This window comes from Mirounga angustirostris, unplaced genomic scaffold, assembly GCF_029215605.1.
Source record: "Mirounga angustirostris isolate CCGP_5_RB_7025 unplaced genomic scaffold, mMirAng1.0.hap1 SCAF_12, whole genome shotgun sequence".
NCBI classification, from domain to species: domain Eukaryota; kingdom Metazoa; phylum Chordata; class Mammalia; order Carnivora; family Phocidae; genus Mirounga; species Mirounga angustirostris.
Genome location: NW_026991720.1, coordinates 102,969,753 through 103,432,364, shown reverse-complemented (window position 1 = coordinate 103,432,364; position 462,612 = coordinate 102,969,753). Strand labels below are relative to the sequence as shown.

Below are 462,612 nucleotides of genomic sequence, written 5' to 3'. Positions count from 1 at the left end.
TCTCAAGTATTTTTTTTTTAATCAATTAATTTCTTTGAGAAAGAGAGACAGAGTGAATGAGCAGGGGGAGGGACAGAGGGAGAGAGAGAATCTCAAGCAGACTCCCTGCTGAGTGCAGAGCCCGACATGGGGCTCAATCTCACAACCCTGAGATCATGACCTGAGCAGAAACCAAGAGTCAACACTTAACAGACTGAGCCACCCAGGCACCCCAAATTCTCGGGTATCTTAACATCTCTCCCAGAATAAACTTACTATGCACTTACTCATCAAAATTTGAAGTTTTCAAGAACTGTGGTTCTTTAAACGAGATACTTAGCTGAGCATCTGTACCGTGAGCCACAGGCAAATGGGTGAGCGCGAGACAGGACGGAGGTCTGGTTGTGTTGAGTGAAAAGACTGTATAGTCGACCCTTGAACAATCTGGACTTGAACTGTGCGGGTCCCCGATAGGTGGATAGTTCACAGAACAACGCTCTAAATGTGTTCTCTCTTCCTTATGATTTTCTTAGTATAATTTTCTCTTCTCGAGCTCACTTTATTGTAAGAACACAGTATATGATCCATAGAACATACAAAATATGTGTTCATTGATTGTTTATATTATTGGTAAGGATTCCAGTCAACAGTAGGCTGTTAGTGGTAAAGCCTAGAACAGAAGACAAAATCCAGAAATAGACCCACACAAATATGCTCAACTAACTTATCTCAAGGGAGCAAAGGAAATTCCGTGGAGAAAGGACGGTCTTCCTGGAACCATTAGACATCGTATAGGCAAAAAGCACAAAAATCCAGAAACCCACTTCACCAAACCGTCACACCTAAAAAAGGATCATGAACTTAGATGGAGAACGTAACACAATAAAACTTTAAAGAAAAGCAGAGGGAAAATCCTCGGGATCTAGGAAAGGGCAAATAATTTTTAGGTTTGACAAAAAAGGCATGATGTATAAAAGAGAAAATTGATCAATTGATCACATCAAAATCAGAATTTTTCCCAGTGAAAGCTCATACGAAGAAGAAGACAAAAACAAAAACAAAAAAAAGCTACAGACTGGCAGAAAATATTTGCAATGTTGGCAAACGATCTACCCAACAAAGAACTCGCATCTAGGATAGGCAAAGTACTCTCAAATCCCAACAAGAATCACCAAACAACAACAAACCCCCAAAGGATCCGATTAAAAAATGAGGAAAAGACACGGACAAACTCCACCCCAAAGAGGGTCTACAGATGTCCTAAGCACATCCAAAGGTGCTCAACACCATTAGCCACCAGGGAAGTGCGAATTAAAACCGCCACGAGAGATCAGCGCACAACGATCAGACGGCTAAGGTTAAAAAATAGAACACCAAGTACTGGTGAGGATGTGGAGAAACTGGATTTCACATCCGTCGCTGGCCAGAATGCAAAGTACTACAGCCCCCGCAGGAGACAATTTGGCGGTTTCTTGTAAGACTAAAGGGAGCAAGTGCACTCTTGGTGTTTATCCCAGAGAAATGAAAACGTATGTTCACACAAAAACCTGTACATGAAATTTCATGGCAGCTTCATTGTAACAGCCCGTAAGGGGACACAGCCCGGCCGTCTTTCGGGGGTGAATGGTTAAACAAACCCGAGCGCCCACCTCCTGGCACAACGCTTGGCAACCAAAGGACCTGCTGCCTTTAAAAACAAAGCTGCCGGTTATTAGCAAAATGGGCCTATTCAGGAATAGTAGAGAAATGCAGTCGGAGACAAGCCAGGTTCAGGCAAAACGAGAGGTGAATCCCTAAAACAAAGGAGAGGTCCGCTCTTAGAGAGGAAGGCGGAATTTGGGAGGATTGGTGTAACAAGAAGGCTCTTGGAATAACCTGGGGGCGCAAAATATACCGGCTTCTCATTGGCTGAGCGGGGACTACCTCTCATTGGCCGAGCGGGGACAGTTTCTCATTGGCTGAGCTGGGACCGCCTCTCATTGGCTCAGCTGGGAGAGATTCTCATTGGCTGGGTTCTGCCTGCCTCGCATTGGCTGGGCTAGGACTGTCTCTCATTGGCTGAGCGGGGACAGTTTCTCATTGGCTGGGTTATGCCTGCCTCTCATTGGCTGGTCTGTTGCAGAGGGTGAAGGGGGGACCCTCCTTCCTCCTACAAGGGCAGCGAAGTAGTAAGTAACTAAAGTAGTACCCAGGTGCAAGGTGCCTCTCTTGCCATGGGGTGGGTCACAAGTGGCAAGGTGTGAGCGCCCCCCGCTGGCCCCCCGACTCCATTCTGAATGAAATTTCCTTTCACTCCTTTTCACAGAACCAACTACTACTGATCCATGTATACATACAATGTGGACGAATCTCCAGGGAATTCTGCGGAGTAGAGAAAGCCAGTTCGGAAAGGGCAGGGACCATTTGTTTCTATGTATAGAGGGTTTTTTTTTTAAATAGCTTTAAAAAAAAAAATGACACATTTTAGAATTTGAGGACCAGTGAGCGGCTGCTAGGGTTTAGGGGATGAGGGGTAGGGGTGGGGATGGGGCTCCACGGGGCTTCTTTTGGTAACGGAGGGCTCAGTATCTTGACTGTGGCGATATCACACATGTGAGAAAGTTGTATTGAACTAAACACAACACGAAACGAGTATATAAGGAAAACAAGTAATCTGAAGAGAACTGGTGGGTTGTGTTAACGTCATACCTTGGGTGTAAATCCCAACTCTAGTTCTTTTTTTTTTTTTTTTAAGATTTTATGTATTTGAGAGAGAGGAGAGAGCGTGCGAGCACGAGTGGGGGAAGCAGCAGAGGGAGAGGGACAAGCTGACTCCCAGCTGAGCGGGGAGCCTGACGCGGGGCTCCATCCCAGGACCCTGGGATCATGACCTGAGCGGGAGGCAGAGGTTAACCGACTGAGCCACCCAGGCGCCCCCCCACCCCACCCCCGTTACTCTAGTTCTGCAAAATGTTCCCATGGGGGAAACTGGGTAAAGCGCACAAGACACCCTTCTGGATTACTCCTGACAACTTTATCTTAGTCATTTGAGCTGCTTGTTTCACCGCCTGCTGGCTCTCTGGGCACCACCGTTGTCCGCTCTTTGAAGTTTCCACCCTCTGTCTGAGTGCTCTAGACGCGGGAGGGTGGCTGAGATGGAAAGGGAGGGGTGCTGGCGCTCGGACTTGGGGTGTGGGCCCAAGCAGTGGGGAAGCCTCAGTTCACAGCTCTACAGTACCCTCAGCTCCTCTGGGACAGTTTGAATAGTGTGAAATTAGTGTTGGTCCTGGTGAGCTGGGTAGGAATGGGTGTCATTATTCTTCAGTGGCCCCTGTGGCGTGACTTGCTTGTGTGTGAGGCCACTCAGAGCCCTTGTCTGCAGAAGTCCCAGGCCCTTGCGGCTGGCCTGGCCGCGGTGAGGCCTCATCTGTGTGTCCTTGGCATTTCCGCTGGGAGCAGGGGCGCCTGGAGGTGGCTGGCTGGTGGGCGGGGCTTTCAGATGTGGTGTAGAAATGGCCAGTTTCCCTTCCAGTCTGTGCCATTCATGAGGTGTTACCTTGACAAATATGTCTTCGGTATTGGATTTGCCAGTTCATGGGCAGCCTCTTGGAAATGGAAGTAAAAGTCCTTAATCTGCCCGAGATCATCGGGCCCCGGGTGGGCACTGCTCCAGAGATGCTCAAGCATCGAGCCTGCGGGTGCTGGGGGCCTGTCCAGGGCACCTGCCGGGCAGCGCGCGTCTGCCTGCAGTGTTGGCCGGGCCAGGCCCTGCAGTCTCAGCTAGTGACTGACTGAATGAGTCATTTCCCTCCCTGAGCCAGAATCTCCTGGCTTTCCCCAGTTACTAACGAGCTCCCGGTACCCAGAGAGTCCCAGAAAAAAACGCCCCAGATAAGGGGCTGGAGAGATCAAGGAACTGCCGCAGACATGGCCCAGCCCCCTTTTCCTGACACCCCCACCCCACCCCAACCCCTCCCGGACCTTGTTCCTCCCGTTATTTCCCTCCAGTGGCTCTGGAGCTGGGGGTAGGGCTACTCTGGGCAGACCTGGGCTCCTCCACCGCAGTGACTCAAAACCACCCGCAGCATCCCGCCCAGACCAGCCGGAAAAAAAGATTTCCTCTCTACCTGGCAACAGCCTGCAGCCCGCGCCTGCAGCCAATGGAAGGCCACCTCCACCATCACCTGCGGCCAGTGAGAGACCACCTCCAGCTCATTATTCCTCCAATGAACGTTCGCTCAAAGCTCTTCCCAACTCCCCCCTTCCTCTGGAGGTGGGTACTCTCCTCGGTTCGCGGGGTTTGCCCACGATGCGCAGAATTGGCTTGCCACTATGGTAGTTTGTCTGCTCTTTCCAGAATAAGCCCATCTGCTGCATAACCTCTGCTGTTTACTTTTTGAGGTTGACAAGAGGTTTCCTGCGTGGCGGAGCGGTTTAATGAGTAACAGGGATGTCCCCGGTGACGCACCACCCCACCCGCCGTAGGAGGAAAGAACTTTGGGCGGAGTTGGGGGCAGCCTTCCCGGAACGGGGCGGGGAGGGGGCAGCGGCGGCGCGGTGACCCGGGCTCCGCGCGCAGACCTAGATCCGAGATTGACCCTGCCGGTCCCTTTGCGCAGGTGAGTGATCCAGGCCGGGCTTCGGGATTCCGCTTTCGGGAACCATGCTTTCGCGTCACCTGCTGGGGAGGTGACTCAGCCGTTGGCTGGGAAGGATGTGCGTGGAGCAGGAGCGCGGGGAGGGGAATACACGGAGAGGAGAGGGCTCACGGGGAGGGGGCACTGCGAACAGGGTGTTCGAGGAGGTTGAGCAGGATGCGCGAGGAGGATGAACGCGGCGCCCAAGGAGGACGAGCCGGGTGCGGGGAGGGTGGGGGGAAGGTGCAGGGAGGGGAGTATACGGCGAGGGCTACGGGGAAGGTGCTCCGGGAGCAGCGCGCGCGGGGACGATGAGCAGGGCGCGCGTGGAGCCATGTGCGGGGTTGGAGGAGAGCAGGTTCAGGGAGGCGAGTATGCGGCGAGGGCTGCGGGAAGGGTGCGCCGGGAGCAGGGCGCGCGGGAAGGATGAGCAGAGTGCGGGGAGGATGTGCCATCCCGGAGGATGCTGAGAGAGCGCTCAGAGGGTGCGTGGGGAGAATGCTCTGGGAGAGGGGATGGGGCTGCATTTGGGAGCAGGGTGCACAGGGAGAGCGCTCAGAGGGTGCGGGCGGGGGAAGAAGGATGCGCTTCCTGACCCGGTCACAGCCGCCTCGCTCCGGGACCCGCGGCCGCGGCCGAGCGCAGCCTCTGTGATCTCTGGTGGTGGTGGTGGGCAGAGTGGGGACTGTCTTCTCCGCAGCCCAAACCAGAGAACACCTAGAACTCCCCCCCTTTTCTTTGGGGGAGAGGTAAGTAAAGTTACCTTTTGGAGGATGATTTTTACTCTTAAAAAACAAAATTCCACTGAGTAGGCTTGAGGACCCTATTGGCTTTATTTGGTCACTCACCAATGCCGCAGCATCCCATCCAGCAAGCAGAAAGGAGCTGCGGGGAGCTGTACAAAGGGAAGAGTTTTACAGGCAGAAGGACGGGCGAGGGGGTGAGGGGAGCCTGATGGTGAGGGGATAGGGACCTGCAGGGACTAGATAAAAGTTACTGCAAAAGGAAAGGATTGTTCCGGCAAGGTCATCTTCCTTTGGGGGAAGGGCAGGAGTCTCTCACTATTGTGAGCAGGTGATTGCAGGTGGACTGGTTAAAGGTCAAATTTCTGAGAGGCTAATGGGTTAGAACTGTCAGAAATTCAGAAAGAACAGAAATAAAGCCACTGATTCACCAGAGTAGCAATTAGTAAAAGTTTATTATGCGCGCCTGGAAGAGACAGTTTGCAAACAGGGGGCGCTCAAACCAGAACATGGAATGGGGCTTACAGGGATATATGGTTATAAAGCAGCAGGAAGGCAGGCATTGTTCTTCACAGGGCTTGGCTACAAAGTTAGAATCTTCTTAAATGGTAGGGAATTGGTCCCCGGTTACCTCATACCCATCTTGGGGAAACTGTAAGTTTCACTCTCAATTTCCAGAGGCATAAGGAAGAAGTGGCTGGGGTCAAGTTAGTCTTGTAAAAAAAAAAACTTCACATGACTAAATTTATCTTCTGCTTGGATTTTTTTAAGGCTGGTCTCCCATTTGGTTTTTATTTAACGGATATTAAGTCTTGGTTTGCTGTCCTGGGGCAAGTGAGTCCGTTTTGGGTCTCTTTTCTTTTCTTTCTTTCTTTCTTTTTTTTTTTAAGATTTTATTTATTTATTTGACAGAGAGAGAGACACAGCGAGAGAGGGAACACAAGCAGGGGGAGTGGGAAAAGCAGGCTTCCCGCAGAGCGGGGAGCCCGATGCGGGGCTCAATCCCAGGACGCCCAGATCATGACCTGAGCCGAAGGCAGACACTTAAACGACTGAGCCACCCAGGCGCCCCTTTTCTTTCCTTTCCTTTCCCTTCTCCCTTTCTTTCTCTCTCTTTCCTTCCTTCCCTCCCTCCCTCTTCTTTCTTTCTTTCTTTCTTTCTTTCTTTCTTTCTTTCTCTCTCTCTTTCTTTCTCTCTCTCCCTTTCTTTCCTTCTTTCTTTCTCTCTCTCTCTCTCTCTCTCTCTCTCTCTCTCTCTTTCTTTCTTTCTTTCTTTCTTTCTTTCTTTCTTTCTTTCTCTCTTTCTTCTCTCCTTCTTTCTCTCTTTCTTCTTTTCTTTCTCAAACCTCGAGAGCCCCCGTGGATGAAAGCATGCATTGAACCAACATTGAACAAGTGTTACGGTATGAATATTGACATCCATTTGTCCAGCAGGTGTAAAGAGAAACCACAGTCAAAAGTTATAGGGCAGAGATAGAATTGGCAGGGGGAGTGGGTCCTTTTACAATTTGTGTCTCTGGTAAACTGTCCAGCGACCTGGAAGCGCCCACAGGGGGGACGTCGTGCAGCCTCAGAGGCTGTCCACAGGTCTGTCTCCCTTCCAGGTCAAGGCTTGGCCTGGTGACCTGCCAGATGACTCAAGGTCGCTGGTGGCAGTCTTCCTGGCCAACTTGGAACTGGTCACCCATGCCAGAGCTCAGCCGCGCACCAGGCTGCTCCCTTCAATGGGGTGTGACCTAGAAACGCAAAAATCTGGGGTGCCTGGGTGGCTCAGTTGGTTAAGCAACTGCCTTCGGCTCAGGTCATGATCCTGGAGTCCCGGGATCGAGTCCCACATCGGGCTCCCTGCTCAGCAGGGAGTCTGCTTCTCCCTCTGACCCTCCTCCCTCTCATGCTCTCTGTCTCTCATTCTCTCTCTCGCAAATAAAAAAATTTAAAAAAATCTTAAAAAAAAAAAAAAAGAAAAAGAAACGCAAAAATCCGGAGATCAGGGCTACTTTGAAGGCCATTGAGGCAGTCCTCAGGCTGCACTGTCCTCCCCTCCCCAGGCGCCCCCACACCGTCCTCCCTCCTGTGCTCCCTTATGCCATTGTCCTCCACCCTGCCCAGCCCTGCCGTGCCCCACCTCTCTGGCTCCTTGACCCTCCTAAATCTAGAGATTTTGGGTTCCTTTCATTGGCTCTGAGCTTGGCTTTTGAAGGATTAGTGATTTCGGAGAACTGAGTGGAAGTCTAAATCTTAAACCCTTAAAAAGGTTTTCACACCCTGCCGTACCCTTCCTGGCTGCAGTCCTGTGTCCCACCTTTCTCTGAGTCAGGCCTCCAGCCTGCCCCAAACTCCCCTAGGCTCAGCCAATCTGTCCTTTTCCTCCCCTTCTTGGAGGCCAGACTTCGGGCTCTTTCTACATAAGCTTCATGATCCTACAAATCACATTCTTAGCTCCAGGGCTTTCCACCCTGGTGGGCACCAAGTAACATTTTAGTTATAAATAATAATAAATAAGCTTTTTACATGGGCTTTTGTCCAAGAGGACTTTGTTATCTTTGCTGATCATTAAATTAATACAAATGCATTGTTAAGAAAACAAAACTCGGGGCGCCTGGCTGGCTCTGTCTGTGGAAAGTGTGACTCTCGATCTCGGGGCCAGGGGTTCGAGCCCCACGTTGGGTGTAGAGATTGCTTAAATAAATAAAACTTAATAAAAAGAAAGCGACCAATATAAAAACAGGAAGTGAAACTTGCAGCTTTTCCTACTCCCTAAAGATAAACGATCATTTTCCTCCCTCTCTTTCACACACACACACACACACACACACACACACACACACACACACTCTGTCTCTCTCACACATTTTCTTTTGAACTATGTTCATTCCAAAAAGTTTCATAGGGGCACTTGGGTGCCTCGGTTGGTTAAGCGTCTGCCTCGGGCTCAGGTCATGATCCCAGCGTCCTGGGATTGAGCCCATGTCTGGCTCCCCTGCTCAACGGGGAGTCTGCTTCTCTCTCTGCCCCTCCCCCTGCACGCTCTCTCTCAGATAAACAAAATCTTAAAAAAAAAAGGTTTTATAAACATTTATACACCAAACTATTTACACTGAATAGCCCACCTATCTGATTTTTAGTTTAATGGGTTAAAACTAAAAACAACCCCCAGGAAACCGAAATCAACTGTGGGGTTTTTTACAAGTTGGATCAGGCAACAGGTGAATGGGGAGCCCCAGGTGCTCACAGCAAAGGTTCCTCCCTGAGAGCCTGAGAGCCAGAACCAAGCCCCCATTTCTCTGGGAGGCTGAACCTCTGGGGCAGGAATCTAGGGACACCCTCCCATTGTTTAGAGAAGCACATGGGGTCCTGGGGAGTTAAGAGGAGACTTATCTTCGGGAAGCGGACTTATACTCCCCTCTGTGTGAAGTTTGAGGATTGCTGCCTGCTCTCCATGGAAGCTCCATCCCTCAGGACAAAGGGACACCAAGTGTCACAACCCTCATCCAGTGCTGACCATGCTCAAAGATTAGACTTTTGAAAGACAGCTTTGAATCAGTGTTTCCTTCTGTAGTGACAGGACGTGGCCCTGATCACCCCCTTGCTCCCTTGATGTCCCTCTCGTGTCCTGGGCTCCCCTCAATTGTTGGTTGGGGGCATTTGCCTTAGACCCCGAATTCCCACCCGCCCTGTTTTCCCCCAGCGAGCCTTATCTCTCACTTTTCAAACCCGCTTTGTGAAGACACCTCAAGCTTTATTTCCCCCATGAGGCGATGCCCACAACCACCTTGTGCTGAATCATGGCGTCTCCAATGAAACAGCCCTCTTTAGCCCCATGCCTAGTGGATGACACTCTTCCCTAACATTTAGCTAGACACAGGCATTCCTGCCAGCCTCATCCTAATACCACCTTCCAGTCAGTCCTTAGGATTTCATCTCTGGGATCCAGAACCTACCCCGCTTTTCTGTTCCTAGCACATCTCTGCCCAGGCTCTGGGTCCCTCCAACTGTGCTGGAATCATGTGTTGGGGAGAAAAACGTCCATCCTCTTAGGTGCAGTTCTTGGGGGACTGCAAATTAAAATGACAAAAGAGACTAGCAAGAGAAAAGATGGATTTTTATTTATGTCTACAAAGGGAGTTAACAAAAATGTGGCTCTGGGAGGTGGTTAGAATTTGGGGGCTTATTTACCATCTTAATAGGGCGTGGGGGGGCACAGAGGGACACTTCTGGGAGAACAAATGGCTTCTGGGGGAATGCAGAAAGGGCATCTGGGAAAACAAAGGACTTTGGAAAGATAAATGATTTCTTAGGAAAACAGGATGGTAACAGTGTCTATTTGGATTTTTCTCAGAGAAGAGATTACAGTTGCTCCCTAGGAGATAATACTTAACAATCGAGTTCTTTTAGGAGGCTCTGCCTGTAGGCAGACAAGGGATTTCAGGAGCTCAAATCTCTGTCATTCCCTACCTCAACCTTTCAGAGGCCCCCAGTCACCTTCAGGTGCTGCTCAAATTTAATGGACACCCTGCCTGAGCACTTGGCCTTTGATCTTTCCCCAAGGTCAGTGACTGATGCAGGTCATGCTTAGCACTTTCTGGCATCTTACAGAGAGATAATGCCTTCTCTAGGGATGTCAGTAAATAGATGAAGCTTTTCCCCAGTGAGCTAAAAGCACCACGTAAGCATCTGCATGCACCTAGCAGCCTTGTTCGTTGGGGGGGGGGAACAGGAGGGAGAAGGTCAGCCCAAGCCTTTCATGGATGGGCAGTGCAGCTGAGGGCTAAATCGGGGACCGCGTTTTGCAAGTTGGCATCTACGCGGGAGACAGGAAGTGGAAAGGGCACCAGGGTTCGTTCTGAGATGCCCAGATTGCAAGACCCGTTTTATACCCTCAAGCACGGATTATCAGGAAACGCATTATTTGCCTCATCTGTGGAAGGGGAAATGTCTGGGGTGTGCGATAATTTTAAATCAGCCAAACAATTGCAACAGCGCTTGTCAGAAATCTGCCCTAAATTCCACCGATGACCTCTCTTGGTTAAATTGCACCAGAGGGGTGTTTGGAAATCCCCATCACCCCTTCCTCACTGAGCACCCGGCCCTCCCACAGGGGCTCCCTCCTCTGGTTGAGGAAGGGTCTCCAGGCCTTTGGTCTAGATTTATGTTGTGAGCCGGAGTTAAGTGGACCGGGATGGATGTTGGGGGGCAGTGGACCCTGCAAGCAGGGGCTTGTCCTCCTTTTCTAAGCTAAACCCCAGCGGGCCAAAATCTGGCCTCGTCTCGAAGCGGACTGCACCGCTGACCAGCTTGAGTTCCTGATTCCTTTGAAGGTTGAAGAAATACAATGTAGCTTTGTTCCTTTTTTGCCAACTGGGAAACCCCTTTTGAAATACAAGCATAGCACCATGTCCCTAAATAGTTATTACCTCTTTCCTTCTTATCACAGGGGCTTCTTTTCCAAGAGCAAACACCCGCTCCCCAGCGCTGCCCCTTCACCTGTGGCCGCTGGAAGAGTCTAGGTGAGTAGGCGGCTGCCCACGAGGATGGACGGGCTCCTGGTTTCAGCCCCTGCTCCTCCTGCTTTACCCCCTCCTGGCTTCGACCTTTCTGCGGGCAGGTGGGGCGATGGTAGAACGTATCCTTGGGAGAGTGAACTGTGTCTCTGAACCTTAAGCCAGGACTGGCCATGCAAACCCGCGCACAGAGCCACTCTGCCTGCAAGCATCCTCCGTGCTTAGCAGGGACCTTTCCAATCAGAGCATTGCCAAAGTCTGTGGTTTTCTCCACACCAAGTTGGTTCAATCTTTTACTGAGCGGGGGCAGTCTTGGGGAGGCTCACAGTCGGGATGGGGTGCCTGCGAGCGCTAAGGGTGCCAAGGAAAGGGGGCCGGGCGGACTCAGTGGGGCAGTGCAGGGCAGGGACTGGGCAGGGAGATGGTTTCTCTGGTTCAGAGGCAAGAAAAGCAAGCAGGTGTGGACAATAGCACTTGCTCGGGGCGAGGCCAGACAGGATGCTCTCTGCGGCTTGGTTTCCTTTTTTGGATTCTGTCTGCTGCTCCCCCCTACCCCCGCCCCCTGCCCGCGCCGGGAAGACACGTCTAACTCTTCCTCTTTTGAGCTCTCTGCCAGCCCACCGGCTCCCCACCCACAGAGGAGAAATGAGCATCCTGGAGGGTCCTGATGGTTTGGGGGAAGGGGGTTGCTGCGAGCAATGCTGCTCTCACTGGGGAACGCTGTGGCCCTGGGGACGCAGCTGTGAGACCCCTAGCCTCCTCATGGGATCTCCTTGGAGAAGTGAGAGCCTGAGGGGGAGGGCAGGAGGGGTGGACCCCAGCGGGCAGCCCGGGGCCAGTCCCCGCAGGGTGCTGCTGATGGTTGCATTTCCTGGAAGCCAGACTTGGGCCGAAGCCCGGCTGTCTGTGTGGATTTGTCCCATGGTAGCTGTGCTTGCCTGCCTGGAATTAGGACCCAAGGTTCTGATCACAAAATCTGATGACAGTTCTGACGCGTGTGTGGGTTCCTACCGCTGCCCGAATGCAACTCACTCGGGACACCATCTACCCGGAGACACAGACCCACAGGCCGAGGGTCGAGGGTCGGTCCCCCAGCACCGCCCTCCCCCACGCCAGCCCCACGTGCAGGCTGTCACCTGGGTTCTGACCCACCAGCCACAGACCAGAGGTCCCCACGACCCCTCCCTGGGTTTGATGAAACCACTGGGGCAGAACTCAGGGAGACGGTTTACTCCCTAGATCACCGGTTTGTTATAAAGGGTTAACTCAGGAACAGACACAAGAGCTGCCCAGGGCGGGGTCTGGGGAGGGGGCGTGGGGCTCCCATGCCCCCCCACACACATGGCCCGCGGTCCCCACATCTCCACCTGCTCACCAACCCGGGAGCTCTCCAGACCCCATCCTTTTGGGATTTTATGGGGGTTTTGTTACACGGGCAGGATTAATGAAATCATTGGTCATTAGTGATTGATTCAACCGGCAGCCCTACCCCAGAGGTGGGGGTGGAGCTGAAAGTGCCAGCCTCTAGCCACGAGATTGGTTTCCCTGGCAACCAGCCCCCATCCTTAGGCGTTTTCCAAACATCACGTCATTAACATAACAAGAGACATCCCCTTGCTCACACCTTTTAGAAAATGCCAAAGGTTTTAGGAGCTCCACGCCCGAAATGGGACGAAGACCAAGCACTGTTGACCCTCAAACAGCAAAGATCTGAACTGGGCAGATCCACTTACATGTGGATTTCTTTTGATAAATACACAAAGTGCTGTAAATGTATTTTCTCTTGTTTATGATGCTTTAAATAACATTTTCTTTTCTCTAGCTTCATCGTAAGAGTACGGTACATAATACATATAACATACAAAATAATGTGCTCACTGACCATTTGTTTCCCGGAAGGCTTTTAGTCAACAACAGGCTAGTAGCAGTAGTTAGGTTTTTGAGGAATCAAACGTCAGAGGCACCAGGTGGGTTTTCCACTACGAGGGGCGTCAGCTGTCTTAACATCCCATACCCGGCGCCCCACCCCCCCAGTTCAGGGTCAACTGTATGTATCTGTTAACCTTAAAAGCTAAACTGCCAGGGAGGGGGGCGCCTGGGTGGCTTAGTGGGTTGAGCATCTGACTCTTGGTTTCAGCTCAGGTCATGATCTCAGGGTGGTGGGACTGAGCCCCGTGTGGGACTCCATGCTCAGCGGGGAGTCAGCTTGTCTCCTCCTTCTGCTCCTCCCCCCTCAAATAAATGAATGAATAAATAAATCTTATTCTTTCAGATTTTATTTATTTGACAGAGAGAGAGATAGTGAGAGCAGGAACACAAGCAGGGGGAGTGGGAGAGGGAGAAGCAGGCTCTCTGCTGAGCAGGGAGCCCGATGTGGGGCTTGATCCCAGGACCCTGGGATCACAACCCGAGCCGAAGGCAGGCACTCAACGACTGAGCCACCCAGGCGCCCCAATAAATAAATCTTAAAAAATAAATAAATAAAACTGCCAGTCACTTTACCAGCAACACTTGGGTTTATTCAGGAATGAAAGAGAATTACAACCCTGGGCAAGGGAGCTGTTGCGAAATCCTGGGCCAGCCAGCCCGGGAGGCAGAGGAGAGGCACACATTTTCAGGAGAACAGGGGTCAGGGGGGTGAGGAAAACTTCTTGCCCTCAGGCTGGGTTAGTAGAGCAGTATCCACAGGCAAGGTCATGTCCTCGTAAGCTCCAGTCTGCCTTGTCCCGCTGGGTCTTCAGTTGACCACGAGCATCGGGCATCCCGGACCATCTCAAAGAGAGAGTCCAGGAGTTCCCAGTTCAGAGCGAGTACTGACAATGCCTTTGACCAACGCGTTTGGAGGGTCTCTACAAATGTTGCCAGTCGAGTCTTCGTAGCACCCTTAGTATGTCCGACCAACCCTGAGGACTGAGGATGGTGTGTCACTGAGGATAAAGTGTCACAAAACCAGCCAAACAGCACAGACTTGTTGAAGCTCCTGACTGCAAAATGGGCTCTCCGGTCACAGTGTAGTTCAGGAGGGGATCCCCAGGCAGGGATCATCTTTCCTCATAGGATCGTAGTCAGAGAAGAGGTGTTGGCCTGTCTACAAGGCGGGGCTTTAACCCAATAAGAAAACTTACAAACTACCATAGGACTAAAACCTATTTGTATCCGTGACACGGAGGGATCTGCGTGAAGCCCATCGGCCAAACCTCAAATGGTCCATTGGGCAGGACGGGTACATTTCCCGGGATTGTATTTTGGACAAGTGGGACAAGCAGCGTCCCCACCAATATTGGTTCGTGAACGCTGTTGTTTTCCCAGTAGACCAATGGTTCAATGTGCGTACAGTTGTAAGTACTGGGAATTTAAAATTTTCTGGTGGGGCCAGCTTGTTATTTGGTGTAAACCCAAATTCTCTCTTTTATTAAACCAACAGTTATCAGATTTCCAATATTGAGTTAACTTTTCTGGGGCCGACTGTTGGGCATCTCTGGTCCATTTTTTCTAATCGTCATTTGGAAGAGCATCTCTTTGGAATATGACAGAGGTTTGGCTCTTGGGCTCCTTCAGAGCAGCGTTTGGGTGGAAATAGCAGCGACGTGGTTTCCTCTGGCCTCCAGGGAGTTGATTCTGGAATGCCCACAACGCTTAGTAATAGCTCAAGCCACCAGCAAAAGCATGGCACCTAGTTAATGTTGGACCTAGGAGCCATTTTTTTTTATTCTTATGTTAATCCCCATACATTACATCATTAGTTTTAGATAAAGTGTTCCATGATTCATTGTTTGTGCGTAACCTAGGAGCCATTTTTAATCTTATCCCCAGGGAAGGTAAGAAAACCTGTTACCTCCATTCCCAAATCTGGAGCTTCCTTCCCCAAAGGCATACTGACTGTCAGCATAAATGTTTGTGGTTTTGCCCCCTTGGCTGAAACACGAGCTCAGGTGAGGGCGTTAAAATCAGCCCGACAGCCTGTCGGGCGCAAGGAGCCAGGGGTAAAGGTAGGGCCTCAGTGACTCCCAGCGATTTGCAATAGCACACCCAGCATGATATTTTATCCTTTAAATAAGAAACCATCAGGAAACCGTGAAAAATCTGCACTGGTTAGAGCAGGGCCCTGTAAATTGTCACTGGGAGTCAACAGGTGATCTGTCAACGTGAAGCCGTCCTGGGGAGTTTTATGCTGGAAGGACAGAAAGATGGTAGGGTTAAGGCTACTGGAACCAGAAAGAGTTATTATTGTAAGAGGGGCAGTTACCATGAGGGTGTCACAGGAGGTGAGGTGACTGGCTGAAAAGTCTTTTTTTTTTTTTTTTAATTTTATTTATTTGAGAGAGAGAGAGATGGAGATAGTGACAGAGAGCACAAGTAGGGAGGGGAGGGAGAAGGAGAAACAGACTCTCCACTGAGCAGGGAGCCCGATGCGGGACTCGATCCCAGGACCCTGGGATCATGACCTGAGCCGAAGGCAGACGCCTAACGACTGAGCCACCCAGGAGGCCCCTGGATGCAAAGTCTTGAGCGTCGGGAGAATTTCGGAGGCCTTCTGCATGGGCCTTAACTAAGAGGGTAGTAGCAAGAATGGCTCTGAGGCCCCCAGCCATAGGGCCTAATTGTTGGCTTTGATGCCCCATGGGGCAATGGTGGGCCCCGTGTTTCTGGGGTGAGCGCTCAAAGGGTATCCCCTTCCTTCTCATGTACAAGGAGGGAAAAGGGACGTTGATAATTAGGATGTCCGAGGGCAGAGACTTTTGTTAGACTTTTCTTTAAAGTCTCAAAGGCCATGTCATCCACCTCTTTCTAAAGAATAGGGTCAGGTTTGTCCTGACTTTGCTAAAAGTAAAGCTCAGACAGACTGAGCCGTGAGGGACAAGCTTGGAATCCAATGTGAACAATAGCCAGCCAGCCCCAGGAAGCCTCCTAACTGGTGCTTGGTTTTCAGTTTTGGGAAATTCGGGATGCCTTCGAGTCTACCTGGATCCACCTCAAGTCCTCGTTCGGAGATCAGGTGCCATAAATATTGAAACTGACTTGGTGCAAACTGCAACATTTCTTTGGAGACTGTAGGTCCCTTTCAGGCCAAAAGTTTTGACAGGGGGAGGCTGCCTTCCTGTGAAGAGGTCCAAGCAGGGAGCAGAAGGGCAAGTCATCTACACATTGTAACCAAGTCGAGGCTGCGGGAAACTGTGTGTCATCCGAATCAGCCTTTGAAGGACCCTCCGTGTCACCCTGGGGCATGACTGCCCAGCTATCCTGCTGTTCTTCCCAAGTGGAGGCAGAAAGACACTGGCTGTCCTTACCGAGTGGAGTACTATCCATGCACCCCATAGGTCAATTACGCGGAAACTTTGCTTTCAGTGGGAACGCGTGGGAGTTAGGAACAACAGGGTCCTGAGGGGTAACGACGTTACTTACCGCTCAGAGGTCCTGGCCATTGGGTTCCCTCCCAGGTAAAGTAGGGCTATGACTAGTACAGGGGATCGTGAGGCCCTGAGCCTCAAAATTCTGTATCCTGGGCTGGATGCCCCGAAGGGCTTCTTTATTTATAGGGCATTGGTTAATTCTAGGGAGAGGTTTGGAGGGATCTATCTGAATCTTGTTGGGAGGTGCACTGTGCATTTTATCAATAGCAGTTGAGGATTTTGCCCAGAAAGAGGCTGGTAGCTGATCCAACAGGAATAAATGATCGGTGTCCCCAGACTCAGCTGTGGTCCCGCCAGAGACCGCAAACAAAAGACATCAGAGGTCATTTAATTCCGCTGGTTGGCTATTCTGATCGCTGCTGTCAGATTCTGGAATTATCTTCCCCTTCGGGGAGAAAGAAATTCTGGCACGATACTTCTCTAGGGAATCTCAACCCCGTAAACGAGTAGGGGCAGAGGGATTGAGGAGAAAAGAGTGAGTACCTCTCAAAGGGAATAGGTTCAGAGGCGGGAACCTGTTGAGATTGGTTGGAGACCCCCACTACTTGGACCGCTTTGGTGCTCTGAGGGGCTGCTTTGCAGCCGAGGGCTGGGCCCTGAGAACATAGGTCCTGTGTCACCAAGGACAGAGATCCATTGAGAATCTGGGGAGTGGTTTCCCTGAGTTGATTAAGAGGATTGGAAGAGCCCCAACACTGGGAATGAGGAGGAGGGAGAAGAGCTTAGCTAGCGGGCTGAAGGCACCGGGAGAGCTTAAACCCCTAAGAGTCCTTTATCCAATGTCCTGGTTCTGGCAATATCAGCAGAAACTAGGCTTTTTGCTCGGGGACCTTTGTTTGATGGAGTTGAACACTGGAAATTTTAGTGGTCTTTCCTGTAGGTGACTCAGCTAGGGTGCGAGCAAACTGGTTTCCAGGGCAATTGAATCCGGGGGCAGACCATGTTTCCCATTCCATCCTGGGCCTTTTAACGAAAAGGAAAAGATCCCAGATCAGCCCAATAATAAACACAGAGTTAAAAGGAAGACCAGAACTTTCTTTAAAGTCAGTTTGGAGTCAATCATAATAATGACAACCAGATTCATCAGGCTTTTGTGCGCAAGCCTGAATTTTGTTCCAGTCATCCGGCTTCGGAAAAGCCATTCTAAGTGCTCGGTGGAGATTTCCAGCGAGTGGTCTAGCATCTTGCCAAAATTCGGGGGTCTGTTTCTCTAAATCCTGCTCAGGATGTTCCCACTGGGCGGGTTTTATCCAATGCTTGGGCTGGCCCTCAGCCACAAGCCTGTGGCCCAACTGCTACAAATCCCAGAAACCAGGTTGGTAAGTTTGAGTAACTCTGTTAAATTCTCCAGCAAACCTGTGGGGGTCCTCAGCTACCTGGGGGACCCTCTTTACCTCTGGCTCAAATTCAGCCTTAGTCCAGGGAACTTAGGAAACCTGGGGTCTATTTAGATCCCCAGAAGACTTAACTTTGAAGGAGCAGGGGTTTTAATAGGCTCAGGAGAGGAGGGAGCAGAGGGAGCCTCAGAAGAAAAGAGGGTTTGACAGAAGGATGACAAGGCCAGGGTGAAGATAGGGCAGATGGCGGCCTCGCCTCTGTGGATGGAGAAATAGGGGAGGGGAAGAGGCCTCAGAAGCTCCCCCTTTTTCCCATTTATTTATTTATTTATTTAAAGATTTTATTTATTTATTTGAGTGAGAGAGAGTAGGGGAGGAGCAGAGGGAGAGAGAGAAGCAGACTCCAGGCTGAGCGCAAAACCCAACCCCGGGGCTCCATCTCATGACCCTGAGATCATGACCTGAGCTGAAATCAGGAGTCGGTTGCTTAATCGACTGAGCCACCTAGGTGCCCCCCTTTTTTCCTTTTTAATTGCTTGTTTGCCTCATTTAGTTTACTAACTGTATTTTGGAGAGAGGCAATTTCAGATTCCAGATCGCGCTTGGAAGCTTCAAAATACCAGTTGTAGAAGGAAGTGCGTTTAGTTCTGTCAATTTTAGGACCGTGGTTGTCCAATTCAGCTTTGAGAAAATTAAGTCTGGGGAGATGGAAAGTTCCCCATAACGGCCATTGGAAGTCTAGATCTAAATTGCTTCTGGTTAAGTCAGCCCATTTATTTATAAACGCACGTGCCGCGGGACCATTATTTTTAAACATAAAACAGGCCGCAGTCCTAGTAGTGGGGGGAGGGGGGCACCCTCAAAGCATTTTGACGACTGGGATCCCATTTCTCTGATTCCTTTTGGAATCAAAGGCCACCCAGTTTCTGGAAGAATGGTCCAGTCCCAAACAGAACTCGGACCGAAGGCCAACGCGGTTTCATCACAGTCCGAATCAGACTGAAGGCCAAACGAATATTCTCAGAGATGCTTAAAAAATGCTTAAAAGGGTGCCTGGGTGGCTCAGATGGTTAAGCGTCTGCCTTCGGCTCAGGTCATGATCTCGGGGTCCTGGGATCGAGTCCCACATCGGGCTCCTTGCTTAGCAAGGAGCCTGCTTCTCCCTCTGCCTGCCACTCGCCCTGCTTGTACTCTCCCTCTCTCTCTCTCTGGCAAATAAATAAATAAAATCTAAAAAAAAAAAATGCTTAAAAGATGCTTAAAAAAAAACAACAAAAGGAAAAAAAAGGTCAAGGCCTTGGTAAATCCCAGGTAGAGCGTAAAGGGCTTGAGCACAAAGCATGGGGCTCAAAATCCAGGAGAACACTTGTCCTCAAGCCCAGCTTTGGTGAGAAAACAGTGAGCCCAGCAACCCCGTGGCTCGTGGCTCGTGCACCTGTCTGCTCACCGACCCCGAGTCTTCTCTGGCTCCCACCTCCGATCAGCAAGTCATGTTAACCTTAGAAATAGCCACAGACAGCTACTTTACCAGCAACAGATGGCTTTATTCGGGAATGAAAGCGAATCCTAATTCAGGACACAGCAGGTCCAGGAAACCAAGGAGAGGCACGATTTGTAAGGAGGAAAGGGGTCCGTTGGGAGGCTGTTAGGAACTAAATCCCATCGGAATAAGCTGGGGGTTGGAAGTGTTGCAGTTTCTCATTTTCTCTGGGTTTCAGATTTTGCTAAAAGAGGTCAGTGATAACAGTTATCGACACCTTTCTCCAAAAAGGGCCTTTGGGGAGCTATGTTAGTGGGCTCTAGTTTCTTTTTTTTTTTTTTTAAGATTTTATTTATTTATTTGACAGAGAAAGACACAGCGAGAGAGGGAACACAAACAGGGAGTGGGAGAGGGAGAAGCAGAGTCCCTGCCGAGCAGGGAGCCCGATGTGGGACTCGATCCCGGGACTCCAGGATCATGACCTGAGCCGAAGGCAGTCGCTTAACCAACTGAGCCACCCAGGCACCCCTGGGCTCTAGTTTCTTGATCGCTGGCTGGTGAGCTGGCAGGTTGAGAACCCGTCCTGGCTACATGGAGCAGATTCCACTCCCGGGCTTGGTGACCCCTGGGTCACTGGGTTAACCTGGTTCCTTTTTCCTGTCCCCATGGCAGGACATGGGCTTTATCAACCGAGTTCACCTGCGGGACGCCTGGGTGGCTCAGTTAAGCATTTGCCTTCAGCTCAGGTCATGATCTCAGGGTCCTGGGATTGAGCCCCGTATCGGGGTCCCTGCTCACCGGAGAGCCTGCTTCTCCTTCTGCCTCTGCCCCTGCTCATGCTCTCTCTATTATATATATAAATAAAGTCTTTAACAAACGAAATAAAAAGTCTGTCCCAGGTCCTGACGATGCACTCCTGCTTTCAGTTCGACACTGCCCCATTCCCGTAGAGTTCTACCAAACAAACTCGTGAGGTCTCGGGTATGCCTGAGTTTATTCTTAAATAATATTCTGTGTTGTTTTCTCCTAGGGTCCTGCCCCCGTTGAGAGAATGGCTTCCTCGGGGCCCCAAACAAAGAAACATGACAATCACAGGTGAGGCTCCAGCTGACTGCGGGCCAGGTTGGATTTTGGGGTTTATTGTGATTATGTCATGACATGCATTTTCCCAAGAGCCGCCATACAGGAACATGTTTGACTCTTGTGATGGAGCCTGGGGCCTCGGGGGATAGGTCCAGAGGCTCGGGGACTGACAGGCTAACAGCTCTGCCCTCCGCCCTTGGCCCCTCGGGGTCTCAGCCGGGCAGGCCGCTCTTCTGCAACACAGCCCTGCTGCCTCCCAGCTCTGTCAGGGTTCTGAATCTTAAATACTTCCTTTATGGTTTTCCAGAACTCCACTTTGTGATCCTGCCGGCCCCTCTTATATGTGTATTTGTGCATTGAGGGCAAAGCGAGAATTCCTGCCTTCATCCTGATTCCTACATGGGCTTTAAATCCAACAGGATTTTGGTTTCCTCGCCTCCCCACCCCCGCCCGCGTCCCCCCACCTCTGCGGGGGCTAGCAGGGACGCCCCGTCCTGCTGCAGGGCATCTCCGGGCCCTGCTGGCCTTCCTCCTTGACAGCCCCTGGGTTGTGTGTGTCGCCCTCTGGGAGCCCTGGAGCTGGGCTCCTGGGTCGTCTCTCGGGGGAGGAGTCTCAGGCATTCCCGGTGCCCTCCTTGGGCCTCCCTGGACTCCCACATGGACACCTGTCCTCCCTCCCTCCTTCCCTGGAGGCTGGGAGGGCTGTTTTCACACTTCGGGATGTCTTGTGGACATGACTGCAGAGATAAAGTTCTAAGTGTTCTAGGTCACTGGCAACCCAAACTGCTCTGTCCTATATCCAGGCCCCTTGGGTGCTGGTGGGGGAGAGGGGGTTGAAATGGGGCTGAGAAGGGGGCACAGGGCATCAAGGGCCATGGACGGGACTCAGCTGGAGTCCCCCGCTGCCCTGCCCTGCCCCGGTGACCACACTGCCCTCCCTCACTGCTGTCCTTGCCAACCACTGGCTTCTCACTGTCCCCCCGAGCTGAGAGGCGGGTGTGGTGTCTGGAGCTCAAAGGCCAGCTCATGGGTGCAGCCTCTTGTGAAAGATCTTAATTTTTTAAAGATTTTATTGATTTATTTTAGAGAGAGAGAGAGCGGGGGGAGGGGCAGAGGGAGAGAAAGAGAGAATCCCCAGCAGACTCCCCGCTGAGCACGGAGCCGGACGACATGGGGCTCGATCCCACGACCCTAAGATCGTGACCCGAGCGGAAACCAAGAGTCGGCGCTCAACCAACTGAGCCACCAGGCTTCCCTCCTTTTTTTTTTTTTTTTTTTGAGAGATCCTAATCTTTAAAGTGAGCCTCTAAGGTGGGGATACGGCTAGGACCCCACTTCTGTGGTGCTCATGAGCTTTAAATGCAGTATTATGCACCAGCTCTGGATAACATCATTTCCACCGCAAAGTCGAGTGCCTCCCAGGTATTACTCTGTGTTCCTTGTGCCCGGCATAGGGCCCCGTGTGGGGCCGGTGTGGGATCCAACTCTCCCTCCCTCCCTCCCCCAGACTCCCTGCCCTAGTCCCTCCTAGTCCCCGAGCACCTGTCCCGAGCCACCTGGGCATCTTCTAGAACCAGCCAACTCTCATTCATTTCGCATATTGTTCCAGCGATATTTGTTAAATGAATAAAGTGACAAAATAGAGCGAGATAAAGTAACTGGAAACTGTATCTAGAGTAGAGAACCAGCGTTCCAAGTAAGGCCTTTGACATGTTATTTTAAAACCTTCCAAAAAGTCCATTTGAACCTGTTCTGCTTCATGAAGCTACATGCCCAATTAATATACTCGAAAACCATTGCTGTTCTTCACAGTCAGATCCCATTTCCTTCTCTTTCTCTACCTGGAATCGGAGAGAGAAAAAAACAAAGTTGAGATATGTTGAAATATGGGGCAAAGTTGTCTCAATCACATCCTGTTTTGACAGCTCCGACTCTTGCCGGTCAGCCCTTACTCAGTCCCCGCTGTGCTCTGAACATCCCGAAAGAGTGTAGCCACCACCTTGCATCAGCGATGGTTTCACGAGAGGGTGTGATGTCAGTTTTCCCCGCAGCCGAAGGGAGTATGTGGGTGCATGAGGTGCCAGCCAAACCCCAAACCCACGAACCGACTCCAGGCTGGATCTGATGCCCGAGAGCAAGACAGAGCCTGTCCCTCGCCGGCCCTCCAGCTCACGGAAGTCACTGGTGCTTGCTCCGGCTGCACCCCGCCCTGGCATCGGGGTGCTCCCGGGCTGCCCTGGCTTACAGCTCTTCTGGTGACAGCTTAGAGCCCTTTCCCTGCCAGACTTCCAGCACCTCGGAGCAGACAGGGTCTCCCGGGACTGGGGCCGGGCCGGCGCTCCGCACGGGCGGGCGGGGACTCATGCCTGACTCCCTGGCAGTTTGCGGATCGCTTGCTTTCTGGGGAGATCACCCGGGTCGCCGCCCCTAGAGCAGCAATACGAAAAGGGAAAAAAAAAAAAAAAGGAAATTGGCATTATGGCTATCCAGAGCATCTGGTTGGTTGGGACATAAGTGTTTCCAGTTAGATTTTGAAATATTAGACACATCTCCTAAACGCTCCGCACCCCCACCGCCCTCCCCACCGCAAAGGAAGCGACTGCTCCCCTGAGGGCCTGAGTCACATGACGCATCTCCCCAGGAGGTTCTGTGCCCTCCTTTCTCCCAAGTCACCTGCGTTGCAAAGCTGCGTCTCCTGCAGCTTGTCTCTTTCCTTCTTTCTTTCTTTCTTTCTTTCTTTCTTTCTTTCTTTCTTTCTTTCTTTCTTTCTTTCTTTCTTTCTTTCTTTCTTTTTCTTTCTTTCTTCTTCCTTCCTTCCCTTTCTTTCTTTTTCTTTCTTCCTTCCCTCTTTCTTTCTTTCGCTTTCTTTCCTTCCTTTCTTCCTTCCCTCTTTTTTCTTTCTTCCTTCCTTCCTTCTTTCCCTTTCTTTTTCTTCCTTCCCCCTTTCTTTCTCTTTCTTTCTTTTCTTTTCTTTCTTTCTTTCTTTCTTTCTTTCTTTCTTTCTTTCTCTTCCTTCCTTCCCTGTTTCTTTCTTCCTTCCCTCTTTCTTTCTTCCTTCCTTCCTTCCCTTTCTTTCTTTCTTTCTTTCTTTCTTTCTTTCTTTCTTTCTTTTTCTTCCTTCCCTCTTTCTTCCTTCCTTCCTTTCTTTCCTTCCTTCCCTTTTTTCTCTTTCTTTCCTTCCTTCCTTCGCTCTCTTTCTTTCCTTCCTTCCCTCTTTCTTTCTTTCTTCCTTCCTTCCCTCTTTCTTTCTTTTTTTCTTTCTTCCCTCTTTCTTTCTTTCTTTCTTTCTTTCTTTCTTTCCTTCCTTCCCTCGCTCTCTTTCTTTTTCTCTTTCTTTCCTTCCTTCTTTCTTTCTGCCTTCCTTCCTTCCCTCTCTCTTTCTTTCTTCCTTCCCTCTTTCTTTCTTCCTTCCTTCCCTCCTTCTTTCTTTCTTTCTTTTTTTCTTCTTTCTTTCTTTCTTCCTTCCTTCCCTCTTTCTTTTTTTTCTTTCTTCTTTCTTTCTTTCTTTCTTTCTTTCCTTCCTTCGCTCTTTCTTTCTTTTTCTCTTTCTTTCTTTCCTTCCTTCCCTCTTTCTTTCTGCCTTCCTTCCTTCCCTCCCTCTTTCTTTCTTTTTTCTTTCTTTCTTCCTTCCCTCTTTCTTTTTTTCTTTCTTCTTTCTTTTTTTCTTCTTTCTTTCTTTCTTCCTTCCTTCCTCCCCTTTCTTTCTTTCTTTCTTTCTTTCTTTCTTTCTTTCTTTTTTTCTTCCTTCCTTCCTTCCTTCCTTCCTTCCTTCCTTCCTTCCTTCCTTCCTTCTTTCTTTCTTGAGTTAGATTGAAGAGGAAACAGATCAGTGGGTTCTGGACAGAAAGTCACACTCAGAAGGAAGAACAAGAAAGTCCTGAGTGCCCTGACTCAGGGATCCATATGTGTCTCTGCACCCCAGGGGCCCGGCAGGCCAGGGTTTGGGGGAGCCCCGCTGCCCGTGGGAGTCAGTCAGGCATGGATGTCGAAGGAGGTGCGTGTAAGGGTGGCAAGCTGGAGATGCAGTGTAAGTAAAGTTTTATTGGAGCACAACCCCACTCGCCTGCATGTTGCCTGTGGTCCCTTCCATGTGACAACAGCTGGGTTGAGTTGTGATGGGGCCCCTGTGACCTGCAAAGCCAAAAATATTCACTCTCAGGCCTTTAATGGAAAGAAGTTTGCTGACCCTAGGCCAGTGCTGTGCTGTCCAGTAGAAATAATAATGGGAGCCACACACACTTTCAAGCTGAAAGTGAAGACCGCTGAAAAGAAAACCAAAGTGGAAAGATGTCTTCTCTCCCTCCCACTGGGCATCGCACGGAAGCCCTGGCAAATGCAGCCAGGCGAGAATAATTACATACAAGGTGCACTGCAAAGGTCGTCTCTGGAAGGGAGAACTAGAGGCAATTCTTTTTCTTGAATTTCCATCCGCATTTTCTACGTGAATGTAGAAATAAGCAAAATTTCGAAATAGAGCCAAGGTCATGTGTCGAATGAAATGGAGTTGGGTAGCCTACTGGCTATCCTCTTTCTAATCAGCATCTTGATCTTTGTACTTTCCTGTGCTCTTCTGAGCTCTTTCTGATCAACCTCCAAACAGGGGCCCGGGGTGTGAGGAGGGGAGACGGGCAAGGAGGAGGGGGCAGAATGGAGACAGGGAAGTGGGAGCGTTTGTGGGCCGGGTGGCCTATCTCACCCCATGACGGGCCACACGCATCTCGCTGACACTGGGCACCTCTGTTGCAGTGGCCCCAGGCGCTGGTGCTCCATAAACCTTTCACCTCCTCTTTTGTAATAGTGACCACCTTGTACAACCCACCAACCCAAACGTAGCAGCAATGCAAGAAGACGTCCTCTACCATTTCAGTCTCAGCACCAGCACGCATGATTTCCCTGCGATGTTCGGAGATGTGAAGGTAAAAAACAGGGCTTTCGATCCTGGGGGTTCGTCTTAAGATCAGCCTCCTTGTAGATGATATGGGTAGACTTGGCGACAGAGGACCAGGTCATCAAGTTATCTTGTCACCAAGGGGGCACCTGGCTGGCATGTGACTCTCGATCTTGGGGTCGTGAGTTCGAGCCCCAGGTTGGGTGTGGACATTACTTAAAAATAAAATCTTAAAAAAAAAAAAGTTATATCTTCATCAGATTTTTACAAATCGTTACTTTTAAACTATGTAAACTAATGAGTGAAAGAAAACTAAGTTCTGCCATACTGGTCCCTAAATAATCTCTTATAAATTCAGCATGTAATGGGAACCACATACAATAAATTTCCGAATGCCCCACTGAGAGAAAAGGAAAAAGGGGACACAGAACTTTCTGTAGAGGAGCAAGGGATAATAAGTGAGTAATTACATGTGTCTGTTTGTGATTTAAGGTGTGTGTATTTATCTTTTTTGTAATGGCTTATTTTGCTTCTAATCCTCCCCCCCACCCCCCAGAGTCCTGAGTTCCTCAGGGCTGGTTTATCCTGGCACAGGACTTTTGAAATGTCTGATCCCTGTGGGTACAGATGTGCTAATGTTTAGAGTCAAAATCAAAACAACCAGTGAGTGTCCCAGCAGCCGCCATGTTCATTTCAAACCATGAGACAAATCCCCATGTGTTCTTCTTTTTTTTAAATTTTTTTAAAGATTTTATTTATTTATTTGACAGAGACACAGTGAGAGAGGGAACACAGGCAGGGGGAGTGGGAGAGGGAGAAGCAGGCTTCCCGCCGAGCAGGGAGCCCGATGCAGGGCTCGATCCCAGGACCCAGGGACCATGACCTGAGCCGAAGGCAGACGCTTAACGACTGAGCCCCCCAGGCGCCCCTGGCAACCACCAGTTTGTTCTCTGTATTTAAGAGTCTGCTTTTCTGTTTGTCTCTTTTTTCTTAGTTAGTTAGTTTCCTAAATTCCACATGTGAGCGAAATCCTCTGGTGTTTGTCTTTCTCTGACTGACTTATTTCAGTTAGCATTATACCCTCTCGCTCCATCCACGTTGTTGCAAATGGCAAATGTCGTTCTTTTTTTACGGCTGAGTAATATTCCTCTGTGTGTGTGTGTATACGTGTGTATATATACATATACACACACACACACACATATATATACACACACGCATCTGTATCCATTCATCTATTAATGGGCACTTGGGCTGCTTCCATATCTTGACTATTGTAAATACTGCTGCAATAGACATAAGACTGCATATAACTTCCTGATTAGTATTTTCATTTTCCTTGGGTAAATGCCCAGTAGTAGAAATACTAGGTCATAAGGTAGTTCTATTTTTAATTTTTTCAGGACCCTCCATACTGTTTTCCAGAGTGGCTGCACCAGCTTGCATTCCCACCAACAGCTTAGGAGGGTTCCCCTTTCTCCGCATCCCCGCCAACATCTGTCATTTCCTGACTTGTTAATTTTAGCCATTCTGACAGGTGTGAGGTGGTATCTCATTGTGGTTTTGATTTGAATTTCCCTGATGCCGAGCGATATTGAGCACTTTTTCATGTGTCTGTTGGCCATCTGGGTGTCTTCTTTGGAGAAATGTCTATTCAGGTCATTTTTAAATATCAGATTATTTGTGTTTTGTTTTTTGGGTTTTTTTTGCTGTTGAGTTGTATAAGTTCTTTTTATGTTCTGGATAGTAACTCCTATCAGACATGTCATATGCAAACATCGTTTCCCACTCAGTAGCTTTGTCACTGAGTGACGGTTTCCTTTGCTGTGCATTGTGGTCTTAATTTATTTGCTTTCCACGCATTAGAATTTAACCTAAAATTTTTTCTAGGCTATGGAAACGTTGTCATGTTTAGAGACAATCATTCTTTCATCATCAAACTCCTTAAAACTGGCTTATGTACATTTCCCTCTTGGGTAAAACAAAATGAAAAATAAGTTATTGTATGTGGCACTTTGCAGATGAAAGGTTTTCCGTCTCTGAGAGCCACCTACCCACGTGATAGCTCCCAATTCCCCAGCCCCCACTGGGCCCTTGGCTCTTTCTACACGGTGGCCATCTGACTGTTGGATGGCAGGGGAGCTCTTGGTTAGAAGCCCATCTTACAGAGGGGCTGTGGGGTCCTGATCGTACAGCGAGGAGTCCACATCATTGTATTCCAAACCTAGGCTCCCTCCAGGCGCTGACCGAGCTGTGCACACGATGGATAGAACCTGGAATTTCCTCCCCAGAGAGAGAGCAAGGGTCTGGTTTTCCTGGGTTGTGTGGGATGGATTACACAGGGGCCTCGTGCATGGAGCAGTGATCCCATGACCCAGTCAGTGCCTTTCAAACTGGGTGAGCATCCAGATCACCACTGTCTGAATCACTCATGGAAGCACCCATAACGGGGCTCCCCAGGCGCAGTAGCTCTGGGCTGGGGCCAGGGACCTTCGTTACCTGCAACATCTAGGTGACGCTGATGTTGGTCGGGGGTCCCCCCTGGAGGGAACCCTGCTACAAAGATGGTGCGCCGGGCCCGGACTGACGGGGCTCTGTTCTCTGGCCGCAGTTCGTGTGTGTCGGGGGAAGCCCTACCCGGATGGAGGCCTTTGCCAAATACATGGCCAAGGAGCTGGGCCTTGACCACCCAGGTGTGGAGTATCCCAACATCTGCAGGGGGACCGACCGCTACGCCATGTTCAAAGTGGGCCCCGTGCTGTCTGTCAGTGTGAGTACCTGCCCTGGCGCTGGGCTTGGGCCTCGGGCTCTGCCAGCACCCTCCCCGGCCTGCCCTCTGCACCCACGGCCCGGGGCCCCTCAACACCCGTGTCCTCTGTCAGAGTGGGCACGGCGAGCAACCGTCCAGAGCACTCCGGGGTGCAGAGACGGTATTCAGCTCCAGATAACGGGAGCAGGTCGTTGCTTCCCCACCGAGCCTCCCGGGGTGGCGACCTGCGTCACAGCTATGTGCGTGCTCTGGCACCTCCCAAAGTGATGTTTGGACATCCCCCTTGTCCGACTGCCGGCTTGACATGCCCAGGGGCACCCACCCTGACACACGTGGGTGCTTCTCCCTGGTTCCAGCACGGCATAGGCATCCCCTCCACCTCCATCATGCTGCACGAGCTCATCAAGCTTCTCTACCACGCCCACTGCTCCGACGTCACCGTCATCCGCATCGGCACGTCCGGCGGGATCGGTAAGTGTGCAGGAGGCCTCCGCGCGGGGCCAGCATTCCGCACACGAGGACCTGGAGCTCCCTGTGGGCAGGCCCCCCGGGCAGGGCGGGCTTGGGTACTTGGAGCGTCTACCGGCTTTGTCCGCAGAAGCTCATCAGCAGAAGAAGCTCGTTTTGTTACTTTTCATCCAGCCGATTCTCCCAACCCAGCCCCTGGAAGTAGGTTGCGGAAAGGTGCGGGGCCCGGCGTTGCAGAGCCTCGTCCTCTTGGGGTGATGTGCTCGGAACCTCCTTGTCTGCCTGCCTGCCTCTCTCCCTTCCTTCTAACCGCTTCTCTGCCTTTCTCCTGTCATCTGCGCCTCCCTATTCCTGCAAGGATTCGAACCACCGTAGGAAAAAACCAACAGGAAAATCAAAGAGAGAGATGGAACACAAAGCTAAGTGTCCTTAAGTTGCCTAAAGGGTCCCCAGGCTGATCCTGAGCGTGTTGTTTTGTTTTGTCTCTGAATGCCAGAGAGAGAGCAAAGAGAGGACAGGATGCATTGAGAAAGCCCAGGGCACATTTGCTTTACGTAAGCTGCTGGCTCTCTTGACTCTGACAATCCCACCCGGGGGCTCAGGGCTGCCCTGTTCCTGGCCCCCTCTGGGAGGGGCTCACACGCCCCAGATTGAGGGTGACGAGGACAGCAGAAGGGGTGTGACATCCCCGGGCTTGTGAAGGAATGAGAGCCAGCAGCTGAGTGCCCTGAAGGTTAAGCCCCAGGGTGGGAGCAACTCCACTGACCAGAATAGGGACCAAAACAGCATGGGAGAGAAAGTCCAGATAAATACACAGGGGACCAGGACATGCTTTGTCACGTTTCCGGAAACGGCTGATGGGGGGCTCTAGAACCATCCCCTAGCTTCCTCGTCCCTGCTTCCTAAATGTTTAAGAAACCCAACTTCCCTTTCAGGTAAGTATTCGGAAAGGCTCATGATCACATCCCACACAAAGTTATTAGAAGATCAAAGAATAGGAGCAGAGTGATGTCCCTACAAATGTGAAAATGCCCCAGGAGGGGATGCCCAGGAAACTTGGGAAGTGGAACCCTAGTATCGCAGGGATCAAAGGAAGATGGGATTGGCTGGGAGTCGGGAGGTGCTGGAGCTGGGTTTGGGGTGCATAGGGGTTCCTTAGACTCTTCTACTTCTGTAGTTATTTGAAATCATAAATAATGAAAAAGCACAAAGCAGGGACCAGGTAAGCACACTGTGGTCACCTGAGCGGTGGCGTGTCAGTTAAAATCAGCAAGGGCTGGAGGACTCAGAACACGTAACAGGGACAGGGGGTCCCCAGCAGTTTCGTTCTCTTTGCTCTTTTCTCTTCCGTATTCTCTGCAAGGCTTATGCATTACTTCTATCATCAGAAGAAAGAATTTGAGGCAGAAAATGGATCCTTAGCGATTGCCTTTTAGAACGTTACCAGGTGTCCCGGTATTTTGGTCTGTAGATGGGTCATTTTCCTTTCTGCGTGCGCTCTGCGGTGCCCTCCCCACCTGCCCTGCGTGGCCGCAACACCTGCTTCTCTCTTCAGGTCTGAAGCCTGGCTCTGTGGTCATCACCCGGCAGGCGGTGGATGCCTCCTTCAAGCCAGTGTTCGAGCAGGTGGTCCTGGGGAAGCGGGTGGTTCAGAGGACGCACCTGGACGAGGAGCTCGCGGAGGAGCTGATGCAGTGTGCTTTGGATCTGCTGGAGTTCCCCACGGTCCTAGGGAACACCATGTGCACCTCAGACTTCTATGAAGGTGACAGGGAGGGGTCTCCATCCTGCCCGGGGCTCCTGTCTCTTCCGGGTTTCCATGGTGCCTAGAGTGCTCTGCTTATGGGCGGGCAGGGCCTGGAGGGATCCGAAGTGTCCCTGTGTCCTGGCGGGTAGCACAGTCCTGGCATGCAGTAGGTGCTTACTATGTGCAAGTGGTGAGCACACCCAGGTCAACGTTGGCACATGTGCATGTGTCTTCAGGGCAAGGCCGTCTGGACGGCGCGCTCTGCTCCTACACAGAGAAGGACAAGCAGACGTACTTGCAGGCAGCCCACTCGGCTGGCATCTGCAACATCGAGATGGAGTCTTCGGTCTTGGCGGCCATATGCGGTGCATGTAGCATCCCAGGTAGGCAGGCGAGCGTCTGGTCACCGGGGTCCCGTCCAGATCCTCCTCCCGCCCCCATCACCCACCACTCACCGCCTGCCAGCCGCGGCTGCCTTCCACCCACCCTCCCCCGAGGCAACTTTCTGGATGGGGTGGCATTGTCCAGCCCTATGCTCGGACACCTTTGACTGTCAACACCATCCAGGGCGGGGTCCTCAGTGGCTGTGCAGTGGCTAGCATGCATGGAGTGGGACGAGAAAGACCCGCCTCCACTCAGGTCAGGAGGCTCCCGACGCTGCCGTGAGCCTGCTTTCAAAGCTCCTTAGACTTCTGATTAGCGGTTAATCCATCCCCAAGTTCCTAGGCTCGCCTTCGGGGTCCGCTCCCCCTTCCAGAATTCCCAGAAGCCTGGCTTTCAAGGGACTTGCTTGAAAGCTTCTTTCGAGGTGAAGGCGGGGAGGAATCAGGCGAGGACAGGGCAGGCCTGCGGGACAGCCGAGGGGACGCCTTGCCTGTCTTGGGGAATTCACTTGGAAAGCTGGTGCTTGGCTGTGACGCGGCGTTTGCTCTCTGCAGTGGCCGTGGTGTGTGTCACTCTGCTCAACCGCCTGGAGGGGGACCAGGTCAGCAGCCCCCACGAGGTGCTGGTCGAGTACCAGCAACGGCCACAACGGCTGGTGAGCCACTTCATCAAGAAGCGCCTCGCGGCCGCCCGAAACCCCCTGAATCTCTAAAGATGCGCGGTTACAATTGCTGCAGATTAAGTCACCATCGGGCGCCCGACCTGCTCAGTCATGAGAGCATGCGGCTCTTGAGATCTCGGAGTCCTGAGCTCAAGCCCCACGCTGGGTGCAGCGATTACTTAAATAAATAAATAAGCTTAAAAAAAATCACCATCGAAATCTCCTTTTGTGGGGCGCCTGGGTGCCTCACATGGTTAAGCATCTGCCTTCGGCTCAGGTCATGATCCCAGGGTCCTGGGATCGAGCCCCGCATCGGGCTCCCTGCTCGGCAGGAAGCCTGCTTCTCCCTCTCCCTCTCCCCCTGCTTGTGTTCCCCCTCTCTCTCTGTCAAATAAATAAATAAATAAATAAATAAATAAATAAATAAATAAAATCTTTTAAAAAAATCTCCTTTTGTATATCTTCATGTACACTTTACATAAGAATTTAGGGAATTGGGTTGCATTTCAGAGGCTAAGAATCCTGCCTTAACAACACAGAAGATTTTTCTAAAAGCTTCCTTGGAGTGTTTTTGACCACATGAGCGCAGGGTGGGTTCTGTGTAAGGATGTTCCTCTGAATATTTGAAATATTTCCAGAGAAATTTTTCGGACTTTTCAATTCTAGTGGTTGTCAGATTTCACATCACTAAGCAGGAGATCCAAGTATAGTTCCACAAAACTCATTTCCTGATATATTTTTGGAATTCCTTCACCACTTGTAGTGAGAGATGACCAAAGAAGCAGGAGTTTGAGACATAAATGCACTTAGGCTTATACTCTTCTGGAACATTCCATGCCTGAGTATCACACAGTGATGACTGCTGGCTAGATGGGTCTGGGTCCAAGCACCTGCGGGTGGGAATTACACATCCTGGCCCCAAGACCCCTTGTGCAGCTCATCCTCCCTGGCGCGTTGGGCTCAGGCTCTCCTGCAAGGTGCGCTGGTGTGCATGCCCCCTAGCGTCCTGGAGTTGGTCACAGAGTGGCCCTGGCTGCGATGCTGAGGGTGCCAGCAGGGAGAACCCAGGGTGTCCTCGTCTCCGGGGGGTGGCAGCCGCCCCTTCTGGGGTGTCCGGCCCCCCATCCCAGGGGTGCTCGGGTCTTGGGACATCCCCGGCTTCTGTTTGTCCCAGGTGACTTCTCCACACTTTTGCATCAATGTGGCTAATTTCTGGTATTCAATTCTGTTTTAAATACTTGAGGTGGGGGGCGCCTGGGTGGCTCAGTCAGTTAAGCGTCTGCCTTCGGCTCAGGTCATGATCCCAGGGTCCTGGGATCGAGTCCCACATCGGGCTCCCTGCTCAGTGGGGAGCCTGCTTCTCCTTCTCCCACTCCCCCTGCTTGTGTTCCCTCTCTCACTGTGTCTCTCTCTGTCAAATAAATAAATAAAATCTTAAAAAAAAAAAAAAAAGAAAAACCACTTGGGCACAATTTTATCTCCACGAAGGAAGCTGAGGGACACTTGTCAGTAGGTTGACCCTCCTCTGTAGTTCGCCTTCTCACACCTCGTCCCTTCTCACACCTTGTAGCATGGCTACTCCAATTTTTTAAAAAAATATTTTACTTTAGGTAGGCTCTACGCTTGAATTCACGACCCCGAGAGCAAGTCACGTACTCTACCGACAGCCCGCCAGGCACCCTCCGTGTTAATAAAGCCCTGGCACGGTCCCTAACAGAGGGAGTTCGGAAGATCTGACCCTGGCCCATGCCAGTCTGTGGCTGGGCTCCCTGTGCTTGCAGGGCGGTCTGTAAATGCCCCTCTTCCTGGAAATGGATTGTACTCAGTCTCCCAGAGGTCATGGGCTTGAGCAAGGGATGGCATTTACCGGCCGCAGCGTGGACATTCAGCCATGGACCAGCCTTTCTCGGAGGCGGTGAGCTGCCCCCCACCGTGGAGGGTTTAGCAGGTGCGGCAAGGGGGTCCCTACATGAGGTGCCCACTGGACCTGATGTGACGTCGGAGACATGCCATCTGTCTCCATTCCTAGAGAGACCTGAATGGGCGTCAGCTTGTCTGCGGAGGTGGCATGGGGGGGCCACCCCAAAACGTGCCCCTCTGGCCTAACGATGGAGAAACAAACGGCAGAGGCAGGGGAAGCTCTGAAAACAGAGTAGAACTTGGCCTTTTGTGAGGGAAATTTCCATCCATCAGGGGAATCTCCATTTGTATGGGTGTCTCCCTCCCCGTACCGGGAAGAAAATCTGGAACCCGAGAGCATTTGTGGGAACGGAGAGGGGTCGGCCTGCCAGTCTGGTTTTGCTTCAGGCAGATCCCAGGTCCCCTGGAGGAGGATGGAACTGGGGAGCCCTGGGACCCTCTGTCCACTGCTCTGGACCCTCCCCAGGCTGTAGTGGGGGGCCAGGGGCCAGCGAAGCCCCCAGCTTTGACGGGGAGGGGCCGTGTGGATGTCCCACGTGGGTACCGGCGCTCACAGAAGTTGGGTGACCTGCGTGGGACCCGGTGAGGTAGTATGCTGTCCCTGCAGAGGGCGCTGACCTGGGTTCAAGAGAGACACAGTCACATCCCCTGTAAAATGTGGGTCAAGTGTGTGTAAGCATCCTGCTCACTCCCAAAGCCCTCTCTTTGTAATGGAATGTCTCCTTTCCTCCAAAGTCGCTTTATCTCACTTTGGACAATTACTAAATTCTCTGTATTTCAATTTTTTCTCCAAAAATCTTGTGTGTATATAAGTCTGTGTTTAGGGACGCCTGGGTGGCTCAGTCGGTTAAGCGACTGCCTTCGGCTAAGGTCATGATCCCAGGGTCCTGGGATCGAGCCCCGCATCGGCTCCCTGCTCTGCGGGGAGCCTGCTTCTCCCTCTCCCTCTGCCGCTCCCCCTGCTTGTGCTCTCTCTTTCTCTCTGACAAATAAATAAAATCTTTAATAAAAAATAAGTTTGTGTTTATCATGCATTATACCTGATTAGTGGGACACAAAGGCAGAGGAGAAATTATATTTCCTTACTACCTACAGCCCACTGACAAGTCCTTGAAACAAGCAGAGTGACGTTCCTCTAGGGACTCAACTGCCCCGATGTTAATACTTTGCTAAGGGCAAAAGGCAATCCTAGCCCGAACCACCCCTCCCTCCGCCTGCCCACAACCGGCCTCACCAGGATCCTGTAAGTCTTTAACATATAAAAATTCCTTTAAAAATTTCCTTTATCTCTAAAGCCCCGAAGATACGTGTTGGCAATCATCCCCCAAGCATATGGCCCACCGATCTACATCTGAAGGGTCTCATGACTAGGGTTTTATTAGATGGTAATAAATGACCTTTTCCCAACAATAATTAGCCCCGTCAAGGTCCTGGAAACCTTGCTTCCAAAATTCTTCAGAGACTCATGCTATACCCCCTCCCAACTTGAGAGTATATAATGGGCCACCCCTCATAGCCCCCCGTGCGGCTCTTTCTGCCCACGGGTCCTGTCCCCTTGCTTTAACAAAACCACCTTTCTGCACCAAAGGCGTCTCAAGCATTCTTTCTTGGCCATCGGCTTCGAACCCTAACATCTTCCCTACCTCAAGAACGTGTCATATACAACTTAGAAATAGTGACAAATACACAACGACCCCTAGTGTAAGTTCCTGGTTCTCACAGATGCTGTCACTGAAATCTTAGCCGCTGTGGGGTTCCATGCAGCCCCGACTTCACAGATGGAGTCGAGTCCCATCTGCGAACTTCTTAACGCATTTATTATTGTTGAATGTAATGTGCAACCTGCTAGCGAACGATTTCTAATCCCCACTTACACTGATTAAACCGAAACCTCTGTCATCTTTAACACTCATATATGGAGCCCCCTGGCCCATCACTACATGAGCCATTTCACTGCTACTTACTCGTCCTCAAACCCTTGAAGAGCATTTTCTCAGGTTTTTCTGTTATTCACCAGCTGACAGCTGCAGACGTGAGAGGCTTTGACGTTTAATCTGTATTGTTAGCACTGCCCCATCATCTTCTTTTTCTTTTTTTAAGATTTATTTATTTATTTGAGAGAGAGAGCGAGCGAGCGAGTGTGGGGGAGGGGGCAGGGGGAGAGAGAGAATCTCAAGCAGACTCTGCACTGAGCAGGGAGCCCCATGCAGGGCTTGATCCCAGGACCCTGAGATCATGACCTGAGCCAAAATCAAGAGTCAGACGCTCAACCGACTGAGCCACCCAGGCATCCCTCGCTATCGTTTTCTTAAGTCTAGATAATCAATAGTACAATAAATCAAGTCCCAACTATAGTGTTTCCACGGTGTAAATACTCCCACCACGTTGGATTACAAGCCTCCAGCATCAGTCTCTGAACACAGTGGATTGGGGATGAGACACACACAGCAGCATATTTGCATCCTACAGGGGACGCCTGGGTGGCTCAGTCCGTTGGGCGTCTGCCTTCGGCTCAAGTCATGATCTCAGGGTCCTGGGATCAGGCTCCCTGCTCCGCGGGGAGCCTGCTTCTCCCTCTGTCTCTGCCTCTCTCTGACTTTCACGAATAAAGAAATGAAATCTTCAAAAAAATATTTGCATCCTACCAATTCACTGGGTATAAATATCCATTTATATTTTACGTAGATTAAAAGCAGTAACATGTAGTAAGATGATTGAGAAGTGATGAGTTTTGAGTATTTCTCACTTTTGCTTTTTCATGTAATTATATGTCATAGTGAGTTAATTCAATTTTTCAGAACGGGGTCAACAACCGGTTGGTAAAATTCTTGACAATGGTCACAATCAGCTCTTTAGACCCAGTAGGAGCCTGCTGGGGCCCATCCCTACCCGAGGGCCGGGGGAGCTGGAACTGGAGAGGGGCCCAGAGAAGGGAATGAGAGGATGGGAGGGGAGGGTGGGGGGCAGTGGGGAAGCAGAGGAGGACAGAGACCCGACTCACCTGGTGTGATCTGTTGAGATTTATAGGGTGAGGATCAAAAGGGGCAAAGTGTGCACAAACATGGAGAACGCTGTGGGGTACCGGACAGGTGAGGAGTCGGGAGGACCACTCAGCTCTCTAGAAGCACCATGAAAGCAGCCCGGGAGACAGGGAGGTAGCTGCATGGGGCTCTAGTCTTGTATCTAAACCCCCCAAGTTAGGTGTTGCTGTGAAACATTATGCAGATCATGGAAATGAGGCCCAAAGTTGGGTGTCGTCACCTGTCAATGTCCCTGGGGGGTACAGATGACACAAGGACTCTCAAGGGAAGGGGCTGGGTTGACTCAGGGTTATTCTTGGGTCCGCGTCCCAGATGCCGTGAAGCCCCAGGCTCACTGGGGGACTGTTTCTGGTAGAGCTGCAAATGGTTTCTGTCCGGGGGCGGGGGAGGGGGGGGTGCTGACATGGAAGGTGGACCCTCTAGGACACTAACCAGTGTCCCTGGGGCGGGGGCGGGGGTTCTGGTCTCCTCACCTTACAAGGGCACTAATCCCATCATGGGCCCCACCCTCATGACCTCATCTACCCCTGATCATCTCCCAGGGGCCCAGCTTCCTAAACCATCATGTGGTGGGCAGGTTTCAACATATGGATTTGGGAAGGACACAAACGTTGAGTCCCTAACGGGGGTGAATAACAGAAACCAGTTCTATCGCTCAGGGTTTTGGAAGCTCTGTGAAGAGGGGGGCTGGGATGCAGACCAGATATGTCATTTTATTATAGCACAGTACACATAGGTTTATAATGTCCCTACCGCGGAATCTCCTTAAGGCAGAGGCCTTTGAATTTTTGGTCATGTATTCCTGAGAGTAATTTTGAAAATCTGTGTACCCCTGGTGAAATTTTAAGCTTACATCAACTTTTATCATAAGTTTAACAGGGGCGTCTGGGTAGCTCAGATGGTTGAGCGTTTGCCTTCAGCTCGGGTCATGATCTCCAGATCTTGGGATCGAGCCCCGAGTCGAGCCCCCTGTCAGGCTCCCTGTTCAGTGGGGAGCCTGCTTCTCCCTCTTCCTCGGCCCCTCCCCGTGCTCCTGCTCATGCGTGCGCTCTCTCTCTGTATCTCTGTCTCAAATGAATAAATAAAAAATTCTTTAAGAAAATGAAATAGCTACTAGAACCTTAAAAATAAAATAAGTTTAACAGAGGCAAAGGATACAATTTCTGGGATTTTTTTTTTTAAGTAATCTCCACACCCAGCATGGGGCTCAAACTCCCACCCTCCACCAACTGAGTCAGCCAGGAGCCCCTATTGTAACTTTGCTTTATTTTTTAAAAAAGATTTATTTATTTATTTTAGAGAAAGAGAGAGTGTGCAAGCAGGGGGAGGGACAGAGGGAGAGAGAGAAAATCTCAAGCAGACTCCTAGCCGAGCACGGAGCCTGACTTGGGGCTCGATCTCACCACCCCGAGATCACGACCTAAGCCCAAACCAAGAGTCACACGCCCAACCAACCGAGCCACCCAGGCGCCCCCATATTGTACTTTTGCTTGAAAGCCTCAGAGCTGAAAAGGTAGTCCAGTCAATTTTCAGGTATGGGTCATATACTCCAAATGACAAAACTCATCCTTATTGCCCGATCAGTCACAGTGGACTTCCTGTCGGAAAAAAAGAAGATTCGTTTCAAATCTATTCACATTTCTACTTGGGTAGAAATCTATTGGAAATTCTGTTCACATAAACGTGTTAACTTTCACTGGCATGGAATTCCTCCGGTTCTGAACACTTGCTTGGGGACGCGTGGGGACGCGGCCAGACAGGCAGGTGCACAAGGCAGTAAGGCTGGCCAGGCTTTGTCACCCGGAGAAATGGACATAATCAGTGCTTCCTGTTTCTCAGTTAAACCCTCCTGACTTGGAAGTCTCCGGATTCTCCCTTGGGAGCTGTCATACCTTCTCACTGTGCCACTGGGAAGTTCTTACACCAAAGGGCCGTGCATCCTTGTAACCCCGGCTTGGCTGGGGGGCGTGCTTTTTCTGCGTCTTCATGAACCCAGAGGCACCTGCTGCCGGGGGTGGGTGAGCACAGCTCTGGGGGGCACGGGCCACACCGTATGTCTTCAGACCTGCTGCCCTCTCATTTTTAGTGGATCGCTGTGGCTTCCGTGGCCCCACGGGGGGCGGGGCCGCTGTGTGGCCTTGCTACAGACTTGCAGCTCCTAGGTCTTCCCTGCAGAGAGGCTGTCCTTACCATCAGGGAGAGGAGCAAAGGCTCAAACTCCAGGCCCACCCCCCTGACACAGGTCAGGCGCCAGGTGTGAACAACCACCCCAGATGCACGCAGGGCAGCTCCCTGGCGCAGGCGGGACAGGTCATGGATGGCTTTGAGAGCAAGACGACGTGCGCCTTCCCCATTCTGCGGCTTTGCTACCTGATGACCGTGGTGTCCCTCTTTCTTTCCTTCCTTCCTTCCCCCCTTCCCTCCCTCCTCCCTCCCCCTTTCCTTCTCGCCCTCTTCTTCCCCTCCCTCCCCCCTCCCTTCCTTCCTCCCTTCTTTTTTGTATTGGACCATGAAGCACCTTTGTGCCATACCTTTAAAACAGTTAAGGATGAGTAAGTTATGAGTAAGTTTTGGCTGCAAAATGCTCCTGAAATGAATTGCCTGTCTGAAAAGTGCTAAAAATTCTTTTTTTTTTTTTTTAAAGATTTTTATTTATTTATTCATGAGAGACAGAGAGAGAGAGAGGCAGAGGGAGAAGCAGGCTCCCAAGGAGCAGAGAGCCCGATGCGGGACTCGATCCCAGGACCCTGGGATCATGACCTGAGCCGAAGGCAGACGCTTAACCATCTGAGCCACCCAGGCGCCCTAAAAATTCTTTAGCATGCAGTCCAGCACACATTCTGCAAAACTGGAAAGGCTTCTCTCGTGTTGTAATATAATGCAAAGCCAAACGAATTCACGTTGCATCTGATGAAGAGACTTGAGTTAAAATGTACTACAGAGCCAGAATATGGACTAGAACATTTAAACAGTCTGGTTGCTGAGCAGTGGAGGCAATTTGTCCCTGACCAAGCCACCTGTGGGGATAAAGCCTGAGGGCGGGAAAGTGCCCCAAATGAGGTCTTAGCTTCTCCTCTGAAAACCGAGGAAATCAAAGAAAAGCTTGCTTTAAGAGACAGTGAACCTAATTCTGTTCCTTCAGAGGTGGGCTCCAGCTTTTCACGTCATATGATCAGAAAGCCAGGGGTGCCCGGGGGGCTCAGTCGGTTGAGTGTCCGACTCTTGGTTTCGGCTCAGGTCATGATCTCAGGGTCCTGGGATCGAGCCCCATGTCGGGCTCTGCGCTCAGCGCACAGTCTGCTTGAAGATGCTCTCTCTGCTCCTCCCTGCTTTCTCTCTAAAAAAATAAATAAAACCTTGGGGCGCCTGGGTGGCTCAGTTGTCATTAAGCGTCTGCCTTCAGCTCAGGTCATGATCCCAGGGTCCTGGGATGGAGCCCCACATCGGGCTCCCTGCTCAGCGGGAAGCCTGTTTCTCCCTCTCCCACTCCCCCTGCTTGTGTTCCCTCTCTCGCTGTGTCTCCTTCTGTCAAATAAATAAAAACCTTAAAAAAAAAAAAAATAAAGACAGAAGATAGCTTCACTGTCTTTAAAAAAATAATAAAATCTTAAAAAAAAATAAAACCTCAAAAAAAAAAAAAGATCAGAAAGCCACCAAGGAGACTCAGGTTAGGGAGTTAATCCCCTGCTCCCAGGGACAGCTTGTGGGGTTGACTCCTTCACGGACCCTCTGTGACTGCTGAGCCAGTCCCTACCTGTCCCTCGCTGTCCACTAAAACCATCCGTGCTTTTGGGGCGCCTGGGTGGCTTGGTTGGTTGAGTTTCTGCCTTCGGCTCAGGTCATGATCCAGGGTCCCGGGATGGAGCCCCGCGTCCAGCTTCCTGCTCGGCGGAGAGCCTGCTTTTCCCTCTGACCCTCCCCTGTGCTCTGCTTGTGCTCTCTCTGTCAAGTAAATAAATAAAATCTAAACAAAACAAAACAAAAACCATCCATGCTTTCATCCTTGGCCACATGCGTAGCCCGGGGGGTCTGAGCCCCAAGGGCTTGTGGTGAGCTGGGCAGTGTCAGGCAGTGTCCAGTTCACGCTGCTGTCTGCCCCTCTCTGGAGAGCGGGCTCAGGACCCAGAGCTTGGGTTCCCCTGACATCTCGTGTACTGAGCCATGGGACACGCTGGAATGACAGGGGCTTGTGGGCTATCCGGAGCATGCTAAACGGGAGGCTTCCATCGGCTTCCGTGGAGGGGGCGCCTCCCTTCTGCGGGCTGGTAGCTCACTGCCTGCTCCTCGGTGAAAGACTGTCATTATTCAGGGCCCCCCTCGAGGGGGCCTGGCTCCCCTCTATAATCAGTGTTCCGCAGAGCGCGCAGGGAGTGGAAACCTCTCGTTGACTTTGCCAAATGGGTAGGAGCAGGTAATCCCCGGGGTTCAGCTGCAGGGCTTCATCTCCCACAAAGTGAATTCAATGATTACTACTCCCTAAATCACCCCAACCCAGACGACGTGCTCAGGGACCACTCCGTCCATCTAAGAATTGCTTATTGTCCCGCACCGAGGGAGGGCGTTGTCCTGGGGGAAGGGCTGAGTCACCCTGAGACACGGAGGACTCAGGTATGTTCCCTTCCAGCAGCACGGGATGCCCTGCAGGTGAGTTCAGAGCGGCTTAGGCAACAGGAACCAGTGACTCTCCACGGGTGGTCCTCAACTCCCAACCTGAGCCATTTTAGAAACGTGTTAAAAATGCAAATCCTCAGGCCCCGGACTTCCTGAATTAACAAATCCGTGCGCAAGACCCACAGTCTACAGTTTGACAGCCCTGTGGATTGCCACAGAACATCCCTCTCCTTAGGTCTTCTCCGTGAGCCTGGGGTCACAGGAGACCCCTTCCCGGTCCTGTCCCAGTCCCGGGGCTGCACAGACAGATGACTTTTGCTTCTGAAGCCAGAGGGTAGGTTCCTCTCTTTGAGTCCCAGGGGGCAGAACTGGGGCCACCCAAACAATAAGACAGAGCCCTGCTAGCTGGTGGCTGTTCTGTTTTGTTTTGCATACAGTGCCATGAATTTTTAAAGATAGATGCTTCCATGACTTTTTTTTTTTTTTTACCATTTTCTTCCTTCCTTCCTTCCTTTTTTCATTTTTATTTATTCATTTGAGACAGAGAGATATAGAGAGATCACAAACAGGGGGAGCAGCAGGCAGAGGGAGAGGGAGAAGGAGGCTCCCTGCTGAGCAGGGAGCCAGATGTGGGGCTCGATCCCAGGACCCTGAGATCATCACCTGAGCCAATGGCAGATACTGAACCAACTGAGCCACCCAGGCCCCCCTGTCCTGTTTTAGTAGGCAGTTAACCCAGTTAGGCTCACTCTGCAAGTCCTGTCGCATGTTCTGTGGGTTGTGCATCCAATGCTAATTCAATTTTCAAAGGCTTTGCAGGACTATTCTGGTCACCTTCACACCTGTGCTCCCGAGGGACTAGTCGGGGTCCTGGGTAGTGTCTACTTTCTAGGTTAGTTCTTAAAACCTCTGCTATGTGAATTCTGTCCATCCCCTGCATGCACAGCTTAGGGGGTCTCCAGGATTTCTCACACACATCCAAAGGATCTCCTTCTCTGGCCCCATCTGCTCTGCGATGTTGCCCACAGAGCGGTTTCCAGCTCACTGTTTCCTGGTGCCCCCGGCTAGGAAGCTGGGCTGCAGTTTCCCTGAGCAGTTGCACACTTTCTGCACCAGACAACTGAGCCCGCGGGGCTGCCGCCACCACTCACCCGCAGGGACCCCGAAGTGGGGTGGGGAGAGGCAGCAGAACTGCATGCCACAGAATCTCTTCGCGTGTCCTCTGGCTAGAGGTCCCCCCTTTTGGAGTTTTCCCCGTCTGTGTTTGTCCACACTTCCAGGATTTGGGCTGCCCTGAACTCCAAGTCAGGCCACATGGAAGGAACCATCCCGCCCCCAGCAAAAAGGAAGCTCACCACCATATGGGTCATTGTTCGAGTCTGATGTCTCTACGCATCTGTCTGCTCTTATTTACGTTTCAGAGTTCTCCAAGAGCTGGTTTTTATATTCTGTCCAGAGGTTTTATTTGCACTCAGTGGAAGAGGTAGGGTGGAATGTGCTTCATCCATCCTAACTAGAACCAGAACCCTAAGTCCTGCCTGGGAGGCAGAAGGCTTCCAGAGAACCTGCGCCCTCAGGGCGCGAGACTGGCAGAGACGACAGTGGGGCACTGGGGCGGCGAGCCCAGCGAGTCACCCAGCGGGGCGGACCGCGCAGAGAGCCGAGGCGCGCTCCCTCCGCTCCTGGGAGGAGCCTGGAAGTGAGGGAGGGAGGGGCCAGGGCCGGAACGCGAGGACACAGCCACTGGGGGCGGGGGGAGGGGAGGGGGTATGGGGTGGGGACCAGAGGCCACATGGGAATGCAGGCACCACAGCAGAGTGTGACAGGGGCTCTGTGGTGCCAAGGCCTGCGGGCATGCGGTGGGGGGCGCGGGGGTGCTCCTCATCCGGAACGCCAGGAAGGGTCCTTGTCGGGAGTGCCAGGCGATCCTCATCCGGAATGAGGTGGGGGGGACCTGGGGGGGCGTTCTCGTCGGAAATGCGGGGCGGGGGCGGTCCTCGTCGGGAAAGCGGCGAGGGGAGAGGGCGCAGCGGGGCCGGGGTCTGGGAGCCGGCGGTGCGCACGGGTACCGAGGCCCCGAGTGCGGGCCGGGATCGCCCAGGGAGCAGGTGCACCCGCTCTGGCGGAGCGCAGGGAGACGGCGCCGGGCGCCCCGACGTCCAGGACACTCCAGACCAGCACGATGTCCCGGGGCTGAGGCTGCGAAGGACGGCCAGGGAGGCGGGAGGAGAGGACCGCAGCGCGCCGGCCTCAGTTTTGGAAGAGCGCGAGGCTTGCAGAGCAAACGTGGCGGGAGTGCGAGCACCAGGCCTGGCTGCGGAGGGTCTGGGATCGAGGCCGGCAGAGCCGAGAGGGTGCGGGAAACCTGTGCCAGAGTTTGGAGGCCCGCAAGCAAGGTCCTGCGCCGTAGCTGAGGGCTTCGTGGTGGCGGCAGCGATGCTCGCTCGTGGGAGTGCGCGCGTGTGCGCGCTCCTGTGCGGGTGCGCGCTCGTGGGCACGACCCCCAGGGAGTCGGAACAAAGCCGGGAGGCGCTGCGCGCAAGCTTCCCTCGGGCTGAGCCTGCCCTCCCCGGGAAGCGCGGAGCCTCCGTGTGTGCACGCGGAAAATGAGCCCAGAACACGGGTCTCCTGCCTCCTTTGTCGGTTTGTGAGCACCCCAGGGGATGCGGGCAACGGATTTTGGGAAGCCCGCGAGTGTCGGTACAGACGCGGCCGAGTTGTTCCGTCCCAGAGGGGAGGCTTCCTTCCCCTTCATCCAGCCCCTTACCGCCCTCGCCCGGACACGGCGCGCATGGTGATCCTGAGTCCGTGGCTCCCTTGGATTTTGGATGTTGCGTTTGGTCAGGCTGTCTTTTGCTCCCGAATTAACAACGAGACTCCCTGGCCTCGGTGTAAACAGAAATTGGCTTTCACGGTTTCACCTGCAGAAATGCAACTCCAGCCAAGGCGCAGGTACGAGAAGCTGATGGATGTAGGTCTCCCTCCCGAGGGCACCAAGGAGAATTCTACTCACTGCGCTGAGATTCAGGCCGCAGGTTTGTGCAACTTTCTTCTCAGTATTGTTAGTCGATTTTCGAGGATTTCTCGTTAAATTTTCTTGGCTCAGTGGGCACCAGATAACACTGGAAGGTGAAAACCACATTTTCCTATCGTGTCTTTTGAATAAGTACCCTTCAGAGACAAGTTGGAATGATGCTTTTCTATTAGAGCAAGAAGAGAAACGAATTCAGATCCATGAGAAAGAATTGAAATTAGCAAGATAGAATTTTAGGACCAAAGAAAAGTAAATTACCCGCAAGGTTTTTGTTTTTTTTTCCCCCCAAGACTTAGAAATTACAATTAAATAAAGAACAATTGGGTGATGAAAGTTCTTTAAACGATGAAACTTTTAATCTCCGATTGTCTGTAATTTTAATAAAGCTTTTTAATGGAGACAAAGAGGCGATTTTACCTGAAAATCCGGAATAATTTACATTGTGACTTTCAACCTGCATTACCATAACCTTTCAAAGGGACCAGCCCAGTGTGTGTCTGGTAATCTCCTCCGTTCAAGTCCGGGGCACGCTCATCTGAGGCTGTGGTTGGCTCTTGGGGCACAGTCCCCTGGCCCTGGGGAGAGGAATCCAAGCTGGAAAGGGTGCATTCAAGCAGTGCTGGCCTGGGCAAGAGGTGGGGGTGGTTTTCAGCCCTCTGTGTGCCTTGCTCTTCTTGCCCTTCTGTTCCGGATTCAGCCCCCCTTCCCTGCTGTATACGTGCCTGGCTCCCTATCCACCCCGCCAGGAAAGCAAACCTCAGTGCGAAGGATCGCCGGGGTGGGATGAAGGGCTGGGGTGAGGGTGGCAAAGAGCAGGGAGTGGGGGCAAGTCTAACCAATCCAGAAGGCCAAGCATTATTTTTATAATCCAGCAGGAGATGTCTTAAACAAAGGGCCGATAGCTACGGCGTTGGGATCTGCAGCGACCGTCTGCTCTGCACAGATCATTCATGACACTGAGTCGACCCAGAGCGCCCGTCGACCTCAATCTGAGAGCGGACCAGGCAGTTTCCTTGTCAGGATCTATCATAAAGAGACTTTTCTGGCAAGTCTGTGGCTTTCTGCGTGTCTTCCAGAATCAGAGAATCTCCCCGATCCGGGTAAGGTGCAAGCATCTACCCTGAAGTGCTTGGCCAGTCTCACCTGCAGGTACACAGGCGAATTCAGCTCCCACCCCGCCCCCCTTTGTAAACCTCCGACTTTCCTGGGGTGGCCGGAACAAAGCACCCCGGGCCGGGTGGCTTAACAACACGCTTTATGTCACAGTGAGGGAGGCTGGGAGTGCAAGATCAAGGTGTGGGCAGGTCGGTTTCTTCCAGGCTTGTGGATAGGCTGCCTTCTCCCCGTGTCCGCATTCACTCTCCTCTGGGCACGCGTGGAAAGAGACCCACCTCTGGTGTCCCTGCCTCTCCTGAGGACACCAATCCTACCGATCAGCCCCCCCCCCCCAGGACTGCATTTAACCTTAATTACCTCCCACGAGGCCCCATCCCCAAATACAGTCACAGCGGCCTGGCGCCCCGCCCCCATCCTTGTAAAGGAATCAAAATGAGTTCGCTCCTTGCCGAGTCTGAAATTGCACCAGGTTAATTTGTCGCACAAAGAAAACTTTTTTTTTTTAAAAGATTTATGTATTTATTTGAGAGAGCGAGAATGAGAGAGAGAGCACATGAGAGGGGGGAGGGTCGGGAGGGTCAGAGGGAGAAGCAGACTCCCTGCCGAGCAGGGAGCCGGGAGCCGGATGCGGGACTCCATCCTGGGACTCCAGGATCATGACCTGAGCCGAAGGCAGTTGCCTAACCAACTGAGCCACCCAGGCGCCCCACGAAGGAAACTTTTATTTGCAGCAAATAAGGAGAACCCCGGGGAATGGCTTCCAAAGTCCTGACTCCCTAAGTGAGGGTGGACGGGTTCCTTTGGTTTAGGGTTAGGATGAATATTTTGATAGGGAAGCCTTGTCATCCTAGGTAGAGGGGGGCTACAGTCATGCACGCACCTGAAGAAAACATGCCTGTCGGTACATTGTATGTTAGTAAATGGGGCTTGGGCTTCTCCCTGGGCGGAGATTTTAGTATTATAATGAGGTGAAGGTGATTGTAGGTCATTCCAGAGGTGACTCCAGGGTCCATCTGCGCAGGCGTGCATCTGCTTGAGCTCAAAGGGCCTGGGCGGTCCGGCTGGTCCAGGGCAGGGGGGGGGCGGTGGGGGAGGGGGGTCTCATCAGGAGAGCCACCATCACCTGGGGGGAGGTGGTTTGGGGTTTCCTTTGCCTGAGTTGAGAGGAAAGCCGGAAAGAAGAGCTTAGGGGAAAATGTGAGACAAAGGTTAGTGAGTCCAAGCAGGTGGGCAGTCAAGGCCAGGTCTTGGGGTCCAGCAGGTGACATCCTCACACCTCCTCCCTTACCAGGCGTGGCTTCTCCCCCTTCTCTGTTTCTGTAGGGATGTCCCCATTCCTTCCTTTCTGGCCTGGTGGGGCAGCAGGAGGCCCTTGTGTTCCAGGCTGCATGAGTGCTGTGGGCAGGGGTCATCGAAGGGACCTATAGCCCCAGCAGGGGAGGGGGAGACAGGCAGGGGAAGGGAGGGCGAGCGTCCAGAGAGAACTCTGCACTCTGGCCACTTTAACTAGTAAATGCCACACCTCCATGGCTTGGCACAGGGACATTTGAGTCCCGATCACGGTGCATCCACTGAACGCTCCTTGCTCAGGGGGCTTTGCCACATGTTGGGGGGGGTCCCAGGCTCCTTCCATCTTTTCCTCCTACTGTATAGGGCCTCTGCTGGAGAGCGGGGAGGTCCTGTCCCTGTGCTTGAATAAAACCACCTGCATTGAGGAACCTGGACTGGAAAAGAGAAGTGCCAAGCTCCCCACTGTGGAAGTCCTGTGGGGCACCCACCTCTTAGCAGGTGCTGTGCTCTGTGGGAGGGACAGTGGCTGTCCCTGCCTCATGGGCCTGGACACCTGATGGTCTTGCTCACCCTGCTGCGGCCTAGTCTGCATCCCTCTCATCCCCCAACCAACCCTCTTTTATTGTTATTATGTTATTATGTACACCTTGCCACTTCTTCAGGGCTCTTTGGGGTCCTAGGGAAGGGGAAGGGAGGGGAAAGGACAGAGGTGGGTGAGAGGAGCGCTGTGTTGGTTCACAGCCTCGGGGCTTCGGGGGTGAGACCTGAGACCTGCCTGCTTGGAGCCCAGGGCCAGGCCCAGACAGGCAGCCCTGCAGATGGGCAGGCGCGGGTGTCTGCGCCGGGGAGAACAAAGGCAAATGAAAAAAAAATTAAACTTCCTTACAACCTAGAGCCCATTGACAAGTTCTCGGGACAGGCAGAGTGACCTTCCTCCAGGAACTCAGCTGCCTCAATGTGAATACTCTGCTAGAGGCAAAAGGCAGCCTTAGCTTGACATTAGCCTGAACACTGGGATCCAGGATTTGGAAACTTCCTTTAGCTCTACCCACCTCCCCCCACAAGGTATATGTTAGCAATCATCCCCCAATCGTATGGGCCCCGATATACATCTGAAGGGTCTCATGACTAAGGGTTTACTAGACTGTAGTAAATGACCTTGTCCTAACCACAGCTAGCCCCTCAAGGTCCTGGAAACCTTACTTCCAAATCCCTTAGAGACTCACACTGTCCCTAACCCCCTCCCAACTTGAAAGTATATACTCAATCACCCTTCACGACTCCCCGTGCAGCTCTTTCTATCCAAGGGTCCTGTCCCTGTGCTTGAATAAAACCACCTTTTCTGTACCGAAGATGCCTCAAGAATTCTTCTTGACCCTTTCTTTGCTCCTGAACCCCAACACTTTACATCATAAGGAGCAAGGGAACTTATACTTGAGACTTGTTTTGGGTGCCCCAAGATGAGATCTCCTCTCCACCCCCAAACCTTAAAGTTTCTTTTTTTCTTTTTTTTTTCTTTTTAAAGATTTTATTTATTTATTTGACAGAGAGAGATATAGCGAGAGAGGGAACGCAAGCAGGGGGAGTGGGAGAGGGAGAAGCAGGCTTCCCGCGGAGCAGGGAGCCCGATGTGGGGCTCGATCCCAGGACCCCGGGATCATGACCTGAGCCAAAGGCAGACGCTTAACGACTGAGCCACCCAGGCACCCTGAACCTTAAAGTTTCTAAAGAGGCCTTAATGGGGTTCAGTCGCCTGCACCCTATGGATGGTCTCAGCACCCATCCCTCTCTCAGGACCGTGTCCTTGGGGCAGCCTCTGGGAGCGGAGGAGGCAAATGGGATGCACGTTCCCGGAACAGGGAGGGAGTGAGGAGTTTCCAAAGGCCGGGGTCCAGCTGGCTGGTCAGCCGGCGGTCCCGTCCTCTGGATGACTCCTCCAGCCAGCTGGTGCTCAGGTCGTGACCTCTGTGTGCACGTGTGCGTGCCCGTCCCTGTGTGTGGGGGTGCCTTCGACACTGTGGTGAGAGCAGGAAGGTGCTCGGGGCCGGACCCCATGGAGTGCACCGTGTCCGCCTACCCCAGCAGGTAAGCTAAGCAGCAGCCGCTGGGGAGGAGGCCTTGGCTTTGGCTCCCCTGAGTTGAGGGCTTGAGCAGCCACTGCCTGATGTCACAGGAGTCAGGGTGTGACAGTTTACAAAGCAGGTGACACCTCATGAAGAAGGAAGGTGGTCAGGAGTCGGGTTCCAAGTGCAGACCCGTCCAGGCACCGTATGTTTAGGTGAGCCTGGCTGTGAGCTGGGAGGAGATGGGTGGTGAAATGCACTAAAAAAAAAATCATGTATTGACCTGAAATTCACATAACCTAGAATCGGCCATTTGAAAGTGACCTATCAGTACATTCCCATTGTTGTACAACCCTCGCTTCTCCCTCGTTCCCAAAACATTTCCTTCTCTCCACAGGCAAACCTGCAGGGCACCCGGCTGGCGTGCGACTCTTGATCTCGGGGTCCTGAGTTCCAGCCCCATGTTGGGCGTAGAGATTACATAAAAATAAAATTTTCAGGGCGCCTGGGTGGCTCAGTCGTTGAGCATATGCCTTCGGCTCAGGTCATGACCCCAGGGTCCTGGGATCAAGCGCCGCGTCGGGCTCCCTGCTCGGCAGGAAGCCTGCTTCTCCCTCTCCCTGCTTGTGTTTCTGCTCTCGCTAACTCTCTCTCTGTCAAATAAATATATAAAATCTTCAAAAAAAAAAAAAAAGAAAAGAAAAGAAAAGAAAAAGAAAAAAAAATCTTCAAAGGGAAACCCACACCTACTTAAAGTTTCTCTGATTGGTCCCTCCCTCCCCAGGCCCTGGCACCCGCCAGCCTGCTTTCTGTGCATGGATTTATCTATTCCGGATGTTTCCATCCATGTGGAGCATCCAGCATGGGTCATTTCCACACCATTTGGCTATTGTGAATAGTGCTGGGATGAGTATGAGTGCACATGCTCTTGTTTGAGTCCCTGCTTTGAATGATTTGGGGTATATACCTAAGACCAGAGACACTAAAGTGTACTTTAGAGGGGCGCCTGGGTGTCTCAGTTGGTTAGGCATCGGGTTCTTGGTTTCCGCTCAGGGCGTGATCTCAGGGTCGTGGGATCGAGCCCCGTGTCAGGCTCCACGCTCAGTGCAGAGTCTGCTTGAGATTCTCTCTCTTTCCCCCTCTGCACACCCCTCCTGCATGCACGCACGTGCTCTCTTCCGCTGAAATGAAATAAAATGAAATGTACTTCTTGAATTTTGGAAAACTGTTATGTGTAGTGACCCATCCTCTTGGGAACACTTGTGCTAGGAATACTACACTCGTGCGTCCTCCCACGAAAGCAGGGCATGCAATTGTGCACGTCTACGCAAAAAACAAAACAAAACAAAACAAAAAAAACTGTTACAAACGTAAAATGGAAAAACACACACACACACATACAAACCCATAGCTGGGGGCTTTTCCTTGTACTGGAGTTTTAAAAAGATGGGGACAGTCCCTGTGATGTAAAGCGTTGTGTTGTCTGTGGAGGGAGTCAAGAGTAGCGAGGCTTAGGGAACAGGATGGGGCTGGAGGGCTGAAGGCCAAGGGCGATGGGGCACGCTGGCCTGTGCGCTGCGCCCCACCCCTGCCCGGGCCAGCCTTCCCTCTAGTGCTGCGAAATATGTAACCGATAACAGATGACAGTTTTTAAACCAGGTTCTTTTAAAAAATAGGTCGATGGGATAATTGAGTCAATCCCTTTGCTGAAGCCTGTGACCCTGTTTCCTGTTGCAAAAGCCACTGATGGAGCATTCTTGGCTTGTGCAAGTCGCTTTAGGGCATGGAAGACCACAAGGTGCTGGTTGCCTGACATTCCCCTGACCACAACTGGGGGCAACAGGAACCCGGGAGCCTCGGCCTCTGGGACGATGGAGCAACCTATGCCCTGCTGAATCCAGCAGGCTGCTTGACAAGGTAACGTGTGCAAGACTCACCCGGCCCGAGGGACCCACAGGCTTGCAGAGTCCTGCCAGCTCAGAGAAGGTGCCAGAGAGCCCCCGCCGTGGCTGCTCATGGCGCTTGGCCATCAGCCTTTCTCCCAGGGCTGCGGTGATCAAGGGCAGACGGGAGAGAGGCTGGCCCGTCCTGTCTCAGCAAGTCATCTAGGGTTTGCTCACCGGCTGGAGGGAAGGCTGATGGGACCCCTGCTGAGCCTCCTTCAGGAAGCACGGACCCCTTGGGGGACAGCCCGGCTGACCTTGAACTTAACCACCCCTGCTCTGTCTGCGGGGAGACCCACGCGGCTTCCATCTCTTTTCCCTCTGATTCCCTGCCAGGGGGCCTCCAAAATGGAAAAGGTTCTGGTTGATGACTCGTGTGATAGCTGAAGTGTCGGGGGCTGGGGGTGGGGGAGGAAGAATTCCAGGCAGTTCACATCAGGGCCGAGGGGGTCCGCGTGACTGTGAGCGCCGCCCTGCTTCCCGCCGCTCGCCGGAGCCCTGTGCGCTCTTGGAACCGTGTGCGCACGCGGGAAAGGGCCCGAGGCTGCCCCCAGTAACCCAACCCTCCCAACAGTGGGCAGCCCGTGAAAAGGAAAGGTTTCTCAACAGAACAGAACAAGAGGGACATTCGATGCCCGCCGTGCTCGGCCACCAGTAATCTGTCTTGCATCACTCACTTTTGTTGGGATTGACTAATGCGCGCCCGGCCTTCGCCCGGATCTGCAGATATAAGCCCGGGCTTCTCTGGCTTCCTGACCGAGAGGAGGAGGGCGGGCATGGGTACGGCTGGGCGCCAGTTTGCAGCCCTGCTCTGGAAGAACTGGCTCTGCAGACTCAGGCATCCGGTGAGTGCGGCAGGCCTGCCCCGGGGTTCCCGGGGGAGGGTGAGGCGCAGGGATCCAGGAGATGGAGGAGATGCAGGGCTGATGTGGCCTGCCTGCCCCACCCTGCAGGGAATAGGGGGGAGGCTGCCTTAAAGGCCAGAAGAGCCGAACTGTCACAACCAGTCTGCACCGTCTTGTCAGAAAAGGGCTAATTGGGAAAAACTCAAAAAAAAATTAAAGGTGGAATTTGAACCATAATTAGTGTTTCCGGGCCTCTGCAGATGCCTCTGGTGGAAGGCACAAGGGCCTAAATACTATGTTACAGGTAAGGACCCCATGACCCCAGAGCTGGTATGGGGCATCCACTCGCTGTTCATTCTTGGCTTATTGGAGCTCTATCCAAATGATACTGCGAGGCGCTCCTCAGGGGTTTGGAATGGCTCAAACCAGCCTTGTGCTAATGTTACATAAACACCCTCTAAGTATACGTTTTAACGATGCAGAAGTAGCCTGCTTATCACTCTGGCGACCTCTGCTTTATTTCTAACTGCGCCAGATTAAAATGAACACATACCAATGTCATTTCCAGCAGAAATAGATCTGCAGTCGTTTCTACAGACTTTGCAGATTTTAAGGCCCACACAGCCTGTGGGGTTTTCCTGCTGACCCACTCTTCTCTTTGAAGACATTCAGTAACTGACACTGAATTTCATTTTGCCGATTTCTCATTATCCAGAACATTCTTGAGACCTTGAAAGGTGTTTTCTTTCTCGTGCAGGGGCCTTCAGGATTCGCACGACTTTGGTGGGAAATTTGATTGCACCAAAGTTTTAAGATCAGGAACCAACAAGCGAGGCTTCTGGTCTTTATTGTTAGTACTTGGGGTCTGCGTAGGTGTTTTTCAATTTATGAATCTATTTTACTGACGTATAGGTTTTGAGGAACTGAGCCTATGTTTCTAAGAAAGAATGTCTCTGGGTGAAAGTTAATTGGCCAGGTACCACAATTCCTGCTTTTTGTATATCAGCTCAGAGGGGCAGGGACCAGGACCGTCTACCCTGCAGCCTCAGGTGCTTTGATGGTTTAAACATAGTCATGGTGATTAATGCTGCTGAGATGAGCATGCTTATCAGATAGAAATACACAACTCACTGATTTATCTGGCGACGGCTCATTTAAGTGCTGTCCTGCATCCCATCCTTCTTTGCCTTGTTTTTCTCTGTAGTATTTTTCACCTTACAACATACCACCAATTTACTTGCTTGTTACCTTGCTCTGGAGCCCGCCTGGCTATCTCAGATCCCCGGGAGCGGGGAGTTTTAGTCTGATTTGTTTGCCGATATATTCCCTAGCGCCTAGAGGGTACCTGGCACGCAACAGGTGTTCAATAAATATTGGCTGAAAGAGCAAAGTAAGAAAGGAATACAGGATTTATGGCATCTCTGCTGGGTGCTAGATGCTAGGTGGCCAGATAAACGTGTACCCTGCCCTCAAGGAGCTGGAGCTCAGGACCCGGAATAGCAGTGGGACGAATTACCTATTTAATGAGCTCCTTCTGGAGAAAAATCCTACAGGTGTCCCTGCACAAAAGGGAAATGATACTTGCACAAAGGTATTTAGCACTGCACTGCTTAGATGAGTAACATCACAGGGCGTAGACACCACAGGGTCTAGAACCGATGTTTCCGTAGTAAATAAGGAGCGGGCACTGTTTGTAGGACGAACGCACTGGAAGGAACCATGATCAGGGAAATGCAGATCGAAATCTCGTGCCATTTTTATATTTTCTGATCTTATATATGTGCAATTTTACATTTCATCTTCATTTCATTGTATTTTATTATTGTAGTTCTTTTATTTTTTTATTTTTTCAGAGATTTTATTTCTTTATTTGAGAGAGAGAGAGAGAGATAGCGAGAGAGAACAAGAGCGGGGAGGAGGGGTGAAGCTGGTTTGATGCTGAGCAGGGAGCCCAATGTGGGACTCGATCTCAGGACCCCGGGATCAGGACTTGAGCCAAAGGCAGACACTCAACCAACCAAGCCACCCAGCTGCCCCTGTTGTAGTTCTTTTAGAAAATGTTTTATTATGGACACTTGAGACAGAGAAAAATAGAATAGTGTAGAATGGATGAGTAATACCTCTCATCTTTATCTTCATACTTAGCTTCATAGATTGCTGACTTTCTATTCTTTTTTTTTTTTTAAAGATTTTTATTTATTTATTTGTCAGAGAGAGGGGGGAGCAGCAGAGGGAGAGGGAGAAGCAGGCTCCCCACTGAGCAGGGAGCCCGATGCGGGACTCGATCCCAGGGCCCTGGGATCATGACCTGAGCTGAAGGCAGATGCTTCACGACTAAGCCACCCAGGCGTCCCTGACTTTCTATTCTTCTTGGGGGAAAAATGACTTGAGATTTTTTTTTTTTTTTTTTTGACAGAGAGAGACACAGCAAGAGAGGGAACACAAGCAGGGGGAGTGGGAGAGGGAGAAGCAGGCTTCCCGAAGAGCAGGGAGCCCGATGCTGGGCTCGATCCCGGGACCCTGGGACCATGACCTGAGCTGAAGGTAGACTCTTAATGACTGAGCCACCCAGGCGCCCCGGAAAAATGACTTGAAATAGAAGAATGTTTTTATAACTATTTTAATACCACTTATTTTTTTTCTCCCAATTTTTATCTGTTGCACAAAGGGCACTGTAACAATGAGGAACGCTTTAAAAACCCTCTCAAAATGTCATTATCCTAATACGTCTGCTACTTCTTTGGTCTTTTCTTGTCATTAGGCATACGTAATGTGATATTTTTACATAATGAAAATCGTAGCCTTTTGCTTTTTGCTTTCACTTAGCATGGAAGCTTAATGTTTCGAAAGTTTCTGTTTGGTCTTCATCTTTATAGGTTTTACCGCAAAATAGTTCATCAGTTGGATGTACATAATTTTTTTTAAGATTTTATTTATTTGACAGAGAGAGAGAGAGAACAAGTAGGCAGAGTGGCAGGCAGAGGGAGAGGGAGAAGCAGGCTCCCTGCTGAGCAGGGAGCCCGATGCAGGACTCAATCCCGGGACCCTGGGATCATGACCTGAGCCAAAGTCAGATGCTTACCCTACTGAGCCACCCAGGCGCCCTGGATGCACATAATTTATTTAAATGTTTCCTTATGCTGGATAGTCAGGTTCCTCCTGGTTCTTACTGTTGGGCATGACATACTTATTCTGTATGAGGGACACATCTTCTGCTAGGTCATTTCTCTTGAATGAATTTCCTGGAGCTGGTTTCTGGGTCAGAGGCGAGGGCACTGGCTGGGCACGTCCAGAGCAAGAGCCCCCAGGAGCGCCCACCTGGGCCGTTTCCAAGCAACCTGGCCAACATTAGCAAATGGCCACTGGCCACATGAATTTATATATGTGCTTTTGCATTTCATATTAACTGTAAATGAATCTGATGCATCGCTTCTCCCTTTAATAATTTAATAACAACAGCAAAAAGAAAGAATGGGATATCTCCTTGTTCTGCAACTTTGGGGGGTTTCCGTGTTTTGTTAAGAGGGGGGCCAACCTGTCACCCATGCAGGTGGATGGCACTGCTCCCCCAGTCTGCCCCTCAATCGCGGAGTGGAGACTGTTCTCGGGGTCTCCTGTGTGTCTTAAAATCAAACTCTCTGCTCTGCGTTTCTAGTTTCCCTCTCCTTTAATGAAAACTGTTGCAAACCTTTGGGGTTTGGTGAACTTTTACTGAAGCCTTGGGCTAGCGGGGGGGGGGGGGGTGGCCTGGAGCATTTGAATGTAAGGACAGCATTGTCCTAGAACACCCGTGGTCCACTCCCAACTGGGGGCCAGAGGGGGCTGACGGAAATCACAAAACTCCACCAGCCACCTAGTCAAAGAGGAACCCACTTTCGCCTGTTGACAGACCCACTCCTAACCCAGAGCCCTCCCTGCCCATGAGGCACTGTGTTCTTGCTTTCAAGGACCACGTATGTGGCAGAATGCACACTTGCTTCTAGACACAGACAAGGGTGATGGGGTCTTCACCGGAGCTGGCTCCTTCTGGCCTAGCTCCCAGGAAGCCCCGAGGCTGAGTTAGCTCCCCACCCGTGGGCTCTCCACTCAGTGCAGAGCCAGACTCGAACTTGTCCCCACTCCCACGGGAGAGCCCCTAGGAAGCCCACCCCACCCCCGGGCTGAGTCCCTTAGGGCTGGTCCTTGAAACCATGGTCTGGGAAACCCCTCTTCTTCTTTTTTTTTTTAAATTTTATTCTTATGTTAATCCCCATACATTACATCATTAGTTTTAGATGAAGTGTTCCATGATTCATTGTTTGTGCACAACACCCAGTGCTCCATGCAGTGCATGCCCTCCTCAATACCCACCACCAGGCTAACCCATCCTCCCACCCCCCTCCCCTCTAGAACCCTCAGTTTGTTTTTCAGAGTCCATCGTCTCTCATGGTTCATCTACCCCTCCGATTTCCCCCGCTTCATTCTTCCCCTCCCACTTCCTTCTTCTTTTTTTTTTTCTTAACATATATCGCATTATTTGCTTCAGAGGTACAGATCTGAGATTCAACAGTCTTGCACAATTCACAGCGCTTACCAGAGCACACACCCTCCCCAGTGTCCATCACCCAGTCACCCCATCCCTCCCAACCCCCACCACTCAAGCAACCTTCAGTTTGTTTCCTGAGATTAAGAATTCCTCATATCAGTGAGGTCATATGATACATGTCTTTCTCTGTTTGACTTATTTCACTCAACATAATACCCTCCAGTTCCATCCACGTCACTGCAAATGGCAAGATCTCATTCCTTTTGATGGCTGCATAATATTCCACTGTGTATATATACCACATCTTCTTTATCCATTCATCTGTCGATGGACATCTTGGCTCTTTCCACAGTTTAGCTATTGTGGACATTGCTGCTATAAACATCGGGGTGCACGTACCCTTTCAGATCCCTACTTTTGTATCTTTGGGGTAAATACCCAGTAGTGCAATTGCTGGATCATATGGTAGCTCTATTTTCAACTTTGTGAGGAACCTCCATACTGTTTTCCAGAGTGGCTGCACCAGCTTGCATTCCCACCAACAGTGTAGGAGGGTTCCCCTTTCTCCGCATCCCCGCCAACATCTGTCGTTTCCTGACTTGTTAATTTTAGCCATTCTGACTGGTGTGAGGTGGTATCTCATTGAGGTTTTGATTTGGATTTCCCTGATGCTGAGCGATATTGAGCACTTTTTCATGTGTCTGTTGGCCATTTGGATGTCTTCTTTGGAAAAATGTCTATTCATGTCTTCTGCCCATTTCTTGATTGGATTCTTTGTTCTTTGGGTGTTGAGTTTGATGAGTTCTTTATAGATTTTGGATACTAGCCCTTTATCTGATATGTCATTTGCAAATATCTTCTCCCATTCTGTTGGGGAAACCCCTCTTCTGGTTTCACATATGAAGAACCAATTCTCAAGCCGAGCTTCAATGACTGCAGACCTCAGAGCTGTTGTATGTATGTGCGTGTGTGTTTTCCTTTCATGAGATCTTCGAGTTTTTGTCCACCCCTGCACGTAGGTGCTACCAACCTAACCTAGTGTCCCAGCATAATTTCCCTTTGGAAACAGCATGCTGGCCCTGATTCTGTATTTTTCTGACCTTGCAAGAAATTTTAGCTATCAAGTCCCAGGAGTAAAGTAGGTCTTATTTCTTTTGGAAATTGTTTCGGTCTTAGAGACTGATGCTGGCTGGTTTTGTATAATTACAACTTACCCATTATTTGTTGCCCGATTCGCTATAAAGGTCTACAAGAGTGTTCATTGGAACCGGAGTGTCAAAGGTTCAGAGCTGACCGCTTTGCTAGGCAGGTTGGAAAAAAGATCAAAGGTTGGCTCCTGGCAGCATGCTATAGTTGTATATATATATTTTTAAATAGCGGAATAGGGGTGCCTCACTGGCTTAGTCGGTGGGGCACGTGACCCTAGATCTCGGGTTGTGAGTTCGAGCCTGCTGGGTGTAGAGATTATGTAAAGATAAAATCTTCATTTTTTTAATTCTAATTTTTGAAAGATTTTATTTATTTGAGAGAGTGTGAGCGCATACAAGATTTGGGGAGGGCAGAGGGAGAAGTGGACTCCCCACTGAGCAGAGAGCCCCACTTGGGGCTCGATCCCAGGACCCTTGGGACTATGACCCAAGTCAAATGCTGACGCTTAACCGACTGAGCCACCCAGGTGCCCCTAAAGATAAAAATCTTTATAAAAATATAGCAGAATAGCTTTATATTAGAGGAGATGAGACAGTTCAGAAGTTCAAACATGAACTCTATGAACAGACGGATGTTGGAAGTGCTACTGAAGGGGTCATAGATATAATGACCTACATGTGGTTTCGTGGATGAAAAATTAAAGAAAAGTCACTGCCGTGGAATCTTGGTGCTGAAAAGAGGTGGCTGAGATTCATTTACCACTGTTGTCTCGTTGGGAGGCCGGATTTGTCAAAGCGAGGCCTCCCCTGTCGCCTGGAAGGCAGTTGGGGTGCCTCGGTGCCAGCCCGGGGAAGTGTCTCGGTCTGCGCGGGCTGCCTTTGCAAACCCCACAGCCAGGCCGGGCCCGCGGACACCCACCGTCTCAGATCCCAGTCTACAAGCTGGAGAACAAGAGTGTCTGTGGTCCACCTCAGTGCAGGGGCTGGCGGAATGATGGTGAGCTCCTGGGTGGAGGGAAGTCCCCCACGGTGGGACCGTAAGGAAGAGCAGGCTCTGGCATTTTCCACGGTCTGTCCATGTCCGAGCCCAGGACCTCTGGCCTCGGTGGGCTCTGGCTCCTCAGGAGGCCCTGGGGTGCTCTCACGGTAGGACCTGGGCCTCTCGAGCCAGGTCCAGGACACAGCCCGCTGGCCCTTCCTCGCCCCAGATGGCAGTCAGGGTGGCAACAGCCCTCCCTCCTTGCTAAGCTTGCGCTCAGCCGAATGGACAGCGTGTGGGGCTCTGACTGTTTGGATGTCCCTGGGGTCAGGGCATCTTTGCTGCCTGCCTCTGAGCAGTGACCCCCAGGAGACCTCCACCCATGCACCCTAGAGCTACAGACCAGGCATTGCTCCCAAGATGGGGAGAGGGAGTCAGAGTGTCCTTGGACCTTGCCACCGTCCCCAGCAGTGACAGGCAAATCCACGTGTCCCTGCAAACAGCCCTAGACAGCCTACACGGCGTGCTCTCCCTCTGGCTGGCACGCTGTCTCCGGCAGGTGAACAGGTGAGCTGGTGAGCCGGCGGCCCTGAGCCCCGGCAGGGGGTGGGGGGGAAGCTGGCCATCACTGAAGTTCACTGAGGGTCACCGAGGGTCACTCAGGTGTGTCTCAGCTTACTCAGAGCAGTGGTCCAGGAAAAGCAGTTCTGAAATCGAATTACTGAAAAGCAAACATCATTTTGTATCTTTAGAGGGGGGCAGGCTGTGTGGGTTTGTTTGCTTTGTTCCTGGTCATAATCGTGATGTCAGCAGGGCCTTTTCTTTCATTTTGATGGATCTTCAAGTGCTTCGGATTCCTCCGAGCTGGTCTCAGGGTGCTCGGGATGGAATAGAGCGCCACACAGACCAGCTCTGAAGGGCAGGGGGCACTCTTTCTGTAAACAAAGTGTTTTATCTTATTCACAGTTTTGCTCGCTGTGGGCGTTCTGCTCCGCATCAAGGCCCAAGTTTAAGAACGCAAGAATATCCAGTCTTTTTTTTTTTAGATTTTATTTATTTATTTGAGAGAGAGTGAGCACAAGCAGGGGGAGCAGCAGAGGGGGAGGGAGAAGCAGGCTCCCTGTTGAGCATGGAGCCCATTGAAGACTCGATCCCAGGACCCTGGGATCATGACCTGAGCAGAAGGCAGACGCTAAATGGACTGAGCCACCCAGCTGCCCCTAGTCCTGGGAGATTTTATTTAGAGTGGTGAATTTGTGTGGCTTCCATGAAAAACAAAAACAAAAACAAAAGCAACAACAACCAAACAACCAAAAACCAAAAAGCAGAGCCCTCTTCCTTTCCGGACAGGTGTTTCCTCCTTACTCAGGAATGTGGGTCTTACTGGGAAACCTGGAGTTTCCCTGGTTTATTTACTTTGACCTCAGGTAAGACTGGGTTTCCAATGACAAGGAAGGTTGACCAAACCAAACCCAACCAACTTCCTGGTAACGATAACTCCAGAGACCAGGGACAAGGGGCACCTCAGGCTTGTTTTACGAGGTTGTATTGGAGGCCCCGGCTGTGTCCTGGGAACCACATAAACTGGGGAGCACATTCATTTTGTCACCCTGGGGCTCTGAGGTCAGCTCTGCGTTTGCCACCCAGCTGCGTCTGCCCCCCTTGCCTGCCGCCTATTTCCCGTGGCTGAATCACCGCTCACCCGAGGGAGGGACACCACTGCGTCCAGTCCCACCTGGTTACTGGTGTCCTGGAGCAGGTAGCCGGGGCTTGTCCCCACATGGGGCTCACAGGCACGTGCCCCTTGTGGGTTCGAAGCTGGAGGTCCTGGCAGAGCCTAACCTGTGCACCTGAGAGCTCCGTTTGGAAAACAACCACTCAGGGCCGAGGGGGAAGAAGCAAGGAGGTGTGTGTCCTCCACCCATCCTGTCCTCTGTCCCAGACTTAGGGATCCCGTCTGTGTGTGGGACTCGTGAGGCTGCTAGGAGGGACCCACATGGAAGGTCAGACAGTGTTGTGTGTGCCCTCGGGGCGGGGGCGCCTGGGAGCACGGAGTCTTTCCTCAGCCCCAAACACAGAAATGTTAGAATACATTCCACACAGTGATATGTCTCAGCCGAAAGGCACTCAAACTACCTTCCATTGCTACGGGTCATGCTACCCGCCGACCGACTTCCTTTCAGAAGGGATGTGCAGGTCACATGGGGCCAACTGGTGTGTCTGGTGCTGTGTCCTCCCGGCCCATGGTGGTGGGTGCGTGTGGTCTCTGCTAGCCGACTTCATCCACGTCCAGTGGCATATAAATTGCCCACAGGGGCACCCATCCAGCTCAGTCGGTGGAGCGTGCGACTCTTAAATCTTGGGGTGGTGAGTTCGAGCCCCACGTTGGGGGTAGAGAGAACTTAAAAATAAAATCTTAAAAAAAATAATAAACTGCCCATCAAATTCTTTTCCAGTTTTGTAATTAGGAGGCTGGTGATTTTCTCCGGTGGGTGTGTGTGTGTGTGTTTTTAAGATTTTATTTATTTATTTGACAGAGAGAGACACAGTGAGAGCAGGAACACAAACAGGGGGAGTGGGAGAGGGAGAAGCAGATTCCCCACTGAGCAGGGAGCCTGATGTGGGGCTCGATCCCAGGACCCTGGGATCATGACCTGAGCCGGAGGCAGATGCTTAACAACTGAGCCACCCAGGCGCCCCTGCAAGAAGTATGTTTTATTCACCCACGGTTTGATCAACAGTCTACTTACGTCTAGTTTCACTAGATTTGAATTTACTCTGGTTTGGACTTCCATCTACTTGTGGTTACTCTGTGAAGCTTTAGTTTATCTTTATAAAAATTATATCCGAATTCAAGGGGTCTGATCCGCGCCCCCCACCCCAGGCCAATGGCTCTTCTCTGCCTTGTGGTACCAAAAAGGTTATTTTGCATATATTATGAAACGTGGTCGAGTCTGTTTTTGGACATCCGCGGTAGGCGCCATATGAATGTTTAATGCATGAGCACTGAAAGAAAAGCAACTGTTATTCAATATAAAGCTTAAAAAGCCATAATAGTAAAGAACAAACAAGGGAAGCGAGAGAGCTGGTCCATCTCTTTCCATCCCAGCTAACTCTGCGGCCAGCATAAAGATTTGCATGGGCTCTCTTAGGGAGGGAATTTTGCACGCTGATGGAGAGGTCCTGGGTGTCCCAGCTCCGAAAGGCAATGGATTGAGGCCAACTGGGCTGGTGGTTGCTATTTGGTTTTGACTCGGGCTTTGTTTGGACCTGCTCTTGTTGCACTGTTTTATGGCTAGGACCTCATAATACTTCTGGGAAAGTCTCCTCTTCCGAGAGGCTGGCATCCGGAGGCCCATCCACCCCAAAGAGACACAATAGAATTTCACGCTCTCTACAAAGCCCTTTGTTTCCAAAGATCAGGCAGGAGACTAATTACATGCTTTGCTTCAGCTTCCTTGATATTCTAAACTTGTGATGTTTTCCTCCTCGCCCAGCCAGTGGGTCTCATGACCACCTTCTCCCTCTGAAAAGCTCTTTCCTCTTGATTCATTGGTAATTTTAGTTTTTGTACTGGGGGTGTTTTATTCTTTGTGGTTTTCGGTTGTAACCGAAACCATATGTTGCCCGAGCAACCTGGAGGATTTAAGGATGTGTTTAGTTAAACTCAGCCTGTAGGATGTTCCGTTCAAGTCAGATGGAAAAGGATTTATTTCATGCACAGGCCTGAGGTTCAGTCCACGTTCCATCGCAAATTAGTTCGAGGATACGGAGCAAAATAATGATGATTTCTGTCTCTGATGTGGAAAATTGGCACAAAGTTACCTACCTCTCTGGTTGTTGGAAGGCTAAAATAATGGATGAGCTTGTAGACGGTCCAGGGCTCTGGGTAGGATATGAGGACAGGGCTTGGTCATCCTCATGTGGGCGTCCCCAGAAGAGTCCCACGCACGGGATGCGCACACATACATGTTCTCCATCCTCCCAGAAAGAGACCCGGCCATGTGTGTTTCCCCAGTGCCTGAAACATGCTACACACTTCCGGATGAATGAATGCATGAGTGAATGAACGAATGAAAAAGTATATTGACTTTAGAGGTGCTGGGTGGCTCAGTCAGTTAAGCATCTGCCTTTGGCTCAGGTCATGATCCTGGGGTCCTGGGATCGAGTCCTGCGTCAGGCTCCCCGCTGAACAGGGAGCCTGCTTCTCCCTCTGCCCCTCCCTCCCCACTTTCTGTCATGCTGTCTCCCAAATAAATAAATAAAATTAAAAAAAAGTACCCTGACTTTTATTGCTCCAGTGCACAGTAATTTAATGATCCGTTCTCCTATTTTTTTTTTTTTTGCATGACTTCCATTTTTTTTTCATTCACAAATAATGGAAGCATTGTTGAGGACACCTCTTTTTTTTTTTCTTTTAAAGATTTTATTTATCTGAGAACGTGCGAAAGCGAGAGAGATCACAGAGGGAGAGGGAGAAGCAGACTCTCTACTGAGCAGGAAGCCTGATGCAGGACTCGATCCCAGAACCCTGGGATCATAACCTGAGCCGAAGACAGATGCTTAATGACGACTGAGCCACCCAGACACCCCCCCTTTTTTATTAAATTGATATTTAGAGACCACAATATGAGTGCTCAGATTCTCACTGTTATTGGATTAGTCTTGAGGCCTTTGTGGTAAACTGAGTTGGAAATGTGCATTTTTATGTATAAAATATACCGTAAGTTTATACATTCTACTTGAGCACACCTCTTGATTCACGTATGTAATTACCTTCTCAAAAACGATTAGCTTGAGGGCGCCAGGGTGGCTCAGTTGGTTGGGCAACTGCCTTCGGCTCAGGTCATGATCCTGGAGTCCCGGGATCGAGTCCCGCATCGGGCTCCCTGCTCGGCAGGGAGTCTGCTTCTCCCTCTGCCCCTCACCCCTCATGCTCTCTCTCTCTCATTCTCTCTCTCAAATAAATAAATAAAATCTTTAAAAAAAAAAAAACGATTAGCTTGAACCTTTTTTGTTTTTGTTTTTATTTAAAGATTTTATTTATTTATTTATTTTAGAGAGAGCGAGCGAGCACATGGACGGGGGGAGGGGCAGAGGGAGAGAAAATCTCAAGCAGACTCCCTGCTCAGCATGGAGCCTGACACGGGGCTCAATCCCAGGATCCTGAGATCATGACCTGAGCTGAAATCAAGAGTCACATACTCCACCAACTGAGCCAGCCAGGCGCGCCTGTAATTCTCTTTTTGTATTTCTATCACTTGTTGTTTTATATTTCTTGAGGATATTTAATAGGTTTATAAATGCATACAATTATTGCATCTTCCTATCATAGCACGTCTTTTATTGTGTAGTGATAATTTTTCTATATCTGAGAATGTTGTCTTAAAGCCTCTTGTCTGATTTCACCAGCTAATTTTAATATTTACCTTGTATGTCTTTTTCATCTGTCTCTTTTTTAAAGAAATTGTTTTATTTTATTTATTTATTTTTTAAGTAGGCTCCACACTCATTGTGGGGCTTGAACTCACGACCCAGCCATCAAGAGTCAGTGAAGAGTCCCATGCTCTACTGAATGAGCCAAGCAGACACCCCTCTTTTTCATCTCTTTAGTTCAACCAGTCTGTATCCTTATATTCTAATTTTATCTGTTCCAAATAACATAGAGTTTTAACATTTTTTTTAATTTATTTTTTTTTAAGATTTTTTATTTATTTATTTGTCAGAGAGAGACAGTGAGAGAGGGAACACAAGCAGGGGGAGTGGGAGAGGGAGAAGCAGGCTTCCCACTGAACAGGGAGCCCAATGCGGGGCTCGATCCCAGGACCCCAGGATCATGACCTGAGCTGAAGGCAGACGCTTAACGACTGAGCCACTCAGGCGCCCCAACATATAGTTTTTTTAAATCAAGCCTGAAAATCCTTGTCTTTCAAACAGTGAGCTTAATCCAAACATTTATTGAAATCTAAGCCTATTATTTGCAAGTTCCTTTAGCGTTGGTCTCTAGTTGAATAACTTGATTTCTAATTCACTGAACATTTTCTTTCACCATCATTCTTGAGAGGTCATTTCTCTGAGTATGTAATTCTAGATTGACCGAATTTCTCCAAGCAATCTACAGATACTTAATTATCTTCTGGTTTCTTGCTATTGATGAGTCCTTGGCAAGTCTAACCATTCCTCTGAGGTAGTGTGGCTTTATTTCTTGAATTGCTATTGAAATCTCTTCTTGGACTTAGTTGTGGTGAAGGTTTTAAAGTGGATTTGTGTTTCCTGGTAAATTTGTATTTCCTTTATCAATGGATTTGTGTCTTTTGTATGTTCTGGAAAATTCTCAGCCATTTGTTATTTGAATATTGCCTTACCTGCCTTCCCTCTATTCCCCTCGAGGGGACTCTCCTTTATAACTGAATCTTACACTTAAAGATTCAACTTATGACTTTGGTCTTCTCTTTGATTTATTTTTTGTCCCTCTCCTTGTCCCAGTTCTTTGGAGATCACTTTCTGGGAGACCAGCAATGCAACAAAAACCCATGTTCTTGTGGCAAGAGTCCTGTTGTTTCTAGTCTGTGTGTTACCTGAAACGGAAATGATGTTACTGGAATTTAAAATTTGTCCCATTTTTATTTTGGCTGGATTTCATCACCAAGATTTTCCCCCTCGACATTCATGGTCAGTAAATGATCTGTGTTTTTTCTTTTTATGATAGAGAATATATGTGTGTTGGTTTTCACTTAACGGCCATTTTGGTTGGTTATCATGTTTTTATCATACTTCCTTTTTGAATTTCTCCAATCTTGATGCATTGGCATCAGGCACTGAATGTTATTGGGGTATACTTGAGGCTGGACTGATTTTTTCCCTGCTTGTTAGTGAGTTGGTTTTTTCTTCCCCTCTGGATACCTGTGGTATTATTCCTTTCCCTTTGGAGTTCAATAGCCATGGTTCAACTATAGCTTTTTTTCCCCCCTGAAATACAGCATACTCTATCAGTCTTCAGATAAAGTCTTCTCTATTTCTAAGAAGTTCTCCTGTGTTCTATATCTGGGCATAATTTTTGTCATATTTGTTGGATTCTCTACTTCAGGGACGCTCTTCTGTGTTTATGGTCCTACCTTTAAAAGTGTTTTAAAGAAAATCACTGTTCTTTTCTCAAACTGTTTCTCTAATGCAGAAATCAAAATTTAGCTGGCATTTTTTCTCTTTGTGTGGTTTCTAAATCATTCAGAATTCCACGATGATGATTTGGTCATTGCTACGTGTTCCTTAGATCTGCAACCTCTCTTTTCATTTACCATCTTTTTTTTGGAGCTCTTGTTTTCTGAATGTTTGTTCTTATTAAATTGTTTTCCTTTATGAAACAGTTGTGAAGAGATTCTTCATTTTCTTTGTGTTGTTTACTTCCCAGTCATGCTTTATGACTTTGGTTTGCTTATTTGTTTCTTTCCCTCCAGAATATTTAGACAACTGTTTTGCTTTTCCTTTTAATCTGATTCATCCTTGGAGAGCTCAGCCAGGTGTTATATTTGTTCTTGACTCTCTTTCTGATAAATCTGAGACCAGTTTGATTTCTCCTTCAAACTCTATCGCAATCTCTGAGCACACCCTCTGTGTGCCGATTTTCTGCGCAGGAGGGATGGTTGGAACAAGAGTGGAGATGAGTGGGGGGCTCACCCCTCAATGAGATGAGATGCAGACATTATTACACCAGATGGGCTCTGTGCTCTGCTTTGGGGTTCTCATGTTTTAAGCCATGTTCACTGCATCCAGTTGGGGAAATTGTTCTCTAACTCTGGATTCTTTCCACCTGATTATGTGAAGCCCTGGAAAATTCTCCAACAGTCAGGCTCATTGCTCACTTCTCTGTTGCATTTATTGTCCCCAGCCACATTTCCCTGCCTCCTGCTAGAAGAAGGAGAGAGGTGACACCTTTGGAGTGCTCACCCCACAGATGCAGGTGTTGGGGAGGGTTCCGGGATTGCAGGCTGCAGCATTACAGCTTTGGAGTTGCTGGGCTGAGTCAGGACTGAACCGTGGTGGGTTTGCTTGATCTCCAGAGACTTGTCTCTTGGCATTTTTGTAGTTTTTGTATTATAGAAAGACGAGTTGTCTTTCTCCTCCACCTTCTTTTCTTTTTTCTCCCCTTGTTTTGTCTGGGAGGAGAAAACGTCTGTAAGGAAGTTTCAATATTTTACGTGTGTGTGTCTGCGTCTGGAGAGTTAAGGTCTCGGCGGATGCCACTGCCTTTCAGCTGTGTGTTTGGGAACCCAGGAGGGCCATCCATGGAAGTCATGGTGAGGGCCACTGTGGGATGTGGACATTGGTGTGCAGATCTGGGCACTTCTGCCATCTCCTGGTGGGAACTTTCCCTCCTGGGACTCGACTGTGTGGTTGTTGGACTGGGTGATGGCTGTTTCTCGAGCAAGGATGGGTTCCCCAGCTGATTATTTTTCTTGAGAGCCTTGGACAGCACAAGTGCAGTTTGTTTTTGTCTTTCCTAGTGCAGGGAAGCCACTCCTGGTGGGCCTGAGGTGTGGGCCATGGTGGGAAACATTCCCATATAGCAAGGATGGGACTAGAAATGTCAGGCAAGACTCCAGGATAACAAGGACACATGAGAAGAAAAACATGATACAAAAAATGTGATGAGAAAGAGCAGGCTGCCTCTGCAAGCTTCCAGAGAAGTAGTCTCATGAAAGGAGGTGATTCACGCACCCACAATGGGCAGTGACACAGCAGAACCGGGTGTTTTGATACTTCACTTCTGAGCAGACTTATTTCAAATTCGGAACAATGGAAGATTTTTCCCACCTGCGTTTTTCAGAGTGGCCAGTGAGTGGCTTGTGAATAAAGACCTGAGATACAATTTTTTAAAGTTGAACTGGGGTTCTGTTTTATTTCAAGATCTCCAAGAAAATTCTCGATTATACGATGTAGAGTTGTATTTTTTTGACGATGTTATTTCCATTTGAAACGAGATTTCCCATTGATTTAAGGACTGGACAGGTAAATACTTGTAGCTTCACAGCTGCTTAGTGCCTGGTTTAATTTGGCCACGACAAGGTCCCTGAAGTGATGGTGGTCTTTTTGTGTAGGAAGAAAAACACCAAGATGCTAGAAATAAAAAGAGTGATATATTGATTGCATCAGGGATTTTGACAATAAAAAGGCAAATAAGACACTGGAGGAAATATTTGCAATACTTTAAGCCAACAAAGGACCAATTAAGGAATTCCTTAATTCAAAAAGAAAACGGGGGGAAAAAAAAGAAGAAACAGTGATGTACAGATCAGTAGAAAAAAAAAGACAAAAAAAATGCATCGAGAGGGCTCTGAAATAGTAAGACCCCCTCTTTAATGTTAAACCAACTATCGTCAAGCTCTCAACCTGCGGAATATAGAGTTCTGTTTGTGTGTTACTGAGTGTCTAGCCTGTCTCGTGTCTGACTGTAAACTTTTGTAATATATGTATATATACATAAAATAGAAACATGGACGGAAACAGGGAAGAATAAGGAGTTAATGGACAAGGAATTATTATATACTAACCTATGAAAAAATGCTTGACCTAAATAATTAAAGAAAAATGATCAGTCTGATAAAACATGGACTGACATTGAAAAGTTTGTTAATGTCAGGTGCTGCTGAGTGTGTGATTGGAGGGAAGAATGGCTGGTCTAGCTTTTACTGAGGGCATGTTGGTTAGCTATCCAAATTAAAAATCATACACACTTTGACTCAATTATCTCATCTGGCAATGGTACGTCATAAATATACTTAAAAAGTCAGCCAAACATGTGCAGAAAACTCATGATAGTGATGTCCCCAAGCAGAAAACCTTCTAAGTTTCCATAATTAGGTGATAGGTTGAATAAATTAAATTCTACAGTAGATTATTGGGCACTCTTTAAAAACAGTAAGGTAGATCTATAAGTGCTGATATGAAAAATTGTTTCCAAAAACATTAGTTATGCTTATATATTTCTTAAAGATTTATTTATTTGAAAGAGAGAGAGAGAGAGAATGAGCATGCAAGGGGGAGGGGCAGACGGAGAGGGAGAGAGAATCCTAAGCAGATTCTACACTGAGCCAAAATCAAGAGTTGGATGCTTAACTGACTGAGCCACCCAGGTGCCCTGCTTATATATGTTTTTAAAAATGATTCAGAAAACTGTTCAGAGATATTATCCTTTGGGAGAGTGGTTGTATTCTTTCTGTACTTCTTGAATTTCCTAACCATGCATATATGTAATTATTTATAACATCAAAAGTTGTTATAGAAGTCTTGGGTCCAAACCATTTTCTGATTTCTTTATACCTCTCTGTCTTAAAAAAATGGCTATCATGTTATTTAAAAATTTTTAAACCAAAAAAATTAATTATGTATTTATTCTTCTTAATGCTATCAAGTCATTATTGACTTTGGGGCATGCTTTCTGTCTTGCACATTTATATTCAGCCAGAATTAAATAGGGAATCCTCCTCCACCACACCTCTACTCCCATACTTCAGGAAATGATCATTTGTTAACAGAGAATGAACAAGATGACTTGAAAGAAGTGTGGTCTTCTGAGTGTTCTTGACCTCTCTTTCTGGCTTAATTACCATCATTTGAGCAGAGGGTGGCCTCCTGCAGACGCTTTCCCTCTTACCAGACCATATGATATTGGATTCAGTGATCGGTCAGGAACTTTTCATAATGATGCACTTTCTGACACAAGCAGTGTTACCTTATGAACTGCTTCAAAGATGGTGATTTCTTTAATTACAGTGGGGATTGAAACCTTTTCCACCTGTGTTTTGTCTTTATGGCTTTTGGCCACATAAACCCAACCTGGATGCATTTAGATGCTGTTTCCTTACAGGGAAGAATTGGGACAGGCAGCTCAAAGAGCAAAGGAACTGAAGAGATGAGAAGTTCATTTTGGTTCAAAGCGTTGTAACTTGGAGCCTGAAATAACCATCTTTAGTTACTGAGCATCTCTAACTTCCTAACCTGCAGATTTTAGGTTTTTGTTCATGCATTATTGAATGCCTAGCCTGTTTTGTGTCTGGTTATATACTTTTGTATTTGTGGAATGACAGGAGAGGGAGTCTACAGGAGAACATTATCCAATGTAGAATCAAAGGAAGAACGACGACAGTAAGAATAATCTGGTGATAATTGAGGATTTTCTCTTAGTTTTTCACTGGGCTATACCTTGGGTGTTTCTTTCTTTCTTTCTTTCTTTCTTTCTTTCTTTCTTTCTTTCTTTCTTTCTTTCTTTCTTTCTTTCTTTCTTTCTTTTCTTTCTTTCTTTCTTTCTTTCTTTCTTTCTTTCTTTCTTTCTTTCTTTCTTTCTTTCTTTCTTTCTTTCTTTCTTAAGATTTTATTTATTTATTTGACAGAGAGAGCAAGAGAGCACAAGCTGGGGGAACAGTAGGAGGGTGAGGGAGAAGCAGGCTCCCCGCCAAGCAGGGAGCCCGATGTGGGGCTCCATCCCAGGACCCTGGGATCATGACCTGAGCCGAAGGCAGACGCTTAACCATCTGAGCCTTGGGTGTTTCTTTCTTAAATAAATTCCATGTATCAATGGCAGTTCCTTTTTTTTTTTACTTTGAAAATTCAAGGCTATGCAAATTATTACAATCCTTATCTGTAGCTCTTTCGTTGTCTGTGTGAGGAGATTTTACTCCAATAATCTGAATTTTAGGAATTTGTTTCAATCTCGAGAAAGTAATTCAAAAGAAAAATTATTTATACATAAAAAATATTCGTTGATGGAAGAATGGGAATTATGGTATACCCATTTGGTAAGAATGTTATGCAATCCATAAGATGCTAGTTATGAACCTCGTGTGGAAACACTAGAAAATACTCATAAGGGGCACCTGGGTGGCTCAGTTGGTTGGTGTCCGACTCTTAATTTCAGCTCAGGTCATAATCCCAGGGTCATGAGATCGAGCCCCACGTCGGGCTCCCTGCTCAGTGTGGAGTCTGCTTCTCCCTCTCCTGCTCCTCCCTCTGCTCATGCTTTCTTTCTGTGTCTCAAATAAATAAGTGAATAAGAATCTTAAAAAAAAAGGAAGGAAAATACTCATAAAAGAAGGTCTGTGTTGTGTGCCACCACCGTCTCTGGGAAGATGTCTATTTGGATGGAAAAGTCAGGAATGTTAAAGAAATTAGAAAAATATTGGGCACCTCATTGGCTCAGTTGGTTGGGTGTCTGACTCTTGATCTCAGTTCAGGTCTTGATCTCAGGGTTCTGAGTTCGAGCCCCGTGTTGGGCCCAGCGTGGAGCCCACTTAAAAAAAAAAAAAAGGAAAAGAAAATAAAAAGAAAAATAGTTAACTTATTGGAATGTGAGAAATATGAATGAAGTTATTTATTTAATTTCTTTAATGTCATGAAGTCTACCATAAGTAAGAATGTGGAGAAAAAAGAAAGAAGAAGACACGCCTTTTGGGAGAAGCATAAGAGCTGACAGTCATGGGTCTGGATGTGGTGACGAATGAACTGGGCGTCTTCTGTGGGCCCCTGTCTCAAATAGTGTTCTCAGAGATGCACCGTTGGGATGATGATGACCTCCTTCAAAGGAGGCCTGACTGGCCAGCGTACCATCCTTCAGGAGAGGGGGCGACCGTCACACTTTGCAATTTATTCAAGCTCTGTTTTTTTTTTTTTTAAACATCTTCTGCAGGTCCTTTCTCTTGCTGAATTCTTTTGGCCATGTATCCTGTTCATGATTCTGACAGTGCTACGCTTTCAAGAACCTCCCAGACACAGAGATGATTGTAAGTTTCACTTTTGCTGTACTTTTTTTTTTTAAAGATTTTATTTATTTATTTGAGAGAGAGAGAATGAGAGAGAGCACACGAGAGGGGGGAGGGCCAGAGGGAGAAGCAGACTCCCCGCTGAGCAGGGAGCCCGATGCGGGGCTCAATCCCGGGACTCCAGGATCATGACCTGAGCCGAAGGCAGTCACTTAACCAACTGAGCCACCCAGGCGCCCTGTACTTTTTATATTACAGAGCTCTGGAGAAAAGAAGTGCAGCTCTCTTTCCTCTGTTCTTTATAGACTCTGAATTCTAAGTGGAATGAATGAATATTTATTGTAATATCATAATAGCTATATTTCTGGGGTATGTGCCAGTAAGCATCAATTTATATTTTTTTCTCTTAAGAATGATATGCACACATGTCTGCTCCATCTAGCAGATAGATTTATTCCTCTAACTAAACTGCCTTTTGGGCGTATGTTTATATGCTATTATAAATATATAAAGAGTAGAAGAAGAAGTAAAAGTGGGAGATACAGGGGTGCAAGTGGGAGATACATTTCACAGTTTGCCAATATGATACTGATGGCAATGGTAGTTATATGGTGGTGGGGATGGTGGTGGTGATGACAGTGATGATAGTGATGATGAAGATGATGGAGATGATGATAATGGTGGTGATGAGGGTGATAATGGTGATGGTGATGATAGTGATGATGATGTCATGATGGTGGTGATGGTGATGATGGTGTTGATGGATGGTGATGATGATGATGATGATGATGATGGTGATGATGATGTCATGGTGATGGTGATGATGATGATGGTGATGATGGATGGTGATGATGATGATGATGATGGTGATGATGGTGATGATGATGGTGATGATGATGATGATATGATGATGGTGATGGTGATGATGGTGTTGATGGTGATGATGATGATGGTGATGATGATGTCATGGTGATGGTGATGGTGTTGATGGTGGTGATGATGATGATGATGGTGATGATGATGTCATGGTGATATCAGGTGATGGTGATGATGGTGATGATGATGATGATGATGGTGATGATGATGATATCATGATGATGGTGATGGTGATGATGGAGTTGATGGTGATGATGTTGATGATGTCATGATGATGGTGATGATGGAGTTGATGGTAATGATGGTGGTGATGATGGTGATGATGGTGTTGATGGTGATGATGATGATGATGATGGTGATGATGATGTCATGGTGATGGTGATGGTGATGATGGTGGTGATGATGGTGATGATGGATGGTGATGATGATGATGATGATGATGGTGATGATGATGATGATGGTGATGATGATGATGATGGTGATGGTGATGATGGTGTTGATGGTGATGATGATGGTGATGATGATGTCATGGTGATGGTGATGGTGATGATGATGATGGTGATGATGATGATGATGATGGTGATGATGATGGTGATGATGGTGATAATGATAATGATAATGTCATGATGATGGTGATGGTGATGATGGTGGTGACACACTGATAACTCATTACTGATTAACTTCCTCTGTTCCAGGAACTTTATCAGAAAGACTCTTTCGTTTATCTGGTTTGAAATCTCAACAGCATTGCTGCTTGAGAAATGGTGGTCTGTTTTCTTTCTACCAGATTTATGCCACCTGAAATATGGATAAGGTGGTTAATTCTGAAAATGTTACATGAAAAAAGGATTATTAAGGGATGGGCTTTATTTAGGGGTGCCTCGGTGACTCAGTCGGTGAAGCGTCTGCCTTCAGCTCAGGTCATGATCTCAGGGTCCTGGGATCGAGCCCTGTGTCAGACTCCCTGCTCAGGGGGGGAGCCTGCTTCTGCCTGCCACTCTGCCTGCTTATGTTCTCTCTGTGTGTATGTGTGTCAAATAAATAAAATCTTTTTAAAAATAGCATGCCGCTATCCAAAATAATTCATTTATTGACTCACTTGACAAATGTATATTGATGGCCGGCTGTGTCCAAGACCTTGCTGAGGATGGAGTAGTGGACAAGGTGTTTTCCCTGTCCTTATAGAGCTTGCTGTTGGCCCAGACGATTACAATACAGTGGCAAAAGTGTCACAATGGATTCTGCAGAGGGGCCATGTGAGCACAGAGGACAGGTGGCCAACCCACGTTCTGGAAAGGCTACTGGGGAATTGGCCTGTGAAACTTTGTTGGACTAAGGCGTGCAGGAGAGGAATGATCTGGGCAGAGCAAGCAGCATGGGGAGAAGTAGAACTAAAAGGAGTTCCTTACAATTGAGAAGCAGGGATGTGGCTGGAGGAGGACACAGGTCAAATCCATCAAAGGCTTTGTTTGATGCTGAGAATGGTCAACTCGTAAGGGCTCGGAGGAGCCGTGGACCCTAGAGCATTAAGGCCTGAGGGGAAGGCCTAAGTCAATAGTGGCAAAAATGTCTTTGAGTGATTTAGTTGTCAATAACAGAGCATTAAAAGAACAGCACAACGTCTTGCTAGTTCAGTCCTGGTGGCCACACGGGAAGAGCAGCCTGTGATGTTCCTAATCTAACCACTTACACCTGGTCCTTAAGAGTTCATCCGACTGTGTTCATCAGGAGCACCGTCCAACAAGGAAGTGGTGAGGGGAGTCCTGCCAATGCTTCTCAGACGTTGGTGCAGATGGCCAGGTCTTCAGTCTTGGAGACAAAGAGCGTCCAAGACTAGAGTCCTCACTCTCTGACCCGCTGAGCACCCACTGTGGTGACCACCATTCCTGACACATGTCCCTGCAGGAGGGAGGACACAGAAATCATACTAGGAAACATGCCTTTTATTACTAGCTGTGCTATGACCCCATATCTCTGTCTGGTCTCCCACCTAGCGCACTGGGCCTTGTGTTAGCTAAGAACTCCATTCACCCCTTTAGCTTAAAAGCCTGCTCATTCATTTTTCATTCATTCATTCATTCATTAGCTTGTTCATTCATTCATTAGCTTGTTCATTCATTCATTGATTCACACATCCAAAGTTTAGTGACTGTCTTCTGCATACAGAGCATCATGTTGAGTGAACTCTGGGCATCATGGGTCTCCAAGTCTTGGAGAGTATGATCGTTTCCCAGACCAAACTAGATTCATGAGGAAAGCCTTCCACCAAGGTTCTGTGAGCTGCCTCCTGTTAGATCAGTCACTTCCAAGTTGCCCGTGCTCCCCAGCATCTCACCCATTGCTGTCCATCCACTGGGGGCGTGGAAGGCGGGTAGGGCGGCGGTATGGATGAACCGCACTCAATCGAGCCAGGTGCCTTGTTGTGGCAACCTTTGTTCTGAAAACCCTTGGCTCCTATCCAGTTTTCTTAAACTTCTTTGTATTATATGATCTTTAACAACTAGGCTTAAATATTTAAGAATCTGAGGTGTACTAGACTGAACATGTGCAAACTAAAAACTCCTAAATCTTCATATGAGATGGGGAGAGGTGTCTACCCTTATTCTTCCCACCTGCGCCTTGTTTATGGATCACTGTGCCTGGAGGCCTGGCTGGGAAAGGGAGACAGGAATCCAGCGACCTGGTGAATCTTGCAGCTCAATGCCTTGAAGTGTGAGTGCGGACCCGGGGGAAAGGTGCTCCATATGAAGGCCTTCTTCCTTTCTTGTCTCCCTCTCTCTTTTCTTTGGGTGCTCAGACCTTTATTTTTTATTTTTTATTTTCTTAAAGATTTAATTTATTTATTTGACAGAGAGAGAGGGAGAACGCCCAAGCAGGGGGAGCAGCAGAGAGAGAGGGAGAAGCAGACTCCCTGCTGAGCAGGGAGCCTGACATGGGGCTCCATCCCAGGACCCCGAGATCATAACCTGAACCAAAGGCAGATGCTTCACCGACTGAGCCACCCAGGTGCCCCCAGACCTTCAAATTAACTACAGGATTAATAATATAATAACACCATCTTAGGTACTACCCTTCTGACAAATAGGCATTAATGTCTGGTCCCAGTTGTATGGACTCATTTCTTCCTTGCATTGACACTCAGGTTTTTTGCAAGCCCGGGATCTGCCCAGCCGAGGTGTCTTCCCCTTTGTCCAGGCCCTTCTTTGCAACACCGGGTCGACCTGCAGGAACACGAGCTACGCGGGGCCGACGGAGTACCATTTACGGTAAGAGAAACACAAGCATCCTCTTCCAAATTCATGCGAACAGGCATGATGCTTTTAGGAAAGCCTCAATAATTTGGGAGAGGGTGGAGAGCATAGACATTACAGAATTTACAGTTACAAGAAAATCAGTTGTGTTAAACGCAGAGTCATGGGAGAATGTCTCCAGCTAACGACTGGTCTCGGTAGGAGGTCTTTCCACTGCTGTTCTTTGAACCACAAAGTGACTGCTGATTTGCAAATGCCACTCACATGTAAGTTTGTTTTTTGTGGATTAAAAGTTTGGCTTCAAAATTACTTGCTTGGCCCACTATGAATTTTGGTGCCAAATGCGGCCAAACCAGTGTTTGTGTGAGAGCTATCCACGGGGGTTTTCCTGCTGGGCGATTTCTGACCGGGATCCTGTTCGTGGCTGAGGTCAGGTGAAAATGGTAGTCATTTACCACCTTCTTATTGACTTACATGGGGCAAGTGACACTCCTATTTGGCAGCCTGGGCGGGGGGGGGTCCGTCGGCATTGAAGACCACACGGAGAAAGAGCCTATGTGTTTCCAATGAGAAGAGTCAGAATAAAGGGGGTTTGACTTCGCGGATCCTGAATGTTCTAGAAGCTTCTCTCAGCAGAGGTAGAGATGAAGGGAAGGGGCTAATGGTTCCGTAGTGCCAGGCATGAAGGATCGGGGTTTGGTTTCATCTGCATTTCCCGGCGTTGGATAATCTAAGACATTGGACTGTAAAGGGTGGTAACATATCCGATCTTCGTCTTTCAACTTCCAGTTACAAGAAGAAAACTGGAAGTTTCCAGATCATTTTGGACACATCTGGTACGATGTTTATCCATGGTGCTTTAGAGATATTTTTGAGACAGGTAATCTAAAAGTACGATGTCAAGAAAATCGTTTAGAAACCGTCTGAAGTCATAACCCCGAAATAGTCAATGGTCTTCTTGTGTGTGAGGCAAGTATAAAAGTATAAAAGTGTAAAAGCCTCTTTCTGGGAAGTTTAGGAGGGCTAGAGCTTGCCAGCATCTCTGCCCCAGGGCTCCCCCCATCTGTCTCTCCCTCAAAACGGACTTTGAGGTGCTCAAAGTACGAAAAGTTGGGCTTTCCCCCCAAACCGTGGCCTTGTTCCTGTTTACTTTTGGGCATCTATGCACATTTCTTGACCTTTCTGAACCTTGGGATCTTGCTTACCTGCCTCTAGCGTCGTGAGTTTGGAGGACAAAATCTCTGAGACACCTAGCACCATGCATGGCCTGGGAGTGATACCGAATTCTTATTCCTCTGCTGTAACCATGAGAGACTGTGGTTCCTCATCCGGAAATAGCTATCCTCTTCCCCCTGTGTCCCTGTGCCCCCCACTTCCTTACCCCCATCTCACTTTGCTGAAACTCAGGGATTCTCCCAAACCCGCTGACAGTTTCACACCCCATCCTGGGGGCCTGCTGTGCCTGGCAGGGGCAACAGGAAGCCTCGGATGTCAAGGCCAAGAATGAAATGCCTCTCGGCATCTACAGGTGCCCGAGGCAGAGGTCTGACAGGTGCAAAGTGAGGCAGGAGAAGACACTTGCAAACGGTGATGGGGACACACGCGGGGGAGCAAGAACACCACCTCGCTCAGCTCCAGGCTCCGAACTGCCACTTGACCCGGCTGCTGGCTTTTTCCCATAGCGATTCAGATGTGAACTCCCTTGACCCTCAAAGCCAGGCAAAGACTCCCTTCCGATCGCTCTTGGGGAGCTGGCTCGTCTTACACATATCAGAGAGCCCAGGTGTCCATTTCAGTCTCTTTAAACATTATCACGGTGAATTTAGTGTGTGAATTTCCGCGCCCTTTGTTATGCCCTGGGGAAAGTTCACTTTGGGCAGAAGTCCCACATTTCATCTGCTGTAGGACATGAGTATGAAAATCGACTTCCTTATTCGTGGCTTTGTGGGGAGCTTGCCCTTGGCTCTGCCAGGAGGATCTCAGGGCTCCTGCGTGAGTCATTCCTGCAACCAGATTAAGGCACGTTCTCACACGGCGTCAGGAATCATTCCTGTGTTTTTAAGGCAAAGCCTTGGCACAAAAGCAAATCTCATGCATGTGTGTCTGTCGCCCCCTTTTCTCCGCGGGCAACCTGCTGAGGCTGGTGGACACCGAGCACCCTGGGACTGTCTTCAATCTGGCGTAGGGTGCCCTGCCCTCCCGTGGTCCTCACTGCCTTCCCGTCGGCTTTGTCCTGTTTTTTCCTTCTCAGGTCCGCCCCGAGCCCTTGAGGATCCCCTCCTGTCCCTCCTGCTCCGTGGTCTGACTTCCTGTCGCTCCTCCCGGCTTCTGGGTTTGCTGCATGGGCTTTGCACACTGTCCTGAGTGTCGTCCCCGTTTCCATCTTACCACTTTTGTCCATCCCAGGGTCCTTTACAAGTAGCCGAAGCCTCGATCTCCTTCCAAGACATCTAAGAGTTCCATCCTTGTCCCTTAAACAGATGGAGGACGCGGGAGACGTCCAGGAGGACACAGGGGACATCCAGGAGTATGGGTGCTCGAGAGGGAGTTCAGGAGGATCCTGTCCATACTCACGGCCCCATCTGTCCTTCTGCGATCACACACTTCTATCTCCTCCCCCTTCATGCTGTCCCCCCTCCAGCCTTTGCAGGGTCAGGCTGCCCCTTCTGTGGCCCTCCTCCCTAGGAAACCCTGGCCCCCAGGCAGCTTTCCTCGTGGCCTTTCCATGGCATGTGGTGTTAGGAGTGGTTCCTTCTGGACGCTTCCCCCCCCAGCCCCACCCACCCTGGACCTGTTCCACCAGACCAGGGCTTCTGGGGTTGATCCTGTTCCAGACTCTTCAGGTTCCCCCTCCATTCGTGGACTTGGACATGAAGGGGCACCGTTAGCATGTTCGGAGATGGGAGCATCAGGACGCTCTTCTCGGTGACACTGATGTCTTCCCTCGCATGCCCAGCTGGAGGGTTCTGGCCTCTGCACTGACGGACCCTGCATTTTCTCGTTTTTTTCTATCGGGCTGCAACCGTGGTCCTGATTTTCGCTTCTTCGTCGCCTTCAGGCCCCTCCTTTCTCCTTTACAGATTTCTCTCTCAGGAGCCACAGAGGAAAGACAAGTCCACAGGGTCCTGGGGGTTATTTCTAGGCCCCTTTCTGGAGCTTAGCCAAGAGCGGGCTCAGCACCAGTGGGAGGATATTAGCCTGAGTGCTCAGGCCACCTGGCCCACCAGGAAGTGCTCCCTATGACAGGGTCGCCCCGATGTCCCTGTGTACCCCACACAGCTTTCTGGTGCTGCTCCCTCCCCTGAGCACTCTCTGTGCCCAGCAGAGCTGCCTGTCAGTGGAAAACACGAGAATGTGGGGCATCAGGTGTGTTCTGCTAGCTTTCATTTATAAATTTCTCCCCCAGTAAAACTTGTCTTATTTGTACACCATGTTAATATCCCAGTTTTTTTTTTTTTTTAAGATTTTTTATTTATTTATTTGAGAGTGTGAGCACACAAGCGGGGTTGGGGGGGGTGGCATGCAGAGGGAGAAGCAGGCTCCCCACTGAGCAGGGAGCCCAATGAGGGACTTGATCCCAGGACCCTGGGATCATGACCTGAGCCCAAGGCAGATGCTTAACCGACTGAGCCACCAGGCGTCCCCCGTGTAAACTTTAAAATCAGCTTGTTAATTCTTACAAAAAAGCCTGCTGGGATTTTGATTGGAATTACACTGAAAATAAAGCCTTATAGAAATTTAATGCACATACCATAACATTGACCCTTAATTAAGGTATGCAATTCAATAGTTTGTGGTGTATTCACAGAGTTGTGCAACCATCCCCACAATTTTAGAACATTTTTCATCATTCCAAAACAAAAAACAAAAAACAAAGCCATCTGCATCCATTAGCATTTACTCCCCATTTTCTCCCCGTCTCCCCATTTTCTCCCCGTCTCCCCCAACTCCTAGCCTATGCATCCACTAACCTGCTTTCTGGCTCTAGAGATTTGATTGCTCTGGAGATCTCGGAGACGGAATTAGGCAATTTATGGGTGTTTTCGTAACTGGCTTCTTTCACTTGGTGTGATGTCTCGAAGGTTTGTCGCAGGGGGCAAGTGTCAGTCCCTTCATTCACATTCAGTGCTGACCATATTCCGTTGTGTAGCTGACCTACATTCCGTGCATCTGTTCGTCAGCTTATGGTCCTCTGAGTTGTTTGTACATTTTGGCTATTGTGAATTACACCGCTACGAATATGGGTACGCAAGTTCGTATAAGTATGAACTTCTGTTTTCGTTCGTCTTGGGTATATGGGAGGTCAGATGGTGACTCTGTGTTTAATGTTTTGAGAAACTCACTGTTTCCAGGATGGCTTCACCTTTTTCCCCCTCAGCTGCGGTCTATGAGGGTTCAGTTGATCCACATCCTCCCCAGTACTTAGAGTGTAGTCATCCGGGTGGGTGTGATGTCTCTTTGTGGTTTTGATTTTCATTTCTCTGATGGTTACCGATCTTGATGAACCTGGCCATCTTTTTTTTTTTTTTTTTTAAGTAGGCTTCATGCCCAACCTGGGGCTTGAACTCATGACTCTGAGATCAAGAGTGGAGCTCTTAACCGACTGAGCCAGCCAGGTGACCCTGTTTAAAAATTTTTTAACATGGACAATCACTGCTAGTGGCTTTGTAATATATCCCTTAGGATTTTTTGCATACATGATCATGCCATCCAGAAATACAGTTTTATTTCTTGCTTTTCTTGCCTGGATGCTTTTTCTTTCTTTGACTTAGAAAATGTAATGTGTTCTTATTTACCTACTTTCTCTATGTTCAAATTTAGGTCATTGATTTTACACCTTTTCTAATGTAAAGATTAAAAGCTTCGTATTTCTTTCTGGATACTGCTTTACGCCGTCATAAATTTTGATATGATGTATTTTCATTTGTAGTAAGTTCAAAATATTAACTGAATGCCACTCGTGTGTTATTTGTAGGTCAGATGCTTTATTTCTAAACATTTGAAGATTTTCCTTAAATTTTTTTTAAATTGATTTTGAGGGGGGTTCTTAGGGAGAGAGAGTCTTTTTTTTTTTTTAAGATTTTATTTATTTATCATGAGAGACAGAGAGAGAGAGAGAGAGAGAGGCAGAGGGAGAAGCAGGCTCCCAAGGAGCAGGGAGCCCGATGTGGGACTCGATCCCAGGACCCCGGGATCATGACCTGAGCCGAAGGCAGACGCTTAACCATCTGAGCCACCCAGGTGCCCTCCTTAAATTTTTTTATTACTAATTTTATGTAATTCCACTATGGTCAGAGAATGTTAGGTGACTTAGGTCTTTTTAACTTTGTTAAGATTCTTTTTATGGCCCTAGCCTATGCTCTCCTTTGATGAATATTTAACGTGAACCCGAAGAAATGATTTGCCTTCCGCTAGTGGGTGGGATGTTGTGCGAGTCTTCAACATCTTTACTGATTTTCTGTCCACTTGTTCTATAAATTAACAAGAAAGGAACCGAAGTCTCCAGTCATAATCGTAGATTTTCCTGTTTTTCTTTTCAGTTCTATTGGTTTTTGCTCCATTTACTTCGAAGCTCTGCTGTTAGCACACATGTTCGGATTGTTACATTTCCCTCATCGACTCATTTCGCGTGACCTAGTGATGCTGTACAATGACGTATATGATGCATAGAATGTGTTATATTATATATGCAACAAATAATATGCATAATACACAAAATATTATAGAAGGATATGGAATCTCTTTCCCCCTGGTTATAGTCCATGTTTTGAAGCCTGCCATGTTTGTTATTTATGTAGATGTTGTCGTTTTCTGTGGCTTACTGTCTCATGATAGATCTTTTCCCATCTTTTAATTTTTTGGCTGTCTGTGTCTTTACAAATTTACAGTTTAGACAGTGTGTAGTTGGTTCTTGCTTTATTATCCAGTCTGACAATCTTTGCCGTTTCATGTGTGGACTGTTCATACTTAATATATTGGATTTACGTATCGGCACTTGCTTTCTGCTTTTATTGTCTCGTCTGTACTCTGGTTTTCCTCTTTGTTGCCTTTTTTATGTAAATGGAGTATTTTTTTATTTCACTTTCTACACTATTGACTTATTAACTCCAGCGTTTGGCTGTAGTTTTCTAGTGACTTTGGCCATTTCATACTTGCGTATGTGTATCTGTAGGAGTGATTTCTAGAAGCAGAATTGCAAGTCAAGAGATGAATACATTTTTAATTTTGATGGTGTTTTCCAAATGCTCCTTTATGAGGATTGTAATATTCTGCCTTCTGTCTTCCAAGATTTGAGGATAGCTTTTTCCCCGTGGTGAGACCAGGAGAGGTCTGGTTGAACTTCTATATTTCTGTCAGGAAACTGATGAGAAATGATGTATCAGTGAAGTTTTATTTGCCTTTTTCTTATTATGAGGATGTTGAGCCTGTTTCTATATCTCCATGTATAATTTATACTTATTTTTCTATGAAATATTTGTTCATGTCCTTGGTCCATTTTTTCTCTTGATTAATTATTTTTCTTCTTGATTTCCAGAGGCTCTTTACATATTAAGGAGTTAAACCCTTTGTCATATAAGTTGTAAATATTCTTGCCTGAGTTTGTCATTTATTTTTTGACTTTTTTTTTTGACTTTTATCTCGAAGTGATTATAGACCTAAAAGAGTTATAAAATAGTTTATTGAGTCAGTTTCCTCAAATAGTGACATCCTCTGTAACTCTAGTATGATATCAAAACCAAGAAATTGACATTGGTACCATATTGTTAAGTAGACTATAGGTCTCATTCTGTTTTCATCAGTTTTACACCCACTCATTTGTGGGTGTGTGTGTGTGTGTGTGTGTGTGTGTATTACTATACAATTTGATCTCTTGTATAGATTCATGTAACCACCATCACAATCAATATATATCTTGATGTGTTCAATCAATATTGTATCGGTTTGATTAATCCCCATGCTCTCCCTTTATAGCTGTGCTCACCCCTCCGTCCTCATCATGTCCCCAGCAAGTTCTAGTGTGTTCTGTACCTCCATACTCTTCTCCTTTGGAGATATAATTATATATAAATTATGTTATGTATAATTATACAGAATTTAGAAAAATTTATGTAAGGTTACATAAGTTGAACTACATAGAATGTAACTTTGGAGACTGGTTTGTTATTTTCCACTGAGTATGATGCTCTTAAGGTCCATCTGTCTTGTTGGGTGTGCCAATTATTCATTCTTTTTTTTTTTAAGATTTTATTTATTTATTTGCCAGAGAGAGAGAGAGAGAGAGCACAGCAGGAGGGAGCAGAGGGAGAGGGAGAAGCAGGCTCCATGCTGAGCAGGGAGCCCGATGCGGGACTCGATCCCAGGACCCTGAGATCATGACCTGAGCTGAAGGCAGACGCTTAACCGACTGAGCTACCCAGGCGCCCCCTAACTGTTCATTCTTACTGCTGAAGAGCATTTAAATTTATGTTTTAATAGAAGTTCTTTTTTTAAAGTTATTTTATTGGTAGTTTTTAAATAGCTGAAATTTTTTCTGTGTCCTTGAAGAAGTAAGGCCAGTAAACAGAAATTTCTTACACCCAGCGCCAAAGTGTCAGGTCTTGCTGGAACAGTCTCTTTCCATTAATATTTTGGAAGAGCTTTATGAAGCGATTAGAATTTGAACGAACTGCTGGCTTTCTTTCTTTTTCTTTCTTTCTTTCTTTCTTTCTTTCTTTCTTTCTTTCTTTCTTTCTTTCTTTCTTTCTTTCTTTCTTTCATTTAAGATTTTATTTATTTGAGAGAGCGAGAGAGATCACAAGCAGGGGGAGCAGCAGAGGGAGAGGGAGAAGCAGACTCCCCGCTGAGCAGGGAGTCCCATGCGGGACTCGATCCCAGGATCCTGAGATCATGACCTGAGCCGAGGGCAGACGCTTCACCAACTGAGCCATCCAGGCGCCCCTGGATCTGGTTGTCCTAAGAAATAATTCTAATTCTGTAAGAACCGGTCTTATTTGTGAGCTGAGGAAGATTGGCACAGATGTTGATAGAAACACGTATATTACTATATCTTGCTTGCTTGTCCCTGCAGCTCTTACGCTGAAAACAGGTCCTATCCCCGCGTCGGGTGTGTTTGCTCTGCCCGTCATTCTTATTTACAGACAGCTGGGTGCTGGACTCTGGCCTGAGGTCTTCCACACCTTCCCTCTGCTGACCCTCCACCAGCCCTCTTAGGGGGATAATATCAGGGTCCTGTTTTAAAGAGGATTTTCCGGGATGCCTGGGTGGCTCAGTTGGTCGAGGGTCCCATTCTTGATCTCAGCTTACGTCATGATCTCAGGGTCATGAGTTTGAGCCCTGCGTTCCACACTGGGCATGGAGCCTACTTGAAAAGAAAAATGTACTAAAGAGGATTTTTCAAGGGAGACACCACTTGAGAAACACTCTTGACCCCAGGGGAACCCTCGCTGGGGAAACTGAGGGGTGGGCGTGAGCACTTCTTCCGCTTCTGAGATCCTCAGGCCCTTCACTGGGAAGGAAGGTGTGAGCATTGATTGCTAGGGTAACCCTTGGTTCCTGGTCTTCCGAGAGGGCAGTTTCATTAGGGCTCTGAGGGCTGAGAAAGAAGTTCAGTCACCTGGCAAATGGCCTTTTCTTTCTTTCTTTCTTTTTTTTTTCTGATTATTTTGCAAGTGGCCTTCTCATGTGTGTCCTGGTCCCCCCACCCCCTACAGCATTCTATACCTTGCAAGGTCAAACATCCCTTGAGAACAGACCAAAGACACACCTGGACTCAGGAAGGTGGAAATTGCTGTCTGCCCCAATCCTGTTACAGTTCTGGGATTTCCCTGGGGCACGCTCGCTTGCTTGCTCTCTCTCACACCTGCACACACTCATGAGCACACACACACACACATCAATATGTAATCTGGGATTTTCTATGTATTTGTTCTGCTGTAAACATTTCTCACGTTAGTAATAGTTCATAATCCGGTCTTATGGACAAGCGAGGTAGTTTTGAAATAATAATTAGAAGAAGAATGTAGGCGCCTGGCTGGCTCAGCTGGTGGAGCATTCGACTCTTGACCTTGGGTTGTAAGTTTGAGCCCCATGGTGGGTGCAGAGATTATTTAAAAATAAAATCTTAGGGGCGCTGAGTGGCTCAGTTGGTTAAGCATCGGCTCAGGTCATGATCTCAGGGTCCTGGGATCGAGTCTCAAGTCGTGCTCCCTGCTCAGCGGGGAGTCTGCTTCTCCCTCTCCCTCTGCCCCTCCCCCTGCTCATGCTTTCTCTCTCTCAAATAAATATATAAAATCTTTTAAAAAAATCTTAAAACAAAGAAAGAAATGAAAAAGAACACACAACCAGTTCGTCATTACAGGTAAACTTGCCTTGAATTACAGCAATTTCTATAATGTGCTAATTTGACGGGTTCCCAGGAGAGCTTCCAGGGTCCTTTTAATCCTTCATACAGAAATAATAAGTGCTTTCTTGTGCTTTTGGAATTCCGACCCCTTGGAGGTGAAGGCCACCCTTTAACAGGTGAGGTTTCTGTGGGGTGTTGGTGACAGGTGACAGATGACAGCCAGTGCGTGGCTGGGTGGGTCTGGTCCTGGCTCAGCTGTGTCTGTGCTCGCTTCCAGCAAACCCACTTTGACTCTCCGGGCCTCATTTCTAAGTGGGCTCTGACCTGAAAGGCCTTGAATTGGTTTTATCCATTGGTCAGTGTTGGATCTGTTCTTTTTTTTAAAGATTTCATTTATTTATTTGACAGAGAGAGAGAGAGAGAGAGAGAGAGAGAGAGACAGCTAAAGAGGGAACACAGCAGGGGGAGTGAGAGAGGGAGAAGCAGGCTCCAGGACCCCAGGATCACGACCTGAGCTGAAGGCAGACGCTTCGCAACTGAGCCACATGGATGCCCCAGTGTTGGATCTGTTCTGACCTCATTAAGGTTAAATGACCGTGACCGAGGGAAGGGTCGCACAAGCCTGGTCATTATCTCAGGGCAGATTTACCTGTGACAAATGTTGCTTCGTGGTCACCATGTTCTCTAATTTGTAAAGTACAGGAATTGGGATTGAACAAAATCTAATGAGCTCTGCTGCCTCCTAGTCAGGAAAAATGTCCCCCAGTTTTAATTGTTTTTTTCTCTTGGACGTGCCGCCTGCGATTGGACACCTGGTCACGTCAACACACTCCTAGCAGTTTGTGAAATGATTTCCTATTTTATTTTAAATCTGCTGTGTCTTATTGATTAAAAATAAGTTCCCGCTGAATTGGAGACTCTCTGTGGACCGAATGGCCAGTGTGGATTCCAAAGGTGGCGCGAAGGTTCTCTCTTATTTACTAGTTAAAAAAAAAAAATCTCCCTCCCTCCATAGGTGAGATATATAAGGGTAAGAAGAGGTTAGGGTAGCAATTTGCCCTCATTTTCCAAGTAGAATTGCATGGTGTCGTGCATTTTCCTATGCACAAGGTTAGTCCACACCCACTGGTGTCTGACCTCTGGGAGGGGTGGGTTTCCAGTGGGGATTTGCAGCCCGAGCTGGGAGGTGGCACCCACCGGTTTCCCTAGTGGTCCCTCTGTTCGCTCCACTCCGACCACCCCCACGGGACCCACCTTCCAGGGGACACTCCTTCAGAAGCACGTGTGGTTGTGCATGTGACTGTTCTCCTGGGATGCGTCCTGGTATTTTTCTCTGAGGTCACTGCTCTGATGGACGGTATTGCTTATGTATTTTATGTCTTTTGTCCACTAGCAGTGAGATTACTCAGAACTAAAATAAAATCAAAGGCAACTAAAAAACCCAAGGGCTTATTTCTCCCAAATGTGCCAAAGGGAAGGGATACTATGTTTAAAACCTCAGTAAAGAAGACAGTGAACATCCTAATCGAAAATGGAACAGAAGCTTGAATATCCAGACCCCCGCAGACCCTCTCCTCACTGTAGACTGCCCGCCCCCCCCCCGGGAAAGGGCTCTCTGGCCTCTGTCCTGGTGTCCACGGGGCATCGGGAACACCCCAATGGGACACCTCACATCTGCCCCGCACAGCTGTCCTGCTATTCTGGGGCAGAGACCCCCCTCCCACCGCTACCCTGCATGTCCTACATCCTTCCTTCTCCCGAGATCCCCCATCTTCATGCCTGAGATTTGTCCTATCAGGCGTGCAAGACGTGCAGACATGGAAATCAGCCCCTGGTGAGCCCTCTGCTGTCTCTAGGAATTGGGTCACCCTGGGAGGGGGTTGGCAGTGGTCAGCAAGGCCCAGGGGTCAAAGCCTCAGAGATACAGAGAATAAAAGGGGTGTGGTGTCACACCCCTCTGGTGAGTTCATTCAAGGTCCTCTCCGTCCACTTCCAGAGGGATGTGAGTCTGTCCACCTCTCTCTTTCTCCAAAGCCTGGTTTCACCTTCTGCCCCGCACGCACAGCCAGAGGGCTCTTCTAGAATTGAAAGGAGACCCTGTTGTCCCTGGCGGAGCCTGACCCAGGATGTGCTGTGTGACAAGTGCGGAGTAAACCAGACACATGGAGACACTAATGCACAGATACGGTGGTTGAGCGTCACGGATGATAGAGTGAGGACAACTTTCTAATTTCCAGTTGGCGGAGATTTTTGTAAAATGATCATTTCCCTTCTGGGTGAAGGTCACGGAGAGAGGGTTCTGCGGTTGGTGGAGGTGTAAACATGTGCCAGGTTAGTCAAGAGCATGTAGGCACGGGGTCTCGAGAACCTTAGAAACACCCAAGAAACGGGATCCTGTGCAGAGCGTCCTTGTGATATTCATTCCATTTATTTAAAGTTCGTCTAGGTTCCAGGCTGCAGCTGGCCGTCACGAGAAGGTCAATGACCTGGCCTTCCTGGAAGAGATACAGGACCTTGCTGAGGAAATTTGTGAAATCTTGGACAAGGCAAAAATCCTACAGGGACTGTGGGCAGGAAGATCCAAGGCTCCAGGCAAGTCAGTCTCTACCTGTCAACCCCTTGCCTGGACACGGGCTGAGCACCCAGAAGGTCCTTGAAATCCTGTTTACGCATTAGTTTGCCTTATGGCATCAGGCTTTGGGATGGTGGGGCTTGGAAAGAGGTCCACCCTCCGTGCAGGGGGCCCAGCACCTGGGGCTGGTTGCGAGGCCAGATGTCTACCCTCTCCTGCCCGGGAAGGCGCCGTGAGTGGGTGCAACCTTCAGAGGGGCTTACAACCCATCCTTGCTGTCTCTCTGCATCACACGCACATGCACATTCTCCTGATTCTGTCCCCCTCCCTCTGGCTGAGTTGGATTGGTCTTTCAGTGTTAGTGATGCTTTAAGGTCCTTGAGGATTATCTTGCTTTGCAGACAAACCTTTTAGCCTATGGGACCAGATATGTCTGTTCCTTACGAAGCATGCCTATGTCCTAAGAGGCTCCGACTCTTATTTATCAGTCCATGATAGAGAAGAAGAATCGGATATGGAGCTCATAGAGCCTGGCTCATCAGTGGGGAGGCTTGGGCCGTGAGAGAGGCCGCATCTCGCCTGCCCCCAAGCCTGCCCTGGCTGTCAGCTTGAGTAACGAGCTGGAGCCCCAGCCCCCCGTCCCCACTCCCTATCCCACTGTCCACTGCCACGTGCTATTAAATTTTAGCTGAGCTAAATTTGAGTTTCAGGGAAACAGTAAACAAGTTTTTAGTATAAGCATGTCTCCAAGATTATGTACTCATAGTGAAAAAGTATCTGTTGCTTACCTGAAATTCAGGTTTCACCGGCCACCCTGTGTTTTTATTTGGGAAATCTGGCGACTCTAAGTACCCACCTCAAGTGTTTCTTTTTATTTAACTTGTATCTTTTCATGGATTATGTACAAGGGAATGGAATGAAGAGCCTGATCAGAGAATGGACAATGAGGTGACACCTTGTGTTATTTCTGAGAGAGAAAGCAGCCCTCGTCCAGGGCAGGGCAAGGCGGGGTGGGTTTCACAACCGACCCAAATGCATCCGCAAAAGACCAGAATCCCTTCAGACTCCGAGTGATGGCGTTCTTATATTAGGCACTATCATGAGCTCATTCTACTTTTATAAAATGTGGTGTTCACATGAGGTTTTCAATATTCGGTGAAACTGATTTTTTTTTTTTCCTGAATTAGGCTCCGCGCCCAGCGTGGAACCCAACGCAGGGCTTGAACTTACCACCTGAGATCAAGACCTGGGCTGAGATCAAGAGTCGGCCGCCTAGGCGCCCCAAGAACTAATATTTTTTTTTTGAGAAGAACTTTTATCTCCACTTTGTTTTCAGTTGTTGCTGTTTGAGCCACTTTTCATGTGCATGCACCAGAGAAAACCCTTCACACTTGACACTTCCTGACACGGTTGTGTGGGTTTGCCACTCCAAGTGGACTCCGGTGGGTGCTCTATCATTTAATTCAGTTCTGATGCAACCACCCGGTGTGACTCACACCCCATGGGTTAGGGGCTCCGTCCCCCGACTGCCCTACTTCAGACCCCCAATTCCAAGTAGTGGGTCCTAGGCACCCACAGTTTTATTTGATTTGACTACAAATTGGAGATTCCCATGACCCCCTCCTGGAGTTTGATTAATTTGCTAGAATGATCCATAGAACTCTAGCTGGGTTACTGTTTTTGCTTTGTTTTGTTTTTTAAGATTTTATTTATTTGTCAGAGAGAGAGAGAGCACAAGCAGGAGGAGCGGCAGAGGGAGAGGGAGAAGCAGACTCCCCACTGAGCAGGGAGCCTGATGCAGGACACGATCCCAGGACCCCGGGATCATGACCTGAGCTGAAGGCAGACGCTTAACTGACTGAGCCACCCAGACGCTCCTTTATTGTTTTTTTTAAATAAGATATTGTAAAGGGTACAAAGGGACCGCCAGATGAAGCATATAGGTCCGGAAGGGTTCTTCTGTGCCTGTTAAATTGGGGTGCACCACCCTCTCAGCATGTGGATGTGTTTACCAACCAGAAGCATTCTGAACCCCATCTTTTGGGGTTTTTCTGGTGGTTCCATTAGATTGGTATAACTGATGAACTCAGTGGTCATTGGTGATTAGCTCAATCTCCAGCCCCTCTCCTCAACCTGGAGGTCAAGGGGGTGAGGCTGAATCATGGTCTTTTTGGGGGACCAGCCCCCATCCTAACCCTATCTGGGGGCCCCCAGCCCCCAGGCATCTCATTAGCACACAAAAGACACTCTTATCATTCCAGAAATTCCCAAAGTCTTACCGGCTCTCCTGTCAGGGACTAGGGACCAAGACCAGATATAACAAAGGAAGCTCCTGTCACCCCATCACCCCAGAAATTCGAGGGCAGAGACCAGTCTGTATTTCTTACCGTGTCCCACTGTGACTCCACAGAGAACCTGAAAAATCATAACTTTGCTCTTCTTAGCCTCTTTGAGTTTTTTCTTTCTTTCTTGCCCTGCCAGCTCTCTGTCCTGTCCTGAGGACTCACAATGCCTGCGACATCAGAGATCGATAGGGTCATCAATACTTTGTTGGCCCATGACTGAGATTGGCTTGACCAGTTAAGTCATTTTTCCGGGTATCCAGTCAATACGCACTTGCTTTGCAAATCCAGAGTGACCGTGTCCTTCAGACTTGTTCCCCGGTTTGGGGTGTCCTCGAGTTTTGGACTGGGATTCGTGATAGCTCGCTTGATTTTAGAACTAAAACAGGGGTCTGGCAAATGCTTTCTGACTGCTTATTGAACTAACATCTGAAATCTCTTTTGTTGTAGATTCTTCTCCCAGCTCCAGTTTTTTAGCCGTAAGTATTTTAACAAAAATCTGAAACTTAGTCTCCAGAGACTTAGTGGTTAAGTTCAAAGCACTGGTTTTTATTTTCTTTTTCAAATACTTTTTTTTTAAGTCATCTCGACGCCCAACGTGGGGCTCGAACTCATGACCCCGAGATCAAGAGTCATACGCTCTTCCAACTGAGCCAGCCGGGCGCCCCCAAACACTTCTTTCCAGTGATTTGATTTTAGCAACAGTGTATTTGAGACAGCCAGAGTCCCTCAAGAGATGGGTTGAAAGGCGAATTTTAATTTTCTCAAGCGAGACTCTGGCCTGGGCCTGCTGAGGGCTGGAACCGTGGACGTGAGGGCCTGGAGCCCAGACCTGGGTCTGTCCTCCCAGAGATGCCAGTGGGGGTCGGGGTGTGACTCCCCTGGGGGAGGTCGGTGGCTCAGGGCTGCTCTGGAGGCCCCCGCTCGGTTTTCTCTTTGCCATAGCTGGTGTGTGGTGTGGAAAACTCAGGCGTCTAGAATGTTCCGAAGTCTCTGTACCAATGCCAGGCGCAGATGGGTACCTTCTGGCCAAGCCAGCCATGCTGTTGGAATATGCGTTTTCTTCCTGTTTTTCCCACACACCCCTTTGCAGTCCTGCCCTGGCACCCAGCCTTCCCTGCCCTGCTTACAAGGCTCATTTTTAAGCAGCTGGTTTATGGCTTCAGTGAGATGGATTCTATCACCCCTTCCTCACACCTTTGCCTGGGAAGGAAGCCCTTCCCACTTCTACCCACTGGAATACACATTTTTAATTCTTTTTTTTTTTTTTTTAAAGATTTTATTTATTTATTTGACAGAGAGAGACAGCGAGAGAGGGAACACAAGCAGGGGGAGTGGGAGAGGGAGAAGCAGGCTTCCCGCCGAGCAGGGAGCCTGACGCGGGGCTTGATCCCAGGACCCTGGGATCATGACCTGAGCCGAAGGCAGACGCTTAATGACTGAGCCACCCAGGTGTCCCCGGAATTTTTTGATTTTCCTTCCTCCAGACCAAGGCTCTATGATTGTACCATGAAAAGCAGAGGTGGGGATAGGGATCTTTGCGGGGAGGGAGTCCAGTATTTAATTATTCACACTGCGCTTCCATTACAGTTGAGTTCCATTGCGCTAACAGAAAACCCTCAAATAAGAGCAGGTTGTCCATTTTTGTTCCTGTCTGAACAACTACTCATTTATTGCCAAGTCCCAAAATCTTAGATGGTGGCATAGCTTGTTACAAAATCAGACCTTTTCCTTTCTGTCCCCGCCCATAACTTCACAATATTTAAAATCCCAACCCAGGGGTGCCTGGGTGGCTCAGTCGTTAAGCGTCTGCCTTCGGCTCAGGTCATGGTCCCAGGGTCCTGGGATTGAGCCCCACATCAGGCTCCATGCTCCGCAGGAAGCCTGCTTCTCCCTCTCTCAATCCCACTGCTTGTGTTCCCTCTCTCACTGTGTCTCTCTCTGTCAAATAAATAATAAATAAAATAAAATCTTTAAAAAAAATAAAAAATAAAAAAATAAAATACCAACCCAACGGGATGATCTTCAAATCTTGTCTGTTCAAAAGAGTGACATGCCAGGCATGCATCTCTACCACCTGGGGTTCCGAAAGCCAACCCAGCCTCACTGTTTCTTCAATCATGAATGACATGAAAGGGGGGAAACTCTTGGTATTTTTTCCTAACAGATGGATCTCAGTAAGACCGAAGAGGTGATCTCGAAATTGGAAAAACTCCACCAGCAGCCTCACATCTGGAATTTTCTACTTCTTCTGCCGAGACTGTATGCAAACAACATTCGAGTGGAAGACCGCATCCGTGGTGGGGCACACCTCCTCCAGGCAGCTTTGAAGTAAGTGTAGAAGAGAAATCTAACCAATGATAGGTGTGTGTGGGTTTTCTTCTCACTTTTTCATGGGGAAATCTGTATCTCTGCTTGATCTCTTGTTCGATTCAAGAAAGAAATGGGGAATCATGGCACCCTGAGATGGCTGGGACTCTTGCATCTCTGTGTCTGTTCCTTCCCTACTTGTGTGAATATTTTATAAAAGGACAGTCATGTTGTCCAGAGCCCATTCTCCCTGATTTAGGCAACTTAACATTACATCATTAACATTTCGTACATTCCCGTTGTCTTTTTTTTTTTAATTAAAAAAATTTTATTATGTTATGTTAGTCACCATATAATACATCATTAGTTTTTGATGTGGTGATCCCAGATCCATTGTTTTCGTATAACACCCACTGCTCCATTCATTACGTGCGCTCTTTAATACCCATCACCAGGCTAACCCATCCCCCCCACCCCCCTCCCCTCTAAAACCATCAGTTTGTTTCCTGGAGTCCATAGTCTCTCATGGTTCGTCTTCCCCTCCCATTCCCCCCCTTCATTTTTCCCTTCCTTCTCCTAATATCCTCCACGCTATTCCTTATGTTCCACAAATAAGTGGAACCATATGATAATTGACTTTCTCTGCTTGGCTTATTTCACTTAGCATAATCTTCTCCAGTCCCATCCATGCTGATGTAAAAGTTGGATATTCATCCTTTCTGATGGCTGAGTAATATTCCATTGTATATATGGACCACATCTTCTTTATCCATTCATCTGTTGAAGGGCATCTCGGCTCTTTTCCAGTTTCATTCCTGTTGTCTTCAAGTGATCACTTGAAGACTTGAAGATTATTTTTTTAAGATTTTAATTTTAAGTGACCTCTATGCCCAACGTGGGGCTCGAACTTATAATGCCGAGGTCAAGAGTCACATGCTTCCTCAACTGGGCCAGCAGGTGCCCCTTCAAATGATCATTTTTAATGGCTACTGTTCTATTTTATTTTATTTTATTTTATGAATTCATTGTTTTATTAGAGAGAGAGAGTTCACGAGTATGGGGATGGTCATAGGCAGAGGGAGAAGCAGACCCCCTGCTGAGCAGGGAGCCCCATGCGGGACTCGATCCCAGGACCCTGGGATCATGACCTGAGCTGAAGGCAGACACTTAACAGACTGAGCCACCCAGGTGCCCCAAGGATCAGAAAATTCTAAATTTGAACATGACTTTCCAAGTTCTTATGAAGGCATATCTGTCAAGGGAGCATATTTTGACAGTCTGTTGGTTTGATTTATAGCCTATATATTTGAATATAGTGGGTGTGCTTTCTCCGGTACCCTTGCTCTAAACCCTGAATATGTTAGCACAGGCAGTGAGTGGGCTCTTTGGAGAGGGACAGAATATGAAATTAGAGGATATTGCTGGCGGCTGTTGAACCATATCAGCTCCAGCATTAATTTTACTTCTGTATTTTGCTTTGGTGACACAAGGTCAAGAAAAACTGCATGCCGTGAACTATACTTCAATTAAAAAAAACCCCACAAAAGACAATTACCATTCTTCAAAAAAGAAAATCGGTATTAGATTTAGAAATAAGTATTTGCAGGGCACCTGGTGGCTCAGTTGGTTAAGCATCTGCCTTTGGCTCAGGTCATGATCCTGGGGTCCTGGGATCGAGCCCCGCATTGGGCTCCCTGCTCAGCGGGGAGTCTGCTTCTCCCTCTCCTTCTCTCTCTGCTGCTCCCCCTGCTTGTGCACTCGCTCTCGGTCAAATAAATAAATAAAATCTTTAAAAAAAAAAGAATGTGGTATTGGGCAAACTGATAATTTATTAATGGTCTATCTTGTCATCTTGGGATACCCTTCATCACACAGGGATACCTTGAGAGATTTTCCTTAAGGAGAAGCTACAGGGAAATAACCTGTCTGATGCATAGCTTATATATTGTGGGTCTCTTATTGCTAAAATTTAGGCATATTCCTCTTCAGTTGAATGGATTTTCTAGTTTACAGGCTTAATTATTTATAATTATACTTAGTACAATTACTTATAAAATAAAACATTTAAGTATTTATTTATTTTTAATTTTTTATTGTTATGTTAATCACCATACATTACATCATTAGTTTGTGATGTAGTGTTCCATGATTCATTGTTTGTGCATAACACCCAGTGCTCCATGCAGAACGTGCCCTCCTCAATACCCACCACCAGGCTAACCCATCCTCCCACCCCCCTCCCCTCTAGGACCCTCAGTTGGTTTTTCAGAGTCCATCATCTCTCATGGTTTGTCTACCCCTCCGATTTCCCCCCCTTCATTCTTCCCCTCCTGCTATCTTCTTTTTTTTTTTTTTCTTAACATATAATGTATTATTTGTTTCAGAGGTACAGGTCTGTGATTCAACAGTCTTGCACGATTCACAGTGCTCACCAGAGCACATACCCTCCCCAATGTCTATCACCCAGTCACCCCATCCCTCCCACCCCACCCCCCAGTCCAGCAACTCTCAGTTTGTTTCCTGAGATTAAGAATTCCTCATATCAGTGAGGTCATATGATACATGTCTTTCTCTGACTGACTTATTTCGCTCAGCATAACACCCTCCAGTTCCATCCACATCATTGCAAATGGCAAGACTTCATTCCTTTTGATGGCTGCATAATATTCCATTGTATAGATATACCACATCTTCTTTATGCATTCATCGGTTGATGGACATCTTGGCTCTTTCCACAGTTTGGCTATTGTGGACATTGCTGCTATAAACATTGGGGTGCACGTACCCCTTCGGATCCCTACTTTTGTATCTTTGGGGTAAATACCCAGTAGTGCAATTGCTGGATCGTATGGTAGCTCTATTTTCAACTTTTTGAGGAACCTCCATACAGTTTTCCAGAGTGGCTGCACCAGCTTGCATTCCCACCAACAGTGTAGGAGGGTTCCCCTTTCTCCGCATCCCCGCCAACATCTGTTGTTTCCTGACTTGTTAATTTTAGCCATTCTGACTGGTGTGAGGTGGTATCTCATGGAGGTTTTGATTTGGATTTCCCTGATGCCGAGCGATGTTGAGCACTTTTTCATGTGTCTGTTGGCCATTTGGAAAACATTTAAGTATTTAAAGAATAACATGAACACAATATGTACATGCACTCCCTGGAGCCCCTTGTTTTGTGAAACAGGTTGGCGACCATTGATCATGCCCCTGACATCCTCAGATGCGTGGGTTCAGACAGTGGGGGATTGGGGTGCTCGCTATTCCAGGAGGGCACCTCTAGAGTTTAAACCGATGACCTGAGCTTGAGGCAGCCAGGCTGTCTGCCCATGTGCTCTTTGGAGGTGATAGCACCTTGGACCCCGGCCGGCCTTGCCACTGCCCGAGTGAGCATTGATCCCTAGTCCAGAGAGTCAGGGTCACATTTGAAGACACGGTGAAAACTGGTAGGTCTGTGGTCTGTCCACATCCCGCAAAGGGCTGGGACCTGGCTGGTAGGTCACAAGTAAGTCCGAGTCCGTTGCGCTCCGTTTTGCTAAGCCAGCTCACGTTGCTTTGGTTTTCTTTTGGTTCCAGTTCCTTGGCAACTTTGGAAGATTTAGATTGGCTGCCACTCAACCACACTTTCTCCACGGTTTCTGAAATTGTGCTGAATGTGACCATTTCGACGCTGACATTTCTGCAGGAGCGTGGAGCGGCCACCACTGGTATGTGTACCCAAGGGCTTGTGCGAAATTTCAAGTGTTCCCCTGGTTACGTTTATCGACAGCCACCATAGAGCTAAAATGCTGTTCAAAAAATGATGTAATGAACATGTCAAATGCCAAGAGGAATCCCTTGTTTCTGTTACTAAAAGGTGGTAGTAGACTGAAAATCTGGAATTCAAACTTGAATTTGACTCTCTACCATTATTGAAATTCTGTGGCCACTGCTCATAAATGGGTTATTTTTAATTAAAAATAATTGATTTTAAAATTCTTTTATCTGATGTCCTTGAAGGTTAGACCTGTCATTGGTTCTGTGATTTGAATCTTTCTTCTCTCCTCTGCTCCTATCTGGAAAAAAATATTTGAAAATTAGGAAGGCTGGTGAGAAGAAGCAGATTGATGTGGATTTAGAAAGCCCACGAGCTAAATAGACAAACCCCTTCCACAGGGAAGGGGATGGAGTTCCTTAGCTCTATTCTTGACTCACGATATTCTTTCTTTCTTCATTGAAGATTTATTTTATTTTATTTGATGTTGACAAATAAAATTGCATATATTTATATTTTTAAGTTTTAGTTATTTAAGTCATCTCTACACCCAACATGGGGCTTGAACTCACCACCCCAAGATCAGGAGTCACACGCTCCTCAGACTGAGCCAGACGGGCGCCCCTAAAATTGTATGTTTAAAGTGTACAATGTGATGGTTTGAGACAGGTTTACATTGTGCAGTTGTTACCACACTGGAGTTAATGAGCCCATATATCACCTCCCATAGTTAGTTTACCTTTCCTTTGGTGAGAATACTTAAGATCTCTTAGCAAATTTCAAGTATATGATACACTATTATTATTATGGTAGTCACCATGCTGTACATTAGATCTCCAGAACTTATTCATCTAATAACTAAAAGTTTGTACCTTTTGACCAGTATCTCCCCACTTCCCCACCTCCTAGCCCCCTGTAACCACTCTTCTACTCTGTTCAGGGTATTATTTCTTGAATTGTCAACTGGACCTGAACATTTTACTTTTAATTCTTTCTTTCTTTTTCTCTATTTCTGTCTCTTTCTGTAAGGGAAATTCAGGGAGCAGACTGTGGACTTAGAATTCATACACTCATCTATCCATCATTCATCCACATATTCATCCATTCATCCACCACCCACCCATCTGTCCACACATCCATCCATCCATCCATCCATCCATCCATCCATCCATCCATCCCAATATCCATTCATTCATCCATCCATCCACCTACCCACCTATCACACATCCATCCATTCATCTATCTACCCATCCACCCACCTGCCCATCTATGTACACATCCATCCATCTACCCATCTATCCACACACCCACCCATCCATCCACCCATCTATCCACACATCCATCCATCCACCCATCCTTCTATCTACCCACCCACCTGTCCAAACATCTACCCATCTATCAACCCACCCACCTGCCCATACATCCATTCATCTGTCCCCTTACCCACCCATTCACCCACTCACCCATCTATCCACACATCCATCCATCCATCCATCCACCCCAGCATCCATTCATTCATCCATCTATCCACCTACCCACTCATCCACACATCCATCCATTCATCTATCTACCCACCCACTGACCCACCCATCCATAATCTACCCATTCATCTATCCCTCCTCCCACTCATCCATCCACACATCCATTCATCCATCTATCCATCCATTCATTTATCCACCCACCCATCCACTCACCCACTCATCTATCCATCCATCTATCCATCCATCCATTAACTCATTACTTATTGAGTACTTTCTATGAACCAAACATTGTCCTATGAGTGGGAATAAAAAATGAAGTGATACACAGTTCTCGCTCTCAGGGAGGTCCTGTTTAGTACAGGAAAGAGATGTGTCAATAAAGAAAAAACAAAGCCCACAGAGTAGGGATCTGGCATCTTTCTCTGGAAGAGCGTCAAGGAGAAGTTCTGAAGGATGATTCTAGTACGTCAAGGACATGAGGGAGCACTGCCAGGAAGAACTGTGTGTGAAGCTCCCGGCTTTGGCAAGGGCCCCATGTGTTTTATGCCTAGTGTGCCTGGGGCAGTGGGCGATGGCAGGAGGTAATCCAGAAAGAGATCCGGGGCCAGATCACTGAAGAATGCTGGAGCAGCAGTTAGACCTGCATCGTGGGAAGACATTCCTGGTGGAGATGTGAGGGCTCGACTGGGGGGCAGACAGGCCTGGGGCCAGGGGCCCAGGATCACATTCTCTCTGCCTGCCGCTAACTCTCGAAGTCTGTCTCCTGACCTATTTCATGAGGTGGTTACACACAGGTTTCTATCCCTTCCAGATTTTTCTGCCTCCTTGGAACCACCTGACGTGACACCCTCCATCCCCCCACTCACACCCAGGTTCTTCCTGATGCTGGTGACTCAGCGTAGGGAGGACCCCCCTCAGCCCCACCCCGGGTAGGAGAGTTCCTGTCCTCTGAGGCTCTGCAAGAGGGAAGACTAGTCATTAATGTTGAATTCGCTTCTCCTGTGGGTGATTCCAGTGGGAACCACCAGTCCTTACCCTCAGAACAGAACCTCCCCAGTGACCTCCGTTGTAACAAACTCATCAGGAAGCTCAAGTGTTCGTATATGATCCAAATTACAACAATCCATTTACCTTACAACTGGGAATATAAGTACAGCTAAGAATGTAATTAAAATAAGCTATTTTCTATCAATTGCCAGAGAGTCAGGGCTGAGGAATACAATGACAAAGCACCTCGAGGCGACTAAAAATTGTCCTCGTTTCTCTTGTCTCCAAGAAGAATCCCTTTGCCTAACGAGCAGATCATGGCATGTGAAGGGGATTGGGACGTGCCCTGTCAGTGACTTGGGGCCAAGGGCCCGGGCATGTTCTTCCTTGAAGTTGTTAATTCCCATGGTCTGAGCTCTGTCATTCAGCAGTGAGTTTCCAGGCCCCGTTGTCTCTCGTCATTCTAGTTTTATAGCCATCAGTGACTGGTATCACTGTTTCTCTCCTCCCTTTTAGAATTCTGTGAGTAATCCCGATACATTCTGAGAGCAGTAGGGTTTAAAGGTTACAACGCAGGGTCGGGGATCAGATCTGGGTTTGAGTCATGACTAAAGCCCGCGTGACGTTGGGTGACTCTCAATGTCTGCTTCTTCTCCCTGCAAAGAGGGTAATTATTACACCGATCTGGTGTATTGTGGGGAACTCAGCAAGACCTGGCGAGGGAAATGCCTGGCCTGGGCCTGCCTCTTTGACACAACACAAATGCCAGTTTAAAATCTCAGAACCAGGGGCGCCTGGGTGGCTCAGGCGGTCGAGGTTCCGACTCTTGGTTTCGGCTCAGGTCCTGATCTCGGGGTCGTGCAATCGAGCCCCACATTGGGCCCTGTGCTCAGTGTGAGGTCTGCTTGGGATTCTCTCTCCCTCTGCGCCCCCTCAAATAAATAAATAAATCTTAAAAAGATAAAATAAAATCTCAAAAGCAGACCTTGTCCCCTTTATGCAAAGACAACTCGACTGAGAGCAAGGAGTCTCGGATTTCTGGGATCTGCCCCATCTTCAACACCTTCCTAAAGTTCCCTGTGGCTGGGCCTTCATTTGTAAGTGGCAGGACTGTACCTTTCCTGTAGACTCACAGCATTAATTGAAGGGTACCGAGAGGGGCTCCCAGGTGGCTCAGTCGGTTAGGCGTCTGCCTTCGGCTCAGGTCGTGATGCCAGGGTCCTGGGATTGAGGCCCACGTCGAGCTCCCTGCTCGGCGGGAGCCTGCTTCTCCTTCTCCCTCTGCTCTCCCCCTGCTTGTGTTCTCTCTCTCTCTGTCTCTTTCTGTCAAATAAATAAAATCTTTAAAAAAAATAAGGGTACTGAGAGGTCACGCAAATGAGGATGGTTTTGTGGTCCTTCGCACGTGTGGACACTCAGCAGAGGTTTGTGGATCACGATCTGAAACAGTCTAGCTGCTGGGATTTCAGAGGAAGGGTCACCTTGGAATTTGTAAGCTTTTAGGTTTGCAATCGTCAGGCCATGTTCACAGAAATTATGTCAAATCTCGGGGGAGGGGGGTCTCGGAATTATATTCTGCACGTGCCATTTCCAGGTGGCGTTACTGGGTTTTTTGGGCACCTAATGAGTTTTATACCTTGATTAACTCTGTTAAGGGAACTTTTATCTATGACCTTAAATAATTTTTGGAAATGCGGTTTTATTTTTATTATTTTTTTAAGATTTTATTTTTTTATTTATTTGAGAGAGAGGCAGAGATAGAGCAGGGGGAAGAGCAGAGGGAGTGGGACGAGCAAACTCCACGTGGAGCACGGAGCCTGACTCGGGGCTCTATCCCACAGCCCTGAGATCATGACTCGAGCTGAAATCAAGAGCCGGACACTCAACTGACTGAGCCACCCAGGTGCCCCAGAAATGTCGTTTTAAAGACTGCTGTATTTTCTGCTGTGAATTTACTGCAATTTATCCTTTCCCCCCATGCTAGACGCCTCATGGGTTTTAGTATTTAATCAGTATAAAACGAATGCAATAGCGTTGTTGTACATTACCTCTTCATGCATCTGGTTAGGTTTCTCAAGAAAGATTTTTTAGAAGTGAAATTGTGGGGCTCAGTGATTTGAATTTCATAAAGCTCTTGAAATACGTTGTCCTAGTCCTTCTGGAAACTCTGCAGTCATGAATACTAGGTGCCTGGGGTCATCCTTCCAAGCTCTGTGGCATCTGGCAGTAGCTTCTGTTTGCTTCTCCGACCTGATTGTGTGAATAGCATTTGGTCTCTGTTTGCTTCTCCTGTTGGAGAGAACAAGGCACCGTTCTCTGAATCATGTGTCGCATGTTGTCACATCAGCTGACGGGTGTAACTCATCGGTTGCTTTGCAGAGTCCAGATACAACCTGTCCCTGCAAGAGCTGGTGTGGGATCCACAGACGGTCCAGGCTGACCTCAGATCCCGATTTGGTTTCGATGACCTTCATGCAGAACAAATCCTGAATTACTCAGCTCAACTGCAGAAGGTATGCGCTCCTGATGCTTCTCACGCTTTTCCCTTGAGAGTGCTCCTCTGGGGGTGCTCCCCGGACGGGCGGGCGGTGGGATGGGAGAGGCAGCAAGACAGAGGGTCCTCTGCGAGCATCGGAATGCTTGGACTGGTTTGGCCCTTCTAGAAGTGAATTCGAATCTTGAAATACCCTTCCTCTTACCTGGTCACTGTATCCCAGCCCCAAAGGCGGTTTGGAAGTTATAGGAATAATCAGTAATTCTCACTCCCGGCACCTGCAGTGGGTCCGGATGGGAGCGAGGGGGCAAGAGTGGCAAGGCTCACCAGATAGGAGCCTCTCTTTCCAAACTGTATAAAATAAATGGGTTGGACGAGCTGATCCCTGGAGACCCAGCTCGCCGCTGCTACTCCTGAGGTTCTGCAAGGGTCTCTATCTGCACGTTCCCCTCTTGTCACTTCTGTGAGTTTGCCTCACATTACATAGAACCTTTACCTTAGAAGGGTAAGTATTTCAAGATTAGAATTCCAGGGACCCCTGGGGGGGCTCTGTTGGTGAAGCGTCTGCCTTCGGCTCAGGTCATGATCTCGGGGTCCTGGGATCAAGCCCTGCATTGGGGTCCCTGCTCCGCGGGGGGGCGGGAGGGGTCTGCGTCTCCCTCTCCCTCTGCTCCTCCCCCTGCTTCTGCACGCTCTCTCTCTCTGGCTCCCTCTGTCAAATAAATAAATGAAATCTTAAAAAAAAAAAAAGATTAGAATTGCAAGGGCAATGGGTGGGGAAGTGCACAGAGCATATGTTACAGGTGTGAGGTCCTCTGGCTGCTGGAACACGTTACCACCAGCCTGGTGGCCCTGCACGACACACGTTTATTACCACACAGCTCTGGAAGTCGGAAGCCCCAAACGGGTGTCCTGGGGCTGAAACCAGGGTGTCTGCGTTCCTTCTGTAGGCTCCAGGGAGGTGCTGTTTCCTTGCCTTCCTAGCTTCTAGAAGCCACGTGTGCCATGGCTCAGGTCCTCTCTTCCCTCAGGCCAGTGACGATGGGCTGTTTTTCTCATGAGGCTCTGTTGCCTTCCCCTCCCTGGTGTAAGGAGCGCTGTGCTTTCACTGGGATGTGGATGGTCTCCCCCTCTTGGAGTCTGCTGGGTAGCAACCATAACTCACCTGCCAACGCAGAACCTACTCATAGGCTCTGGGGATTCGGAGGTGAGCCCCTCAGGGGGACCATGACCGTGCCCCCCACCCGCATGAGGCCCCTCACCAGCCAGCAACAGCAGAGCCTCCCAGGGCCTCCCCCAGTCCCGCCTGACTGTGGGCACTGCCATTCCGGGCCTTTGCATATGCTGCCCCCCTGGAAGAGAGAAATCTCTCTCGCTTCCTTTCTCCACTGCCCACCGAGAAGACAGATAAATCACGGCTCACATCCCCCTGGGACCCCCATGTCCTCCCTCCCCTGTGACCTGTCACAGGGCCATCGCAGGGAACCTGACCAAGTCGTGTCCACGTCTTAGAGACCGTGCGAGTCCTGTGGGGAGGGACGGGGCCATGTTTCCCTCACGGGATACTGTGGCTTTGTGACAGTCACCAGTGTTAGTTCTCTGCGTCCTAAAGGAAGCTTCCAAGGAAGCTGTGGGCGTTAATGCTTTTGGGCTGTCGCCATCCATAGAGGGTCTAGAACACGGTGCCCAGTTACTGTAAATCCGGGTAACGGGAACGCGGTTCGCTCCCACACACATGGAAGTGCTTTTACAGAGTAGCCACAGAGGAACTGTGTGTAGAAGTTCATTTGGGTCCAAATGTCAAACCATTTCTGACCCACAAGTCCAGTTTGACTTGTCCCGGCTTCCTCCATCTTTGGTAACTGGAAGAGGAGATGTTTCTGGCGAAGCAGCTTTGGGGGTGCAAGGTGCCAGGTGAACTGGGCTGGCCCTCTGTCTGCTTTTGCCCGGAGAGTGAAAAAGAGCAGAATTTGATTGATCCTGTGTCCTCGACCCAGAGAAACTGCTGTTTCCACTGCTTGTGGACAATCCTGAAACACGTCATTCCAGAAGGCTTCCCTCCACACCGGCCACATAAGCGACCCTTTATCAGCCTGTCCCTTCTCCTGTTGTGCAAAGCCTGGAGCTCCTCCTTTTTATTTTTTTAAAGATATTTATTTATTTATTTTAAAAGATTTTATTTATTTATTTGTCAGAGAAAGAGCACAAGCAGAGAGAGGGGCAGGGAGAGGGAGAAGCAGGCTCTCTGCTGAGCAGGGAGCCCGATGCAGGACTCGATCCCAGGACCCTGAGGTCATGACCTGAGCGGAAGGCAGACACTTAACCGACTGAGCCACCCAGGAGTCCCTTTATTTATTTATTTAACAGAGAGAGTGAGAGAGCGGGAGAGGGAACACAAGCAGGGGGAGTGGGAGAGGGAGAAGCAGGCTTCCCGCAGAGTAGGAGCCCGATGTGGGGCTCGATCCCAGGACCCTGGGGTCATGACCTGAGCCGAAGGCAAACGCTTAATGACTGAGCCCCCCAGGTGTCCTCTGGAGTTCTTCCTTTGCCAAGGTTGTGGTATTATTCTCAGAAGGGAACATTATAGAAAAAAGCGGACTTGTAACTATGCTCCCTCTCGTTGGCAGATTCCCACAGAGGAGGCCTTGGAGCGGATGGTGTGTTCCGTCTTGTCCGGAACCTCCGAGGATGAAGCTGACCAAGAGGGTCACACCGGAGACTGTCACCCCCGCTGGTCCAAGGCCAAAGACTACCTGGTGCACGCGGTCAACTGGCTGCAAGTCTACAAGCAGGTGCCGTCCCACAGCGAACCGCTCAGCCTGTCCGCACCCATCTCTTTCCTCCCCATCTCTCATACTTTGATTTTATTGATTTTTAGTGTTTGATTTCTTTTTGGGAAAGCAGGTAACACGAGATGTAAGTATGCACTGTAGTATTGCGAGGAGGGGCCTGGGCAGTTGAAAACCCGAGAACCTGTTCCCTTTCCCCATGCTCCTGTTCCCTGTTTCATTGTGTGTCCTTTCCAGGGACAAGCCCTGGGAGCCCCACGTCCTGCCCATTAAGTGCCCTTCTCCCGTGCGTGACTGCCGGCCTCCCCTCACTGGGGCCTCACCGCAAATGTCCCTGGAAAGCTTGTCTTACACTGAGATGCACACGTGGCCATGGCAAGAATCATGGTCTGTTTTTGGCATGCGGGGTTTCCACGGGCCTCCTTGGGCAACCTCCTCAGGTGTTCAGATGCAGGGGTTTGGCCCCCTGGAGCTCTTGGGGGGCCATTCAGCCTGTCCCTTCACTCTGGTTTTAACAAGAAGCATTGTACTCAAACAGTAACTGATCTAAGGGAAACAGTGAGAAAGATGCTGTGGCCCGTTTTCGTGGATGTGCTGGTGTGGCAGGGAGTACCAGAGTGATTACTTAGCCACAGGCTGGAGGCCACCAGGGGGTCTGGCTTGCTAACAGCAGGGTGCTTTCCGGGGAGCTGTGGGTACGGTGTGAGGCAGAGCCCGCCTGACAATAACGCTCCACTCATTTTAGTGGACGTGATGTCACCTTTTCCTCAAAGGACATGTACTGACCAAGGTCAAAATCTCCAATCGTAGACAAAAGATTATCAAACTCAATACCCAAAGAACAAATGATCCAATCAAGAAATGGGCAGAAGACATGAACAGACATTTTCCCAAACAAGACATCCAAATGGCCAACAGACACATGAAAAAGTGCTCAATATCGCTCGGCATCAGGGAAATCCAAATCAAAACCTCAGTAAGATACCACCTCACACCAGTCAGAATGGCTAAAATTAACAAGTCAGGAAACGACAGATGTTGGTGGGGATGCGGAGAAAGGGGAACCCTCCTACACTGTTGGTGGGAATGCAAGCTGGTGCAGCCACTCTGGAAAACAGTATGGAGGTTCCTCAAAAAGTTGAAATTAGAGCTACCATAGGATCCAGCAATTGCACTACTGGGTATTAACCCCAAAGATACAAATGTAGGGATCCAAAGGGGTACGTGCACCCCGATGTTTATAGCAGCAATGTCCACAATAACCAAACTGTGGAAAGAGCCAAGATGTCCATCGACCGATGAATGGATAAAGAAGAAGTGGTATATATATACAATGGAATATTATGCAGACATCAAAAGGAATGAGATCTTGCCATTTGCAATGACGTGGTTGGAACTGGAGGGTATTATGTTGAGTGAAATAAGTCAATCAGAGAAAGACATGTATCATATGACCTCACTGATACGAGGAATTCTTAATCTCAGGAAACAAACTGAGTGTTGCTGGAGTGGGAGGTGGGGTGGGAGGGATGGGGTGACTGGGTGATAGACACTGGGAAGGGTATGTGCTCTGGTGAGCACTGTGAATTGTGCAAGACTGTTGAATCACAGACCTGTACCTCTGAAACAAATAATACATTATATGTTAAAAAAAAAAAGAAGATAGCAGGAGGGGAAGAATAAAGGGGGGGAATCGGAGGGGTAGACGAACCATGAGAGACGATGGACTCTGAAAAACCAACTGAGGGTTCTAGAGGGGAGGGGGGTGGGAGGATGGGTTAGCATGGTGATGGGAATTAAAGAGGGCATGTACTGAATGGAGCACTGGGTGTTATACGCAAACAATGAATCATGGAACAGTGCATCAAAAACCAATGATGTATGGCGATTAACATAACATAGTAAAAAAGAAGTTTCCTATAAAAAAAAAGATTATTACAGAAATGCAGGTGTGATTCATCACTTGGTGGGACTAAAATGATCACGGGGCAGTGTTGAGCTGGCTGGCGCCAGCGTGGTCAGAGGGACACCTCCGCTTTGTGCATCATCCGGGTAGCCTGCACCCATGGTTAATGCACGGTGATTCAGCGCACCCAGGTGCTCATCATGCTTTTGCTCGCACCTTGTGATTTGGGCAAAAAGCATCTATGTTGGTGTCATGTTGATGATAAACCATGATGTTGCTTGCCTTTAGTATCATCATCCTCAAGTCCATGATGAAGAACCGTAACTAGCAACCATGTGTTCGTTATGATAAAATTGTGAAGTATATCAACATATTTATGCTGTCCCAAACACGTCAGTTTAGTCTTTAAGGCATATGTCACTGGTTTAGTGATGTATGTTGTGGCCTTCTCTCTCTGTCTTTTTTAAGATTTTATTTATTCTAGAGAGAAGGAGGTAGAGAGTGTCAGCCGGGGGGAGGAGCAGAGGGAGAGGGAGAGAGAATCTCAAGCAGGCTCCCTGCTGAGCGTGGAGCCCGACACAGGGCTTGATCTCACAACCCTGAGATCACGTCCTGAACTGAAACCAAGAGTTGGACTCCCAACTGACTGAGCCACCAGGCACCCTGCCTTCTCTTTTGCAAGTGGCAGTGGGCGAAGGAAAGGGAAACAGTAGCCCAATGAAAACGCACCGTGCATCCATCGACGTCATTTTTAATCTTTCGTTTTTGAATAGGAATCAAATCGTACAGCAGTTAACAGACATTTCAGTCTGGCAACATCGTAAAAATTAGGGCTGTCTGTCCTCTAGAATGCTCCGTTACTGTGTCTCATGCAAATGTTCTCATGTTTACTGCGTTACTGTTAACAGTGATGTTTCCGTTTCTGCACGCGTAGGTGTTCGAGCGGTGGTGGAAGGGCAGCATGCTCCAGCAGGTGCTCGCCGGGGCTGCCCGCGGACTGGAGGCTCTCGGCAATGCGTTTGTGGAAGAGCGTGAGCCACGGCAGGTGGTGGAGGCTCTGTATGCCGTGCTTCGCATCCTGAATGAGAGCTTGGCGGCAGATGGCCCCACCGACAGCCATCCGTCTCCCAAGACGTAAGGCGCATCCTCCTGTTTGATTACTGGTTAGGCTCGCGGGCGTGAATGTTAATGGGTGCATAATGAGATGGTGAGAGAAAAATTCATAAAACCGCGGCTAGACTGTGGGTTTCCAGTCAGTAGCTGGGAGACTGCAGGCTGGCGTAGTGGGGACCATCCCGAACCGTTTGCCCCAACCCGATGTCTGTTTTTTTTTTTTTTTTTTTTTTTTTAAGATTTTATCCATTTATTTGTCAGAGAGAGCGAGAGAGAGCACAAGCAGGGGAAGCTGCAGGCAGAAGGAGACGCAGGCTCCCCGCTGAGCAGGGAGCCTGATGCGGGGCTCGATCCCGAGACCCTGGGATCATGACCTGAGCCGAAGGCAGACGCTTAACCCACTGAACCACCCAGGCGCTACCCCTATGTCTGTTCAGATGTGGACAACAATCCGGTGGGGGAACGTATCCGAGAAGGGGGTCAGCCTTCTGGATTTCAGACATAGGTTTAAAAGGAACAAAACCACTTTAGAGGCGCTTTCATGGAAGAAACGGTTTGGTTGTTTTGAAATTTTGTATCGTTGAAATGTTTGCGGAAGGTCCACAAATACTTTAGAAGTGGGAAAAGGTACAGCTGGTGGCCTCTCCTTTGTTGAGATAAGCCGAGTGGATTCCCAAGTGGTTGTTTCTATTGCAATACTGGATCTTGTTCTTCAGCGGGCACTGCCCTTTGCAGGAACTGGACCTTATTACACCCCTGAGGTGTAGGCTCTCCTTGGAAGCCAACAAAAGGTTTCTCAGTATTGTCTCAAAAGGGTCCGTCTCAAGCCACGGGTCTTGGGAGCTCTTGCTGCTTACCCAGCACGAAGGGAGAATTGTGTCGTTAGAATTGCATGGGGTCAGGTCGTGTTCTTAGGGCACACGTGACATCGTGACATACATACATACATAATTGGAAACATTTCCAACTCCCTCGAGTCTTCTGGAACCCGGTTAGGAAGGAGGATCTTGCTTCTGAAGATCTAGTTTCCTGTGTTATCTTAGAGATTGCCCGGGTGCTAGTGATGGAGGAGGTCACCTTCAGGACCCTACAAATCTGCCACACCCCTGCCACTTCTGCCCGGGGGACAGAGAGCCCCGGGGGACTCTGGCTCTCAGCTCCTCCAGGGTTGGGGATGTGAGAGATGGCACCCCCTCAGAGACCTGGTGTGGGTGACCCAAGCTTCCCCTGCCCCCTGCATACTTTCTGCCCACACTCAGGGTGGGAAGATGGGGGGTCTTCCCCCGGCTGCTGTGTGTGCTGGGCCAGCAGTGGGCCCCTGGAGCCTCCCTTTCTCCTTGCACCCACTTCTGTTCAGGGATACAGACAGACAAGCAAATCTGTGGCCGGTGCACAGGGATCTGGCCTCTGGGTTTCTACCTCCCCATGCTGATGGCATCTCTCGGTGGCCCCCGAGGCCTTTGCTGGTTATCAAGCCCTTCGTCTGCTGCTGGCTCCGAGCAGGAGCCCCCAGTGGCCCCGTGTCTTCACCTCTAAGGAAGGAAGGACCCGCCCCCCCCTTGTATGGCCGGCAGGGAGACCCCAGGTTGAGAACTCCCCACACTTAGCAGCTGCTCACAAGCACTGCCCGGTCCCTCACGCCTCCCACGTCTCACACCTCCCACGGCATCTGCATCTCCCTCCTCAACTCACCCCCCCATCCCTCCATCCCGCTCACTGAGTTTCCTCCTCGGCCGTCCCCTCACACGGACCTTCCAGATTCAGTTGTGCCTTGTCAATCCTGTGTTTTCACAGCGGCTTGTTTCCCGTCTTCGGTGTGGACATGAGCCCCACCGCACAGCTGTCATCCGTGGGTGGCCAAGGCTCGGGTCCCGGCGCTGTCCCTGTTGCTGACACCTGCTCTGGCTGCCAGACTCACGTCCCCTCCTGGCATCAGCCAGTGCATCTTTCTTAGTGCTCGCTGTCATTGTTATTTTAGACCGCGTCTGCCCCTCCTGAAATCAGCCACTCGCTTGCCCGCGGTTCCTCCGGATCCTTATGCTGGGATCCTTGGCAGGGAACTGCTGGCCCAGGACACCCCACTCATTACTTCTACCCTGTGCTGGCCGATTGCTCACACCTTCTCTCTTCCAAGTCACGACTTCCAACCGGAAGCCCAACCAAGGCTTCCTTTGGTCCCGAGGATGCGCGTCCTTAGAGGCAGGCGTGCTCGTGGTGGCTCTGTTCTTGCTGGACCTCCTGCACCAGGACGATGAGAGGCGGGAGAGGCAGGCCGGTGTGGGCACGGGGCCAGGCGGGGCCAGGCGGGGGCCAGGTGCCACCTGCCACTGGACACCAGCCTCGGGCACCTTGCGTGGGTGTCCCCTAGCAGCATCTTCTGGGTCTCTCCTTGCAGCTCACTTTCTCTCCCTGGGTACAGGATTCCATGCACTTGCATAGACCATCCTGAGGGTCTGCATTGTCGTGCTGGGGCACTTGCTCCCACAGCGTGACCCCCATCTGCTTCTTCACTCGCACATTCGGTTCCAATTTCAGCTCCTCTCGTTGCAGAGTCCTTGTCTTTCCTGCTGCTCTTCTGGGTTGCTCCCTCCCTCTTCCTGAGTCAGGTATCCTCCCGGGGCAACAGGGAGCCTCTGGGGTGGGGGGGGAGCTGCGGCACCCTGGGGCAGTTGGACAAGCCCCCCCCCCCCCCCCGGTGACTGCCTGCCCTCCCAGGGGACGTGGTCCCTGTAGCTGCTCAGCTGGGGAGCACCTGTGCCTGAATGAGTGGACCCCGTTTCCCTCGCCTCCCCGCCCAGGGGCTGCAGGTTTCCAACTGCCTGGCCGGGCATCCTTCTTGGTCCTTGGAGAATCTTATAGCTGCTGCTACGTCACCTTTGATGGGTCCCACACCCACCACTCACAACGTGGCATTTGGAAACTCTTCTTAAAATCTCTTCCTGTGCCCTCAGGTTACTGCATCTGCAGAAGTTGGAGAATGTTCTTTGGGACCTGCCCCCGCGGTGGCCGGCTCTGAAGAGATTGCTTCCGCTCCTCGGGGCTCTCAGGAACGCGATAGCCCAGAATTTGCGTTTTGTGCAAGGTAAACTAGCTTGGTCTTCGCTAGGAGCCAACGTGAGATTGATTGAAAGGCGGACTTCAAACTGCGTGACACCTTTGTTGAGCTTGGAGGTAGTTGGCACCGTGCGTTTTATGCTCTGCAGGGTGACTCGGTGTGGCGGGGGGCGGGGGCTTAACTGCCGTCACCGTGAGCGTAGCCTCCTTCTGGGACCAGTGACATGACGGGCAGTTTCCCGCCCAATGGGTGTGACTCCCATTCACATGCTCAGCCCTTGTGTTCAGATCGGGCCAGAGCGTATCCCTGGATGATCATTCTTCTGCTTCTTCCGTGGGGCGGGGACAATGCATTCCTCCTCCTTTCTAGAAAGCCCTTCTTTGAACCTCCACTGACTAGTGGTGTTACTTCTTGGCCCAAGGTGGCACCACATGGGCTGGAGGCTTCCCACCTTTTCATGGTGGAGAGAGAAGAAATGAGTACGGATGTCCCTTTGGAGTGAAGCTCTCCTGTCTCCACGGTGCCATCCTCATATGTCTCAGGGAAGCCTGAAATGATAGTGCAATCAATTTTCTCCATTTTGTTCTCTCAGGAAGATCATAAAATGTCTGATAACAGGTGCAGGTTTTCAGAACTCACTGTCCTATGCACGGCCTCGTGGACAGGTCAGGCTGGGAGTAGCTTTAGGGGAATAGTAATGCATCAGTTTGTTGACCTTACAGAAGTGCTCACGTGCCTGGAGAGATCAGCTAACAGCTCCAGACTGGGCGGACCTGACCTGTTGCAACCGGAAAAGGATGTGCTCTTTCGGTGGAAGCAGGTAAAGCATAGCATGGGGTTATAAATCAACAGGTTTGATAAAACATTCAAGAAGCTCCTGCAATCTTCAGTTTTGCCCCTGCTGTGAGCTGTGCAGGCAAAATGTGCCAGCAAAAGGGGCAAGTTTTCGAAGAGCCTTGTCTTATTTTGAAATTCGGACTGCTGCTGAGGTCGGCTGTGGCTCCCCGGCCCATGGGGGGTGAGCGCAAGCCTCTCTAAGTCACCCCTCCTGCTCTCCTTCACCTTTCAGCTCTTGGTGAAGAATGCTATGGATTGGCCTCTAAATGTGAGCTTGCCCGGGAGGGAGGCTCTCCTGTGTTGTGGGAACCCTGGCGCCTGGGAGGGCTTCCGAGGGCTGACGTGTCCCCACGACTCCTCCAACAAGACCAGCATTTTAAACAAGCTACTGAGGTCAGCAGAGGACGCGGTAAGTGGTCACCTTCTGATCTCATCCGCCAAGACCAATGGGCTTATTTTGAAGGTCAGACCCCATTCGGAATCCCTGCTGCCCCTGCTCCGTCCCTCCTGTCTGGCCACACTAGGAGGCCGTGTGGCACCCATCCAGCCCAAATCTCCTCGACAGCAAGCGGGTTTCCCCTTTAAGAGCACCCCAAACTTTCAGACCGTGCCCCTCTGCTGCCCTGGTTTCTGGGCTCCCTGTCCTCTCCATCCCTGGCTGCAAACGTCGCGAAGGGTGGAAGAGTATCTTTGGGCATCAGTCAGCTTGGAGCCAAGAGGTGCCGGTGGGCCTGCTCTTCCGTGTCCCTGCCCCTTGCTGAGCACTCGAGAGTGGGGAGCAGTTTGTTAGTAAAGATGACGATGTCACCTTCGACCCGTATTTTTCTCACCGAGCGCTACAAATTACAGTACCGTTCACCTTTCTGCTCCGTATTACGGAGTTTCACGTATTACGTGTTTCATTTCTTAGCTTCTCGCACTCCCAGCTAGGGTCAGGCTGGAAGGGGCCGGTGTGTTTCTGCTGTGTTTTTTTGTTGGAGGATGTGGGTTGCAGCCCAGCCTGTGGTAATTATGGGAACGGAATCACGGGACTGTGACTCCGAGGAGGCCGGGTCCAGTGGGGGCCGCTGGGGGACTAGCCAACACAGATGGCCTTCACACCTGCGTCCCTGCTGCTCGATTGCTGGACGAGCCTTGATTTGGAGATAGAGAGTCAAGTCTAGGACGGTCCCTTAGGTTCTCAGAGGCCCACGGGGCACAGTCAGGAGAGTCCTTGGGACGGGAGACTAGGCATGGGTGTTTCAGGGTGCCGTACTGTCCTTGCTAAATGTATCACAAACAACGTGTTCTTCTCCTGTCCAGGATCGCCTTTTGCAAGAGGTCGTCACCGGGCGCACAAATGTGCCAGTTTCGGGACCCGAAGGGTTTCTGGGCTGGCAGGAAGTGGCGGTGCAGCTGGTGGACGTGGGCCTTTCCTGCAGGCGGCTCTGCCGATGGCTGGGAGCGGCCACCTCACCTGGAGACTGTGACCTTGCTGGTGACTGTAAGGACCAGCTTGCCACAGCACTGTAAGTTTGTGTGTGGCGGGAAACTGGTGAATAGTTGGGAGCCAGGTGATCCCGGCCATCTACTAAAGCAATGGATCCACATAGTATATTCCTATTTCTAGTATATTCTATTCCTAGGGGGAGGCATGATTTTTTTTTTTTTAATCTAAGAACAAGGACTGACCTATTTGGTACTATTGGAAAGCATTTAAAAATGCAAAATATCAGGGGCTCCTGGGTGGCTCAGTCGGTTGAACATCCTGCTCTTGGTTTCGGCTCAGGTTGTGATCTCAGAGTCGTGAGATCAAGCCCCGAGTCGGGCTCCACACTCAGCGCAGAGTCTGCTTGAGATTCTCTCTCCCTCTGCCCCTCCCCCTACTCGTGTGCATGCGCACTCTCTCTCTCAAATGGATAAATAAAATCTTAAAAATAAATAAATAAAAATACAAAATAGTAAACAAGCCCTTTAAAGGTTTACCATTGACTTAATCTTTCACAAGCTTCTTGGCCTCAAAGTTGATTTCATATTACGTCCTTTTATTTTCCTCTTTTTTTTTTTATTTTATTTTTTTAAAAGATTTTATTTATTTATGTGAGATAGAGAGAATGAGAGACAGCACAAGAGGGAAGGTCAGAGGGAGAAGCAGACCCCCTGCCGAGCAGGGAGCCCGATGCGGGACTTGATCCCGGGACTCCAGGATCATGACCTGAGCCGAAGGCAGTCGCTTAACCAACTGAGCCACCCAGGCGCCCCTTATTTTCCTCTTTCTGTTCTCTTGATTTGTTGCGTCTTATGTTTCATGTGTTCCCGTGAATGATTCTCCCTCATTTTTCAAATCATGGGAATTCGTAAGCAATCAAATACCTAGTAAGACAGCTATTGCCAAGGTTCTAATTTCTGACACAAATGACCGTCAGGTCCCTATGTATGTTTGCATGTAGACGAATTCGTAACGATCCGTCCCCTGAAAACCATGATTAAATGCGAGCTTTCTCTGGATTCTCTTTGATTGCAGGATACTTCATACACTAGGAAAAGTACAGTTGTCCCTGGAAGAAACATCCTGCTGGAAAGGCTTCACAGGATTTATCAGGAAGACCTGTGAACTGGTCCGCTATGTGAACATGCAAGGAAGCGTCCAGAACGGTCCGTCTGGTAAGTCGGTGGTCTTCGCCGCGGGAATGTGGGGGCTGCTTCCCCTTCCGTGCGTTGTTCATGAGAGACGCCCCTATTTAATGATGAGGAGCTGGAAGCAGAGACTCACCAAGTATATTTGCCATTGTGATGCCCACAGTAAGTTACTGCTGTCTGTTACGGCAAGACCGCCCAGGGGTCCTGGTTTCACTGGTTGTCCCAGCTGGTTTTTACCAGCGACCACTTTTCTCTCAACCTGTCCTGGTTTGGCTGATAAACACGTGCCTGTACGGACCAGGCATGACGGACCCTGAGAAGTCCCGAGGTGCTGCATGTGGGGCCTTGTCAGTCCTGTGCTGTTAGCACGTGGGGGGCAGCACCCCCAAGTCGAGCCAGCACCCCGCTTCCCGTGCCGTCCTCAAAACCAAAAATCCCCTCAAGTACGAGCTGTACAAGTTTGCAACGGCCTGACCCACAGGCAGTCATTCTCTCGTCCCAAAGGCCCTCTTCTCTGAGAAGTTGCTGCCAGGGTTCGACCCATGTTTGTGACTCGTCCTGGTTGAGAGCTGGTCGTCTGGGTCTGGGTCTCCTTGGGGACCGTGCTCGCTCTGGGTGTGCTGTGTGCCCTTCTGCTCCGTGGGGTACCAGCTTCCCCTTGGAGCACCTGCTGCTTCGACTTGGGGTGGGGAGGGAAGTCGTCTGTTCTTGCTCCGTGGCCACGTCCACTTAATCTCGCTTCCTTCTTTCCTCCTCAGACTGCTGGGGTTTTTATTTCTATTTTTTTAGTTTTTATTTAAATTCCAGTCAGTTAACATGCAGTGTAATCTTAGTCTCAGCTGTACAATATTGTGAGTCAACACTTCCCTACATCACCCCGTGCTCATCACGACAGGTGCGCTCCTTCCTCCCCATCACCCGTTTCCCCATCCCCCACCCACCTCCCCTCTGGTGACCAGCAGCGTGTTCTCTAGAGGTCAGAGTCTGTTTCTTCATTTCTCTCTCTCTCTTTTTCCCCCTTTGCTTTTTGTTTCTTAAGTTCCACATGTGAGTGAAATCATATGGTAATTGTCTTTCTCTGACTGACTCATTTCGCTTAGCATAATACTCTCTACTTCCATCCACATCGTTGCAAATGGCAAGATTTCATTCTTTTTTGGTGGTGGAATAATACTCCATTGTATATACATATAGCACGTCTTTGTTATCCGTTCTTCAGTCAGTGGACACTGGGCTGTTTCCATAGTTTGGCTGTTGTTGATAATGCTGCTATAAACATTGGGGACCATTTCCAGAAACCATTTCCAGAAACATAGGCGACAAAGAGTGACATTCAGCATCAGTGAGAAGCCTGGGTTCAGAAGTCTCAATAATATTGACAATCACAACATTTGTTGTGTTTTGTATGAATTATTTCATCCCATCCTCACGTCAACCCTTGAGTTGGGGTCTGTTTTGACTTCATTTTCAGATGGGAATATCGAGGCTCACAAAGATTAAATTCTGGCATAGACCACAGAACTCCAAGTGTCAAAGCCAAGACACATGTTGGAGGTCTTACTCCGGAGCCTGTGAGCTTCACTTCCGTCTGGACGGTCCCCACTGGGTGCATCATGCTGCCTAAAGGCTTGTCGGTTACGGAAATACAGCTTGCCAGAGAATGGAGTTTTGCTGATTCTCTGTTCTGTACATTTGTTCCCTCTTTCATGGATTTTCCTAATTTGTTTCCTGTTCCATGAATTTCTTCTTTTATTTTTATTATTTCCTTCCTTCCTTCTACTAAATACAGTTTGATGTTCCTTCTCTAGCTTCTTGATTTTCAGATTTTCTTCTTTTCTAATAGATGCTTTTGAAGCTGTAACATTTCTTCTATGCACAGCTCTAGTATATTCCACAGTTTGATATGTCATAGTTTTGTTACCATTCTGTTCAAAATTTCCTGGTGTTTATTATGGTTTCCGTATATTGCTTAATTTCCACTAACATCTGGGGACATTTCAAGTGATTTATAAAGAAAACTCCGAATTTCTAGCCTATTTTAGTGAGAGAACATTCTCAGTGTTCAGTCTATGGAAGTTATTGAGATGTGTTTATGGCTCACGTGGTCAATTTTGGTAAATGTATGTGCTCTTCAAGACCATATCAGGGGCGCCTGGGTGGCTCAGTTGGTTAAGCGACTGCCTTCGGCTCAGGTCATGATCCTGGAGTCCCGGGATCGAGTCCCGCATCGGGCTCCCTGCTCGGCAGGGAGTTTGCTTCTCCCTCTGACCCTCCCCCCTCTCATGGGCTCTCTCTCTCTCATTCTCTCTCTCAAATAAATAAAATCTTAAAAAAAAAAAAAAGACCATATCAATTCCGTCTTTTTGGGTGTAGTAGTTATATATATTAATTAGGTCAAGTTTGTTAATCATCCACATCTTACCTATTTCTTACTTGCCTCTTTTACAGACATAGATGAGTTAAAATTTTCCAGTGAGATGGTAGATTTGTCTGTTTTCCTTTTAGCTTTATCAGTTTTGCTATATGTCATTTAAGTTACTTTATTAGATACAAAGAGTTTAGAACTGACATATATTATTTTTTTTTTACACATTAGTTTATTTTTTTTAATGTTTTATTTATTTATTCATGAGAGTCAGAGAGAGAGAGAGAGAGAGGCAGAGGCAGAGGGAGAAGCAGGCTCCCCGCCTAGCAGGGAGCCCGATGCGGGACTCGATCCCAGGACCCCAGGATCATGACCTGAGCTGAAGGCAGACGCTTAACCATCTGAGCCACCCAGGCGCCCGAACTGACATATATTATTATTTTTTAAAATTTTATTTATTTATTTGACACAGAGAGAGAGAGAGAGAGAGAGAGAGAGAGAGCACAAGCAGGGGGAATGGCAAGCAGAGGGAGAGGGAGAAGCAGACTCCCCGCTAAGCAGGGAAACCAAAGCAGGACCCGGTCCCGGGACCCTGAGATCATGAACTTAGGTGAAGGCAGATGCTTACCTGACTGAGCCACCCAGGTGCCCCTGATGTCAGTATTAATGTTAGTATTAGCTGGAGTCTGGATGTTCAACTAGGATGCCACCATGGTTAAGTTTACTCCCAAGTATTTTATTATCTTTTTATTATTTTTTTTCTCTTTTGTAAATGGAACTGTTTCTTTAAGTTTCTTTCCTTTTCTTTCTTTTCTAAAAAAGATTTTATTTTTAAGTAATCTCTACACCTAATGTGGAGCTCAAACTCAGGACCTTGAGATCAAGAGCCTTGTGCTCTACTGACTGAGCCAGGCACCTCTTAATTTCCTTTTCATATTATTCATTGTTAATATAGAAAAATGCAACTGATTTGTGTGTGTTGATTATGAATCCTGCAGCTTTGCTGAATTTGTCTGTCAGTTCTAAAAGTTTTTTGGTGGAATATTTAGAGTTTTCTACGTATAAGATAGTGTCATCTGCAAACAAGGATAATTTTACTTTTTCCTTTCTTATTTGGATAGTTTCAGTTTCTTTTTTTCTTTGGTTGCTGCGGCTAGAACTTCTAGTACTGTGATGAAAGAAGTGGGAAAAGTGGCATCTCTTTCTTTCTCTTTTTTCTGTGTTTTTTTCCCCCCCTCCTTTTTTCCTTTATCGTATAGTCTGGATAGTTATCTCTGACTTAATTTGTAGTTCACTCTTTCTTAAGAATGCATTTAACGTACTATTAAGCTTATTCATTGACTTCTTAATTTCAGTTATTGTAATAAGTTCTAGAGTTTCAATTTCTAGTGTTTATAGTTTTTTTTTTAAGATTTTATTTATTTATTTTTGAGAGAGAGAGAATGAGAGACAGAGAGCATGAGAGGGAGAAGGGCCAGAGGGAGAAGCAGGCTTCCCGCGGAGCAGGGATCCCGATGCGGGACTCGATCCCAGGACCCTGAGATCATGACCTGAGCCGAAGGCAGACACTTAACCCACGGAGCCACCCAGATGCCCCTATCCTTTTTTTTTTTTTTTGATTTTATTATTTATTTGAGAGAGAGAGAATGAGAGAGAGAGCACATGAGAGGGAGGAGGGTCAGAGGGAGAAGCAGACCCCCCGCTGAGCAGGGAGCCCGATGCGGGACTCGATCCCGGGACTCCAGGATCACGACCTGAGCCGAAGGCAGTCGCTTAACCAACTGAGCCACCCAGGTGCCCTCTTTCTCTTCTTTATAATTAAGTCATCTCTATGCCCAACGTGGGGCTTGAACTTATGACCCTGAGATCAAGAGTTGCATGCTCTACTGACTAAGCCAACCAGGCACCCCCAGAAGACTCCGTTCTTTTTTTTTATAATTTATTTTTTTTAAGATTTTTAAGATTTTTTTTAATTTTTTTTTTAAGATTTTTAATTTATTTATTTGAGACAGAGAATGAGATAGAGCATGAGAGGGTCAGAGGGAGAAGCAGACTCCCTGCCGAGCAGGGAGCCCGATGCGGGACTCGATCCCGGGACTCCAGGATCATGACCTGAGCCGAAGGCAGTCGCTTAACCAACTGAGCCACCCAGGCGCCCAAGATTTTTAAGATTTTATTTATTTATTTGAGAGAGAGAATGAGATAGAGAGAGCACGAGAGGGGGGAGGGTCAGAGGGAGAAGCAGACTCCCTGCCGAGCAGGGAGCCCGATGCGGGACTCGATCCTGGGACTCCAGGATCATGACCTGAGCCGAAGGCAGTCGCTGAACCAACTGAGCCACCCAGGCGCCCCATAGTGTTTATAGTTTTTAATTAAAGTCTGTGCTGGTATAGCTCCAATAATTTGATCTCCCGAGTGTCTGTTTCTATTGTATGATTTTCTTCTTTGTATCACTTCTTATGTTTTATATGTAGTTGTTTTTGACTCTATTCCAGATGTTATATATTAAAAATTGTGGAGATAATTTGATACTCTGGATGTTTTCCATCCTTCAGATAGGCTTTTTGCTTGTTTGCTTGCTTATTTGCTTATTCGTTTCTGACAGGCGGTTGGGGGGGGGGCATGTCACCTTAATTCAGCCAGAAGTTGACTCCTTTTGTTTTAAAAGCATGGTGTCAGTGTTTGTGAGATCTTACGTGTTTGTCGTCTGCCCTCACTGCTAGAATGCAGCCCTTTGGGGTCCCAACCTGAGGCTGTGGTGTTGACCAAAGACATTTTTTCCTTGGTTGGCCCTGAATTCCAATTTTTTTCCTACTCTGGTGAGACCGTTGAAAGCTCTGTTCATTTTCTCAGCCCTTGTTTCTGCTTTTTGAAGTAGAAATTGCCTTCAGTGGAAAAGTGGCTTCAGATGCTGGGTTTCGTCTCCCCTGCCTTCCGTCTTCTGGATCCTGGCCCCCCAAATACTCTTGGCCTTGAAAGCTGTCTGATGCCTTCAGGGACTTTAAAAATATTTAAGATATATTAAATATCTCCTCTAGGTGTTTGTAGTAGGAAGGCTGGGTAAAAACATTCTGGCCAGCCATATGCAGAACTGCCTGCTCCCAGTTCATGGTCAAGGCTGGTGTGTGTGCCCCTAACCTGTGGGTGACAGCAGGCAGGGCTTCCAGCCGTGGCTTGGCAGTTAGGCCCTGACAAGCTCTTGGGGGACGAATAGTGAGGTGGTAAGGGGCTTGGACTTTGGAATTGGCCTGATTAGGCTATGCCCCTGACTGGCCATGTGATTGGGAACTTCAGCTTCATCATCCGTAAAGAGGCACAGTCCTATGAGAATTAAGCAAGTTACTACTTAGTAGGGTGTGTGTAGCGTGTCGGGTGTTACGTAAGTACAAAGCGAAGAATAAACGTTCACGTGTATGTTCCCCGGGGTGCCATGGCCCTGCTCCCTTGTACCAGGTACTTTCAGGTAACGTTTATTTTTTACTTTTTTTTAAGAGTTTATTTATTCACTTGACAGAGAGAGACAGCGAGAGAGGAAACACAAGCAGGGGGAGTGGGAGAGGGAGAAGTAGGCTTCCCGCCGAGCAGGGAGCCCGATGCGGGGCTCGATCCCAGGACCCTGGGATCATGACCTGAGCCGAAGGCAGATGCTTAACGACTGAGCCACCCAGGCGCCCCTAGGGTAAGGTTTAATGCGTGTTTCCACAAGCCAGAAGTACATCAACTAATGCATGTGAGTTAGGAGATCATTATTTTAAAAAAATTTTTTTTAGAGAGAGATAAAGAGAGTGTGTATGCATAAGCACAAAGAGAGGGTGGGGCAGAGGTAGAGGGAGAGAATTTTAAGCAGGCTCCCTGCCCAAGCTGGAGCCCCACCGGGGCTTGATCTCACGACCCTGAGATCATGACCTGAGCTGAAACCAACAGTCCGACCCTTTTAACTGACTGAGCCCCCCAGGCATCCAGAGAATGGCTGGCATGTTCAAGCAGACGTGCCAAGTGTTGGCAAGAATGTGGAGGGAATTGGGACGGTCATATGGTGCTGGAGGGAATGTAAAATAGTATGCTGACTTTGGAAAACAGCATCAGCCTCTTAAAAACTTACACACCCAAATACCATATAATCCAGCCATTTTGCTTCTAAAGAAAAGAAAGCGTATTTCCATCCAAGACTTGAGCATGAATGGTCATACCCTCTGTATTTGCAATATCTGCAACGAGGGAGCCAGCCAACTGTGACTCGCAGGACTAGAAAGACTAGCCATGGTACACCCAGAGCGGATATTACTCCGTGGTAAAAAGGAATGAGCGCACTCCCTCATGAACGAAGCTCAGACTAACTGATTCTAATTAATCATGCTCAGTAAAAGATGTCGGGCAAAAAAACCCACACACTATAATTCCATTTATATGAATTTCTAGAAAATAAAAACTAATCGATGGTGGTGGAACACAGATTGGGGGTTGCCTGGGGACAGGAGCAAGGGGCTGGACCTGGCAGGTGGAGGGGTGGCCGGGGGGGAGAGGACACTGTGGGAGTGACGGATATGTTCACTGTCTTAATTGTAACGGTATTTCACTGGTATGTATGTATGTCAAACCCTAACAAATTGTACATGCAAATATGTGTGATTTGTTGTATGTCAGCTATATTTCAATAAAGCTGGTTTTTTTTTTTAAAGAAAGAAACCCTAATTTAAGGCAAGTAATTTATGCTCTTGGCATCTAGGAGAAAGAAAGGGGCAACAAGCTTGATAATTAGCACAGGTGTATGTGATTCATATCAGACTTTTTTTAAATTATGTTATGTTAGTCACCATACATTACATCATTACTTTTTGATGTAGTGATCCATGATTCATTGTTTGTGCATAACACCCAGTTATGCACGTCCATGCAGAACGTGCCCTCCTCAATACCCACCACCAGGCCAACCCATCCTCCCACCCCCCTCCCCCCAGAACCCTCAGTTTGTTTTTCAGAGTCCATCGTCTCTCATGGTTCGTCTCCCCCTCTGATTCCCCCCCTTCATTCTTCCCCTCCTGCTATCTTCTTCTTTTTTTTTTTAACATATAATGTATTATTTGTTTCAGAGGTACAGATCTGTGATTCAACAGTCTTGCACGATTCACAGTGCTCACCATAGCACATACCCTCCCCAATGTCTATCACCCAGCCGCCCCATCCCTCCCATCCCCCTGCAATCCAGCAACCCTCAGTTTGTTTCCTGGGATTGAGAATTCCTCATATCAGTGAGGTCATATGATATCAGTCAGACTTTTTTAAAAGGTTAATGATACCAGAAAACCAAGCCACACTGAGTCACTTTTTTAAATAAAAGAAGGAAACATAGGGGCACCTGGGTGAGCATCTGACTCTGGGTTTCAGCTCAGATCGTGATCTCAGGGTTGTGGGATCAAGCCCCATGTTGGGTGCCATGCTCAGTGGGGAGTCTGCTTGAGATTGTCTCTGTCTCTCTTCCTCTGCCCCTCTCGCTCGTGCTCTCTCTCTGTCTCTGAAATAAATAAATCTTAAAAAAAAAAAAAAAGGAAACATAATCCACCAGAAAGGGAACAGCTGCGGATGGGAGTGATCAACCCTGAGACGCAGGAAAGCAAGCGGACGGATGGTTTTGGGCGCAGCAGAGAAGCAACCCTCCAGCGTGCGGAAGGAGAAAACAAATAGAGGGGGCTGACTTTCTTGCAGAAAGCCCATGGTCTCTTGCACTGGAGGGACAAGCATCCGAAAGTGACTTTGAGGGTTGGGACAGACAATAGACTGGATGAGACCGTGGACAAGGAGAATTGCTGAGCCACGCTCCCTTCGTCATCTGAGCCAGGCCCCTGCTGCCCCACTGTGTCAGCAGAAGACTAGAGGCTCACGTAGCCTACCCTGACCCTGGAGCTCTAGACACAACTGAGGGCGCAGATGTCACCAGCACTGCTGGGGACTGATGTAGCCTTCCTGTTCTGAATAGCAAAGTGCCCAGCATCCCTCTTGTGTGCACAGAATACTGGCAGTCAGGCTTCCTCCTTGCCACCACGTGCTAGCAGGAATCTGGAGAATTCTGCTGTGCGGGTCTGGGAGAGATTGACCCACCCAAGAGGAAAGATGTGCAATCTGGACCAACAGTTGATGGTCCCCCCTCCTGGAAAGGTTGGCTTTGGCCTGATGACTTGGGAGCGAGTGAAGCCCTCCAACGGAGAGGCCACCACCCTGCACGAGGTGCTTCTCAGAGCCTCCTTCTGTCACGTGAATGGGCAGCCTTGTTTCATCAGACGCCGAGGAAAGCCTCCAAAGACAGAGCTCAAAACAAGCAGAAAAACAAAACCTCAGAAGAAATGGGAAATACTGATACAAACTTTAAAACGAAGGAAATAAAGATACAACAAGAGCAGAAAGCGACTTTCAACGGATCTCCTCAAACAAGAAAGAATTGTTAGAAATTAAAAACGTGTAAGTACACAGAAGTGTTTTCAAGTGAAAGAGACCAGAAATTAGAAGAGAGAATATTCTAAGAGATTATAAAGCTGGAGAGTCGTGTAGGAGGTCCCAATGACCGTGACTGGGAGTTCTCAAAAGTAGAGATGACGCAGGGTTTGGAATGATCGAAGAAATGACCCAAGAACATTTCCCAGAACGCTTGTGTTTTGTATTTGTTGGCCATCTGTATGTGTTCTTTGGAAAAATACCTACCCAGGTCATCTGCCCATTTTTTAATTAATTAATTATTTTTTTTATTCTTATGTTAATCCCCATACATTACATCATTAGTTTTAGACGAAGTGTTCCATGATTCATTGTTTGTGCATAACACCCAGTGCTCCATGCAGAATGTGCCCTCCTCAATACCCACCACCAGGCTGACCCATCTCCCACCCCCCTCCCCTCTAGAACCCTCAGTTTGTTTTTCAGAGTCTATCGTCTCTCATGGTTCGTCTACCCCTCCGATTTCCCCCCTTCATTCTTCCCCTCCCGCTACCTTCTTCTTCTTCTTCTTTTTTTTCTTAACATATATTGCATTATTTGTTTCAGAGGTACAGATCTGAGATTCAACAGTCTTGCACAATTCACAGCGCTTACCAGAGCACATACCCTCCCCAGTGTCTATCACCCAGTCACCCCTCCCTCTCACCCCACCCCCCACTCCAGCAACCCTGTTTGTTTCCTGCAATTAAGAATTCCTCATATCGGGCGCCTGGGTGGTTCAGTTGGTTAAGCGACTGCCTTTGGCTCAGGTCATGATCCTGGAGTCCTGGGATCGAGTCCCGCATCGGGCTCCCTGCTCAGCAGGGAGTCTGCTTCTCCCTCTGACCCTCCCCCCTCTCATGTGCTTGCTCTCTCTCATTCTCTCTCTCTCAAATAAATAAATAAAATCTTTAAAAAAAAAAAGAAAAAAAAAAGAATTCCTCATATCAATGAGGTCATATGATACATGTCTTTCTCTGATTGACTTATTTTGCTCAACATAATACCCTCCAGTTCCATCCACGTCGTTGCAAATCATCTGCCCATTTTTTAATCAGATTGTTTGTTGTTGTTGTTGTTGAGTTGAATGAGTTCTTTATATATTTTGGATATTTGCTCCTTATTGGAAATATCATTTGCAAATATCTTCTCCCGTGTAGTCGGTTGCCTTTTTGTTTTGTTAATGGCGTTTCCTTTGCCGCACAAAAGCGTTTCAGTCTGATGGAGTCCTGACAGGTTATTTTTGATTTTGTTGCCCCGAGGAGACAGATCCAAAAAAATATTGCTAAGACTGAGTTTACTGCCTATGGTTTCTGTTAGGAGTTTTATGGGTCCAGGTCTCACATTTAGATCTTTGGTGTATTTTGAGTTTATTTTTGTGGATGGTGTAAGAAAATGGTCCAGTTTCATTCTTCTGCATGTGGCTGTCCAGTTCTCCCAAAATCATTTGTTGAAGAGACTGTCTTTTACCCATTGTGTGTTCTTGCCTCCCTTGTTGTAGATTAATTGACCATATAAGTGTGGGTTTATTTTCTGAGGTCTCTATTCTGTTTCATTGATCTATGTGTCTATTTTTGTGCCAGTACCATACTGTTCTGAGTTAGTTTTGATTATGTTTTTGTCCTAACTATGGGTCACATTTTCCTGCTTCTTTCCATGCCTGGTAATTTTTGATTGGATGCTAAACATTATGATTTTAGCCTTGTTTTGTGCTTGCTGTTTTGTTTTCCTATGTTCTTTTTTTTTTTTTAAGATTTTATTTATCTATTAGAGAGAGAGAAAGAGCACGCACAAATGGAGGGAGCAGTAGAGGGAGAGGGAGAAGCAGACTCCCCGCTCAGCAGGGAGCCCGACTCGGGACTTGATCCCAGGACCCTGAGATCATGACCTGAGCTGACGGCTGATGTTTAACCACCTGAGCCACCCAGGCCCCCCTGTTTTCCTATGTCCTTGAAGGCAGTTTCATCCTTTAGGATCTTGCTTTTAAGGTTTGTTAGGCAGGACTGGAATGGTACTGGTGTGGTTGCAGATATTACCCAGGAGTTAGGCTAGACCTATTTTGCATCTTGTACTCATTATCTAATGAAAATTGTGGATTGTTCCAGTCCAGCTGATGGAAACAGAATTTGTTCCTGGCCCATGTGGCCACTGGACACTTTTCTTGAGTCTTTTTGGGTGGATCTTTCCCTGGTCTCATGGGGCTTTTTCACCTGCAGTCACTGATTTACCCTCAGCTGAATACTTGAAGGAGCCATACAGCAGGTGCTCCATCCGTGGAGCTCTCTCCTGGGAGTCTGTTCTGTGTATCTGTGCCATCTTTCGGACTCCAGCCTTCATCCTGTCTACTCAAGGTGCCCACCAGCTCCACTTGGTTCTACCTCCTGTGTCATTGCTGGGACGCTCTCTCTAAGGCAACAGTGGGATAATCATGGGTCTCACCTTATTTACTTTCTGTTTTCTGTGGATCACTGTCTACACTGCTTGATGGCCAGTGGTAGTTGATCTTGGCCAGACATGGAAGCCAAATCACAAGGATTTCTAATCCTTCTTTTGTTTTTATTTTCAACCAGATTAACTGAAACACTAAAGCGTTTTTCACTTTGGCAGATTTGACTGTTGTGTCCAACTTGAAATCAATATATGAAATGCCTTTCTATTTAGCATTCTCTGAGGAATCTCCTTGTTATGAAGAAAACATGGATTGGGAAGTCATCACCGATAATTATTTCACATTTTTGAGGAACTTACTCAAGTCTCCAGCTGCTTCCATCTCCAGGTAAGTTTTCAGAATTCAGTTTCCAGGTTTTGATTTAACTATTATTTGAAGACAAACAAAACCTATTTATAGGAAAAGCTTGCTTTATTTATTTATATAATAATTATTATTTTTTTAGAAAGGGTGTGAGAGAGTGTGAGTGGGGTATGCAGAGGGAGAGGGAGGGAGAGAAAGAATCTCCAGCAGACTCTGTGTCCAGCATGGAGCCTGATGTGTGGCTCGATCTCACGACCCCGAGATCATGACCTGAGCCAAAATCAAGAGTGGGACGCTTAACCGACTGAGCCACCCAGGTGCCTCAGGAAACACTTGCTTTAAAATGTGAGCTCCTGATGTGACTGTTGATGAATACAGTATTTCATATTAGGCATTCAATGATATTTGCTCCAGAGCATCTATGACTCATGTTTCCCTGGATTTTGAAAAGAAATACAGATGATAGTCATAAGATTTTCCTTCAAAAGCATGATTTATAATAGATGCTCCCAAAATGGAATGTTCGAATAATAGTCTCATCCAGTTCCTTACTTTAGACATGGGATCAGTGACTGAAGATTCTGGTAGCTCTGGAGACTTTTGGGAGAGAAGTAATCTTTGGAACTAAATCTGCCAGCTTATATGTAGCTCATGCATTGAGATGGAAATTTTTATGTATAATTATGGAGATTGTATATAGCTTCTTTATTTATTTAACTTTTTAATAGATGAGCTTTTCATTTTATTTATTTATTATTATTTTTTTAAGTAAGCTCTACACCCAATGTGGGGGTTGAACTCACAGCTCTGAGATCAAGAGTTGCATGCTCTGCCTACTGAGCCAGCCAGGCACCCTGGATATCGTGTATAGTTTAAGATTTATTTATTTATTTTAGAGAGTTGGGGGGCAGAGGGAAAGGGAGAGAGAGTCTTAAGCAGATTTTGTGGTGAGCGTGGAGCCTGACACAGGGCTCGATCTCATGACCCTGAGATCACGACCTGAGCGGAAAACAAGAGGTGGACGCATAACCAACTGAGCCACCCAGGCGCCCCCGTGTATAGTTTAAAGCACACTTTATTTATTGCTTGTGGGGTGTGTTGGGATGACATGGGACAGAAGCTTTGCATTAGGGCATAGCTTTCAAATTCGGGAATGGATCAAACTTATCTGTGAAGTTTGCTAAGAGTACAAATCCCCGGAGCCTGTCCCAGACTTGCTAAACCTTGGCTGTCTGTAGGACCCGGGTTTTGTAGATTTAAGAAGTTCTGCAGGTGGTTCTGGTGCACACCAAAGTTCAAAAGCTATTCTGTAACATCTCTCTGGACCTAGGATTTGTCACTCCAGGAAATGTGTGTGTGTGTGTGTGTGTGTATTTATTCTCATTATTCACATTTTAGTGAGTTTTTACTCACTACTCATTTTACTTCCTACCATCCCCTCATACATGTGGTGTGTTTTTGTTGTTGTTGTTGTTTTTAAATTATGTTATGTTAGTCATCATATAATACTTCATTACCCTATGACCCAGCAATTGCACTATTGGGTATTTACCCCAAGACACAGATGTAGTGAAAAGAAGGGCCATATGCACCCCAATGTTCACAGCAGCAATGTCCGCAATAGCCAAACTGTGGAAGGAGCCGAGATGCTCTTCGACAGATGAATGGGTAAAGAATATGTGGTCTATATATACAATGGAATATTACTCAGCCATCAGAAAGGATGAATACCCAACTTTTACATCAATGTGGATGGGACTGGAGGAGATTATGCTAAGTGAAATAAGTCACGCAGAGAAAGTCAATTACCATATGGTTTCACTTATATGTGGAACATAAGGAATAGCATGGAGGACATTAGGAGAAGGAAGGGAAAAATGAAGGGGGAGAAATCAGAGGGGAAGACGAACTATGAGAGACTATGGACTCCGGGAAACAGACTGAGGGTTCTAGAGGGGAGGGGGGTGGGAGGTTGGGTTAGCCCTGTGATGGGTATTAAAGAGGGTACGCACTGCATGGAGCACTGGGTGTTATACGCAAACAATGAATCATGGAACACTGCATCCCAGGAAATTTTCAAGCTCAGGAACACTGCATCCCAGGAAACTTTTCAAGCTTAGTGGGCCAAGGAGGAAGAGGATGAGCTAGACCTCCTGGAGAATCAGTCCCGTGCTCAGGTCGGATTTACAATACTATCCTTTCCTGAAAATCTCAAATATTTAATAGCCCCAGAAAGACAGCAGTAAAACCCATCAATATGTGCTCTGAGGGCATGTTTCATTTTATCGCTGTAGACCCATAGCAACTGGCATAGCATCTGTTATGCTAGATGCTAGATAATGGGATGAGTAAATAAAAACAAAGATGGGCATTAATTGCAATTCATATGATGGAAGCTAAGCCTGAAAAGAAAACCTCTGGGCCATGTCCTGTTCCAGCCATATAACAGCAGTGTGAATCTGCTAATTAAAAAAAAAAAATTAAAAAAAAATATATATTTGACATATTTTTTTTCCATGACCTGGAGATACCGATTTATACCCCAACAGGCTTCTGTAGGAGTGAACTAAAACCATAGTTAGGAAAGTGCCTTATAAATTGTAAACTGATGTAAAAACATGGAGCAATAGTTCCACCAGTGGTACTAGTTAGTTCTACTGCAGCCCTTGCTCACACAGCTCCTTTTTCTTTTTTAAAGATTTTATTTATTTGAGAGAGAGAGAGAGATTGAGAGAACGAGTGGGAGGAGGGGCAGAGGGAGAAGCAGGCTCTCCGCCGAGGAGGGAGGCTGATGCGGGACTCCATCCCAGGACCCTGGGATCATGACCTGAGCCGAAGGCAGATGCTAAACTGACTGAGCCCCCCAGGTGACCCAGTTGTGCATGTATTTCTATGCAGGCTGGATTTGAGCAAGATCCATATGGAATTCCTAATAGCGGAGCTTTCTCCTTCTTGCTGGAGAAGTTCCCTGGGGAATGTTCTCCAGTGTTCCCTGGTTCAAAGTATCCACTCTCTTGCAAATAAGAGTAAACTAAAAGATGGGGCACCTGGGTGGCACAGTCGGTTAAGCGTCTGCCTTTGGCTCAGGTTGCGAGCTTGCTCTCTCTCTCTGTCTCTCTGTCTCCTCTCTCCCTCACTGAAATATATAAATAAATAAATAACATCTTAGAAAAAAATAAAGAGTAAACTAAATGAAGGCTGTGTTTTCTGCTCCCAGATCCCAGCCATTAGAGGGGGGAAAACAACATTCATTATTTGATCTCTCCTGTGTCTGTCCTGTGTCAGACTGTGCCTTAGCCGATAGGATGATAGACTGAAAGAAGTTTAGAGAGGAATTCAGCCTTTAAGCCATTAGTAGTGAATACAGGTCAAAAATCCCCTATCCACAATTTTTCAATGTGTCTTACCATGTCAGAACATGTAGGCTTTTTGTATGGTGGCATCCCAGCTCCTCCTACAGAGACCCCAACACAGAGACCCCAACACAGTGAGCCCATTTCCGGTCTCACTGCAGGGAGTGTTCACGAGTTGAGGGTCTACCCCAGTCCCCACTGGTACAGGGGGCAGGAATACATACCTGATACGTGCACCATGTTGTCTTTTTTCATTTTTTTCATTTTATTTTTATTTAGAGAGGGAGAGAGAGCATGAGTGGGGGAGGGGCAGAGGGAGAAAGAGAGAGAGAGAGAGAGAATCTCCAGCAGACTCCATGATCAGTGCAGAGCCCCACGTGGGGCTCGATCTCACAACCCTGAGATCATGACCTGAGCCGAAATCAAGAGTTGGACACTCAACCGACTGAGCCACCCCGGTGCCCCCCATGATGTCTTTCTAAACTCTGAAACACATAGGGCCCCAAGGATTTGAAAAGTGGACTGGTAGCTCCTGAGTTAGTGGAAGTTAGTAACCTCTCCAAGTGTGGACTTCTATCACAGGTGTGGACTTGTAACCCCAGAGATGCTCCTTTGAGAACTGTTTGTATTTTACAAGTAGACACGTGGAGAGAAAGTGCACTATCTAAAATCATGAGTTTCTAACAGTGGGAAGTACAGCATTGTTTAAGGAGCACTGGAATTGCTTCTAGAACAGTCCATTCCAAGAGTTGTCATAGGGGGCAGGTTCTGATACACCCTGCCATTTGGACTACCTTTGTAGCCAAGACGTTCTGAGACATGACAAGGAATTGAATCCTCAGATTCTTCTGGCATACATAGCAAACTTACCTTTAATGATCCTACATATGAAATCACGGAGTATAATTTAAAATGCATTGCTTTTGTTGCAGGAAGCTAATTTTAAGCTACATATATGCATCTGCATTGTGGATTTCTAAAATACTTCCAAATGCTCACATTAATTTAATTCCAGTTGTGAAATATATTGTGAAGTAAATAGCCCACTTATGTTTTGCTCTAAATACATGTATTACTTGGAAAATTTGATAAATTGAATTTGTCTTGAATTAATTAATTAATTGGATACTAAGACAATTCCATTAATATTGTAGGGTCTTGAATTCCACAAAGGAACTTCTCATGATGGAAAAGAAGTTGCATTCCCTCGCGGATGAGGATATAAACTTTTTTTTATCTTTTGTGGGATTTTTGGAGAAATTATTGCCTGATCCTTTCTACTCACCCAGCATGCCCAAATTCCATGCCCTCCCATCTCTCACTGAGACTCTTCTGAACACAAGTCACTTGTGGGTAAATCATTTAAGAAGTTTAGAGAGCGACCCATCTCCTATTGATACTCAGAAACTTTTGGAATTTGGCAAAGCGGTGATCGACAAAATAGAAACTCTTGAACGTCTCTGGATAAAGAATGAATCGAACAATATTTTGAGGTTCATGGAATTAGTACTTTTTGAAATTGATCCCAAGCTCCTGGAATTGTGGATGTATGGCATTTCAAAAGGAGAAAGAGTCAAATTGGAAACCTTGTCTACACTTCTTAATTTGTCTGTACCAGAAGATGAGAGGGTCCTTAGCAAGAGCCTTAACTTTTCCCAGTTGTTCCATTCACACTGGCCTCAATCGCCAGCTGTGGAAATGGACTTTGTACATTTGAGTGAAACTGTGATATGCAGTCTCTATGAATTCGGATTTCTGAAGCAGGGACAAGTCTCTGAAGCTCTGGACACAGTCTATGCTATAAGGAATGCATCTGAACTTTTCTCAGCCCTTTCTGAGCCTGAAAGACGAGATGTTGATACGATCTTGACTCAGATATATCTACATGTCTTCCAGGACAATGATTCAGCGTTGCTTCTGAAGATTTATTCTTCATGTTTCCAATATATTTATAAATTCTTGAGCATTCCGAGCACAGAGCCTTTGCTGTCTTTCCTCGCACAAACCTCAGAGCACATTTTGGATATCATAAAGCAATTCAATTTTCAAAACATCAGTAAAGCATTTGCATTTTTGTATGAGACAACAGGGGTTCTTGAGGGACTTTCCGAGGGATCTTCTTGTCAGCAGTTGCTTTCAATTTTTAACTACTTGGAGCTTCAAGCCCAATCCCTGATGTCTACAGAGGGCCCAGAACTGGGAGTGATCCATGCCACATTGACAGGTCTCAAACAGCTGCTCATGGTAGATGAAGATTTCCGTATTTCTTTCTTTCAATACATGAGCCAGCTCTTCAATGGATCAGTCGAAGCCCTGTCGGGTAATGAATGCTTTTCCTTAGATAATAAGAACATCTCTTCTGTAGATTATTCAATAGATAGAGGGTCTTCATTTATTCTTCCGTGGGCACAAATTCTTTCCAACCTCTCAGCGAACAGCAGTATGTTCAATGAGTTAATGGCTGTTCACTGTACTGTCTCATGGCTTCAAATGTGGACTGAAATCTGGGGAAGCATATCTCAAATATTCCAGTTTGACATGAACGTTTTCACTCCTCTCCACGTGGGTCTCACTCAGCTTCTGGATGAATTGGAAAGTGATGTGAAAATTTCTAAAAGCTGCCAGCGAATATTTCCCACCCATCGCCCTGCCAGACTCATACTGAATTTGTTTAAAAATGTAACTCAAGCTGATGGCTTTCATGACTGGGATGATTTTTTGACTCTCAGAGATCTCTGGGTAGTATTAGGTGATGCGTTAGTTAGGGTAAAGTCACTTAGCCCCGACCAAGTAGCGAAGTCCCTTTTCACCATGGAAACTGCCCTGCGTCAGCTAAAGACATTTCCCTTAAACACAAGCGCAAGCAGAGAGTTTTTCTATTCTCTGCTTGACGTTTTCGTGGAGTTAAGCAATACCTCAGCATACACCGACAGAAACATCCAACTAATAAATCACTTGCTTTCAAATAACGTCACAAATTATGGAGTGAAGTTTGAAAATGTGGTCACCAAGCTAAGAGAAACAATGTTATTGCTTCGAAATGTGTCACATGACCAAGATTTATTGTCCTGTGCCGATATTTTCCAAAATGTTACTGAGTTTATTTTGGAAGATGGCTTATTACACGTAAATACTTCACAGAGGACATTACATATTCTGGCCATGTTAAATTCCACATTTTCCTCCGAGGACACGATTAGCAGACTGAAGGGGTGCATTGCATGGGTAGACATCACGAACCATCTGTACATGATGTATAACTCCAGTGTTGCACAAGCCTATCCTCAGGGTAACTGGAGGAGTTTCAGAGATGTGGAAGACAAAATTAACTCTACATTGAAGCTTGTTACTTGGATTCTCAATATAAAGGGACCTCACTGCAATAATTCAGATGTAAATTGTGTGAATATTGTATTGAAAAATGTAACTGACTTTCTGAATGCCATGCTCACCGAAGTCTTTGAAAAGGAAAAGGTACCCAAATTTGAGATCTTATTAACCCTTTTAAATGATTCCACAAACCAAGTAAGGATGATTATCAACAACTTGACAAGAGACTTTGATTTTGTATCTCAATCCAATGGGCCACGTTTTACTGAATTAATTCTAAGACCCATAGAATTGTCAGATGACATGCCTAGTCAGTTTACAAATCTTTGGCTGCATTTAGTAGCTCTGGGGAAGGAAATTCAGAAACTTAGGAAGGATATTTCCGCTCACATCCTAGAAAATGACACCTCTTCTACATCTGAAAAGTTTTTAAATCTATTTGTTACCAGTCCAAAAGAAAAGGATGTCAACAGGTTAGGCAGTTCATTTTATCATTTAGCCAGCTACCTTGACTTCAACTTCTCTCATGATCTCCAAAATCCACCACAAATAATTCCACACAAAATCATGAACGCTGTAGGTCTTTGTATCCAACTGATTAGGGATGTGTTCAACTCCCTGGCACCCTCGGTTCTTCACAATATTCCACAAGATCCAGGTGATATTGAAGTTTTCAAGAAGGTAGCGTCTCTCCTGCGCACTCTCAAGAAGACAGACATAGACCTGCTGGTCGACCAACTTGAGCAAATGAGTGAAAGCCTAATGGATTTCTTTAAGAATATCAGTAGCTTCGGTACCGGCAGTTTGGGGGCCAACCTGCTTGTGGGCTTGGTGGAAAAATTTGTAGACAGCTCACATTCTTGGAATGTTAATCATCTGCTGAAATTCTCACGCTTGTTCCCTAAGGATGATGTTAACGCTGTGGTAGACGTGTACTACATGCTTCCTCATGCCGTGAGGCTCCTGCAGAGGGGAGTTGACAAAAACATCACAGAAGTCCTCAAGGATGTCTATAACTTTACTCTCCTTCATGGCATAAGCATTTCCAATGTCACCAAGGAAGACTTTGCTATCGTGATAAAAACTCTTTTGGACGCAGTTGAATTAATATCAGAGAAATCAGGAATTCTTTCCGAGGCTTTCACTTGCCTTCCTGTGGTTTGGTGCTGGAATCACACAACTTCTGGGTTTTGGCAGAATCCGAAGTTAGATGCCTGTAAATCCTATGAGCTCACATCGTCTTTCTTTTATGGCAAAGTGGCCAGTCTCCTCAACCACCTCCACCTCTCTCCCCCAGGTAAAGGTTTACAGTGTTTGGATGAAGGCTCACAGAAGGAGATTATGAGGAAGATGGTCTGTGTAATTCATGAACTAGCGCACTGGAATTCCATTCTTCTAGAGCTTTCTGAAGTCTTCCACGTTAAAATTTCGCTTGTGAAGACCGTGCAGGAATTTTGGCATAAAGTGTTACCATTTGTCCCATTGTCCGAAAATCAAAGCAATGGCAGCATCTCTGAACTTTGTCCTAGTGGCCCCATAAAGCAAATTGCTTCGCAAATCTTAGCAAAATTAAAAAATGTTAACTGTACAAAAATTCCATTAGATGGAAACATTCTTGATAGATTAGCTAGTTTAAACAAGATCCTTAACATTAGTGAAGGCACAGAGGCATCTCTCCGAAATACGATTTCTTTCACTTTGGAAAAGATCATGAAATTGCCTTCTGGGGATCAGCACCTAGAAAATAGTACCCGTTCTCTGGACCCTCCATTTGTGACATTTCTAGATGCCAATCTGACAGGCAGTAATTTAGAAGCATCATCAAGTTTTACTAAAAAAAGAGAAGCAACTTACAACTTTTCTTACTTTGAGAAGCTAGGGCTTGAGCTTGAACAAATCATGATAGATCTAAGCCACGACTTTCCTATCAGACCCCTACTTTCTGAAATTATCAAAGAAATTCAGATGATTAATTCAGAGACTCTTCAAAACCTAACTTTGCAACTTGCCCATTTTTTTGAAAGCCTGGGCTCATCGTCATTGAACACATCCGAAGTCATTGAAGATTTTCTATTGGTCGTAAAAAATTGGCTTTGTAAACGGGCAAAGGAAGATGACTCTGGAATGATTCAAACATTATTTCTTCTTATGGCCAATGAGAGTTCAACTGATGATCTCGCTTTGTTGACCAAAGATATTGCTACCTTTTTGAGTCTTCTCAAAACCATTTCTAGGGAAGATAATTTTGACATTGCCCATCTTACTCAGCTGCTAAGCCAAGAGCAGCTAACTAATTTCTCACTCATTCAATTCCTTTTTGAAAGTTTCCTAATTAATTCGATCAGTAAGTTAGCTGGGAGTTCTCCAGAGGCAGCTTTAAATTCAAGTGATACTGACCTTCACATAATGAATTTCATGAAGCTCACCTTGAACCAGACACAGTCAGAAAATGGTGAGAGAATAATCCTCCCTCCAAGAAGCATAGCAGATTTCATAGAACAGGTTTTAAAAACATTCTTCTCATTTTTACTAGAGGAAAATTCTGAGAATAGAATATCTCTTCTGCTAAAAGGCTTCCATAAAGACATCATTGCAAAGTTGGGGTGAGTCTACTTTTTTTTTTTTTAACATTTATTTAATTATTTGTGTGAGAGAGGGATTGGGAATGCTTGGGGGCAGGGAGGGGCAGAAGGAGAGGGAGAGAAAATCTCCATAGACTCCACGCTGAGGGCGGAGCCTGATGCAGGGCTTGATCTCAGAACCCTGAGATCATGACCTGAGTGGAAATCAAGAGTCGGACACTTAACCGACTGCGCCATCCAGGTACCCCTCTGCTTTTGTTTTGTATGGTAAATGAGATTGTTATATATTACAATTGATTTTTATTTCCTGGAGTGTATAAACATCAGTAACAGCACTTTCGTACCTATCACCTTTGGATGACCTTTGAAGTGAATTTTGTCTTAATGGACATTTTATTAAAATATCATGGTGAAATAATTTTGATGATTGTCATCTAAGTAGTAAACACATATAGAAACCTAGCCCTTGGTGATTAATCACTTATGCTTTCTTACGTTCTTGGGTTATGAAAATAGTTATGAAGTTCTATTTTATGTGGAACTTAAGCATTAGTTTTTATATATGTATATGCACATACTTGGTCATAATTTGAATTGATGTAGTAACTGTCTCATCACCAGTGAGGCATTTAAATATTTTCATTCCAATTCATCTAAAATTTTAAAACTGATGGTCACATTATGTTTTCTTCCTATGCCTTTTTTTCATTTTATTTGAAGCTTACCAGTGAAAAGGCAGGACGGATATTCCAGTTCATTCTGTGATGTCTGTATCAGTCAGGGCTCAGCCACAGAAGTAGAACCAGATCGAGGAGTTAATTCAAGGAACTGGCTGCTCTGCTTTTGGCCACTGGCTAAGCAGGTGTAAAGTCAGTAAGGCAGGCTGTCTGGAAGCCGTGCTCCCACAGGAGACAGTTGTGGGGTGGGGGATGACTGGGGAGAAGAGCAGTTGCTATTTGGCGTTGCTAGGTCAGGGAAGTTCTAAGCCCGCTCTGAAGGCCCTCCAGCTGATGAAGTCAGGCCCACCCAGGACAAAATCCCATTTTCCTCAGTCTGAGTTTACTCACCAGGGGCTTTAATCACACCGCAAAATCTCTTCCCAGCAGCACCTGGGTTAGTGTTGATGCTGCAAACTGGCTACTGACTTCCTTTCAGCCTCTACTCTCCTGAGGGAATCCACCTTGTCGCTCACCGCTGACCGAGACAGCTTGTGGGAATGGGCCGTCCCTCAGCCTAGCCTTGCTCTTGCTGACACATCACAGAGCCATCACCTGTCTGAGCGATTTGCTAGGACTTTGAACATTCAGCAAGATGTTACCTCTTGCAGTGAGAAGCAATTTATATTGATTTCACCTTCCCATCTTTTTTAAAACCAAAAGTATGTGGCTTTTGAAGTGGCTAGGTTTGAGTCATTGTAATGGGATTATCTGTGAAATTCCTCCATCCTTTTCATTATTTGGCACCAAAATATTAATTTTCATCTGGAATGTGTGTTAGCATGTCATCTTGTAGTCAGTGTGACCACCCCCCATGATGCCTACCATGAAACAAAAGTATGACTCTAGGTTTTGATCTTTCCACTGCTAAAAATGAAATTTAAAAATTTTTATTTACAGTTTTGTCCCAAAGGATAAAATTCTAGAGATTCTGACACCAGATCAATTTCTTACCACCTCAAAAGAAGACAGACTGATGAGCATTTTCTCAAGTTTAAAGGAGATCCTAAATCATCTAATCACAAGTTCATTTATTTTAGACAATGGAAAATTTTATTTTGATCATCATCAAGGATTGAAGTTCATGAGAGGTTTATTTAATGCTCTTCTAAGGGAAACCCCAGGGAAAAATAAGACCGAAAATAATTTGGAGTTTCTTGTGGTCATGAGTCAGTTGCTCTTTCACATGAACAGCTCTGAGGATCTCCTCCAACTCAGTCACAATCTTAGGTCAGCTCTTCAACTTGTGAGAGGAAGTTCTACGGAGCTAGCACGTCTCATGGATATACTGGTAAACTCTCCTCACGAGGGTTTCCGTGACTTGTATCCTACACTCCGAGAAGTTATACTTTCCAATCTAACTGGTTTGCTTTCCTTTATAAATAATTCATTCCCTCTAAGAAACAGGGCAACATTAGACATTATTAAGAGATTGCTTGGTGTTATCTCAAGGGCTGGTGGAGAAAGTGGTGCCCCAGAGCCCCTCTTGGAAATGTCTGATACCCTGACCATGCTGGTGAGGGACGTCGCTGAGATGAGAGATCTTGCCACCTCGGTGACCTCCACTGTGGAACTTGTGGGGCTAGCCACGAAAGTTGCCAGGAAGATGGCCACCATATTTGAAATTCATTCCATCTCCAATACCACTGACACTATGAAATTCTTTGGCAGTCTCTATCCCGTTTTGCGACAAAGTGTTCAAAACGTTGTGAGTGAATTAACTACTTTGAAGAATGTAGACCATTTATTATCTGAAAATATAAACGACTTGTTGACACCATTTCTTGACTTGGCTTTTGGGATGATTGGGGTCAAACTTAATATTTCACAAGACTCTGATATTGTCAACATGTCTTCAAGCACATTCTCATATGTGAACCAGTCCAAGGACTTTTCTGATATTTTGAAAGAAATTGCTGAATTTTTAACTTCTGTGAAAAGCAATTTGGGAGCCATGGAGCATCTTGTGGTAGCTTTTAATAATGGGACTAGAATATTTGCTATGGATTCTGTCAATGCATGGGAAGAAATTTTGGATTCCTTAGTTCCTATAAATAATATCATCAACCAGATAGACTTCTTACATCCTAATCCCCTTCCCACTCATAGTTACCCTCAAGATACAATGTGGGAAAGAACCCAGGAAGTGATCCTGTTTTTGGATGAAATGCTATCACAAGACAGCATGGAAATTGGGACTTACTTGAGAAAGGCGATTGATCTCACCTTGGAAGCTCTTTGGAGTAACTTAGAGAAGGATGACTGGAGTGTCTATAACCTGTTGTTGACATTAGCTCAACATCCAGATAACTTTTTGAAAGCCATAGAAACAGCTGGGGAGGTCTCTGGTGCAAGAGATGATCTGAGTGGAGCTTTGTTTTCCAACACCTCTCTGATTGAGAACATAACTCATCAACGGCTTGAAGAAGCAGTCCAGGTCATGTTAAGGAGAATGGCTCTCTTGAGGAAGGAACTTCCCCTAAACAACTCTCAGTGGAGAAATTCCAGGAGAACTTTGTTCCAGCCCATTTTTGAGAGTTTTATTAATGCAACCACTAGAGAGAAGATCACATTGGGAAAAGAAGAGAGGACCAAAAAGGAGATGGCTGATTTTCCTTACATCCTCAAGCCGTTATCAAGTTTCGAGCAATTCCTGAAGGGATTAATTGCATTGACGGAGTATTGGCAAGAGGTCCCGCTGATGGATCAAAGGTAATGAAACACCTGTTTCACTTCCTTTTTGCCCCCTTGCAGTGACTACAAAACAGGACTCTGCAGGAATGGCCTGGAACCAGGTTAAGTATGATCCTCTACTTCACCTTGATTGCATGCTGGAGTTCGTTTCAACATCCAGTGACTTGAGTCCAGTGTCTTCATGACTTGCCTCGTGATTTGGCATTCAGATAGGTTTTGGATTTATCCAACATTGTTTGACAGTACATTATTTTATTTTCAAAAGGAAAAACTTCTTGTTCTATTCACTTGTCCCCAGCAAGGTACATACACAGCTTTTGTATTTGTATACTCTGGCTGCCAAAGATCCTACTGTAGGCAAATAAGAATATAAGGCTATGTATTCCATGCAGAAAAGTGTCCTTTCAGTTGTAACCACCCCTGGAAAGGGACAGGCAGCTCTTGGTTTCTTTTCTATTTATTTATTTATTTATTTAGATTTTATTTATTTGACAGAGAGAGACACAGCGAGAGAGGGAACACAAGCAGGGGGAGTGGGAGAGGGAGAAGCAGGCTTCCCGTGGAGCAGGGAGCCTGATGCAGGGCTTGATCCCAGGACCCTGGGATCATGACCTGAGCTGAAGGCAGACACTCAACGACTAAGCCACCCAGGCGCCCCGGTTTCTTTTCTCTTTAAAGATTTTAAGTAATCTTTGCACCCAATGTGGGGCTCAAACTTACAACCCTGTGATCAAGAGTCACGTGCTCCACTGACTGAGCCAGCCGGGTGCCCTGGCTTTTTCCCTCTTTAGGTTCAATCCAACACTGTGGTTGATCCACCTCCAAGCTCTGCCCCCATCTCTGAGAGGCAGGTCAGGGGAGCCCTGCTCAGGTCCTGTTACTCATCATGTTCTAGAAGCTTCTGCTGCCTCAGGTTGGAGGATTTGTGTCCTGGGTATGCAGCCTCCAAGAGCCTGCTCTGTCCCAGTCCATCCTTCCTGTGTGTGACAGTACCCTTTGGATGGTCTATGGCCCCTGCCTGCTCCTACATTTCTCTTCATCCCATAGGGAGATTGGAGATGCCACCAAACACTCGCTCATCTGACAGAGAACTTGGCCTGTTTTCTGCTGGTTCTGCTGCTATCGGGCTGCACCTTGAATCCAGCCATCTTTTTTAACTCGGCGGAATTTCCTTGATCAGTGAGACAAGGGTCTCCTGGCATGAGGAACTATCACTGCCTCGAAATCTGCACGCTGACTTCCAGAGCTTCTGGCTTTATCTCTGCAATACCTCTGACCCCAGACCATACAATATGCTCTGTTCTGAGTTTCCATGTGAGCCGGAGGCAGTCTTGGCAATCCCTCCGCTCCATGGACTCCATCTTTCATCTCATGTTTCTGGGTCTCCGGGGAGGGCATTTATACCGTGCCCCAAGACTGGAAATGAATGGGCCGTGGACTTGCTGTGTGGCTACCACCCAGTCACTAAGCTCACAAAGCTGGGTTCCCAGGGTTCTCCTGCTTAGCGATCACTTGCTTTCCTTCTCTCTCTGTTTTCACTCTTCTTATCATCGGCTTCTTCAATGGGGAAGACACCAAATGCCCAAAGTAGGTCATCCCATTGGTCATGGGTCTGAGGTCTGATGGAGCCCGTCGTTCTGCACTGGGAGCTCGTGGGGCCAGCAGCTTACCTGAAAGCGGGTTCCCAACCCCCGCACGCCTGCCCACCGAGGGCCCACGCTCTACCAAGATGCCCAGGTGACCCGTGAGCATGCTGTAGTTTACAGAATGCTGGGCCACACCACATTCCTCACGTTGGAGGCTGGGAAACCAAGATTTGGAGGAGTTTAGTGTTTTACCCAGTGTGGCACACCTACTGAGTGAGACAGAAGGCAGCCTTTGGTGGGTGTACAGAAAATGAAATCAGGATTCTTTTGCTTCCAGGTCCACGATCTTTTAGGCACAACTAAAATGTAATAATTAAAATCCCCCAGTTTACCAAGATATGTAATACCAGATGGTGATTAATACATCGCTCTACACACCATCATGTTTGATTTGGCCAGAAATGACGCTGATAAATGTTTGTCTTTCTATGGCACTAAAACACAGTTCAGGAATAACTATTTCCTGCCCCCAAATATTCTCCAGTTCCACCATATTTTTATTGTACCTAAAAACAAAACCTCTTTATTTTGTTTGTTCTCTAGTTTAGAGCAACCCACTGCCCTTGAATCTGGCTTCCCTAGAAGATTTTTGTGTCATTTTGCCTTACCTTCAAAAGCATCAAACAATGTCAGACTCTCTCAAATCTGCAATTTGCTAGTATAACTATGAAGAAACCCTGTTTTTTTTTTTTTTTTTAAAGATTTATTCATTTATTTGAGAGAGAGAGAGTGCACAGGAGGGGAGGGTAGAGGGAGGGAGAGAGAGAATCTCAAGCAGACTCTGCGCTGAGTGCAGAGCCTGATGCGGGGCTTGATCTCATGACCCTGAGATCATGACCTGAGCTGAAACCAAGAGTTGGATACTTAACCGACTGAGCCACCCAGGTACCCCAAAACCCCAGTTTTTAATTACCTCAAGGAGGCCCGCACCCCAGGCAGAAGTGCATTGAATCAGTAAGCTCGCTCTTGTCCTGATAAATATACACAGCACCACTACGCTGAGCCTTCCGTATTAACATGTGATAACTGCATTCTCTGAGGACTGGTTGGATTCTCAACGATGGAGAAACAATCCTCCATTTGGAGAAAATCCACGTTTGCCAGGGCAGGTGGCTGTTCCCATCCCATTAGGTGTGTTGGAGCAGGGTGGTTCTGTGGCTGTTCAGAGTCAGCCCCAAAAAGCAGGAGGGATTTTAAACTTTTTATTTTTATTTTTTCCAGAAAGTTTCATTCTTTGTGGAAAGTAAATTTTAAAACAGCATGCTGTAAAAACATCGGATTGTATTTATTTATTTATTTATTTTAAAGATTTTATTTATTTATCTGAGACAGAGAGAATGAGAGAGACAGAGAGCACATGAGAGGGGGGAGGGTCAGAGGGAGAAGCAGGCTCCCCGCGGAGCAGGGAGCCCGATGCGGGACTTGATCCAGGGACTCCAGGACCATGACCTGAGCCGAAGGCAGTCGCTTAACCAACTGAGCCACCCAGGCACCCTATTTTATTTTTTTTTAAAGATTTTATTTATTTATTTGAGACAGAGAGAATGAGAGAGAGAGAGCACATGAGAGGGGGGAGGGTCAGAGGGAGAAGCAGGCTCCCTGCTGAGCAGGGAGCCCGCTGCGGGACTCCATCCAGGGACTCCAGGATCATGACCTGAGCCGAAGGCAGTCGCTTAACCAACTGAGCCACCCAGGTGCCCTGGATTGTATTTAAACAAACAAACAAATAAACCCTGCTCTGTTTGTCACAGTGTTCTGGAGAATTCTGAGTGTGGCATTGACTCAGAACCTCATCAAGGATATTCCTTTTCAAGGAATTTTGGGGCATTTCCTTGGGCAGTTGTATCCTTCATCAGTTGATGTGACCCACAGTGTCAAAAAAAAAAAAAAAAAAGAAAAGAAAAAAAAAAGAATAGACACACACGCTTTGTTAAATTCTTTGCAGGTGCTTCACAGATCCTGTTACTTATATGCTCAGTTGTGTCTGAGGTGGAGGATGGTTTTGAGTTTTGGAAACAGTATTGGCTCATCTCAGAGGGAGACAAAAGCCATTTGGGGTTCAAAAAAAAAAAAGTAAATCTGAATTCCTGAGCCCTTTCGGTCAGCGTGATGGTAGAACTGAGGAAGGGCCCCTGCTCTGTGTGGTACCAGCTCATCCATAACCACCGCTGTGGCTGGACCAGCCCTCAGCGGCCACCACCGGGGAACGGCTTATGACGGACGAGTTCTGGAAACTACATGCCATACCTGGGGCCGCAAAGTGAGGTCACAGATAGAAAGAATGCTGGCTGGGGCTTCTGCTTATTTGGGGCCGAAGGTGGGAACCTAGGGTTTCATTGGCTCACTCTCTATCAGTGAACTTAAAGCCCAAGAGAAGGCATTTAAAGCACGGGAAGAGAAAAAGTGAGCAGTTATCAAAATCAACCAAGATTTTTCAAACAAAGGTGCCTCCATGGGGTGTGGCTGGTAATGTGTGGTTTTGAGATATCTTTGAAATGCAAGCATTTGCAATTAAAGTTTAAGCTGGGCACTTGCATTACAAAAGGAAAAACCAGCCTTCAGGGCTTACAGCACAGCTGCTTAATAAAACATTGGTCTGGGGCGCCTGGGTGGCTCAGTCGTTAAGCATCTGCCTTCGGCTCAGGTCATGATCCCGGGGTCCTGGGATCGAGCCCCGCATCGGGCTCCCTGCTCTGCGGGAAGCCTGCTTCTCCCTCTCCCACTCCCCCTGCTTGTGTTCCTTCTCTCGCTATGTCTCTCTCTGTCAAATAAATAAATAAAATCTTTAAAAAAACCCCAAAAAACAAAAAAACAAAAAAACCCCACATTGGTCTGGACGATGTTATTCCAACACCACCAGTGGACTCCATAAAGACCAACACACGTGCAAACACCCCCCCCCCCCCACGCACGCATGCACGCTACACCAACTTTTGCTGAAAGATAAGAATCTTACATACTAAATGCATCCGTTGCAGTGAATTCTCTGCACATAACTAGTAAACCGTAGGATTTCTTTCCACTGACTTTCTCCGCTCCTGTTTTTTTTCCCACCCTTTGATCACTGACCTTTGCATTTGAGAACGGATGAAGGCAAGGAAAGGGCAGATGTCCGGCTTCCTGGCCCCGGAGTCGGTGCTTCCAGAGCGGGACGCCTAGTATTTCCTAGAGGTCTAGACGGCCGTCTGTGTGTCTGGAGTCCATCGTGGACGGGGCTTCTGATGACTTACTGTAACCAGCAGTGACTCACACTGCTTGCCCATTTTCACCTTTTCATGCCATTGTCTGTTTTATTCCTTAGTGTGGAAATGTGTCAGATGTTCCAGCAGCTTCAGAAACCCCCAGAAGCCATCACGACTCTGCAGAAAGTGACGGTGCTGTTTCTCCGTGGGTTCGTCATTTTTGCAGGTGGGCCGCCTATGTGACCTAGAGTTGGTGCTATTAGGCCTGAGTGTGCAGGGACAGTGGGTGCAGGGACAGGAGTGGAGGATCTGAGCCTCCCTGTCTGCAGGGCTGCCCTCCCCGCCGCCCCCCGCCCCGCCCCCTAGGTGGCAGCCCTCCGTAATCACTCCCAGGTGAGGCAAAACCCAGCTCCACGCCCACAGGAAGGGGAATCAGGCTGAGTGGGGCGGGGGCTTCGGGATCAAACGGGCTGAGTCCCAGTCCTGCCCGGCAGCTGCCAGCTGAGCCCTCCAGAGTGGGAGCCAGGCCTGATTCAAAGCACGGGTAGGAGGAGGTAAATAAAACCAGATGGGGACCCAGGTCACCTCTCTGGGCCTCATGTGTTGTGGGTGCCAGCCCGCGCTCGGCTGCCCAGCACAGTGCAAGTTGAAGATGAGAAACAGTAATTTAGGGACCAACGCAGGAATCATTTAGGCTGAGAAACAGGAAAAGGGAATATGCATGCATGTGTATGCATGCGTGTTTGCGTGTGCATGTGTTTGCGTGTGCACGTGCATGTGCGTATATGTGCGCACACGTGTGCGTGTGTGCTTGCATGTGTGTATGTGCATGTGCATGTGCGTGTGCATATGTGTGTATGCGCGTGTGCATGTGTGTGCTTCTCTGAGTGTGCATGCGTGCGTGCGTGTGTGCGTGTGCATGTGTGTGCGTGTGCACGTGCATGTGTGTATATGCGCGCACACATGTGCATGTGTGCTTGCATGTGTGTATGTGCATGTGCATGTGCGTGTGCATGCACACGTGTGTGTATGTGTGTGTATGTGTGTGCGTGCTTGCATGTATGCGTGTGCATGCACACGTGCATGTGTGTGCTTCTGTGTGTGAGTGTGCATGCGCGTGTGCGTGTGTGTACGTGCATGTGTGTGTGTCTGCGTGTGTGGCGGAGTTAGGGACACATTCGTCGATGTAAGTGAAACCCCAGTTGGCATGTAGATTTTCCCCCCCTTTTTTAAAAGAAAATCTCTACTTCTGATTCGAGATGTGTACGCTGGCAATTCTTTTGACTATCAAGCACTGAATATCTAAGTACACCTTAGGACAGGCCACACATGTTTTCAGCCCCAGGAAGCATGCTCAAGTCAATTGCAAATGGCATTTTTTTTCTGCATCCCGAATGCTTACCTGACATTGAACCCAGCCACCTTCAGACACATAAGGAGTCTGATGTTTCTCAGTCAAAATGTAATGGCTAAAGTCTACTGTAATGACTTTTAAATGAATTAAACGTTCGTTAATACCTGGATTTGTATTTATTTTGCCATTCTGCAGTGCAGCTACTAAATGAAGGTTGCAGACTGAACATTACATGGGCAACAGAATTAATTTTGAATTTGTCTATTTCATTTCAAGAAAACTCAGGCATGACGGGGTCACATTCAGACTGTCATCCACTTTCCTCATTAAACCGTCACTGCATTTATGGAATAGGAGGGGGCCGTGACAGGCCGGGGAAGGGTATAAGCACCAGCCAGTGAGGATTTGGGGGTGGGGTGGGCCAAAAGGGGCACGTGACTCCTCTTCCGTCACACAAAAGGAATAGCGCTCAGATCAGTGACTGTTACTATTGAAAATATGGTAGTTATTTGCGTGTCACAGAATGAAATTCGGCATCACCACGAGGAGAGCTGTCCTTTTTGTCCTCTGGATCTAATACTTGAAATCTGTTAGAAATGTCTGCACGAGGACAGGGGGTGTGGCCTGATGGGCTCATTGGACCAGAGGGACTTGTCTTCTTTGACCTTCTGGGGTCCCCAGTTGGCACACTGAGGCCCGGAGAATGGGAGTGGGTTGCCCGGGACCTGGAAGTGAAGAAGTCAGGGAGTCCAGTGGAGGAGCCTGTGGGACTGGGGCGGGTGGAGTAGAGGGGAGGGGTCCGGAAAGGGACCTCGAAGGTGGTCCCTTGGAGGGTGTGCTAGATGCAGGGGCAGTTCTGACAGCCCAGCACATCCTCCCTGACCCGACCTTCCAGAAACATCAGGCCTGAGTCCCCACCTCTCCCGCTTTCTCAGTTTACAGCAGGAAAGTGAAGGGTGGACCTAGTCCTTGCCTAAATCCACACGGTCAGTGAGTTCTTTCCTGGAGCATCTGATGCCCCATTAGGTTTGGATAACATAACTCCTGAACATATTGTCATGTCTTCTCCAAAGCAGAGGCTCCTTTTGTCTCCAAAGACAATGCGGGCGCATTTCATAGCGCTTTACCCCTTTTGTGTCATATTTTCATAGCAGATTGCTTAAGAGGCATATTTTGCATTTTTTACAATAAGGAGATCTGTTTTCAAACTCAGAGAAATCGCGCTATTAATGAGAAACTAAACCAATGAAGCTTTCAGGTGGTTGCTTCTGAAAAGCATGACTTTGGGTATATTCTACGCAGTCTGCATCGTGTGTATGGTTGACCCTTGAGCGATGTGGGGTTTGGGGCCTCCACCCCCTCGTGCAGTTGAAAATCCACGTATAACTTCCGACTCTCCAAAATTTAACTAAAGCCTACTGTTGACCAAAAGCCTTACCCATAATTTAAACAGTCAATTAACACGTGTTTTGTATGTTATATGTATTATACGCTGTATTCTTTTTAAAGTTTATTTGTGTAATCTCTACATCCAACATGGGACTTGAACTCAGGACCCTGAGATCAAGAGTCCCAGATCCACTGACTGAGCCTGTAGCGTGCACTTACCGGCTAGGGGCGCAGCAGGGCGGGCTTAGCGCTGGTGGGAGGCAGGTGTCCTGAGGCAGAGCTCTGAAAGGCAGGCTCAGGAGAGGAGGCCCGGGCAGGGCAGGAGGTACAGGTGGCTTTGGGAAGTGGGGAGGAGCCCCAGGTGTGAGCAGGGATGGGGGCGGCCAGAGGCTGCACAAGGCTGTGGATGCCACACCAGCCTTTGGGCAGATTCCTATTATCAATGCAAAATGAACAAATCTTTTAGAAATCATGCATAAAGGAAGAGAGTTTTATTCGAGCCCAAGTGAGGGCAGCTGCCCGGGATACACAGTCTTCCTAAGGAAGAGAGGGCTCCCAAGAAGGTACATGTGGTGTAGGTGTTAGAGGGTTTGCATCTCCTTAGTGCCTATGGTTCTTGGTCATGCCGCTTTGAAGAAGGAAGAGGTAGACCAGACCAAGTGTGGTGGACAGCAAAGCACAGTTTATTGAGCAAGAGTATAAAGCTCCCAGAGAGGGAGGTGGGGGGTCCGAGAGGGTTGCCCCCAGAGTTTCTAAGTTTAGGGGTTTTTATGAGCTCTTTTGCTGAACCTCCTTAAGCAATTGGGATGTGCTGAGTCGTGCCAATCAGGGCTTTGGTCACGTATCTGTCTACCTGTTAGGTTCATGTCCACGTGCTGATGGTCTTTTTTTGCTGATATCTGGGGGCTTAGGTCTTAACTGCCCCTTGCCCGTGATACTGACAAATGCTTTTGTGGTTAATTGTCTTATTTTAGGATGTTTTGCAGAAGTCATTTCCGTAAAGGTTGTAAAGCAGAATGTCAGTGTGGTCCTATCTAAGCTGCAAAATGGGATGTTAGAGCAGTTCTGTCTTAGCTGTCCTGACTCCCTATTTTCTTGCTGGGGACCTTGGCCCTGATTACCTAACTGTCCAGCTGACTCCTAACACAGTTGTATGTTTTTTGTTACATCAGGAGTTTCAAAGCAACATGAGGGAGGATAGTCCAGAAAATTACAAACTCGATCTTAAGCTTTTAGTATGTGCAAGGTTGTGGGCTTTGGAGATATGAAGTCATTCTGACCTTGGTAAAGGTTAAAGTGTAGCTTCCCTGGGAGCCTAGGAACAGGGCTCACCAAAGGGAAAAGTTGAGAATTTCCTTAGTCACTATAACAATGTCCCTTTAGGAGGAGCCCCATGACTCAGAGATGAAGATGAATTGGGGGCTGGGCCAGGGAATCGAGAGCCATTAGAGGCCTTATGAGCAGGTGGAGAGGTGGGCTGTGAGGTGTGAGGTAGGGGACAGTGGGGGAGGGGGCCTCAAATTGACCATGTGAATCACTCACCCATCAAACTGGGGCACTTTGGGGAATCCAAGAGTGCACTGTTCACAGCTACTCCAGGGCAGTCGGGGAACCAGGGCTGTTCTGGGCAAACCCAGTGAATGGGGACCCTGCCCAAAGGGCTATGGAAAGACGAGCCAGTGTGGGGAGGGGGAGGAGCGTTAATTTCTGTACATTCAGTTACATCCAGGAAAAACCCGATGTCTGGAACCCAACAGCTTCCCCTTCATATTCTGAATATGCATTTTGATGATTTAAGAAATGTTTATGAATTTGTCATCCTTTTGGGTCTTTCAGAAATGACTTGGGGAGAGCGGCTCACTGGGGAGAGGATCGTTTGCTGATGACGTGTCCATATGTTTACTCCTGCAGAAAACCCTTCCTTGACCAAGGACATGCTGTGTGCTGTTCTGAGCTGCAAACAAGGTGGGACGCGGCGTCTGATCTTACCTGCTCTCCAGGGGGCCTCCGTGGTACACGACCACTACCAGGTTTGTCTTCCGCCTCATGTCCCTGAATTTCACTTTCATCCCCACTGGCCACACGAGGTAGTCTGCTCATGCTGAGTGTGCTGGCTCTGTTCCTACAGCCACCCTCAGCCACGTCAGAGGCTAGCCCGCGGCCCTCCTCCCCTCTGCCTCGTGACAGCGGATGTGCCATTCTTGGGAACCCCGCAAGTTGGTTCTTAAACCTCGACATCATCGATAAGCAAATGATATGAACATATGTGACAATAAGTTAGGTGAAAAACAAATGTTCATCAATTCCTAATTATTTTGGTGTGGTTTTTTTTTTAAAAATTATTTATTTATTTGAGAAAGAGAAAGAGAGGGAGAGCACAAGCAGGGGGGAGCAGCAGAGGGAGAGGGAGAAGCAGGCTTCCTGCCGAGAAGGGAGCCCAATGTGGGACTCGATCCCAGGACCCTGGGATCATGACCTGAGCCAAAGGCAGATGCTTAACCAACTGAGCCACCCAGGTGCCTGCCTTTTTTTCTTTTTTTAATTAAGTCATCTCTATGCCCTACGTGGGGTTTGAACTCATGACCCTGAGATCAAGCATTGAATGCTTTACTGACTGAGTCAGCCAGGCACCCCAAGAAGACTCAGTTCTTTTTTTTTTTTTAAGATTTTATTTATTTATTTGAGAGAGAGACAGAGACAGGGCGAGAGAGCACAAGCAGGAGGAGGGAGAGGGAGAAGCAGACTCCCCGCTGAGCAGGGAGCCTGATGCGGGGCTCCATCCCAGGACCCTGGGACCATGACTGGAGTTGAAGGCAGACACTTAACCACTTGAGCCCTCCGGGCGCCCCGTGTGTGTTTTACTATTGTCTGTGCTCTTGAGAAGGCTCACATCTCCTGCTCCTATATGGCGGGAGTACCTTACGGGAGTGCACCGCTGTGCATCTCTAACCGATTCTGTGTTCAGGGACGTCGTGGTGGTGGCTTGGGCGAGGCCATGGTGACACCATTTATACCATGGAAATTGGCGAATTCTACAAATAACATCTTCTTTCCCAGAGAGCCAGTTATTAAACATTCACCAGCCCATCGTGGGTTTTGACTAACGGCCCACGTGGTAGGCATCGAGAGCCAATAGCTGTAAGGGGACCAGCCTCGTGGCTTCCTTTTATGAACTTGGACACAAGCCCAGGGAACAGCTACACGGGGCCTCGAGCTAGAGCTGGGCCCAAGGTTGTGCCTTTCGCCCTTGGCCGGCTCCCTTCCCCTGCGAGCCAAGGCCACGGGGCCCACCGGCAGGCCTGACCTGATGGGGAGGCATGGATGACGTGACGTGAGCGACGTGAGTCCAGCAATGGACCGAATGCCTTCCTTTCTACAAGCGCCCGTCTGGATGTCATCTCCACAGTGCCACCTTCACACATGTCCGGGGCAGGTTGGATTACCACAGCAAGCAGAGAGAAGGGTGCCGTGGAGGGAGGCTGGAGGTGCTAGGCCAAGTCCCCCAATACGGTGTGGGGCGGGAGCAGGAGGCGGCCTGCATCAGGCTCGGGAGGACTGGTGATGCGCTCGGGAAGCAGGGTTGGGGGGTCCCTACAGGGATGACACCATGTGGACCCAGCTCTCTTTCATACTGACACTGATTTATGGAGACCATCCCAATCTTATTTCCAGGTTGCACAGATCTCTGTCCCGTATTAAATGTGGGTCCATAAAAAACCCCCGACAGACGCCTTTTGAGTACCGAGTGAGGTTTGCAATCATAAAGCAAGGCAAGCACCCCCAGCTTTCAAAGCTGCCTCGAAGACTGCCTTTATGGTTCCAATTTCTATGTGACTCAACAGCTCCGGCTGCCAACAGTTGGATCTGTTTGGATAGAGAGCAGGCGTTCCGGTCTTTGATGACAAAAATAGGAGTTGGCTTATCTCAGGATGCAAAGCCTCCAGGACGGGTCAAGGTTTGCAAGAGTGCAAGGCTTTTAGAAATATCAGTGTTCTCAGGCTCCGGGGTGTGAAGTGCCCGGTGCCCCTCAGAGGCGAGCCAAAGGCACCGTGCTATTTTTAGTTTTCCGGGATCTGACAAAACATTCTGACAGAGGGTTGCCTCAGTGCCAGCGAGGAGTCCCACCGGAAGGGAGCACCCCAGCTGAGTCCGCTCGGTACCCTCAATGGTGGAAAACAGCAGTAAGGAGCTAAACGGAGATCAGGAAATAAAAATGCATTAAATTATGATGCAAGTGCCCAGTGAGTCCAGACGTGGAGAATGTGGCTGGAACCCAAGTTGGACTGGGGGCTTCAGACCCTCTCCCCACATACAGCCCTTTGGACCCACCTGTGGACAGCATTGCCTCTGCAAAGCATGCTGGGTACACGTCCCTGATCGGTTCCTACGTGATTACAGACCTCTTGTAGCCAGACCCGGACACGTGCGCTTGGTGGCCTGACCCCGTCCCCAAAGTACAGCCTTGGCCTCTGCACCCAACACATCTCGCACGGAGTGCAGTGTGTCTGTGATGAAGGAAGCCAGATCTTTCCTTCCAGTGTCCCTGCTGCTGGGGAGGGACATGCACTGTCCTTCTCTACTACCCCATATGTTTCAAAATTATTGTGTCGCTAAATTTAAGAATAAAATCCATAGCAGGAATATTATAAATGAGTAGAATTACTTTTAATTAGCATATAATTACTGAATTCTGAACGAAAGCTTCTTTTCTACGGGGGCAGAGCCCCAGGGCAGTGGGTTTTAGTCAACCCACGTTCTCAGAAGTGAGTTGTACCCCTAGTTCTGACCCAGATGCATCCGTGCACCTGTGTGCTGGGAGGAGGGGCCTCCACAGAGGAGGGAGGCTGTTGAGACAGGCCCCGGACGTCCACCCACCTTGTCCAATGGCTGTCACCTGACATCCTCCCTGGCATGCAAGCCTGTAGGGGGCGAGGGGATGAATGAATGAACGAATGAATGAATGAACGAACAGCTCTGTAGGATTTCTGTTCACCCCCATATTGATTGGGAAACGTGAACTTGGAAAGGGACCCATAATCCTGGGCGAGTTAGTGAGTGGGTGCCAGGTATGTGGTGGTCTGCTGGCTGGTTGGGCTCCCCCGTGATGTGGTTCCGAGGTGCTGGTGGTGGCGTGAGTCCGGGTGCCCTGGTCCTGTGTGAGTGCTCCCGGTGAGTGCTCCCCGGTTACCCTGGCAACTCCGGGCCCCCAGGCAGATCCTGCTCGGCTGTGTCAGATGACTCCAGGGCTCGGGTACATTTCAGTATTCTTCCACGGTTAACTTTCCTTGGGAAATATAGCTCTTAGCTCTCTCTGGTCAGCGGGATGATACACGGTTTTCCTTTGCAAGAGAAACTAACGGTGGTTTTGGGGGAAATATGTCCGTGTTGTGTTGAGCAGAAATACTACGAAAGTGTCGACTTACATTTGATCCTTTCTTCCCTTCACTGGCAGAAGCTGGGGCCACGACTCCAACATCAGGAAGAGTCAGGGGATGTAAATAAAATATGATGACATAGATAAAATTCCTGTGACGTGACTCAGTTCTGTGTGGCAGGATTTCTGTGTCCAGGGGAGGTATGGATTGGCACGTGTATCTGTAAACGTGCCTATGTGTGCTGCTTTTCCAGTTCTTTTAAATTTTACATTACCTGTGTGCGTCATTTAATTTTGGGTACGATAAATGTTTTGCATTTTTATAGGTATTTTATATAGGTATTATTCTAAAAATTTTTCTTGTGAGATGATTGGTCTTTCATGAGGCTGGTTAATGCTCGAAAGAAGATGCTAAGACAGGGATGCCTGGGTGGCTCAGTCGGTTAAACGTGTCTTCGGCTCACGTCATGATCTCAGGGTTCTGGGATCGAGTCCCGCATCGGGCTCCCTGCTTGGCGGGGAGTCTGCTTCTCCCTCTCCCTCTGCCCCTTCCCCTGCTCATGCTCTCTCTCAACTAAATAAGTAAAATCTTTAAAAAAGAGAGAGAGAGGATGCTAAGATAGGCAAGGACTCTTAGAATCTGGCCTAGACCGGGGATTTCACTGTGCCCCTCGCCAAGGGGGAGACAGGGACCTTCAGGGCAGGGAAGACCCAGCTTTTACCCACTTTATGTATGGGCAGCCACATACGATTTCTTCTCAGGGGTGGGTTCTGTGGCTGGGAATTCTTCAAAGGCTCAGTTTTCAAACCAGGAATGAATGAACTCCCGGTTGCCAGCTGGATGGTGCTCATTCTCTGGCAGACCTTGGAGAGCAGGCCACCCCGCCTGGACGGTCTGTGGCAGAGCCAGGGCCAAGAGGCGGGATCCCGAGGCACCCAGCCAAGGGCTCCTTCCGCTACTCTGCAAGGGGCAGGTGCAATCAGACCTGCTTGTACGTTCCTCAGTCTCCAGCACTGTGTTTGCCCAGGGGGAGGAGGTGAGCAGAACGCTTGCATTGCACGGAGTCCTTGCCGTGGGGAGGGGCAAGCGTTTATCTGGAAGCCAGGCATGAGCTCCGACGAACAAGTGTGTGTGTTTCTAACTGGATCTCTGCTGTTTTCTAGGACATACAAAAGATGTGGTCCTCACCCCTTCCGCTGAATTGTGAAGGTCTCAGCAGGAATCTTTCTAGCTCCTTGGAAAGCTTCAAGAGCAGCCTGGAACACGCCACCGACCTGGACTGTGAATGCCCGCCGCTGTTGGACTTGGCTCGGCAACACGTGCGCACGTACGTACGCTCTTGGGCCCCCTGCCCGCCCCCGTGTTCTCCTTCATAAAGAAGATGTCTTGAGTTTCTAAATCTCAGTTTGGGAATCTCGGACCATATAGCAATAGCAAAGTTTTCCATGACTGTAAGTTTTTCAGTGGTGAAATATACCAGCGGCGTTCGCGCGCAGGCTGGCTTTACAGATGATCAAGACGTGAGATCAAAGATCCGAGATTGTAATACAGTGTTCAGTATGTTTTGTAAGAGCAGGCAAAGAGTCTTCAAACTGCCTTCTTATTGGATTAATTTTGTTCTGTGTCCTCCACGTGCAAACCAGCGGAAGGGGAGGTCACACACTTTGTATTCTGCAAATGACTTATGCGCAGAAAGAAGGGTCATCGACTTCTTGATATCCCAATTTCTCACGCGCTCCGTGATCTGGTCTATCCGTTCTTTCCACACTTATGAGGACCCACTTATCACGCATCCTCATCCCCCTGACTCATCTTGCCTGGCAGGGGTTCCAAGGAAACAGTGCCGGAGTTGTGACAGGCGTGGGCATTCATGCTTGACACGCAGTGTGTCTGATTATATGAGGAACTTTCTGGAAATGTGATGTCATCCAGCTCATCTCCTGGGAACGGAGGCAGGATTATTCACTCCAACCTTGTCTCTGGTGTTTTATCTTGCCTAAATTCGCTTTAATTTTCTGCCATTTTAGGTTGGCCCATAGCCTCGAGAAGACCTGGTTGTCTGGGAATCCCGTGCTGACCTTTCTTAGCAATCTCACAGTGACGGGGGGTAAGATGTGCTTCCTCCAGCTTTGCTCAATTACGAATGAAGTGTGCTTTCTCACACAAACACGTTAGTAAAGTAGAGTATACAAAGGGAAAATTACACTGTACATGACAAAGTATTCAGAACTTGGCTGTTCTGATGTATTTGGGGTTAAGAAGGAAAGTTCTGGAATCCTGCGGGCCAAAACCAGGAGTGGGGAGGAAGAGAAACTTTTGTGTCGTCCTGGCCCTGCCTCCCCAGACAAGCCATGCGGTGTCTGTAAGTCTCTGCTTTCCGTCCACTCTATCTGTACAGTTCATAGCACCAACAGGCCATGTGCGGAGAGTTCTGGAAACTCCTTACGTGATCCTCCTCTTGGTTAAGATAAAGCGGGATAAGGAAATATGTGGAAAGAATGAGTTCTGTAGGAGCTGATCACTTCTCTAAGAAGAACATCTTTCTAGAGTAAATCCTAAAATACACGAGTCTCAGAGAGAGTGGTCAAGTGAGCAGGAAAGACCACACACCCTAGGTCTGTTTTATTTCAGTATGACTGATCTCGGCTCCTCCAGAGGGGAGGACGTGGCTTCATCCATTGTTTATTACCGGCTGCATGATCCTTGCCAGGGTCTAGTATGGATTCATGTTTTCACAGTCAATAATAGCCCGGACGTTTCTTATTACAAGATTTCCTTCCTTTTGATGGTTTTTCAGATGTTAAAGTCAAAGATTTGATGCAGAACGTCTCCAAGCTAACCCACGAGCTTCGCTCTTCCATCCACATCTCAGACGAGACTATCCACAGTATTCTAGAAGCCAACATCTCCCGTTCACAGGTGCGGAGCCTCGGCATCTCTGCCCCCCCAGCCCCCCAACTGTCCCGGGCTAGCCTGGCGCTGTGGTCCCCTGTCCCCTGCCCCTTCCGTCCTGTGCTGAGGGGCTAGCCACAGGCAGGAAGGAAATGGGAGGGCAAGCCAGGAGCCAGAACCTTGGGATCTTTACTTTCCTAACATTGTCTTGTTGGGGTTAGAAAGGATAAAATTGGCAATGATATTTATTACAGTTATTCCCAGCCTTGATGCACAACACCCCCCAGGGGCCCCAGCTTCATTAGGTAGAGGTTGCAGAATTCTCAAAAATACGCAAAAACTCAAACACATAGAAAGCTCTAAACGTCAGCTGTGCTTGCCTTTAAGTCGAGGATACCCGTGTGCTGAGTGATATCATGTGCAGAGGGACTGGCTTATTGCGCAAGTTGTCGGGCAGTGAGCTGTGTCCCCTCCTTGGCGGCCAGGGCACAGGGTCAGTGCCCACCGAGAGGAGGGAGGGGAGAGGTGCGTGTGCTGCTGGTGCTGGGTGTGGTTTGTGCACAGAGGCGGGGATGGTGAAGCCATGCCTCCCACAGCTGGTATCACTGGGTCCTTAGCTCATGGTGAGATAGCCTTTCACGCATGTCCAGCTATCGTTTTACTTCCTGTACTGAGAACATTCCAGAAGCGGTAGCTGTGAAGATCGCGCTCTAGGGGACTTTTTTTCATTGACAATCAGCGGGGCCCCAATAGACATTTAATTTCATGCTGATTTTGGTTAGCTGGGGCCCCATCCAAGCTCTGACAGGTAGATCAGTTACGGGGACACCTCATTTTATTGTGCGTGGCAGACAGACTTTACAGATTTTAGGTTTGTGGTACCCTGCATCGAGCGAGTCTATCCGTGCCAGATTTTCAGCAGCATCTGCTCACGTCGTGTCTCTGTCGCATTTTGGTGGTTCTTGCGATGTTTCAAACTTTTTCACTATTATTGTATTTGTTATGAAGACCTCTGAGCCAAGGTTAGGACTTGCTGGAAGCTTAGATGGTGATTAGTGGTTTTGAGCAATAAAGTCCAGAAATGTACTTGCACTCTTAATAGACTACAGTACAGAGCAAATATAAGTCGTACGTGCACTGGGAAACCAAAGAATTCATTTGACTTCCATTATTGCAACACTCGCTGTATTGTAGCAGTCTGGGACCAAACCGCAGGATCCCGGAGGTGCGCGTATCATTCAGAATTCATCTGCGTTGAGAGAGACATCGGTTAGAAGCCAGGAACCCAGGATTCAAATTATAGTACCACCAAGTTATTTATGGCGAGTCCCGCGGTATCTGTCTTCAAGGAAAAATCCCAGAGGTGGACACGCATGGGGTGTCGGGCATGAAGGTGGGGTGCAGAGAACACCTCCCATGCTGCCCTGTATATAAGCAGTGATTAGATTTGGTTTGAAATCCTCAGTTCCTGGAACTTGCAATGGGGGGCGGGGAGTCCCTTGCAAAGTTTTATAATACTTGGGTTTAGGCTCAACAATTAAATTTGTTTTAATTGAAGTGTAGCTGACATATAATATTAAATTGGTTCTAGATGTACAATACAGCAATTCACCAATTATATGTATTATGAGACGCTGCCCATGACAAGTGTATCAGGGTATTATTGATTGTATTCCTATGCGGTACTTTTCATTCCCCTGAGTTATTTTTCTTGTAACTGGAAGTTACATTTCGCCCATCTCTCCACCCACCTCCCTTTTGGCAAACGAACAAACAAGAGTAGGCCACAAAAAAGAGAGAAACAGACTTGATTGTCCGCTTTTGTGACGGCGGCCGCCCGAGGCAGCCAGCGGTCAGTAGGTGTCACTGGTGCTCTATCCAGGGAGGGCTGCGACCGCCAAGCACCTGGCCCCGGCTTCTTTGCATTCCGGTGTCTTGCTCCCTCATTGACGATGTAAGCCACTGTGGTCGCCTAAATAGCTGGACCGGTAGGTAATGGGGAGGTGTATTGCAAGCTTGCATTTCTGCTCTTCAACTAGATAATGAAGCTATTTGCTTTGCTCGCTAAGCGTATCCACGGACCCACCCGTGTCCACAGATCCTAGGGAAGGAATTCGCGTCCGGGGAGGGGACCGCACTGTGGTGCCTGGTTTTTTTTCTGGACCGCCAGGCTGACAGCAGCGCTGTGTTTTTGGTGGTAACCTCGATGTCTTCCTCCCTGGGCTTGTCTATCCTACTTTCAGTCAGTTTGCGAATTTGTCACACGACATTCTTAGGTGGCCCACAGGGAATATGCAGTGACACTAGAGCCCTGGACAGACTGCAAGAACCCACACGCGTGCATGCATGCATTCATTCACCGAAAACCTCCCTTTCCACTAGATGTCCTTCCTCAAGTGCTAAGGGATCGAATGTTCCAGAACCTTCTAGGCAGTGGCACACAAATAAATAAACACGTGCTGTGTAGGGAAGATCACATGTGCAGGGGACACGTCAGCGGTGGGGACAGCGGTGGGGACAGGTAGTCACTCTGGGGCTCAGGTGGCAATGCTGAGAACCCACGGGCTGTGAAGAGCCATGTGGGAGAGGCTCAGGCTTGGAGACTCGGGGCACAGGGTCAGAGGCAGGGAGGCCGGGAGGCCGGAGAGGAGGCACAGCGGCTGATCCTGGGCCTCGGTTCTGGCTCTGGAGAGCCTGCTGCAGGTGCCCACGGGAAGTTCCCCTCCTCTGCGGTGCTGTGTTCTTTACCACCAGCAACTCCGATTAAACTGAAATCACAGACTTGGGTGCGTGGGACCCTGGGGTCCGCCTCACCTGCCTGAGTCCTGGGCTTCAGTCCCCCCCAACCTGCCCTGTGAGGAACGCAGGTATTTTATGGTGCGATGCCCTGTTGTTGGCTTCAGTTCAGCTGTCACTTCCTTCTTTGTATTCGGCCACGTTTTGATTCTTTAAAATTAGCAACGAGGTCAGAGTCAGGACCCAGATAGACTGGGAGTCTGTCTCCTAACGCTTTATTTTCTTCTCCAAACAACTGAGCACATTAGGACAGTCTGGGAATTCGGACACCATCCGTGGTCCTCAGTGGGTTTGTTCCTCCTGGGGGGTTCTTGTGGAGGAAGGTGGGGACGGGTCCCCAAGAGAGCTCTCATCTCTTCGGGGTGGCTCCTGGGAGGGAAGATATTCTGAGACTTTTTCTTACTTCGCTTGGGCAGAGATGCTTGCACCTCTTGCTTGAGGCTTGTTCTGTGGGCATCATGAGCAGCTGACCGGTGCGGTTTGGGAGCAGAGAGATGCGCGATGGGGTTTTACCCAACCCCTCACGTCCCATTTGTCGCAACACATGGAGTTTGTCTGCTGAAAAGCTGCAACATGTAGTTCTTTTTTTTTTTTTTTTTAAATATTTTATTTATTTACTTGACAGAGAGAGAGAGTAGCAGAGGGAGCAGGAGCGGCAGACTCCCTGCCGAGCAGGGAGCCCGATGCCGGGCTCGATCCCAGGACCCTGAGATCATGACCTGAGCCGAAGGCAGACGCTTAACGGCTGAGCCACCCAGGCACCCCTGCAACATGTAGTTCTTGGTGGAGCTCACTCCGGAGTAGACACTGGTCAAAATCTGCTTGTTCTTGTAACCGCCGCCCCCCACGCCGCCCTCCCCTCCCCCCCCAGAGAGAAAACGATAATGTGTGAGTGGAGTTGAGGGTCTCTGGCCCACGAGGAGGATTCTGGCCAGGCATCCCCTGGAAGACCCAGCCATCTGTGTGTGGGGGGGCATCTTATCCTGGAGCCTGAGTTTCCCCCATTTCCCACAAGGGACCCCATCTCTGCTGCTTTGGGCTGGATTTCTGGTCCTTTTAATCCGGGCACCTCGGCCTCTCCGCCACCTCTCAGCGCAGACACGTCCCTCGCTGCCCCCGACGGGGTGCATCTCTCCCTGCTTGCACTGATGTAAATGGTATTGAAACTGTTTTATAGGATTTGCGCTGATCTCTGCCAAAGTACCTCCTGCTAGTTGCAGTCAATTATTCTGAACTTCCGCGAATCTTTAATCCTGGCTCTACTTTGCAAAGAGTCATTCGTCTGTCTCAGCCTTGCTCGTCCCAAAGGAGAGGAGCATGCCGAGTGTGTGTTCATTTAAGTCATGAGTGCAGAGGGTTAGCCGTGGCCCCGGCAGGGGCGACCACACCTGTTTAGCAGTTTGTCTCTTAAATCAGCCGCCGCACGTAACCTGGGGGCCTGGCAGTGTCCTAGCCTAATAACTGTGCCGTCCAAAGAGGATAATTCTGTATTGATGGTGGCTCTCCCAATGTGCTTTGTGGCAATTGCCGCTTTCTCCAAGAGCTCCTTGATGACCCACGGTCAGGATTCATCCAGGCACCGGCTCTGTTGTGTGCTGCCATTTCCTGGGGTCCGCTTTAAGAAATAAAGCTGAGGGTGGGGTGCCTGGGGGGCTCAGTCGGTTAAGCATCCGACTCTTGACTTTGGCTCAGGTCATGGTCTCAGGGTCGTGAGTTCGAGCCCCGCATCAGGCTCTGTGCTGGGTATGAAGCCTGCTTAAGATTCCCTCCTCTTGGGGCGCCTGGGTGGCTCAGTTGGTTAAGCGACTGCCTTCGGCTCAGGTCATGATCCTGGAGTCCCTGGATCGAGTCCCGCATCGGGCTCCCTGCTCAGCAGGGAGTCTGCTTCTCCCTCTGACCCTCTCATGCTCTATCTCATTCTCTGTCTCAAATAAATAAATAAAAAATCTTAAAAAAAAAATTAAAAAAAAATCTTAAAAATCTTTAAAAAAATAAATTATAAAAAAAAAAGAACTGAGTCTTCTGGGGGTGCCTGGTTGGCTTAGTCAGTAGAGCATGCAGCTCTTGATCTCAGGGTCATAAGTTCAAGCCCCACGTTGGGCATAGAGATGACTTAATTATAAAGAAGAGAAAGAGGGCACCTGGGTGGCTCAGTCGGTTAAGCGACTGCCTTCGGCTCAGGTCGTGATCCTGGAGTCCCGGGATCGAGTCCCGCATCGGGCTCCCTGCTCAGCAGGGAGTCTGCTTCTCCCTCTGACCCTCTCATGCTCTATCTCATTCTCTGTCTCAAATAAATAAATAAAAAATCTTAAAAAAAAAATTAAAAAAAAATCTTAAAAATCTTTAAAAAAATAAATTATAAAAAAAAAAGAACTGAGTCTTCTGGGGGTGCCTGGTTGGCTTAGTCAGTAGAGCATGCAGCTCTTGATCTCAGGGTCATAAGTTCAAGCCCCACGTTGGGCATAGAGATGACTTAATTATAAAGAAGAGAAAGAGGGCACCTGGGTGGCTCAGTCGGTTAAGCGACTGCCTTCGGCTCAGGTCGTGATCCTGGAGTCCCGGGATCGAGTCCCGCATCGGGCTCCCTGCTCGGCAGGCAGTCTGCTTCTCCCTCTGACTCTCCTCCCTCTCATGCTCCCTGTCTTTCATTCTCTTTCTCTCAAATAAATAAAATAAAATCTTTTAAAAAAAGATTCCCTCCTCTTCTGCCCCCCCATCCCCCCACTCTCTCTCTCTAAAAAATAAAAGAAGAAAAAGAAATTAAGGTTGATTTCATTTTCTCCATGACTTCCTAAAAACTGTAGATAGTAGTCCCAATATCCTGTCTGGAGCCTGGAGAGGGGAAAATGTTCTGGAAGTGGAGACAGAGAGCCAGGTGGGAGCCGTGTTCTCCCCCCAGAACTGCAGCGAAGCCGGGGTCTGCCTCAGTGGGTGAGGGGGGCCGTGACCTCTGCCCCAGGGGCCAGCCTGCAGCTCGGTGCCGGGCAGAGGGTGGCTCTTGGACCTCAGACACAGGGAGAGCCGGGGTCAGGACCCAGCCACCCTCAGCCTTCCTCTGGAGCCCTTCTGTCTGGTCCGCCGTCCCTCCTGACAGGTCATCATAGCTTGCTCCTGCCCTCGATGCTGGCGCTTATCCTTGCTCGTAGCTCATCATCGTGTGAGCAGATCTGCGCCCAGCCGGATACTGGGGGCGGAGAGCCCCGCCGCCCCTCTCTGTTCATGGAGGATGGAGTGTTTCCCCTCTGCTCCTCTCACTGATTTGCTGGCACCACTGTGACATGGCCGACTCGCTTTCCCCGTTCCCAGTCCGTCTGCCTCACCAGTGGTGTTTCCTGCCTGGCCGTAATCAAGCGGAGAGCGGCCGTCCCTTTCCATGCTTCCCTGCACCCCCTCATCGAAACTGTCAGCTGGGCAGAGCCGAGGCCGTCCCCGAGGCACGCCGGGCTCCCAATGCGGGGAGCTGCCCGTCCCGGATCCCAAACACAGATGTGTCGGAAAAGCAGCAACACCTTGGCCTCCCCGTTCCTGATAAGTGGCCGTATCAGCCTAAGCAGAGCCATGGTTCACTTTGACGCGGACTCATACGTGGCCCCTCCAACCCAACAAAACGGAGTGTTATTTCTCTTTCTTTACTCCTGCTTCAGGTGCCTTCCATGTAGGAAAAAGGGACATAGTGAGATTTAGGAAGATAAAGAGTAAGGTTTAGGAGACAGGAGTGGATGCAGATATGCTCAGGGCGTTGCTCACTGCAGCGTGGCCGGAGTTTCTGGATGATGGGCACGGGACCCCCGCATTTGGTTTAAATAGGCATACACAAGTTTTTAAGACATATTTTTGATCTGGGACAAATTCTAGGAGTTGTATGGACTGTGACCCTCCCTGGGGGCCACTGGTGATGCTCTAGATGGTAGTTAAGACCAGGCTCCAGGGCAAACACGGATGGGCTGTCATTGGCTGTTTCTGGTTGATGCTCACTCGAAGGCCGGGGGAAGTCTCTGGAGTTGTGGGCTTGGATGGATCCCATTTTCAAGGAAAATTTCATACAGAAGCCCACGTTATGGAACTGATCAAAGACAGGCTGCCCCAATCAAAGCAAATGTTGGATGTCCATACTCCACCCATCACGCCCCCTCTCTGCATGTACCCTACTCCACCCCCAAGGCAACTACCCTTCACCCCCAGGAGAGCACATTTGAAAACAGTGGCATTGAGGAAATCTTTCTCAAGTTGTGTCTGCACCATGGACATCCCATATGGAAAAGGACTCTTTGGTTAATTAGGTGTGAAAACACTTAATGTATCTCTCTCAAAGATTCAAAATGTACATCAGCGTAAGAGAGCATCCTAGCCATTTGTGAGGGTTAGTTTTATATGTCAAGTTGGTTAGGCCATGGCACTCAGGTATTTGGTCAAACACCAGTCTCACTCTTGCCGTGAAGGTATTTTTTAGATGAGATTAACATTCACATCAGTAGACGGTTGAGTAAAGACCATGATGTGGGTGGGCCTCATCCAATCAGTTGAAGGCTGTGATCGAAAAGACTTTAGGTCCCCAGGGGAGGAGGGAATTCTGCCTCCAGACTCCAACTGCAACTCTTCCCTGGGTCTCCAGCTTCTTGGCCCACCCTGCGGATTTTGGACTCGCACCTCCACAATCACTCGAGCCAGTTCCGAACGTAAAATATCCGTGAACACATAAACGCGCATCTTATGGGCTCTGACTGATAAACACAATTGATGCCATCTTCTATTTCTTAATGATTTTCCTGGGCTCTTTCTGGTATTACAGGAAGGCATCTGATGAGTTCTGCCTGCTCATTACTAATAAATGAACAGTAGCTTCGGTTCACAAAGGGTCTTGCTTGGTCTGAATGGTTCACACTAATCATACGCATCACAGGATACATAGAAATGGGAAGCCCATTTTTGAAATTTTGCTTTATGCCTTGTCCTATCGTGAAGGTCATTAGCTGAAAGCCATACGCAAACGGAGACGCGCTCCGCACGTGGTAGCACCAATGTCCTCATCCCTCCTCTGAGTGGATATGCTTTTTCTTTTCTTTCTTTTTTTTTTTTTTTTAAATTCTGGGAAGTTTCTTTTTTTTAAATTTTTTTAAAGATTTTATTTATTTATTTGAGAGAGAGAGTGAGAGAGAAAGAACACAAGAGGGGGGAGCGGGAGAGGGAGAAGCAGACTCCCTGCTGAGCAGGGAGCCCGATGCGGGACTCGATCCAGGGACTCCAGGATCATGACCTGAGCCGAAGGCAGTCGCTTAACCAACTGAGCCACCCAGGCGCCCTGCTTTTTCTTTTCAAAAACCGTTTTTGGAGAGCTGGTTTTCATTTTGGAAATGGAAGAGGAAGAGAATAGTTTCACACCGACAGCTGAAAAGCGAAGGTTGACACCTTGTGTCGGGGGAAGAGTCAAAGGCTGTGGGGGTCCCGCGGGGTCGACGAGGGTGGAGGGTCCTGTGGTCCTGCTCCCGCATCATCAGAAAGGGCAGATCGCCTCAAAATTGGAGAATTATGTGCACATTTTAGAGACGTTTCCACTCAGAATGTTTGGAACTGCACAGAGGTTTGGAGTCCGTGTATTTGTATGGGTAAATCCTCAGCCCTTTGGGAAAATGGGCTTTCGGGGGGGGGTCCTCGCTGAGGAAGGGCTGTGTTGGGGGCTGCCAGGGCCAGCTGGTCTCACCTCTGACCCTCCCGCTCCGATGCAGGTGCTCTTGAGTACCCTCCTGGTGGCCGGGTCTGGAAGGTGTGATGCAGACGTTCTCCGCCTGCTGGTGGCTCTTCCTGAGGACCGGAAGTCTTGGTTTGCAGCCAAGGAACTGTGCAGCCTGCCCGGGCCCCACGTGTATTCTCTGATCGTGTCCATGACTGAGAACCTGAATCTACGCAATGTCATTTACAAAGTAAGGGGGTGACCGTGGGGGGTGGCCTGACTCGGGCCTCGTGACGTCCGCAGAGGGGCGGCAAGGGGGGCCCGCAGGTGCAGACCCTGGCGGCCTCGGCCAATCTCCGTGTCTCGTGTGCGCTGACTCTGGGGTGGGGCTCGGAATCAGGGGTTGCTCGGGAGACCTTCCAGGGGGTCCCTGGGGTCAGGCCTGTGGGGACACTTGGCACAGCGTTGGCGACCATCAGTGTGGTCAGCACAGGAGAACCCACTAGGAAAAGCCCTCCTAACCTCAGTGCCAGGTTCCCCTCCTCCTTAAGGACCCTTCCTGGGGTACATCTGGGGAAGCTGGGTTCCTCGGGCCAGGCCCGCGCCCCGCTCTGAGTCGGGAGCTGCTCCCACCCCTCCTTGGTCCTGGCCTTCTCTGCCCCATCATGTCCTGAGACCCACAGCCTCTATCCTGTGAAGGTTATGTGCCTGCCTCTGCCAGAGCCTGGACGGGAGGAGAAGGTGTGCTCACGGGAGGGAACACAGGGCGGGCCCTGGTCACCTTGGGAACCAGCTCATAACCTGCCTCACACACTCCTGCACATAGTGGGGTGAGGGCGAGAAGGATCTGAGAAACCCAAAGATGACAACGTGTGTGGGAGAGAGTTGACAGTGGACGGTGGGCACGGCTGACCCGGGGACACCCGTGATTACCCCTCCACTGACTGCCCTCTGGGCTCTACCTCTTCTAGAAGTTCGTTGTCTTCTGTCCTCCACTGTTCGAGTCTTACTTATGCTTCCAGAAACTTAGCCCTACCCTTAGGGACCGGTCTTGTTCCCCGTTTCTCCCCAGGGATGGATTTGCCAACATCTGGGCTATTCAGAGATGCCACAGGTGTTGTCAATCCAGCAAGGGCGCTTTGGGCGCTTCCAACCTGGGAGAAGAGCTTTGGGGTCAGGAGAAGGGGAGGTTTGCCATCCCAACCCTCTTTCCTTTGTGGTCTCCCTCCAGTGGGTAAGTATTGGGTTACACACACGCACACACATTCTGAGGACAAGTACTAACTTTCAGATCAAGTACGCCCTCCAAATTCACCGTGCGCCCCCTGGGACACAGATGCAGCCCAATGGCGAGCCAGGGTTTTAGTGCTGTTCTGTTATGCACACAGAAGCGCCATGTGAAATTAGTGCTTCCAAGTAAGTCCCCTGCGGAGGGGCATGAGGATGAGGTGTGGGCTGGAGTCGGTCTCCGGGATGGAAGGAGAACGACAGCACCTCTGATCACACCCGCTCCGATGCGTCAGGAGCCTTCTAGGTGCGTGGCTGTAGGGAAGCTGATGGGCACCATCCTCCTGGAGATGGTGGAGCAGCCCCAAACCTGCAGGCCGAGCAGCATGAACACCAGGGTCCCGGCGCACCTGGCTCGCTCCCAATTCTGCCCACTTTCCGTTGCCCTGACGGCGAGTCCGTGGAGCCTCTTGCAGAACACGCTTGCCGTTTGGATCTGTGGGTTCCTCTGTCAGCACTGTGGTCCCGTCCCAGTCATCCCCACCACGTGTGGGGCTGTGCTGGGCGCCCCTTCTGGGGCGCAGGCTTGATGAGAAAGGCGGGCAGAGAAAGCGACAGAGCCCGCACCCGTGTCTGGTGCCCAAGTGTTGGGCCGCTGACCCCAGAAGGACATCATTATTAGCAGAGCCCGGCCGGAAAAGAGAGAGCTGTGATCTCGGGCCTGCAGGTCAGCTGCAGAAGCAGCAGCTAAGGGGCAGGTGCAGAATGCTAATGAACAAGAATAAGAAGTTGTGACAGTCAGGGCCTCAGCCTGAAAATTCAGTGCGCAAATAAACGCAGAAGGGGGAGGCTCGCCGTGATTCCTCCCTTCTTGTGGAAAGAGGCAGCGTCTGCTCATTTATCCATTTATCCAGCAAACTCTGAGCCGTAATACGACCCACGCTGTCCTGCTCCCTGTAACTACGTAAGTGATGGGCCAGGCACACATCCCCACCCGTGTGGAATGTACATCCTGGAACAGAGAAGACGAAAATGATAAGTAAAAATACTTAGCGGGTCAGGGTAATAGCACACAGGTTTCAAAGGGCTCTGCTAGCTTCTAAACTCCCGGGTTAAATGCCTGGCCCTGTCCTTCTAACTCTGAGACTCCTGGACGTCCTTGGATCTCCGAGCCCCTGTCCCCTTGTCCCCAAAATGAGCATTAGCACAGCCCAGAGGGATGAGGAGGGTAAATAGAAATGGTTCACAGCGGTTAAGTGGAAATTGTTTCCCATGTCAGAGTTGTTCTGTTTTGGCCTCTTAAATGCCCACTTTAGGCACCTCCAACATAAAGAGAAATTGTGAAAATGATTTGAATTTTAACGATAGATTGTATCCATCCCTGGTTTACGTTTGAACAGTGTGGGTGCAATTGTGTGCCAGAACGCCGAGCGAGGCGAGCGCTAATAAAGAGGACTTTTATATGGCACAGTGAAGTCGTCTCCCTAGTTCAAGAAAGAAGAAAGTCAAATAACCAGGTTTTCACTGCTCAAGCAATCCTCACGAGAGTCAAAGTCCGACGTTGGTTATTTCTCGTGTTGTGTTTTTTTCCTTCGAGATTCTGATGCCTTCGGAAGCCCACAGTGCACTTGGCTCCTTGTTGGATGTGGTCTCCAGACTCAGCCACCTGCTTGCCAAAGCTGGCCACGTTCTGGAATACCTCCCCAAATTTCTTCAGGCCTATAAGATCACTGCCTTGCTAGACACGCCCGACTTCCGACAGGTATGTGTTTGCTCTTGGCCCCCGGGGAAAAATTCAGATTTGCTGTCTTTGTATTTGCAGCTTTTGCTTGTGTATCTCTTTCTTCCAACATCTAAATTCTACATGTGGGAACAAAATATAGGAACAGGAGTACCTTCTATGGCTCTGGAGACATAAGAACCAGGGGACGGGGACTTCTTTGAGCCACATGGCCCCACATGGTGGTTGGGGATAGCTCACGCATCGTCTGTGAAGTCAGAAATCACTAAACTGAATATTAGCACAAATGAGATTCCAAGGGCCTGTTTAACTTAATTCTGAGAGTAAATTGCTTTCAAAAACCTTCAAACGTTTATTTACATATAAATAATTGGCTTACAAATTACAGATTATTTGCTGCACATAGAAACACAAACTTGAATGCAGTCAGCAGCGTGATGCTACCTTTTGCTTGGATGCCGTCTGCCAGGAGGGGCTGCGTGGGGAGAGCAGATGTGCGGGGGACACGCAGAGGCCGAGGTGCAGGGTTGGGGGGTGGACGGCGAGGTGCTCAGCGGCCTCGGTCAGGACAGCACTCTGCCCATGAGCTGATGCATGATGCAGACGCCTGTCAAGTATCTGGGTAACTTGGCAGTAGAAACGCACATGAAGACCATTAGTTAGTCGGAGTGAGTGATATTTTATGGATCGATCACTTACCACCGGACGGACGAGGATTTGCTGGTGTGCATGCGTGCGTGTGTGCATATGACATTTGTCTCCATGATGGGTTTATAGGCCAGGGAAAACCACCGCATGATCTGCAGAGTGTTTCGAGGTCAGAGACGTCCCAAGCAGAGATCGCGTGCTTGGACTTGTTGGACATCTTGTACGTTGAGTTGGAGAATGGGCTTCCTTTCAGGAGTCTCCGTCACTGGTTGAAATGCTGCTTGTTTTCCTCATGTTCTCAGGCTCCGCAACATGGGGAGGCCAGAAGTTCAGCGTTTGGTTCTTTCCAGTTCATGATGAAGAAGGTTTGCAAGGAGCAAGCGTCGTTCTTCAGCGGCTCTAACTCATTCATTAGCTTGCCCAGAGTTAACGAGCTCCTGGGAGAGGACAAAGAAAAATTCAACATTCCTGAAGATTCAAGTAAGATGACATTAATTAGCGTTCGTTGAGATTGGTTTGCGTCTCAGCCATTAGCCCTGCTCTGTATGGAATATTCTGTGTGAAGGTGGGCACACACCAGCAGAGAATTGTCTCGGGCTTCTTAGCTTTACCCCTCGCTTTCACTAAGGCTGCCAGACACTGCCCTGGCAGGTGGCTTTGGAAGCCCCTGGCGCCCGTGGGCATGGGCTCATCCTCTCTCTGCATTGCTGGGGAAGTGATACCAGTATTCTTTCCGTGTCACGGATGAGACCACTGTGATCAGAGATGAAATCATGTGGCCAAAGAGGCATAACTGGTTCGGGGGGTGGGGGACGCTGAACTGATCAAACCCTAAACCCTTACCTGGCTTTCTAATTAGAACGGGTCCATCTAAAGTGGGGCCAGGAAGTCTCTTATCAATCCACGGTCCTTTGCCCCTGAGCTTCATAGAAGGCAGATTTGGAGGAGGCCACATACATTTCTTCTTGTTGTAGGACATAGCTGATCTGCAGGGGCCAACATGGTGGTGCTGGTCTCTGTGCCCGGACCCCTCACCAGTACAGGTCACCGAGGGGTCCCAAATGGACCAGGCTTCAGGGGCGTCTGACTCTGAGGCTTCCAGTCTTTTTAAAAGGTTTACCTGTTTGGGGGCACCTGGGTGGCTCAGTTGGTTAAGCGACTGCCTTCAGCTCAGGTCATGATCCCGGGGTCCTGGGTTCGAGTCCTGCATCGGGCTCCCTGCTCTGCGGGGAGCCTGCTTCTCCCTCTCCCACTCCCCCTGCTTGTGTTTCCTCTCTCGCTGTGTCTCTCTCTGTCAAGTAAATAAATAAAATCTTAAAAAAAAAAAAAAAAAAAGTTTACCTCTTTGCTCAGCCAGCTAATCTTCTTTTTGATGAATTCATCAACTCAGCTGATTGGGGACCTCATTTACATCTTCAGAATTCCTTCACCGAGCCTGTGTAAGCTACCCAGGGGCACGGCGTCTGTCATAGTCACGGGTTCTGTCTGCAAGTCAAGGTTTGAAGTTCGTCCAGGGGCCGTGTTAGGATTCTGCCTACCACCTGCCCCCCAAGTATACATATGAAATATATATTATTAGTTATAAATTATGTATTATATATTTAAAAATTTATTTAATATAAAAATTAGATTATTTATTTATTTTAAAGATTTTATTTATTTGACAGAGAGAGCACAAGCAGAGGGAGAGAGAGGGAGAAGCAGGCTCCCTGCTGAGCAAGGAGCCCGATGTGGGACTCGATCCCAGGACCCTGGGATCATGACCTGGGTCGTAGGCAGCCGCTTAACCGACTGAGCCACCCAGGCGTCCCAAAAAATAGATATTTAAATCTGTGTTTACATATGGCATGCCCAGGATGGACAGAGTGTTGGTGGGACTGGGGAAGAGGAGGAGAGTGGCGGTTTGCAAAGACCTCCCGGCCAGAGACCGTGTGTCGGTGTGCTCATCAGCTAATGGGTAATTCGGACAGCTGCCAAGCATAACATAATTTGGCAGTATAAAAACATGTTAATGTTACTAATATTTGATAATTTTTGTTGTCTACTTCTCTAATTCTCATTTTTTCTTTTTTTCTTGCATTTGGGTTTCTTGAGGATTTTTTTTATTACGTTATGTTAATCATCATATATTACATCATTAGTTTTATTTATTATTTATTTATTTATTTATTTATTTATTTGAGAGGGAGAATGAGATAGAGAGAAAGAGCATGAGAGTGGGGAGTGTCAGAGGGAGAAGCAGACTCCCTGCTGAGCAGGGAGCCCAATGCGGGACTTGATCCCGGGACTCCAGGATCATGACCTGAGCCGAAGGCAGTCGCTTAACCAACTGAGCCACCCAGGCACCCCACATCATTAGTTTTTGATGTAGTGTTCCATGATTCATTGTTTGCGTATAACACCCAGTGCTCCATGCAGAATGTGCCCTCTTTAATACCCATCACCAGGCTAACCCATCCCCCGCCCCCAGAACCCTCAATTTGTTTCTCATAGTCCATAGTCTCTCATGGTTCATCTCCCCCTCCGATTTCCGCCCCCTTCATTCTTCCTTTTGAGGATTTTTTATGTGCTCATCAAATCTAATCATCCAATCATCCATCCATTCCTCCATCCATCCACTGATCCATCTATCTAGCCTTCCATCCATCCTTCTATCCATCATCCACTTCTATCCATCCATCTCCATTCATCCATCCATCCATCTGTCCATCCCTCCCTCCCCATCCATTGATTCATCCATTTATCTGTCCATCCATCCATCCACCCATCCATTGATCCATCCATCCTTTTATCCATCCATCCATCCATCCATCCATCCATCCATCCATCCATCCATCTATCCATCCATCCACCCATCTATTCATCCATCCCCACCCACCCATCCATTGATCCATCCATCCATCCATCCATCCATCCCTCCATCCCTCCCCCAGCCATTGATTCATCCATTCATCTGTCCATCCATCCACCCATCCATTGATCCATCCATCCTTTTATCCATCCATCCATCTATCCATTCACCCATCTATCCATCCATCCCCACCCAACCATCCATTGATCCATCCATCCCTCCATCCCTCCCCCATCCATTGATTTATCCATTCATCTGTCCATCCATCCATCCACCCATCCATTGATCCATCCATCCCTCCATCCCTCCCCCATCCATTGATTTATCCATTCATCTGTCCATCCATCCATCCACCCATCCATTGATCCATCCATCCTTCTATCCACCCATCCATCCATCCACCCATCTATCCATCTATCCCCACCTAGCCATCCATTGATCCATCCATCCATCCTTCCATCCATCCTTCCTTTCCATCCATCCATCTATCCATCCATCCATCCATCCATCCATCCATCCATCCATCCACCCACTCAACCATTCATCCATCCAGTCATTCAGCTACCATGGAGGACCAGTCTTTCTTGGTCCTTTCATACATTGTATTTCAAATGATTGTCACACTAACCATAGACAATATTAGTACCCTCCTTTTCCACATGACATACTGGAAGCTCAGAGAAGGTTAAGCGACTTACCCAAGTTCATGCAGCTCTCAAGTGGCAGATGTCAGGATTCCTCGTTTCAGATTTTTGCTCTGTACATATATATGGTTGTGTCTTTTCTGAAATGAAAATTGTCACTGTTTAAATTATGCTTATAAAGTGTAACTTTAAAAAATATCAGTAAGAGCAATCTTTATAAATGATGGTTTAAAAACTTATTATGTAGTCATGCTCTTAATTTATATCTCAGGGGATTCCTTCTATCAATTTTATTGTACTTGTTGAATAAAAAGAACTGGTTTTTCCTTTTCAAACAGAGAATTTGGGAAGATGTAATGAATAGTGGAAATAATCACAACAGCACTATTCATGCCTTGGGTGTCAGGAATCATGATATCAAAACTAAGATATTTCCATTTTAAATGTCCACTTCAGGGGTAAAAGAACGAGTTGAAGTATTCATCACTAGCTTAAAACCTTATAGTATTTTGGACCCCCTGGGTGGCTCAGTCAGTTGAGTGTCCGACTCTTGATCTCAGCCCAGCTCTTGATCTCAAGGTTGTGAGTTCAAGCCCCATGTTGGGCTCTATGCTGGGCGTGGGGCTACTTAAAAAACAAAAAACAGGGGCGCCTGGGTGGCTCAGTCGTTAAGCATCTGCCTTCAGCTCAGGTCATGATCCCAGGGTCCTGGGATCGAGCCCCGCATCGGGCTCCCTGCTCCGTGGGAGGCCTGCTTCTCCCTCTCCCGCTCCCCCTGCTTGTGTTCCCTCTCTCGCTGTGTCTCTCTCTGTCAAATAAATAAATAAAATCTTTAAAAACAAACAAACAAACAAAAAACAAAAACAAACAACAAAGACAAACCTTATAGTATTTGGTTACTACCTATTCGGTTAGACAGGTCAGTTGAGTAAACCTTTGATTGAAACCAATTAGCACACAGCAATGTTGGTCCCCCACCTTTAGGGATCAAGTGTTTGAGTGAAAACAAGGCGCTTTAATATATCAAAAGCAGTAAGGTCAACACTGCTGTGTAGGCGCAGGGAAAAAAAATTCAGTAGCAATATATAAAGCTCATTTCATAGGAAAAGACCTAATTCTGTTCCCAATCCTATAAGGTGTTCATGATTTTCTACACTGAAGATCAGATGCATTTCTTTCTATTACTATTTGCAGGTGCCTTTTCATCAATTAGTGCTCTTATTGATGACTTAGTTTGAATATGTGAAGGTCATGCTTTCCTTTCTTTCCAATTACCGAAACGAACACGGTATCTTGAAATTTCTTACAAGGCGAGGACTGCTAAGGACAGCGACGAGAAAAATTATTCTCGAATTTACTGTCCAAATTCAGTTGTGGCATGAAAAATGTATCTACATCACCCATTGGAAAGTGAGGCATCATGAATATATAGATGCATGTCACCATTAGCCTGGGCATCCTGTATCGTAAGTAATATTTTTTTCTTCTAATTGTGACAGCACCATTTTGCTTGAACCTCTATCAAGAAATTCTGCAGTCTCCAAACGGCGCTTTGGTGTGGTCTTTCCTAAAACCTATATTACACGGAAAAATACTGTACACACCAAATACCCCAGAGATTAATGAGGTCATTCAAAAGGTAAGTCTGGGGGCGCCTGGGTGGCTCACTTGGTGAAGTGTTTGAGTCTTCGTTTGATTCAGGTTATGATCTCAGGGTTGTGATATCGAGCCCCATGTCCGGCTCCACGCTCAGTGGGCAGTCTGCTTGAGATTCTTTCTCCCTCTCCCTCTCTAAAATAAATAAATAATTTTTTTTTTTAAAAAAAGATAAGTCTGAATGAATGAGGATCTTATCGACCATACAAGCAGAGCATCAGGAAGGGGTCTTTAAAGATGCGCAGTGTTCTATAGATTGGAATGCATAAAGTTTTCGTGTGTTGATGATGGTTCGTCTTGGCCTCTTCTGGCTCCTTGTTCCCCGGGTCGCTGTCCTAGAGGACACGTTGGGGCAGCAGGTATTATCTGGAGCAGCCCATGCCGTGAGGATAATTAGACAGAAAGGCAGGCTGTTCCCTGTGGTCCCAGGAGAGGGTGGAGGACAAAGGCTAGTTGGTTTTGCTTGGTGCATCTGGCGGTTAAGGACGAGTCAGACCAGACATGTTTGTAGGCGCCGCCGGGGCCTGGTGAGTGACGTTTCCAGGTCGATTGTGAGGCTTTGTCAGCCTCACTCTGTGGAGGAGGAGCTCAAGGTGGTGGCGAAATCAGCTTCCCTGGGAGCAATCCAGACATCACGGGGTTCTGCTTGGTTTCCCTTCTGGACCTTGGGTAACGTCCCACCCATGCCCTGTTGGACTTGCGATTCTTCCTATTTGTGCTTTCTTTTGAAAGGATGGTGCTGTATTTTGTGTTTTGTTTTCGTGTCTGGCGGTGGCTTGTAAGGGGGCTTGCAGGCTCCTTTTGGGGGCTTCACAGAGGACAGACATGCGGATGATCTGATCCGACTGTCCCACCCAGAAGAGGAGACACCAAGTTCTCCCGATGATCCGCTTTCAAGCTTCAAATGGTACTAACTTGAAAGTGGAAAAGTTCACGCTAGCATGTGGTCGTGTGAGTGGTGGTGTTAGTTTTGGTCCATTTGGCTTTTGCACACCCCTGGGGTCGTCCTGACAAGCAAAAGAATAATTTAGATGTAAGATGAGGGATTCGTTCAGTGTGAGAGGTGAGCTGTTCCTCCTGCACAGAGAGGCATCTGGGGGGCAGGGCTTGCGGGCCTCCATCAGCTGGGGGAGGCTGTAGGCTGGCCAGGACAGAGCTGTGGGGAGGGCTCGAGCCCCATGCTGCCTGAGAATGAGGAAGATTCTAGAAAAACCAGAGATTTCTCTGATTCTAGCTCATCCCATTTCAGATTTCGGTAGATCCTAACAGGAGCTAGTATCTTTTTCACTCATTCGATGCGCCTCACAACCTGGCTTGTGGATATCCTGGTTTTGTACTGATAACACTAACTTTATTTTGACGGTTGGCCCTGGCTACTTAGTTTTATGAAACTTGGATCCAGTCATTAGACCCTTGGTCTAAAGTCCCAAGTGGCTGGGAGACCCTGGAAGCATTGCCACTTGTGTTAAATGAAGCAACAGACTCTGTGGGGTGCAGGGCCCGATGTTGCAAATTACTTAGTACTCAGTTTCATTCTCTGCATTACTCGCTATTAGGTGGAACCACCTAAAATGGCCATGTGTGTAGGAAAAAATGTAATTTCAGGGGGTTCAACCTCTGACACTGAGGGTGTCACTAACAAGCACGGTGGTGGTAAGAACAGGCGTGCACGCCAGCAAGGCTGGGTGTCGCCCTCCCTGTCCCGACTGTCCGTGTGACCCTGGGCTTATTGCTCTCCCTCTGGAGCTCTTCTTCGATCAGCAAAAGGGAGGCATGAGGGAGATCCAGGATTTCCTGTGGGAGATCGATCTTTATGGGGATACCCCGCCCTGGGGGTCCTTCCCATGCCCTTGCCTGCCTGGGCTCCCCGGGGGATGCTCCCTTCCACTGAGCACGTCCCGGACCCCGATGAAATGATGGCTACAAATTCTCGGGAGTACCCAGCTCGTACTAAAGGACATTTAGGCAGGAATCCATGGTCTTTCCACGTTATTATTCGAGAGGCCCCAATCCATCAGTATCCTCTTTTAATTTTGTGGGTCAGAATTGTGTTTGGTCTTGGCCCCAGCCTGATGCCAAAATAAAGAGCAGTGTGGAGACAGCATGTGAGCTTTAAGAGAGGTTACAAAAGTAAACAGAACAGATAAAGGAATTAGAGGGGGTTTCCAAGAATCAGTGGCACGTCAGGAATGGCATCAGAAGTGGGGTGTCACACCCCAAATGTTGTCTGTCCCCCAGAAATGTTCTCTGACTGCTTGTACTTGGTTTCCTTCCGTCACATGAGCTAAGATCGCTGTCTCGCAGTGCGTGTGGCCTGGAGGATTGGAAAAAGAATAAATATCAGAGATGATATTTAGAAAAGAGACAACTAATGTAGGCCTGGATCTTCTCTACGAATGTGATTTCTGAAGGACGCCCCGCCCTCATTTGTGGGGGGCCTGGGGAGGGCGAATGTCACCTGAGGAAGGAGGCAGAGGTGGTGGGGGGCCAGGGATTCTCAGCCGGGGTGGGGCCTGGCAATGTTGTCCCCAGAGGAGCTGGGGCAATGTCTGGAGGCATCTTTGGTGTCACAACTAGGGCGGTGGTGGGGGTGGGGGGCTATTGGCATCCTGTGGGTGGAGGCCGGGGATGCAGCCAAGCTCCCCGAAATGCACAGGACAGCCCCCACTGTCCGGGGGCAGGATGATCTGGCACAGAATGTCACGGGTACTGAGGCGGAGAAGTGTGTCTAGAGGGGGTGGGAGCCCAAGGGGAGAGAGGGACAGAGGAGGGGCGCCCTGTCCAGCACCTGATGATGGTGCTGAGTGCGGAGGGGCTGTGGGCCGCGGGGAAGCCGAGAGCAGAGTGCACTTGGCCTTCACCACCCCCCTCCCCCGCGTGTCTCAGGACTGTGGTGGCCCGAGCAGAGGGGTCAGCAGGGGGGCAGGCCTGAATTAGCCTCTCCCAGCATGGGGGCAAGGAAGCCAGACTTTCCTAATGTCTGTGTCCTGAGCCGAGGTTGGTGACCTGCCATGCACCTGCTCCTGCAAGGGGGAAGGGGGCCTTGGTGCCAGGGTGGTTCCAGCCCGGCCATAGCAGGACGGCCTGGGCCGAGCGTCCAAGAGCAGGAGCTGAGAGGAGAAGTGTGTGTCTGTTGTCTCGACTGCCATCCCCACGGGGCCTAGCACAGTGCCAGGAACACAGAGGGCAAATGGGTGTTGGATGAATCAAAGCATGGTGATTATATGGCTCTTGTGCCCGGTTCAGTCAAAGGCATCTGTGTATTAAATACGCCAGGGACGGAATCAACTCTGCGCCAAGCTCTCTGCCCTCCCCGCGTCCCGTGGGTGCCCCGTCTATCACGGTGGCACTTGTACTCGGGTCCCGATCCGCCGTCGTCTTGCCTGACTTAGCAGGGGTGAGCGTGGTCAGGGAGCGCACCCTGCCACGGTCATTACTGTCCCCTAGCCACACTTGGCCAGGCCCCTGCCAGGACCATCTCATTGACCTCTCAAACAACTGTGGAAGGGAAGTACTATTATCCCCATTATACAGACAGGAAAATAAAGGCTTGGAGCGGATTCGAGACGTAGCTGGTAAGAGGTCCTGGGGGTTATGGATTTGGGAGGACATGATCCCGCACGGGACATTGCCACTTTCTTTTACCACTTGGACGTGGAAATGTGTGGGGCCATCGAGGACACTTGCAAACTCTGTCCTTCAGATTCTGCAACCAGTTCTAGAATCGCATGGAAGGTAGGAGCCCAGGGAGGGCTGGTTTGCTAATGACTGCATGAAACATGGCGCTTGATTCTGCAAAACAGGCAGGAGACCCCCAGAGACCAGCCACAGGGCTGCTCCTCTGCGTCAGCTGGCCCTGGGCTCCTACAGGAGCTCTCCCTTGACCCTCGTGGCCCATGAACTTGCTCCCCAGGCAGGGTCGCACCTGACTCGTCTGTGTCATCTGCAGGGCCTGGCACAGAGTGCTGATGGGCATTGCCCGTGAGGAGGTCTGCATGGAAGTTTGCAGATCTCCGTTTTCAGGGCCCGTCAGAGGAGGAGAAGATACGGTTCATGGTGCTTTCATCATTAAAACGCTTTCCCTCAACATCGGAGCTAGTGTTTTTCCATGTCCCTGGGGTCCCCAGAGACCTCCTCTGTCAGAGGACCAAGAGCGCCTTTTTGACTGTGACAGCAGTTTGCCCTGAAGTCGCTGAAGCAGACACGAGGCCTGACTGCCGGTGGGTCCCGCTCATCTGCGCCTGAGCAAGTTTCTGGAGCCCAAGGGCAGCCTGTAGCTGCTGGCATGGCTGGCGTGGCTGGCATGGCTGGCGTGGCTGGCGTGGCTGGCGTGGCTGGTGTGGCTGGCGTGCGTGCCGGCCACTCTGGGACGGAGAGCCAGGCCCAGGGTTGCAGGTGTCCCAGGGGCGTGGGCACCCTACACGGCAGGGCTCCGGGAGCCCGAGGGGGGGCTCCACCCCACCTGCTGACCGTGGCCACTCCATGGTCCTCGTGGGGATCCCCGCCTCAGATGCAGTGTGGGAGTCTTGGCCCCCTGCCTCGACCTCCCCAAAGCCCCGGGGTCAGTTCCTGTGGCTTCTCGCCACTTTCAGCTCTGCAAGCCTCTAGTTTTTCTTCTGTTAAATATCAGGCTGGTGTTAAAGCTAGTTTCCGGTGTTTGACATGATCTTGACATCAGAAATTGCATTATCTTTTCTCCTTAGTGTTTTTTTCACGGCGTGCGCATTTTTGCTGTTTTCTGAGCACGGTGTCCATCTGGTTAGTTTGCAGGGTGTCAGTCAGGGTCCAATCAGAAGGAACAGCAAGGAAGGTTTCATAGGAAAATTATGACCCTAGAGTAGCAGGGGGTTGGTTGGGGATGTGAGGGGAGCTATGAACAATGCAGCCTGTGGCTGGTGGGGGCACCGAGGGAAAGCAGGGACTGCCCTAGAAATGGCCTCCCCGCTGGGATCGGGGTCCGGACCCCACCGGGAGGAGCACAGCTGTGGCCAGCTGGATGTAGAGGTCCCCAGGGACCCACTGGTGGTGCTGGGATCTGCCCTGTGGGTGCAGGGGAAGCCTTCTGCGGGGCCGCTCTGCAGAGCTGGACCAAGGCCTGCCCGCCCGGGGAAGTCATCGTGGGGATGCAGCCCCCCCTGGGAGGGGCGGGCTCTCATACATCTACTCTGCAGCAGAAGGAGGGATCTCGGGGACATTACCTGTTCTCATCTGGGCACTGCGGAGCATTCTGCTAGCTGGGAGCTCCCCTGTGCCTCATGCCTGCCAGGGGAACGGGCCGAGGTCCGACTCATTTCCTTGTTGAGATTTTCTGCTCTGCAGTGTGTTTTGAGACAGTTCGTAATCCTTGTTGAAGCATTGGATGGCTGCTTTAAAATACTTGCCAAATCATTCCAACCTCTGATGTATCTCAATAGGGACATCAGTTAATTGCCCTTCTTAATCAAGGTGTGGTTTTTGTGGTTGTTTGTGGGGTGGGTCCTCTTCTTTTTCTGTCTTTCTTCTATTTTTTTTAAAGTTTATTTATTTTATTTTATTTTATTTTATTTTATTTTTTAATTTTATTTATTTATTTGAGACAGAGAGAATGAGAGAGAGAGAGCATGAGAGGGAGGAGGGTCAGAGGGAGAAGCAGACTCCCTGCCGAGCAGGGAGCCCGATGCGGGACTCGATCCAGGGACTCCAGGATCATGACCTGAGCCGAAGGCAGTCGCCCAACCAACTGAGCCACCCAGGCGCCCTTTTTTAAAGTTTATTTACATAATCTCTACACCTAGCATTGGGCTTGAACTCGCGACCCCAAGATCAAGAGTCACATGCTCGTCAGACTGAGCCAGCCGGGTGCCCCTGAAGTAATTTCTTTTCACAATTTATTTTTATCAATCTCTTTCTGCTTTCCTCAGATTTGTTGTATTATTGTGCTGTGTTGACTAATTTTCACTTTTTAATTAATAACGAACGTATTTGAGTCTGAATTTTGGTTCTATCCAGTATGTTGTTATAGCTAATGTCTGCATTATTTCCTAGATGAACATTTCCTAAATAATGTCCTATAACTCAGGAGTTATTTGTGATATTTAAAATTTTTTAACTTGCTGGGGCACCTGGGTGGCTCAGTTGGTTAAGTGTCTGCCTTCTGCTCAGGTCATGATCTCAGGGTCCTGGGATCGAGTCCCGCGTCGGGCTCCCTGCTCAGCGGGGAGTCTGCTTCTCCCTCTCCTTCTGCCCCTCCCCCTGCTCGTGTGTGTTCTCTCTCTCTCAAATAAATAAATAAAATCTTTAAAAAAGTAAAATAAAAAATTTAAACAGTGTTCACACCAACCTTGGGTAACAAATTCTAATTTCATAATACACACCTAAATGATTTCTATAGTTTGGGATTTTACTGCGTATTCGTTTCAGTAAAATTTTCTTGAAAAATGAGGGTCTGTATGCATATATAAGATAAATTAGGATATTTGAATTAATTTAAATTGCAATAACTGGCTATACAAAAAAAGATATATGTTTATAAATATATAAAACACATTACATATGTAAATATACATATGTATTTGGGGTGTGTGTGTGTTCTCTATTTGTCAATTTAAGATTTTTAGATCTTCTCCTTTGGCTGCATCAGTAACACCACCCATGGTCTGCAAACGTGCGTGCAGTCGGACTGCGTGGGTGGTGTTTACTGAGCATCTACTAGGGGCCAGGCCTGGCCTCGAGACATCAGAATATTCATTTATCTTAACATCACCACAGCCACTACCCCCACTTTTCTCGAAGCTTGAAGCTGACAGTTTAAATAATTTGGGTAAGACCATGCAGCAGATAAGAGGCAAAGCCAAGGTTTTAACCCAAAACACAGCTGTTTCACGACCTGATTTTTCAAGTACTCTCTGCCTGGTCTTATGAAGGCTTAACGTCTCCTACTGTTCAATCCTATCAAATTCCTTCATTATTTCTAGTCCTTTTGACTTCATATATTTTGATGATATGTTGCCAAGTCCGTAAATTTTAATCATGGTAAATCATAAATTTTTTTTCCAGAATAAATCATGTTCTTTTTGTCACGAATTTTATTTTGGTGGCTGTTACCATTTCTAGCTTTTTTGGTTTTGCTTGATATTTAAATCTTTTGTTTTTAGTCCAATGTAAAAATACAGCTGGCCTTTCATAGAGTTGTCTGTGCAATAGATCATAATCTTAAATTGGAAAAGAGCTTTTGGGGTGCCTGGGTGGCTCAGTCGGTTGAGCATCTGACTCTTGGTTTCTGCTCAAGTCTTGATCTCAGGTCATGGGATTGAGCCCTGTGTCAGGCTCTGTGCTCTGTTTGAGATTCTCTATTCTTCTGCACCTTCCCCTCTGTACACGTGCTCTCTCTCTCTTTCTCAAATAAATAAATGAATCTTTAAAATAAAAAAAAAGAAAAGCATTTATTTTGTTCATAGCTACATTTTTAGCACCTACACCTGGACATGGCTTACAGACACTCAATAAATATAGATACTGGGGCACCTGGGTGGCTCATTTGTTAAGCGTCTGCCTTTGGCTCAGGTCATGATCCCAGGGTCCTGGGATCGAGCCCCACATCGGGCTCCCTGCTCGGCGGGAAGCCTGCTTCTCCCTCTCCCACTCCCCCTGATTGTGTTCTCTCTCTAGCTGTCTCTCTCTCTGTGTCAAATAAATAAATAAAAATAAATAAAATCTTAAAAAAAAAATATAGATACTTACTGAATAACTTAACGAACTGTGTCCGAAATCCTTTGAATTGGATGTTTGGACCTATTCAAAGTTATTGTTGCGAGTGGCAAGTTTAGAGTTCTTATTGTCATTCTCTGTTACAGTTTTAAAATTTACGTTTGTCCTTGTGGTTATCTCTTTTCCTTTTTTGCTGTTTTTCTCTCTCTCTTTTTTTTTTTTTTTTGAAGATTTTATTTTTAGGGATGCCTGGGCGGGCTCAGTTGGTTAAGCGTCTGCCTTCGGCTCAGGTTGTGATTCCAGGGTCCTGGGATTGAGTCCCTGCATCAGGCTCCTTGCTCAGCGGGGAGCCTGCTTCTCCCTCTCCTGCTCCCCCTGCTTGTGCTCTCTCTTTCTCTCTCTCAAATAAATAAATCTTTAAAAAATAAGAAGATTTTATTTTTAAGTCATCTCTATACCCAACGTGGGGCTCGGACCTACGACGCCGAGGTCAAGAGTCGCATGCTTCACGCCAGGCGCCCTCCCTTCTGTGTTTCAATGTTGAGCTTACCCTCTTACAGTTAATGATGAGATTCCTTCTTTCTCACTGAGGTGTGAGCTCCCATTTGCCTGCCTGCCTGCCTCCCTGCCCGCCCCTCGCCCCCTCTATCGCCGATGGGAGTCTACAGTTCTATAGATTACTATCTCATTAACTGGTGTTACAATCATCAGCCACTGGGGCTTCTAATTTCAATTATAACCTTCCTACTATAACTTTATAATTTTCACAGTTATTTTCAAGAATTACCATGGGCATCTGGATTACACTTAAGACTTTGTTAGCTACTATTTAAAAATCAATTCTTGGGCCACCTGGCTGGCCCCGTCAGTGGAGCGTGTGACTCTTGATCTCGGGGTCATAAGTTCGAGCCCCACACTGGGTGTGGAGATGACTTAAAATAAATAAACTTTAAAATCAATTCTCTATTTGAATGGTTTCGTGACTCAGCACCATCTGGATCGTATCAGAGATGTATCGTATTCTTATACTGAGTTAACTCTTACTCAGGTTGGGTTCCAGGACATTTTTTAGGAGCGCTCTCAGGTAGCCTGCGTTCTTTCTGCTTGGGTATCTGAATATGACCTGCACGTAGGAATTCGTGGTTTATACTATTTGCCTCTCAGAGCTATAGATTGCGTTTCACCGTCCACTGACCTTTAATTTTGCAGAGAAGTTATCTGAAATTACATTAATTTTTTTTTTCCTTCTTAAGAAGCTTCTTGTGAACTCTTGGGTGTGTATTCCAATTTCAACTGGAATTCCAGATTTTATGAGGTATGTTAGTCTGCTTTTAATAATTTTGCCTGTTCTAAGAAAGGCTCTGAAATGTACAGACTCAGGGATGTTTGTGAGCAATAGTGAGTTTTCTTCCTTCTGTGATTCGTGACTCTGCTCTGGCCCCTTCCCTGGAATCCTCCTTGGGATTGGAATCCTCCTTGGCTTGGCTCTCCTGCTTCTTTCCTAGATTGGTTTTCCCTGGGTCTCGTGGCTGTCCTCTGGGGGCCAGGACGGCGTCACCAGTTGGTTCTGTGCAGAGATTTGTCCTGTTGCCATTTCCGGAACGCTGCCCGTCTGCTGCCTGCTTGTTCTGGGATCAGCGGCCTGGAGGCCAGTCTTCAGCCCAGATTGCTCCCTCTGATCACCCCCTTCTCGACCTTCCTTGGCTCGTCGTGAAAATACCAGGCAGAGATTGTCTACATTTTCTCCTCTCTTTCATGAAATGGGTTCAGATGAAGACCTTTCTCTCTCCTGATTCGTACGTTGGCCTCGTCCTTTTACCAGAAGGATCGTGGCGCAATCCCTAGACCTAGAAGATCGTGCTTAGCCAGTGTGGGTGAACAATGGCAAGGGTGTGAGTGCAAAAGGGCCAGGTTCACGCGAAGGCAGAGGGAGAGTGTGGATTTGGAAGAAGCCCTTCCGCACTGCTTCATGCGTCCGGCAGCCCAGTGGAAGGAGGAGAGGCTCTGGGCCGGGCTGGGGGCCACGGTTCGAGAGCATCCAGCCGTGTCCCAGGAGGACCTCCTGCTCTGTCTTTGGGCTGGCAGCAAATCACGACTGCGGGGAGCATCCTCTCTCTTCTGTGGTGGTTGCTTTTCAGCTCCTGCGCTGGCGTGACCTGGGCCAGTAGGAGGGTCTCCTGGTGACCCCAGGGATGTGTGGTTGGCCTCTCAGACCCTCCTTACTCAGCCCTGTCTTTTTGGCACGTAGATCATTGTCAGGATTAAAAATACAGTAACGTTGCCATGGACGCTTTCATGGATATTGTTTTATATTTCACTTAAATCATTTCTGAGCATAGAGTCCTTTTATCTTTAGAGAAAAGGCACAGGCTTTTTTGTGTGCCTGGGTCAGGGACTAGGAATATGTTTATGAAACCAAATTGTTTTATAAAAATCTGGCGCTCATTTGCTCACTAGCAACAATAAATGATAAAATACAGGTAGTTGTCCTCTGTCTTCAGTAGTGTTGGGTATTGTAGAACAAATGCATGGATATTACCTGAGAATATATATATATTTTAATTTATTTGACAGAGAGAGTGAGCAAGAGAGAGAATGAGCAGGTGGGAGGGGCAGAGGCAGAGAGAGAAGCAGGCTCCCCGCGGAGCAGAGAGCCCGACACGGGGCTCGATCCCAGGACCCTGGGATCATGACCTGAGCCGAAGACAGATGCTTAACGACTGGGCCACCCAGGCGCTCCCCGAGAGCATATTTTTGAGGAAGAAATGTGGGCAAACATGATTTTATGTAGCAGGTGTGTGCTGGGGACATCTGCTGTTCCCCACAGTGAGCTCAGTCCTGGGGCCACCGTGGTGGACAGGTGGACGGCACTTGCAGGGAAAGTCTGCGAGAGTAGTCTTGGGACTCACCTCAGAGACGAGGACGCTGGAGCCGGTCACCCGTCCTGGGGAGGCGTCGGCGGCCTGCCGGTGACTTTGGCGGCTCTTTGCTGTGGTGGCCAGTCGTGTATATTAGGCTTCTCTCCCTCTCGTCCCTGCACGGCCCCTAAGAACCCTCCCGAGCTGGCGTTGCAGACCTGGAGATAAACCCACGTATGCTTCATTTTGCAGGCAAATTACACTTTCCATTTCGTGCACAAGCTAAAGACTTTAACAGAAACACTGCTGAAAACGTCTGGCATTTTTCAGAACGGTGGGAGTGGCCAGATGCTCAGGCAACTGCAGGTGAGTGGTGGCTGTCTTCACATCGAGGGCGAGGGTTGGGGGGGCACCTGCGAGGGCGTGCCTCGAAATCAGAGCGGCCCCTCAGGGGGCCCCACGGTGCCCCTCGGGTGTGGCTATCAGCTGACTCATAATACTGACCTAGAGTTGAATGTGTGAGGCAGTTTTGTGAGTGGTCAAGGGCTTGGTTCGTGCCAGATGTCAGTATTATGAGCACGATGAATAATTTAATAGTATTTGCCTGTTCTTTAAATTCCACAAATGGAGGGACGCCTGGGTGGCTCAGTCGGTTAAGCATCTGCCTTTGGCTCAGGTCGTGATCTCAGGGTCCTGGGATCGAGTCCTGCATCGGGCTCCCTGCTAAGTGGGGAATCTGCTTCTCCCTCTCCCACTGCCCCTCCCCCTGTTTGTGCTCTCTCTGTCAAATAAAATCTTAAAAAAAAATAAATTCCATAAATGGAGGCACAATTCTGTACCTTAATGCTCTTTTGAGTGGTTTGCGTACTTTTCAACTGTGGGTCTGTTTAAAGGGCCAGTTATCACTCCCTGACATTCTGTATTGACGATCTAATATATTCCAAAATCCTGGGGGCTGTGTTTTAAGATGGCCAATTCCTGCAGAGCCCGACAGACATGAACTTCAGAACTTTACAGGAGGTAGGCCACATAATAACCTGGGGCCATTTGTGTAACTGGAAGTCCCCTGAAGTCTGATAGCATGAGAAATCACGCCCGCCTTTTTATTCTTGTTTGGCCTATTTTTTTATGCACCAGACAAGTAGTTCAAGACGATTCATTGCAGGGACTCGGGAGCCAGCCTGGCTGGCTTTGATTCCTAGTCTAGCCCGGCAGTGGGGTGAACACACTGTCCCAGAGCTGCAGTTTCCCCCGGGGAGTCCTGTGCCGGGGGTCCCGTGGCTCCTGACAGTGGGCCTGGCGGGGTGCTGGTGGCCCCGGGCGTTAAACCCAGGTGGTTTCAGAGCCCAGCGGCAGCTGGCGGTCCTGTCCTGGTGTTGGAAGGTCTGCGACGCCGGGTCTCAGGGCGGCCCCCACTGTGTTAGTATGAGGACTATCATCATATTCTTCTTGAACTTGTTTGCTCGCGGGTTGATTTGTTACGGGATCAGCAGGCTTTTTCTCTAGTGGGCCAGATCGGAGATAGCTTAGGCTTTGAGAAAGTCTCTGCTGCGATTAGGAATAATTACATGCAACATCATGAACAACAAATGGAGAGTCTCCAAAGTCGTGTGAGCACCTGACTGCCCCCCTGCCCCCAGTCCACACGGCTCCAGGGAGAGGTCCTCCCATGAGCTGGTACCACCTGCCAGGCAGTCATGTTAGAAACGCAAGTCCTTCTTCCATCACCTGCACTTGTCATCTTCAAGGAAAAAGCATGGTGAGTGGCGGCCCATTTCCCAGCGTGGGGCTCATGATCGGGGAGTGTGAAGACCTGTATTCCAGGCCTGGCTCTTGCCACCAGACAGTTGGGCAGGTGCTTCACTGCTGCCCGAGACCTGGACTGCGTTTCTGCTCAGGGAAAAGCAAGTGATCTCCTCACGGAGATGTGGCCAAGCGTAGATGATCAATACACAGAAAGTACCCAGCCAGTGTCTGGCCCGTGGTGAATGCCCAGCAAAAGATATGCAAGATTCCAGTAAAATAAAAGTGCACACCAGTGTTTCGTAAGGAAATCCTGTCATCCGTACACAAGCATCGATAGAATCATCACATCCGGGAGGCGGAGGTGAGAAGTCACAGAGCTGAATGCAGAGGGTGGACGCCGTTTGAGAATTCCTTATCGGAAGTTCTAAGTTTCAAGGCTGTGCGCTCACACGAAGTCAGGGTCATGTGTAATTATTCTCTAGTGAACTGATAGGTTCCAGAACTAGTCCCCGTTCCGCCAGCCCCCTCCTAGCTTAGTCCTGGCTCTGGCCTCATGACATCAGGATGTCCCCCGCAGTCTTGGTGGGCTGCTGGATGTTGCAGGGGGCAGTCAATCCGGAGGCAAGCTTTCATTCCAAGCACCCTGGGGAGCCCTCCTTAGTGAAAACCTTGACAAGGGAGAGCTGGAGCCGTTCAATAGGAAAGAGGGATCACACAGATCATGATCTGCAGGGTTCTTCCAAAGATGAGGTTTGATGGCCACAGAATAAAAGTGGGTTCGGGAAATGCAGAAACCCTTCCCTGGTGGTTTTATGAGAGTGACCCCATCTCTAAAACTGGCCGGTGGAAAACACAATGGAAAGGCTCTTTTAAAAAAGCTTTCTATTTAATTATTTACTAATTTATTTATGTATTTATGTATTTATTTATTTTTAGAGAGAGAGAGCATGTGTGCATGTGTGTGTGAGCAGGTGGGAAGGGCAGAATCTTAAGGATTATTTTATTTTATTTAAAGTAGGCTCCATGCCCAATGTGGGGGTTGAACTCAGGACCCTGATATCAAGAGTCGCACGCTTAACTGACTGAGCCAGCCAGGTGCCCCGTAAATGATCTATAAATCATCACCCTCTACTTTTGTTAGAAAATTCTCCTGAGGGCGCCTGGGTGGCTCAGTTGGTTGAGCGACTGCCTTCGGCTCAGGTCATGATCCTGGAGTCCCGGGATCAAGTCCCGCATCGGGCTCCCTGCTCGGCAGGGAGTCTGCTTCTCCCTCTGATCCTCCCCCTCTCATGCTTTCTGTCTCCCATTCTCTCTCAGATAAATAAATAAAATCTTTAAAAAAAAAAAAAAAAAGAAAGAAAATTCTCCTGAAAAGTCGACACTTGTTTCGTTCTTTGTTTTCAATGTTAGTGCATAATTTCAATGACAATCTAAATTGTCACAATCATTACTCTTGTTTTTCAAAGTGAAGTCCTAATCAACTGTGATCCTGTTATTTACCATGATTTTTAGAACCTCTTTCACCATGATTCACTTTATGTGTCTTTTTCTTGTAAAATGAAACTTCAAATAAACCTAACAAGTATTATTCAGTAAGAGGAAATGAGATTATTTTTGTTAAGCTGTGTTATTTTCCTTAGGAAGCCCTGAGGAACAAATTTATAAGAAACTTTGTAGAGAGCCAACTGCACATTGATGTTGACAAGCTGACCGAAAAGCTCCAGACTTACGGTAAGTAGGTGGGGGTGTGTGGGGGTAAGCAGGTGGGCATATCTGTGTATGTGGGCGTGTCCATGTACCTAGGTGGGCGTGTCCGTGTCTGTGGGTGGGCATATCTGTGCATGTGGGCGTGTCCGTGTCTGTGGGTGGGCATATCTGTGCATGTGGGTGTGTCCATGTACCTAGGTGGGCGTGTCCGTGTCTGTGGGTGGGCATATCTGTGCATGTGGGCGTGTCCATGTACCTAGGTGGGCGTGTCCGTGTCTGTGGGTGGGCATATCTGTGCATGTGGGCGTGTCCATGTACCTAGGTGGGCGTGTCCGTGTCTGTGGGTGGGCATATCTGTGCATGTGGGCGTGTCCGTGTCTGTGGGTGGGCATATCTGTGCATGTGGGTGTGTCCATGTACCTAGGTGGGCGTGTCCGTGTCTGTGGGTGGGCATATCTGTGCATGTGGGCGTGTCCATGTACCTAGGTGGGCGTGTCCGTGTCTGTGGGTGGGCATATCTGTGCATGTGGGCGTGTCCATGTACCTAGGTGGGCGTGTCTGTATCTGTGGGTGGGCATATCTGTGCATGTGGGCGTGTCCATGTACCTAGGTGGGCGTGTCCGTGTCTGTGGGTGGGCATATCTGTGCATGTGGGCGTGTCCATGTACCTAGTGGGCGTGTCCGTGTCTGTGGGTGGGCATATCTGTGTATGTGGGCGTGTCCATGTACCTAGGTGGGCGTGTCTGTGTTCGTGGGTGGGCGTGGCATGGTCCACTTAACCAAATAGCCCACCGCTGGGGTCCTCATCCTTCTGCCTCCAAGTTTCTGGGTGACACTGACAGGTTGCTCTTCTCTGGTTCTGTTTGCTTGTCTGGAAAACTAGATAACGCTCCAAAGGTTGCTCATACCTGAAGTTTTCTGGTTTATGGAGTCAGGGCTTGAGTAGCAAGGAACGTAGTCAAAAAGGAAGGCTTCTGATGTGAGTGCAAGATTTAATGAGACTTGAGGGCGCCTGGGTGGCTCAGTTGGTTGAGCGACTGCCTTTGGCTCAGGTCATGATCCTGAAGTCCCAGGATCGAGTCCCATGTCGGGCTCCCTGCTCGGTGGGGAGTCTGCTTCTCCCTCTGACACTTTCCCCTCTCATGCTCTCTCTCACTCTCTCTCTCTCCAATAAATAAATAAAATCTTAAAAAAAAAAAGAATTAATGAGACTTGAAACAATTAATGAGTTTTTGAAACAAATGAGTATTCCTGAGTTAATAGTTGATTGAAAGCAGGTACATTGAAAATTTGGAGCTCAGGTTAGGAGGTTTTATCAATCTGCCAATGGTTGTGTTGTCCCTCCATAGTTAATGCATGAATTCATTTAGATATTAAACAACCGGGTAGCGAGCGAACACGAGAGTTGGGTTCTGTGCCAGGATCTGGAGACCCTCCCCACCACCGTGTGCCGGGCCCAGATGGCCGTGTTAGGAACAGTGGCATGGTGGCAAAATTGGGGTTTGTCACAGGTGCATCCTGGGGGTGTGCTCGGGAGCCCAGCCCAGCTGAGTGCAGAACAAGAGTAAAGGAAGTCCCCCTGAGGGAAGAGAGGACACGCCTGCAGTGCGGGGGGTTGGCAGAGGGCTAGGCATTGCAGGAGACACCATACTTCCCTCTTCTGAAAAAAACAGGTGTGATGAATTTACTGCCTTAGAAAAGTTAATGAACTTAAATTATTTCCTTTTTATTTTATTTCTTAAGTAGGCTCCATGCCCAGTGTGAAGCCCAGTGTGGGGCTTAAACTCACGACCCTGAGATCAAGATCTGAGCGGGTCCCTTAACTGACTGAGCCAGCCTGGTGCCCCAAGTTAATGATATTTAAAAATAAATGTCACTGCTTTAAGTCATTTTTCAAGGAATTAAAACATACCTCTGTATGTTTTACAAACCTCCTTTTTGTAACTCTGTAGGTAAAGAATTCAATCACTTTACTTCATGCATCCTTTTAAAATCACTGGTGCGGGGCACCTGACGGGCTCTGTCGGAAGAGTGTGCCTCTCTTGATCTCAGGGTTGTGAGTTCGAGTCCCACATTGGGTGTGGAGATTACATTAAAAAAATAAAATTAAAAAGAAAAAATTGCCAGCGAGGTCATCCATTTCTCTGCCTTAGAACCAGCACCTGGAGCCTGGGGCAAAAAGGAGCATTTGAAAGTAATTTGTAGCAATTTCTGGGAATGTTTGTCCAATCAGGCTCTTGATTTCATTCCTTAACTTTTTTAAAGTAACCGTTTTCTTGTTCCAAAAGCAATTTATGTCTACTGTAGAAATATTAGGAAATACAAAGAAGCCAGGAAAAAAAAATCTACCCATAACCTCATCATCACAGACCGCCTGGGGTTACTTTTTCAGATGGATTTGCATGGCTCATGTGAGCGTGGGTACATATATTTTCAGAAAAATGATCACACTGTTTATATTATTTTGCAAACAGCTCATAAATGGATTCTAGGGGTGCCTGCATAGCACAGCTGGTTAAGTGCCCGACTCTTGGTTTCGGCTCAGGTCATGATCTCAAGGTCGTGGGATTGAGCCCCGCATGGGGCTCCATGCTCAGCGGGGAATCTGCTTGGGATTCTCTCTCTCTCCCTCTGCCTCTGCCCCTCCTGGTCGTGCTGCCTCTCTCTCTTTCTCTAAAAATAAAATAAATGCATCTTAAAAAAAAAAGAAATGGATTCTGTTGCAAAGATTCTTCATGTCCTTCAGTACTGCCTGTTACAAGAGTTCTCGGTCCAGCCCCCTTCCATGTCCACCCCCTAGCACCAACCCACTTTAAACGTGTTTAACTGTTTCTTGTGGATTGTATCTTTCTATCATGGCGTGATACATTATGTATCGTTATATCTTTACATAGGAGTTATCAATCCGTTTCCTGCTGTGAGAGATGTGGCCTTGCTTCTCCCTCCCGGGCCCCATGACTCCCTTGCAGGGATGGACGTTTTCCTTATGTCCACATCATGACCAGACAAATACGGTTCGGTGCAGAGCCAGGTTACAGGTTTTAATGAAATTTCCTTTTTCACAATGTTTCCCTCTCCTAGAGTTTCTGTTCTCTTGGCTCCCCACTGCCCTCCGTGCCAGTGTGTCACCCTTCCTGACGGGGGAGTCCCTCTGTCCGTGTGGGCAGACACCTGCTGGCCTGCCCTCTTGCCCTGGGCCAGGCAGGTGGGCTTCTGAGCATCACCCCCAAGCGCTCCCACGAATTACCTGCTCTGTTCTCCCAGACGGGATACCGAGTCTCCTGGGCTCGTCGTCCTCCCCATTCTTGTTTTATGATCATGTTTTGCTGGTTCACATCCGAAAATGTCAATCTGAAAAAGGATGCACGAGAGAAACATTTCCTGAGCAATTTTACTCAGTAAATTCACCTTTACATCTGAAGGGTATGTGGGAATAATCCCAATTTTACTGATACACTTTGATTTGTGTTCCTCTCTCTCTCTCCTTACTTTTATTTTTTTTGATCAGTCTTGTTGGAGGGTCCTCAATTTTATTAGTTTTTTTTTAATAAAACAAATGTTTGGCTTTAGTGATAATTTTATTTTTTATTTTATTGACTTCTGATTTTTTGTTTGTTTTGTGTTTTGTTTCTGGTTCTATCCTTTCACTGTCTCTGGTTTGTCACTTTTTTTTGGTAACTTCCTTAGAGAGATACTTAGATCTGTGATTTCCACCTTCTTTTTCTTTTCTTGTATGTACATATACATGCTTATGATTACATGCTTCCCTCTGGACATCACCTCGCTGCCTCTCACATGTTTTGATATGTTCTATTTTCATTAGCATTCAGTGAAGTGTAGCTGTTTTTGATCCTTGGGTTGTTTGAAAGTTTATAGCTTACTTTCTAAATATCGTGATTTTCCATTTATTATTTATTTTTAAGATTTTATTTATTTGTTTGTCAGAGAAAGAGAGAGGGAGAGAGAGAACAAGCAGGGGGAGCAGCAAGCAAAGGGAGAAGCAGACTCCCCACAGAGCAGGGAGCCTGATGCGGGGCTCGATCCCAGGACCCTGAGATCATGACCTGAGCCAAAGGCAGATGCTTAAGACTGAGCCACCCAGGCTCCCCCTTACTGATTTTTTTTAATGCTCATTCTTTCAGTTATTAACAGGTGTGTGTTGTAATTTCCCATTGGGGTTGTGGACTTCTCTATTTCTCCTTATGTTCTGTCAATGTAGGGTTTATATAGTTTGAGGCTGTATTTTATTTTTTATTGCTAACATGTTAGATATTTATATTTTCTTCCATTGGCTTAGTTTGGGGTTTCTGGGTGTGTCCGCTGGTAATGTCCGTGGGCAAGTGGGTCCTGTTATTATGTTCTGTTTTCAGGTGAGACAGCGTTTCGTCTCTGGGGTCAGGTACAGGGGTTTGCTGGTTCGGTTCCCTGCCGAAGCGAAGCTGTAGAGAGGGCTCCGCATTGTCTGATTCTCTGGCTCAGCTTCCTGGGTTGTCGGGACTGCGTATTATATTCCACAGTAGACGGGGCTGTGAATCAGCTTCCCTGCCTGGCAGGCCATGAGGATGGGATCAGAGCCTGCACAGCTCATGGTGTGGGGACCCGAATCGGGCCAGAGTGTGCACTGAATCCCCTGCTCTGCAGATGGGAGAAGCTGTGGGCTGTGGTCTCTGCTCAGCCATATGCAGGGCTGTGGAGTGGGCTTCCCGTGCACTCTGGTTAGGGTCCCTGGTGAGACAGCCTGGAGGCCGTGTTCAGCCATGGGCAGGTCTTCAAATTCGATTCTTGGCTTGGGCGCAGTGGGAGAAGCAGCTCTAAAGCTGCTAAAACTCTTTGTCTTTTTAGATTTTTTTCTTTTTTAATTCATTTATTTGAGAGAGAGCGAAAGCACGAGCAGGGGAAGGGGCAGAGGCAGAGGGAGAAGCAGACTCCCCTGTGAGCAGGGAGCCCAATGCGGGGCTCGATCCCAGGACGCTGGGATCACTACCGGATCCGAAGGCAGACGCTGAACCCACTGAGTCCCCCCAGGCGCCCCTTGTTTGTCTTAACTCGAGGCAACTCGCACTCACCCCAGGGTCCCTGACTGAGCGAGGCCATTGGCTTCATTCTGCAAACTGCCGGCTCTGTCTTGCCGGCTTGGGTGACGATGGGCCACCTGGCTCTGGTCACTTACCCTCTGGCCACATGGGGCCAGAAGACAGTGTCCACAGCAGGTGGGGCCATGTCCCCGCTCCCCTGCCTGGGCAGGAGCAGGACTCCCGGTTTCCCAAACACGCTTTCTGGTGGCGAAGGGCCGGGAGCTGCCTTTAGCCTTGGCTCTGAATTAGGCCCCCGTGGGTGAGCTTTAGAGCACATATTCTAAATGATGTATGCTCAGCAATATAAACACATCCTCAGTTTGCTCCCCCCGTAAAATGTCATACTCTGCAGGTATCCATCAAACACAAGAGAACAAAAAGCAGAAACACCCGAAGCCCCTCGCAATGCATGCTTTGGTCTGCTTTCTAGTTGTTCTGCCTACTTTCATCCTGAGGAATTAATGAAGACCACTGGTTAGGCCTAACTCTCTCCTCCAGAAATTCCTGCTGTTGGTGTAAGCACTTTTGTACACCGGGTGCTGAACAGACTTTAATTCTTAGAACAACTCCGTAGGTGACATGGTTTTCGTCCCACTGCAGATGAGGACGATGAAACTTTGCAGATCAAAATCACTTTCCAATGCAAGGGGCGCCTGGGTGGCTCAGTCGGTTAAGCGTCTGACTCTTGATTTTGGCTCAGATCATGACCTCAGAGCCGTGGGATGGAGCCCTGCGTCGGACTCCCAGGTTTGCTTATCCCTCTCCCTTTGCCTCCCCGACTGCTTCATGTGCTCTCTCTCTCAAGTAAATACGTAAAATCTTAAAAAAAAACCCAAAAAAACCACTTTCCAATGCAAAACATGAATCACGTAGAGTTGCTCCAGGGGCAAAGCCGTGTCCTGCTGACTTCTCCGCCACCATTCCCGGGCTCCCCTGTGGCACTTACCACGCGGGGACAGTGTCACTCCTCCTGTGCCCCAAGCTGGCTACCCCCGCCCGCGTGTCTCATGCGTCTGGCTTTTGATGGCTCCCGGGGTCTGTCACTGCACGCAGGAAGCTCTGAGCTCAGCCTCCTGCCCACCGTGCTTAGAGAACAACAGTATGAATCCCCACGAAGTGCCTTTATAGATGCTCCCCCACCTTTACAGTGACATTTCATGGTGTAAAAGACGTCTCCAGAGCACGGTGCGTGGATCCTTCTTGTGCGGCATGCCAGGGCCCATGGCGTCACAGAGTAGACTTGGTGCATCGCCCGAAAGCATCACTTTTGCTTCAACATTTGCAGGAAAATGAGACATATTTTATACGAAAACAAAAGGAAGAGGCTAGAATATTAATATTTTCCTGAAAAAAAACCAAACAAACATTCATTTCAGAAAATTTTCTTCCCGTACGGGCTTTTCTGGGATCCTGTCTTCTCCCTGCATACATCCCTCGGCCGCCATCCATCGTCCTGTGCTAGGGGTCCATGGGTGGGAATGCCTGAGAAGCGCTACATGGCTCTGCTCAGCTGAGCTGTCACCAGGGTGACTCTGATTGGAGTCACCAGGGTGAGTGGATGAGGAAAAATGCAGAATTTCTGGCCTCAGCTCTGCCTGCATCAGCTGAACCAAGTCAGCTGTGCAGAGCCTGGTATCTGTGTCTCTACGGCAGATAAACCGGGTGCTGAGCTCTTTATCTCGGTTGGGGTGGAGGTGGTGGTTGGCGATCTGGAAGTCTGCCCACCAGGCAGAGCACCGCTCCGATCCTGTGGTGTCATCTGAGCCAATATCTAATAAGCCGATATCTGATGGGATAGGGCAGCACATTCTGTCTGTGCCTCTACTGGAGATCGATTTTCTCTAATATATTAATAACCACAGTATTAGGACACACTGATCGAGTGCTCAGCATGCCCCAGACACCATGAGTGCCAGAAGTCTTGCCGGCATTATTTTCTGTAACCTTTAGAAAAATACCACGGAGCAGATTATCATCATCCCTGTGCCATAAGGAAGAAATGTAGGGTGTCAGAGCTAAACAGACACAGCTGCCCCCAGGGAGTAGGAGGTGGGTACCCCCCCGTCTGACGCATGACCGCGAGGCCCCATACACTGCAGCCCACCAGTAGGCTTGCTGTGTCTCCGTCTCCACCGCAGAAGTGGTCTGATCCGAGAGACTCTCCTTAAACCAAACCCCCGTGGCCTCGGGTCCAGCGGAGAGGGGCCAGGCCCCGTGGAAGCAGGCTCGGTGTCTCGGCCTGGGATCCAGAAATGGCAGAGTAACAGGCCCCGCTTTGAGAAGCAGTGAGTGATGGAGGTCGAGGAGCTGCTCGGGTAGCTGGGGAATCACGCTCACGCCAACTTCTCCCTGTTGTTCGGAGTCTTACTATTTCAGCCATCTGGATGGGGTAGATGAAACAGTTCTCCTCACCACGGAAGGAGTGGAGGCCTGGCCACATTAATGGGTTTTTCTTTCTTTCTTTTTTTTTTTTTTTTAAGATTTTATTTATTTATTTGACAGAGAGAGACACAGCGAGAGAGGAAACACAAGCAGGGGGAGTGGGAGAGGGAGAAGCAGGCTTCCCGCCGAGCAGGGAGCCCGATGCGGGGCTCGATCCCAGGACCCTGGGATCATGACCTGAGCCGAAGGCAGACGCTTAACGACTGAGCCACCCAGGCGCCCCTTAATGGGTTTTTCTATGTGCCTCATGATGACAGGGACAGACCTTGACGTGGTTCCTCATTCATCACTGGCCTTTCAGAGACAGGTCGATGCTGAGCAGGCACAGCCCAGGCTTGATCTGGAAAGTAGGAAGCCAGGAGGAGAGAGAGGAGTAGGCAGACCAGCAAGAGAGGGAGGCGAGAAGGCCGAGGCAGTGCCGGGGTGCTGGGGTGCCCCGTGAATGGGCATGGGGGGAAGGCCAGCTGTCATCTGGGGGGCTGGAGCATGGGGGACCTCGAGAGGTGGGTGAGGGCCGGTGGGGCGCACTGCCCCTGCACAGAGGACAGACAAGCGGGTCGGGTCATTATCTGCTCCCACACAATGGACAGCAAATGACATGGCCCACAGGCAAGAGGCTGTGTGGGATCATGGAGGGAAAGGAGTAAGTCTAGGACACTGGGAACTCCACGCATAGGGCACTTCGGAACAGGACACGGGGGGGCTCACTCTGGATTGCGGTGTGTGCCTGCCAGAGTGTGGGTTCGGGAGCGCGGCGGCTAGCAGCCCTCGTCCCACGGGCTGTGGGCTTACCCTCAATGCAGCAGGTGGCTGAACGCCCACGGAGGCTTCCCGGGCGCCGTGGCATCACGCAGTTCACCCGAATAACCAGTAGGGTTTGCTGCATAGTGAATAGACTTCACTCCTTTGGACCACTCAACCCATGCTGAAAAGCATGCGATAGACTTCCGTTGTAAAGCCTGAAAATCACATATAACGGATGCTCTTTCCCAGAAGATTCTCATCAAGCTTCCATTTCTTGATGTTTCCCAGTGGCTGGTTCTGTTCAGTCTTATAGATTTGGGGTTGGATGGGGGCTCATTTCAGCCCATCCTTTGAGGGATGCTTTTGGAGAGGATGATGTGGCCGGAAGCCGGTGTCCATCTGCTCAGGCATCGTCCCTGTGGAAGTGGGTCCTGTGGTTGAGGGAAGGGCCACTAGGGCGTTTAAGAGCTGCCCCTTTACTGTCCTATGTCTATGCGGTTTTGTGATTCGCTGTGTGTTTTTGTGTGTGTCATAGGTGTGTAAAAACATGTCAGTATGTTTCCATGTGCATTCATCCTTCTTGGTTGAGTCTTTCTGTTCTTTATGAAGTCCCAAGCAATCTAGTCTCTGGGGGTCTCCTAAGGAGCGAGGCCGGGGTGGGGGGCCAGGGTGGCCCGCCCTAGTGGACACAAGCACATTGCCCCAGCCCACGGTGGTGCCATGACATCAGCGAGCCTGGCGGGTCTGATGGCGTCTCCCTATCATCCTGAGCCCGTCTGTAATCGCTTCCCTCCCTGGCTAGGTTCTCGTGTTCTTCCCACACCACCCTACTCTGCGTTGTTTGGTTTTCCCACATCTCTCTGACCTGTGGTCCAGCTCGTCCCTGAAGCCAGAGCTCATGTACCAAGCCCTCCCCCGTGTTCTGCCCTGACGAATGTGCCCGCTTTACTCCCCGGCTCTACTTCCATTTCAAATGCTCAAACCTGGGCAGAGTGCACCAGCTTCGGATTTCTTCAGTGGCAATACTCCTTGATCCCGGATCACTGTTTCTGCAAAGTTAATGTGACCAAGTGAGCGGCTTTCACAAAATGCCTGCTGTGATGGTGAAGGCATGTTTTCTGGAATTCCTTGGTGCCAGGTTGGAACACTAATGTGTTTTTTTTGCTGGGTTCTGTGTGAGAGGCCTTCCGTGCTGCTCGGAGGCTTTCACCCGGGGATTCTTCTGTGCGTCGCCTGCCGCCCAGCATCCCTGGGCCGCAGGCTCACTGTCTGTGCTTCCACGGCTTTTCATTCCCATGGGAGGATCAGCATCACGGGACTGCATTCAAAGAGCAGAGTTGGGGTCCCTGGCTGACTCAGTCGGTGGAGCTTGGGACTCTTGATCTCGGGGTCATGAATTCGAGCCCCACCTTGGGGCTACTTAAAACAAAACAAAACAACAACAACAAAAAAAAAACAAAACAAAAAAAACCCAAACCAAAACCAAGACTCAAAAGGCAGAGTTGATACTCAGCCAATAGGTAGCACATTTTGCCTATGAACAAAGTGTGACTCACGAAGGGATTTTTTTTTCTCCCCGGGCTGAGATCAAGTTGTAATGTCCTGTCCCGTTTTCTGCCCTCAGGAGGAAAGCTGGACAAGATGTTTGCTCATGGGGGCGCCGGACGCGTCCGCTTCCTCGGCGGTATCTTGGTCAACCTCTCCTCCTGCGTGTTGCTGAACCGTTTCCAGGCACTGGATTCTGTCGCCAGCCTGGAGTCGAAAGCCCGTGAGCTCATGCGGCAGAACAGCTTTTTGGCCAGTAAGTGTGCCATGAGAACATACGCTCCTGTAGGCATGGGCTCCAGCGGGCTTGCTGTCTTGCGTCTTTCTCCCCAAACCTGTGTGCCAGTGCCTCCGAAAGAAAAGACGTCCTTTCCAGATAGACTGAGACCAAGCAGCAAGGCTCACCTTGCGTTGGTGAGCTGTGGCTGTCCGCGTCTCTGATCCTGGGCTCCAGGCCATTCACGGCATCTGTTTTTACTACTTCATGGTGTCGTTTCACCGCTAAATCTCACATGATAAAATTATATCTTTCCCGATTACAGTTTTGCTCTGATTCCGTCGTCACTCTGACTTTATCATAGTATCTTGACATCCTGGGGGGAGGGGAGGGGGGAAGACAACAGCCAGTTCGGCTTCCTTCATTCATGCCTATTTGTTCAGGATACACGTGATGCGTTCTCGTGTCTTGAATGAATATCGCATTATTTTTTTTATTTGGGTGTGTATGAGTTTGTTGAGGGCTGCTGTGACACAGGACCACAGACCATGTGGCTTTGATGACAGAAATCTGTTTTCTCTTGGTTCTGGCCAGACGTCTGGGACCCAGGTGTCAACAGCGTGGGCTCTTTCTGAGGCCGTGAGGGGGACGCGCTCCAGCCTCCCCTTGGCGTGTCGACGGCTGCCTTCTCCTGGGTCTCTTACGGTGTTTGCTATGTGCATGTTGGGTCCACATTTCCCCTGTTTGAGGACAGCAGTCCTACTGGACGAGAGCTCGCCCTAAGGACCTCCTTCTCCATTGACTACCTCTGTGAGGACACTGTCTCCAAGTGAGCTCACATTCTGATCTGCTGGGGGTTAGGACTTGCCCATGTGAACCTCGGGAGTGTCCTGTTTACCCCCAACAGGTATTGTGTATGAAATTCAGAGAATTCATGTGCCAGAACCGAGTCCCTGTGTTCACATTTTGAATGATCGTTATATGGAACGAATGAATCATTGAACATCAAAAATTAATGATGTACTATATGTTGGCTAATCAAATTTAAGTTAAAAAAAACAAAAACAAAAACGACTGATCGATAATCCCAAAGACACCAGTTCTGTTGGAAACTGAAATCTAGCTGACCCACGTACATCCGTATGATGTGACAACTCTGGGCCCCGCCTTGCTCAGCGCAGGTGAAGAGTGACCGTCTGTCAGCATGCCCTTGACCACCCTCCCTGTGCTGTCCCTTCCGTCCCCTGACCTCCTCCCTCCACGACCACAAGCCTCCGCACACCTCCCCTGCCTCATTCTCACGAATGCATCTGTAATCCCAGAAAAGGAAAGCCTGACTGTTTGAGCAGCCTGGGGTCATTTTCCGAGTCCTAGAAAAACGCAAAAGAAATCATTTTGTTACAGATTTCTTGGTGCAGATTATTTTGTTGTAAATAATTGATGACACACAGTATGGGTTTATATACCAGTAGCTGCCCCGTGTAACCCTAAGGATCCGCGCTGCCTTGCCACTTCCCCAGGGGGGAGCTGGGCTGAGTCTCACGGCCGTCCAACTTCCCTGGACCCGCGCTGGCTCTGGGTGAGCCGCCCTCAGGGTGCGATGACCCCTGTCTTCCCTTTTCTGCCGGCAGGTGTCATATTCAACACTTCCCTGGCCGGCAGGAACCAGGCGGCCCCGTCTCAGCAGCTGCCACCCCACGTCACCTACACCATCCGGACCAGCATCTTATACAGCATGAGGACGGACTTGGTGAAAAACCCTTCCTGGAAGTTTCATCCTCAGAGCCTGCCGGCCGAAGGGTTCAAGTACAACTACATCTTTGTCCCTTTGCAAGACATGATCGAAAGAGCCATCATCTCGGTGCAGACCGGGCAGGAGGCCGGGGAGCTGGCCACGCAGACTCAGGGCATCCCATACCCATGCCACACCAGGGACCTGTGAGTAGGCATCGCACAGCCACGCCCCTGCGCGCCCACTTTATAGCGAGACGCGTTCTGCGTTTGGATCGCTGCGCTGAGAATGTCTTGGATCTTCTCTGTAGTCGCTCCAGGGAGCCTTTAAGGAAGTCCATTCCCCTGTGTAACTGCTCACGGTTGACTTACTACGCGCGGGCCATCCAGACACAGGAATAATGGTTGGGATATGGGGTCATGTGGAACTTTAAATTTGACACCAGGCATCCGTAGCTTTAAAGACCCTTCGGAACGAGTTTGAACAGTATTCACGGGGGTTTTGTGAGTCCGACTCCAGATGTCACCCATGCGAGCTAGGGAAACACTTCCTCTTCAGTGCAGATCTTAAAAAGTCGGCCTACTTGCGGGGAGGAGGGCCGGGGACAGTGGCTTGGGGATGCGGGGGGCAGTCTGCGAACACGTAGGAGCTCGTTGGTGACCTGGCTGGGGATGTCCTTGCAGGAGAGAAGGGACGGGCAGTTACGGGCTAGAGCAGCTGGACCACAGCACCTGAAGGAAGAGGAGGGGCGACAGGCCAGGCGGGGCCCGCAAAGTGGAGTGCAGGGTGTGCCCAACTGGGATGTGGACCCCCGGGTGCAGTCGGGTGGTCAGCGGCCTGACAGCCACGTGGCTGAGGCGGGTGCGCTCAGCCCTGAGGGATGCTGTTCCTCAAGCATCTTGTCCCAGGCCCGGACTGGAGGCCCCAGGATGCAGGGCTGGGGAGCACAGGAGGAAAGGGCCGAAGGGGAGGTCATCAGAGGCCATCAGAGGTTATGAGAGCAGGCAACAGACACTCGTCCTTCAGTGGGACACCTGCTCTGCAGAAGCCAGGGGACCGGGGTCACGCTTTCCTGACAAGGTGTCTTGATGTCTTACCTCCTCCCTGCCTGGGCACATGCCTTCCACACAGTAGCTCAGCAGTGCGTTTTCATGAAGCAAAAGGTGGTGTCACAGGGACAACTTTCCCACAGTGCCCTGAGCACAGGTTGCCCCCCCCCCCATTGTGCCCCTCTTGCGGTGTCAGAGCGTGGTGGATGGAACAGAGGGTCAGAAAGACAGAGACCAGGGTGTCATTTTAACCCAGGGACCGCCTCACTATGCGGATCATCGGTACGCCCCTTCACCTCCTTCTTTGTAAAATGAAAGCATTTCTTTCCTTTCAAAGCGACGATAGTTTTCGGCTTTGAACCTTTTCGGCCTCGGCTCTTCTGCTCCTAAATTATTTTTCTTGGCGGCAGTAACACCAAGAGCAGAATTCGAGAAAAGGGCTTTTTCTGGCAAAGGGTCAGGCGCAAAACTTCATAGCAGCCCACGTGCCGGGACGTTGTGGGGATGAATGACCCATTTCCAGATTCTCGGAGAAATTGGCTTTTTATGATGCATTCTTTTCCGTCGAACCTCGGGAAGATGGCACTCTGAAAGCCTCTGTCTAGCTGCAGAGCATGCTATTGATCTCCACCCTGGAAGGGGCGCCACGGGCGTGAGGGTAGGAGAGGCAGATTCCGTCTGGTCTGGTGCGCAAGGGAGGCTGGGGGTCGCCTCGCCCCCCTCCCACGCAGGCTGGCTCCCAGGAGGGGGTGATGGGCAGGACAGAACAGCACAGATTCCTGCAAACAGCTTCATGGCGAGCCGGAGGTGGCCCGCGTGGTCCGCTTTCCTTTCGTGCTGACCGTGGTGCTCGGCTAACGGGCTTTGGGGGAGGGGAGGGACTCGAAGATGTGCCTCTTCACCCCTTGACGGTAAGTTCTTGTGACTGAGACGCATCCAGGCCTCAGGCTGGAGTGAGCCGAGTGCCCTGGCAGGATTCCGGTATCACGCGCTTACTTTTTCTCTTTCTGTTATTGAAGTGTAGCTGAAGTACGGTGTGGAGACTTGGCAGCTCTGTACGTCACTCAGTGCTCCCCACGTTCTGTGTCACCACCGTCTGTCCCCGTCTGTCCCCATCTACTGTTACAGTATTCGGCACTCTGCTGTGTGTTTTGTCTCCCTGACTTACTTAGTTTATAACTGGAAGTGTGTCCGTCTCTATCCCCATCACCTATTTTGCCCATCCCCCTCCGTTCTCCCCTCTGGCAACTGCCGGTTTGTTCTCTGCAGTTACAAATCTGTTTCTGTTTTTTTTTTTTAGTGTTGTTTGTTTGTTTGTTTTGGTTTTTTTAGATGCCGCATATAAGCAAAATCACGTGGTATTTGTTGTTCTCTGTCTGACTTATTTTGTTGTGCAAATGGCAAGATCTCATCCTTTTTTTACGGCTGAGTACTATTCTATTGTCTATATATAGAATATAGGAATATATAATGTATAGTATATATATACAGACCCAGGATCATAGCAGGACATTCAGCCCACTGGGTCGAAACATTCCTGCCTTGAACTGTCTGAGCTGAGTGTCCTGCTATGATCCTGGCTCATGGATTCACTTTTACTCGTTCCCTCCCTGGGATACCGTGGCACGGTTTCTCAGAAGTCTTTGTTTTACTCCTTCGAAGGAGGTGAAGAAGTATTTTCCTTTTCTGAAAGAGTCAAGCCTTGGAGGCTCTCATTGCGATAGATCCTTCTTTTATCTCTAGTTTCAAAAAGTGTCCGTATCTTAAGGGCTGGGTGTATCTGCAGGAGGTTGAGACTCTGTGGAGATCCTATAAGATCCTGGTGCTTGGCCACCTGGGGGATGGTTCTGAAGCCTAGTGTCGACCGCAGAGCACACACGAGTGAGACTTTTAGTGGCTTCCTCCTTGGGGTATGAATTATATAGTCATTAATGGACTCATTTGTTCAACTATATTTATGTACTACTTGTTGGTCTCCAGACCTGGGTGAGTCAGTGAAGGGACAGGTGAAATCTTTGCTCTCAGGCCGGAGTTCAGGGAAGCAGAGTCTACACACACAACAAAGAAGCAGCTTGAATGGAATACTGGGAGGAGGTGAGAGCCAGCAGGTGTGGGATGAAGGCAGTGAGGAGCACCCAGAGGAACTATATTATTGCGGTTAAGGTCAGCCTTGCCGGGAAGGTGACATTCAATCTGTTAAACAAGAAAAATTCAACTGGGTAAATTTAAAGATCAAATGGGCTTTATTCAGGGATTCATGAATCAGGCATTAGGCATTGCCCTATTTGGCGAATACGAAGGAGCTTCCGGAGCTGTAGAAAGGGAAAGGCTTTTAAAGGCAAAAGGAGAATGTTTAAAGGAAATTATTAGCAAAGAACACATTGTTTCGGGCTAGGCTGCCCCTCCCAAGGGAACAGAAGGGGTCTCTCTGTGGCTTGCTCTCCTGCTGACCAGATAATTCCAAGATGACTGATTAAAGGTTACGTACATTCTTAGTGGTCTGGAACTTAGGCTGAGTATGACCTCTTGGTTTGCTGATGTGGGGCTCAGCACGAGTGACTCTGTTTTGGGCCTGTTGTCTCTCTTTTTTTAAAAAATTATTTATTTATTAGAGAGAGAGGGAGGAGGGGCAGAGGGAGAGGGAGAGAGAGAATCCCAAGCAGACCTCCCTCCCTCCCTCCCTCCCTCCCCTCTCCCTCCCTCCTCTATCCTACTACCCCCTTCTCCTCCATCCCTCCCTCCTTCCCTCCCACCCTCCTCCTTCACTTCCTCCCTCCATCTGTCTCTTTCATCTAAAATCAGCCAGCAGCCCCTGGAACTGATGTTTTGAGGGGCTGACGCTGGGAAACAGTCCCCTGGGATGGCAGACTTGGGTGCGAGCAGGACGCAGTGCAATTTAAGGTTCCTTTCAGCCCTGAGATTCCGGGGTGGTTATCACAGGACAATTTACGACGCGAGCTCCCGGCAGACTTCATGAATACAAAGAATGTCAGATGTTAATTCATTGCTCCAGAGAGTAAGGCAATTTCATAAAAAGTTTTTCAGCAAAATGAAAACCGCAGCAATACTCTAGAATAATTTTACACACAAAAAGAATGTTTCCTTGAAAGCTGCCTACTCTCTCCTGGTGGGGGTGCTATTAGGCTCCAGCAGACTCCCTGCTGAGCAGGGCGCCCGACGCGGGGTTCCATCCCAGGACCCTGAGATCATGACCTGAGCCGAAGGCAGATGTTCAACCGTCTGAGCTACCCAGGCGCCCCAGAAATGTAGCTTTATATCCTTTCTCGTGACCCTCAAAGTCCGCATGGACTCACCTCCCTGCCGGCCAGAGGGGTTTTTTGTTAAAACCCCAGGTCGTGGTTTATCCAATTTCCCGGACTCTTTCCCATCACCAGCAGCCACAATCATGCTTCTCTGAAAACTGTCGCACATTTTCCCACACATCTCGTTCAGCCTTCAAGAGCCTGGTAAGAGAAACACAACTGAAGAAATCGAGGATCCGACGGGTCACGTTATTCCCCTGCAAGGTGTCCTGACTTCTGAATGCCCTTCACGCCCCCAGGGAACTAATAATCGCCATTTAGTGCTTGCAAAGATTTTGTGTGGGAGCAGGCGTACCCCCTTGGTCACTCAGCTGCCACTTCACTCCGTCCTCTGTGAACGTCTGACTTATATTTTCTTCCGTTTTCCTCAGAGCTCTGGGTTCAGCCGGAGTGTGCAGGTGTCCCAAGGGCTGGGTCTCTTTAGTGCCTGGGGACAGCGAAGCTAATTGTCTCCTAATCAAGGGAGGAGTTCAGTGCCAGGAGGAGTGGTGCCAGCCAGATTCCCCAACGTTCTCGTGTAGAAACGGGGTGTGTTTCTTCCTCGGGGGAGGGGAAGGGACTGTAGGTTGAATCAATCACCAATGACCAATGACTTAGTCCAGCCTGCCCATGTCCTGGAGCCTCTGTAAGATCCCAAAGGGACAGGGGCCGGAGAGCTCCCAGGTTGGTGAGCAGGCAGAGATGTGGGGACCGTGGGCCCTGGGTGGGGGGCATGGGAGCCCCACATCCCCTCCCCTGCCCCTGCCCCGGGCAGGTCTTCTGTCTGTTCCTCAGTTAACCCTCTTAAAACAAACTGGTGATCTAGGGAGTAAACGGTCTCCCTGAGTTCTGTGAGCGGCTCAGCAGCCTCGTCAAACCCAGGCAGGGGCCCTGGGCACCTATGATTTATCACGTTAAAAAACAAAATTCAACAGAGTACATTGGAAGATCCAGTTGGCTCTATGAAGTGATTATTGATCAGGTAGCATCCTGTCTGGCAAGGAGAGGGGAGCTCTGAGGTTGCACAAAATGGAAGGTTTTTCTAGGAAGGAAGGTGGGGCCAGCAGTTATTAGCAAAGAAAAGAAAGGATTGTTTCAGGCAAGGTCACCTTCCCTTTGGGGAAGCGCTGGAGGTTTTATTAGGTGGATCATCTCATTGTCTTCTGGGAGGAGAGGGCCTTTGTGACAGATTACCTCATCCGTGTAGATTAGAACATTCTGGATTGATGGATTTAAAATCCCACTCCGGGAGAAATTGAAATTACGATGAAGTCTTGGTTTGCTGTCCCTGGAGGCAAGTGATTCCACCTGGGGTCTGGGGCTTTCTTTTTAACCACAGGTCGTCAGTCACTGGTGACAATCTGGATTTGGGAAGGGCATCAGGAGTGTGTGTGTGGGATCTTGTGGGATGAACCCCTAACTGTGGGACATGACCCTACCTTCAGGTCATGAGTGGTAGGATTGAGTTGCATTGTAGGACACCAGCTAACATCTGAGAATTGCTTGGTGGTGGGGGAACCTCTGCCCTGCAAGCTGGGGTTGGGAGCTCAGACCTTTTAATAGGGGAGCTTGATGAAGAGGGTTTTTGTACTCAGAGTCTGAGTTAACAGTTCCAAAAGTCTGTTTCTTTGGCATGCTGGGTCCTGGCAGCCAGTCCTACCTTCCAATGTTGTGATAGATGGCCTTCAGCACTTGAGATCCCCTCAGAATCTCAGACATGGAATCGTGAGGTGCTGGCATGAAAAGTTGCATTTGGGGGGGTCTGGGGGGCTCAGTCGGTTGAGCATCTGCCTTCGGCTCAGGTCATGATCTCAGGGTCCTGGGATCGAGCCTTGCGTTGGGCTCCCTGCTCAGTGGGGAGTCTGCTTCTCCCTTTTCCTCTGCCCCTGCTCGTGCTCTCTCTAGCTCACTCTCTCTCAAATGAATACATAAAATCTTAAAAAAAAAAAAAAAAAGAAAGAAAAGTTGCATCTGGAGTCCAGGTCGATCTCTTGCTGGTCACACACCTGGGGCCAACGATTTGTCACTGATGCTGGTCGGGATCCTCACAGTGATGGGGATGCTATGGCTGGCCTGCCCACCTCACTGGCTTGTGGGGCTCAGCGCTAGTGTGCTTGTGAAAACCAGACCTGGAAAGGGGACAAGACTGGCCTGTGAGCAGCCCACGCCCTTCTGGGCAGCGCTCACTGCTGGGATGTTCTTCTGGGTTCCATGGTTAGAGCCAAGGTTGGGATCGCTGGTTTCCATGGTGCTGTGTTCAGAGAGGCGTGTGGGCATGTGGGCCACCTCCCTTCCCCCTGACATTCCCAAGAGTTAGCAAACTTGGAATAAGAAAGCGAAGAATGGACAACAAATCCCCTGTCACTCACAGACACCCTTGTGCATCCCTCTGGTGCAGGCTGGGTGGGAGGACACAGCATAAATATGAACCCCAGGCACCAGTCACAGGGGCCAAAGCTATTGGGGGAAGGCAGGGGAGCATTGAGCAGGCAGGTATGGGACCTCAACCTGCTGGCCCGGGTCTCCCAGAGGGAACAGAGAAGGGATGGGTGGGTAAGAAGGTGGTGGTCCTTCCACCCAGCAGCTGCCTCATGGGGTTCTGGGCTCGGCATCCCACTGGGATGTGGTCTGCGGGTGCTGGAGGGAGGCAGGGGAGCAGTGCGCTGAAGCTGGGCTGATGGGGAAAAACCAAAGCGGATTTCTCTTTGGTTCGTCCCCCCTGTGTGACTTCCATGCAAGTGCTCATCACTTGTCGTCTTTGAACTCATGGGGGTGGTGCTAAGAGAGGCTGGCCACAGAGAAAACACTCTTAGCAAGGGGTCATTAGAATGTAAATCGAACATTTGCCATCTTCAGAAAAAGAGCTGGTGACAGTTAATGTTTATGAAGATCAGAATGTCCTTTTAATTTTTTTTTTTTAAGATTTTATTTATTTGCGAGAGAGAGAATGAGAGACAGAGAGCATGAGAGGGAGGAGGGTCAGAGGGAGAAGCAGACTCCCTGCCGAGCAGGGAGCCCAATGTGGGACTCGATCCCGGGACTCCAGAATCATGACCTGAGCCGAAGGCAGTCGCCCAACCAACTGAGCCACCAGGTGCCCCAGAATGTCCTTTTAAAGAGGCTTATATAAATAAGAGCGTTTGATTTCTTGTTGGCAGACTTTTTTTTTTTTTAAGATTTTATTTATTTATTTGTCAGAGAGAGAGAGAGAGACAGCATGAGCAGGGGGAGTGGGAAGCCTGCTTCTCCCTCCCCTACTCCCCTTGCTTGTGTTCCCTCTCTCGCTGTGTCTCTCTCTGTCAAATAAATAAAAAATCTTTAAAAAAAAAAAGAATTGAGACAATAGAGGGGAAAAAAATCCTACTTCATACCCTCTTCTTACACATCGGTTGTATTTTGTTTTGTTTTGGATCTGTTTCTCCACACGGTGTCATGGCGATGCATCTTTTACATACTTGACATCGTGATTCTTGCTAAGAGTCTAAGTGTTTGTGCTGATTCGTCTTTGGAAAAGAGTGCGTCCAGCACTTGCCACGTGTCAGGAACAGTGGTCGCCTGGCGTTCGTGGCCGAGAGAAAAAATGTTCTCCTTGCCTGAAGGAGGCTTGTAGCTTGGGGGACAGGAGGACCACAGGAAGGCCAATAGCAGCGTCCCCTCCTTTGTGGAGGTCCTGAGGGAGAGTGTCAAAGGGCCTCATGGAACTATGTTTGGACTTTATTTATCAATTTTCTCTGCATACTTGCAATATGAGTGTCAATGGTCTTCTTTTCCCAAGAACTGTTTGAGTAAAGCTTCTTTTAATTTCCAAGTGGAAAGTCTCAGGAATTTCCAAAGTTACTCAGTGTACTTATAGTAAGAAAAAAAAATAAATTGAAAACTACTCCATGAGAGCATTTTTTTCAATCAGATTGACAAACACTCAAAACTGCATCATACGCTAACTGCCAACTCCCGTGGATGCATCCTAATTTTTACATTGCCTTCAGAAAACGTCTTTATCACACCCATGTTTTGAATTAATAGCATTTCTCTCTGTCAACCAATATATAATCTACTCTTGTGAATGATTTATGGGAACTTGGAAAGAATTTTTAATTTCCTATCTTGGGCGTATAGAATCGGATCTATATTCATTTTGTTATTTAGGAATTGTCTTTCCTTAAAGTGCAAACTTTCATTTGTCCTAGACTAAGGCAGATAAATCATGGTCCCCCTCCTACTTGATTGTCCCTATCCCTTTTCCTGTGCTGTTGGCCTTTGAATGCCGTGCACAGATCTTCTGAGTCCTATTTGTACACGTAAGCCTGCCTTGTATGAAAGTAACTTGATGATCCCTGCTTTTTTTCCTTCCTTTCTCCCTCTTGTTTTTTCTCTCTCTCCCCCTACATCTCTGTATTCCCATTTGCTTGATGTGCCTTTGCCCTTAAACTTTTCTGAAATGTTTTGTTTCAGGTGAGTCTCTTGTATGTCTCATATACCTTCTTATTGAGGCAAGGTTAGGTGTATAATAGCATGAAATGAAGTTTTGTGTATATATGTTCTTAGTTAAGTATTTTTCTGTACTTATGATTTTGCTTTTAAACTCATTTAAGGGCACCTGGGTGGCTCAGTCAGTTAAGTGTCTGCCTTTGGCTCAGGTCATGATCTCGGGGTCCTGGGATCAAGTCCTGAGTCAGGCTCCCTGCTCTCCCTCTGCCCCTCCCCCACTTATTCTCTCTTTCTCTCTCTCTCAAATAAAGAAATAAAATCTTAAAAAAAACACCCATATTTAATAATGCTTTATTGTTGTGCTGGTAGTTACCTTATAACTGCAACTTCGTATAAATAATATCAACCCTTTATATTTGTTTTTACCATGCAAAAAAAACCAAAGTAATTTCTCTTCTTCCATCATTAAGTTTTCTTCTCCATCATGCAATTTTGGTTGATATTATCTCAATGTCTTCTCTTGTACCATGAAAGATGCCTATGTTTATAGTCACATTTGTGAATGTTGAACAAATAGCCTCTGATTTTGACATTCGCCAACGTATTCTTTCTATCTGATTCATTTCCCCTAACCTTTCAATTTTTGTTTGTCGTATCATTTCTACATTTCAGGGAACATAACATTTGCAGTCTATCTTGTCATCTGATTTTCCATTTTTGTTTTAGTCTTACATTTACTGGAACACATGTTCATTGCTTATCATTATCTTACACTGTAATTTACCAGTCATCCTTGGGTGGGCTAAAATTTGTCTTCTAGTAATTTCCTTAAGATAATCATATGAGATAATATAACCTGAGTTCTTACGTGCTTAAAACTCTTTGCAGCATTTATATTTGAAAGGCAGCTTGGATGGATATGAAATCCTTGACTCAGTATTTCCTCAAGTATCTTGTAGAAATAACTCCATTATCTTTGGCCTTAAATGTGATTATGGAGCAATCTGAGGCCACTTGGATATTTTCCCGTTTTATTTGATCTGGTAATTTTGGCAAGTTGCTAGTGACTTGAAAATTCAATAAATTTAATGGGATACATTTCACTGTTGACCATTCTAGAATAATTGTCCATGGCAGAAGGTAAGACCTTTCAATGTGTAGATTCCAGTTTTCTTGCATGGAAACTTTTGATGGGTTCCAGCATCACCAATTTATTATCTTCCAGCATTTGGTTTTTCTTCTTCGGGGACTTCAGTTGCATGGATTTCTTTTCCCTGCATTTCTTATCCATAAAATTTCCTTAATTTAAAAAAATACCTTTTTCTTTATTTCTGTTTTTTTTTTAGTTGTGTTTCTTATGTCAATTTTTAATGTCCCGTACCACTTTTTGTGTGATATCAATTTGACTTGCACTTCTTCTAATTATATCTTCATTTGTCTGATGGCTACTCTTTCCCTTCTATTTCTTTCTAGGTTCTCCCAGTTCACATTTCCTATCTTCTTGCTCTCTTGCCACCTCGTCACCGAATTGTAACAATTCTGCTGTAGGGTGTTTTTTATGTATGGAATTGCCTTATTAAATATTTTTCCATTGATGGCAAAAAATACATTTGCTATTTTCAACTGCCTCATGTGACCATCTTTTTGGGCACATGTTTTTCATTTGTTGGTAACGGTGGGACTCAACCACCTTTATTCCTTATATAAATGTGCTGGATTTTTGTTCTTATGGTTGTTACTCATTCTGAATGAATTGGGAATTCCTGCCCAGTCATTTGTAAGGGGTTCCATTAGTGGTGAGCACCAGGTGATGTTAATGGCCACAAGGACTGAGCGCTTCCTGCAGATACATGTGGTCTTCACATAATGCTCCTTTCCCTGGCCATAGGGTCTGGGCACAGGTGTGGCTTCCGATACCACCCCCCTTAACATGCAGCTTGGCACCCACTTAACACATACTGTTCTATATATTGTACCCTCAGATTGTGCCCCTAGAATTTAAGAGGCGCAATTTTTTTTTAAAGATTTTATTTATTTATTTGACAGAGACAGAGACAGCGAGAGTGGGAACACAAGCAGGGGGAGTGGGAGAGGGAGAAGCAGGCTTCCTGCTGAGCAGGGAGCCCGATGTGGGGCTCGATCCCAGGACTCTGGGATCATGACCTGAGCCGAAGGCAGCCGCTTAACGACTGAGCCACCCAGGCGCCCTGAGAGGCACAATTGTGATGGCACCTTCTAGCTCTGCAGAGGGTGGGGTTTTGCTACTGACATCTCTCTTATCCGCTTTCTTGTGTGCCTCCTTCTTGACCTTGATTATTTTTAGCAGCTATTTCAAGTACTTACAAGCATTTGTCAAAATCAGAATGAACATTTTTCCCTTCTCTTATTGATCTGAGACTGGTTTTCAGGAGTGGTTTAGGAAAGGGTGAGGTACACAAGCCGTGTATTCCAACTTCTCATCCCATGCAATTTCTCCCAAGTGGCCTCACTCAGCCATGTACGTGCAGAGCTTCTGCATGTTCTCTGGAATCTGGGGTAGTGGCTGCAGGAACTCCAGAGTTGGGTTTATTCACTTGCAAGCCTGTCATGACTTTCTCCTTTATGAAGATGCAGGGGGAGGGGGTTCCATAGGACACGCACATCATAGCCCCAGACACACATAGAATCCTGACCCAGTGTGACTTCTGGGCAGTAACTCAGATGGAATCTTCACATAATATTTGTGTGGGATACTTACTGGCTCCTCTGTAAGGCTCAAGTTGCTGGAAGAACAGAGTTTAATAGCCGTCAATGCCAGTGCCCTTTTTATTTTAAGGATTTTATTTATTTGAGAGAGAGCCTGTGAGCGCACAAGCGGGGGTGGGGCGGGGAAGGGAGAGGGAAAAGCAGGCTCCCCACTGAGCAGGGAGCCTGACACGGAGCTCGATCCTAGGACCCTGATCATGACCTGAGCCGATGGCAGATGCTTCACTGACTGAGCCACCCAGGCTCCCAGTTCCAGTGTTTTCAAGTAAAAAAGACATTGTTCATGAACACATAGATAAACTCTTTTCAAACCCCTCCCATCCCCCAAATAAGCTCTGTATTAGTTGTTTTTAACTTTATAAGTGATCCAAGCGTCATTTTTTGCTGTAAGTTGGGTTAGTCTGGGAGAAGAGATATTGCTTGTGAGATATGCAGGTTTTTTTTTTTTTAAAGGTTTTATTTATTTATTTGAGAGAGAGAATGAGATAGAGAGCATGAGAGGGAGGAGGGTCAGAGGGAGAAGCAGACTCCCTGCCGAGCAGGGAGCGCGATGCGGGACTCGATCCCGGGACTCCAGGATCATGACCTGAGCCTAAGGCAGTCGCTTAACCAACTGAGCCACCCAGGCGCCCGATATGCAGGTTTATATAGGATTTGACACTTCCTCTTCATAGCCTTCTACTTGCACTGGAAACTCTAAAAAACAAGGACTAAAAAGCCTCAGAAAAATCACAATGCTGAGTACCATCTGAGTTAACTATTTAGTGTCTCTGGATAGCACTGGAGTTAACAGATATTGAGCTTTAAAACGCGATTCACCAAGTTGATGGCTCATTATAATCGTCTCAGACAGAAGAACGAAAACAAAGACGTTAACTCACCCTCCCCCTCTTTTTTTACTCATTTGCAGTTTCCTTAACAGATAGTCGGTTTCTAATGTGTGGATGGCTTTTGCCAAGCAGAGGAGGTACAGAGGGAGGGCTCACCGTCCAGTGGGAAGGGCAGATGGTCCGCGCTGTGGCTAACACTCTGAAGGGGAGGTCTGGGGGCTGTTGCAACGGGGACCTGGCGAGATGGTTCTGTCTGCAGGTCGGCATCTTTGCCAGCACGCTTGTCTTGTCTACACTGCTGCACGTCTGCTTTGGCCTTCCCACTCCTTCTTCATGGGCTTTGCCACCTTCACTTCTCTGTCTATATACCGCATTCAGTGATCTTTTTAAAAACCATACACTTGATAGGTCCCCTCCGCATTTCTCTCCCCCTTCCAAAGCCCTTTTGCGGAATGCCCTTGTTCTTTGAGTAAATCCACTCTTGCCCAGATGTAGAAAATCCTTGCAGGATCTGGCCCAGCTGACGCGTGACCCCATCTCCTAACCCACGTGGTCCTTGGCCACTCCAGAGCCCTGCTGCCATGCTCCCACCTCCAGGGCTTGCACTTGCTGCCCCTTGGCCTGGAGCCATCTTCCTCCACATCCCTGCGATTCCTGCAGGACTCACTTCCTTACTTCATCTGCTCTCCGCTCTGATGCTTCTTCTACAGACAAATTGCCCAGCTACCCTGTTTGAGATAGCATCCCTTCCCACTGGGGCTGAAGCTGTTCTTCCACGTGCTTGACACGGCGCTGTGCATCTCCTTGTCCTGGCTTATGTCAGGTGCTTCCCCTCCCCCCCTCCGCCCGAATGCCGGATCCTTCACGACAGGACCTTTCTCTCTTCGGTTCAATCATGGACCACACGCCCAGTCGAAAGGCTTGCCCCTCTGGGCAGCCTCCATGATGAATTTGGCCAACCCATGGCTCAGGGAGCCTCCCTCCCTCTCTTTCTTTCTTAGATTTTATTTATTTATGAGAGACAGCGCGTGCGCACGGGAGTGGCGGGGGAGGGGCAGAGGGAGAGGGACAAGCAGACTCCTTGATGGAGCCTGATGTGGGGCTCGATCTCACAACCCTGAGATCATGACCTCAGCCAAAACCAAGAGTCAGACGCTTAACCGACTGAGCCACCCAGTCGGGACAGGGAGACTTTCAACGGGCACTTTTCAGGCATCTTGTAAGGCAATAATCTATGGTCAACTGAGATCATGCATTGAAGATACACGATGGTCCCAACTAAGTGGGGAAAGTTGTAGTCAGGCGTGAATGGCCTGTGTCCTCCCCACCTGCCCTGCCTAGGAAGGTGTCAGCAGTGATTGGGGTGGGGGACAGTGGCCGCTCAAGGCACCTCCAACCAGTGCGTCTCCTTCCTGAGTTCGCATGCCTACTAAATCAGGACACCAGGCAGCCGTCCCGTTGAAATGGCCTAACGAGATGTTGCTCCTTAAAAGGGTTTGTCACTTGTAAGGACAACGTGAAAATGCATGTATGCGTGAGCCGGACTCTGAGTAGAACCACTCTCCTTGCCCTTGGGTGCTGACGGGATTATTTCCTTGCAGATTTCTGAACAACGTCGGCTTCTTTTTCCCTCTGATAATGATGCTGATGTGGATGGTGTCTGTGGCCAGCATGGTCCGAAAGCTGGTTTACGAGCGAGAGATCCAGATAGAAGAGGTAATCAGCCAAGCCCGCTTGCCTGGGGGACCAGCAGGGGCAGTGGGGGCCTTGGAGCCAAATTCTGTCGCATATCACCCCTGGACTCAGTTTTGCCTGCCCTCCTCTCTGCCAGGGTTCCCGTGCATAGCTGGGATGGGGCCCCGGGGGGAAAGCATTTCACGTTGAAGCCTGACGCCCTGCCAGGTTAACTGGTGTTTCCTGTGGGGATGGAAGGAAGCCCAAGGACGGGCACACCAGGTTCAAAGAAGGGGGCCAGCATTGCCCATCAGCAATTTTTCTACAACCTGAAAAGACCTAAGGGCGGACTTCCCACCTTGATTTATGGTCAGATGGCTTCATGGCCACCTTGCTGTTTTTGTTTTAATATTGTTAAAACCGGATACTCTCAAAACTGCTCTTAAGAGTGAAAGTTTCTGAAAGTACCCGGTGAAGGCCGGCCTCCGCAGAGGATGGGTGCACGTTACCCTCTTGCCTCCTATTAACTGAGGTGAAGGAACAGCGAGGTCAAGTGCAGTGTTCACATTTAGTTCTGACTGGGACTTTCACTGCTGTTTCCCACGTTGTTCACCTATTTAGAACGGATTTTTTCCCTACATTGCTGTGTTTCCTCCCCATCTAGCGGGGCCCCTGGATGTGGGGACTGGGGACCGGGGCTCAGTCATGCTGAATTGGTCTCATTTTACCAGTGACCGGCCCCATCCTCCAAGATACCCCGATGTTACAGACAGAAAACAGGAGGTTTAACGGATGCATTGGTTTTGTTGTTATTACTTTAAGCTGAGTGGTTTTGCAAAATGCATTCTAACACTCACACGAGAGACGCCCAACTCGAACAGCTTAAGGTCCAGTATTTCCCCCCTCCCTTCGTTGTTCTGTTTGTCCTCATTAAACCAAACCAACACAACCAAAATGATGAGAGATTAAAAAAGAAGGAAAACAACTAAAAACACCAAAAAAATAAAAAGGGGAAAAGAAACAAAACCAGCAAAGTCCAAATGGATAAGGGAGCACCTGGGGGCTGGGGTGTGCCCCCGCCCCTCCGCTGTGTGGGCTCGTGGCCGTGACCTCCCCAGGGGAGCGTTCGCCAGAACGGATGCTGGGCTCTGGGGTCTGTGCGGGGCTGATTTCCACGCGGGCCCCAACATGGAAGTTTCTAGTGCCACCTCTCTCCTGTGATCTGATCTGTTCTTTCTCAAGGATCTGGGTGATAACTCTGCGTTTCGTTCTTTTGACAGTACATGAGGATGATGGGAGTGCACCCCACTGTCTTCTTCCTGGCCTGGTTCCTGGAGAACCTGGCTGTGTTGGCCTTAAGCAGCGCCGCCCTGGCTGTCATTCTCAAAGCGAGCGGCATCTTCGCGCACAGCAACGCCTGTATCGTTTTCCTCTTTCTCCTGGACTTTGGGGTGTCGGTCATCATGATGAGCTACTTCCTGAGTGTGTTTTTCAGCCAAGCGAACACGGCTGCCCTCTGCACTAGCCTGGCGTATATGATCAGCTTTCTGCCCTACATAGTGCTGTTGGTTCTCCATAACCGACTGAGTGTTGTCATTCAGACGCTTCTGGTAAGTGGGCTGTCTCTTCTTTCTCTTTTCAAACTGCTGTATCTTCCCAACCAATCAGCCACGACATCCGTCCATCGGCCTGTCATTTTCAGATCTAGGTGGGCTTCCTGATACCTGCTCCTCTTTACTCGGCCCCCGGAGGCAGACCTTGCAGTTGCCATTCATCGGCATTGCAGTGATTTTGCTAGAAGGCAGCCCGTGAAGATTTGGTGCTTTTCACGTAACAGGGACTCTCCTCTGGAGGCTTTTTGGAAATCGGTCGTACCCCAAAGGCAGCGTAGGACCTCCGTGTCTCTTTGTTTCCTGGATGGACAGAGATAGCTTTCCAAAGCTATTCTAGCAGAAAAAATTAAGCATTTTTCTGGAAGCATCAGGAATGACCTCACATTAAGTGGAAAGATCCCTCTGTTAGCAGTGTCGGAATCATTCATCCGTTTAAAGTGTACCTCCCGAAAAAGTGCGAGAATTCTGTTAGGTGTGCGATATGAAATACATAGAAGAGACACACTCATTCCTTCTTGGATGAGACATGCCTGGCGGGCGCAGGGAACTCTGTCCACAGGGACGGGACCCGTGTGTGGCTGAGGACGGTCCGCCCCAGATCTCTCTTCCCCCCACAGGTCAGGCCGGGTTCCCCAACTGCAGTCTACTGGGAGGTGTGACTGGAGCCACTAAGGGAGAATTTGGGAGGTGCCAAGGAGGGGTAGAATCTCAGGCTCCTCCGGGGCACTTGAAGGCCCTCAGAGGTCACCTGTCCCTGAACAGCGTCGTGACGGCTGAGGGACCCTTGCCTGTTGGGACGGTGTCACTTTCTCTGCTCACTTGGAGTCTCAGGGTAGAATACCTCTGTGAAGGCCACGTTATTTTTCTCCAGCATCCATAAAGCTCCATGGTTCCTGCTGGCCGTGGACACACAGCACGATGAAGAAATGCCACCTTGAATCAGGATTTTAATCCACTGATAGGTGCTCACCAGTTCCAATTAGCTGATGTTGCACCTGCAATAATTCAGAACCAGTAATTTTGGGTTAGTGTTCATTAGCTGTTTCCGGAATCATTAAAACTCCTGGGATCCTTTACCCCCCTCCCACCACCCCCCATACTCCTTCCATGTAGGGAAAGAGCCAACTGACCACCTGGCCTGAATTTCAAATACTGTCATATGTGTTTTTACTTCAATCCATCTGTTTTAATGTTCCAGCATACACCGTTGGATTTCCTTTTTGCATGTTCAAATGTTTCCTTGCCAAAAAAAAAAAAAAAAAGAAAAAATCTAACTCTGGTACACGATCTTTATTTTAAGCGTAAAATACGTGTTCAGTGGGCTTTTTTGTGGACGTAGGACCTGTCCAGTGGAAATAAAGCAGCATTTTCCTCCAGTGGGCTCTCTCGCTAGTGCAGAATCATGTGGATATTCCATCAGTCTGCTCTCAGCACGCTCTAGGGCATTCACATAATAATAAAAACCAAGAAATCGCTCCGTTCTGTTCTCCACTGTTTTGAGTGACGCATTTCTGTATGCGGTGCGTCGGGTCTATGGCATTTCAAGCGTCGCAGTAAAGAGAAAGAATTCTTCTCCACATTAAAAACTAGCTTGTTATCAGGCTTTTCAGAGTGGGCTGACGTTTGGCTCAGTGTTCCGGGGTCAGATACTGAAATCACCGCCCGGAGCGATGCTTTGGCGTCGCTCGGTGGGAACACCCTGCGGCTTCTCTGTTTGAATTTAATGCCGTGGGTTTTCTGGGGTCTCCGTCAAGCGCTAACGTGCTGTTTCTCTCTCTGTTCCCCGTGGGCAGTGCCTGCTCTCCACCACCGCCTTTGGACAAGGAGTGTTTCTCATCACCTTCCTAGAAGGGCAAGAAACAGGTAAGGAAGGGGAGGCTTTTGTAAAACGAGATCCAGTGATTCAGGTGTTGAGGCGTTTCCAGTTGGTCCTGTTGCAAGCGCGGGAGGAGAAGGTCTTTATTACAAGTGGAACGTTTGGATCGAGACGCTGGTGTTTGCCTCAGCTGATGTGAATACCCCCCACGGCCCAGTTGCCCTGGATAGATGCATTTTGGTGAGGCAACAAGTCGAGATAGAAGTAAAGCAACACTAAAACACACACACACACAAAAATCGTAAATGTTAGATATTCGAATGTGGTTAAAGCCACTCCACCTGATTTCCTTGAAATCCACTGAGATGAAGCAGGCTCCCAATTCATTTGAGGAATTGTGATCGGCGGGATGCCCTGCCTTTCGACCCGGCTGCGTCCACCTTGGCTTTGGGGTTCTAGAACGCACGGACTCACTCACCTGAAGCTGCCCTGAGAGAGGGTGTGCAGTTCTGACTCTGACCTTTTCCTTCCTCCCAGGGGTTCAGTGCGATAACATATACCAGGCTCCGGAACAAATGGGCATGACATTTGGCTGGGTTTGCTGGATGATTCTCTTTGATTCAGGCCTTTATTTTTTATGTGGATGGTACTTGAGCAACTTGATTCCTGGTAAGAATTCTGCACGGTAAGAGATGCCCCAAATAAGCTAAAAAAACAGTTTAAAGCAATATACATGAGTATTAGATGAATAAGCAATTATTCTAAATTTAAATGAGACCTCAGAGAGGGCGTTCGTAGGATGTGTTTTAGAGGGAGGTGTGAATGCTTGAAGAGGAGATGGGCTGCCCGAGTCCTGAATGAAATGGTAAAGGCCACGTGAGGATAGACGGAAGTGCCTCGATCCTGACGGGGACTCCCCCCGCCGCCCGCCCCAACCCAGCCACCAGGCAGCTTCCCAAGTGGGTTTCTGTCAAAGAACAGGAAAGACCTAGGATCAGGGTTCTCAGGGTCAGGGATGTGGGGAGTGAGGGCAGGAGAGCCTGGGGGCACATGCGTCCTTGGCCCCACGGGGACCAGGTCGGGCAGGAGTCAGTGACGGTGTGGAGCAGGAGTGGAGAGGTCTTTCTCTTGGCCAGGTCAGCTGGGGACAGAACCTGGACGAAAACCAGGCTGAGAATGAGGGGCTGTGCAGGGGCCCGGGGTCAGGTGTCACCTCCAAACTCGGAGTCTCAGCGGCGTCAAGTGTGGGGTTTCTCCTGTGGTGTGGCAGGTGCGTCCTGGAGGCCACGGGAAGCCAGGCCACCAACAGTAATGGTTTTCCCTGCTGTGTTTGTGGGGAAGGAGGAAGCATACCACATGCTTGGCTCAGGCCGAAAAGAGCAGAAACAGCTTTTAAAGTTTCTTTATCTTATATTTTTAGCAGTAATGTTTTGATGGTATTCTATACCCTTGCTGAAATGACTTGTGATTCTGTCTCTGTATTTTCCAAAGCACCTGGATATTTCAAGTGGCACCTAACCTTTAAAGTTAAGAACTGAGAGAAAGAGAGAGAGAGAGAGAGACATAGAAAGAGAGATGTTCTAATCATACACACATTGACTATGAAAGGATAAAAAGACAATCCGTCCATTCTGTTTTCAGACTTGGAACGCTCATCTGTCACTGAAGGATGAATAAAAATCCAAATGAAAGGTGCCACTGACGAGATTATCTTACAGAAAATCAGGAACACACGGCCTCCAAGAATTAGAGAGCACACATAAACCTGCAATGTGTTTCATTTTGGAATTTTAGATTGCATGGTCTGGGGACTTTGAATAAAATTAAAGAAAAACTGGATTCTAGGAAATAAGAAGTTAAAAAAAAGTTAACTGAGGAATACCAAGGTGAAATAAAATCGAATGACAAGCACTGGATATTAAAAGGCAGCTAGCCAGCACAAGGGAGGGATGTTAGAAAGTATGCACATGATATTGATGTTAAAATGTTTGAGGAAGGGGGTCACAAGCAAAGGAATAGGGCGCCAAGTCACGGCCGGGGATGGGAGGGTAGCGGGGTGTCCCTGGAATTGGGAGAGATGCAGACAGGTGGCTGGAAGGAGACAGACAGATGGGCCTTGCAGACTGATGCTCTCCCTGATGAGGAGACACACAGACCGAGTGAAACAGAATAGAAATGGAACAGTCATTAACCAAGGAGAGGAAAAACCGAGCTTTGCACAGTCAGGGCTCACCGCACTGAACACAACATTAAGGGACAGAGACCTACAGCTACATATAAAATGGTGATGTGTCCACAGACAAGCATAAACCCCAGCAAAGACAGGTTACCCTTGGCAGTGCCGAGATCCGCAGGAAATCTGGGCAGGAATCCAGAAGGAGCTGAGTTCTCCCCTCCTCCTTCAGGACGGGAGGCATGAGGAACCACGGTGGGAACGTTGTCCTGTCTTAAAGTAAGGCATTTCCAGCGAGCGAACCCCCGGTCCTGCTCACTTCTGCAGGTGCAGCCTGCTCCAGGACGGAGACGGGGCGGGGGGGGGATGGAGACAGAGATCCCGGGAAGGAGGGTAGATCAGCAGGTTTTGCAAGTGCGGCTGAGTCAGATCTGAAACGGGGCAGCAGCTGAAGCTGTCAGGGGAAGCAGGTGGAGAAGGGCTTTGGGTTTGATGATGATGATGATAATGATGATGGTGGGAGCCCGGGAGGCTCTCTCATGGCTGCAATGTCTTCTCAGGGCCATCGGGGACCGGGGAAGGAGAGGTGGGGAGGAGATCGGGGGACCGGAGAGGGAGGACAGGCGAGCATGTCTCAGCTGGGGTGCCCCCTGCCATCCTCAGCGTCCCCTGTCACGCTCAGCATTCCCCATAGGTGCTTGTCATGGGCGGGAATTAGATGCTGAGATGAAGGCTCCAGCCACTGGGGAAGGAAGTAAAACACAGCAAGACAGAGATGTCACAACCAGGAGACAGACCACCATTGTTGGCAGGTCCTGTGCAAGAATCAGTTGAAGAAAGGCAGGACCACTGGGATGACTGATCTCAAGAGCACAGACAGGAAAACCACCAGCTTGGCTGCGTGTCAGCAATAAATGCGACACGGTAACACTCTCAAGAGCAGTAAAATATCTCGGCGTGAATCTAACGTAGAAGAGAGTGTGTATCGAATAAGAAAGTAAAAAATTTGGCAGTGGGGCACCTGGGGGGCTCAGTCAGTTAAGCATCCGACTCTTGATTTTGGCTCAGGTCATGATCTCAGGGTCATGAGGTCAAGTCCCGCGTCGGGCTCCTCACTGGGCGTAGAGCCTGCTTAAGATTCTCTCTCTCCCCCAGCCCCCTCCCCCCGCTCCCTCTAAAAAAATGGTGAACATAAAATAGATTTGAATAAATACAAAGAGATGCCATGTTCCTTAATGTGGATATTTACCAATTTAAGTGTGTTGATTTTCTCCACATTAATTTATACCATTTCGTATGAAGCGTTGCGTTAATATAACAAAGCCCACATAAATCATTTAAATAAAAAATACCAGAAAGGGAATTTCTACAAGCAGTAGAGTGTGTCAAATTTGTCGTATGTTAAAAAATTCTTAAAATGTTTATTCTCAGGGCGCCTGGCTGGCTCAGGCAGTGGAGTGGGCAACTCCGGATCTCGGGGTCATGAGTTCAAGCCCCGTGTTGGGTCTAGAGGTGACTTAAAAATAATATCTTTAAAAAATGATAAAAAATAAAAAATTAAAAAATTAAAATAATGTTTATTCTCTTTGACTCAGAAATCTGAAGAAATAGCCAGGTGAGTGCAAAGTATGTTGCACATAGATGTTCCTTGCATGTTATCTTTGAAAGCAAAACTCTGGCAAACCTACATTTCTATCTAAGAGTGTGGACTGAAGATGAATCAGTTTTGCATTTGTAATATGGACTCCTGTGAACTAGTTACACATCTATGGAATTCTGTTTTACAGGAATATATGTGGGGGTGGGATATGGGAGATCATTGCTGTGGACCAAACTGTCTATGAAATAAGGGATAAAATATAATACGTAGTTAAAATTTAAAAAATCATAATTCCAGTATAGTTAACATACAGTGTAATATTAGTTTCAGGTGCACAATACAGAGATTCAGCACTTCCCTACATCACCCGGTGCTCATCACGACAGGTGCACTTCATCCCCATCACCTGTTTCCCCATCCCCCACCCACCTACCCTCTGGTGACCATCAGTGTGTTCTCTGGAGTTGAATCTGTTTTTTTGTTTTTTGGGGTTTTTTTTTGGTTTGTCTCCTTTTTTTGTTGTTGGTTTGTTTTGTTTCTTAAATTCCACATAGGAGTGAAATCATATGGTATTTGTCTTTCTCTGACTGACTTACTTCACTTAGCATAATACTCTCTAATTCTTTCCATGTCATTGCAAATGGCAAAATTCATTCTTTCTGATGGCTGAGTAATATTCCATTGTATGTATACACCACATCTTCTTTATCCATTCATCTGTTGATGGACACTTGGGCTCTTTCCATAGCTTGGCTCTTGTCAATAATGCTGCAGTAAACATAGGGGTACGTATATCTTTTTCAAATTGGTGGTTTTATATTCTGTGAGTAAATGCCAAGTAGTGGATCATTTGGTATTTCTTTTTTTTTAATTTTTTAATTTTTTAATTTTTTAAAGATTTTATTTATTTATTTATTTGAGAGAGAGAGAGAGAAACAGCATGAGAGGGGATAGGGTCAGAGGGAGAAGCAGGCTCCCCGCCGAGCAGGGAGCCCGATGCGGGACTCGATCCCGGGACTCCGGGATCATGACCTGAGCTGAAGGCAGTTGCCTAACCAACCGAGCCACCCAGGCACCCTCATTTGGTATTTCTATTTTTAATTTTTTGAGGAACCTTCATACTGTTGTCCAGAGTGGCCGCACCAGTGGCATTCCCACCAACAGTACATGAGTGTTCCCCTCTCTCCGAATCCTCATCAACACCTTTTGTTTCTTGTGTTGTTGATTTTAGCCATTCTGACAGGTGTGACGTAGTATCTCGTTGTGGTTTTGATTTGCATTTCCCCCTTGATGAGTGATGTTGAATGTCTTTTCATTTGTGTGTTGGCCATCTGATGTCTTCTTTGGAGAAATGTCTGTTCATGTCTTCTGCCCATATTTTAATTGGATTATTTGTTTTATTGGGTGTTGAGTTTTAGAAGTTCTTTTTTTAAAAAAGATTTTATTTATTTGAGAGAGAGAGAGAGCATGAGCAGGTGGGAGTGGCAGAGGGAGAAGCAGACTCTCCGCTGAGCAGGGAGCCCAATGTGGGGCTCAATCCCAGGACCCTGGGATCATGACCTGAGCTGAAGGCAGGCGCTTAACCAACTGAGCCACTCAGGCGTCCCTGGCGGGGGCTTTTCCCTTGCATCGCTGTGTGGGATGAGCCTCACAGAAGGCAGGTCAAGGGCAATTCTTTGTTGAGCTGTGTTGTTCTGCCCTTTGTAGGACACCCTCCACCCAGATGCCCGCCCACTAAGGGCCATCTGTGCTACCCCCTATTTATTAACCTGCTTTTTTATCTTCTGTATATCTGATACTCTGACATCTTGGAGCCTCAGGGACCCAAGAGGGACTGTCCCGCAAGGGCTAGCCAATCCTAGAGATAGTAAAGGATTTGCTGGTGAGCTCCCTTTTCATCTGCAAACCCAGCCATCCAGAGCTACACCCTGCCACCCCCTCTGTAGGCTATCCTGTCCCCTGCCCTCAGTGCCCCAGGGACCGAGCAACTAGGGACAGCCGCTATGCCCCAGAGCCTGCTCTCCCCACCTCACCTGCTCCTTCCACAGAAGCCACAGTAAAGGCTCTTGCCTGCGCTTCCCTCCCCTGTGCCTCCTGATGGAGCGTGGTGCTTCCCCACGTGGCCCTGCCCGGTGCCAGGTGTCCCCTCCTTCCGGGACCTGAGTAGCAACCCATCTTTTCAAAGGCCGGTTTCCTGATCTCTTGTCCTCCCCATGCCTGAATAATAATAAAACCTACAATTTAAAACACCCATTCACTGTTCCAACCAAAAGTACCCCTTTCCACATTTCCAGAACACCCTCTGTGAGAGTCTCAGCAAGTTGAGGATCGCTGTTTGTGAGGCTCTGGCAGGTAACAAGGCCTCCCCCGCCAGGGCTGGGTGGGCAGTTTCCCTGTTGCTGTCTATGTCCTTCTGTTGGTCTTGTCCGTGGAGTGATGGGGTGGGTCCAGACCCCCGCATTTCTCACCCTGGCATCTGAGCGGGCGGCCCCATAAGGACCCGGCCTCCTGGCCCGCCAGGTTCGAGGTCAAGTGCAGATCCCCGGGCCTGCGCAGAGCATCCCGGCAGACATCTGGCCCTCTCGAAGTCTTTTCATTTCATAAACCCTTCTTTATGTGCTTCCAATTAAATCTGATTTCGCTTGATCTGTCTAGTTGCATTGACTTCTGCTTTTATCACTGTCAGGTTTTGGGGGGCAATGCTAATGAGTTTCCTGGCCCGCGAGGAAACTCAGGCAGCTCCCCAGGAGGAGAAGAGCTCTGGAGAAGCGCAGGGCCTTTGCATATATTAATGTGCCCGATTACATATGGTAATGTGAGCAGGATGCTTATGCTCATAGAGTGCACGTAAAACACGTTTGGATTTACAAGCAAAAGCAAAGTGCCAAGGACAGCTTAGGAGCTGAGTGGCCGCCCTGCTAACGGATTTGGCAGCCTTCCCCCCCATCCATTTACATTAATAGATTAATTAGCAGGACTTTAAAAGTGCAAACAGATTAGAGCAGGGATGTTTTAATTGGCAAACCGGCCATTAAGATTCAGTTTGTTTGCAATTTCTATCTTCCGACGTGAATTTTCTAACTCTGAAAGGCCCCTCCTGCGTCTCCCGTCCTTCCCGTCCCCGTAGCCATGACCCCAGATCAGGTCTCATGGGACCTCCTGGGGACAGTTCGGCATCCTTGAGACTCCTGTCCATGCGTCCGGGTGCCGCCTTTGCCTCTGCTTATGCAGCCTCTGACCCCCAAGGCGTTTGGAACCACTGCCCACTTGCCCGTCTGACAGGCGGTGCCCACTCACACTGGCACGGTCAAGGGCAGTGGCCGATGGTCACCAGAGCGGGGCCCCTCAGCAGAAGACGGTGCGGGGGCCGAGGAGCAACTACCAGCCCACTGGCCGAAGAGTCTCCTTCTGCCTCTGTCGGCTTCTCTCTTTATTTCTGCAAATTCAGCGTGCGTGCCCGTGCGCGGGGCCTCCTCCTTCCATTCCCAGGCGCGTCTCCCGTCTCTTTTGGATCCCGGGCAACAGAGTGTTCTCACTGCTGCAGGCCTGTGTTCAGAGAGGCAGGTGCCGTGGGTCACCAGCCTGTGTCCTGCCCCCTGGGAAGCGAGAGGTGGTCATGGCACTCCCACATCGAGTGGTCACAGGACCATGTGAATGAGCACAGGTGGGATCCTGGCCAGTGCCCGAAGGGAGAGAGTGTGGAATAGGACAGAATTATCCACGGGTGGCTCATCTCTTCCTGGCTAGGGGTAGTCAGTAGTTTGCTAGGGTCTTGGAGGACATTCTCTCTGCTTGTTGCATGCTTTCGAGGGCGGGCATGATGACACGGACCGCATGGCTTAAACAAGAGAAATCTAGTCTCTCCCGTCCTGAAGGCTGGAGGGGGTCCAAGATCCAGGTGTGCGCAGGGCTGGTTCCTCCTGAGGCCTCCCTCCTTCTCCCCATGTCCTGTTGATCTGCCCACACTCCCTGTCTGTATCCTAATCTCTTCCCTTAAGGACACCCATCAGATTGGATGAGGGCTGACCCAGTGACTTCATTTAACCCTAATTATCTCTTGAAAGCCTTCCTCCAAATATTGCCCCATTCCGAGTTACTGGGGGTTAGGATTTCGACATGAATTTTGGGGGACTCAGCTCAACCCATATCGGAAGCGACCGCTAGACCGGATGGCAGCCCCACTCCCTCCTTCACTTGCCCGTTCTGCTTTGTGATCATGTCTCTGAATCTTTGGGTTAGACTGGATGAGGGGCACCATCTCTCCTTGGCTGGAGGGTCAAAGTGTTAAAATAGTCTTCACGTAGGCCTTTATCTCTTCAGCCACTTGGAGGATTTGGAGCATGCATCGAACTTCGGCTAGAATGGACGTGTTAAAGAAAATTGAGAGGTGTTAATAATTAAATCCGCTTTCATTTCAACATATAATGAAGGCAAAGTGACTATTAAGTGGGCTGGAATGAATTTGGAGAGTACGCTTGAAGAATGTCAATGTTGCATATGGAAATGTTGGCATTATGTATTCTTCTTTGTAAATGTTTTAATGGATTAATTCCTTCACGCTGTTAATCCGTGTCTAGGAACCATGCAGACATCAAAGACGGGGACAAAAGAGTGACAGCTACGTAATGGGGCAGCGGGGCTGGGGCGAGCTTTACTCTGGGGAGCATTCAGCAATCGTTCAACGCGACTTTTATTTTTGATAAATACCTGCCTGTTCACCGAACACCTGCTCGGAAGGCCTCCTGGGGGAGGCGGCTGTCAGGGGACTGAGCAGTCGGCCGTGGGTCAGGCTGAAGACAGAGCATGAGGGCTCCCCGCATGGCTAATACATCGTCCCCCAGATTGTCACCGGGTCATATGAGGGATGTGTATTCAACGCTTTAACATGGAATAACATTGCATATAATTAGTGAAGGCATTCTCGTACAGAATCTTCCACGTAGAAAAAGATAATGATACCGATTTCAACTGTGTCTTATTTTTTAGGAACGTTCGGTTTAAGGAAACCGTGGCATTTTCCCTTTACCGCGTCCTACTGGAAGAATTTGTGTGGGTTAGTGGCAAAAAGACCGCACGCGCCTGGTTCTGACCTGTCCTTCATCAATGAGCACTTTGACAATAAAGGTGTGTAAAGGGTAGCAGTATTAGGTACATGTTTTCCCTTCTGGTCGGTTTTCCTTCTGTTTTTCACCCCGCTCGAATCTCTGTAACTGTGTCTGCTGGCCGGGGCCCGCCTTGGGCTCAGAAACACAGCTCGGGGCCAAGTCGCGAGAAAGAATCCCCTGGTGATGTTGAGCCTGGGGGCCAGAATCCCCTGGTGATGTTGAGCCTGGGGGCCCGAGCCCTGGGCTGTTAGCGTCACCTGCTGTTTGCAGTCCCCCTGCCCTGGGTGTGTTTGTGCACAGGTTATATGGCCGCAAAATGAAGCTTCAGTTCCAGCATGAATCTGTGTGAGAAACTAAAGCAAAGGGGGACAGCTGCCCGGTGGAGTGGGCTGTAGAGATCGCCAAGTGTTTCGCACATGCTAGTATTTCCAACATTACTGTGAGAGCAAGACCATCCCTGCCCCTTACAAGCGAGGAGCGTGCGTCCCAGGAAACAGGGCGGGACCCCCGATCCTCTGTCCCTCTCTGCCTCGCTTACGCCTGCTGGTTCCACGAAAGCAGGACTTCAGGGCCAGCCTATAGATACACAGCCTCCCATTATGGTGGTTTATGCCACCATCAACATTGCAATGTATTTTTTTTTTAAAGATTTTTATTTATTTATTTGAGAGCGAGAAAGAGAGAGAACGTGAGCAGGGGGAGCGGCAGAGGGAGAGGGAGAAGCAGACTCTCCGCTGAGCAGGGAGCCCGACTCAGGACTCGATCCCAGGACCCTGGGATTACGACCTGAGTCGAAGGCAGACGCTTAACGACTGAGCCACCCAGGCGCCCCCATAATCAGCCATTTCATTTAAGTTTTGCCGTTACCTAATTCGCCCCTTGGTTTTGGTAAGGAAGGGTTTTGAGTTGCTGTGTGTGTTTCGCGGAGCTACAATTCAAGTCCAAGGCAGGCTCCCAGACTGGTACGCATGAGCATTATTTCGGGGGCTTTTGGAGTCCCTCAGGATGAATCTGCATCTTCTTCTCAGGTTCCTTGCTGCAGAACGGGGAGGGAAAGCCTGGAGGAGGACCCCCGGGCGTCGCCCTGGTGTCCGTGACCAAGGAGTACGAGCCCCACAAGGCAGCCGTCCAAGATCTGACCCTCACCTTCCACAGAGACCAGATCACTGCCCTGCTGGGGACCAACGGCGCCGGGAAAACCACCGTCATGTGAGACCCATTTCACCCTCATCACACACGGGCTTTTTAGAACAATCTCAGTTCACCTGAGATTAGATTTTTTTTCTTCCTTTTTGTTTTGAGACAGAGGACAGACAGAACCCTTTGCCAGAGCCACTCTGTGCTCTGGGTGGACAGTTACATGGCGGGGGAGGGGGGGAGGGTCTGCAGCCCCCGCCAACGGCACAGGGGATGGGGTCTTATCCCTAATTCTTTTATGCCCGACAAATAATGCTCCATGGTTTTACCTGAGGCTTTGAGAGTCCTATGACACTTCTCACTGTCCTACCACTACGTCTAAGTTTGCTCGCCTATCTCTGGGAAGATGAAATTTGGAACGATGTCTGCAAATGTTTTAATCGCCTGAGTAATTTTTTTTTCATGTTCTGCTTTTTGTGTGGTTGTGTTTTTCTGCAAAGGCTTGATTTTTGGTTTGGGTTCCACTGGTTAAAGAATCCAGTTGCGGGATCCTGGAGGAATCACGAGCTTAAAAGTTGAGGGCTCACAAAGCGCGGGCATTGTCGAACTTGTCTTGCGAATATGTCCATTTCTCTCTCTTCTTTTTCAGTAGGACTAAAGTATGCTTAAACAATGAAAAGGACTATTTGCTTTGAACCTCTTTTTTTTTTTTAAAGATTTTATTTATTTATTTATTTGAGAGAGAGAGAGAGCATGAGAGAGAGCACGAGTGGGGTGAGGGGCAGAGGGAGAAGCAGATTCCCCGCTGAGCCGGGAGCCCGATGTGGGGCTCGATCCCAGGACCCTGAGACCATGACCTGAGCCGAAGGCAGATGCTTAACCGACCGAGCCACCCAGGCGCCCCAAATATGCCATTTCTTGAGCTGGTTTCCTTATCTGTAAAACGACGTTGGATTTATAATCGTAAACTCCCACGCAACTGGAATGGTCTCTGATCAGCATATTTAGGGGAGTGTAAACATTGTCATAAGCCCACATTTCCAAGATGAAGGCAGCCAGCATCCCGTGAAGCTCCTTCCAACTTGTGAATGATTGTGCAGAAAGCAGGCTGGTAGGAGCAGTGGTTGTCTCTGTTCTCTCCTGATTTGTTTTCTCTGGCAGATCCATGCTGACGGGACTCTACGCTCCCACTTCTGGAACCATCATCATCAATGGCAAGAACCTGCAGACAGACTTGTCCTCCATCAGAAGGGAGCTGGGCGTGTGTCTGCAGCAGGATGTCCTATTCGACAACCTCACCGTCCGGGAGCACCTGCTTCTCTTTGCCTCCATAAAGGCTCCGCAGTGGACCTGGAAGGAGCTGCATCAGCAAGTCAGTAGGTCAGCACCAGCCATGTCTTCGTCCTTCTGCCCTCTGCCCTGTGAGGTAGTGGCGGGTGTAGGAAGAGATGCTTTAAAAATATCTTTGGTGTCTTTATTTATGAGAAGAAAACCCTAGCAAATTGTTATTATTATTATTATGTTTTGAGAGAGAGAGAGAGAGAGAGAGCATGAGCAGGGTGGGGCGGGAATAGGGGCAGAAGGAGAGAGAATCCCAAGCGGGCTTCCTGCTGAGAGCAGAGCCCTGTACGGGGCTTGATCCCACAACCCTGAGATCACGACCTGAGCTGAAACCAAGAATCAGACGCCTAACCGACTGAGCCACCCAGGCGCCCCTCAAACCAGCAAATAGTTCTTACCTGTGGAGTTAGGATACAGCCACCAGCACTGGGATTTCCAAAGAAGGGTCTCAGGGAAGACTGAACGGGACTTGGCCTGTCCTCAGAGCGGGGGTAGGTGAGCACAGGTGGGAACGTGAGGTCTGGGCTGTGCGTGGACCGGGCTTGTGTCTGGGGCATGGGTCCGTGTGGGCGCCCGGATATGACAGAATGGCGGGTGGGCTGAGAACTGGCTGCAAGGAGCCTAGCTGGTCCTGAGGAGGGGGTCGAACTTCCTCACGCAAGCAGGTGCATGTGGGCAGAGGAGGGTGATCAGCTGTGGCTCTGGAAGGCTTATCCTGTGACCCCAGAGCAGAGTGCACAGCCCTGGGAGAGACCGCAGACAGAGACTACTGTGAGCAGGGCCCGTGAGAACCTGAGTGGCGGCTGAGCTGGGGGGTGGGGGTTAGGGAGGACGTCCCAGATTTGCAGACTCTTCAAAGTGGGGAGGAAGAGGCCACGTTGACAGGCAGACCCTCCCATATGCTAACAGTCCGCACCATAATGACCGTTGGGTGTGAAGAGTGTCCAGCCCGCGCCCTGGGCTGTGCTCTCTCGCGGGGGTGACTCTGGGCGCTTATTGTCAACTTAGAATATTTCTGCAAGCTTTACTCTTTACGATAAGTATGCACGGTCTGTGTGCGGTGAGGGTGAATGCAGGCAGGGTTTTGGGTGTGAACTGTAAAAACTAGGCGTTTCCACCTTGGTGGAATTTCGCCTTGATTCTTCCGGCCCAGCCCCAGTGAGCAGAAGAGGAAATATGTTGTCTTAAAATTGTCCCGTATTTTATGAGCTTTGGTGGTATTTCTGGAAAGCGAGCCCGGCAGGTGGAGTGACTTGCCCCCCCATCCTGTCTCAGGCACGGCTGCTGCCTGCCCCCGGCTTGGCCCCCCTGCTGCAGAGATGCGGGGGTCCAGCCGCCTTCCTGCCCACCGCCCGGCTTGTCCACGCCTCACGTCCGTGCTGTGCCCTTCTGTGAGGCGGCTCTTCCTCCCACCCGCCCCCGGCTCTCCCCTGGGTGCTCGGGGTGGCTGCCTCCAGCCTCTGTTCCTGCAGCCTTCTTGTCCACCTGCCCCGACTCTTCTCCCCGTGGTCCTCTGTCGGCGCATTCAGGTCCTGTCACTTCTCTGCCCACCGTCCTTCAAGGACTCTGTGTTTCAGAGGAAAACCTCAAGTCTCTGGCAGCCAATAACAGCAGGACTGCGTGTCCTTGTGTGCCCGTGACTGTCCAGGGTTACCCTTGTTGTCCCCGATTCATTATTTGTACCCACTTTCACCCACAAACTCTGGCGCTTTAGATGAATTCAGGGCAAGTCCACCGTCTCTATGGCCTGCAAGGTCTCCTGCTTCCCCTCCTCGCTCTCTCCCTCATCCCACTGTTCCAGTCACACTGGCCTTGCTCCTGGAACACATCAAACAGCGTGTCTTGGCCTCAGGACCTTTGCACTTGCTGCTGCCTCTGTCCGGGCCGCTCTCGTGCATCCCTGTCTGCGCTGCCCACGTCACTGCTCAGACAGCGTCCTCCGAGGATCTCCTGTGCGTCCTAAAACACCTGTGCTCACTCCACCCTGGCCGCAGGCTGGAGTCCCAGATCAAGGGGGCGGCAGGGCTGGTTCCTCTCCCTAATGTGGACATGGCACCTTCTCTCTCGGTGTCCCCCCATGGTCTTCCTTCTATGTGAAAATGTCCGAGGTCCCTCTTCTTAGAAGGACACAAGTCCTGTTGGGTGAGGATCCACACTAATGACCTCAGTTAACCTGAATTGCCGCTTTTAAGACCCCATCTCTGAATGCAGCCACACTCTGGGGCCCTGGGGCTTTGGACTTGAACACGTGGATTTGGGGGGACGCAGTTCATGCACAACAAACGACATGGCCGAGGGCGGCTGGTAGAACGTGCTGGAAGGGAAGGCTGGGGAGGGGGGACACGCAATCCCACCATTGGGCTTCCTCAACCAGCAGGGGTGGGGCCTGAACATCGCGGAAGGATGGCATGATGACAGGCCACCCCGTGGTGCAGTCGGGCTGTGTCACGAGGCAGGCGGAGGATGTCCGGAGGGAGCGTCGGGGCCCCTGCTCTGAGCGCAGAGGAGGCCAGGAGAGGTCACGGTGGTGAGGCCGCAAGCGAGATGGTGGGGAGAGAGGAAAGGGGGAAATCATGGCCGTTCCGATCTCTGCTCAGCCCAGTGCAATGTGGCACCGTTTCTCGAAAAGGAGAGAGCCAGTCTGGGAAGGACAGCGAAGCAAGTCACGAGTGCGTCTCAGAGGCGTGAGCTTGAGGGGCCGGACGGGTCCGAGCCGGGGGGCCGCTGTGGCACCGTGTCTGCCCGCGTGGTGAGCTGGGACTTGATTGCTCAACACCATCCGTCCCGGGCACTGCTGTGCTGCATGGGGGCACTCGGTCTGCCGTCTCTCCCGGAGATGGGCGAGGAGCTGAGGTGCCAGCTCGTACGGGGAGGCCAGGATTTGACCAGGGGCTTGGATGCCGGTGGCTCTGCCTCCCCTCCCTTGGGCTGGTTGCTGCGGGGCAGAATCTGAGATGCAGGCCTGGGGAAGACGACGCTTGTTGGAGGGGTGGGGCTGGGGAGGGGGTTCTCAGCACATTTCTAGTGTTGCAGCTCGGACACCTGTTCGGGGATTCCAAGGGTGTGAGGGGATGTGAAGGCAGTGTGTGCAGGTTAACACTGGCTTAAATATGCCCTCAAAGAGGGTGGGCGGGTGGGCAGGTGGGTGGGCACAAAATGATCAGGCAGGCAGGTGCACAGGTAGGTGGGTATGCGGGGGGGCAGGTGGGTGGGCACCAGGTAGGTGGGCAGGCGGGCAGGTGGGTGGGTACCAGGTGGGAGGGTAGGCAGGCAGGCAGGTGGGTGGGCACAAAGTGATCAGGCAGGCAGGTGCACAGGTAGGTGGGTACGCGGGGGGGCAGATGGGTGGGCACCAGGTAGGTGGGTGGACGGGCAGGTGGGTGGGTAGGCAGGCAGGCAGGTGGGTGGGCACAAAGTGATCAGGCAGGCAGGTGCACAGGTAGGTGGGTAAGTGGGGGGGCAGGTGGGTGGGCACCAGGTAGGTGGGTGGACGGGCAGGTGGGTGGGGACCAGGTGGGAGGGTAGGCAGGCAGGCGGGTGGGTGGGCACAAAGTGATCAGGCAGGCAGGTGCACAGGTAGGTGGGTATGCGGGGGGGCAGGTGGGTGGGCACCAGGTAGGTGGGTGGGCGGGCAGGTGGGTGGGTAGGCAGGCAGGCAGGTGGGTGGGCACAAAGTGATCAGGCAGGCAGGTGCACAGGTAGGTGGGTACGTGGGGGGGCAGGTGGGTGGGCACCAGGTAGGTGGGTGGACGGGCAGGTGGGTGGGGACCAGGTGGGAGGGTAGGCAGGCAGGCAGGTGGGTGGGCACAAAGTGATCAGGCAGGCAGGTGCACAGGTAGGTTGGTATGTGGGGGGGCAGGTGGGTGGGCACCAGGTAGATGGGTGCATGGGCAGGCCAGCACCCCAAGAGCATATGGGAGGGTCTGGACTGGAGGAGCCCCAGCTCACCACGGAGCCCGCATCTGGACCATCATTCCTGAAGGGATCTTGCCTGAACAAGTCCATCTTCAGGCTAAGATGGGTCTAGTTGCACACACGGAATCCCAGACAGCCAACATGAGCCAGTATGGCAGACCTTGTCTTGTTGGTAATAAGAAATAAAACACAGCAAGACCGTACATGCAGAATAGGGTAGAGGCAGGAATGGCTCGGGGCTCCGGATCTGAAAGCCAAGCAGCAGGGAACATCCACGCTGTGGTTGCCTTGAACGTGTTGGAGAATGACCTATTGCTTCTCCAGAAGCTCATGCCCACCCCACAGCTCTGCCTCCCCGCACCTGGAGGGAGACCAGCCGTGCAGCAGGTGGTTTGGACAGATCCCATCTGTCTGGGGACACGCTCATATTCTGACGGTCATGTTACAGCTCTGGGGGTGAGCGGAGTCTGAACTGGTGGGACAAGCCTCAAGGGACACGAGCCCATAAAACTACGGATGGTGCCCCGTGCTTTTAGTCTCACGGTGGTTTCTTTCTTCTCTCCTCTGTCCAAGTTCATGTGGTTGGCATATTACGTGGGCATGCGGGACATTGTCTTCTGCAGGGGGGCTGGTTCGCCTCTCACCGTGTCCTCAGGCATGGCCGGTCGTGGTAATAACCATGCTCATTTCAGTGGGGATGCGGACGTGCGGGGAAAGCATTTGCTTTGATGCGAGTCTGTTTTGAATTGGAGCAGACGCTTCTTGAGGAATGGCACATCAGGTCCTTACAACCTGGCAGTTTAAAAAATCTTCCCAGGTTACCAGCTATTTTAGCTTAAAAAATGCATCTACTCTGGGTCCCAGCAACCTCTGTGATTGAGCTTAAATCAGGTTCCTAACAATGCTATCTGGGCTTCATCTTTTTTTTTTTTTTTTGGATGTGGGCAACCTTAATAGTTACCAATTTGCTGCGTGTTACCTAGCAACGAAGCGAATTTGCACAAAAGCAATCAGAGTGAGATCATGTTTTAGGATAGCACTTCTCAATTAAAGGGAGGGAAAACTGAAAGCAAGGGATTTAGAGCCACCACACTCTGAATTGGGTCCAGGAGCAGCACTCGATTTCGTGGGTTTGTTAATATGTGTTCCAGGGGAGGTGGGATCCCCAGTAGAATCTTTAGAGGGAGTGTCTGTCAGGTTGGCAGGTCATTACTGTTTTGCCCTTAATTTGGCCTAGAGGAGATAAGAGAAGTCCAAAGAGGAACTTTATCAGGCCTTCAGTCGGGGAGATGTCATTAGGTGGTTACATTGGTTTTGGAGTTCTGGGGTGCGCCGGGGGACTCCAGGCATTTGACGGTGATAGGTCATTGAGGTCCTGCGTGCAGGTAGACAAAGGAGGACAGAGGGTTGAGCTCTGGGCACTTTGACGTGAAGACAATGTAGGGGTGAGCGTGACCAGCCAGGGGGCGAGGAGAGACCAGTGGGGAAGGAGAAGACAGGTCCATGAAGGAGGGACGGTCAGACTCATCAGATGCTGTTCAGGGTCAAGTGCGATGAAGACTGAGGAACGACTTGTGGATTTAGGACACAGAGGTCATTGGTGAGCAGCCTGAAATCAGAGCAATGTTAGGAGCGTGATGGGGAGGCAGGTGTTGGGGATGTCATGCTCGCAGAGGAAGGGAGGGCAGGCCTGGCGTGAGCGGGGGACAGTGGGCAGCTGAGGGTGGCGGGGTTGAGTGATGCGGGGGGCCGGGATTAGCTCGCATCGACCTCTGGAGGGTGGTCACTGGACATGACAAGGTCCGGGGTGCCACTCACTGGCAGTGAGTGGGTGGGATCGGGTTCAGGCCTCGAGAAACAGAGTGGAGGGGTTTTACTGCCTTGATTTTTCTATCTGTTTTCTCAGCCAACTGGTCTCTGGTTAGGGGGGTGAGTTGGCTTTAAGAGTCAGCCGAGCCTCTGCTAATAGTGGAATCACCTGGGGGGGTGGGGGGTGGCCACGTCTGTGTGGGAACGGAGCGTCTAGACAGTTGTCTACTGAAAACAAACCATTTGTCCCCTCCTCCCAGCTGGGGTGCGGTCAACAATGGGAGCACCTGAAGAGCAGGGGCCTGAGTGACTGGTATAAATTTCGGTTGACAGTTCACCCAGTGGAAAACACTGAGTCACACTTGCCCCAAACACAAGATGGGTCAGGCCCCGGGAAGTTACGTGAGCTCAATCTGGGCCAGGATGGAAAGTATATGAATAATGAAACAGACAGGACATATTTATTTATTTATTTATTTATTTATTTATTTATTCTTATGTTAATCCCCATACATTACATCATTAGTTTTAGATGAAGTGTTCCATGATTCATTGTTTGTGCACAACACCCAGTGCTCCATGCAGAATGTGCCCTCCTCAATACCCACCACCAGGCCAACCCATCCTCCCACCCCCCTCCCCTCTAGAACCCTGTTTGTTTTTCAGAGTCCATCGTCTCTCATGGTTCATCTACCCCTCTGATTTCCCCCCCTTCATTCTTCCCCTCCCGCTACCTTCTTCTTTTTTTTTTTTCTTAACATATATTGCATTATTTGTTTCAGAGGTACACAGACAGGACATATTTATTTAGGGATCCAGCAAGGAAGTCCTTGGGATTTCGCCCAAGTCTTCACCTAGGGTTCTGGAACTTTCTGGGACCAGACGGTTCTTGACGCTCAACTGTGTGGAACCCTTATGATTCGTCTCCCGTCCAGCCTCCTGTCTGACTGGTCGTTGGCGACCCGGGAGTTAGAAGCATGCCCACAGCTCAGAGGGGAGGGAATCTACTTTGGTCTGAGCGCTCAGGGCAAGGCTTGGGGAAGGCGCCGCTGACGGGGGTCTTGAACAATGAGTACGATGTTGGAAGGGGAAAACAGGGATGAGTATCTGCAGAGTTAACAGGGCGCCACGGCAGGGAGTGGGATGCTTATTTGTGAGAAAAGAGTAGGCCCACAGAAGGAGGTGAGGCCTGGGTGGGGGGGCTTTCCTTGCACGGGGTGTCTGAGACCCGGAGCCCTCGCACGGAAAGCTCCCTGGGAGGGAGCAGGGGGCCGACTTTCACAAGAATGGCAGCTGACAATTTGTGCTTTGCTGGTGGCGTTTCCCAGGAACTTCTCTGTCAGGAAGGTGGGTGGATAGGAAGGTAGTGCACGTGGGCTGGACCCACGGGGCTTCTGCAGACCATCCCTCGGTGTGTCGTGGAGCTGGGTCTCTGCCTTGCTCCCTCTGACACCACTGGCCCCCCAGCCATCCCACATGTTCCCAGCGTCCTGAAGAAATATAGGGCCCTTGAGAAAATAGTCCTCCAGGATCCACTGAGAAAACAGTCTTCGGTGGATCCTGCTGCCCGGGCCTCACACGGGGCCCGTTGGCAAGATTCCACCTGAACCTCAAGAAGGCCAGGGCTGCCATGTCAGGACTCTGGAGCGTGAGTGGCTTCTAGGCCTCCTCCATATATCGGTGGTTCACCAAGTTCTTGGCTGTTACCGGTCCTTACTGATGGACTGAAATCCGCAGCAGAGCTTTAAGGCGTTTCAGGGGCAAGAGTGAGGGCTTTGCTCTTCTTCCAGAACTCTCGAGGATGTGGAGTTAACACAGCATCAGCACAAACAGACCCGCGTCCTGTCCGGAGGCATGAAGAGGAAACTATCCGTTGGTATTGCCTTCATCGGCACAGCGAGGACCGTGGTTCTGGACGAGCCCACCAGCGGGGTGGACCCTTGCTCGCGCCGCGGCATCTGGGACATTCTCCTCAAGTACCGCGAAGGTAGGAAGGAACAGGGCATCCTTCTGCTGTGTCCCCCAGCGATACGGTGGAAGGAGCCAGGTTATATCCCCGTAAGGACACGTTGCCTTTTATGGGAGAAAATGGAATTGTCACGAGAGTGTATGGAGATCTATCTGTTATTTTTAAATTTTTTTTGAAGATTTTTATTTATTTATTTCGGAGAGAGAGAGAGAGCATGAGCTCAAGCAGGGGGAGGAGAAGAGGGAGAGAGAATCTCAAGCAGCCTCCGTGCTGTTCTATGACGTCTGTAACGTCTTTGTTTGGCTGGGATAGGCTTACTTTGTGTCTGATCTCCCAAACAGACTGGGACCAAAGCATGGTAGACAGGATTTCAACTGAAGTTGTATTCATCCAAATTGGGTGCCATCCCAGAATCCCGGGTTGTTAGAACAGGTGTCCTAGCTGGCATGTGGAACGAGCCTCCTCTCCTTCAGTGAGGGAAGCAGGACACGGAGAGATGGGCGTGGGGAGGGCTCTCGGCTCCAGAGGAAGCTCACCGAGCCACGGGCGGCCGGGGGCGCTGGGCTAGGCCTTCCCTGTTTCAGCCGTTTTGTCCCGTGTCTCCAGTTTCGGCTTTGGGTGGGTAATTGCTGACCCCCACCTGTGACTCTCTGATCCTGACAGCTAAGAAGCATTGGTGTACGTATTTCACGTAGAAACACCCTAATTGGGAAGGAGGCGGCTGTAGGGACACCTCGCTGGGTGCTGCTGAGATGCAGGAGAGTAAAAGGCAGGGTCACCACCAATTCTCCAGAAACACTGCTTTGCTTTTCTCTCTTAACTTCTACAGAGCAGGTGGCGGGGGGGGGGGAACACGGAGTGAGCCGTCGTGACCTGCTGTTCCTTTCTGGGTGTCGGCCTGGGGAGGAGGGACAGTTAACCAGCAAAGCGAGGATGTATCCGTGGCATGGCTTCATGTGCCCTCCTACAGCCTCGCCACGGTCCCTGAGGCCAAGCAGGGTGCTGGGGCCCAGGCAGGCGCCCAGAGTTGGTGTCCCGCACGTTCACGGGCCCTGGGCTTCGGCACCGAGGGGGAGAGAGGGTCTGCCAGGGAAGTCAGGGCAGAGGCTCGGGGCCGGGGGCCAACTGAGGCCCAGGGAGCAGGGGTGCTCTGTGCTCTGACCTGACCCTTTCGGGGCCCCGCCTAATCTCTGAAGGTCATTACCCCAAGATCACAGGACGCTGACCACAGTGCCAGAGATCCTGACCCTTGCCCATTGCTGTGAGATCACAGAGCCCTCCCGTCTCCTCTTGCCTACGTGCCCACAGGGGAGAGAAGTAGCAGAATGGGGACCCCTGAACCTTCTGTGCGTGAGACTCTGAGCCCCACTGGAGGGATAGAGGAAACAGAGATAAAGCTAATTTACCTTGCACTGAGTAATTTCTCTGCCGCCCCGAGCAGGGGCTGATGAAGAAGATAGACGAGAAGCAGACCAGCCCATGGCTTCCATTGTCTCTGAGCTTGCAGTCTCGGTACACATTAGATGCCAAGCCTGCTACTCTCGTTGATTTTAGAAATCAGAGATGGAATCTTCCAGGACTCGGCCGTCAGAACACTGAGTGGCGAGCATAATAGTATCTTTCAACAGCAAACCCGATGCGATAAAAATCTCAGAGACAGACAGCTCTCTTCAAATTCTGTTGTTATAACTTCCTTATTTCTCACCGTCCTTGGTCGGTGAGCAGTGATTTTGGCGTTTGCAGGGCTAGTCGGTCAGATGTCAGCAGGTGATATAGGCAGAACCACAAGGAAAGTAGATTCTCAAGAACCAGGATGTACGACTGTTTCTGGAAAGAGCCCCTGACCTGCAGGTATTTGTGATACAGATCTGAGGACTGGATAAAATCTTTGCCTGCTGAGTGGAAGGAGGGGTCCCTGTGGGCACAGCCGGTGCTCATGGGGCTCAGTCCACCTGGGATTTGATCCGTGTGTTCCCTCCCTCCTGCGACGTGCTGAGCTGGGCGCTGAGCACTTGATTGGGCCAGGGCTCCCTTGGGAGAAGGAAGGAAGGAAAAGGTGCCGGAACAAATCAGTGCATAACTCCCGAATTCTACTCACGCTCCTGCTGTCCGTGCCTGCATGACCGTGCCTGCAGGAAATGATCATATTCCTTGGGTGTCCCATGTTCCGGCTCGTAGGATTTCAGGAGAAGGAGATGTACTGTATACCAAAGTGTATGGCTCGATATCTGGTAGGTCGGTGTTCAGTCAATGAGAGTGTATTGTTACTGTTATTAAAATAGACAAGAGGGGCACTTGGGTGGCTCAGTGGGTTGAGCGTCTGCCTTCAGCTCAGGTCATGATTTCAGGGTCCTGGGATCGAGTCCCGCATTGAGCTCCCTGCTCAGCGGGGAGTCTGCTTCTCCCTCTGCCTCTGTCCCTACTCTGCTTGTGCTCTCTCGCTTTCTCTCTGTCAAATAAATGAATAGAAATTTAAAAACAAAAAACAACAACAAAAAACAACAATTATTCCTGCACAAGGTGGCCCCTGGGCTCCGTGAGGTCTGTTCCTGGGGCGGCCCCTGGCTCTCGTGCCCACCTGCTCGCGGGCGGCCCCCTGCCCATCTCCTAAACCTGCTGTCTGTGGTCAGGATGGCTTCTCCTCTCCTATCATGTGTGATGGTCACATCATCCCTGACCCTGGGGGAAATCAGTGCAGACCGTGGCCACTCGCCCCGCCTTAATCAAATGCAGTGGTCGCTTCCATGGGATAAATATAGGCTTCTTCTTAAGTGACCCTGAGATTATTCTCTGAAGACCCGTGAAGGGGCTTGAGTATCAGAGGAGAGACAGAGATGCCCTCCCAGCCTTTTTTGTTTTTTTTAAATTTCTCCTCCACGGCCTTGCAGGGGTGTGCCTCTGGGTCTTACAGCTGGGGTGGCCACACATGGGTACTTGGTGTTTCTGCCCCTCTGTGTCACCCTCTGTGCATGTCAGTGGCCCCTGTGACTCACCAGGGGATGGAGGATTTGTAGAAACAGCATCAAAACCCAAGGGCACCTGCAGAGGAAGAAGCATCCCCTCCAATCTGCGGCTAAGTCGTTTTCGCACGTCTCAGTTTTTTCTGATGTAAAAATTGGCGATGGTCTTTAAATCGTCAACCCCCCTCCGCCCCCGATCGTGTGCTGACTCTGACACCACCCTTTCGGGACGCAGGCCGGACGGTCATCTTCACAACCCACCACCTGGACGAGGCGGAAGCACTCAGCGACCACGTGGCCTTCTTGCAGCAGGGCCGGCTGCGCTGCTGTGGGCCCCCCTTCTGCCTGACCGAGGCCTACGGCCAGGGGCTCAGCCTGACGCTCACCAAACAGGTAGGAAGCTGGAGCAAACCAGCAAATACTGATTCTGCGTCCAGTCTGGTCCGTGACGCTGCTGGAATCCCAAACGAGGCCTGGTGTCGGCACAAGGCCCTTGGGGGCTCGGGGCAGGTGTGGGAAGGGGTGAACCCAAGCAAGAAGGAAACAGAATATGGTGACCATGGTGTCTGTGCAATGGGCTCAGGGGCCGGCGAGGCTGGGGGCCGGCCACGGGGTTCCCGGTGGTTAGGGATGGGGGAGGCTGAGCTGCAGGCCCAGTTACTGGTGGCCCCAGACAAGGGGCTGACGGTGTGATGGGTGGGCTGGAAAGGGAGTCGGTAACTGCATCGAAGCCTCTGGGTGCAGGGGCCCGGATGCAGAATAAATCCCCCAGGGCTGAGCAAGGCAGTGAGCCCCTGGGACCATGGTGCGTTTTGACTGAGCGGAACCAGACGGGGGTCAGAAGCCCCTGACAGGTAACAGCACGTCCCATGTCTGGCCAGGTAGCCCCATGGCCCAGATGCTCCAGAAGTATTTTTCTGACAGCGAGGGTCCATCTAGGAGCATAAAGCTTTAGGCGAATGAAGCAAGGGACGCGTGGGGTAAAAGTACATGTCAGAGGTCCCGTCAGCTGGGGGTGGGCAGAGGTGGCTCTGGGGTTGGGGTCCAGGGGGTGTGGGCTGTGAGTCGAGCTTCCTCTCTGACTTGGGGTGAGGATCTCACCGTCCTGAGGTGGCTCCTTTCTTCTGTGCGCGGGGTGAGGGGGGAATCCTTGTCTCCCCTTTAAGAAGACCCAGCCCCTTGTCCTGTAGTCCAGAGGGGTTCTCCCCAGGAGCAGGGGGTGAATGTGAGGGCAGCCCTCCCCAGGCCTGCCTGACGTGCCTGGAACCGAGACCAAGGCGGGCGTGGGAGGCTCACCTCCATCGGAGACGGTCACTGTATCCTTGAAATGCCTGTGGCTTAAATGGTACGTCTCCCTTTCGCTGCTTTGAACTGGCATTTCGAATGTGAAATCGGATGACGGAAATTTGGTGTTTTGGGACTAAGGTTCCTCACTTCCTTTTTGGGATAGCCTTCTGTTCTGGAGGCCGATGACCCGAAGGACATTGCCCGAGCCACGTCTCTGATACAGTCCTACATCCCGCAAGCTTTCCTCAAAGACAGCAGTGGCCGGGAGCTGGTCTACGGTGTTCCCCAGGGTGCGGACAGGACCTGCTTCAAAGGGCTCTTCCAGGCCCTGGAACAGAACCTTCACAGTCTGCACGTGACGGGCTTCGGGATTTCAGACACCACGCTGGAGGAGGTACGGACGGTGACTCAAGCACGCTTTCATTTATTGCTGCGGGTGTGGGCAAGGCAGTGGGGAGGGCACGTGACGGAGAACACGGGCCATTTTTACCACTTCCAGGTTCTGATCGGTGCCGAACACCGTGTCAGCCAATATGGAGTGTTGCACTCCCCGTGCCTCCCTAGCATGGGGAAATGCACATTTTTGGATTTGAGAACTTTGATGTCTTCAGGAGTCATTAGGTGTCCAAACACTTGTTAGTTGGGGGTTGGCTGGCTGTGTCTCCTCACCTGGAGGCGCCCTTGCCTTCCTCCGTGAACCTGCTTCTGCCCAGGTGCCCATGGCCCCACTTCGGCCGGAGGAGGAGGTGTGCAGAAGGTCAAGCTCACGAGCTCTGCTGGCTCTCTGGGAGTCCCCCACCGCCCCCCAGTTCCGCTTTCCTGTCCCTTGGGACTAAGCTGGGTGACACCCACCTCTCCGTGTGGTTTCTCGGCAGTGTGTGGCCAGTGGGAGGCAGGGCCAGGCATTTCCTCTGGGAGGAGGTGGCCACGGGTGTAACTGAACCAAAGGCAAACCTTGTCTGGGGGCCTCGAGGTTGGCCGAGCCCGAGTTGAGTTCTAAGTTTATGTTGTTATTATTACAGAAAGTGCTGTAGATTTAGAATAAAAATCCAGTGATGCTGGGGCACCTGGGTGGCTCAGTCAGTTGAGCGTCTGACTCTTGATTTCGGCTCAGGTCATGATCTCAGGGTTGTGAGATTGACCCCCGAGTCGGGCTCTGTGCTGGGCGTGGAGCCTGCTTATGACTCTCTCTCTCTCTCTGTCCCCCTCACCCGAACTCTTTCTGTCTCTCAAAACAAAACATAAAAATCCAGCGATGCAAACTAAAATTTAAAAATCTGGGAGGGATCTTGGACCCTGTCTCCTTTTGAGTCCAGAATAGTTACAGGGGCCGATAAGCTTTGTGATTAGTAGTTGGCACAGAGTATGAAACAATATTAGAAACGTTATATAACATGAGAATGAAAATACACAACTTCTAGAACGCCAGAGTCTGAACTTTGGGCTGTATGTGGAACGGATTCGGGGGCTGGAGTCACATCACTGGGTTAGCCTTGTGAGAGAACAAACAGCCGCGTGTGTGTGAATCAGCATCGTTCCAAGTAGACAGTGCCCATGGCAGCTTTTGTTTGGAATAAAATGGTCATGAAAGGTGGTAAAACGTAACAAGATTTACCATTTTTAAACTGTTTAAACCCAAACACTGTCCCTTGTTATTTTTCCTATATTAAGGGTGAGGCTCAGAGAGGCTGGTCTCTTTATCCCAAATCACACAGCTCATCAGCAACAATGCTGCCCTGGGATGGAGGTTGCTGCCAACGAGGCAGGGTCCCCAAACGTGCCCAAGGCTTTGCGGGTGGTGCTATCTGTGTCAGTCTGTTTGGCTCACTGGCACCCCGGGGCTCCCCGCACAATGCCCTGCACCAGTCAGTGCTTAATAAATACTTTCTGGGGGCGCCTGGGTGGCTCAGTCGTTAAGCGTCTGCCTTCGGCTCAGGTCATGATCCCAGGGTCCTGGGATCGAGCCCCGCGTCGGGCTCCCTGCTCGGTGGGAAGCCTGCTTCTCCCTCTCCCACTCCCCCTGCTTGTGTTCCCTCTCTCACTGTGTCTCTCTCTCAAAGAAATAAAATCTTTAAAAAAAAAAAATTTCTGAATGAAACTGTGAGCAGGATGCTTCCAAAGATATGTCCAGCTTCCGGGAAGAGAACATCGTAGTGGAAAAGGCATGCGCTCTGCCCCAGCCGGTTCTAATCCAAATCCGTCTCCCTTCCAATGCCCAGGGCCTTGGATAAATCACTCAATTTGTGAGAGCCTTGGGGTTTTGATCTTTGAAATGGGACCATTAGAGCAGTTTACTTGGTTATTCCAAGAATTGTCTATAATACATAATACACAATAATGCCTGCAATAAGCCAGTCAAATATGGTAAAGATTCTTCCTGCCCTCGGAAACCCAGTGTGAAATCGTCGTCATGGCTTTGGAGTGACGGTGAAGCTAAGTTGCATCTTCTGCAGGATTTTGGGCAGACACCAGGGCCCCCGTGGAAGAGCAGGAGACTGGGGAGTTTCCCAAGCCCCTGTCCCTCGATGGCGTGAGGCAGGGCATGTCTGGCGTTCCCCGTGGACACGCGTGCCAAGCGCCGGCAGCTCAGTAATCACTGGCTCAGATGGGGCTATGCCACAGCCCATGGTCACCGTCCTCTGAACCCTGGATGACAAGATGGCTACTATGCCAGCAAGCCAGCGACTGAGACAGTTGGGGACTTGGGAATCACTGTTTCCCTGCAGACAGAGGCACGCTGCCCTTGAGAGTTATGCTGCCAGTTCGGGTCACTCGAAAAGGAAAAAGGAAATAGTTTTTTTTTTTGGTCTTTTCTAATTGCTTTTATTTTCTTAGTAAAATAGGAAAGAAAGGCATCAGAAGATTTATCGAAAATAATTTCCTTTGCATTGTGAGGTGAGGGTGTTGCTGGGGAAGCCCAGACTTGCTGCATGGCAACATCCGTCTGTGTCTGTAATCGTTCCCGGGTCCGCACGTTGCTCGTATAGACTGAGCGTGTTCATGGCCCATGTGGTTTGCTACCCCAAGAAGAGGGTAGAGCTGCCTGAGGGAGTAGGGAGCACCTTTTGGACCAAACACACTTATCAATAAAATAACGAGCATTCGCCTTCAGCATTTGTACGCTTTCTCACTCACAGGTACACACATGTGGCAGGAAGAACGAGTGTCCACCTCATGGATGTGGCATCTTATCTGTGGCTAATAAAGTAGGAAAGTCGAGGAGTCCCTGCAGTAGTTGTCATTAGGTAGAGTGAAATTTTGTGGAGGGCTTGGCTTAACTAGTGTATGAATTTAAGCATCATAGTAAAAAATGGCGAGGGGTCTTTGTGTTCCGTGTGGATGCTTAGCGTTTAAATGCTTTGTTAACCGTTATGCAATCAATAATTCAGGGAAAAACGTATGCTTATGGAGGGGCTTATTAATAACTATGAGGTATATGAGATACCTACATATTCTTCTTAATATTTCTTTCCCTCCCTCCTTCCTCCTTCCCTTCTTCCCTCCTCCATCCACCCCTCCCTCCCTTCAGCCCTCCCTCTCCCTCACCCCTCCCTCTTCCTCTCACCCCTCCCTTTCTCCCCTTCTTCCCTCCTCTCACCCCTCTTCCCTTTTACCCTCACCCCTTCCTCTCTCTCCTCCCCTCCCTCTCTCCTCCCCTCCCTCCCTCCCCCTCCCCCCCCTCTTTCCTTTCTGTCAAATAATCAGGTCTGGTTGGATTTCCAACCACAGCCTTGGATTAAATCAAAGAAACTTCTGGGCCAGGAAAGGTGTCAGCCCTGCCTTCTACTCACTTTTGTATGCTTGTATTGCTCCTTTTATCTGTCAGAATCTTTTTTAAGCCACTCGTCTCTTTTATAGGCATTATTTTAGTAAAAGCTAGACAAATCAATGGAACATTGACTTAGAGGGGCCATAGAAAGCTGCCATTGCTGAACCTGAGGGGCCAGTGGGGCGGCCTCTGTCACTGTCGATGGCAAGCCTGGCTGATGCAGGACACCGGAAGCCATCCATGCCTTCAATACTAGGAATTCTTAACTTCTGACAGGGTTTAGTGGAAGCAGAAACTGAGGTCTTTGAAGTTGCTACACTCGGGGTGGTGATGACCACCCGATGGGGCGGCCCTCAGAGATTCTGGCTGAATCCAGGGGTCCTGGCGCCCAGACGCAGAGCCCCTGGGCTGGAATCCTGACTCCAGGCCATTGGCCGAGTGTGTCCCTGGAAGCCACCAAGAGCCACAAGGTGAGGCTGATGGAAGGGGCTCCTGGTGCAGCCTGAGGTGCCTCACTTTGATGGGGTGCCCATGAAATGTCCAGGAGCTGCCCCTGGAAGGGCCCCCGGGGCTGGGTGGTGCTGGGTGGTGTTCCTGAGTCCTGGGCTCCTGCCACCTTCCCGGATGGAGGACTCCCCTGGGGACTCCGTGCCTGTGGACAGCTCTGGGGCTGGGAGCTGGCTTTGAGTGGGGCCCCTCCTTCCCTCACCCCGACTCAGTGACAGCCTGTGCAGGACTCCCTGCCCTGGGGGCCCCCCTCCTCCCTGGAGAGAGGGGCCTGTTAGAGCAATATGCTGCGCTGCCATGCTCAGGATCTTAAGTCTGATTCAAAATGTCTCTGCATATGCCGCTGTTTAAGAGGAGTACCCAACTAATGACACTGATCTTAAGCCGTGTCGATTTTCCCATAACCGTTACTCTAATGGCTACCTGATTTCTGTTGTAAACAGCTTCCGGCATCAGGTCACTCCTGCTGAGTGCAGTGGGGGCTGCCGGGGTGGGGGGGGGAGCAGCCCGGGTGTGGGTGGGTTGAATCTGGCCACTATGGTCAGGGCGAAGCTGGACGAGTCACTTGGGCTGGAACGCCACTCTTCTCATGGATGACATAGAAATTTCTTCCCTAACTTTCTCACACAGTGTCTGTTTGGGTCCGATAGCTCGATAATTCTGAGAACAGATTACAAACAGCAAGAAATCACGCAAACGGGAGGACTTCTCAGTATCACTCAAACACTGCTATTTTAATCCAGAATATACATGCATTGGTGTATTCAGAAATTAAGCATTTCTGTATTTTAGTCCTTCTCTATTTTTAATGTTATGGCAATGTTTTATCGTGGCATAACTTCTGAAAATTCTTTTTTGTTGTTGTTGTTGTTAAGATTTTATTTATTTATTTTTGCCAGAGAGAGAGAGAGAGAGAGGGTGAGTGCATGACTGGAGGGGAGGGGCAGAGGGAGAAGCAGACTCCCGGCCAAGCAGGGAGCCTGATGCGGGACTGGGTCCCAGGACCCTGGGATCATGACCTGAACGGAAGGCAGCCGCTTAACCAACGGAGCCACCCAGGTGCCCCTGAAAATTCTTTTTTTTAAAGATTTTATTTTTAAGTATTCTCTACACCCAGCGTGGGGCTCGAACTCACAACCTCGAGATCAGGAGTTACAATCTCTACCTGTGGAACCGGTCAGGCGCCCCCTGAAAATTCTTCTGATGCTAATTCCTTAAATATCCCTATTTCTGATTTGTATTTACCTTCCTTCGCCAAAATATTCTTACTTATACCCATTGATGCATCTTTTGGAACTTTCTTAATCATCCTCCTCTTTGCCTCCTTATTTATTTATTTATTTATTTATTTATTTATTTATTTTTAAAGATTTATTTATTCATTTGAGAGAGCGAGAATGAGAGAGAGCACATGAGAGGGGGGAGGGTCAGAGGGAGAAGCAGGCTCCCCGCCGAGCAGGGAGCCCGATGCGGGACTCGATCCCGGGACTCCAGGATCATGACCTGAGCCAAAGGCAGTCGCTTAACCAACTGAGCCACCCAGGCGCCCCCTGCCCCCTTTTTTAAAAAAAATTCTTTATTCTTTATTGATGAAGTTGCATAGTCAAATCCACTCAGTAAATCTTAGCAAAGGCACGGGGTCGTGGGACCATCAGCACCAACAAGATATGGAGGGATTCTGTTCTCACCGCCTTCTTCAGGGAGTAATTCCTTCATTCAACTTGCTTTTCTGCAACCTCCTTGTTCTCTTTTCCCCAGACTCCGCCATCTCTCGTCCTTGGTGCTAATCACCCCAAAACAAGTCCAACAAGAAGCAAAGAGTCAGCTGCTCACTTACTTGGGAGATTTCATCTGTGCTTCTCCAATTTCTTGCAGTCCTTCCCACCTGCTACATTTAGTACATGCTTTGTGCATAATAGGTGCTAAACAGATATTGATTGCTTAGAGCTCACGTAGGTTTCTTTTCTCTTGTGCACGTGCAGATGCTCAAAAAGAAGTTATCCGTCTTAAGGGCCACCGTAGACAAAGATCTGAAATACAGATTTAACAAAGTATAATATTATAGTATATTTGGACTTCTTTGAGAAAGGTATCTTAAATTGGAAGAAGATTAAGCCATTTAAAAACTTTCTTTTGTTTGATGGAGTCCATAGAATATCTATCTCAGCCAATTTTGTCTTTTTACGCCGGGCAAGTATCGACTTTCTTGTTGTGTCTGTTATCGATCTGCAGTGAGCACGGCTGTGAGCACATCGCGTGGGCTCCCCCTTTGTTCCCCTGTGCGCTCCCCGATGACTCTGCAGCAGGTGCACAGGGCCTGCCGGGGACACCCCCACCTCTGCTGCGAGAGTGCAGGTTTCATTTTATTTTTATTTATTTTATTTATTTATTTTTGCAGGTTTCATTTTAAACCACAGTAAATTTCCTTGTGATTCAGGGTCCCCAAAGGGGCTCCCAAGCCAGTGAGGCTGAGATGTAAAAACCTGATCAGGGAGCACCATGTGTGTCCCAGGGCACGGAGCAGTGTTTCCTCGGTATGGTTGGGGGAGCAGAGAGAGCTGGAGCCCTCCCCACGTGGCCCCCGGCTGTGCACAGGAAGTACATTTGTAGCTAGCTCTCCGCTCCCCACAAGCTCTGAAGCCAAGACAGAATCTTTTGATGTCATGTAAATGGAGTGAATTTTAGAGTTTTAGTGGTATATATATATTTTTCATAGACTACTTTTTAGAGCAGTTTTAGGTTCACAGCAATATGGAGCAGAAGGTACAAAGATTTCCCATGTATCTCCTGCCCACTCCCCACAAAGCCTCCCCAATTATAAACATTGCAGTACATTTTTAATAATTGTGACGTTTTTAGTAATCTAGAAAGGAGAGACGGGCCGTTTCCTCCCATCCAGTCTGGTATGTTCTGTTTGGTGGGCTCCCTTTGTGCCTCCATCAGGAAGGTTCTGGATGTCAGTCCCTTGGGTGCATGAGCTCAGATGCGTGCATCCTACGGAAGGGGACGGTGATTTCTTTTTTTTTTTTAATTTTTATTGTTACGTTAATCACCATACATTACATCATTAGTTTTAGATGTAGTGTTCCATGATTCATTGTTTGCGTATAACACCCAGTGCTCCATGCAGAATATGCCCTCTTTAATACCCATCGCCAGGCTAACCCATCCTCCCACCCCCTCCCCTCTAGAACCCTCAGTTTGTTTTTCAGAGTCTATCGTCTCTCATGGTTCGTCTCCCCCTCCGATTTCCCCCCTTCATTCTTCCCCTCCCGCTACCTGCTTCTTCTTCTTCTTTTTTTTTTCTTAACATATATTGCATTATTTGTTTCAGAGGTACAGATCTGAGATTCAACAGTCTTGCACAATTCACAGCGCTTACCAGAGCACATACCCTCCCCAGTGTCTATCACCCAGTCACCCCATCCCTCCCACCCCACCCCCCACTCCAGCAACCCTGTTTGTTTCCTGAGATTAAGAATTCCTCATATCAGTGAGGTCATATGATACATATCTTTCTCTGTTTGACTTATTTCGCTCAGCATAACACCCTCCAGTTCCATCCACGTCGTTGCAAATGGCAAGATCTCATTCATTTTGATGGCTGCATAATATTCCATTGTATAGATATACCACCTCTTCTTTATCCATTCATCTGTCGATGGACATCTTGGCTCTTTCCACAGTTTGGCTATTGTGGACATTGCTGCTATAAACATCAGGGTGCACGTACCCCTTCAGATCCCTACATTTGTATCTTTGGGGTAAATACCCAGTAGTGCAATTGCTGGATCGTATGGTAGCTCGATTTTCAACTTTTTGAGGAACCTCCATACTGTTTTCCAGAGTGGCTGCACCAGCTTGCATTCCCACCAACAATGTAGGAGGGTTCCCCTTTCTCTGCATCCCCGCCAACACCTGTCATTTCCTGACTTGTTAATTTTAGCCTTTCTGACTGGTGTGGGGTGGTATCTCATTGAGGTTGTTTTTTTTTTAAATATTTTATTTATTTATTTGAGAGAGACAGAGATAGTGAGAGAGAGCTCGAGCAGGAAGGAGGGGGAGAAGCAGGCTTCCCGCGGAGCAGGGAGCCCGATGCGGGGCTCGATCCCAGGACCCTGGGATCATGCCCTGAGCCGAAGGCAGAGGCTTAACCATCTGAGCCACCCAGGCACCCCTCATTGAGGTTTTGATTTGGATATCCCTGATGCTGAGCGATGTTGAGCACTTTTTCATGTGTCTGTTGGCCATTTGGATGTCTTCTTTGGAAAAATGTCTGTTCATGTCTTCTGCCCATTTCTTGATTGGATTCTTTGTTCTTTGGGTGTTGAGTTTGATGAGTTCTTTATAGATTTTGGATACTAGCCCTTTATCTGATATGTCATTTGCAAATATCTTCTCCCATTCTGTCGGTTGTCTTTTGGTTTTGTGGACTGTTTCTTTTGCTTTGCAAAAGCTTTTTATCTTGATGAAGTCCCAATAGTTCATTTTTGCCCTTGCTTCCCTTGCCTTTGGCGATGTTTCTAGGAAGAAGTTGCTTCGGCTGAGGTCAAAGAGGTTGCTGCCTGTGTTCTCCTCTAGGATTTTTATGGACTCCTGTCTCACATTGAGGTCTTTCAACCATTTGGAGTCTATTTTTGTGTGTGGTGTAAGGAAATGGTCCAGTTTCATTCTTCTGCATGTGGCTGTCCAATTTTCCCAACACCATTTGTTGAAGAGACTGTCTTTGTTCCATTGGACATCCTTTCCTGCTTTGTCAAAGATGAGTTGACCATAGAGTTGAGGGTCCATTTCTGGGCTCTCTATTCTGTTTCATTGATCTATGTGTCTGTTTTTGTGCCAGTACCATGCTGTCTTGATGATGACAGCTTTGTAATAGAGCTGGAAGTCCGGAATTGTGATGCCGCCGGCTTTGGTTTTCTTTTTCAACATTCCTCTGGCTATTCGGGGTCTTTTCTGGTTCCATACAAATTTTAGGATTATTTGTTCCATTTCTTTGAAAAAAGTGGATGGTATTTTGATGGGGATTGCATTGAATGTGTAGATTGCTCTAGGTAGCATTGACATCTTCACAATATTTGTTCTTCCAATCCATGAGCATGGCACATTTTTCCATTTCTTTGTGTCTTCCTCAATTTCTTTCATGAGTATTTTATAGTTTTCTGAGTACAGATCCTTTGTCTCTTTGGTTAGATTTATTCCTAGGTATCTTATGGTTTTGGGTGCAATTGTAAATGGGATCGACTCCTTAATTTCTCTTTCTTCTGTCTTGTTGTTGGTGTATAGGAATGCCACTGACTTCTGTGCATTGATTTTATATCCTGCCACTTTACTGAATTCCTGTATGAGATCTAGCAGTTTTGGGGTGGAATCTTTGGGGTTTTCCACATAAAGTATCATATCATCTGCAAAGAGGGAGAGTTTGACTTCTTCTTTGCCGATTTGGATGCCTTTGATTTCTTTTTGTTGTCTGATTGCTGTGGCTAGGACTTCCAATACTATGTTGAATAGCAGTGGTGATAGTGGACATCCCTGCCGCGTTCCTGACCTTAGGGGGAAAGCTCTCAGTTTTTCCCCATTGAGAATGATATTCGCTGTAGGTTTTTCATAGATGGCTTTTATGATATTGAGGTATGTACCCTCTATGCCTATACTCTGAAGAGTTTTGATCAAGAAAGGATGCTGTACTTTGTCAAATGCTTTTTCTGCATCTATTGAGAGGATCATACGATTCTTGTTCTTTCTTTTGTTAATGTATTATATCACGTTGATTGATTTGTGGATGTTGAACCAACGGGGACGGCGATTTCTAAGAACAAGGATTCCTGTACAGTCTTCGCCTTCAAGTTCCAATTGTGCCTCTCACGTCCTGAAGAGCAGAAGCATCCAGTCCAGGGTCACGAGTGAGGCACGTTGCGTGTCTCCTTACTCTCCGTCACTCTTCAAGAATGCCTATTTCTGGGACGTTGGTGACCTCAGTGTTTCTGCAGATTCCAGAACAGCCCTTTTGCACAGTGAGCCCAGTGCGAGAGGCGGGCGGGTCTGTTCTGTGCAGCGGCGAGAACAGGGCTCATCCAGGTCGACGGCATCTGCCAGGCGTTTCCACTCTGAAGCTAATTTTCCTTTTCTCTTCATTTTTAATTATTTTTCAAGGACGCGCCTTGAGATTCTTTCAGTTCCCATTCCTCATCGCGCTGGTTTGGGTCCCCTCCCTTGGCCCTGGCCTGAGTTCAATATGACCCTGACATTTGCCAGTTGTTGGGTCCTCCCATTCTGTGACTCCTTCTGCATTTCTTCATTGCCATTACACAGAAACGGAGCACGTTCTCTTCACCCCATTTATTTGTTTGTATCAGTGAGGAGTCGTGGCTTCTTACCGTATGCAGGGAGCCACAATTTACTTGGATGCTGGAATCCTACCAGATTTAGCCAGGGGAGCCCCTCCAAGCTGCCTTTTGCATCTTTAACATGTTCCCATTACGTCTGAGTGTCTTCTTCCTCTCTGACAGAATGAGGTGCTCTGGGCACACGGGGCGCATTCCCATGCCTGCGAGGGGGCCCGGCTGTCAGGTGCATGCCTGACCTTGGGCACCGCTGCTCCCTGCTCCCGTCCTGGCTACAGCTGGGGAGTCTCTGTTCAATGCTCTTTATCTCCACACATTGAAGGCCAGGAGCTCACCTCCAGCGGCACCTCCAAGGCCAAGCCAGTTACACTGGGTTCATCTAGCATCCCCTCTTTGTATGTGTCCCTCCCTCTCTGACTGGGACACACTCGACTTCCATTTCTCAGTGTCTCACCTTGTGGTTAATCTCCTGAGCCTCTAGAGCACCACCACTCAAATGTCCCCTTTCAGAACCCGGTCCCCTCCAGGGGCCATTGGTCCCTGTTTCAGAGCTGAACTGGTGGCATGTGGTCCAGTCCTGGACCGAATAATGGCCCCGAGCCTGTCTGTGTCCCGATCCCCAGACCAGTGGTCATGAGCGGCACAGATCCTGTGACCGGAAGGTTATGCTGGGTGGGGTGGTGTAGTCAGAAGCGTGCCTGTCAGAAGGACATAGGAAGGTCAGACGGGCAGAAGGTGATGTCTTTGCGGAGGCAGGGATTGGGGTGATGAGCTTTGAACACAAGGCGCGGGCCCATGAGCACTTGCACTAGAGCCTGTAGGCAGCCACCAGAACCTGCAAAAGGCAAGGAGCGCATTCCCCGTCGGGGCGCAGAGAAGGAACCAGTCCAGGAGGACCACTGTAGACTTCCGACTTCCAGAGTTATCATTTGATACATGGCTCTGCTTGAAGTCCCCGTATTTGTGGTCATTTGTTACAACAGCCATCAGGAATGGATACAAGCTCCTAGGAACAGACAAACTCCTGCTGCGTGCACCGTGAGGCCTGTCAAGGGACAGATCTGCCCGGACTCCTGCATCCGAGAGGACCGGCCAGTGACCCTCACGGTACTTAGCCCCGAAGCTCTCCATGTGGTTTTATCTTCTTAAAAAACGTTCTTCTGGGGAACTGATTAAACACACAACAGAGGTCAGCCTGTGGCTGAAGTTTGGAAATTCTTCCTGCGCCCACGTCCTCCATTGGTGGGACGATGCTGTCCTTGTCCTGCAGAGTTGGCTGGCTTCACGGAGGCCACCAGCGCCTTCGCAGAAGGCACCTCGCGCTGCCCATCTCCAGGACGCAGTCCATCAAACTGACACTTTAAGTGCAGGTCGAGTCTGGGGGCTGAGACGATGTGCCGATGGGGTGGGCATCGGCCCGCAGTCTGAGGGATTGATGGCACAATCAGCGCGGAGCTGACCCCGGGGCCGCCGTCAATGCTCACACCCCACAGCGCTTCTAAATTACGACAGCATCAGCCCCCAGACGAAGAATCCCAAACTTGAATGTACTGCTCCTTGAGAACAAAGGGCAGAAATGCCACAGTCTGTGCGCTCCAACCCATCCTTCTGTTACATCATAAATCGTTTCCACACCGGTCAGTGTCCTTGAGATGTCATTTCCTTCTCCCCCCAGTTTTATTGACATGCAATATGGTATTCGGTGAGGGCGTAGCACGTAATGATTTGATGTGTGCGTGTGTTGTTGATGACTGTTGGAAAGTTCAGCTGACGTGCATCATCTCACATAGTCATCTCTCCTGTGGAAAGAACTTCTATAATCTACTCTCTCAGCAACGTTCAGCTCTAGAGCCCAGTGTTGCTAACCAGAGTCGACACGCATCACCTTCCTGGGACTTACTTATCTTATAACTGGAAGTTTGTGTCTTTTGACCCCCAGTACCCATGTCGGCCCCCTGCTGTCCCCTGGCAACCATGGATCTGTTCGATTTCTTTCTTTCTTTCCTTTTTTTTTTTTTTAATGTTCCATGTATAGGTGAGATCATAGGGTATTATTTTTCTTTCTCCCTCTGGCGTGTCTCACTTAACACAGTGCTCCCCAAGGTTTATCCACATTGTTGCAAATGGCAGGATTTCCTTCCTTTTTTATGGTTGCATAATATTCCTGTGTGTGCGTGCATGCGTGTGTGTGTGTGTGTATGAATATTATGCAACTGTGTGTGTGTATATATATACACACCACCTCTTCTCTATGCGTTCATCTGTGGATAGACAATTGGCACTTGGGCTGTTTCCATGTCTTGGCTACTGTTCGAAATTCTCCAGTGAACACGGGCAGCAGATGTCTCTTCAATATATATATGTGTTTTCATTTCCTTTGAATACATACCCAGACGTGGAATTGCTGGGTCCTACAGTAGCTCTATTTTTAATTTTTTGAGGACCTCCATGCTGTTTTCCCGAGTGCCTGCACTGGTTGGCATTCCCACCAACAGTGCACGAGGGGTCCCCCTTCCCCACATCCTCGCTGACACCTGTTATTTCTTGTCATTTGGATGATAGCCATTCTGACAGGGGTGAGGTGGTGCCTCATTGTGGTTTTGGTTTGCATTTCCCTGATGATGAGTGATGTTGAGCATCTTTTCATGTGTCTGTTGGTCGTCTGGATGTCTTCTCCAGAGAGATGTCTATTCAGATCCCCTGCTCATTTTTTTAAAAGATTTATTTATTTGAGAGAGAGAGAGAGTGAGCACGTTACAGTGGGGGGAGGGGCAGAGGGAGAAGCAGAAGCAGACTCCCCGCTGAGCATGGAGTTGGATGCGGGGTTTGATCCCACGACTCTGAGCTCATGACCTGAGCCAAAATCAATAGTCACACACTTAAGTGACTGAGCCCCCCAGGTGCCCTTGCCCATTTTTAAATTGGATTGTTTATATTTTTGCTGTTGAGTGCAATGTCATCATCTGTTTAGTTCTTATTCATTTCACGTGATGAATTCACCTCAAAGTTTCTAAGAGCAGTGTGACCCATCCTCATTTGATTTCTGTTGACTTGGGAAACCTGAGCTAATTCCGGTGAACTCACAACATTAGATAAGACTGAAAACGATTTCCTGGTACTTTCATATAGAAGAGGCTGGTGTGGGTCTGTCTGGTGTGAGTGCAATGGCCTGTGGCCTCTCCTTGTTACAGGTGTAGAGAAAACACTGTGAGAGGTGTGCATCCCACACCTGCCTTCCAAAAATGCGCAGAAGCCACGTTCTCCCTAAGCTGTGGGAGGTGTAGCTGGATCTGAGAGGCTTAGTCTGTGCTCAGACACCTTCCCACGTGGCTGCCCACAGTTTGTGTTCTGTCTTTTGAAGATTTATTTATTTATTAGTGAGAGAGCAAGAGCGAGCCGTGGGAGGGGCAGAGGGAGCGAGACAGAGAGAATCTTAAGCAGACTCCATGCTGATCATGGAGCCCAGCCTGGGGCTCGATCCCATGGCCCTGAGATCGTGACCTGAGCAGAGATCAAGTTGGATGCTCTACCGACTGAGCCACTCTGACGCCCCCAAATAAAAATCTTTATAAATGCACTCGCTGAGGGGCGCCTGGGGGGCTCAGTCGGTTAAGCGTCTGCCTTCGGCTCGGGTCATGGTCCCGGGGTCCTGGGATTGAGCCCCGCGTCGGGCTCCCTGCTCAGCGGGGAGCCTGCTTCTCCCTCTGCCCTTCCCCCTGCTTGTGCTCTCTCACTTGTGTGCTAGCTCTCTCAAAATAAATAAAAAAAATACATATTTTTTAATTAAGGGCGCCTGGGTAGCTCAGTCGTTAAGCGTCTGCCTTCGGCTCGGGTCATGGTCCCGGGGTCCTGGGATCGAGCCCCGCGTCGGGCTCCCTACTCCGCGGGAAGCCTGCCTCTCCCTCTCCCTCTGCCTGCAGCTCCCCCTGCTTGTGCTCTCCCTCTGTCAAATAAATAAATAAAACCTTAAAAAAAAAATGCACTTGCTGAATGCTTCTCACGCTAGGCTTTGGTGCCCTCCTCATAAGTGGGAGTAACGACAGTGGTGTCACTGGGTTGTGCTGAGAATTAATTGAAACAACGCATCACGGCACGCCCCTCTGTACTTCTCCTCCCGCTTGGCTCCTCTCAGGACCAGACGTTGGGAGCATCCCTTGGGCAAGCACTGTTCTTTCTACTCTGTATAAATGTGCTCCCTGCTTGCACAGCTCTGTTGTGCATCTTATTATTGCCATTTATCATAAGGGGAAACTAAGTCAGAGAGGCAAAATCGTTTCCCAAGGGGACACCCTGGCACTGGGCTGTTATTAATTATTAATTATTAATTATTATTATTATTATTATTGGTGGTGGTGATATTCAGAGTCGTGTTGAGGTTTGCCTCTTTTCCTGGGGGTCTTACTGGGAATCAGCAAGGGGTTGTAATCTTATGAATACAAGTAAGTACACCAGGTCTAATGAAACCTCCTGGCCCTTGGCCAGGGCAGGACTCGGGATCTCTGTCAGCAAGATTCTGTCCCAAACTCACAAATCGCACGCAGAGAGAGTATGTGTCTCTCCCCTCCTGCAGCCTTGCTCGCTTGCTTCACCTCTCTGCTGCCCTCTCCCTGTCTTCCCTGCAGGCTGGAGGCTCGTCCAGACACCCAGAGACAGTCGATACCTTTGTACTTATTTCCTCAAATAAGCAATCAGAGCAATCAGAGGGAGTGCTGTTTACAGAAACCACAGGGCAGGGTCCCTGCTAAGCACCACAAGCGGTCATCTGCTGAACTTCAGCCACTTGTGGTCACCGTTCCTGCTCCAGATACCGTGCAGCCGACACTCTGGGCGCTGGGTCCCCGAGCCTGCGTGTGCAGAGCTGGCCCGCCCTGCCGCGGGGAGCCTCGCGCTCAAGCCCGGTGCCCCAGCCTTTCCCACGGTGGTGGCTGCTGCCCGGTTTTCATGCACGAACCACCTGCCTCTCGCATGCACCTGTCGAGGTTATGCTAGGGACGCCCTCTCACGCCTCCAAGGACCCCGCCGAACCTCCAGGGGCGGCTCTAGGGCTTGGATAGCTGTCTTGGCTCAGATGGCTTCTCACCGCTCTCTCACTGATTTGGGGTGCAGTCCTTGGATCTGAACACACTGAAGCTGGACTTGTGTTTCCAGCACCAACTAAGTAGGGACCTCAAGCTGTTACTTAAACCAACTGCTCTGGGCGATGTGGCACGCCCCTGGAAAAGACACGTCCGGTGGGGGTTCTTACGCATGGCATCCCACCCATGACGAATAGGCTGTGTCACCCACCTTCTAAGATGCTGGTGCAGCCAACCCCAAACTTGAGTTGCACTGGACACACATTCTTGGCACCTGCTTTGCTCTGTCTGCCTGCCTGCCTTTGGGTTGGACCGGCCTCTGCCCGTAAGTGCCCTGGAGTCCATGGTCAGCTGTCCCTCCTCTATCCTGTGAGCAGCCTTACGACCAGCTTGCCCCGAGTGGGGTGGCCTGAGGGCCAGGCCAGCACAATGAAAAGCTAATGACATACGACGCTGTGTATTTGCGTGGTGTCTGTTGTCTTCACAATCTCATCGGGTAACTGAAGCCAAGAAAAGAAGCGCGCTGTGGACATGAGTATGAATAATAAGAAGCTCTCTTTTTAATGTTTAAAAAGGTGTTCCTGATGCTTTTGCAAGGTTCCAAGAAGCAATCGGGGGCTGAGTTGGAGCTGCAGGACCAGAAGCCTCCAGAGCGTGCTCCTGGCTACTGTAAGTACAGGGTATTGCTTTGCATTTCTGCCACACGGATAATGCTGACATCCTTCCCTCGAAAGCCCTCGTGTAAAGGTCCAATGAAAGGGCCTGGAGAGTGTGACTGGAGAGACAGGGTACTATTCAGAGGCAGAGAGCTGAAGGTTTCATCCTGCCTTGTATAAAACAATGGTGTGTTTAGGGGGCAGCTTTATCTCTTTTTCAGAGCCGAATTTATCATGGTAGCGATTCCTTTTTTTTTTTTAAGATTTTATTTATTTATTTACTTGAGAGAGAGAGAGAGAGCGAGTAAGCACAGAGGGAGAAGGAGAGGGAGAAGCAGGCTCCCTGCTCAGCAGGGAGCCTGATGCAGGACTCGATCCCAGGACCCTGGGATCATGACTTGAGCCGAAGGCAGACGCTTCACCGACTGAGCCCCCCAGACACGCCTGTGTGCTGGCTTTTTGCAGGCATATATTTTTTCTGGGGTAGGTGCCGAGGAGTGGAATTGCTGGATTGTGTGTTTACCTGTTTGATGGATGGACGGCTGCACTGTTATTTTCCGTGGCCACACACTTGACATCCCCCCAGCACGACGCGGGTCCAGTTCTGTCCTTGCACAACAGCTCTTGGGATTACCTGTGCTTTGGACCACAGACAGCTCCGTGGGTGTGGGGCGCTAGCCCGCGGTGGTTCTGACTTGCATTCCCCCGATGGCTGAGAATGTCGACGATCTTTTCGTGAGCTTACTTGTGTTTGCGCATCTTCTTGGAAGAAAAGTCTATTCAGATCTTTTACCCATTTTTAAGATTGGGCTAATTTGATTTATGGGATTGTAAGAAGTGTGATGTGAACTGTGGGTTTTTCATAGATGCCTTTTATGAAGTTGTGGAAGTTCCTATTTATTGCTGGTTTGATGAGAGGTTTTATCATGAAAGGGTGGTGAGTATTGCCAAATGTTTTCTCTGCATCTGTTGAGATAATTGTGTGGTTTTTTGGCTTTATTTATTGATGTGATATATTAGAAGAATTGATTTTTAGATGTTAAACCAGCATTTCATTGACCAATTCGGACAAATTCCACTTGGTTTCTTGGTATATAATTCTTTTAATGGATTGATGGATTTGATTTGTTAGTATTTTGTTGGGGTTTTTGAATCTATATTTGTAACAAGTATTGGGTCTATAGTTCTGTTTTGTTTTGTTTTTCTGTTGATATCTTTGTCTGGGATTGCTATCATGGTATTACCCCATAGAGTGAGCTGAGAAGTATTTCCTTTTCTTGTATTTTTTGGCAGTGTTTATGAAGAATTCATTCTTTAAATGTTTGGTAGAATTTGCCAGTGAAGCCATCTGGGCCTGATTTTTCTTTGCGGGTAGTTTTTTTTTTTAAATAATATTTTGGGGCTCCTGGGTGGCTCAGTAGGTTAAATGGCTGACTCTTGGTTTGGGCTCAGGTCATGATCTCAGGGTTGTGAGATTGGGCTCCATGTTGGGTTTTGTCCTCAGTGGAGAGTCTGCTTGAGATTCTCTCGCTCCCTCTCCCTCTGTCCCCCTTCCAACCCCCTATGCGCTCTTTTTCTCTCTCATGGATAAATAAATCTTTAAAAAATTCATATATTAGTTTCTTTACTTATCATACTTCTATTCAGGTTATTTATTTGTTCCTGGATCAGTTTCGATGTTTTGCGTCTTTCTAGGAATGCATCCACGTCATGTGAGGTGCCTGATTTATTGGCGTACACCTGTCTATAGCATCCATTGATGATCCCTCTTATTTAGCGCGGATCAGTAGGAACAATCCTCTTTCATTTCTGTGTCTAAAAATGTACACCTTCTCTCCTTTTCTTGGTTAATCTAGCTAACCTGTGGTCAATGTTGTTAATCTTCTTGGACAATCAGCTTCTATTTTCAGTGATACTCTATTGGCTTTCTAGTTTCTGGGTCATTAATTTCAGCTGTGATTTTTATTATTTCCTTCCTTTGGCTCCCTTTAGATTTGGGTTGCTCTTCTTCTCCTGATTGGAGATCTTTCTTCTTTTATACCAGCATTTACAACTGTAAATTCCCCTTTGCACACTGCTTCCATGAGTCCCATGGTTTTGGGATCTCATATCTTCACTTTTATTTATCTACAAGTATTTACTTACTTTCCCTTTGGTTTCTTCTTTGGTTCATTGGTTTTTTAAGATTATGTTTTTATTTTTTAACATTTTTGAAAAAAATATTTATTTGTTTAAGTCATTTCCACACCCAACATGGGGCTTGAACTCACAGGGTTGAGGGTCTCCCACTCTTCTGATTGAGCCAGCCAGGCACCCCTATGATTATGTTTTTAAATTTCCACATATTTATCAGTCTCCCAAATTTCTTTTTGTCATTAAAGTCCAATATCGTTCTACTGGGACCAGAGGAAAAATTGTTGTACGATTTTAAACCTTTTTTAATTTATTAAGGCATGCTTTATGGGCTAGAATATGGTCCATCTGGAGAGAGCTCCTGGTATCCTGGAGAGGACTGTGTATCTCTTGTGATGGGTGGTGGGTCCTGTCGATGACCCTCGTGTCCATGTTGTCTACATGGCTGTTCAAGTGTGCTCTGTCTTATCCATTAATGAAAGTTGCATGATGTTGTTTCTGACTCATTGCTGGATTGTCTGTTCTGCCCGTTACTTCGGTCAGATTTTGTCTCATGTGTTTTAGGGCTCTTCAGTTGCATAAATCATACTTTTTGTCTCTTCCCGATGGGAGGCTTGTTTTGTATCTTTTGTAGGTGTTTTCCTTGTTGTATTCTTCTTGACCCTTTTAGTCCATGCTCACACTGTATCTGATGAACCACTTTCTCAAGAATGTCATGGAACTTCCTTGGATTCTGGTAGTATTCCTCCATTAGCTCAAATCCAGATCGCTTTGAGATCTCAAATGAAATCTCTTCTCTGTTTGTGGTTCTGCAGAGATGGTGGGGGGGCAGAGGGGACCCCACCATGAAGCTTTCTAGAAGCCCTCTGCTTCGGTCGAATAGCTCTCTGAGACAGAGTGGTAATTTTTATTCTATTCTTTATGCGGAGGGTTTATTAGTGGAAGAGAATGTCGAATAATTGGTAAATAAATGAGTGCATTGTTCATATTTATTTATTTATTTACTCACGTATTTACTGGGGTACAATATACAAAATACGAATTTCACTGTTTTCAGGTGTACTGTTCTTGGCATCAAGTACGTCCACATTATTTTGCAACCATGACCACCGTGCATCTACAGAGCTCTTTCGCAGCCTCCAACCCAAACTGTATGCAGTAATGGCTAGCTCCCCCAGCCCTCCTCCTAACCCCTGGCAGCCACCATTCTACTTCTGGTCTGTATGACTTCCACCTGCTCTAGTTACGTCATACTAGAGGAGTTGGGCAATATTTGCTCTCTTGTGATGGGCTTATTTCCACTAGCATAATGGCTTTAAGGTTCACCTGCAATGTAGTACGTGTCAGAATTTGTCAGATGCAGAAGACAGGGTATGTGGGAAGCGTCCCAGAGTTTCCAGGCCTCTCCGGGAGCCACTCTCCCTGGATTTCCAAGTGTTCACCAACCTGGAAGCTCTCTGAACCCTGTCCTTTGGGGTTTATTACGGAGGCTTCATTACACAGGCATGATTGATGAAATCATCGGCTATTGGTGATTGATTCAACCTCCAGCCCTGCTCCAGTCCCGGGAGCTCAAGGGGAAGGGAGTGAAAGTTCCAATCCTGTAATTAGGTGGTGGTTCCCCTGGCCCTTAGTTTGGTGAGTTCTAGAAGTCACCACATTAAGCTCATTAACATAACAACAGACACCCTGTTGCTGTAATCACTTAGGAAAATCCAAAGGTCCTAGGAGCTCTGCAAGAAATGGACAAAGACCAAATACACATTTCATATTATAAATCACAGTATCACAGTACCACCAACCCTTATCAGGGCTCTCTCCAGGCTCATTCAGCTTGTTGGCAGAATTCAGTTCCTTGTGGTTTTAGAACTGAGGTCCACACGTGTTGACTGGCTCTCTGTTGGATTTGCTCTCCAGTTCCTAGAAGTCATCCTGGAATCTTAGCCACATGGTTCCCTTACAACAGGACATGTTTCTTCTTCAAAGTCAGCTGGAGATTCTCTGTTTGGATTAGCTTAAAGGCAACCAGTTAGAGACTAGATCCACCAAAACTTTTCACTTTTTTTGTGTGTTATTGTTGGGGTAATAGCCACATGTTCAAGGTCTTACCCATACTCAAGGGGAGGTGATTGGAAACTTCTATGAAGTAGGAGTGATTGGGGAGCCGTTTTAGACTTATCCCTACCAAAACCATTACTAGAATATGCTACACTGAATTCCCCTGCATGCTTTTTAGCCATTTAAATTTCTCGTTTTACAACACGGTTGTTGTTTACCTTCGCTCATGAATGTTACGTTTTTAAAGAACAGTGTCTTAAATTTGTTTTGCTAACTTCCAGTGTTTATGTCTTACCGCAAATGGCGTATTTCTTGATCACACTATTCGATAAATTTTTCCACGGTACACAACTGTGTCATCACCACCCGGGTCGTGGTAGAACATTCCCAGAGTCTGGCCGGGCCCCTCTGCCCTGTCCAAGTCAGACTCCATCCCCCAGAGGTGATGCTCCCACCTTCCAGTAATTGTGCATTTTGTTAGATGTCATGTAAATGGCATCATCTTGTATGCATGGGAGTCTGTGGTGTTTCCTTGTTATCCATTTATGTTTTTGCGTGTGTCATTTCTTCATAGTCATATTCTACTGTACATATCCTAATTTGTCTCTCTCTTTCACCATGTGTATACAAATTTTACTTCAACTGGGCATACACATTATTTTCTCTTTTTATTATTAGCATTTTACCTAAAGGGTTTCACTTCTGAGCATTCATTTCTTTTAAGGTACATTAGTTAATGACTTTCTTATGTAAGAGAGAATTTAAGGAAAATATGATTATGTTCTCATAAACATTTTGTCATCATTGAGAACTCAGGGTAATTTACATTGGAAATGTATTGCCTACGTACATCGTCTTCATTATGGTTATGCACCTGGTTCAAAAAAAAATGATAATTTCATGTTCTGAATTTGGGGCACATTATGAAAATCCATGCAGATATGTTAGAAAAAAACATGTGCCAAAAAAGCTAATGTTATGTGAAAAGGAGTTGTATTTTAAATTTAAAAAAGAACCTCAAGGGAAGGAACATTATAGTATTTTTTATTACCATTGTAAAATATGATCTAAAAATGCAATTTTATTTATCATTCAAATTACAAATTATGGAACTGGAAAATACATCATTAAAAAATCTATTTAAGTGTTTCATTACTAAAAAAGACGTGAGACCAGGATGCATTAAAACAAATTTGGTATGAGCTTGCCTGCATTTGCCAATTTTATTGTATTCTGCAAATCTTCCCGTGAAGCTCAACAGGAGATATCCACCTAAGTGAAATTTATATTATTTAACAGATAGGACTTCATCAAAATGCTTGATCAGGATTTTGGAGAGAGTGTGTATTAATGTCTTCTGGGTAGAGTGCTTTCGTCACTTTTGGTGACATGACATGACCCACACTAGAGAGGGGAAGTTTCTACAATAATCACTTACAGGGTGCCTGGGTGGCTCAGTTGGTTAAGTGACTGCCTTCGGCTCAGGTCATGGTCCCGGAGTCCCGGGATTGAGTCCCACATCGGGCTCCTGGCTCAGCGGGGAGCCTGCTTCTCCCTCTGACCCTATCCCCTCTCATGCTGTTTCTCTCTCTCGCTCTCTCTCAAATAAATAAATAAATAAAATCTTTAAACATATTAGTTCATTTATTTAAAAAAAAAATCACTTACAAAACCTTTCTCCTCCTATTGGTACCCTCAGAAATTACTTTTTTTAATGATTTCTGCTCCAGGCCGTTCCTGCCTGTGGACACCCCTGCCCTCCACACTCGCCATATGTCTTTAGAAACAGTCTTCTAAAGGGCTAGCTCTCAAATAACTCACTTGTTGCTCCTCCGAGAAATTGATGGAGGCCAAATAAAATAGAAAATAGATATTTGTTAAACGTAGGGACCCTAGTAGCACCACAGAAATGAGTTATGAAGACCAACGCCTGGAACGGCATGTTCGTCCTTGGGCATGCCATGTGGGCTGTGGAAGTCACTCCTCGGAGCACGGGGCCATTGATTAGCTGCCTGCAGCATGTTGGACCTCATGATCGGCACTCTCTGTGCATTTTCTCACTTAATCTTCCTGGTCAGTTTGGAAATAGGTTTTCCTGCCACTGTTACTTGGGTGTGGACACCAAGCTGTAGAGAAATTGGGTCCAGCACGAAACTCCCACCTGGGCACAGCACCAGCTCCTGCCATCTCTTTGAGTCTGTCCCTTTTCTGCAAAGGCTTTTCCAAGCCCCCCAGCTAGTGTTTCTCATAATGTTTGAAAGAGGCATGGGTGACCGGATTAACCCCTTGATATCCCGAAAGATGTAGTGATCTCAGATCATAATGATGACCTACAGAATTTGTTAGCACACAGATTACGGAGCCTCACCCCCTGATTTTCTGATACAGTGGCTCTTGGGTGGGGCCTGAGAACTTGCATTTCTCACAGGCTCCCAGGCGGTACTGTGGGTCCAGGCAGTACCCCTTGACACCCGCTGCTTTGGTGTGATAGCTGAAGGAGAATTCTATTTAGAATCACAAATTCTGGGTCTGTTCTCTTTCTCTTGATTCCCAGAGGCATGCTGGTGTTGTGGACTGAACTATGTCCCCCCACCCCAAATTTGTATGTGGAACCCCCAGTACCTCAGCATGTGACGTATTTGGAGATACAGGATCTTGGAAGGGTAATTGGGGTAACATGAGGTGATATGAGTGGGTCCTAACCCAGTCTGACTGGTGTCCTTATAAGAAGGGGAGATTGGGCACAGAGATAGCAAGGCTGTGTGCCCACAGTGGGGAAAACCCCAGGGGGGACCATCTGCCAGCCAAGGGGGAGGCTTCAGAGGAAGCCAACCCTGCAGGCAGTCACCCTGAACTTGGTCTTCTAGCCTCCTGACTGAAATGTAAATGTCTGCAGCTTAAGTGGCCAGGTCTTGGTGCTTTGAAGTGGCAGCCTGACAGTCCATCACGACTGGGCAGGACGTTCCCTTGCTGGACTCACACACACCAGAGGGGTCTGGCTAGTAGACTGCGAGCCCCTGGCAGCTCGGTGACAACCTCTACGCTTATGCTGTTAACTGACCTGGTGTGACAGCCAGTCCCACATGGGCTCGGATCATGAATCCCCTTGTCTTGGCTGTGCCAAGCAGTTAGTGGCCCTTCTTCTGTATTCCTATGGCTGATTTCTTTGGTGTCTGTTTTCTGCCAGGGGATCCTGCACTCTAGCCACCCTCGTTTGCAAGCTGAGTAGCAGGTTCTTTCTCTCTCTCTCTCTTTTTTAAGATTTTTATTTATTTATTTGAGAGAGAGAGAGAGAGAGAGAGAGAGAGAGAGAGAAAGAGAACATGAGTAGGAAGTAGAGGCAGAGGGAGAGGGAGAAGCAGACTCCCCAGTGAGCAGGGAGCCCGAAACAGGACTCAATCCCAGGATGCTGAGATCATGACCTGAGCCGGAGGGCAGACACTCAACCAACTGAGCCACCCAAGTGCCCCTGGTAGTTCTGTTTTTGATTTGTTGAGGACCCTCCATACTCTTGTCCACAGTGGCTGCACCAGTTTGCATTTCCACCAATAGTGCATGAGGGGTCCACTTTCTCCTCATTCCCAACAAAAGCTTCTGCAAGCAAAGGATTTGGTAGAATGAAAAGGAAATCCACTAACTGGGAAAAAGTATTTGCAAACCATATCCAATATGGGGTTAATATGCAAAGTATATCAGGAACTTCTATAACTCAATAGCAAAAAGATAAGTAGCCTGATTAAAAAATGGGCGAAGCACTTGAACAGACAGTTTTCCAAAGAAAATGTCCATCCAAAGATGGACAACAGGTGCATGAAAGATGCTCAGCGTCACTCATTATCAGGGAAATGGAGATCCAAACCCCAGTGAGACATCACCTCGCACCTGTTAGGATGGCAGTCATCCAAAAAAAAAAGAAGAAGAAGAAGAAGAAGAAGAAGAAGAAGAAGAAGAAGAAGAAGAAAACATGGATGCTTATTGAAATGGCAGAATCTTAGGCCCAACTTCCATAAATTTTAGTTCTGAGACTTAGACATCTACAGGTTTTAACAAGCACCCTAATATCCTTTGATTCAGGTGGGCTGTGGCCACCACTATGAGAAACATCCAGTTAGAGTCTTGTCAAACTCAAAGTTCAGGTGAACAGTCACAGATCCTTCTGATACCGTTTTCCATGGCTTTCTTGTCTCCTCCCTATCCCCTCCTCTCCTTCCCTCCCCTCCTTCCCTCCCTCCCTCCCTCCCTCCCTCCCTGTGTCCCTCCCTCCTTCAGTCCCGAAGCCTTACCCCACCATGTGAGGTCTGAGGTTGCAGTGAATTTCTCAGCCTTGGTTCGTCAGTACCACTTTACCTAAAATATTCTCCTTTTTTTCCCACAACGTAATCCTGCATGTTTCATTCCTAATTGCTACTTCTTATGGTGATGGAAAGCAATTTGGCAGTGATTAATCTGAAGGGTCTGCAGCCTCTCGTTTGCTTTTTAAGACAATCCTGTTTGAACAGACTCTCCCATGCGGGGAGCCTGTAATTCTCTGTCTCTTCAAAGTGCTGTACCAGATTCCGCATGTGTCTCGTAGGCTGAGCCACGGTGTTCGATCTGGAGTGCTGTCTTTTCTGCTTTGTCCACCTTTCCTCAAATTTCAAAAACCGCCTTCCCCACAAGCAAGGTGGGGAGGAAACGTGCCTGCTGCCAATTATACATGCCAAGGAAGGTTTGTTTTCCAAGTTAGCTGAAATCAGCAGACAGCTCATGGCAGGGTGCTTTGCAAAAAGCAGTCTGCCAAAATAAAAACGGGATTGAAATACACTCGGGCAGCGTAAATGATGCTGGCAGGTGCCAGGAAGCAGCGGCTTCTGTCAGGGGCTCTGAGGAGTCAAGGAGGCAGGGGAGAGGCCCTGAGGCTTGCAGATCAGAGCTGCCCGAGAAAGCCCCTGAGGCTGGGGAGGGAGACTTCCCAGCCTCGCTCCCTGAATTGAAATCTCCCCTTCTTGTGGAATATTCCACAAAGAAGTTGCTTCCTTCATCTCACATATGGTCCTCGCCTCACCCATACTGCTGGAGACACTGGGCCAGTTGAGGCAGGAGTAGCTCTGGGCAACCTTTATTAGCACCTCTGTTGTAGGGGTCAAGGGCAGGCCTCCCAAATCGGGCCACTTTGGCATATTGAATGTGTGTTTTTTTAAAAGATTTTATTTATTTGAGAGAGAGACAGAGAGCACGAGCAGGGGGAGGAGCAGAGGGAGATGAGAAGCAGACTCCCCGCTGAGCAGGGAGCCCGATGCGGGGCTCGATCCAAGGACCCCAGGATCATGACCTGAGCCGAAGGCAGTCATTTAACCAACAGAGCCACCCAGGCGCCCTGCCTTTTAGTTTTTAAACAAATGGAAGGTTTGCATCATGCACATCTCTGGGCACCATTTTTCCAAGAACATTTGCTCACTTTGGGTCTCTGTGTCACATTTTGGTGATTCTTGGAGTATTTCAATATGTCAAACCTTTTCATTATTATTATTTTGTTAGGGTAATCTGTGATCAGTGATCTTGGATGTGACTATTATAATTGTCTTGGGGCACCATGAATTGTGCCCTTTTATGAGGCTGAACTTAATTGGCAAATGTTCCACTGGACAGCCTGTCCTCCATCCCTCTCCCTCTCCTCGGCCTCCCAAATCTGCAAGACACAGCAAGATTGAAATCAGGTCACTTAATATTCCTTACAAGGGCCTCTAAGTGTTTAAGTGACAGAAAGAGTCACATATATCTCGCTTTAAGTCAGAAGCGAGAAATGATTAAGCTTAGTGAGAAAGGCATGTTGAAAGCCAAGATAGTCCGAAGGCTAAACCTCTTGCACCAATGAACCAAGTTGTAGATGCAAAGAAGTTCTTGAAGGAAATACAGAGCGCTATTCCAGTGAACACACAAATGATAAGAAAGCACAACAGCCTTCTTGTTGACATGGAGAAAGTTTTAGAGGTCTGGATAGAAGATCAAAGCAGCCACTACATTCCCTTAAGCCAAAGCCCAATCCAAAGCAAGGCCCTGATTCTTCAGTTCTGTGAAGGCTGAGGGAGGTGAGGAGGCTGCGGAGGAATAGCTGGGAGCTCACAGAGGTGGGTTCATGAGGTTTAAGGAAAGAAGCATCTCACGGGGGAGTAGCAGGTGCTGATGGAGAAGCTGCAGCAAGTCATCCAGAAGATCCGGCTGAGGGAATTCACGAAGGTGGCTCTGCTCAACAACAGACTTTCAGTGTAGATGGAACAGCCTTCTATTGGAAGCAGATGCCACCTAGGATTTTCATAGCTGGAGAGGAGAAGTCAATGTCTGGCTGACTGCTGTTAGGGGCTAATACAGCTGGTGACTTGAAGTTGAAGCTAATGCTCATTGACCATTCTGAAAATCCCAGGGCCCTTAAGAGTTTTGTTAAATCTACTCTGCCTATGCTCTAGAAATAAAACCACAAAGCCTGGATGATGGTGCATGTGTTTACAACATGGTTTCCTGGATCTTTTAAGCCCACTGTTGAGACCTATTGCTCAGAAAGAAACTACTCCTTTCAAAACATGACTGACTGCTCATAGACAATGCTCCTGGTTGCCTGAGAACTCTGATGGAGATATTCAGCAAGATTAATGCCATTTTCTTTCTTTTTTTTTTTTTCTTAAAGATTTTATTTATTTATTTGAGAGAGAGAGAATGAGAGAGAGCACATGAGAGGGGGGAGGGTCAGAGGGAGAAGCAGACTCCCTGCCAAGCAGGGAGCCTGATGCGGGACTCGATCCAGGGACTCCAGGATCATGACCTGAGCCGAAGGCAGTCGCTTAACCAACTGAGCCACCCAGGCGCCCCGATTAATGCCATTTTCATGCCTGCTAATGCCACATCCATTCTGCAGCACATGAAATAGGGAGTAATTTTGACATTCACATTTAATACATTTAGGAATACAGTTCATAAAGCTGTACTTGTCATAGAGAGTGATTCCTCTGATGGATCTCTGCAAAGCAATTGAAAACCTTCTGGAAAGAATTCACCACTCTACATACCATTAGGAACATTTGTGACTCATGGGAAGATGTCAAAATACCAACACGAGCAAGAGTTTGGCAGAAGTTGACTCCAGCCCTCACCAGTGACTTTGAGGGGTTCAGGACATCAGTGGGGAAGGTCACAGCAGGTGTGGTGGAAACAGCAAGAGACCTAGAATCAAAAGTGGAGCTGGAAGATGGGGCTGATTTGCTGCATCTCATGATCAAACTTGAACGGATTAGGACTTCGTTTTTAGGGATGAGCAAAGAAAGTGTTTCTTGAGACGGAATTCACTCCTGGTGAAGACGCTGTGAAGACTTTGAAATGTCAACAAAGGATTTAGGATCTCTCATGCACTTAGTTGATAAAGCAGTAGGGGGGTTTGAGATAGCAGACTTGAATTTGGAAAGAAGTTCTGTGGGTAAAATGCTATCCGACAGCATTTCGTGCTACCGGGAAAGCATTCGCAAGAGGAAGAGTCAATCAATGGAGCAAAGTTCATTGTTGTCTTATTTTAAGAAATGCCATGGCCACCCTCACCTTCAGCCACCACCACCCTGATCGGCCAGCACCCACCAACACCGAGGCATAATCCTCCACCAACAAAAATATTATGATGGTCTGAAAGCGCAGAGGATGGTTAGCATTTTTTTAGCAATAATGTACTTCTAAATTAAGGGAAGTATGTTTTTTTAGACCTAATACTACCACGCACTTAATAGTGTAAATATATCTTTATATGCACTGGAAAATGAAAAAAATTATTTGACTCACTTTATTTCGATATTCACTGTATTGGGGGGGTCTGGAACTGAACCCACAATGTGCCATATGCCTATAATTAACACCTATTCCCGAGGAAGCGTACTGTGACATTTTCCAGACAGCTCACCCGATTCTATCTCGCTGGGCCGGTGAGAAGAGATGAAATGATTTCAGCCCTTTTCTGTCTGCTAATGATTTGGAATCCCAGATCATGACTGGGGTGTCATAGAAAATATCTGTAATACCCTGTCCTTAACCAGCTTACCATATTTCTGTCTCAGAATCTACGTGCGTTAAGATTCTTTCTATTCTCAGAACAACCGCCCACACTGGTTACCCTCCCAACCTGTCCGCAAACACATGTTTACTTTGGGAATTCCTGGCATCGGAAGCCTCCTTGGAGATGCTTTCCACACACCGTTGTACACGTTATGCCATGTTGTTCAGGTTGAATTGACACATTTTGTGACATGTTTGACTCTTATATGAGATTAAGAGTCGAGAATGCTATTCACAGAGATAACCGAAGGACCCAGGATAGACTTTACACATAGTAAATACTCACTGTGTTTTAGTCTCCAAATTTAACTTAGTTCAGAAACTCTCCTGAACTGGGTGTATTTATAAATAAGTGAAAGGTTTCAATTATATTTTTACTATTTTTTTCAATGATATGATTTTTTAAGTTTCATCTCTAAAATTCTGTAACTCAGTAAGCAGAAAATGATAGTTTCTTTTTGAAGATTTTATTTATTTATTTGAGAGAGAGAGAGAACACGAGCAGGGGAAGGGGCAGAGGGAGAGGGAGAAGCAGGCTTCCTGCTGAGCAGGGAGCCTGACACGGGGCTCAATCCCAGGACCCTGAGATCGTGACCTGAGCCAAAGGCAGATGCTTAACCGCTTACTGACTGAGCCACCCAGGCGCCCCAGAAAGTGATACAGTTTCTATTTCATAAAACTGTGCTTCATTTCCTGAATATGTATACAGTCTTTGCAAAACAATTACTGACTACAAAATGCATAAATATTTATTGTTGAAAAAACCCAGAAAATGGTGAAGAAAATTAAAGTAGCCATGTTCTCAGCACAGAAAGAAATATAAATTGTACATTTTTAAGAAGGTTGAAATGCTTATACCACTTTAACTTTTTGAACTAAGAAAAACACACTTTGTCAAATAGTATATAGAGTATCGAAAGAAAGCATTTCATAAAAGAACTTTCCACTATGGGGTGCCTGGGTGGCTCAATCCGTTAAGTGTCCGACTCCCGGTTTCTGCTCAGGTCATGATCTCAGGGTCGTGGGATTGAGTCCCTCATGGGGCTCTGTGCTGGGTGTGAAGCCTACTTGCGATTCTCTCCCTCTCCATCTCTCCCCACTTGCACAAATGCACGCGCACTCTCAAATAAATAAATAAATCTTTTTTTTTTTTAAAGATTTTATTTATTTATTTGACAGAGAGAGACACAGCGAGAGAGGGAACACAAGCAGGGGGAGTGGGAGAGGGAGAAGCAGGCTTCCCCCAGAGCAGGGAGCCCGATGTGGGACTTGATCCCAGGACCCCAGGATCATGACCTGAGCTGAAGGCAGTCGCTTAACCAACTGAGCCACCCAGGCGCCCTAAATAAATCTTTTTTTTAAAAAAAGAACTTTTCACTGGAAGTACATTTACCAAAACACTAACTTTTACAGCTTAATATTAGTATATTTAGTAAGTTCTATTAATTCTATGTGTTATTTTGTAACACTTTTTCATTTGGCGTATTATGAATATTTTCCTATAATTACATATTTAATGCTTTAATCCTACCTCGTTTTTTGGCTAATACATGCTGTTGATATTTTGGGTCCTACTCCTCCATCCACCCCCCTCCCCATTTTATTGAGTCATGTTTGTGTATAGACATTTTTTTCAAAACATGATATAAGCTTATCTTATATTGCTTTATTCACCAACTCTGTGTAATAAACATCGTCCCCATCAGCGAGCCCTCATCCGTACTAGTCCCTGAAGTACAGTAATCCACCGTACATAGAGTTGTGTTGTAAACTGCTCAATCAGTCCCCATTTGTTTCCAACAATTATCTACTATATACAATAATCTACTATATTATGTAAGATGTAATAAACCACCTTATTTGATATATTTGATGAATTTCCATTTTTTATATTTTTTAAAGACTTATTATTTGAGAGAGAGAGAGAGCACGTGCACGTGTGCACATGAGTGGGGGGTGGGGCAGAGGGAGAGAGAATCTCAAGTGGACTCCACACTTAGTGCGGAGCCTGACGCAGGGCTTGATCTCAGGACCCTGAGATCACAACCTGAGCTGAAGCCAACATTCAGATGCTTGACCAACTGAGCCACCCAGGCACCCCATTTTTTTTTTTTTTAATAATATAACTGTTGGATTGGGAGTCACTGATCAAAGATGGTTCATAGTTGTTTCCCACAGAAAGACCATGCTCATCTGTTCTGCTAGCATAGAATAAGAAAGCCCATTTCTTTAAACACGCAATAATATTAGGTATTAATGTGATTTTTATTTTATTTTATTATTTATTTATTTTTTGAAGATTTTGTATATTTATTTGACAGAGAGAGATACAGCGAGAGAGGAAACACAAGCAGGGGGAGTGGGAGAGGGAGAAGCAGGCTTCCCGCTGAGCAGAGAGCCCGATGCGGGGCTCGATCCCAAGACCCTGGGATCGTGACCCGAGCCGAAGGCAGACGCTTAACCACTGAGCCACCCAGGAGCCACCTTAATGTGATTTTTAATCTTTACCATATTGATGATCTGAAAATTTCATTGTTGCCCTATTTTCTAATATATATATGGGCTCTCCCTTAGATTTTTTTTAATGAACTACATATTCATGCATGCTATTTGCCCACTTTTTGTTTGGGGTATTCATTTTTTAAAAATTGACTTGAAGGCATTACATTTGTGATACTTTGTTTTAAAAGCTTCAAGAACATTTAGAGGAATCCAGTAATGCAAAGATCATGTTCTGGGGTGCATGCTAAGTCCTTGATATTTTAAGGTATGCCCCACAAGGTATTAATGTTTAAATAACTGAAGCCACTAGACAAAAAAAAAAGAAAGAAAGAAATAAAAAAAAAAAAAAGAAAGAAAAGAAAAGAAAGAAAGAAAAAAGAATTAAATCTTTGGACATTTTTCCTAAGTAATTTGATGGTTGGGGTAAATGGGAATGTCTAATTATGGATGTCACTGGATTCTTTAAATAGAATTACACTCATAAGTCAAATAAGACAATTCATAACAATTTGGTCCGGCATTTTAATTTTGTCTGTTAAATTATTCATATGAATACTTTTATGGGTTTAGCCATAAATATTTGATTGGTGGTTCCTTCATGACCATAAACTATCTCAGTCCTTTATTTTTCTCATTTATGTTCAGTGAACATATGGGAAGGTGGGGAGAATTTATTTTTCTTAATAATGAGAAACGTCTTTCCCCACAGACTTATTGAACCTGTCTGATGAGCATTTACAATGGCTGGAGGTCAACATTATACCTGTTCTGGTAGTTTCACAAGGGTGGTAATAAGAATCCTCATTACCTAGAGGGAAAATATAAGTCTCTATCTTACAGCTGAGGGAACTGACGTTCAGAGAGGTTGGAAATTTTCCAGAAGTCGCACAACATGTTGGTGGCTGAGTCTGGATTCCGGTCCAGGTCTATGTAGACTGAAAGATGGAACCTTCGCAGTCCCCTGGTGATTGTCGTGACTGGTCCTCTCTGAGCAAAGCCAGTGGGCAAATAAATGGCCATTCTCTGAGTGTGCCCCTCCATCGGCAGGCAAATTTAGGAGGTAGATTCCAACACCCAGAAAGCCATGTTCTGCTTCTGTTTTCTATGCACCTGGCTGCATAGACGAAACCTTCCCTGGTGTAAAGAGGTGTCTGTATGCACTATGTGGTGCAGACATGTTTGAGCAGGTGCAAGATCCGGCAGGCAGCTTAGTGTGGGCAGCTAGATGGGGATGTTTGAAGATGTTTTTTATAGGCGACGTCGTGGGGTGTGGCTTTTGGTGGATGATGACCCATGGCTTAGTGGGGTCATAGCCATCACACCTACCAGTGATCTTTCAATTCCTCTTGACCCTAAACAGAGGGAGGCATGCTTCTCTGCTAGAGAAAGGATTAGGAGCATCATCTGTTCCAATGAGGTGACGCTGGGTGGGCCCCTGGATAGCGCCTGGATGGGGGCTGCTCACCAGAGGACCACGCCAATTAGAAGCCTGACATTTTCAGCCCCGTCCTTATCGTCCAGGGAGGGGAGAGGAGCTGGACATGGAGTTCAGGGTGGATCATGTCTGCGTGATGAAACTTCCATAAAATCCCAATAAAAGGGGCTTCCAGGGAGGTCCCAGGAGGTGCTGGGAATGTGCTAGATGCCCCTGCATCCCTTCCCGCGTACCTCGCGGACATCACCTCCATCTGGCTGTTCATCTGTGTCTTCTATCCTATTCCTTCATAAGCTGACAAACATAAGAACCTGTTTCTCTGAGTTCTGTGAAAGACTCTGGCACATTAGTCAAACCCGAGGCACGGGTCATGGGAGACTCTGATCTACAGTCAGTTACTCGGAAGCACAGGTGACAAGCTGGGCTTGTGGTTGGCGTCTCAAGTGGGGGAGGGGTAGTCCTGTGTGACTGAGCCCTTACCTGTGAGGGTCCCACACTCTCCAGGGAGATGGTGTCCAAAGCGAGTTGGATTGGAGGACACCCAGCTGGTGTCATGGAGAATCGCTTGATGTGTGGGGAAAAGCCCCACGTTTGGTGACCAGAAGCATCAGAAGTGATGGGTTCTCTGTGAAGGTAAAGGGGTGCCCGGGTGGCTCAGTTGGTTAAGCGTCTGCCTTCAGCTCAGGTCATGATCTCAGGGTCCTGGGATTGAGCCCCACGTCGTGCTCCCTGCTCAGCGGGGAGCCTTCTTCTCCCTCTCTCCCTCTGTCTCTCTGTCTCTTTATCAAACAAATAAATAAAATCTTTTTTTTTAAAAAAAAGGAGACTCACAGGGAGGATGGAGGAGGGAGGACCTGGGCCTTACTCTACTCAGGAGGGAGACTGAACTGACTTCTGGTACAGATCCCCCACACATCCCCCGGGACTCACTGTCCCTAAGCGTCCTTGGTACCAACCCTTTCGGCTCTGCCCACACAGATCGCAACACTGGATTACACTGTGTGGGGGCATTTCTTTACATTTTTCTCTCAGCCCCTATGTGATGTCTTCTTTGAGGACAAAGCCGGAATAGCCCAGAACCTGCCCCAAGACACTGACTCACTCCATACGTATGTGACAAAAGAAGGAGTTAGTCCACAAATGCATTTTTATCCCCAGCTGCTCCTCTCTGGCTCTGTGCTCACTGCTCTTATAAATAATTTATCTTTCAAAATGGTCGTTTCTTTCAAAATGATTTCTTTGGGGGATTTTAAATGTATTTGCTGTGCTTTATTAACTGTATTTCCATTTGGTATTTGTCAGCAGTGCAATCAATTTAGCATACCTGGCCTCTTAGAAGGCCACCTTTCTCGTACAAATACTTCATGCTGGGTTTTCTGGAATACTTTGCAAGGGATTGCAAGGACGAGTGTGGGCATGGCTGCGTCCCTCCTTTGGACATGGATCAGGGCTTCAGACCTCGGGTTTGCCTCTCGTTTTCCTCCGGTTTTGTCATCCCCACACTGGACGTGAGAGCTGCCTGCGCCCGCTGCTTGGCCTGCCCTGGGACAGGTTTATTGCAGCTGCTTCCATGTGGTCCCCAGGTGGCCCCTCACAGAGAGACCCGGCAAGGGGAGCAGGACGTCCCCGACATGCGCTCATGCCCTGCTGTCCAGCCTCCCCTTCTGGGCACTGCTCGCTGAGGTCTGGTCTCAGGGTTGGCCGTGGAAGGAGGGGAGGGCCAGATGGCTGAAGCCTGGAGGGCCAAGGGGGCTCACTTGGAGCTGGAGACGCGCCCCAGGAGGCCATGCTGGCCTCCTCTTCACCAGGGACGCCCCCACTGGGCAGGGGGAATAGGCCCCGGGGCTGGGGGATGATGCCTCCTGACCCTGAGCTGGACGTGACCTGGGGCATCTTTAGGAAGGACCCGACTGTGAGAACAGAGAGGTATAGCAGGAGAAGGGAGGCAGCAGAGGGGGCTGGCCCCGTTTGCACCCTTCTACCCCCTCCGGCGTGCGCCTGGGGAGACAGAGATCCCACAGCTCTTGGGCTTGGAATCCACACTCGGGAGCACGCTGCATTTTCACCAACAAAACAAGCTCAAGGCTCCCTTCAGAAGCAGGATCAGAGAGGGATCCACAGGAGAACTCCGTCCTTGCCCCGTCAGGTCACAAGATGTCCTGTGCATATTAATTTCCAGTGTCCCGCTCAGTGTGGGAGTCAGAAGCGGGATGCTCCTGCACCACGAGCTGCCAGGGCCGTCTGTAAGCACCTGGAGGAACCCCCAGAACCCGGGCTGTGTGTGTGTGTGTGTGTGTGTGTGTGTCCCCCGGCCTCAGGTTGGCTGCATGTTCCTGTCTCTGCAGGTGGCGCCCCGGCAGGGACCCCGCCCGCGGGGGGCAGCCCGCGGCCTCTGGCTCAGGCCAGGGCCCTCCTGGTCAAGAGGCTCTGGCACACGTGCCGGGCCTGGAAAGTCACCCTCTCCAACCTGCTGCTGCCCGTCCTCTTCGTGGCCTTGGCCATGGCCTTGTTCATGGTGAGGCCTCTGGCCACTGACTACCCTCCCCTCAAACTAACACCGGGCCATTACGACAGGGCCGAAGCTTACTTTTTCAGGTAAGAACCTTTTTTCCCTCCTCTTTTACTTCCCAGTTATGTCAGGGTTATGAATAGCAGTAGCTTTGATCCTTTTTAAAAAAAAATACTTTATTTATTTATTTGGGAGTGAGAGAGAGAGAGCACACAGGAGCAGGGGGGAGGGGCAGAGGGAGAAGCAGGTTCCCCGCCGAGCAGGGAGCTGGATGTGGATGCGGGACTCGATCCCAGGACCCCGGGATCACGACCTGAGCCGAAGGCACACGCTTCACCGACCGAGCCCCCCAGGCGCCCCAGCAGCTTTGATACTTTTAAGAATCTCGACTACACATGAGGTTTCATGATTTTAGAGCACTGGCTCGAGAGGGTAAGCTCATGGACTGTAGCAAACCCTGTATCTACCGTGTTTTTCCTACTCATGCCTACATGCCTACGATCGAGTTTAACTCCTAAATCAGGCACAGCCAGAGACTAACAAGAGCGATAGCCGAAGACTTATAACAACAGACTCTCTACAGTTACACGCATGTGGGCTCTCTGAGTAGCTTGCGGTCCTGTGCCCGCCCTAGTTCTTGCGCTGATGTGATGAGATCAGGTGAGTAGCCTGAAGGTCTGTCTGGAGGAGTAGCTGCTCCAGCCCGCGGGCGATCCGCACCCAAAACCGCGGATGTGAGGGATTATTGTGTTTCACAGAACCTTCCAGGCTTGCTCTGGGACAGCCACCAGGAGCTGCACGCCCCTCTCTGCAGAGACATGTCTGACGTTTCTCTTGGGGGTGGGAATGAGCCCATGCGCACCCCCAGGCTAGAGGAGGTCCAGTACATTCAGAGTTTTCCAGCCAGATGAATTTGCAAAGGATGTTCTCAGGGGTTTAGTTTTACTACCGGGGGCCTGACCGAAGGACCTGAGCTGGTTCCCCCGCCAAGACTGAGGCGAGCATCTCCCCTGAGCTCTGCCCCAGGCGGGGGGCATCATTGCCCTGAACGCGGATCGGCACAGGTGGCTCATGGTGTGGAGGACACAATGAGCTCTACCTTTGTCAAATACTTATCTTTACTAAAATAACGAGCTTAATTAGCTAGACTCTTCGTGCTTGCTAATATTTGTCACTTTTACGACGGTGTGTAATTTGGAATTAGGTTTAAACAAATAGAGGCAGAGAAGGCAACATCGATTATAAACTGTCTGGGTCCTTTGTTTAATTGTACTCTTTCCTCTGTGTGTCCTTATGCTCCGTAGAGTCTGGGTTTAACCCACAAAGAGAATCCTGCAATTTCTCTATTTGGAGAAATGTGTACAGGTCCTAAGTATTCCCTCTGCAAGTGGGCTCCTTTTGCTTCTAGCTAGATATTTTCTTTTCCTGCCCTCATCTTCTTCTCCAAAGTGTTTTAAAGGACAGTGTCACTAATGCGTTCTGGCCAAATGTTCCCATTTTCTGCCACACTCCTCAAGTGGGAAGGAGCAGTAACTAGCCTATTATAAAGCGTGTTTCTTGAAAAAAGTAATAGAAAATGCAGGCTAGCCAAAATAACAATAAAAAAACTTCACAGGTAATTCTACCAGCACTAGCTACCGTAAACCTAGTGGTGTGCAGCCTTCCCCATGTTAATACGTAATATTATTTTATTTAGTTATTTTTATTTAATTTTAATTTATTTATTTTGTTTTTAGGTTAATTTAATTTTAATTAATTAATTAATTTATTTATTTTTGAGAGAGAGCAGGCCCGCACAAATAGGGGCAGGGGAAGAGGGAGAGGGAGAAATTATCAAGCAGACCCCCGATGAGACTCCCGGGGCCCATCCCTCGACTCCGAGATCATGACCCGAGCATGAGTCAGACGTTCAACTGTCTGAGCCACCCCAATACGTAATACTTTTAAACACATGCATTTTTATTTTTTAGGACACTACAAAACTCTTCATTTTTTGCTTTTTTACTCAATAACACATTTGTCTATCTGTTTTTGTAAATCGAGCACAACCATGTCACCCATTTTCTTTTTTTTTTTTTTTTAAGATTTATTTATTTATTTTAGAGAGAGAGAGGGAAAGAGTGTGTTGGGGAGGGGCAAAGGGAGGGAGAGAGAGAGAGAGAGAGAGAGAGAGAAAATCCCAAGCAGACTCCTGCTGAGCGCAGAGCCTGATGCGGGGCTCGATCCCAAGACCCTGAGATCATGACCCGAGCCGAAATCAGGAGTCAGATGCTCAACAGACTGAGCCACCCAGGAGCCCCAACATCACCCATTTTCGTGCCGTGCAGCAGTATGTTGCATGGACGTACCATAATTTATTTGAACAATCTCTTTTGGGGATGCATACAGGTTTATTTATTTGTTTAAGCAATTTTCCTATTGCAGGCAATTCTGTAGGAATACCTTCATTTGGATTCATGGCACTATCTAATTGTTTCCATTATCATACATTTCCTTAACACATTTTGGGGCAACAAGCATTAGCATTTTTAAGGTAGATATTGCCAAATTATTCCTATCGATGTGCATCAATTTACAGTCCCAGAAAGGCATCGATTCTTTTACTCACAAATATTTATTATGCACCCACTGTATGCCACGTGTTTTTTTTTTTAAGATTTTATTTATTTATTTAAGAAAGAGAGAAAGAGAGCAGAGGGAGGGACATGGAGAGAGAGAGAATCTCAAGCAGACTCTGCACTGAGCACAGAGCCCGACGTGGGGCTCGATCTCACGACCCTGAGATCATGACTGGAGCTGAAATCAGCAGTCAGATGCCCCACCAGCTGAACCACCCAGGGGCCCCTGTCACGTGCTTTTCTTGGTAGCAGTTACACCTGAATGAATAAAACAGGCCCAGATCCCTACATTCCTTTTTTCGGGGGTGGGTGGAGAGGAGGAAACTCATTTCTGCAAATTCTCACTGTCCCTTTTATTTCCACCTCTGGGCTCCCGTTGCTCTAGGAGGCAGCTCTTTGATTGCTGCTGAGGTTGCCTGTTCTCAGTTATTTCTTGTTATTTGAAATTTCACCCTCTCTATTGATATATCAGATATATCCTACAAGTGTGTCCCACGTTGCCGTGTCACAGGTCCGGACTGACTGCCCCTTCACCTCTCTTCCACCCATTGTCATCTCTCCATCCCTTCCTCTTGAGGGGGGTGAGAACCCCCTGCCCCATGGTGCGTATTCCATTGGCTCCATTGAAACAGCCATTTGCCTTCTCCACTGCATCATTAATTTGGCAACTGTGTTTTTTTGTGTTTTTTCATCTGAAAGCATTTTCCCTGCTCTCCCAGCATGCGTTTTGCATAGAAGTCATATCCTCCCAAACCATTTGGAGCCTGAGAGTTAGAGATATTTTATTTTATTTTTTTCAAGGGGCAAGCAAACGTAAGTTTATTAACATGTACAGAGTATGTGCACGGGGGAGCACCCGGTGATGAGCAGCTCAAGAGGGTGCTGAGAACTTGGGCTTATATTGCATCTTAACAAAAGAACCATAACCTTTTAGAGACATGACAGGACAAAGGAAAAGGGCTTTGAGCTTTAGGAGCAGCCAGATGTGGGCAGGCAAATATATAGGGACTAATGTCGCATAGAGCTAGTTAGTAAGGTTTGTTATACAGAGTCATTGGGTGCATATCTCTGCTGATAAGGGCCTAGAACTGTTGCTGGTGATTCACTTCTGTCTCTCCTGGGGGAGAAGAGAGAAAGGCACTTACAGAGTTACGTCCTGCTTTCAGGCAAATAAGGAGGAGGGCAGAGAGCTTTTCTTTTTTTTGAAGATTTTATTTATTTATTTGTCAGAGAGAGAGAGAGAGAGAAAGAGCACATAAGCAGGGCAGAAGCAGAAGCTGAGGGAGAAGCAGGCTCCCCGCTGAGCAGGGAGCCTGATGCAGGACTTGATCCCAGGACCCTGAGATCATGACCTGAGCCAAAGGCAGATGCTTAACCGACTGAGCCACCCAGGCGTCCTGGAAAGAGAGAATCTTAAGCAGGTTCATGCCCGAACTCGGGGCTCAGTCTTGTGACCCTGAGATCATGGCCTGAGCTAAAATCAAGAGTCAGAAGCTTAACTGACCAAACCACCCAGGCACCAGTAAGTCTTTTCAATGAGGACATGTGTGTGTTTGTTCTCATTTTCGGAATGTTAACATAAACTATGAGGCCGAGCAGCCTTTGTCTCTGGTCCTTTATCTTCTTATCCGCACAGGTGGGCTCCTACCTGTCACAGGTGTGTGCGCCATCGGAGATCACGAATGCCCCTCTTCTGTTCTTGCGTTCCAGACTCAACCGAAAGGACAAGTTTACATTGTATTTCGGTAGAGTAGTAGCCTCCGTAGTTCCGAGGCAGAAAGTAAGAGGCTGCCAGAAATCACCCATACAGATGGAAACTTTTCCTGCTTTGCTGGTTATCTTTCACATTTCTAGTGACTGCCCAAAATCAGAGGGGAGGAGGGTGAGTAGCCCCCCTCTCTGAAGGTACAACTGCTCTTGGTCGACACCCACTCCCCAGATCACTGCTTTTCTCCCATGTGCTGGGTCCTCTGTCAGGATGGCCACGTGCCCTGGTGTGCTGGGGAAACCGGTCCAATCATCTTGGCGCACATTCTATCCATGTCCCTCTCCCTCTTAAATGCCTCCTCCAGTGGGCGATAAATTATCTGACAGGTCTGTCTGTATTGGATCTGAGTGGCATGGTCTGAATCTTAGCACAAGAATGATTCTCAGTGTGGAACAGCTTTTCACTGCTCACATTCCTCCCGATTTCCTACACACGCGCCCACGCACACACACATGGGCGCGTGCATGCACACGGCGCCTGGTTCACTCTGCTCTCATCCTTGTTGCTTCAGATGTGGGCATATCCCCATATCGTACCACTTGTGAGCAATCTCCATGGGGTGATACATAGAGTTTTCATTACGGCTCCTTACTTTCTCTTTCGCGTAACTCCTAGTTAACAGGTGTACCATTCAGGCCTGCGTGTAGTTTCAAAGTCCGTTAGGTACATTATCTCTGCATTGACTTTGATCGCACATAGAAATCTTATCTTATTAGAGCATTGACGATTCTCAGTAGAGTCTCACGTCCCTAAAATCTTACGAGTTGAGAAAATGCAATTATATGCCTACATTAAATCTACTTAAGCTTTCTTGAGGAATACCGATTCTCATGAAAACACAAACCAAAACAAATGCATCGGGGAGCTTCTCTTCATCACTTTTATGAGTGATGTGGGCAGGCCGTGCCGCTCATGGAGGATTTCGTGTGCTCTGCGAGCCCAGAAAACCCGGGGCTTTGGTGGCTCTAACTCAAATGCTTTGGGGGCCCGGTGGGGGGCAGGGTGCAGGGCGGAGAGGTGAGGAAGATGGCCATTCTCAATACTGCATTTTTTACACCTGCCAGGGGAAGGGCCACATGGGGGAGTGTGTCTGGGCTGGTCTGGGTTCTAACCAGTCAGTTTATGACCCATGCTTTGGGCTCCATTGTATCCTCAAGCAACTTGCTAGCTGACTACTGTTTTCAGAGGGCTTCAGTAAAGCCTCCTCCCCACTGTGAACTGAGAAACAGAGAGGTGGTGGGGACTTGGGGCTTGTTGGGGGCTGAGGCGGGCTGGCACAGAGAGGCCCCAGGGAGGCAGGAAGACGCAATCCAGCTATGAGCAAAGCAGCCTCTGCACAGCTAAGCACATCTTGTCTGCTCTACACCCCAAGCAGGGGGTACAGCCTGGGGGCCCCGCTGGAGGTCCCTGAGTCGCTCCCTGGGGTCCGTGGGATGAAGACTATATCCGAGCCCAGCCCTCTAGTCCTTCAGGCTTCTGTGTAGTGTCTGTTGCCCCTGGTACCTGGGGCTCTGCACTTTTTTTTTTTAAGATTTTATTTATTTATTGGGGAGGGGAGAGCATGAGCAAGGGGAGTGGCAGAGGGAGAGGGAGAAGCAGACTCCCTGCTGAGCAGGGAGCCCAATTCGGGACTCGATCCCAGGACCTGGGATCCTGACCTGCGCCGAAAGCAGACGTTTAACTGACTGAGCCCCCCAGGTGCCCTTGAAATAAGAACACTTTCACATCTGGGTCTGAAGTCCCTCCTTCAGGGATCCTCAGCCTCTGCTCTCTCCTCTGTGTGTCCATCATGCCATGTGGATCTCACTGTGGTTTATCGCGTGGCTGCAGATCTGTGCCTTCCTTGAGGGTCAGGATCAAGGCTCACTCATCCCTCTAAGGGTAGCTCTCGCCACAGTGTCTAGAAAAGGTCACTTTCATTAAGTTATCTGTGAAGTTGGATTCAACCATCAAAATAAAATGTAGCAGGGAAAGTCTTCCAGAAATTATCTCGGACAGGTCTCTCCTTGGAGGTGCAAACAAAACGTGGACCATGGAAAGATGGCTGTCTACACATGGTTGAAAATACCTAGAGGAGATTCTATGGCCCCATCTCTTCTGGGCTGGGCACTTGGTCCTTTAGGAAGGGGTGCTCCCGATGCGCTGTGAAGTTCACCCCATTGGGAAAACCTACAGGGTCCCACATGAACGGGGACTTCACCCCCTGCTCGTAGTCCGCTGATGTTCTTCCCACCACCAAACAGTCTCTGCTCTCTCCACCTGGTCCCAGCCAGAAGAAGACCTGGGACTTGAGGGGCTCCCCTCCACTCTGCCTCTGTCTTCACCCCGCCTTCTCCCTGCGTGTCTCTGTGGCCAAATTACCCAATTCCTGTAAGGGCCTCTGCCATATTGGAGTAAGCCCACCCCAATCCTGTATGATCTCATCGTAACTGACTGCATCTCCAAAGACCCTATTTCCACATAAGGTCACATTACGACCTTCTGGAAGGGCATGAAATTTGGGGGGACCGCTGTTCATCCCCCTCCACTTTTTCATAGCACCTTCCTTAGCCAATGTCATTGAGTTGGACCAAATTTCTAATCGCTTTTCAAAAAAAGAGTAACTTGGCTTTCTATAAAAAACAGGCCCCATGTGCAGAAACATCATCAGAAATGAAAGCGAGTTAAAGACTAACAGTGATTGTTGGTCTGTATGCATCAGCTGTCTGACTCTGGAAAACACTCAGCATGGTTTGCAAGATGGTAACCGGAATGTGGTGCACACAGACATACTGTTCCTGTCTGAGCGACAGTAGCTAGTGACCTCTCAACATTCACCTTGAACATTTCCTAAGTGACATTCTTGTCTGTATGCATGTGCAACTCCTCCCACATACCCCATATCTTTGTCCCGTGAGAGCATGGGACTACGTTATTTTGTTCGGACAATAAAAAGAGATGGTGAATGGAAAGCAATGGGCCTGTGTCCTGGCAGAAATTAAGTTCTCAGTGACAGTTGTCTTATACCCTGGAGTGGACCTAATCCATCATTGGTGCTTCTGGATGGCATGGAAAAGCATGTGCCGGTCTCCCACAGGCTCTGGAAGAATAACCTCCAAGGTGCTGACCGCCCTTCACTTTCATGTTCTGGCTGCCTTTTAATTTCTTTTTTTTTTTTAATCTTTTATTGTTTTGTTAATCCCCATACATTACATCATTAGTTTTTGATGAAGTGTTCCATGATTCATTGTTTGTGCATAACACCCAGTGCTCCATGCAGAACGCGCTCTCCTCAATACCCATCACCAGGCTAACCCATCCTCCCACTCCCTCCCCTCTAGAACCCTCAGTTTTTCAGAGTCCATCGTCTCTCATGGTTCGTCTCCCCCTCCGATATCCCCCCCTTCATCCTTCCCCTCCTGCTATCTTCTTCTTCTTTTTTTTTTTCTTAACATATATTGCATTATTTGTTTCAGAGGTACAGATCTGTGATTCAACAGTCCTGCACAATTCACAGCGCTTACCAGAGCACATACCCTCCCCAGTGTCTATCACCCAGCGACCCCATCCCTCCCACTCCACCCCCCACTCCAGCAACCCTCAGTTTGTTTCCTGAGATTAAGAATTCCTCATATCAGTGAGGTCATATGATACATGTCTTTCTCTGATTGACTTATTTCGCTCAGCATAACACCCTCCAGTTCCATCCACGTCACTGCAAATGGCAAGATCTCATTCCTTTTGATGGCTGCATAATAGTTCATTGTATATATATACCACATCTTCTTTATCCAGTCATCTGTCGATGGACATCTTGGCTCTTTCCACAGTTTGGTTATTGTGGACATTGCTGCTATAAACATCAGGGTGCACGTACCCCTTTGGATCCCTACATTTGTATCTTTGGGGTAAATACCCAGTAGTGCAATTGCTGGATCGTATGGTAGCTCTATTTTCAACTTTTTGAGGAACCTCCATACTGTTTTCCAGAGTGGCTGCACCAGCTTGCATTCCCACCAACAGGGCATGAGGGGTCCCCTTTCTCTGCATCCCCGCCAACATCTGTCGTTTCCTGACTTGTTAATTTTAGCCATTCTGACTGGTGTGAGGTGGTATCTCATTGAGGTTTTGATTTGGATTTCCCTGATGCCAAGCGATGTTGAACACTTTTTCATGTGTCTGTTGGCCATTTGGATGTCTTCTTTGGAAAAATGTCTGTTCATGTCTTCTCTGGCTGCCTTTGTCTTATCCACTTGGTCCACCCCTACACTCGGCTTTGTCCAGCCTCTGGACATCCAAACTTGGCCCTGACCTTGCACATCCAACCTGCGACCCCAGGAGCAATCTGTGCCCCACTCTTTGGTATGGCTGTTTCTTTCCTGGTTCAACGTACACATGATTGCCTTATGAAGTCCTGTCCAAGTGGGCACCTCAGCATCCTTAACAACATCCCTCCTGTGGGTTTCACCTCACTGGTTCCATACCCAGCTTCGGCTCCCTCGGAGCTCACAGTCCAGCAGGAGAAAACAGATGGTAAACAAAATAGCTCAGACGGAGTTGACTATCTATACACTGTCCCTGGACAGTGCCTAGCACCGAGGAGGTGTTGCTAAACTATTTGCGCACAAATGATTTCCTATCCTTTACTCTCTCCCCAACCTTGAACTTAAGAGGCATTTACCTCCTCCCACAGCCTGCCGATGAACGGCCTCTCAGCCTGACCCAACTGACTTCTGTGCTTCATGAATCACCGATGGTTAAGGAACCTTGTCCTGTCTCTTAGTGCAATGAGATTGAAATAAACAAATAGAAAAGAATCACTGCTGACCACGTCCTCATCCTGAAGACACCGCGCTCATGCATGCTAGGTGAATTAATTTCTCAGTTGACACCAGCTCGTGGGAGCAAGGTGGAAGTAGGGTCAGGGTTTCTGGATCTAATTGTCATTCCAGGAACATACACAAAGACACAGTGCTACCCTCAGAAAGCTCACAGTTGAGCTGAGAGATAACCCTACAAACAGATGGCCAAGGAAGTCTTGTAAGTGCTATGATAGGCATAGATACACAGTGTGGGGTCGTGCCAAAGTGGACGGGGTGGGGTGCTCCATCTGGGGGTGTCCAGGAAAGCCCTTGAAAGGCTACTGCACCTGAACCGAGTCTCCTCAATGATAGCTTGGTGCTCTCCAGGCAGGTAGGAGACAATGTTTCTCCAGATAGAGGAAGGAGTGTGAGTCGATGTGAAGAGTAACAAGGTAATCCAGCAAAAGTCTGTATGTTTTCTGGCAGGTGCCGGAAGGCATTCCAAGCAGAGACCTTATCCTGCAAGCACAATGAAGGGGGGTGTTAAGAGGCTGTGAAATGTGGGCAGTGATCTAATCGGGTTTAGTTTACAATGGCGTCTCTTAAATGGTTGTTTCATGGAACACTGTTCCTTTGGGTATCCATCCTGAGTGTCGCTAAAGAGATTCCATCTTCCTGTTGGGATTGATTGAGCTGCAAGACAAAGTTAAATAGGTTCCTTTTCTGTAAAGTTCTCAGAGCTTTTAATATGTTGAACTGGCCACACAGAGCCAGATTTCCTCTGTTTGCATACTTGGATTTAATTATGTAATGAGCATCTCTCTGAAGCCTGCAAAGGCTTGGACTGTACTTATATTCCATACCCCATTATCCCATCCCTCTGCCTTGGTTCTAAACACATTCCAATTCTTTATCTGTTGTGAAGTGTGCAAAAGAATACCATGCACCTGAGAATGAGCTTTTTCACTTCAGAGTGCATCACTGATTCTTCTGTATTGTTGCATATTTCTGCATATTGCTTGTTTTGAATATTGGACACTATTCCACTGTAGGAACATACCACAGTTTATGAATCTTCTCTCTTTACGATGGACATTAGGAGCTCCTTCCAGTTTTGTTTTTGTGACTGTGAACAATGCTGCATGAACATTCTAGAATATTCTAATAAATGTCTCCAGTTATACATATAGAAGAGCTTCTCATGGGTAGTCCGAGAAATGTAATTTCTGATCACTTGCACAGAGTATGTGAATCTTCTATTTTAGGAGATAATGCACAAGGTTTTGCCTGACACACATTCCCTGTCCTCCTTAGTGACCTCAATCTTTCATGTGGTCCACCCTGGTTCACTTGGGAGTCCTGCGGATCCGCAAATACCGTTCTTTCTGCCCTGCTCTGTGAAAGATACCTTGGTTTGAAATCGGCGTCTCTGGATGCTGTCCTTTTCAGTTATCAGTAGATGGTGGGTAGCGCGCCCTCCCCCCCCCTTGCAGCTCCTAGGCATAGAGTCTGGTTCGCCTTGTTCGCCTTCCTCCATAGATAAGGTTTTCTGTCTGTAATCTTGTAGGATTTCTTCTTTGTTTTTAGAGTGTTGGATCTTTTTTGTTTGTTTTTGTTTTTTAATCTTTTTCTCAACAGATCTTTGGATTTCAGTCCAGGGGGCTCTTATTAACAACAGGAAGCCCCTTTGGGGTGGTGTTTAGGAATACGAATCTGTTCCAACAAGCCCCCTGGGTCATTCGGATGCACAGTAAATTTTGTGAGTAACATGGAGAGAGAAACAGTATCCCGTTTAGGAACTGCCTCTGGAATCAGGATTAAGCACTAATTTTCACTTCTTAGAGTCTGATAACGACAGATTTCACGTGGTTCTAACAGCACTTTAAAATATAGCCGAGAATTTGAAGACAGGCACAAAGCAATAGTTTTAGGAACAAGCATTTGAATCTTCAGACAACAGGGACAATTTAAAGCCAGTCCTTTTTTTTTTTTTTTTTTTTAAACAGAGACCTCTAGACCTGAGCAAAACTCTAGTAGAAAGCAAACCATAACTTTTAAACTTGCATTAGTAATTATTCCAAGTAAAGCACTTTATAGATCAATATGTTTTTCAGAAAAAAGTATTTTAAACTTTCATATTTGTTCTTAGATTAATGGGTCAAAAGAGAGCAATCCGGAGTACTTCTACAGATGCCACAAATAATGTTTTCTTTTTATGGGCAACATTTCAGTGGAAAATACGTCCCTTTCCTTGTAAAAGTGTTTTCTCATTTGTCAGAGACTGGGAGGCTGTTTACGCAGAGGTCACACCGCCTACTTAGGAGACACTACTTCGTTGTAAATATCTGCGTGCTTCATCACTGTGCCTTTCTGTCCAGAGCTGTAGGGAATCCTATTAGGCCAGCTGTAAGCCACCTGAATACTTTGAAACCTTTGTTGTATCTTAGGCAGTGGGGAAGATGGCGTTTTCCTATTAAGTAATTACTTTGTGTTGGATGTTACAGCAGTGTTTGTATCCTGAGCTTATGCACAGTTACGGCGCTGAAAAGAGTTGTCCTCAGCAGAAATCCAAAACTAATTTGGGGTAATGAGTTGGTCTTTCTTTTCCATTAAAATTATTCCTTCTCTGAAAGTTAAGAGGTCAAGGAAGACCACATTTAAGGAGGTCAAATATCTGGGTAGTGATGAAGGATTAGGTCTATGATTTCAGCACAATCCTAAGATCACAGTTTGTTCCACGAATCATTTTTGAGAATCTACTGTGTTCCACCTGCCGTCCAAGCCTGGTGTCCTTTCTCGCCTGGGTTGTTTCCGCCCCCTGGTGAGAGGCACTCAGTTAAAAGCCCGTGGAGATGTCCTCGGGGCCACTGGGCAGAAACAGGAGAGAAGAGAGAGGAGGCAGAGGAGGGCTCACAGGAGAGGGAACTCAGAGCTCAAATGCGGGAGATGATTCACAGCCCAGTACGGGGAAAGGGGACGCACTTCTGGGGAAGCTGCAGGAGGAGCTGCCTAATCAGAAGGCGGTTCAGTGGGACTGGGCGGGGCTGGGCGGGGCCAGGTGGGGCGGGGCTGGCTGGGCGGGGCCAGGTGAGGTTGGACTGGGCTGGGCGGGGCGGGGCCAGGTGAGGTTGGACTGGGCTGGGCGGGGCCAGGTGAGGTTGGACTGGGCTGGGCGGGGCGGGGCCAGGTGAGGTTGGACTGGGCTGGGCGGGGCGGGGCCAGGTGAGGTTGGACTGGGCTGGGCGGGGCCAGGTGGGGCGGGGCTGGCTGGGCGGGGCCAGGTGAGGTTGGACTGGGCTGGGCGGGGCGGGGCCAGGTGAGGTTGGACTGGGCTGGGCGGGGCCAGGTGGGGCGGGGCTGGCTGGGCGGGGCCAGGTGAGGTTGGACTGGGCTGGGCGGGGCGGGGCCAGGTGAGGTTGGACTGGGCTGGGCGGGGCCAGGTGAGGTTGGACTGGGCTGGGCGGGGCCAAGTGGGGCGGGGCTGGCTGGGCGGGGCCAGGTGAGTTTGAACTGGGCTGGGCGGGGCCAGGTGAGGGTGGGCTGAGCTGGGAGGGGGCAAGGTGAGGCCAGGTGGGACGGGGCTGGGCGGGGTGGGGCGGGGCCAGGTGGGCTGGGGCTGGGCTGGGCTGGTCTGGTCCAGGTGGGGTTGGGCGGGGCTGGCAGGGGCGAGTTGAGGCCAGGTGGGGTTGGGCTGGGCGGGGCCAGGTGAGGGTGGGCTGAGCTGGGAGGGGGCAAGGTGAGGCCAGGTGGGCTGGGGCTGGGCTGGGCTGGTCTGGTCCAGGTGGGGTTGGGCGGGGCTGGCAGGGGCGAGTTGACGCCCGGTGAGGTTGGGCTGGGCGGGGCAGGGGCGGGGTGGGGTGCGGTGCAGCCTTCTGGGAGAGAGTGTTGGGCAGCATTTGTCCAGCGATGGCAAGGCCTGAGGAGTGTGGGGGTTCTTAGCTTCCATTTTCAAGGCGCATAGGTCACGAGGAAGGTAACGAGGAGCCGCTGATAAATGTGGAGGAGAGAAAACATCAGATGGGTACGTTAGAGGCTCACTGAGGGCATTAGGAAAATTTGAAATCTTTGTCAGATCCTATCTGGGTAGAGGGCTGCGCAGTGGAAAATACTGAAGTTCCTTCTCCTTTCGGGCTCTTATTGGTGCTGACGGGACGTGAGGGTGCAGTAAGCCTGACCACCTCGACCCCCCTATATTGATTGCCGGTAGCAGTTCAGAACGGTATTTGGGCATCAGCGTCTCACTGCCCATAAGCAAATCAGAAGAAGCCGTGATTGAACATTCCATTGAGGGTCTTGCATTTCTTAACGGAAGCTACAGTTTTAAGTTCTTTAGAATAAATCTTTGCGTGCATTTGTTAATTTACGTGCTGCTTCTTTCCAAAGGGATTTTAAGCCACCGTTTACATATAAGTAATTTATCATGCTAATAATACATCATTTTTGTTTGTCTTGGGGATAAGTGTTCCCAACCATGTCTATTCAAAAGCATTTTGTAAATGACTCGGTGTAAGTTCTAGAAAGTAATAAACCTATTTTCTTTTGGAAATACAGTAATTCAGAGTTTTGATTACTTCAAATGAGGCCACTCCCACTCAGTCCGATTTAGACGGGTTTAAATGATCTTTTCCTCTCCATTTTCTCAAGTCAAGGTGTCTCTTACAACCCATGTATAAGATGTAGTATAGTTTGTTTCCACACCTCCCCCCTGTTAGAGGAACAGTGTGTCTTATCGCTGGTGGTGTCTTCAGTAAGGAAATTAAATACTGGTGACCTTGGTTTCTCAGCAGTGCTGCCTGAACTGTTACCTGACTTCTGACGTTTGTGCCACTAAAATAAATATTATAATTCGATATATACCTAAAGCACGCACAGGATTCTGCGCTGAGGACGTCTTACCAAGAAAGGGGTGGTTCCATATAGCTCACACATAGAAACAAAAAAAGCAGAAAAATACAAAGTTCTATTGCAGAGCTAGCTAATAGAATATTCGAACCAAACCAGAGTTCCAACGTTAAGAGAATTTTTAAAATAGATTTTAATATATTAATGTGATGAAATATTATGCAGCCTTTACAATTCAATAGAACTATGCCAAGATGCCAAAATGGCAATATCATAATAAGAAGAAACGAAAAGAGGAGAACAATAATGTACTGTGAACATCAGTATGTAACAATGCATGTCTGTGAGGGCAATCCTGTGCTTTTGAGAAAATCCTTAATCTTATTGCTGGTTTGGCTTTACTGTGCTAACTCAACAGCGTTATCTGCGATCACGGATCTAAGGATCATGTGCCTGGATCGGCTCAGGTAGGGCGTGCTGTCCTGTGATCTCTGCCCGCGAGGACCTAACACGGCCGCCTTATTTCTTTTGTCTTCCTATCGATAAGCAGCAGCGGCAGCGGGAGCGTGGGCCAGGAGCTCGCCCACGTGCTTTTGCGGAAGTTTGGAGATCAGGATCCGCCCTGTGCTGATTTAAACCCAGACCTGTAAGTATCGGTTGCCTTTGCCAGAGGGCGCACCCCAACCACAACCCCGCAGACCCCGAGAACCATCTCCCTGCCTGACTGGTCTTTCCCGCTGCAAGTTTGTTTTATTTTATTTTTTTGAAGATTTTAATTATTTATTTTAGAGATGGGGGAGGAGGAGCAGAGGGAGAGGGACTGTGGTGAGCGCAGAGCCCATTCGGGGCTCCATCGCATGACCCTGAGATCCTAACCTGAGCGGAAATCAAGAGTGGTTGGATCAACCCAGCGAGCCACCGTGGCGCCCCTCCCCCTTGCAAGTTTGAATGACACGATGTAACATTAGCCTAAGGACTAGGTTACCTAGTTGCCCCTTCTGTTCCTTGGTAAGCACAAACACAGGCTTTATATTATAGCAAAAAAAGAAAAAAAGAAATAGCCTTCAATTTGTTTAATAAAACCCAAAGGTAAAAAACATAAAGTAGCAAGTAAATATGAAATGTGTATTTTTTTTTTTTAAAGATTTTATTTATTTATTTGACAGAGACAGCGAGAGCAGGAACACAAGCAGGGGGAATGGGAGAGGGAGAAGCAGGCTTCCCGCTGAGCAGGGAGCCCGATGCAGGGCTCGATCCCAGGACCCTGGGATCATGACCTGAGCCAAAGGCAGATGCTTAACGACTGAGCCACCCAGGCGCCCTGAAAGGTGTATTAACTTACTAACGTTTAGGGAACACTTGTACATATGAAAAGACTATTTTTTTTTTTAACTAAGGAAACTTAAAATGTTTCATCCGTTTGGAGGTGAATTACTTTGAAGATTTTTTTCTTCTAAGGTTTGAAAATGATAACATCGAGATGACTTTTTAATGAAACTCGTGAAAGCCTGTCTTTCTTCATAAACAATTTTCTAAGTTTGCTTGACTGTTATTTATTGAGGATCTACTAGAAATACAGTGCTGTGGTAGGAACCAGGATTGATGCCCGATCTGGCCCTGCATCGGGAATTTATAGTTCTAGGAAGAGCACGTGGGAAAAGTGATAAAACCACAATGATGTATTAAGTACCAAAGTGTACGTTTTGGAGTCATAAATATAAAAATCCAGACAATAAGGCAATATTGGCAATAGGTTTTTCTAATCTGTGAAGACACATTCTGTGCATTCGTCATGTTGGCAATTAGCTCGGGAGCAAATAACTGTTAGGGGGCTCAGTAAGGAAGAATTATAAGAAATTAATTATGTTGCCTCACTGTAGTCAGGTGCTGAAAAAGAAATTTCGTTTACTAGGCAGGAGCTTCTATGGCGATACCTTTGTATCCCGCCCCTCTACTGAACTGGGCGGATATAAAACCGGCTTGGAGAAACCGACATGTAGCCCAGGGCCTGTGGGGAGTGGGGCTGGCCCCACCTGTCAGTGGCTGGCAGATAAAAGGACATTTTTTTTAAAAGATTTTATTTATTTATTTGACAGAGAGAGAGGGAACACAAGCAGGGGGAGTGGGAGAGGGAGAAGCAGGCTTCCCCCTGAGCAGGGAGCCCAGTGCAAGACTGGATACCAGGACCCTGGGATCATGACCTGAGCCGAAGGCAAGATGCATAGTCGACTGAGACACTCAGGTGCCCCAAAAGGACATTTCTTTATCAAATCTCTCCGGAGGGGAAAAAAGCAGATTCAGTGCTAAGGACGGCAGAACATATTTAGAATTTCAGTTCCTTTCCAGGCACTCAGGATGGCTCCCCATCCCCACCCCTCCCCAGGCTCAGCGCCCCCTCCCTCAGCAGCCCCTGCAGCTAGCTCACCCTCTTCGGTTTACTCTTCAGCCTTTCTTTTCCTTCCTGAATCTGTTGTTTTGGTTTTCTCCTTTCTCTTTGTGAAATCCACCGGGTCTATTCTTTTATTTATTTATTTATTTATTTATTAAATTTTATTACGTTATGTTAGTCACCATACAATACATCATTAGTTTTTGATGTAGTGATCCACGATCCATTGTTTTCGTGTAACACCCAGTGCTCCATGCAGTATGTGCCCTCCTTAATACCCATCACCAGGCTATTCTTAACCATTCCTATTTTGTAACCTTTCCTGCCCATTTGTCTTGGTCACCATGACAAAAGGTGGGGGTGGGGGGCTGCCTCACGCAAGAATGCTATTTTAGGGCCTGAAGGCTTTTCCTTTCTTCCCTTCTAGGTTCTTTGGCTGGTCTAATAATTAAATCGACATAAAACAGATGAACAGGAGAAAAACAAATGTAATTAGTATGTATGGGAGCTCGAGAAGTGACCAAAGCAGGCAGCTCTGACACCTTTTAGACAAAGAAACGATACATTTGTAAAGAATCTACAAAACAAAGAAGTTTGGGCTTCGGGTAGGCAGTTAGTAAAGAAGTAGCATGGTTTGTTTATACAGTATTCTCCAGATAAGAAGAGAAGGTACCTTCCGCAGGGAGACTTTTCTCCTACTTTCAAGACAAAGGGTCAGAGTGCCTGGCCTCTATCAGCTCTTTCCTCTGTAAATTTAACTGAAAATAATCAATATGCCACAGTAGCATATTTTGGGGCAGATTGCCCTGGACCCATCACTATGAATACTTATATTAATAATTTCTGCCCATGTGACAAAAATAAGGTTTGCTTTGCTAAGGTCCCAGATGGAAGCAAAAGGTTTTCCTTAGGACAAGTAAGTTTCCTTCTGTAAGTGAAAACTAGTCTTGAATTCAGGGATATCTGCATTTTCCTTTCCTGGCAGACTTGACCAATCACTTCATTATTAAATTAGAGGAAACATTTTAAGATACTAAGTGGGATTCTGCTTATGGGTTATTTTTCCGTTGCGATCCTCTGAGCCTCAGACGTGATGAATTCCTGACTTTTACCTCTTTTTGTATGGAAGGCAATAAAGAGCTCCAAAAAAAAAAAAAAAAAAAATCGATTGTGGCATAAGCCTGACCTAAAATACAAGTTTTCTCATCATAATACATGATGTGTAATTTAAATTTTAAAAATGTGCTTAAAGTTGCCAATTTTTGGAAGCCCGACTGGTAGCTTTAAATATTTAGTTTCATTGTACAAGGTTCGTGATCTGGTGACACTTTCCCCTCCATCTCCAAGATAAGATGGTCCCTTTCCCCACCCATTCTCGTTAATGCTTTATAGAGAACAAGAGTGGAAGGAAGCAGATTTTATATTTCCACTGAGCTGTAAAAGCCAGGTGAGGAGAGGTGTAAGGTCATTTCCATGATTCGACAATCTGTGGCAGTATGAGGAATCAAATCATTTTGGTGGACTCTGACTCCCAGCATTCCTGAGGTTGGGTCCTCGCAGCTAGGAAGGGCTGGTGACACATTCCCTCGGAGGGGACTGTCCAGACGGATGATGAGGTCAAGCACTGAAAGCATAGTGTGCAGGTCAGCCATGGTGGTGAAGGGGCAGAGAACCTGGATTCAGGGACCGGCTGCCTGAGCCCACATTTCAGCTCTACCGTGTCTTTGCTGTGTGTCGTGGGCAAATTACTAAACCCGGCTCTGCTCTTGCTGCATCCCTGACTCTGGGTTTTCTAGAAAGAGCAGTGCTCAGCTCAGGGGACAGGGTGGCCCTATTACTGGACCGAGTACCGGTTCTGAACTCAGGTTCAATGGCTTGCCACTGGGAAACCAATACTTGAGGGACAAGTGATGGTGGGAAAGGAAGGTGTGCTTTCTTCAGGAAGCCGGCTACCTGGGAAGATATGGTGGGCTGTCATCCCAAAGGCCGTCTTCCAGGCGAAGTGGAAGGATTTTAGAGGGGAAGGCGCTGGAAAAGGGAGGGGGCTTGGTGCCAGAGAAGCAGGTGCCCAGGCCGTCAGTGATTTGTCCACAGGACCCTGAACAGACTTGCTGGCATCCGGCAGATGTTCTCGAATGCAGTCAGGGCTTGCCTTCTGGGAAAGTCTGGTCCTTCAGTCTCAAGGCCAGTGGTCTGCAGATCTCAAGGCAGGTGAGTGAGTTCTGCTACAGACCAAGGGACTTGGGTCCGCAAGCAAGGCGTGCATCAGCTTGAAGCAGGTTCACCCTTCAGACCGGCTGGGGTGCCCTCACAGCCTGCATGAAGAGTTGTTGTTCCTTTAGGCGAGTTTGTGTCTCACAGCCCTCTCCTCACAAGGTCAGGCCCTTAGAGCAGCTCCCTCTTTCTGAGATTCAAAATGCCTGGGTGGCTCAGTCATTAAGCATCTGCCTTCTGCTCAGGTCGGGATCCTGGGGTCCTGGGATCGAGCCCCGCATTGGGCTCCCTGCTCAGCGGGGAGCCTGCTTCTCCCTCTGCCCCTCCCCCCGCCTCGTGCTCTCTATCACACGGTCTCTAATAAATATATAAAATCTTAAAAAAAAAAAAAAAAAGCACAGTAGACTGAGGAATCGCAGGCTGACCTGCATTCAAGAGACCTGTTTCAACTGGAATCCCAAACCGGAAGAAGCCAGGTTCTTGCTGACCTGCTTAAATAGACACAGCAAATTTCTTGTCTTTGGACTGGATACTTTGCATTTTGGTGTTCTCACGTGGGAGCAGAATACCCCAGAGCCACGAGCGTGGGCTCAGGGCGCCAAAGACCCATCCTACTCAGTGTGATCTTGGACGAGCTGCCTGATCTCTCAGAGCCTCCACTTACTCTTCTGCAAAGTAGGGCTAGCAGGACGTTTTGGCAGAAATACTGGGCAGGGTGTGTCCATTGCTTGGGAAATGTTAGTCTCCTCCCTTCTTAGCCAAGTTTTGAGGAGGTAGGAATAATTGTTACTAAAGCAACTTTTGATTTATGAGCATTAGTAGAAAGAACGAAGTTTCCGAGGATGGGAGCTACTGGGGAACTTTGGGATGAAAGGTTTTTGAGCCACTGTACAAGGTGCTTTCCTAACTGTTTCTGTCTGGCAGCCTTTCTTCGTACTGGAATATTAATCACTGTTTTTCTCTAAATGCTGATTAAATCGCTGTGTCATGCCATGAAGCGGAATTAGCAGCTCCTTGTGCTTAGTGATTGCGGGCGTGGTGCGTGGAGTAGCTGGCTGTGAGAGCAGGTGCTTGTGGAGGTAGACAGCCCCCGGGGCCCCTGGCGCACGTCCCGGGGAGCCTTGGCAGCACATTCGGTACAAGCGACCAAGTGAGCATCATTTAATAGAGTGGATATATTGTCACTGTAATAAAACATTGTCATCAGATTAGCAGCTCAAGCTGTGAAAACAAATGTAAGAGCTCTGCTTTCTGCAGCAGGAGATGATTATCTTGTGAGCGGCTCTGGGCTGATGCGGCTCTCGTTTATGGAAATAAACGAGCTCTGTAATCTGAAAGATCATCCTGAGTCTCTCCTTTGTTTGTTAGGAAGAATTCTTCATGCTGGCATGTGGATCCCCTGTCTCAGCCACGAGTGCAGGATTCCTGCGGCTGCCTGGTAGGTGTCTACAGTGTGTTTGATCTTTTGTCCACTTAAACCTCAAGTAACAAAAATGAACTTACTCCGTCTATGACGTCTTCATTGTTGTTAACTCAGGGAGCCTCTGCGACTCCCTGGTTGACCTGATTAGCTGGTTTTTGGAAAAGTTTCAGGACACAGAGTGGACATTTACATGATACGGATGTTCTGTGGGCTCCACAGTGGCCACGGATGTTCTGTGGGCTCTACAGTGGCCATGGATGTTCTGTAGGCTCTACAGTGGTCATGGATGTTCTGTGGGATCCACAGTGGCCACAGATGTTCTGTGGGCTCTACAGTGGCCATGGATGTTCTGTAGGCTCTATAGTGGCCACGGATGTTCTGTGGGATCCACAGTGGGCATGGATGTTCTGTGGACTCTATAGTGGGCACAGATGTTCTGTGGGCTCTACAGTGGCCACGGATGTTCTGTGGGCTCTACAGTGGCCCTGCTATTCGTTTCCTGCTGTTCATGACCATTAACATCCCTGACAGCATTTATTAAGCAAATTAATCTTCAAATCATGAGAAAGAAGCTAGAATTGCCTTTTGGGGAGAAATTTCCCACAATTTTAAGGCAGGATGACCTCCAGTGTCTTGTCTTAAACGCTTGCTTGAATATGGAGAGCTACATATTAGAAGCTAAGATACCAGCTGGCTGTTTGGATTATGGTCGAGCAGGGGCCTTAGCTATCTGCTCTGCACTGGAGAGGGAATTGAAATTTATTTGGAAAGCTGATTGGAACTCATCTCAAAGGAAATCTCAAAAGGTAATTAATAAAAAAGCATTGGCCCATGAGCCACAATCAGCAAGCTAATGAGCAATCCTAATTTCCAAAAATCAAGGAAAAACAAAAATCTCAATTTAAATGAACCCCGAGGGTCTGTTAGGAAAATGTGGCCCCACGAAGACCATGTTTCCAGGGGTTTTTCTGTTCAGTGGCACCTGGGAGAAATTCCTTTTACAAGTGTAGTGACTTGAGGAGGTTTTGTCCTGGATGGACCTGGCCTGTTTTCTTCTCCGAGGTGGAGTGTGGGCACGTGACTGACAGCAGGGGCACCGCCCCGTGGCTGAGGGGTGGCAGAGACGGTGGCTGGTGGCTGCTGAGCATTTGCTGAGGACTCTGCCCATGGCCCTGGGGCCCAGGCTGTCCGGCAGCTTAGCCGGGTTTCCTGCTCCTTTGCAGGGACAACCCAGCCATCTTTAGCTCCCGGTTTTTTGGACGCAACGATGGATTCTTCCCTCTTGTTTATTCCCTTCCATTACGAAACCACTGATTTTTCATTCTGTGCTCTTATTCTGTGGCCTTGATCTCATCATTCTGTTAAATCGGCGCCTTTTCCTACAAGCTACTTTAGCTCCATTGTCTCTAGACTGGGTGTCCGTGGCAAAGGAACCAATGACGGAGATGTTCCTAAATTCACGCCAACTTATGGGAACTGTAAGATTTCAGTAATATGCACGTAGGGAAGAAAGGTTCATGTGAAACAGCTCCATGGCCGGACAAGCCTCGGACCTACGGATAAAGCCGAATCTAGTGGGTGTCCTTGCTGCAGCCCGTCCCGATGCTCTTCCTGGTGACGCGCGCTCACGCTGGTGCTGATGGTGGCTTAGAACAGAGGCAGTTTTACGCAGGTTATACTTGACTAGTGATTCCTTCCCGTCTGTGGCACCTGTGTTCTTTGGGACGCCCTTCGAGAAATGCTGGTCCGCACGCTGGGAGACAGAGGACTCCCGTCCAGGGGACAGGACGTCGAGTGGGATTCAGACCCGCCCCGCAGAATGGTGCTGCCCAGTTACCTGTGTTTTGTCGGAAGGCAAGGTATTTCTCTCCCCTTAAACTCACACGTGCTATCCAGGGGCCCTGGTGTGCAGGAATATGTCCATTGCCTTGGATTTTCGTCGAATGCGTGAGTCTCTCCCAACCTGCAACAGCGTTCCAGGGTCAGCCCTGCTTCTGAGGGGGACACGTTGCTTTGCAGACATGCCATTAGAGAGTGCTCCGAGGGGACTGGAATCGCGCTGGCTCCGAAGGACAAGGGGCTGTTTCAGGCTTCACTGTCCCTGGAGAACAGCGTGCCAGGACTCAAAGCCTGCCGTCGGGAATGAGCGTGGCTTCCCACAGACTGAGTGGAGGGGGCCCTCGCTTCCTGTGACCGCTGTAATAACTTGTCACAAACTGGGTGCCTTGCAGCAACAAGTCAGCCCTCTCACCGTCTCGAGTCAGAAGCCTGAAACCGGTATATGGGGATGAAATCAGGGCGGTCTGCCTAGAGGCGGTGGCAGAGTCTGTTCCTGTCCCCGCTGGCTTCTGCGGCTCCCTCCTTCCTGTTCCTTGGCCGCCTCCTCTCTGCCTGCCTCTCCCTCTTCTGAGGGTGCATGTGCCTGCTTTAGGGCTCACCCTGATAAGCCAGGACAGTCTCCCCTTTGCAAGATTCTCACTTTAATAAGGTCTGCAAAGTCCCTGCCATTGAAGGTAGCCTTTACACGTGGGTTCCCGAGATTCACGGGCCAGTATTCAGCTTACTACAGAGGGCGTGTTGGGACAGAACCAAACAGATAAGGTTAGAAAGAGAAACCAACATTTTTTTTCTTTCTTTCTTTCTTTCTTTCTTTCTTTCTTTCTTTCTTTCTTTCTTTCTTTCTTTCTTTCTTTCTCTCTCTCTCTCTTTCTTTTTCTTTCTTTCTTCTTCTTCTTTCCTTCCTTCCTTCTTTCTTCCTCCCTCCCTCCTTTCTTTCTCTTTCTTTCTTTCTTTCTTTCTTTCTTTCTTTCTTTCTTTCTTTCTTTCTTTCTTTCTTTCCTTCCTTCCTTCCTTCCTTCCTTCCTTCCTTCCTTCCTTCCTTCCTTCCTTCCTTTCTTTCTTTCTTTCTTTCTTTCTTCTTTTTAAAGATTTTATTTATTTATTTGACAGAGAGAGAGTTAGCGAGAGCAGGAACACAAGCCGGGGGAGTGGGAGAGGGAGAAGCAGACTTCCTGCTGAGCAGGGAGCCTGATGCGGGACTCGATCCCAGGACCCTGGGATCATGATATGAGCTGAAGGCAGATGGTTAACGACCTGGGTTACCCAGGTGTCCCAGAGAAATGGAGGACATTTTCTAGTGCACCTGCCTTCCTGATTGCAATTTGAATTTTTCTGCAAGGCGGTTATCTGAATGAACACTGTCATTCTAGAGAGATGCATCCGGATGCAGTGGGTGGATCAGAAAGAAGGCTGGAGGTGGGGAAACCGTACAGGGTGTTACGTTAACCTGTGACTGAAGGCACTGACGTTGGCAGAATTCTAACTGATAAACGACCCTCATTCCTTTCCCTGTCTTTCCCCGTCCTTTTGATCACAAACCTGGAAGCCTTATCTTGAATTTATCTACGACCCTTACTTTGCCGTCCTTCTTTTACGGCTGTCTGAACCCACAAAAACCCACCAGCTGGCGGAGGCCGGTTTCATTTCCAGTGTGCAGGTGGGAAGGCACACTTTAGAAGCTGGATTTAGAAGTGGATTGTCTTTCCTAAACCGTCCTGGGAAACAGTCTGGATCCCGACGGTGGCAGGGCCTGCTTCTCTGTGCAGCGATTCCCTCTGTGCAGTGATTCTGAGCAGGCGTCAGCCCTCCCGGTGGGTGCTGGCCAAGAGCGGCTTGGCTTCTACTTTCGGCGCTTCTGCAAGAAACACGTGCCTTTGAATTCTCCTGCGTAGCATCCCTCAACTCGGCGCCTCTGACTCTCTTTCAAGTTCATCAGAGGCCAGATCACCCCCGTGAGAGTATTTTTCCATTTCAAGTTCTTACAAACACCCAAACTTGCATATGGAGAAGGATGTGCAGTTCTCGAATGTAACTGCGGGTGAAGGTCATGGTGGGATTCTGGTATAATTCTCAAATGGAGGTGACTGTCAAGGAGACTGAGAGACCAGAACACGTAAAAGGCCACAGAGAAGTTATGAAAAAAGGAAGCTGGGGAAAGTCATGTTTAAAGTGATGTCAGTAAGGCTGTGTGTGGGTTATAATGAAGTTTCTATTTTACCTCCTTGGAAACAATTACAGAAGTGTCCAAACGCAAGTGCCGGGGCTCCCTACCTGACCAACCACCTGGGCCACACTCTGCTGAACCTGTCAGCCTTCCACCTGGAGGAGTATTTGCTGGTGCCGTCGGAGAGACCGAGGTGGGTGCAGACTGTCCCTGGGTCTTTTCTGTTCTGCAAGTTACTGTGAAAATCCTATTGTTTCAAGTGCCGACGTTCTTCTTCTCCTTCTTTTTTTTTTTTTTTTAAAGATTTTATTTATTTGAGAGAGAGAGAGAACACAAGCAGGGGGAACAGCAGAGGGAGGGGGAGAAGCAGCGTCCCCAGCTGAGCAGGGAGCCCAGCGCAGGACTCGAACCCAGGACCCTGGGATCATGACCTGAGCTGAAGGCAGACGCTTAACCAACACAGCCACCCAGGCGCCCCCTCAAATGCCAACATTCTTAAAAACTCAAAAGTCAAATGCTTAATGTTGTTGCTCGTAAAAATTCCAAAGAAATGCTGCCGACCTTAATAAGATTCCTTACTGCTGGCTTTCACTCTCCCACGTGGGGGGAAATTGTATCAATGGAGATTCACTCAGGGGAGCCAAAAGGCGGTTTTACCTCTTTGGAGAATAATCGCAGCTAACTTCCCAGCATAAATGAAATAACAGCCTCCCTTGAGATTTCCCTCTACCGTGCAGCATCCGATACGTGAACGTGGGTGCATCTGCTATCCTGGAAATTTTCTGGGAAGGCTTTTGTTTGGTGCTGAGTTTCCTTGAGCCTAAGGGGGCAAATCTGGACGAGGAGTGTGGGGGTGAGTGCTGCTCATTGCTTTAGATTGGGAACACGTTTGCCACTCCATCAGATTTCCTGGAACCTCAAACACATCCTGTTGCTTTAATACAGAAACATCCTAGTTCCATCCGTCTGCAGTGCCTGGGATACCCCTGCCTTGCCCTGCCTCCTCTTTACCTTTGATGTTCCCTCAGCTGTCTCCTCCCTGGACACCTCCCGACCCCACTGTGCTTCACCTGACACTCCTGCTGCTCACCTCTTACATCTTTTTTTTTTTTTTAAGATTTGTTTATTTGAGAGAGAGAGGGAGAGGGAGAGAGAATCCTGAGCAGACTCCCTGCTGAGCACAGAGCCCAACTCAGGGCTCGATCCAATGACCCTGAGATCACGACCTGAGCAGAAATCAACAGTCAGAAGCTCAACTGACTGAGCCATCCAGACACCCCAAGATCATCTCTTATATTTTTCTACATGTCCCAGAATCTCTGTTTTTCAAAGGTGGGGGCTTGTATGCCTAGGGCTTAGAATAATATCTGGCATATAAAAGGTGCTCATTCAATGTCTCTTAAATGAATTCATCCTTGAGTGAATGAATGCATTGAGCCCAGTGGGAATGTATCCTTATTCCTTTGCATCAGTTTCTGCTTAGGGCAGCGGCGCTGTCGAGAGAAGGCTGTTCTTCAGTCTTACTCTATCCAGAGAGTGAGAACCAAAGTTAAATATGAGCCTTCATTTCTAATGCCCGATAGTTTTGGAAGCTTCATAGGTTCCAGATACTACACAGCCCATGGGACATGGAGGTAAAAAGGGTCGTCCCCACCCAGGGAAACTCACAGAGCTGCATGAACGATAAACTAGCAGACAGACTGTTAAAACCAGGGTGACAGTTGAATCAATGGTTGGAGATCTCAGGTGTTGTGAGAACCCAAAAGAGGAGGAAATCGGCCCCAACTGAAAGCCTCTGGGACACCTTCCTGAACGGGGTGATATTTGCATTGGAGATGAAAGAAGCCAGAGTAGGGAAGCAAAACAGTGCAAAACGGGGTAGCTTGAAAGAGTGGCGGATTATGTAAGTTGGAATAGTCAATCTGCAGGAGGAGTGACCATTAATTAGAATAGTTAGCATGCTGGTGATCACAGCCAAGTCCTGGACATGATGTGCATTTCCTAACAAAATATCGGTCCCGGAAGGACACTTTCTGGTATGACAAGCCTTAGCTGCACCTGCTGAATATGCAGGGTCCTCCGTGGATGCCTGACCCAGGAGCCCTGCCGTGCCTTTCTGTGCCCTGAACACCTGTGGGGTGTCACTGAAGGTGGACGATCAGGGGACTGCTGTTCTCAGGCCATCATAACTAGTTAGTGGTGATGAAGTGCCCTCTGCTTGGAAGTCCTGGCTTGCTGGTTAAAGCACTAACAGCTGGGCGCACCTGGGTGACTCAGTTGGTGAAGCGTCTGCCTTTGGCTCAGGTCATGATCCCAGGGTCCTGGGATTGAGCCCCGCATTGGGCTCCCTGCTCAGTGGGGAGCCTGTTTCTCCCTCTCCCTCTGCTGCTCCCCCTGCTCGTGCTCTCTTTCTGTCAAATAAATAAATAAAATCTTTATAAGAAGTAAACAAAATAAAAAATAAAGCACTAACAGCTGTTCCTGTTGTCAGGCTTGGAGGCTGGTCTTTCGGAGTGCAGATCCCTGATCAAGTTCAAGAGGCAAAACCAAATACATCGCAACCAGACACTCTGGTGAAGGTAAGAGTTTCCCTCTTTTTCCTTCCTGTGTTTCCTTCCTGGGAGCATCTAGGGAAAGTTGGCATGCAGATATATTCCTGGGCATGAGAGGAACCGAATCGGACCCCAGTGTTTGTTACTATGAAATAAAAACAGATGTACAAAAGAGAAAAGGAGTTGCTTCCCTTTAGACTGTAGAGCAATGTAGCAAGTAGATTTACTGCTTTTTGTCAAGACCAGAATTCACCTAATGGAGCGAAAGCAAATGAAAAGATCACCCATCTTTAAAAACACCCTTTGTCAGAATAACTGAAAACAGAGGCTAGCTTCCCTGGTGGCTCAGGAACTCTTCCGTACATGCCCTGAAAACTGCCCTTCTTCCAGAAGGCTGGTTGGACCCACAGCCAGCACAGAGAAGAGGTATCTACTCAGGACTACTAGTAGGGGTCTGGGTTTTCAAGCCCTGCTGGGACTATCCCAGTGAATTAGAAACATTTCCCTCGGCATTGCCGAGAATACGTGGGAGGACGCTTCAGTTGTGTGGGAATGAAGAGTAGATCAGAGGAAACCTGCCTTCATCCACCAGCGGGAACTCAGAGGTGGTGAATCATAGCAGAAGCTTCTCTGAGGAAAGAAGTTAACATGGTCTTCAGATGGGGAAAGACCAGAGATTCAAAGCTTTCATTCCCAGTGATGGGTGAACTGGTCTGGTGTTGGTCCCGACTGAGAGAGAAATCTGGAGAGTAGATTGTGGTGGTTTTGGGTCTGCTCACAAACCTGTTGTATAATGAATGCAATAAGGTCAAGCTTTGTGAGCCCAGGAAGGCGGCCTGCCCACGTTGTGGGGGGACGTTCGTGGACCAGGGTAAGGGCGTGTGCCTGCCGGGGCTCCCCTCGGTGGAATCAAGGATCTTCACAAGTATTTCACAGTGTAATCCCTGAGGAACGTTTTCACATTCATGCTTCACAGTATGAGCCCCGATGAAAGCTTTAACCGTCGTATTTCACTAGGTAGTCGCTGACGAAGAATTTCCGTTGTGTACAGCTGGTCACAAATCCCTTCTTTAGCTGAGGTTTCTTCAAGTCTCTCTTCCTCTATGGGCAGGACACAGGAGAATATTTATAGCTCCTGAGGAAAGTGTCACGATTCATAGCTCGGGACAAAAATCACCTAAAACACCTTCGCTGGCTTCTCGAACATCTGACATGGCCAGTGTTAGAATACGCCGAAGTGGTAGAAGGAATTTCCTCTGAGAATATTTTACCTCTTTAATCTATACCAGTCCAAAACATTCTTCGTAGCAGGTGGTTGTGTCTTTGCGTGCAGACGTGTGGGGCCCAGCAGTCCGGGCTTCCCGGGTCTATGCTTCGCTGATGAGGGCACATGTGATTTATGTGTTTCCCTGATACCTACCTGCTCCTTTTTTTTCAAGAATTTATTTATTTATTTGACAGAGAGAGCATGCACACAAGCAGGGGGAGAGGGGGAGGGGCAGAGGCAGAGGGAGAAGCAGGCTTCCCGCTGAGCAAGGAGCCCGACGTGGGGCTCGATCCCAGGACCCCGGGATCATGACCTGAGCCGAAGGCAGACCCTTAACTGACTGAGCCACCCAGGTGCCCCACTTCTGCGGTTTCTACTGTCCTTTGCCAGGCACAGGCATGCACGTGTGTTATCGGGGTGTCTGGGGAACGAGCCCCTTTGTAGGAGCTAGGGAATCAGGGTGCTGCCACAGCTGTGAAGGGCGTCTGCTGTCTGCAGGTCCTGAGGTGCTCTTGGTGGCTGACGTCATGTCAGATCATTGCATTCACTTTTTGGGAATTAACCTCCGGCCGTGGCTTTGGCCTTTAGGATACATCCATAAGATGCTGTCCGATTTTCATAGCTTTTTTGTAGAGAAAATGGGAAATTTGCATAGAAATAGACCTAGGATGAATGAATGTATTATGTTGTAGAATGCCTGTCCTGGGACCTTCGTGAGTTAATTTCATTCCATCTGGAGCGTTTAGCTTGTTTAATCAAAGTGCCTTCTAGAATGTATGCACTTCAGATAAGAAGGCCAGATACAGTTCCCTTCCTGGGGTTTGGCATACATTCTACGATGCTCAGTAGAATTTGAGAAATTTGAATATCCATGGAGTGATTTTTTTTCCCCTTGAAGCTACTTAGTTGCTTTTCTGAGACACTGTTACTCATGATTCCTGACAGGAAGGGTCTGTTTCGAGGTGTCATAATGTGTTTTGAAAGCAGATTAACTTCCTCCCTCAGTTACCGGATTTTACCGTGTCCTGACTTAAGGGCTGGCAGGGAAGGAAATCCCACATCTTATTTCCAGAACACAGCCTCGTGTTTTAGAAAATCATTCTTCAGAGAAGAAAAAAAAGAAAGGAAGGAAGGAAGAAAGAAGGGAATAAGGGAAGAAGAGAAAGAAAGAAAAGAAAGCAGGAAAGAAAAGAAAGAGGCAGAAAAGCTCTTCCTTTGGACTCTGCTAAGTCTGGAATGTTCATTTTCAGATCATCCTAAAGTGTGTATTGCTTACCTAAAGAATTTAAAATTCCTCCCAAGGAAGGGCCAGTTTATAGAACTGAAATGAAGATTCAGTTCTATATTCAAGTTCAAATATTCAAGAGTATCCCCCCCCCGCCCCCGTGAATTAATCACTCCCTGTCAAGGTGATTCTATATGGCAAACAACCATAAGCCATCAATAGCATCCACGAGGAACATTCATTGAGCTCACAGGTCCCTGGGGCCGGTGCTCAGCAAGCGCTCCAGGCGTCCCTCCCCATGCAGACGCTCCTTCACCCGGCGCTGGTCCTGCTCCTGGGGCGTGGTCTCACTCCACCCTCTCCGTGGCCACTGACTGCTCTCTGTCACTTGCTTCTTCATCATATTCGATGGCCACCTGTGGAGGGGACATTTGGAAATATGCCTTTTGAGCAACAGGCTGCGTCCTGCCTATAGAGAGCTGGGCTCAGAGCCCTTTTGTTTGTCTTGTCTGCTTGGCAGAACCCTCCTGACCTCGCTCCCTGGGAAGCCCTGGCGGCTGTTTATCCGCTCGAGGTCCATGGCCACACATGGTTCTTGTTGAGACACGCTGCGCCCTCTAAATGGACTCCCTGGTGTTTTGGGAATGTCAGGGTACGGCAAGGCATCCCCCCTAGGTCCCCAGATGATCTTCTGTCCCCCTGAGAGGGTCACTTAGCTCTACCACCCTTGCAGCGTTATTCACGGAGTTTCTGGCTGCCATACCCCTGACTCGGTCTCCATTCTGGGGCTATTTCTTGACATTTTGTCTCCAGATCTGCAAATTCCAGCTGAGTGCGGTGGGCACACTTTCTATCTTTGAAGTTACCACAGGTGACCATTTTACCAGATGTTTTGAACTGCATCTCTTCTGTTATGGGTAGGAATTTTCTTGCCATTGCCCCCCCTTGCAGTTCTAAAGTTTTTCTCCTGTAATTTCCAGATTTCTCTAAGTGTCTCTTTGTCACCCACATGCTTGTCTTAAAACCAATGCCGTATATTTTCCATGTTTGTGACGGTAACGGCGTTCCCATGAGCGCGGTACCAATGTGTGTATCAGTCACCCGCTGCCGCAAGACTGCTGTGTAAGACCTGCCGTGGATCTCCGTGGCTGCCACAGAAACCTTTATCAGCTCCTGAGTCCAGGGATCCTCCTGCTCGAGGCTCAGCAGCATGGACCTGGCCAGTCATGGTCACGTGTGGTGGGCTGGCTCTGGCCTCCCCGGCATGACGGTGGGGGACTCTGCTCAGCAGAGGCACAGAGGGGCTGCAGGCCTGGGTGAGCCCTTTTCAAACCCATCCCGTGCCACATTCTGTTGGCCAGAGCGAGCCACGTGACTGAGCCCACAGTCAGAGGGGGAGGCATAAGAGCCGCACAGAGGGTGTGGAGGTGTGGATACAGGGAAGGTGAGGAAGTGGGGCTGTAAATGCAAACCCAGGTGTCGCAGAGCCCCCAGAGAGTGGGGCGGGCCGTGAACGGGCTCCGGGCCACCCTGCCACCCGACTGCAGCCGTGACACTTGGGTCTCCATACCTGTGTTCCGTATCATTCGTAAGTTGAAAAAAGCTCCACCCTGCTTTTAAAATAAATTAAAACAAACAAATGAAACAAAATGAAAATAGAAAACCCTTGACCTAGGGAAAAGACCACCATAGTCTCTCCTCTTTCCCTGTGGTGAAGCAGGTCAGGGAGCCACTGCGTGGGGCAGAGTAAAGTCACGGACAGTGATCCCGGGAGTTCCGGTGTCCACTGGCAGGGTTTTTCCTACTATATCCACCTGCCCCTTGACTTCAGCAGGATCCCAGCTTCCTGTCATTTCCAGAAAAATGGCTGTTACCTGTGTGTGTGAGCCTAGGGGTGGCAGGATGGGTCTGCGTGGGAGGAGTCATTGTTGGACGCAGGAGGTACCCCTGCTCTGGGATGCGAGCCCGTGGGTCAGTGTGAACCTCCCCGTCACAGAAACTGTGCCTTCCTGTACTTCTCAGAATGAAATGTCTGAATTACACACATCTGTGAATTTGCGAATACACATCTGTGTCTTAAAAATTTGTTACCCAGGGGGTGCCTGGCTGGCTCAGGTGGTGGAGCGTGCAACACTTGATCTCGAGGTCATGAGTTCAAGCCCCACATTAGGCGTAGAGCTTACTAAAAACAAAAAAATAAGAAATATAAAAATAATTTGTTAGGCAATCCTTAGATCTGCTCAGACGCACCCTAGAAGACCCCAGGATGTCCTGGGTCCTGTGGCTAACAGCACCCAGGCGTGATTCCTTCCTCTTTGGAGTTAAAAAAAAAAAAATGATTGGCAAAAAAATTTCTCTATGACCTTAAACTATTTGAAGAAACTATTTGAAGGGTGAGTAGTGGTAGCTGGTATGGAAGAGATAAGGGGTCTGTTTTCTGAATTGCTGAAGGAAGTGAGCTACCCGAGAAAGACTCGGGGAACCTTGTCTGGTAGACGAGTTGTCTTTTTGAAACTACGTGAGCAATAGTTTATTACTTAGCTGTTCCCATGGGCACAACAGCTGCCTCCCAGGACCCTGGTTGGAAGACGATCCTAGTGGGATGATGCGGCAAAGAAACGCAGTTGCAAGCAAGGGACTTGAGGTGTGGTCCTAACTTTGCAAACTGTGAGGACCTGGATTGGTTCCTCCGAGCGCCAACTTTGTGGGAACAGCTCTGCTTCTGCAGAGAATGGTTGTCTGTCACAAAAGACAGCACCGTCTAAAGAAACGAGCTGTCCCGTGGATGGAATTAAGACCACAAGTTGCCGGTTGAGTCATTAGATTTCTCGAAGACACCTCACCAGCTTTCCGAACTGAGTGTATTTTGAAAAAAAAAAAGTTCATTAAAATATTGATACCTTGAAATATAGATACTGAGGTTCAATTAGTACTTTTTCCTGCTCCTTATTATCTCGGCTTTAATAACATTGTCTGTCTCCTGTCCTCTCTTCCATCTTCTGCCTGTCTGACAAGCGTGCTACTTTATTCTCCACGCTCAGCAAATGTTCAGTCCAATGTATTTTGAGAAATAATGTTCTGCATTCCGTTATTAATTTGAAAGTAATCATTTTTTTTCTGGTCATTTTCTCCGCTTTTAATTTGCAGGTCAAATTTTATTAGCTTACCAACTGAGAAAGAAAAAAAAAATGATGGGTTTAGGTTACTTTTTCGCTGTGAGAATATAATTATAGAGCAACATTCGCATTTGTTCTGGGGAAAATTCATCTATTTTTAGCTGGAAATTATATGCTTGGGATAAATATAAAATTAGCGGACTGAAATTCACTGCCCTCTGCCAGCCATGCGGGGACACGGCGCCGGGTCCGACGTTCAGGTGCTGTGGAACCTAACGGACACGTGTCCTTTGTGCCCAGGAATAGCCAACGAAGGATTAGGAACTAATTTCATGAGAGTCATTATGTTATCTTTCTTTTTTAGGTGTGGTACAATCAGAAGGGCTTTCATTCCCTACCTTCATACTTAAATCATCTGAACAACCTTATACTGTGGAGACACTTACCCCCTGACCAGGACTGGAGAAAATATGGTAATGTTTTTCATGCATCATCATTCGTTGCTCTCAAAAGACAATGTTCTTAAAGGTGAAAGGAGCAGAAAAGATCAAGCCTATGAACGTGAAGCATGGTGAGAAGGTTTTTATAGGGCAGTCTGTTTGTATATAAATACATGCGAAGTGGTAGGGCCCTATTTGCCTCTGTTTGGGGCCATTAACTGTTCTTAGCTTCTTGCAGTTATGACCAAATCTGCACAGTGAAGGGGATTAAAGATGACTGAGAGTTTCCTCTTCGTGACTTTAATATCTTACAGAACCAAGAATAATTTCTCTTTTTTAGAACATTATTATATGGAATACTCTTGTAGACAGTAGAGATCACCCATGATGTAGGGAAGGTGAACATCATAATCTGTTGTTCTGTGCTGGGCCCTCAACTCATCTGTTATCTAAGCTGGTTGAGGACTTACCCCTGTGCTTTCGTATTTTGAAATAATGACGTTATTTGGTATTTATTTGAAAAAGACTTTGAAAAATTGACACAAATTCATTTCTGGAATCCAGAGTGAAATTAATTGATTTAAGTGGATGTTATTTGCTTCCCTTGGGTGGGATAAATGTAATTTATCAAATTCTTTCAGTTTCTTAAAAAGGTAAGAAAGAAATCAATTGTATAAGCACTGACAGGCCATATCCATTATAATTTATTCACAAGATAGACTCGTTGAGGCGTCAGTCCACATGGGAGTAAACGCAGAGTGATTATCCCCATATGTTCTCACTTTACTCCAGCCTTATCTTTTACTTCCATATTTGTTTTCCTTTATGCACCAAGTTTTTAATGAAACAAGGTTTAATTATTTTGTGACACTTTAGTTATGTTGGAACAATAGTAGGTAATATACAGAAGTGAAAATATGCATGCCTAAGAAAAGTAGAAAAACCGCAGAGATCCCTCAGATGACGGACAGCAGAGCCGTATTTATTAAGTGTCTGGAATGTATGAGGGTCTCTAGTAGATATTTAACACCCATGTCATTTCATTTTCATAGCGGTTTTGTAAGGCGGCCAGTTAATAACCTACTTCACTGATTAGAAAACCAAGGTTAAGAGAAATCACCTACAGGCTGTGGCTCTGAGCAGGTTAAGTAGTGGGGCAATGATGGGGCTCTAGGTCTAGCTGACAACAGAGCCTTTGCTTTACTACTCCAGCAAACTGAGAGGTCAGTTCTGATGGGCATGAGTAGAACTGCTTCCTGGAGCCATGTTCACAAACAATGGATCTTGGAGGATGGGCAAAAGTTTGATCGAAAGCTACTGTAGGTATTAACAGTGCAAGAGAAACACAGTGTCCTTTCAAGGTCAATGGTGGGAGTCCAGTTTGACCTTGTCGTAAAGGTGAGTGTAGAGAGACAGCCGTGGTTGTCTGAGGCCAAATTCTGCTTGACCTCATCTAACAGAGTGAGGACTATGCACTTTCCTTAATAGACAGCCTTTATATTTGAGAACGAGGATGCCATGATCAAAGTGATGTATTAGACAAATAATCTGGAAGCCATGTGTTAAAGGGTAGAGGGCTGGTTGCAATCAAGTGACCTATTGGAAGTGTGTTGCTCACAGTTGGGAGGTAACCCATCCAAGACTAGCATGACTCTGGAGGGAAAAAAAATGAAATTACAACGTTCAGACAGATGGGAGAAAAGTTTGGGGTGTTACTTATGGGGAAAGGAGAGAATTTAAAGAACCTGACAAGTAAAGAAATGTAGAGAGAGAGTTTAAAGGATATAGATTAGAAATCTGAGCTCTTAAGAACAGATGACGATCCTGGTCAGTACTGATGAGATTATGAGAACTAAGTCAGGAGAAACATGTGTCCAGAGAATGGGTAAAATGATGCGTACAGGTGTAGAGATGCCTGGTTTGAGTCACACGTCAGATGAAAATGTGCTGTAGGATTCAGAAAATGAGAAGAACAAGTTCAGTAGGAGCGTGAACAAAACCTTTCAACCTTACCCTTAATAAAGATGGCGGTCAAGGCCATCAGTGAGCGGTTCTGCCTGGATCCTTAGGAAGTGGGAGAATGCAGGGCTTAGGTTGGTCGCCTCCAGAGAGCTGGTCCAGTGGAGTTGTAGGGATGGAAATCCGAGTGGATGGAAAGACGCTGAGAGAGGTTATTTTGTGGGATTTAGGAGACTGAACAGCTATTCTCTGCTCTATGGAAGCTTGCTGAAAACGAGTGAGAAGAGAAACTCTGTGTGTGTGTGCACATGCGTGTATGCAAACAAGGAATGATCGGAGGTTTGGGGAGGATGATAGAGTGAAAGGGAATATTTTGGTTTGTAACTTCACTTTTTACTCTTGTACAAGCTATAAAGGTAAAAGCATCAAATACTATAAATCTGTGTTACTGGGAACAGGATAATGTGTGACATCAGTCACCAAGTGTGTGGGGGCGAAACTATAAAGGGGTAGAGATTTTGTGTACAGTGGAGGTCAGATGCTGTCATGAGGGTTCTAAGGGGCGCCCGGCTCCTTAGAGCTCCTGCTGTCTAGACAGATTGGAGGCAAGAGGAGGAATCAGGCAGGGGCGGAAGCCTCTGTCCCAGGAGATGAAATCCATGATCACAGCAACTAAAATTTCCCTTCCCAAGGAACAGAAAGGTGTCACTACTAAAAGTACCTTAACTCGTAAGACCTTGAGTTAAACACATAAGCCTTAAACTGGGTTCCAGCCATGAGCCACAATCTTGAGTCTTGTATTTGGTCGAGCCCCTGTGTTGCGGGTCACTGTCTGGGATCATGGGAACGACGCTGGCCCGATGTGGGTGTCAGTCACATGTGTCCCGGGTGCTCGGCTTCCTGGTGATCGGATGCCCCGGAGGACGTTCATCTCAGAAACGTCTCTTGCAAGGGGTGGACTCTTCGTTGGTTGAAAAGTCGCACTGACTTGAAAAATACATCTCTTCTCAGTGATTGGAAACTTTAGTGGTATTTTATTTGTTTTTGTCAGAATTTCATTTCTCATTTGCCTTGTTTAGGCGGTTGTCATGGCAAAGGGAGGTTTGTGCGGGGAAATAGGGGACATACAGATCCCAGCCCCGCCCCCCGGGAGATGGTCTGTGCATCGGTATCAGAGGTTTGATGAGGGCTCTGAACAGGAGCATTCTTTTCTAGCCCTGGAGGCTTCCTGTGCATCGGGGAATGGGCAGAGCTAGAACTAGCTGCTTCGTTGGTGTAATGAAAGAAAAGCTACCTGATGTAGAGTGTGGATGGACCCCTGAGAGCAGAGCCTGTGCCCTGCTCCCCATTGGGCCCCAGCAGCCCCCCAGAACCGGGCTCCGAGGGGCGTCCTGGAAACACTAGCTGAACGTACGATCCCATACCACACAGAGCACATCCTGCTCTCATCACTGCGGTCCCATGACAGGGTCTTCATGACGCGGACATCCCTGCCTCAGAGATGAAGGAACTTCCTGGACCCAGCCCCAGCCCCCCGATAGGAGTCTCCAGAGCCCAGGGTGGGCCACCTTGCTGTGTCCCAGCGGGTTGGCAGCTCCTCAGAGCCCCTCGTCGTAAGCACAGAACCCAACATAAAGAAGGTTTATAGTAGAGTCCATTCCAATGGAGTCATTTTCTAAAGTCCCAGGGAAGGCCGGCGCTGGCTTACCACGAATAGATGTGGTTTGCATGGTGAATTCTCCCAGGTAGATTCCTTCCTGCTGCACAGGTGTTCTGCTCCGTGACCATGCAGGTGGCCAGAGCACACCTGGGTGATGGGACAGGGAGTGGACAAGTGCTCCCCGCGGCCTGGGGGACGCAGGTGTGGCTGTGGGAGCTCGTCCGCGGAGGAGAGGAACACGGTGCGGAGGCCCTGTCTGAGGCTTTATTCCTTCCTGTATTCTCCGTCGGCAGTTGAGGTACTTGCATTGCGGGCCACGTGATACTTTTCAGGATTCCAGGGGAGATGGGTCAGGAGAGGCCAAACCCCAAATCTGAGCTGTGCCTTTCCGTGCACATCCCATGGTTATTGGCAAACCTTGTCCCTTCTGCACTTGAAATGCTGAATGTGCATATTTTCACCAACGTGCACCAACACTTACCTGGTCCAGGGCACCACCTGGTCTTGCCCGGGTGCCAGAACCGGCGTCTTGGGGGAGCCCCTGTGCTCCCCTTGCCCCCTAGCCCGTCTTAGGTCTCCGCAAGTGTCCACAGTCACCCCTGGAATGTGTCCTTCAGATCACACATCCCTCCGGCTTCCTGTATCACTAATAAGAAAAAACAAACCCTCACCTGTGACCTACAGGGTCCTCCCCGGTCTGGCCCGGCAGCCCCTCAGCTTCTGTCCAACCCCCTCCCCAGGCAGCGTCGCTCTGCCCCACGGGCCCTTGGCTGTCTCCCCGACACTGCCCCTAGATCCCCGTCTCAGATGTTCCCTAGCATTCCAACCTCATTTCCTGCCCTGCGTCTGTCCGCTCTGTGTGCCAGCCCCCTTCACCTGTCATCCTGTGCACCCGCATTGCCTCTGTCAACATGGTCTCTCTCATCCTTCTTTACCTTTTTCTGCTCAAAGTTGTGCTTTCTTTCTTTAAGCCACTTTATGGAGGTTTGAGTGATGGGCATACAAAAAGCTGCAGATGCTTAATGTGCACACCGTGATGAGTTTGGAGGTTAGGATAACCTGTGACGCCACCACCATAGTCATTACCGTAAGCATGTCCTTTGCTTCCAGATATTTCCTCCTGCCCTATCGAAATCTGTCTGTCTGTCTGTCTACCTACCTGCTTACCTACCTACCTTGTCTTTATTTACTTTTGTGATAAGAAAGCAACCTAAGATCTACCCTTCAGCAAATTTTTAAGTATACAGTCCAGTACTTTAAACTCTAGGTTATATGCTGTACGTTAGATCTCTAAGACTCATTACTTGTATAGCTGAAACTTCATACCCTTTGACCAACCTCTCTCCATTTCTTCCTCCCCACCGACCCGTGGTACCCACCATTCTACTCTCTGCTTCTGTGACGGTGGCTCTCTTAGATTTCCTGGGTAAGTGGGATCCTGTGGTATTTGTTCTTCTGGGTCTAGCTTAATTCAAGGGAACAATCAAGGAAATGAAAAGATAACCTATGTAATGGGAGAAGATATTTGCAAATCAAACACATATAAAGTTAATATCCAAAATATATAGGGAACTCCTATAACTCAGTATCAGAAAAATAACCTGAATAAAAAATGAGCAGGGGACCTGAATAGACTTTTTTTTCTTAAGATTTATTTGTTTATTTGAGAGAGAGGCGGGGGGATAGGGGCAGAGGGAGACGGAGAGAAAAAATCTCAAGCAGACTCCCCGCTGAGGGCAGAGCCTGATGCGGGGCTCGATCCCACAACCCTGAGATCGTGACCTGAGCTGAAATCAAGAGTCAGACGCTTAACCCACTGAGTCACCCAGTTGCCCCTGTTAGGAGGTTTTGAATGGCCCAAGTGATTCTCACGTCCAGCCAGGTTTGAGAAGCCCTGGTCCAAACTGGGGAACTTCATGGCTGATGGACATTGTCAAACCCGAGGCAGGGAAACAAAGGGTATGTGGGAATCAGGGTATAGAGTCTCGCCCTTGCTTTCTCCCCTGCCCTCATGTGCTAGGACCACCTGCCTCCCTTACCACTGCTACCCTTACCAGGAACCCAGGACCCCTGCTGTGGGGCAGGGTAGGGCAGCTCTGCATCTAGAGCCAGAAAAACCTCTTCTCTTCCTTCCCACCCCACCTTCCTCCTCATCGGTACTTTCCTTCTGGATCCTCTTTAAGCTACAACTCACCGGGGTAAGAGGGGCCTCAGGGAGGAAGGACGTCGGTCAGCACAGGTTGCTTGCTGGGATGATGATGTGCCTGAAGCTGGGGTGGGGATGAAATGTGCCTGGGAGCAAGGAGTGACAGATGATGGTTTTCCCCGCATGACTAGTGATGAAATAAGATAAATCCCCAGTTCAGACGAGAGAACAGGGGATCCCGTCAGATCTGTTTAGTAGAGCTTCTGAAGGAACAGCTAGCGGGGATCAGGAACTGGCTGTCATCAGTGACCTTCAGCCTCTGCTAGGGGTCTGGAGATACTTGAGAGCACGGGGGTGACAGTCTGGGAAGGAGGACTCTGAGCACTGAGAAGGATCGAGGAAGAACAGCACAAACAGATGCATCAACCATCGCACCCCGCGTGGTCCAGGAACTGCCCTGCACCTCAGAGCGGGGGAGCCCAGCACACACCCAGAAGGTCTTATCCCAGGAAACGTCTTGTGAGTTCACTCCCACATAAGTACAAGGAAATGTGTGAACTCTGGGAAACAGAAGACAGATCAGAAGGAAAGGCCAGGCTAAGGTTCAGAGTGGGATAAGCGGAAGCTTATGGCTTTATTTTTGTGATAAGCGGAAGCTACATGGCAGTCATATCACAGTATATAAATGTAGCTAATCCACTCGTTGTATACCTTAAATTTACACAATGTTCTATGTCAGATATATTTCAGTAAAAAAGGAGCTGGCTAAGACACAGATGGTAATACACATTTTCACTGGATACAGAGAATCAGGTTATTGATTGCACAGCTCTCTCCCCCACTCAGAATTTTTGATTTAAAGGACAAGCACAAAATATCCCCTAAGAACACAGAGGAAAAAGGTGATATAAAAACTGACTAGGAGAAGAGGCAGAGGAATTAGGTGGAGAAGGAAAGCAGACGAATAGTGATTAAGGTAATAAAGAAAAGTAGCAGCAAGACCCAAACATAAAAGTCTGGACCAATACAAGAGTTTGCCGTGATTCAGGCAAAATTCCTGAACTGGGAGACTGGGAGTTATGGAACTAGCAATCATCGATGAACAATCCTGCTGAAATTTCAAAAGTTCAAGGATAAAGAAAAAAAATATATACATATTTTTTACAAAGCTGTAAGTAGCAAGAACCGAATACTTTGAAAGTAATACAGATAAGACCAGCTTCTGACTCTGGAAAATTTGCCTTGAGATCTCGTCTTTGACCCAGGAGTTATTTTGAAGCATGTTGTGTAAATTCTAGGTTTTTGAGATTTGCCTGTTGTCTTTCTAACTTAGTGATTTCTAGTTTGATTCACTGTGGTCAGAGAATGCATTCTGCGTATTTTCATCATTTTAAGTTTGACGGAGGTTTGTTTTGTGGTCCACGTGTGGTCTGCATTGGTGCAGTCTCCACGGGTGATTAAAAATGTGTCTTCAGCTGCCGTTGGTAGGACCGCTCTGTATATGTCAGGTTCTGTTGGCCGGTTGTGGGGTTCAGTGCATCTCTTTCTTCGCTGATTTTCTGTCCGACTGTTCCATCGTCTGCTGAAGGGGCGGGTATTGAAATGCCCCAGTATAATTGTGGATTTATCCGTTTCTCCTCTCAGCTGTATCAGTTTTCGGTTCCTGTATTTTGAGGCTCCGACAGTTGGTGCATACACTGCATTGATCTCTGCCTTTCGTTTGGTCTATTTATAATCAACAAACTTCACGTACCAGTGAGCTTAAGTCTGTTACGTCATTATTTTGTTTCCTCTGGTTCTTTTCTTGCTTTCCTGTGAGCGACTTGAACAGCTTTTCAGGGTTCCATTTTGGTTTATTTTCGACGTTTTCAGTATATCCCTTCATCTAGTTTCCTTGGTGGTAGTTTGAGGTATAAATGTATGACCCTCACAGTCCTCTGCTCTTGGCAGTTCCCATCTTGCAGGCTTCTGCTGTGCCTCATCTGGGATATACGAGAGGCGTGAAGGACACCCGGAAGTTCACTGCCACCTGCCGTGCTCTTCCTCACATCCCGAGGTCCCCAGGCGGCCTCTGCCTTCTCTCCACCTGTCAGCCTTTGTGTGCTTGCTGCTTTATGATGTCTGCATGGTAAGGGAGAGGATCTGGCAGGATTGAGGCTACTCCAGAATCTGGTCTCTGACTTTTTAATCACAACCTCAAAACTGCCTATGGAATATGGAAAGAAAAAGAAAAATAATTCCCCCAAATTTGGTATCTAATGAAGATGTTGCCATCAAGTAACCAAGCCATAGAGATGGACTTATGTTGCATGTGCCTCAGAAACCTGCTATAGATATATCCTAATAAAAAAGAATGCCCAAGGACATCACTTGAGAGGGTGATCAAAAATAAGATCACAAAAACACTGAATCCACAGAATGAATAAAAGAACTTGGTGAACATTGGTCCTAGGGAAGCACATAGATGCAATTGTTTGCACGTGTGTGATGGAAACATTAACTGAATGTCAAGAATGATTGGTGGAGTAGAAGATAAAGAATGTGAGACATAATTCAATAATAACGTGCATATGTCGAGAAGACTGTGGACCTTTTGAAATAATTGACATCAAAGTGCAAACAATGATCACCTCCGGTTGGTTTTGAATTAGATTAGGACTTATTTTAATTTTACTCTTTCTTTTAAAACTTTTTACAATTGACATTATTCAATAAGAGTAATAACTTTAATATTGAGGGAAAACAGTCTTTCTTCCAGGAGAGATTAAGAGGAGGATGACAGAAGGGCGTCTGGGTGGAGCAGTCAGTTGAGCATCTGACTCTTGGTTTCAGCTCACGTCGTGGTCTCAGGGTCATGGGATCGAGCCCCATGTAGGGCTCTGTGCTCAGCACAGAGTCTGCTTGAGATTCTCTCTCCTCCCTCTGTCCCTTCTGCCTGCCTGAGTGCACACATGCTCTCTCTCTCTCTCAGAATGAATAAATAAATCTTTAAAAAAAATGCAAAAAATTTAAAAAAAAAAGAGAGAAAGAAAGAAAGCCATCGAAATACCTCCTGGAAAGTTCATACATTTCTTTTAATATTCTGTCGGGCTGAATGCACATTTTTGTCCTTCGTATCTCACCAACGGCTCACAGTGAATTAATGAGAAGAAAACATACTTTGCACATATACTGATGCTAAGGTAATTCTGTTCTTTTGGTATAGATGCCTACAGACATCTGGGCATTGATACTTGCAGAGATGTACATTTTATAAGAGGAACGGACGCAAGAGTGACTGTTGAGTTGGAGACAAGGATCTTCTATCATAATGGGTAACAGACAAAAGCACAGATGTGCATTTTTACAAATGACAGATATACAGAGTCTGGAAACCATGATGAGAATAGTAAGTGAGAGAGAGCTTAATGTTGCACATTTATACATTGCTGTGGGCCAATTCTTTTGGAAAAGCCAGAATATAAGCGAGAAGAGTAATCAAAGACCAATCATTCAAGCGTCTGCAGAATTTACATGTCGAAATATCATTTCTGAAACCTTTTGACGTTGGTGCTAGAGAGTCCCTTCCTTTCCTTGTGGGCTGAAACCGCAGCGTCTCCCTTGAAGGGCCTGGACCCCTTGCTAACATCGTCAGCCCCCGATTCCATCACGACACCATTGTCACCTAAATGCAGTTCTGAGCACACACAATACAATGGGAATAACAGCCCAATTACGGAGATTGTCCAGTGAAATAATGTGGTTTTTATAAGGAGGACGTCAAAGGCTATAAATGATTTTTCTAGTTTGACCAAAAAAGGTTAAACTGGGATCCAGAAAATCAGGGTTGTCGGTCTCACTCTGCTGTGTATGGCCTTAGATAAGTGGATAGACCTTCCCTGTGCCTCGGTTTCCTTCCCGGGGTTCCCCTTCCCAGCACCCCCTGCAGCCATCCCGTCTCTAAGCTGAGCGCTGTCCCAGGACAGGCACGTTGGCAGGATGCCGATCTGTGAGATGGGTCGCGTCCCTCCTCTCTCTTCGGGAGTCTAGGGAAACTCGGGGCTCACGGGGAGGAAGAGGGCCGTCTTCTCTGTGCCTTCTCTTAGTGCTCCTTCATTGTTGAGAAAATAGGCACACATGAGCCTTACTTACCCTCCGTGTCAGCCTCCCCGACTTTTTGCAAAATACAAACAAAATCTCAGTAGCCGTGTAGAGAGATGTTACTTTGGTTTTGCAGTATGTTTCCTCCTGCAGAGTCTCTTTTAGGGAATGTAGTGATAGCAAATTGCAGTGTGAAAATTAGCAGCTCAGGCAGCATGGGTAAACGTAACAGCTGCCCGCCCCAGGGGCTTCCTGGTGAGCACCTGCCCGCCCTCTACCTGCTTCAAGGTCAAGGGGCTGCCCACCCGCACTGCACTTGGCCCCGTGTGTGTGTGTCATCGGCCCCGGCTCCTTCCCCAGGGCTCCCTCCCCACCTGCGGCCTCCTTTGTGTCTTCCTGTGAGTGGACTGAGTCCCACTGGGGACCAGAAGCTCTGCAGGGGCGAGGGGAGGGGGCTGCCTGTCCATGCCCATCTGCAGGTGCCGCATGGTGGGGCAGGGGGTGGGCACCGTTGAAAGGAGACGCCAAATCCCTACAAAACCCCGATGAGACGTCATTGTCCTCTGGAGCCCAGATTTCTATCAGATCAGAACAAAATCAGAATGTTGTTGATGCAGGTCTGACGGCGATGCGCCGCCGTCTTGCCAAAGCCGGTGTAAGTGCCCAGCGGGGCTCGAGTCTCTGAAAGCAGGTTCAAGGGTTTTCCTGCTTATCGGATGGCTTCCTTCTTAAGCACTGTGCTGTATGGCCCTGTCTGTCTCCGTCTCTTACTTTTCGAAGAGCATTTCTCACTTTCACGGCGGACATGGGTACAGCCGTGACAATTTAGCGTGATGGTGGCCTTTTAAACAGGGGCCCAGGACCCTTCCGTTGCCTTGAGCCCTGAGCTGGAGGGCTGCCTTCCAGGGCCATTAGGACTCCCTGCCGGGCCCGGGAGACAGCCTCAGAGCACACGCGCTTCTTCCAAAGATTATATTTCCATATTTACCGTGTGTAGAATATGTAAATCAGGGGACTCTTGGAAGTCTGTGCTGGAGGAACAGCCGTGGCCCCTCGGAGTTGTGGATGCGCAGAGGCCCCGGGAAGCGAGGGGCGGCCGCTGTATTTGGTGGGGTTCAGCACCTATGTCCTTCTCAGACCCAGGGTGGGCAGAGCCCAGAGGCTTATTATGTTTCAGGAGCAGAAGGACAGAAAGATAGGGCAGGAAGGCTGACGTGCGTGCTCCTCTCCTGGGGCCTGTTATGTGCCATGTATCTGCTCCTCCCCCTGCCGCCCTGGTCAGATTCTCTGTCTGTGTTGGCGTGTTTCTGGCAGCGCTGTGCGCTGTGCAGAGGGAGGGTTCTCCTCACCTAGTGCTGGGAGCTGACTTGAAGACACGCACGGGCCTGGGACCCTGGATGCGTGGGTCCTGCCCGTGTCCTGCCCATGTCACCTGCTCAGGACATTTGCCACAGCTCTGTGCTCCCGTTTCGGCTCTGGAAGACACGGGTGTGTCCAAGTTGGAACTCTTCACGGGGCTCCGTTTTCCCCAGTTCCCGAATGCTGCAAGCTGATTTACGAAGATATTCACGCACATCGTGCTGGCGTCGGGCGTCGTCATCCGATTACCGAGTGAGAAAACGTCTCACGGAAGTGTCCGGAACAGGGGTCTGGCACATGGGGGACCACAGGAGCCGTCACTCACGTCACCTGTGGGAGGAGGGCCAGATGTAGTCCCGCTTGCTAGGTTACAGCCAGGGGAGGATAGCACAAATCCAGGACCCACGGGAAAGGGAAGGGCAATAAATCATCGCAGAGGAGCGAGGAGACAGAAAGCCAACAGCAGAGTGCTGTTCTTAATCTTTCAGCAAGGACCCCATGGTCGAAAGCAAGAAAAGGTGTTTATGCAACCTGATCAAAATAAGAAACCGATCACGGTCATTGAACATTCTGTAATTGCACTCTCTACAAAAATGTTTGCAGCTTTTTGCTGCAGAAGGAGCAGGGCAGGGACATTTGACCTGCAGCCCCCTCGTCTCCCTCCCACCGTACAGATACGTTCCCTGGAAAATGAGACGTGTATGCATGCGGAAGGGAGGTGCGTGGCATGCTGGTGGGGAAATGGCTGGAGCCGTGGCTTTCTTGGTATCTGCACTTGAGATTTGGCTTCTGTAGATGGGTGAGCTCGCACTGATGTGACGCAGTTGCTCTGTAAGAATTTACAAACGCCTGACGTCCCGCACCATGGACAGCACGTGACCACAGGTGGATCTTCATCTACGTTGGGATGCCGGCCCCTGGTCTCTACTCAGGAATGTGTAAGGGCTCAGGACCCAAGGACCGCCTTTCCCTTCCCTTTACGGCTCTTTGGGCTTCCGCGGGAAGGTGTTCAGAAATGGACATCATCACTGAGCAGCCGCGAGTAGGGAGGGGGCTGGACAAAGAAGTGCAAATCTTCGTCAACGTATGATGGGGTTTTGTTCCAATAAACCCATCTTAAGTTGGAAATATTGTAAATCAAAAATGCACTGAACACACCCAGCCTCCTGAACATCAGAGCTTAGCCTGGCCCGCCTTCAGTATGCTCAAAACACTTCATGAGCCTACGTTGGGCAAAATCCTTGAACACAAGGCCTATTTTATAGTAAAATTTTGACTCTCTCCTGTAACTGACTGAATGCTGTACTGAAGGTGAGGAACAGAGCAGCTGTGTGGGAGCAGAGGGTTGTCAGGGCATCGGCTGTTGACCCTTGGAACCGTGCACCTGCTGGGGAGCCACCCAGCATCCCAGAGAGGATGTACCTCGTGTCGCCAGCCCGGGAAGAGATCCCATTCAAAATTCCAAGTACGGCTCCTACTGAATGTGTATCACTTTTGTACCATTGTAAACTGGGGAACATCTGTATAGGAAGAGGTGAAGCACACTCACAGTTAAAGATGAGAGACCATGGTAGCAATCCTGTTTTTCCAGGGGGCAAAAGTGGGGCCATTGGATAATGTGAGAGTTTGGACTTTGCTGTACATCTTTTTTTAAATTTTTTATTTTTTATTATGTTATGTTAGTCACCATACAATACATCATTAGTTTTTGATGTGGTGATCCACGATCTATTGTTTTCGTATAACACCCAGTGCTCCATGCAGTACGTGCCCTCCTTAATACCCTTCACTGGGATAACCAATCCCCCTTTCCCCCCTCCCCTCTAAAACCCTGTTTGTTTCTCAGAGTTCATAGTCTCTCATGGTTCATCTCTCCTTCCAGTTCCGTCCCCCCTCATTTTTCCCTTCCTTCTCCTAGTGTCCTCCATGCTATTCCTTATGTTCCACAAATAAGTGAAACCATATGATAATTGACTTTCTCTGCTTGACTTATTTCACTTAGCATAATCTCCTCCAGTCCCATCCATATTGATGCAAAAGTTGGGTATTCATCCTTTCTGATGGCTGAGTAATACTCCATTGTATATATGGACCACATCTTCTTTATCCATTCATCTGTCGAAGGGCATCTCGGCTCTTTCCACAGTTTGGCTATTGCGGACGTTGCTGCTATGAACATTGGGGTGCATATGGCCCTTCTTTACACTACATCTGTGTCTTTGGGGTAAATACCCAGTAGTGCAATTGCTGGGTCATAGGGCAGCTCTATTTTTAAATTTTTGAGGCACCTCCACACTGTTTTCCAAAGTGGCTGTACCAACTTGCATTCCCACCAACAGTGTAAGAGGGTTCCCCTTTCCCACAACCTCTCCAACATTTGTTGTTTCTTTCCCTGTCCATTTTTGCCATTCCAACTGGTGTAAGGTGGTATCTCAATGTGGTTTTGATCTGGATTTCCCTGATGGCTAATGATGATGAACATTTTTTCATGTGTCTTTTAGCCATTTGTATGTCTTCTTCAGAGAAGTGTCTTTTCATATCTTCTGCCCACTTTTTGACTTGATTATTTGTTTTTTGGGTGTTGAGTTTGAGAAGTTCTTTATAGATCTTGGATACCAGCCCTTTCTCTGTAGTGTCATTTGCAAATATCTTCTCCCATTCTGTGGGTTGCCTCTTTGTTTTGTTGACTGTTTCCTTTGCTGTGCAGAAGCTTTTTATCTTGATGAAGTCCCAAAAGTTCATTTTTGCTTTTGTTTCACTAGCTTTTGGAGATGTATCTTGAAAGAAGTTGCTGTGGGCGATGTCAAAGAGATTACTTGCCTATGTTCTCCTCTAGGATTTTGATGGATTCCTGTCTCACATTGAAGTCTTTTATCCACTATGAGTTTATCTTTGTGAATGGTGTTAGAGAATGGTCGAGTTTCATTCTTCTGCATGTGGCTGTCCAATTTTCCCAGCACCATTTATTGAAGAGACTGTCTTTTTTCCATTGCATGTTTTTTCCTGCTTTGTCAAAGATTATTTGACCATAGAGTTGAGGGTCCATATCTGGGTCCTCTATTCTGTTCCATTGGTCTGTATGTCTGTTTTTGTGCCAGTACCATTCTGTCCTGGTGATCACTGATTTGTAACATAGCTCGAAATTGGGCAATGTGATGCCCCCAGCTTTGTTTTTCTTTTTCAACATCTCCTTGGTGATTCGGGGTCTTTTCTGATTCCATACAAATTTTAGGATTGTTTGTTACAGCACTTTGAAAAATTGGAATTTTGATCGGGATGGCATTGAAGGTATAGATTGCTCTGGGTAGCATAGACATTTTAACAATGTTTATTCTTCCGATCCATGAGCATGGAATATTTTTCCATCTTTTTGTGTCTTCTTCAATTTCTTTCATGAGTGTTCTGTAGTTCCTAGAGTATAGAGCCTTCACCTCTTTGGTTAGGTTTATTCCGAGGTATCTTATGGTTTTTGTGCTATTGTAAATGGAATCGTTTCTCTAATTTCTCTTTCTACAGTTGCGTTGTTAGTGTATAAGAAAGCAACTGATTTCTGTGCATTGATTTTGTATCCTGCCACATTACTGAATTGCTGGATGAGTTCTAGTAATTTGGGGGTGAAGTCTTTTGGGTTTTCCACATAAAGTATCATGTCGTCTGCAAAAAGAGAGAGTTTGACTTCTTCTTTGCCAATTTGAATACCTTTTATTTCTTTTTCTTGTCTGATTGCTGTTGCTAGGACTTCTAGTGCTATGTTGAACAATAGTGGCGAGAGTGGGCATCCTTGACATGTTCCTGATCTTAAGGGAAAGGCTCTCAGCTTTTCCCCATTGAGGATGATATTCGCTGTGGGTTTTTCATAGATGGATTTTATGAACTTGAGGAATGTTCCCTCTATCCCTATACTCTGAAGAGATTTAATCAGGAAAGGATGTATTTTGCCAAATGCTTTTTTTGCATCAATTGAGAGGACCATATGGTTCTTCTCCCTCCTCTTATTAATGTGTTCTGTCACATGGATTGATTTGCGAATGTTGAACCACCCTTGCATCCCGGGGATAAATCCCACTTGGTCGTGGTGGATGATCCTTTTAATGTATTGTTGGATCCTATTAGCTAGGATTTTGTTGAGGATTTTGGAATCCATATTCATCAGGGATATTGGTCTGAAATTCGCCTTTTTGATGGGGTCTTTGCCTGGTTTGGGGATTAAGGTAATGCTGGCCTCATAGATTGGGTTTGGAAGTTTTCCTTCTGTTTCTACTTTTTGAAACAACTTCTTATTTCTTCTTTGAATGTTTGGTAAAATTCCCCAGGGAATCCATCAGGCCCTGGACTGTTTTGGGATGTTTTTGATCACTGCTTCAATCTTGTTACTGGCTATTGGCCTATTCAGGTTGTCAATTTCTTCCTGTTTCAGTCTTGGCAGCTTATAGGTTTCCAGGAAGGCCTCCATTTCATCCAGATTGCTCAGTTTATTGGCATATAGTTGTTGATAATAATTTCTAATAATTGTTTCTATTTCCCTGGTGTTAGTCATGATCTCTCCCCTCTCATTCATAATTTTATCAATTTGGGTCCTTTCTCTTTTCTTTTGGATAAGTCTGGCCAGTGGTTTATCGATCTTATTAATTCTTTCAAAGAACAAACTTCTAGTTTCGTTGATCTGATCTGTTTTTCTGGTTTCTAATTCATTGATCTCTGCTTTAATTTTAATTATTTCTCTTCTAATGCATGGCTTAGGCATCATTTGTTGCTTTGTCTCTAGTTCTTTAAGGTATAGAGTTAGTTGGTGAATTCGGGATTTTTCTATTTTTCTGAGTGAGGCTTGGATGGCTATGTATTTCCCCTTTAGGACCGCCTTTGCAGTATCCCATAGGTTTTGGACCGATGTGTTTTCGTGCTCATTGATTTCCATGAATTGTTTAAGTTCTTCTTTGATTTCTTGGTTGACCCAAGCATTCTTGAGCAGAGTGGTCTTTAGCTTCCAAGTGTTTGAATTTCTGCCAAATTTTTCTTGCGATTGAGTTCCAGTTTTAAAGCATTGTGGTCTGAGAATATGCAGGGAATAATCTCAATCTTTTGGTGTCAGTTGAGACCTGATTTGTGACCCAGTATGTGGTCTATTCTGGAGAAAGTTCCATGTGCGCTCAAGAAGAATGAGTATTCTGTTGTTTTAGGGTGGAATGTTCTTTAAATATCTATGAGGTCCATCTGGTCCAATGTATCATTCAAAGCTCTTGTTTCCTTGTTGATTTTCTGCTTAGATGATCTGTCCATTGCTGAGAGTGGAGTATTGAGGTCTCCTACAATTAATGTATTGTTATCAATATGACTCTTTATTTTGGTTAACAGTTGGCTTATGTAGATGGCTGCTCCCATGTTGGGGGCATAGATATTTACAATTGTTAGATCTTCTTGTCGGATAGACCCTTTAAGAATGATACAGTGTCTGATATAAGAATTGCTACCCCGGCTTTCTTTTGAGGTCTGCTGGCATGGAAGATGGATCTCTTCCTTCACTTTCAGTCTGGATGTATCTTTAGGTTCAAAATGAGTCTCTTGTAGGCAGCATATGGATGGGTCCTGTCTTTTTATCCTTGTGCTGTTTTATGGGAGCATTTAGGCCATTCATGTTAAGAGTGATTATTGAAAGATATGAATTAATTGTCATCATGTTGCCTGTGAAGATGTTGTTTTTATAGATTGTCCTGTAAATTTCTGTTGTATATCACTCTTGGGGTCTTTCTCCTTTTATAGAACCCCCCTTAATATTTCTTGCAGGGCCGTCTTAGTGATCACATATTCTTTTAGTTTCTGCTGGTCATGGAAATTCTGCATCTTTCCATCCATTCTAAATGAAAGCCTTGCCAGATAAAGTATTCTTGGCTGCATGTTCTTCTCATTTAGTACCCTGAATATGTCTTGCCAGGCCTTTCTGGCTTGCCAGGTCTCTGTGGATAGGTCTGACATTATTCTGATGTTCCTCCCTCTGTACGTAAGGAATCTCTTCCCCCTAACTGCCCTTAAGATGGTTTCCTTGGTTCTAAGATTTGCAAGTTTTACTATTACATGCCGGGGTGTTGGCCTGTTTTCCTGGTCTTAGGAAGGGTCCTCTCTGCCTCTAGGACTCAAATGTTTGTTTCATTCCCCAGATTAGGGAAGTTCTCAGCTACAATTTGCTCAAATACATCTTCTAGGCCTCTCTCTCTCTCCACTCCCTCCGGGATTCCAATGATTCTGACGTTGGAATGCCTCATGGTGTCACTTATTTCTCTGATTCTATTTTCATAAATTCTGAGTTGTTTTTCCCTGGCCTCCTCTTTTCGCTTTTTATCTATTATACTGTCTTTCAGGTCGCTTATTCGTTCTTCTGCCTCAGTTACCTAGCTGTTAGATTATCTAGATTAGATTGGATCTCATTGATAGCATTTTTAAGTTCTGCCAATTCAGCTTTCATTTCTGCCCTTAGAGACTCTATGTTGCCATTAATTGATTTCTCCATTCTAGCCATTGTCTTCACAATTGCTAGCCTGAATTCCATCTCCAACATCTTGGTTATATCTGCATCCATCTGTAAATCTGCAGCATAAGTCATAATCTCTGAGTCTTTTCTGTTTTGGGGGCTCCTCCTCCTAGTCATTCTGTTGATGGGTGTTTGAGGGAATGTATAGAGTCCAAATTATTGACCAGAACCCAAGCAAGATGCACCTGTTTTCTTGGGACCTTAGGGTTGCTGGCCTCTTGTTTTCCCAGCCTGTCTTCTGCAGGAGGGGCCTGCCGTGCTGTTACTCAGGCAACTCTGATCGGGTGGAGTTGCCCTGCACCCCTGTGGTGGGGGATGGGCTCAGTGGGAATCAGTCTTTGGGGCTTTTGTTCTCTGGCGCCTTTCCCTGGTGGCTTTCCGAGTCTCTTCTGCGAGTCAGAGCAGAAGAGACCACTTCCGACCCTCTGCCTCAGAGCAGAGAGATCACAGTCTGTTCTTCAGTGAGCTCTCCAGTCCACACCGTCTCCGTTTCTGTCCGTGCTGCTATAAACTGCAGCGTCCTGGGTTGTGCGCCCCTCTGAGCGCCCCCAGTCCTGCCTCCAGGGCACGTCTCTGCCCTTTGTGCTTCTAAAACCGCCAGCTGCTCCCAGTTTGTGTGTGCGCGACCCTGCCGCTCTGGGTTTCTGCCCCGGGGGCTGCCCTAAAGTCCCTTCCGGAGGCTACTGGTCTGGGAGTCTGTGCCCGTCTGCAGCGCGTGAGGCTGTCACTCACCGGCGGTGTAGGATCCCCTCGGCCAGGCACCCTCCCGCCGCCGTTTATCCTCTGATATCTGCCCGCGGAATCAGGGCTCCTCGCTTCATACCTCAAAACCAACCGCCTGTGATATTCTGCTTGTAGAGATCCAGATCTTCTTACATCTCAGGCTGGTTTCGTGGGTGCCCAGAATGTTCTGGTGGATATCCAGCTCAGTTCCGGGGACCAGTTGGAATAGGGTCCCCTACTCCTCCGCCATCTTTCCTTCCCCTGTTGTACGTCTTATGTCTGGGTCAAAAAAATATGGGCTCTGCGTTTTCTTTCTATTTCTCTGTGGGACTTCTTCAGATCTGATGGCAGAGGGTTGGGGATACTGGGGAGAGGTGAGCTGAGAGGCGGGGCATGTCCCCGTGGTCCGGGGCCGGGCTGTGGTGTGCGGGATGGGGTCTGGCACAAGGATATGGAGGTGGTGAGAAGTGGCAGACGCTGACCCCTTCTTGGATGTGCGGGGGGATGAAGGGGAGTGAGGCTGATGTAAGTTTGAGTCTGGTGATTGGGAGGATGACGGGGACATGAATGGTGCTGGCCAAGCTGGGGGAGAAACGCAGGAGCAAGCTGAGCGTGGGTTCTGTCTGGGATTTGACATACCTGGCAGGTGCATAAGAAGCACCCGTGACAATTCAGGGAGGCCCGAGGAGACCCAGGGAGCTCCCGAGGATGCAGGGTGTAGAGAGCCCAGAGCGGGACTCCTAGACGAGGAGAAAAATCCAGCTCTGGGGGAGATCCTGTTTCACCCCAGGTGTGTGACCTGCTGTTCAGTCCTGGTGCTGCCTGGAGGGAATGCAGACCCCACGGGTCAGCACCCTCACTTCCGATGCCAGCCACACCCCGGGGGCCCGGGCCGCCCCCACTTCTGACCAGCTGGGTGTAGCTTTGAGGGGTTCCATGACCTCGTGCCAGCATGGCTCACAGGACCAGGAAAGCCCTGTGCTTACAGTTAGTGGGACTCTCAGCCACCTGGTCTGGGGGAGACCCAGACTCCATGTCCTCTCTCCGTGAAGCCCCAGAGCTCAGCAGGCCTGATGCTCCAACCCTCTAGTGGGGTGATTTTTTTTTTTTTTGAACTTGACTCCTTGGGCCAACTTTACCCTCCCAAACACTGCAGACTGAGTCTGTCCTGTGCCGCACCACCTTCCTTCAGCTCTCAGAAGACATTTGCACGCTGCCTCTTACCCCAGGTGTGTGTGTGTGTGTCTGCAGGTTAAACAATTCCAAGATTCATCTCCGTTCCTAAAATAATCCAATTCCCAAGCCCTCATCAGCTCCCCGCGTGTCTCTGGATGTTTCCTCCTCTAGAAAGCTCTTGTTGCCCCGTTCAGCCAGGAGCAGCCCACAGCGCAGAACGTATACTTCACCGTTTCCAGCACCCAGCGGACACTTGCCGCGTTTGGGCAGGATCCCGTGGTTTTGTAAGCACTGTCTAAAGTCTGTGAGCTTCTGCACGACATCGCGACAGAGCAGGTGGCCGCAGGTCACGTGCATGGCTGCCCACAGTCAGTACCTGAGTGAGGGAGAATGAGAGCTGGTGCATGCTGGAGGGAGGGGGTGAAGGTCAAGCTCAGGGGAAGAGAGACAGATGGGAGGAAAGCAGGTGGGTATTACCGGCTCAGACAGGCAGGGGGTCAAGACCGTGCGACTCGGTTCTGGACAAACGTGTAAACCACATCCAGGGTCTAGGAGAGCACACGGCCGGCTTTCCACACACACGGCGGGAGCCCACAGCACAACACCTGGACAGTATTAATTTGAAGTCACAGAAATGGTTCTGGAAAACTGGGTAGTGGGCTTGCTGAACCCAAAGCTTCCACTGTTCCTTCTGCTGGGAGAGAACTTGCTTCAGTGCGTGGCGGAGCCCACGACGGAACGGGGGAGAGCCCGGCCGAGCGGGAGAGAGGAGCAGGCTGTCCATGGCTGGAAAACAAGGCTCTCAGGGGCGGAGCTGTAGTGGATTTGTAGCACTCTACTCTGTTCCAGGTCCATGCCTCTTCGTGCATTTACGTTGACCTGCACCCCGCGGCGTTTCTGTAAAGATCTGATATGCCCTCGTAAGAGAACGCAAAGCACAGACGGCAGGCTGCATTAAGTGAGCCATAAGGAGAAGGAGAACGCAAGAGTGGCCCGTGGTATGGGGCTAGGATGTCCCCCCTCGTGGCCAAACACTTAGCTCCGCAACAGCCAATCAGAGAAGGGAGAACGGACCCGTCTGATGTTGGACAATGATCCGAAACAAGCGGTGGGGTTTCCTGAGGCGATGGAGTCCGTGGTGCAGTGTGGACCAGCGCTGGCTGGGGTGGGGATGGCGCGCCGTGTGAGGTCATGAGCCGCCTGTATGATAAAAATGTTACAATCGCTAAGTTGGTGGTGATTTCTCCGTATCGGCTGATGCTGTACACCAATGCACAAGCCCCCGAGAGGCAGGCAGAGCAAATCCAGACAAGCAGTTCCACACACAGAGCTGGACCATGCAGATGGTCCACTCTTCTGTCTCGACTGGGGGGTGGGGGGAGGATTTTTGAGTTTTGCCCCGAGTTCCATCCAGTGATCCCCTTGCATATTGTTACATCGTCTTGCTGAGTCTGTCTCCCCCCGCGAAATATGGCTAATGTAAGACGTATGCCCCAGGGATGCTTCTGAGGATGAGGTCATAAAATGTCAGCCCAACGCCTGTCATGTGAGGCACGTTCAGGACGTGCTGGTTCTTCCTGACGCAGCACCTGCAAAATCCCCGCACGAACGGGCCGAGAAGAATGGTGGCCTGTGCCCTTCTCGGTGCCCGCGGGCCTGGGCAGAGCAGCCCGGAGCTGCCGTGTGGGCGCAGGGCGTCCGCCCGCCATGCGGGTAATGGGCTCGCGGGCTCACCTCTCCGATTTGTCTTCTGCAGGGATAATGCTCTACAGCCACCCGTATGGAGGGGCCTTGCTGAACGAGGACAAGATGTGAGTGTGAGGGTGGGCGAGGCGGCCCTGACAACGGGACAGAGTCTTTGGGTTGCTTGGGGGGGGGTTGGTATCCCTCCTGCCTTTGCCCCGAGTGATGCTGGCTTGGGTGTTTCTTTGCCAAGTGTGAAGACCATGATTACTGGAGAACGCGTGTTGACCGAGTTTAAAACGGATGAGCATATCATACACTCCACTGTCTTTCTAAGTCAAAATTGTTCCAAGGGCATGATCTCCTTGAAGCTCAGGGACCCCATATCTTCCAGATGCTTTTTTGGACTACAATATTTTTTAAAGATTTTATTTTATGTATTTCAGAGAGAGAGAGAGAAAAAGCAGGAGTGGGGGGCGGGGAGGTGCAGCGGGAGAGATAATCTCAAGCAGACCACACTGAGCTTGGAGCCTGACGTGGGGCTCAGTCCCAGGACCCCAAGATCCTGAACTGAGCCGAAGGGAGACACTGAACCAACTGAGCCACCCAGGTGCTCCTAGAGATTTTTTTTTTAAAGTAATCTCTATACTCCACGTGGGGCTCGAACTCACAACCCCGAGATCAAGAGTCACACACTCCATTGACGGAGGCAGCTGGGTGCTTGGGGTGCAGTCGTAAACAGGGCGTCCTCCATTTCCCACCTCCCTTCCCTGTCACACCGATGACAGAGGGCCAGACATCGATAGTAGGCAGAATTAGCACAGCGCACCCTTGAACAACTGAGTTGGGGTGCTGACCCTCCATGCAGTCGAAAATCTGCATATCACTTGACTCCCCGAAAACTTAGCTAGCATCACTTGTGTCCTTCCCAGGACCTGAGTCGGAGACGCAGATACGCTTGACGGGCGTCCTCTCTCCGGGGTGTTAAGGGGGCAGGAAGCACAAGGAGGTTTCTCCTCCCGTCCCTGCACTCATTCTCGGCTCCCCCCTTTAGCGGTCTCTGCCACCGGCCACGATTCTGGCTGTGGGCTCGCTGAGGGAAAGAAGGTGCCGCGCCGTGGACGGTTCGTGACGAGCCCCTTCTTTACGTGTGCGCTGGGCATTGCTAAGGCGGGGCCCCTTGGTCGTGCTCCGATGAAAACGTGACCAAGAAAGCGCACAGTGTATATCATTACAATCAGGAGCGCACCTCCCTCTGTTAAAAAATCATTTTGACGTTTGGAGAGACGGAATTCAGAGGTGGGCGAGCCACCTGCGGAGCTACAGCTGATGTTCCCTCCCCGTCCCCGCAGGTGTCCCGACCTGGGCGGAGGCCACAGCTCACTGTGGACCCCGCGCTGAGGATGTCTTTCATTTTAATTGGGGAGTCGGGCTCAGTGGTCAAGAGTAAACCTTGAGATGGGCAGACTCTCAGATGTCCCTGAACTCTGCTCCCCTCGGTTACGTCTTCCCGAGGCTGGGAGCGATAATCCACGCCCGAAAAGTCGTCGAGGGGATTTAGTGACAGACTCCACACGCTTCGCCAGTGCGCCCTGCCCATCCTCAGTTCCTGACGAGTGGTTTTCTCAGCTCGTCTCCTCGTCGCTGGTTGTTACCACGGGGAAGAAGACCCGTGTCTCTCGTGGGACACCTGACGCACTGTTCTGTTCTGCCCACAGCCTGGAGACCATCCGTCAGTGTGGCGTCGCGCTCTGCATCGTGCTGGGCTTCTCCATCCTGTCTGCGTCGATCGGCAGCGCCGTGGTGAGGGACAGGGTGAGCGGAGCCAAGAGGCTGCAGCACGTCTGTGGCCTGGGCTACAGAACGTATTGGCTCACCAACTTCCTGTATGACATGGTAGGATTGGGGACCACGTCCCGTCCATGTGCTGCATCCTGCTGATCTGTGTGTGCGCGTGCGTGCGTGTGTGTGAGTGTGGGAAGGGGCCGTCTCACACTGTCCACAGAAGAAGGGATCATTCTGCTGGCAAGAGCTAGTCAGGCTCAGTCTCCATCCGTCATTTAGGATGGCTTCATGCGACGCAGGATGGACCAGCCACGCCCTGGAGCTCTGTCTGGGAGCTTGGGGACCTGCCCAGACATGCAGAGTTTCTCATCGGGAAGGTGACACGATAATCACACTAAATATGCTCTGCTCAAGGGGTTGCGAGTGGGGGAGGATAAAGGCCCTTCGAGCTGACCTGCCGGCCACACGCATAGGCTGCCTCCAGGTGACCGTAGCCCGGCCAGTTCTGCAGAGCTGCCACTCTCCAGGGGACGCCCTACAGGTCACTGTCTTCTGTCCTTGGAGGACAACAGCAGTGCCCTCTGTTCCCTGGACTTGCAGGCATTTAAGTGGATTCAAGGCCTACGGCTACTTTCTTGCCTGCTTGGGGTTGTCCTCGTTGTAGGAAAGTGATAGTCTGTCCTCGTCAATAAAGCCGGCGTCCTGCACCACCATGGCTTCTGTGTGATGGCGTGCAGTGACCCCAGATCCCCGGCAAGGGAACGAGACAGAGCCTGAAAAGTGGGGGCGGGTTTCAGGACCCTGGCGGGTGGGGGGACCCAAAATCTCCCAGGCCTCAGCCAGTCTCCCTCTCTAATGCAGTCTGGACTTTATGGACCCCTTTGTCCCTGCCATGCCTCTCTGGGGGTCTAAGGGCAGGGAGGATTATTTCCTTCCCAGTTGACTGTGTTTCCATCTTCATCCAGTCATTTCCGGATGATCGCTCATTTAACGGATATTTTTGGGGATCTGCATGGGGGCAAGGTGTGTCCGGGGTACGGGGAATAAAGCCGTGAGCAAGGCAGAGATGTTCTCTGTGCCCTGGAGCTTGTGTTCTCACGAGAGAGTAGGACTTAAACCAGGAGGTCAGGGAAGGACCCCCAAGGAGGCAGCCCTGTGCATGGTGTGAGGAAGGGCTCCGTGAGAGGCCCCAGGACGAGCCCGTCCTTGAGCGCAGGACTGGGCAGAGGCCACGTCCCCTGGAAGGTCCGAAGGTGGGGAGTGTTGGCCGTAGCGGTTTCCCGGCAGACCCTTACGACACTCCGCAGATGGAGTGTCCCTCCCAGGGCCTGGGGCTGGACGTCCCAGATCCAGGCGTGGCGGGGCCACTTCCTCCCGAGGCCCCTGTCCTGGGTGTGTGGGTGGTGTGTCCTCCCCGTGTCCTCACGTGTGTGTCTGTGTCCCGATGTCCTCCTCTTACAAGGACGCTGGTGCTGTGGGATCAGGGCTGCTCTGGGGACCTCGTCTACCTCCATGACCCCTTCAGGGGCGTGTCTTCAGACCCAGTCACGTTCTGAGGTCCGGGGGCTTCAGTGTATGCATCGGGGGTGGGGGACACCGTCCTGCCAGAGCTGGGCCTCCCTGGGGCCCCCCCACTGCTGCCCGTGTGTCATCTGCAAACTAGCGGAAGTGGAGATGGGGTGCCATCCCCTGTTCCTTGCCTCCCCAGGTCTTCTACTTGGTTGCCGTGAGCCTGTGTGTCACCATCATCGTCGCCTTCCAGTTAAGAGCGTTTACTTTCCGCGAGAACTTGGCAGCCACGGCTCTCCTGCTGGCTCTTTTTGGGTATGTGATGACAAACGTGGCTGCAGAATTACGGTTTGTTTTCTGGAAGAGAGACACCCCCGGGATGGCCTTGAACCTGCTGCCAGCCTCGTGATTTTCTCTCTCTGCAAGCAATTATGTTGCTTCTGCGAGGGCCGTGCCGTGGACCCGCCGGAGCAGGAGGATGAGCGCCCCGCGGAGGAGGACGGGGAGGAGGAGGGCGGGTGGTGGGGTGGGCACGGAGGTGGCGCGGGCTGGCTGCCAACGCGGGCGGGGCCACGCGGGTTCCTGGCTGTCCTCACGCGGACATTAATCTGGAGCTCAAACCCGTAATCCGGTTGACTCCAAAACTGCCTTTCAGAGGAGAGTCTGCCTTGCAGCCCGGCGTCTGGCGCATCTTTCTTCTCCTGTGACAATGGTGGTCTGGCAAGGTGCCTGTTGTCGCTGTCGTCACTTTTCCCAGGGGAAACACAGCAAAGGCAGAGAAGTCACTGTGCATGCTTCTCATTTTCAAACGCACTGAGCAGGATCATTGCCCGTGGTCCCCAAATTGTATGCACCCGGTATCAACGATATAGGGCTATGTGTCTTCTTACACGGTGGCCGTGTGTCTCTATGCAGGCTGAGCGTGCGAGAGAGACTTGCTACGAGGAGGGAAGATAAGGAACATGTTTGTTATAATGCGAGGCAGATGATTTTTTGAAAACCCCACATTTATTCTGCTTTATCGAAGCCAAAGATGATAAGTACAGTGATCTTTGCACAGCTCATGGTGACGTCAGTGACACAAAACATTTAATTAGGGGACCAGATTTGACACAAACAAGCATATAGATTTTTTTTTTTTTAAAGATTTTATTTATTTATTTGACAGAGAGATAGAGAGAACAAGTATGCAGAGAGGCAGGCAGAGGGAGAGGGAGAAGCAGGCTCCCCGCTGAGCAGGGAGCCCAGTGCGGGGCTCGATCCCAGGACCGTGGGATCGTGACCTGAGCCGAAGGCAGACGCTTAACCGACTGAGCCATCCAGGCGCCCCAACAAGCATATATTTCTTATTAGACGACTCTGTGGATGGATAGACTGGGGGGAGAGAGAGACAGACAGGACAGACAGACAGATCTTCGTGGGAAGAGTGATATGGCCACTCACGGATTCTGTGGCCTTGGGAAGTATCACGACTCTCTCCAAACCTCACTGTCTTCTGTGTGGAGCTTTAGTTCTGTTCAGTTAGATAGTTCATACAAACCTCACAGACAGCGAGTGGTGAAAGGTCCCATTTAATGACTCTTGGCCGCATCGTTCCTATGCAAACTATTCTGGTATTCAGAGGATATTACATCTTAGGCTATGAAAATGCTTGCAGTTGCGCCTGTCTATCGTGCTCAGTTGGAAATTTAAGTTCCCGGATATAAAGGGCTGCGTACGTGGATTCCTGCTTCTCAGGAAGTGGTCTGGTTTCAGTGTGTGGATCCAGTTGAGTGGACAGTGTTGTGGCTTCTGATGGTGTGATTAAACAGACTTCGCTATACGTTACTTGTAAAGTTTACGAAAGCAGAGGTCGTTGAGTTTAACGGAAGGTAACACTCAGACAAAATCGAATGTGGTTAGAAATGCCTAAGAAACGTGTTTTGAGGAGGAGTCCGGAAGCTTGTTTGGCTCGTGAGCACCTTTGGGAGTCTGGATGAAGCCCAGACTCCTGGCCACATGCGCGGCGATGGCATTTTCTGAAGAATTCTGGGAGATTCACAGAATCCCTTGACTGACAGCCTGGGCCAGCAGGGGCGATGCAGCTCTGGGGAAGAATTCCTACGGTCGGACGGACCGAGGGGTCTGAACACAGCAGATGGTGTCAGAGGGCAGGTGGACCCCGGTGAAGAAGGGCCCCGGGGTGGCCGGCTGCGATCACAGAGCCACATCCCAGGGGCCACGGGTTTGTTCTCATTTACACGGTGTTTCTTCTCTCGCTGGGGCCCCGGCTCGCACCTGGGGCTGCATGGGCATTGCTGTCTCCCTGTGCCCATCTGCTCACCCCTCCGTCCCCAAGGAGGGAGGCGAGGGGACCCCGAGGACAGTCTCAGGAAGGCTGGGCCCCCAGAGTGCCCTGCAACCTGAGGACGTCGCAGGCATGAAAAGTGGCTTGCAATTACACGGGATTCAGAATCCAAAGAAATTAGGGATCGGCCAAGGGCACAGAGTCTCAAAGAGACAACAGAAAAAAATGCCCGGTGACAATTGTCTTTTTTTTTTTTTCCTTAATATTCCTGCTCTCTCTAACCAGGAAAACTTGATATTTTAGTGGAGAGTGAGGGAACTCAGCATCAAAAAGAGGAAAGGAATGTCAGAAAGAAAAGAGAGTCTAGCTTCTATAAAACGTTGCAAGCATAGGAACGCATTTGGTGATTATTTGGTGCTTAAGGCTTGTGAACACGAGGCCCACAGAGTCCTGTCCCGGGTCCTAGAAAATTCACTCACTAGGGGAGGGGCTGTCTTTCAAAGGGAGGAAAACCCCACAAATTATGGAAGGATTGTGAACAGCATGCTACTAGCCAGTAAGTGCTGAAGTCATCAAAATATTACATTGTATTTTAACGAAAGTAGAGATTGTTAGAAGCCGCTGTAGATTTCACTAAAAAATAAATTATGCTCCAGGAGCCCATTTAATTTTTTTCTTTTTTTTTTAAGATTTTATTTATTTGACACAGAGAGAGCAACAGCGAGAGAGGGGACACAAGCAGGGGGAGTGGGAGAGGGAGAAGCAGGCTTCCCACGGAGCAGGGAGCCCGACGCGGGGCTCGATCCCAGGACCCTGGGATCATGACCTGAGCCGAAGGCAGACGCTTAATCGACTGAGCCACCCAGGCGCCTCCCATTTAATTTTCTTCTGAAAAAAAGAAAGATAGGGATCCTGGAGCTGCCAAGATGTTGATTTGAACCATGAATTTGAAAGGTGACTAATGAACATATAGGAAAAAAATAGAAAGAAGATGGCCGCGCAGCTGGTGGAAGGCCACACCCGAAGACCGTTCATAGTTCGGCAAGTCAGACGCTGGTGGCAGGGGTGGTCAGTCTGGCATTGTTGCTGATTTCTGCTTTGCTTAAGTAAATAACGCTCTGATCCACTTGTCCAACGTCTCGGGGGGAGAACCTGGGGTGGAAACTCTCCATACTGAGGAACAAAGCACCGACCGTGAACAGTGTGCAACGGGGTGGGAGCCAATGGAAGAGTATTCACTGGTGGGTCCCTCTCGTTCCAACGTGGGGTGGGGGGTGGTGGACGGGGCTTCCGAGTGGGACAAAGAGCTGCCGAGTTCCTTGACTGCCCTCCAGACTGACGTGCTGAGCATCCCGCCGTGCTTTGAGCCAGTCTTTGAGCCAGATGCCCCGTCAGGTGTCCCTACCCAAATGCCCCGAGCCCCCCATGGCGAGGTTTAACCGAGAGACTTGGCTGGACACCAAGAGAGACCTGGAGGCGTAAGAAGACCACGGTGTTTATCTTCAGCTGCCACAGAGTGGCGATATGGAAAAGAAAAGCAACCTGTCACGGACTGTTCCAGAAGATAGAGTTTGCATCAGTAGTTTTAAGAGATGTGTGGTTCACTCTGAGAGGGGATTTTATAGTTACAGCTGCCCCAAGATTTGACTCACAGATTGCTGATAACGCTTACATCTCTGTTCTAAACAACACTTTGAATGCTATTGTTTCAATTGCTTGCCCAGGCAGGTACGTGAGGGAGGATCGCACTTGACTTCTGCCCCAGAAGGGACAGTAAAGGTGTGTGGGGTTTGATTCCTCTCCCCAGGGCTTTTCTTCAGATGCAGGGGTTGACACTTCAAAGCACCAAGGAGTCATGACCTACCTCTTGGGTAACTAATTTAATTATTTAACGATAATTTGATTATTCGGTACAGTGACTATTTAAGAATAATTGCTTACAATCTCTCACCTCCACCTTGTACGTTCTAAAATAATTTCTATCGTGCCCAAGTACGAGGCAGATTTTTGTCGAGAGGAGTTCCCAAAACAGCGTACGAGGGGCGCCTGGGTGGCTCAGTTGGTTAAGCGACTGCCTTCGGCTCAGGTCATGATCCTGGAGTCCCTGGATCGAGTCCCGCATCGGGCTCCCTGCTCGGCAGGGAGCCTGCTTCTGCCTCTGACCCTCCCCCTTCTCATGTGCTCTCTCTCTCTCTCTCTGTCAAATAATAAATAAAATCTTTATAAAAAAATAATAAATAAATAAAGTTTCATTGGGCGCCTGGGTGGCTCAGTCGGTTAAGCGACTGCCTTCGGCTCAGGTCATGATCCTGGAGTCCCTGGATCGACTCCCGCATCGGGCTCCCTGCTCGGCAGGGAGCCTGCTTCTGCCTCTGACCCTCCCCCCTCTTATGTGCTCTCTCTCTCAAATAAATAAAATCTTAAAAAACAAAACAAAACAAAACAAAAAACAGCGTATGATTTTTTGTATAGTATATGTATTGTATTTTCTGAAATATGAGGATGAAGCCTTTGACCCAGGGACTCATTCTGATGCCACGGATTCATATAGAAAAAGGAACTACCAGAGAATAACGGCCCACCTCGAGGGGCGGGCCTGTCTCCCACCGTTTGGAGTCCCATACGTTGCATTCAGGAGGTGCTGAAGGGTTTCAGGTGCAGCCACTAAGTCACGCTAGGAAAGCGGGGACAGGTCTGCCTGGAGTGTGCAGAGAGCACGTGGGGACATGGGAGGAAGCCTGCGAATTACAGCAAGTGACTTCTCCGCTGATGTTTGGAACTGTGACTCCAGGACCCGTGTCCTTGAATGGGGCGCACGCTACTGTGAGAGACGTCTCGGGAGGTGGGCCATGGATGCAACCCAGCTCCAGGGTATGGAGGAAGAGAGATGTGTGCATTTGGGGAGCATGGTGGGTGTTTTTCTTAGAACCTGATGCCATCAGAAATGTGTGGGGGCTGCTTCTAAGGTCTGTCCCCTTGCTCTCCAGCTTCGCAATCACACAGAAATGAATCCCGTGGTCAGCCTCACCTGCTGTCAGCTGCAGAGCCCCCATCGGGGTCTCTCAACCGTGTGAACCCCTTCCCCATCCATAAAATGGGATCACAGCACCTGCTTCCCAGGCTGTTGGAGAGGGAGGAGGACGAGGGCGCGTCGTGGAGGCCCATAGGACAGGGCCCCTCACGGAGTGGACGCTGAGAGCGAAGCTCTCCAGTGTTACCTTCACGCCTTCTTTTTTCTTTTCTTTTTTTTTTTTAAGCCTTTTTTTTTATTTGAGGGAGAGAGAGAGAAAGCAGGGAGGAAGGGCAGAAGGAGAGAATCTCAAGCAGATTCCACGCTGAGTGCAGAGCCTGACATGGGCCTTGATCCCACGACCCTGAGATCATGATCTCAGCCCAAATCAAAAGTTGGGTGCTTAACGACCGAACCCCCCCAGGCGCCCCTTCCTGCCTTCTTTTTAGGCAGAGCTCTGCTACTTTCCATTCTTGACAGCTTTTGATTCTCACTTCCACACGTCGGAACTGTTTGTGCTTTACTGATGAGAAGCGGAGCGAAGAATCAAGAGCCAGGCTTGCCCCTCGAGGGAGGGGCGATGGGGATGTCCTCAGGCTTCTTCCAGCCCAGGGAGCTCCAGGGGCAGGTGCCCACGCGGCCTAGCTGTTGACCCTCCCCTGCCCTTATCCTCAGTGCTCCCTGGAGGCCCCCCCCTCCCAGAATGTGCTCTGTGTTCAGGAAACACCGTGGGATTTGTTGTAAAGTGGGTTTCCGTTCACTAAGGGAGGGAAAATGACCCGGCCAACAAAACTCATCTACACTTCTGTCCTTATACCAGTTCATGTTCCAGGAAGACAAACATGATTCTTCCCTTTATTCTGTAGCTATGCAACTCTCCCGTGGATGTATCTGATGTCCAGAATCTTCTCGAGTTCGGACGTGGCGTTCATCTCCTACGTGTCCCTGAACTTCATCTTCGGGCTCTGCACCATGCTGATGACCATCATGCCCCGGCTGCTCGCCACCGTCTCCAAAGCTCAGGTCAGTGGGCTCCTGCCACGCCTCTCAGGGCAGCAGGCCATTCCGGCTCATGCCCCGTGTGCTGTTTTTTCCAGCTGGAAGTAAAGGAAAATGTGCGACTCTCCACTGTCTTTAGCCTCTGGATAGAGAACCCGCCCCCGAGGATCGCAAACACCAGTGCCATTATGAGAGCTGAGCCCGGGCATCCCTGTTCGTTGACGAATTCCTGATCGGCGGTTGGAAGGGTAGATGAGTGTCCAGGTGTCTCAGGAGTAGGGGTCAGATCCCTCTCTCTGGGATCACGTGCCATGGCTGAGCATGCTCTCCGACCCCAGGAGCGCTGGATGATCTGGCCCATTCTGCCCTCCTCCCTGCGATCCCTGGAACATACCTAGTTCTGCTACCTTCAGAGTGTCGGAGCAGAGGGCTGCCCTGAGAAGGGGCTCCGTTTCCCTGGGAAGAGGGTGAGGGAATCCTGCTCCAAGAACCCTCTCTCCGACAGGTGTTCACAGTAGCGAGTCACTTTCGGGGTATGGGATCCCCAGCAGGCGTCTCGGTCAAGCTGGATCCAGTTCTGTCCCTGCCATGCTCCCCCCCACCGCCCGTGAACCCCACCTAGGTCTTATCTGCTTTAAGCCCTCCTCCGCCTCCTCTGCACTACCTTTGGGGACAAACGTCAGAGTTTTGCATTGTCCTCTGTCCCCTTATTTCTGTCCTTTTCATCCCTCCTCTCTGCTCTCAGCTCTGACCACTTTTCCCTTCTGACTCCACACTGTCTACCTGGACCCCAATTCCTCAGTCATCCTGGTGTTTGATTGATTCGTGGGTGGAGAAGGTAGCCTGAGAAAGGCCCAGCCCTCCCAGTTCTGGAGGCTGTGCTGCTGGCCTATCTCAGGTGAGTCAGGGATGGGTGGATGCCCATCGCTTTGCTCAGCCCTGGGCTTGCAGAGATGGTCCACTTTCCAGCGTGGCTCATACTGTTTTTGGGTGTTATGCACTACGTTGGTGTGGAAGCACTAAGTACGGAAACATTCAGGGAAGGAAACAATCTGTTTTGGTGATTTTTGCAGATCTAGTGTTGACACTAATCTGTATTAATGTACCTAGCCTCTAAGTAGGAAACCCCACTACAGTTATTGGGATTTAGCATGAGGAGGACGTGGAGGGTAGCCGAGGCATGTGCATGCTTTCCCTGCCAGCCCCACGGATCTCTGATAGGACGTGGGCCACTCTGGGTGTCCCCATGAACTAAGGTGAGAAGGAAGGCAGACTCAGGGTGGATGGACCCTCCCTCTGGTGGGCAAGGCGAAGGGGACAGGATCACAGGACAAAAGCAAAAGGAGGCGGGATCCCCTGGACCCAGAGAGGAGACGAGCCGGGAGCCTTTGTGTCCCTGATAGTCCAACACTGACGTCAGCGTCCGGTTACAAACAGCGTTGGTTATGTGGACAGAGAGCAAAGGCAGTTGTTTGTTTGCAGAAGAATGGGTCAAGCTCAGTTGTTCACAAATAAAAAGAGACATTTTATCATTTTGCTAGGGTCTCTCTTTTCTTTTGCTCTTTATTTTGATACTGTTTGCTTAAGAAACCCAACATCGTAAATGGGTGATTTCGGATCTTCACTCGTAAGCTATAGGGCAATAAATATATTCTTATAGAATCAATCAAGGGTGACTAGGTTCTCAGATCAGCCTTACAAGCCAGTAAACCAGGATTAACCATTGTGTGTCCAAACTGTGATGTTAGAGCATTTTAATTTTTACCAAATCACAATTTTTAAGCTGATTTCTATAGAAACTGCATTTTGAGTTCTAACGCACCATCTTCAACATCTCCCGGTTGGGGTGAGAGGGATGTCCGGAGGGGAATAACTCATAGTCCCAGTAATTTCCTTCTTTGCATACTTCATCAATTCACAGTTATCCTAAATTGGACATTTATGGATTGTTATTCCCTGAATTTGTGCACTTGTATGTGCAGGTTACTTGCTCCTTCAGTGTTCAGGCATCGTGGATGGTTCTGTTCTCGTTGGAATAGGGACAGTTGTGAATTCCTTAAGGCAGATCTGAAGTCCTCGTCATAACTGTGTCTGTCCCTTAGTTCCCAGTTCCTGAGTCGGAAGCTGTCATACTCTACTGCTTCTATGTCATAACCAGTGAGAGAAGATGCTTTCATGTGGCACATTATGTGATTCAGGGACTGACACAGTTTTATAAAAACTGGGATTAACAAGCCCCTTTAGGACTGGTTGAAATCTATAAAGATGGCAGGTAGTCAGGACAAGAGTTAAGGGAAAAATCAGATGAAGCATTCATGTTTTTTCCGTGTCTGTATGCAAAAGACAATAAGCCACAATGGAACAATTCATACTCCTTTGTTGAATTTTCTGTTGCTCCCAAATCACGTTATTTAAGACTGCATTTATATAAGTCAAGCTGTCCATTTGCATCATAAAGGAAAACTAGACATTGTCTAGGATGAAATATACGATTGATGATTTTGTAAATTTTTCCTCAGTATTTGTGATACGGCACATCCCATGTCGTGTATTATAATGTATACCTCATGATGATTTTGCTTCCTTATAAAATATTATTCTTCAGGTGAATTTTTGAGTGACGGTAAAACAGTGAGCCTAATTCTTTTTTTTTTTTTAAAGATTTTATTTATTTATTTGACACACAGAGAGAGAGAGCACAAGCAGGGGGAGCAGCAGAGGAAGAGGGAGAAGCAGGCTCCTGGCTGAGCAGGGAGCCCAACTTGGGGCTCCATCCCAGGACCCTCGGATCATGACCTGAGCCGAAGGCAGATGCTTAACTGACTGAGCCACCCAGGCGCCCCATAAATAAATATTTAAAAATAATAGGTCTATTCAAGTCCTTAACTTTTTAAGCATTGGATTGTCTTTTTATTGTTGAATTGTAAGAGTTCTCTTTAAGTGTAAATACTGTACCCTTGTCAGATAATTTGCAGGTATTTTCTCCTGCTCCATGAATTGTCTTTTTATTTTCTTTTAAAGATTTTATTTATTTATTAAAGAGAGCGAGAGAGTGCGCATGCATGAACTGGGGGCAGAGGCAGAGGGAGAAGCAGGCTCCCCACTTGAGCAGGGAGCCCGATGCGGGGCTCGATCCCAGGACCCTGGGATCATGACCTGAGCTGAAGGCAGACGCTTAACCGACTGAGCCCCCCAGGCGCCCCAAGCCTAATTCTTGATGATTACCTCTATAGCCTTGTCAGGTAGCTATAGTTACTGTGGTCTTTCTGAGTTACATGCTGTTACAAGCTGTACAGTCAGCTCAAGGGACCACTTTGCAGTGAATTTTCTCCAAAGGCTGCATTCCTGGGTGGAGAGATTTTAGTCCTTGGGCCAGAATGATCAGGGTCAAGTCCCGGCCCTACCACAATGTGGCCTGAACACATTCATCAGCCGCTTGAGCCTGTTTCCTGAGTGGTAACTGGGTTTACCTCTCAATACTCTATACATTTATTGAGGGAGTGAAATGCAGTGAAGTTCCATTAAGGTTAGAACACACGATACTTTGTGGAAAGTCCTAGTGGATGATGTTTAACATGGTAACAGTTCTAATCTCATTGTAGAATAAAGCTAACATTCATAAAACACCAGATGATAAAAAAATAGTGTATTTTATGGGAGATGTTGAATTTTTATATACATTTAATTTAAAAATGATATTGTCCAAATAGATGCAGCCTGTCATATATATTTTTATTTTCTTTGCGATTTTATACTGTTCGCTCTCGCTTTCCATCTGCTCCCTTATTCATCCTTGTCCTTGTAATTACACTTAATGGAAACAAGTTTCATAGAGACGACTACATACACTGAACATTTACTATATGCTAATTTCGTACTAGGGCACCTTACATGTTACTTACCTGCTCACGGCGACAGCTCCCAGTATTGTCCGCTTGTTCGAACACTCATGTGGCCTGTGGCTCAGGGTGTTACCTGTCTGTCTTACCTGGGCTTCTGTAACACCTGCCACAGGCTGGGGGGCATGACCAGCTGATGCTGTGGCTCACCGTTCTGGAGGCTGGGCATCTGAGATCGAGGTGCCTGCTGAAGAATCAGCTCTTGGGTGGGACCCGCTTCCTGGCTTGGAGATGGCCTCCTTCTTGCTGTGTCCTCGCACGGCAGAGAGGGGAAGCTCTGGTGTCTCTCGCTCTTCACACGAGGGCACTGATCCCATTGTGGGGGCTCAGTTTTCCTGACCCCATCTAACCCAATCATTTCCCTAAGGTCCAACCTCCTAATACCATCACAATGGGAGTTAGGGCTACACCTGTGAATTTGGGGGGCACAAATATTCAGTCCATAACATTTCACCATGGGTCCCCCCAGATTCATGTCCTTCTTGCAGGAAAAATACATCCAATCCATCCCAACAGCTCCCAGCGTCTTGATTTATCCTGGTTTCAACTCGAAAGTCTTTAGTGAGGTCTCACCTAAATCCGGTGCAGGCAATGCTTTAGGCGTGATGCGTCGTGAGACAGAATTCCTCTCCACGTGTGAGCCTGGGAAGCACAACAGTTATGTGCTTCCAAAGTACAGCCACGGGACAGGCTTAGGACAGACATGCCCATTCCAAAAGTGGAACTCGGGAGGAAGAAGCGGGTGGGGACTCCCAAGCACGTCCACCACCCAGCAAGGCAAAACCACCAGACCTGAGGCTTGAGACTAATCCTCTCCAGTTCGATGCCCATCTGCGCCTGTCACCGAGTGGCTGGGGCAGGGGTGACCTGGACACAGGACCAACAAGGGCAGACGGAGGGTGTGAACAGCTTTTGATGTGATTTATTTTCCCTTTCTCTCACTGTACAGAATTTACAGAACATCTATGATGTCCTCAAATGGGTCTTCACCATTTTCCCTCAGTTCTGCCTGGGTCAGGGACTGATAGAACTCTGTTACAATCAGATCAAATATGACCTGACCCACAACTTTGGCATCGATTCCTACGTGAGCCCCTTTGAGATGAACTTCCTGGGCTGGATCTTCGTGCAGTTGGCCTCGCAGGGCACGGTGCTTCTCCTCTTGAGGATTTTGCTGCACTGGGACCTTCTGCAGCGGCCACGGTATGTCCTGTGGGGCTCAGCCCGGAAGGGCGCCACCTGTTCAACAAAGAGGGAGAGGAAGCTCCATCCTGGAGATAGCAAGACAAGAAATGTGTCCGATCCGTGTGATAACACGGTGCTAATGAGTGAAGATTTCATGTTGCTTTTTCTTCTCTTTTCTTTCCATCTTTCTTTCTTTTCTCTTTTGATTGGTGTGAGTCTCCAACGCTAGGAAGGAGAACGTCAAAAGATAAAGTGCCAACCTGCAAGATAATCGTTCTAATTATTTAGTTGTCCCCTTTGAAATTGCTCGATTTCCCTCTTACTCTGATTGTAGCGTCTAGGGCGAATTTAGTTGATACCATAACAAAATTAATTAATAAATTAATTTTTAAGAGATTTTATTTATTTATTTGAGAGAGGAAGAGCACGAGCAGAGTGAGGGGCAGAGTGAGAAACTCACTCCCCACTGAGCAGGGAGCCTGACGTGGGGCTCGATGTGGGGCTCGATGTGGGGCTCAATTGTGGGGCTCGATGTGGGGCTCGATTGTGGGGCTCGATGTGGGGCTCGATCCCAGGACCCTGAGATCATGACCTGAGCCGAAGGCAGACGCTTAACGACTGAGCCACCCAGGCGCCCCTCACATAATTTATTTTTGTAGCTAAATGACTTTAACTCCTAACATCAGGAATGGATGGAAGGTCAGCCTGATAACCGCTTGCCCTTTGCCAGATCCTGCCTGTTGCCATTGATGCTGTGTTCTTGTCTTTGTTAGGTGATGATGAACGTCAGGTAGCGGAAGGAATATATATATATATAATATTTATTAGTACTAACATTTACATATATCCCACATATAGATACAAAATTGTTTATAATATATATATTTTATTGATATTTACGTTGAGGTGTATGTATTTGTAGATCTGTAATGTGGCCCATCCACACGCACACGCACACGCACGCACACACACGCGTGTCTCTATTATTCTAAGTGGGATTTAGGTGGCTTTGCGCAGGCGTCTGGACTATAATCGGATGACACATCATAGACACACACGGAGGAAATACGCTTTGCTGTGTCAGCCTCACGGTGCGTGTGTCTCCTTGTGCCCCACGCGGCCCCCATCCATTGCCTTGGTCTCCCTAAGAGCTGCACGTGTCTCTCTAAGGATCCGAGACGGACCCTACATGGAGAAATTACTAATTAGGATCGTGTCGCTGGAGAACCTGTTAAGGATCGTGGACACGTTATGAATATTTCGTGGCAGTGCCTTTATAGAATTGTTCCCATTAGTCATTTCAAGACATGCTTCCTTTCGAATTCCTTTCAATCTGCTAGAGCAGCAAGCTGCACTGAATATAAATCCCAGAGCTCTCTCGAATTGGCCACATTCCCTCTGGAGTCTAGATTTCCAGTATCTGACTGAATTTGGAGGAGAATTCTGAGTGCCTTTCAAACATAATTGGTTCCTTGATCTGCCCTCATGAGTTTAATCTGTTTTAAATAAAATCTAGACCGTAGAATCCCCTTGGGTGGATTTCAGGGTGCCCCATTCTCTCCGGGAGAGCATCAGAAGACTTCTTTTTAAGAGAGAAGACTCCTTGTCTCACTTGGCGGAGCATTTGTTCCACCATATTTTAGAATAATGCCTTTGCTATCCACAGCGAATCATCAGTATTTATTGTTCTTTGTCAATGTGGGGGCCACAGGACACTGAAATGTCATCTGACTGAGACACTAGTTGCCTGCTACCTCTATGGATGACTTACTGCAGTGGGGTCTCGCTAAATTAGCTTGTGTTTTTTTTTAAAGATTTTATTTATTTATTTGACAGAGAGACAGAGAGAAAGCCAAGTAGGCAGAGAGGCAGGCAGAGGGAGAGGGAGAAGCAGGCTCCCCGCTGAGCAGGAAGCCCGACGCAAGGCTCGATCCCAGGACCCTGGGACCACGACCCGAGCCGCAGGCAGATGCTTCACCGACTGAGCCACCCAGGTGCCCCTAAATTAATTTGTTTTTTAAATCCACTTCTGGGAGCCTGTGGGTGGCTCAGTCGTTAACCGTCTGCCTTCGGCTCAGATCATGATCTCAGGGTCCTGGGATCGAGCCCCGCATCGGGCTCCCTGCTCAGTGGGAAGCCTGCTTCTCCCTCTCCCACTCCCCCTGCTCCTGTTCCCTCTCTCGCTGTATCTCTCTCTGTCAAATAAATAAATAAAATCTTAAAAAAAAAAAAAAAAAGTCCATGTCTGGCCAGGTCACTCATCATTGACAAAAGAAGAAAATCCTATGTTCTTAGCCAGGCCCCCTCAAGTCGGGCAGCTCATGCCCTGTGAAGCTCTCTGTGACACCCCCTCGACCCCCATGGGTGACATTTGCCTCTGGTCATCTGCTCAGTCGGGGCCCCTGGCAGGACTGGCCTCCCCCGCCTCCAGCACCCACCTCGTGCTGCTCCCCACCCCCAGGGCCGGCCCGATGCCTTCCCAGCCTTCCCGTTGCGGCCCGTCTCTCTCTGCTGGGGCCGGAGTGTCGTTTCGTAGTGTTTACGTGTCACTCTGCTCTGCTTGACCGTCTGCTCCTTCGCGCGGGGAGTGCCGAGCACTGGTGTTGAATCACGCTCGTAAACAGGAAGATGCCCCCCTCCCCTGCACCTGGGAGGGATAGCGCCTGTCCCCCCGCACCCCCCCAGCCAGCAGCGGGTCCCTGAGCAGGTGCGGACCCCTCCTCCTTGCTGTCTGCCCCCACCGGCCGTGGCCCCGACCGCGTCTGCGGAGGGTCTTTGGTCGTCTGCTGAGAATCCAAGTCTCCGTGAGAACCTGAGCCCGGGCAGAACACCAGACAGGCTGGGGCCGTTTGGGGCCCTTCTAGCCTCCTCTCTCCGGTCTGGAGCTGACCTGCCCTGCGTGCCTAGGTGCTGGTTGGGTGCGAGCAGGCACGTGGCCCGGAGGCATTTCTCTGCTGCTGCTGGGCATTTCGACTCTCAGGTGCCCGGGCGTCTCCTTCCTCCGTAATGTAGGTGATCCATGCTAAATAGCATGCTGGACATAACCACTGTTCTTGGGTGGTTTTTTTTCTTTTTGCACCTTAAAAACCATTACTTTTCATCCATTAAAATACATTAAGTTCAGGGGCGCCTGGGTGGCATGGTTGAACATCTGGCTGTTGGTTTCAGCTCGGGTCATGATCTCAGGGTGGTGGGATCGAGCCCCGGGCGGGCTCCACGCTCAGCGGCGAGCCTGCTTGAGATGCTCTCTCCCTCTCCCTTTCCCGTGGCCCCCCCTAAAATCAATCAGTCTTTTTATAAAATACCTTAAGTTCACACTTAGCCTAAAGCTATGCATTTCAAATCCACCATATAATCTTGTTCCCAGTACAGAATATAAGAATTGCAGAGCATTCCTGAGCTGATATAATGATCCTGGAGTACTGATTTCTGTAATTTTCCACTGATCTTGGTTTTTTCTCCAGTGACTTGTTTCTCGTGCTTTTGAATGTTATATGAATGGCGTCATGCAATAGATACTTCCGAGTAGCTAGGTGTATTCACTCGTCCTCTAGGTTGCATGTTGAATAGATTCTGTATTTGTTCAAGGGTGATTTTAGGCACCGAAAAAATATGCAGGGAAAGGACCTAAGGCACTGGGAGATTTTATTTTAAATATTTTATTTTATTTTAAATGCCTTTTTATCTCAGAAAAGTTGAAGACTCAGAAGGAATTGCAGAATTCGTACAGAGTCCCTGTGCACCCTTTACTCGGCTTCTCCCAATGATGCCGTGATTAATTTGGTCGTATATTACATGACAGTATCTCATTGGCAAAACCAGGAAGTTGATTTTGGTACAACCATAACTCGGGGGTCTGTACCTATTTAATGATTAAAATGTTGGCATGTTACAGTTTACAGGAGAAATCGAAATTTACTTTAAAGTTAAAATGTGCTGGGTTGAAAATCATAAGGAAGATTGAAAAAAGAGCAGCTCAGATTTAGAGCAAATAAATTTGAAGTGAATATTAAATTTGTATTCACCTGATAAATACTTATTAAATCTATTATGCGTGGTGTTGTGTGAAGTACTTGCTGTACAATCCCTTTACACACACAATCCAGTGTGTTCTATGTAACTATAATGTTTGGGCTTTTTTTTATGTACTACGCACTTTACTTAAGTGACCTATTTGCTAAAAATGCTTAGACAAGATGACTCCTTGTAATAATTTTGTGATACATTCTTTTTCCACTTTGCACAGAAGCCTGGCCTTTTTTTATTATTCCTAAAATTGAAAAGCAGCTCTAGTTGAGCATCTGTCCACTTTGCTGTCTTTTAGGAACATGAACATTTCCTTCACATTAGGGGATGAATGTGGACTTTTGCTTGTTATGTTTCCTTTTTCTTTTTTTTGATTAAGATTTTATTTATTTTTTTGACAGAGAGATAGAGAGAGAACACAAGTAGGCAGAGAGGCAGGCAGAGGGAGAGGGAGAAGCAGGCTCTCCGCTGAGCAGGGAGCCTGACGTGGGGCTCGATCCCAGGACCCTGGGACCATGACCTGAGCCCAAGGCAGACGCTTCACCAACTGAGTCCCCCCAGGTGCCCCGGACTCTTGCTCATTATTAATCGCGATGGCAGAAGTAAGATGTGTGGACCAGAGCTGACAGTGCAGCCTCAAGACCACATCTTCTGTTTCGACAGGTCTCTGACCTTTCTGTCTCTCTTGACTCTTCCATCTCCAGTTCTCAGTGTGACTTAACCCTTACTTCATCTTCCCAGGGGCCAGTCTGCCATCCAGGGCACACTCACATCCTCCAAGGACCTAGATGTTGAAAAAGAGCAGATAAGAGTGTTGAAAGGAAGAACCAGTGAAGACCTTCTTGTGTTACACAACCTTAGTAAAAGCTACGGAAGCTGCTTTAAGAGGACCACGGCTGTGCGAGGTATTAGTTTGGGCATACGAAGAGGAGAGGTAAGGACCCTCTGTTTGTACCCCTTTCTGTTACAAACCCACGTATCTCTGTGCATTGGCTTGTGTTAGGCTCAGGATATCTGCGGTCGGACCCAAGAGCCTTCAAATTTCTGGAATTTCTGCAAAAATCACTAGACACAGAATCTGAGTAGAGAGTCTATTGGCTCTTTTCCCAGCGAAAACTTTGCTGACTGATGGATGGGGTTTATTCTGTTTCGTAATGTTAAAAATTTCATGTGATTAAAGAGTTTTAATCGTTGTTTATGCTATGGGATGACATTTTATTGAGTACAAATACTTTATCAACCCAATTAATTCAGGGAACCTCTTCTAATTCTAACTCGGACTTCCATACTTTTTAACTGGCCAATTAAGCCCATCTACTAAAATGCTCCTTGGGAAAGGGAAAGAACACTCACCCCAAGGCAATAGCTCAGAATTTTTTTGCTCGGATATGGCATTAATTCTCGTAGAAATGTTTAATCAGAACTGATAGAAGCCATGCAAATTGTTCCTGATTTGTGCTTAATTGCATAAAAAGAAATCAACTCTGAAAGTGATTACCTTTAATTAACTGTTAAAAATAAGAGGTACCTTGCATTCATATTGTTCCCAGCTCCTGAGAGGCTTGAGGCAGGTTACATGGTTACGTGATTGACGGCCATGCTGCACTGTGAGCAGAGAGCAGGTGTTTCAGAGAGGACTATTCGGAGGGAAAGAGAAGCCTGGGGACCAGTCTAAGTTGATCCAGGAGTATCCTTACGTGCTGCACTGTGGTTTGTGGCTGAAGAGGACTGTATGTGTCCTGAGGTCGGTGGGGCATCCCCGTTCAGCATCTTGAATGTGGTGAATGGTCATATACCATTCACCACATTCAATACGTACCTCAGGACACGCTGTCGCCAGGACTCTGGCTGAAGGAGTTTTTTGGTAGCTACTTTTGGCCACTCAACCCAAAGACTAACTCTGCAACCTTTGGCATCATATTGAACTATTTGTTTTACCTCTACTTCAAAAATCATTTTTAGTTTTGCTACTACCTGTCGGGGTAGTTTTAAGCTGAAGGGTAAGAGAAAAACTTGGAACACTTAATAAGGGAGGAGCTCCAGGGATCTGAGATGATCCGAGGTGCCACTTACATTTGAGTTCTGTTTGCTGGACTTTTTGTGAACGTGGTTTAAATACTCAGATGTGAAGTGCTTTGTAAGAGCCAGTGGAAGAGACAGAGAAGACTGAGCTATGTCCCCGTCCCTCTAGGAATGAATAACTGGGTAGGAAACGGAAGACCATGATCACGTAGCGTGTTAGGTAACGGCAAGGCGAGGGTAAAAGCGTGTGAATGGTACTGCCTTAGAGCTGTCAGTCCAGAAATGGCAGCTGGGTCCATGGGTCGGATGGTGGGAGAGATCCAGTCGAGACGGGGGGAAGCATGGCTATGAAAGCAGGTGGTAATTCAGGGAAGCACCTGTCATCCAGAGGTGCCACATAGGGTCCTGTGGTAATTAGGTAGGGCCAGCGCCAGGAAAGCCAGAACAGGCACTTTCCCAAGATTCAAGGAGCAGGGAAGTCAGCTGCGGTCAATAGACAGAAAGCCAGCTGATGAACCACACAGACTCCGTCTCTACCACAGAATCTCTAGCTAAGAACATACTGACGAATAAAGACGAGGTCTAGAAAAGACAGCAAGAAGGCCATTTTTCACCTGGAATATAAGACAACATTGAACCAAACACCGCCCCCCCCCCCCAAATGTTGATGCTGAGAGTCAGAGTTTAGAACTAACAGTTCTCTTCTTGACTCAAGTCAAGATCAGCCTAGAGTCTGAGTTGGGGGTGGGGAGAAGGGGAGGGAGAGTGGGGAGAATATTTTAAGAATGTACTTTATATTTTGAAGATTTTATTTATTTATTTATTTGAGAGAGAGAGAGCACACACACGTGAGTGCAGGCGGGGCAGAGGGAGAGAGAGAGAGAGAATCCTGAGCAGACTCTGCACTGAGCAGGGAGCCTGATGTGGGGCTCGATCTTACAACCTGAGATCATAACCTGAGCCAAAACCAAGATTCAGAAACTTAACCAACTGAGCCACCCAGGCACCCCGAGAACGTACTTTAAGCGGCGTCAAGAGGATAATGATTACAGTGATGTGAGTTTCAAGAACTTCCATCCTCCACAAAGGGACACAGTTAGGACCTTGTTGGGACCGCCCCCCAGAGGACGGGGGATCTCAGCACGATCCTGGTAGTTGGCATTCACTTCTCACCCTCTGGAGTGTTCCTTACACAGATTCACTCATCGCAGGTGATTGTCGACATGGTCACACCGCTCAGACACCACGATCATTTCCAGAGTGCTTTGTACAATCGTGTGGTTTTAAAGGTCTGGGATTATCAGAAACCAGAAATGTCGGCTCTGAGCTGGCTGCTCCTTCTCTCCTTTCAGTGCTTTGGGCTCCTGGGGCCCAACGGGGCTGGGAAGAGCACCACATTCAAGATGCTGAACGGGGATGCCCCACCGACCTCAGGACATGCCGTCGCCAGGACTCCCACAGGGTAAATCCAGATGCAGTCATTCTTGCTGCCTGACACACAGCCCGTGTCCCCTCAGTCCTGTGCCCAGAGTCTGAGATGCCACTTCCCTCCATATTTACCCTCCAGTTAGCTGCCAGGTGCCCCTTTTCAGACAGGGAAGAGCCTCCAGGGCCAATGAGGTAAGCTCCCTACATCTGGCCACAGGGTCAAGGACATGTCTGCAGAAAGCACGCAGGGCTGACCTCTTTTGTGGCCCCCGATGGGCTCTGGGTGTCTGGTTGCTGACAGGTGAGTGGGAAACGGCCAGGGGCTGGCTCTTCTTGCTTCCCCAACAGATCCAGCTTCAAACACCCCCACCCATGGGACAGTGGCCCCAGAGGGCTACATGGTTTCCCTCTTTCACCACCCAGACCCCCTCTTTCAGGGGGTTGACAGCTTTGGGCTGGGGAGAGTATATGTATGAAAATCCAGACGGTGGCATCTGGGGAAGCAGGGAAAACATCTATTCCCCTTGCTGCAAATACTATGGAAGATTCTGGGTGTTCTGCATGCTGCAGACTGTCCGAGGCCACCAGGTCCTGTGGGGGCTCTCTGGGTAACCCCACAGAGTTTTATCTCCGTATGTCACTCCTAATGCGGCCAGTTAGGGTGCACATCACCCCATTCTCTGATTCCTTCCGAGCTGCACTGCTGACTTGGGGACATGTCCCCAGGGGTGTGGGTGCTGTCAGAGGTGTGGTCATCGAGTCGGATGAGGCGCTGACTTCTCTGTCCCTGCTCTGGTCAGGACCGTTAGAGGTTCTTGTCTCTCCAAAGAAGGAGAATCCTGGTTCCAAACCTCTCTGGAGGCCGGATTGGCTGCTTGCTTCTTGCTCTAAGTTTGCCCGAGGAGCTGACTTGCCCCAATTGCACTAATTAAAATCTCCCACTTGCAAGTTTAGGGCTCTTTCCGGGCGAGCCTTCCACGTGCCATCATGTGAGTCCCAAAACAGATGTTTCCATGGCTCCCTCTATACGCACACTTCTTCCTTTCCGTACCAGATTATAAGGTCCCTGGCATATATCTTTTTTTTCTACTGCAGCAAATTCACTGCAACTTGACAATGTCGATAATAGATTTCGGACGTCCGTTGCTCAACTTACATAAGGAAAACCATGTCCTCGGAAGGTCCTTCTATAAATAGCTCCCGTCTGAGTACCATAGTTGATTTCATAGCCTGTCTGTTGGGGTCACAGAGTCACTTTTAAGTATGCCTGGAAATAATGCGCTTGAGATTTGTATATATGGGTTCAAATAGAGTAATTGAAAAAAAGTTGTTCAAAAATATTAAAATCTCCCATGAATTGGCTAACTCTTTGCATCGACAAATACTTATTGTCCTTCTATGATGTGCCAGGCAGTGGGAAATTTTCTTGGACTCTTAAAATGCAGTGTTAATATTTACATGTCTCCTGCTGGGTGTAATTTAGACATACATTCATATCTGTGTGTATGTATCTGATTTTTAAAAAAGATTTTATTTGAGAGAGAGAGAGAGGGTGAGAGCGCAAACATGAGCAGGTAGAGGGGCGGAGGGCGAGGCAGAAGCAGAAGCAGACCCCCAGCTGAGCAGGGAGCCCGATGCTGGACCCGATCTCAGGACCCTGAGATCATGACCTGAGCCGAAGGCAGACACTTCATCAACTGAGCCACCCAGGTGCCCCTATATCTAATTTTATCTATTATCTGTGTGTGAAGTATGGGTGATTAAATGTGGTGTTTGTGTGGAGAGATGCATATCTTAAAATCAGACAAGAATATAAAGATCATTTATTTGGTATGCTTCATTTACATTATTCCATGAGCATCTCCCAATCCCCTTCCATAATAGTTATTGTTTTAATTTTTTACAAATCTGGTGGGCATGAAATCTTATTGTTAAATTAATTTGCACTTCTTTGATTATTCATGAACTTGAGTGCTTTTCCCACATTTATTTGTTTGGTAGGTTTCCTTCCTGCCAATTTCCTGTCATGCCCTTTGTCCTTTTCTCTATAAGGTTGTCTGTCTTTTGGTTACTCATTAATGTAAGAGTGTTTCATACATTCAACTGGAGATTAATCTTTTTTTTTATTCTAATTTTTATTATTTTTAAAATTTTTATTTTTAAAATTTTATTTAAATTCAAGTGTAATATTGGTTTCAGGAGTAGAATTTAGTGATTTGTCACTTAGGTATAACACCCTGTGCTCATCCCAACACATGTCCTCCTTAATGCCCATCACCCAGTTACCCCATCCCTCCAGCAACCCTCAGTTTGTTCTCTATCGTTAAGAGTCTCTTATGGTTTGCCTCCCTCTGTTTTCATCTTATTTTAGTTTTCCTTCCCTTCTTCTACGTTCATCTGTTTTGTTTCTTAAATTCCACATCTGAGTGAAATCATGTATTTGACTTTGTCTGACTTATTTCACTTTGCATAATACCCTCTAGTTCCATCCTCATTGCAAATGACAAGATTTCATTCTTTTTGATGGCTGAATAGTATTTCAGCCAATGAAATACTACACTGCATATAGAAGTATATACAATGTATATATACACCATGTATGTACATTGTGTGTGTGCATATATATATCTATATACATCTTTATCCACTCATCAGTCGATGGACATTTGGGCTGCTTCCATAGTTTGACTACTGTGGACATTGCTGCTATAAACATTAGGGTGCATGTGCCCCTTCAAATCAATATTTTTGCATCCTTTGGGTAAATACCTAGTAGTGCAGTTACTGGATCGTAGGGTAGCTCTATTTTTAACTTTTTGAGGAACCTCCTTACTCTTTTCCAGAGTGACTGCACCAGTTGGCATTCCCACCAACTGGAAACTAATCTTTTGCATGTTTTATGTGTTTTAAGAATTACCTTTCAGGGAGCACTGGGTGTCATGCGCAAACAACGAATCATGGAACACTACATCTAAAACTAATGATGTAATGTATGGGGATTAACATAAGAATAAAAAAAAAAAAGAATTACCTTTCAGTGGTACCTTGAATTTTAACTTTGTTTTATAAGTTTGTGTGTGTAGATATTTGCAGTTTTGATGAAGCCAATTTTTCATTTTTTTCCCTTGTTATTTCTTATTCTTTGAATCTTAAGAAATTCTTCTCTTTCTAAGGTCATAAAGCTTAACATTCTTGTATTTAATTTATATTTAGAGTTTATATTTAGAAACACTGTGTGGTAGAAATATAATTTGATGTTTTTCCTTTTTTTCAAATATATTTATTTATTTTTTATTTTTAGAGAGAGTGAGAGAGAGCAGGGGGAGAGGGGCAGAGGGAGAGACAGAATCCCAAGAAGACTCCAGGCTCAGCTCAGCACAGAGCCCCACGCAGAGCTCGATCCCATGACCCTGAGATCATGACCTGAGCCGGAATCAAGAGTCTGATGCTCAACTGACCGAACCACCCAGGCGCCCCTTGATTTTTTTTCTATCCTGAGTTCCAGTTTGCTTAATGCCATTTTTTCACCACGGTGTCTTCTTGTCCATCAGTTGGAAGCACTTCTGTATATACCATGTGCTCAATATGCTGGGGCTCTCGGCCTTGATTTCTCTTGCTTCGTGATGCATCCCACATGGCTTCCCTGCCTGTCTGTCTTCCGAGTTCTTGATTTTCAGAATTGTTTGAACTCTTTTGGGACCTTTTTATTATTTTTATTAGGATCATTTTACCACTCACTATAAAAATGTCACATTATTTACATTTTGATTGGGATTGCATCACATTTATACTATAATTTGAGGAAATTGAGATCTTGATGAAATTCTGTTTGCCTTTTCCACGACTCTAGTATATATAGACATTTATTTAGGTTGTTTAAAAAATAACATTTATTTATTTATAAAAGATTTTATTTATTTATTTGAATTTATTAGAGAGAGAAGGAAGGAGCACTAGCAGGTGGAGGGGCAGAGGGAGAGGGAGAAGCAGACTCCCCACTGAGCAGGGAGCCCAACTCGGGACTCAATTCCAGCACCCTGAGATCATGACCTGAGCCGAAGGCAGATACTTAACCCACTGGCCCATCCAGGCACCCCTAAAAGATACATTTAATTACACTTTGTAGTTTTCTTTACAGAGTGCATGCATATCTTTTTTAGATTTATTCATCCAGATGAATTTGTCTCTATCAGGAAGTATTTAATCTCTTAATTGTTTGTTCTTTTGAATTTCTTCTCGTTAGATTTTCTCATAGCTTGGAACTCCGCTAGCTGGGCTCCCAAGTGAGTGTGTTAGTGTGTTTTGCGTTTGCTCTCTCTTTTCCTATGTGTCACCTTCTGTCAGTTGGGTGCTTCCTTCCCCTCTTGATTCTCCAGCTTTCCCATGCAGAGCCAGGTCTTGTGTTGAAGGATTTGGGGTCCCAGCCTGCAGCTAAAGGGGAGACTATCCCATTCCCAGTCACGGCACAGCTTCGTCTGGGTGCTGTGCTTCTGACCAGCCTGGAGGATGAGCAGCTTTCTTGTACCCCAGGTTCCCAGCCCGCTTCTCTCAGCCTCGTTCAGGAGAGGTGGAACTGTGCTGTAGACCCAGGTATCACACGACCTGGTTCTGGTCCCTCTTCATCAAACAGGAGTGCGTTTGGTCCCCATTACCTTGCAGGGGCCAGACTCCTAGCTGCTCTATGTAACTCAGATCGGAAACCCAGCAGGCAGTGGCTTGAGATGCTGCTCTAGGGTTCTTCTTGTTTCTAATGCCTGGAGATATTTGAGTGTGTGTTTCTTTTCTAGACACTAATTACATAGCCATGAATGAAGCAAATAAAATCTATTCACCATTTTTTGCATGTACAGGAAGACGCGTGTAAAGCATTGTGTCCACAATTTCCATTGAGATTTTAATTGCTTTTATGTTGCATTTATAGATTAATTTGGAAAGAACTAAAATTTTTATTCTGTGTCTTCTGCAAACCTTGCACTATCCAAGAACTCTCAAAATAATATGAAATGGCAGCACATCTACTGCTCACTAGGGTGGTAGTATTTCTGTTTTACTAAATGTGATGGTTTGAAAACCATGTACATATTATTTGTCTTGTTAGTGTTATTTTGTAATTTTATTTAAAGTTCTTTAAGGCAAATCTTAAATTTATCATTTTAGCATTCATACAAATGAACATTTTGTAGTTCTTTTTCTTTTGACATCTTGATGTCATTAATGAAAGATTTTTGATTACTGAGCTCTTCTTACCTTTCTGCAGTAAACTTAATTTTGTCATGGGTGTACATTTCCTTTTATTTACTAAATTTTGTGTAGAATTTTAAATTTATGATTCATAAGAAAAAGTAGTTTGCTGTTGAAAACTTTCATTTTCTAACCTTCTTGTTAAATTATTCCTATCTTTAATTTTTGTTGTAATTTTGACTATACTTTCTTAAAGACCTGTTTACTTAATTTAAAAATTTTAACTACTGCAGAGCGCCTGGGGGGCTCAGTCAGTTAAGCGTCTGCCTTCGGCTCAGGTCATGATCCCGGGGTCCTGGGATCGAGCCCTGCATGGGGCTCCCTGCTCAGCGAGGAGCCTGCTTGGAATTCTCTCTCTCTCTGCCCCCCCACCCCTCCACTCTGTCTCTTTCTCAATCTCTCTCAAATAAATAAATAAATAATTTTTTTGGACATAATAAAAATAAATAAAATAATTTTAGACTTGCCAAAAAAATAAAAATTTTTTCACTACTTCTAACTTCTAACTAATTCTAACTTCTTGATTTGAGTGATTTTTAAAGTCTTCCTTCTCTAAATAAATTATCAAATCATTAAGTCTATAGATATGCTTCTTTGTCCAGCTCTACCTTGATCCTGAAAATGTAAAAAGTGGTATTATTGCTGTCACTGTCCTTTAAATGACATATATAATTTTGAGTTAATCTTTCAGAAAGTTTCATAGAGGAACATTTCTGATACTCAAAACCTGTGTTTCTTGGTTTAATTTTTTAAAAAATTTCCTTTTAAGAAACTTTCCATTGAAGTATAAGTTACAAATAGAAAAGAAGTTCTCAATGAATTTTTACAAAGCAAATACACTTTTATAATCTGTACCTAGCTCAGAAAGAACCAGACTGATACCCCTTAGACCCTTCAGATCCTAGAGTAACTCCTAGCCTGTTTTTTTTTTTTTTTTTTTTTTAGAGAAGGAGAGAAAGGGGGAGAGGCGTGGAAGGAGAGAGAGAATCTCAAGCAGACTCCCCGCTAAGTGCAGAGCCCCATTCAGAGCTCAGTCTCATGACTCTGAGATCATGACCCGAGCCCAAATCAAAGAGTTGGATGCTTAACCGGCTGAGCCCCCAGGTGCCCCCTGATTTTTTTAATGTAGCTTAGTATATTATTATAAGATCAACACTTTTCTAACCAAGACTCAGGCTAACTAATAGAATTTTGACTGCTAACCCAGAGCCACTCTGTGTGCCCATAGCAATTACTACCTCACTCTAGAAGATTCTGTACAGCTTTATCACCCAAGATTGTCCCTAGACGCCATTTGTAAAGACTCGATACAACTTTCACGTCTCTCAGTCTGCAGGTCTCCCTCCATCTCTTTCTTTTCCTTACAATCCTCGTGTTGATCCCACGCCATTGAACTAGGAGAGAGAGCTGTCTGTAGGCTTTGCTGGTTGAGTACAGACGGTGAAGTTTCACATGCTTCTCTGTCCTCTTTCTTGCAAGGCGCAGCTGGATCTGGAGGCTTAATCAGGCTCAGGTTCCTATTTAAACATGTTGACCACTTTATTATGTAGTTAAACTACATGACTTAGGCATGAGTCAGTAGGAGGTAGTGTTGTTTACTTTCCTCAGGGGCACATCCTGTCTGGTTCTCACTCTGTACTTATTTATTTATTACTGAAATATAATTGACATATAATATTGTGTTGGTTTCAGATGTACAATGTACATACAGATGTCAACAGTTTTTTTTGTTTGTTTTAAAGATTTTATTTATTTTTTTTGTCAGAGAGAGAGAGCACAAGCAGGGGGAGCGGCAGGCAGAGCAGGTAGAGGGAGAAGCAGGCTCTCTGCCAAGCAAGGAGACTGATGTGGGATTCGATCCCAGGACCCTGGGATCATGACCTGAGCCGAAGGCAGACGCTTAACTGACTGAGCCACCCAGGCGCCCCCAGATGTCAACAGTTTTGATGCCTCATGCCGGGGTTAATGCATTCTTTCTGTGGGGGCTACAAGACAGTGATATTCCAACTCTTAGCTTTAGTTTTCATTGACTAGCTGGGATAATTTGATACAGAGTTGCTTTTACCACATTTTATTTGATTACTCAGAGTATATAGTTAATATTAAAAATGACAGAAGGATGCTTGTTATTTACCGTTTTTATTTACCCATTTTTCCAGATAATCAGTTTCCAGCCATCCTCAGAGGTGGAAAAATTAGGGTTGGTTTGTTGTAGGTAATGCCATTCCAGTTTCATTCTGACAGATGTGGAATACATCACAGAGTTTTCTTGGTGCCTGTTTTCCCCTTTTCCTTCTTAGGATCTCTGTTTTCCTGCCTCTCCCATTTCCCACTTGTCTGGTTTCCTCCCCTGTATACTAGGAAGGATAACTCACAGGTTTGAATGGAATGTGCTGAGATCTTCTGTAAAAGCCACCTTGTCCAATAACAGGCATGGACTCTCATTTAAGAAATATTTGCTTTCCTAACTTAAATGAAGACTTTGGAGACTTGAAAACATGCCCCACTCCAAGTGCTACATGCTTACCCATTATGCTGAGTTGACTTTTTTTAAAGGATTTTATTTATTTATTTGAGAGAGAGACAGACAGACACAGCATGAGCAGGAGGGGCAGAAGGAGAGGGAGAAGGAGAGAGAATCCCAACCAGACTCCAAGCTGAGCATGGAGCCTGATGCAGGGCTCTATCTCATAACCCTGAGATCATGACCTGAGCCGAAACCAAGAGTTGGGACGCTTAACCGACTGAACCACCCAGGCATCCCTGTCTGTGTTGGCTCTTTACTGTTGTAATTGCTGCGTCTATGGGCAGAGAATACAATTATTCTTTGGTTGGTCTGTGTCAATCGATAAAATGTCAGTATTTGGAACTATCGTGTTCAATAGCAGGAAATAGAACTGATGAGTTGGGTGAGTGTTTAAGGTATGTGTGATCCTGGTGAAGACTCTGAAAGGGAATCCCATGTACGGAATAGAAGCTGTCAAGTTACTATGCTATTGATTTTCCCTGCAATTGTAGAAGGAAGAAGGTGTTGTTTTGTTTCTTGGGTGGTGTGCGTGTGTGCGTGCATGAGTGTGTGTGTGTGTGTGTGTGTTTCCCTAACTTCTCTATTTACCAGTACATATGGACAAAAGAATCCAAATTTCCAAAGCAAACAAAAAATATATGGTCTGTTTTCCTCATCCCTGGAAGCCTGACTCTTGTTCATAATTCCATCCAATCGTTTGTAAACTAATTGGAAAATGAAATTCAAATAGCTGTTCTTGAAAGAAAGAATACATTTACATCTCCTTAATGGCCTGCAAGTCCCTTATTATACTACATGTCTGTGTAATTAGTTTAATTATAACTAAATCACACTTGCATTAATTATATTTTTAACCTTGATTATTTGTAATGTTAATTGCACATTGGTATTCAAGGACTTAAATGGGTAATTAGAACACAATGGAATTTTTAACTATATAGAGAGCCGGTATACGTCTTCCTGCCCATGAAGCTTATAACTTACTGCTACCTAATTGAATACATTGATACAGTCATTCATTATTTTAAGGTCCCCTTTGTGTCTTTTTTGAGGTTATATTATCAGGAACAGGGCTCTTTTCATTCCTTGTTTAATTCATTAACATCTATGAACGCATGTCCTCAAATTTGAGATGTCTACAGAATTTCATAACTGACCATTATAATTTGGTTTAAATTATCTTGAGCTTCTGGTACAATGCCAGTGGTCACAGATGGGAAGACTGCAGGCCAATGATCACATGCGTTTTTATTTGGCCAGTACAGTGCATGCATTTTGGGATTGGACTGCACTTGGTCAGAATGTAGACTTCCTAGTTTTTCACAGTCCCCACCCCTCCATATTGCCTCACTTCTGACACCATCAGATGTGTAGGTGGACCGTTTGTGGCCCCTAGACAGAATAAATGCTAATCACGGTAGTTACAATGTACTGTGACTCTGGGGTTCACCAAGCGTTACGCTCCGTGAGGGGCTTGGTGTTTCTGATCTCATCTGACAGTTTTAACAGCCTGGGGGAGAGGACCTCATCCTGACTGAACTGATCAGGAATCTCAGGTGCAGGGCATTACGTGGTGTGCCCGAAGTTGAATTCTGAAAAGGGGCAGAGGATCTGAATCCGAGTTTTCAGCATAGAACTTACCAGGTCGCTTACTGTTGGAATTCAGGCCAGAGTCTGTGTAACTGGAGTATCCCAAGGACTAAGGAGCTGCGTCTGAGCCAGCTGATGCTGGCCTGGCCCTTCCTGGAAGCGAATCAGACTCTGGAAGTTTCCAGAGAGATAAGTTGTGCAGCCTTACCACGAGGCCGTCACCCCTCGGTCCTGGCTGCGAGGGAGGGACAGTCTCTGAAAGGCTCGGGTATGTTAGTCCTGGGGCCTGCCAGCCCTTCGTACTCTGTGTGTCGCGTGAGTTTATAAACGTGAAGTTGCTAGGAGCATTGTGTTTGCAGGCTGCGTTCGCTTTGTGCTGGTCCTGCTGACTTATGATTATCCACAGATAAATATTTATGTGGTGAAAAGGAAACCAAACAAACCCCAAGCCCTATTTGCATATTTCCTTTCAATTCACCTCTCTTACCTGTTCTTGATCTGTTTTTTTTTTTTAAAGATTTATTGTTTATCTTAGAGAGAGAGCAGAAGCGGGGAGGAGGGGCAAAGGGAGAGGGAGAGGAGCAGACTCCCTGCTGAGCAGGAAGCCTAATGCAGGGTTCGATCCCAGGACCCTGGGATGAGCTGAAACCAAGAGTCGGATGCTCAACTGAATGAGCCACCCAGGTGCCCCTACCTGTTCTTGATCCTGATCCTTACTTTAGTAATTGGTAAGACTTTCACTCTGATCCCAATAATATACACATACATGTATATGTATATACATATATAAAATATTTCTTTCAAAAAGAGCTTATATATAGCAAGACTTTTACCTTTTCAGACATAGATACAGTCAGATTATGGTACTTATCTGAGTATGTATTGGCCATATATATGTGTGTGTATATACATGTGTATGTGTGTGTGTATAATATAATAATATATAATATAATGTATGTAATTATATGTGTAATTTTTGTAGTAAAACACAGACGCTTTTATTTACACTTTAGAAGCAAACAGGCTGCCCACAAGGAATGGTCAGGAACCTTGAAGTGTAGCTCCTCCATTCATCTGTGTAAATTGTTTTTCTGGCCACAGAAGGTAACTTTTAACTTCCCTTTCAGAAACCTCACAACTTTGTGTATTTCAGGATACTTCTAACTTGGTAATAATGTTACCAAATTTCCCTGAGGCCATTACTTAATATTTCTCATAGGAAACCATGATGTTTCTCAAGCATACAATTAAGAAGATACTCATACCTGGACATTTTGTAGGGAAACTGCAGAATCCAAATACACAGACAAGATCTTAAGGAAAGAAGAGAGAAAAAGACCATAAAGAAGTAAAATTAGGCTTGTGCCTGTTCAAAATAGCAGCTACCAACCACTTGTGGCTTTGAAGCTTCATAAAGTTTTTTTTTTTTTCATTTATTCGGTGGGGGAGGGGCAAAGGAGAGAGAATCCCAAGCAGACTCCATGCTGAGCCTGGAACCTGACATGGGGCTTGATCGCACGACCCTGAGATCATGACCTGAGCTGAAATCAAGAGCCAGATGCTGAACCGACTGAGCCACCCAGGCGCCCCTAAGCTTCCATTTAAATACATTCACTTAGAAATCTAAGTCAGCGGGGTATATGAGTTTAACAGTGTCTGTTTCAGACAGATACAGAACATTTCCATGGTTGCAGGAAGTTCCCTTGGACTGTGCTGAATTAAATGAATGGCCACCTCAGCAGCGAGACTATAAACAGGAAGAACAGAATGGCAGCTTGCGGGAAGGAGCTGGAAGGAAGCATTGACAGGTTAATGGTAGATGTATCCGGGTTGGGATTATGGATAGTTTTTATTTGTTCCTTGTTCCCTCCTTTCCTTTCCAAATCTTGTGTTATGATCCTGTGTTAAATTGTCAGGCAATTAAATGATAAGCAATAGAAAAACCTTTTAAGACACAGGCATTCTTGGGGCGCCTGGGTGGCTCAGTTGTTAGGCGTCTGCCTTCGGCTCAGGTCGTGATTTCAGGGTTCCGGGATTGAGCCCCGCGTCAGGCTCCCTGCTCAGCAGAGAGTCTCCTTTTCTCTCTCCCCTGCCCCTCCCCCTGCTCGTTCTCTCTCTCTCGCTCTTTCTCTCAAATAAATAAAATCTTAAAAAAAATAAAAGACAGGCATTCTCATCACATGTCAGACCAACATTTGGAGTCTGTTCCATTTTAATGCGTGCAGCTGGGACAGACCTTTTCTCTCCTCCCTCCCCCCTTGGATTCCTCCTGTCTTAAGTGATCACTATCAGAGAATTCATGTGAGCAATAACTATTAGGCACTGTAATACCATCACATTGCTAAGTATTCTGGGCATCACACTTAGGAACTTATATACAGATTACTCTGCTTCATTTAAACCACCGTAATGCCAATATTACAAAAAAGGCATAGGACTCATTTATTGCTTATAAAAGCCGTATTTTTCTTTAGACTAACATGAATCACAGATTAGAGTAATTTAAGTCATAACCTCACCAACTAGGAATTACTTGAAAATTTGTTTCTCTCCCATTTTAAATTAAATGGCAATTTGCAATACTAATACTGACCTAGGGAAACAATGAAGGGAAATCGTCTATAATCTTACATGAAGGCGATTATTATTCTTGTAGTCCCAGTTTTGGAAAAAAAAGTCTGTCATCTATCCATATCTATCTATCTTCTATCTACCTATCTATCATCTATCTATCTTCTATCATCTCTCTTTCATCTATCATGTGTGTATGCATTATATATGTATCTATCGATAATTTATACGTACCCATCTATCATGCATGTATGTATTATGCCTGTGTGTATCTACCTCTGTTTATCACGTCTCTGTCATCTATGACTTACCTGTCTGTCCTGCACACACACATAGACACGTTGCCACAATCATATTAACTGTTCATTCGTTTCATCCTGGTTTCCAGTTTTCACATCTTATCAGGAGTGTTTATCATTCGTGATGCACAGATTACATACTGATGCTCCCTTCTATTCCACTGGATTTCTATGTCTACATGTACTGAGCCATTTCTCTATCATACAATTATATTCTTTTTTTTAATCTTACCTCATTTTTTTAAAGATTATTTATTTGAGAGAGGGAGAGAGAGCAGGGAGGAGGGGCAGAGGGCAGAGGGAGAGGGAGAATCTTAAGCAGGCTCCACACCCAGCTTGGAGCCCAATGTGGGGCTCGATCTCGTGACCCTGAGATCACGACCTGAGCTGAAATAGAGTCAGACACCTAACCGACTGACCACCCAGGCGCCCCTCACACAGTTATATTCTTACTTGAATTTCCCTGTCTTGAAGCAAAGTGTCTCTTGGATCCAGCCCTCTTACTCTGTAGAGAGTAACAGAGTAAGAGTGTTGTCACAGAGACGGTGTTGTCTGCTGTGTGGAGGGGCCAGACATGGCAGAGGGCACAGAGCAGCCGTCAGCCTGACTTCAGGGGGCAGGCCAGATCGTCACTGGACACTGACGGTTTCCAGGAGATGCACAGTGCCTTCTGCCTCAAGCTTCCCGGCAGAGGGGGTACCTTGAGCTCAGAGTCTAGAAGCTTGGTTCTGTGCACATCTTACCTGTCCGTGTAGATGGACATCTGCTAACATCTGCTAACATATTACCTTAGATGGGGTCTCTGCCATTCGGGGTGTCTTTCTGACTCATGACCAACAGAGCTGTTGCACTGCTAGGGCTGAGAATGTCATTTCATTCATTCATTCATTCATTCATTCATTCATTCATTCATTTTTGAGAGAGAGAGCGTGAGCAGGGAAGGAAGGGCAGAGGAAAAGGAGAGAGAGAATCCTAAACAGGCCCCACGGTTAGCTCAGCACAGAGCCCCATGCAGGGCTCGATCCCACGACCCTGGGGTGATGACCTGAGCCAAAACCAAGAGCTGGACGTTTAATTGACTGAGCTACCCAGGCGCCCCTGTCATTTCTTTTGTTAATGGAAAATTCTTTCAGTATGTGAAGAACTGCTGACCTCTCACACGTAGTGTGTGGTGTAATTTATTATTTCGCACTGGGACTGTATCCTATAGTAACACACATCTTTCTGTGCTCCTACACTGACCTACCAGTGTAATTAAATCATCTTGGGTTATCTGTTTGTTTCATTACAAAGTGATATTAGAAAAACTCTGAAAATCCCCGGGCAGAGATATGTCCCTCAGCATTTTGTTAATTAAAGGATAATGTTCTCTGAAGACGAATATTGGAGGCAATTGCTTTCTTTCCTAGACGTTTAAACACGAAAGCTAGGTTGAGGTCATTGTCAATTTACAATCATTTTTCCCCGAGGTTATTCTAACATGGAACCCTGTTTTCTTTAATGAATAAAATAGGCTGCTGGGGGTAGGGGTTGGTAGGAACACCAACTTGATACATTTGATTTCCTTTGTCCAGAGATTGTCAGAAGCAGTCTCAAACTTAGAGGTTATCTGTTGAGCTGTATCAAAGTTCTAAGATGAGCTTTCAGTGTTAAAATCAGTTCATAGGGGTGCCTGGGTGGCTCAGTGGGTTAAGCGACTGCCTTCGGCTCAGGTCATGATCCTGGAGTCCTAAGATCGAGTCCCGCATCGGACTCCCTGCTCTACAGGGAGTCTGCTTCTCCCTCTGACCCTCCCCCTCTCATTCTCTCTCTCTCTCATTCTCCCTCTCAAATAAATAAATAAAATCTTTAAAAAATAAAAAAAAATAAAATCAGTTCATATATCGTCTAAACTCATTAGCTCTCCGTAGAAGTCCCCCATGGACACCCTTACTTCTACTGAGGGTGACCTCCCCCATGGTAACCAAGCTGTCCCCAACATCACATAGGATCTCTGATGCCTGTGATGTTCTCTGTGTTCCTTCTTTGACCCTATTTCTATATTCCCCATGTGCCCCTTTCACCTGGGGAGCTCCAGCATGAACATTAGGGTCAAGCGTGAACAAGTCTACAGCCACCCGTTGGGAAGATAGAGTTATTCTCAGCTCTGTCCCAAGTGACGCTTGACCATATCACCATTAACATATCCTGTCACATTGTGTTTCATTTTTCATCAGTAAGTTTGTTGGATCACGAACTCTCTGAAGGTGTACTTAGTAGTTCCTCAATAAATGACTCAGCCCCTTCATCTTATGGGTGAAGAGCCAGAGTCCAGGCAGGTGAAGGGCTTGCCTCAGTCACATAGTGTGAAGTGAGCAGTGACTGTCTTCTCAGTCCCAGCACTCATTCCCTTCCTCCTTCTCTTTAACATCTGTGGATGGAAGTAAAAGGAACATGCCAGATACGGCGGGGCTGATGGTCAGCCTCACTCAGTTATGGCTTTGACAGGAGGATGCTAAGATTGGTTGAGAGTGTGGTCATTGACCTGGTGTACCTGTGGCTGAACAGCCCTAACCTAAGTAGAGGTCAGTATCTATCTCTTACACTGGCTTGAAAGACTTGGTTTCTCACGTGAATGATAAGCTTCCTATCTTTACTTGTGTTTTATGTCTGATATATAACATTAATTTAAAAAATACTCCAACCAAAGCAGCATGATTAAATATGACTTGGTGGGGGGAAAGCAAAAAGAGTTTTTATTGACTTAAAAGTAAAATAGTCATTATTTTTCTCAATGTTGAATTGATCGTAGAATCTGTATGGATGCCACCCATGCAAATGGACATAGCTCATGTGACTTTTGGATTAATTTATGATCTAACTAGTTATGTTGGTGAAGGAAAATTGTGACCTTTGAGATTTATCCAAATAATAACGAAAGCTATCATACAGTGCCTTAATTGTCCCAAGACTTGCCATCGTATCTTTCTTGTGCAAAACAGACATTTATTCTCTTTGTTATTGTATACTGCACGCATAAGTCATGGTCTCCACCTTTGAGGATCATTCATGGGCAAGAGATGGATGGCATAGTGTGAAGTTTAAGTCTGAGGTCGGCAGGGAGACTCTCTAGGTCTAAGTCTTGGTCTTGCCACTGGCCGGCAATGTCAACTTGGGGAAATTGTTTGTCTTAGTGAAACGTTAGTGTGCTAGCTTTTAAAATGAGACAGTGATAGATGGAGATAATCTACCTCGAGGTCAGGTAGGGTGTGTGAGGACTAAGTGAGATCACCCATGTCTGGCATGTAATGAGTGCTCTGTGGACTTATTATTGCTGCCACATTGAAGTTTTGACCTTGAGGTGTCTAGGAAACAAGGAGAACATGGTGACTAGGTGGGATCTGCAACTTTCTGGTTCCTGGACGCTTTAATTCTCTGTCCTCTGCCTCTCAGTCGCGCTCGTATATGGAGCACAGCTGAGATGTCTGGATCATGCTTGCCTACTGCAGAATGTCTGGATACTGACATGCAGCTTTTCCTGTCCTTTTAAAAATATCAAACGCTTTTTAGATTTTCTTTTCCTTTTATCTTTGAGCAGCAAATCCCTTAGAATAGTTGTAGGGTTTTTTGTTTGTTTTGTTTTGTTTTGTTTTTGTGGTGGTTTTCCTTTTTGCAGAGGATGACACCTGGGTGAATAACTGTGTGTGTGTGCGTGCGTGAGATAGAAAGTTTGCTGGGGTTGCCATCATAAATTACCACAGACGGAGTGGCTTAAGCAATAGAAATCTGTTTTCTCAGTTCTGGAGACGAGAAGTCCAGGGTCTAGGTGTGGACAGGGTTGGTTTCTCCCAGGGCCTCTCTCCTTGCCTGACAGACGGCTACCTTCTCACTGTGACCTCATCACGTGGCTCTCTCTCTGTGCGCATGCACCCCGGGTCTCCCCCTCTCTTATAAGGACACTAGTCCTACAGGGTCGGGGACCCAGTCATGACCTCATTTAACCTTGGTTACCTCTTTAAAGGCCCCATCTGCACATAATCTATAGTCCTGTTCCAATATTTCATATTCCCTACCTTGGGACAAGTCATGGATGCTGTGTGACCTCCCTGCTCAGGGGTCACCACCCGGCATCCTATGGTCACGTCGTAGTCATGTCCTAATGGAGGCTGTCCACTGGAGAAGAGCGTCCTTCTTTCTCTTCTCTCCCTGTCCTTCCCACTCTGTTCCACATTCCTCCCTTTCTTCCTCCCCTGTTCTGAAAAAGCGAAGAAGATCAGAGGCAGTACCAGGGAAATCCGTGTGCACTGGGACGTGAAGAGGCATCGCCCTCCGCTCTCTTTATGCCTCAGTATCCTCACGCCATATTTCACGTTGTCACTTCCTTGCGGGTGACGCGCATGCATGCTGCACTTTCTTCTGCACGAGACCTGGCGGAGCAAACTCGCAAACTCATAAACCTCTCACAGGGCAGCAGCAAGGGGTGTAGACGTGGTCTGTCGGTCGATAACTGAGCTAGGATAGTGCCCATGGACATAACGCTGTTCGTACCCATCCTCTGCATCCTCTGAACTAGGACGGGAGGCAGGCTTTCTGTGAGAACACAGAGAATGCAATTCTAGACACTTCCAAAGAACTGCAAAAACGAGCAAACTAGACGTAAACCACTGTTATGGTTAACATCTGCATGGGAGCAATGAACATGATCAACAATCTCAATTTCTTCCCAGATATCCCTCCCTTATGGTTGGGGATGAGATGCCTTCAGAGAGTTTGTCATCTCTCTTGATTCAGATGTTTTCATCTCTGCCTGGTGCGACTGGATAATGGGTAGGACGAACATTCCTCACCCAAGTAGGGATAATCACCCAGCATAAAAATTCTAGTTCCTTATTGGTTGGTTTGTTTATAGCTAAGTCCTTCCTTATAGATCTGTATCTTATTCAGGGATAGGGAGTAAGATAGGATTTAAATTTGAATTAAAATAAAAGCTTATCCCAAAACCATGTACTGAATGTCTATCTTTCCTTTATTGATTTGCAATGACTCACTTATTGTTTCATATATTATTAAGTATGTGCATATATACCTGATACGTTTGTGTGCTTAGAATTTCGAATTTGGAGGCACCTGGCTGGCTCAGTTGGTTGTGTCTGATTCTCGATTTCAGTTCAGGTCATGATCTCTGGGTCGTGAGATCGAGCGCTGCACCCAGCTCCACGCTCAGTGCAGAGTCTGCTTGTCCCTCTTCCTCCTCACGTGCTCTCTCTTGCGCTCAAATAAATAAATAAATAAATAAATAAATAAAATATTAAAAAGAATTTTGATTTGTTTGAATCTTCTGGGAAAATTCTGCTCTATCTTTTTAAACTATAGTTTTATAATATGTCACTATCAAAGCAAGTCCCTTTATCATCAATTACCAGAGGTTTCCTGTTGTGAGACATACATATGATAAGAAGAATTGTAAACACGGTGAAAATATTCATAACTTTGAGCCTTCTCATACAGGACTTCAGTCTCACTTTCCACTTATTGCACATTCCTATAATAATCTCCATTAACTTGTAATGTGTTTTCCATATTTCTTGTTAGGGATACGCCTTTTGATTTTATGTGATTTGATGGTGCTGTGAATGGAATTTTCTTTCTCACATTTGTAGTTGGTTAATGTTGATAACTCAAGGGAGCTCTTTAATATTGCTTTTTAAAGTTGTGACCAGCCATTCTGTTGAATTCTTTTATTTGATCTAACATTTTCTTGGTTAAGTATCTTCGCTTTTCTCGGTAGACAAAAATATTACTCCCTAATTTCTAATATACCTGTTTTCATTATTTTATATGAATTTATTTGAACTTCTAGAATTATGCTTAAAGCTCCAGTGATGAAAGTATCTTTGGTAGTACTCCTTTTTGGCATTGTTTGAATAGGAATGATTGCTGATTTTATCTGATATTTCTAAATCATGGATGTCAGTGATCTTCTTTTTTTCATCCTTTGAATTATCTTATTTTTCACGTAGTTTTAAAAGGAATACATACACACACTGGTTAACTCATTATTCAGAATTTATACTATTATGGTTACAGTTGAGCCCTGAAATATGACATTTCCTTTCTGGTGCAAATTTTTCTCACTTGTCTGTGTTCATTTGCTTTATTTTCTATGAATTATCTGTCCTTTACAATCCATTCAGGCATATCAATTAGTCTGTCACTTACATTCTCTTAAAGATATCAAGTCTTTCTGGAGCCTTCTACTCCAGAAGAAGGTATAATGAAGGTATAATAAGAAGAGGGGCTATATTGGCCCCTCTTCATACATGCTGTTGAGCTGTCATCTTGTGTCTTGTGTCACTTTTCACTGTTACTCAAGATTCCTTTTGTCCTCTCTCTTGTTGGATCCCCTATATCCTGTTTCCATGGCTTCTCCTTTCTTGGCTTACAGCTGTTTTTTTTTTTTTTTTTCATCCTCCGGAAACTTCCTTTATTCCATCTTCACTTTTGTTTGATAGTTTGGCTAGGTATAGAACCCAGGTTAGGGGTGCCTGGTGGCTCAGTTGGTTGGGTGTCTGCCTTCAGCTCAGGTCATGATCCTAGGGTCCTGGGATCGAGCCCCTCATCAGGCCCTCTGCTCATCAGGGAGCCTACTTCTCCCTCTCCTCCCTGCTCATGCTCTCTTTTGCTATCTCTGTCTCTCTCTCTCTCAAATAAATAAGTAAAATCTTAAAAAAAAAAATCCTATTCCCTCCAAATTTTGAATACATTTCTCCACCATATCTTCTAAGATTTAGGGCTGATTTCGAGAAATCCAGTGCCATTATAACTTGATTTTTGGAGTGGTACTCTCCCCACCTTGGAATTTTTAGAATCTTTTCTCTGTTCCTATGTTTGGAAATTTCATGAGGATATGCTATGGCATGGGTCTTCTTTTTTTTTTTTTAATTTTATTACTATGCTTTTTAAAATTTATTGTGCTTTTAAATGTATTATTATGCTTAAAAGTGGATCCTTTTAATCTGTAAGCTTACTTCTTTTTGTGCTAAGAAATTTTCTTGATTTTTTTTCTTTTATAAAATTTTCTCACCTGTGTTTTCTTTGTTGTCTGTTTCTTGCTTACCTGTTATTAAGTTGTTGTGTCTCTTAGAACACAATACTTTCTCTTCTGTTTTCAATCTCTTTACCTTCTTTTTCATCTTTCTGGGAGATTTTTTCAACTTCACCTTCCAATTATTTATTATTTTATTTCAGTTGTATTTTTTACATTTTCAAGAGCTCTTTTTTCTTTCTAGCTAATATTACATGGGAATTATATACATTCTATGGTAACTGGGCTTCATGTGGTGTGTGATATCATTTCAATGTAATTTGAGAAGGTGATAAAGGTAAAATGTGTATTCAACATACAGACTTAATTAGATGTCTAGATTTACTAACTACAAACCACCTTTGCATTGCCACTTGCAATCCCATTTGACCATTTGTAGTGCCTTGAACCTCTCAAAAGCCAGAATTACCAGAAGCAGGAGTGACACATTTTTTTGAATTCCAATCACTTAGGTCTAAGGATCTCCAGATGTGTCCTTCTTTTCTTTTTTTTTAAGAATTTATTTTAATTTTAATTTTTATTGGAGGAAGCACATAAGCTATTTATTTCTGAGTAATACTATTGTTGGTAACTTTAGTTTTATTCTTAAAGATTTCTGTGATTTACACAATACAAATATATTAGTTTTATAATCAGAAAAAAGATTCATGTGTAAATAATACAAGTGGTTATCAGAAATGAAAATCAAGGGGCGCCTGGGTGGCTCAGTCATTAAGCGTCTGCCTTCGGCTCAGGTCATGATCCCAGGGTCCTGGATCGAGCCCTGCACCAGGCTCCCTGCTCAGCAGAGTCTGCTTCTCCCTCTGCTGGCCACTCCCACTGCTTGTGTGCTCTCTCTCTATCAAATAAATAAATAAAATCTTAAAAAAAAAAAAAAAGATTCTCTTTTCCCTCTCCCTCTGCCCCTCCATCCCTCTGCTCTCTCTCTTTCTAAAAAACAAAAGTTAAAAGCAAATAAATGAAAGATAATAGATGGGGAATAAATGTTCTGATCCCTTGAATATCAGACAGTTACTTCCAGTGGCTTCCCTTGTGAAAGACAGCTTGCACGGACAAACGTTCGGTCACACATTTTTCTTGAAAGCTTCTGGAAATTGCTTCATCATTGCCTTCTGGCAGTCAGCCTCACTTTGCTTTTTGTTCAGATATTTATAGGTTTCATTTTCTTTCTGCTGAAGTTAACCAAAACAAGCCAGAAAATAAAACCCATTAACTGTTGTCGGGAATTATCAAGCTTTCAGAGTTTTTTCCTTTTCTTTCTTTCTTCTTTTTTTCTTTTTTAGTATTTTGAGCCTTTGTTCATATACTTTTTCAAAAAAAATTTCAAGAAAATAATCTTGGTTTCTTTGCAGTCCTTCCTTATTTTAACCAGTTCCCTATGACCCTCATCCTAGGAGACTTGTTATTTCATTTTGTTGCTCCTTTACCCCAATCCTTTCTCTCTGCACTTGGCGTTCATAATTGAGGCTGCTTTGTCCTGCATTCCACCGGGCATGCCTCCATGTTTCCCGAATTTTTCAGGCACGCTCACTTTCCTGGATATTGTTCCCTATCTGCTCTTACTATTAATTTTAGGAGGTGGTGTTTTCCTAGTCTCAGAAAAGGTGAACTCTAACTAGCTGATGGGACTCGACAGCCGTGGAGAGGGGGATTCTCCCTCATGTCGGTGCTGGCTGTGATTGGATTCACAAGTACACTGGAGTTTTAGTGGAGGACAGCCCGCCCACCTCAGTCTTGATTTCCAGCCGGCTTGTACCTTCCCTACATCCTCTGTGTGGAGGTGGCATCCTTCTCGCCTTCACTGTCTTTCTGCAACACCCCGAACCAGCGAGAGCATGAAGCAGGCTCTGACTCAGAGCAGCACCGAGGGTCTAGCAGCCCTGTCTTGAGCTTGGACACTTTCTACTTCTCTGAGCCGGGATCTGGGTGCTCTCTACCTGTGGGGGGGGCGGGGAGGAGAGGGGTAGGGGTGTAAGGTGTGCCTACTTGTTTTTTTTTTTTCCCCCACATATTCTCTTCTGCGATTTGAATATTTACTAGGACAGGAACTAAAGTGTTTTTCTTTCTTTCTTTCTTTCTTTTTTTTTTGTGACAGTTTTCCCTCCAAATTTTATTGTATTTTCTAACTTTCTGTTTCTTAGCTACTAAGATGCCCTTAGAGATTATTGCATTACTTTTCCATGGGGTGAGGTTGTGTTTCATTCTGTGGGCATTTTCAGGAAATGTTAGAGATGTGATTTTGAGCTGGAAGTTAGAGTTGTGGTCTGGGTTAATCACAGACAACAAGGTAACGTGTGGAGTAGCATGGGCAGACGACCTTTCCTTTGGTGGTTTGGTTCTCAGAGGTGGAGGTGAGCTTTGATGGGGACTGAAGCAGGAGCAAAGAACTGAGGAGAAAGGAAATATACTGCACATTTTGAACAAGGTCCTTGAAAGAAGTGGAGTCACCTATGGTTTGAGCATGAGAAGTGTGAGGTTGAGTCAGGACTTTCTGAGGGATGAAGTGTCAATCCAAGTTGAGAACCATGGTGGGAAAAGATGCCGTCTTTCCTTTCCTTTCCATTCAATTCCATTTTTTGGGTCTCCTATTCCATCTTAGTTCCCCTGAAATACGTACTTTCCTTTCAAAGGGACTAATACACTATAATTCATGCTCTTTTTCTTTTCATCTTTCTAGATATAATTGTAAAAGATAAATGGGCATCCTACATGGACAGGGATAAAGTAGAGATTTTGATATCATTTGTTACCTTTGAATATGGTAGATGATTACCAGAAGTAGTTGAGCGTAAATAGTACATTTGGTAACCCCTCCGTAATGACGCTAATGTGTTGTGATTTGCACAGGGATGATGATGCTCCTTATCCTTGAGCTAGCACACAAATCATGCAGGAGTATATTTTAAAGGTTGTGAGCTTTGTAGGAATACTCCATTGCTCTAAAATATCAGTTTCCTTTTAAAATTCTTTTTATCAGGTTACATATTATTTTTTGGATGCTGTTTTGGCATTTGGCATTATCATTTTAAATATTTTTGATGATGCAATGCATGCACACAGTGAAGATATTCAGAGACTATAGAAAGGTATGACCATTTTCCAGGGGTCCATTTTTCCTTTCCAGAGGTTTCCTGTTTAGTTTTGTGTGCCTTCCGTGCACAGATCTGTGTGCTGGGAGGGAGGAGTGAGCAGGCGTCACTTTTCAACATTTGCTTTTCAATTTTGAAGGTGGTAGTTGGTCTCTGTTGAGGCATCCAGGCTGTGGGTCGGGCCAGGCTGTGGACATTTCCCCGAAGACCACTTCATCAAGTGTGCGGATTTGGGAGAAGTGGTGTCTTCCTATTGTTTTAATTTCCTGGATATTTACAGTGTCCTCATTTTTATTTCGCATTTCTGGCTTTGTGATTTTTACCTTTCTTTTTCTAGAGGGAGCGATCATTCATCTGTTCTTTTTCATGGATTCTGCCATTTATTTAATTATTCCATAAAATCTTGTCTTCTAATTATTTAATTTCTACTTTAACTGTTCTTTCCTCTGCAATCCCTAGATGTCCTTTTGTTCTTTTCCTAAATTTTTAGTGTGATAATTAAGTCCAGTTATTTCTTCTCGCTTACTGAAAAAATTTAAATCCACGAATTTTCCTTTGACCATTGTTTCAGATAACATTCAACATATGACTTCATTTTTTAATTTTCTTCTAGATAGTTCACAGCATCATTTAATTTTTCTTTTTGGAAAGATCTTCTATTTTGAAGCTCCAAAAGGGTATGATTTTTTTTTCCTATTGTTTGTATTTCCGTGGACCAGGAAATCTACGTGGGTCATATTTCCTCCACATGTGGATTTTTTCATGCTCACAATGTATCTAATAATAATATTGTGAACTCTTCTTTTTGTTGTCTTGCCTGTTCCTTGTCTCTGTCTGTGCACTTAAGATGTGCCTCTCTTAGCATTGACTGATGCGTTTGCCTGTGGTTCACTAAGCATCTTTTGCTTTATTTTATTTTTATTTATTTATTTATTTATTTATTTATTTATTTATTTATTTTTAAGAGTCTTTTGCTTTAATCATTGACCGTATCTGTTTATATTTATTTTGTTGCTAGAGAAGTTATTTTATGCTCATGCTATCCTGTTGTTTTATACTGTGCTTTGTAACGTAATGCCGATATTCTCTTTGTTGAATTACCTCACTATATGGTCTAGTCCTTTTGTTGTTTTTGTTGATGACTCATTTCTGTTGTCCACATGGACCCACATTTCTCCTGATAATTTGGAGGGTGTTTAGCCCGTGGCTAGCTTCTCTGGTTTCCTCTACAAATAAACTCTCTATAACACATAATCTTTTGCTGCTTTTTAGGAATCCTACTAATGCCTTGGTATAAACAATACAAATTTGTATATTCCCGATTCCACATACCACCCCTTCTCTTCTTTTTTAATGGATCTTTCCATTGCATTGTTTTACCCCTAGCATGGTGGGGGAGAGCAACATGACATTGGTCTAGAGGTCAGGGCTGGACGTGGCCAGAGATCGGGGGTGACATGTCTCTCCCATCCTCACCAGCATCTCCACATGGGGCAGTGTCACTCTCTTACATGGACTTTCAGTCCATTTGTGAAAGGAAAACAACCTGGAATTCTCCATGGTGGTTTTTTTTTTTTTTTTTTTTTTTTGTGGAAAAATATAATTTCTGAAAGACTAAAAACTTTAAATACTATCAAACTGAAGAACTATGTTATGGTTTATCAACAGCTTATTTTTTTTAAGATTTTATTTATTTATTTGGGGGAGAGAGAGAGAGCACATGCACATGAGCAGGGGGAGGAGCTGAGGGAGAGGGAGAAGCAAGCTCCCTGTGGAGCAGGGAGCCCAAAGTGGGGCTCGATCCGAGGAGAGAGATCATGACCTGAGCCGAAGGCAGATGCTTAACTGATTGAGCCACCCAGGCGTCCCATATTACCAGCTTATTAACAATAAAACATGAAGCTGTCTTGCTGATAGCTTCATTTGCAATGTATTTTTTTTTACTTTGCAAATTTTTGTTTAAATTCTCGTTAGTTAACACAGTACAATATTGGTTTCAGGAGTGGAATTCAGTGATTCATCCCTTACATACTCTGAATTATTTTTTATGATAGTGATTCTTAGTAGATTTTGAGACATGACATAGTAAAATAACTTATACTTCTAACATAGGCATTTTTAAAAAACTCCTGCTTTGAGAAAATTAGGACGCTCATGAGTTTGCCTGCCCCTGCTTAAATATTCAAAGTATCAGGTAGGTAGAAAATAGTTGTACCAACATTCACACTTAATCAGTTTCTTGTAAATGTCATAGGTTTTAGTGTTTCTTTATATGAAGTTTCTTTATGTAATTTAAATAATTAGAGATACCCAACATTGGAGTAATTTGAACTGTTTAAAGTGAAAAAAAAAAAAATTTTCCTGGCAATACCATGGAATTGATAATGCACTTAAAAGAATTTGAATTTACTTTCATATGAATATGTGCATGCTATATTACAGATAATTACCCTGTGAATCCGTGATACTCATATTGATCATCCTGAGTCTGTGAACTTATGGAAAACTTTGCTTACATTTTAACACTGACCTGAGGCAGAAGAGAGTCTGGTAAAGGGGTGCAGACAATCTGGAGCTGTGCTCATGGTTTCTGGATAGTTCCTAAACATGTGGATGGGTACCTGTTGCCATGGTGATGCCTCAAATGAAAGAAGCATCAGATGAAGAGTCTGAGTGAGAGCGGAGTAGGTGAAAAGCAGATGGCACCATTTATTCTTTATAAACAAGTCTCTGTTGTCTTAACTAATCTCTTCCTTGCATAAATTACTAGGCTGGAAGACTGACCCATGCTACACCCAGAGAATAGATGAAATGAGCCATTTTGTTGCCAGAAATCCGTAGCATTTTCTTGTGGGGAAGAAGGCAAAATCTTGGCAGTATGAACATATAATTAGCTATAATTTTACTGTTTTGAAAGGACATTACTTAATCAGATTTGTGGCTTCTCCTTTAGTCAGGTGCAGAGGGGAGATAAAAGTGAATAAAAAATCACAGCTTAAGTACCTCCTATGTGAATGATTGTACTCTCTCTTGTCATAAGTGTGCTTCTGTTTGAATCCCAACCCGGTGTTCTTGAGAAAACTCCACTGGAGTTAGGTGGTAGGATACGTGGTTGCTAAGTTACTTGGATCATGAGCTCTCTGAGGAGCTACAAAGTAGTTCCTCAATAAATGACTCAACACCTTCATCTTACGGGTGAAGAGCCAGAGTCCAGGCAGGTGAAGGACTTGCCTCAGTTGCATAGTGTGAAGTGAGCGCTGACTGTCTTCTCAGTCCCAGCACTCATTCCCTTCCTCCTTCTCTTTAACATCTGTGGATGGAAGTAAAAGGAATATGTCAGATACGGTGGGGCTGATGGTCAGCCTTGCTCAGGTATAGCTTTGATGGGAAGACACTAAGATTGGTTGAGAGTGTGGTCATTGACCTGGTGTACCTATGGCTGAACAACCCTAACCTATATAGAGGTCAGTATCTATCTCTTATGCTGGCTCGAAAGACTTGGTTTCTCACATGAATGATACTTCTAAATATGCTTGATATCTGCACATGTATTTCACATGTCATTTATAAGAATATAGATGGTAAAATCTGTGGGGTGTGTGTGTGTGTAGGTTTAAATCCAGGGAGTGGACTTATTCTAGCCTTCAGAAGACGAGGTAAAAACATCTTACTGATCCACGTTTAAGAAACAAAACAACATGGCAGCATGATACCCTTTCTGAAACCACGTGCAGCCATTATGGAGGGTGTAGATCCAGTTATTGGCTTTACTCATGGGCACAGAAGCTTCTGACACATGGCTCACATCCAAGAGCCAATGGGTGCAGCTCATGGACAGTCTGGTTACTTAGGAACCAGTTGTGAAAACAGTCCTGCCCTCACCTGACCAAGAAGGCTGTGGGGTGCATTAGTGGGTAAACCCTGGGATGATGTTTGGACAGTGGCAATAAAGCCTCAAGCAGTTTGAAGGCAGACAAGTTTAAAAATCTGACTAGGAAGCAAAGCAACCCAGGGCCACTGAATGGTTCTTTGTTGGCTCTTTTTAACTCACTTTGGCAGCTTAGAGACTGCTGATAATATAAAGGGAATTAAATACATAAAGTGAGAGGTAGAACCCAGGCGAAATCTTACTGAATATTGAAACATTGGCTTGGCAGAGACCTCTCAGAAAGCTCAAAACATTTTATTTAATTTTCAGAATTCCTCACTGTTACATCATTAAATAAAGAAAGGGGGGAAAAAGCTGGTCAGCATGCATCACGATAAAAGCCACTTGGAGCTCATTTTTGTGTCAGATCCTCACCTGAAAAATGTCTTGCCTTTCCAAGAGGTGCTGAAGCATAAAGCATACAGAATGTTATGACCTCCTTTATCAGGTTCAGATAACTGACATGCAGGGGTGTGCAAACCACAAGATAGATGAGAGCATTTTCTAATAACATATAAACGTGATTGACAGTAGGCTTGATGTAGAAAAAGTTTCGTTAGCATCACTCACAGATAGGTTCAGAATTTAGCCATGGGCGCATCTTCTTCTAGGTCAGGTGGGATGAACTCTGGCCTCATCCCAGAGCGTCATTATCATATGACCTTTTATTTATTTATTTGTTTGTTTGTTTTGTTTTGTTATGTTAGTCACCATACAGTACATCATTAGTTTTTGATGTAGTGTTCCATGATTCATTGTTTGCTGTATAACATATGACCTTTTATATGCAAATTTCCTCAGGGCTGTGCCCACTTGGTGTCCATTTGGATTATAACAAAGTACCACTGAAATGGGTCCTGTACACCCAAACTCTGAGGTATCGATTGATCTCTCTAGACAATTCTTTTCTCCTACATTTTGATAAAGAATTTTAGCTACTCACAGAGCAGCAGGTATCTGAGCTAACAAAACAGAGATAGAGCTGGTCCTTTGAAAGAATTAACAAGATTGATAAACCCCTGGCCAGACTTATCAAAAAGAAAAGAGAAATGACCCAAATCAACAAAATCATGAATGAAAAAGGAGAGATCACAACCAACACCAAAGAAATACAGACAGTTATAAGAACCTATTATGAGCAACTCTATGCCAGCAAATTAGATAACCTGGAAGAAATGGATGCATTCCTAGAGATGGATCAACTACCAAAATTGAACCAGGAAGAAATAGAAAACCTGAACAGACCTATCACCACTAAGGAAATTGAAGCAGTCATCAAAAATCTCCCAACAAACAAAAGCCCAGGGCCAGATGGCATCCCAGGGGAATTCTACCAAACATTTCAAGAAGAATTAATACCTATTCTTCTGAAACTGTTCCAAAAAATAGAAATGGAAGGAAAACTTCCGAACTCGTTTTATGAGGCCACCATTACCTTGATCCCCAAACCAGAAAAAGACCCCATCAAAAGGACAATTACAGACCAATATCCTTGATAAACATGGATGCAAAAATTCTCACCAAAATACTAGCCATTAGGATCCAACAGTACATTAAAAGGATTATTCACCATGACCAAGTGGGATTTATCCCTGGGCTGCAAGGTTGGTTCAACATCCGCAAATCAATCAATGTGATACAATACATTAACAAAAGAAAGAACAAGAATCATATGATCCTCTCAATAGATGCAGAAAAAGCATTTGACAAAGTACAGCATCCTTTCTTGATCAAAACTCTTCAGAGTATAGGCATAGAGGGTACATACCTCAATATCATAAAAGTCATCTATGAAAAACCTACAGCGAATAGCATTCTCAATGGGGAACAACTGAGAGCTTTCCCCTTAAGGTCAGGAATGCGACAGGGATGTCCACTATGACCACGGCTATTCAACATAGTATTAGAAGTCCTAGCCACAGCAATCAGACAACAAAAAGAAATCAAAGGCATCCAAATCGGCAAAGAAGAAGTCAAACTCTCACTCTTTGCAGATAATATGATACTTTATGTGGAAACCCAAAAGACTCCACCGCAAAACTGCTAGAACTCATACAGGAATTCAGTAAAGTGGCAGGATATAAAATCAATGCACAGAAATCGGTGGCATTCCTATACACCAACAACAAGACAGAAGAAAGAGAAATTAAGGAGTCGATCCCATTTACAATTGCATCCAAAACCATAAGATACCTAGGCATAAATCTAACCAAAAAGGCAAAGGATCTGTACTCAGAAAACTATAAAATACTCATGAAAGAAATTGAGGAAGACACAAAGAAATGGAAAAACGTTCCATGCTCATGGATTGGAAGAACAAATATTGTGAAGATGTCAATGCTACCTAGAGCAATCTACACATTCAATGCAATCCCCATCAAAATACCATCCACTTTTTTCCAAGAAATGGAACAAATAATCCTAAAATTTGTATGGAACCAGAAAAGACCCCGCATAGCCAGAGGAATGTTGAAAAAGAAAAGCAAAACCGGCGGCATCACAATTCCGGACTTCCAGCTCTATTACAAAGCTGTCATCATCAAGACAGCATGGTACTGGCACAAAAACAGACACATAGATCAATGGAACAGAATAGAGAGCCCAGAAATGGACCCTCAACTCTATGGTCAACTCATCTTTGACAAAACAGGAAAGAATGTCCAATGGAGAAAAGACAGTCTCTTCAACAAATGGTGTTGGGAAAATTGGACAGCCACATGCAGAAGAATGAAACTGGACCATTTCCTTACACCACACACAAAAATAGACTCCAAATGGTTGAAAGACCTCAATGTGAGACAGGGGTCCATCAACATCCTAAAGGAGAACACAGGCAGCAACCTCTTTGACCTCAGCCGTAGCAACTTCTTCCTAGAAACATCACCAACAGCAGTGGAAGCAAGGGCAAAAATGAACTATTGGGACTTCATCAAGATAAAAAGCTTTTGCACAGCAGAAGAAACAGTCCACAAAACCAAAAGACAACCGACAGAATGGGAGAAGATATTTGCCAATGACATATCAGATAAAGGGCTAGTATCCAAAATCTATAAAGAACTTATCAAAGTCAACACCCAAAGAACAAAGAATCCAATCAAGAAATGGGCAGAAGACATGAACAGACATTTTTCCAAAGAAGACATCCAAATGGCCAACAGACACATGAAAAAGTTCTCAACATCGCTCGGCATCAGGGAAATCCAAATCAAAACCTCCATGAGATACCACCTCACACCAGTCAGAATGGCTAAAATTAACAAGTCAGGAAACTACAGATGTTGGTGGGGATGCGGAGAAAGGGGAACCCTCCTACACTGTTGGTGGGAATGCAAGCTGGTGCAACCACTCTGGAAAACTGTATGGAGGTTCCTCAAAAAGTTGAAAAGAGAGCTACCATATGATCCAGCAATTGCACTACTGGGTATTTACCCCCAAGATACAAAAGTAGGGATCCGAAAGGGTATGTGCACCCCGATGTTTATAGCAGCAATGTCCACAATAACCAAACTGTGGAAAGAGCCAAGATGTCCATCGACAGATGAATGGATAAAGAAGATGTGGTATATATATATATACACACACACACACACACACCATGGAATATTATGCAGCCATCAAAAGGAATGAGATCTTGCCATTTGCAATGTCGTGGATGGAACTGGAGGGTGTTATGCTGAGCGAAATCAGTCCATCAGAGAAAGACGTGTATCATATGACCTCACTGATATGAGGAATTCTTAATCTCAGGAAACAAACTGAGGGTTGCTGGAGTGGGGGGTGGGGTGGGAGGGATGGGGTCGCTGGGTGATAGACATTGGGGAGGATATGTGCTACGATGAGCGCTGTGAATTGTGCAGGACTGTTGAACCACAGATCTGTACCTCTGAAACAAATAATGCAATATATGTTAAGATAAAAAAAAAGAAGAAGAAGATAGCAGGAGGGGAAGAATGAAGGGAGGGAAATCGGAGGGGGAGACGAACCATGAGAGACGATGGACTCTGAAAAACAAGCTGAGGGTTCTAGAGGGGAGGGGGTGGGAGGATGGGTTAGCCTGGTGATGGGTATTAAAGAGGACACGTTCTGCATGGAGCACTGGGTGTTATGCACAAACAATGAATCGTGGAACACTACATCAAAAACTAATGATGTAATGTATGGTGATTAACATAACAATAAAAAATTAAAAAAAAAACCAGAGAGGCCACAGGATGCTTTTAATATGTCTTTAGTGCTTTTTGGAGACCTAGTCCCCCTTTGGTTCAGGAGCCCTGGGCTCCCTTCTGCAGATATTCTACCAAACCACCCACAGTGGTGGATGCCAAGTCATAACAAACACCAGAGAACTGATAGATCTCTAATGTGCAAGATTTGAGCGAGGTAATTTCCACGAACTCAGAGCAAATGAAAGCGTTTTACTTGCACGGCCAACAGAAGATGTTCTGCTCTGAAAGTGGACGGAAGGGCTCTTCATTCCACTCCAGTGTGAAATCTTGTCCTTAAATTAAAAATGTCACTCCCGTGTCACTTGAAATTAGGCAGCCATTAGTGTGATGAGTAATTCTGAAGACAGAGAATCATACTCTTTCCGTTGTTCAATTCTTACATCCCTGGCTGCCATTAGTGACGTGTTCTGAAGCTCAGAGATCCCAACCGGGAAGGAATAAACATGGATGCGAGCACTGCGGAGGCAGGAGGCGCCTTGGGGCCACTGAACGGTGAGAAGGATAATTTGAATAGATATCCCATATCTTTAAATGGCTTGTACTGTTTAAATATAAGTTTCAGGATGCCTGGGTGGTTCAGTTGGTTAAGCGTCTGTCTTTGGCTCAGGTCATGAACCTGGGATCCTGGGATCAAGCCCTGCATCAGGCTCCCTGCTCAGTGGGGGTCTGCTTCTCCCTCTGTCTCTACTCCCACCTCCCCCCCAACTAGTGTGCTCTCTCTCTCTTTCTCTCTCTCTCAAATAAATAAAATCTTTAAAAATAAATAAATATAAGTTTCATACACTTAAATTGTCATAGAGCTAGTTGATTTGGGCAGGGTTTTTAGGAGATCAGGAAAACTCATTCCAGCAGAACATAGATAAACATATTTAAATGCTAAAACTGGTGCAAGGAGTTTTATAAATTAGCGTGTGCAGATGAGCCATTTTTAAAATGTTAACTTTAAATTGAGATGTAGAATAGCTAAAAACCCTAAGTATGAGGCTTGATGAATTTTTGAGCCCCGAGTCAGGCTCCCCTGCTTCTCCCTCTGCTCCTCCGCCCACTCGCATGAGTACGAGTTGCAAAAAATAAATAAATAAAATCTTAAAAAAAAAATGAAACCATACAGTGTGTATTCCTTGGTGAGTGGCTTCTCTCTGGCCGTATCACTTTGTGATACAGCCACACTGTTCTTGCTGTAATAGTTTGTTCATTTGGGTTAGTATTGGCAGATACGTGCTATGGGTGTTCTAGAACGTTTGTTGGTGAACCCAAGAAGACCCTTATGTTGTGTGCATATTAAGGAATGAAATTGCTTCTGGACGGCATGTGCCTTTTAGCCTTTGCATATGCTGACAAACTGTTCTGATTGAGGTAGAATTCATGCACCGTAATACTCACACAAAGTGCAACAGTTGGGTGGTTTTCAGTGTAGTCCCAAAACCGTGCAACTGTTTCCAGTGTGTAATTCCCTAACATTTTCATCTCTTTGAGAAGAGATCTTGTCTCATGAGCAGTCATTCCCTACTTCTCCATCCCCCAGCCTTCGCCAACAGTTAAGTTCCTTTTTTTCTCTCAGGTTTTACTTTTTTTGGACGTTTCATAAAAATGGAATCATACAATACGTGGTCTTTTGTGTTTCTCTTCTTTCGCTTCACATATGTTTTCCAAGTTCATCTGTGTTGTAGCATGTATTTATACTTTGTTTTCATGACTGAACAACATTCCATTGAGTGAATGTGCCAAATTTTGTCCATCCATTCCTCAATCGATGAACATTAGGTTGTTTCTGCTTTTTCACTACTCCGGGTCATGCTCTCACAAACATTGAATGTGCGAGTTTTCTCATGGATATATGTTTTGAGATCTTTTGAGCGGCTAGCTAGGAGTCATCCTGGGTCATACAGCAGATAACGCTCAGTGGAACAGCTGAGACTCTGCAAGCTGTTTTTTAAAGCAGCTGCACTACTTTTTTTTTTTTTTTAAGATTTTTATTTATTTATTTGACAGAGAGAGACACAGTGAGAGAGGGAACACAAGCAGGGGGAGTGGGAGAGGGAGAAGCAGGCTTCCTGTGGAGCAGGGAGCCCGATGCGGGGCTTGATCCCAGGACCCTGGGACCATGACCTGAGATGAAGGCAGACGCTTAACGACTGAGCCACCTAGGCGCCCCGTAACTGCACTATTTTATATCCCTAACAGTAATGCATTAAGATTAGAATGTTTCCACATCCTCACAAGCATGTATTATGTCTTTTGATTGTAGCTATTCTAGGGGGTATGAAGTGGTACTTTACTGTGGTTTTGATTTGCATTTCCCTAATGACTAATGGCACCAGCCATATTTTTTTTCTATGCTTATTGGCTATTTGTGCATCTTTGGAAAAATCTATATTCAGATATTTTGCCCGTTTAAAAAGTTGGGTTACTTGCAATTTTATTATTGAGTTGTAGGCATTATTTATATATTCCAGAACAAGTACATTATTAGATATATGATTTACAAAAAATTCCACCATTTGTATAGGCTGCCTTTTTATATTTTTTGATGGTTTTTAATTTTTTTAATTAAAAAATTATTATTATTTTTTGTAGTTTCAAGTTTTCATTTAAATTCCAGCTAGTTCACATACAGTCTAATATTAGTTTCAGGAGTAGAAGTCAGTGATTCATTACTTACATACAACACCCAGCACTCATCACAAGTGCCCTCCTTAATGCCCATTCCCCCACCCCCTTCCCCTCCAGCAACCCTCAGTTCTCTATCATTAAGGGTCTATTTCCTGTTTTCTCTCTTTCTCTTTTTTTCTCCTTATTTTCATCTGTTCCATTTCTTAAATTCCACATATGAGTGAAATCATCTGGTATTTGTCTTTCTCTGACTTATTTCACTTAGCATAATACCCTCTAGCTCCACCCAAGTCCTTGTAAATGGCAAGATTTCATTCTTTTTGATGGCTTAGTAATACTCCATTGTATGACTATACCACGTCTTCTTTATCCATTAATCAGTCCATGGACATTTGGGCTCTGTCCATAGTTTGGTTATGGTTGATAATGCTGCTATAAACATCAGGTGCATGTGCCCCTTCAAATCAGTATTTTTATATCCTTTGGGTAAATACCTAGCAGTGCGATTGCTGGGTGGTAGGGTAGTTCTATTTTTAACTTCTTGGGGAACCTCCATGCTGTTCTCCAGAGTGGCTGCACCAGTTTGCATTTCCACCAACAGTGCATGAGGGGTCCCCTTTCTCTGCATCCTCACCAATATCTGTTATGTCTTGTGTTGTTGATTTTAGCCATTCTGACAGATGTGAGGTGATATCTCATTGTGGTTTGGATTCGCATTTCCCTGATGATGAGTGATGTTGAGCATCTCTTCATGTGTCTGCTGGCCATCTGAGTGTCTTATTTGAAAAAATGTCTATTTGGGTCCTCTACCAATTTTTAATTGGATTATTGGGTTTTTTTGGTATTGAGTTATAAAAATTCTTTATATATTTTGGATACTAACCCTTTATTGAATATGTCATTTGCAAGTATCTTTTCCCACTAGGTTGCTTTTTGTTTTGTTCATGATTTCCTTTGCTGTGCAAAAGCTTTTTATTTTGGTGTAGTCCCAATAGTTTATTTTTGGTTATGTTTCCCTTGCCATGTGTGTCAGGGTTTCTTTACTTCTCAAGGACGAATACTATTCTGTGTATATAGATGTACTTATCATGTTCTGTTTATCAATTAATTCATCAGTGGACACTTGGGCTATTCATTTTTGGCTATTGTGAATAATGCTTCTATGAGCACTGATGCATGAATTGATGTATGAATGTATTTCTTTTATTGCTTACAATTCTTTTGACTGTATATCCAGAAGTAGAATCACTGAATCATATGGTAACCCTGTTTTTATTTACTTTTCCTATGGAAATGCCATACTGTTGTTCATAGCACCAACACTATTTGAAAACAAAAGTGTACAAGGGTTTCAGTTTTTCCACATCCTACCAACACTTATTACTATTTGTGGCTTTTTTCATAGCCAATTCTTCCCTCATGCAAGAACGAGTAAACAACAAAACATGTACAATATGAGTATTATTGTACAAAAACTTATTGGAACAGAGAAGAAGGAGTAGAACTGTAAAAATAATATATTGACATGAAATTTTAAGAAAATTTTAAGAAATTTAAGAAAATACTAAAACATATGATTTGGTATACTTAGGATTTGAAAAAGGAAAGTTTTATAACATGAAGGGAAAAAGTTTCATGACAAATGCCCTCATTGAACTTTAAAGAGAAAAGGATACGGATGTGATATGGACTGTGTAAAGGAATAAAAGTACATAGTGGGGCTCCTGGGTGGCACAGTTGGTTAAGTGTCTGACTCTTGGTTTCTGCTCAGCTCATGATCTCAGGGTGGTGAAATCAAGCCCATGTCAGGCTTCGTGCTCAACGTGGAGTCTGCTTGAGATTCTCTCTCCCTCTCTCTCTGCCCCTCCTGCTTGTGCTTGCTCTCTCTCTCTCTAAAAATAAATAAATCTTTTAAAAAGTACACAGTAGGTCATAGAACCAGTTTTCTGGTGTATTTGTCATTTATAGGAACAGAATTAAAAGTACTGAATATTAAATTAACAATGTCACGGATGTACCTGAGAAGTTTTTTCAGAGTGTAGATTAAAAGTTCATTGAAGCGGCCCCTGGGTTGCTCAGTTGGTTAAGCATCTGCCTTCAGCTCAGCTCATGATCCCAGGGTCCTGGGATCGAGCCCTGCGTCAGGCTCCCTGCTCAGCGGGGACCCTGCTTCTCCCTCTCCCTCTGCCCATCCCCTCCGCTCATGTTTTCTCTCTCTCCAATAAATAAATAACATCTTAAGAAAGTACAAATAAAATAAAAGTTCATTGAATTGATGAGTAATGGTAGATTATAGAGGGAATGGAGAGAGAAATATAAAATGTAGTTCTTCCTGTGCGTTGGAGGCAGACAACCTAGAAACAATGGAACAAAACCCTACTGGAAAAAGGTACTGACTCTGGGCTGTGGTCCAACAGGTAAAGGGTTTGGAAATCATCTCTCACATCCTTGCAACAAGAAAATAACTGAATAAACCCAAAATAAGCAACTCTTCTTAGATCCATCAGGTAATTGAGGTCACAGAGCGATCTTCAGCCCACACACTTAGAGAGGCTGCAGGTGGATGCACAGCATCACAGCGTACCAGGGGCAGAAGCTCCCAGCTCGAGCAAGTGTCAGAAGCAACCTCTAAACTCTAACTGATGAATGGCTACAAGTTCAGCGTGGGCTCGTTTGAGAGTTAAAAACACCCAGTGGGCCTGGTCTCAGGGGCACTTTTGTGAGTTTTATTTCCCAGAGTCTCATAGGTTCTCACTTTGTTGTAGAAAAATCTCTTTGTGCTTCTGTGGGGGAGAAGAGTAATCATTCTAAAAGATGCCCAAAGACCTCTGTTCCTCTTAATGGGAAATATTTTACTAGACCATAACCAGTGGGGGGTTTTAGCAATGCCTAACCACTAACCTAACACCCCACTCCAGCCCCCTTGAGCCTTCAATGTGGGGTAAGGAAGTACTCAGCTCAGGCTCACTAAAATACTGAGTTCTAAAGATAGACACTTCCCTTCCGCACACCCCTCACCACCTCTTCAGTAGTAACAGGGAATCATGGCTAAAAGAAGTGAAGCCCAGACCCTATTTATGATGAATGTAGGGAGGCTAAAAAACAACAGGGGAGATAAAAACAGGACACCTGAGGAGATTTACCCTCTGATACCTCATCTACAGAAAATGATAATTACAAATTAACTCCAAGCTGGATAAAGATACACTAACATGAAAGACACATCTACCTAAATTTCTTTTTTTTTTTTAAAGATATATCTATTTATTTCAGAGAGAGAGCGTGCTTGCGAGTGAGGGGAGGGGCAGGCGGAGAGGGAGATAAGCAGATGCTCTGCTGAGTGGGGAGTCCGACACGGGGCTTCATCCCAGGACCCTGGAGACCGTGACCTGAGTTGAAATCAAGAGTCAGGGGCTTAACCAACTGAGCCACTCAGGCACCCCATACCTAAATTTCTTTTTATCTGATAAATAATGTCCAACTTTCCACCAAAATTTTCAAGGCACTCTGAAAGACAAAAAACACATTCCATGGAGACAAAATGAGCATTAAAACCAGACCCTGATATGGCAGATGGTCCAGTATCAGATTGGGAGTTTAAAATAACTCTGATGTGCTAAGGGCTTTAATGGGAAAAATAGACAGTATGCAAGAACAAATGGGTAATTTAGCAGAGAGATGGACACTGTAAGAAGACAAATGCTAGAAAGAAAAAGAAACACTGTCAGAGAGAAAGAATGAGAATGAAAAGAACTAGAGAAGGAAGAACACCCCTGATGGGCTCATCGTTGCCTTGACACAGCAGAGGAAGGAATCAGTGAATTTGCAGACAGATTAATAAAAACTCTGGAAACGGAAATGCAAAGAGGTAAAAGGAAAATATGGAACAGAATATCAGGGAATTGTGATAGTTACAACACATGGCATGTATGCATAATGGTGGTACCAGAAGGAGTACAAGAGAAAGGGACAGAAGAAATATTTGAATAATGATGGCATTTTCTTCCCAAAATGTATGATGGATCACAAAGTGCAGATTGAAGATGTTTACAGAACACCAACAAAAAGGAATACCAAAAACCTACACTTAATCATATGATACTCAACCTGTAGAAAGTCAAAGATAGATTCTTGAAGGAAGCTGGCATGGGGGACAGATACATTACCTACAGAGCCACAGAGTTAAAAATGACATTGAACTAATTGGAAACCATGAAAGAAGGAAGACAGGGAGTGGAATATTAAAGCTTTCAAATAAAAATAACCACCCACTAGAATTCTGAATCCAGTGAAATTATCTTTCAAAAGTTGAAGGAGAAATAAAAACAGAGGGAATTTCTTGCCAGCAAACTTATCTTGCAAGAAATGTTGAAAGTAGGAAAATAATAGAGGTCACAAAGTCAGATTTACATAAAGAATGGATGAACATTAGAGAAGGAATAATTCAAGATCTTTTATATTTATCATTTTTAATTGGTCTTGTAAGTAACAGTTTGTTTACTATCATAACAGCAACATTGTATCCAGCCATTGTAGCTTATGGCTAAGTGACATGGATGGTGGCGATACTATGTGGGAAGGGAAGGAGAAATTGAGAACACTCTGTTATTAAGATATTTCCACTTTATTTTTATTTGAAAATGGACTTGGAATGGTTGTGAATGTATATTATGAACTCTAGAACAACCAGCAAAAAAAAATTTAAAAAGAAATATAATGGATATTCTGAGAGGAGAGAAAATGAAATAGTATGGAATGCTCAACTAAAACCAGATAAGGCAGAAAAAGAAAGAGAAACAAGGGGACTGAATAGAAAATCGTTACAAACATGGCGGATAGGGGCGCTTGGGGGGCTCAGTCAGCTGAGCATCCGACTCTTGGTCTCGGCTCAGGTCATAATCTCAGGGTCCTGAGATCGAGCCCTCTGTCGGCTCCGCACTCAACGCAAAGTGTGCGTGGGATTCTCTCCCTCCCCCTTTCCCTCCCCCTGCTCTTGCACTCTAAATAAATAAAAAATAGATAAATAAATATCTTTTAAAAATCCAATGGCTGATATAATTCAAGTGTATCAAAACTCATGTTAAATGTAATGTTCTAAATATAATTGGTGGAGCTGCGCCAGTTGAAAGACAAACTACCAGAGTGGGTGAAGAAACAAGATCCAAATATATAGGTTTTGTAAAAGAGTCCCACTTTGTTTTACTTATTTATTTATTTATTTATTTATAACTAGGCTCCACACCCAGTGTGGAGCCCAACATGGGGCCTGAACCCACAACCCTGAGATCAAGCCCTGAGCTGAGATCAAGATTTGGATGCTCAACCCACTGAGCCACGCAGGCACCCCAGGACTCCCACTTGAAATGTAAAGACCCGGATAGATCAACTGTAATGGGAAAAAGAAAGATCCATCACGTCGATATTCATTAAAAGAAAGTTCGAGTAGCCACGTTAATTTGAGGCATTAGGGGCCGTTACATCCTTGTAGAGGATTGGCTCCTTTATCGTTATGTAATAATGTAGTAATTGTTATTGTATTAATTATATAATTATAGGGGGCCCCTAATGTGTGTAAACCCAAGCGTGTCAGGATCTGGGAGGACAGAGTGGTGTTGCCGAAGGAGAAGAAGGTGCATCCAGTCCCCCTTTCAGTAACCGACAGAACCCATAGGCAGAAAATGGGTCAGGGTAGAGTTGAACCAAGCAGCACATTAATCAGCTGGACCTGATTGACATTTCTAGAATATTCTGTTCAAGAACAGCAGCATGCCCTTTCTTTTCAAGCTCACATGGAAGATTCATCAAGATAGACCACATTCTGGGCTGTAAAGTACACCTTAACATTTTTAGAGAACATGCAAAATACTGCCCTCAGAGGACAATAGAATTAAGCTAGAAATAATAGAAAGACAGCTGGAAGATCCCCAGATATTCAGGGATTAAACAAGACACTTCTAATTAGCATACAAATCAAAGAATAAGTTGGACTCCATTAAAATAAAAACAAAGTCTGCTCTGTGAGGGACACTGAATGGACTGAACACACAAGCCACAGACTGGGAGAAAATAGTTTCAAAACACGTATCTGATAAAAGACTGGTCTCCAAAAGATACAAAGCACCCAAGAATAAGAAAATAAATTAGAATGTGGTCAGAAGGTCAAGGCATACCTCACTAAAACAGATGTACAGGGCGCCTGGGTGGCTCAGTCGGTTAGGCGTCTGCCTTCGGCTTGGGTCACGATCCCGGAGTCCTGGGATCAAGCCCCGCATCAGGCTCACCAGCGGAGAGCCTGCTTCTCCCTCTCCCTCTGCCTGCCACTTTGACTATCTGTGCTCTCTCTCTATCTCTCTGTCAAATAAATAAATAAAATCTTAAAAAAACAACAACAACAGATTTACAAGATGTACAAATAGCACGTGAAAGGACGCGCAACATCGTACGTCATTAGGGAATTTCACATGTAAATAATGAATATATACGCACCTGTCAGAATGACTAAAATCCCAAATGCTGACATTGCCAAACACTGGTGAGGATTGGGAGCAACACGAGCCCTTATTTACTGGAAACGCACATGGTATGGAAACTACCAAGGACAGTTTGTGAGTTTCTTAAAAAACTAAACATGGTCTTATGATATCGTGCAGCAGTCTTCTCCTGGGTATTTATTCAGATGGCCTGAGAACTTACATGCACACACACACACACACACACAAACCCTGTAGACTAATGTTTACAGCAGTGTTATTAGTAATTGTCAAAATTTGGAAGCAACAGAGATCTCTTCAGTAGGTGAATGAATAAATAAACTGGGGTGCATCTAAACAATGGAATATTATTCATCAGTAAGGAACGAGCTATCAGGCTGTGAGAGGACACAGAGGAACCTCAAATGCATATCGCTAATAAAGAAGCCCATTGGAAAAGGCTGTGTGCTGCGTGATTCCAGCTCTGTGACATTTTGAAAAGGCAAAGATATGCAGACAGTGAAAAGATCGGTGGTTACCAGTGAAGGGAGGAAGGGATGAATAGGGTCAGGGCACAGAGGATCTCTAAGGCGATGAAAGGTTCTCTGTGATGCTGTTGATACACGATGCTGTGAATCTGACAAAACACACAGAAATGTACAACACCAAAAGTGAGCTCTAATGTAAAGTATGGACCTAAGGGAATAATAATGTCTCAATATGGGTTCATGGATTGAAACAAAAGCACCAGAGCAATGCAGGATGGTAAGGATGCGGGAGATTCTGGATGAGAGGCGAGGTAGGGTGTGGGAACTTCGCGCACTTTCTGTTCAACTTTCCTGTAAACTGAAGCTACTCTAACAGTTGGAACTCTATTCATTACAAAAATGATTACCTTCCTCTTCCTTTTTTTAATCTTATTTTTCCCCCTCCTCCTTTTTTTTAAATCTTATTTTCCCCCCTCTTTCTTCTTTATGTGGTTCTTTTCTCTTATGCCTAATGGGCATGGGATGAAAAAATGTGGTAGACTTCTAGGTGCAAGGCAGGGTTATTGGAACTGATCCATTCATTAATTTGGGGACTGCTGTAACATGCGGGCTTCTGTTTTATAAAATGGCAGTGAGGCTTTAAAAAAAAAAAACTGCTGTGTGCATGTCTACCAATGAAAGGAAATAGAATGAAGTACAGATTCATGCTATAATGTGGATGAGCCTTGAAGACATGCCAAGTGACAGAACCCGCTTGCAGAAGTCGTATCCTATATTGTTCAGTTTCTGTAAACTATCCGGACTAGGCAGATCCGCAGAGACGAAAGCTGATAAGTGGTTGCCAGAGACTGGGGGTCAGTGACCAATTTCTGGGAGTGGGATTTCCTTTTGTGGGGTCAAAAACATCACAGACCTGGATAGTGGTGATGGGGGCCCAACATCATAAATGTCCTTCTTACTGCTGACTTTTATACCTTAACGATTGCTAAAATGATAAATTTTATATGATGTGCATTTTACCACCATGGAAAATAAAAGATAGAATAGGGAAAGAAAAAACTAATGAGTGAAATTTTTCCAGAGGCAGTGGTTCAAACCAAAGCCTGGCATTGTCCAGGTTATCCTTGAACAACATGGGTTTGAAGGTTGCGGGTTCACATAGACAGAGATGCTTGCTTTTCAATAAATCTAGGACTGTAAATGTATTTTCTCTTCCTTTTGATTTTCTTAGTAGCTTTTTCTTTTCTCTAGTTTACTTTATTTTTTTTTTTAAGATTTCGTTTATTTATTTTAGAGACAGAGAGAGCACGAGCCAGGGGGAGGAGCAGAGGGAGAGGGAGAAGCAGGCTTCCTGCTGAGCAGGGAGCCCAATGCAGGGCTCAATCCCAGGACCCTGAGATCATGACCTGAGCCCAAGGCAGATGCTTAAACTGACTGAGCCCCCCAGGCACCCCTAGTTCACTTTATTTTAAGGATACAGCATATTCTACATGTAACATACAAAATATGGGTTGATCAGCCATTTGTTATCAGTAGTGCTTTCTGCCAACATAGGCTGTCAGTAGTTAGGTTTTGAGGGAGTCAAAAGTTAAACGTGGATTTTCTCCAGCCCGGGAGTCAGCGCCCCTAACATCCCGTGTTGTTCAAGGGTCAGATGCTTAACCAAGGAGCCCCTGTGTAAGGTTTTCTTTAACATAAAAAGCAACGGTGGCCTCAGAGCCAAGCATAGACACGTGGGATGCTACTCATTCACTGAACCCATTTATGCTCCATTAATCAGTTGCATTAGACAGACTGCAGTGAACCTCTCATGGATGAGCCGGGTTAAAGGAATGGGTGTTTGTCTGGGGAGCCGAATTTTCTGGACTGTGTGGCTGCTTCTCTTTGCAGAGAGGTCGTGGATCTGTCTTTGGCGGGCGCGGCGGGTGTTCGCATTGGCTACTGTCCACAGCAGGACGCCCTGGACGAGCTCCTGACCGGCTGGGAACACCTGCACTATTATTGCTGCCTCCGTGGGATTCCCAAGCCGAGCATCCCTCAGGTAAGACTCCCCGGAGTCTTTCAGAAAAGTGCCCTGCTAAGAAATGCTTGGCCAACACCTCCGGTCCCAACAGAGCTCTCTGACCCCTTGAGAAGGAACCACAGTGCCAGCTAAACGTACCTGAAAGATGTTTCCAATCTGATTACACGGAAGGAAACGCAGTAAATCTGTTAATGTTGCATTTAATTATGTATTTAAAATAGATCTGAGTGCACAAATCACTTGGGGTTAAAGCTAAAAGTGTTTGCAACTTTGTCTCCTCTCCAAGTGCCTTTTGCATTTATTGGACTGTTACTTTTATTCAGGAGCAAACATCATAGACCCTCCCGCTGGTTCACAGAGAAGGGCTCAGGCTGCCTGCGGAGTGGGGTGGGTTGTTGGAAGGAGGACTTCCCGGTGAGGGGGCTGACACCTGCCCACCTGGCTCCTTCCCTGGGTGGCTTCCGGAGGATGGAGAGGTGGCAGAGACTGCAGACCGCGCCCTTCCTCCGTCGCTGTGGGAGGATGGGGTGGGCACAGTCCTGAGAAAGCCAGAGAGCTGCCATTCTGCCTGTTAAGAGCGGTGATCAGCCAAGCAGAGCTGACAGCCTTGACCGACAGCTCAGAGAACGTGCCAAGTGGTAGCCACTGGAATGGCAGGTGCTGGGGGTGCAGCTTTACCTTTTCTGCCCCTTGTAGAGATTCTGGAATGCTCTTTGCATTTCTGGATCCTGAACAAGGATCAGAAATAAGTGGTTTATGTGGTGCATTTTCAATGCAATTCTACAGGACAGGGAGCGTCCCAGAATTCACGGGAGACAAAACTAACAGCCACTCTTTCACTGGCCCATGAAAATTCATTCCGTGTGCTATTGTGTAATGCTTCTTCAGCCACCATTTCTTATGGATGCTCTGTAACTTAAGTGCAAGTAAAGCAGAAACCCTCCTCGTCCTCGGAGGGCCCTGCTCCTGTCCCCCACCTCCCGTCTTCATCAAGCCAAGACAACCGTCCGCTTCTGGAGGTCTGCTCATCGTGGTTAAGCAGCTAGTGAAACCCAACACTAATCAGGAGCTCTGTCCAAAGGTGTTTATCTCTGTCAGCTCCCTTGGCTCGTTTTTGATGAAAGAGGCAGATGCTTGGCAAATGCCATACTCTGGCCCCTTCGCTGGCCCCGGGGGAAATGCACACTCGGAGAAGTTCCTGTTGATAGAGTAAGGCTCGGCACGTCCTGTCATCTGGGGCGATTGCCTCCTGATTCTTGGCGCTCTTATGGGCTCATCTTTCGGAGCTCCTCCACGGAGAAAAGTTATTTTCATGGTACCAGATTCGGAACTGGCTTCACTTCCTGCATGAAACTGCAACTGTTTGGCAGTCTGCCTTGCTACTTGCTCGGAGCCTTCTGAGATGGCAGAACGTGTGTTCCCAGGGGAGTTAGTTCCCTTATGGCCAGGGTCCCTCTCCCATCCATTTTAGAAATATGGGAAATAGCAGGCATATCCGTTCTAATGTGCTTATCACTGGGTGTCCAGAAGGGATTATTACAAAGCAACAGAAAACAATACTTTTAGCCAACATTTCAGTATTTGTTCTGGGCTAGGCGCTATTCTAAGTATTTTACAGCAACATAGGTTGATAAGATGCTTATTCCCTACTTTACAAATGGGGAAGCTGAGATGCAGGTGGGATAGGAAATCTGCCTAAGCCCCATGGCTAGAAGGTGGTGGGGTTTTCTTTTGAAATCCGGTAAACCAGCTCGGGAGTAAGTGTTCTTGATGAATATGTGATCCGGATGCTGAGCTCCTCGTTGAGTACCGTGGAACTTCTTGTGTCCCGAACAGCTCAGTCTTACTTTCTGTGCCCCTTTGGTGGCTAAGGGAGTGGAAAATTCATGGAGTTATCTTGTGGTCCCTCAGCCCGGGGGTCCCTTCCCACACCTTTCTCAGGGCTGGAGCCGTCCCAGGTGAGCCGGGACAGCTTTGGTTCAGATCATGCTTACAAAAGTCCTACTAAATGTGGATCATGATTACCACTGTGGATATAAGAATGAGTGAATCCTAAACTCTTGCCTTAAGTGTCGAACAACTGAGAACTTTATGGGAGAAAAACACCTAATGGCAGAGAGAGATTCCTTAAGCAGAACACATTTGGGGGTTGGTACAGCATTTTGCCGACCATTGCTAGGGCTCACGTTTGCTGTAATGTTGACAGGAGTCCTGAGTGCAGGAAAACTGCAAGAACGTACTTATCAGGCTATTTTCTGTGATTTTCTGAAAATAGGACCTTCAGGAGGCATGGGATCAAACCAGTGCATTTGTTCCTATGTATTCTGGACTCTTTCCCGTGGCCATCCAACCCAGGATGTGTAGGCTGCAACACTGACCTTTTTTTTTCTTTATAAGATTTTATTTATTTATTAGAGAGAGAGAGCACGCACATGAGCAGGGGCAGGGACAGAGGGAGAGGGAGAAGCAGACTCTGCTGAGCAGGGAGCCTGACTCGGGGCTCGATCCCAGGACCCTGAGATCATGACCTGAGCCGGAGGCAGACGCTTAACTGACTGAGCCACCCAGGCGCCCCAACACTGACCTTTTGTGGAACTGGGAAAAGGTGACCTATGTTTCCTGGTTCCATGAACATCAGTATTCATAATTTGGTGAGTTTATTCCGAAGTTCTCTGCGTCCCTTTGACTTACACTCTCTGATAACTAGGCCAGTTCTCGAGATTCTTAATTCTTCCTGTGTTATTTTGAGGAGGCGCAAATAAAGCTTTAGAGCGCTTTCTGTCGGGGGTTTTTCTTGGGAGGCATAAATATCATGCCAGTATTTTCAGATGTTCTTGATACTTCATCATTGCCATTATTATTAGGCTTATCCCAACTTGTATGCTTTTATCCAAAAAAGCATGAACAGTAGTCCATGTATTTTATTTAAGTATATTTTTTATTTCGTTATTTTATTTTAAAAATGTCTTCCATTTATCTTACATTTTACTTGTCCTTCAGGACAGAGAGTCTTCCTCGCCTCTCCTAGATTTGAATTAAGATACGATTGCAGCCAGTCTGATTATATGACGATGTCTAAACAAACTGACAAAACCAAACTTCGGCGATGTCTCTGCGGTCACAAGAGTCACGGAGAACGCATTTGTCAAAGTTTTAAATAGTGTTTGTCACTCAGTCTCAGCCCCAGAGGCAGCTGCACCGCATGGGAACGGAGAGCAGACAGAATGCGGGGTGGCGGGAATTGTGGTGGGCGTCCGAGCGGGAGGGCTGTAGGGACCCATGCCGCCCACTGGGGAGGGGAGAGGGGCAGAGAAGAGGACAGGAGTGGGGTCCCCGGGGCGTATGAAGCAGGGCAGGTGAAGGCAGGGCAGGACAGGGGTAGGAAGAGAGGAGGCAGGACATGCCGGGTGTGCTCGGGCTCGGAACCCCCTGTACTGTGGGGTGGCGCTCAGTCACCGTCCTGGCTTCGTGCAGCTGTTCCCAGCAGTGGCCGGTGAGAAACACTCCCTCTTTGCTCCCCGTCTCTCCGAGTGGCCTGTCTCTGGCAGTGGCTCCTCGGTGGAAAGGGTCATTTCTTGTCCGTTTGAATATTGAAAACTCTCTTCACCGTTCTCTGCTCCTCAAGGTCCCGTCCTGCCCGGGCTCTCCCTGCTTTATTCCCTCTCTTCTTCCTCGGTCTCGGTTAGGGCTCACCTGTGCCCGCTCGCCCCAGTGTGGCTGTGCATCGGGCCCTGGCTCGACGGGGTTTCTGGCGCACTCTGCTCCCCTGAGCTCCAGTCCTGAGTGCTCCCACAGGTGCCCACCTGCTGTTCATCCCGTGCCGGCCTGGGGTCGGGAAGGGAGGTGTTCGTGGGGGGTGGGCAGGGGCAGCAGAGGGCACGCAGGGCTGAGAGCCCGGGTCTGGGGGCCCTCGGTGCATGGGGATGCGTTCACGGACGGTGCCTGTCTTGCAGGTTGCCGGGGACCTCGTGAGGCGTCTACACTTGGAGGGCCATGTGGACAAACTGGTGGCCACCTACAGTGGGGGTACCAAGCGGAAGCTCTCTACGGCCCTGGCCCTGCTGGGCAAACCTGACCTGCTCTTGTTGGTGAGTAGCTGAGAGATCAGTGCTCTCTGGGTGTCTTCAAACAAGATGCCCCTCCGGGGAGGAAATTCAGATCTGTAGTGTGGGTTCTCTGAACTAATAAACATTTTGCCCTAAGACAGTATTTCCCAAACAGAATCTAAAAAAGCATTGGAATTTAACAGAAATAAAAAAGATTATCTTTTGATAGAGTCCCTGTTATCTATTTCATTGAGGACTCAATAAAAATTTACCATTAACGGCAGTATTTTAGAATAACACCAGGATCCACCTATAATCTGAAAACCGATATATATTTGACTCCTAGCATATTGTTTCACAGAGAAGTGATTGTCACAGCTGCGGTGACATGAGCCCATGGTGAGTCCCGACAGGGGTGTCAGGTGCAGGACGGATGTGGCGGGGAGAGTGGGTCGTTCAGCGGGAAGTGGGGCTTAGATGCAGTGGCTTTGAGACAGGCTGTCTGGGGCGCCTGGATGGCTCAGTCATTAAGCGTCTGCCTTTGGCTCAGGTCATGATCCCGGGGTCCTGGGATCGAGCCCCGCATCGGGCTCCCTGCTCCGCGGGAAGCCTGCTTCTCCCTCTCCCACTCCCCCTGCTTGTGTTCCCTCTCTCGCTGTGTCTCTCTCTGTCAAATAAATAAATAAAATCTTAAAAAAAAAAAAAAAGAGACAGACTGTCTGTAATCCATCTGGGAGCTGGGGTTGACCCAGTGTGACTGGATGAAAGCATGAACTGGTGGTGGGGGATCAAGAGATAGAGCCAACTGTCTTGCATTTCTAAAGTAGCTCAAAGTCATATCCCTCAAGTAATATGCAAAAGGCACGATTTGGATGCCATAGATGGGATACGAATCACTGGGGTGCATCCCACAGCTTCCCACGTGTACGGAGTCAGAGGGGCAGCAAAACGTGTGGGAAACAAATTATTTTCTTCTTTCTGTTACTGTTCATTAAATGGAAACTGTTTTTTGTTTTTTAAAGATTTTTATTTATTTGTCAGAGAGAGAGAGCATAAGCAGGGGGAGCAGCATAGGGAGAGGGAGAAGCAGGCTCCTCACTGAGCAAGGAGCCCAATGTGGGACTCGATCCCAGGACCCTGGGATCATGACCTGAGCCGAAGGCAGATGCTTAATGACTGAGCCACCCAGGCGTCCCTGGAAACAGTGTTTTAAAGGGGATTCAAGAAGCCTGCATTGGACGAGTGGCCCTTCATTATTTAATGGGGTGTCTTCTGGACTCGCAGTTGATTTTCCTTTATTTGCTTTAAGTGTGCTTCTTTGCATGGTCCCCAAGTCAAGGACGTTGCAGCATGCCATCATTTGACATCCGGGAGTGACTATGAACACTTGCCCCGTTCTGCAGGTTGTAAACTAGGTTTTCCGTACAAGAGGAGGCCCACATCGAAGAGCTCACTAGGCATGATGTCTGTTACCTTCTGTAGAACTTTCCCCATGCTCATCCTCACCCAGCACGTGTCCTGCATCAGGACGGGGACACCGCCCTGGAGCGTGTCCCCCACCTTCTTTACGCAGCCTTGCTCTCGGCTCCCTTGGTGGCCCTAGACTCTGGCTTAGCGGTCAGACCTGAGTCAGCTGCCAGGGGCCAGATTCTGCTTCTAGAAACACCTCCCTGCACAGACTCAGCCTGGCACGTTGAACCCATGTCTCCTCCTCATCTGCAAGTGGCCGTGATACAGTCCTGTGTATTGGGTCCCTTGAAATCAGGCCACGGAATGATGCCGATAAAGCGCGTGGCACCCGGTGGGCTTTAGTGACCGTGATGGTGGGGACGTGTTCAGAGCATCTGGTTCAAGACATGCCTTGCAGGGCCTTCCAAGTTCTCTCCCGAGGAAAGACAGTGGCTCCGGCATCTGACAGCAGCGTGGGGTCAGGAAAATGTAGAGCTATGCCCATCAGCTTTCTCGCTGAGCAATGCATGACCACCGCTGCTTCGCTTATTCTTCTAACTATACATATGTATCACCCGGCTTGCAGAAAAGCGCAGGTGTTTGTTTTCCTGCTCAGTGCCATTTTTTTTTGTCCACTTTCCGTCTGTTTTTCTTTTAGGGGAGTTGATGACCCTAAGCTCTTAAGAAAAATGTGTTTAGTACTCCCTGACTGCAAAAAGCCCAGAAATGCATCGCGAAGTCCAGAACCATTTCTCTCAAAAGTGGTTCAGTAAGTGCTTTGGTGTTTATTGAAGGAGAAAGCTCCGGGTTCCAAAAATCTCACTTTACTTGATGATGCTACATAAGGGAAGCTTTCTTCTGCTCTTGCCTGTCTGTCTGCGGTGGATCATTCGGAAGCTCTGCGGAGGTGGACGGTGCGGCAAGGTGGGCCGTCCTCTTTGACTACCAGCTGTTGTGAAGACGCGATGCCTGTAGAGACAACGCGGGGTCCACCCGCCCCCCCACCCCGGCCAGGCCTGGCCTCGTGCAGCCTGCGTGTCCCAGCGTGCACCCCCAACACCCATCATCATGTGCTCTCTCCTCCAGGACGAGCCCAGCTCCGGGATGGACCCCTGCTCCAAGCGCTACCTGTGGGCTACGATAATGGAGGAGGCTCGGGGAGGCTGTGCGGTGGTGCTGACCTCCCACAGGTGAGCCACAGCCCTCGTGGCCGGTCCGGGGGCCGGGGGGCGGGGGCACGGCTGGGGGGCTGGCAGGAGTCGGGGAGCGGCCGGGGCCAGGCCCACGCAGCCCACGCGCCCCTGTGTTGGGGCAGCACGTTGCCATGGGGATGTAGCCGCGAGCCCCCTGCACAGGCTAGGACCCTGAAGCGGAGACGGGTCAGGTAACGTAACCGAGGGACACAGGCTGCAGGTGGCAGAGCTAGAGTCTGAGCCCAGTGGTCTGTCGCAGGCACACGCTTGCCCATCGGTCGTTCCTCTGGAGCTCGACGTCCTCCCCCGGTCCTGGGGCCAGGTGTTTGTGCCTTTCTGCCCTAGATCTTTTTTTTTTTTTTTTTAAGATTTATTTATTTTATTTGAGAGAAAAAGAGAGCACGAGCATGTGGGCCAGGGGAGGGGTAGAGGGAGAGTGAGAAGCAAGCTCCCCACTGAGCAAAGGATCCCCGAGATCCCCGAGGTCATGGCCTGAGCCAAGTCAGTCTCCCAACTGACTGAGCCACCCAGGTGCACCCAAAAGCGTGGTCTTTTGTATCTGACTTCTTTCCCTTGCTGTGTCCTTGAGGCTCCTCCGTGTTGTGGCGTGTCAGCCACGTGCTGGTTTTCAGTGCGGAATGGTGTTCTGTCATGTAGCCAGACCATATTTTGTCCATTCTTCCCTGATCGATACGGGATTGCTTCCCATATAATGTTCTGTGAACAGTCATATGAATGTCTTTGTGTGGACGTATGTTTTCATTTGTCTCAGATGGTTTTTAGGAGCCAAACTGCTGGGTTGTGTGGTAAGTTTGTGTTTAATGCTTTAAGACACAGTAGAGCTTTTGCTTTCTGACACGGCTTCATCATTTTATGTTCCCAGGACCAAAGATGAAGTTCCTAGTTTCTGCAGATTCTTGTCAACACTCTGTCTGTCTGATTGTAGCCATCCTGGTTAAGTGCGATTTTTATTCACATAGCCCAGATGAATGTGTCATCCCTGTCTTCTCTGCCACGTTCTTTCTTATAAGAAGCCGGCCAGTGCTAATTCTGCTGTTGCCCCATACATCATGGGTCATTTCTGTCTTGCAGCTCGCAGGATTCCCCTTTGACTTTCACGTTTCACAGTTAAACTTCGATGTGCCCAGAGGTGGATCTCTGTTTATCCTACCTTGGGTTCATTGTGCTTCTTGAATGCGTAGGTTAATGTTTTTTCAGTAAACACGGGGACATTTTGGCAGTTACTTATTCCAGTGTTTTTTTTCTGGATCTTTCTGTCTTTCCTTTCCTTTCCCGTGCCCTGGTACTTTCTGTGTATGTGTGATGGTGTCCCACAGATCTATGGGTTTCTGTCCTTTCTTTTTAATATTTTTTTCTCTCTTCAGATTGAATAATCTTTACTGATCTATCTTCAAGTTCACTGATGCTTTCTTCTGCTACTCACATTTTGCTGTTGGCTCCATAGTGAAATGTTCATTTCATTTATTATACTCTTCAACTAAAAGAATTCCATTTGGTCCTTTTTTTTTAAGGTTTATTTATTTTTGGAGAGAGAGAGCATGAGTGGGAGAGGGAGAGAAATCTCAAGCAGACTCCCCCACTGAGCATGGAGCCCAATGCAGGGCTTGATCTCATGACCCTGAGACCATGATCTGAGTGGAAACCAAGAGTCGGATGCCCAACTGCAGGTGCCCCATTTGGTTCTTTTTTTAAAAAAATAATTTCAATCTACTTCAGAATCTCTATTTATTGATCATTATTATCATTTTTAAAAAAATTCTTGAAACGTTGTTTCCTTTAGTGCTTTGAACATACACAGAGTAGCTTCACTGAAGATTCTTTTCTGCGAAATGTAATGTTTAGGGACACGTAGGAATAGTTTCTGCTGACCATTTTCCCCCTGAGTATGGGTAACAGTTTCTGGTTTCTTTTCAGGTTATAATTTTTTGTCAAAAGCTGGATATTTCACAATACTTAATAAATTGTGGCATCTCTGGTTTGGTTTCTCTGCATCCCCCAAAATTGCTGTTATCGCCAGTTTTTTCAGGTTTTTTGTTTTTGTTTTTGTTCTGTTTTGTTTTTGGTTTGTTCCTTTTGTGAGTCTGTGTGTTAGTGTTTCTTTGCCTGGGATGAATCTATGAAATCTCTTTCCCCTGCAGCGAGTAACTGCTGATGCCTCCATACAGTTTGTGTTTTAAATTTTATGCTCGTTTTTTATTTTTTATTTATTTATTTTTTTAAAAAAAATTTTAAGATTTTATTTATTTGACAGAGAGAGACATAGCCAGAGAGGGAACACAAGCAAGGGGAGTGGTAGAGGAAGAAGCAGGCTTCCCGCAGAGCAGGGAGCCGGACGCGGGGCTTGATCCCAGGACCCTGGGATCATGACCTGAGCCGAAGGCAGACGCTTAACGACTGAGCCACCCAGGCGCCCCTTATGCTCGTTTTTTAAAGCCCAGCTTCCTTGGAGTCACCCTGATCTTACATGGGCAGGGGCAGCCCTCATCTGTCCTCTGCCAATGGATCTGTGTGTGCACAGGGGAGAATATTCCAAGTGCAGGCCTCATCTAGATGGCCCAGTTTTGCTTTCTCTTGGGTTCTGCTGGTCTCTCGGATGTGCACGTGGATGTCCCCTGGGTTCACGGGGAGTGTGTGGTTGGCGTGGCCCCCTCTCTGACCTCTACTGTATGTATATGCAGCCCCAGTCACACAATATCAGCCTAGTAGAGCCCACCTCGGGCCAGATCCCGGAGCTATTGTTCCTTCTTGTTTGCTGGGCTCTACAAAACTCACTTATGCTGACGATGTCACTGGGTATGGGCATTTTCCAGTGGTCCACACTGAGTGCAGAGAAGCTGCTAATCCTCAGGGTCTGCCTGCCTGCTAGAGGGTGCGTGTTTGTAAAGCTGATCACGGATTACCCTTCCTCTTACCCTCAGCTCATCAGTTTGTCACCTGTGTTTCTCAGATTGTTGCATGCCTTTGGTCAATTTCCAGAATTCTGAAATGGTTGTTTTGGTCCATTTGGTCCAGTTTTATAGTTGTTTTTTTGGGGAAAGCCTTGCCAATTTTTTAGCTTGGCCACAGCCAGAAGTCCTGCTCTTGCCTTTTTGTCTTTGTTCTGTTTCTCTTCTGAAAATACAGCTTTACATCACAGTAAATTTGGCACATCCTCTACCTGATAAGATATATACATTTTGGCTGAAAACGATCTTTTGGCCGTGCCAATTCCAGGAGCTCCCTGCATTCCTGTGTTCATCGTGCTAGGATTTGTTAAGTCCTCATGTTCATAGGCAGATTCTAAGATCGGATAAACTGGCATCACATTAAAAATGCCTCTTAAATTCCATAGAGCAGATAATTATTGCAGACCGTTCTCAGAAAGACCACACGTCGCTGTAATTTCTGTTTTATGTCCTCCTGTTCCTATGGTTTCACATTAACGATGTGTCTTCATTTCTGTAAGTCTGTCCATATTCATGCAGTACGAAGGTCTAAATGACTCCTGATTAATGAAGAATAGGGCAACTGGTGATTGAATCTGTGATTCTAAAACAACTGACTACAGCTGAAAAGGCACCAAATCGAAGTTTCCTCTTAATTTTGAGTTCCTGTCTCTTCCTCTTATTATTCCTTACCTAGAGGACCGTGGTAGAAACCTGAGGTGGGAAACTCTTTCCCACTGTACTCACTAAGAGGAATTAAAATGAGTCCATCCGGGGCGCCCTGGGTGGTTCAATTGGTTAAGCGTCTGACTCTTGATTTTGGCTCAGGTCATGCTCTCAGGGTCGTGAGATCGAGCCGCACATCGGCTCCATGCTCAGTGCGGAGTCTGCTTGTCCCTCTCCCTCTGCCCCTCCCCCTGCTCTCTCTCTCTGTCTCTCAAATAAATAAATAAGTAAAATCTTTTTTTTTTTTAAAGATTTTATTTATTTATTTGACAGAGAGAGAGAGAGAGAACAAGTAGGCAGAGAGGCAGGCAGAGGGAGAGGGAGAAGCAGGCTCCCCGCCGAGCAGGGAGCCCGATGCGGGGCTCGATCCCAGGACCCTGGAATCATGACCTGAGCCGAAGGCAGCCGCTTAACCAACTGAGCCACCCAGGCGCCCCATAAATAAAATCTTAAAAAAAAAAAAGTTCATCCAAGAATGACCAGGAGTGTTTTTTGCTTGCCCATCAAACTCTGACTTGTACATTCCATTATAAGCCCTTGAAATCTTTGTCCCACCCACCACCACCCCCGACCAGAGTTCTGTTCCAGTCAGCTCAGCCACCTGGAGGAAATACAGTGTTCATTTTCTCCGTAAATTGTCAGAGATTACTTTTGTTGATGTCGAACCCCTGGCATTGTATATTCTTCTTGATGCCAAAAATCATCAAGATCTCACAGTCTGTTCCCCCCAGGCTGAGATGTTGTGGTATCCCACCTGTTGTTGGGACCTTATCTGTTTGACAGCTAGTAACAGCTCACTGGAAACTAACAAGTCATTACTCTGAGGTCAGTGTCAGTGGGTCTCCTCTTATCTGAACTGTTTAAGGATGTAATACAGAAATGGCTTCATAGAATACCCATTTAATTGCAGCTCCTACTATGTGCTCATAAAAATGGAATTAGATTGTTTTAAATTGAAATTAATTAAAGAAACAAAGACATGTTTGCACAGAAAGATACATAAAGCGTATTTGGAACATTGATAGCATATATTCCTTAGACTTCACGTTAAGCTACTATAACAAAGACCCCAAATTAGAGTGGCTCAGACCGGACATGGGTTTCTCTTCCGCATTAACAATTTATGTTGGTGGGCTATGCTGGACCCCACTCAGGACTCAGGGTCTTGCCACCATGTCACTTAGTCACCTGTGAATTTGTCCTCATCTTCATGGTTGACATCGACTTTCTAGTCCAGCTCATGGAAAGTGGAAAGAACCAATATCCTATCCAAGGCTGGTGGCTTGTCTTATTTTGATGTGACCCAGAAATTATACTTCACATTGATGTCCACGTCTGGCTGCATGGAAGGCTGACCAGTATAACCTTGATATGAACATGCCATGACCTCACAAGCAGACTGCTTTATGTCCATTTCCTAACAGTAAAAACAATACATGTTTCCTATAGGTGATTTGGATGGTACAATGAGGTACAACGAAGGAAAGATAGTCCTCCATTAACCTCACTTTTCAAGTATCATCAAAATCATACCTTTTTGTATGTTTTTCCTTCCCAGTTTCTTTTTCACATAATGTGCAATATTCCTAACACGCATTGTCATTTTACCATTGCCATATCATTACTTTTTCCCTGTGCAATTAATTGAGTTTGGAAAACCTCATTTTAATGGCTGATTAACACATGGATGCACTCCCATTTATATGAGTACTGTATTATCCTATTGTGGAACTGATTTCTGGATTTTTACTATTATAAATAACTTGTTATAGCATTCATATTTTCTGAGTTTCCTAAGGTAAATTTCTAGAAAAGAGATTATTGCCAAATTGGGTTTTTGGAAAGTTATGCCAGTTTTTCACTCCCACCAGCAGTATATAAGGGGCCCCTTCTTAGGATCATGGAGAAGATGTTTTGGGTGTTTTTTTGATCTGAGGAATCATTGTTTTTCTTTGCCCTGGAGATGGGGGTGGGGGGAAGTGTTTTCCTGTGCAACATACAAAAGCTCCATGACAGGGGCGCCTGGGTGGCTCAGTCGTTAAGCGTCTGCCTTCGGCTCAGGTCAGGATCCCGGGGTCCTGGGATCGAGCCCCGCATCGGGCTCCCTGCTCAGCGGGAAGCCTGCTCCTCCCTCTCCACTCCCCCTGCTTGTGTTCCCTCTCTCACTGTGTCTCTCTGTCAAATAAATAAATAAAAATCTTTAAAAATAAAAAAAATAAAAAATAAAAAACAAAAGCACCATGACAAATGGCTTTCTGGCTGGAAAATAATTTTAAGATCACTTATTTGATGGTTGAGTTTTTAATTTGTTGGTGTGTGTATTACCTGTGAGGAGTTTTTTGAATAGTCTCTATATTTGCCCTTTTTCCTGGATTGCTTTTTCATTGTTCTGTTTTTATGCTAACATGTATTGATTCTTTATACTGAACATATCAACCCTTACACATTGCATTTGCTGTCATTATTTTTAATCTTAGTTTGCTGTTTTGACACAAGTTTGTAGTTTTGCATTGTCAACCGCTAAGCATTTCTTTCATAGTTTCTTCTGTTGCTGTTATGCTTAGAAGGAATGTTCCCCATATCAGTGAGATCATATGATACATGTCTTTCTCTTTTTGACTTATTTCACTCAACATAATACCCTCCAGTTCCATCCACGTCGTTGCAAATGCCAAGATCTCATTCCTTTTGATGGCTGCATAATATTTCATTGTATATATATACCACATCTTCTTTATCCAATCATCTGTCGATGGACATCTTGGCTCTTTCCACAGTTTGGTTATTGTGGACATTGCTGCTATAAACATCGGGGTGCACATACCCCTTCGGATCCCTACATTTGTATCTTTGGGGTAAATACCCAGTAGTGCAATTGCTGGATCATATAGTAGCTCTATTTTCAACTTTTTGAGGAACCTCCATACTGTTTCTCAGAGTGGCTGCACCAGCTTGCATTCCCACCAACAGTGTAGGAAGTTCCCCTTTCTCCGCATCCCCGCCAACATCTGTCGTTTCCTGACTTGTTAATTTTAGCCATTCTGACTGGTGTGAGGTGGTATCTCATTGAGGTTTTGATTTGGATTTCCCTGATGCTGAGCGATATTGAGCACTTTTTCATGTGTCTGTTGGCCATTTGGATGTCTTCTTTGGAAAAATGTCTGTCCCATCCTCCGATTGCGTGTTTAAGGTGTGAATGTCTCCTTCACACTGTCTTATCTGGTTCCAGTGATCTGCCTTCTGATTCCTTAGCATATTGCCTTATTTAAATTATTTGAGCCTTATCCCTGCTCAGCGGGGAGTCTGCTTTTCCCTTTCCTCCTGCCCCTCCCCCTGCTCGTATTTTCTGTCTCCCTCTGAAATAAATAAAAATCTTAAAAAAAAATTACTTGAGCCTTAAAACAAATGTTAATAGTTTCTGGGGCTTACTACTCTTCCTACTTAGTTTTTCTGCCTCTCACTAAATAACTTTGAAGATATGCTTTATAACTTTGATTGGCATTATACTATATCCTTATTATATTTTGTTATTTTCTATGTAATTATAATAATACTGTTACAAGTTACGAATCTTTATTACATATTTTATATCAAGATAATATTACATACTAAACATTACAGACTAAATTGTAGTTGCAAATTACACAATGTCATTTGTTATATTTTATTTTATATTATGTATTATAGTAAAATAGAATAAATATTTGTATTTTATATAAAATTCACTTACTACATTTTATACATATATTTTGTAAAATAATTTTCATATAACAGTAATTTTCATATTATAATTCCTTTTTCTGAAATATATTCACTGTTTTCCTTTTCTTGACACATCTTTTTATTGATTCAGGATTTCATTTAGATTCACTAGTAGATCGTATTCCTTTTATTTTTCATAAAATGTCCACATTTTCTGTGAAGGTCACTCGTATCTAGTTTATGTTTCTGTACTGTCGCTGAAAGGTTCTGTCCTTATAACTGTTGTTCCTCGGATATTGAAATGCTGCTAAGTTTTTGGATAATTGTATCATGGGCCATCTAAATAAAGCATCCATTTAAAAAGTGCTTTTTGGGGGGTTTCTTCAGGTTTGTATATAGATATTCACAAATACAGAAAATTCACAAATTTGCAACTGCAGTGTTTTGGTCTACTTGTTGATTTGACTGTTTGGTCCAAGCCTGGCGTCCCTAGGACACGGCTCGCTCATGCGCTTCTTGTCTTTCCCCGCAGCATGGAGGAGTGTGAGGCTCTTTGCACGAGACTTGCCATCATGGTCAATGGCAGCTTCAGGTGCCTTGGCTCTCCCCAGCACATTAAAGACAGGTATGTTGCATGCATGTTGCGTGTTATATGTATACATGTGTGTTGTGCATGTGTCGCATGTTTATTTCTCTTTCGGTTGAACTGTTTACTCTAAGTCAGCAGCATGCTGCTCCTGTAGCTGGTGATGCTCTAGAGCCAGGGTGGTCCAGTCCCCTCGCGGCAGGGAAGGGAGATGGGGGCTGAGAAGGTGAGGGTGTGCGGGACACACGCGGACCCAGCCATTCCCCACCACGTTCACGGCTTCTTCCAGGAGGACAGGCACTCTCCTTGTGACAGTCAAGATGAAGAGAGGAGAAAAACGTCCTCGCTGATACAGAATACCTTCTATGTTCAGAGGTTGTCCACCCCTGTACCCCTTGTCCAGGGTGGATCAGGGGCCTGTGTTACCGGCCGGCTGCCGCGCTGTGAAACAGGTCTGCACCGAGTCAGGAGGGAACGCAGGACTGTTGTGGTCGATTTTCGTTTGGACTAATGAGGACTGAAGATTCTTCCTGTGTGTCCTCATCCCTTAGATTTTTTTCCCTGCTCCTGCTAATTGTCTTTTTATGTCTTCTCCATTGACTTTTTGGGATCGTCATGATTTTGCTGTCAATTTCTATGAGCATATGTTCTGTCCTCGTAATGCGTTTTTTGAAAATTCAGTGTCACCGAAACTATTTTCACAGTTTCTGATTTCCTTTTAACTTGTTGTTTCAGATACAGAATGATTTATTAATATATGTTGATGAATTTTTCATTTTCATTTAGTCAGTGTTTTTGGTGTTGGAATTCGCAGGCAGAGATTTGTTAAACAGATCTATATATTAAGTTGAAGTGTGTTTATTTCATGGAGCAACTGTTATGGAATGCTTGATGTGCCGTCCTGGGAGCGAATATCCATTTTCCGTTGCTACCAGGACAGCCAATCCCGCTCCTGCTTGCCACGCCGGGTTAGTCGCTTGTCAGATCGACCTGCTGGAAACTGTTCTCAATATGTACTCCACTCAACTTTAATAAGTGTCATCGAAAGAAAAATAATATTTCACACTCCCTAACCTTTATGAATGCTTACATAAAGTTTTATAGCCCATGCCTGATTGTTAGGTGATTTATGTCTCAGCTTAGCTACCTGCCTCTCCCGAGGTCTTTTGCAGGTTGCAGGAGGAGCTAGCTGAGGCAGCACAGAGAGTCCTCCTCCAAGTGCTGTGGTGTGTATGCCCCGCGGTCTCTCCTACTCCCGGTTTCTGCGTCCTGTGGCTGAGGGCGGATTATTAGTAATGTGTCAGCTGTGCAATGACACGAAGCGAGAACTGACTTGTGGGCGATTCCCCGCAAGGCGACCTTAATAGGTTGCAAAACATAATTTGTAAAGTTGGTATTTTCCTGCAGCCAATAAACTGATGACATCTGTTTCCGGAATATGAGATGGAAAGTGAAGGGTTAATCCTGACATGGACCTGGGAGTCCCCAGCACCTGTGCCCGCTGAGGTCCCAGTGGCTGAGGGGCTGCATGGAGAGTGTGGGCTCCTTCCCCACTCCTCTCTGTGCACACCGTCCCCGCGGGCACCCTCGTCTGCGTGCTTTGAGCAGACGTGACACACACTGCTTGGCTTCCAGCCCTGTTGTCCCCCCCACGGCACACGGTTTTGTCCCAGTGTCTGATGCCATCACCACGTGCTGTGACCGGGAGTGGCAACCCTAGAATTTCCGTCTGTGTCCATGTGGTGCAGAGCCCCAGGGCTGTGTGCGAGGGGCCACCGGGCACCTGCAGGGGGGCCTGGTCTGCTGCCCCTGCATCCGTCACACAGCCTGTCTGTCCGAGCGTCCCCAGCTGGGCACGGGTCACTGCGAGGCCAGGCGAGGGTGCGGCAGGTGGAGGAGGGCCGAGCTCAGGAGCTCAGGCCACGGGTGGTCTGCAGAGAGGCTGGCGCTCTGGAGGCGCAGGGGGAGCGAGGGGAGGCGCCTCTGCTGTGGTTGCGCGGAGGGAGCGCGAAAGCCACAGCTAAGCGGGGGAGGTCAGTGTTGATGCGCAGCGAGTCTGGACAGGGTTGTGCCGAGAGCAGCAACGAAGCTGGCCCCCACGACGGTGCAGGGGCCGCATGGGTGGAGACAAGGCCATCTGGAGCTTTGGGCCTGAGGACCTCTGAAAAGAGTGAGGAGACAATGCGGCTAGAGCAGGGGTGAGGGAGGCGGGCTGCGGCGGCCCCGCCGGACACAGCGTCCGGGAGAGACCGTCCTGAGCTTCGCTGCGGGGGTTTCCTTGCAGAGATGCAGGGGTGGGTGTGCAGGGCCCCGGCTCGGGTGGGGAGGCGTCTGCCTCTCCGGGGTAGCTGACGCCAGGAGCTGCAGGAGCCCCGTGGAGGAGACTCGCAGAGCCAAGTGGAGGGCAGGGCAGGGCAGGGGCTCTCTGCGCCCCGAGACGCCTGCCCCAGCCCCCCACGGGCACTCCTTCCCGCAGCGCCCCCGCCCTGACCACGGGCCCAGCGCTGCGGCCCGCTCTCCCTGCCCCCACGCTGCGCTGGCCTGGCCGCGCTCAGCACTCCTCTTCCCGGCCACCCCGGGCTTCTCTTCTCCGGCGTCCAAGCGCATCCTCCCCGCCCCGGGGTCTGTCTGTGCGCGGCTCCCTTTCCCCAAACCTGCCTCGCTCCAGCTCGCCCCCGCGCCCTGGGAGAGCACAGCCTCCGCCTCCCCGCGGCCCGGCCTCGCCCGCCGCCCCCGCGTCCGCACTAGTTCGGAGATGCCCTCTGAGGGCGGTGACGGCCGGTCCTGGACGCCTTGTCCGGGGAGACGCAGGAGGACCACCCCGCAGAGGACAGTCACGGTCCTGAGATGTTTAGGCTTTGACTCCCCAGGAGGACAGATGTTGCCAGACTTTAAATCACTGGTTTACTAACTTGGTGTCCTTTTTTCTTCTCAAGGTCTAGACCTCGTTAGAAGTTCTTAGAGCTTCTTGTGGGATCCTTCTACAGCAGTGCACGCTGTAGCTAACCGTACAATTCCAACATATTGCTAAAATGCTGCTTGTTCGTAAGAACCAAGTCCACGGTTAGTGACTGCGGTCATACTCTGGTATTTCTGTGAAGAAGCCAACCACAGACTTCTTCTAGCTGGAGGACCTAATGGGTTCTCCCGGGAGCCTCTGGCCTGGGTTTTCCTGCTCCCAGCAGCTTTGCCAGAGCCGGCCACCCCCATTGTCCTCTCGCCTCCAGGTTGGGAGCTGCCTGGCTGGAAGGACAGACAGGGTCCAGAGTACAGGATGTCAGGGACTAGGCCTCTCTGGGGAAAGGGGCATTCTCCCCATCCCCTCGCACACGCTTACCTCGTCCCTGGGCCTCCCTGCCTCCCTGCCTCCCTCCCACCGCCATGACCTCTGGCCTCTCAGACTTGAGAAGTTGTGTCCTTGGCCCATGTCAGCTGCGTGCCTCTTGCCGGCCGTGAGGTCTTCACGGACCACTCAGATGCAGCCTCAGCCTCCCTCCTTCCCTGTCGCTGTCACAACAGCCCCCCACCCCCGGATGTCTTCACTCTTCCCCGGGGGCCTCCCCTCCCCAGTCAACACCCCCCCCCCCCCAGTTTGTCCAAGCTGGCCCTGGCTGCGCCCCGGCTACCGTCCCCACCTCAGTGGCCTCGGAGCCTGGGTGACACCCATGGCTTTCCTCTGCCTTGTTAAAGTACCCTGGATGGCCTCTCTTCGGGCTCAGGAAACTGGGCAACGTGCCCTTCTCCCCTTTTGGCCTTTTCCTTTTGCTCTCTGACCAAGGAAAGTCCTAGTTTATGACATTTGCATCCATAAGCTGCTGTCCTGGATCAGCTGCCTGTGAGGTCTGGCCCCTTCTCGGGAATCGCCCTTGTTTTCCTGTCTCTGCTCCCCGGTATCTGGATGATCCTCCTCTCCTATGTGTCCCAGTTTTCCCCTTCTGTCTGGTGGCCATTTAGTACACGTGATCTCTTTCGTACTGGACCGGGCACAGATGGTCTAGCGTCCAGGGGATAATGTCAGGAGGTATGACTGGTGGGGTGCTTACTCCATGCCAGTTCTCGGTGCTCTGTGCACTAACTAGTTCGCTCCTCCTCACACCCCTATGAGCTGGCTGTTAGTATTACTCCTGCTCTGCAAGTACAGAAAATGAGTCAGAGAAATGTGGAGTGTCTTCCTGGCTGGTGCGCGGAGGAGCTAGGATTTGAGCTTGGGCTTCTGGTTCCGCTTTGTTCTGTGGCGTATGTTCTCAGGACAACCCCCACTCAGTAACCGCAGAGATGGGGCTATGGTGGAGCTGGGACCCTGATCTTTCCTGTGACCTTCCTCTGGGCAGTGTTTCCAGGCCCCCATTCTTGTCGAGGCCCTGACACGTGGTCTCTAATATCCCGAGATGAGAGAAGCTGCTTGTCCATCCACCCCTCAGGGTGGGCTCACAAACTGCCATTCATCCTTCTCTGCCTTTGTTTCTCTTTCTGAGAAGGAAATTTGCCTCTTTATCAACTGTCTTTCTTCTTCCTGTGTGACAATCCCATGGATATCCTTCCCTTCTGAGACCTTCCTCCAGGGGATTTTTTTCTTCTCTCCTATCTTTGATCTTCTTTTTCTTTCTTTTAAGATTTTATTTATTTATTTGAGAGAGAGAGAATGAGAGACAGAGAGCACGAGAGGGAAGAGAGCAGAGGGAGAAGCAGACCCCCTGCTGAGCAGGGAGCCCGATGCGGGACTCGATCCCGGGACTCCAGGATCATGACCTGAGTCGAAGGCAGTCGCTTAACCGACTGAGCCACCCAGGTGCCCTGATCTTCTTTTTCAGTTATGAGCTATGTCCATCCTTAGTAACAGAACATCAAACGCATTGATGTAAGCATATCCATTGACTGAAGCATATTTACTTTTTATATGTAATAAAAGTCCAGAAGTACCTGGTTATTGGTACTGGTTCAAGGGCTCAAGTCTTTACAATCTTCTTGGTCCCAGAATGACTGCTCTAGCTCCACCCATCGCATCCTTGTTCTAGGCAACAAACAAGAGGGAGCAGGGAAAGGCAAGCTGTCTGTAAGTCCTACCCAGCCACTTGCACTTAGGTTTTGTCAGTTGCCCCTGTTACTAGGAAGCCCGAGAAATGTGGAATTTAGCTGGGCATTTTGCCACTTAAATAAAGTTAGGTTTCTGTTAATGAACAAGGTAAGGAAGTGGATGTTGGGTGACTATCTACAATCTCATGTGCTCCTGATTGGATTCTTTCCTCAGTTGAGGGTAGGTCATTAGGTTGAACAGTGTATGTATGCTCTTGTGCAAGCCCTCATTGTGTGTGCACGCATGGGGTGTGTGTGTGTGTGTGTGTGTGTGGGTGTGCATGTACAAAGGGGAGCTGGGGCACAGGGGAGGCCACCTGATGGCCAGGAATGGCTAGTACCACCCTCTGGGGCACTGATCCTTCATCCCCAAGAACTGGAGATGTGTTCCCAGATTCTCTCCAGGGCGTAACTGGAGTGCGTCCTGAGAGCCAGCAGGCTGTGGGCATGTTCATGACCCACCTGGAGGGAAGCGGCCACATCTGCGTGTTGCACCTGTTTGCTTTCCCCTGCCCTGAGACCAACTGAAGCAGAAAGTTTAAGTCCGAGGGTAAAAGTAGTCCCCCCAAGGCAGGGAAATAACTCATGCTTCTGAAGCCTAGAGGTTTGAAGTTTGCCTGGTTGATTTTTTGGCAGGGAGGGAGGATAGGGCTGTTGATTTATTCAAAACAAAACAAAACCAAAGCTTTAAAAATAAAGAAAATCCTTACATTTTATTTTTTAAGACTTTACTTGAGAAAGAGAGTGCATGAGAGAGAGACACGAGCGGGGTGAGGGGCAGAGAGAGAAGCAGACTCCCCGCTGAGCAGGGAGCCCTATGTGGGACTCTATCCCAGGACCCCGAGATCATGACCTGAGCCAAAGGCAGACATTTAACTGACTGAGCCACTCAGGCACCCTGAGAGCTTTTATTTTCTTGAGTCGTCTAACTTGAAAACTTTAGGAATCAAAAATAATAATGGAGGTTTTCCTTTATTAATTTTCACATTTCTCCCTTTTGGTCAAGATCTTTTCTGAAAGCACCTCTGATCAAGAGTCGGGTTTTCGGGCGCCTGGGTGGCTCAGTTGGTTAAGTGACTGCCTTCGGCTCAGGTCATGATCCTGGAGTCCCTGGATCGAGTCCCCCATCGGGCTCCCTGCTCGGCAGGGAGCCTGCTTCTCCCTCTGACCCTCCCCCCTCTCATGTGCTGTCTCTCTCATTCTCTCTGTCTCAGATAAATAAATAAAATCTTTAAAAAAAAAAAAGAGTCGGGTTTTCCATATTTAATGATTTTGTTCCTTAATGCCAGGAAGGACCTTTTCTGGTCCTCACATCCTACTTTGAGGAAAGTACATACCAGAAACCACGTAGAGCCACATTTGAATAACAAGGAAGGTGAGGTGCTTCTCATGTATAGTTCATATTTGTCAAGATTGTAAGCATTGGAGATCATCTCCTTACTGGGTACGTGATTTTTATAAAAGTTTGACAGGCAACAAAATACAAAACTTAAAATATATTATGCAAAAACAGAAGTAACCTAACTCCCAAATTTTATGATGGTTCTAAACCAAGACCCTAGATCAGAAAGTAACTAACTGAAAATATTTATTGGCACTTACTCCAACTTAGGGGAGAAAATTCTCCCAACAGAAACAAACCCAGAGTTATGGATGCCTCTTGGAAGTCCCCGTTTAAAGTGGCCCTGAAAGCAAAGCAGTGAATACTGCAAGAGACACTGAATTAACCAAGTGCATTTGGGACGATACAGTGCAAGTATAAACATGAAGCAATAGCCAATGAATTTGTTGCAAAAAATAGCAAATCCTCAAAGATGTATTTAAACATACTCTTATGTCAAAAGAACTGTTTTGGAAACAAATGTTATCTAACACTACAGCAGACTGGGGAAGCTGAAAGGGGGAGCCATACCAATCAAAGTCAATTACAGGAAGAACTGTCAAATGAAGACCCTAACAGAAGAATCATCAACAGGAAAAAATGATCAATTACAGGCCCCAACAGGAAAAAATGTACCTTGAATCCTCTACAAGAAACTCAGTACCCCTGCAAATCAGCTAATGAGAAACTGTTATCTCTTTGAATTCTTGCTTTTCTCTAATGGACTCTCATTCAAAACAACCCCTCCCAACTTCCTTCTCCATAAAATAAAGTTCCTTTTATTTGCTGGAAAAAAAAAAAATAATGGGATCAACTTCGAAGGAGGCTCTCATCAATAGGTTATATAGCCATTTTACTAAGAACATAGAGAGTACTCTGGAGGATTCGTTTATAGGTTTTCCTCTAAGAAATGGAAGAAAGTGTAGTGATGGTGGAGGTCTCAAGCCACGACCATCTGGCTGGCTGAAAGTTAACACGTCACCTTCCGTGACACCTTATGCTCAGCGTGGCATCTTTGATTTAATGCTTCTAGAAACCATTGCTGTGAACATCAAAGCTTAGATTAAGATTACATCACCAAATAATAAACTGATTTAAAAATTTAACAATGAAACATTTAATTGGATATGGTTATATCGCTGTCACAAATAGGGAAGGAAGTTTGCACACACTCACGTACGATTATTTTGGCAGCTGTGGGATGACTGAATTCTATCCTGCATTTTGCTTTGTGTTCAAGCATCATCGGATTCAGCTGCTTCTACGCACCACTGAATTAACTGTCTTTACCAGGAAGGGCTCTTTTCAGAGAAAGGCGCTCGCTGGCTTCTACCTCCTCAGCCTGTGTTCCCACGCTGATACGTGGCATTTGTCATTTCATTTGCTTTCACATCATCGCGTCACGTGAGTACAATCCACATTGCTCTGATGCAGTTCCCTGGGAAAAGGGCTTCTGAGCCACCTGACGTTCTCATGCTGGATAGTTCGGCTGGATGCCTCAGGTCTTGGAAATTCGGGTCATGAGCGATGTCACCCGGAGCGGTCACTTTCTAATACGTTCTGATAAGAACACTCAGGCAGAGAAGGTGGGAAATGGAAGTGTTTGAGACATTGTTTCACGGATTCAGGTTCACATCGTGATTCTGCTCATGGGTGCCCATTGGCTGAGCGCCTGTCTTAGGAGAGACAACAGAGGCATGGTCTATTCCCCACTGGATTTCAAGACCCTGACGCTCCAGAAAAACCCATTAGTGTTAGATGACTTCCATTGAGCTGCGCCCCCAAGCATCTTGTTCCCCAGGCTTAGGACAATTTCCACACTGTGCTGCACTGACCTTTATGTGTGTGGGTGTCTGTCTGACCCCGACCGAGGGCACCAAGAGAGGGACCATGCCCATTCATAGAAGCGTAAGACGCCCCAGATGTTACCTGGCTGCTGGGCCACTTGGAAGTAAGAACGCATTTCCCAGATGTGAGGACCTGCTGCAGGTGGCCAAAGAGATACAACAAGAGAGGGGTCTGCAGCTTCAAGGGTGTGGATTTGTAGGGAGGGACATTGCTTTCCATGCCCCTTCCTCTCTTCTGCCCTGAATGCAGATGTGACGGTTAGAGATGAAGCAGCTGTCTTGAACCACGAGGCAGCCTCCACAATGGAGGCCGGTGAGCAGAGCAGTAGGAGGAGAAGGAGCCAGAAGAGTGCCTTACCCGCTCTGAGCTGTCTGACGTCAGACTTTCAACCTACTAATGTCCTTGCTCCTTGGGGTTTTCTGTCACTCCTACATGAATCTGAACAGACTAATACACCTCTGCACGTATTACACACAATGTTAATTTGTTTACCGGATTGTTTTCAGCCTCTTCCCAGTGGAATGGAAGCTCTCTTAGGAGTGGGACCTCTCTTCTTGTTTATTTCTGAGTGTCTGATATTTGGGACAGTGCTCAGGGTATTTGTTGAAGAATAAAGGAACGAGTGAATGAAGGTAAAGTTTCTGCACATGGCGGGCTGGTGCTAAAGGACACCTCCCTTCAGGGGGCTACAGTTGGACTTGAAAAAGGAATCTGACTACGGCAGCCCTTGGGTTCTGTCTAGCTTAATGAACGACTAGTACTAATAACAATAATCGGCCCTTTTGGTAAAGACTTTCATTCAGATCTCACTCATCTCCAGACAGGGTGAAGCCTGCTTTTTCTCAAAACAGTCTGCATCACCTGCGCTTGGCTTGCTGCTTTTAGAGACTGGGCTCTGTCTGTACTCAGTGTCTCTCCATTAGCAGGAACTACCAGGTGTGTGATTCAGGCCTAATTGCTGCCGCGGCCCTGGCAATATTTTCCGTCACCTTCTCTGCTGGATGGCTAGATTCAGCATCAATGCCCACTGGTCTGCCGACAATTTTTGTGCAACCCAGAAAGCAAAAACGTGCCATTCTGAGACTCTGCTGTACACAACCGGACCATGAATTACGTTGCAAGTAACAACCTAAGCTTGAGAAAACACAGCCTCACTGGGGAATGGATTTCTGTTAGGTCAGAACTATATTTCTCCAAAGAAGACATGCAGATGGCTGACAGACACATGAAAAGATGCTCCGCATCACTCATCATCAGGGAAATGCTAATCCAAAACTCAATGTGGTACCACCTCACGCCTGTCAGAATGGATAAAATCAACAACACAGGAAACAGCAGGTGTTGGTGAGGATGCAGAGAAAGGAGACCCCTTGTGCACGGTTGGTGGGAATGCAAACTGGTGCGACCACTATAGAAAACAGTATGGAGGGTCCTCAAAAAGTTATGACCCAGCAATCTCACTCCTGGGTATTTACCCAAAGGAGATGAAATCACTAACTCGAACATACCTGCATGTCTGTTCACTGCAGCACTGTTTACAACAGCCAAGACATGGAAACAACCCAAGTGTCCACTGGTGGATGAATGGAGGATGAAGAAGATGTGGTTTGTGTACACACACACACACACACACACACACCAGAATATTACTCAGCCGTAAAAAAGAATGAAATCTTGTCATTTGTGACAACAGGGATGGACCACAAGAGCATTATCTAAGTGAATCCTGGGTGGCTCAGTCGGTGGTGTCTGCCTTTGGCTCAGGTCATGATCCCAGGGTCCTGGGATCGAGCCCCACATCGGGCTCCCTGCTCAGCGGGGAGTCTGCTTCTCCCTCCCTCTCTGTGATCTCTCTTGCTTTTGCTCTCTCTCAAGTAAATAAATAAAATCTTAAAGAAAAAGAAATAAGTCAGAGAAAGATAAAAACTGTATGATCTCATTAATATGTGGAATCTTACAGGAAGGAAGGAAGGAGTTAAGGAAGGAAAGAAGAAGCTTATGGATACAGAAAATAAACTGGTGGTTGCCAGAGCTGGGCCAGGATTTGGGAGGTTTATTTACTGTGGATTCAGTTAGCCTAAAATTTGTGTGTTTATGTGCGTGTGTTTATATTTGTGTAGTATGCCTATGTGTGTCTGTGTGTGTATTTGTGTGGTGTGTATGTGTGTGTACATGAGTGTGTGTGCATGTGTGTGTGTTTGTATTTGTGTGGTGTGTATGTTTGTCTATATGTGCTTGGGGTTTGTGTGGTGTGTCTGTGTGTGGTGTCTGTGTGTGTCTGCATGTATGTGTGGGGTGTATGTGTGCATGCATGTGTATTCAAAGAAAATTCATGAATCCTCAACGTTCCTTTCTTTCATAGTTCAGGGGTATTTTACAAATTTGATGTCTGGCTCTATTTTATCAAAAGCATCAAAGAACCCTATACATCAGTTAGATGTTTTTACAAAAAGCAGCATAGCTTTCATAAAACACAGTAGCTTATACAATTATCCTTCATCCTCCTGCGTCTGCAGGTGTCTGGGGATGGGCTTCCAGGCGGCTCAGGTGGGGTGGCTCTGCTCCACCTGTCTCTCATCCTCCTTCTGGGATCAGCGTCTGAGGGGCAGGCCTACAAGAATGGAAAGGCCAAACTGCACAAGTGTGATCCGAACCTCAGGTCACATCACACTGGCCAATGTCCCTTTAGCCAAACCAAGTCACTTGTTAAAGGGAAAGGTAGGACGGGAGTCTTACCCACTGCCCACTAGCGAAGGAACATGGCAAGGCTACGTGGCGAAGGGTGTGCGTGTAGGAAGGGGCAAAGAATTTTTACGATCTACCACAATCTCCAGGCATTTTGTAACTGATGTTTTATACCGTGGCCATCCTCTTCACTTTTAACAGCTTCATTAGGATATACCTCCCCTGTCCTACAACTCACCCATTTACGGTGTGTGATTCAGTATTCTTCCGTGTGGTCACACAATGCATGCCACCATCTCCAAGGGTACCTTTAGAACACTTTCATCATCTTAGGAAGGAGCCCTGTGCCTTTAACCTATCCCCCTTCTATTCACCCAGCCTGAAGCCCCTGCCGGTCTATTTTTTGTCTCTGTAAGTTTGCCCAGTATTGACATATAAATGGAATTGTATAACAGGCTTTCACTTAGTATGCGATTTTAAGGTTCCTCCCTGTTATCAGAACTTCATTCCTTTGTGTAGCCAAATAAGATGTCTACTTCATCCACTGTTGATGAGCTTGGGATTGGTTCCACCTTTTGGCTATTATGCATTATGTTGCTATAAACAGTCATGTATGAGCTTTTGTGTGGACATATCTTTTTATTTTGGGGGGTATATACCTTGGAGTGAAATTGCTAGGACATATATTGATTGACTCTATGCTTAACCATGTAGGGAACTATCAAACTGTTTTTACAAATTGGCTGCACCAGGGGCGCCTGGGTAAAGCCATTGGATAAGAGTCTGACTCTTAGTTTCGGCTCAGGTCAAGATCTCAGGGTCATGAGTTTGAACCCTGTGTGTTGGGCTCTGTGCTCAGTGCAGAGTCTGCTTGAGATTCTCTGTCCCTCTCTGCCCCTCCCACTCGTGCTCTCTCTCTCAAATAAATAAATAAATCTTAAAAACAGCAAATTGGCCACACCACTTTACATTTCTCTTGGCAATGAATGAGGGTTCCAATTTCACCACATCCTCACCCCTACATTTTATTTCCCCACCCAATGAGGGTAAGGTCTGTAGTATCTCACTGTGACTTTGATCTGCATTGCCCTGATGATATTGAACATATTTCCATGTGTTTATTGGACATTTGTGTCTCTTCTGTGAAGAAATTTCTTATTTATTTATTTATTTTTAAGATTTTATTTATTTATTTGAGACACAGCATGAGAGAGAGAACACGAGCGGGGAAGTGGGGTAGGAGCAAAGGGAGAGGGAGAAGGAGAAGCAGACACTTCTCTGAGCAGGGAGCATGATGTGGGACTTGATCCCAAGACCCTGAGATCATGACCTGAGCTGAAGGCAGATGCTTAACTGACTGAGCCACCCAGGTGCCCCCGATACGTGTTTTTATTTATTTATTTATTTATCAATTTTTTTTTGATTTTTTTTTTTAAATTTATTTGAGAGAGAGAATGAGAGAGAGCACATGAGAGGGGGGAGGGTCAGAGGGAGAAGCAGACTCCCTGCTGAGCAGGGAGGCCGATGCGGGACTCGATCCCGGGACTCCAGGATCATGACCTGAGCCGAAGGCAATTGCTTAACCAACTGAGCCACCCAGGCGCCCTATTTATTAATTTTTTAATTGTTATGTTAATCACCATACATTAAATCATTAGTTTTTGATGTAGTGTTCCATGATTCATTGTTTGTGCATAACACCCAGTGCTCCATGCAGAACGTGCCCTCTTTAATACCCATCACCAGGCTAACCCATCCTCCCACCCCCCTCCCCTCTAGAACCCTCAGTTTGTTTTTCAGAGTCCATCGTCTCTCATGGTTCGTCTCCCCCTCTGATTCCCCCCCTTCATTCTTCCCCTCCTGCTATCTTCTTCTTTTTTTTTTTCTTAACATATAATGTATTATTTGTTTCAGAGGTACAGATCTGAGATTCAACAGTCTTGCACAATTCACAGCGCTCACCATAGCACATACCCTCCCCAGTGTCTATCATCCAGCCATCCCATCCCTCCCACCCCAACCCCCACTCCAGCAACCCTCAGTTTGTTTCCTGAGATTAAGAATTCCTCATATCAGTGAGGTCATATGATACATGTCCTGATACGTGTTTTTGAGTTAACTTTTTTTATAACTGTGTTTGAGGTAGAGGTTCATCTTCTTACCCAGTTACTATCCAGTTCTTCCAGCACCATTTGTTGAAAGATTACTCTTTCCATTGAATGGTCTTGGCTACATTGTCAAAAATCAATTGACCACATACCTACAGGTTTATTTCTGGACTGTCAATTCTATTTCTTTGATCTCTATGTTAATCCTGATGCTAGTACCATATACTGTTTTGATTACCAGTGCTTTGTAGTAAGCTTTGAAATCAGGAAGTATTAGTCCTCCAACTTTGTTCTTCTTTTTCAAAACTGTTTGGCTGGTCTAGGTCCATTGCAATTCCATATGAATATTGGAATCAGGTTGTAATTTCTACAAAGAAGTCAGCAGATTGTGTTGAATCTGTAGATAAATTTGAGGAGTATTGCCATCTTAACAATGTTAAGTCTTCCTATCCATGAACATGGTATGTTTTCCATTTATTTAAATCTCCTTTAATTTCTTTTAACAATGTTTTTTAGTCACAAATCATAGGTTTTACACTTACTTGGTTACATTTAATCTGAAGTATTTCTTTTGATGCTACTGTAAATGGAGTTGTTTCCTTAATTTCATTTTTTGTATTGTAGGAAGTTGTAGAAATACAATTAGTTTTTTGTGTGTGTGCATTGATCTTGTGTTTTGTAATCTCGCCGAACTTACTATTTCTAAAAGTATTTAGTGAATTCCGTAGACATTCCTACATACAGAATCATACCATATATGAATATGTTTTTACTTCTCTAGGTAGAACCTCCAGTACAATGGCGTATACATGTTGTGAGAGTATACACACTCATCTTGTTCCTGTTTTTAGGAAGAAAGCCCCAGTTTTTCATCATTAAGTATTGTTGTTTATGGGTTTTCCTCAGTGCCCTTTATCAGTTGAGAAACTGTTCTTCTATTCTTATTCCTTGAGTGTTTTTATCATTAAAAAATGTTGGATTTTATTAAATACTTTCTCTGCATCAATTGAGATGATCATGTGTGTGTCACATTCGTTGATTTTCAAATATTAAACCAGCCTTTCATCCTGAGACAAATCCCGCTTGGTCATGATATATTTCTCTCTGTCTCTCTTTTTTTTTTATGTGGCCATAATCAATTTGTTAGTGTTTAGTTGAGCATTTTTGTGTCCATGTTCATAATAGATATTGGCCTCTAGTTTTTGTTGTTCAGAAGTATGCTTGCTTTTCTATTTTTTGAAAGAAATTTTAAAGAATTGGTATTAGTTTTTCTTGAAATGTTTGTTAGAGTTCACTAGTGAAGCCATCTGGGTCTGGCGTTTTCTTTACTAGTAGTTTTTAAATGACTAATTAGATCACTTTACTTAGTATAGGTCTATTTATATAGTTTTGTATTCTTGAGTCAGTTTTAATAGGTTTTGTCTTTCTAGGAATGTGTCCATTTCACCATTTCATATATATATAATATATTGGATTACAATTGTTCATAGTATTACTCTATAATCCTTTTTAATTTGGGAAGGTTGATAGTAATGCCTCATCTTTTATTTCTGATTCTAGTAATATGAGTCTTTTTTGCTTGGTCAATCTAACTAAAGGATTGTCAGTCTTGCTGATTATTTTAAAGAACTAGCTTTTTGGTTGTACTGATTTTATCCATTGCTTTTCTGTTCTCCATCTCATTAAATTCCACTCTAATATTAATTATTTCCTCCCTTCTTATTTTAATTTGCCCTTCTTTTACCAGTGTCTTTGATGATAGATTAGGTAATTGTTTTGTGATCTTTCTTATTTTTAAATATAGTTATTTCTTATTTTTAAATATAGTTATTTGAAACTTTAAGTTTCCCTCTTCCCTCTGCTGCTTTACCTATATCTCAGACATTTGGTATTTTGAGTTTTCATTTCCATTTATCTCAAAGAAGTTTTGAATTTTCCATTGACTTATTCTTTGACTTATTGATTACTTAGGGGATTTTATTTAATTCATTTGTTAGTTTTCCAAAGTTTTTCTGAAATTTACTTATAATTTCATTCCCTCATTATCAAAGAATGTACTTGATATTATTTCTGTCCTTTTAAATTTACTAAAGTTTGTTTTATGCCCTACCATATGGTCTATCCTGAAGAATGTTCCATGTGCACTTGAAAATAATGTATATTCTTCTGTTGTTTGGTAGAGAACTCTATAGATGCTTTTTAAGTACTGTTGGTTTATAATGGGTTGTTAAAGTGTGCTATTTCCTTGTTAATCTTTTTCCAGGTTGTTCTAGCCAATATTGTTATTAAATTGTCCATGTCTGCCTTCAATTCTGTCTGCTTTTTCTTCATGTATTTTTGGTGCTCTGTTCTTAGGTACAGATATGAGTATAATTGTTATATTTTCTTGATGGATTAACTTTTTATCACTGTAAAATCTCCTTTTTCTCCTTCAGTAACATTTTTTGTTTTAAAATCTACTTTCCATCGTGTTAGTATAGCCATTCAGCTTTGTTGTTGTTGCTCTTCGTGTGATACATCTTTTTCTATCCTTTTACTTTCAATCTATCTGTATCTTTGAATTCCAAGTGTGTTTCCTATAGGTGGCTACTTTTGGATCTTTTCTGGTCTAATGATCGAGCTTTTTATTTGGATCATTTAATCCATTCATATTTAACATTATTGATTGATTATTGATTATTGATAGAGTTGGATTATTATTAGTTACACTTGCCCTTTCACCTTTGTTTTCTACAAGTCTTATGTTGCTTTTCTTTCATTGTTTCTCCTTTACTGCTTTTTTTTTGCATTAAGTGAATATTTTCTTTTTTTTTTAACATTTTATTTATTTATTTGAGAGAGAGAGTGAGAGAGAGTACAAGTGGGGTGAGGGGCAGAGGGAGAAGCAGACTCCCCGCTGAGCAGACAGCCCAATGTGGGGCTCGATCCCAGGACCCTGGGATCATGACCTGAGCCGAAGGCAGATGCTTAACTGACTGAGCCCCCCAGGTGCCCCTGAGTGAATATTTTCTAATATTTTCTACCAGCATCTTAATTTCTTAGCGATTTTCCCACTATACCTATATTTTTTGTTATATCCTTAGTGGATGCTCTTGGGGCCTACCATATACATCCTAACTCATCGGAATTAGCTTTAGATTTAAGCTAACCTAGTTCCGATGAGATATGGAAATGTTCTGGATCACTTTCCTGCCTCTTGGTGTTATTATGTTAGACACCTAACATTTATCAGTGTTACCAACCCAAGAATAGGTTGCTGTAATTATTACTGCATATAATTTCTTTGTCTTTTAAAGGAACTGTTACAAAAAAAGGAGAGCAAGTATATATTTATAGCCTTTGTTATATTAACTCTCTTATGTAACATTTCTGGTTCTTGTCCTTTTTTCCTGTGGATCAAAATTACCATCAGGAGCCCTTCTCTTCATTGGACACAGCTTTGCTTTCTCTCAGCTCCTTTGGGCTGTTACTGGCAAGATTATTACATTTCTCTTTGTAATAGGCCCAATAATACAGCTGTGTATTGTTAACATAATTGCTTCTACAATCACCTAAGAGAAGAAAGGAGAAAGGATGTGCATTTTTACTGTCTGTTATAATTGCATAGTTACCTTTACTTGTACTGTTTTTTTCATGTGGATTTGAATTACTGTGTGGAGGTCACCTACTTTCAGACTGAAATAAGTGCTTAGTTTAGTATTTCTTGGATGGTGGGTTTTCCAGTTAAATTCTCTCCATTTTTATCAGGAAATGCTTCATTTTGCCTTCATTTTGAAAAATAACATTTCTGGATATAAGATTCTTCTTTGGCAATTTTTTGGTTTTTGTGGTTTTTTTTTTCTTTTTTTTTTGAGCACTTTAAATGCTTAAATGTTATTAAATGGTAATGTTTAAATAGCGTCTGGTCTCCATTATTTTTGATGAGAAGTCAACTGTTAATCTTGTTTATGGTGTCCTGCACTTCTCTGAGGTCCTGTTCATTTTTCTTGTCTGTTTTTGGGTCACATAATCTCTATCAATCTATCTTCAAGCTTACTGATTCTTCCCTTTGCAAAGTCAAACTCTTGAGCCTCTTGAGTGAGTTTTTATTTCAGTTCTATTATTCAACTCCAGAATTTCCTTGTGGGTCTTTTTCATAATTTCTGTCTCTTTGCTGCTAGTCTCTAGCTGATGGGACACTCTCATCATACCTTCTTTTGGCTTCTTTAATCATGGTTTCTTTTATTTCTTTTGACATATTTATAATCACTACTCTGTAGTCTTTGTTTATCTAACATCTGGCTGCTTTCACAAGCAGTTTCTGTTTTACTTTTTTTTTTTTCTGGCATATGGGTCATTCTTTCCTGTTTCCGTATATGTCTCATCATTTTTTATTGGAAACTGGGCATTTTGATGATGTATTGCAGCAATTCTGGGCACTGGCCTCCCACTGCTGGGGCTTGTTATGGTTTTCTGCTTGTTGCTGTGTTGAGTGACTGGATAGTTTTAGCGAAGCCTGTTTCTGCCCCCACCACAGGGTGAATTGTCTGATGATGCTCCTCAGGGGGCAGCCTGGGGTGTGCCCACAGTCACCCAGGGTGACGGTGCTTTGGGCCTGGCTTTCTGCCTCACCTCTTGACCACACTCAGCTGTTAGTATCACTGATCACTGACTGACTATTCTATTCATTTCAATGATGTCCTGGGACATAAATTGCTCCACAGCCTAATCCAATCAAATTAGGGCTTTTTTTTTTTTTAGGATTTTATTTATTTATTTTAGAGAGAGAGTGGGAGAGGGGCAGAGGGAGAGAGGGAGAGAATCTCAAGCAAACTGTGCTGAGTGTGGAGCCTGATGTGGGGGCTCGATCTCATGACCCTGAGATTATGACCTGACCCAAAACCAAGAGTCTGATGCTGAACTGACTGAGCCACCCAGGCACCCCTAATTTGGGCTTATTTTTTTAAGGTTTTATTTATGTATTTATTTGACAGAGAGAGAGAGAGAGCACAAGCAGGGGGGCAGCAGAGGGAGAGGGAGAAGCAGACTCCCCACTGAACAGGGAGCTCGACTGCAGCCTTGTGAGTGACCTCAAGTCAGAGGTTCCCAAATAATATGCTCCTGGGCTCCTGACCCACAAAAACTCTGAGATAATAAATGCTTGTTTTAAGGAACAAAGCCTTGGGGTAAATTGTTATACAGCAATAGATAATTTCTTTCTTTTCTTCTTTAAAGATTTTATTTATTTATTTGACAGAAAGAGAGTTAGCGAGAGCAGGAACACAAGCAGGGGGAGTGGGAGAGGGAGAGGGAGAAGCAGGCTCCCCGCTGAGCAGGGAGCCCGATGCGGGGCTCGATCCCAGGACCCCGGGATCATGACCTGAGCCGAAGGCAGACGCCTAACTGACTGAGCCACCCAGGCGCCTGTAATGTGGGCTTCTTTGAACTGATGCTTCCCGAGGCCAGTGTTTGAGATTTGCTCTGACCCCAGGAGGGCTCCTTCCAGCACTCTCTTTCCTGCAAACGAGCCCACCTGCAGTTTGCCTGTGTCTGCAATGCACGTATTCATTTCTCCCCCTGGCCTTTCACCACACCCTCTGCTGACTGGACGGGGCCCTCGGCTTGAATTCTCCATGCTCTGCGCAAATAGGGCCGGTCCTTTGGGAAGAGATTGGGAATCACCTACCTTACAGCCTGTTGCTCCTCCAGGGCAGAGTCTCTGAGCCATGGCTCTGGAACTGGGAATGGGGACAGAGGTGTGCCGCCTTGTTCAGGAGCTGAGTGTGCCATGCTGCAGGGTGGACAGGAGCCTCAGGTCCTCTTTAGCATGCCTCTCCAGGTGTGGAGTGCCTGCCTCGTGAGTCAGAGGAAGGGGCCATCCTCCTTTCCCCCCAGTTGTCCCAGTGGAGAACCTCTGCCGTGAGTGAGGGCTGGGTAGAAGAAGGAAGCCCCCGCATCCTGTTGAACTTGCTGGAGTTCAGCTTCAGCAATAGGTACCGGGTGGGGGGGGGTAGGGGATGGGGAATGGTGACAATCTGCTCTTGCCAGGAAGATAGCCCTCCAACTGAGGGTGGGGGAGAGGGGGAGAGGTACTGTGTGTTCTGTAAGCACTGCCTGGAGTGGAGTTTCTGTCTTCCTGGGCTGGGGATAGCAGGCAGAGGGAGAAGCAGACTCCCCCGCTGAGCAGGGAGCCCTACGTGGGACTCGATTCCAGGACCCTGGGATCATGACCCGAAGGCAGATGCTTAACCAACAGAGCCCCCCAGGTGCCCCCTAGACTTTTTGAATATGTGTTCTTTGACTTCCTGTATGCCTGAAAGACCATTTCCAGAGAGTTTAAATGACTGCTTTTGATAATTATTATCGTTTTTGCTGGGGAATGGGTTTTGGAGCTTTTCACACCATCCTGCCAAAAGTCTGGCCATCTGTTTTCAAAAGCATCTACTTACATTCACTCCGTGCTGGTTTGACACCTACACCCAAAATGACTGTGACCTTAAACGCTCATTGTTTCTGAGGCTGTTTTAAACATCTGGTTCCCTAATGCCCCTGCTCCCCTCCCACTAGTGTACCTGTTTATAGTTCAATGTTCTTGCTTATAAAAGCATATTTGAGTAATTAAGTGACATCACATGAGGGCAAGTACCGGTGTTTTGGTGAGACTCCATCTAGGAAATCCCTCCAACAAATTGTTTACAGAGAAACCGGGGAGTCACCTCACATACACACATCCACACAATGTATTGTGAAAAGCTGGTCCCCACTGGCATGTGCTTTGTCATAGATCATCTGGGTTTTGATCTGTGGTTCGAGAGATCCAGAGCAATACTAGGAAAATGGTCACTGTTTTGATGATTCATCACCGGGGTCTTCCCTGCCCACAGGAGACTTAGGAAGACCGGTCTGCTTTGATGCCCATGGGGGTTCTGTTGATTCCTGGTGCGTTAGGTCGTCCATGTGCCCTTTGCTCCTGCAGGGTCCCACCTGAGTGCTTGCTGCCTGGTATGGGAGCATGTCACCCAATCTCCACGCTATCCCATTTCACTTTCGTAAAATAAGGACCGGCGTAGCCGCATGGAGATCCTTGGGGAAGAAACAGGGCATCGGTACTCAGGGCTTCACGATGGAACCCGCGTGCCCAGTGCTCTCGGCTTCCCCCTCTGTGGGCAGGGTCCCCTCGCAGACCCTGAAGAGGTGACGAGGAAGCTTCTGGCTCAGTCAGGTGCTCGCACAGTTGTCTGCCTCCCGCCCTCCTCGCTCGCTCAGTGTACTCTGGCGTCTGGCTCTTAAAACACGTGCGAGAATGTGTGTTACCAACTAGCACACTGCTTGTTCTTGCTTTGACATTGGTTACATATATTACACTCAGTGTATGTGGACCAAACTGTATCACAAACAGCGGTCCAACAAACGTTGCAAGCACCTTCGCCGCACATAACGCTCTTTATTTATCTTTCTGTGATCGCCAGCTGTGCGTGTGATGCAGACACGACGTTGAGCCGTGTCAGACCGATGACCGCATATACAAATGAAGGACCTTTGGCTGCTTTGAGAGCTTTCAGGGTGGAAAGTGCACGAATCAGATAAATCCCCCATGGAACTTAGATCACTAACATAAATGTGTAGATTATAGGCAGAAAGGAGAAAGTAAAGCTAACGTAAATTAGATTCTTGCGTCGTAAATGAAATCGCTAATCTACAAAGATTCTCCTAGTAACTGAAGATGACCTGCTTTTGCAAGTTTCTGTCCAGGAGTCTTGTTGACTACTCCAGAGAGATCCTGAGACATGTGCCAGCCTATCTCAGGAATATTTTCTTGTGGGGTGTTTTTCTTTCCTTAAAGAGTTTCATAATTCAAATCGTCTAGAGTAAAACTAGAAGTGGCCTAGTTCCAATGAAACTTCATCTCGAAAGAATTTTAAATAGTAATATGTTATATGTTCATAGTGCAAATTTATTAGATAGTGATTGGAATTTAGCATGAGTTTTTCAAAATGCATTAGCAAAGTATGCCCACGGGGCTGCAGTCTGTGTTAATGGTGCACATGGGCCCTCCCGTGCGTAGAAGAGTGAGGTCATCCGTGCATACTGTCCCCTCCCACCTTTGTGCTTTATGTTGTTCTGATCCTCATTCTCATTGGTTCATCTGCTTTCATCTGTGTTTCCCGAAGAAATGTGAGGTTCTTCACGCCAAAGCAAAGTGTTCTTCCATTTGGATGGTATCCTGCGCAGAAACTAAATTGGACTGGGTATCTGTTTACTTACTTGCTCAGTGCCAGACGTGGTCCCTGGTGGTTTCCAAGGAAATCATTCAGTCGCCTAGCATCCTTATCAGACAGACGTGACTCCTGGGTCCCATATCGGGTACGTGGAGGGAGGGAATGCATTCCAACCCGGCCAGCCATCTGGGCCCACCGTCAGCAGCACGCACGCTGTCAGACATGAGGACCACCAGACCAGAAACACGCTCCATGCTCCCCTGTGTCCCCAGGATGCAACTTCACCTGCAGACAGGACCCATGGCTCGGTGGACCCACGTGCCTGCAGCCTTCCAGACCTCAGTGTCTTCCCCACCTGAGACGTGGAAACACACCCCCACGTGGGAGGCCGTGGTGAAGACAGGGTTGGATGGGCTGGGTTAGTGGGCAGCACAGGGTGGGTCCCCTGTTCCTGAGCAGAGGAGTGGCCAAGATGCACATCTCCTTCAGAAATCCTTCCAGGCAGCTCAGGAGAAGCACCAGGATGCTTCTCTGCCTGTTTTCATCCACATTTTATCAACGTCCTTCACAACCTCTCAGCCATGAGTGGATTCGAGACCATCAGTGCCGAATGACGGGAGAGGTTGGGGCCACGCTCACATCTGGGGGAAATTTGAAATCGGGGCAGGAGCAGGAAGTCAGAACCTGGACTAGGATCTCGGGGTGCTTCGAGTCAATGAGCCAAGTCACATTATCTTGGGCTTCCTTTTGCACCAGATACATTCCCCTGCAAAATGATTGGACCATCAGCGTGTGAAATGTTTAAGCAAATGAAGGTGCTTATAAAGGTCTGGGCGTGCGATCTGTTCTTTCCATTCATTCGTTCATTCAACTCACAGTTATTAGTTCTAGGTACTTAGGATAGATATAGTAATGAGCAAAATTGACACAAACTGCTATCATCATGATGTGTTCATGTCTTTGTTTTTATTCTCACAGATCTTTATTGAGATGCTATTATGTGCTCACACCACGCTAGGTGCCCGGGATAGGTGGTAGAATAACACAGTTTTTGGAAGCCCCATAAATCCTTGCAGGTGACTCTTTGAGATCGCTCTGCGGTGTGGCTGTCACCTCATGCGTGGTTGCCTGGTCACTGGGGGAGCTACTGTCCACAGCTCCACAGTGTGGGGGATGCACCTCCCAGACCAGCTTCCCCTGTGGTCACTGCACCTGCTGGGTCAGGGCACAGGTGGGAGAATTGCTTTATGTGATGAAGAAGCGAACGCCTGGCTCATTACTTCTGCACTCCCTGTCACCTCTCCCCTGCCACACTTAATCATCACGGACCTGGGGGCCACCGTGCTTCTCAGGGTCGGTCCCCAGCCCAGCTCCTGCTTCTCGAACTCAGCATGTTGCTTTCGGTTCGCATTCAGCATCCCTCTTTTACTGAATAGGGATTGATGCCAGGATTTGCTGATTTTGTGTTTAAAGATAAACCCGTGTCTGTGTCAATGGATTACAGAAAACTGCACAACTGAGTTACAGTCGACTTCTGAGTATTATATTTTTGAAAATCCAGACTCCCCCATCGATTTGGAATAATTACTTTCCTTTACTGTATCCCTATGGAAGTGGACTTAGAATTTACCCCTCTTAGGTCCAAATAGTTGTGACCGTATTTTAATTTCATTTGACTTCCAGGTTTGGTGATGGTTATTCATTGAAGATTTGGCTCCATCAGGAAACAAATCTGCACAGCGTGATTTCTGACTGCTTGAAACTCCGTTTTCCAGGGATCCAGTTTAAGGTAGTGCTAAAATTCTGCATTCCTTCTTTGTTTTTCAGCTGAGAAAGTGGATAAGTGCATTTGTCTTTTTGCCTGTCTTAGTTCTGCACTGTTAGGACACACTGCCTACTGTCTGGGCCTGATTGCAAAGCTCCCCGCCCACGGCCAGTGAATATCGCTTGGCCACCGTGCAGGACGACAAGCCTGTCTGACCGCTTTGTCGGGTGTCCCAGAGTGGACCCTGGTTACTTACCCCCCACTACCTGTGGGCACAGGGCGTGGCTTGTTCAGGAAGGAAGATTGTGTTGGCTGTGGGGCTTCTAGACTTGCTGTTTGCAGCATTATTTTACAAGGAGTGCCCTGTGCTTGCGATCCTAATCCTCTGCTAACTTGAGGCAAAGTGTGATGCCTGGACTAGCAGGGTCTCCATCCCTGGGCAGCTGGTTCGACCTACAGGATCTCAAGTGCCAACCTACTGAATCCAAATCTGCATTTAAGGGGATGACCAGGCGACTCCTACGCCCATTAACATTTTAGAAGCACCATCTACAGGGTCTTGGATAACTACGTGATTCTAGTTTATCATAAAAAGGGTCTCATCTGTAAAGTAGCTATCACCTGTCTATTTCAACAAGCGCCACTGAGTAGAACTCCACTGGTAAGAAGCGTGCTGTACCAGACCAGGCATTCATGCTCAGGTCCTCCTCCAGACGCCTGGTAACACACTTGCTGCTATACCCCTTTGCACAAATGAAAACAAGGGGCAGAATATTTCCTCTCTTACCAAGAGTTGCTCGCTAGCTCATGGTGAGAACAACAGGGAGCTCTGCTCAAGACCCAGTGAAGTGCAGGCGCCTCCGTGCATCTCCTTCCTCCACGATAAATTCCTCCTTCTGGGTAGGGTGAGGCACCTTCTTGCCCCCAGGGAGGGCTTCCCCATGCTGTGGCAGGGCGAGGGGGCGTATGCAGGGCAAAACAGCCGCTGAGCCTTGAGAACGACCACGTACCAGATATGCCGTCATCTGTCTGTGTTCATCATGATGTGTTCATGTCTTTGTTTTTATTCTCACGGATCTTTATTGAGATGCTATTACGTGCTCATACCACGCTAGGTGCCCGGGATAGGTGGTAGAATAACACAGTTTTTGGAAGCCCCATAAATCCTTGCAGGTGACTCTTTGAGATCGCTCTGCGGTGTGGCTGTCACCTCATGCATGGTTGCCTGGTCACTGGGGGAGCTACTGTCCACAGCTCCACAGTGTGGGGGACGCTGTGGACAGTAGCTGATCTCGGAGCTGATCTGCCCTCCCGCTGCCGTTGAGGTGTGTGGTTTGAAAGAAGATTATCAGTTAAGTGCAGCGTGATCAGTTTTAACGATTGCTCATCATGTGATCCAATTTACAATTTGTTTTTGGCTTTTAGGGGCAGCGCCTTAATTTATTGGAATATCATGTGCCAAAACGATGGGAATGCTTAGCCGACCTGTTCCGAGTCTTAGAGAACAACAAGACCTTCCTGAATATCAAACATTACTCCATTAACCAAACCACTTTGGAACAGGTATGGTACCTTGCACGCTTCGGCCGATTGCATTTTGGTAGGGGCTCGAGGCTTCCCCCAGCCGATTTTAAAACTAGTCAGATTACTTCTTGAGGTCGTTCTTTCTTTAAATTAATCGCTGGTTTTACCAAATAGGATGGTGAGTGTTAGGAGGTTTGTTTCTTGTCAGCTCTCCACTAAAGATATGTATTTGGTAGGGCTCCCGTTTGTCCAGAATTACATTGGGCATTCGCTGGGCAAGTCATGCCCCATTAACCTTCCCTTCTTCGTTTTGCTCACCCCCCAAAATGTCTAAGGGGACTCCACCATAGCCGAGCTATAACTGACTTTGGGAAGCCAAGCGTACTGAATGCCAGAATGTAGAATTAAATCCCACCTTCATTCTAAAGCGACGCTCAAAGCGTCCCGAATTTCCCAGTGGTTTAGTAATCGTCTCCACATTGAGCTGTGTCCTCAAAGGATTTATCTGTTTATGGCAGTTTCCAAGGGGGGTGGTATGGATGAAAGCTTTGTGGGTTTTTTAGGAAAAGTCAGGCAGTGCTTTGAAGAGATGTCCATTCTTATAATAATTGAGAAGAGAAGGTCTGGTGTCCTCACAGGTTAACAATGATTTTCATCGTTTCGTTCAGGTATTTATTAATTTCGCTACTGAGCAACAGAAATCCTCACAATCTACTGTGGCTACACCTACTGGGTCTCACCAGCCGCCTCACCTGCTTATCTAAGCACCGAAGGGGAGAAGGGGACGTTTCTAAGAGGAATAATACCCTGTCTTTTGTTACCATTCATCCTTAAAGATCAAAGGACCCCGCTCGCCTTAGAGGAGCTGGGAGTCAGGCTCCTGGTGGCCAGATCCATCCTCTCTTCCTTTCCTCTTTGAAGCTGTTGGCTAACTCATAACCAGCAAACTGGAAGATTGTTTTCTGTAGACTTTCAGGGAGTTCCTCCCACGTGGCTAATCCCTTTGTCAAGCCAAGGAGGGGCCAGCTTCTTCGTGACGAGTGAACCCAGAGTCCAACCTGAGACATTTTGCAGCTGTCGGAGACTGGCCATTCCTGAACATTTCACTGTACTTTTAAGGAAAGTGAGGCAGCCAAGGCTAGTAACTTTCCTGGCTGGTTTGTTTAGGAAATAGTACCTCGGAATGTTTGCTGTTTCTGTCCCCTTTCATCACTAGATAGGCTTACATGTGTCTACATAAAAGATCGAAGATTTAAACACACGTTTTTTTGTAATACTGGATATTATATGGGATGACATGTAAAAATTGCCACTTTTCACACACAAAAGATGTTTCTTAGGAAAATCAGAATTAAGGAGCTTTTTAGAGAACGCTTTAGCAAAATCAAGTAAATTGAACTGGGTACTCTGTGTCATTTATAAAAGTTTTGCCAGACTTCCACAGATTTTAAATATATAGGCAGGGATGGAAAGAAATAGACTGTGGATGTATTTTATTTTTTCTCAATCTCTCAGTTTTCTTAATGCCTCCTGGTATCCTGAGGTGCATTCTAGTTTTAAAGCCGGTGACGTAAACGATCTAGTTACTTCAGATTTTACCAGCAAAATCAGGACCTACTTTTAAATGCTTTAAAATTTTCTAACAGTTCTGCCATTCTCGGAATTACTGTGCTAGTATTTTCAGATAAAAAGCACGATGATGTAGTTCCAAAGGGCTGTAGACACTTGACATTCTGCATCTGATAGCAAAACGTGTGAAGTCCTTTTGTCCACCACTGAAAACCGTTTCTAGCCAGACATTTCTGAGCTTCAAGACATTTCTTAATCTTCACTGAGTAACGTTTTTCTCAAATCTCAATGGAGGGCTGCGTTAATTTTATTTTAAAATTTGACCTTGTCCACTTAAATTTTTGAGTGATAGTAGCTTGTGGCCAAAGGGAACCACTTTCCCATCACATTTCTTTACTAATGCAGGATTTCGCTAAAATCTGTCTTTCCTGATATCATTCGTACATACTGGAGGTATTTTTAACTTGTCAGGATTCAGCCAGTCGTGGAGAGTTTTGCTGAATGATTTTGATTCACATGAATCCCATGAATTACGCTTTCTTTAAGTTTAGGGTTTAGGATTTCTTACAGTTTAGGGTTTTTGACAGTTTAGGGTTTATGACCTCCCCCTCAGTTCTGACAGTCTCACTGTCAAAATGGAAGATGTAATCCTTTGTGATGATTGTTGTTGAATCGATCCATAAAATCTGTGACACAGGAATGTGTTTATACTGCAGTGAATAAATGAGATGTGCTTTGATTGAGCCTGATTCTTGGAATGGACTTGTGTATTTTCTTGCATCGTTAGGGATCCCGTTTAACCGAGCTAGGGAAGAAATGTACCTATTCAAGATCTTTTAAAGCTTGAAAAGGTTACAGTTTGATTGAGCTTCAGTCTGTGATGTTCTGCTCGTAGGGATTCTTCTCCACCCTTTGAGCCGCTGTATTTTTGAAGGCTGTGTTTCCAGGTAAGCCTTTGAACAATAAACAGGAAGAAAAAAGAAACTCACTATGTGAAAACGCCATACCCCAGAAGACTGGATAGGAAAGGTCAAATCTTATGTTAGTGTTGAAAATGTCATTGCATTTATAAGTCATGCAGATATTTTATGCCTTTGGAGTTAAACATTTGTCTTAAGACCTTTGGGCTTATGGTCACACAACTGAGACTTTTAAACAAACTGCCTTCTTTGGAAAGCATTCCGAGTAGAGTTCTTTGTAAGGCTGAGATCATCTTGATTATTCCTGTTCCAGCAACCCAGCTTTTATTGTACGGTTTATCTTTACCAGGATATTTAAACAGAGGATGTATGAAAGCCCTCATGCAAAATCGGGATTGGAGAAAGCAAACAAGAAGTGTATTTTTAGAACAGTAAACAGTGGGGGACTTAAGGTTATAGTTGGCTTGGGTTAGTTGATGTTGAATGTTGAACCGAGAAAAAGAGCAGCATGATCGCTCTAAAACCTTCCACGAAATATACACCCTCCCCACCCTCCCCCGCGATTTGGTGTTCATGAATATGACATGAATACTTTGGCTTAATCACAAATTTCCACACACCCCTACCCCCTCAAATGGGGGATAGACGTTTAAAATTTTTAGACCGATTTGGGCATGTTTTCATGTTTGGCTTTGCTGTGGTGTGTTGGAGTATTTCAGGTCTGTGATGATTTGGGTATGGTATGCTGATGACCTTACAACCCAGTTTGGCATCCTCGAGTAATTCAGAGCCCCTCACACACACAGACAAACACACACACACACACACACACACGTTCATCTTTTTCATTCATACTGTTGAGCCCATTCTATGTGCATAAATAGATGGTCAGTATGGTAAACATGGGGGTGGGAGACTAACAGGTGAAGGACCCCCAGTCTGTTCCTTGAGAACCATGCAGTTAGGCGGGGAAGGTGAGGTGGGATCTGCAGGCAACAAGCACTCCCTGCTCTGGGGCCATGCAGTGGGTCCTTCTAACCCAGGGTGCAGGTACCAGCTTCATGGAATAGTTACCACCTGGGTGGGCCATCACAGATGGAGAAGTGGAAACAAAGGGAATATCAGAGCAAATCGACAATTTTCCATGGGCAATGGATATTTGCCTGCTGTTCTGATAGAAGCTGATACAGCAGCTCCACAGACATCAAAAACCCAGCTCTGCCATTTTTAGACTCTCCCTCATATGCCAAAGTGGCTGCTGGAGCACCAGCTCTCACAATATTTGAAGCAGAAAACAAACCAGATTAAGGGGGGAAGAAAGCACACCATTTAAAGAGGCCTCCTGGCAGTCTACCCCACATACTCAGGCGTATAGGACATTGTCATGCAGTTTTAGCTGAGTCCCTAGAATGAAACGAGAGTTCTGATTCTGTATAAGAACAAAATGGGTGCTGGATAGACAGCCAGCAAGCTCTACTGTAGGAACACAGAACCAGGTGTGTGCCATTTGCATGAGAATGGAATAAAATCACTTTGGGGCATGTTGAGTAAACCAACTAATAGCAAATGATGACTATCTTTGGGCATTCCGCGTTCTGAAGATTTCTATTTTCAGAGTTAAAGTAGCATGGTAAGATATACAGGTCAGATACCATCTGTGTTTATAAAGATATTGTCAAGTGGAATGCAGTAGCTAAGGGGGAGAAAGAAGTTTATGGATATTTTCCATTTGGACTTAATAAATAGCCCTGTCACTTACTCACATTGGGAATTCCTATAAGTGTTTTAATAGATAATTTTTTTTCCCTCTGGAAAGGGTTTCAAATTGCTGGAAGAAGTCAGAAGCATTTTTTCTTACTTCTTGCTTTTGCTTGTCATTGCAAAAGAAACACTTCACCATGTTATCAGTGAATCCATCACATTTTTCTTTACATGTGAGTGTTTTAAGGAAAAATGGGGTCTACTGACTGAAATGTACATCTCAAACCTAGCAAAATTCGTCGCTTAAAAGATACATCTAGAAATGTCAGGAGCACAGCTTTCTTTTATTTTATTTATTTATTTATTTATTTATTTATTTATTTATTTATTTATTTATTTAAAGATTTTATTTATTTATTCACAAGAGACAGAGACAGAGAGAGAGAAGCAGAGGGAGAAACAGGCTCCCAAGGAGCAGGGAGCCCGATGTGGGACTCGATCCCAGGACCCTGGGATCATGACCTGAGCCGAAGGCAGACGCTTAACCATCTGAGCCACCCAGGCGCCCACAGCTTTCTTTTAAATAGAAGGGAATGTTGTGAACACCATGTTTGTGGTGGCATTTACATCTCATGCGTGTGGTTTGTCTTGCTGAATTTCACCCATTACCAAATTGTGGTGGTATATTATCTGGTTTGTGGTTTTGTCCTTGAGAAACCAGGAACGAGGCTTCAGATCAACTTTCATGGGGCGTCATGGTGGTGATGAGTCCTTGGGTACCGTACTTGTCCCCACTTGCACACTGGGGCATGCTCTGCTCAAATGTAGTCATGGGAAGACTTCTTTCACCCCAGCATGAATTTAATTGAATTAGGATTACAGACAAGGGCAAAACAGCAGTCCAGGAGAAGTCCACTGGCTGGGCATCAGGAGACCTGGCTTGACTTCCAGCTTGAGTGGGATCTTTTCCACTGAAACCCTGAGCTTCTGTTTTCTTCACTTTTACAATCAGGACGAGATCTCTATATAGCCTAGTGAAATAAGCAAACCTCCACAGGGAGTGCATGAATATACAACATTAGCAAAGAAAGCAGAGCAGATCTACCGATAGAAATGGGGTGTAGGAGAATAATATGAAAAACTTTATGCAGATTATTTCAAGACAGATGAAATAGACGAGATTTTTCGGAAACCATTAATGATCGAGATTATGTCAAGAAAAGCAGGCGGGCTGATTCGCTGCGTGAGGTGCTTCCTTGGGGTGCTTGAGCCCACTAGGAATGGCAGCCCCGTCTATGAAAGAAAGACAGGCTTGCTGGGGAGCCTGGGATGAATACTGGAAGTGTTCAGATGAGAACACAGAGGACGCTTCTCAGTGCAAGAAGTTAAGAAGCTCATTTGAATCCAGTTGTCCCCAACAGTGGATAAAATATTTTGATAAAAGAAGAGACTACTTAAAGTTCAAAGAAAAAGTTGAAGCAGGACAATTCCAGCCTTCAACAACAACTGCAAAGTCCTAGGCTGCTCCTGAACTTCTCAGAAGGTTTGAATCATGGTAAACCGCATGACTCGGTCCACATTAACAACTCTTTAAAATGATCAAGTAACAGAGATTCCATCATTCAAACTATGAAGAATCAAAATGGTATGAAAGATGCTTAGTTTTAATTTAGTAAGGAAGCTATATTTTAAGGAAAATTAAAGCCTATTATATATATATATATATATATATATATATAAAGATTATGTCAAGAAAACAACTAGCCACACGAGAAAATGAATTGGTAGCCATGGGTCATCACCCTACCTTTAACTTAGCCCAAGACAGGGGACCCAGATGGCTTTATGAGTCATAGAGATAAACTATGTTATACAACTACTTTAGGAAATAAGGAAAGAATTCCTATCAATCTCATTTTAAGGCTAATATAGCCTTGGCACAGAAAGTTCTCCAAGAACAGAATTAAAGCAAGTATAGGGCAACTTCATGTACAAACACAGATATAGAAATATTGGTAAATGGACCTCAGTAGTGTGTAGAATATGGCTCATAATCAGTATGATTTATCTAAGGATTGCAATGGTGGGTCAAAATGAGAAACTTGGGCGTGTGGGTGGCTCAGTTGGTTAAGTATCTACCTTTGGCTCAGGTCATGATCCCAGGGTCCTGGGATCGAGCCCCGCATCGGGCTCCCAGCTCAGTGGGGAGTCTGCCTCTCCCTCTGCCGCTCCCCCTGCTTGTGCTCTCTCTCTCTGTCAAATAAATAAAGAAAAATCTTTCTAAAAAATGAGAAACTTAATGCAACCCACTGCGTTCAAAGGTAAGAATGTGAATTGTCTGAGATGCAGACAAGATATTTCCTGAAATATATAAAATATATTAGAAAACTAACATGTTAAAATTAACATTGCAAGTGAATTTCCACAATCTGATCAAATATATCTAATCCTATGTATGAAATGTTACAAGCTGACCTGTGTTGTTCTGTGTAAATACACGATTCCTCTCTCGGGGACTTTGCCCTGCTGAGCTTTTCTCTCTTCTTTCTCTCTCTTGGCACTGGGTCCTCTTCTTCAGCATTGAAGAGGCCCTGTCTGTGTCATTTTATGACCTAGCCTGTCAGTGGCTCTAGTCCCCCAGGAGCCCCTCTTCCTGGCCCGCGGGCCAGACTCTCCGCAGCCCTTGCAGCCCCGCGGACCCGCAGGGCCCCCACCTACCGCGCTCGGGACACGGCTCGTTAGTGCCACCAGAACAGCCCTGGCCGAGACGGCAAGGGCCTCCACGTAGTTAGGGATGGACTGACATCGGTTGCTGGTTTCCCCACCTGGTCCTTCACCGTCCTCTGAAAGGCTCTGTGACATCGCACTGGACCGCGGTCCTGCTATGGCGCTCCCACCGGACCACGTGCCCCATCGAGTCCTGCTGGCCAACCACCTGCTTTCTGCATTTCTGGTGGCTGATACGATGAATACTCACTGCTGTCAGAATACAGCAGAGCATCGGCAGTGATGCCCGGACGCCCCGACTCGCTACCCCGCACACACTTCTCCCCCCGGCTGCTTGAACTGCCTTAGCCTTTGCATGCTTGAAATGAATCCCCTGCTGCCGCGGATGTGTACGTGGGAGTCCCTCTGTGGGGCTAACCTGTCCCCTCCACGGGTCAGCCTGAGTGTGGTCCTTTCTGGATGCTTCTCTGCACACTGCCCAGGTCCCTCCCTCCATGATCCCTGTCACTGCGACTGTGTACGTCGTCTTCCCAACAAGCGCCGTGGGGACAGTGTCACTTGTGAGCAATTACTTGACCAAGCTCATCTGCCCCACTAAACTGTGGTTACCACTGGGCCAGTGGCGTGGCGTGTGTCTGTGTGCGTGTGTGTTTCCTTTCTCCATTGGATTCCCGAGGCCTGGCCCCAGATCAGTGATCACTGGATAGTTGTTGAGTTGAGGCTTCCACGAATGAGTGAACGGCCATTGATTTGCCCTCAGAATAACCAGGCCGCTCCAGTCCTCCGGGGCCACGTCTGGTGGGGACGCGAAGCCAGCAGAGAAAAACGCACAGAGAAAAGCAAGGAATGCTGCTGAGCTGAGGTGGAAGCTGCTTATGACAAACAACCACATCCCGAGCAGGGGGTTCCGTGCTGCCAAGAAAGGCACGGAGTTCTGACGGCACCCAGCCTGCACGAGAGGAAGCAGGTGCAATAGGAGGGGAAGGTGGGTGCGCTGGGGTCTGGGCAGCCGCTCTGCAGGCGGGGACCTGGCGCGGCCCCATGCCTCTTGGCAGACACGGCGGCTGGAAGCAGGGGTGTGTCCTGCGAGGTGTGTCGTTCAGGGAGAGAGCCTGCCCTGCCACCTTCCCGGAATTCATCTCCTGCTCGCTTCATGGAAGCGGCCTTGATCAGACTCCCGGACAGCAATCCTGCCACCACCACCATGGGCCTCCCTACGGTGGCCGCTTTCCAGAGTCATGCTGGCCCATGAAAGCCTCTCTCTTCCTCTGCTGACCCCCAGTCCTTTCCGCCTCCTCTTCTCCGTCCAAGGAGCGATGAGCCCCACCACCCAGCCCCTCTAACCACAAGCCGAAGGGCTGATCTTACACACCTGTGCTTACTCTCCCACCTTCCAGAACTTAATTCCAAGACACACTCATTACTGTTTGCTCTCTTAATTGTTTGAACCTCCCCTGGCCAGGTCAGAGTCAACTGTGCAGGCCTCTGAGTGTTTGGATTCCTATACCCACCTTTATTGTTAAAAAACATCTTTGTATCTTTTTTTTTCAAAAAGCATTTCAAAATCAGGGGCGCCTGGGGGCTCAGTCGGTTAAGCATCTGCCTTTGGCTCAGGCCATGATCCCAGGGTCCTGGGTCCCTGCTCAGTGGGAAGCCTGCTTTTCCTTCTCCCTCTGCCCCTCCCCCTGCTCACGCATGCAAGTAAGTAAATAAATAAATAAATAAAATCTTTAGAAAAATCATTTCAGACTCAGACCCATTGTGGTAGTCCTGATGTTGGATCCAGAATGAGCGTTCTTGCACATATGAGGACGTAGGCAGGACCCACGTTACCCTTAAAACTGCATCTTCGCTGTTAGTGGGCACCACAGGAAATTCAGCCGGGAGTGAGCCATCACTCGGAACAGACCACGCCTCAGCTTCAGGTTAGGCTCCGCGGGTTCTCAGCTGCTTCTGCTGCCCCCCCCTCCCCCCCCGCCACGGGGAAGCGGCCCGTGCTGGTTGTAAATACCTGTGCACGAGCCCACAGCCATCCACGACACCAGAGTCCCTGTCCCCTGGAAAGTCTGGTCCTCTAGAGTGAGCAAGGCCACCCCAACACTCCTGTGTTGTCCTGGGAAACCCTCACTCGCTCACAGCCTTCTTTAGAGGCGTGAGACGTGGATACGTTTTCCTTCAAGTTACTCAAAGTGAAAAATGTAGAATTACCTCCCCCGCTCCCCGTGTAACTATAATGTCCACAAGGAAAAGAACGGCCAGGTTCCAGGTGCCAGGCGTGCAGCTTGTTAATGGGATCACCAGGACATATTAACCACACACCAACTAAATTTAGTCTCCTTCAAGCAAGTTGGTAAAAGAACTTTTCTTGAGAGAGAGAGAGGAGAGAGAGAGAGAGCTAGCAGGGGAGGCAGAGGGAGGGGAGAGAGAGACTCTTAAGCAGACTCCATGCCCAGGGCAGAGCCCAGCTCAGGGCTCGATCCCAGGACTCCTAGATCACGACCTGAGCCGAAATCAAGAGTCGGACGCTTAACTGACTGAGCCCCCCGGGTGCCCGGTAACAAAGATCTTAATAGGAATTTGGCATCTCTGGGGAAGGGCGTGCATTGTCCATCAGATAGAAGCAGAAAATGCCATTATTACCGATGACAACAGTATGTCCCATGCTTGTGGAAAACAGTGCTGACGTTTTAAGGCTGATTATCATACAGGCGCCCAAGACGGAGACGGACCTGGGACCGGGCACAGTGAGTCCTGGGAGAGGTGTCCTCCAGGCTCGGAGGGCGGCTGCTGGGGCAGGGCAGTCTCAGTCTGCAGGGCCAGAGGTCTGCATGGGAATAATGAGAGAAATGATGGTGCCCTGGCAGGCCCGGGGGGGCCCAGCGGTGTGCAAGAGCCGCACCACCCGAGACACCTCTCGCCCTGGAATCACCTGGCTGGCGCCTGCATCGCCTCTGCTGTGGAGGGAACCAGTGCCTGGATGTCAGGAGAACCTACGAGAGCATGGAATTTATAACAATGGAAGAATAGAGACATGGGTGCTGGGCGCCCGGCGGGCCCTTCTAAGACAAGTTTTGTTTCTGGATCTTTCTTCTTAGATCTCAATTTTTATGTTGTCTCCATCTTGCTCTTGTCCTCCAGATTCTTACAGGTCTCCCGTCCAGTTTTCCAGCTCACCCCTTATCTTCCCTCCAGTCTTCTACATAGAAAACACGAATAGGAACTCCCCATGCGGTTCTCATCTTATGCTGTGGGCGAACATCGAAGCACCGTGACCTGAAATAATGAGTGCTTCTCAGTGTGGTGTGAGCAGCCCTCCGTTTCCCAACAGGGGCCAGAGGCTGCCTCTGGGCAGCTTGCCTGTTGTCCTTGGGCATTGGAAAGACCTTTAATAAGGGAAGAATGCCTTTATGGTGGTAGCCCTTCCAAATCAATGTACACAAAAATACCACCAGAATACCTTACGGAATATGGAAGTGGAAAGACATAGTAGAAAAATTGGGTTTTCAGACAGACATGCAAAGGAATGAAACCGAACCACTTTCTTTCACTATACACAAAAATAAACTCAAAATGGATTAAGGACCTAAATATGAGACCTGAAACCACAAAAGTCCCAGAAGAGAGCATAGGCAGTAATTTCTCTGACATCAGCTATAGAAACTTTCCAGATACGTCTCCTGAGGCAAGGGCAACAACAGCAAAAATAAACTATTGGGACTTCACCAAAATAAAAACTTCTGCACAGGGGCGCCTGGGTGGCTCATTTGGTTAAGCATCTGGGTCTTTATTTTGGCTGAGGTCATGATCTCAGGGTTGTGAGATCAAGGCTCTGTGCTCAGCATGGAGTCTGCTTGAGGATACTCTCCTTCTCCCTCTCCCCCCTCCCCGCTCTCTCTCTAAAACAAATAAATCTTTTTTTTTTTTAAATCTTCTACATAGTGAAGGAAACAATCAACAAAGCTAAAAGGCAACCTACAGAATGGGAGAAGATCTTTTCAAATGACATATCTGATAAAAGGTTAGTATCCAAAATCTATAAAGAACTTATAGAAGTCAACACCCCAAAACCAAACAATCCAATTAAAAAATGGGCAGAAGACATTTCTCCAAAGAAGACATGCAGATGTCCAACAGAAACATGAAAAGATGCTCAGCATCACTCATCATCAGCAAAATGCAAATCAAAACTATAATGAGATGTCACATTTGTCAGAATGGCTAAAATCAACAACACAAGAAACAACAGGTATTGGCGAGGATGCGGAGAAAGGGGACCCCTCGTGCCCTGTTGGTGGGAATGCAAACTGGTGCAGCCACTCTGGAAACCAGTATGGAAGTTCCTCAAAAAGTTAAAAATAGAATTATAATATGATCTAGCAATTCTACTCCTGGGTATTCACCCAAAGAATACAGAAACCCTAATTCAAAGGGATGCATGTACTCCTATGTTTATAGCATTATTTATAGTAGCCAAGATATGGAAGCAGCCCAAGTGTCCACTGCTGATGAATGGATAAAGAGATGGGATACACACACACACTGGAATATTATTCAACCATGAAAAGAATGAAATCTTGCCATTTGCAATGACATGGATGGAGCTAGAGGGTATTATGCTAAGTGAAATAAGTCAGTCAGAGAAGGGCAAATACCATATGATTTCACTCATACGTGGAATTTAAGAAAAAAACAAGTAAGTATAAAGGGGGAAAAAAAGAGGGGGAGAGAGAGACAAACCAAGAAACAGACTCTTAACTCTAGAGAACACACTGATGGTCCCTGGAGGGGGGATGGGTGAGGGGATGGGGGAAACAGGTGATGGGGATTAATGAGTACATTTATCATGATTAAATAAAATAAAATACAATAATTTAAAAATTAATCATGGTCAGTGAAAGCTTCCCCAAGGACTGACATCTAAGCCTCACCCCGAAGCAGGGGAAAAAAAAAAAAAATAGGGTGTTAGAGCTGGTCAAGGCCATATGTCTTGGTCTTAGAGCTTCTGTAACAAAAGCACTACAAATCAAATGGTTTAAAAGAACAAATTTTCTATGGACCTTGAGGGCATTATGCTCAGTGAAGTAAGTCCGACAAGGACAAATACCATATGATCTCACTCACATGTGGAATCTAACCAAACAAAGAGCAGAAACAGACTCATAAACACAGAGAATAAACTGATGGGTGCCAGGGGAGATGGGAGAGAGGGATGAACAAAATGGGAGAAGGGGAGGGACAGCTGGGTGGCGCAGTTGGTAAAGCGTGCGACTCTTGGTTTTGGCTCAGGTCATGATCTCAGGGTCGTGGGATCGAGCCCAGCATCAGGCTCTGCGCTCAGCGGGGAGTCTGCTTGAGGTTCTTTCTCCTTCTCCCTCTGCCCCTCCCACTCCCCCATGCTCGCTCGCTCTCTCTCTCAAAATAAATAAATTAGTTAATAAATAAATCTTTCAAAAAAATGGCTAAAGGGGAGTGGGAGGCACAGGCTTCCTGTTAGGGAAGAACTAAATCTCGGGGATGAAAGGTACAGCATCGGGAATAGAGTCAGGGATGCTGTAAGTGTGGTCACAGCTCACCGCTGCACTTGGCCTGAGCACAGCGTGAGAGGCGGAGCAGTCCACTCCCTGCCTCACACCCCTGACACCACTGGAACATCGTGTGTCAAAACAACACAAGCAACAAGACCAGAAACCTACCCTCTCACAGGTCTAGAGGCCAGGAGCCCCCAAATCAAGGTGTTGGGAGAGCACGTGCCCTCCGAGGCTGGTGGAAACCCCGCGTTGTCCCTCCGTGTGTCTGGCAGTGGCTGCTGATGCTTTGCATTCCTCGCCCGGCAGATGTAGTCTTCCAGTCTCTGTCCCCGAGGCCAGCCGGTGTCTCTGCGTGCACCTGTCCCCACTGGGCATCCCTGCAGATGTAGTCCTCCAGTCTCTGTTCCCGAGGCCACCCGGGGTCTCTGGGTGCACCTGTCTCCACATGGCATCCCCTCTTCTATAAGGATGTCAGTTGTCCACCCTACTGACCTCTTCTTAACTGGTCATGTCTGCTCTATCAGTGTCCCCCCCCACCGATGACCACAAAGAGTACATCAGCGCCAGCTCAGCCTCTCCTTCCTGCTGCCCGGGGACCGCAGGAGACAGCTGAATAACCCACAGCTCAAGCTTACCTTGTGAACAAATTCCTTTTGAGTTAGATTTGTCAGTGCAGGTACCCACATGTGACCCCCCTTGGAATGGCCCCAAGGTCTTCAGTCTCGATATATAATTAATCAACTTGTTTGCCAAACCTTGTTCAAGAAGTTGGCAGGGGCTCTGCTCCCCGGGGAGGCTCCAGGGGAGAACCCGTTTTCTTATCCCTTCCAGCTTCTGGACGTGACCAGCATCCCCTGGCTCATGGCCCTTTCTTCTACCTTCCAAGCCCGTCACTCCCACCGCCACTGCTGTCCACACACCTGCTCTCTGCACTGGGGGCTTCCCTCTTTCCCTCATCCACACCCATGAAATTGCCTTGAGTCCACCTGCATAAGCCAGGACGATCTTGCCATCGCAAAGTCCTTAATTTATCCAGCCCACAAAGTCCGTGTAAGGGGACACATTCCCAGGTGCCAGAGAGTAGGGCACGGACACTGTATTCTGCCTGCCGTAGGCGTCCAGGTAGAAAGGTGAGGGCGCGCAGCCAGGTGAGACGTGAGCCAGGTGAGACCACAATGTTGGCAGTGGAGACAGACACAAAGAGGAGGTTGTGAGAGAGATTTCCGAGGCCGATGGACGGGGCTTGCTGCCGGGCTGGGCGTAAGGGATGGAGGCAACAGAGCTGGTTCTCTCATTGCCCGCCTGCACTAGGATCCGAGTCAGTGGGCTCTGCTGTGAGGACCGGACCTGCAACCCCAACCGATGGCCGCCTGGGAGGACCCCCGCGATGATGCCCAGCCTGAGCGGGTCATGTTGCTGCCACTCCATGATGGCCTCTGCAGCTGGTGGCCCAGCGGACTCTGCAAATGACTCTACATCCATGACACTTCTACCCACCCGGGATGAAAGGGCCAAACTGGGTTAAGGCTTAGCGTTGCTTCTTGAGTTAAGGGTAGAGACCTCTTACCTAGTGATCGCCGTGTTTGCGGCCAAGGCGTTTTGAGGAGGTGAAGTCGTTGATGATTCAAGTCAGGAAGCAGGAATGTTAGAGTTTCATTATGTTTTTATCTGGAGCAGTACATTCTCGAAGCCGTGTTCCAAACCTCTGTGACTCAGGAAAAGCAAAATTAATATGGGCAAACAAAGCCGGAAAGAATCAAAGAGAGTAGAATGAGTTTCTAATCAGATGTAAATAACAGCATAAAGTAATCTTCAATTCTCTCCCGCCGTGTTGAGTTAGAAGACAAAGGGGATATCAACAACCGGGGAAGATGAAAAAGAAGGTGCGAAGCGAGTTTTCTTCTCAAAAACGGGAGCTTGCTTAAAATGCTCATGGATCTTCTAATTCCTCCCAAGTTCCTGTCTTTGTGTGCGTCACAGGCGTGCTGGGCATGGCTTTCCCACGTGAGAATTAGCCTGCTTCAGGGCCTCCTGTGGATGGCTCTCCCTCCGAGAACTTGGGCCACGATGCCCCTTAGCCCTGACCCAGGAAGGAGGGCAGCCGGGAGGCGAGGCTCTGCTTCGGGCGTGCCTTCCAGAAGTTGGGCCCCCCAGGAGGAAAGTTCTGTTGGGCCCCGGGCATGTCAGGGGTGCTGGTTAGGGTAGGGAGGGTGCCCGTATAGGGTTAGAGCCAAGCCTTCAGGCCAAGGGGCTCCAGGAAGAGCAGCCACCGTGATGGAGATGGAGGGCTTCCTGGAGGAAGGGCTGTCGTGGAGCAGCCCATGCTGTGAGGGAAGGAGGGAGGCATGTGGTCCGGAACGCTTTGCCAAGTCACGTCGTCAGCTTTATGCAGAGGACAACCAGCCTGAGGGGACCCACCAGTCCCTGCAGGGGGGCTTGGACCCCCGTATTTTTTGACAGTAGCAGAAAAGGGTTAATTGGGCGGGACTGACCCATGGAACGAAGGATGGTGCCCAGGTCTGGGCGCAGAGGCGGGAGTGAGGTTGCTCCGCAAACATCCCTGGGATCACGGCAGCCTGGATGCGTCTGGGCTCGTCGTGGGTGGTGGAGGTGCCTCGACTCTGGGGGTGGAAGTGGGTGTGAGCCTCTCTGTAACATCGGTGTGTCCGGAGACAGTTGCTCCACCCTGGGAGGGGACTGGGGCTGGCAGGAATCAAGCCAGTCACTGGTTTTTGGGCGCATTCCTTCGAGACCAACAGACTGGGGGAGACAGCCTGCTGGGGCTTTGCCCTGCGGGGAGGGGAATTCACACCGTGCGTTGTCGACCCGGTGGTGGTTCTGCCCCTTTCCCCTCTGTAACCAAAGCCAGTTTGTATAAGGCGCAGGTTCGAGTGGAAACAGTCCATTACTGAAGCTCAACTGCAAATTGTCCTAAGTAAGCGGGGTGACAGCTCTTTAGCACCAAGTGATTGTGTCACACTCACAAAGAGGCCCCACTCGGAGGGCATCTCTGCGGTCAAGAAGCAGGAGGCTACACCTTCCGTGCTTCTGGGGAGAAATCATAAATTGTTAAACCTGTCCAAAGCGGTTGACTTCAGGAGTTGAAAACATCACGTATTCTTGCATGTGGCCAATTTATGTCAAGGAGCAAATTAAATTAATTAATCAAAAATTAATAACGCATGATAAAATTTAGTTGTAGACCCATGTATCGTCAGGCGTATATAGCAGAACGTTAAAAATGACCTCGGTATCCAACAGTAGGGGGTTAGTTGCTTAAATTAATCTCAACAGTAGGGGGTTAGTTGCTTAAATTAATCTGGCTTAATAATACAAAGGTATTTCCAAACCATAAAGTCTAAAGCATCATACAAAAGTTAAACACTGGTGGTGTGAGGTCACGCCCACAAATCGAATAAAATGAGGCACAAAATGATATTCACAATGCAATCTTATTGTGGTAACTGTAGGAGGTAAAATTATAATAAGGACAATTAATATTTGTTTGGCACTTGCTATGTATATATCTCAGGCACAGTTCTAAAGGCCTGGGAGGGTGTGTGTGTGTGTGCGGACTTACGTTTACCCACACATGTAGGTAGTCCACGGCTGCGTGTGGGAGCGGAGCTATGATCATTTCCATTGAGCCATGTCAGCGTTTGAACCCAAATGCACCTGCACGCACACACACGTACATACATGTGTATGTATATATTGTATTTGTATCATTAAAAGTATTACTGTGGTTAATATCCTTATGTTTACACCTTTGTATGTGTTTCAAGTTATTTCCTTTGAGTAAGGTCTTTTCTTAAAATATTTTATTTATTTATTTATTTGACAGAGAGAGAGACCACAAGCAGGGGGAGTGGGAGAGCGAGAAGCAGACCCCCCGCCGAGCAGGGAGCCCGATGCGGGGCTCGATCCCAGGACCCGGGGATCATGACCCGAACTGAAGGAAGTCTGAGTAAGTTCCCTCTTTGAGTACGTTCTATGTGGATTTTTAGGTGAAAAAGCACGAGTATTCTTTTTTTTTTTTTAAAGATTTTATTTATTTATTTGAGAGAGAGAATGAGATAGAGAGAGCATGAGAGTGGGGAGGGTCAGGGGGAGAAGCAGACTCCCCGCCGAGCAGGGAGCCCGATGCGGGACTCGATCCAGGGACTCCAGGACCATGACCTGAGCCGAAGGCAGTCGCTTAACCAACTGAGCCACCCAGGTGCCCAAGCACGAGTATTCTTGAGTGTCTTTGTACATCCTGGCAAATTGCCCCAGGACGGCCTGAACTTCTCCTCCTCATTGCCCACTGCAAGGCTTCAGAGGGGCCTCCCTGTGGAGGCGCTTGGCCCGGGGTCACATCATGCAGCAGGATTCACACTGCGATCTGCCGAATGGGGAGGGTTCCTGGTTTTCTCACAGGAAAGCAGACTCTCCCCTGGGATCCTGAGCTTCCATGCCTGGCCGGTTGCTCTGAGCTGCAGTGTGGCCATGCTGGGCACGTGGGACTGGGGGTGGCTCCTCCTCAGCCTTCCACAGCCTGAGGCTAGGGGCACGGGGATGGGGGCTTGGAAAGTGGAGGGAGGCGAGGATGACTATCTCTGTGGGTGTTTGAGCTTTGGTCCAGCCTGCCCGAGCTGCTAAGGGCTGTAATTCCCTCAGCAATTTAAAAAAAAGTGTTGTTATCTTTGTTCTAGACAGTGACTGCTACCTCTAATGAGTTACAAGTTAAGTGGAGTATGAACAATAAACCGTTACCTAAATGTGAACGATCATTTCCTTGTTGTTTCTATTATTTGAACCAAAACTTGTATCTGCTCTTCATTCATTCATTCATCTGCAAATTTGCTATCAATCATGTGCTGGGGGGTACCTGCGTGTCTCAGTCGGTTAAGCATCTGACTCTTGATTTCAGCTCAGGTCATGATCGAGATCGAGCCCTGCATCCGGCTCTGCGTTGGACTGAGCGTGGAACCTGCTTAGGGTTCTCTCTCTCCTTTCCCTCTGCCCCTCCTCCCTGCTCATGCAAACTCTCTCTCTCTCAATAATAATAATAAAAAATCACGTGCTAGGTACCGGCATTTGTAAACGTAAAGACCCCCGAGAGCTCGCTCTCCTAGAGCGGGCAGACAGTCTAAGGATTCCTGCCCATAGTGGCTACGGCTGTGACAGGAAGGCCACTCGTGAAGGAGCACGTGGCTCTTGTGTAGGAAGTCAGGGAGCACGTCACAGAAGAGAATCCTTTTTGCTACTGTCGGGGAGATTGGTGTTTGCCGGATGGACCAGCGTGGCCACCCAGGGCACAGGAAGGGTGTGGGAAGGTGGAGGGGTGTACCTGCCTGGTAACTTCTGAGGATGGCAGAAATGTGCAGTTGTTGCCAGAGCGCAGGTGGGGACAGGCGTGGGGAGGTCTGGGGCTGGGCAGGCTGGTGGGAAGAACCATGAAGGACCAAACTTTGGAGTCTGAACTTGACTCCAACAGTGGATTACACTGGGACTGTCTCTCGGGAGGTTGCCTTCATGGTCCCTGAGCAAGTGCATTTTGCACAACGTCTCTGGGACATTCTGGGACCCCCTATTGTTGCAGAGTCACCGCTGGACATGGGGACTCATCAAGGAGGGTTAAGAATGGAGGATAAAAGCGGCACGTGGGAAAGACAGCTCTGGTGCCCACCAGGGTCCGTTTGGAAATCGGGATGAACCCAGAGCTTCTTGGCCGTTGCCTGAGCAGTAACACTGGGAGAGCGTGGTCCGCTGGGGCCAGCTGGGAGAGATTTCTGAAACAGCTCTGAACCTGTCTTTGCAGACAATTGCTTCTGTGCATCGGTCCTCAGCAGGGGGCTAATCATGACAGCCAAGCCACCGAGCAGTCGACACTGATACGGAGTAAGTGTGGGAGGAGAGCGAACACATACAAACCCAGAGGAGCCAAAGTTTGCAAAAAGAACAAAGGAAAAGGAGCCCCTGTTGACAATTGAGGGAGAAGGAGAGGGTTGGGGGACCAGACAACAGTAAGAAACCAAAATGAAGGAAGGAAACATGTTGGTGGCAGGTGCACTGTGAGTAGCCGGAAGGGGCGAGCAAGACCCCCACCATCCAAGCCATGCCCTCCACCTCCCTCTCCAAGTCCTCGGGGTGGGGGGTTTTGGTTCTCGCCGTGGATTTCTTCCACTGGATATTCTGCCTCTGGCCTTTGTCACCTCAGTCCTTCCCAATGGGATTGGAAATGCCTGCTCCTCTCAGCTCTTGTTTCAGGTGAGCATCTTTATTTCAGCTCCTAGGGGCAGCCGGAATCCTGCCTCTATCCTCCCACTGCGCGGCCAAGAGCTAGCATGGATAAAACCCCTGGCTTTCAGAACACTTACTATTCGCTCAGTGGGTCTGGTCTCAGCCATCTACTCTCTGTGTCTAAAACACGCATTGCCAAGAGGGAAATGCAGCCAATCTCCGCCGAGGAAGTGGTAGTGCTAACTGCCCAATGGACCGCTCAGGGCGGGGCCCCTGCTGCTCACAGGGTGGGTCTCAGGCAGGTGGGAGATCTAGTTCTGTAGTGCAGTGAGACAAGGTGAGTGTCTTTCCAGCTAGCTCCAAGTATCTATGACATCCATGGGGTGCGTGGGACAAAAACATAGCCTCGGAGTTCAAGTCAGGCTTGTGGTTAATAAGATTTCACAACCCGCAGCAGGAAGAGGAAAGTGGAATTTGGGGTCTTAGGTTTGCAAACTTCTTAATGGCTGGCAGGATCTGTGAAGGGCAGTGGGATTTTATCCTAATTACGACCTAGCCAGTTAGCCCTTTGTGGCTCTGTGGATGGGGACTTTATTTTCAAGGACAAACCTGCAGCCAGAACTTCATGTCGTTTCCTTTGGTTTCTCATTCTTGCTACATCCCACGGGGCCAACATGGGCAGGACCAGATGGTGCCTGTCCACAGAGTGGGTCATATGCCAGGGGTGAGATGCTGAGCCTGGGAACAGATGGCTTCTATAGAATCTATGTCGTCTATTTCCTTTATAGCAGATCTTCCCTTTTCTGGGAGGTAAGGGGCAGTTGCGGCTTCATCCTGCCTTACTACTCAGTGTAAACACAAGCCTGAGGAAAGGGTCAGGGTTCTTGGCACCCCCAGCAAGGACAGGCAGGGGCACTCAGCGCCCATAGGACTGCCTCTCCAAAAATGGCTCTATGAAAAGGATACTGACAGAACAATTTCGGAAGAGGTCATGCTCTTTGCTCAATTACATATTTAGGATCCGTAAAGATGTCACAGGCTTAGGTTAGGGGAGTAAATCAAGAAGGATCTATCTCCTAGTTAAGATTTAGAACATATTTATGTCTGTGACTTGAACTTCTGTTGATTACAGAGGAACTTAATTTCTTTCCTAGAGTTCCAGTGCTTCTGCCAAATCTTCAATGTGGGATCTGGAAGATTTCCACTGACCCAAGATCGGGCATGTCATTCTGCGATACACGGTACTTGTAACACATGTTCTTAGTCCATGGGTAGACTAATCCCCCGTTTTCACTGTTCAGGTGCCCATGAAATCTGGCTTTGGACACCGTCATCACAGACCTGCTCTTTTTCCTTGGACACAGCATCACCTGGATGATGAATATATGTTCACAAAGATGGTACCCTTCTTCCCAGGCTCTCAACCATAATCAATAGTGTGGATATTTTCTAGGTGTGCAGGTGTACAAAACTGTTCCTAACTAGGTGTACCTGCCCTGTATATCCAACACCTTCAGGGGAGTGGGTTTTCCAAGAGGATCTGTAATATATCTTTAGCCAAATTAATATGCTGAGCAAGCTTCTGAGGAGTAGTGCTTGGCACCAGTAAAGGCCAGAACAACTCCAGTAGCTGAAGCTATAGTAGCAATGATGGGCTGCTTCAGTCCCTTTGGGTTGTTTTAACAAAATACCTGAGTCTGGGTGTCTTATCAGCAACAAGCATTTATTTCTCACGGTTCTGGAGGCTGGAAGTCCAAGATCAGGTGCCAGCATGGTTGGGTGAGGGCCTTCCTCTGGGTCAAAGACTTCTCATTGTGTCCCCACATAGTGGGAAAGGGAAAGGGGGCTCTCTGAGATCTCTTTTATAAGGGTATTCATCTTATTCATGTGGGTTCTCCCAAAGATCCCCTGTCCTAATACCATCATCACATTGGGCACTAGGATTTCAATGTATGAATTTGGGAGAGGGCGCAAACATTCAGACCACAGCATGGGCCAATGAAAACAGACTCATGAGAATCTGTGCCCCTCCTTGCCCACCATGGGAAATCTCCAGAATTCCTCCAGGCCTTCTAGTGGGTGAACCCAGGAAGTCCCCATGGGGGACTCTTTTGGGTTCTGGTGTCCTTTCTGATGGCAGCTCTTCCATCTGGTAGGTCATACAGCACTTGGCCCAGAGTGCTGTGAAGCAAACCAAAACGGGACAAAAGGTGATGTCAAGGTGACTGTTTCAGACCTCCCCTCTGCCTCTCCCACTCTCAGTGCTGTTTACTGGCTTGCCCCCAGACCCTGGACTCTAGACCACGGGCTCCCTTCCCAGTGTTTCTGTCACCACGCCTTTAGGATTCACCACCCTCTGGGCTCCATGTGTGATTGTTGGCTCAGGGCTGTTAGTTCTGCTCTTGTGCCTGGTGGGCTACCTGGTCTTCTATACTCAGATGTGTGTGTGTGTGTACAGGGTTTTTTTTTTTTTTTTTTTTTAAACCAAAGAAGTAGAGTTGGTATCCTCTGAGAGCCAGGAAGTAGGATACATTATTTCCAGGTCAAGGAAGTGCTTGTGGAGAAAGTACCACTTGCCTTGGTGATGGCTTGCATTATGGAATGGGAAGATGCTGGAATGGGCTGTGGCAGCAGGCACGGGAGGTCCAGAAGTAGTTTGCTGGGGAGCGTCATGAGAGAGGGTGTGGAGTTTGGTTTAGGAACAAAACACACATAGGCACTGTTGAGTGCTGAATTAGCAAATTATACTTTTCTAAAAAGTGTGCATCTGATTTCTGCTCTGCCTTTTTCTTTTTGGAACTGCTTCTCTGTTCCTTAAACTGCATTATAAGTTTGTGCTTTGAAAGCTCAGCACTATGCGGAGAAACACTTGCCGACACCATCCCACCCCTTGATTCTTCCTTAACAAACCCACCTTGTGGTTTCTCCAGTCAGTTGGTCTGGACAGCAGCTATTGTATTCTGTTTCTCCTGGATCACTGAAATATTCTCCAGGTGACTTCTTCAAAGTTCAGGAGTCCTTTCCCCTTGCTATTTGCACGTATCTTGGGACGCAGCAGACAAGTAATGATTTTGTGATCGCTGGGCCATAGAAACTCACCCCTTCCATATTCGTTTTCATTATATCTTGTTTCATAGGAAGATTGCCAGTAAATAAATCAAAGAAATCAGAGCATTCTCCGGAGTCTTACTGCCATTCAGCACTCCTTAAAGAGTATGTCCTGCTGTTTATTTGTCTAAGTGTCCTTGATGATTCTCAGAGAATTCCTTGTTCATCATCATGTTCATCATGCACCATTCAAAATCTACCGCTTAGGGACATCAGCTCATCTGGGAGAGTTTCTTTGTCTGCTTTTCTCATTAGTTTTGAACTTTCCAGAAACTGCCCCAGAGAAGGCTTTAAGTGCTCTTTATTTATTATTCCATTTTGTCAAAGAATTCCCAATGGTTGCTGAAAAGATTGTCTGTGCCAAAGAAAGAAGGGTGGAAGAGGTCGATCAGAAAATATGAGACTGCAGAATTCAATGTATGTATTTGAACATAATGGATGGAATTAAAAGGGATTCGGTCATAAAGCTGACAATTTTTATGCTGTTTGGAAGCACTTTCTTTCTTGAATGATTTGGTCCTGCAACTAATTTTTCATTGCATGATTTTTTTGATAAATATTTAATACATGTTAACTGAGTGTCTACACAGTGCTGAGTACCCATGACACAAACACGAGTAAAACAAAATCTCTGGCTTTGAGGGTTTGCAGGTGATTGTGGAAGAGCAGAATTTAGGCAAACGGTCTTGATAATGTGCCATATCAAGAGACGTGCATGCATGTTTCCATTAGCTGGGAGTTGTCCATGCCTACTTGCTTAGGATAGGTGTGCTTATCACAGAAGAATCAATTACTGGAAGCAGCACCCAGATGGCTGGAAATAGGCAGCCAAAGGCGGTCAAGGCCAATGAAATGAGGGTGCGAGGTGTGTGCCAAGCAAGCTGGGGACAGTATGAGCTGACAGCAAAGTGCTGCTGGTGTCAGTGATGACGCAAGGGGAGAAATTCAGGTACTCACAGCACCTTCTCCTGTTGCTTCCATTTACATGTTCTGGGAGCAGTTAGAAAAACAATTGCAAATGGAGTTGGTTAATATGTGAGGAATCCCGAGGGAAGAATGAAGGATTTGTCTACCTCTGTCTGGAAGCAGTGAAAGCACCATATGATAAGTTGAATCCTGAAAGATGAGTCATCGATCAATGTTGTGTTGGTTGAGATGGGGTTGTCACCAAAAAACGTACTAGAGATTTTTCTTCTTCTCTTTCTCTGGAAAAATACAAGCACTGGCTAGATTGACATGATTTTGGTTCAGATGGTGAAAATATTTACCATGAAGTATACAGTGAGTTGGAGAAAATTTTGCTCTGGTTTGTACAATCAGATGAGAATAATGTTCTGATTCTGGATGTATCATTTGGTTCCCTATAGAAAAGAGAACTTACCCCATGGGGCGCCGGGTGGGTCAGTCAGTTGAATGTCCAACTCTTGATTTCAGTTTAGGTCATGATCTCAGGGGTTTCACGCTCAGCAGGGAGTCTGCTTGGGATTCTCTCCCTCTGCCCCTCCCCCCACTCATAGTCTCTCTGTCTCTCAATAAACAAACAAACAAACAAATAAAATCTTAACAAGGAAAAAAAAAGAGAACTCATCCCATAGGGCTCAAATAGAAAGACTTCAACAAGAACACTTAATAGAGGTGAGGCTGTGGTGAGTCAGGATCCCGAGAGTGTAAGAAACGGGGATAGCCATGGTCAGGGAGCCAGTGGGGGCATAGATACTTACAGAGGTGTGGTGTTACACCAGACAAAAGCAAGGAAGTTCCCTGACCTCTCTCCCGTCCCATTGTCCGCTTTATGCTGGGGTTTCCCATTAGCTGAACCCAACCAGAAGCCAGCTGGCAGGTGTGTTTGGATGATGCAGTTTGCAAGGACCAACCCCCAGGGCAAAGACCAAGACGGGGTGGGGAGGTAGTGGAGAATGGATGGCGGGGGGAAATGCAGAACACTGGTTTACCAAATAGTAACAACCTGGATCAGTAGGATAAAGTGGTTGAACCAGTAATGATTAGGTGCACATACCATGGTGGGGGGCAGTGGTCATCCATATAATTTCTTTTTTTTAAGATATATTTATTTATTTGAGGGGTGGGGGAAGGGCAGAGGGAGATGGAGAGAGAGAATCCCAAGCAGGCTCCACGCCCAGCATGGAGCCCGATATGGGGCTCAATTTCACGGCCCTGAGATCATGACCTGAGCCAAAATCAAGAGTCGAATGCTTAACCGACTGAGCCACCCAGGTGCCCCTCATCCACATAATATCTACTGCCAATTATATCCATGCTTCGAGAGAGGAGCTGGTCAGGAGAACTTCCTACCCTGGGCCAAGAGCTTGGAGCCAGACAGAAGCACAACTGCAATGTGCCTACCACCTCCATTTGCTGCACTCTCTCCACCCACAGCCCATTTTTAGTGCCTGAGTTTAGAGAGGGATTAATTTTGCAGAAATTTTGGAGAAATATCCAAATATGCATCCTGTCAATATATGTTTGAAAAAGGCGATCTCTAATTTGTTAGCCTACATAAATTCTGCAACAGTAGAAAAAGGCATTCCATTCAGGGTGAAGTGTGTTGGAAGGCGAGGAGAGAAGGCAGCGCACTGTGTGCCAGGGGTGTGCTGGGGTGGAGACGCGTGGAGCCAAGACAGCTAGTCTGCAGGGAAGGAGCTGGGAAGACTTAAGACCATGGCACCAAGCCTGGGTGATCTGCTTGCTTTCTGCCGGCAGTGGGGGCCCAGAAGGGCTTTATGTGGGGTGTGGCACCAGCCAACTCTAATTTTCATTTTGATGTGTGCTTTATTTCTTTCCAAGATTCTATGTCAAATGCAAAAATGTCTAAAAAACAAAAGAGCCAGAAAGTCCTTACAATTACTCAGGAAGTGCTCCTCTGGCAATGTTCTGTGATTTCCTCAGAGCAGGTGAAGCAACAGAGCCCTGAGGTTAATAACAGGGGCTTCGGTATCAGCCGGGTCTTGGCTTGGACCATTCGTCAAGTATTAACCTGTGTTGTGACCCTCCTCAGGTGAGGTATTTAACTTCTTCCAAACAACATGCCCTCCATAAGGAGAGATGGTCTCAGTCTATGCTCCAGGAGTCTTTGCAAGGCAATGAGATACCATAATGTACTTGAAGACAGTGCCCAGATTATAAAAAGTGACCCCTCGATGCTAATACCAATGGATCCTTATACTAAAGCCACAAGCACATAGTTACATAACTGCAACTGTGTAGGGGTGTTCCTCTGCCCATCCCTAGCTGATGATGGGCAAACACCTCCTTGTAGCCATGTGCATGGGACCTGCAGGGAACACCAGCCTTCACTCACGCACACCTCAGGGGAGTCTCCAAGTTGGATGCAAGGCTCTATCAAAGCCAAGTTAATGGAGCCTCTGATTCTCTTTTCAGGAAATGGAAATTGAATCTACAACTTCATGAGTGACTTTTATATCACCATCTCCATGGCCTGTTTTGAGGATCATTTGAAGAATTCAGTATTTCTTGAATCCTGCCGTATATTAGGCAATGTGCTATATGATATAAAATCTGGTTTCACCCTCAACAGTTGGCATGAGATAGATACACGGGCAAGAGATTTGAAACAGAATAGTGAGAAACACAGATAGAGCCCCTACCTTCAGGGGGCTATTGTCCAGAAAAAAAAAAAAAACCAACAGTGATAATTTTCAAAGTAATTATGAGCACATGATTTCTTTTTATAGTTTATTATATGAAACCAATAGAAATTATTCTGATATTAAGAAGTATCTTATGATAATCTTTTTTTCCCTGATTTATCCAAAGCAGTAATTTATTAAAAAGATGTATTTTGGATATAAGTAATAAGTAGGCTATTTTTTCTTTCAGTTTTATTGAGATATAATTGACATATAAGGTTGTATCCATTTAAGGAGTAGGCACAGGACTGTTTTGAAGGACAAGTGGCAGGTGCCATGAGGAGCGGGACTGAAGTAGTTTACGTAGGTAAAGAGGTGGGCTGCCTGGAGGAAAGAGGGAGATGCGGATACTCCAAGACTGAGGCTTTATCAGCAGCACCATCAGCCAAGAGGAGACTGCTCTGTGCAGGATCAGATCTTGCATGTGTTCCAAGGCACACTGAAGCTGGGGATGGTTCTTTGCAATGCCAAGGTGGTTGGCATAAGTCCAGACCCACATTCTACCCTCAGTGTTATAAGAGGCATACAGCAGTTAGCAGCTGCATGAGGACATTGTCATTTTGTTGAAGCTGTTATTTCTGGCATACCTCTCCTGGCCACTGACATGAAAAGGTGATGCATTCAAAGTTAATGAATATCACTAGCACTTGGATCTGAAACTGCTGGTGGAACTTGAGCAGAAGGCGTAAGTCCAGCTAAGCCCAACATACCAGTGAGGGCAGTGCTGCATCAGCCCGATTCAGGTGACTGGGCTGAAACTCATCTAGGCGTCTTTCATTGTCAATAGGTATTAATTGGGTGCCTGCCGCGTTCCAGGTTCATGCTCAGAACCAGGTTGACTAAGTCACAGATCCCAAGGTGCTTAGAGTCTATTGGGGAAGCAGAGAGAGACTATGTGGGTGATAATGCCTGACCCAGGAAAGTACAGTACCCTAAGGAAGAGGAGGCTCACCTTTCAGATGAGGAAACTGAGGAAGTCCATTCGAGCCAGTGTTAAAGAATAAATAGATTTATAAAAGTGAAGGGCAATGACTGAAATCTCAACCTGCCTGGCACCTCGAGTTAGAGTCAAAGGCAATACTTACGTCACCACCACCACCACCACCACCACCAACAACAACGTGATAGAACATCTTCTAAAAATTTACTGGAATCTTTTGTCTCTAAAATTCTGTTTATAGTAGGATATAAGAATACTGATCAAATACGAACATATCATTGATGGTTCAGATGAGAGTCTTCAAGACTTCAAGAAGGAAGAGTTAGGATAGTTATAGAAATATTGGAGGAACCATGTCAAGCTCGTCAGTGCTGACTGTATTCACGCTAGAGAGATGAGCAGGGGGGTTACCCAGTGTTTTTGTGTGTGTGTGTGTACTGGAATCTTGCTAGGTCCTCCATCAAAGAGAAGACTAAATGCACCAGGAGTAATTGTTAGTGTCTTTGCATTTTTTAATAGTTTGGTAGATTCAGATATTTTCCCAGAAAGATATATTGGTCCAGTCAGAGACTCTGCTTGAGAAGCCATTAGCCAGTGAGATTCTGCTCTTTTTCAGCTGCATGAACAAGTGCTATTAAGGATTAGGAGAGCACTGAATTCTAGATTTTCTGGTAGTTGCTAAGAAGCACAGAAGCAAACTCCCATCATAAATACATTAAAAGATAATTCAAAGTGTCCACTGCCAACCCCCAAACAATCCCTCTGTGTGCAGAGACTAAGATGGATGGCCTTGATGTGATAAATGAGGGTGAGCTCTCTGAGCAGGTGCTAATCTCTAGCTGGGATACATTAGGAGACCCATTCAGAAGTGCACTTTGACTTGAGCTAGCCATGAAAACTTGTCCTTCCTCCAGTCTGTGATACTGCCAGTTTCATGTTACCATGCAGTGGCTGATTCCTTGGAGGAAGTAAAACAACAGCAGCGAGTGTACACTCAGCATTTAGCTCTTTACGCACTCCAGATAACAACAAACCATGTTAGAGCCCTTCCTCTTCCTGTCTTCCCTCTTTTCCTAAACAATTCAGACCTAAAGTCAGAAGGTGGGTCTGAGTAAGATTAGATGCTGCGCAGTGATAGATGAGAAGCAGAGATCTGGCTAGGATGTCAGAGACCTAGAGGGGTCAGGTGAGGAAGGGGGAGACAGCACCATCAACTAGGCTGAGCAATACGTCTGGTGGGGGGAGCGGTGAGGGGAGGAAGTGGTGATGGCAAGGAGTCGCTTACATACAGGGGGATGGATCAAGTAGACAATCACATGAGGATATGGACAGCCAATCTTCTCAAGGAGGGTTGGGTATTTTGGAAGGGGAAAAATTGGAATAAACCTTATTGCATTAGGTTGGGATTGGAGATATCTGTATGAAGTAATTTTTAAAATATCTATAATAGATATAAAATAAATATAGATTAAATGCCTACATATAAATGTGTATATATGCATATATAGTCCTTAGCATGGCTCAGTGAAGAAACCTGTGGATCAGTGACACACAGGTGTTGTATTCAGATATCATTTAACATCTCTGAAAGCAACCAAAGCTCCTCGAAGAAATAGCTGATGCCAGAGCAGGAACAGAGAAATTACAAGAAGAGCCTGACAAACATTTTTTTTCCCCCAAAAGGAGAAAAAGCACAAAGAAACGTGATAAGCAGTCCAAGGGCCTCCTCTGGCCAAACATGAGACAATTAATGAAAGCATCATCATAATAATAGGGAATTACAATCCACTGAATACAACATGAGTCTATATTGACAGAAGTTTAAAAAAAGAATGACCAAATTAGGGGCACCTGGGTGGCGCAGCTGGTTAAGGATCTGACTCGGTTTCAGCTCAGGTCATGACCTCAGGGTCCTGGGATTGAGCCCCACACTGGGGTCCATGATCAGCATGGAGTTTGCTTGAGATTCTCTCTCTCCCTCCCCTTCTGCCCTTCCCACTCTCTCTCTCAAATAAATAAATAAAATCTTTAAAAAAAAGAATGACTAAATTAAAAGTTAAATGAGGAAGGAGATATTCAGGTAGCTTCAGAGTACTTCCCAATAAAATACTTATCAATTACAAAGGGGACAATGGTAACTTTTTAGTGGACAGGCTTGACTGACACCATCTTAGTCAAGCTATCAAAGTGAATGTCTGTCATCAGTGAAGGGACAAATTGACACCACATGTCCCCTGACAAGACGCAATGAGAAGAACCTGAATCTAATCCTTAGGAAATGTCAGGAAAACACAAATGGAAGGACATTCCATGAAATAACTGTCCTTTTTCTTTCAAAAGGGTCAGCAGTATAAAAGACCAGGCAAGTCTGAGGAACTGTGACTACCTGAAGCCATGTGTGGTTCTTCTCTGGATACTTCACTAGCTGTATTTTGGGACAATCAGTGGAATGTGACAGGGATCTGGAATTCAGGTGGTATTGATACATTAATGTAAGTCCCCAATTGTGATAGCTGTCCTGTGGTTGTGTATGAACATATTTAAGGGTTATTCCAAAGTGGCTCAGGAAAATATTGTTTGTACTGTTCTTGGAATTTTTATGGAATTTTGCAATTATAGCAAGATAATTTTAAAAATTAAATCAATGTAGACCTCTGTATAAATTCTTGAATATTCTCAAATTTTCATATGTTCAAAGAGAAGGAAATAACCTTCACTGGACTTTCCGTAACTCAAAAGATTGGAAATGCAATGATCATATTGTAGAATAAAATCAATACGATTGTGGTACCATGAGACAAAGATAATTTTAATCATTTTTGGCTTCCCAAAGTTCAGAGGAAAGGCGGGTGCTGTATGTCTGAGCTGGGAAGGTGGCCTGCATGCAGATGCGTGGATGCAAGGCTCCAAGGGTCCTCAGTGCTCTCTGCAGGGTGGACTGGCTGCGAGGGGGTGGAGCTCTGAGGGGCAGACAGGCTGCCTAGAAGGCACTTGTGTTTTAACTTTGGGAGGGGTGAGAAGGAGGACAAACTATCTTTGGGCCAGAAGAGATTAACTCAGACATGAGCAGGAAGAAGTAGGTGTGTTATGAGACACAATGAGTATTTGTAGGAACAAGATGTGAATATGGGCTCTCAAAACTGGCCCAAGTGGGTTGTTCCCCAGGCACAGTAGGTCCTGAGAACCTGGTGTGGGTAAGACTCATCTCACTGGGACGCCTCAGGAAATGCTGCAGGGGGGCAGAGGGTGGGTTCCCAGACTGGAGGAGGCTGTGCCTCTTGTCAGAGAGCTGGGAGATTCTTCGTTGGATCACTGAAGAGGCAAGGTGGTCTGCCAGGTTGTACAATGACAATTCAGGAAGAATGGGAATCTATGAGACAGAGAACCAGTCACATCAAACAGTTCCTTTCCTTCCATGATACACATGAGGACTAATGGGCTGTGGGTGGCACTTTGTTCTGTAAGTTCCTGGATTCAAGATAGCCTACCTTGCGGTATTATAGATAATCCCTACCATTGGTTTGCAGATGAGCTGGAGAAATGGACAAATGTGAATGGCTTGACACTAAACATTTGCAGGCTTACGATTTATAACAAAGACGATGATGCAGTGAAATACTGACTGTATTATATCCAGATGATTCAGAAATAAAGTCTTTGGAGGAGGAATGGGGCTTTGTACTTGGCCTGGCTCAATTCTGGATGCTTTCAAAATATCTAAACAGCCTCTGCAGCGCATGCAAGATCTCATGGTGTCCACAGAACTTGTGCAAATGACTTGGCCTGGCATTGAAGGCCACCCGTGGTTTAGGGCCTGCCCACCCTAGAGATGGCTTTGTGCAGTCACTGAGTGTGCTCAGGTGACCACTCCTATGGTGGGCTTAGACCTTTCATAGATCTGAGGATTTTCTTGGTGTTCCTTCCATTCGAAAAGCTTCCTTATCTCTCTTAGTCTTGGGGGGCTCATCTTCATGATGCAGTGTCTCTAGCCCAGAGGGTGTGTTGAGGATCAAATCAGACAATTGAGGTAAAGCTCTTATCACAAAGGTCCAGCAGGGAGTGGATGTTTGGTGAATATGAGCTGCTGTATCCTCATGGTTGTTATCTGGAGCCTGGACTGGGCTCATGGTTTGGGCTTTGCTCTATGTACATAGTAGCAGTGACCTCGAAGAATTTACTGAAATTCTGTGATTCAGTGTTTACCTAGAATGTCAGGATGGTTAGGTGTTCTTATGGAGTCAGATGAGATAAGGCGTAAAAAAGTGGCATGTGGGGAACACTTAATAAATATTAACCGTTATTATTATTATTTGTATTAGTTAAATTGGGTGGCTATAACAACATCCCAAAGCCTGGCAGCTTGAACAACAGACAGTTATTCCTGGAAGCAGGAAGCCTGCGGCCCAGGTGCTGGCGATCCTGGGTCCTCTTCTCCCACCTGGCAGGGGCTGCCATCTTGCTGTGTGCTCACATGGCCCTTTCTTCATGGGTATTCTCTGAGAGGGGGAGAGAACAGGGCTTGCTGGTGTCTCTTTTTATAAGGGCACAAATCTCTTCAGACAAGGGCCCTACTCTATGGCCTCATGTAACTTTAATTACTTCTGTGATGGCCCTATCTCCAACTACAGTCACGCTGGGGGTTAGGCTTCAATGCATGAATTTTGACACACCCACCTACTTTACTTTTACAGTACTTTACTTTGACACAAACATTCAGTCCAAAGCACTATGATTATCGCTTCATTATTATGTCCCATATCAATATCAATCTCATTTTTCAACCTTTCCTCTCTTCCCAGAAATGCTTTCCCCTCCATATGTGATGATCAGTATGTTATGTATGCAAATATGTGTTTTTCCCACTAGAAAGATTATTTGCATCTTGATACCCCCGACGTCAGTCATGTTACTGGAAAGACCTGAGCTCTGCAGACAGCCCGTGTCTGCTTATTGGCGCCCTGCTGCTTTCGATCTGTATGGGCTTGGCTTTGGATACTCGCGTTGCTGCGTCTTCACGTTCACTAATCTACTCCTCTCTGTGTCAAATCTGCTGTCACTCCCCTCCAGTTATTTTTCATCTTAGATGTTGTAGTTTTTAATTCTAGAAATTCAATTTGAGGCTTTTTTTTTTTTTTTTTAATCTTCTGTGTCTTGGACTCAGGCTGTGCTCTACTTCCTTGAATACATCAAATACAGTTGTAATAAACATATCAAGCTCCCTCACACTCTGATTCTGTTGTCGGCACCATGTTCTGATCAGTGCTGATTGATTTTCCTCTTTGTGCTTCTTTTCCTATCTGGAATTTTTTTTTTTAAGATTTTATTTATTTATTTATTTATTTATTTATTTATTTATTTATTTATTTGAGAGAGAGAGTGAGTGCATGAGCTGGGGTGGGGGGCAGAGGCAGAGGGAAAAAGAGACTCTCAGGCAGATTCTGCACTGAGCACAGAGCCTGAAGCAGGGCTCAATCTCATGACCCTGAGATTATGACCTGAGCCAAAATCAAGAGTTGGATGCTTAACCGACTGAGCCACCCAGGTCTCCCCCTGTCTGGAAATTTTTAATTAGATCCCTGAGGATGTTGTGATTTAAATGCCTTTTTGGGTTTTGTACCTCTTCTTACTTTGGACAATTCTTTATTTTCGTTCAGTTAAATTACTTGGCAATAGTGCAGTAGTATTTTTGAGACTTGTTTTTAAGTTTTATTAAACTGAACCAGAACAGCATTTAGTGTGGGACGTATTTTCCCCACCATTGAAGCAAAACTGTCCCATGCATTTACCGTTCCCAATTCTCTGTGTATAATGATTGTGTTCCACTTTGTTCAGCAGAAACCTAAACCATCCCAGACTTGTGTGAGCTTTGACGATGCTTCCACCTGCTCTTTCCGGGTGGTTCTCTCCCAAGCTCTGGGTATTTTCCTTACATGTGCACACCGGCCAATACCCTGCTGCGGCTCGAGGGGTCCCTGTGCAGACTATGGGGATCATGCACCATGCCACTCTCCTCTCCACGGAACTCTCCCTAAAATCTCTAACTCTTGTTCTCTTGGAGCTCCCACTCCCTGTCCTGATGGCAGGGCAGTCATTGGGCTCCACCTGCATCCCTCCTCCCAGTGCCATGACCCAGAATCCCCTTCCAAGCAGGACACAGGGGCTCTAACCACATACTTTGCCTCTCTCAGGGATCTCTAATGTCTAGAAACCATTGTTTCATATGTTCTCCCCCCAACCAGTTTTCTTTAGTTGTTTAAAGTGTGAAGGCTAATCCGGTTCCTGGTTACTCCCTCTTATCAGAACCAAAAGTTTTTCTGTAAATATCATGCTGATTGAGGACAATGAAAACCAAATAGTAGGAACACCAGGCCTTTCCAAACAAAAAGGTGCAGTAAATCCCATTTTGTAGTTCCAATGGGATATCTCAGAGTAAACAAGACTATCTGAAGAAAGTAACAAATAGGGCCCCTGGGTGGCTCAGTCGTTAAGCGTCTGCCTTCGGCTCAGGTCATGATCCCAGGGTCCTGGGATTGAGTCCCACATCGGGCTCCTTGCTCGGCAGGAAGCCTGCTTCTCCCTCTCCCACTCGCCCTGCTTCTGTTCCTGCTCTCGCTATCTCTCTCTCTGTCAAATAAATAAATAAAAATCTTAAAAAAAAAAAAGTAACAAATATTGGAATTGCCTCTTAATTGAGTAGCAACGCTTATGTCCAAGTGTTGAGCCCAGGGTTTGCCCCGGGGGGAGGACTCTGATACTGTGGTAAGGGGCAGTGGTGATGTTCTACAGTTCTGTCCATTTCTTTCCATTGAATTCCATTTGTCTTTCTGAACCAGCACTTGTTCTAAAATTGCTAATCATGCAGTCACAGAGGCTTTAATGAGACTTAATTTGAGCACTGAGTTGTCTTTTTCTTTGGCTAGGGAAAACAGTCTTAAGATTAGAATTCTGTTATGAAACAGAATGTGGATATACCTAGCTCTAGTACAAAGTTTATGAAACTGAAATCAATATCAAAACACAGGTTCTTCCCAGTGTATAGGTATTTCCAAAATGTATTTCCAAGATCTAAAGAGTTAAGCTTCATTTTGCAGGAAGGTTCTCAGAAGAACATTCCTCAAGTAGATTCCCACCACCGCCTCATCTTTTACTGCTTTTAAATAATGAAGCAATGCAAATTGTTTTTCATGCATATGGATTAGAACATTCAATTAGCTTTCAATTATGTACCTGAGTGCTTTTAAGAAACTCCCAATTTGTACTGTGCTAACACCAGCTCCTTCCTCTTCTTTTTAAACCTTAACCAATTTTAAGAAATTGTCTAGCAATATTACAGCATCTCATGAACTGAGGAAGGGAGAGTTCATGAGGCTTAGAAATAAGTCTAGCGGAGCTCGGGCTTCCTGTCTTGTCTACTGGATTAAATTCAATTATTGGCACTATTAACAATGGAGTATAAAGAACATATCAAGGTGTTCACAGTCTGGTGCATAAGAGAAACAACCAGTCGGAGAGGTGAGTAGAAGTTCCTAGGAGAGCATAGAGAAAGGACATCCTAATCAGACTAGAGACTAAGAGATACCAGATGTGGTGGTTGGTGAGCACATTGATCGAGCACCGCTCACCCTTGGAAGAAAGAGAAGATTTGTCCACAGATTTGTTCATTCATTCATTCATTCACTGCCTCACTCACTCCTTCCTTCAATAATTCACTGACATTTGTACTGTGATGATGTGTTCCAGGTGAAGAGCTGAGGGCTGAAAGGAGGGAAGTACGAAGGTGAATCACACACAAATTCCACCTGCAGGA

The 462,612-nt window shown here is 47.5% G+C and overlaps 3 protein-coding genes across 6 annotated transcripts; all 3 read left to right on the top strand.

The window, feature by feature from the left end:
* The first annotated feature begins 4,322 nt into the window (after positions 1 to 4,322).
* UPP1 (uridine phosphorylase 1) lies at positions 4,323 to 31,262 on the top strand. Of its 4 annotated transcripts, none has more exons than XM_045864969.3 (9): positions 4,323 to 4,577; positions 10,773 to 10,845; positions 20,098 to 20,162; positions 24,949 to 25,066; positions 27,650 to 27,808; positions 28,165 to 28,279; positions 29,832 to 30,041; positions 30,260 to 30,406; positions 30,962 to 31,262. In XM_045864969.3, the coding sequence occupies exons 3-9, from the start codon at positions 20,119 to 20,121 to the stop codon at positions 31,117 to 31,119; spliced, it is 951 nt and encodes a 316-aa protein (XP_045720925.1). In that variant the 5' UTR covers positions 4,323 to 4,577; positions 10,773 to 10,845; positions 20,098 to 20,118; the 3' UTR covers positions 31,120 to 31,262. The 4 variants fall into 4 exon arrangements, with proteins under 4 accessions (XP_045720925.1, XP_064431565.1, XP_064431563.1 ...); XM_064575493.1 differs by lacking the exon at positions 4,323 to 4,577 and adding an exon at positions 4,795 to 4,816; XM_064575494.1 differs by lacking the exon at positions 4,323 to 4,577 and adding an exon at positions 5,324 to 5,344.
* Positions 31,263 to 50,862: 19,600 nt separating this feature from the next.
* On the top strand, positions 50,863 to 430,700 carry ABCA13 (ATP binding cassette subfamily A member 13). The gene is made up of 62 exons (XM_064575492.1): positions 50,863 to 50,931; positions 70,263 to 70,356; positions 74,354 to 74,477; positions 86,243 to 86,397; positions 89,170 to 89,198; positions 90,887 to 91,050; positions 94,600 to 94,730; positions 99,625 to 99,758; positions 102,367 to 102,531; positions 105,369 to 105,568; positions 108,499 to 108,629; positions 109,325 to 109,422; positions 109,672 to 109,848; positions 110,742 to 110,947; positions 111,943 to 112,082; positions 123,550 to 123,664; positions 128,148 to 132,926; positions 134,522 to 136,333; positions 141,263 to 141,369; positions 145,798 to 145,916; positions 150,425 to 150,588; positions 151,289 to 151,368; positions 152,059 to 152,180; positions 160,673 to 160,867; positions 163,442 to 163,606; positions 164,536 to 164,713; positions 169,228 to 169,367; positions 180,181 to 180,294; positions 183,315 to 183,405; positions 193,267 to 193,443; positions 195,036 to 195,342; positions 209,092 to 209,206; positions 210,445 to 210,774; positions 212,571 to 212,640; positions 213,131 to 213,262; positions 221,353 to 221,490; positions 222,500 to 222,680; positions 223,770 to 223,988; positions 231,464 to 231,660; positions 234,838 to 234,995; positions 236,053 to 236,283; positions 252,160 to 252,253; positions 270,781 to 271,030; positions 285,504 to 285,599; positions 290,925 to 290,994; positions 295,057 to 295,175; positions 297,474 to 297,561; positions 303,507 to 303,615; positions 324,965 to 325,019; positions 326,610 to 326,787; positions 328,385 to 328,500; positions 334,349 to 334,505; positions 339,330 to 339,583; positions 344,333 to 344,525; positions 346,966 to 347,075; positions 389,058 to 389,208; positions 393,144 to 393,278; positions 395,772 to 395,875; positions 403,784 to 403,876; positions 426,814 to 426,919; positions 428,321 to 428,458; positions 429,088 to 430,700. The coding sequence occupies exons 1-62, from the start codon at positions 50,863 to 50,865 to the stop codon at positions 429,181 to 429,183; spliced, it is 15,165 nt and encodes a 5,054-aa protein (XP_064431562.1). The 3' UTR covers positions 429,184 to 430,700.
* Positions 430,701 to 433,835: 3,135 nt separating this feature from the next.
* On the top strand, positions 433,836 to 434,304 carry LOC123836027 (cytochrome c oxidase assembly factor 6 homolog). The gene has a single exon (XM_045865156.3). The coding sequence runs from the start codon at positions 433,890 to 433,892 to the stop codon at positions 434,127 to 434,129; it is 240 nt and encodes a 79-aa protein (XP_045721112.1). The 5' UTR covers positions 433,836 to 433,889; the 3' UTR covers positions 434,130 to 434,304.
* The last annotated feature ends 28,308 nt before the right edge of the window (positions 434,305 to 462,612 follow it).

Bases quoted from the DNA above. Each gene is read 5' to 3' on its own strand.
- LOC123836027 (XM_045865156.3), top strand. From the start codon at position 433,890: ATGGCAGCCCCGTCTATGAAAGAAAGACAGGCTTGCTGGGGAGCCTGG.
- ABCA13 (XM_064575492.1), top strand. From the start codon at position 50,863: ATGGGTACGGCTGGGCGCCAGTTTGCAGCCCTGCTCTGGAAGAACTGG. The intron at 99,759-102,366 runs GTATGCGCTCCT...TCTCGTTGGCAG, and splicing joins ACTCAGCTCAACTGCAGAAG to ATTCCCACAGAGGAGGCCTT. The intron at 326,788-328,384 runs GTAGGATTGGGG...TTGCCTCCCCAG, and splicing joins CCAACTTCCTGTATGACATG to GTCTTCTACTTGGTTGCCGT.
- UPP1 (XM_045864969.3), top strand. From the start codon at position 20,119: ATGGCTTCCTCGGGGCCCCAAACAAAGAAACATGACAATCACAG. The intron at 28,280-29,831 runs GTAAGTGTGCAG...TTCTCTCTTCAG, and splicing joins CGGCACGTCCGGCGGGATCG to GTCTGAAGCCTGGCTCTGTG. The intron at 30,407-30,961 runs GTAGGCAGGCGA...TGCTCTCTGCAG, and splicing joins CGGTGCATGTAGCATCCCAG to TGGCCGTGGTGTGTGTCACT.